The following is a 504,382-nucleotide window of genomic DNA, read 5'->3' as shown; positions in this document are numbered from 1 at the left end:
ATCCAACACTGTTCTTCTGTAGGCTTTGGGAACTATTAGTTGTTCCACAATATCTTCCCCCTTCTTAGTCACCTGATATAACAAATCCTGACACATTGCCATGTGGGGATAGGACAAAGGACTATCAGGCTCTACGGGTTTACCATCAACTACTTTTACATTCTCCCTGGCTTTTACCAAAGTAGGGTCATTCAACTGCTCCACGGCAAAGACCTCTCTTCTGACCTCTAAATCAGGCAGACGATCCCCTGGCCCAACAACACTTCCCACCTCAATGGGAGGCACATCAGTTGGCGGGCCACCGTCACGCTCCGCATTCTCTAGTTCGCCTATCATAGTAGAAAAAGGGAATAACTCTGACTCAGAAGAAACTCCCTCCTCCACTACATCGACAACCTTCTCAAATGGATCGGGGTTGTTCACTTCTGGAACAAAACGGCTTTTCCACAACTTCCAGAAGTGAGCAAAGTCTCTCCCCAATATTGCATCGTACATCAGACCATGCACCAAACCCACAGAAACTATAGCAGAACCACATGGTGTCTCGATGTTCACCTCGGCAGTAACATAATATCGAGTATCCCCATGTATGCAGGTCACACCAACAGTTTTCCCCTCACGCCGCAAGGGGTTCACCAGCTCAGCTTTTATAAGTGTCACCAAGCTACCAGAGTCTAACAGTGCCTCTACTCGGTTGCCATCTACAGTGAGTACACACATGTGCTTATCAGTCTCAGCCTGCCGGTCAGCCGAACAGGCTGTCTGTGCAAAGAAAGACCCCCTGCGGTAGACATGAGCAGTATCACATTGCATAGCTTCAGTTGTAAGTGAACAATTAGCGGCAATATGGCCGAGGCCACCACATCGGAAACACTGAGTCATATTAATGTCTAGTCGTTTACGGGGCAAGAACCTTCCCGGCCAGGCAGGCCTGTCTCCAGGTTCTACACCCTCAGTCTTAGGTACATTCCACCGCCCAGCACCCTTCTCCCCTGGAACAGTCTTACCAGTGTCTGTGGGAGTTCGCCGGTGCACCATCGGGGCTCGGTGGGGCATACTCATCAGCTCCTCAGCCGCCACGTACCTCTCCACCTGCTCAACCAACTGGTCCACGGACTTAGGGTCTGCATGGCTCACCCACTTGCGCAGAGTCACAGGTAATGATCGCAGGTACCGGTCCATCACGACCCTTTCCACGATCTGTGGTCCCATCAGCGTCTCGGGCTGTAGCCATTTTGAGGACAGATGGACGAGGTCATGCATCTGTGAATGTGGATGCTTGTCCATATGGAACTCCCAGCGGTGGACCCGTTGGGCACGAACAAAGGTGGTGACTCCCAAGCGAGTTAGGATCTCCTGTTTTAGTTTTTTATAGTCCTTGGCATCAGCCAGGCATAAGTCGAAATAGGCCTTTTGTGGCTCCCCAGACAGAAAAGGTGCCACCAGACTTGCCCACTGCTCCTTGGGCCAACTCTCCCTTTTGGCCGTTTCTTTCAAATGCGGTGAGATAGGCCTCCACATCATCGCCCGAAGTCATCTTTTGGAGGAAGTGACTGGCTCGTATGGAGTGAGTGGTGGTGGGAGGACCAGTAGTAACATCTCTGGGCCGGCGACCAGGTGCTGTACCACCTCTTTTATGGCCTGGCAGGTTTCTTCGATGGTGACCTGTTGTTGCCTCTGGGCTGTCTCCAAGGCCAACAGTTGCACCCTGGTGGATTCCTGCTGAGCCCAGGTAGATTCCTGCTGAAGTTTGTTCGTCTCCTGCTGAGCTCTGGTAGATTCCTGCTGAGCTCTGGTAGATTCCTGCTGAAGTTTGTTTGTCTCCTGCTGTGGGCTGTGGGGGGAAGAGTTAGGGATAGGCTGCGGGGGGGGGGGGCGGGCATGGTAAGGCTGCAAGAAAGTTGAGATAGGGGAGGGTTAGGGTAAGGGGACTTGCCTGCAGGTATCGGAATTCTGACCACTGGTATGATAACCGCCGGGATCCCATACCCAACCCTTTTGTACAATATGCTGTCATGATGGTCACTGTCACAGCAATTAGCTTGTGTAGCCAGGGGTGCCGAGAGGGGGGGGGGAGCGGGTACTAAATACCCGGGCTTGCTGGAGGGGCCTGACCGGGGCCTGGGTCCGGCGCTGACCCCCACTACCTCTTACTTCACAGTAGCCCAGCACACACTGCTGTGTGCTGGGCTGCAGTGGGAGACTGCTTGTGGCTACTGAGCAGCAGCCGCAGCGTTCTCCTATGCTTGTGCGGGAGCGATCACACTGATCGCGTCACTCCCTGGCTTTGTGCCGGGCTGAGGGGCTCACAGCTCCCCCCTCCCCAGTGCGCAAATTTTAGTTTTTTTTATCCTAAGGGGGCATGGTAACTCCTCCCGCAATTAGGCCATGCTCTAATAGAGCCGGAAGCTCACCACTGACATCACGACTGATATTCCTTCGGGAACTCCTCCGTTTGGCCAGCCACCCCCTACCCCGCCTACAAAACGGTGCGAGCTGTCGATCACCATCTACAGCCGCCCCTTTTGTAGTGAGGCCTGGAGCGAGAGAATTTCTCTCTCGCTCTGGGGCTTGCGCAAGCGCAGTGTGGCCGCTGCGCGTGTGCAGGGCCTCAACATCGATCCACTTGCGAGCAGGTCTGAATGAGACCCACGGTCTTTGCTAAGCTGAAACAATACAGTTCAATGGCGAGAAACAGTGCAGTAGAGAAGCAGAGGTACACCTTGCGGAAAGGACACTTGGTTATGCTGCTGACAACTTTAACATGAGCACCTGCAGGTTACTTGAATAACAGTCTTTGCTAAGCTTGAGCAATACAGTTCTATGGCAGGAAACAGCGTGCAGCAGAGAAACAAAAGTATACTTTGCAGAAATTTTACAGGACAAAATAACAGAGAAAGTGCCATGGCGGGTCACTTTTACCTGATTAATAAACACCAATAGCGAACAGTAGACTGAGATATACATTAGCTTAAGTGAGACAGTGAAATAATGCACTTTATTAGTATAACCAGCATCAATGGCATTACATTTTCAGGGATGGTAATCACTGTTATAAAGGACAATACTGTCACTAACACTGACTATTTTAAGCAGTGCAATTAAGATTCCTATAACCCACAATTGAGCCATAAATAGAGTTGCTAGGTACAAACTTCCTTATACAGTACCTCCTTGTGGGGTAATCAAACCCAGCCCAGCGATGTGTCACAACTATAATAAGCCAGCCCAACCATACTCTGGAGAAGTAAGGGAAAAGGGTAGAGGAAGCAGTAATGAGAGCACTAGGGCAGGTCACAGGGAGATACACATGACATGTCTCACCCCCGAGCTGTGGTTGTTGAGCCCCACACAAAGTCCAGCGCTGCCTGGGATGCTAGACACCGCACCGGGTTGCGCTCAGCGGGAGATAGGCACTGGCTGATGCTCCACTTGTCTCTCGCTTCTTCGGCAATCCCAGCAAGGTTCAGCAAGGTAAATCCTCTGGCTTCTCTTCAGGGACTGCCCCCTCTTTTGCCTGCAGCTGGTCAGCAGTTCCCTCTGGTTGCGTCGATGGGGTCTACCTCTCCACAGGTGCCTCTTCAGACAGCAGTAGCGGCGGTCTTCTCACGGTGGCTCCTTCCCTCCGGTACTGGCGGTGAGATCCTCGTTATGGGATCCTCCAGCTCTGCAGGCACTCCTCTAGGCAGACCGCACTCCTATGGCTTTTCCAGTAGTTCCCAGCAGCACAACAGTCACCCAGGAGGATCCTCTCCTAGGACTCTGCAGCAGGCTCGACTTCATTTATTAACGAGTTTTTTCACCAAAACGAGTGATAAATTTCACTGTGTATGATAAATGGTGCCCCAGCCAGTCAGCTACCAACTGTCATTTTTCTAACAGTTGACAGCTGGGAGCTGATTGGCTGGAGCACCATTTATCATGCACAGTGAAATTTATCACTCGTTTTGGTGAAAAAACTTGTTATTAAATGGAGGCCTCAGTCTCCAGCGGCTCCTCCAGTCTCAGCAGTGTGGCAGCAAGAGGCAGAATCCTTCTTCTTAGCGGGGTCTTCAGGGTCTGTTGCCCTCCTCTTCCAGTGACAGCGGTCACAGTTTACTCAGCAGCAAGACCCCAGCAGGTGTGTGGTAGATAACTGTGCAGTCCGGTCCCAGTGTCACTCTCCTAGGGGGTTGGCAGGTTCAGCCTCACCCAGCTCCATGCAGCAAGCATTCTTCACAGAAAACCCCCCTTTGTTCAGTGGAGCCTTACTTTTACCTCCTGGGTATGCCATTCATTGGCTAGGGACCTCCAATGACAGGTGTCCCCTAGCGACTTCTACCCTGTAACTTAAGGCAGCCAATAGATGGGGAGCCTCTTTCCCAGGCTCCTGGTGTTGCTGGCCAAGGACAAACTCTCCCCTGGACTGCACATGCTCCGTAAGCACCAGGGAGAGCAGGGGTCAACAAAAGTTCACCTGCCCCAAACACTAGGAGTCAATGTAGCTGAATGGACATATACATTAAAAAAATTAATATCTGGTGATGTGTGGGGTAATAACCACATATTTACTATTCCCCATCACATATGAGGGTATTACACTTGTGTAAAAAGCCTCAAAAATCCTTACTGCGCATGCGCGAACCAATGTGAGCGATGCTGTTTGCAGTTGTGTACAAAATCCCTACCACTTAATAAGGGATTTGCGATCCCTGGGTGTTTCATTGTGGAAACTGGAAGTCAGGGCAATTTTTCTGGAAAAATAGGTTTAGAAACTGTAGGTGGAGCTATAGGAAAACAATTATACATATATTCATATATTATGTATACATTGTGATATATATATATATATATATATATATATTGTGACTCAGTCGGGATAGGGGTCCCTCTCCTGGGGTAGATGGACTCCACTTTACACACACAGCAGCCGTAGAAACAGGATACAAGTCATGGGTTCTCGTACAAACTGGTCGGCGCCAGTCTTTATTGTGCCAAATGAATAGAAACATAAACAAAACATGAACATAAGTCTTAGCCCGGCTGGGCACTAGCTACACAGCAGATTCCCTCTCTATAATAATGGTAGGGTCTATTGCCCTCACCATCAACAAAACACATGCACAGTACTTACAAGGATTATCACCAAGTGTCTCTGAACAGGCTAGTCTGCCTGCTCTCCCAGGTGAGAGACACTCAGCCACAAATAAACCATGCTTATAGTAGCCATTTCCAGCTGCAAGCCCTAATGAGCCTGTTACCAGGCTGAAAGGCCCAAAACCTGGAGGGGCCTGTGGATGGAGCCCTCCCTCTTCTCACATCCACACCCCCAGGACCCAAACCGGCTTTTCCAAAAGCCGATACTCTGGTCTGCTTAAAAAACAGACTTCTCCTGGGGGTTATTAGAACACATAGGCCAAAAACCTAGGACAAATGTACCTGCCATTGACCACTTTACCAGTGCTTCTATCACATATTCCCCCCCCCCCTTTGTTTCGACCTGTGGGGCAGAACAACCACAGCCCCGAAACAATGGACACATAACAAAGCATCTGCATTGGCCAGCTGGCTTCCTGGCCTGTGTTCTACCGTAAATTTAAAGGTTTGTAATGCCAAGAACCATCTCATTATTCTCGCATTACTTTCCTTGTTTTCTGACATCCACTTCAGAGGGCAAGGTTAGTGATCAATCTGAACTTTCTTCCCACCAAGTAGTACCTGAGAGTCTCTAACGCCCACTTTATGACCAATGCTTCTTTCTCGACCATAGCATAGTTTCTTTCATGCACATTTCATTTTCGGCTTAAGAAGAAAATAGGGTGTTCTTCACCCTCTTTGCTTTGGGACAGGACCGCTCCGATGCCTACATCTGACGCAACAGTTTGTACAACAAACTTTCTGGCAAAATCAGGGGTCATCAGAACTGGTTGGGTACATAACGCTACCTGGAAAGCCTTCTCTGCTTCAGGACCCTATTCCACCATTACTTTCTGTTTGCCTTTGGTAAGGTCAGTCAGTGGGACTGCAATGGTGGCAAAATTGGGTATAAACCTCCTACAATATCCAGTGATCCCTAAGAACGCTCTCACCTGCTTCTTATTCAGGGGTCGTGGCCAGTTTTGGATTGCCTCAATCTTATTGAGCTGTGGCTTTATCAAACCTCTGCCAATGGTGTATCCCAGATATTTTACTTCTTCCATCCCCAGACAATACTTTTTTGGGTTGGCTGTCAAACCTGCCTTATAGATGGAGTCCAACACTGCTTGTACTCTGGGCAAGTGAGAGTGCCAATCAGAACTAAGAATGACCACATCATCCAGATAAGCAGCAGCATACTGTCTATGGGGCCTTAGAATCCTATCCATCATTCTTTGAAAGGTAGCAGGTGCCCCATGTAGCCCAAAGGGCAACATCTTGTATTGAAACAACCCCTCTGGTGCAGAAACAGCTGTCTTTTCTTTGGTTAAGTCAAGAGTAGTTAAATATCTGGCTGTCCCCAGCCTTTCAATTAGTTCGTCCACCCTAGGCATAGGGTAGGCATCGAACTTTGACACACTGTTCAATTTCTGGAAGTCATTGTAGAATCGCACAATCCCATCAGGTTTTGGAATGAGCACAATGGGACTTGACCACTCACTATGCAATTCTTCAATTACCCCCAACTCTAACATTTTTTTAATTTCCTTCGACACTGATTCTCTTTGGGCTTCTGGTAACCTATAGGGCTTTAGGTTAACTTTAACCCCTGGGTCAGTGATTATATCATGTTTGATGACCGTGGTTTTCCCTGGTAGGTCAGAAAACAGCACCCTATTTCTGATCAGAAATTCCTTAACTTCCTGCTGTTGACTGGCTGACAGGGTTTTTGCCACTGTCACTTTGGGGTACCATGGGCTCTGGGTTTACTGGAGGGGCTCGGATGGCTGACAGTGTTGCTCTATCCTTCCAGGGTTTTATAAGATTTACATGGTATATCTGTTCTGGCTTTCTTTTCCCAGCTGGTAAACTTTATAATTGACCTGCCCCACTTTTTCTAAGATTTCAAAGGGTCCTTTCCATTTAGTCAAAAGTTTACTTTCTACTGTGGGAACCAACACCAACACTCTGTCCCCAGGAGCAAAGTTGCGCAAGCGAGCATTACGGTTGTATACCCTCTGTATCATTAATATAGTTCTCAACCATTCTTTGAATGGTGACGGTATCAGATGAAGTCACGGTAGAGGTCTCATTAATTGTAGGCAATTTTTTAGACTCGACCAGATGTCAAAACTTGGATGTGTTGACTCATCTGCATCACCAGTGGGTCTTTTTTTGGGAAAGTTTAGTTTTTTCTTGGCAGCAGCACTTGCTAGCAAAACTGAAGGAGGAGCCATCGCTGCATCGCGTGCCACTTGAACTGACAATTTGCTTAAAACAGCTCCTTGCATCTCTTCAGATCTGTGTCCTTTGGGAAGAAAGACACGATGTATGAGTTAAACCTAGGATCCAGCACGGTCCAACAGTTTAATTAGAGGAATTATCTGACTCAAGCTTGCAGTGTCTGAACATACTTCACAGGTGACTACTTTGAAGGGTTTCAACACTTTGCACAACACGGAAAGTATTTTCCACTAAGCTGAATAAAATACATTCCCCCTCCTCTTCATAGTTTGTTGTGTAGCTTTGGATGGCATTTTACTGTTCCTCCATCCCCAGAAGCATATAGAGGGTGGAGTTCCACCTTGTACCTACCTCTTGTTCCAACTGGTGACAGGGCAAAGTTAACATTTCTTGTAGGTGTTGCAATCTTTTACAGGCACCTGCTGAATGGTGAAACTGTCCAGAAATTTTGCAGGCCACAGAGAGCATCTCCTGCACGGCTCTGTCATTTTTAAAAAAACATTTGCACCACCAAGTTGATTGTGTGAGCAAAACATGGGATGTGTTGGAATTCACCCAGTTGTAATGCTCTCACAATATTGGTGACGTTGTCAGAGATCACAAATCCTGAGGAGAGTCCAAGCGGGGTAAGCCATTTTGCAATGACTTCCCTGATTTTTTCTAAAAGGTTGCCAGCAGTATGCCTCTTAGTGAAACCGGTGATACAGAGTAGCCTGCCTCTGAATGAGCTGCTGTTTCTTAGATGCTGCTGCTGTTGGTGCAGCTGAAGGCAATACACCCACCCAGTGGGCGGTTACAGTCATGTAATCTTGCGTTTGCCCTGTTCCATTTGTGGTTAAGTGGACAGTGGGTACAACTGCATTTTGGAAGACACTAATTAAGTTTATTTTTAACGTCCCTGTACAGGCTGGAAATTGCTTTTCTAGTGAAGTGGAATCTAGATGGGAATTGGTAGCAGGGACACAGGTCCTCAATTAACTGTCTAAAACCCACTGCACTAATGGCGGATATTGGACGCACATACTGTATAATACCAGCATAGATGTTATGGCATCAGTGATCTGCTGTGCAACTGGGTGACTGCTGTCATATTTCCTCCCCTTTGCAAAGGATTGTTTAACAGTCAATTGGTTTTTTAACCTACTACTAGTAGACCTTTTCTAAGATGACCATCCACTCCTAGCAGCAGCAGCAGCAGGCTCAAGGATTCTTCTGAGGAATCCTGGATATTTCGGGACTGAGTTAGCCATATCAAATTGAATGCAGGACTACTTCCGACATGATTGAGGATATTGTTGATGAAGGGGTTGGTGGTGCAGATGGCAGGTGCTTGGATCTAGTAGAGAGAAGGGAGCTAGATGACACTGGGCTGATTGAAGTTCTTTTTTTAGCCAAAGTTTCTGGATTTTACAAAAACGTTTGATGGATGCGCTGCAGATGACATAACAGGAATGAGGTTTCTAGATGGTTAATGTCCCTACCTCTACTTTCTCTGGATTTACAAAGGATACAGATGGCTTGACAAATGTTGTCCAGATTTGGGTAGAAATAATTCCAAACATAAGAAGTGGATTGTTTTGTCTTATGCCCAGGCATGACAAAGGGCTTTTCCTTATCATGGGCAACAACTGTTTCCACTGGTGTCTGATTTACACAAACAACATTCTCATCATCAACATCCTTATTAGCGTCAGCTACACAAATATCCTCCTCATCCTGGTGCATTTCCACAGCAGTGATTTTTTATGTCAGCATGTTCACTTGTGCAGCTCATCCCCACATTTGCAGAGGATGCACAAGTGTTGGAAGGAGGCTCCTCTTCGAGTACAGCATTGGATAGGTCAGGCTCACACATGGCACCCGCCAACACACTTAGACTCTCCTCAGGGATTTGTGACATTTGTAAGCACACAGTTGGTTCCTGCGCTTAACGATTTTCATTTTTTTGAAACATTTATAGGAAGAAGGGCTTACATCATCATAAGAGGCAGAACCACCAGAACTTTGTATGGTAAACGGCATATTGCCAATTTTATGCCTTTCTGCAGCTATCTTTCCCTTTGATGTTCTTTTCTTTACCACTGTAAAAGATTGGTTCTTTGATTTTAAATGCCCTGACTTAAGCCCTGTATGCCCTTGGGCATCGGTTTTAGTAGGTTAGATAGACAGACTAGTATCATCATGACTGGTAACACTGGCAACAGCTCCAGGACTAGCATATGGTTCCTGCTCTCCTCTCAACTGATCGTTCTCCATATCAACAAACACGAACGAAGTGGGGTACAGCACATGTCAATTTGTACCAATTTTAAATATGACACTGTGGTATGAATGACTACAGCGTCACAATATTTTTATGAATATTACACTGCGGGATTACTGACCAACAGTGTCACACCGCTGCCCTTACAGCTCCCCGGAGCATCCTCAAGATGCTCCAGGCATTGCTGTAATCACTGGCTATTGTGACCCTGTCCCCATGTGACATCACACAGGAGGGCGTGGCCTGCACCAGGCCCGCAAAATAATGTTATATATATCAAAATGGCCCTCTGCAGAAAAAAGGTTCCCTACCCCTGACCTACAGCATCACTCACAATACTTTATGAATTTTACACTGCAGTATGATGAACCTACAGCATCACTCACAATACTTTATGAATTTTACACTGCGGTATGATGAACCTACAGCATCACTCACAATACTTTATGAATTTTACACTGCAGTATGATGAACCTACAGCATCACTCACAATACTTTATGAATTTTACACTGTATTATAATGAACCTACAGCATCACTCACAATACTTTATGAATTTTACACTGTATTATAATGAACCTACAGCATCACTCACAATACTTTATGAATTTTACACTGCAGTATGATGAACCTACAGCATCACTCACAATACTTTATGACTTTTACACTGCATTATAATGAACCTACAGCATCACTCACAATACTTTATGAATTTTACACTGCGGTATGATGAACCTACAGCATCACTCACAATACTTTATGAATTTTACACTGTATTATAATGAACCTACAGCATCACTCACAATACTTTATGAATTTTACACTGTATTATAATGAACCTACAGCGTCACTCACAATACTATATGAGTTTTACACTGTATTATAAATTATAATACAGTGTAAAACTCATATAGTATTGTGAGTGATGCTGTAGGTTCATCATACTGCAGTGGAAAATTCATAAAGTATTGTGAGTGACGCTGTAGGTTCATTATAATGCAGTGTAAAACTCATAAAGTATTGTGAGTGATGCTGTAGGTTCATTATAATTTATAATGAACCTACAGCATCACTCACAATACTTGATGAGTTTTACACTGTATTATAATGAACCTACAGCGTCACTCACAATACTTTATGAATTTTACACTGTATTATGATGGACCTACTGCGTCACTCACAATACGTTATGAATTTTAAAATGCGGGATCTTTGGCTACTCTTCCTGTAATGCGGGAGGTCTTCCAATATACCAAGAGTCTCCAGGCAGTGCTCTGCTTTCCGGGGCCGGCGGCCTGACCCCCTTGTGATTGATATCATGGGTTTAGGGGTGGGAGTGGCACAGGGTGGCATAGAGCCCTTTTAAGGCACTGACCCCCAAGTGTCAATTTTGTAATTGCCCTGGAACACCAAATGTCAGTGCATTGTTTCTCATTAGTTGCAGAGCACAATAATTATATCCAGTGGTGGGCCTGGTATACTGTATGTTCATATTGTCAACATGACAGAATTCAGACAATGTGAATAGAAAATTGACAGGCTTTTCTGAATAATTTAAGAGATAGGTCTATGTTTAGGGTTAGAATCAGGCATACTGACTTCCTCTACAGAAATCTGCAGGTCTATATGCTGCCTGGCAACATGTGGCATGTCGTTCTCCCGTCCATGTCAACATTCTGGTGTCGCTATACTGAATGACGGCAAAGTCTACCACACCAGTGGGCCTAACCATTTACTTTGTACCTTTGGTTTCACAAGCGCTGAGTCCTTGTAACAGAATTGCTTAATCAGCCTGCAACATTCATAGAATGTTTCAGTGGTTTCATGGGGAGGAGCATAAAGAACATCATCACTTCCTCTTGTGGAGGCCGCTAGAAGTTAGTATGATAGTGTAACACTGACTTCCATATGCAGGTGCACAAACCACCAGGGTGCAATTGTGTTAGGTAGATTGCATTATACGTTGTCATGTACAAAGGCTTCAGTTTTAAGCATTTAACATGTGGTTTTAAAGCCTCCTAAATGTAACTCAACGCTGATAGTTCGAATATGAAAAAGGACATTTGCATGCACCATTATACAGTAGTCACCTGCCAATTCAACCACTATTTTCCCCTAGTTAAGGGAGAGACTTTCATAAAAATACATTGATGTGGACAACCATTCAATGCAAAAGTTGCTATAATGTACAGATTAGGTCAGTGGAGTCTAGGAGCCAGTGGGATATATTTTATGGATTCAGGGAAAGATCATACTGAATGCTTATTTAGCCTAGATGATGACATACCAAAAACAATATAATAAGGTAAATGTCCCACGTCACGTGTTCAGTATGATGGAGGGACAGACAGCCGGCAGAGTCCATAAGAAGATCTCTGTGCTTCCATCTCTTCTCCCATCTGCAGTTTGCAACTTACAAGCTCATGATTTGCCCATTAAAATACATAAATTTCTAATATGAAATAACAATGCCCCAGTTTACAGCATGGCTATAAAAAGCAGCCCCGGGAAAAAAATAAATAAATACTGTATGCCCATCTTTCTAATGGTGACACCACCAAGCTAGTATAGCAATGCATAGTTTGATACCAGTGTAGATGACACATTGCCCATCTCCTGTGATTATTAAAAGCTGGGATTGGTGGCTGCCAAAGGCTGTTTTAGCAGAAGTGTGTGAGTTATTGTATTCATTTAATATAGCCTATGCTAGCCAGGCCAAACACCACCACCCATTCTGTAAAACACCTGTTCTAGTTTCTAGGACTAGAAGTTCAGCTCCTACATATATATCACAAAGGCTCCCATCCTCTACATCTATTTACAGAGAAGCGACAGCTGCTTGCTGAATAACCTCAGATAAAATATCACTTAACTGATTGTCAATTGCTTTACCCACAGCTCTAGTTACCATCCTCCAGTGTAACATTTATCGTGTCATTTTCTATTGTTTTCCCACATTGATTACTTATGATACATATGGTTTTGAAGCATACATATATATATATGAAGAAGAGAGGGCACTTAAATCTTAATTCCAAGAAGCACATATATTGTTTACAGAAAACATCTAGATACATAGTATATAAAATAACAAATCATTAAAATATGATTTTTACTAAAACGGCAGATCAGTCCTAGATAGATGAAAGGATGGAATAACTTCTTATAATGAACTTCTTTTTTAAAAATCTTTGAGATTTGTCTTCCAATGTGGGAATGAGTACTAACAAAGCAATTTTCACAGGGATTGAATATTTCCTGAAATATACCCTCACACCAGAAAACACCCAAACATAATAGGCCAAATGTCCATGATTAGTATTTAAAAAAATATGTATTTTACAAATATTTGAGAGAAACAGCAGTTAATAACATGAAACTGTCAAATCAGCTTACATCAAGTGTGATGTTATACACGGACTGTAACAAAGTTGTCCACTATTGCACCCAATGGTGGAAAGTGTACTATGGTGGACCACCGAACAATCAAGCAGTAATATGACCCAACGCGTTTCGTCCTTATAAGGAGTTCATCAGAGGTAGTTCACAAATTCGATATAAAATAACATTGAGTCCCAAATCTAGAAACCGCATACAGTTTTCACCAGAAAAAAATAGCTTTTACCATCAAACTTCAGTAAGCAAAAAATCATGAGGTCCAAACCTAACCTTACTCAGAAATTGCTAACAACCACGCACATTATGAGACCTCAGGCTGCATACGGCATCGCAGTGGCTAATTTATGCACGCCCCTGCAACGGTGTTGAAATGCACTGGCACGCCTGCGTATCACCAACCACACCCCCGTCACCACCCACAAACAGCACTTCCTGTCAATCACTCTGCGATGGGTCTGAGTACCTGATCACAATAGCTAGTTCACTGTGATGCTAATACATGCGCAGAACGCAACAATCTACCTATTGCGTGCATAATCGGCATTAGTCGCAGTTGCATATGGTAGTGAATCAGGCCCTAAATTCAGAAATCTAAAAATAACTCCTAATGGATTATTTCCCCATAGCTGCTATTTTCAACCAACAAAGACAAGAATTCACAGGTTCAGAGTGTCCCAAAGATCCACTACAGCACAGTCACACTCTAGTCCCTGTTAACAAGGGCATATTAAAAGAGGAGGGGGTCTGTGTGCATTCCTCATCTGGGACCCCCCTCCTCTCACCCCAGCAGCCACCAGTGCACTGACAGCCTCAGTAAACGCAGGGCACTAGCCTGTGCCCAGAGTCTACAGCCCATGCGCAGGTCACTGGGAAAATGGTGCAGCAGCCATCTTCCTGGAGATTTCCCTACTGCGTATGCGCAAAATGCTGTGAAAATGGCCACGGCTGACATTTTCCAGGCATTTTGTGTAGCGCTGCTGCAGCCGATGTGGGACTTTGGAGAGAGAAGTATTAAAAAGTATGGGTGCAGGGTATGTGGCGTGGGCCCCCGTGTGCACCACACACCCTGCTCCCATTATAGATACGCCCCTGTCTGTTAATGTATTTATATCTTCTGCTTGATTTAAGCCAAATGTAAAATTGCAATTTTTGCAAAAATGCATCCATCCATCCACTCACACCTTTGCCTCTGTATTGTGAGTTTCATGTATTCTAAGATAAATCTAGGCTGTAGATTCAGTACATCCAGCACATTTTTTGCTGCTGTCATTGTCATCAACTCAGAAACTTGCACTAAACCTATGGGACGAGCAAAGGTATCATAGTTGCCTACTTTTCAATAGTAGTTTCAGATAGATTATAGCTTGTAGTACAATGCGCCAGCCCAAAGGGCATGTCTATCGCCACCGATGGGCGTATCTATTGCCATGCAGGGGTGTGTCCTGTGTCCAGTGGCAGGTGAAAACAGGTACACAGGACCAGCCTCAGGTCTGCTAGCACCCGGTGCAAGATTTTTTTGACGTGCCCCCCCACCCACATTGCTCATAACAGAAAATAAACCACACATTGCCCCCCACAGTAATAAAAAACACATATTGGCTCCCATAGTAAAAAAAACACATACATTGGCCCCCACTGGCTACCTGTACTGGTTGTAGCTCTCCTGAGTCCTCTCCTGCATCCTCAGCCTTAGTGCATTGATCAGTGTGCACTGTGCGACTGTGTCACCTTCATGATGTCTCGCAGCTGCATTACCTATTATGGGTCATGGCTAGGGTTACCACTCTTTTATTTTCATATTCCCGGACAAACATATATAGAATACATACACACACAAAATATTACATTGCTAAGCATCATAGTGCTTGTGTCTCAACTCGTTTCATTTACCTGCAAAAAATATAGAATTATACAAATACCAAAATGCTGACTATTCAACACTTACGGTATAACAATTATCGGCTTCTTTGAGCCTACAGTAGTTGATATGTTTAAAGGACCACAACACGTAAAATAAAATGTTTATTAGTATAAAAATAAATTAATTACAGGTAATAACATTTCGAAAAAGATAAGTGGAACAGTTGATTGTATGGACCCATAAAGACCACAGATGCCCATTAATATTTGATATGGGAAAATCTGTCAGATTATATGCAGATAAATGGCTCCTAAACATGTATACAGTGGTAACCTGATAACAATACTGGTAAGCTGTAGGATGCGGATATTGCGAACTATGTTTGTCTACTGTGTAATACTACTAAGGTACAACCTCCTCCTTGATATCATATGCCATCAGAGCCCCTGGCATCCTCACCCTTGGCTTATGTTAGCTTACCATTTTGAAGACCCATGTAGATTGCAGAGGAGCGACGTACGGAACTGAGTGAGACTCTAGTCGCCGCTGCAGTGGTCAGTAGCACATTACACAGGATCACTCAGCAGCAGGGGGCGAGGAGCGCAGTGCTCCGCAGGCAGGACTCGGTCAAATGATGAGCTGCCCAGGAGAACAGTCTGGGGGTGGGAGAAGGAAGTAGTCCCAGTCCGCGTGCATACAGCAAGGGGAGGGGACCCAGCAAGGCTATCAGAAGTGCAATGCTATCCCAGGTAGGGTGTATGCTTGTCAAGCTGATACCAGGGGAAGGGTGCCTCGAGGGAATCAGTATGAATGACCGCCGGCCCTATGGCGGCTTAAATCCCGACGCCGGCACACCGACAGCAGCGAAAATCCCAACAGGGGATTTAGGTAAGTATAACTAACCCTACCCCTAACCCTCCCTTAGGGATGCCTAACCCTTACCTTCCCCCCTAGTGCCTAACCCTAACCCCCTCATCCCCACAGCCTAAACCTAAGTCTCCCGGGGGGTGCCTAACCCTAACCTCCCCTTGGGGTTGCCTGACCCTAACCCCCCCTTCCCCTAACCTAACCCCCCCCCACAGCTGTCCATGCCCGCCGCCTGGCTTACCTTTGTTTGGTATACCGGGCGTCGGGCTCCCAGAATAGGTATAATGACAGGCATTGGGATTTTGACGCCTGTCATTAGTACCCTGCCGGGATTTGATAGTCAGAAAGCTGTCGGTCGGCATTTCGACCGTCGGCTTCCTGACTGCATCCCGCCTTGAGCTGTAGGTGACCATCAGTAAAAACTGTTTAGCTCTGATCGTGAATGGGAGCCCTTGCCGGCTCAGCTCCTGTCTCAGCTGCTTCCTGGTCAGGTGGTGCATGACAGGGGTAGGTGGAGGAAACACCAGTGTTCAGTGTTGGGGCTTGCAACTGACATCAGGGCTTGATGTCCTCTCGTCCAGGTCCCGTCCCCGTCAAATTTAACATGAGATTAGTTTTTTAAATCTGAGTTCTGAACCTACAGCAGACAGAGCAGACCAGACTACTTGGAACCCCAAAGTTGGATGTGTTCAGTTTTCAGCAAAACAGAACCGCTCATCTCTAAATATAGCAAAGTCATGATGGAGATTGTACTGCCCCTAGGTCCATTGGGACATTATCTCGTATGATGTGAGTTTATACTGCAAAGTGTCCCTGGAAGTTACTGGACATAATGACAACTACAGTATGTATTCATATTTATTCTGCTTCTAATACCTTTCTAACAATGATGTGTTATAAAAACAATCAATCAGAACAGAACAATGAATCAAAATAAAGGTTGGGAACCACAAGAATACTCTTGTCTACAAAAAAATCCAAAATTGGTGTTAACAGAAACATTCTTCTGCTGTGAATATTTTGTTTCTGGTAAATTTAGATTTTATGACCAGTCTGAGACATGTGGATGTTCTCAGAAATGTTTTCTTTATCTTTTACAGATTCTTTTTTTTTTAATATAAAGATAAGATGCCAAATGATGGAACTCACAGAACATATTATATAATACATTTTTCCTCTTTATTAAATCAGCTTTTTCTTCATCTCTCAGCTAAAATACACAAATGTAATAAACGTAGCCATTTCCTTAATGATTCACACGTAACTCAGAGCTGTCATGTGGCTACTGAATGCTGAGCCTCGCTTGACTCTAGAAAAGGCGAAAAAGTAATTTGTCTTTATTAGAAATAGCTTAGTATTGTGATCAGAGTAAAGGCCTTCTGAACAAATGCTGCATTTATATATAAAAATGAAACCCACACATTAATTAATACACAAAAACATCTTATTCCTCAATTGACAAGATGATTTGCAAATTATGGAGAGGGAGAGGGAGGGAGATAGAGAGAGAGAGAAATGGATGTCCAAAGGTCCTGCACTCAGCCTGAAACAGCTCACTCAACTTGACCCGGTGCCTCCACAATCATAATGTTACATTAGCCAAACAGTGCGGCACTCAGGTACAACAAAACAGAAATAAGGCAGTGGAAAATTTCATCAACGTTTCAGTTTTATGTAAACTGTCATCAGGATGTAAAAATACAAACAATGATTACCAAGATATAGCTCATCACCTTCACCACGTGCAAATTACAATCTCTGGCGTCCGTGCCGGGGCGCATTTCGATGATGTCATCATTCTTCGACCCGACCTCTGATGTCATGCCGTGCCACAGAGCAGTGCACACCACATTTCCAAGCACAAACCATCACCAGGCAACCACTCAACAAAAATAGACCGCTATAAAAAACACATAAGTACTAGATCTTTTACTAACAATTCCCGTCGTTATATATCACCTAGTAATATGTGGCAGAAATAGCACAACCATACAAATTACCCAGGGTTTGTTTGTCCAAAAGAAGGTGGTCTATTAGATGTAACCAGAAACACAGGACACATCAAGAGGGATTTTAGTCCTATGTGTTCAACAGAATTTCTTATTATACAAAACAAGAAAATTAGATATTTTCATTCAAACCTTTAGGGTGAATTACATCAAGCCTGAACATCCACTGGGCTTCTCGTTGTAACAAAATGTGTTCATGATCCCCACCGAGTGTAAGTGGATGGATGTGGTCTATCATTCTATATTTTAGTGATGCTAAGATGTTTATATTCAAGAAAATGTCGAGCTACAGGTTGCTCACTTACCCCGTTGGCTAATGCTGCCCTAATTGCAGAGCGGTGGACCGCCAACTGCTCTTTGAACTTTGTGTTTTCCCCACATAGGATAATCCACAGGGACATATAATTTGATAAATGACAAAACTACAGTTCCAAGTAAGATGGTGATGAATAAAAATCTTGTGTGCCAGAATATTTTGAGTGCCACGATGTGGGTAATTTGTGGGCCCAATGTCATCTGCTACAGAATCCCATGGACACAGTGTTTTGTGTTTGTTCGATTTGCCCTGCCTATTGCATTATTAACTTGGCAAATGTGATGCATAAAACCTGCAGAGGAAGCCATCACAAGAAGAGGAATTATAGACAGAGGCACAGTCCTGTCTTGCTAATACAGGCCATGGGCTCTATCCATGAAGCAATGAAGAGCCCTGTTTACATGAAAACAGGTATTTTCTCTGCTTCAAGCTATTCATAGAGCAAGTCACTGTGGGTAAGCTTAATACTTTTCTAGCAGTGCACCTGCTCCGTGTCTGCATTGCATCACCAAATTTTTGTATGGTAAGTGCTATTTGGAATCGGCTGTAATGAAACCTTGTAAACAGACCAAACAGAGAACCTGCTCTAATAACTCTTATTTAGGGGAGGTGGCCGTGTGATACCCTGTAGTTGTGAGTTATCACTTATGGTGCATACACACGGTCAGATTTTCCTTCAGATATGAACGATAACGATTTAAAAATCGTTCAGTCGTTCATATCTGAAGGAAAATCGTTCATATCTGGCATGCCTGAACGATGGACGATCAACGATGCGCGTTCCCGATGGTCAGATAACGATTTCTGACATCTGATGTGTTTGCAGTCAGACTTGGACGATTCCATTCATTTTAATGCAGTCAAAAATCGTTCAATCGTTCAAATCGTTCAAAACTTTGGTAAAATCGTTCAAATCGTTTAATCGTTCAGTCGTTCATCTGACAAATCTGACAAGTCTGACAAATCTGACCGTGTGTACGCTCCATTAAAGACTTGTCCCACCCACAACCTAATACTATTTTACAGGTGTCACAAAGGAGGGCAGACTTTTGTGCCACTGGGTCACTTACCAATCCTCCCGCTCCATGGTCCAATTCTGTCACAGTCTCCCTCCAGCTGCAGCATCTTCTCTCCTCCTGCAGTCCTTTCAGCTTCCAAGTGCAGCATTCTCTCCAGTGCTGACTGCTGGATGCAGCCATGACAGTCTGTATCAGGTGACTGTCTATCCACCAACAGGAGACCATGATGCTGTCACCTGATGCCTGCAGCAAATGCCTGCTCTCTCTGGGGTATTTAAGGATTCTCCCTGCACACCACACTTGCCAGTGCAATGTTGTCCTCAGCCTAGCAGCGTGTTCCATTGGTTAGATACAGGGGATTATTCCTATTGATCTCCTGTGCAGATTTTCTCCTCGCTGCACCACTGGCTCCAGTATCAGTTCCATTTTGGTGATCCTTCAATCCTGTTCCATCCGGGCGATCCTGAAATCTGGTTCCATCCTGGTGATCCTGCAATCCAGTTCCATCCCAGTGATCCTGCAATCCTGTTCCATCTTGTTGATCCTGCAATCTGGTTCCAATCCAATAACCAGCACCATCGATTCCAAGTGTGTGTTCGAGGTTCCATCCATCTCATTTCCTGGATACATCATATACGACCCGATCTTTAGATAGATCCAGAGAAGGTGCAAGCGGTACTGTCCTGGACTGAACCTATCTCTTTGAAGGCCACTCAAAGGTTTCTTGGCTTTGCCAATTATTACCGTAAAATTATTCAGGGTTTCTCTACTTTGGTGGCTCCTATTACAGCCCTTACCTGAAAAGGTACTAATCCAGCTCAGTGGCCTCCTGAAGCCAAATTTGCCTTTCAGCTACTGAAACAATCCTTCATTACAGCTCCAGTACTAAATAGTCAGATTTAAGCCGACCCTTCATTCTAGAGGTGGACGCATCCTCAGAAGAGGTAGGGGTAGTACTTTGACAGAAGTCTGACGGTAATAAGATCCAATCTTGCGGATTTTTCTCAAAGACATTTTCACCTGCCAAGAGAAATTATCCAGTAGGTGAAAAGGAACTTCTGGCTATAAAACTCGCATTTGAGGAGTAGCGCTAATTTCTTGAAGGCATATGATCAGTCAGCGGGGTTCAATTTGTCTCCAAGTTCTGGAGGTCTCTTTGTTCCTCACTCAAAGTCAAGCTGAAATTATCCACAGCTTACCATCCCCAAACTAACGGGCAAACTAAATGAGTAAACCAGAATTTTGAGACCTTCTTACACCTATATGTCTCCTCCTCCCAGGATGACTAGGTGGAGCTTCTGCCATGGGCCGAGTTCACCCACAACAATTCCTACCATACTTCTTCAGAATCCACACCTTTTCTTATAGTCTTTGGTCATCATCCCCGAGTACCAGAATTTCAGTCCCTTCCAGTTTTTGATGTTCCAGCAGCTAACACTTCCCTTTAGGACTTTGCACAAAATTGTAAGAGAGTACATTCTGCTCTAAAGAAGTCCTCTGTCTGATATAAGATCTGGGCCGACAGGAAGATAAGAGCTGTTCCCAATATTAGGGTTGGAGACAGGGTCTGGTTGTCAACATGCAACCTTCAGTTACAGGTGCCATCCATGAAGTTTGCCGATTACAATTACCACCAACTCTCCAGATGCCAAATTCCTTTTATGTCTCACTACTAAAGCCTCTCATCCTCAATCAGTTTCAAGTGGCTTTTCCAAAACTCTCAAGGTCCAAACGTGACGGGGAGTGGGGTTCGAAGTGGAAAGGATTCTGGATTCTCGCATCCACTATGACCAACTTCAGTGCCTAATAGACTGGGAAGCATATGATACTGAGGAAAGATCCTGAGTCTTCTCCTCAATTAGTCAATAATTTCCATTCTAAGTACACTCACAAGCCTAAGGAGAATCCTGAGGCCACTCCTATAAGAGGGGGGTACTGTCACAAAGGAGGGCAGACTTTTGTGCCACTGGGTCACTTACCAATGCTCCCGCTCCATGATCCAATTTTGTCACAGTCTCCCTCCAGCTGCAGCATCTTCTCACCTCCTGCAGTCTCCCCAGCATCCACGTGCAGCATTCCCTCCAGTGCGGGCTGCTATGTGCAGCCATGACAGTCTGTATCAGGTGACTGTCCATCCACCAACAGGAGATTAGGTTGCTGTCACATGATGCCTGCAGCCAATCCCTGTTCTCCCAGGGGTATATAAGGATTCTCCTTGCACACAGCACTTGCCAGTGCAATGATGTCCTCAGCCTAGCTGCATGTTCCATTGGTGAGATACAGCAGATTATTCCCAATGATCTCCTGTGCAAATTTCCACCTCGCTACACCACTGATTCCAGTATCTGATTCTATTCCGGTGACTCAGAGTATCAGTTCCATCCCAGTGATCCTGCAATCTGGTTCCGGGTGATTCTGCTATATGGTTCCACCCCGGTGATCCTGCAATCCGGTTCCATCCTGGTGACCCTTCAATCTGTTTGCACCCCAGTAATCCTGCAATCTGGTTCCAATCCAATAACCAGCACCATCGATGCCAGTCTGATATCCTGTGCCATTGGTTCCAGTCCGATATCTGTTTCCATTGGTTCTAGTCTGATATCCTGCATCATCGGCTCCAATCCGATAACCAGAACCATTCTCTCCAAATATACTTCATGAGCAGGAACAACATAAAACCTTCCAGCTTCTAGACATCCACTCCAGAAGACACTCCAGCCAAAGACTCAAGCCCGTACCCACAGACAAATCCAAACATGAAAACAGGCGATTCTATGACAACCATTTCATGGCAAGTGAGATCCTACTCAAATTAGGCCATATTGGAAAAGGGTATAGAGGCCAAGGATATTTTTAAAAAAGTTGATTTATAAAACAACTAAATAGTAGTTGGAGCTGTGGAGAGAGAAGAGAGCCATTGTAAATTTTCACCTATATGTAAACTTGATGTAATCATATAAAAATAAGGTGATATAATGGGAATAATACAATTTATATGACTGACTAGCAAGTACCCAGCGTTGCCTGGGCTTAAATCTTCAAGTTATTAAGTTTTATTATGTGATGTCATCCAGATCCATCCAGTGGAAGGCCCAGAACAGGCTCCCTGGGTCAAACTTCTGCCAGGCGCACTACTCTGAGAGATCTGACTGGAACCCCAACCACTCCATTAGGCATCCCAGACCAATTTCCACCCCTCTGTGAAGTTTTTACCCAAATCCATCCAGTTCCCAGCTAAACCAATGGGAGGTCCGACCAGGACCTCAATCCCCTAGTATGTCTTCTGGGACCCAATGTTAGCACTCTGTGAAGTTTTCATCCAAATCCATCCAGTGGATGGTTCAGTACAGGCTCCCCGAGTCAAAGTTCTGCTCAGCATACACCAACAGGTGGTTCGACCGGGACCCTAACCCCCTTAAACTGGCCAGGATCGAATTGGACCACTTCGTGTTGGTTTCATCCCAATCGGTGAGGGGTGTCCGAATGCATAACCGGTCAGACAAACAAACAAACAAACAGACAGACATACCAATTATTTTTGTCTCTCTGTTGCATTGTCACGTTGTCGCATTGTGGTCTAATAGCTTACTTTTTTATACTAAATAACTTTGTAAGATTTGGCAACTTTACCTTAAAAGCTTTGGAAAATATTCGCCAACAAACAAACAAACTTCTTTTATGTAGATAGTAGATTTATAGCTAAACTTAATTAAAAACACTCTATCATAATGTTTTGTTTTGTTTTTTAGGTGTTTTTTTTGCGCAGACTGATGCCTGACCATGTTCGTTTAAAATTGTTTTCACTGGTTGCCAGGGGAACTAGGCTACATGCACCAGGCAGTATAGGCCATGACATCTCCCCAGACCCTCATTCTACTAAAAGCTTCCTGTCCTCATGCAATTCAAATTGAATTTGTTACAATCAAGTGTATAAGTGTAAATGAAGCTTAAGTGAACATGCTTTTAATTTTACCTAGAAATAAGTGTGGATAACATGATAATATACTGTATCTATATGATTTTAAAATCATTTAGGCCTCAATTTCACCTAATAAGGTTCTTTAAAGCCTGTGATGAAATATCTTGCTTCCAACATTCCTATGAATATACATGACATTTAATGGTAGAAGAAATCCCTGTTATTAAGTAATATGTTTGACCATTGCTCACGATTCCCTCTTGTTTCAATACAGGAGATTAATTAGTTTAATATGAATTCTGCTCACCAGAGAGATTTTATAATTAATCCCACTGAAAGCAAAAGTATTACACTGTTAACCCCTCTCTAGCTAGTTAGTGGATGCATGGTATTGTCATCTTCATGCAAGTTAAAGATAACAGCATGTAAACTTCTTAGGTCTTGAAAGAATAACTTGTGGTTTTTGTTTCACTTCTTTTAATTAAGAACAGAAAAGTAATTTGCCCTTTTTGCCTCTTTGATGTGCTCCCTGAATGTTTAGAGGTGCAATAGGATGTGATGCTGTCTTGCCTGCACAGACTCTCATAGGCAAATGACACAGCTTAATAGCTCAATTACATGCAAAGCCACAGCTCTTGTTTAAATGCAAATTTCTGTACAACCAGACATTGTTATGATCTAATTAAAAGCCTCATTAAACAGCCAGAAATTCATTCACATGCGTCCATCAGTGGTGAATTATAGGAAATTGGATCTGTCTTAGCACCAAAACAGATGACCATTTGGAAAATTAAAAATGTAATGTTCTAATCACACACATGGTATGGATGAAAAAATATAGCAATGCTTGGCTAGGTCTGAGAGATTAATAATTATTATAAGGAGTTAAGTATTGCAGTAATGAGGAGCAGGAAATCTCATTGGATCAATGCACATGAGTGGCATTATTCTTTCCCAAATAGGTCTTATAATTGTAATGCTACATACAGTATTACAGCAGAGAGAGAAAAGGAAGGAAAGGACATGGCAATTCAGTGCTTTACTCTGCGCAGAGGGACCAATTCCAGAATGATAAAAGTTTCTTGTAAAAGTAGATGCCATTTACAGGTTGAGTCTCCTATATCCAAAATGCTTGGGACCAGGGGTATTTTGGATAACAGAATATTCTGTATTTTGGAATATTTGCATACCGTAATGAAATATCTTGGGAATGGGACCCAAATCTAAGCACAGAATGCATTTATGTGTTATATACACCTTATACACCCACCCTGCAGTCATTTTATACAATATTTTCAATAATTTGGTGCCTTAAACAAAGTTTGTGTACATTGAAGTTGAACCATCAAAAAGCAAAGGTGTCACTATCTCAGTCATGCTAAATAAAATACAGACTCAACCTGGCATTCAAATTAACAATGAACACATTTGAACCAGCATTTAATTTTGTATATGCTATTACCTCCGTTTGAGTACTGGGCTTTGTCAGAAGGGTATTGGACTTGTGTTCATTGCAATGTTAGTAATCTGACTTCTTATATGCAAATGTTTCTAACAAGGAGTGGATCATCCACATTTCAGCAGGATAGAATACAGAATTTCATTCACACTATAACAACTGATTTCAAGAAATGTACTCTGTGAATATAGAAGAATGTGTAAATGGGATATGTTATAATCAGGTTTGGTGCTACCATTGAACACACTTACTGTATTTGGTTGCACCAATGGTTAGTGGAGCATCTAAAACACTAAAAGAGTGCCATAACGTTTCAATTTGATAGTGCTCTCAGATCACTTCTTTGTGCTGTTGGGTAAACATGCTCGTTCCACTTTCTTATGTACAGTGTGAGATGTTCTCACTTGCGTTTATCACTCTCCCAAATCATGCTGCTACCATTGTCATATACAGCCCTACTATAAAAAAATATATATTCTGCGCTATGGATGTTCTTTTGAAAGCAGCTCCTAATAAAATAATTTCAATATGTAACAAATAAAGAGCGCTTGTGAATAAACATGTATAAATGTAACGCACATGCGTTACATTTATACATGTTTATTCACAAGCGCTCTTTATTTGTTACATATACAGCCCTACTCCCATGGACTGACAGGAGTGGAAAGATCACTGTTTCCATGTGAGATAAGCAGACTCTGTCTGCTATGAGCACTGTGATAATCTGATTGGCTGCAGATTGGTAATCCCCAACCAAGGAGAACCTACAAGCAAATAAGGATATGAAGATTGATTACAATAGGTGCTCAGACCCTAATCACATGTAGCCTTAAAAAGACAAACATCATTATGGAGGTATTTGCATTTTCTCCTTAATATCTCAGTGAAATTTGGAATGTAACACTTTGTTACATATAATGTTGTTACAATGTTTGACAGACAATTCCAAATTAAAATGGCAGAACAGGATCTTAAAATACCCGGTTAGCCATCTGTCAAAGCATTATGACAACCTGTACTTGGCCAACTTCTCTCCACTAATTAACTCTTTGAAAAAAAGATTTTAAAATTTAGGACCCACTTAGCATCTCCTGGTTAGGTAGAGTTGTTGCAGTAAAGACAAAGTTATTACCACGATTACCTATTTCAAACTCTACTATTGAGAGTCCCATCTTCTGCCCTCATGGACCTTCAGGCACAAATTTCCCACTTTATAAAGTTTGGAAGATGACCCAGAGTTCAGCAGAAGATATTATACAAACACTCCAGAGTGGGCAGGCTGGGTTTGCGCCGACTGGGAATGGGATCCCAGCGGTCAGAATTACAACACAACCATGTAAGTAAACTAATCCTTTATCCTCCCCTTAACCCCCCCTGCAGCCTAACCCCCCCTGCAGCTCAACCCTAACCTTCCCTCCCCACAGCCTAACTCTAATGCCCCCTCCACAGCCTAACCCTATGCCGCTCCCCCCACAGTCTAATCCTAACCGTCCCCCCCTGCAGCTTAACCCTAACCCTCCCCCTAGTGTCTAACCATAACCATAAACCTCCCCCTAACCATGATACTTACTGTCGGGGTGTCGGCGGGAGCCATGATCCATGATTCCGACTGCTTTTGGGGTTCTGGTGCTGGTATTCTGAGCGCTGGCAACGCAACTGCCGGGATAGTGACTACATCGTGCAGCCCACCTCTCACATTATGGCTTATGACAATATTCATACTAGGATGTGTGTAGAGGATGTAACTTCCTTCTCTGGTATGTTCTCTCCCTACAAACTTCTCACACATAGAACTTCTCCAGCACATCTCCCCTTTACACTCCGCTTCATGCTTTCTATTTGGAATTATTGCATTCGCAAATACATACTAAATGGTCCACTTGTGGCATAATCCAGCCTTTTACCTGGGCATGAAACCCAAATCCTCCTTTGGTTGGAAAGACTCTCATATTAAGTTATGCCCAAAGGTTCTTTTCCTGAGTTTTTTGTTTTGCATACATGTTTTAATCTAACTTCAGTTCGATCTATCAATATATACAACTTAGTCATCAGTACAACAGTAAATTGAAATGTACGACAAGCAGTACAATTCCCTTGAGGCGTCTGCCTTTGTAAATTTTTCACAATCTCCAATCTTTACTCCTTACATAACAATGTAAAGATCCTCATGAACTTTGCAGGGAGGAGGACATAAGGGGCACCCTGGATGCAGAGCAATGGACCTGTGTTCAAGAGGAAGTTGACAGATTTTAGATATGTATATGAACTAAATAAAGCTCACACAAGGCTCCATTCTATTTTTCAATTCTGCTTACAATTTGTGTTGGTAAGACTGTATCATGCAGGCACTGTCTCAAATTTGGTGGTTCTGCCCCAGAATAATTACTCTTTGGAGAAAAGTCCAAGATCTAAATCACTCTATAACTCAGCAACTTTATGTCTGCCCTTCAACCTCTCCTTTCACATAACCTATCCCAGATATTTATAAATGCACAGCTTATTAACCATATTCTCAGCACTACGCAATGATTGAGAGTCACTCACTGTGAGACCCCTGACCCACCCATGCTTTTGCCCCTTATTTAGAGACTATGGGGAGATGTATTAAACCTTTTAAAGCAGATTGGTTGCTATGGCCAACTTCTCAACCTATCAGCTTTTAACTGTCATTTATCAACTGCATTCTATAAAATGATAACTAGAAGCTGATTGGTTGCTATGGGCAACTTCTATACATGTCTTCTTTAGAAGGTTTGATACATCTCCCCCTATGGTTGGTATACAAAATGTAACATTTTACCAATATCTTTCATTAGCAACTCGTGGTCTGGAGCCCATGGACCAACCAAAAGACTTATGGTTCCCCCTTCCCTACTCTTTCTCCTCTACCTTTCCCTCTCTTCAATACAAGGTTCCCAGGTTCCGTTCCCCCTTTGGCTTTCCTCCCTTTTTCATGGAATAACTCTTTGTCCAATGCTGTGAGGTCTCTTCTCTCTCATCATTTTTGAAAATGCTTAGCCATGCTGTGGTGGATGTGTATCAATTGCTTTTCTTGAACACTTGTTATTGTATCTTGTTAAAACTTGCAGCAGGTCAATAACAACTGCATTTGTGTATTTGCTGAAGCATTGCAGCCTCTTGAACTATTGGTTTGGTAATCTGGTAAGGAGATTGCACATTTCTGTGGCAACCCACAAATCTAATGTTATTTTTTTCTTCTTTTAAAATGTTTTTGATTTTTGTACTATAAGCAAAGGTCTTCCAATCTTTGTTAGGGATGCTCTTTTCTGGAACATACTGTATTATCTTGGAAATGGTACCAGGAAAAAAGAAGAAAAAGACAGTACTCCTAATTAAGGGGCACACCTTAAATAATCCTAAAACATAACTTTTAATAAATATCTTTATTAATCTCCTTACCAGATTACCAAACCAATACAGTAGTTAATTTACCTGCTCCTAGGGTGCACTCTTATACTGACATCGTGTCACAAACATACCGATACTGTTTTCAGGCCCCTTTGTTAACTCTATCTTGGATACTATTATGAATAATAATATCATTTATCTAATTTGGATCTATTTGTTACCCTGGTGCGGTGTACATTTAATTTATTTTCCCATCCCTTCTCTTATCTTTTTCTATTTCCTTCCTTAATACAATTGAAATGATCTTGGAAATGGTAAGTATACACCTGGGTTGAAGTTTGAAGGGTTATACCAATAAACTGGCTTTAAATACAAGAAAAAAGAGAAAAGCGCTCCGTGGTAAAAGGGGTATATAGATGTAAAGATGTGTAAAAGATTTGTGGTCTGGGTATTGTGATCTTATTAATCGTAGTGTTTAGTGTGAGTGGACAATCTAAATATTATGATAAATATACATAAATATATATATATATACATGCATGTATATATATATATATATACATGCTTTTGCCCTTGAAGAAGTCCCACAATAGGGATGAAACGCGTTGGAACATTATCGGACAATTTAGGATTACCATACCATATGGTGTATGGTTATTTTGTTCAATTCTATTTTTCAATAAATTAGTTTTTAGTCAATACTGGCTCATCTGTATGCTAAACAATTATGGATCCCTCGATCACATGCACCTAGCCCACCTGGAAGCAAGGAGGAGTCAGACCAGCAGACATCCACCCAGGGTAAGTAGGTCTCACTTACCCAACACTGCAATATAGTGTTGCAAGACATCCTGATACTGCGTTTCCTATTTTCGAGGTGGCGTTGACTACAGAGGAGGTGACACCCACAGCATACAGCTTTCATCATAATACAAAGTTCTTACTGCAACATCCAGCCTACAGTTTTTGTCTACCTCTATAGACAGATAGATTGACAGTATTATATATCAATTACATAAGGCCTCTATTATATCATCTTTTAATTTACAACACCCAGCCTACAGTTGTTGCCCACCTGTCAGAATCAGAGAGACTGATCGCTTTAACTATTTAGACATTATTTGCAATTATCATTGGACAAATTCCTAATTATTTGCCAACTCCCAGCCTCAAGTTATTGCCCACCTGACGTCATACATCTATTTTTTTGGAAAAGAACCATATATATATGTGTGTGTATGCATGTGTGTGTATGTATATATATATATATATTTATGTATATTTATCATAATATTTAGATTGTCCACTCACACTAAACACTACGATTAATAAGATCACAATACCCAGACCACAAATCTTTTACACGTCTTTACATCTATATACCCCTTTTACCACGGAGCGCTTTTCTCTTTTTTCTTGTATTTTCTGCTATTGGGAGAGTTTAGGACACCTTCCGGGAAAGCAGCTAGTGGTAATAACTGTCCCTTGCATGTGAGCGCTGACGGTCTTTTCCCTGCGTTATTTACTAATAAACTGGCTTTGCTAGTGATTACCTGAGGAAACTTTAAAAAGATGCTGTAGAGCAGGCCTAGCCAACCCGTGGTTTTCCAGCTGTTGTGAAACTACAAGTCCCAGCATACCCTCTCACCGATCAGCTGGTAAAGCATGCTGAAACTTCTAGTTTCATAACATCTGGAGGGCCACAGGTTGGCTAGGCCTGCCATATAGGGTGGCATCTAGCTGTTTGGTCTCTTCAAAGCTCTCCCATGCAAACAATGTTAAAGCCAGTTGCCAGCATTTAAGACTATTTATATTTATTACTATACAAAACTCTTAAAAATGCAAATATCGCTCTAAATTGAGGTTAACAATTTGTTCAAAGGGTGTTACTGGAATCTTGATTGTTTCTCCTAAATGTGTGTGTGCCCTGATTGTTGCATCATTGTTATAAATTGAATTTTCCCTAAGAGCTGGCCAGTCCGCTATCCTCACTTTATAATGAACTAGTGCTATTTTTGATAAACTGCCCAACCAATGGGAGTGTTATTACCATTATATCCTGTCATGCTGTTATGGTTTATGATCAGTTTTCACATTTATTTATTCAATTCAAATGTAGTTTTTTTTTTTTTTTTTTAAATCAGCCTTTTAAAATATAGGAATAAAGAACATGGCCTTTTATTCAGTTCAAGAATAAAATCCAGATTCATCTTCACATTCTTCTAGTGAAGGAATGCTGCTAGCAACTTGGCAGGGAAATCAGAACCTAATTACTGCTGACATTCTTTAGTAAGTTGTTAAGTTGTATGAGCCACACACTCTATAACTAAAATAGGTTTAGGAAATTTTCTTAGACACAGGTAATACGGCATTTAGAATTTCCTGATGCCACTGCTTGTATTAGCGACAGCTTTTACTGAAAAGTATTGCATAGAAAAAAAAAACCTGGTTACTTGACGACATCCAGTTGTAGGTTATGAAATTGGTGTTTTCTGTCACAGCTGGACCCAGTCTACGTTTGTCGATAAGCACCAGAGATCAGTCTACCATGCTCTTTACCTAGGGTAACTCACTTGACATTTTCGGGATTTATAGAAATATTCTGTAAAGGCCAGTCATGTATGGCAATGTTAAGAAAATCACATATACAGTACACATGGGGCTCTTGACAAGGAAAGTGGGTACATCAGTTGTGGGTCCCCTATCAGCTGCACCCCCTGCACCTATAGTTGGGTACTTCCTTGGTCAGCCCCCTTTCTCATGAGTTGTGCTTGCTGACATTTAGTTGCCCACAGCAGAGACATTTTACCAATAGGGCAGATGGGACTACAGCACCATGCCTCCACATAAAAATAGGCCCATCCTACTCTATTTAGAAGCCCACTGGAAGGAGGTAGAGGCCTGCCTGATATAAGAAAATACTATTATGTGACTCATTTGAGCCAGGCGCTCACCTGGCTTTCCCCATCAGTCAATTTACCCTGGGTACAAATTGAAATGGCAGAAGCCAAGGTATCTACACTTGTTTCTCTCCTCTTTCCGACTAGGTCAAACCATGAAGCACATGATTGTTCCCCTGCTACCCGATTCACTTGCTCTGTGTGGTTTCTGTGCACCTGACCCTTTGGCCTCCCTTCGTGTCCTTCTTCTCTTACCCCTATGTGGGATAACTCAGATTTTCCCCCGGGCTCCTATCTCTGGTCACACTCTTGGCTTCAGTTACTGATGAGTCCTAGATTTGTCTTTAATTTTATCGAGGGCAACTCATTGTGCTCCATAAAATCTTTAGCCCATAAGTACCAGATTCTCTACCGTTTTTTTAATGAATATCTACAATTGCGCTCCTATTTAAACTCCTTACACAAAGCAAAGATTTTCCGACAGCTCACGCCTTTCTCTACTCACCAATGAGGCAGGGAATTATTTCTATTCTATTCAGTTGTGTTCCTCAGATTCGGACTGCACTCTGCCTCATGAAAGTAAATGGGAGTGTGAGTTGGGCCCACCCCCCAAGAAAGGATGCATGGAGGTCATTAGGCAGAATTTTGCACAGTCTTCCATATCTTCATTGATTAAAGGAACTCATACAAAATCTATACCGGATGGTATTTAGGACCTGATTCAGACCCCCTCGCTTGGATGTGTTCATTCGTAGCTGGCCGATATTCGTATTGTGCGCATGCGTACGCATCGCAGTGTGCATGCATGAACCAGTGCGAGAGATCGGGCAGCATTTGCTCGCTGCGCATAGACAGCTCAGCAAAGTGAGTGACAGGAGAAGCAGTTTCTGGGTGGTGACAGGGGCTGGCCATTAAAAACGGGGGAGTGGAAGTGCGAACGCAGGTGTGCCTGAGCATCTTAACGCCGTTTCAGAGGCGTGCATAATAAACAAGCAGCGTCATAGTACGTCACCTGGTTGAATTTTACACTGAAGTGCTAGTAGTGCTTGTGGTAGGGTATAGTCAACCTCAAGTGCTGCGTCCGCTTCCGATGGTACCCGATGTACCGATGGTTGCATACACTTCCAGGAGATGACGTGCGCAAGTGGGCATCTTAAGCATCTTAAGACAGGCTGGTGGGCGTCTACATACACAAAGCAAACGCACGCCAAGACATAGTGGGCATGCTTATGCCGTGCCATGCGATCGCCTGCCTTGCTGGGTGTGCTGGATTTGCATAAGCTGGGTGCGAGCGTACGCATCTAGCGAGCAGGTCTGAATCGAGCCCTTAGTTCCTTCAAGTCTAAATAGGATTTTTCCTTCATCTTCTCCAATGTGAGTTAAAAAATAATTAAATCACTCATTTTAAAACAAACGTGTTAATCACATGCTTGAGGTGTTTTCTCCCCTTGGCGATTCAGGACTGCAATTAGCAGAAAGTGCTTCCAATGGGAAGCCTTTTCCCTGCTAATCCGCCAGCCATGTAGAAGACACTTATAATCTTATAAGAAGCAGTCTAGGCATAAGTAGGATAGCCTAAATAATATGCTTATATCTCAAATGTCTCTTTAAAATATCACAAATTGCAGAGTTGAGATCCTGTGTACCAATGGATAATGTACAAAAGCAGAAGAGAAAAGGTGTAGTTCTGGCACTCTGTTACATATCTATCTATAAATATATACTGTATATGTAAGCTTGAGACTGGTTCACATCTGTTTGCTCTCACAGAGGGGAATACCCAGGTCCTTTGCAGATTTTGAATATTTTTGAGGAGCTTTGGACAGTTACCGCTGACTCACTAAATGTTGTAAATCTATTTGATACCCACCCCTGATGAAGTAGAAAGATGAAATGCATAGAGTTTACCAGTTACGGTTCCATTGACCAGGTATGTGAAGATTCCCTCCCTATTAAGCTCACACCTGTTAAAAGAGGAGGTTGGGTCTAAAAAAACAAAGAAAAAAAAATATCTCCTCTACACTGGCCTTGGCTCACTGATTTATTGGATCTATGTTATGTTTCTTACTTTGTTTATGTGAACCAGAACTTTTAAATGTTGAACCTTAGTTTTTAACAAAAATAAACATTTGCTATCTTGTCCCTGGGTGTATTTTATTTTGTTTCTGTAATATATGTATTTGTATTTATGATTGTCTTTTATATGTTAATTTCATTACCCTTTTTTCTTATATATCGCCAGAGGGTTGAGCCCCTCACACCCTTATCTATACACTTTTTACACCTTTTCTATTATATTTGTTTTGTAAGTCTATTTTAGTTATTTTATATATTAAAAGTTATGTTTTATAATTAATACTTTTATAGGCTATAAGAGTGCTCCCCTATAGTGTCTTGTGGGTCATTTGTTTGATTTTATTTTTTGTATTATGGATTGTGAAAGAGCCTGCAGATGCTGCAGATAATGAACAAAATTATTACAGTCTTCAGTGGAACTCATATGGGTAGATTTACTAAGAATCGTGTTTGGGCGAGATTGCGTTCTCATGCGAGTTTTGCCTGTCTCCCTACTCGCAAATTTACTGAGGGCAAACACGCGGGAAATGAACAACAAAAGTTGCACGAGTTTACAAAACACGACCAAATACACCATCGGCCAAACCCGCCAGTACTTCCATAGGCCATAGGAAACAATACAACAAGCAAATTTACCAAGAATCGACTTTTGAACCTCGCTTGGGAAATTACCAAACTCTCACCAAAATAGACTTTTCAAATGGACAACCTCCTGAGGCGAGTGTGAGCATGTGTTCACAGGTGTTTCAAGTTGCAATTACTGAGAGCACAATGATGGTGCCTATAAAAGGGGCTAATTCAGCTGCATTGATTTGTGTGAAGCAAAAATGGCAGAATTTACTACATGTGGCTGGGATTTCAGAGGCTCTACCACCAGGCTGGAAAGACTCAGGAGCAAGAAACTGAGCAGGCTCATGAGGTAATGCAGGTATCACAAAGGCTGTGCAGGCCACAGATTTTTAGGAGGTTTTTGAACCTGAACTTATTGGCCGATGGCGAGGTCATACAGATGTTCCGGCTGAACTGTAACAACATATTTCATCTGTATGACCAGGTCAAACTAGGCCTCCTAAACCCTGATACAGCACGTTCCCACTCTGTCTCAGGCCTGCATAAGCTTCTGGCTGTGTTGCACTTTCTTGCTCCTGGTAATTTTCAGTCTGTGGGACCTATTCATTAAACATAAAAATTCAATGGAGATAATTAGCTTTAGAACTCTCATGGAGTTCTAGCTAATTATAGGTGGAATTCATCATTCCACCTCTCCATAAGTATCTATTCCGAAAAGCTGTCATTTTTGCGATGACAGCTTTTCGGGAAATAGATACTTTTCCCTGCCTACACTACCTTATCGCGTCTGGAAACAGTGCTGCGCATGCGCTGTTACATCTGTAAAACCAGCTCATGCGCAGCACTGCCTACAGATGCGTTAAGTTTCATACCCCCCCGACACCCCCTCCCCCCTCCGCTCACCTTCCCCCCCCCGACTTACCTGTCCGCGCAGCAGCCTCTGGCTCTGTCCTGCTGGTCTGTCATGTGGTTTCCCAGCAGACCACATGACAGATTAGAAAACAAAAAAAAAAAAAAATTTCTTTTTCTAAACTTTCTTGTGCTCTGCTGGGGAGCACACATGACAGACCAGCCTCCGGAGCCTGAGGACGGAGCAGAGCGCCGGAGGGACTTGTTGGGGGACCTGCACATGCTGATACAGGTAAGTGGATTCTGCTATTCGCCACCTCACAGTGGCGAATAGTAACTGCATCAAATTCCGAAAATTGATAATTTTCGGAATTTGATGAATACCATAATTTCCACATCCCCATACTAATGTATGGGGAGTGTGGAAATTAACGCAGGGGAACTTAGCAAGGAGATATCTGTGATATCTCCTGTGTTAAGTCTGTTCATAAATACCAAAATAACATTATTTAAGGAAAATGTCCTTAAAAACGTTATTTTAGTGTTGATGAATAGGCCCCTGTGACTGGTAGAGTTCTCGGTATATCCCAGTCAAAACTCTCCTACACCATGTAGCCATATTGATATATGTCTAGAGTTTGTTATACAGGGAGTATAGTAATATTATGACAGATCTCTGAGGTATGATATATCACAATTTATTAGGGAAAGTTGTTTTAGCGTATAAGATTAAATATAGAGATGAATCTTTGTAAAAAATTTTGTGTCTTGATTGTAAAAGGGTGGGACTGGCAGGGCGGAGTAATATAGGTGGGAGTGATTTGGTTTCTGTGAGGAAAAGAGGATTCGTTTAGAGGGTGGTAGATAAGAACTTTTAGCAGTAGCTGACAGTCTGGAGTTCCCCTCACCAGAGGCTGCCACTCATCACTCCACCAGCGCTGTGTGAAAGGAGAGCCTAGCAGCGTCCGGGAGTGTGAGTTTGTGCAGGGCCAGAGTGAGGCTGGATGGGTAGTGACTTGGTCAGAGGTGACCACAGTTCCCAGCGGCTGTTCCAGTAGAAGGCGGCCTGAGTTGAAGAGTACAGTCGCGTCAGAGCCGGGGCCAGTCAGTAAGAGAAACCGGCCATATTGAGACACCTGACAGCCGTAACGGAGTCCCAGCCACCGATACCAAGGCAAGGAGAGCCTGCATTATACAGGCAGCTGACAGCTAGTCTGGTAGCAGAAGTGAGGGAAGCTAACTAGTGGCAGTGGGAACAGCAGCAGCGCTGTACCTACAGTGAGTACTATTACACCAGTAACACACTCAGCTGGATCTCATACAGCATTAATAATTGACCCTAAACGCAAACAGCACAGATAGGAGTTATTCTACCCCAGAAGTCACCTTGAGACATACTAACATTATTATTTGGAATCCTAGTCAAACATATAGTAAAATAGGAGGATAAGTACTAGGGAGATAATCCTGAGGAGAGAAGAGCACCTGCAGTACTGATTTATCCTGAGGTTTTGGGTAAGCAGCGACCTTCAAATTATCTACAGTATAAGTACTGATTGATCTCATTAATAACTGGGGACATAGCTCTGGCCTAGGTACAAAGTGAAAGGATTATATTAAATCAATAACATCCCCACTTCTGGAGACTTATATATGACATTGTGGCTTAATTGGGGTACTGCTACAAATTCTATTCAGAACTTATTTTACAGAGGAGTGATAAATAGCTAGAGATACATAAAGCTCCTTCATTGACTCCTGTTTCGCCTCCCCTTATTGTGTTATTTATGTTAGTTTAAGAAACTATTGGTAATATGATAATTCGTATTTGAATGTTTCAAAGACATTGAAAGCTGACTAACACAGTGGATATTAACAAGGATGTCTATATACACAATTGATAGAGGACTTCATCAATTTGTATGTTCATCAAAGAGACATTAGTGTTAGAGGAAAGTATAACTTTGTTATTCTTGAACACAGTAATGTATATTGGTATATATGCATGTTGCCTAAAAGTATGGTGAAAACTATGATGTGTTGTTATTAGTTAATGTGTTTGCTCTCATTCTTTCACATCTGTTAACATAAAATAGCAAAAGTCTATAATAACATGTGTTTACTTACCTGGAAGAGCATTAAGAAGGTCCCATTTCATCTGTACCTACAGGATTCAAAAGGGAGAAATAAGTAGGTGATTTATTTTAATAATTATTGTGTGGACCACATTGCAAAATACACTTAAGTTTAATCAGGTTTACCCAAGCGAGCCTAGGTATTATACATGCATATAATTAAGCTTCGGTGGAGGCACATTTTATTGACCCAGTAAGAAAAAGGGTTACAACCACTAAATACACTCCTCACTGTCCCTCTGCAAACTCCAACCAACAAAACTCTCAAAGGTTGGGCTGTTTGTGGCATTTTTATATGGTTGGGCAGTGTGTACATGACATGACTGCTTCAACCAATCAGAACATGTTTCTAGGATGATGTATACATTCTCATGCATGTTTTAAAAATATCCATTCTCTCCTGTGTTTTGCCAAAAACTTGCATGACAAAACACGTTTGCTTTCACCATCAAATAACACAATTTAGCAAAACCCACCTCTTGGTAAATTTGAGAGTTTGCTCTCGAAAAACTCATGCGTTTTCGTGGGAAACTGGGTTTAGTCTCCCCCAAACTCAGTTGTTAGTAAATTTACCCCATAATGTTAAATTCCTTCATTATTATTATTATTATACTATAGACTCTATAGAGAAATAGGCATTAATACACAAGGATCTGTGCTACCTATTGCAGCCAGATTGCAAAGGTTCTTAATGGACTGTATGATATAGGGCCTGATTCAGAGCCGCTCGCGAGCGCACAGCGAGCCCCACCGAGCGACTGAACTTTAGTCGCTACAGGGCTCGCTACAAGACGGGGCGGCCGTCGATGGTGAGTGACAGCTCGCCCCGTTTTGTAGGTGGGTAGGGGGTTGGCTGCACAAACGCAGGCGTTCCCTTAGGAATGCCTGGCATTTGTGGGAGCACCTACTGACATCACTATTGATGTCAGTAGTGGACTTTTTGCTCTATTAGACTGGAGACAAAAAAAAATGCCCACAGACCCTGCGAGCTGCCTGCAGCAGCGAGTGGGTCTGAATCAGGGCCATAGTCACACAGGAATGTTGGCCAAGGGGTAGGAGGAAGTGAAAGTGAAGAAAGAGAATATGTGGAATGGGGAGGAATGGGGTTAAATTCCTCCAAGCCGATGTTCAGGATTAATCAACAATTACCGGAAATGTTTAGAAGCAGTTATGCTGCACAAAGGGGTCATTCCAGGTATTAAAAGCAAAGGTTCACATACTTTTGCCACTTACAGATATGTGATATTGGATAATTTTCCTCAATAAAAAAATGAGCAGGTCTAAATTTTTTTGTCTCATTTGTTTGATTTGGTTCTCTTTATCTACTTTTAGGACTTGAGTGAAAATCTGAAGGGTTCACAAACAGATTATCTGGGTGGTTCTGGGATTTGATCAGCCTGTCTGAAGAGGTGAGTTTTCAGGGAATGCTGGAAAGTTTGAAGATTACAGTAGAGGAAAGTCGTATTGTGTGTGGGAGGGCATTTCCAAGAGTGGGTGCAGCCCACAAAAAGTCCTGTAACCATGAATGGGAGCAAGTTATGCGTGTGGGTGAGAGATGCAGATCTTGTGAAGAGCGGAGAGGTTGGGATGGGAGATATTTTGAGATAAGTGAAGAGATGTATGTTGGTTTGGTTTGGTTAATAGCCTTATGTGTAAGTAAATGTATTTATAATTGAATATGGTAGAAAACCGGTAACTAATGGAGGGACTCACAGAGCAGATCAGCAGACGATGAACATTTGGCGAGGAAGATCAGCCTCGTAGATGCATTAAAATTTGTAAGGATAATAGTGTAGCCCAGAGCAGAAGCGGATTTACCGCAATGCAACCCAACCGGCCGCTTAGGGCCCAGCAGGGCATGTGCTGGGCTGGCTGAGTCTCAGCAAGCTGTCAGTGATTAGACAGCTGCCGGATGCCAGCTTCAGCGCACGCCTGAGTCCTACTCAGTGTGTTGTGTGTGTGACCCATCATGACATCACACACACAGTGCGAGGGGCCGGGACGGTAGGTTGAACAAGCCGGGACGTGCAGCAACGATCTCCCTCTGCTGGCATTGGTCATCTTCCTGTGATTATCCTGCTGTCTGCGCCTGCAGCAGTCAGGCATCTCTAACCTGAAGGTGGGCAGCACATCCCTCTCCCCAGCATTCAGCTGGCATGCTGCAGCAGTGGCGGTACCAATGTCGGTGAGTGTGGGCTGCCCCTGGAGACTCTAGTTGAACTGCTGGCTCCTTCTAAGTGACAGAAGCAGAGTGCTGCAGGGTAGTGTCACACTGCAGCACCCGGCTCCTGTCATTGCAGAGGAGTTGCCATTTTGTTGTCACCCTCTTGAAGGGTGACACCTGGGTGCATCCTGCACCCTATTATGACGCTTTTGCACTGTAGCATCGCCAGCCCCACAGGCATGGGGTAGCGTTGGCTCCCTGCTCTGCAAGGGCTGTCTGAGGATGCTGTCAGGTGACCACGCAGGCTGCTGCACTGATACTCCCCTCCTCTATGGGCCCCCACCCTAGTGATGAGATCCCAGCCCGCCTCCTACAGCCACTCACTATAAGTGGAGCAATCTGCCATCACCCTTACCTTGTACAATGTATGCCGCCCATCCCTGTGATAGTTACACTGTGCCAGGTATTTGTATGAAACATAATAAGTATATGTACAATTTGGCAATGCTTTATATGGCGTATAGATCACTAATGTCATTATATGTACATGTGGGGAAACTTCATATACAGTAAATGATAAGATGATTTGTTTGTTATTAACTTCTCTACTTTATGGTTGAAAATAAGCATACAGTATATGCAATGTGTCTCTCAGCAATGTGTGAGATGGAGATATTAGCTATTTTACTACTTTGTGGGTATAAGGTCTAAAGGGCAATACTACTGTGTGGCATAACATGTATAAGGAGCACTACTGTGTGGCATAACGTGTATAAGGAGCACTACTGTGTGGCATAATGTGTATAAGGAGCACTACTGTGTGGCATAACGTGTATAAGGAGCACTACTGTGACATAAGTGTACAAGGTACACTACTGTGTGGTGTAATGTGTATAAGGAGCACTACTGTGTGGTGTAACATGTATAAGGAGCACTACTGTGTGGTGTAACGTGTATAAGGAGTACTACTGTGTGGTGTAATGTGTATAAGGAGCACTACTGTGTGGTGTAACATGTATAAGGAATACTACTATGTGGCGTAACGTGTATAAGGAGCACTACTGTGAGGTGTAACTTGCATAAGGAGCACTATTGTGTGGTGTAACGTGTCTAAGGAGCACTACTGTGTGGCATACGTGGAGTTAGGGTATTAAGGTTGGTGTAGTGGTTAGGGTATTTCGTTTAGTTTAGGGGTTTGGGTTAAGGTATTAATGGATAGGGTATTAGAGTTGGTGTAGCGGTTTGTGTTAGGGTATTAGGGTTAGTTTAGGGGTTTGATTAGGGTATTACGAATAGGGTATTATAGTTGGTGTAGCAGTTTGGGTATTAGGTTTAGTTTTGGGGTTTGGATATTAGGGATAGGATATTAGGGTTGGTGTAGCAGTTTAGATTAGAGGGTTAGTTTTGGGGTTAGGGTTACTTTTGGTTTAGAGATAGTGTATTAGGGTTAGTTTAGCAGTGTGGGTTAGAGTATTATGGTTAGTTTAGGGGTTTGGGTTAGTTTAGGAGTTTGGGTTAGGGTATTAGGGAAAATATAATGTTATGGATTGTTTGAGGGGGGCCAAACCGGTATCTTGCCTAGGGCCCCATGAGGTCTAAATCCGCTTCTGACCTTGAGGTGAGCCCATGTAGGCCTAGTCCAGTCATGTGGGTGCGACTTCATATCATGTGTAAGTATGTAGGGAATTGCACGTATAGTTTTCATGGGTTTTCTTTTTTTATATAGTTGTGGAGAAACCTCAGCTGTCTGCTTTAGTGATAGCGGGCATGTCAGCAGGTCTTTCTGTAGGAGCTGCAGAAAAAAGTCAGTAGCATCCATAGAAGTATGGAGAATATACTTGAATATATGAATTTGCTGGAGGGGTTGTTCAATTTTATTTATATTTAGTTTAGCTAAATGTGTGCTTCATTTAAAAAAAAAAATAATATCAAAGCCACATGTCTAAATATATGGCCATATAATTTAATATAATAATTTTAATCACACAACTCATGGGGTATAAATGTAAAAGCACAAGTGTTAGATTATTAATTCCATATCAGAAGTTAACAATGGCTAATTTCATTATGTTGTGGTTAAACCTTCATAAGTGTTTATTTTTCTCAAACAAATGTGTGAAGTGATTAAAAAGAATGATCATTTCTTAATTGGTATTTATTAGCAGACGAAAATACACTTTTTTCATAACAAAGTGTTAAAATGTAAAATGATTCTATAATTGGTGTAAAACAGTGCTTTTATATGAATAATGAGCTCCAATGAGCTATGTGCACATTTGCGTGTAGGTGTCATAGTTGCCAAGTCCGCTTATAACAAGCGCAATTGGGCTTGTTTATTTTGCAAGTTGCTTGTTGCTTGTTTTGGGTCTTGTTTTTTTAAGGTTGCTAGTTTTTTATCTTGTTTTTGTTGTGTGCATTGCCGAGGCACCCCTGGAGGTAAGTAAATGTGTGTGTGGTGAGGGAGGGGGGAGAAGGTTGTGTCTGGGGAATAGAGGGCAGTAGCTAGTGGGCAGGGTGAAGTTGGAGGGAGCAGGCAAGAATGAGAGGTAAACTAGATGATAGAAATGAGGCCGGTACATGGGGGAGAGTTAAAATTACTGAGGCTGTTAAAAAGAGGGGATAATGGAATTAGACAGGTGACAGGAATGAAGAAGATAAAGAAGAGGGGTGAGAGGAATGCGGAGAAGAGTCAGGTAAAGGAAAGGTGGGTACACACTAGACGATATGTCGCCTGATCCTGCTGATTGAGGTGACATCATCCAAATTGGCCAGTGTGTACCCACTATGCGTGACCCTGCGCACTCCTGCGGGTTGTCCATCGATGGAATGACCCAGATGCTGATGCCGGAATAGTGGATGGAGCCGGTGCCCGACATATCGGACGTTTGGACACCACATCGTGCAGTATGTATCGACCGCCCGATATATATTGCATGGTCGGGCATCGCATCGCTGGGTACACACATATCGGCAAGTGTGTACCCTGCTGCAGACTGGCAAGGGAATGAGGTATGAAAGAGGGAGGAGGTAAAAATATGGTGGCTGATGTAGAGGGAGAAAAGCAATATAGGCAGATAAGGCTGTGCATACACTAAAATATATTTAGGTTAGAGAAGAGGGGGAATAAAGGAAGTTAGGCAGGTAGAGAGTGGGCTTTTTAGGATTGGATTGGGCTTGTTTTTAACTTATAGGTTGCTTGTTTTCCATTTCAGAGTTGGCAACACTAGTAGGTGTCTGGATGGGTGGACGGGCAGATAAATAGGTCCGTTGCACAAGTGTTGTATCTGCAGGCAAATGCCACTTTCCATCCATGAGTGCTACTCGAGTGAGCAAGGTCGCATCTGAAACCCGACCTTCCCCCGCTGCCTTCCCTGCCTTGGGCTGCCTTTGAGCCTGACTCGCCAGGCTCCCCTCCATCCCCAGTGGGCTGCTTCCAGCTTTGGTGTTCTGAGTCCCGGACCTGTAGGCACCCGCCATTTTGACTACATGCCGGTGAGCCAGCTAGCTCTGAGGGGTCTCTGCGCTGGCCTCACCATACCATGGCTGCCTGTGGACACCCCCACCGAGTCCTGCGGTGCTGTGGGCCATTGTCCTCAAGGGATCCTCCTGAACCTGGTTTCACATTCAGCTGCCCCTTCACACTGTATTGCTTTTTTCAGCTACAGAAATACTGTTCCAGGGACCTGGGGCTACACAGTGCTGAAAGCCTGCCTTGGAATTAACATCAACTTCCCAAGCTACCTTCAGGGCTCACGTGGACTCTCTTCCTAATTGATTGTCCTGTGGTGAGTGATAGACAATTTCTAAATACTTGTGCTTGTTGTTTTTTTGTAGCTTGGACGTCTCAGTCTCCTGTTTCTGTACCAGTAGTGACTACTTTAGCTCCTGCCCCATTCCTATCTATTGCCTATAGCAATGCTGCTGAAATCCTGGACTGCCTCAGGAGGGTGTACTACCTGTTAGCTATAGCTTTCTTCAAGCCGCCTTCCACAAGCTGGTGCTTGCCTCTACGCTGCTACCATGTCTGGGTTAAATCACCCTCGCCCATGCAGTAACCTATCTATAGTTTGTTGAAGCACCTATATTCAGTGCCTTCCTTCTCCTGGACTTTTCTCCTGTATGTCTGATATTTATTTCCATACCATGCTATTATGCCAGTAGATACCACTGTCCTCACCATCTGAATCTGCGCCCCTGCCTACTACCCAGCTCACTAAAGGCTCTATTATTCCAGCAGACCTGGGTTTAGACCAATGCCCCATTAACTATTCAGTTTAATATGTTTGCTGCCTTTTATGCTGATATGGCGGCTGGAGTGGAAATGTTGCAATCTCTCCACATGGAACTCATGGGCCAGGGGGCCATACAGACCACCTTGAGGGGATTTCAGAAGATAGATCGAGAAGAAATACTATCGAAATTTGGAGCATTCCAGATTGGGTCACTCCTGTGGAATTACAAGAATATGTGACTAAATTGTTCCAAAAGCTTCTTCCCTTGGCTTCGGCACAAGACCTCCTCATCAGTCATGTTCATTGTTTATCTAAACTGAGAGTTGGGGCCAGCAACTTCCCTAGAGATACCCAGATGAGAATCCATTTATTACACAAATAAGGAAAGTATCCTCAGAGTCAGAGCCGGCCCTAGCTAATTTGGAGCCCTAGGCAACATTTTGACTTGTGCCCCCTAACAGATAATCCCACCACCATTGTTATGGCCGGTACACACTAGACGATGACTAGTGTGTACAGACCATGTTAGCGACTGGACCTGGTGGGGTCCAGTTGACAGGCACAGACACACTGGCCGATGCTGGCAGCGACGTAGTGATGGTGGGGCCATGCTGCATTCAGCAGCATAGCCCTCGCTTATAATGCCACCATTCAGACCTGCATGTAGGTCCGAGGAGCGATGTCGCTGACAACGAGCAGGATATTGCGTATAATGCACTCCCATAATCAATCTTCACAGAAGTGGGGTACACAGCAGCTAGAACATAGACATACATATCTATAAAAATATACATATATAAACATGCTCATTGCACTGGCCGCCAGAGTAAGTATATGAGTGGTGGGGTGAAAAGAGGTGTTGAGATGGAGCCACTATGGGGTGGGGGTCAGGAGTTGACTGCGATGGGGGTAAGGGCGGAGGAGGAGGACAACAGAGAGGGGGTGGGATCAACCAGAGAAAAGGTAGAGCAGAGCGGTGAAGGGAGGGGGGGGGTTAGAGACTGAGGTGACAGGCAGTTAAACTATATCCAGTATGATATATATACTGTGTATAAATACACATATACACACACACTCATTTCCTGCACAATACAGCAATCGGCAATACCAGAAGTGGGGTGCACAGTAGCTAGAACACACGCTAAGTAAGGAGCAAAGTAAGCTTTGAGGTCAGCGGTCATTCATACTGATGCCCTTCCCTGAACGCATGGCCGGCGGTTCAAATCCCGGCAGCGGAAGCTCGACAGGGGTGAAGATTCTGAATGTCTAAAGGTAAGTATTAACTAACCTAAGTCCCCCCCTAACCCTCCCTTAGGGGTGCATAACCGCAACCTCCTCCCCCAAGTGCCTAACCCTAACCCCCCTCAAAGTGCCTAACCCTAACCCCCCCTTCCCCTAGCCTAACCCTAACCTCTCGGGAAGGGGTGGTGCCTAACGATAAGCCCCTAAACTAATCCTCCCCCCGCCGTGGCTGTCCGCACCCGGCTTAACTTCGATCGATAAGCTGGGTATTGGGCTCCCGGCGTAGGTCTAATGACAGGCGTCCGGATTTTCGCACCAGTCATTAGTGCCTTGCTAGGATTAGACAGTCAGGAAGCCGACGGTCGTGATTACCTCCTGGAAAGGGTGAAATGTCGGGCATCTAGATGTAGACGCCCACATTTCCCCGTATGGTCGTGATTACCTCCTGGAAAGGGTGAAATGTCGGGCATCTAGATGTAGACGCCCGCATTTCCCCGTATGGGAGACCGGCGCCCGGCATCACGATCGTAGTGATGCCGGGCACCGCGAGCGGACAGCCGCGGAGGGGAGGGTTAGGTTTAGGACTCCCGGGGGGGGCTTAGGGTTAGGCACCCCCCCGGGAGGATTAGGGTTAGGCTAGGGGGAGGGAGGGTTAGGGTTAGGCACCCCCCGGGGGGGACTTAGGGTTAGGCACCCCCCCGGGGGACTTAGGTTTAGGCAGCGGGGAAGGGGGTGGTTAGGGTTAGGTACTTAGAGGGGGTTTAGGGTTAGGCACTTGGGGGGGAAGTTAGGGTTAGGCAACCCTAAGGAGGGTTAGGGTTAGGGGGGTTAGGTTAGTGGATACTTACCTATCCACGATCGGGATTTCCAGCGCTGTCAGGCTTCCGCTGCGTCGCACTCTGCTCCTGTCGGGCTGCCACTGACGGGAATCGGCCCATTCCCAGCCAATCAGCTCCCAACTGTCATTTTTCAAACACAGCCTGTGAGATGGCAGTTAGGAGCTGATTGGCTGGCACCTTATCACTTTTCACTCTGTCTCCTAACACTGCTTAGTAAATAGACCCCATAGGCACAAAGAGATCTAAATATATCAATACAAAACAAAAGTATTAACCAAGAGTAGAAACCCATAAAAATATAATAAGAATTCAAAACATCAATATGATAATGTTATACATCAAATAGCAATAAATGACCAATGAGACATTATAACTGGGAAGGTTAGTGAGGGTGTGTCTAGGGCTAAAAAGGTGCATCCGCATCCAGAAGAGTCATATTCTACCAAGTCATTAATTGGAAGCTGCGACAAAGCCAGACGGAGAAAAACTTTTCAGCTAAATCTTCCTTATCAATGGACGTTGCCGTCCAGTCTATAGTGAACAAATAAGAGAGTCGGGGGGAACAATAACTGGCTGGCATTTTTGTTAAAAGTAATCTGTTACCTTTTCAGCGGGACAGTCCTGTTTTTTGGGCACTGTCCTGCTGTTCCACCCATGGGCAGAAGTGTCCCGTGGGCAGTTGTGAGGTCGGACTCTGGAGAAGCTGAATGGATATCACGCAGCATCCATTCAGTGCAGGGAGAGAGCTGAGGGTAGCCCAGCTACTGACGGAGTGCTGGGCTCGCCCCCAGCCTGACGTTAAAACGGAAGGCGTGCCATACGAGCACTCCCAAATAACGTCATTTAGTGGTGTGGCCTATGGTAAATAGACCACGCCTCCTTTTTGGCCACGCACAGGTTTAAGAAGCAATCCATTCCCGTTCTGCACAGGGCGCTGCTCCTCCTGAAGCCGGCCCTGTGTGGCGGATTCAACCCCACGGTCAAAGATTATACCTATTTTTCCCATGTGCACAACTCATACTTGATTTAATTATTTTAGATAAATGGTCACTCCAACATACACGTCAGTCTTGTATCATCCCTGTGGTGTGGTCTGAACATGCATCTGTAACATGGACTTGGGATTGTAATAATGCCAGGATTCCCCCAAGACCATGGTGATTCCCTGAGTACTTGTCAACTCCTGAAGCAACTGAAGCAATGGCGGATGCTCCTACTTCCTACTAATTCCCCCAGCTGACACGTCCATACCCGCATATTGGTGTGCCCTTAAGGAGGTGTTGCATGGCTTAGTTATTCAGACAGGCTCCTGACTGTGGAGACAATGCCTCCAGCAAGAGTCTGGCTTAGCACAGTGTCTTGAACAGGTATAATTGCTAAATCGTGCTAGACCTTCTCTCCTCCTTAAGAGGGAAATAGTGTCCATTCGGAATCAACTACAACAACTATTTATGACCCGAATATGGATTGCCCTGACAAACTTCAGCAGAAGTTTTAGAATCTGGGCAACAAGTCAGGTAAATTTTTGGCTCGGAAATTGCGCATGTGTCAGACCAGGAATATAATTAAATACATTTAATCTCCTGAATTGCTTGACCCATTGGCCATAGCTGACACATTTGCTTGTTGTTATAAGATACTCTATAACTTGAATAAAGATGTTGATAACCCTCAAACCACAGATTGTTCTATATCCTTGTTTCTAGGAACTAACGATACTGGATCAGAACCTCTATACACTCCTTCCTATACCTTCTAATATCCTGCCTATTCCTTCTAAGGATAATGCTAATTTGCGTACGCAGTCATACAGTACATAAAGACTTAAGACCTAGAATCTGTGGTTCCAAAGCACAAGTATTATTCAGGTAAAAGTACAGTCAGTTACACGCTATTGATCCAGACACAATTCGGCGCAAAGGAATTATACAGACCAAAGTACAGTATACATATGCAGCGCTTCCGGACCAGATGTTAGGCATCAGCAAGAAACCCCTCATCTATCAGCACTCAGCACGAAGACTAAAGACTCAGTGTTGAAGCACACATATTTATACCCCCCAGGAATAGACAATAGAGAAATTTGTTGCTGATGCTATTGGTTCCCAAGGGGGATACATCTGTTACAGAGCATTTAACAGGCTGATTCAAATAGACACAACCCAGCCTCCAACAACTGAGGGTCCCTAGATTCCCGCCACATGCAACATCCTAACAGTTATTCATATCATATACATTTTGTTGCTTGAAGTCTCTGCGGTCCATAAGTTGAGAATGCATGATGCGATCTCCCCACCGATAATACCGAAATACTGTGGAAAGAGTACACATCAGTGCAAAACCAAACACGGCTTACTTATCATGTATAAAACCTTAGTTACCAAACAATATTTATTTCATAGCATTTATACTTAATGAACAAACTTAAATCTTATACCTTAAAGCTTATGGAAACTTGTATGTGAATATGTAATGTGTGAGCAAACGGGGTTTGATATAAAGACGCTAGTTAACTGGGGACAGATGCGTGCGCATTTAGCTACTAAACAGCGTTTTCATATAGGATCTTATGCATTCGCTAATGTGCGACTATTTAACAGCGCAATTGTGCGTATTAATGTGTATATGAGAAACGGTGAAAGGTACAATCACATGATGCTATTAGTAATATCGCCATATGTACTTAAATGTGAGTTTATCTAAAATGGTGCTTGGGCGGCCATTCACAAAATGGCGTCTTGTGATCTCATTTCCAAGATGGCGTCTTGCGGCCAGTTGCAAGATGGCGTCGCTACGATTCAATTTTAAACTGATCTTGTCTCAGCCAATTATCCAGCTTCGACAGTCCACCCTTTGATAGCAAACAACATGCTATCACAATCTACTCTTTGAGTTTAATTTAGGCTTACATTTACATATTATTTAGTGTTATTAAGGGATGGCACAAGGTGGTTCTTAGTCCATCAATACTGTGTTTCTGAGTGGGGACATAAAACTACTATTATACGCACACCGCGGATCTTGGAAGATCATGTGAAAGGTGTGGGGATACACCAGTACTAGAAAAGGCAGTCTTGAAGGGGAATTGAGACTTTACATTATCTGAGGTGCTTTTAAAAATAATATTTCAATAATACATTCTATGCATGTCTAAATATAATTCATTAAATGATGGTATTTCCTAGTTCAGGGTTGTAATGCAGTTCTATATTTACCTCGGTATTCATATTATCATTTCTGACCACCATCATAGTTTTGTTCTTTCGTTTTACCCTATTTTTACACTTTCCACACTTCAACACAATAGGAACACACCGGACACATATGCCAATCATTATGACGACAATCAGTATAAGGATCAAGAATTTGCCTATGCTGGCTATCACTTCCTGAACCCATTCCCCTAGACATGAGAACCATTTCACTGGGTTCAGCCATGAAACCCATCCCTCTATCTTTTCCCCTACTTCAGCCACTGAAGCGTTATGGTTCTTCCGAAACTCCCATTTTAGCTGCAGTATTTCATTCATCTTCCGGTCTATCACTTCCTTAGGGTCGCTGGTATCATTGGTGACATAGGTGCAACATTTTACTCCAAACTGGGTGGCTAACATTACGCAATACCCTCCAGTAACAGCAGTTAAATAATTCAACACTCGCCTGTGTTGCACCAGTTCTTTCTTGTATGCTTGCAATTTTCTCCCTGTATACCTGAATGTGTCATCTTACATCTCGGTGATATTATCTATCAATTTAGCAAGTTCCTGAATATATCTAAAATTTTATGTACCCTGAGCAATCCTGGTGGGATCCAATGCGACTAAAACTTGAAAGCCAGTTGTCTCACTGATTAACTGAGTGGCTTTATGCACGTCACCAGGTATCATATTTCTTTTGCCTCTGTGTTCATATTGCGTGTGAAGATTTGGTGATGGTGTGTTCTTATGTATACCAAGCATTTCAACATGTGTGAGGGTCATAACTTCTGGGACTACTCTTCCCAGGTAACACAAACCTTCGGAACTTGGGGAGAGCCACTTATACGCTTTTCTTCCACATATAAAATATACATTATCAGGGAGAACATAAGGGATGGTATGCATCATTATCATTAAGCACATTTCTCTTGCAAGCAATCCTATTTCTGGGTCTTCCATCTGGTTCATGCAAGTCTCTGGCTGTATTATTTTAACACAATAACCATCTGGCACCTTACCAATAATTTCTTTGGTGGAACTCAATGTATACCGATATCTAAAATGTTTCCCACCAGATTTAATTGAGCGTAACAGATCATGGTTTATGGACTCATTATCAGCTCTTTGTGAGAAGGTCATCATCTGATTATTCCCCATCACTTCCCAACTCCCGGGTTTATTGGGGTTGGTTATGTTTAAACACAAAAGCGATCTATCTACTTGGAATTGATAGAGTTTGAAATGAGGTTGTTTGGATGAGAGGAACTTTCCATCCAATGTTTTCCCTTTCTGTAATTCTAAAATTTCCGTGATATTCAGTGGAAATGGCACCAACCCTACATTATGCTGTCCCTGTGGCACATGTGAACACACCCAGCAATCAGTTTGATTTAACACTTTGCCTACCATGCTATGATAATCCTCTAAAGGATACCCACCCCAGTACGGGTTATATTTAGGTTGGCACCGTTGGATACAGTTCTCATCAACTAGGGACCCACATAGCTCATAAATACAGTAATCTTCAGAAGGAATCTTTACATTTAATTACTGCCACCGCTTTGGGCAGTTGGATTGCTTCTAAAAGATGTTTTATGTGTCAGGAATGTGCAACTGGTGTGCCTACTGCTGTCATAATATTTCTCAGACGCCATAGAGCCCCAAAATCGTGCACCAACGCATACCTCGAGTCAGTGTAAATGTTAGCAGATTTGCCTGCTGCCAGTTCACACGCTCTAGCTAGTGCTACTAACTCTGCCACCTGGGCTGAGTGAGGAGGACCAAGAGGCTTAGCTTTTATGATGTCTGTGTCATTTACAGCAGCATAACCTGTACATAATTCACCTGTGTCTGTTTGCCTATGACAACTCCCAACCGTATAAAAAGTCACATCCACATTCTCTAAAGGTGTGGCATGTATGTCAGGTCTAGCAGTAAAGGTCTGATTCAGATATGTCATACAATCGTGCGTATCATTATGTCTGCTGAACTCACCTCCCGCCAGCAACTCCTCTCCTTCCACCCTTTGTACATCATGTTGTACATATGGTAAATACGTTGCTGGATTCAGCATGCTGCAACATTTAACAGTAATGTTTGCGGGTGCGATTAGTGCTTGTTCCCATTTGGTAAACCTAGCCGAAGAGACGTGTCTGGTTTGAGCTGCGTTCAACAGAGCAGATACAGCATGGGGAGTGTAGACAATCATATCATGACCCAATACTACGTCCTCACTTTTACTCACCAATAGAGCGGTAGCTGCTACACTTCTCAAACAGGTGGGGAGAGATCTTACCACAGTGTCCAATTGGGCACTGTAGTATGCTACGGGCCTACTGGCATCACCATGTTTTTGTGTAAGGACACCTGCAGCACAACCATCGGCTTACGTACAATACAAATCAAAAGGTTTTTCATAATCAAGTATTCCCAATGCAGGAGCTTCTGTCAGACTATCCTTAAGATTAAGGAAAGCCTGCTCTGATTCCTCTGTGTGTACGACACGATCGGGCTTTGAGGAAGAGACTAATTCCTGTAAAAGTAAGGCCAAAATAGAAAAACCTGGGATCCACATTGTACAGTATCCACACATTCCCAAGAAGGTACGAATTTGCTGTTGATTCTGCGGCAGTGTCATGTTTTGTATGCCCTGGATTCTATCCGTTGTAAGATGTCGTAAACCCTGGGTTAGGCAGTGTCCCAAATATTTTACTCTGGATTGGCACGGCTGTAGTTTGTCCTTAGCCACTTTGTGTCCTGTATGCGAGAGATGAAGTAACAAAAGTTTAGTATCATTTAAACATGACATAAACGAGTCAGAACATAGCAATAAATTGTCCACATATTGAATTAGAACAGATCCATTGGCAGGTTGAATAGATTGTTAACAGTCGTGCAATGCCTGGGAGAAGATACTGGGGCTGTCTATGAAACCTTGGGGTAACCGTGTCCATGTGTATTGTAAACCTCTGTATGTAAATGCGAATAGATACTGACAGTCAGGGTGGAGAGGCACAGTGAAGAAGGCAGAACAGAGGTCAATGACAGTGAAATGGGTTGCATTTGGTGGGATCTGTATCAGAATGACAGCTGGATTTGGCACTACAGGGAATTGGCTCTCTACCACCTTATTAACACCTCTAAGGTCTTGTACCAGCCATAACCCCTCCCACCACTCTTTTTCACTGGAAAAATGGGACTGTTGGTTATACTAGCTGTACCAACTAAAATTCCCTGCTGCAATAATCGCTCAATTATTGGAAAAACCCCTAACTACCTCCTGTTTTAGTGGGTACTGGGGAATTTTTGGAGCTTGCCTACCGCCTTTTAAATTTACCATTACAGGGCTTACGTTTGCCATTAATCCAGTGTCCTGTCCATCCTTATTCCAAGGGGAATCTGGAATTTGGGACAACATTTCATCTACCTGGGATGGATTTTCATTTAAACTTATAGAGTGATACATTATCCTTTGGGGAGTGTTCAATATATCCCGCACCTCGTGTGCAACTCTCTCTGGGATATCTAAAATACACATTCAGGGGTGCAGTATATAACACATCCCATCTTACATAACAAATATCTACCCAGCAGGTTAGTAATACCCGCAGCAGCCAGAAGGAAAGAATGCCTGGTATGCAACGGCCCAATAGTAACCTCTGTGGACTTTGTTAAAGGATAATGTTCCACTTTACCTGTTACACCCATTGTTGGTACTGTCTCGTTGGTCACCTGTAAATTAACGGGAGATTTTATCCCTGACCTGGTCTCCCCTGTGTCTACACGAAAAGGATATTCAGTACCAGCTACATCAACCATCATGACCGGTTCTTCCCTAGTACTTCCCGTTAACCTGACTATCTGTAGACTACAGGTATGACTTGACCCCTAGCGTTGGCTACCATTCTCCAATAAAGCATTTACGGCCACAATTGGAGCTGGTGCCTGCTGGAAATTTGCTGGTCTCTGTGCATATTCATTATGGGGATATCCAGGTCTTCCCTGACTTGGGGTTCCTACTCATTTTACTGTACAGTTTCTACTTAAGTGTCCTGTTTGTTTACAGTTAAAACATGTTCGTGGATTGGGTGAAGACATGTGTTGTTGTGAGGTTTGAGCAGAGGGTAAAGGTGGTGGATATGGGTAAGGATAGGGAGGGTAAGTGTATTGTGGGGGATATGAAGTTTGTGAGTAGTGTGGGACCTGTGGTTGTATCGGGTTAGTGGGATAGAGCTGTGATTGTTGTTACGTAGGGTATAGTGAGGGCATATACTTGTTCAGATGTAAGTGTGTGTGCAGGTGCAAGTGTGTCTGTTGGCTGTGATGTTACAGTCATTCCCTCCAGAGTTTGGATACTGACAGCCATTAGTTTTTCAATCTGGGCTTCTCTCATCTTTGAGATGTTTTTATCATGTTCGATGGCGGTTTCTATGAGAGTATCTATTGTGAGTCCCCGCCAGCCAGGCTGTGAGGTCTGAACCCGGGTTTTTAAACTCTCTTTCAGACCATCCACGAGTACCGTGACTATCATTCCCCTGTGGTGAGTGCTATCTTTAATATCTTCTATCCCAGTGTACTGGGTGATAGCCTGCAGTGCCCGGTCACAATATTCACTCTCCTTTTGCTTCATGGTGAAAATTTTGTTCCAGTTAACTACTACAGGAAAATATATACCTAATTGAGTTACAATGCGGGAAATGTTACCTTGGTTTACTTGGTCTGTTAAGGGAACGTCACCAACAAATACACATTCCGTGATAAATTTTGTCACGTCGGTATTGCGTGGTAGACAGGCCCTTAACACCACATGCCAATCTTTATTAGTGGGCTCATGTGAACTACCCAAATTTCTCATTTTGACATTTGGCTAGTTCCTTTTTGGGATCGGGGAAATCATTTATGATGGAATTTAGTTCTGCTCTTGTCCAAGGACAATGCATTACTACTTCCCTCATGGGCACTACACCGTTCGCATCTGCATTTCCATTTGGAACGGTTATTGTCCGAATGGGATGCAGACCGGTAGCGCTGCTACCTTTGACCTGGTTACCTGGCTGGGGGTTTAATCTGCTGCTGCTACGTATGGTATGAACAACTTCCTCTACGGGTGCAGAGGGTGTTAGCACTTCCCTTGCTGTTACCGATGGAGATGGCGGCACCACTCGTGATTGTGGTGATGCAGCATCTATCATTTGCACAGCATGGGAAATGGCAGACATTACAATAGGCTCATCGTCCACATCATCAACATTGTCTTTATGGTTGCTTAAGAGAGGATACAAATTGCTTGCTACATTTTTATGATTATTTTTGGTAACTGTACTTGCACCTCCATCCATATAAGGTGGGGGAGGTGAGCGTGAACTGCTGACAATACTCTCCACAACGCTACCTTGCTGCACGTGTGCGCCATTTTGCGGCTTGCCCGTATTGCAATTTAGCTTCGCGGATGTATTCTCTGGCAATGTGCTCGCGACGCTAGTTTGCGTCGCTTGCACATTTTTAAGCCACGCATCCCCTTCATGCTGCCACAATATTAAACATTCATAATATTTAACCTTTTTCTCTCAGGAGCACATCAGACTGATGTGATCCCGGACATTATCTAATACATTTTTATCAAAACTACCAATTCTGGGAAATGGTCTAACACTCTTCATCGTCATTTTAAACCATACATCACAATACCTTATCGCATAAGTACCGTACTTAGTATGCATAATACGACGAGCCGATCCGATCGGCGCCTCCATTAGCAGCACATCATTGTCTAACATCTCTACTGTTTGCGTGGCTCCCATTCTGAGACAAAAATCCTACGCTTTTCAATAAAGATTTAAACTGGTGAAAGACAATCAAGATACTTTCACTTACCTGTGGACGATTTAAGTCGGCGGCGCCCACACACCTAGATAAGATTTGAAAAAGGCAACTTCCACACCCGGATAAGTTTTGTTCAACAAATACTCACTGTTACACACTTTTTTCCTGCGCAGAAAAATAAACGTTAACCCAGATATTGATAACAATTGAAAAATGTAAACCTCAACGGCTTTATTTAAACATGTGGCAGCACAACCGGAAGTACGTACACGCTATTGTGCGACCAATCGCATACACAATAATGCGACTACCACACAACCGTATGACAACCTTTAGCTGCGTACACAAAAGTGCGTCTTTGCTGTGCGCAAACCTGCGACTCAGCCGCGTACTCAATACTGTGGCACCCCTTTAAACGTTAGGTTCTATCAACAGAGGAAAACAAACTTTTTCCTCTCTTGTCCCTGGATTCTAGTCAGCTTCCTTGGCTCACACGGAAACGGATAGCGATCTTTCAGCACAAAGCGGTTGCAGGTAAACCCTGCATGTGGCCACTCCACCATTTGCTGAGATATCGATAGCCGTATGTACAGTGTTAACACCCTCTGCACCCGTAGAGGAAGTTGTTCATACCATACGTAGCAGCAGCAGATTAAACCCCCAGCCAGGTAACCAGGTCAAAGGTAGCAGCGCTAGCGGTCTGCATCCCATTCGGACAATAACCGTTCCAAATGGAAATGCAGATGCGAGCCCCCAACTAACGATACTGGATCAGAACCTCTATACACTCCTTCCTATACCTTCTAATATCCTGCCTATTCCTTCTAAGGATGACGCTAATTTGCGTACGCAGTCATACAGTAAATAAAGACTTGGATCAGGAATCTGTGGTTCCAAAGCACAAGTATTATTCAGGTAAAAGTACAGTTACACGCTATTGATCCAGACACAATTCGGCGCAAAGGAATTATACAGACCCAAGTACAGTATACATACGCAGCACTTCTGGACCAGATATTAGGCATCAGCAAGAAACCCCTCATCTATCAGCATTCAGCACGAGGACTAAAGACTCAGTGTTGAAGCACACATATTTATACCCCCCAGGAATAGACAACACAATAGAGAAGTTTGTTGCTGATGTTATTGGTTCCCAAGGGGGATACATCTGTTACAGAGCATTTAACAGGCTGATTCAAATAGACACAACCCAGCCTCCGACAACTGAGGGTCCCTAGATTCCCGCCACATGCAACATCCTAACAGTTATTCATATCATATACATTTTGTTGCTTGAAGTCTCTGCAGTCCATAAGTTGAGAATGCATGATGCGATCTCCCCACCGATAATACCGAAATACTGTTGAAAGAGTACGCATCAGTACAAAACCAAACACGGCTTACTTATCATGTATAAGACCTTAGTTACCAAACAATCTTTATTTCATAGCATTTATACTTAATGAACAAACTTAAATCTTATACCTTAAAGCTTATGGAACCTTGTATGTGAATAAGTAATGTGTGAGTATACGGGGTTTGATATAAAGACGCTAGTTAACTGGGGACAGATGCGTGCGCATTTAGCTACTAAACAGCGTTTTCATATAGGATCTTATGCATTCGCTGATATGCGACTAGTTAACAGCGCAATTGTGCGCATTAATGTGTATATGAGAAACGGTGAAAGATGCAATCACATGATGCTATTAGTAATATCGCCATATGTACTTAAATGTGAGTTTATCTAAAATGGTGCTTGGGCGGCCATTCGCAAAATGGCGTCTTGCGATCTCATTTCCAAGATGGTCTTCTTGCGGGCCAATCGCAAGATGGCGTCGCTACAATTCAATTTTAAACTGATCTTGTCTCAGCCAATTATCCAGCTTCGACAGAACCTTACAGATCCCTAAGTTAGAGACTGATGCTCTGGCTGCCCTCAATGTTCCATGGTCAGACCGTGAAATTCTTAATGTTATTAAATCACTCCTTGTGGGGAAGGCACCTCACCCGGAAGGATTCACTGACTCTTTCTACAAACATTTTGCAGCTGAAATTGCCCCATGCTTACTTCTCTTTTACTTCACTACTGAACATGGTTCTTTCCTCACTGAAATGTTGGCACAGAAACAGAAAAAATCTCAGGTGCACAACTCCAATTCATCAATAATATATATATAAATGCAATAAAATTTTGCAATCAATAGAGGTTTTTAGCATAATCATGGCCAAGCTTATGGGCCTACCCACCATATCCAGGTAACCTCTTTCGGGTAGGTCCCTAACATTCTAAGGTTCAAATCCAGAGCGCAGGACCCCCCAAAACCGGCCAGGCTAATTCTAGGTAAGTCCTACAAGTTATATACTGTAGTGCAATTTTGGTTCATTTTTGGGGCGTGGCTTCCCGGCTGCTTTATCCCGGCGTGGGATAAATGACCGGCGTCTACATCTACCCGATGCTGGGCGCCGCGAGCGGAGAGCCGTGGGGGGAGGGTTAGGTTTAGAGCACCCAGGGGGGACTTAGGGTTAGGCACCCCCCCGGGAGGGTTAGGTTAGGGGAAGGGGGGCTTAGGGTTAGGCCCCCCCCAGGGGGCGGACAGGTTAGGCATCCCCCCCCGGGTTATTTAGGTTTAGGCAGCTGGGAACAGAGGGGGGTTAGGCACTTAGTGGGGGATTAGGGTTAGGCACTTGGGGGGGAGGTTAGGGTTAGGCACCCCTAAGGGGGATTAGGTTAGGTTAGTTTATACTTAGGGACGATCGGGATTTCCAGCGCTGTCGGGCTTCCGCTGCCGGGCTCTGCTGATCTGTCAGACTGCCGCTGCCGGGATTCCATACCGATTCAGATTCAGCAAGGAACGCACGCTAGCAGACGCACGCATCCATCCGCGAGAATATGCTAATCAATGCTTACACCCGGAGACAGCAGCACAAGATGCAGACGCCCATCTCCCTTTACTCAAAGCCTGATCAATACACAAGATAAACATCGAGAACCATCGACCACATTTGCATAATAGTGGTTGACCAGACCTCACGCAGGATCTTGGCAACTTCCTGTGTGCACGGAGTCTCATCACAGCGTCCGTCGCCGCATTGGCTTAATTATGGATGCCCCTAAAACGGCGTCCCAACGCACAGGCACGCCTGCGTTTGCCCGACCACACTCCCGTCACCACCCACAAATGGCACTTCCTGTCACTCAATATCAGAAGGGGTCTGTGTACACGCTGCGTGTAGTCTGCGTACGCTTACCTGATCACACTGGATAGTTTGCGCATGCGCAGTGCGATGCATATGCAGTACAAAAACATCGGCCAAGTGCGTGCGTTCTCTCCTTTGCTTGCTGAATCAGGCCCTTAGTCGTTTACGGCTACCATATGAACTTAGCATCTTTTCCTGGTGTATTGTGACCTCATCTACCCACAATTTATGTTATTTATTTGCTGACGATGTTCTTTTGTTTGTTACCAGCTTGGAGTCTTCCTTGTCTGCCTTGCACACAGTTATTGGTAATTATAGCGCTGCCTTGATGTAAAAATGTAATACCACCAAAATAACAGCAACGTTGTTTTAATACCAAGTACAGCATTATCCCACCTTCAAACCCACTACAGGTTCAGCAGGTAAATTAACTACAGGTTGAGTCTCCCATATCCAAAATGCTTGGGACCAGGGTTATTTTGGATAACGGAATATTCCGTACTTTGGAATATTTACATATTATAATGAGATATCTTGGGAATAGGACCCAAATATACACACAGAATGCAGATAATTTTATACAATGTTTTAAATAATTTTGTGGCTCAAACAAAGTTTGTCTTGGTACATGAAATTAATTGATGTTTCATATACACCTTATACACACAGCTTGGAGGTAATTTTATACTATATTTTTTAATAATTTGTACCTTAGACAAAGTTTGTGTACATTGAACCATCAAAAATCAAAGGTTTCATTATCTCAGTCATGCCAAAATAATTCCGTATTTCGGAATATCCCGTATTTCGGAATATTTGGATATGGGAGACTCAACCTGTATAGGTGTCAATGGAAGACAGATTTATCCCTGGGTATCAATATACCGAATAGTAAGGTGGATTTTGTGGAGAATAATTTTAACCCTATTCTTTCTATTAATCACATGGATTAACAGCATTTAAAATTATGGTTTTACTGAAATTGATTTACTTGTTCCGCACTAACCCTTATTTAGTCCCCAAATGTTACCTATCTTAAATACACAAACTAATTCTGATTTATGTTTTACTTCTAAAGCTATTGTAGATAATCTTATGATGTGGGATGATACCTTATTTTTCTCCTAATGCCTTGACTTACCTGACCGCAACTAGGGGTGTGAACCGGCCACTTTTCGTGTTTTGTGTTTTGGATCTGGATTGGTTTTGCCAAAACCACCCTTCGGTGTTTTGGGTTCTGGGTTTTGTGTTTTGGATCTGTGTTTTTTTTTAAAAAAGCATAAAAACAACTAAAATCACAGAATGTGTTGATTTTTCTGCTCCTATGCTATTATTAACCTCAAAAACCTTAATTTCCACTCATTTCCAGTCTATTCTGAACACCTCACACCTCACAATAGTGTTTTTATGTCCAAAAGGTTGCACCGAGGTAGATGGATGACTATGCTAAGCGACACGAGTGGGCGGCGCAAACACGTGGCCCATCTAGGAGTGACACTGCAGTGGCAGACAGGATGGCAGTTTGAAAAACTAGGCCCCAAACAGTACATAATGCAAAGAAAAAAAAAGATGGAATTGTCCTTGGGCCCACCCACCCTTATGTTGTATAAACAGGACATGCACACTTTAACAAACCAATCATTTTAGCGCCAGGGTCTGCCACACGACTGTGGCTGAAATGATTGGTTCGTTTGGGCCCCCACAAAACAAGCTGGCAATTAATCTGGCCCTGCACAAACTGGCTCTACGGAGGCAAGATGTCGTCCTAATCCTCCTCATTCACCGATTCCTCACCCTCTTCAGTGTTGTGTACATCCTCATCCTCACAGAGTATTAATTCGTCCCCACTGGAATCCACCACCACAGGTCCCTCTGTACGTTCTGGAGGCTGGTCTCCCTGGAAGAGTTGATAATTCATTTTTATGAACATCATCTTCTCCACATTTTGTGGAAGCAACCTCCTACGCCTTTTGCTGACAAGGTTCCCGGCTGCACTAAACACTCTTTCGGAGTGCACACTGGAGGGGGGGCAACTCAGGTAAAATAGAGTCAGTTTGTACAGGGGCCTCCAAATTGCCTCTTTTTCCTGCCAGTACATGTACGAACTGTCTGACATGCCTACTTGGATGCTGTCACCGATGTAATCCTTTAACAGACAGACGCACGCTTGCCGCTGCTGCTTTGAGGATGCAGGTGCGGCTACAGCCCACACAATTCACAAAGACAGGAAAAAAAAGATTTTTTGTGGAACGCACTTTGAGGGTTACACCACCCTTTAACAGACAGGCGCACGCTTGTCCCTGCTGCTTTGAGGATGCAGGTGCGGCTACTGCGCATACATTACACACACAAACACAGAAAAAAAGATTATTTTATTTTTGTGGAGCGCACTTTGGGGGTTACTCCACCCTTTGACAGACAGACGCACGCTTGTCGCTGCTGCTTTGAGGATGCAGGTACGGCTACAGCCCACACATTTCACACACAAACACAGAAAAAAAGATTATTTTATTTTTTGTGGAGCGCACTTTGGGGGTTACTCCACCCTTTGACAGACAGACGCACGCTTGTCGCTGCTGCTTTGAGGATGCAGGTACGGCTACAGCCCACACATTTCACACACAAACACAGAAAAAAAGATTATTTTATTTTTTGTGGAGCGCACTTTGGGGGTTACTCCACCCTTTGACAGACAGACGCACGCTTGTCGCTGCTGCTTTGAGGATGCAGGTGGAATCTAGACGGGATTTGGAACCGGGGACACACTACCTCCATTGTCTAAATCCCACTGCACTAATGGCGGATACCAGACGCATGTCTAACACCAACATAGCAGTCAAGGCCTCAGTTATACGTTTTGCTTCAGGATGACTGCTGTCGTACTTCATCCTCCTCGCTAGGGACTGTTGGAGGGTCAATTGTTTAGTAAAAGTAGTGGTGTTCCTACTTCCTCTCTGGGATGAACAAGTCCCAGCAGCAGCAACAGCACTAGGAGGAAGTGGTTCTTGATCTTTCCCTATTTTATTTTTATTGGAGAAAGTTTGGTCCTCCATTTATGTTATATTGATATATACGTGAGGCTAAAGCGCACACAAACACAGAAAATAATTTTTTATTTTTGCTGGAGAGTAGTGCACTTTGTGGGTTACACCACCCTTTAAGAAATGATCCAGCCGGCTCTTTACTTATCGGACACAGGCGCACGCTTGGCACTACTTTGTTGATGCACGTGCGGCTACTGCGTACACAATTCACAAACACAGAAAATATTTTTTTATTTTTTTGGAGTGTACTTTGGGGGTTACAGGACCCTTTAACGGACAACCCAGCCGCCCCTTTACTAATGGGACACAGGCGCACGCTTGGCGCTGCTCCTTTGTTGATGCACGTGCGGCTACTGCGCACACAATTCACAAACACAGAAATGTTTTTTATTTTTTTTGCACTTGGGGGGAGCACCCCTTTAGGACTGGGACACTGCACAGGACTTTGGAGTGGACACAGCCCCTATGGACAACTGACTGCACAACACAGTCCAGCCAGCCCCTATGGACTTTGAAGGAGTGGACACAGCCCCTATGGACAACAGCAGCACAGCACAACACTGCACTACACAGCCCAGCCAGCCCTAACTCCCACCCTCCCTCTTCACTGTCCACAGCTGAGTGAGAAAATGGCGCCGACGCGGGTACCTTATATAGGATCCAAAACCCGCGAGACCCGGAAGGCAGGATGATGACGTTTTGCCTCGATTTCAGATCCGAGTCAGGGGAAAAAAAGTCGAGCCTGACTCGGATCGGGGGGGCTCAGATTTCAGAAATCCGAACCCGCTCACCTCTAACCGCAACCTCTACTTGGAACACCTTTCACATTTGATCACTGGGCTTGATTGAGGTTGGATGGCAAGGCTGCAGCCGTTCGATGTTTGCGTTCTGCGCAATCATCACAGTGCAAACCGGACACTGCAATCGAGTATGCGAATGCAGCGGACATGCATCGGCACAAAGAAATGATTGACAGGAAGCACCGTTTGGGGGTGGGGAGGGGGGGTGGTCGAAGGAACACAGGCGTTGCTGTGCATTTGAACGCCGTTACGGGAGCGTGCATAATTAAGCCCCTGCGATGGCGTATGCGCAGCCAGAGTTCTAGATGGCGACAGGAAGTTTCGAAGTCTATGAGTCAGGGTCAGCTCAACCACAACTGTGCGTATGGGTCCGATATTACCAATGCTTTCGCTGACTTGCGGATGTATGTAATGGGAAGTGGGCGGCTTTATACAGTGGTGGGTGTCTTAGTATAGTGCTGATCTAATTCATTTGCATATTTTCGTAGTGAGCGGGTGCGTGCAGACTTGCGATCCGTGCTGAATCAGGGCCACTGATCTTTGTACTAACTCTGTGATCCCTTTAACTAAACTTCAAGCCCAATATCAGTAATAATAGAATTGTTTACCTATCTACGCAGTAACCACTGGATCTCTAGTATGCGCAAGGTACAGTCCATGGCTCTCTGGGTCTTCCTCCCACCTGCCAACCTATCGAAAATGTTGAAAGGTAACTCTAGGGGAGCTATACGGTATTCACTTTATTTGGATTACGAAGTTCTTGAAAAAATACAATCCGCAAATCCAATGGGAAACCGATCTGCAGGTAACATTTACGACCCAGCAATGGGAAATGATTTACCTTACGGCTCACCACCTGTTTAAATTCTATAACCTCTTATAGATGCAATTTAAATTGCTCCATAGGCTGTATTTTACTCCAACCAAGCTTCATAATATGTGGCCTTTTCAGTCGAAATATTGTTGGTGGAATTTCTCAGAGCTGGGGGATATTATTTATGTTTTTTTTTTAAGATACTGCATGATAAAACCATTATGGCGGGAAGTCTTCTCCTTGTCCTTTAAAGTTCTCAATGTTCAATTTCAGTCTTAGCTAAGTATGATGGATATCTCTCAGGCCACATTTTGATTGCCACTGAGGCTGTCGTTGCGCAAAATTGGAAATGCCTGTCTCCACCATCTTTGTATAAGTTAGTTTGTAAAATCCACTACGCTTTTCAAATGCAAACTCTAGGCTCCAATTCTCTTTCTCTGCTTCCACGCCTTAGGTAAAGTGTTCTAAAGGGCATGAATTTATGACTGATGGGGACGGTCCTGCTATGCTACTTACAGTACTTTAAAAGCCTTTCTTGGTATTATTGCTGTAGAAATTGTGTCTCTTGATTTACACCCAGCTCCCTTCTTTTTCCTGTACCCCTTCTCAAACATATATGTATATACATACACTGTATATTGCACTAAATGTTTTGCTTTAATTATTACTATTATTTTTTTACAAGAAAACACCTGATCAGGTTATTTTCTATAAACATTTTGCTGTTATAATTGTGTGTATTCAGAGGAACAAGTGAAAAGTGACAGTGGGCTTGTGGGAGGCAGACAAGGGGTAGTCTGTTCAACTAAAAATATAATCTCTGGTACCAGAGTTATACTGTGATGATTATGTTGAAACATAACAAATGACTCAGAACATTATATGTCTAGATAACACTTCACAGATACTATAATAACAAATCTTAAGCTCTTCTCTGCTGTAGAGCTCTTTAGTGGCAAAAAGACCAGGAAACCAGTGCAACAATTAAGCATACTGTTTAATTGTCAGTTTTGGAAAAAAATTCCCTTACTGTAATTCCATAAATAAATCACAGAATGCAAGGTGGGTATGAGGTAGAAGATTTGAGGAATAATGCTTGCTTTGTTCTGTGGCGCCTGAAATCTTACCAATCCCCAGTAGTCAGCAATAAGATAAAACACTCACTAGGATGTTTCCTTCCTTCGCTCCTGAGACTTGGAGGGCTCTTTGATAAAGCACACACAAAGATAGACTACTGCACTCTTCTACATTTTATATTATAGAGAGAATATGAAAGAAGTATTCCCTATACGGGGCAGTGACTCCCCCAACATGCACTGCGCCATGATGGATGAGGGGTCCTCAGATGGTTTGAGTTTAAATAAAATATATTTCATTCAGTTCTTTCAGATCATCAAATTGGCAAAAGTAGGGGAGACAAAATTAGACTATATAATACAGAGAGTTTATTTTCATCATTTCAAATTATTTTTCCATGCACTTATTTTGTGCATTCAACACATCTGCGTACGTCACTTATAACGAGCATAATTTTTGTTTGCAATGTTTTTATTGAATTTTGTACGGGAACCTGTTCAAAATAGGATGTCCAATAATAAAGGTATACAGACAAAGTAAACATGTACAACAGGACATCTAAAAAATAGTAAAAAATAGACATCATAGCAGAGACAGCATACAACTCTGCAGGAAGAAGTAAAAACAAGGAACATAGGCCAGATACAAGGGGAGGGAGGTGGGAGGGAAGAGGTGGAAGGAGAGGTCTGTTACCTAGAAAACCTTTAAAGTAGCAAGTTACCCAGTAAACAATGGCATAGCTAGCAGTGTAACTATTGGAGAGCAGCAAGGCAGCAGGAGCGTATGTCCAGAGTTTATACGCTTTCAGTAATACAAGTTGTAGAGGGCTTACTGTAAATACCAGCCATGGACCTGAAACAGAACAAAATTCCTAACTCTTTTCAACCCCTAGAAGGATGACATCCATGGCCCTATAGAGGTCTATTCTATCAAACCATTTTTTAAGTGTAGGTGGGTAAATCTACCTCCAATAGACTGGAATCACCTCTTTAGGAGCGCTAAGGTATTTTAGTTAGTATGGTCTTCATATAACCAGCCATGGATCCGGAGGACAGGTTTAAGAGCCAGAAAGAGGGGTCAGTAGGAGTGTCTTTGCCCATAATCTTAGCAGATAGAGATAAAATGGTCTCCCAAAAGGAACATAGAACTGGACAATATACAGATTTTTGGGGTTGGAGGGTAACGCTCTATGGTTACAACCGGTATATGGAAGATGTATAATATACACTTAATGTCCTCCACTCCATATATGGTGGCATTGTCCAGTTCTATTCATAAAATAGTAGATCAGGTTAGCGCTCACAGGTATTGGGGATGTGTATTACCACTACTTGCTTCCTCGGGAAATGTCTCAATTTCCTTAATTAGACTATACAGACTTTTGGGGTTGTAGGGTAGTACTCTATGGTAACTAAGGTGTGGCTACAACTGGTATATGGCAAAAGTATAATATACACTTAATGTCATATAATGTAGTATGTTATGGTTGTTTTGGTTAATGTCTGAACCACTATCTAATAAATAATTGTATGTATTTATTCCTTCTCCATATCAATGTATAACAATTTAGTCCTAGTAGGCAATAGTTATAAACTTGTCCAAGTTTCAGGTGGGCAATAACAGTAGGCTGGGTCTTGATCAGATTACAGTGATGAGGATGGCCTGAAATATTTGTGAATCCGGTGGGCAAAAACTGTGGGCAGGATGTTGTTATCAGGATCAGTCCAATATTAGTGTATTGAGATCAGTTCAATATTGATAAAAATAGTTTAAAATCAGGTGGTGATTAGAAATGCCCTACCTTCCACTAAACTGAATCTATCTTGATAAGGAAGATGTCTGGAAAATAAAATAGTTTTAACTTTGCTGTTATAGCTGAAAAAGGCTGGAGGGTAATTACGATCTTTAAGTGTGCAGGGTAAATTTACACAGAATTGTGTTGGTCCGAGATTGCAGTCACGGGGGAAAATTACCATTTTTCCAAACATGGGAATTTACTGAGCAAAAAACAGGGGTATTTTCTGTATCTTTAGAGGTGACCACGGCCGATTTTGAAGTTAAATTACATCCGAAAATACAACTAGAAATGAATACTCCATCTTCTGAAGACGGCAGTACTTTCCCTAGGCAGGAATACAACATGGGAATTTACCAAAAATCATGATTAGAATCACGGGTGTAATAAAACCAAACACAGTGTAAATATAGAACTTACAAAGAGACCCCCTCCTGAGCAGTGTGTCCCAGACTTCTAAGCCAGTCCTGGTTCTAAAAATACGGGGAAAAAACGTGTAGGGTTCCCCTGTATTTTAGGAACCAGCACTAGGCTCCCAGAGCCAGTCCTGGTTTTAAAATAGGAGAAAAAAATTATCTGGTGTTCCCCTTTTTTTAAACCGGCACAGGACTCAAATCTAGCCGGGATGTAATGCCACAGCCAAGGGTTCCTTTCACCAGATCTCCCCGGCCAAAGCATTAACACCCCAAGCTACTCAGCACAAGCCAGGGATCTCAGGGGAGGTCCCCCCTCTCCAGAGCACCCCAGGCTTAGGCTGAAGCCCGGGGTTCTTCCCTTCACCCCTGGCAGGTGGGCGCAGGAGTAATAGTGCATAAATTACAGTAGAACTACAGATACCAGCAGGCCTACCCTTTGACACTTGTGGAACTACAAGTGCCAGCAGGCGGACGGCACCCGTACACCCACTGTAAAAAAAAAAATAGTAAAAACAGACAGTACATACACATGAGAATCTAAAAGTTGTTACACACCTAACACACTCACACATACTTACCTTCTATCAGATGTTCCTGTCCCTTTCTCCAGTAGTATTCCCACGGATACCTGTGAAAAAAAAAAATCCAATACTCACCTACCTCCTGGCAAAGCTTCGGTCCCCCTCTCCTGTAGGCTCTACAGGACTTGGCAAAACAATTTAAAAAAAAAAAAAAAAAAAGAGTACCCATCCATACTGGACATGTAGAGATGTATGTGATAACACATACATCTCTACCATGGTGAATGACAGAGACCGGCAGGCTTCTGTCATTCTCTGGGCCCGCCAGCCAATCAAAGGCAACTCTACAGTTAGTGCTGTTGACTGTCAGCCACATGGGTCACAGGCAATCAGCGGCCGCTAACTGAAAAATGTCCTCGGGTAGGAACGATCACATACACCATCGGAAAACACGGTCCTGACAAACACGGGAGCTTGGTAAATTCCCAAATTTATTTTAAAGAAATTCTCCCTATTCTGAATACTCCTACCCATGTTTAAAAATGGACAGACACAGGCAGGACATGATTCTTAGTAAATTTACTCGTGTGTTTGTGCTGCCATCATAAGTAGGAAACCGTAATAGATCAGGACTAGGGTAAGGTAAAACAACAGGGATTAAGGGGGGAAGGGGAAGAACATAACAAACAATAAGCACATGCAATACAATGATAAAACACATATAAGTAAAACGGAGAAAAAACTGTCCCTTGGAGGCCCAGACGTGAGGAGCACTAATGAGGCCTAGGGTAAGCATAGGCGGTTTAGGAATCACTGGGGTTGGTGACAGTGACAAACTTTAAACAAGTAGAAAAGTGTAAAAAGCTAAAAAAAAAAAAACCTACAGCATAGGAGTACACACAGAATATAAGGTACAGAAATAAACCAGTAGGTGAAAGGCCAAGAACCCATTAAACAAAAAGACTAGCATGAAACACGATAAAAAATTAAAAGTAAACAAAAAAAAACAAAAAAACAAAAAAAAAAAGGAAAAAGTCTCAAAGTAAAACAATGCAGATTGGAGGCCAACATCATAACATAGGCACAAGGCATCTTTGATTTGAGGGAGGGAAATGTCAGGCGTTCCGCAAACAACCACATTCAGGGAAAGTCACATTAGACAAAAAATGTGGAATAAGTGGTGAGAGACAATAGGGACAAGTACTGACATGCAATCCTTTCTTGGTGACCATCTGAGAGATACCCAAATCAGAGCAGAAGATGGGGAGATCACCAGGCTCCTTAAGGGTAGACATTTTGGCATTATGAGAGACCTGGAGACTAAACGGAAATAACCATCTGTATTTGATACCCGACTTGCGCATCTCCGCAGTCAGAGGTTACAGGGCTCTGTGATTTTTTAGAGTGGCTCAGGGCAGATCCTGGAAGATTTGAATTTGCTGCCCATCAATATCAGTGTTGTCCAGGCAATGGGCCTTGCAGAGAATGTTCTCTTTCTGAGTGTAATAATACAGATGATAAATTAGTTGTCTTGTGTGGTTGGTTGGAGTACCTACCAGTCAGAGGGCCTGGTGTGCTCTATCACACATTATAAATGAGCTTGATCTTGGTATAGAACAGTGGTTCCCAAACTGTATGCCGTGGCACCCTGGGGTGCCTCAGGACACTTGCAAGGGTGCCTCAGGTTGGTGGTCCAGCACCAAATCAATTTATTTATGGTCAATGTAATGTAAATATGTGAACAAACAGTATGTGCAACTCTGTCCACCACCACATAACTGACCCTAAGTACAGGGCCATAACTAGGGTAGTGTGACCAGTGCCATGGCACCGCAGGGCAGGGGGCGCTGTTTGGGCCTGTCAATTTTCCTGTTTATTATCATTCTAACTTGTAGCTTCCTCCTCTTTTATCCCCAGCATCTCCTGGCCTCTCCTATCTCTTCCCTGGCCCCTTCACCATGAGGCCATGGCCCTTTTTCAGGTGCACTGTTTTGTCCCTAATTAAAAAATGAGGGGGGCGCCAATGCTCTCTCTGGCATGGCACCAACAAGTCTAGTTACGGCTCTGCCTAAGGATGACAGGTAAGCACAATTTACTTCACTTTACATTTTTTTCTGAATTTCTCAATAACAAACTTTTGGCTTCGGATTGCCGTGGAAACAATACTGATACTCTAGGGCGCCGTGATTCAAAAAAATTTGGGAACCACTGGTAGAGAATATTGTTAAAGATTCTGCTGTCAGCGTTTATGAGGCCCTGTGGCATGATGTCCTCAAAAATGCCTCTGATCCGCAAGTTGTTTTTCCTCCCTCTATTATCAAGGTCATCTTGCAGACTCTGGGGGTGTTTGAATTCTGTCACCTGATGTAACAGAATGGTCCACAAGCGCTGTTAGTGACTAGATATTCAGGATCTTCCGTATTCATGTTAGAATAAAGGTATTCCTTCTCCAAAAAAAGAGGACAGAAAAACCACTGTGTTTCTAAAACATGGATATGACCACAATGATCTTCTTTTATGTCCACACTCACCTAAAGACAGTGAGGTACAGTATGCGCCTAACAAGGTTTATTTAGTACTTCTGGTTTCAATTCTCTATATACCTTGATAACACCTTTGTTAAAGAATGATCAAGGTCAAAAAGGCGTCATCAAAAAAGATTCATAGCTTTCATTATAAAAAATGTATTAAAATACATCCATATTCTTAAAGAATTCCCTAAAGGCAATGGAAAACTGTCTCAAGAGGATACTAAACCTAAGGCTGCATTCACCCTATCTCATCCTGGTATTCACCTGCTGTCTCCTAAGCAGAGTGGCACAGCTGTGCAGTGTACCTGTTCAGAGGGAGAGTGCTGAGGTGGATTAGGCTGCACACCTTTATCTCCAGGAACTGCTAACGTTTCAGGCCCAGGAGGGACCAACAGAGAGAATTCAGGGGGTGGGGAGGCAGTCGGGAGTCTGTATTAGCTGGGGGCCATGGCACCATTACCAGCACTGAGAGCAAGGACAGGCTGGAACCCCATGGCCGCATGCCGGTGTGTAAGTCACAGTCAAATATTTGCCGTGGACGGGTCCACTAGGAGAACAACAGGGTACCTCCAGGTAAATAGAGATGGTAACTAAACTGACACAAGGGGTATGTCCCCTGCAGAAAGCCTAGGCTGGAGGAGTTCCGACCCCCAGGCCACTCCGACCCAATAAGAATAATTTTAAAATCATTGAATGTAAAGTGCTTATGTGCCTTTGAGTAGCTCTAATTTGCAACTTCCTGTTGCGTTTTATGCTGGGTGGAGGTGTTGTCTAGCTCAGGCTGTATAAATATCATCAAGTTTTCTAAAATTCCACAAATTCTAATGATGATGATCAATGTTTTTATGTTGTGCATCTTTAATTTACATTGTAGCAATGTAATTCATAGTGGTTATACCCTACTAACCAATACATAGCTGCTTTACCATGCGCAGGGAGCATGCTAGGGTTTGCTGGGACCAGAAATGCACTAGAATTTTTTAATATCTATCTTTTACAATTTTTCACCCCAAGATCCACTGCACTGGTGTGTTTGGAAAGAGCTCTATCCTTGTAACAGCAGCCGCAAAAAATAGGACTCCTGATAGGCATATCTCAGGCTGTGCCCAGGTCTGACTTCCTTATTTTACAGTGCTTACGCTTGCCCACCCCTGCCATTATGCATCATGGTTCTCTAAGCAGAAGGAGTCGGAAGTGTAAGATGAGTCAAACGTACCCATGCACATCACCCATTCATGTTTGGCAAACAGCCGTAAGCCCAAATCAGCATCAGCCCCAGAGCATTTCAATGAGATAATATGATATATATTTTTATAATAACCAACAGCCAGGTGATTGTAAAGGCACAAATGTGTTTTCTGCTGTTACCTATTATGCTTTGGGATTAGTATACCTCCCCTTTCACTACATGGTAACTTTCCCCGGTCATTGGGACTGATTCAGATTTGGAGGCTATTGTTACCGCAGACGCGATATTTTGAGTTGAGGATGAATGAAATTATGCTAATGGAACAGATGCCGGTACAGAGATGCCCACCAGAGCGTTTGCAAGCTGTCCGCAACTGCGTACACATACGCAGCATCGGATGCAGATCGTGCAAACATTGACTGCTTGAATAAGTCTATAGTCACTCAGAATGGTCGTCGTAACGGAGACACTGGTGCGTCTGTGTACGGGATCGCAGTCACGCCTGCGGTTTTAGCTGACACTCCCCATTGCCTCCCCCAAACGCTGCCTTCCTGTCACTCGCACTGCAATTAAAGGATTGCAGCGTGCGACTACGATATGTAACTTTCCTTTCATGTTTTGCATTTGGGAATAGAGCCCCACTAATGATTAATTTGTCCTGGGGATAAATGTGCATGTCTGGGTGCCATCCAGTTCTAGGCCCTTTATTTATTATAGTCTGGCATCCCACCCTTCCCATAGCCAAGTATTGCTGTATTGTCATATTATAATATTTAATTTACTCATTCAGTCTTCCCTGCTTAATAAGGTATCATGCTCTGCCTCCGTGCAAATGAACAAACTGTCACCCCAATTCATTGTGACTACATACATTGACAAATGCTTCAATAAATACTGCCCCATCTACACATCATTAAGATACTCAATAGTAATAATAATAAAGTAAAGGTCAAGCGTCTGTGCAAATTCTAAAATTTCATTCTAGACATGACATCTAATTAATTGCTCAATACCCTGTTTAATAAAGCAAAGTTTACAGTATAAATTCCCACACATGGATTCAATATAGCAATACCTAGACCTAAGATCCTAGTACACTGCTGGGGAGTGTTTTACAATACATTTAAATATATTCTTTATATAGGCTTACTGCTAATTTACCAACTAACTTCTAGTTGAGAAAATTATCTTTCCCTTTTAAGATACAAAAATGGTGCTTATAGTCATTGTTCTGTGTTTTCATGTCATGTTTCATACCAGTGAAGCACTGTAAATTTGGGCCATTTGTAACCTTTATAAAAAAAAAAAAGGTTTATTTTATTACATTTTTTTTAAATTCACTCACAATTTTTTTTTTCCAAGAAATCAACAACATCTTTATTGAAGCAATTTCCAAGTAATTACTGTATAGATTCACATTATTCCTCGCTTGTCCATTCCTGACAATGTTTATGTATACTGGCTGTGCAATATCAAGAGGTTATACATTGTAGAACAATTGAAAAAAAAAACAAATATATTAGGTTATATGAATCGTGACAGGAGTTTAATCTGATACACACCTCTACTAGTCCAAACATCATATGCTGTTAATGATGTATTGTAATTATTTTATGTATAATTTCTAAATGTTAACAAGTGTGCTGCACACTCTGCTACTATTATGTAATATGTATTTTGTTTATGCACTTTTATATTGCTTCTAGTTGTTGTGCCCTCAGGCATCCCACTGTGTGGCTTCCTGTTTTATCAGACATGCTGGAGCCACACACTGCAGGGTGCCTACAAGTAAACTGAAGATTAGGGATGGTCCATGGGCAGTACCTGGTGAGAACATCAAATAGTTTAAAAAGACACAGGTGCAGGGCAGAAGGGGTCTCTTTCCTGGACAGTGCTTACACTGGGTTATGGCTCTGGATGGACTAAATTCAGAACTGTAAAGATTTGTCCACAAGTGGATTGTGAAGGTTTTATGGATTTTGCTACTGTGTGTATTCACCAAAAGTTGGAACACATTGAGCTCAGTCCCTCTAACATGGGAAGAGGAGTGAAGAACACTGCACAGCAGCCGGAATTGTGCATTGAAGTATGTGGGACAAAAACTGGTGAGGTGTAGGAATGTGTAATTTGCAATGTGGTGAACCCACCTGGTATTGCTACTATTATAGGTGCTGTGAGGACATAATAAAATGGTGCATTTTGCAGAAAACTGTTTTCTTAGGATATTTATTTAACCCACACTGAGGTACCGGGAAAGCCAAGGGACACACTCACAGGTCGCTTCTACATGTGAACACCCCATTGCCACCCATTGGTGACAAGCGACTAATATGGCTACGAGGCGCTCATGTGCAATTTGCAAACCATTGCGAGATGCGTCCGCATTCGGAATTGCGTGCAACTCATAACCCTCTCAATTTCTACGTTACTGTAAGTATGAGTAATGCAAAATGTCTGATGGGGAAAAGCTCCTCAACACTAGCAGTCATCTTGAAAAAATAGTGTATGTCTCTCCATGGTCACTTATTCAGTCTGTGATCTTAGTAGGAATTATTCCTTCTCCAGCCATAATTTCTAGTTCTTGTAGAAACTCCACCGTCAATAAGCCACTAATGCTTCATTCCATACTTGCCTACTCTCCCAAGTCTTTTGAGAAACTCCCAAAAAGTGGGTGGCGCTCCTGGACGCCCAGAAGAGTGGGCTGCCCACCACCCGCTGCCCACTTCTTGAGTGAGGTGGGCAGTCTGGGTCGTTGATGACATGATTTGTGCTGAATTGCTTCATTGTGGCCATGCCCCCCACTTCTGCCACAACCCCCGCAGTGCCGACTTGGCTGCCCCCTCGGAAAAAGGGGACAACCCAAAGGTCGGCATTCGGCAAGTATGCTCCATCCCTCGCAATACTTTTAGATAGTTTCATAAAAAAGCTTCTTTAGCAGACAAATCATTTCACTGTTTTCAACCCAGGCTCTATTTTAATAAATAAAGATACCTGCATACATTTGTAAAGGTACACCTGTTTACCATAAATGCCATTGGTCACATCACAGAATTATTACTTACAAGAAACTGGCACATGATAACATATAGAATAGTCACAGCAGCCGCAGACATTTACATATTTACAAGATGACTTGTTCAAGATGTTTACATCGATAGTTCATACTGGTTTCACCTATAGAAATGTAGTATGTTTGTATGTCATAAACATGTTACAAGCAGCCCACAAATATAAAAGCCTCCTACAATTCTTGTATGTGTAACAGCAGTATACAATCCTTACTAGTAGAATATCATGTCTAAAATACACAATATACATAGAATAGACTGGTAATGCTTCACCTACATCATTATGTTTATTTTAGAGCATTGAAATGGAATATTTTGCCCATGGCTGTTGGATAGTTCATCTCGCTGCAACAAGTAACTACACACATAAGTAAATATACTGGTAAACTGCACACGTGTAGAATTGGTTATCATATTTTCCTATTACTGGTGTGTGCCAAGACAGACAATTTGCAAATCCCTCCCTTAAATAGCTTAATCTAATTGGATTTGACTTGTCTCCATTTGCATGTCTTAACATATAAAGTTTGGAGAATTAACCATGATTGGTCACAATATTACAAAAAATCCTGATATTTATATTGTACAAATTTCCCTGAAAAATTATATTTTCTTGACTGTTGTAACCCAATTTGAAGCTGTACCCATGTTCAGGACTCATAGGTATGAATCTAACGAGTACTGGCCAGTGTAATAAAAAAGGATACGACACTGCAGCTCCTAGGCAGCAAACTCATTTTTAGATCACAGTTCATTTGCAGTAAATAACAGCTGTAGACAATATTTCTAGGCTGATTAGACCATGTCTGCATTGCATGATACTGGTTTCTAGATCTTCTGTTTTGGATTCAAAAGCTGAGTGGACATCAGTGTTCAGAACTGGTTTCATGAAAATATGACATGATTAGAGGTATTGGGCTTTGCAGCTCTCATATCTGAGGAGAGGGCACAGTCAGTAGGCCAGTTGGCTTCATCTTGTTTATCCCGCCATCCAGAACACAAATGCGTGGGTATCCCAGCTTCACCAGATGTGCTGCAAACTGGAACACAAGCAGTTAATGCAACTCTCTCCCACTTGATATAGATATGTTACTGATATACAACACTATAACATATTACACATGCCACCTGTATTATGGAGGGACTGCCAGAAATTGTGAGAAAGGTCACAGGCGCATAGATACATAACGAGAAAAAAGGAGTAATTTAATAAAAATGCTAGCACTGCGGCCCAATAAATTTTGATAGTGATAAGTGGTACAGTACTTATGGTGACCGGGTTACACATTTTTACTCATATACACAATTTCAAAGTCTAGTTTTTGGTATCCAGAGGTAACATTTTTTACACTTTTTTATTGCTGGCTATATAAGCATTCCTGAAACACAACATGCTGGCAGTTATTATATATTAGTAAAACTATCATATTTATACTCTTCTACTAAAATGCAGCATCAAAATGAACCACCACGATGAGTAATAAAAAACACAAGAAGTATGGTCAGAGCAGGAGGAAGCACCTGGAATATGATGCTGGAGAATACCAGATTATCGTCTTTACAGATCTAAAAGACCAATGATCAATGGTGCATAATACAGGGATATATGGCTGAGAACCTGATATAGGGGGAGCTGTATAAAACCTTACAAAGAGAAAATTGGAGAAGTTGTCCATAGCAACCTATGAGCCTCTACCAATAATTTGTCTAGCACATTCTATAAAATTATAGTTAAAAGCTGATTGGTTGCTATGGGCAACCTCCATTTTTTCTCTTTAGGTGGAAGATGTACTAAGCCTGGGAGAGAGATAAAGTGCAGAGGGCTAAAGAAGCAATCAGCTCCTGTCATTTTTCAAGCACAGTCTGTAAAGTGACAGTTACGAGCTAATTGGTTGGTACCTGATTTCTCTCTCTCCAAGGCTTGATGCATCTTCCCCTTTATGCTTTGATATATCCCTCAGTCTATAATACCCCTTTCAGATATGAGAGCTGGGAAATTACCAGGTCTATCAACCCAGCAATTTTCCGGGTCTCAGCCCGATGCTGGTAAAGAGCAGGGTCGGGGACCTGGGACTTAGGGCTTCATTCAGAGGCGGCCGTACGGTCTACGACCGCCTCAATATTTTTCCAGTGCGCATGCGCACGAGGGAGCCAGCTCCTTCGTGCGCATGCGTGAGACCCGCTACGACCGACAGCGCCAGTCGTAGCGGGTCTCTTTCCAAAGGGGGCGAGCTGTCGATGTTGATTGACAGCTCGCCCTGTTTGGAAGGCGGGCCAGGGGGTGGCAGCCCAAACGGAGGCGTTCCCATGGGAACCTGCCTAGTGATGTCAGTGGAGAGCTTCCGGCTCTGACAGAGCCAGAAGCTCTCCGGGGCTTACGACAAGTGAGACCCTACCCTAGGGTCTCGTCGTAAGCCCCGATGGTCGCGATGGTCTATGACCATCGCGACCATCACCCTAGCGGTCGTTAGAGCTGTGGGTGTAAACTCACAGCCTAACGACCGAAACAGAGGCGGGCGGTCAGGATGCAAGCGGCCGTCCAGTTTCTGAGCGACCGCTTGCATCCTCCGACTGCCTCTGAATGAGGGCCTTAATCCTGGGTTGTTTTCATTCACACTTACCTAAATCCCGGGTTGATGCGCGTTCATGTGCAAAAACCCGGGATTTAAATGTAAGTGTGAAAGGGGTATTAGAACGCTAAAGTTTTTGAGAAAGTTTACCTTTCAGCAGGACATTAATTCAAAGTACAAGGATGGGACTACAGCTCCAGCCCTCCACTTAAAAATAGGCCCATCATCATGACAGCATGAGGATGACCAGCCACCCAACTGGCCACATGATTGGCCAGAAGTCATAAGTATTAAAACTGCATTTATTCTTTCCTCACAAAATGATACGATTTTGCTACTTTTACATAATGTATATAGGGAGACATTGGAGCTGATAGTGTAGGGGGTATACACAGCACTGATCATACCCACATGGTACTGGCCACTCCCACACAGCACTGGTAACAGCTCCTCCACTTTTTAGAAAAGGCCCTTGATAACTTTCAGCCACAGGGCCATTTGGTCCTTTATCTGGCCCATGACTGGCGTGGTTGAACAAGACAAAGGTGAATGTTCTGCAACTGCCAAGTCAAAGTCCAGGTGGTAGATTTACTAAAGCTTCTAAAACAAACCAGTGGCCCATAGCAACCAATCAGTTTCTGTCTATCATTTTCTAGCATGCAATAGAGAAATCATAGCTACAATCTGATTGGTTGCTATGGGCAACACTACCACTTGTCTAATCTACCCCAAGATTTCAATCCAATTGAGAATCAGTGGCACTATTTGAAAATTACAGTCCCCAAGCGACAACCAACCAACCCAAACAATCTAGAACAAATCTGCAAGAAAGAACGGGCAAAAATAACTCACAAACAGTGCGCAAACCCGGCAGAAACTTACCTCAATAGGAACAGACTTAAAGCTGCTATTGAAGAAAGACGAGGTTATTCGAAGCACTAGTCTGCAGGAGATGAATACTTATGAAAGCAGCAATTACCGGTATTAGTTTTATTTGTTTTTTTAATCTGCAGACAAATAATGAATTATACATTTGAAGATTTAATTTAAAAGCCTACTGGTTCCCAATAAAAATACTGTCTGGAACAATCTGTGTGTTATTTGTAGTACAGACAACCCCACTGACTTTTGCGAATCTATGTATGTATTTAACATATTATATATATATATATATATATATATATATAGGCAGCAGTGGCAGCGGTACTCCTCAGTGAAGAATACGACACTGGTTACAAAGAACCTAATTTACTTCTTCAACGTTTCAATCACAATAATGATTTTCATCAGGAAGACGATGAAAATCATTATTGTGATTGAAACGTTGAAGTAAATTAGGTTCTTTGTAACCAGTGTCATATTCTTCACTGAGGAGTGCCGCTGCCACTGCTGCCTGTTTTGTGATTATCTGCAGAGGGCACCCACCTATACATGAGAGGAAGAGTGCCAAGCCGTTGTTGTATATATATATTATTTTGGCATGACTGAGATAATGAAACCTTTGATTTTTGATGGTTCAATGTACACAAACTTTGTCTAAGGCACAAATTATTAAAAATATTGTATAAAATTACCTTCAGGCTGTGTGTATAAGGTGTATATGAAACATAAATGAATTTAATTTCTGTACACAAACTTTGTTTGAGCCATAAAATTATTGAGTATATTGTATAAAATTACATGCAGGCTGTGTGTATAAGGTGTATATAACACACACACACACACACATATATATATATATAAATATATATATATATATTAGGGGTGAGCGGATTCGGTTCTACTCGGTTCCGTTCGGATTTAAAAACCGAATCTTATTGGGTATCAGCTGTCACGAGTTTTGTATAGCCAATAAGATTTGGTTTTTAAATCCGAACGGAACCGAGTAGAACCGAATCCGCTCACCCCTAATATATATATATATATACATACATACACACACTGTGTATATACAGTCAGGTGCATAAATATTGGGACATTGACAGAATTTTCATATTTTGGCCTCTATTCACCACCACAATGGCTTTGAAATGAAACAAACAAGATGTGCTTTAACTGCAGACTTTCAGATTTAATTTGAGGGTAATTACATCCAAATCAGGTAAACGGTGTAGGAATTACAACGGTTTCTATATGTGCCTCCCGCTTTTTAAGGGGCCAAAAGTAATGGGACAAACTAAACAATCCTAAATCTAACTTTCACATTTTAATACTTTGTTGCAAATCATTTGCAGGCAATTACAGCCTGAAGTCTGGAACGCACAGACATCACCAGACGCTGGGTTTCATCGCTGGTGATGTTCTGCCAGGCCTCTACTGCAAATGTCTTCAGTTCATGCTTCTTCTTGGGGCATTTTTCCCTTCAGTTTTGTCTTCATCAAGTGAAATCCATGCTCAATCGGATTCAGGTCAGGGGATTGACTTGGCCATTGCATAACATTCCACTTTTTAGCCTTAAAAAACTCTTTGGTTGCTTTTGCAGTTTGCTTCGGGTCATTGTCCATCTGCACTGCGAAGCGCCGTCCAATGAGTTCTGAAGCATTTGACTGAATATGAACATATAATATTGCCCGAAACACTTCAGAATTCATTCTACTGCTTTTGTAAGCAGTCACATCATCAATAAATACAAGGGAACCAGTTCCATTGGCAGCCATACATGCCCACACCATGACACTGCCACCACCATGCTTCACTGATGAGATGGTATGTTTTAGATCATGAGCAGTACCTTTCCTTCTCCATACTGTTCTCTTCCCATCACTCTGGTACAAATTGATCTTTGTCTCATCTGTCCATAGGATGTTGTTCCAGAACTGTAATGGCTTTATTAGATGTTGTTTGGCAAACTCTAATCTGGTCTTCCTGTTTTTGTGGCTCACCAATGGTTTACATCTTGTGGTGAACCCTCTATAGTCACTCTTGTGAAGTCTTCTCTTGATTGTTGACTTTGACACATATACACCTACCTCCTGGAGAGTGTTCTTGATTTGGCCAACTGTTGTGAAGGGGTTTTTCTTCACCAGGGAAATAATTCTTCTGTCATCCACCACAGTTGTTTTCTGTGGTCTTCCGGGTCTTTTGGTGTTGCTGAGCTCTCCAGTGCGTTCTTTCTTTTTAAGAATGTTCCAAACAGTTGATTTGGCCACACCTAATGTTTTTGCGATCTCTCTGATGGATTTGTTTTGATTTTTCAGCCTAATGATGGCTTACTTCACTGATAGTGACAGCTCTTTGGATCTCATAATGAGAGTCAACAGCAACTGATTCCAAATGCAAATGTCACATCTAGAATCAACTCCAGACCTTTTACCTGCTTAATTGATAGTGAAATAACGAGGGAATAGCCCACACCTGTCCATGAAATAGCTTTTGAGTTGATAGTCCCATTACTTTTGGCCCCTTAAAAAGAGGGATGCACATATTGAAACCGTTGTAATTCCTACACCATTCACCTGATTTGGATGTAATTACCCTCAAATTAAATCTGAAAGCCTGCAGTTAAAGCACATCTTGTTTGTTTCATTTCAAAGCCATTGTGGTGGTGAATAGAGGCCAAAATATGAAAATTCTGTCAATGTCCCAATATTTATGCACCTGGCTGTGTGTATATATATATATATATATATATATATATACACACACACATATATATATATATTCGGGATGAGCGGGTTCGGATTTCTGAAATCCGAACCCCCCGATCCGAGGCGGGAACAGAGTCAGGCTCGGGTTTTCCAGCCTGACTCAGACCTGAAATCAAGGCAAAATGTCATCATCCCGCTGTCGGATCTCGCGGGTTTTGGATTGTATAAAAGGTCCCCACGTCGGCGCCATTTTTCACTCCGGCTGTGGACAGTGAAGAGGGAGGGTGGAAGTTGTGCTGCTGTTGTCCATAGGGGCTGTGTCCACTCCAAAGTCCATAGGGGCTGGCTGGGCTGAGCTGTGCTGCTGTCATAGGGGCTGGCTGGGCTGTGTTGTGCTGATTCAGAGCCGGACGTTCTTTGAGAGTGCTCGCTCTGAATAAGGCCATCCCTGTTTTTTTTTTAAAAGATGGCCTCCTGGCTGCTTGCTAAGCTGTGGGTGACCACCCACAGCTTTAGCGAGTGGCCAGGTGACGGTCGCGATGGTCACGACCATTGTGACCATCGGGGCTTGCGACGAAACCCTTGTGGTAGGGTCTCGTTCCCGCAAGCCCCAGTGAGCTTTCGGCTCTAATAGAGCCGGAAGCTCACCCGCTGACATCACTCGTGATGTCAGTGGGGCCGCCCCCAAATGGCAGGCATTCCTTCAGGAACACCTCCGTTTGGCCAGCCAGCCCCCCTGCCCGCCTCCAAAACGGGGCAAGCTGTTAAACACAATCGACAGCTGCACCGCTTCGGTGCGAGTCCCGTAGCGATGGAGCGCCCGTCGCTGGCCAGGTCTCGAGCATGCGCATGGCATGCGCAGTTTGGGACCATCGACCCACTTGCGAGCGCTGTGCACTCGCGAGCGGGTCTGAATTAGGCCCTGTGTCCGCTCCAAAGTCCATAGGGGCTGGCTCGGCTGTGTTGTGCAGTGTCCCATAAAGGCTGTAGTCCTAAAGGGGTGCTGTAGTGTTGTCCAGGGGGTGCTCTGTCCATCAGGGGTGCTCCCCCCAAGTGCAAAAAAAATATATTTTTTTTCTGTTTGTGTGCAGTGCATCAACAAAGTAGCAGCGCCAAGCGCAATCAAGGACCGGCTGGCTCGTCTGTTGAAGGGTGGTGTAACCCCCAAAGTGCCGGAAAACATAAAAAATATTTTTTTCTGTATTTGTGTGTGCCTTAGCCGCATGTGCATCAATATCACATAAATGGAGGAATACAATTTGTCCGATAAAAATAAAATAGGGAAAGATCAAGAACCACTTCCTCCTAGTGCTGAAGCTGCTGCCACTAGTCATGACATAGACAATGAAATGCCATCAACGTTGTCTGCCAAGGCCGATGCCCAATGTCATAGTAGAGAGCATATAAAATCCCAAATGGCAAAGTTCAGGAAAATGACCTTAGAAAATAAATTTAAATCATCTGAGGAGAAACGTAAACATGCCAATATGCCATTTACGACACGGAGTGGCAAGGAGCGACTAAGGTCCTCCCCTATGTTCATGACTAGTGGTTCAGCTTCACATGACGATGGAAGCCCTCCTCCCGCTACAAAAAGGAAACGAGTTAAGCTGGCACAAGCACAGCAAAGAACTGTGCTTTCTAATTCTAAGAAGATATCACAAATCCCCATGTAGTGTCCAAGTGTGGCGACGGTTGCGATGCCTTCCCTTCCCAACACTGGACGGGAAGAGGTGTCTCCTTCCACCATTTGCACGCCCTTTGCAAGTGCTGGAAGGACCACCCACAGTCCACTTGCTGATATTCAAATTGAAGATGTCACTGTTGAAGTACAACAGGCTGAGGATATTGGTGTAACTGGCGCTGAGGAGGAAGTTGACGATGAGGATTCTGATGGTGAGGTGGTTTGTTTAAAATCAGGCACTGGGGGAGACGGTTGTTGTTCGTGGGATGAAAAAGCCCATCACAGTCATGCCTGGGCAGAAGACCAAACATTCCACCTCTTTGGTCTGAAAATATTTCTATCCAAACCGGACAACAACTGTCTTGCCATATGTAAAGGTGGAATAAGTAGGGGTAGGGACGTTAACCACCTAGGAACATCCTCCCTTATACGTCACCTGCAGCACGTTCAGAAAAAGTTACTGTCGAGTTCAGAAACTGTGGCTAAGACCGTAAGCAGTCCAGGGACACCTAAATCCCTTTTTCCTGTTGTATTCAAGCGCCTGCAAACCACACTGTCAACTCCCTCGTCAATTTCCTCCTCAGTCAGGATCGGAAGTAGTCCTGCAGGCCATGTCACTGACATGACTGACTCTCCTATCCGGGATTCCTCGGGAGGATCCTGCATTGCTACCCCAACTGCTGCCGCTGCTGCTGATGGGAGTCGTTCATCATCTCAGAGAGGAAGTAGGAACATCACTACTTCTTTTACTAAGGAATTGACCCTTCAACAGTCCTTAGCGAGGAGGATGAAGTACGACAGCAGTCATCCTGAAGCAAAGCGGATAACTGAGGCCTTGATTGCTATGTTGGTGTTAGACGTGCATCTGGTATCCGCCATTAGTGCAGTGGGATTTAGACAATTGATGAAGGTAGTGTGTCCCCGGTACCAAATCCCATCTAGATTCCACTTCACTAGGCAGGCGATACAGACAATGTACAGAGACATCAGAAAAAGTGTCCCCAGAGGCCACTTAACCAAGGACATGTGGACAAGTGGAACAGGGCAGACTAAGGACTATATGACTGTCACAGCCCACTGGGTAGATGTATGGTCTTATGCAGCAACAACAGCAGCGTCACCAGTAGCAGCATCTCAGAAATGCCAGCTCGTTCCAAGGCAGGCTACGCTGTTTATCACCGGTTTCAGTAAGAGGCACACCGCCGACAACCTCTTAGAGAAACTGAGGGAAATCATCGCCCAATGGCTTACCCCACTTAGACTCTCCTGGGGATTTGTGATATCTGACAACGCCACCAATATTGTGCAGGCATTACATCTGGGCAAATTCCAGCATGTCCCATGTTTTGTTCACACAATAAATTTGGTGGTGCAGAATTCTCTGAAAACGACAGGAGATGCTTTGGGTGGCCCGAAAAATTTCTGGCCACTTTCACCATTCAGCGACTGCATGCCGAAGACTGGAGCACCAGCAAACACTCTTGAACCTGCCCCGCCATCACTTGAAGCAAAAGGTTATGACGCGGTGGAAATCAACCCTCTATATGCTTCAGAGGATGGAGGAGCAGCAAAAGGCCATTCAAGCCTATACATCCACCTATGACATAGGCAAAGGAGGGGGTATGCACCTGACTCAAGCGCAGTGGAGAATGATTTCCATGTTGTGCAAGGTTCTCCAGCCCTTCGAACTTGCCACACGTGAAGTCAGTTCAGGCACTGCCAGGTTGAGTCAGGTCATTCCCCTCATCAGGCTTTTGCAGAAGCAGCTGGAGAAAGTGTAGGAGGAGCTAAGACGGAGCGATTCTGCTCGGCATGTGGGACTTGTGGAATAAGCCCTTCATTCGCTTTGCTAGGATTCGAGGGTGGTCAATCTGTTGAAATCAGACCACTACATTTTGGCCACTGTGCTCGATCCTAGGTTTAAAGCCTACGTGGTGTCTCTCTTTCCGGCCGACACAAGCCTGCAGAGGTGCAAAGACCTGCTGGTGAAAACACTGTCAGCTGAAGCGGAACGTGACACGTCAACAGCTCCTTCTTCATTTTCTTCCGCAACTGGGACTGCCAGGAAAAAACTTAGGTATCCTAAGCAACCTGCTGGCGGTGATGCAATGCAGACAGGACCAAGTTTGGACATCTGGTCCGGACTGAAGGACCTGGCAAAAATTTCTGACATGTCTACTGTCACTGCATCGGTGACAGCAACCAGGTAAGCATGTCAGTACCTGTACTGGCAGGAAAAAGAGGCAATTTGGAGGCCCCTGTACAAACTGGCTATTTTACCTGAGTTGCCCCCCCCCTTCAGTGTGTACTCCGAAAGAGTGTTTAGTGCAGCCGGGAACCTTGTCAGCGAAAGGCGTAGGAGGTTGCTTCCACAAAATGTGGAGAAGATGATGTTCATCAAAATGAATTATCAATTCTTCCAGGGAGACCAGCCTCCAGAAAGTACAGAGGTACCTGTGGTGGTGGATTCCAGTGGGGACGAATTAATGAGGACGACATCTTGCCTCCGTAGAGCCAGTTTGTGCAGGTACAGAGTAATTGGCATCTTGTTTTGTGGGGGCCCAAACGAACCAATCATTTCAGCCACAGTCATGTGAAATGATTGGTTTGTTAAAGTGTGCATGTCCTGATTATACAACATAAAGGTGGGTGGGAGGGCCAAAGGACAATTCCATCTTGCACCTCTTTTTTTTCTTTGCATTATGTACTGTTTGGGGCCTAGTTTTTCAAACTGCCATCCTGTCTGCCACTGCAGTGTCACTCCTAGATGGGCCACGTGTTTGTGCTGCCCACTTGTGTCGCTTAGCATAGTCACCCAGCTACCTCGGTGCAACCTTTTGGCCTAAAAACTATGTTGTGAGGTGTTCAGAATAGACTGGAAATGAGAGGAAATTAATGTTATTGAAGTTAGTAATAGCATAGGAATAGAAAAACCCACAAATTCTGTGATTTTAGCTGTTTTTATGCTTTTTTCCCAAAAAATACAGATCCAAAACATAAAACCCAGAACCCAAAACAAGAAGGGTGGTTTTGGCAAAACCAATCCAGTTCCAAAACCCGAAAAGTGGCCGATGCACACCTTTGATTATATATATATATATATACACACACATACATATACACACACACATATATATATATACACACATACTGCTGCACATATATCGATAATGTATTCATTAAACAAACAACATATATTTTACTAGAAGGTGTCATGAAAGTTCTGTAGCTCAGTGTGCTTGTGGAATGTATCAAGATATCAAATTTCCACTTTATAAGTGCTGATGTACTTACTGGTTACAAATACCTATGGAAAGTGCAAAAAAAGCAGTAAAACGAATGTGAATGTTTTGGCCATTAAAAAATGATACAAGATCCAGGTTCAACAGTGAACATGGCTTATGCAGCTGTCATGGTCCCCAAGCTGTGATTTTTGTAAAGTCTCATGTTAAGCCCACCCTATGAGTATGTGTCATAGTCTTGGAATCTCTGCTTTATTGGTGCATACACACGGTCAGATTTTTCCTTCAGATCTGAACGGTAACGATTTAAAAATCGTTCAGTCGTTCATATCTGAAAGAAAATCTGACATACCTGAACGATGGACGATGAACGATGCACGTTCCCGTTTGTCAGATAACGATATCTGACATCTGATGTGTTTGCAGTAAGACTTGGACGATTCCATTCATTTTAATTAGTCAAAAATCGTTCAATCGTTCAAAACTTTGGTAAAATCGTTCAATCGTTCATCTGACAAATTTGACAAATCTGACCGTGTGTATGCTCCATATGGAAGACAAAACCTAATTTACCCAAACATTGATGCACTCAGTTACCAGTGATATAAAAAGTTAAGAGAAGTCAAAGGTGCTGGTAATGGCATTGAGGTCCACAAGAAGATAAACCAACCTCAGGTAACATTTTGTTAATATAATTATTAGATGCAAAAAAAAGCAACACGTTTTCACACAAGACTAAGCTAATATAATATATTACTTTTTTCCATTTACACCTATTAAAAATTTAATTCTGGAGATTTATGACACATCAAACACAGTTTCTCCTGTATTTTCTCCTTCGACAGATCATGACAATACTGTTATTTATTTTATTTTACTAGACAGTCAGCTGATTTCAGCATTATACTATTGGGACTCATACCAGACATACCTATTCTTTGATACCTGACCTGATCTGATATCCGCTCCCTATCTAAAAGGCAACATTAGTGATAATACTGAAAAATAACTATATTGCAAATGTACTGTTCTTATAGAATTACAAGTATGTTATAGGGATCCGGTCAAAATCCCGACAGTCGGGACGCCGACACTTAGAATGCCGGCGCCGGAATCCTGACACCTGTCAGAATCCCAGGGCCGGCATCCCGATGGTAAGTACTGGGGGAGGGTTAGGTTTAGGGTGTAGGAGGTTAGGTTTAGGCTCAATAGGGAAAGGTTAGGTTTAGGCACCAGGGAGGGAGGGTTAGGATACTGACCGACAAGTGTCGGTTACCTGTCGGGATGCCGGCTTCCCGTACCCAACCCATTATATAATATGTTGGTTAGTCACTAAAAGGTCTATGAAAACCGAACTATTAAATGTTATCGCTCTCCCACATAACCAAACATATAATCGATTCTCAAACACAAACATTTACGAAAGATCAATTTATATACAATCTTTTCATTATGTATGCTCTTTAACATGATCAGACCACTCAACTTTGTCCTGTCCTTAAGTATCACCAGGATTGTGTATTTTATATCTTCGTGATTAACCATTCTTTCAACCCTTTGGATAAAACCAATACACTTTCAATCCAAGTATCCACCAACTGGCCCCAATTAAATGTCCCTATTGTATTGACCTGACCCTATTGTTCACCCCCCACCATATTTTGTACCATCTTTTCAGAACAAGGAGCAATTAATTGGACAGCATCAAGCGCCATCTGCTACACTATTTCTCTAATCATAGTCTGCCACAGTGATATGTGATAGGAGGACAGAGGAGACAAAGTAAGTTGCAGAGTGGAAGGGGTAGATAGAGAAGAGGACATCTAGGGACAGGACAGTACATAGATGTGTGATGGCAGCAGTGTATGGTAGAGCACCAGTGATGACAGTTCAGTTTCTTCGCAAAGGAGCAAATTCATCTCACCACAGCCCCCTGCTTCTCAAAACAACCTATGCCATGCCCCCTGCATTTCACAACAGCCTCCTGCTTCTTACTCCTGCACCCGGCATCTCATAACAGCCTCCTGCTTCTTACTCCTGCCCCCGGCATTTCACAACAGCCTCCTGCTTCTTACTCCTGCCCCCGGCATTTCACAACAGCCTCATGCTTCTTACTCCTGCACCCGGCATCTCATAACAGCCTCCTGCTTCTTACTCCTGCCCCCGGCATTTCACAACAGCCTCCTGCTTTTTACTCCTGCACCCGGCATCTCACAACAGCCTCCTGCTTCTCACTCCTGCTCGCTGCATCTCACCAGTGTCACCACAACCCAAACTGCTGCTGCCTTGCAGCAGGCTGGGGCCCGGCCACCGAGATGTGCTGGGAAGGGCAGGAGGATCATGGATGAGAGATTTTTATTGCAGCTACCATAAGCATTATTAGCAGCATGTCCCCGGGGCTGGGGCACCTGTGCATATTTCTGCAGCCTCCATGCACACCCCTCCCTAGCTGCCGAACATGGCGATGAGCAAAGTCCTCTTTGTACAATGTACCGTATATTTTCTGGGCTTCCTAACCAGGGTGCCCCTCTGCCTGAGATTAGCGCTGACTACCATTTCTAGCGCTGACTACCTATTCACTGAGGGCGTGTGGCTGAGCGGGAACATCACACTGGAGGGGGAGCATCTTCACGGTGGAGCAGTGGTGGCCAGACTCCGACTGCAGGTTCAGTGTTGGGATGGACATTGGAATCTGAAACCATCAATGTTTCTGCTCCGATGGTAGTGTTTGTACCATTTGATGGTGGCGGTCCGATGTTTACCACCATCAAATGGAAATCAGTCAATGGTGTTCCGATGGTTGTTTGTTTTTTTATTAAATTCCTGATAGCTATGCCTCTCCTGGCTCCTTCCTGGCTACTGTGACTTTAACAGGGCATCTTCATGGGTTCATTGAAGGCTGTCTCTCACACACAGTCTGCTTCAGATGTGATCCTGTGTGAGCAACAAGGCACATTGCTAGCTGATTGGCTCTCACTTTGCTGTTTCAGCAGCATGGACAGCTACTCTGCTTCAGCTTGGTATAAAATTAGATTTTTTTCTGTGACTGCTTCACTAAAATAGTCACTGCATGGTTCCCTTTTGACACAGATAAATGGTTCATACACCTAAACCTTCTTCGACCAATGCTGTATAAAATAGTGAAAACCCCATCAAAATCAGTCCAGTGGTTCAAGAGATTAGCCCAAACATACAGGCAGACCCCAGAATAGGGAACGTTGTTATATATATATATATATATATACACACACACATACATACATATACAAAGCAGATTAGCCCTTATCTCGCTCTGAAACTGGAAGCAGCGCCTCAAGGGAAACCCCTGTTAGTGGGCTCCAAAATATACAACAGATACCTGAGGGCACTAATATATAATAACAACACAATCCAACTTAATTTGATTTGTATATAAAGTCTTTACTGTGATGATCAAGATGGTTCATTAGAAGTCATATAACTTGTTTATTCAGTTCACAGGTATGTCTTCGAGTAACAATTCTCAAAATAAGACATCCTGAAAATAGACCTGCTCACCAGAAAGTCACTCAAGAAAAATGGCCGTATGGCCTCTCATTAGAAAATTCAAAATAAAATGTTTTATTTGGATAAAATACAAATATTTGCACGATTGCTTACATTTAAAACATGATATCAAAACATCCCACTGTTAATGTAGAGCAGATGTTTTATTCCAACCAGTTCACCTTAGTGTAGCTGTTATTTTCCATCCCCCTGGCCCTCCTTCCAAATTCATTGACAGCTTCGCTTCCTGGCTTCCTCACTTTCTCTCCTCTGACCTTCCCTCTTATCCTAGGTGACTTCAATATTCCTACTGATAGCCCCACAGAAGCCTCTGCCTCCAAACTCCTTACCCTCCCCTCTTCATTTGGTCTCTCCCAATGGACCTCCTCACCCTCCCATGTGAGTGGGCATTCGCTTGACCTGGTCTTCACTCACCGTTGTGATATTTCTGATTACTCCAATTCCCCATTCCCCTCTCTGACGATCACCTTCTCTCTTTTAACCTATCCCTCTCTCCTTCCCTTCCTCTACCTCCTAAGGCCACCATCACTAAGCGTAACATTGACGCTACTGACACCATTTATTTTTCTTCCCAGCTGGACTCACTTCTCTCCCCTATCCTGTCTCTCTCCTGCCCTGAACAAGCCATTTCTCTATACAATACCTCCCTTACTTCTGCTCTGAACTCTGTTGCTCCGGCGATCACTATTCACCCTCGCAGATTTACACCTCAACCTTGGCATTCCAAATGCACCAGATACCTGCAAAAGTGTTTGCAAACTGCCGAGCGACAGTGGAGAAGATCACGCTCTAAGGCTGATTTTCTCCATTTCAAATTTATGCTCTCATCATACAGTGCTGCCCTTTCCCTCTCTAAACAGTCATATTTCAAGAACCTCATCTCCTCTCAGTCCTCAAATCCCCAACGTCTCTTCACCACCTTCAACTCCCTCCTCCGCCCACCCCCTCCGCGCCTCCTCTCCTCGCTCTCTGCCCTTGACTTTGCTACCTACTTTACATCTAAAATTTACTCCATACGTCAGGATATCATATCCCACCAGTCCCCCTGCTATCCACCTCCTCTCTTCCCAGATCACCCCTCTCCTTCCATTTTACAGACTCTAACTTTCTTCTCCCCTGTATCTGGAGAGTAAGTCATGTCCCTCATCCAGTCCTCCCCCCCTTCCACCTCCCCCCTTGACCCTATCCCTTCACGTCTCCTCCGCTACCTCTCTCCTTCTGCCTGCTCCCATCTTGCCCACCTCCTTAATCTCTCCCTATCATCAGGCACTGTCCCGTCTACATTCAAACATGCCCTTGTCTCCCCCATACTAAAAAAACCTACCCTTGATCCTAACACTCTCTCCAACTACCGTCCCATCTCTCTCCTCCCTTTTGCCTCCAAGCTTCTTGAGCGTGTTCTTTACAAGCGCCTTACCACCTTTCTTTCCTCTCACTACCTCCTTGACCATTTTCAGTCTGGCTTCCGTTCTCTCCACTCCACTGAAACTGCCCTCACTAAAGTCAGCAATGACCTCCTTGCTGCTAAATCCAAGGGCCGCTACTCTCTGCTCATTCTCCTTGACATTTCTGCTGCTTTCGACACTGTGGACCACCCTCTCCTTCTGCAAATCCTTCACTCCCTTGGTCTACGTGACACTGCCCTCTCCTGGCTATCCTCCTACCTCTCTGACCGATCCTTCTCTGTCTCCTCTCATGGCTCCTCTTCTCCCCCACAGCCTCTTGCAGTAGGTGTTCCCCAAGGTTCTGTTCTTGGACCTCTCCTTTTCTCACTCTATACATCCTCACTAGGTGAACTCATCAGCTCTTTTGACCTCCAATATCATCTCTATGCTGATGATACTCAGATCTACCTTTCCTCCCCTGACCTCTCTTCTCACTCGTGTCTCCAACTGTCTCTCGGCCATCTCTTCCTGGATGTCCCAGCGATTTCTTAAACTTAATATGTCTAAGACTGTGCTAATCATCTTCCCTAAACCCTACATAATCACACTTCCCACAATTTCCTTATGAATTGATGGCACAACTATCTCCTCTAGCCCCAAAGTGCGCTGTCTTGGAGTTATCCTGGACTCCTCCCTCTCCCTCAAACCACATATCCAGAATCTCTCACAGTCCTGCCGTTTTCATCTTAAAAATATTTCCAAGATTAGACTTTCTCAACCAGGATGCCACTAAAACCCTCATTCACTCATTGGTCATCTCCAGATTGGACTACTGTAACCTCCTCCTATCTGGCCTCCCCAAATCCGTTCTCTCCCCTCTCCAGTCTGTCTCAATGCTGCTGCTCAGCTCAACTTCCTCTCAAAATGCTATGCATCTGCCTCCCCTCTCCTACAAGCTCTCCACTGGCTCCCCTTCCCTTTTAGAACCCAATTTAAGGTTCTCACACTCACTTACAAAGCCCTCAGCCATTCCTCTCCCATTTACATCTCTGATCTCATCTCCCTTCACTCTCCTGTCCGCCCTCTTCGTTCAACAAATGCACGCCGCCTCTCATGCCAATTGCTTACTTCCTTCCACTCCCGCCTCCAAGAACACTTGTGGCGCCATATAAATAAACGATAATAATAATAATAATAATAATTCCACCAGCACCCTTACGGATGTGAGCTCATTGGTGGTAAGGTCCACAGATAGCAGAAGGGAACCATATCAATAACCTATGCATTTCGCCCCATAGATGGAACTTCCTCAGGTGAACAATCGAACATCAAAAGATTTGACAACTGAAGTATAGAAAAATTCCACCAGATGTTTGCATAAATGGAGAATTTTAGTCACCGTAAGGCATGCAATCTCCTTCCCAACTTGTGTAGTAATGACTGCTCAGCAGCTGGAATGAATATTATATATATATATATATATACACACACACATTTAATACATATCCCTGGAACTGAAAAAAGAATGGAAGGAAAGGAGAAGACCCTTGTGTATTAGATAAAGAGATCACATGGGAAGTGCCTCAACAAGTGTTATTTAATAAATCAAGATGAACAAAACTCTACTGAACTGAATTTCACTGTAAATGTGATGTCAGACAGGCTTTCCTGTGCTAACATACTGTACAAATGTCAGTTTGACACTCAACATTCAATGCATTTCTTAGTAACTTGAGGGATAAGCAGCAGTGGGCATGCAAAAACATTCCTGCGCCCTGCACAATTATATTGGTATTTGTAGAAATGAGCACCTAGTAATTACTTTGCTTTAAAACCTAATTTATTCCAGACAGGATAATTGATTGATCAAAGAAGCACTGACTATTATGGATGACAGCTCATGAGGAACAACTTTAAGTCAGGAGCTTAACATGATAAGAGCTGCAAGATGTGGGATGTCTAGCAGATCTTCCTCGCTGGGCTGCAAACACCATCACATCTATTACTATAACACCGCACATAATAATGAGGGGCTCTGCCAATTTCTCATCATTTTATTTCTTCAGCAGTGTACTATTTATCATTAGTAAGTGTCAATCAGTACATTTTACCTGCCACAATGGGTGGTGTAGTAAAACATATTCACAGAGGATGTAATTTCAGACCCTCCAACATGACCCATCCCATTAGGTACACAATGCTCTGCTCCTGGACTTCCCTCTTAATTTATGATTGCAGACACCTGTGGTGAAACACCTGTCTTATCAATTACCTAGTTCAACACAGGTGACTGTAATCGTAAATTAGATGGGAAGTCCAGGAGAAGGGCATTTTGTACCTAATGGAATGGGTCATGTTGAAGGGTAGATAATTTATGTGCATCATCGCTGACTCTGGCCTAATCATAAATAAGGCTGGGAATTTCACAGTTCAGGCTGGGCAAAGGCACTATTTAGCCATTAAAACTTAAATAACAATAAGGCAATAGTATAAAGTAATAATAATATGATGCAATGTTGCCAAATAAGCTGTAGGCCATAGCAACCAATCAGTTGTACATTTGCATAAATTTTTTGCAAGCTGCAATACAAAAAAATACAGAATCTTATTAGTTGCTATTGATTACCAGACATCTAGACCTATTGGAACATTTTAGTCAAATAAGGGTCTGATGCAGAGATTTACATAAATCCAATATTTACAGAAATCTTTGATGTTTAATGATCTGCACGTGAGGAGCGGCACTGCGCATGTGCAGATCTGGTCCTGCAACGTCAGTCGCAAGGCCCCGAAAGCCGTAGCATGTTTGACATGCTGCTGGCGTTTGGGGGCGGGTGACGTGGAGCGTTACAGAAAACGGGGCGTATCGGCCCCGTTTTCTGGGCATGCCAAAGCCAGTGGCTTCTTGGATGCAGCTTCACCGACCCTAGCACCATGATTTTGCCGGACATCTTGTGTAACCTGAGGGTTACTCAGATGTTTGATGTTCACACAGCTGATCTGATGCTGCAACTTCGGACGCAGCAGCTTTGGACTTAACACACCTCCTGCGGCTTTTGCATATTTTAGCACAGTCACTGCGTCCAAAGACAAATCTCTGACTCAGGCCCTAAGCGCATATATTTTATTTATTTATCAACATTTTCTTATATAGCGCGTAATGCGTGTGGATGAGAGACGCAGATCTTGTGCTGAGCTGAGATGTTGGGTTGGGAGATATTTTGAGATAAGCGAAGAGATGTATGATGGTGTGGTTTGGTTAATAGCCTTATTTGTAAGTAAAAGTAGTTTGTACTGAATACGGTAAAATAACGTTAACCAATGGAGGGACTGACAGAGCGGAGTAGCAGACACTGAACATTTGGCGAGGAAGATCAGCCTCGCAGCTGCATACATAATGGATTATGGTGGAGACAGTCTGTTTTTGGGAAGACCAGTAAGGAGACTATTGCAATAGTCAATGCAGGAAATAATGAGTGTATGGATTAGAGTTTTTGCAGTGTCTTGTGTAAGATATGGTCGAATTTTGGATGTTTTTTGTATGCAACAGGATTTTGAGACTGATTGAATGTAGGGAACAAAGGACAGTTCAGAGTCAAGGATGACACCTAGGCAGTGGGCTTGTGGGGCAGGGTGAATTGTCACGTTATTAACAGTGATGGAGAGATCAGGTTGGTAACTACTATTGGCTGGTGGAAATATAATAAATTATGTTTTGGAAATATTAAGTTTGAGGTGGCGAGATGACATCCAAGATGAAATGGCAAAAAGACATTCAGGGACACGAACCAATATAGATGGAGACAAAGCTGGGGAGGATAGGTAGATTTGAGTATCATCTGCGTACAGAGCCAAAAGAGCGGATTGGTTTGCCAAGAGAGGTGGTATAGCTTGAGAAAAGCAGAGGACCTAAATCTGAGCCTTCCGGTACTCCAACTGATAGAGGTAGCGAAGAGGAGGTAGAATCAGAAAAACGAATAGTGAAAGAGCGATTAAATAGGTAGGATGAGAACCAAGAAAGAGCTGTGTTCTTAAAACCTAGGGATTGTAGTGTTTGTATAAGAAGAGAATGGCCAACAGTATGAGTTCTTTTTTAGCTTAGTTTTTTCTTTAGTTACTCACAAGTACTAAGAAGTTTAAAATGAAAATGATGCTTACTGGAAAGTAAATGAACTTGTCTTCCCACATATGAACTATACAAAATGTTGTGCGCATAACATGAATGCTATGTTTCATTTGGAAATAGATTTTTGTTAGCTTCTTAAAAGCAAATTGTCACTTTCATGTGACCATGGATGCCCTTATAACCCATAATATCTATACAGTATTTTATAGTGAGGGGTGCATTGTTAACGGAGATAACACAAGTTTTTCAAATGAACACTGAAGTGATAAGAAGAGAACTCAGCAATTATAAGTGATGACATCAGAGCTCACTATTAGGAAGTTAAGTATCATATATTTGTATTATGTATGCACAGTGAAAGAAGCAGCAGAAGTAGCGCAACTCTGCCTTGATCATACCGGATCATTAAAACAGCTCTGCACCTACCTGTGTGAGCTGAGCCAATGAGGCATGATCTGGGCTACTTAAATCAATTTAAAAAGTGCTGGATTTCACCAGTATTTAAGAAAGCTTCTTAATCTGTAGTTAGGGCCTGATTCAGACCCGCTCGCTAGATGCGGCCGCTTGCTCCCAGTATATGGAAATTCAGCTAAGTGACGTCAAGGCAGCCGCTCGCACGGCAAGGCATAAGGACGGCGAGTATGTCTTGGCGAGCGATCACTTTGTGTTTATAGACGCCCACCAGTCTGTCTTTAGCCGCCCAATGGCATACGTCATCTCCAGAAAGTATATACAACCATCGGTACATCGGGAACCATAGGATCAGACCGCAGTGCTTGCGGTTGACTGTACCCTACCGCAAGCACTGTGAGCAGCTCAGTGGAAAAATCTACCAGGTGACATGTACTATGATGCTGCCTGTTAATTATGCATGCCCCAGAAACGGCGTGAAAACACTCTGGCACGCCTGCGTCCACAACTCCACTCCCCCGTTACTACTGGCCTGCCCCTGTTACCACCCACAAATGGCCTCTCCTGTCACTCACTTCACTGGGTTGTCTTTGCAGGGCGAGCGAGCACATTCCGATCGCTCGTACTAGTTTGCGCGCGCGCGCACTGCGAACTACACGCATTTGCACATTAGCGAAAATCTTCTGCAATGAGCGGCCGCTTACTAGTGAGCGGGTCTGAATCAGGCCCTTAGTCTTTTATTATGCAGTTATAAACATTCCTGCAAAAGATCAGCCAAATATGAAGATGCTGGTATGGATGTAAATAATAATAACGGCTAGATTAGTATGGTCTGAGAAACTCCATGTATGAAAGTCTAGACACCCTGATAATGCGCAGTTTCCTATAGGGCAGTCAGTTACAATGCTGTGTAGCAGTGAGAGGCTGCACGTGTCATTCAGAAAGAACAAATGGAGCTTTAGCTTGCACTGCCATGGCCTTAGCAAATCCTTTGAAAAGGGAAAGCCAAGCTCACTTGGAATGAAGTTGTGGTTTTAATCTCACATTATTTACATTCTCTGTGCAGCTCTTCATTTTTTGTATACCAGTTTGCTAATGCATGTTTGGCACAGGGGTGGCAATGCCATAATAAAAGCTTTTATCCATGCCAGCACAGAAATAGAGCAGGGGGCAGTCAGGGTTTTTGATCTACACATTCCCTACTTCTTACTAATTCCCTCATCATCTGACTTCAAATGAACTCTGGGGTTCCGCTATTAATATTAAGAGTGACTGTAGCACAGACGGAGCTTTGAAAAGTGCTCCAAGATTCTACCTTAATGGGGACTTAGAAAGCACTCAACAAGAGATCCACGTGATGGCTTTACAGCTATTTCTAACCCTATAAGCATCGAAAGCAGTGTTAAAAGTAAAGTTGTTGCAGCACAATAATCCTGGCCACAGGAATCTGAAACTCTGGATACGTTTCAACATATTTTCTGCTTTATCACTCATTAGATGTCCTCTAAGTCGGTATTAATACCCTGAAATCTAACATGTTTAATGCTTGTGCAGGTAATGTGGCTTATAGGTCACATGATATATCCGGCTCTGCATCAATTACAGTATTCTACCTTGGGAGCCTTGGAGTAAGGAAAAAGTGGAGTCCAGACTTTATTAACCTGACAATAACTGTACAGAAACTGTTACAAGGAACATACAAAGACAAACAGAACAACATTCTTGACACTGAGATATAGCTACATTAGAGGGCATATTCGTCATAATTTATGGACCCATTACGCATGCGGAAACATTAGTTTCCACATATTTTAAGTAAAAGGCCCATTCATTATTAGGGGCTCGATGGAGCCACCTAGTATGCAGCAAATTGCGAAGCCTGAAAGTTTTCAGAATTTGCCTGCAGGAATCAACAACATCATCAGATGGCATTGGTTCCTGGAGCCCCGCTCCTTCCTTTGAGGAGGTAGTCGCAAGTTGCAAAGAGGAATCTAATCAGATCCATTCACCACCTCCTCACTCATGTCCTGCGCAGGCATGAACTCAGGTCATGCATGCTCAGGCGACCGTCTTAGCACTGGTAACACTGCTACTTCAGGGACAGCTGCTTTTCGGAGCAGCTATCCCTGCACCGGATAAATACTTATTTGCTCCAGTAGTTAAGTATCCACCGTTGCAACTCGTGGCCCCCGATGATGCATAGGCCACTTAATGGGGTAATATAACTTGTTTTTTTACTATGTATTCTCTTCCATTTCAGAGAGTGACTTGGCCTTATTGCAAAGCAAAAATAACTGAGCCCCTCAGTTTGTGGAGATGCACTTAAGAGTTTAGTAAAAAGCATATGGGTCTGCAGAGCAGGATGGTGACGTTTGCAAAGGAGCAGGAGTTTTCAGAGGCTGGTGTGACGGCCATCATTGCCAGGTACAAGATAGATCCATCTGGTTTTGGGAGCAGTGCAAAAGAATATTGCTGAAATTAGATAAAGCGGTGGACACGGCACATGTTTATGTGCATTCATTGCTATGTGGAGGTGGGTATAGTTATTTGTGCTCTGCAAAAGGAATTTTCCAAGCTGGCATATATTTCTCGTCTTACAGTATATTTTACTAGGTTTCATCTTGTTCCAGCCACTGACACTGTAATGTAGTGATTCACATGCAGATACGTCCACAGTTGCATACAGAATATGGGCATGCAGCATATAATTTTAATCAGGAGAAGCTGCTTGTGTGTCATATTCAAATCGCTTTGTGAATAAGATGCATTTGAAGATAAAAAGTTGCACGAAATGACGCTCAGCACTACGGAGTCGCACGGTGCTCACGTGCTATTTTTAACACGACTTGTAACGCATGGAGGATAGATGCATGTGGACTGTAGGTCTGGTGCAAGTTTCAAAGGTGTGACCGATGGCACATCTTAAGATGCAAAGGATGGAAATGCTCTGTCTTGAGACGCTGCAAGTGGGCACCTCAGTTCTTTACAAATCGGAGGAGACATTAGCATAAAACTCGCCCTTGAGATTAGACTTTTAGCGGTATGTTTACTAAAGTACGAGTTTTTCGAAGTGGAGTTATTGCCCATAACAACCAATCAGATGCTAGCTATTATCTTCTAGAAGGTGTTAGATAAATGTTAAGTAGAATCTGATTGGTTACTATGGGCAACAACTCTACTTCTAAAAACCTGCACTTTTATAAATATACTCCTCAGACTAAGTATTAATTTATTGAATACTCCCTAAAAGTTGTGATACGCAACAGTATGTCTTCTATGAACACAGGGCCTGATTCAGACCCGCTCGCGAGCGCAGAGCGCTCGCAAGCAGGTTGATGTTGGCCCAGTGCGCATGCGCACGACGGAGGCTGCTCCGTCGTGCGCATGCGTGAGACCCGGATAGCGACGGGCAAACCGTCGCTCCGGGTCTCACTACAAAGGGGGCGTGCTGTCGATGGTGAGTGACAGCACGCCCCCTTTGGTGATCGTGCTGGGGGCGTGGATGGCCAGACGGAGGCGTTCCATGGGTACGCCTACCGTCTGGGGCCGGCCCCACTGACATCACAAGTGATGTCAGTGGGAGTGCTTTCAGCTCTGATAGAGCCAAAAGCACTCCAGGGCTTGCGGCAACGAGACCCTACCACAATGCTCTCGTCACAAGCCCGATGGTCGCGATGGTCTTGACCATCGCGACCATCTTACTGGCCACTCACTATAGCTGTGGGTGGTCACCCACAGCTATATGAGCGGCCAGGAGGCCACTCTAAAAATTCAGAAGGACGGCCCTGATTCAGAGTGAGCGCTCTGTCAGAGCGTCGGCTCTGAATCAAGGCCACAGTGTGGACTTATAAACAGATAAATAAAGTATTACTAGAGAATCTACACCTTTTATTACCTTATAACAGTGTTGGCTAACCTTGACACTCCAGCTGTTGTGGAACTATATATCCCAGCATGCCCTGCCACAGTTTTAGCATGCCCTAATAGCAAAACTGTAGCAGTGCATGCTGGGTTATGTAGTTCCATAACAGCTGGAGTGTCAAGGTTAGCCAACACTGCCTTTATACACAAGTTATGTTTATATATGTATAATCTCCTAAATAGTATCTGTATAAAAAGTGAGTCCTGATGTCATTGCTTTATTATAAGGCATTATGCACTCCATGTTGTACACAATTATGGATAGTAGAAGCCGCCTTGGACATCTGTGATTGATATAAAAGCTTCCTGCTGCTTTAAAATGGTCACAGAACAGACTAATGATATCCTATACTTTACCATAGGGAGTGTATTATCCCATATATAAAGCTTTTATAAGCTACTGAACCAGCTTTCTATTCCTGTATAAAATATCGTGTGGGAACACCTACATTCATGATGCTTGTATTTTTAGCTTTAGTGGCCCATTATCAACAATATTGTTACACTTTGTAAATTGGATTCAGCTTTCAAATGAATCCTATTTTAGGCCATAGAAATAAGCAATGTTGTGTATTTATCTGGAGTACCAAATTTTTGTATGGACTGCTATGAATTATTTTAGTCAGGAGAACATCTCTTGGCAAACAAATCTCACCACCACCATCATGTACTAAAACATTTACACCCTCACAGTCTGTCTTGTATTGTTATACCAGAACAAGGAAACTAGTTCCAAGATGAGAATACAAAGTATGCAGCTGAAGGCATATAGGTCACCGGAGAACCTGAAAATACACCGATTTGTAAAGGTTAAGTGTGTGGATTACAAAGCAATAAAGATGGCAACTGTGGGGGTGTAACAAGCTACTTCTTCTGACTGGATGGGCTGCTGGATTGGGGCTTCATTGCTGGACATGGGATAGCCATAAATGCAAAAATTAATGTAGTACTGTGGAGCAAGATATTTATATAAGCTTAAAGGATAGAACATTTAGGAGCCTGCTCGCTTTCAGTGGCTTGCTGAATACACTTTTTAATTAAGGTAAAAAATTTAGAGTTTTTTTTTTCATGTTCTCAAGTGTCAGAAGTTTGATGTCACCAATGATGAGTCCCTTTTGCATCATCCAAGTGCATTGTACAAAGGAAAGCATGTTTATGGGTGTGCAAATATCATTGTAATAAAGGCCCTCATTCAGAGCCGTACGCTCTGAGCAGAGCGCACGCTCTGAATGAGGGCCGCCCTCCATAATTCTGGAGCGTCCTCCTGGACGCTCGTACAGCTGTGGGTCACCACCCACAGCCTATACGAGCGTGCAGTTTGATGGCCGCGATGGTCGTGACCATCGCGACCATCGAAACTGCGAGCCGGAGCCTGCGGTTGAGGTTTTCAACCGCAAGGCCCGCAGTGATTTTGGCTCTATCAGAGCCAAAATCACTCCCACTGACATCACTAGTGATGTCAGTGGGCCGGCTTCTGACGGTAGGCGTTCCCTTGGGAACGCCCCCGGCAGGGAGGCACGCCCCCGGCACGCCCACCAAAGGGGGCGTGCTGTCAATCAACATCGACAGCACGCCCCCTTTGATCAGACATAACGAGCGAAGGACTTTCCTTCGCTCGTCGCGCCTGGCGCATGCGCACGACGGAGCTCCCGCCGTCGTGCGCATGCGCAGTGCACAACATCGACCCACTTGCGAGCGGACAGCCGCTTGCGAGTGGGTCTGAATCAGGCCCAAAGACAGTTAAGATGTACAGATGTGACACACAACAAATCTGATGACCCCTTATTTCCATGACTTTTATAGGACATATAGGGGGCTTCAATGGGCAACATTTGTGGAAAAATCCTAAAAATTGCAAATAATTAATGGGTACTTTGAAGCGATACATTTTCTCTTGTGGATATGGTCTTCCCAATGATGGTCTGTGATTGCGCAAAAGTATAAGCAGTATGGGGGAGCGCACCAACGTTAGTAAGATTGCAGTGTTACAATAAGTCAATTTGCACAAAATGCTGCACGTCATAAATAATCCTTATTGTGTATAGGACAAATACGTATATGTACTATATGTGGCATGTTGAGCTTCCTTTTTATAAAGACATAATCCAACTTGAGCATTTAGCTAATAGGCATTAAGTGGCACAGACAAGTGCAGATTTATGTTAAATGCTACAACAGATCTAACATATTTCAGGAAATGTAAGACGATTCTTTATATGCTATGTTTTACCAGGCCAACTGTAAGGGCCTCACACGGCTAGCAGACTTTGGGAATTTGGCTTAGTGAGAGTACTGTAGAATTCTAATCAGAGCTCAAATCTCTATTAATGGATAAATTCCAGGAACTAAGAAGGACAAATGTATTACAGCGTATCTTCTTAACTCACTACATCCCAACATACAAAAAAAAGATGTTATTAATGATGCATCGAATCACCTCTACAGGGGGGAAAGCTTCAACACTGAAACATGAAGGACAAACTGAGGTTGTGGAGTCAAAACCCAGACTTGAGTCTAGAATATCTATAAATGCTTAGCACTGCACCAATTCAGGCATCATATATCAGTGAGATAGTGCGGCTATATAAATGCTGCACATTGATGCTATTTTGCTGGTCATTATTGTTAGGTTGCTGGATACTGCACTTCTAATAAATGGGTAGTCTGCACAAAAATATAAATCTTTTAAGGTTGTTGAGGAGCAGCAGCTAATTGCTGCAGATGTCTCATGTCTCTGAACTCTATTCTGTACCAAGTGCAGTTTGAAGCTGTAGCATTGGCTATTATACAGTCGCTCCTGCAAAGACAATGATGTCTCGTCACCATTACAAGCTGACCACTATGTATAAAGATTGGTAACTGCAAGAGAATTACATTTTATTGAACTTACATAAAAGCCCCCAAATGTTTAAAAAAACCACATAATATATTTTTGGATGGACTATGGCCCTCATTCAGACCCGCTCGCAAGCGGGTCGATGGTGGGGCACTGCGCACGCGCAAGCCCTGGAGCGAGAGAGAAATTCTCTCGCTCCAGGGCTCGCTACAAACAGGGTGACTGTCGATGTTGATCGACAGCTCGCCCTGTTTTGTAGGCGGGGAGGGGGGGGGTGGCTGGCCAAACGGAGGCGTTCCCGAAGGAATGCCTGCCGTTTGGGGCGGCCCTACTGACATCACGAGTGATGTCAGTAGTGAGCTTCCAGCTCAATTAGAGCCAAAAGCTCACTGGGGCTTGTGGCAGATGAGACCCTACCACAAGGGTCTCGTCACAAGCCCCGAGGGTCGCGATGGTCTCACCTGGCCGCTTGCTAAAGCTGTGGGTGGTCACTCACAGCTTAGCGAGCGACCAGGAGGCCGGCTTAAAAAAAAAAAGCGGCCACCCCCATTCAGAGCGAGCGCTCGGTTTTTGCGAGCGGCTCTGAATGAAGGCCTATATCCTACAGGATAATTCAAAATTCAGTTGTGGGTGACATTCATGCGGTCAGGTGTTCCACCCATTCCATTGGGTGGCCCAATGCCTGTAACAATCCAGGGACGATCTCCTTGCTCCTGCTGAGGTGACACTTCCTTCATATGAATGGGAACGTTTAAATTGTTTATTTATCCCACCCAAAACAGAATTATCTGTTGAAGTTGGAGTTAGGCCTTTAGCTAATTTTGTGCTGCTATGAAGCTACTGTACTATGTGTAACATTGGTCAAGTGAGGCCCTAGGCAGCATCGTAAGCAGGTAAGATCGCTACAAAGTAACACAGAAATACACATGTGTACAGTATGTCTCAAGTGGGGCACAGCTGCTTGCTATGCACAACATATTATGCAACTTGCACATGTAGCAAACAGACATTAAAGGGGCACAGGCAAATACAGTTTTATGTTAAATGCTTTGACAGAACTGATTTATTTCATGTATCATTAGCTAATAAGAAAGTACAGATGTGTCCTCATACACTGTGGCATCATTCGCTCCAAACAAGCAAGCCACCAGGGCCGACTCGGCCATTCCAAGCATCTTTGTCGCTCAAAATGTCCGTCTTATTTGCCCAAAGAAACAAAACTACTTTTCTAGATTACACTGATCAATTTAATGTGCGACATTTGTACATCTGACGGAGTCTGAATCTGTAAGTTTTGTTGTGCTTCATTGGCGACTTTATATATTTTGTGTATAAAACTAATTCCTGTGCAGTTAAAATTGCAGTCCAGCGTCTGTGGTACGCTTTGGTCCTTCTCGGCACCTCTCAGAGCAGCGTATTGAGGATAGGGGCTAAATGAAATAGGGCGAGAGTTAGAACATGTGAGAGTTTAGCAGTAATCTCTCACATTGGTCGAGTTTTATCTTCAAAATGGGAAAACATCTGGATGAGAGTTTAAATACATGCGAGTTTGCTCTGTTGCTTTGTTCTCGGACTCTATTACATTGGCTGAGTTTAAAAAGTGTCAGGGGTTACTGCTAAACTGACATTTTCTAAACTGTCATCGTTACATTTGGCCCCTGGTGTTTGAGGAAAGACCTCTATATATAACAGCATTTGCCCATATATATCAGTGAGTAACAAGCAGCAGGCCCTCCTTGTTATGTTTGTCTTGGCCAATCGTATGAGCGTCTTTAGGTTCATACATAGTATGAGCAATCTAGCAGACTTTGATCATTTAGCTTAGCTACAGTATAAGGGGCCCTTTTATTCTCAGGTTTTAGAGGCAATATTTATAATGTCATATCGCCGCTATTTGCAGCAATATAACATTATGTTCTGCCAGGATGTATGAAGAAACATGCCCAGGGACAGGGGCTCCTCCAATAGGACAAACAAGAAAAAACACTGAGCGCAAAACAAAATCAGGTAAGTGAGTCAAACAGCCTCCAATAGTCCGGAACAAAAGTTCATATATATACACGTCTCTGAAGTGAGTAGGAGGATAAATATTTCCACAAGGAATCTTTCTCGAGTCTTCCACAAATCTTTAATAAACAGGTACGGATGTAAAATCTTCAATTATCTCTCAAGTCAATGTTCCATATAGAATGTAAACAGAGAGAGAGACAACATAGCGTAATTCAATTAATTTTAATACAGATAAATTTAATAAAATCCAACAAATTTCCACAAGAAAATGAAATAAGTATAACCACCAATGAGGGGAAAACAAACGTACCAGAAGGTGTGGGTGTAAGCAGTATTACACCTAAAACAGCATAGAAAGCTCACTCACTGGGATCAGGAATCTGGGGTCCCTTGTCAGCTTAGGAGTATTCTGCCTGTATTCCAACCTTCCAGATTGGCTGCTTGAAGTCCCCTAAAACCAACGCGTTTCAACTTTCAAAGAAGTCTTTATCAAGGTATGGTGGTGTACTGGGCAGACATGACTTAAATACCAAATGCTGGTTCCTCATTGGTTGGTTGTACAATGTAAATCAAATACATCAAATAACATTTGGACAGCTATTATTGACATCAATATACATACATCTTGATACATATACTTATCTAGAATAAGAATTAGAAGTAAAAACTTTTTTCCAGGATAAAAATTCCTATGGGATTGACAATGCTGATTTGGAACGCATAAAACCCCATTTCCGGTATTAAGGCGGAACGCATACCTCATTTTCGGTATCGTATGAGCTCGTGGTTGGTACAAGTGGGCGGCATCCTAGGCTTCGACTGACCCGCCCCCTGATATAATCAATGTTATGGGCGTCCCCCTGATACACCCAAGGAACGACTCATGTTCCCCAAAACAATATAGCGCCATCACGTGGGACCGGAAGTGCGCGCGCACACAACTCCAGTCAGATGGTCTCCACATAGAACGCAGAATGTAAACAAATCCAACTTCCGGTCCGGCGTCATCATGCGGACCCGGAAGTGTGGAAGCACTACTGGTTGGGCATTCCCCACATGAATTAAAAGGAATAGAAATAATGAAGTAAACAAGCCTGACTTCCGGATGTACCAGGTTCGGCTATTGATAATAAATATAATGACTCTGTGTACACCAACAAAAACTCTCCTCTAAAATATGGGAATAAATATCCATATATAAATATGTAGAAATATATATAAAAACATACGTATAAAACTCATATAATGGCAATATACATATAAAAAGACAATTGGGTGGTAATGTAAAACAACATGGGCATCAGAATATTAAAAAGGAATTAGTAAAAACAGTGGGACAAATATTGATAATTATAAAAACCACTTCAGCTCGAAATCACTATTAAGACCATTGGGTATCAATGTCTTAAGGTCATATATAAGTTTAATTTCAGTTTGGGCCAGGCGGGTTTCTATTTTTTCCTCCAATGATTCTCTACTAATTCAATACCAATAATACTTCGGATAAAAGAGCTAGAATTATTATGATGTTCCTTAAAATGAGCAGATAGAGAATGTTTCTCGAAACCTTTTTTTTAATATTCCTTAGATGTTCAGCCCATCTATCTTTTAAAGACCTAGATGTCCTTCCAATATATTGCAGGCCACACATGCATTCAATAAGATAAACACAGTTTTTACTGTTGCATGTGATAAAATCTGTAATTTTATGGCTGATTTCTCTACTTGCAGAGTGATAGTTTTCAATTTTTTAAACTTGTTTGGTAAAACTCCTACATACAATACAGGTCCCACATCAGTGGAAACCTGTATTTCTCATCCTTCCTGTTCTTTTGGGGGTACAGGAATCAGACATAAAATTACAGATTTTATCACATGCAACAGTAAAAACTGTGTTTATCTTATTGAATGCATGTGTAGCCTGCAATATATTGGAAGGACATCAAGGTCTTTAAAAGATAGATGGTCGGAACATCTAAGGAATATTAAAAAAGGTTTTGAGAAACATTCTCTATCTGCTTATTTTAAGGAACATCATAATAATTCTAGCTCTTTTATCCGAAGTATTATTGGTATTAAATTAGTAGAGAATCATTGGTGGAAAAAAGACATAGAAACCCGTCTGGCCCAAACTGAAATTAAACTTATATATGACCTTAAGACCTTGATACCCAATGGTCTTAATAGTAATTTCGAGCTGAAGTGGTTTTTAAAATTATCAATATTTGTCCCACTGTTTTTACTCATTCCTTTTTAATATTCTGATGCCCATGTTGTTTTACATTACCACCCAATTGTCTTTTTATACTTTATGTACATTGCCATTATATGAGTTTTATACGTACAGTATATATTTCTACATATTCATATATGGATATTTATTCCCATATTTTAGAGGAGAGTTTTTGTTGGTGTATACAGATTAATTATATTTATTATCAATAGCCGAACCTGGGACATCCGGATGACTGGAAGTCAGGCTTGTTTACTTCATTAATTCTATTCCTTTTAATTCATGTGGGGAATGCCCGACCAGAAGCGCTTCCACACTTCCGGGTCCGCATGATGACGCCGGACCGGAAGTTGGATTCGTTTACATTCTGCGTTCCATGTGGAGACCATCTGACCGGAGTTGTGTGCGCGCGCACTTCCGGTCCCACGTGATGGCGCTATATTGTTTTGGGGAACATGAGAGTCGTTCCTTGGGTGTATCAGGGGGATGCCCATAACATTGATTATATCAGGGGGCGGGTCAGTCGAAGCCTAGGATGCCACCCAATATCTCCACTTGTACCAACCACTAGCTCATACGATACCGGAAATGAGATATGCGTTCCACCTTAATACCAGAACTGGGGTTTTATGCGTTCCAAATCAGCGTTGTCAATTCCCATAGGAATTTTTGTCCTGGAAAAAAGATTTTACTTCTAATTCTTATTCTAGATAAATATATGTATCAAGATGTATGTATATTGATGTCAATAATCGCTGTCCAAATGTTATTTGATATATTTGGTTTACATTGTACAACCAACCAATGAGGAACCAGCATTTGGTATTTAAGTCATGTCTGCCCAGTACACCACCATACCTTGATAAAGACTTCTTTGAAAGTTGACACGCGTTGGTTTACGGGACTTCAAGCAGCCAATCTGGAAGGTTGGAATACAGGCAGAATACTCCTAAGCTGACAAGGGACCCCAGATTCCTGATCCCAGTGAGTGAGCTTTCTATGCTGTTTTAGGTGTAATACTGCTTACACCCACACCCTCTGGTACGTTTGCTTTCCCCTCATTGGTGGTCATACTTATTTCATTTTCTTGTGGAAATTTGTTGGATTTTATGAAATTTATCCGTATTAAAATTAATTGAATTACGCTATGTTGGCTCTCTCTTTGTTTACATTCTATATGGAACATTGACTTGAGAGATAATTGAAAATTTTACATCCGTACCTGTTTATTAAAGATTTGTGGAAGACTCGAGAAAGATTCCTTGTGGAAATATTTATCCTCCTACTCACTTCAGAGACGTATATATTTGAACTTTTGTTCCGGACTATTGGAGGTTGTTTGACTCACTTACCTGATTTGTTTTGCGCTCAGTGTTTTTTCTTGTTTGTCCATTCTGTTATCTAGGGTATTTGTGGGGATTTACCTATTCACACTGTTTAGCTGCATTACCAGTTAAGCGCGGTATTTCTATTTACTTACCTACCTCCTCCAATAGGAGCCCGTGAAGTAAAATGATCACTGATGTGATCATTTACTTTGGGCTGCTGGACCCCAGGCGGCCTTCTGTGCAAGCGCCGTCATCAGACAGATCACATGCAAGTGGCGATTATCGGGGATAGATCCAACAGATCCCTCTCCAGGTAAATTCTGTGAAATGTAGCCTATAGTCTACTATGACCAACACCACCTTGGTAATATAGCAGCCCCTATAGAAACCTATGGGGGCTGCTATTGAGATTGGTAACGGGAGGAACCGCAGCATAGTGCCAGTCGAACATCATGAGGATACTTACATCTTGTGGATATCTGAAGTCATGCATGCACACTGTTAGAGGGATCCCAACAGATCTCTCTTCATAATCGGACCTCCTTCCTTCTGTAAACAAACTCAGAAAAATAACATTTCTGTTTCAGTCTGTGCTCTGTCTTCCATCACAGCCATCTCTATGAATGCAGAATTTTTGGTGTTTTTCTCTGTCTTTCATTCAGAGCCCAACACAGGGAATGGAAGGTAAGAGTGAGCCCATGTAAGCAAGACCTTAGATGGGAGCTAGCGTTAAGTCATGCACCAATATGTTAGGATCATGGTGCAAAGAGAACTTTGAATAAATATCACACTGCCCTAAGTTACAGAATATCAGCTTAGAAACAGCCCACTGACTCTGAGAACATTTACACTGCAACCCAGTGGCGTAACTAGGGCAGGGTCGCCAGGGCTCATGCCCTGGGGGCCGTGAGACCAGCGGCGTGTGTATGTGTATCACCGCTGGCCAGCGCGGCGGCAATGTGTGTGTTAGTCAGCAGCCAATGAGAGTCAGACAGACTCTCATTGGCGGCTGCTGCTGCTGCACCCACTGCAAGAGCCGCGCTGGAGCTCACATCAGCTCCGTCTTCCAGGCTCTTGCAGTGGGTAATGGGAGAGACGTCATGACGTCTCTCCCATAATGCAGAGCACACCAGCCCGGGAGGACTGACGTTCGGACGGCAGCGGCTGGAGCGTGGATTTAGGCAAGTGCATTTTTCTTCTTTTATTTACTTATGTGTATTTGTCGGGGGGGGGGGTGGACTACTACTGGGAGGGACCTCTACTGGGTAACGACGACTACTACTGGGGGAGTGGACCACTACTGGGGGGGGGACCTCTACTGGGGGCACCACTGGAGGGGGACACTGCTACTGGGGGCACTGTCCCGGGGGACCACTACTGGGGGCACTATATAAAGGGCACTGCATAGGGGGGGTCTACTACTGGGGGCATTATATAGGGGGCACTGCATGGGGGGACTACTACTACTGGGGGCACTATATAAAGGGCACTGCATAGGGGGACCACTACTGGGGCACTGCATAAGGGGGTCTCCTACAGGGGGCACTATATAAGGGGCTCACTACAGGGGGCACAAGGGACACTGCATAGGGGCGACCACTACCGGGGGCACTGTATAAGGGGCACTGGATAGGGGCGATCACTACTGGGGGCCTGCATAAGAGGCCCTACTGGGGGCACTGCATAGGGGGGAAGACTACATGGGGCACTGAATAAGGGGGATCACTACTGGGGGCCTGCATAAGGGGGACCACTACTGGGGGCACTGCATAAGGGGGACCACTACTGGTGGCAATGAGGAGCCCTACTAGGGGCACTACATAGGGGGGACCACTACATGGGGCACTGCATAAGGGGGACCACTACTGCGGGCATGCATAAGGGGGACCACTACTGGAGGCACTGTATAAGGGGAAATAATGGGGGACAGTAACCACTTCAGCCACATATTTTCATTGAAGAAAATAGTGCTACAGAGAGTATCTTATGAATGGGTCAAGGATTCAGTGACCGAGGAGCCTTTGCTGCATAAAGAAAACAGAATTAATGTTTTCTCACGGCCAGCCTCACATACACATTATATTAGGCACGATTGCAGCATTATTTCTATTAAACTTTTATTTCTCAGACAGAGGTATAAATAAAATTCTATCTTCCTGTTGTCATCCTGCTTCTATTAAGTGAGACACTTAACTAACAGTAGATATGAGAAATAGACCAGCCTACTACAATGTATAATACAAACATTACTGAAATATAAATGCTTTATGGGTATATATATATTTATTTAGTACACAATTGTATTCATCCTTCTCTATAGTTTAATAAGCAGGGATCGATCTTAAAGAATTTTGTATTAATTGGTTAGTAAAAATATTTGTGGAATCTATTTTTCTAGCAGGCTAATACCAGACTGACAGACTACGATGATCATCGATTTCTCAAGAGATCGGCAAAACAGGTTAAAAATCCCCAACTCACCGATCATTTTTGGGTCAGAATTAGCAAATCGAGATTGTCCAACATGTGAAAATTTGCCGATCCCCTGACCCAGGCATCGGCAGAGCGGGGCATTGCTCTGGTAGATGCCTGATGTATGGGCAGTATTACTATGTATGTGCTTCATGCTTAGCAAAAAGCAGCTAGAGCAAGAGTGGACCTTTAGAAATGTACTGGTTCCTGTCGGACTGGCTGACCGATCTTATATCAGTTGAAAGTTACAATGTGAGCATCAACTTGAAGGTTTCAAGTACTGTAGCAGCCAAAACTACTTGCCTACTGTATCTTTAACCTTGCCCTATACTTTAACATTGCAGGGTTACTTCAGGTCATCCTGTGGGAATTGCAATGTTAAAAATACAGATGTGTTCTCATACATTATTGGTGCAGTCATGCCAAACAGCCTTTCTCTGTGCGCAAAGTCCCGCGCACAAAGTGTTTTTTTTTTTCGCTCGATTGTGCGTCTTACTCACAATAGGATACGACAAAACTGCTTCATGTGACTGCACTGATTAATTTGACATGCAATACCTGTATATCTGTGTGCTAGTGTTTTGCTACAGGAAAGCTGCTGCTATATGAAAAATATGATTGACAGCTTCTCCTGCTTTATTGGATTGGAGGTAATTCTTATTTCTGTAAACTCCGACATTCAGCACCCTTTACTACAAGTCAAATTGATTTGGTGGTTTTAAGTTTTTTGATGTTTGGAAGTACTCCATTTAAAGGATTAACTTATCAACCCAATGTGGTTAATTTAATAATAGCCGGCTGCAATACGATAGAAAGTCCATCTTACATACGGTCTGTCATCAGACCCTCATTTTTTGGATGACTATTATTGGATTTTATCCTAGGAAAGTGTATTTTTTTGCATTTAAATTGTATAGTCTACAAATGTGCTTATTTCCTTCTATCAGATATATATATCTATATATATATAATAACAGATATGGTAAGACCTTACCTTTGTTATCTCTATTTCTCCGAAGTCCATAGGGATCCACAGGAGACCTTGGATTAGTAAGTTGATGACGTCAGTCATCAGGCACCTCAACAGTTAATTTTGTGATCCCAGGATGCACCGGGCCCCTCTCCTATACCCCGCCACCAAGCCAAGGCACCTCAGTTACGTAACAAGCCAATGGCCGAAGGAGAAGAAGAGAGAAGAAAGAAATTCTGGAACACACAAGTATCACATTCAGAAGAAGACGGAATAACCGGTGACCAGAACACAGCCCATCTGCTGCACAGGTACGACAGGGTGGGAGTCCTGTGGATCCCTATGGACTTCGTAGAAATAGAGATAACAAAGGTAAGGTCTTACCATATCTCTTACTTTCTACTGCAGGGTCCATAGGGCTCCACAGGAGACCTTGGGGATGTCCCAAAGTAGTCTCCTTAAGGGTGGGGATGCTCCTGTGCAGAAAGGAGAATCCGCCGCCCAAAGGAAGCATCCTGAGAGGCAAAGTTACCAGATGTATAATACCTTAAAAATGTATGGACAGAAGACCATGTGGTCACCTTACACAGCTGAACAACAGAGGTGCCACGGCGAGCTGCCCATGAAGGACCCACAGACCGAGTAGAATGAGCCTTAACAGAGGACGGTACAGGAAAGCCCTCTTGAATGTAAGCCTCTGAAATTGCCAAGCAAATCCAGCCTGCCAACGTACCACATCCAAGGAGGCCTCACCAGCTGAGAGGTCTGGGGAATTAAAGGCCTCATTAATGTGGAAACTAGATACCACCTTAGGTAGAAAAATAGGGTCCGAAGTACCGCCCTGGCCGTATGAAAAATCAGAAAGGGAGGGCGACAAAAAAGAGCCCCCAAATCTGACACCCTTCTGGTTGAAGCAATGGCCAGAAGAAAAACAGTCTTAGCTGTAAGCCATTTTAAATCCAGGAGGCTGGATGCGAAGCACACCATGCATAAAGGTGTGTACATCAGGAAGAGTAGAAATCCTACGGTGAAACAGTACTGATAGGGCAGAAACCTGCACCTTCAAAGAAGCAAGGCGAAGACCATGATTTAAGCCCACCTGTAGGAAGGCCAAAACCCTGGATATTTCAAATATCTGAGGATTATAACCTCTGGGGCGACACCATTCAAAAAAGATGTGCCACACCCTGTAATAAATTCTCGCAGAAACAGGCTTTCGAGCTCTGAGCATGGTGTTGACCACCGAGCTGGAAAAACCCCTGGACCTCAAGAGGGCAGTCTCCAGAGCCATGCCGTCAAAGACAGACGACTGAGGTCTGGGTAGAGGCAAGGACCTTGAGACAACAGGTCCGGACGTGGAGGCAACAGCATCTATGGAGAGGCTCCGAAGATCTGCGTACCAGGGACGTCTGGGCCACGCTGGAGCCACCAGCAGCAGCATGCCTCCTTCTTGCTTGAACTTTCCAATCACCCAAGGAAGAAGGGAGAATGGAGGGAACAGGTACGCGAACTGGAAGGTCCATCTGATCGACAGAGCGTCTACCAGGAGAGCCCCACATCTCTTGTCCTTGAGCCGTACACTGGCAACTTGTGGTTGTGCCGAGATGCCATCAGATCTATTTCGGGAAGGCCCCACTTGTCCACTAGGAGCTGAAATACTTCCTAGTGAAGGGACCATTCCCCTGGGTGTACGTCGTGACGGCTTAGGAAGTTCCCTTCCCAGTTGAGCACTCCCGGAATGATCACTGCCGATATGGCTAGGAGATTACCCTCCGCCCAAGTCAGGTTGCGGGACACTTCCACTAGTGCCGCCTAACTTCGAGTGCCTCCTTGGCAGTTTATGTAGGCCACTGTGGTGGCGTTGTGTGACTGGACTTGCACGGGTTTTCCATGAAGCATGAGCCTTGCTTTCTGAAGAGCCCTTAGAACCACCCTGAGTTCCAATATGCTTATTGGAAGAATGGACTCCTCTATTGTCCACCTTCCCTGGAAGAGGTGTGAACCTGTCACTGCACTCCAACCCCTGGGACATGCATCCGTTGTCAAGAGGACCCACTCCAGGATCCAAAAGGGGTGGCCCTTGGTAAGGTGACTTGCGTGAAGCCACCAAGTCAGAGACAGATGTACCTCTGGAGACAGCATCAATGTCTGGGTTCGTATCCGGCGTTAAGATCCGCCCCATCTGGAAAGGATCAGAGTCTGTAGAGGCCAGGAATGAAACTGGGCATACTCCAACCATGTCGAAGGTCAACACCATGGAGCCCAGTAACTGCATTGCTGAATGAATCGACACCCGGCGACCCAGCTGCTGCAGTGCGGATATTTTGTCCCTGGTTAAGAAAATCCTCTGTTGTTGAGAATCCAATGTCACAGCTTGGCGTGCGCCTGGCCCCGGAGTGGAGCCGGATGGCGAGTGAGGGTTCGTTTGCTGGTACTTGAAAGCAGCCGGTCTTAGGTGGGTATGACTCATGAAGGAATGGTACACACAAAGGGGTGAGACAAAGCTGGGAGACGCTGGCGATACTCAGAGAACCGGGGTAGGCTGGGCAAATAGCGGGTAGATGGTGTCAGGAGACAGGTAGTAACAGGAGCAGAACCGCACCAAGGCTGAGAGGTGAAACTGCAGGAACATACTGGAGCGATGGCACTTTAAGGAGCAAGGGAGCACAGAGAACTAGCTCACAGCATACGCTGTGATAGACGTTGCACTGGCAACTAAGGAGCCTCTTGACAGCCCTTTAGTGCCCTCAGGTAGTGCAGGATTGGCTGCTAGCCTCCATAGCCCAGGCTGTCACCTGATTGGCCCAAATCAACATGTGACCCAAATCCAAGATGGCCGCGCCCAGTGGTCGCCGCGCCCAGTGGTCACCGCGCAGAAGTGCTGTCAGTCTCAACCCCTCTCACCTGCCTCCAGATGGAAGCCCTTAGTCTGCGGAGGCTCACAGTACCCAGCGCTGCTCTCCAGGTCCCTGCACCCCCGCCGGAGACGCCGCGCCAGAGCACCCGGAGCGGTAAGGACTGCGATCTCGGCAGCCTGTCAGCCCTGATCGTGACATCCAACAATGCCACAAGATGCAGCATCCTCAGTGAGGGCGTCAGAGAGGACTTCTTCCAGTTGATCAACCAGCCATGGCTTTGTAGCACTGTGATTGTCAGCTGTAGATGCTGAAGAAGCAATTCCGGAGACCTGGCTAGCAATAGCAGGTCGTCCAGGTAAGGCAACAGACGGACCCCCAGCAGCCGCGGTTGGGCCGCCATCACTGCCATAAGTTTGGTGAACACCCTGGGTGCCGTGGACAGTCCAAACGGCAGGGCCTGAAACTGTAAGTGGTGTTTTAACACTGCGAACCTGAGGTACTTCTGGTGAGCCGAAGCTATTGGGACATGCAGGTATGCATCCTGAATGTCCAGAGACACCATAAAATCCCCATGTTCCATAGCCAGTATAATTGACCGCAGGGTTTCCATTTTGAACCGAGGCACTCAGAGAAACTTGTTCAGGGACTTGAGGTTTAGGATAGGCCTGTATGCACCATTCAGTTTTGGAACCAAAAAGAGGGTGGAATAATACCCCATTTCCCTCTGGGAAGTAGGTACCAGAACTATAACTCCCTGCAGGAGCATAGAATGCATAACTTTCTCAAGTTCCAATGCCTTTTCCTGATCCATCTGAAGTCTGTAGCGGAAGGAGAGGCCGTACCCTTGAGAGACCACTTCCCTTACCCAAGTGTCTTTTGTGGTATGACACCAACACTGGGCAAACTGAATAAGTCAGCCTCCTACCTTGGGGTCCCCCAAGGAGAGGCACGCCCCAGGGTTTAGCGCCGGGCTTAGCAGCTGGACGCCTGGTACTCCAAGCCTGCTTCTTGGGTTTTGGGACCTTCTTAGTTCCTGACGGTCTGGAAAGGACTGAACCTTATACTTACCCTGAGGACGGAAGGTCCGAAAGGACGGAGTTCCCGATCCCAACAGTATTGGGGCCGAGGGTAAACAGGCAGACTTGGCAGCCACCAAAGTGTCTACAATTTTGTCCAAATCTGCCCCAAACAAGACCTGGCCAGTAAAGGGTAAAGTCTATAACCCTTTCTTGGACTCAGCATCCACTCTCCAAGATCGCAACCAAAGAGAGTGCCTGGCTGACACCGCAGCCGATGAAATGTGAGATGTTAGGAGACTAACATCCAAAGCAGCCTCATTCACATATATAGCAGAGTCTCTGAGGTAACCTACCAATTCAATTTGTTCACTGGTAGCTTCCAAAGGCAAAGAAACGCTTCCAAGGCATTTGCCCAACGTTCCATGGCCCTGGCCACCCAGCATATAGCCATAGCTGGCCTAGCGACCCCCCCAGAGAGGGAATAAATGGACTTTAACCACACCTCCACTTTTCTGTCCGTAACATCCTTTAATGATGACATGGACGGCATAGGAAGGGTCGCACTTTTGACAAGGCGCGTAATATGAGAATCCACCTGAGGAGAAGCTTCCCATTCAGAGAAATACTTCTCCTCGAACAGATAAGTGGCCTCCAACCGTTTCTGCGGTTGAAATCTCCTGCTTGGAGTTTTCCAGGCTTCTTCCAAATGTTCAACTAGCTGATCCGACAGAGGAAAAGCTGTTGCTGAACTTTTAACTTCCTTAAAGAAAGCATGTTTGGATTTGGCAGCCGGGGTATCCTCATCCCCAATATCCATGGCCACACGGACCGGACGAATGAGGCCGTGCACATAAATTTTGGACTTAGGCTCCACCTCTTTTTGGAGGAGCTCTGACTCAGATAAGTCCTGAATTCCCCATCATCAGTCGACACATCATCTTGATACTAAGACTCACCTTGTAAAATTTCCATCAGGTTTTGCACCGTGTTGGAGAGAATATTAACCCAAACAGGTTCAGGTGGCGCCTGGTAGGGGGTAGGTTGTAAAGGCATATTATGAGCCACAACCAGCTGTCGGGAAGTCCCCTGTGAAGTAAATGGCATAGCAACCTGCGGAGCGTACCCCAATTGTGGGGCCACTGGAGGTGAAGCAAGCCGACCCATCAGGTTAGTTAATGCTTGTGCAAAACAAGCCCAGGGCGGCTCTTTAGAAGAGCTGGGTCCAGCAGGTAATCCTGCATTCCTGGCACACAGGGTACACAATCCTCCCACAATAATCTCCCCCTCCTTTGGTCCTGCAAAACACCTAGTGCAGGACTGTGTGAGGGGGATATCAGCCTGTCCAGAATCACTTCCAGACATATGCATGTATGTGTCACACTCCTCAGCTCAATAACAACTGAACTGTGAAGTAAACTAACCCCTAAGCAGCACTGTCACCGAAAGGGCTAGTGTTGAAAGAGAAAGTAAAGTGATAGTTAAAATGGCTGACAGAAAAAAGATTTTACAGTCAGACAGCGCTAGCAACAGACACATACAATGCAAGAAAAACCTGCACTATACTGCACTACCATCAACTAACTAGACCTAGTAGGAATAGTGCTACATACACTGACCTGCTTGGAGGAGAGGTATGTAGGGGGACCCAGGCTCCGCAGCTCCCGGTGAGACCAGCGTTTGTGCACAATAAAATGGGCGCCGGAGGCGTGTCTGAGGGAGAAGTTCTGACTACAACCGCCAGACCGCAGTGGAAGGGCGCGTAGCGCAGCGGGGGAGGGGCCGGCTGTGCAGTACAGTACGCTCCCCTGGCGTGCTATTAAGCCCTGGGATGCCGTATGTCCTTACCATATGGCCCCATGTCCCTGGTGGTCTAGTGGCAGCGCAGGCGCAGTGCCTGGTGTCACACGCAGCTCTTCCCAGGGACCCCCCAGCCCTGGGAAAGTAAATGGACTGTGCTGCCAGCGGACGCCCCTCTTGAAGTGACCCGACTGCGGCCGAACACCTACGAAACTGAGGTGCCTTGGCTTGGGGGCGATGTATAGGAGATGGGCCCGGTGCATCCTGGAAGAACAAAATTAACTATTGAGGTGCCCGACGACTGACGTCATCAACCTATACTCCCAAGGTCTCCCGTGGAGCCCTATGGACCCTGAAGTAGAAATATATATGAATATATATATTGTGCACAGCACTTCAAACATATCCTATTAACTTTATGTTAAAACTAATGAATGAATAAAGATACGTTAAAACGAAGAACATGAAATTCTGCATCTGTTTGATATGTCACATAAAAACCATCACTATTAAAAAACTGCAGTTGAATCCAAGATGGCCACCATACTGGTGACACACTAAAAAGTTTCCCCCCACTCCCATATGATATGTGTAGACACTGGATTAATATTACCTTACTCATTTCCTTTTTATAAGGGTGTTTCCACACTTACGGACCACCTTGTATGTACATATATTATATATAAATATAATATATATATATATATATATATATATAGCCAATCAGGAGCCACCACTGCTGATTGTCTGCCGATCTGCGAGCTCTGATTGCCTCGTGACTGGCGGCGCTGTCTCTCTATGTCTGCCTGCCAGTGCGCCTGCTGTAATTAGCAGGCAGGCCGGCACCAAATCAACACCGCTGCCACCCGGGCCTCCTTTGGCGGCCCTGACAGGACAGGCCCACCTTGTGTGCGTGACCCCTTGTACCCATGGTCAGGGTCGGCTCCAGGGGTCGAAGCACCCTGTGCCCGCTCAATTAATAGCGCCCAATACTCAAGCGCTGCAAAAATGGGGTGTGGCCTTATTAATATAGGCCACACCCCCATAGTGATATTTGGAGGCGTGCCCACAAGGCACACTTCCAAATAACGTAAGCTCAGTACCCGTCACTAGCTGGGCTTCCCCCAGCCCTCTCCTGCAGCTGAATGGATGCCGTGTGCATGCGTGTAGCATCCATTCAGCTACTCCGGGGTCCGGCACCGCTGCACAGCTGCGGCAGTGGGGGAACCCAACCTCCCGATTCGACCACTTGCGGGCCACTTCGGCCCACTGGTGGAACAGCGGGACAGTACTGACCCGCTGAAATCGAGATGTTGGGGAGGGGTGCGCCCTCTAGGGGGTCGCGCCCCTGGTCGACCGCACTGGTCGAACACCCCAAGAGCCGGCCCAGCCCACGGTAGTTACGCCACTGTTTGCATGCATATTACCAAACAGTGAGTTCCTTTTCAGAATCAAAGGAATGGGGTTATTGGCGAGGACAGTATACACAAATAAAGGCCTCAGGTGTACTTCAGGGTACAGTCTTCAACCCGGGTATCCCAGCTAATTATATATATATATATATATATATATATATATATATATATATATATATACACACAATACAGGTACTGAACACAGCGCTTGTCCGAAACAGGTTATTTCAAATCAAAGAGTCTATTAAATCGAGTCCACTTAGACACACTATATTCCCAGTTCTGAAGGTGGCTGCTCACAGTTTCCCAGGGTTGACCTTTGCTGTATGGTCCTCAGATAACATGAAAAATATAAAAGGTGGAAACAAGCGCCCAATAGTGTGATACTGTTATGATGATTGTGACACGCACCATGCAAATATGTTCTGCGTACCGTGTAAACCTAATTCATAGGCATGTAGTATGGGATATTTTGGGAACCTCACTCCTAGTTCCCCTTTGCTGTATGGTCCTCAGGTAACATGAAAAATACAAAGGGTGGAAAAAAACGCCCAATAGTATGATATTACGATTATTGTGACACGCACCGTCCCTCATATGACTTAGTGAGATGATGATAACCGATTGTCACCAGGCCCAGTTAATGTATATGGGAACAAGATAACACTCTCATGCTCAAATTGGCTGGGCTTCGTCAGCCAATTTAAGCATCAGAGGTGAAACGCGTTGAGGACAGTGTGGCCAATGCTCTCTGACTAAGTCAGACACCAGATAAGCTTTTGATGCTTCTTTTTAATGTAATTGTTTTTTGTATATGTGTTTCATGTGTGTGTACTAAAATTTTGTGTAGTATTACACCATGAGAGCGTTATCTTGTTCCCGTATACATTAACTGGGCCTGGTGACAATCGGTTATCATCATCTCACTAAGTCATATGAGGGACGAAGAGTGAGGTTCCCTAAAGATCCCATACTACATGCCTATGAATTAGGTTAACACGGTACGCAGAACATATTTGTGTGGTGCGTGTCACAATCATCATAACAGTATCACACTATTGGGCGCTTGTTTCCACCATATACATATATAGTTGTGTTGCACAATCATATCAGTATTGCCTGTAATTTGTTTTACTTTGTTTATTACGTTTTTACCAATATTCGTCTGATTTTGAGCTCACTCCTTCTGCCTTACGTATCTTCTTATTATTGGGATTCAGCATCCCAATTTTAAGAGAGAGCATTCAGATTAAATTTTTTTATTATTTCTTCTAAGAGCGCTTTTTTTTCTTTTCTCTTTCCCTGTGTGCAGCTGAGTCTGACTCTGTATATAAAGTGCTAAGATGCAGCGGTCGCAGCTTTTTTCCGCGCCGAGTTCTGTCGTGGTTCGTATATAGATTCAGACTCAGTCGCACACAATTATAAAAGTGTTGCATACCAAATAAATCAGTGCAGTCTCGTGAAGCAGTTTGCTGCATCTTATTGCTATTAAAATGCTCATTCAAACAAAAAAGAGATCCTACACCGCAAGCCGTGACTTACTCTAGCTAGGCGACTCGCGTCACATGGCGCATTGAGGCTAGTTGAAGACACATATGTAGTACAGAAGTTTCCCCTGCTCCCAGCTGGAGTACTGTAGTGTTCTGGCAGACTGCAAGCAGTTTTTTTGTTTTTTTTCGTGGTGTGGTGGGTGTTTTCATGTGTTGTTGTGGACTACTTCAGGACAACTGGTCCAGGTAAATATAGATTGATATTGAAAGAAGGATTAAAGTAAACTTGTGTGCTTTTAAGTACATTTTTATATTAAACTGTGTCTGTGTGTTTTTTCCAGTTTGCCTTGGTTCCAGCTGGCTCTGGTGCGAAGGCAAGCTCGCACTTGTTGATCTCCAAGTGCCAGCTTGCCCTGGCAGTCAAATATGGCAACCAGGCCATGTTGAAAATTGTAAATTGCCAAAGATAACATTATTTAAATCTATTATTAAACATTATCTCTGCACCCAAAACCCTGGGGCTGGTCTGGATCCACGGTGGGAGATACCACACAGTAAGTAACCTCTCTATGGTTTCACCAGTCCAGGATGCAAAGACCAGTTCTGGGTATCCAGTAATCAGGGTGTTGGTTTTCGCTCTGATTTGGGCTGGTTATCCTGAAATCATATTGGTTTTCAACCTGATTTTGGGGTAACCAGCACTGTTCTGAAAATGCCAGTACTGGTTGAAAAGAAATGAGGGGTGGGGACTAATTATTTAACTGTGATATCAGGAAATCATTTATTTGGAGAGAAGTTGGTTGGCATGATGAAAAAGTTGGCTAGGTGCGTGGAATTCACTTTATGATCACTTAGTTGGTCAGACAAGTTGGACAGTTGGTTAGTTGGATGAAAGTTGGTTAGATGTGTGGCCAGCTTTAACTCTAGTTAGGTTTCACTATCTCATTAAACTTATACATAAGCATTTACTTAATAGAACATAAGGTCATAAATGTCTGTCTTTTGTCCCTTATCAATTCTTTGTATTATAGCCCTGTCCTCATAGAGCCCAATGATCCCCAATGCATTCTCGGTCACCAGGCAGTGAATGATGTACAGGGCTTCAGAAGCAAAGACAGTCTAATTTGTGGTTATTAAAAATCTGTGGTTGTTTCCGTATGCAAAGTGCAACTATTTTAAGATGCGGCTGGTTAGCAAAAGTATCATATGAATCTGGTATATGCCAAGCATACACATACACATATGTCCCACTTGTGCCCAACTTTTAAAGCATTTATTTTAGTTGTAACAAATGTTAGGTATCAATAAAACTACATAAGCCACTGTAATGTAGCAGAAACAACTCCCTGTGTTGTGTATGAAAAAAAAAAAAGTGTTTCACTTGGGCACACACAAAGCATAAACTATGCCCAATGCATTCGCAAACAGTACGCTAGTGATACAGTATGTACCTCATCATCACACTATGTTACTTCCCCTGATTACACACAAACTTCCCAGGCATACATATGCCTATTTCCCAATTCTGCGAACACACCCTTACGGCCTATGACTTAGAATGTAGCTCTCCCACTAGGCAGGTGGCAGCAGGCAATAAGTAAGCAGAATAATGCAGATCTGAATGGGCACATATGCAAGTGTAAACTTTTCTGTGCAAAGTGAGGTCACGTAAGTTATGATACAAAAAGTGTCCTAGTAATTGTCCGTTGTGTAATATTCCTGATTCTTGAGGTAAGTATATAAGTGCCCTAAGGTATGTTACCAGAGTTTGCCAGTTTCTGGAATTTTTTAACATTACAAAAGAGCTTTACACAATAATTTGTTATTTTTACAGAGCAAAGCACTATGTAAAAGTATAGAGAAGTGTAAAAACTGAAGTATGCACAGCAAGCCTGGATAGAATGATGTTGTAACTCGGAAATAGCACACGTATAGTTTGCCAATGTAATTTGTGCAATTATAAAGATGTACAGATGTGTCCTCATACATTTAGCCTACTTGCGCGTTAAACAGCCCTTCTAGTGGCGCCATGCCGTGGCATGACTCTGTAGCGCCTAGCGTCTTTTGTGCAACTTTTTACCTTCAAATGCGTCTTATTCGCACAGTGATGCGACTGAATAGCACAAGCAGCTTCTGCTGATTAAAATAATATGCAGCATGCCTGTGTTCTGTGGGTGAGTGCAGGTGTATCTGAATGCGAAACGCTACATTACAGTGTCAGCGGCTGGAAAACTAACGTAGTGTTTCGCATTCAGATAGACCCGCACTCGCTCACAGAACATAAGCGTGCTACATATTTTTTTAATCAGCAGAAGCTGCTTGTGCTATCTATTCGCATCGCTGTGCGAATAAGATGCATTCGAAGGTAAAAAGTCACACAAAAAACGCTCGGCACTACCAAGACACACGGAGCTCCAGCTTTATGTGTGGTGCGACTTGTAGCACACGGAGCATATATGTATTTGTACAAAACCCTAGCATGTGTGGAATAATCATTTTAAAAATGTTCCCTTTTCACAATAGCGCAACATTTGTTATATCTTGTTAGTTGTTTCATTTCAGTGTTGTGGGACTCACAGGAAATGTTAGGCTGCATGATTGTATTTTTTGGAGGGCTGAGGAATACTTACCATTTACTAATTTGTATAATTATCTACAGCTAAATTAAATTTGAGAAAAAAAAAATATTCCAGAATCACTGTGTAATAGAGGATTAGAAGCGTAATGTAAATTTCTGTGTGACTGAATACCTGAAGGCTCCTGGCAGAATTCCTTCACGCTGAAATCACAGCATTAGAGAACATCAGTCTTTGTTCACTGCATAAAAATATTTACGGTGATTTGGCTGCCGGACGTGGCCCTTTCACAACTTCTGATGATACATGCGTTGTTGTGCATATTTGACTTCCTAGAACATAACCTGTTATACATAATATAATTATCCTGTCATAACACAGGAAGGTTGAGGGTCATATTATATTAAAAATACTGACATTAGTTAATTACTGTGATGTTGTATAAATGAATGTCAGTTCTGTGGGAGCATTCAGCTTAAAAAAAAAAAAAAAGCTATAAAATTGAACGTCAGTAAGTGTCTGCCTCACTAGTTTTCACACTTACTGATGTGCAGCAGCGCTGCAGGACTAATCCAGTACCGATCCGCTCTGCCACTGCCAGGCTCTTCTGGAGGGGAGAAAATTTGAGCTGCTGCTGCTGCTTTTCCCCTCTGCAATAACAAGTTTATTTTTCCCACACACTACCCAACTATCATTTCAACCAGCCAATTAGTTGGCTGGTTAGTACAAGATGTAGTCAGCATCCCGGCGTGTGGGATGCCGATGGTCTAAATACCGGTGCAGGAATCCCGACAGCATCGGGATCCTGGCTCCAGTATCCCAAAAGTAAGTATCAGGGGTTAGGGGACAGTTAGATTTAGGCACTAAGGGGGGAGGGTTAGGTTTAGGTGTGGGGAGGGGTAGGTTAGGTTTAGGCATTAGGGAGGTAGAGGTTAGGGTTAGGCACCGGGGAGGGTGGGTTATGGTAGGGATTAGTGGTAGTATAATTAGTGGTAGTATAACCTACCCCTGTTGGAAATTTCACTGTTGCAATGCCGCTGTCGGTATTCTGACCAACGGCATCCAGACCGCCGGGAACTCATACCCAGCCCGTTAGTACAATATCGTCCTGATGTATGGCCTGCTTTAGGTTGGGAGGCCACAGTTGCAAAGCTAACCTTACACACACCTGTCCATGCTAAGGAGTCAAGGACAGGTGCTACTGTTGTTGATTAACCTTTGCAATACAGGTTGCGTCTCCCATATCCAAGTAATCTGAAATACGGAATATTCCGAAATATGGAATTTTTTTTGTATGACTGAGATAGTGACATTTTTGCTTTTTTAAGGTTCAATGTACACAAACTTTGTTTAAGGCACAAAATTATTAAAAATAAAGTATAAAATGACCTTCAGGCTTTGTGTATAAGGTGTATGTGAAACATAAATAAATTTCATGTATGTACACAAACTTTGTTTGAGCCACAAAATGTTTGAAAATATTGTATAAAATGACCTGCAGGCTGTGTATAAGGTGTACAGTATATAAAACATACATTCATTCTGTGTTTAGATTTGGGTCCCATTCCCAAGATATCTCATTATGATATGCAAATATTCAAAAAATACACAATATTCCAATATCCAAAATACCCCTGGTCCCAAGCATTTTGGATATGGGAGACTCAACCTGTACTAGAGACAGAACTAGGGTCAACTATAAGAATAAAGAATCAGCATCTCTAATGCCTATATCAAATGATATAATCCAATCAAACACAAATGACAAAGACACGAGGCTAATAATGTACTTTATCACTTTCTCATAATTAGGTTGTTGATACCACCAAACCATGCTATTTTTACATGCAGAAATGAAAGTGAGATTGAAGGAGGCAAATCCCCCCTTAAGTTGTGGTCTGCCACAGACTGTTGCCCTAACCAAGCAATTTTATAACGGACTATAATCTATTAAAGACTTTTTTTTTTTTTAATTTAGCTCCCAGAACTTAGTTTGCCTTTAACGTTGCTCACTTTTCTCCCAAGTATTTGCATTTATGTTCACAGTCAATGTGATACAGTGTAATAATAATAATGAAAATTGTTCCCATATACCATAATACAAGTTTGGGCTTGATCAAATTGTCTGCGATGATCTCACTGGTGCAAATCATTGAGACAACAGCCTCACTTGGCGGAGCTCGAATTTGCAATAAAGTCCTTGCAACCCCATTGGATTCAGAGCAAAATTATGCGAATTCGGTCTCGGAGTGGGCCGCGAGATGCGGTGCCTTTGCTGGCGTTTTAATGACGTGACAATGGCACATCGCACCCTTTACAAACAATTGGATTGATCCCTAAGTATTAGTCTTTCAGTGCTAGGTCTTTTACACAATGTAAGTCATTTTAATCAGTATGTTTCTCCTAGAATTTATTACTCCACAGATTTATAGGAACAAAAAAACAAAACAAAAACATACTTTATTTATACATTGCTGGTAAATGTTTGGGTGGAGTGGCACAAACAATTCATTCAACTATGACACAAGCAATACCAACAATAACGTCCAAAAACACATTTTTGCACTAGAAGTTAGGAAATTCTGTATCTGTAACACTTGGGCTGATTCAAAGTTGGGAGCAAAGCAAAAAAGAAAGGAGTACCTTTGCACCTAGATTTTCTTTTTTTTTTTTAAAAAAATTCCCAAACAAATAGTAAGTACTGACAGCTTTTGCATGTAGCACACAAATACTGGGCAGCTTTATTCTTACATTGCAATTTAGATATGAGCAAGGACATGCGCTGCCAAAATCTAAAACTCTCGGCACAAATTGCTCCCAAATGAGTCAGCCCCTCTGAGCTCACTGTACACTCACCTCAGCAGCATTTGTTGAAACAAGTCCCACTGATACGATCACTTTGCCTTTGAAGCTCTGAAGTGTGGCAGTTGCAGGACCCGGCACAAGTTCTCCATCTGCAGTGAACGCTGAGCCAAATGGCATATTAATACTACCAGGTATATGTCCGCGATTAAAGCTGTGACAAGATAGTTAAGGTACATACAAACAAAACATATCTGCTAAACTAAAAGTGCAAGTTACCCTATACAAATCAATTATTAATAATATGCTGAGGTGTTTCTGTGTGTGTGTTTGCCAAATGGGATGGCTTAGACATAAAATGGGCAAGATCTGGGTGGAACTTGGGTAAAGCTTATTTTGTATGGTGTGCTTTTTAAAATGCTGGGAGATAGGAAGAAGCACCTTTTATGCATACCCGGTTCTGTATGGTCAATGGTGGCAAAGCACACTATATATGAGATCACCTCATACAAATGTTTTACTATAAGTTACACTTCTGCTGCACAAGCCTACTGAATAGACACTTTGGCTCTGATTCAGGCGCGCACTCAGTGACGATATTTACGGAGTTTAGTGATTTTTTGGTACTGAGTGTGCTCAAAACCCCCCCTAAAAACCCTTACAGCACATGTGTTACACAGAGTGTATGCACAAAGGCACTGCTGCGATTGAGATGTGCGGTTCCAGTTGTCTTGGAAAAGTGCTGGGTGTTCCTGGGCGTTGTCTAAACAGATATACGGAGATGGTCAGTCTAATTGGCACGTTATGGGAGTTTCGCGGGCGTGCCGCTAAAGTGTTTGCGTACTCAGGCGCTAAAACATTTACATTGGTGGCCAAGATGGAAAATCTGCATCTGCCAAAGGGCTGGTGCAGATTCCATGGTGCGACCGACGGTGACGTCTAAAGACACTCAATGCAGTATTACGGCAACTGCAGACGCTGAAAGCGGGCGCCTCAGTCCTTGCACATTCATATGCACAGATATACATGAGGGATGGGCTTTGTAGCAGCATTTGCATAAAGTCACAGACGGGCAACTGACAGAAGACGCAGCCATGACCGCTTCCACCTCTGTATCAGGCTCTTTGTCTTATCAGAGTGTAAAATGGGCAATAGCACAGAAAAATAACATATTTAATGACATAGCAAGTGTATATACAGCATGGAATACCATCAGAATACACAGTTTGATGAAGATGTATATTTTCCTGATAACCATTATTACCAGCCAGCGCTTTAGGTCATTCTCATGTATACTGAATTTTAAAATATTGTTAATGGGACTCTAAAAAACAAAACTAACTGTATCTAAAATAGTCTCCAGACTTAGGTGAGTGGAATAAAGAGGCCTAATATTAGAATATGAAAAGCTAGGAAGTAAAAGTTTATTCAATACATTAGCTCTCAGTGCCATCACTGTTCCTTTGTCCTGTGTCTATCTCTTTTACCATAATTGGAGGTGTGGATTGGTCTCAAATGGGCACAGCAGCTGGCCGAAAGCCAATACATCTGCTATTTCTTTTAAAAGGACAAGTGTTATCTCACTTGTCTTTCTATCACAATTTCCGGATTAGTGTACGTTTATCTGTAGCGGTCAACGTAGTCTAAGTTTTGATGGCAACAGTCCCATTAAAAAAACAGCGACTTGACTATGGCTTCATTCATACTTAAGTGCTTTTCTTTCCCTTTTTATTATCTAAGATAATAAAGACCACATTGTAGTCACGTGTGACTGATGTATCACAATTCTGTTTAACCTAAGCAATCACTAGAATGACAATTTCAATTTCAGCAATGTATGAAAAGAGATATATATATATTCCCACTCTAAAACGATTATATATATATATAAATATATATAGAGAAAGATAGAGTGTGTACATTTTGAAGATATATATATATATATATATATATATACACACACACACACACACACACACACAAAGGGAGAGAGGAGATTATTTATCAAGTTTTTTCATATAATTATGTAGAAACTGCAGTTTCTGCATAAATTTATGAATTGTTGATATTGACTAAAAGCACAATGCAGAAGATTTCTGTGAAATCTCTGGCAGAGTGCTAATTTACACTGCAGATTGCAATCTCGATTATTATCAATGGGGACAATGATCTGACCCCTATGTACAAAGCTCCGAAAAGTGAAGCTTTTCGGATTTTGGCCCCATTAGTTTACACCATCTTCATACTGGGAATTTTGTTTCCATTATTTATCAAGACTCCCAGGGGTAAATTTACTATAATTCGAGATGGTGCCATTTTTCAATGCGATTAATCTTGCTGGAACTCGCCAAAAATCAGGTCACTTAATCACTTTTTATCTCTCAAATTTACCAACAGGCAATTTGAGGCAAATCGAGTTGGCCGATGGTGAAGCAGAACGAGATATCTCTCCCGAGTATCTTGTTTTGCAGGAGATTACTCACCCGAGATTGTAGTGTTTTCTCTCTGCAAAACTCTCCCGAGCTAGCAGCCTGCACATATTAGTGAGATATGTGCAGGCTGCTTGTGTGTTAGTCCTGCAAAAAATGGGTTAACTTCCTTAAAAAAAAAATGATGTGGGGTCCCCCCCACGGTACCAGCCTGTCCTGTAGGGTTCCACCATAATTTAGATACCAGCACCAGGCTGCAGAGCCAGTCCTGGTTTTAAATATAGGGGAAAAAATTGCGTAGGGGTCCCCCTATATTTAAAACCAGCACCGGACCCAAAACGACCGGGGTGTAATGACACAGCCAGGAGACCCTATTACCAGGTCTCCAGTGCCAAAGCATTAACAACCCAAGCCGCTAAGGCCAAGCCAGGGATCTCAGAAGAGGTGAGGGGTCCCTCCTCTCCCACAACCCCAGGCTTGATCTGAAGCCCGGGGCTCCTCGCACCCCTGGGCTGTGAGTAAGGGGGTAATAAAGTGTTAAATTGAAATAAACTATTGTATTTTACAGTCAAACTACAGATGCCAGCATACCTGCCCTTTGGCACTTGTGGAACTGCCAGCACCTGTACCCCCACTGTAAAATAGTTAAATAAAGACACAACATACACACCTTAGATAGTACAGATTTATTACACACATACATCAATCACACATACTTACCTGTACAAGCCGGACGGTGTGCATGGCCCTGTAAAAAATATCCTCTACTTACCTCCATCCTCGCTGGTCTCCGTAGCATCCAGGCGGGTCTTTGCAAAGAAAAAAAAAAATTCCATTAGCGGTGTATGTGTGTGACCGACTGAACAGTAAGAACAGTCAGGAGCCGCCAGCCAATCAGCGGCCACTAACTGCAGAGCGGCCACTGATTGGCTCCGGCTCCTGACAGTTCCCACATTCTTACTGTTCAGTCGGGAGCCAGCTAGCGGGGTATATGGTCACACATATACACCGCTAACGTAAGTTTTTGTTTTTTTTTGGCAAAGACCCCCCTGGATGCTACGGAGACCAGCAAGAGGATGGTGGTGAGTATAGGATATTTTTCTCAGGTCCTCCAAATGGCATTCTACTTTGACAAGTGGACGTGAACAACTGGCAGCAGGTAAGTATGTATGATTGATTTATGCGTGTAATAAACTTGTACTATTTAAAGTGTGTGTGTACTGTGTTTTTTAAACTATTTATTTTACAGTGGAGGTACTGTGATACTGTGCGGGCTTCGTCAGGGCCGTAGTGTTTCTGACGAAGCCTGCACAGTATCAAGCGGGTGAAACGCGTTGGTCACGCCCCCTTCCACTTGCTGCACGGACTCCAGAGACAGTAACACTGACGGTGAACCAGCGTGCACGCTCACCGCCGGAAATCCCGCCGCAGCGGCTGCCACTTCCCATCTGAGGCAGCAACACAAGCGCTAGCGGCGGACTGGAGGACAAGCCAAGGATCGGGAGGCTCCACATTACCACAGCTACACAGATATGTCAAACCTGCATTAAGGACAATCACCGCACAAGCATGACGAGGTAGGAGGTGCGCGCACCTAATCTAACAAACTGCTACCTTGTATTCATCACTACAGCCGACGAGCTGCTACTCGCTACAATTGTAACTAAGTTACCTACATACTACAATTTTTACATACCATACCAAGATTGTCTGGACTACCCAACTCACTGTTGATCTTATACATCGTTTTATATTGTATTTTCATTGTATTTATTTATCCTATAACCTTGAATTCCTATTCAGCTTTTGCCCTGCAACCATTTGTTTATATATTGATTTAACATTGCATGGTTACTGTTGATGTCAATATTTAATATAATTCACATTGGTACCATTTTTAGAGACTTATTGCGTATTATGTACCCACTCTATAATTTTCATGTATAACATCAACCATATTCTGTGTACTTATTAAATATTCAATTAACTACACACCATTGCATTTTTAATCATTAACCCCATGTTGCGCTAACAATTAGACACACTTTTTTCTTTACTATTTATCTTTACTCTGGTGACAACGGGAAACTCACCTGTGTCTATAGCCGCAGCATAATCTCAACCTAATTTTTCCCATATCCTACTCCCCAGGAGCACACTACACCACCATATATATCTGGATATAAAAGGTTATCATGCCTTTGGGCTTTTTCACTTTTAGCTGTGTTACACCATGGACCATTATGTATTTAACTAAAATGTATTACCACTAATCACCACAATGTACTTAGTGTGCCAAAAAAATTACCCATCCGTTTGTCAAATTTAATTAGGAACATAAAACTGAAAATAAGTTTCTGCAGTAATGTGTGTGTGTGTGTGTGTGTGTGTGTGTGTGTGTGTATGTGTGTATATATATATATATATATATATATATACATATATATCTGCTAATACCAAAGCCTGATTAACTTGCTGTCCAGCATTAGCTTAGTGTCTGGAATAATGCTCGGGCTTGGTATCTGCCAAGCACTATTTATAGGGCACACCGACAGTGACTGACACATATGTGACCCTTGGGCTAGATTACTTAGTGTGTTTTATAGTCTGTTGAAGAAACCGATAAATGGGTTCTGGCTATAACAAGTCTAGGCTGGCAATAGCAATTTGCAAGATGTACTATGAGCGTGCTTCTTCAATATTAAACAAAATTACATAGATGTCCTACAAAATGTTGCTAATGCTGCTTGCAAGCTGGGGCCTGAATTTCTAGGAAAGGTGCAGATAAATCTTGCAATTTCCAATACAATATATTTCTGGTACTTTAGCTCCTGATCCTCAGGTGTGAGAGAAATAGAAAATGTATCTGCTTCACCTGTCACATTGCTAATTGTCTTTTGGTTTTTTAATGAAAGCGAATAGAACGTTTATATAATGAAATTAGGCACTTTTTTTTTCATGCAGACTACTGTCTAAAATATGGCTCCTACTGAAGGGCAATGTAGGCCAATACAGGAGGTGCTACTTACTCTGGTATAATTATGGCCATAACACAGAGCTCACAATACAACTACATAATTACCCCTTTTAGCATTGCTGCCGACATTTTTCTTGGGAAGCTTTCACGTGTAATACTGCCTGAGCAGATGCTGTAGTACTGCAATGTGCATCTCTGCTGTATCGTGTATTTTTTCACATTTTAAATACTCCTGTTCAATAAAATAACAAACAATAGTTGGTTTAAACTGCCTAAAAAGTTTAATTTAATACAGTTTGTTTTATACAGGCATACATATAAGAGGAGGGGCCAAGTCAGTCACAGAGGAGCACTAGCGTATCGTTGTAAACATTTCACAATACTTTCCAATTAGCACCAAAACAACCACACAGGTAGAGAGTTACCTGCTGAAGAGGGGTAAAGGAACCCCTCACTTGGGCTTACCAGGAAATGCTTTATGAGGAACCCTCCTTAAGGAATCACCATGGAGGTCTCTGGCAAGTAATCTTCTGGATTGATATTATTTTCAATGGACTGTGTAGTAGTCATTTAGAATGAAGGATTTTTTTGGCCACATTCAGTATGCCCAATAACAATGACCGACGGGTAACTAGGTGGCTGTATCTTAAAAAATGTTTAGAAACCTAAACTGATTTCAAAATAGTTTGATTAAATATTGACAATTTGGGGATATTTGTCTTCCAGATTCTTCCCAGTCTCAGGATTAGCCTGTGTAATTGAAAATGACTTGGGATGAATCCAATGAACACAGAAAATGGATAATCTCCTGAGGATGAATGTGGTGATTCATTATAAGCAAATTTGGGCCACAGGAGATGCTCTACCCAATTTTCATGAAGTTCACAGATATAGCACCTTAAATATGTTCAAATTACTACTGCACCATTTCAGTATGAACACTAAATTGAGGATAAGCGAATGAAAAACTTATTTACATCCAATAATCAACAAAACAATCTCCAAAACAAGGCTATTGTGCCTTAATTTTTGCTGCCTCCATTTAAGAATGATTCCATACAATCTCGTGAAACATACAATTGGTACTTTTGCTTATATCTAATAACCCCTGAACTAATATATCTAAGGACTGTATCACCTTTTTACCTTTGTCAACAGGTTGCAACTGTATTTGGTTGGTTGTTGATCATTTTTAGTAAATTTGCATTTTTTTTCCACTTCCCAAGTTATCTTCTGTTAAAGCCTTGGGTCCCATTTGCATTCAGCACAGGATTCTCAATTATTTTGTTTTGGATAGAAGATCTTTAACATTTATTAATAGAGGCCACGAAAGATTAAGCTTAAACATTTTGTTGTCATGAATTTCAAAATGAATTGGCTCAATAACTTGGGTATGAGCAAGCCCAGACATAATGGTTTAGAACAGGGGTGGGGAAGCTTTTATCTGCCATGGGCCATTTTGATATATATAACATTATTCGTGGGCCCGGTACAGGCCATGCCCCCTTTGTGTGACGTCATATGGGGCGTGGCCACAATACCTGGTTATTACAGCAATGCCCGGAGCATCCTCTGGAGCTGTAAGGGCATCGGAGTGACCGTCTGAAGCTTCCTATCGACGCTCCAGACGGCACTACTGCATAGATTCTGGCTGCGGGGTGCCAGTCTAGGCAGCCTGCTATCCAGATGAGCCTAACAGAAAAAAGATCAGAGGGCCAGACCAAATGATTCCAAGGGCCTTATAAGGCCCCCGGGCCTGAGGTTGCCCATCCCTGGTTTAGAATCTTAGAACCTGGTTGATACTTACTATAAGATCAAACTGAGAGAAGGATAAACCAAGCGAGTCTGCATAGGATTTACTTTTTTAGCTGTCTCAACATAATAAAGGGTCTTGTGATCAATATATACAGTTATTGCATGTTCAGATCCTGCTAGCCAATGTCTCCATTCTTTAAATTACCATTTTACGGCATGTTGTTCATTGACTGCCTACATCAGAGCTGTTCTCAGCAGTATAGAAAAATGCACAGGGCTGCAACATGACATCAATGATTGATACTTGAGACAAAATACTGTAGCACCAACCCCTTAATTGGAAGAATTCACTTCAATGAAAATGGAAAAGGGTCTCTTAAGAGTTTTGGAGCCAAATGTAATAGGGTGAGAGTTTAGAATATGTCAAAGTTTCTCATACTTTTAATCTCGACCAATTTAATAGAGTTCGAAAACAAAGCAACAGAGAAAACTTGCATGTTTTCAGACTCAAAAAACTCTCACGATTTAAAGTCTCATCCACATGTTTTCCCATTTTGAAGATAAAACTCGACCAATGTGAACGCTCACTTTTTCTAAACTCACACCCTATTAAATTTGGCCCTTGGTGTTGGAGAAAAGGAGGAGAACCAAAAGCTTTCTTAAGGGACTCAAAATCTTATAATGCCTCGGTTAATGTGTTAAAAAGAGTAACTGAGAAATTTAGAATAACTCTTCTATAATAGTTGGCAAAACCCAGAAAATATTGAACATCTTTTAAATTTGATTCCAGTCAATGTTGGCTTGAACTTTGACAGTGTCCTTGGAAAAACCTTTAGCTAAAATACTATACCCAAGAAATATTATTGTATATGTGAAGTTGCAGAAGTTTCTCCTATTACTAGAAAATATATCTGGTAGATTCCATTTAGGATCTTGTTCTTCATCTTCTTGGGCCTGGGAGACCGTAGATACAGGTAACTGCACTGACAGTCTTTTAGAGAGATCCTGAACAATTTGTGAAAGAGCTTAAAGCTGATTAGAAAAATCTGTGCTAGAGACTAGTATCCATTGGAATTCCTTCCCAAATTTGTCATGGTTAGTTATAATGTCTTAAGCCTTCATAAGTGATAAGAACCAATCTTGACAGGAACTTCACCTACACCCCCGTTGTCATTGAAAACAATATGTTCACTGGTGCTTGGTTGTCTCCGGGATTTAATCTCAGAAAAATTATAATTTAGAGATGGTTGGCTGGATGGGATACTGGTTCAAATACAAGAATGATCTGAAGGCATCACACTTCAAGGTATCATGACAGTAAGGACAGATGATGCACCAATAAGGCACAGATGATTTGCTGGTATGCAGGGAGCAGCAGGACTATGCAAGATGTAGTACTCAAGTCACAACAGTACCTCATCTTCATAATATAGAGTAGCTTGAGAGGCCACAGTGTAAAAGCACCAGGTCTATTAGATGCAGAGTTTATTTGGCCAGCGATACTGTTCAGCATTGTGGAGAAGTTACTCCTGAAAATCTTGTAAAAAAAAAAAAAACCTGCTGTAGATTTCAAGAGACATTGAAGATTCATTATGCAAGTCAAAGACCAATACAGAAAAAGACAAATTGAAGTAGCTTAAATACTATTTAAATTTTTGTTATTTCTTGGAAAAGTCCAGGCCTTAATCCTACTGAAAATCTGTGGAATGATTGTACCCACCAAACCTGATGGAACTCAAGCAATATTGCAAGGAAGAAATGTCCCAATGTGAAAAACTGGTAGACATTTACCCAAATAGAGTGAGGCACGTAATTGCAGCTAAAGGTGCTTCTACTGAGTATTGAAAGAAAGGGGTGGGCGGTAGGAAGGGATAAATACTAATGGAATCAATTACTGTCTGCATCTAAGCTGCAATTAAAAAAAAGTTGTCAGCATTTGTCCTTAGTACAGATCTGAATATATCTTCCTCCACTATAAATTCATCTTACATTTATAGCACTGCCATTTCACTTGCCTAGAAAACATTCATCACTACTCTACTATCAACCCAATCTCCTAACCCGTAACTTCTTTGCCACCTTCACGTCACTCTGTGCCATCCTGCGTATCTTCCCACAGCACCATTCCAAAAGATATTTCCTCACACCAAATCCTACACTACCCCTTATCCAGACTTGGAATGACTCCCATGAACACAGTAAAAGGATAATTTCCTGAGGATGAATGTGGTGAATCATTATAAGAACATTAGGGCCATTAGAGATGTTCTACCCAATTGTCAAAGTTCAGAGATATAGCACCTTAAATTTGTGCAACTTACTACTTCACCATTTCAGTATGTCCACTAAACTGAGGATGATAAGCAGATGAAAAACTTACTTACATCCAACAATCAACAGAACCATCTCCTAAACAAGGCTATTGTGCCTTTATTTTTGTGGCCTCCATTAAAGAAGGATTTCATACAATCTCGTGAAACTTATTCCAGACTTTAAAAATCCGAGATAATAATAGTCTTGCACAATAAATATGAAGGTTACACTTTCATCATAACATTTAAGATCTTCGGATTTCCATTGTTACTTGTATATTCAGATTAGTATTGCTAATGATAAGCACTGACAATTGTTAATTTTTCTTAAAATGTATTATACAGTGCATTTATATAGCCATGAAGTTGGTCCTATCAAAGATACAGCTGAGGCCGAATGCAGAATATGTTTCTATTTTGCGGTCTAATAATGCCTACTATTATCATACAAGTGTTCAGTAAGCCACAGGTGGATATTAAATTTGTGGTGCATTTTAATTGCAGTTCAGACCTGAAAGGGTTGACCCTATCACACAGAAGAAATACTCGGGTTGATCCACAAATTACGGGGTCCAAATGCTTGACCCGGGAATTAGCTTTTTTGTGTGAAAGGGGTACAAGCTGGGAACGGCAAAGAAACCTGTGCATCAAATGGCGGCTAAAAGCTGGGTTTTGGTCTTTTTTTCTGTGTGAAAGTAGTATAAATCAGAGCTGTGAGTGTATGTAAACAAAATTAGGACCCTTGACATTGGGTTGTGAACTTCTATTGTGCTAGATATGTTAACATTTATAATGCACTTATCAGTGAGATCAGAAAACCATTGTGGATGCTCCAATCGGTGAAACTAAATACTCTTGAGCATAGATGCAAAATCTGAACTGGGGCCACCTGGACATGTGGAAGCACAATAGCCTGGTTAGATTATATCGTAGACATTCTAGTTCTGAATTCTTGCATGAGTGTTGTGCAGCGTAAAAACAGCTTCCAATAACTTCTTAAGAAGATGTGTCGGTATTTCTGCAATTACATATAAAAGAGCAGTGGTTCTCAAATTCGGTCCCCAGGACCCCAAACAGTTCACGTTTTCCAGATCACCCAGCAGGTGCACAGGTGTATTCATTACTCACTGACGCATTTTAAAAGATCCACAGTTTGAGCCCAAATGATCATGCTACTAGGATGACCATAAAAGGTATGGAATGCTGTCTTCCATTCTTAAGTTTGTAAGAACACCTCAACGCTGATCCACCCAACTATATCCATATTGCACCCTGCCCAGACTCCACATTGCATCAGACGCACAGTTAATCTATATACACATTGGTATATATAAAAATTATTAGTTGTTATGGATTTATTACATGCATAGAAAAGTAGATATAGAATTTTAAAACAATATATACACATTTTAATTATTTCAAGTTTAAGTCCTTGCCTGACTTTGATGATTTGCTAGAGACCTTCTCCAATAGAGTATATGTAACATCATCGGCATGTTAAGATTCTCCTCCTTGGATAGTTTTTTTTATAAATGCAAACCGTACAAACAAATACATTACGGCTTCTGCACTGTAGAAGATGAACAGATTAAGTTTCTTGTAACATTAAACTAAAGGATCTGGTGGTCTGTAATACAGTCCACAGAGCAAGTATTATGCTGAATGAGGGATGGACAGTAGGTGCAACAAGGCACCTCTATCAGTGTTATTAAAATCACTACCAGGACTCTCGGGATGTCACTTGCAACACAATGATTTCAGCAGCCCTCCTATTTGCCTGTGATGAGGGGTGTGATTTAATTGTCCTCCAGCAGCAATTCCGTTCTTCATTCATTTGCAATCACAAGAGAAGTAACTGCAGCCTTCGTAATTAAATATTCTTTTGATTTAAAGTGAATTTCTGTATTTCTTCCAGCCATTATAATGAAGGGATTGCTTTTTTAATTGCAAGAAAGTGAGCCTTACTTAAACAAACATGTCTTTGTTTGACTTATTCCTCAATATATGTATTCTAACCACTAAACAATAAGTTGATTCGTGTTCGCGTTAAATCATGCTCTGATTAACTATTTGGAACTGGTTAAAAGAGATTTCTCAAGCAAAGAAAGCACAGGATACATTTTAGAGCTTTTTAAGGATCTAACTAAAAAAAATGAATCAGTTATGCCATCTAAGGATGTTGTGAGGCTTAATGATTACACCAGCTTTATTCTAGGAGGGCAATTTACTGCAGTAATATAAAAGTATGAAACAGTCCAGCCATTAAGAGCAATTTCCTGCAAGGATTCGCCCTGTATTTGACACTCGGCAGAGTTATGCTGGGTACAGACTAGACAATCGGACTGACATATTGGGCACATCAAAAAATATGGCGGTCGCTCACATCAGCTTAATGACATTTACAAGCACCTTGTAAAGGGCGGGGTTTATACTGAATCACAGAAAAAAAGGGAGACTCCCTCCAGAACACTGCAGCAATATCAACAAATATACTTGAATCCTACATGATAATAGAAATTCAGAGGTATTAGTTACATACATTTGCAAATATATGAATAAGCGCCAGGCCAACATCAAGGCTTCTCTATACTGGCGTCCCTAACATTAAGGGGTTCACGTCCGAGGAGCAGAGTACCCCAAACAACTCCAGTCAAGGACCATCCCCAGAGCATCAGACGAAAAGGAGAAAAAGGTGATAGTAGTAAAGTGTAAAGTATAGATGTGTAAAGATAATCAATAAGTGTTAATAAAATAAGGAAGAATTAAAATGACATAAATAATAAACAAACAAATAGAAAGGTGATGAAAAAGTCTCTATGTGAATTAAGTGGTGATAACCTGAAAAAGGCCCAGCCAGAGCAACTCCGGGGGCCCCACTGCCAAACGCTCACCCCAAAATTATTATTGGAGCTGACTCACCTAGGAGGTACCCCAGAAACCTCCACATGGCACTATATGGACCAGCACATCCTCCCAATGCTGGCTCCCTTCATGCCTCTCAAAACTGCAAACAAAAAATATGGTGGTCGCTCACATCAGCTTAATGACATTGCACAGGTGTTTGTAAAGGTGGGGTTTATACTGAATCACAGAAAATAAGGGCGATTCCCTCCAGCACACTGCAGCAATATCAACAAAAATACTTGAATCCTACATGATGATAGACATTCAGAGGTATTAGTTACATACATTTGCAAATATATGAATAAGCGCCAGGCCAACATCAAGGCTCCTCTACACTGGCGTCCCTAACATTAAGGGGTTCATGTCCGAGGAGCAGGGAACCCCAAAAAACTCCAGCTAAGGACCAACCCCAGGGCATCACACGAAAAGGGGAAAAAGGTGATAGTGAAGTGTAAAGTATAGATGTGTAAAGATAATCAATAAGTGTGAATAAAATAAGGAAGAATTAAAATGACAAATAATAAACAAACAAATAGAGAGGTGATGAAAAAGTCTCTATGTGAATTAAATGGTGATGCCCTGAAAAAGGCCCAGCCAGAACAACTTCGGGGGCCCCACTCCCAAACGCTCACCCCAATATAATTATTGCTACCTAATAGTAGCACCCACTCTGGGTCATATAATTACAAATTGGTGTACTGCATAATAACAGCACATGTATAAGCCGAGAGCTGACTCACCTTGGAGCTACCCCAGAAACATTCACATGGCACTATAAGGACCAGCACATCCTCCCAATGCTTAGGTTAGGGGGCTCTCGGGGGGACTTATGGTTAGGCACCCCCCCGGGAGGTTAGGGTTAGGCTAGGGGAAGGGGGGGTTAGGGTTAGGCACCCCTGAGGGGAGGTTAGGGTTAGGCACCCCCCAGGAGACTTAGGGTTAGGTTGTGGGGATGTGGGACATGTATTTTGGGGTGTTGTATAGATGGCAAATTAATTTTTGAACTTGCAGTAATGTAATACTTGGCTTCCGCATACAAAATTTGCAGCTATTTGAATCGGACCCATAGTCTGCATGAACCCAGCTGAATAAAGGTCACCATCAAATGCTGGAACTGTCTCTGTACATAACCTAAACAGCAATGTTGCTACTTCAATTGATATTGTGACTATGGTGTGAGTCTGTGAAAGTCTATTTCATTTAAATAATGTGATGCCTAAGACTCTACATACAACATATTCAGAGTGACTGAATGATAGAGAATCAAGTTATTTTGTACTACTAATTTCTTAATTTGCCTCCTTTTTAGTAATAAACGTTACATTTACGGATTACGGTATTATTTATCATTTAACATCTAGTAAGAGAAAACAGCATCTTGCCGTATATATACAGTATATAAAAAAATCTGTTTTGAATAAGTTAGCCCAGATTCAGTGTAGATATTTTGCATTTTCATTTAGCCAATGTACTGTATACAGCTCATTGTTTGCTTCCTATTGCTATCATGCAGCCAGTATAGATACATTGCAGTGAAGTCATGCAAACTGTATAGTGTGCCTGAATATGTGTGCACAAAGTGATAGCAGACCTGGGGCAAGCCCTGATTTCAAAGATGATGGTCTGTCTACAAAGCCATTATTCCAACTATGGACCACTATCTTATCACCTATATGGTCTACAGTGAAGTCATACAGCCAGTATAAGATGCTTTCTGTGGTGGCATGCACCTAATAAGTACACAGAACATATACATGAAAGCAGCAAAACCTTTTATAAAGCAAATAATATATAAAAGCTGCTGTTGTTGACAACTGATGAAAATTAAGCTGTACCTGCACCACCCCAAATTGCCGGGTATAAAAGGATACTCCTCACTGTTCCGAATGTCCACCACAAGTAGCTTGGGCTTACTGGACTTGGTCTTTTTGGTGGATGCCTTCGCGTGACTGGGTACAGTTAGTTCACACAAGTCAATCAGATCCTCTGCAGAAATTCGGGGGGACACTTCCGATTTTAGCTCGCTTAATTTGATGGGCTCCCGTCCCTTAAACAAATACAGACAATACTTTTACCAGGTTTATTTCAGTATCGACTTCTGGACAATATGTTATATAAAATGTTGTTGTATTCTAGCGTTAGGACAAAGAATAATACTTTGGAGTTGGCATGAAGCATAAAAATCTAGGCAGTCACATTAAGAGAGCATTCAGCCTCATGGAATATCCAGATTTGGATCCCTTGAATACTGTAAGGATTCCCCTTAGGGCTCCTTCATACAAGTATCTTATTTTCATTCATTAATCTTAATTTCTTATATACACATATTACAACATAATAATAATAAAAGTGATTTATACTATATCCAAGCATTTACCAGCACCAAAATCTGCTAACCAGCAAATATCATGCAGAAGTTAAGACTTATTAATGGCTCCAGGGCATTTTCTTTATACCGGCATGAGCTATGAAAGTACTGACGTTTGGAAACAAAGTCAATATATTTATTTACATCATAACAACAAAAATATTGTATACACTGATAAGTCACATATACAGATGTGACCACACACATCTTACCTTTGTGCGCTCCAAGTCACGTTACACATAATGCGCGAGCACCGCGTGATTCGGTTGCACTGAGCGTCTTTTAGTGCAACTTTGTACCTTCAAATGTGTCTTATTCGCAAAGCGATGCGAACGGATGCACAAACGGATTATACTGACTTAAGTGGTATGTGGCATGCCTATATTCTGTGTGTGACAGCGCTGTATCTGCATGTTTATTATTTATTAATAGTATCTTATATAGCGCAGCAAATTCCGTTGCATGTGAAATACTATGGGGTCTATTTACTAAGCAGCATTAGGAGACAGAATGAAAAGTGATAAGGTGCCAGCCAATCAGCTCCCAACTGTCATCTCACAGGCTGTGTTTGAAAACTGATAGTTGGGAGCTGATTGGCTGGCACCTTATCACTTTTCACTCTGTCTCCTAATGCTGCTTAGTAAATAGACCCCTATGTTACAGTGTCAGTGGCTGTGATACTGTAACGCAGCATTTTGCATGCAGATATAGCCGCAGTTGCACACAGAATATAGGCATGCCACGTATCATTTTAATCTGCTTGTGCGTCCTATTTGCATCGCAGGACGCATTTCAAGGTTTAGAGTTGCACGAAAAGATGCTCAGTGCTACCAATTCACGCCACGGCATGGCGCAACTACGTGCTGTTTAAGTCGTAAGGAAGTAAAAAAGTTTTAGAAGTGTATTTTTATATGACATTATTGGGTGTTTTGCATAGATGAGTGGTACAAATTCAACAATCAATCCATCTTGAATCCATGATGTAAATATAAGATATGCCATAAAGCTGTGAATATTTTTTAAACACACTGTTGTACTGTAGATCTGATGCTTTTGAAATATACATAAAGCTACAGTAGGCAGGATTTACAAAGAAAGGAGACTTGGACATCCCTGGGCATTGTACTTGTGCTTCTTTTTTAAGAAATATGAATATATAAAATGGAAAACCAGAGATGGAGGATGGGAATCAGCGGCCATGCATCTTATAGTAACCAACATACACTGATAGTTATTACTGGCACATACTACATTGGAACACAAGTACCACATACCATCCCAAAGCAGATAGGACTTGCTGTTAGCACTGAGACATAAAACAGATGTGTAAGGTCATTGAGCATTTCTATCTGTTGTAGCCAGTTTTCAAGAGTGATAGTAGGTGTTTGTGACATACTGTATGAACACTAGGATGTCTCCTAAACATTAATGTACCTCCAGCTTATAGATTTTTTTTAATGAAAACTTGTGATATTTAACTATACCTTGGATATGTGACATCTATTCTTCCTTACTTCTCCATTCCTGAAACCCTGATATCAGATTTTGAGCACATCCTCTAGGTCAAAATATCACCAGGCCCCTACAAATGATCCCACAAAGCCCCGTTAGCCGGAGGTGTGGATGACCAGGCAGGGCCACACACAGAGATGCAACGCTGCACTTTGTGTCACCCAGGCCTATGGAAAGAATGTATAAAAAAGCAGCTCTTTGAATTCAGAGGCCCAAAGAGGAAAGCAAATTAACTTGTGGTATTACTTTGTAAAAGCAAACGCTTGTTAACACTGGTATGCAACTCTTTCATTCCAATCATTTCTACAAAAAAAACAAGATAATCTGGCTATTTGCTTGCTTTATTTGCTCTTTCACTCAGCAACAGGTTATCATGATGGACATTATAGAAATAGAGATGTTAGTTGTGTTATAACACAGCCACCATCAGCTTGAACACCATTTAAAGCCGGTCTGAAAACAGGACTTTCACATAAAGGGGCATATTCAACTAGCCACGAAAAGTCATGTAGTTTTCGCCGACATCGCTGGTTTTTAACGTGTATTGCGCACATCCCCACTAATCCCCGTATTCAATTCAATTAGAAATCTGCGAAAAACGGGACCCGGTGAAACTGTAACATGTGAAAAGTGCTGTCAGATTTGGGGAAATCAGCCTGTCACCCCCCAAAAGATGCACTGACATTGGGGATCACTATAGATACCCCCGAATAGCCCTGCTGAAGGTATTTGTGGTACAATAGCTGCTATTTAGCGTTTTTGCATAAGTGGTGAAGAACAGCATTTATCAGGTTTTTTTGGGAAGGTAAGTAGTCCCAGCAAATTTGGGGTACACAAAAATGGGTGCTAGCATATTTTAAAGCTCCTAAAGTGAAGTTTTAAAAAATTTAAAAACTCCACCTGCTGCAAACTTAAAAACACCTGGGGCATACTTGGAGAACCTCCTGGAGGTTATTTCGCTAGTTTTTAAGTTTGTCCCCCAACTTTGGACTTTTTCGCCCCCAAAATGAAAGTACTTTTTTGAGGTGATCTAAAGTATTTTTTAAACTTTTCTTTGACACAGTTTACCTTTGGGGGACTGTCCCAAGGGTGCTGAGTGGTTTCCGGACGCCTGCACCCCAAAACCCCAATTCTGCACTTTATTTCGACTGCTATTCATAGGCAAATCTTTTTCGCTGATTCCAATGCCTTGACTTTCCGCACCGGCGAAAGTCTTTGGAATTGAATACGGAGGACATTTTTCACATGGTGAAATGACGCCACTCGCGATACTTTTCCGCAGAAGCTGAATTTTCGCGACTAATTGAATATGGCCCAAACTGTGATGAATTCAATTAAGTTGCTCTGTTAAGGAAATAGCAAGATCATAAACTGGAGGTATTTATAGCAAAACTTCTAGGCATATAAATACATATTTGTTCTAATGAGTTAAATTGCAACATTATTCAAATATCCCTCCCCCCCGAGTAGTGCAAATTTAAAGGATATTTTATCCACATGTTTATGTAATCGACCACGTCTATGTTTCACTTTAGAATGGCTGTAGCGTTAAGACCCAATGCATTGGGTGAGTGCAGACAAAATTCAGCTGACTCTCAAAAGGTACCTTTAGTCAGATAAACTGTTCATTTCATGACAAGACAGAGGTCACCACAACAGTGCATCTTTACAACAAGTGGAGTGATTGACACTGAAATCTAGCAAAATCTTTGAGTGTTACATTTGTGACAAGATAATTGGTACTGTTAAACTTGCTAAATACTCAGTAATCTCACAGTTTTGACCAACACAGAGATTTTAGTTCAGCATACCACTTGGCTACACAATAGTCATGTAACTTGTTTTATATTCAGTATTAATAAATGTGCCCTCAGGCTTAACTTTGCCAAACCGTTATGGGATGACTTTAATGCTTACACGTGTTGTGTAAAGCTGTTGACTTGACTCGAACAGATTCTATTGTGGAGAAGTTCACATTCAACATTTGTATAACCACAAGTAAGGAAATATATATAGTAAATATATATATTGTGACAAAAACACAAACAGTTGTAAAGGCGTGAATTACATGTCCCAGGTTGTCTCTTCTGTCTGGTAGGTCCCTCCACTCAGAGAGGGAATAATTACATTTAGTTAGAGTCGGACAGGCCAGGATTTACTTTTATGTTTTGTTTCATTTTGTGCTGCTAATAAGATAAGTGTCTAAAATAGGTGCCCTTAAGGGAGGTGCTGTTGTAGCACCAAAAAGACTGTCGTTGGGCAGTCATGCCATGTGAGGGGTGTAGCTTGGGGTATGTTTACTAAATTTACCACTTTAATGCGTTTCCAATAAAACTGAAATCATTTTCCTTATGTCACTTAGCTTAGGACCTGATTCAAAAATGTAAGCTAATGCAATTACAACTGCATTCTCTTATGGATCGCAGTTGCTAAAATATGCTAATGCTACCCAAAGCAAAGCAGAGCATAGGGACCTCCACGACGTGCAACAGTGTAAACATCGGTAAATCAACGCAAATCAGGCAGACACGCAGTATGTAAGTCATGAGAGCTCTCACGCTGTAAAGGAGATTGCAATGCTAATTTGTGCACCTCATGTTTATCTGACTGGTCGAAATTTTGCGACCAGAGCTGATAAAGAACTGCCTGTGTGATCGGAAAATTGCGACCATGCCAGGCAAGTGGTTAAACGGTCCAACATGCCTGCATTTTTCTAACCATCTGCCCCCATTACATCCCCCAAATGTAGACTACCTGTCACTCACTTTCCGAGTGGTCCCTATGTACAAGAGTAATCGTAATAAAATTGCTGCACTGCACAGTGCAGTTTTAGCGCATGCGCATTAACAAACAATTGCTCCATCTGCGAAAGTATCGGCTTTGTGGAAATCACTGAATCCGGCCCTTAGTCCGTATTTCACTTTTGACTTTGCAATTGCATGCATTTAACAACTGTAAGGCACTGCAATAGAGGCGCATTTTGGTGCATGGTAGTACTGAACTGCATGTAAAAAGTGGGTATTGCGTTAATTTCTGGGTGAAAGCAGAGGGGGCAATACACTATCACCATGCATGCAAAACATGCTCTTATTACAATACCATAGTGTGGTCAAGTTTACACAATATTGCATTTAGGGCCCGATTCAGACCCGTTCACTAAGCTGCGGACGCACATTATGGGCGATTATCGCACATTTTCCCATGCTTATGCACCAAAGTACGCATGTGCGAACCAGTCAGTGCGGATGGGAATCGTGCACTCATAGTACACAGACTGGACGCTACTTTGAGTGACAGATAGCGCCGCTTGTGGGTGGTAACGGGAAGGTGCTTGAGAACGGGGGAAGTGATGCTGCGAACGCAGGCATGTCTGGCCGTACAAACGGAATTTTATGGGTATGCAAAGAAGCGTCATTGCACACATCACTTGGTTGTATTTCAGTCTGCAGACCGATTAATCACACACTTCCTGGAGATGACCTGTGCTATGAAAGAAAGGTGGGCGTCTTTGTACTCCGGCGTGCGCTCACCGCCGTCGCTCTCTAAGGCATAATAGGTGGCATCCATTCACCAGACAGTACGATTGCGACATTTGCATACCCGGCCCCTTTTAGCTGCGTGAGAGCGCAGCTTAGCGTCTGAATGAGCTCCTTAGCCCCATATTACATAATGCACTATATCCACCTTTTCTTAACACTGCGTGACTTACTGTATTACTGTGACAGAGAATGGTCAGCAGGTAAAAAGTACTTACCTGGCTCTTCGCAGTATGAGACTCCTTGTGGCAATAGTGTGCTGACGTTAGCCACCGTAATGACTAAACAGCAGCGGTAGAGATAGAAGGTGTGTTTTCTGTGCGTGTTCACAATTTTAGTAATTGGGAAGTATATAATCTGCTCAAAGAAGATACCCACTAAGTTATTACATGAAAGAAAGTGGTGACAGATTTGCTTAATGGAGAGAAATAAAGATTTGCTAGGGAACATAAAAGAACATACATAAAGTATATTGTTCATCTTTACAATGTGTCTATTGTGCTGGACAGCTGTGGTCGATGCAATGACAAAATCACTTTACCTACAGGAAACCATGAAAATGATAAACATACTAGGATAAGATGTAACATAACGTGTTTCCTTCTTCACTAAAAATGGAGAGAGATTATGAGGGGTATTCAATATGAAACGTTAACTTCACTGTCGAAGTTAACGTTTCATATCGGAGTTTTTTTCTGCGTTAAGTCTGGTGCGCGCTCCCGCTTATCCCCGTATTCAATATAAAATTAACGAAAACGGGAAACTCCGAAGTTGGATTTGCATAAAGTTACAAATTTTTCCTTAAAATAATTCTAAGACCCCCCTAAAGTTGTAAAAACATGGGGGAACACTATGGGTACCCCCGTTTTAGCCTTTAATTGAAAGTCGGGGATTTAAATAGCCGCAGCAGAGCAGATGCAGAAGAGCACTTAGGTTATTTTTTTCGTTTTTTTAAGTGGTCCCATCAAATTTGGGGTACATGAAAATGGGTACTAGCATATTTTGATGTCCCTAAAGTCAGTTTTTAAAAATTCTGCATTTGTGCACCTGCCGCTATAATTCTATTCTTCAAAACACCTGCCGCATACTTGCAGAATAGCCCTGAACCTATTTCCCTATTGTTTAACAATTTTCCCCATTTTTTTTTTTTGCACCCCAATTTTTAAGTTCATTTTTTGGGGTGTCCCTATTTTTTTTTTTTACTTTTTTTGACACAGTTCTTTTTTAAATGTCATTCTCAGGGGTGCAGGCTATTTTTTTTAAGCCTGCACCCCTAAACCCCAATTCTGCACTTTTTTTCGACACCTATTCAATGGTGAAAACTTATCACCGTTTTTTATCAAAGACTTGGCAAAACTGCGATAAGTCTTTGAAATTGAATAGGGTGTAAAAGTAAAACCTGCGATAATGATGTCATAATTGTGATATTAACGCAAAAACGATGTTATCGCACCCATACTGAATACCCCTGAAAGTTGCCTAACGGAAACTATTCCAAATTTCCTCTTTCCCAAAAGGAGAATATCAGCAGAATGGGAAAAAATGTTTTCTCATAAAAGTGTTACATTCCTCACAATTACACATTGATCATGTTGAAATTTACAACCAGGGCTTAAGACATATGTCTTTTTTTTTTTTTTTCCAGAGTTGGACAATAATTATGCAGAACCAAACAGGGTGTGCTTACTTCTGCCAGTTTTCAAGCACATCCCTTTAAAATATAATGTACATATTTTTGTTGTTGGGCAAAAAAATTCATCATCGTGTTGGGGTGCAGCGGTAACATTATCATGTTGGGGTGCAGCAATAGCAAAGTGCAGGGAGCCACTGTTAGTGAATGACAAGAAGGTGTCTGCCTGCCGCTGTGCATGATCCACATGGGAAAGATGGAACCAGCGTAGGTGGATGGTTGCAGAGACAGAAGCTGCCTGCATGGGTTGGGTATATTTTGCCGATATTCATCGTGCCGACGTGAGAGTGGCAACATGGACGTAATGTTGACATGTAGCATGTCAACACCGATGGAATGTCGACATGACAGGATGTTGACAAAACGGTTCCGATGGTTGAGCGGTGACAGATGTTTCCTTTTTTTACTTCAGTCGTGCCAAATAGCCCCTCACTGAAGCAGGACCTGTCACTCCAAGTGTCTTTTTAGCTGAAAATGTGCATCTTATATACATGAATTAAAACTAGAAGCTACAGAACTGCAATGCTTGCACACACAGACCACTGGGGTGAGCAACATTTGTACATCTATGTGCGACTGAGTCTAAATCTGTGTTAAAAGGGCTGCGATGCGAGCAGCCGCGGCTTCTCCTCGCGCACAAGTTCCATTGTGCTTCATCTGCAACTTTGTACGTATGTACAACTAATTCCTGTGTGTTTAAAGTAGCAGCCTAGCATCTCTACTATACTGTGTCAACACCATACCCTGGATTGAGTCTTTGTAATCAATAAAACCTTCTCCAGCTGGGCAGTATATCACATAATAAAGAACAATATTCTATATATTACTAACTCACAATGAAGTATGGGAAATGTGAGTACAATTCTTGTACACACACTTTATTCACTATAGAAACCTAAGTGACACAATTTCTGTCTTACTATACAAGAGAGTTCCAAGTATTGATGTGCTCAAGTAATATATAGGGTCATATTTATCAAATTATCTTTTCAGCTGTTCACCTCTGGGGCTCAGGGCACCCCAAAAAAAGTCCAGCCCAGGACCCCCTCAGGGGGGGAGAGTAGTTAATAAGTATAGAAAAACAAGCATTTTTTGGGGGTGCCCTGCGCCCCGGACGTGAACCCCTCAGTGTTAAGGACTGCTAGTGACAGAGAAGCCGTGACGTGGCCTAGCAGCTTCCCATGTATTTGCAAATGCATGCAACTAATATCTCTGAATCTCTATTACCATATAGTCTTCATATATTGTTGCAGGTATAATTCAGTGTGCTGAGAAACAATAGGGGGTTAACCCCCCCTTTTTCTATGTGTTACAGATATAACTACATTACTCTCTAATATATCTAGGTCAGCACAAGCTTAACAGTATAAGGGATATATTTGCCTGCAATTATGCTCCAATATATAACATCTCTTATCGGTGCTATTTGCTGCATGATGTAGGGGTAAATTTACTAAAGTGAGAGTGAGAGTTTTTAGAAGTGAGTTTTAAAAGAGATGTTGCCCATAGCAACCAATCAGATTCTACTCAACTAGCACCTTCTAGAAGATAATAGCTAGAATCTGATTGGTTGCTATAGGCAACATCTAGTAAATTTAAGATAAAACCTAATCTTTCACCACTGATCGCATCCCGGCTGTGTTCTTACCTATATGTGACTTTGCTTCAGCGTTTGCACACAAAAATAATTGGAAGGAGTGTAATTGTAAAATAAGTTTAATAAATAGGCCTGTAAGGCTTATTTTTGCGCAGTCTGTAATTACCTCATCATGAGGGCAATTAGAAATAAAATTTATTTTTAAATAATGCTTTATTATTTCAATTCACATTTTAATGTCTGAGACTTTTAAAAACGTTAAACATTTTTAGATTTCTGTTCTGTTTAAAGATTTTTTTCTCCTTCTGGGCTTTCAGTTGCACTGGGCATGCATATTAGCAAAGATTGGTCTGCCCAGTATTACCAGAACAACTGACTACTGATCAGCTGCATCAGTTAAACTGTTTTGATAAATTGCGGCAATAAGGAATTCTTATCCCTGCAATGAGCAGTGATACAAAATAGACTTATCACCTCAAACAGGGACCTATTGATAAACTGACCCCATAGCAACTGAGGCTACTACACAATTCAATGGTAAAGAGCATTAACCATTACAATAGCATCACTGGGGTCAGTGACACCCAGTGCACCAAATAGGCCCCCTCAGCACCCCGAAGCAGCATATGCGTGATATGGTGGTGTGGCCTCACAGGGAAGTGGAGTGGCCTCACGGCTCCCCCAGTTTCATTACTCTGGGGGCGTGCCCATCACTCCCGCAGATACCAGGCTGCTCCAGAGACGCTTCTCGCACTGCTGGCTCCTCCTCTGTAACCTGGAGCAGGGTGCTGCACAATAACATCACAGTGCAGTCCCTGACACCTGGTTGGAGTCACTCCTTTAAAGGGTTATATCTGGTAAAGTCCACACAACCTAGTGATGCCACTGACTATTATAAAAGGACTTGGACAACTCTTACTCCTAATATCAAGCAAATCCAAGGGTCAAAAGGATCTGCAAGCTTTGTGGGGTGAGTCATTGCGGCACGTCGAGGAAGTAGATATCAAAAGAATTTGATCTTTTCTTGTGCAATATAATTACAATGTTAGTTTTATTTTTAATTTAATCTACATTTTTTTATTACTTATATTATGCAAATTTATATTTTATTACTCCTAACCAGTGGCATAGCCAGGTTTTGACATGAGGGGAAAAAATAGATGCAACAAGGCCCAGATGTTCAAATATCAGCATCAAAATACATTATTTGCATCCAAATGACATCAATAATTATCCATAATATTTAAATATCCTTGCACACACAAGGATGTACTACAGAAACAGAATCAAGGAAAAAAGCCAGAACTCCGTGATCACCATGCAGTAAACAGAACCTCCAGTGACTATACAGCATTGCAGCAGCCATCATACAATAGAGATCATTTTTGTGACCACCATACAAAACAGAGTCTTTTTGACTGCCACACAAAACATCCCCTTCACAAAAATCATTAACTTTTCAGTATCATCATAACAACCCATTCAACATAATTAGCCCCTTAAATCCTTAACGCCCTCATCTGAATAATTACTCCCCTCATCAATTCAATATTAATTATTTCCCTCATTAGCTTACTCAGACTATTACAAATTACCTTCACTTTAATTAACCCAATTAAGCAATCATTATTTTATCTATATTGACTAATAAAGAGTTAACACATTAACCCTCATAATAAAACCCACTATTATTAACCCTCATAATAAAACCCTTCCCTAAACTATACACATTACCCCCCTATTCCCCCAGTGTTATGTACAGTATGCTGTCAATGGAACATGAAAAGCAGTAGTTGACCTTCTAAAGTAGTTCTTCTCCAACCGTGGTTACAGGTCTCACAGCGCCTGAGTGACCTAAAGAGGAGGGATCACTATGGAGGAGACAAGGGCGGTGAACTGCACAAATGGGCTGTACTCCCACTACCTGGGGAGGAGTAATGTTCGTGATCTGGGCAGCTGTTCATGGTCCACCCGCCCAAATATCTACCTATTTATCCACTCACCTCTCCTTGGCTCCTCTATTCTCAGATGTGCACCATACACAAAAAACATATCAGGCTCCAGACAGCCCTACATTGACTAGCACCAAGGGGTATTTTAAGAAATTAGTGGGCCTGTGTGCAAGTTCCACTGGTGGGCCCCCGCCATCACCAGTATCCCCCCTCCAACCAGTGCCTTAACTTCTTCTTACCAGTGCCTCCACTTCCTCACATCAGTATGTCGATATTCATATCGTCGACACTGCACCATGACATCCTCAGAATGTTCACAATATCGCCATGTGTAATGTTGACACTGTGAGTATTAGGCATTGAGGGAAGGTTATATTTATGCTGCAGAGGGAGGATTAGAAGACACTGGAGCAGCTGCCAGGGCCAGGTAAGTGACCGCTGGGTCACCAGGGACATTGGGTCAACATTCTGTCATGTCGACATGTCAACAATGTCGTCATGCTGCATGTTTGACCATGTCAACCTGATAACATACCACACCCCTCACCAACACCCACCTCCTCTCACCGGTGCCTACATCCTCTCACAAAGAGTCCCCTCTCCTTTCACCAGCACCCACCTCTCACCAGTGTCCCCCTACCATGAGAGGTAAATGATGGCTTCAGCTGCTGCCGGGCTGATCTAACAATGTTGCTCCAGGAGGAGAGATGTGAATTGCTGATGCAACTATAAGACAGGGACATGAGGAAACGTCACTGAAAGAGTAGCAGTGGCTTTGATTACTAATATTAAAATAAGAGACCTCTCTGCCTTTGCTACCCTGCACCCCACTCGGCTACACCTCCGCTCCTAAACTTTTCTTTCCCTAGCTCAGTCTTGAACAATAATCCTGGGTCTGTTGCTTTTATATTTGCTTATGCGTGCCTTACTGGGTAATTTGGGGTGTCACCCCTATTAGGCAGCAACAATCTTTATCATCTCTAGAAATCACACCTTTTGGCTACACTAAGGGGCAGATTGCACATAACCACAATTACGATAGCCGATTTCTGCTTACAGCTTTATAGGATCTTCTACTTTTCACCTAATTTCTATCCTATTTTAAATTATGTAATTGTGACAACTTATTGTGTCTGTAACCATAGTATCTGCTAGAAAATCTAAAGCACTGTATATAAGGAACATCCATATTTCCTATAAGCAGCATTGTTTCTTGCACAAAGTCCTCTAAGGGAAAGCGCAAACCACTTTGTTACTTAGTTGTGAAGTGACTTACTGTAGTACCTATTTGAAAATCCCCCTCTGGTTCTGATATTTTACATGACTTAAACTACACATGCTGAAAGGAGACATGATCAAGCAGGAGGTCAGCAATTCTCCCCGTCTACCAGCACAGACGCACAAAGGCAAATAAGCCTCTTATTTTAATATTAGTAATCAAAGCCACCCAGGCATTCTCAAAATTAAAAGCTGAACTTTCACAAGATTAAAGAGTTTCCAGCATCACTGGACGGCAGGCATGCACAATTCTCATTTTCCAATCTAAAGTTGACATTTTGCTGATGCTTTCATGTAAAGTCAAATATTTCTCAACCTGTCCTTTACATGTTGTGGGCTTTGACTTTAAGGCCAAAAAAATAAAAATCAACATTTACGAAGGTATTTTATATGCGGTCTCCTAAGTGTTTTTTAACTTACTCAATAGAAACAAATTGATGTCACCACTGAGTATTCATGAGGAAGTCTAATACAAAGTCAGCAATGTGGAACGAGGTACCTAAATTGTAAATATATGTCTACTCCTGAACACCTCTCTCCTATAAATCAGAGAAAGGCACCTTTATATCAATTTAGTGAAAGTGCAGCATATTTTGTGCACTGAGTTGTGCTATTCTGTAGAAAGACTTTTTGCAATGTTTTTGAAAGTCGGTTGTAGGCATCACTAGCGCACGTTTCTGAGTACCCAGAAACCTCCCCTGACTAACTGGAGAGCAAGCACCATCTTGTTATGCTCCGCCCCCTTGCGGAAAAATGCTGAGATTCGCGGGTCAATCGGGAGGAGACTGAGCCAATATGAAGCGATTCCATTAGAATTGCATAATTTGGCTCCGCCCCTTCCTGAATGACCCGCAACATTTTGTTGCCAGGGGGAGGGGCCTAATGACATGGTGCCAGCCTGCCAAGTCCCATCCTTATAAGGTCTACAATCCGCAGCTACTGCAAGGTAATGGTGTGTGTAATGTATATGTGACATATATATATATATATATATATATACATACACACACACACACACACACACACACTATGTGTGTGTGTGTGTGTGTGTGTGTGTGTGTGTGTGTGTGTGTGGAAACCCCCCTGTAAAAATCCTGCATTTGCCCCTGGTAGGCATGGGCATCAGAACAATTTTATGTTGGGCGGGCAATATATAATTTAATTTTAGTGCAGCCCCCCTTCCCTCCCCATCCCCTAACTTACCTGTTGCTGGGCGCATAGGTGCCGGAGCACCATAGTGGAGCAGCAGGAGGCAGGGACTGGAGCTGCAGCTGCGGATGGTCCGTGGCTGTACTTTATAGCAATAGACTGCACAGCCCCTGCACTGCACGGAGGAAGAGGTGTAATGTGCTGGCTTACACTTCCTCCTCTTCTGTGCGGTCCAGGGGCTGTGCAGCCTATTGCTATAGGAATCGGTATGATTTACCGCCGGACATGGAATCCCGACACTAGCATCCCGACAGCAGTGGAAATCCCGATCGTCCTCAGGTAAGTATTAACCTAATTCTACCCCCTAACCCTAACCCTCCCTTAGGGGTGCCTAACCCTAACCCCCCCCAGTACCTAACCCTAATCCCCCCTCTAAGTGCCTAAACCTAACCCCCCCCCTTCTGCGCTGCCTAAACCTGAGTCCCCCGGGAGGGTGCCTAACCCTATCCTCCTCCCCGGGGGTGCCTAAACCTAACCCCTCCTTCCCCTAGCCTGAATCTAACCTCCCACGGGGGGTGCCTAACCCTAAGTCCCCCCCGGGAGCCCTAAACCTAACCCTCCCCCACGGCTATCCACGCTCGGTGTCTCTTCGATCGGGATGCCGGGTGTCGGTCTTCCGGCGTGTGTCTAATGACAGGTGTCGGCATATCAACGCCTGTCTTTAGACCATTGCCGGGATATGACAGTCGGGAAGCCGGCTGTCGGGATTAGGTCCTCCGGCTTCCCGACTGCATACCTTGCTATAAAGCACTGCCCTGGATTGATCAGTGAGATCCGTGTAGGCTTCCGTGTCTAAAAATGTAATGTAAGTGTTAAAATGTTAAGAACAACGTGCCCCCCCCCAAAAGCAGAACCAGCACCAGCCGGTTCTGGTTGTGAAAACACAGGGGGGGAAAAGACGTAGGGGTACCCCATATTTTACACAACCAGCACCTGGCTCTTTATAGCAGGGGTGTAATGCCACAGCCGGGGGTCACGCTTCACTGGGTTCCCCACCCAAAGCATTTATCACTCCCAATTAGTCAGCCGTGGCCAGGTATTTCTTGGGAAGTGGAGAACCCCCCCAATAAAGAAGTCCCCCCCTCTCAGGGACACTATTCCCCACACCCCTGGTGGCGGTGGGTATGAGGTTAATAAGTGGTGTATAAAATAGAATGAAAATTGTCTTTTACCGGTGGACTATAGGTCCCAGTCAGCCTGCCACACTTGCCGGTACTTGGAGAACCGGCTTTAAGGGTCCGCTGGTAACTGTAGTCCTCTTGTAATAGAAATAGTAAAAAAAAAAAAAGACATGACACAGACACCGAACACTGTATGCTTTTATTACACATTCACACACAAGACACACATAAACACTCACTCACACTAAATAATTACATTCACTCCCTGTAGCGATTCGGTCCCTTTCTCCATGCAGCATATCCAATCACTGTAATAATAAAAACCCTACTCACCTACCTCTTGTGTCATGTCCTCTACCTTTCATGTAGGCATCCGGGGTCTTTTTAAAACAATGAAATTAAAATCACGGAGCCTACGGACACAGGAGTGACCTGTATGATCACTGTGGTAAGCTTCAGCCTGGCCAAAGGAGCAACCATCATGACCATTGGTAACGATGGTGATGCCAGCCTGCGACCTTGGTTTCAGCGCTGGGATAGCAGATGCAGCAAGGGAGGTGTTCATTTCCTACAGATACCTCCTACTACATTAGCATTTTAGATGGACGGAATTGCACAGCAGCTTGTGTGTGGCTCTGCAGATCCGTCCATCTCTGAATTACGTCCATAGTGCACTAGGTTCTTAGGATTACGTTTTTTTGTCGCAAGGAAATTAGCAGGGCCGGCGCCACCATTAGGCAACTTTAGACAGTTGCCCATTGGCGCCGGCCACCTGAGGGCACTACACGCCGCCACTGACTCTGTTTTGTTAAATATGACATCGTTCTAGGCTAGCCAAGCTGCAGCAGCTGCGCGTGTCTAGATAGCTGCAGCTGCCGCTGTCAGTCACTTCACCAAAGGCAGCAGTGGCCACATCAGGGCTTGGTCTCCTCTCCCTGCCGTGTCCGCCCTGGCACATTTCATCTTTACTAAACACATCATGTTCTCGAGTGGCGCTCACGAGAACCAATAGAAAGAAAGTTGCAGGCAACATATAGCAGGGAATCACAGCAAACACCGGCGGTGACTGGGAATATCAACCTCAGTCACCAGTCCGGTATTTCAGCGCGGCCATCTCATCCTGTGTCTCCTGCTATCTGCTCTGAAATGTGAACTCTTATCAGGGACAGAGGTGGCTTGTTACTGGATACTAGAAGCTTGCACCTCTTTCCAGTGGCGGATCCAAGGGGGGACGATCAGGGTAATTACCCCAGTAACACAACTGCAAAAAGTATTTTTACTTTTTCCTCAAAAGGGGGCATGGCCACGTCGCCCGCGATTAGGCCACGCCCCCTTTGCCTATCCGGCTCTCTAGTACAGTAGTTGCTGCTGCCTGCTGGGTTATGTGTGGTTAGAGGGGCTGAGGATAGATGCAAGCCTCCCAGTGACTGGATATATATTACATTATATATATATATATATATATATATATATACACACACACACACACACACACACACACACACCGCTCCCCCTAAACCAAACCTCTATATCTGCCCTTGCCTCTCTCCTACTATCCATGCTGGTTGGACACCCTCTCTATAATCAGTTCTCTGAACAGCAAACGGGTAGTGGTGGGTAATTGGTGTATTTTAGGGGGGGGGGGGGGGGTATGCTAATATTTTGCCTGGGGTGCCAGGAAACCTTGCACCGGCCCTGGGAATTCGGATAAAGTCGCAGACTAAGCATAATGTTGCGTGGAGCTGGTCACTCATATTGGACCTGTCTTTTGCCCTTTTTCCCTAGATTGTGTACTTTTTTCTCAATTTTGTATCTTAGTTTGCTTATAGGGGTCGAATCAAAAAAATAAAAATACAGTGTGAGACTTTAAGGGTGCACTCCAGGGCCTTATTGGGAATTAATTATTGTTAGACATGCTGTAAACATTGGGAGATGTTGTAAACACCCTATACTTCTGTCATATAATCTCAAATACTTTTGTTCCCCCATTTTCTCCCCCTTCTGAATCTGTTTTCCTTCTAATAACAGCCAGAAAGGCTATAGCTGCATTAAGATCATTTGTGGACTATAGTAACATTGAGGCAACAAATAGCCTACAATGTTACAATTGCTCTTTCATTGTACAATCAATAAATGACTTGTGTTTTGAGGAAACAGCACTGAAAAACCACATCTATAATACACAAATAAATCTGATGTGAATATTTGAGTATAAAATATTATATGATTGTGCAAACTGTTCCAACCAAGGAATATACCATACACAAGATAAAATATAGAGCAATTAATACTAATATAACTGTGATTCAACGGAACGAATTGATTTTATATATTAAACACATTATTTTCTTTCTTTAAGCACACATTCTTACTATCTATATTTTTATTGTACTGTATGTGATCTTAAATAGACTCGTTAATAAAGGTTTTATAATCATAATCATGGGTCAGGGAACTTTTTTACCTTTTACCCCAAAATATATTTACATACGCCGACGTTACCCCCTTGATTTGAAAGGAAGGAAATCATATAGTAGTGCCCCCATATAATGCCCCTGTAGTAGTGTCCCCATACAATGGCCCTGTAGTAGTGCCCCCATACAGTGCCCCCATATAATGCCCCTGTAGTGCCGCTTGTACAAAAAAACAAACAAAAACCACTTACCTTAATCCCCGCTCCTGCATCCACCGCTGTCTTGTCCGCCCAGCTGCTCCTCGGAACTATGGGAGAGACGTCATGACATCTCTACCATAGTGCGCATGGAGAGAGGCGGAAGCTGGAGTTCAGAACAGAACGCCGGCCTCCAGCTAACGCGGCGTTGCAGGGAAGGAGCCGGGCACCCACTGGTAATAACATCTCAGCGGGCGTCCGGCTTAGAGCCTCCCTGTGGCACAGCCGGGCATGCATATGAATCATTCTATATTATAGAATGATTCATATGCATGCCCGGCTGTCCGTCCATTACCCCCAGGAATTTCATTTTTACCCCATGTGGGGTAATTTACCCCTGTTCCCTGACCACTGATCATAATTCTAACAATAATTAATTTGCAATAAGGCCCTGGAGTGTACCCTTAAAGTCTCACACTGTATTTTTCTTTTTTTGATTCGAGTTGTACAGTTTTTAGTGAGCAAGTTAGCACCACTCCCTCTATAATGGTTATAAATAAACAATGAAATGTATATCATATCCTAAACATAGCACTAATTGAACTGTCATGGGAGAAAGGGGATAATAATAAATTTGATATTTGAAGAGAATCTGTGCGGGATTTCCTCAAAATCCTTACAAGTATATTTTGCTTATAGGGGCCAATCATATTAGGTGCAAGGGGGTGAGTTGCTGTTGCACTGGTGTGGAACCGCCGATAACATCACTGCAACTCACTCCAATCATAGCTGATCTCGCTGATTTTTGCACACAGCCCTAAGGGGCTAAATCAGAAAGAAACCCTAAGCCCTAAGAAACTAAATCAGCTAGACCAAAGATACCATAAATGCTGCATATACTGCAGCTGCACTTCCTCTCACTGCGAGCCAACTAGTGTTTAATAAGATCGACCCCATAGTGTTGTAGGTATTTAGGATTAGTGCTTTGGTGCTGCTAAGTCACAAGGTCTGTGGTGCACTAAACAAGACTTTTTGGCACGATTTGAGTGTAGGTGTTTGTGGACACATCTGACATACCCCTTTCACATCGCACTTGGCGGGTTGCACCCGGCATTTGTGAACGCGTCGATCCCGGGTACGACCCGCCTGAGACCCCTTCCAGTCTGGTGGCCTGATGACGTCACCGCCATCACTGCTGAGCCGGCGCTTGGCGATGATCTCATCTCCAAGCATCGGCATTCCCAATGCAGTGAACGGTACCCGGGTCGCCTCAACACGGGTTACCCGTTCACACCAAACCATAAGCCGGGTTGAACTCGTTTTCAAACCCTGCTCGCTACCCGAGATGAAATGCCGGGTAGCTCGACCTGGTTTATTTCAACTGGCCCCTTTCTTACTGCGCAGTAAATCCGCTCGTTCATGTGTAGTAACCCGGGTTATTTGATGGCAGTGTGAAAGGGGTATAACATATCAATGGGCATTATAATTTAGGATAAATGAGTGTGACAGACTAACGAATCTGACAACTGAATGTGGCTTCTGGGCAACTATATTTTCCACAAGCATTGAAAATCAGTAGTAAGGCTGGAACAGGCACAAAACAACTTTGTAGGGAGGTATCATCCATCAACCTGTTAGGCTTATTGCTTTTAAAGTGCCCCATGATAGAGAATACCTGCTCATGTAAAATGTAACTCAAAATGCAGAACATAATGCAGATAAGAGCTGGGGCCGACAGGGCAAAAATCAGAAATAAAATCTCCGGCTAGTCATAAAGCAGGAAGGAAATGAGGCCAAAAATGAAGGATGTGGAGACCATGGTCTGCCTCAGGGACACCATCACTGGTGGACAGAATGAGAACTACAGGTGCAGTGTGGACAGTATAGAACAGCAAAGCTCAATATGCTACATTTTTGATGTTTTGTGGTCATCCATGATTTGATTAATCTAAATCATTTTTGTATTCTCACTAAATATTACATGTTCATTCAGTGTCTGACAATCTAGCATACTAGCACCGTCTGGTATAAGCATTTTCAAGTTCTCCATTTAGCTGAGAGCAATTACTTCGTCTAAGTGTAGTTTGATTGATGGAGATATTACATATTTGAGAGAAGCTCATGCCTAGTGATGTAAAACAGCAATCGGTTTGTTATAACAAGAAAATACATCAACAATCTTTAAATCTTTAGATTAATTGTGAATAATGAATTAGATGTGACCTGCACAAGTTAGGAACAGAGGGAGTAATTCAGCACTGGACGGAAAGCAAAGCTGCACGCAAGCAGCTTTCCATTTCTGTCCTTGTAAATGCAGCAAGAGGTGTATGACATCTCCTGCTGCATTTGCGATCCCAGCACAGCGACTGAGATCACAGGCTGGGATAACCATCGCGACCATGGACTTACGCAGGCTGGCCGGTTTGCAAGGCCAGGAAACTGCGTGTGTGGACGCAGATCCTGGCCTTGCCACTCCCGCAAAACGGGGGTGGCAGGCCCGTTTCCGGAAACGCCATCCGTCCTTGCCTCACCACCCCGAAAATGCCTCTGCCTGTCAATCATGCAGAGGCATAGCAGGGACTACTTGTGATCACACAGGACCTGTTCTGTACATAAGCAGAACGGGTCATGCGCACGGGAATCAGGAATCTGCATGCAATGTTGAATCAGCCCCAGAGATCCTTAAAAAGATTTATTCACATGGGATTAAAGAGATTACATAAATGGTTTATACCTGTTAAATTCCTTATAAAATACAACAAAATATAATAAATAAATTAAACCAAGTTTGAAAACCACATCTCAGTTTATCCTTCTATACAAGGTGATACCTCTGTAAGAAAAGTCTGTGATGAAACAACTGTTGAATCCCAATTTGGTAATTCAGCACAAACCGCCAAGTATCTATGGGCCTGATTCTGAGGTGAACGCTATGCTGATTTTCACGCAGTTGAGTGACTATTGGTGGTCTGCATATGCGTCACAGCCTCACTGCGCACGTGCGGCGAATGAATTGCAATCAAGCGCTCTGTGAGGATTCACTCGCAATTGATTGAAAGGAAGAGACCGTTTTGTTGGTGGTTACGGGGAGTTCTGGCCCGCATACGCAGAGAACAAAGCTCATTCAGTTACTGCGGCCATTCTGAGTGACCACAGACTCACTCGAGGAGTTGATGTTTTCCGGATCTGCGTCCAATGCTGCATTTGTGTAGACAGTTGTGGGCAGTTACGAGGGCTCCGGTGGGCGTCTCAATACAAACTCTGCAGGCTGATGCATTAGCACATTCTAGCAATTACTAAGCGGCAAAATACACAAATGCTTTTGCATTAGCGTACACCTCAGAATCAGGCCCTATGGTACCAGGGAATTAAAAAGCATCTCAAATTCCAACCATGCAGGAAACACTACAGGGATCGCAAACACATACAACATGAATATAAAGTGTAGAAACATTTGCCAGGATATACACTGTAATGTGACCTATACAATTCTTGAGGAACACATTATTTTCTTATTAGAAATAAAAACAAAAACTTTGTTTCACACTAACAACATTTTTTAGAGAGAGTCTCAGATACAGTTTCACTAATTACCTTCCATAATGTTCTGGCAAACGATGAATCTAGTAGTAACTTTTCATAAAGTTGCCTCACATTTTAAGGACTTAATGATTAATGTTACAGTAACTTCTCTCCTGTTAGAATACAGTATATTAAGCTCTAAAACCTATTGATTTGGCAAGTGAGGAGTTAATGTGCTGTTTTACTTCAAGATCAAGAACTAATTCTGCTACACAGTAATATTTCTTATGGCAAATATTCCCAAACTGGGTGGCGAGGGGCACTTGCAGGGGTGCCATGGGTTGGTGGTCCAGGACCAAAGCAAATTATATATGGTCAATCTGATTGGCAGCCACCAACACTGGTGTTGCCTATCACAAAATACAGATGTGTCCTTATACAACTTTGCTGCAATCGCGGTAAAAAGCCCCTCTCAAAGCACGAGGTCCCGTGAGACTCTTCTAGCGCCGGGCATCTTATTTGCTTAAATTTTTGCCGAAAATGCATTTAATTTGTAATGCGATGCAACTAGGACTCCAGCAGACTGTGCTGATTAATTTGATATGTGGCACTTGTATATCTGTGTGCAACGGAGTCTCTGAATCTGTATGCACAGTGCTATAGTCCAAGCTGTGCTTCATATACAGACTCAGGTGCACTCAGTTATAGAAGTGTCGCATATCAAACTAATCAGCACAGTCTGCTGCTGCGTCCTAGTGCCATCACACTGCGACTTCGGCAGAGCAGCACGGGACCTGGTGGCTCACTCACACGTATTGAGGCTAGATGTACAGTATTAGGACACATCTGTATGAGGACAAACAGAAGTGCAGCCCTGTCCACCACCACATAACTGACCCTAAGGATGGCAGGTAACACAATTTACTTAGGATTTACAAAAATTCTCAACAACAAATTATTGACCTAGGGGTGCCGTGTAATGTACTAAATGATAGCTAAAATCTGTCTGCATGCTAAAGGCAACACCTCCACTTTTCCTTTTCAGTGGCTTAGTTAATCTACCCCTTAAAACCATGATGATGTTGTCATTAGGAATAGGTATAAGGCTTATTCTCATGTAAAACTGGAAAAAGACTGTTATGGGTTTGAACCCATCAGACAACTGTCAGATGAGGATAAATATCAAATTGAACATTATAAGTCAGTTAAGGATTATTGTGAAGAACAATTTAGTCAGTTTAGTTTTCAATGACTTGGAGACTAAATAACTTTATTTTGTTGATCTTATTACTCTTGCCTTTCATACTAAAGAGTTGTAAGGCAGTCCTAAATTTGCTGTGATTGGCTCACATAATAAACCACTATGGGCCTCATCTATCAACAAGTTTTATAATTCACTCCCAACTGTCATCTGTTTGATAAATGACAGTGGGAGCTGATTGGCTGGAGCACCATTTATCATATGCAACGAGTTTTATCACTTGTTGTGAATGATAAAACACGTTGATAAATGAGATTCTAAGTTAGTTGCTGAATCATTTATGCGTTACTAGGCTATTGCACTACCGATCAAATTCAAATTTTGGAATTAGAAACAAAGGGCCTAATTCAGAATTGTACACAAACCCAATGGTTTGCGTACAATTCTGATGGTGGGGAACAAGTGCAGTGACCCCTGGGCCACAGCCTGGTTGGCAGACTACTGCCATTTGGTGGCGGCGTGGGGAGTGGTGCCGGTCTCTGTTCCAGAAAACGGTGGCGTGGCTTCCGACGCAGACTTCCTGGCTTCGGCTACGGGGGTTTAATCTAAGTTACCTTAGGGTTACTCAGATGGCCGATGGTCTCATAGGATGCAGGACTCAGATTTGTGATGCTGGCAGGAGGTGTCTTTTTCGATCAGACGCCTTCTGCGGGTATTAGCATATTAGTTGTACTGTATTACACAGCCACTTCCTGCGGATGTGCAATACCGTACAACTCTGAATTAGGCTCAATATTCTTGGCCTATAACAGATTTTACTATATTTGTGCAGCACAGATGGTGTAATGGTTAGCATTACTGCCACACAGCACTGAGGTCGTGGGTTCAATTCCCACCACGGCCCTAACTGTGTGGAGTTTGTATATTCTCCCTGTGCTTGCATGGGTTTCCTCCGGGTATTCCGATTTCCTCCCACACTCCAAAAATATACTGGTAGGTTAATTGGTTCCCAACACAAATTACCCCTAGTGTGTATGTGTGTGAGCATGTGGTAGAGAATATAGACTGTAAGCTCCACTGGGGCAGAGACTGATGTGAATGAGGAAATATTCTCTGTAAAGCCCTGCGGAATACGTGTGCGCTATATAAATAACTGGTAATAAATAATAATATTTATACAGCCCACAAGTTGCATATACAGTATGTGCAGCCCATTATTAATTAAATTGTACTTTTTACTCTGAAGGACTTAAATGTTTAAACATACTGCATTAAATACTGTTCCTGTACCACCTGTTTGCAGACAATACAGTAACTATACAATGACATCCCTAAATGCTAGTGGGAGGTGATGGGAATTCTCATGGTTTCACATTACAACCGAAAACACCAACTCTACCCAACTGCATTGACCTATGACCTCAGTACAGAATTTGTTTTAAATCACAATTCATCATAACTCCCATGACAAATTGTTCTCACTTTTCATACGTCTTAGGTTCCACAGAGATTTATGACTGGTGTCTGTTATAGATGATATGTTCTATACAATAGTTTACAACCATGCAGTCCAAGTGAGAATGGTGTACATGGGTTACTTCAATGTGCTTGTGTAAACTAGCTAACTTGGAACTGGATTTTCACGAATGTGCATAGGTTTCTAGAATAATTTTATTGCTAATAATGTCTATGTATTGTGATTGCTGAAGTGTCACTTTGGTTAACATTGCTAAATAAAATTGCAATACAATTCAATTCCTGCTATGGCCCTAACTGTGTGGAGTTTGTATATTCTCCCTGTGCTTGCAAGGGTTTCCTTCAGGTGCCCTGGTTTACTCCCGCACTCCAAAAATATACTGGTAGGTTAATTGGCTCCCAACACAAATTAACCCTGGTGTTTGTGTGTGTGAGTATGTGATAGGGAATATAGGGCCTGATTCAGACCCACTCGCGAGCGGCTGTCCGCTCACAAGTGGGTCGATGTTCTGGACTGAGCATGCGCACGACGGAGGGAGCTCCGTCGTGCGCATGCGCCAGACGCGACGAGCGAAGCAAAGTCCTTCGCTCGTTGTGTCCGATCAAAGGGGGCGTGCTGTCAATGTTGATTGACAGCACGCCCCCTTTGGTAGGCGTGCCGGGGGCGTGCCTCCCTGACGGGGGCGTTCCCACGGGAACGCCTCCCGTCAAAAGCCGGCCCACTGACATCACTAGTGATGTCAGTGGGAGTGATTTTGGCTCTGATAGAGCCAAAATCACTCCGGAGCTTGCGGTTGAAAACCTCAACCGCAGGCTCCGGCTCGCAATTTCGATGGTCGCGATGGTCTCGACCATCGCGGCCATCAAAATGCACGCTCATATAGCCTGTGGGTGGTGACCCACAGCTATACGAGAGTCCAGGAGGACGCTCCATTTTCATGGAGGCCGGCCCTCATTCAGAGCGTGCGCTCTGCTCAGAGCGTACGGCTCTGAATGAGGGCCATAGTTTGTAAGCTCCGCTGGGGCAAGGACTGATGTGAATGGCCACATATGCTCTGCAAAGCACTGCGGAATTTGTGTGCGCTATACAAATAACTGGTAATAATACAATGTAAAGTAACTATGCACTACAAGTATGCTTAGTAGCTTATCATCATAACTGATAGTCAGGTTTTACCATTAAGGGCCGGATTCAATTAGCCGGGAAAAGCTGCGATTTTAGGAAAAAAATTTGCACAAAAATTCATATCGTGCAATCCTACTGCCGAAGTTTTTGCATAGACAAAAACCGTAAAGATTTTTTCACCATCTCAGAGCAGGTGAAAAGTTGTGCAAAATCCCTATTTTTGGTTAAAAATGTAAAGACTTGGTTAAGAACCCTTTGGACACCCCCCCTAATGACAAATCAGGCAAAAAATATTTTTTTTTATTAGCTTAATTTGGACAATAATGACCTGTCATGTTTGGGGTTAAAAAATTAAAAGTGTTGGATAACAGGTTTAATGTAGTGGGTCTGGTATTTTGGTGGGCTGTATGGATGGGACATGTGTTTTGAACATTGCAGGTTGTTTCATCAGGTGTATTTTTTTTATAGAGCACTTTTTTGACTCAAAAATATACTTGCACCCATTTTAATGTACCATTAATTTAACTGCAGCATTTATTTTGGCAAAATAAAAATGTTTATTATTATTTTTCTACTGTTAAACAAAAATGCATATAACAGACATTTAACAAAATTTAAGAACCCCAAATATCATTTAGCCTTTTTATGGAGTACAGACAGATTTCCCCAAATTCAGCTGTACTTTCGCAGGTTACTCCACTAACAGTTTTCATGTGAATGCCGCATCGCGTCTTTTGTAATAGGATAGTGCGAAAAACGGGAATGTGCTTAAAGAGATGCTAAATTATCGCACAAAAACACCCAAAGTGTGTGAGAACTTCTCCATTAAGTTTTCGCTTATCACGTCTAATTGAATTCCCCCATATACTGTATATGCTAACGTGAATTTCATAATCTCTTGCATTACGTGGAAATTTTTAAGCTGTGCCATGTAATTTTCATGTTGCCAAACTTCTGATAGCAAGGTCTTATATAACTTTTATTTGACTTGTTTTCTTTTCATAGGAGGGTGAATGCTGAGGAATGCTAAGTTAATATGACCTCCCTATGCCTTCTGGCATAAACTGAAAGTTCAGATGTACTTGAAAAAATTTGCAATAACATTTACCCAAATATTACACCTAAACAGCCAAGCAAATAAAGGCATGTCAGTTCAAAAATATCATATTTAAATAACTACATAGCGCATAAGAAATTATTTTCATAAGTGCAAAAAAAGTACAGTGACTGGGTAACTGAATTTCACTCACTGTATGTTTCTTACAATAATTTATTTCCATTTACCTGACAATATGGGGAGGGGGAACCTCATGCCTGGAGGGCCGTATAAGGCCCGCGTAATCTTTTGGTTTGGCCCTCTGAGCTTTTATCTGCTAGCCTTATCTGGCTAGCGAATGCCTAGAATGGCACCCCGCAGTCAGAATCTATGCAGCAGTGCCGCTTGGAGCGTCCTTAGGACACTTCAGACGGTCACACCACAGCCCTTGCTCCGGGCATTGCTGTAATCACCGGCGATTGTGGCCTGACCCCTGTGTGATTTCACACGGAGGGGGCATGGCCTGCAAATAATATATATATCAAAATGACCCTTGGCAGAGAAAAGGTTCCCCACCAGTGCCTGATTCAGAGATGCGCACAATGTCAATGATGCACACAGGGGAGCAAATTTTTGCTGCTGCACATACAAAGACGCACAGCACATGAACGGCGATGGACTAGCGACGACAGTTACAGAGAGGAATGATTTGCAAAGTGACAGGTAGTCAGCGTTTGGGGGGGTAAAGAGGGGTGGTTTGAAAAAGGTAGGCATGTCAGAACCGTTTTCTGTGGGTGCTCGAGACTTCATTCTGAGACAGCATAGGCTTGCTCAGAGGTTCAATGTGCGACCAATGTTTCTGCTGTTGTACGTATGAAACAGAAAGGTAACACTGCGCACTACCCCTTCTGTGTGATGACTAAATAATAAATGAATATAGGATGTGAAATTATATAAACACACTTTTGATTCCAAAGATGTGGGTGAAGTGAGTATAATGAATCAGGGTATACACATTAACAGCAAACTTTGTGTTATAATGTCTACACAGTTAGTTGTGATGGTAATTCTATAAAAAAAAGTCTTAAGTGTACACTACTACCCAATGCGATAATATGAGATAACATTGGTGGGTGGTAGGTAAAGTTCTGCTTAATACAAGTCACTCTGTCTAACACCTCAAGTCTGTCCGTGTCAGGTACCCTCACTTCCTTAATTGAGCGGCGTCCTGCTTTCCTTGGCGTTGTGGTGCACCTCTTCTTTCTTTGATGTTGGTTCTGGTGGGGGCCCGGTGGTTACAGCCCGGTCTTATGGTACACCTAACTTGTGTGATTATCTCTACCACTATGTTAAGGTTCACCTTGGGGCATCTAGCTGTGGAGGTACCTGGATCTGGATTTCGTGACCTCCCTCCAGGCCCTATTAGGGGTCCGTGGTTGGTCTCTCCCTCCGGCCTGAGCGGTGCGCCCACCATCTGTTCCTGATCGCTTCCGGGTCCCGGTCACGTGACCGCGAGTCCTGTCTTGCGAGTCCTAGTTTCATCGATGTTGCGCTGCCCGCAGCTGATGGTTCTTAACAGATATGAGATGGCATCGCTCTGGTGAGTAAGTATCAATGTCCCAACATTCGGCCCTTGGACCTTCCACCTTGTGCGTGTGCTAGTATTCTTTTCATATATGCTGTGAGTGCCGCACTTCTGGAATTGTATGTATGCGTGATCGCATTGTGGAGGCACCGGATATATATATATATATAAGATATTCCAGCCTATAAATAAAGTAAAAATACACGGTCTCTCTGTCACTGATGATGCAGGCTGTAGTTCTGGTCTTCCATATCTTGCAAAGTCTTCTTGATGCTGTGAATGCCTCAGGGGTAGGAGGGATGGTGTCTGCATCAGCCATCCTTAGTCGTCAGCCCCTCATCACCTTCCTCAAATTCAGCCTCTCATCACCATCCTCAGTTCAGAAGCCTCCCGTCACCTTTCACCATCCCCAGCCCCCATCCTCAGTCCCCAGACCCTATCACCTTCCTCCGTCCCCAGGCACCATCACCTTCCTCTGCGTCCAGCCCCTGTCACCTTCTGCCCCCAGCCCCTTTCATTTTCTACTGCCCCTTCACCTTCCTCTGCGTCCAGCCCGTTACCTTCTGCCCCAGCCCCCATAACCTTCCTCTGCCCCAGCCTCTTTCACCTTCCTTCGTCACCAGGAACAATCACCTTCCTCTGCTTCCAGCCCATTACTTCATGCCCCCATCACCTTCCTCTGCCTCCAGCCTCCCTCATCTTGCTCTACCCACTTCACTTTACTCTGCTTCCAGCCCCTGTCACCTTCTGCCCAAGTCCATCACCTTTCTCTGGCCCAGCCTCCTTCATCTTCTTCTGCCCCCTTCACCTTCCTCTACGTCCAGCCCGTCACCACTTCACTCCCCAACCCGCCGAGGCCCGCTTGATCCCATTGCCACTCCCTCCAGCGGTGCGGCGTGACATCACGAGTGCCGTGTCCAAAACAAACTTCATTTACCATAGGGGCCAGCCCACTGCCGCCCCTATGGTCGATAAAGTTTGTTTTGGACACGGCGCGCGTCGCTGGAATGAGTGGCAATAGGAGCGGGCGGGCCTCAGCGGGCCCCCGGTTCAGTCAGGGTCCGGGCCTCCAGTCCCGGCAGTCTTCCCCTGATGGCAGCCCTGCAAGGCACCGGCTGCACCGCCGCTAGTTCCACCACTGAGACTGCTGTAAATTGTGTTTGAATCTCAATTTAGATAATGGCACCCCTGTAGCTACAGCTAACCCATGATACTAAACCTTAATATGTGTATATATATATATATATATATATATATATCCATTTGTTGAAAGCTCTTGTCATGAGGAGATATCTGGCCACTTGCAAACAGGAGATGAATGAGCTGCACAGGTGCATATATTCATCCTTGGTCCAATAAAATCTAGTCCTAATTGGTTGGTTCAGAAAAAACTCCTATCTCCCACATTGGCCTCCCTGCTGAAACTTCCTCTAGGATTGGTTCGGTATTCCAAGTACTTCTTTTTTGGATTTATGGCAGAGGAGGTTTTGGCTCTATATTAAGATCACATTTTGCTGTACTCTGTGTGCACATTCTTCTATTCCATTTGGGCGTATCAGCCCTCTCACACAAGAAGCATTGCCACTAGGCTGTTTATGCGGGGCGCCACACCCTGCCTGATTTTGAAATGCTAAAATGAGCCCTACCCTTATGGCGGCGCCCAGCTGAAACAGCCGGCTGGCTTCTGTCACCACCCATGGGCCGCAGTGTCCCTCGCGGATGGGAGAAGTTACGGAGAAACATGCCAAATCTTTTCATTCTGCAGGGAGAGCTTTGGGGCTGCCCAGCATCTCCGAGAGTGCTGGGCACACCACCTGCAGTGACGAATAGGAGTTGTGTCTTAAAGACATGCACTCTTTTCTGAGTGGCACAAGTTCATCCCCTACGTTACACAAGCATGTGTAACATAGGGGTTGAACTAGCAGCAGTGCAGATGGTGCATTACACCAGGGACTGCCACAATGAAGGAGCACACTTATAAAGAGTCAAACTTACTCATTGTACACTACACCGCCGCCGCGTCACGGGCATAACAAAGAAGGAAAAAGTGGCCCGGTCAGAGGAGGAGGGGCAGAAGGCCCTTCCTTTCTTGAATCCCTGACTCCTCCTCTCTGCAGCTGCCTCCTCTCTGAGGTGGTCCTGCTGCTTTTGCTAGTTAGAGGCACGCTCTGCACTGCCTACTGCTGCCAAGCACTAGGAACCAGAGCAGACTCCCGAAGGCGCGATCTCCAACATGCGCTACTGTGCATGCGTGGCTTTCCGGCGCCTCTTTCCTCAAGCTCTGCAAGTTACTCCGTGTAATGGAGAGTACCATGAAACCCTAACACACACTGTGCCACCATCACAATATATATATATATATATATATATATATATATATATATATATATATATATATATATATACCAGCAATCCTGCAAACATTCCTGGCTGTAATTGGACAATCTATATAACCTGTACCGGCTATTAACCCTGTGTTTACCTGTACCTGTTTCTACCTGGTTAATGAACCTTAACCAGGTTAAGTCTTCTGCCATGTGGACTAACCTCCATTGCAGACCGCTACAGCTTACCATCATAGTGTCTGCCAATGTTGTTGCTCTTGCTACTGGGAATCTGGTGTCATTATCTCGTGACCGACCCTAGAGTGGAAACCCAGGGAGGAGAGGAGAATCTGCCCTTCCCCTGCCTGTCAGCCACCACAGCTGAACAAGTGACTGCCACCTGCTGCAGTTCTGGAGGGAGAGAGTCCAGCGGTTACAGGTAAATCAACACTCTTTACTAAAGAGTAGAGTCAGGGGGTATATGGCAGCACATTACATATAGGGTACAGGTATACCCCTGACTGTATACAATCATTCCGCCCAACTGTCACTATTTGGAAGGGACAATGCCACTTTTTGAGTACTGTCCCACGTGTGGGCTGCAGTGTCTCTCACGCAGGGGGTGGGTTGCACTCTCACTATGTAGAGAAGCAGGTGAATAAATGCTGTGCAGTACGGGGTAGAGCCTGGGGGCAGCCCAGCGTCTAGGGAGTGTTGGTCACACCCCCAGAGTGATTAAAACTGGGGCGTGTCACGGACCATGCTCCTTACCCGTGCTGCCACTCCCCTTTTTGGCTACGGAAGGGGGAACCCAAAGCATACTGTTGCAGATAGGCCCACCACTCACTAGTTCTGCCACAGGTGTAACAGCCCTTGTAAATAATAAATGTGAGCAATACACACATTGTTTCTACAAGATTCTATGCACCACCTATTGTTGTACCCACTGCACTGTCTGCCATAGTCACAAGCAAGGATGTTTTGCAGCAGCTATAAAGCCTTATAAAAATAGGGACTACTCTCCTACAACTTATGTGCAGATATCACTCGCAGCCTGGGAGTTGCACACCAGCAGAATTGGTCACTAACAGCAGTATAAGTGATTGTAAATGGGAAGTCCAAGACCATAAAACCACTGGTGTGCAACGAAAGTACAGATTAGCAGAATAAAACCATTCTGATGCAGTCACCCATAAAGGGAGGGGGGAGGGAGTGAATAAACAGCAAATAACGGCACTGTATAAGCATCCCCTCTATGGGATGGGGGGTATTCAATTACAGGCAAAAAGTCAGAGGTCGGCTTTTCGCCATCATCGTTGTTTTTTCCTGGGATAAAGTATCGGGCGCGTGCCCGTTTTATCCCAGTATTCAATTAGGATCTGGCGAAAACGGCACACATTGGAAAGGTAAATATGGAAAAGTGCAGGGAGTTTTCAGGAAACCATCCTGGCATCCCCCTAAAGATGTCCAGACATGGGGGATCACTATGGGTACCCCCCATTTGGGCTGCTGAAGCTAGACAGGGCTTTTAATAGCCGCGGCAGGTACATAAATGCGGCTTTAGAAGAAGGGGTGAAGAATAGCACTTAGGGTTACATGGGTGCAAGCATATTTAAGTCCCTAAACAAATTTTTTCAAATTCTTCAAAAACGCACCTGCCGCTACCAGTCGCATTCTTGAAAGCACCTGCCGCATACTTGGGGACTCCGCAGGAATCAATTTCGCTAGGTTAAAAGTTTTTCCCCCAACTGTTTTTTATCCCAAAATTCAAGTACCTTTTTTGGGGTGTCCTGAGGATTTTGTTTAAATTTTTTTTTGACACATTACTTTTAGGGGACCCTCCCAGGGCTGCAGGCTATTTTTTTTAAGCCTGCACCCCTAAACCCCAATTCTGCACTTTTTTTAGCCATGTATTACATGGAGAAAAGTTATCCCCGTTTTTTAACAGAGTTTTCGCACTGGCAAAAGTCTGAAATTGAATATGGGGATAATTGAATTAGGCGAAAATTACGTCATCAGCGATAAATTAGCGCCGATAATGGACTTTTCGCCTCTAATTCAATATGGCCCTAAGTGTGAGACTTAATAAGCAAGGATATAATTGCCAATTGAATAACAGCAGCATGCTTTGGGGTCTATGCTCGCTCTGAATCAGGGCCCTCCTACCTTTTTTTGGAGCGTCCTCATGGACACTCGCATAGCTGTGGGTTACCACCCACAGCTATAGCGAGCGTCCATGATGATGTTCACGATGGTCTTGACCATCGCGACCATCGGGCTTGCGACGGAGACCCTGCGGTAGGGTCTCGCTGCCGTAAGCCCTGGAGTGATTTTGGCTCTATCAGAGCCAAAATCACTCCCACTGACATCACTAGTGATGTCAGTGGGGCCGGCTTGAGACGGTAGGCATTCCCATGGGAACGCCTCCGTCTGGCAGCCACGCCCCCGGCACGCCCACCAAAGGGGGCATGCTGTCAATCAACATCGACAGCACGCCCCCTTTGGTGCGAGACCCGGAGCGATGGAGAGCCCGTCGCTCGCCGGGTCGTGCGCATGCGCAGTGGGGGAACATCCACCCGCTCACGAGCGTGTCTGATTGACCCCCTAAGTGTTGGAGAGAGATCAAGTGGATGGATATAAAGCACCAACCAATAAGCTACTAACTGTCACTTTACAGGCTGTGTTTGAAAAATGACAGCTAGGAGCTGATTTGTTGGTACTTTATCTCCATCCACTTTATCTCTCTCTCCAAGGCTTAGTACATAGACCAAATTATCTGCAAAAACAATCAAAATAAAAAGAACCAAGCAAAGGGAAAGTCTATTTTAAATGGTGAAATGTCTTGGATCCTGATTCAGAGATGTACGCTATAACGATAACTCCGCAGCTGAGCGATTATAGGTTGGCTGCAGATATGTCACTGTCACATTGCTCACTCACCAAGGTACCTTAGCAATGCCGCATGGAGTAAGGATTACTTCGTAAATTGAAGGTAAAGGGAGTGGTGCCAAAAAACAAAGGTGTGTCCAGGCCATTTTCGGGGTGTCGTAGCCTGTGTCTAGATAAAGTGGTTCTGAGCTAGAGACGAGCGGGTCCGGTTCCCTGAGGACTGGACCCACCCGAATTTCGGGGATCCGGGGCGTTCCGAGCGCAGCTCGGATCTCCCTGCCTGCCCCGGATCCCTGACCCGAGGCAAAACCTCGCGACCCCTCTGTCGAGTCGCGAGGTTTTGTTTTCAGCAGGCTTAACGCTGATTGGCTGAGAGAGCCATCTGTCACGGCTCTCAGCCAATCAGCGTTAAGCCCATTGAAAACACTACAAGGGAGGGAAAAAAGATGGTGTCCGCCATCACCCACCGCCTGACACCGCCAGCACCCCCCGCTGCCGACACCACCGCTGCCGACACTCCTGCACTGCTGCCCAACGTACTGAGGCACCATCAGCGACCCCCCACACTGCCGACACTTCCACAGTGAGGACACAACCAGCACCCCTGCACTGCCGACACAGTCCGCAAACCTGCACTAAAGACACCGCTGGCACCCCCGCACTGCCGACACAGCCAGAAAACCTGCACTAAAGACACCGCTGGCACCCCCGCACTGCTAACATCACCGGTACCCTTCACTAAGGACACTGCCAGCACCACCATTCCATGTACTGAGGACACCGCCAGCAACCTCGCTGTCACAGTAAGTGCACTATTGGTGTATCCAACCCACACTGTATAACACACTGTATCAGTGTTGGAATTTAGAAACTGAACTGCCACATGTTAGTGCCGCCCACTGTGTCACTTAGCTTAGTCAGCCAGCTAGCTGGATGCAACCTTTTGGCCTTAACTAGATGAATCAAATAATATTGTGAGGTGGTCAAAATTGATTGGAAATTACTGGAAATAAATTTTATGGAGGTTAATTATACTGTAGGAACAAAAATAGGCCCATTTTATGTGATTTTAGCTGTTTTTATGATTTTTTTAAGAAAAAATCCAGATCCAAAACCAAAACAAGAAAACAAAACACGGAGGTGAGGTTTTGGCAAAACCAATGCAGATCCAAAACCAGGGGGGATCCAGATCCAAAACCAAAACACGAGGGTCGGCGCACATCTCTAGTTCTGACGTCTCTGTTCAGGCGGCTATTCTGCATGACCATAGGGCTACTCAGATGGCCGATTATTGAATGATCTGTGACGATGGCTGTGTATTTCTACGCACTTGTTTAGATATGCAAAAGCCACCAATGGGGATCTCAATACATTTCCAGGCGGCTACAGCATTAGCATAATTGCACACAGCAGCGGCGTGCAGGATAACAGCTGCGAATGCATTAGTGTAAATCTCTGAATCAGGCCCTTGGTCATTCTGTAGGGCTTCTACGTGTCTCCAGAAGAACCTGCAGATCAGTAGTTCTCAAACTCAGGGTCTGATTCAGCAAGGTAATGTGATCGTGGTTGCAATCGCGCAAACAAGTCTGCTGCGAGTATGCTAATGTTTGCAATTGCAAAGCACTCGTGGGGACAACATACAGACGCCCACTTCCCTTCTCGCACATCCGTAATACCTTGCAATCCAGCTAAAACATTGGTAACATCGAGTACCATTGGAGCCACTCGCACAATTAAGGCAAGTCAGACCTCATTTATAAATTGCTAACTTTCCTGTACGCAGTGAACATTCAAGCTACGTTATGATTATGTACAACCCTGTAACGGCGTTCGAATGCACTGGCATAACTGCCGACCACTCTCCATAGCCACCCACAAACAGCACTTCTGGTCAGTCAATGCATTTGTGTGATCTCTGCCATCGCTTTCCTGTTCGCAGTGAGCAGCTTGCGCACACACACTGCGATGCATGCGCAGAAGGCAAACATCGTCAGTCTGCGTACATAGTAGCATCTGCGATCCTTACTGAATCAGACCCTCAGTCCTCAGACCCCACACTGTTCACGTTTTCCAGGTCACCTAGCTGGAGCACAGGTGCACTCATTGCTCATCTTAAAAGATCCACAAGTGGAGCTAATGATTTAACTTGTGATTCTATGCGGAGTCCTGGAAAACATGCACTGTTTGCTGTCCTGAGGACAGAGAGCCTGATTCAGAGGCGCTTGTAAAAAGCGAGCGCTCGCTCTGAATCAGGGCGGCTGCATGTTTTTTTTTTTGTTCGGCCTCCTGGCCGCTCGCTAAGCTATGGGTGACCACCCACAGCTTTAGAGAGCGGCCAGATGATGGTCGCGACGAGACTCTTGTGGTAGGGTCTCGGCCGTCGCAAGCCCCAGTGAGCTTCCAGCTCTAATAGAGCCGGAAGCTCACCACTGACATCACTCGTGTCTGAATCAGGCCCAGAGTGTCACAATCATGGGATTTAAAGACTGTGTTCCCGGACTGGGCCTTGGACCTGTATCACTTGGCGCAGACGCTCGTAGGAGGAGACTTGGTTTAATAAAGTTCCTCCGCATGAGAGGGAGCAGGGAACTAATAGGGAATTTGAGTACTGTTAGAAGTGGTGTGGTAGATTGGAAGCCACTTGGAAAGACTGGATAGCCTTGTGTGGACGTTAGGAGCTGAGAAGCTACGTGGAGCGGCTGGATAGCTGTGGGTAGACGTTGGTAGCTGGGTGACTACGTGGAGCGGCTGGATAGCCGTGGGTAGACGTTGGTAGCTGGGTGGCTACGTGGAGCGGCTGGATAGCCGTGGGTAGACGTTGGTAGCTGGATAGCCGTGGGTAGACGTTGGTAGCTGGGTGGCTACGTGGAGCGGCTGGATAGCAGTGGGTAGACGTTGGTAGCTGGGTGGCTACGTGGAGCGGCTGGATAGCCGTGGGTAGACGTTGGTAGCTGGGTGGCTACGTGGAGCGGCTGGATAGCCGTGGGTAGATGTTGGTAGCTGGGTGGCTACGTGGAGCGGCTGGATAGCCGTGGGTAGACGTTGGTAGCTGGGTGGCTACGTGGAGCGGCTGGATAGCCGTGGGTAGACGTTGGTAGCTGGGTGGCTACGTGGAGCGGCTGGATGGCCGTGGGTAGACGTTGGTAGCTGGGTGGCTACGTGGAGCGGCTGGATGGCCGTGGGTAGACGTTGGTAGCTGGGTGGCTACGTGGAGCGGCTGGATGGCCGTGGGTAGAGGTTGGTAGCTGGGTGGCTACGTGGAGCGGCTGGATAGCCGTGGGTAGACGTTGGTAGCTGGGTGGCTACGTGGAGCGGCTGGATGGCCGTGGGTAGACGTTGGTAGCTGGGTGGCTACGTGGAGCGGCTGGATAGCCGTGGGTAGACGTTGGTAGCTGGGTGGCTACGTGGAGCGGCTGGAGCACAGTGGGAAAGCTCACTAGGAAACTAGTTGCACTGGCAACTTGTGTCAGCATTGGGGAACCTTATATAGTGGACGCTGGGAGCTGACAGGCTGAGAGAGAAGGAGAAGACTCCTCATTGGTGGTAGTGGAGTCACATGGGCAATCCAAGATGGCCGCGCCCATGGACCGGAGGACAGCGCTTCTCAGAAGGAGTCAGCGGGGACCAGCGACCAGCAGGAGCCAGCGTGGGAGCAGCAGAGCAGCGGGACCCTCCAGAGGACAGCGGAGACCGTCCAGAGAGAGAGGGAAGCAGTGCACAGCGCGGGAGCCGGAAGACAGCGTGGGTCAGCACCCGCAAAGGTAGGCGACGGGGTCGGATTCTGGGGTCTCCAGGGCGGCGTGTGACAGAGTTTGAGAACCTGTGCTCTATTATATGTTTTATTGTTTTTTTATGAATCTGAACCCATTTTACACAATACACACCAAAATTAAAGACAAGTATGGTAACACCTATTATAAGTACGAACATATTGACCAAATCTCTTAGAGAGAATGTAAATCTGTTACAGAAAAGGGATCATGGAAAAAAACACAAAGCACAACATAGAAATCTTTGTAGAGATGAGCTGCACAAAACATGTGAGGGCAAACCCTGAATGACAGTACTGCATGTGATGGAGGGAAGTCAAGACACTATTGTCAAGACTGCTTAACCTCAAATAAATGCATTATCAGTAAACACTCATTAAACAGAATGATTGCTTTAAATTCCAACAAGATATGAGACAAGAGGATAAACTCATTTATGGCTCACATTGGTTAATAGTATACCATTGTTTAAGTCGGTTATTATATGGAATCTATGGACACATAGATTAGTCTGGTAATGGCATTAGCACAGGTTTTCTGTTCTGCTAATTAAAATCTGTCCTGGATTATTAACAAGTGAGGGAATAGTTCAGATGTAATGGTGTAGGTGTTCTGAAGCTGGCCACACATCTAAAGATCATCTGTCCAACCAGCCAACTAGTTGATTGGTTGGAATGAAAATCTGGTAAGGTATGAAAGCAAATGACAATCAGCACTTTGCTCCCAAATGCCGGAAAATGGACAAATACTGTTGTTTGAGCAAATTGTTTGGATTAAACATTTAACAAACTTGTCTGAACGACCATTTTCATCTGTTTTCTGGCATTTAGGAGCAAATTGTTGATCATCATTTACTCCCACACGTTATCAGATTTTCATTCCAACCAATCAACTAGTGGGATGGTTGGACAGATAATCTTTAGATGTGTGGCCAACTTTAAGGGCATATGTATCAAAGCTTGATGTTGTGAAATAAATATCACCAACCAATCAGCTCCAAACTATCATTTCTTAAACACAGCCTGCAAAATGTAAATTAGAAGCTGATTGGTTGGCGATATCTCACAATATTATCTCACATCAAGCTTTCATACATATGCCCCTATGTACGAGAAAACAAGTTTACTAACTAGTGAGTTGTGTTTACATAAAAAACTCTTATAATATTCAGACGTTTGTGAAACATGATTTAAAAATAAATGAACACCACAGATAAAATAGTACATGCTTGTATATTTTAGTATTAACAAAAGTAACGTTTCCGATCGATATATAAAATGATTCCATGTTATTTTATGGGAAGCTATTAATATTTACGCTTCACACTTTTGGTCTACTTGCAAGCTCTAGATCAAACAGCACATCAATAAAGTAGTTTACAGTCTCTAAAATCTCCATTTACAAATAAGTAGCTTGTGTTATTATTATTAGCAAAGCTTTTAACTCACTCACTTGTATGGCATCAAACCAGGACTACTCGACAGTCTGCCACAATTGCACAGTATGGGCCTGATTCAGAGTTGTATGGTATTGCACAGGCGCAGGGAACAGCTGTGCAATACTGTACAACCAATATGCAGAGGCATCGGATCTTCTGCGAGACCATGGGCAATCTGAGTAACACTGAGGTTATTTATACCCCCTTTCAGGCATACTGAGATTCCTGGGATTTTGGCCTGCCTTGGCCAAATTCCCAGGATCTCGCGTATGTCTGAAAGGTCCCTACCCGGGAACACGTTCCTGGGTAGCTGACCCTGCAATTGACCAGGGAATTTCCTGGGACTTACCCTGCTCATGTCTGAATGGTGCTTCCCAGGAATTTACTCCCAGGTTGCACGAGGCAGCTTCTGATTGGCCGGCAGACAGTCACTCCTGTCATAACTGACAGAGACGCAGCCTCAACGCCATTGAAGTCCGGTTGGTACTTGTCTGCCAGCAGCTCTTCTTCTTCGCTGGGATCTTGGACATGGCGAGGGTAGAGCCGGGGAGGGTGGAAGAGGTGGCTCCGCTGCTCTGGGTCACTGGGGAGGGGGGATCCCGGAGTCACCGAGCTTGGCTCTAGTGCAGTACCGTCATTCCGGCTCCAAGTGTGGGACTCTCCTGTCACCGCAGCCCGTGGACCCCTTACAGATGGTGGTATCAGCTCTAGCCTGGCTAGTACCCCTGCTCTCCCCTAGCACATCGTGTGGGACATGTCCGGATTAGGCTGTGGCGCTGTCCTGTCAGAGAGGAAGTGAGAGGTGGGGAAACTGCAGTAGCGGGGGATAAATGTCTGTGCAACATTCACACTGCAGTCTCAGCCATCTCACTTTCTATAAAAACCCTACAAACCTAACTATTATCAGACATCCAGCATGTAAAAAACTGAAAAACCCTGCTTATGTCTGAAAGGGGTCTACCCGGGAATTGTAGTGTGAAAGGGGGGTCTCGACCAAATACCCAGGATTTTGCACAGGAGAAATTCCCTGATCTTATGTCTGAAAGAGGTATTAGATTGCCCCTTGCTGCTCCGTAACCAAGGCCAGGACGTCTGTGTTGGAAAATGCAGATCCTGGCCTTGCCACTCTCAGAAAATGGGACAACATAACCCCATTTTCTGGAATGGAGAACTGTGAGCGATCTTGCAGAGGGAGACCTGCACATGCGCAGGTCTTTCACAAACAGTGTTGTACGCAAACCTATAGCTATGCATATTTTGAGGTCTAGATATTACCAAAAGAGGTCAATTAGTTTAATTCATACTTTGCAAAGTTAACTACAGTACTGCAAAATTTCCTATCCTTGTGTCAGATTATCTGCTTTCACTTCAATTGTTATGTACTGGCAATTAGTTCACAGAACAAGGAACTTGGAACAAACTACTCTTCTGTTCACTGTAGCGTCTGAACACCCCCCATATTTTTCTAATGATAAACAGCAAAATAAGACAATCATAGCGCCGCCCGCCCCCGCCCCCCCCCCCCCCCCCCCCCCGAGGCCAAGCTGAGCCAGAATAATTACCCTGTGAAAATGTATAGGAAGAGAAGTTGAATAGGGCCAGCACATTAAAACACTCCGTATTCAATTAGGTTTAGAAGATGAAGGGTGTATAATTAAGGCTAGCAGGGTCTAATTATAGAACAATTAAAATGATGACATAGCCTAAAACTTCAGTTTCTGAGTGCTTAACTCGGTAACATCTCTTCCATATTAGGATTTAAGAGGTCTTGTTTCATACTACATAAACACTTGGCTGTAAGATAAATACAATTCATTCTGCCCTGTGCCACTACGTACATCTTACATGACATCTTACATAAACACAGCCACAAACAAAATTATTTTAGACTGTATAAAAAGCACATTGCTTTTAAAGGGCACCTGCCCTCCTGCGTTCATCCTGGTTTTAACCATATTTTTTAATCTGATATCAATCCTGCTGAGGCATCTTGAAAGCACATTGAATTCATTTAAATAGAATATAGCATATTTAATACCCCCCAAATAATGAATCTATAGTGCAAGCTGTTTTACTAACATGTTATTAATTAGTGTTCACTCTAGCACCCTGCACCTGTCACAACCTGTGCAGTTCCTCTTTCCTGCGGTTCTAACACAAGTGTTGGGAAATAGACAAATTAACATAAATAAACACAATACATCCCTGTTATATGTTCTGTTTTCACAGCGTACATATTTATTTGCCACTGCATGTCCATAAGTTTTCAAACCCCCTTGAGCATCCAGTGGCAAAGAAATATGAACGCTGTGAACACAGAACATATAACAAGGATGTATTGTGTTTATTTATGTTAATTTGTCTATTTCCCAGCACTTGTGTTAGAGCGACTCCTATTATCTTATCTGTTTGTATTTCTGTTTTTATGAATAAGGTGATATTCACATACTAGTAGTGTGTTCAAACAAGGCAGCTTAAGCGCAAACGGGTGGTTATAATCACATGATTTCCAGTTCCTCTTTCCTGCTTGGGGTTTCACTCTCTGCTCTGGTGCTTCTAGCACACTCAGCTGATGCAACAAACTACTGAGACACAGACCACAGTGTGCTAGATGCACCAGAGCAGAGAGCACCACCGCAGGCAGGAAAGAGGAACTGCACAGGTTGTGACAGGTGCAGGGTGCTAGAATGAAGACTAATTAATTACATTACAGCACTGGGAACATGGCCTACATGTTAATGCATGCAATTAAAGAACTACAGTTCATTCATCCACTTACGGAATGGTCATAAAGATCAAGAGAAAGATATGATTTTGTGTAGTTTATCTCATTAAATACTACTGTATTTGTACAGACTCCCCCAACATTGGTGATAGTTTTCACAGCATAGTCTTAAAGTGGTATATGAATTACTAAAGGTCGATTTTAATTGATTTAAAACTTGATGAAAATGAAAACATCGATGTTGTGTTTCTGGGGCTAAATCACACATTTACTAACAGGCAAATTTTTTATGTTTTTTTTTTTTTTTAGTATTAGTAAATGTGTGATTTAGCCCCAGAAACACAGCATCGATGTTTTGATTTTCATCAATTAGTAAATATACCTCTAGTTTGGACAAAAATAGGACCTGCTGTAATCTGCAACGGTCTGTCGTGTCTGTCTGTCATGGCAGTGGGAGCCTGTGCCCCGCTTCCATTATGCATGTCAGGCGCATTATTATACCGAGAGACCACTGCATCCAAAACTTGATCCTAATGGCAGTTCTGGTGATGTCTTCAGAGGAAAGATTGGACCAATATGTCTTATGGTCTTCCGGTTGTGCATACACAATGCACGATGTGTACCACATCGTTCATGACATCTTCCTACCTCACGTGCAGCACTTCAGATGTAAATATTCGATGAATGATGCACGTGAACACGCGAATGAGCATACACACTATGCGATGTGAACGATATGTCATTACAATTTGCCTCAAAGCAACATATCGTCCAATATATCGCCTAATATGTACCCAGCTGGTATGTACAGGTGAAAAATTGTAAAGAATCCTCAGACACGATATATTGTGCCATACATGTCGACATTCAGTTCCCTCCTTCCGGAAGGAAGCTGAATGTCTGTGCACAGTGGGGGGCGTGGCCGGATAATGACACGGTTTTAGGGCCGGAGCCACGCGATCACGTCATCATGGCTCCGCCCCCTCTTCACAATGCCGAAAATATTGGCATTGTGAAGCAGGGGGCAGGGCCACGATGACACGATTCAGCGCGAATCATGTCATCGGGCCCCCTGCTGCGAGGGTTTCTTGTGGTAGATAGGGGGGGATCAGTCGGCAGCCGGGAGGCTTGCCTGCCTTTCCGGGGGGTCGATATTCGGGAGGCTCCCGACCAAATCGGGAGGGTAGGCAAACCTGTATTGTGCCATCATTTGGAAGACTTCATAGTGTGTCGTTCTGCTGTGTTCAGGTTTCAAGGATATACATAGTTAAAGCTCAGATGGTTAAATACAAATGGGAGAGGTACTAATTAAGTCACCTGTGCTCAATCATGGATATGCTTAAAACCTGGGTTGTTAGCAGAAACACTGTTTGGGAAACACTGATATCGAGAAAGGATTAAAGGCCCCCATACACCTACCAACAGATCGCCGGATCCAGCGTTGGGATCGGATATGCTGATCCGCCGGTCGGACGATCCGTGAAATTCGCCATGTTAAATTTCACCGATGTGCCAATCACAATGATATTTTGATTGTGATAGGCAAAACAGTGAAATCCAACATGTTGGATTTTACCGATCCTGCATTGCCAAGTTGTAGGATCGCGCCGATCCGTTGGTGGTGTATGGGCCCCTTAACACCAAATTGCCTATAAGTCAATATATACTATTAAGATTTGTAGAAAGTCCATAAACATTGATGTGTACGGAACCGATAAGCATGGCATTTCTGACATTGCACATCATTGTTATATTCACAGTATAATTATTAATGCAGCTATCCTTAGAAGCAGTCTACAACCATACTGTATTACTGTAGAAATAGACAGTTTTGAAATAAGTAGCATTTTGCAAACTTTAGCATATACCCATAAGATACACAACATAAAACCTGCTGCCTGACTGTCCTACAGCAGTCGAGCCTGTTTCTAGCAGAATAAATGCCAAATGGTCTATGTATTTTGTGGTAAATAAGGAAAATACAAGGCATTTCCACTCTTCCCGCCATATAATTTGGGTGGAGTGAGACCATGCATACAAGGTAATGAGATTAAGAATTACAAGAGATGTGTTACATAATGTGCAGGCCTTTTTACAAAAACTAGAGTTTTATGTGTTTTACATTTTTTAGTGATTATGTTCATTTATATGACTTACATGGGTAACTAGCTGTTAACCGATACAAAACTTACAATTTAAAGGTGCGTACACACGGTACATTATAATGGACGATATTAACGATAACGATGTCAATCATATCATTATCGTTCATATCGTGCATTTTTCAGTGCCCAATGACCTGCGATGCGTGGGCACGTATGGTCGATATAGATATCGTCCATCGCCCGTGCATGCAGGCCAACCTGGTCGATATCGACCAGGTTACTATAGGGCCCTGCGATTGTTTATCGCTATAGTCGTTGGTGAGTTGGTGGTGTGCTGTATGATCGATATCGATCGTGCAGCACACCCGGGAGATCGAACAACGATATCGTTATCGTGGTAAATCGTCCTGTCTGTACGCACCATCAGACTAATAACTGCAAACATTTCAAAGATTAATAATTATTTTGCATTATAATACACCATGTTACACTATACTTCACTAATACCCCTTTTACACCGACTGAAATATCCCGAGTTGATGCACGTGAACGCGCATAATCCCGGGAATTTCGTCGGTGTGAAAGGATCAACCCGGGTCCAGTGACCCGGGAATCCGACCCTGCTCCATTGCAGGGTTGAGCACGGGTTATTCCCGTGTCACCCTGCAATGTAAACGTCGCGGCCCGGCTCACAATGATCCGGGTCACGCCGCATGCCGCCTGATTGGCCGGCTTCAGTGGCGCTTGGAGATGACATCATCTCCAAGCGGCCACTGCAAGCAGAGCCTGGCCGAGCAGCACGAAGCAGCGCACCCCACCCACTCTCCCTGCCTCCGGACCGCTGCAGGATAAGGAAAGTAGGTCGCGGAGGGGGGAGGGAGGGGAAAAGCGCTGCTCACCGTCGCTGGGCAGCCGGGTCAGTTCTGACCCGGGCCAGGTGTGAACGGTGCCGACTCGGGCATAGCCCGGGTCGGCGCCGCAGTGTAAAAAAGGGTTTGCCCCGGGTCTGATCCTGGTTGGAAACGTGTTCCAAATCCCGGGTCAGACCCGGGGATTTTGGTGTAAAAGGGGTATTATACTTAATTTCTAACATTTAAATTGTAACATTTTAGGATAATCCTAAAATAAAAAATCACTAAATTGGCAGCAGGAATGAACACATTGGTATGACAAGAAAAACAAGATCATTTTCCTGTTTAAAATAGCACAACATGCTTTATTCTCAGAAGCAAGGCAACAAAAAAATATGAGATATGGTAAGAACTTACCCTTGTTATCTCTATTTCTACAAAGTCCATAGGGTTCCACAGGATACCTTGGGGTATAGGTGATGACGTCAGGCATCGGGCACCATAGAGTTAAGTTTTCAGCCTCCCAGGATGCACTAGGGTCCCCCTCCTATACCTCGCCCCCGAGCCAAGGCATCTCAGTTTTGTACCAAGCCATAGCCCGGAGGAGGAGAAGGAAGATAGAGAAAAAAGATCTGGACACACACAAGAATCACATTCTCACCAGAGGGAGACGGAAAAACCGGTGACCAGAGCAAAGCCCATCTGCAGCACAGGTGCGACAGGGCGGGAGTCCTGTGGAACCCTATGGATTTCGTAGAAATAGAGATAACAAGGGTAAGTTCTTACCATATCTCATATTTTCTACTTCAGGGTCCATAGGGTATCCACAGGATACCTTGGGGATGTCCCAAAGCAGTGTCCTTCAAGGGTGGGGACGCTCCTGTGCTGAAAGGAGAATCCGCCGCACGAAGGAAGCATCCTGAGAGGCAAAGGTGTCAAACGCATAATACCTCACAAAGGTATGGACAGAGGACCACGTGGCCGCCTTGCAGATCTGGACTGCAGAGGCACCACGTCGAGCTGCCCACGAAGGACCCACAGACCTAGTGGAATGAGCCTTCACAGAAGGAGGAACCGGCAGGCCTCCATGAAGATAAGCTTCTGAAATCGCCATACGGATCCAACCTGCCAAAGTTTGCTTTGAAGCAGGCCAACCCTTTTTACGGAAGCCATAGAGGACAAACAAGGCGTCCAACTTCCTAAACGAAGAAGTGTGGTCAACATAAGTCCTTAAGGCCCACACAACATCCAAAGTGGCCACTGAAAGTCCAGGTGAGTTAAAAGCCGGTACAACTATTTCCTCGTTAACATGAAACTGGGAAACAACTTTGGGAAGAAATTCAGGACGAGTGCGTAGCACTGCCCTGTTCCCATGAAAAATCAAGAAAGGGGGTCTACAAGAGAGAGCCCCTAAATCAGAAACACGTCTGGCCGAAGCTATGGCCAGAAGGAAAACAGTCTTAGCTGTTAGCCATTTAAGATCCACTGAGCCCAGTGGTTCAAACGGCGGTCCCTGGAGAGCCCTCAGGACCACAGCCAAGTCCCAAGGCGCCACAGGTGGAACAAAAGGCGTCTGAATTTGCAGAACACCTTGCATAAAGGTGCGCACATCAGGGATTGTAGCAATCCTACGATGAAACCAGACCGACAGGGCAGAAACCTGCAACTTCAAAGAAGCAAGGCGAAGCCCATGGTCTAGTCCCGCTTGTAGGAAGGCTAGCACTCTAGACAGACGAAACTCCCGCGGTGCATAACCTCTCGGTCGACACCACTGGAAGAACGAATGCCACACGCGATGGTATATTCTCGCGGAAGACGGCTTCCGAGCTCTTAGCATGGTTCGCACTACAGAGCTGGAAAACCCCCTGGACCTCAACATGGCCGTCTCAACAGCCACGCCGTCAAAGACAGCCGAGTCAGGTCCGGGTGAAGACAAGGACCCTGTGACAGAAGGTCCGGTCGTAGCGGTAACCGCAGAGGACTGTCCACGGACAGACCATGCAGGTCTGAGAACCAGTGCCGTCTGGGCCAGGCAGGAGCTATCAACAGGAGCGTCCCTCCTTCCTGTTTGAATTTCCAGATCACTCGTGGAAGAAGGGAAACCGGAGGAAACAGATAAGCGAACCGGAACGTCCACCGGACGGACAGAGCATCCACCAGAGACGCCTTTTCGTCTCAAAGTCCGCCTCCCAGTTAGCACTCCCGGGATGAAGACTGCTGATATGGCCGGAAGATTGCGATCCGCCCATACCAGGATTCGGGACACCTCTACGAGAGCCGCCCGACTTCGGGTTCCTCCTTGCCGATTTATGTAGGCCATGGTGGTATCGTTGTCCGACTGGACCTGCACTGGGTGACCTTGGAGAACCCGGTGCGCCTGCTGGAGAGCATTGAAAACCGCTCTGAGTTCCAAGATGTTGATTGGAAGCTCTGTTTCTGCCGGAGTTCACCTGCCCTGGAACAAGTGTGGACCCGAGACTGCTCCCCAGCCCCGAAGACTGGCGTCCGTTGTTATCAGGACCCAATTCGCCACCCAGAACGGACGACCCTTGTTGAGATGGGTCGTCTGCAACCACCAGGCAAGAGACAGGCGAACCTCCGGAGTGAGCATCATCGTCTGGGACTTTAGACTCTGAGGCAGTCCATTCCATTTGGACAGGATCAGGTGCTGCAGAGGTCTGGAGTGAAACTGGGCATATTCCACCATGTCGAAAACCGACACCATGGAACCCAGTAACCTCATCGCCGAGTGTAGAGACACTCGGCGGCTCTGCAGACAACTGCGCACCCGCAACTGCAAGGCAGAGATCTTTTCCCCCGGCACAAAGATCCTTTGCTGTCCGGAGTCCAATAAGGCTCCGAGGTGCAGAATCCGCTGAGACGGGATCAGGGTGGACTTCTGCCAGTTTATTAACCAGCCGTGCCGTTGCAGTACCGCAATGGTCAGGTCCAAGTGGCGTAGAAGGAGCTCCGGAGATCCTGCCACTAAGAGAAGGTCGTCCAAGTACGGCAACATGCGGACTCCCTGCAGCCGCAGGGAAGCCGCCATGACCGCCATCACCTTGGTGAAAACACGTGGTGCTGTCGCCAGGCCAAAAGGTAACGCCCGGAACTGAAAGTGGTCGCTGCGGATTGCAAACCTGAGGAACTGCTGATGGCGCAAAAGAATAGGGACATGCAGGTAAGCGTCCTGTATGTCCAATGACACCATGTAGTCCCCAGGTTCCAGCGACAGAATGATGGACCGTAGGGTCTCCATCCGAAACTTCGGCACCCGCAAAGACTTGTTGAGAGCTTTGAGGTTGAGTATCGGACGATTGGGTTTCTGCACCAAAAAGAGATTGGACTAGAAACCCTGGCCCCTCTGGGAGAATGGAACAGGCACTATAACTCCAGCCTGGAGCATAGTGTGCAAGACCTTCCGCAGCTCTGCGGCTTTTTTCCGGTCTGATGGCAGACCCGTGGTGAAGAATCGAGACGGGGGTCTGTGCCGGAAGGAGAGGGCATACCCGTGTGAGACCACCTCGAGAACCTAAGTGTCTGTCGTGGTGACCGACCAACACCGGGCGAACTGCAGCAGGCGGCCTCCCACCATGGGATCCCCCAAAGGGAGGCCAGGACCGTCAGGCCGCAGGCTTGTCATCTGGCTTAGAGGCCGGACGTCTGGTACTCCAGGCCTGCTTCCGGGGCTTGGCCGATTTTTTGGGGCCAGCCTGTCGGGGAAAGGACTGTGCTTTAGGCCTACCCTGGGCCCTATAAGGCCGAAAGGACAACGTACCTGAACCGGAAGGAACTGTAGCAGACGGGAGACATGCCGATTTGGCTGCCGCCAGCGTGGCTACAATTTTGTCCAGGTCCGGACCAAAGAGAACTGCTCCTTTAAAAGGCAACGCTTCCAAACCCTTTTTGGAATCAGTGTCCGCCTTCCAGGATCGCAACCACAATGTGCGACGAGCAGCTACAGCTGCCGAAGAAATTTGAGACGCCAGGGTACTAATATCCAAAGCCGCTTCGTTGATATAAGTGGCCGAATCCCGGAGATTGCCGATCAACTCCGTCTGTTCAGCCGAACAGTCGGAGTCAAAGGACGCCTCCAACGTATCCGCCCAGCGCTCCATAGCTCTGGCAACCCAGCAAATGGCCATAGCTGGTGGCGCTGCCCCCCCCCCGCAAGGGAATAAACGGACTTTAGGCAGATCTCCACCTTGCGGTCCGTAGCATCCTTAAGGGAGGACATGGATGGCATGGGTAAAGTGGCACTCCGGGCGAGGTGTGTCACATGAGAATCCACCTGTGGAGGGGATTCCCACTTAGAAAAATAATTATCCGCGAACGGATAAGCCACCGCCAAACGCCTCTGCGGCTGGTATCGTTTGCCAGGCTGTTTCCACGCCTCCTCTAAATGGTCCACCAACTGACCCGAAAGAGGAAAGACTGTGGCGTCACCCTTAACATCCTTAAAAAAGGCATATTTGGATTTGGACGCCGGAGGAACTTCGTCCTCAATTACCAAAGCGGTGCGGACTGCCCGAATAAGTCCAGGAATATATACCTTGGAACTAGCGTCCGCCACCTTAGTACGGAGAGGTTCCTGGTCGGAAAGATCCAGAATCTCCCCATCATCAGACGTCACTTCGTCATCCTCATAAGGAGCAGACAGAGACGCCACCGGCCTCTTATGTGGCCGCAACACAGACTCCCCTTGTAACACATCCAACAAGTGCTGTACAGAACTAGTCAGGGAATTAACCCACGCCAGCTCCTGAGAGACCGGGAGAGGGGAAATAGGGAGACTGCGGGGTACCATCAATTGCCTCGGGAAACCCTGCATGGGTGACGACACCACTGACTGCTGGGACAATCCCATCTGTGAGAACGCGGGCTGCTGGCCCACCAAGCTTGTAAGCCCTTGAGTGAAACAAGGCCAGGGTGGCTCCTGTACTGGTGCTGTGACCGTAATTGGCCGCGCCAATAAAAAACACTGCCGGCATAAACCCTCCGCGCTACCCTCCCCCTCCGCTATAGGTACTTTACACGTAGTACACTGAAGCCGGAGAGGAAAGTCACTTTCAGACATGATGGTGGAAAGTATGTGACCCCTCTTCACCAATACCTTTTTTGTATAGTGAGAGACCACCCTGCAGCACCGCACCGCAAGGGCTTTAGCAGAAAGAGCAGGGACAGTAATAAGGCTGACAGTTAGAAAGTAGAAAGTAAATAGTACAGGCAGCAGCGCTAGCACAGTCACATACAATGCAAAGAAAATCAATCCCTGCACTAACAGCGCTGATAAATCAACTACACAGACACAAAGTCTGGTAGGACACAGCGCTGCATACACAGACCTGACCACAGCGGAGGAGAGGTATGCGGGGGGACCCAGACCACGATGCCTCCGTCCAGACTTCCAGCAGCGTTCACCATGCGTTCTAGAAGATGGCCACCGAGGAGCATAGAGGAGGCTGGCCTGTGGGAGGAGCGCTGCCACAGGGCCAGTCGGCGTGTGCAGAGAGGGCTGTGTGCAGCGGGGGAGGCGCCGGCTTTGAGACAGGGAAGGCTGAAAACTTAACTCTATGGTGCCCGATGCCTGACGTCATCACCTATACCCCAAGGTATCCTGTGGATACCCTATGGACCCTGAAGTAGAAATAAAGCAAGAGTAAGGGCTGATCATAAATTGGCTGTACGTTTTGCAGCGAGTTGGTGGCTGTATTCCCTAGGTACATTGTTTGCAGGAAAATATATATTAGTGGTTCTCAGCTCCTCAATTAAGAAGTTAATGGCTATTAAATGTTCATTAGAACATGCTGCCAAAGCATATACGATGTAACAAAGCACTGCTGTATATTAGGTCTCTTTGTAAGAATGTTGTTGATCTTAAAATAAGCAAAATGCACCTGTTAATATAAGAATACTTTTCTGGAACACTTTCTATTAGGAGTATGTGCAAAATAGACCTAATGCAATATGTAAGCACACTTTCTGTATATACTTTCTAACAGAATGCAGTACTTTCTTCTCCCATCTTCAGTGGGCTGGAGGCTGTGGCCCCTATGTATTAAGCTGTTTGTTACATAAAATGATGCAGAAACTGCAGTTTCTGCATTATTTTGTGTAATTGTTCCTATGTACCAATGGCACAATGCAAGATATTTCACAGATTTCACATCGCAGACACCATTATTATCAATGGGGACTAAGATCTGACCCCTATATACCAAACTCCAAAGCAAAGTAAACTACTGGCCCCTTTAGATGTTGTAAACTGCTTTAAGCCTATGGAGGCTCCAGGAACAGGAAAGAGCCTTATCAATCGCAACCGCTGTTCCTACAAGTTGCCCTTTTGTTCATAGTGGGGATGTTTTCATTAAAAAATAAAACATCCCCTGCGATATGGATAGATAATAATCGCGGCAGTTACGCAATTATTAGTACATAGACCAGTGTATCACAAACCCAACATCATAGGATTTGAACTGAACAGCGTAAATAGATTTTCATGCTTCTCTGTTCAAACCTGATTAAATCACAAGCTGATGAGACTGTAAGAGCATACCATAGTTAGACATTACTGATGACTTAAACTGGTCACACCTCTAAAGAATATCTGTCCAACCATCCAACTAGTTGATTGGTTGGAATGAAAATCTCGTAAGGTATGGGAGTAACCGATGATCAGTAATTTGCTCCTAAATGCCAGAAAAAGATAAAAATGGTCGTTCAGACAAGTTTGTTAAATGTTTGATCTAAACAATTTGTTCAAACAACGTTTTTTGTCCATTTTCCGGCGTTTGGGAGCAAATTGCTGATTGTCATTTGCTTTCATACCTTACCAGATTTTCATTCCAACCAATCAACTAGTTGGCTGGTTGGACAGAAAATCTTTACATGTGTGGCCAGTTTTACTATGGGCAGGAAAGCGCAACATAGGCAAGAAAATATTTCCAGATATAATAGGATTATATTTATAAAGTAGACAAGGGGCTCAAGTACCATAAACAGGTCATGTTTTGTGGATTTCCTTTAATCATGCACAGAGGAGTAGATCTATTTGCTGATTCAGTAATTATCCCACCTGCTTCCAGAGAGTGAAATCCCGGAAACATGACCTGTTGGGTAAAATTGAGGGTTAAGGTGGAGAACCAATAAAGTAGATCATTAAGGTGGAGTAAAGCTGGCCACACACTAGACCAACTTTCATCCAACTAGTTGGCTGGTTCGAATGAAAATCTGGTAACATATGGCAGTAAATAATGATCAGCAATTTGCTCCTAAATGCCAGAAACACATGAAAATGGTCGTTCAGACAAGTTTGTTAAATGTTTGATGTAAACAATTTGTTCAAACAAGTTTTTGTCCATTTTCCGGCGTTTGGGAGCAAATTGCTGATTGTCATTTGCTTTCATACCTTACCAGATTTTAATTCCAACCAATCAACTAGATGGATGGTTGGATGTAAGTTGGTCTAGTGTGTGGCCAGCTTTAGACTAAAGAGGCCTTATCCATTACGCAATCTGAAAAACTGAACGTCTGGTTTTGGTCGGATCGTTCAAAAAGTCGTGTAATGGATAGGCCTCTTAAAGCTGCACTACCACCTAGTACTACAGCTCTGTCCCTGTAACCTGGGGGTCTGCTTCATGCAGCCATTGTACCCTGAGCTCCATTGTAAAGGTGGGTACACAGACAATATTTTGCCTGATCCTACAGATGTCGGCCCATGCGTGCTCCCTTTTGGTTGACAGACGCGTCATCAGGTCATCCCTACATGCAACTCAATCTGACAATGCGACTGATGACCCCATGCAGTGTGATGCGGCTGGTGCAGACATATCGGGCAGTCGGGCACCGGATTGTGCAATGTGTACCGGCAGCCCGATATGTCGGCCCGTCACCCGTGTGGTCTTCCATCGCATCACTGGGTACACACATCCTTTAGTGTGTACCTACTGTAGCTTTAGTCTCACAGCCATGGCTGAAAGCAGAGTCTGTGCATTAGAGAGGGAGGTGAGAGGAAGGACCAATGAAAAATGAGCAGTGATGGACATTGTTGCTCATCACTCCTGCTCTGTAGCAATTTTAAAAGTGAATAAAAAAAAGTACATTTATTTAGGTTATTTGAAGAGGTATTTGCTATAAAAACAAGCACTGTCATGATTATTACAATCCTCTAATCTTTATAAAACACCACTACTATAGTCTGCAGAGCCACCAGAACAGTGAGGTTGATTATTAGAGAGTTATTACAATAAGGGAGCTGCAGCTTTCAGTGTTCTCCCCAGAAATTTTTTCCAGCCGGGTGGCATCAAAAAGTAGCAGGGTGGGGGCCTTCGCAATTATGTGCGCGCCGGGAAAAGGGGTATCTCCCTTACCAATCCAGCCCAACAGGTCTCAGGCTGCTCCCCCACTGACTCTCAGTCAAAAGTGCCCATTATGCAGTGCCCCCTGTATTTGTGCCCTTTATACAGTGCCCTCTGTAGTTTTCCCCATTATGCATTGCCCCCTGTAGTTTAGCTTTGCCCTTATGCAGTGCCCCCAGGCTGAAGTAGTGCCGCTATGTAGTGCCCACAGACTGGCCCCTTATGCAGTGCCCCCGGGTTTAAATAGTGACCCTTATGCAGTGCTCCCAGGCTGACCCTTTATGCAGTGCCCCCAGATTTAAATAGTGTCCCTTATGCAGTGCCCCTAGGCTTAAATAGTGCCCCTTAGGCAGTGCCCCCAGACTGGTCCTGGCCCTGGTCCCAGCCCCAGACTTACCTTTACTTGCTTGCCGCTTGCCGCTCGCGCTCCCACTCCCGGTTGCCTCGCGCTGACTGGATCTAACTAGATCCAGCAGGCGCGTGGGTAGGCTCCTCACATCGCGGGTGACGTCATGATGTCACCCGCGCAGTGCATCACTGGGAACGCTTGCCTCTGAAGCGATCGGAGGCTTCTTTAGCCTCCGGTCACTTCAGAGGCCAGCGTTCCACAGTGGGGGTCAGCGGGGGAAAGTGCCGGGCGGTAGGCTGTTTCTGCCGGGTGATGCGCCCGCAGATAACAGCCTGGGGAGAACACTGGATTTTTTTATTTCTATTTCTAGTACACAGAGCTGACTGTGCGGCTAAACAACAACGAAGTGACTTCAGACCTCTCTGGGCATTAGTGAATGTGGTTGGTGTAGAAAGTGATGTATGGCAGCGGTGTCAACAGAGTTAATAAGCAATCAATCAACAAAGAGTGAAATTGAGTGGTTAATCCAGTTAGAGTAGAGTGTGACTAAATTATACCATCATTGATTCTTTCTCACAAAAGTATGGACCTTTTATTCTTTTTGTACCCCAGTGTCATCAGATATGTATAGCCCAATGTATCACCTATAATGCATGATTAATTGATACTGTGCCTGTAAAAAATAATCCTCGATTAGGCTGCTATTGATGAGTTCAACTGTGTAATCTCCAGACTGTGTGGTGTCTCCAGACTTTGAGCAGATTGCTGACTTCTTTGGGGTCTATACAAAGAGCACATGCTGTGCACCTCTCTCTCTCTCTCTGTGACCTGGAAGAATGGAGTGTCAGGACTGGCAAGAAAAGGTGACACCAAGTTCAAACTGTTTCACTGCATTTGGTACCAAAAGCAAAGAAACTGTTGCATGGCCCACATGGTCCAGGCTTTGCATTTGATACTTTCTATGACAATGGTGTTCTGACTAAAATGAAAAGGATATTTTGTAGTAGTAATTCATGTGTTCTATTAAGTCTTGAATATTATTGACTTTCATGAGTTTTATATTTATTGTTGCATGACCTGTTTAAATCTGGATACACATTGATTGGCAAATTAGATAGATCACATAGGATCATGGTTGGCATATGACCTGACATACGGGCTGACAGCAGTCATTTAATATACAGGTATGCTAAAAATTGGTCTGACTAATGTTTATCGGTCTTTCTCTGGCACTGCACTTATTCTGGTTCCATACAGTGGCATCAGGCTAATCTGTAGATACTGTCATGATATTACTGCATGTATGACCAGCTTTATAGTCCAAGATCTACAAGGGACGATGAGACTGAAAATTGCAACTATTTTTGTGTTACCTCTGACAAAAGGGCTGAATAAAGTATATTGCCAGTAAATAGTTTAAGTAGACCGTCTCTATTGGCTTCATACAGTCATGAGAGCTGAAAAGGCGACTAAAATTTCACAATAAATAAAACAGAAAAATAAATGAAACATATTAAAGTATTATTACTCTTGAATAAAAACAAATACTATATTATTAATGATAAACAAATCCTTTGCTAATGTTTGGGGTAGAATTTCAATTCTGATTTTATGACTGAACCAGATAATAAAACCATATACTTGTATATTTGTGGGAAGGTTACATTGCATTAAAGCTCCCTTTAAGAATCTCCAAGATAGATATGTCCTTTCTCATCTAGACTCAATACACCATGCAGAGCGATATACCTGGCATGAGTGAGCCGCCAGGTTCAGCACAACTCTGCTAGCGTTGGGCAATTTTTTTTGCCGCAAATTTGTACTAAGTCGTAATGCGATGCGATTAGAACGCACCAGGAGAATGTGCGGATTAATTTGATATGTGACAGTTATATATCTGTACGTGAAAAATGGAACTTGGCGTGGAAAAAAGCAGCTGCTGCTCTGCATTGTAGCACTTTGCATTCGGATTGAGAGACTCTGTCGCACACAGATATATATATATATATATATATACATACACAAGTGTCACATATCACATTAATCAGCACAGTCTCCTGGTGCGTCCTAGTCGCATCGCTTTGCGACTTAGACACATTTTTGCCAAATAAAGACTCAAAAAAGATGCTCCACGCTGGCAGAGTCTCACAAGACCAAACAGGGGCTGTTTGACGCAACTGAAGCAAATACGAGTGAGGACACATTTGTACCAAGCATAAAACTAGGTCATTGCTATAGGTTTTAACTCAACAAATAACAAGCTTCAGTAATCTTCCACAGGAACCAGTGAACCATAGTTCTGTGTTTCCAGGCACTTACAGTAGCACAATGATTTATTACTTTATCCCTTGTTGCTAAATGTATTTTGAGAGCAAATACAGGGTAGCTAATGCTCTGTGACTTTTTACATGGTCACAGCACAGGATCCCAGTAGTGTGCAACTAATGGATGCTACAGATCCATGTCAGTGCACCACTGAGTGGGCTTAATGATCATCTTCTACTCCTATTACAAATCAGATCACAGTGTACACAGGTTTCCTGAAGCCAGTAAAAGCCCAGGAATAAATTCAGAAGACTATCGCCCACATAAAAAGGCTTACTTTAATAACACTGTGCTGACAGGAAAACTATGCATAAAACTGGACATTTGATTTAATTAATGTCATTGATTTGACTGAGCTCTGATTAAAGATAAGGAATAAAACAGTTACCTGTCCCATGAGCTGCTCATGTGGGTAAAACTGGACCAAGGAACAGAATAGGATATGCCACTGCTGTGACCATCAAATAACCATCTTCCTTTGCCTACGGCTCTGTATATTATGCAAAATGCATATTTTTTTATGTAGGCAATTGATGCCTATTATTATTAAGCTTTATTTATAGGTGTCAGATGTGGCCCACAGTGCCATAGAGGGGGTAAATGACAAGACAGTACATGGTAACAGTACAATACAATAAGCAATACAGTATAAAATTAACAAAAACACTACAACTCTCAACATAGCTATGATGCCAGTGGGGCAAGCAGAATATTTGTTACAAGCTGAAACTTGTACCCATATGCTAGGGTGTAACTAACAGATTTAGAGCCACTGCAAGATGATACAAAGGAAAGAGCCAGGTAGAGAGTCCAAGGTGGAGGTAAACAAGTGTAATTGGTGAGCAAGAGTAATAGTAATAGATGATTAGAAAGGAGGGAGCTGAGGGCAGGTAACAAGAGTGGGAGAGATGGAGGGTGAAAGAGAGTGAGGTGAACACATGGTTAAGCCTAAATTTTTTGTCCAAATTTCGTCCAGTCCCACTCCCTAATGAGCCAACATACATCTCCATAGTTGTGCATCTATGAATGAATTCTATTATAAAATGCTGTCAAACATCACTGGCAGTTGGTGTGGCTCCCATATTTGAATAGTGAGGGAATGGAATATGTATTACTACAGCGGTGAGAGAGGTGGCATGGGTTACTACACAGTTCAGGGAGGTGAATGTGTTACTATAGAGGTAAGGGAGGGAAATGTGTTACTAAACAGGTATGGGAGGCGGATGTGTTACTACACAAGTGAGGGAGGGGAATGTGTTACTACACAGGTATGGCGGTAATGTGTTATTACACAGGTATGGCGGGTAATATTTGACTACACAGGTATGGGGTTAATGTTTTACTACACAGGTATGGGGGTAATTATTTTACTACACAGGTGAGGGAGGGGAATGTCAAAAGTGTTACTACAGGGTGAAAGAAGGGAATGTGCTACTACAGGGGTGAGCAGGGGTAGCGTCTTACTACAGAGGTGAGGAAGGGCAATGTGTTACTACAGGGCTGAGGGAGGATAATGTTTTACTATAGATGTTACGGAGGGGAATGTGTTACTATACTGATGAGGGAGGTGAATAGGTTACTATAGAGGTGAGGGAGGGAAATATGTTACTACACAGATATGGGAGGGTAATGTGTTACTACACAGGTAAGGGAGGGGAATGTGTTACTACACAGGTATGGGAGGGGTATGTCAAATATGTTACTACAGGGTGAAGGAAGGGAATGTGTTACTACAGGGCTGAGTGAGGATAATGTGTTACTACAGGAGGTGAGGAAGGGGAATGTGTTACTACAGAGGTGAGGGAGAGAAATAAGTTACTACAGGTGTGAGTGAAGGCAATGTGTTGCTACAGGTGTAAGGGAAGGATTTTATTTCTACACAGGTGAGTGTAAGCAGTGGGTTAATTATTTAATTTCTACATAACATACAAGTTTTAGAACCTTTGTTGGGCCCCATTGAGGTTTGAAAAGAAAATTGTATTTATGCAGTTCTATTCTATGCATAATTTCTCAGAAAGATCAACTTCACAATTAGGGTCAGACAAGACATATATTGAGGGGACTAGTTGTACCTGACATTAGCAGAGATGTACAATGAGTTCTAAGAGGCAGTATCTTATTTGGTGTTAGCAGTAGACTGTGAAACATAGAAACATAGAATTTGACGGCAGATAAGAACCACTTGGCCCTTTTAGTCTGCCCCATTTTTAAACATATTGTTACATCAACACTTATTGATCCTTACTTCTTCTGAAGAATATCCTTATATCTATCCCATGCATGTTTAAATTGCTCTATTGTCTTAGCCTCTACCACCTCTGATGGGAGGCTATTCCACTTGTCCACTACCCTTTCTGTGAAGTAATTTTTCCTCAAATTTCCCCTGAACCTACCACCCTCCAGCTTCAGAACATGTCCTCTTGTTCTAATACTTCTCTTTCTTTGAAGAATGTCTCCTTCCTTTATCATGTTAAAACCCTTTATGTATTTGAACGTTTCTATCATGTCCCCCCTATCCCTTCTCTGCTCCAAACTATACATATAAAGATCTTTTAGTCTTTCCTGGTACGTTTTGTGGTGTAGACCTTGCACCATTTTAGTTGCCCTTCTTTGTACAGTCTCGAGATATGGCCTCCAGAACTGAACACAGTATTCCAGATGAGGACGTACCAATGACCTATACAGTGGTATTATAACTTCTTTCTTTCTGCTACTGATTCCTTTCCCTATGCAACCAAGCACCTGACTTGTCTTCCTCATTGCTTTGTTACAATGTTTGCTTGCCTTTTAGTCACCTGAAATAGTGATTCCTAGATCCATTTCCTCTTCAGTAGTTTCCAGCATAGTGCCATTAATACTATATTTAGCCTTTGGATTTGAGACCCAAGTGCATGATCTTGCATTTTTTTACATTAAACTGTAGTGGCCACGTTTTTGACAATTCCTCTAGTCTACCTAGATCATAAATCATGTGTTTTACTCCTCCTGGTGTGTCTACCCTGTTGCATACCTTTGTGTCATCTGCAAAAAGGCATAGTTTCCCTTCAATACCATTTGCAATGTCACAAATAAAGATATTAAAAAGCACTGGCCCAAGTACAAATCCCTGAGGTACTCCACTGGTAACATTTCCCTCTTGAGACTGCACTCCTTTTACCACAACTTGCTTTCCAGTTTATTTAAGTCAGGACCTGAGACTGCAGTAAGGTGCCCACAATGTAAATTGAGAGACCTGGGTGCTATGAAACGTAAGCTCCCCAGATGAACTAAATCTCATGAAGAAGATGAATCACCCATGTTGTCTGCATACATAGACAATAGCGTATATACTCTGTATGTTGTTTGTTTATTTGTTACTTGTTATAAAGTGTATTGCATTGTACTCACTCAATTGGATACGTGTATATCTATTCACTTTGATCAGAACGAAACCCACCGTATACAGGGAGGGGAATGTTGAATGTGTATACAGTACATGATCCAGAAATACGGCACTTACTAATAACAATAATTACTTTACCCCGTTGCCAGCAAAAGCGTGTCAGATGCAGAGACGCTGTACCTATAAAGTATTGTATAAGTGGCACTCAGAGGTTTCAATAATACACAACAACTACGGTATCTTCCTGTGGTCAACGTTTCAATGTCAAAGCATACACACACTCACCCACCACACATATAAGCAGTTTTTATAGGACAAGCACTCTAGTAGAAATGTGCCCCAGCACTCGTTGACACATGGTGAAGGGGGGGGGTGGGGGGGTGGGAAGGCCGTACCACTGGGGAAACTATGACCACTAGTGTGGGGGAACTGCCAGTGGAGTTCTATTGCGCCTGGGTGATCTGTAAGCACTGTAGTCTGGAAGGTACAATTACAATGGGGATCTGTGGAGATGGAGGAAGGGGAGGAGTGCAAGGACACCCCGGGGAATATTTATTTGCAATAAAATATTTAAATACATTTTTAAAAACACATTCTGAAATTTAAAAACAACAAACACAAAGCCAACAATTTGGCCGAAAATTTTGCCAGTTAAGTGGTTAAGATATCTTAATAATGGCATTTCTACCCTTAAGATCTCTTTTTATAGAGCTCGCAGTGCATCTGCGATAGGGCCTAGCAATAGAAGTCCTCCTCTCCCTCCTTCCATATGGGAAGCATGCAGGCCTTAAGGAAAGTGGATGTCACTTTGTAATCTGGAAGAATTTCTTCCAGGCCAGGCACATAATGTTTCTTGGCCCTGCATAGCTTACAGTGTTGGAACCGGTACAGTGGCAGTAGTAGTAAGCTGCATGGTAACGTTTATAGAACTATTTTTATCAAAATATAAATAAAAGTGAAGAGATTCACCTAATGGTATAGCGAATCTGTAAGTAAATTCTGGCTGTACACTCATGTTTATACTATATAATTAAGGCTGCTGATTACTTTGAGTCACATTTACTGACTGGGAACACAGTGAGACACAGTTCATAGTCATGAATTAAAAACTGATGCTCTGCTTCCATGGGGAATCTTGGCTTCATTAATTCTATTATCATTACTGCCTCATTTCAATAAATCTTGGTTTCCAACTCTACCGGAGCAGAAATGAGCAGAGCAAATAACACAATACATGGACATACCTAGAAGTGCAGTATAAACAATGACAGCTCTGTTATTATTTAAATCTTATTTAATTTAAATAATTTAACCTTATTAAATTTAACTAGGCTCTACCCTAGCCCAATATTGCAGGGGGCTGGAAATATAAAGTGTTAATGTACTGTACTGACGTGTATTGAGACTGACTAAGGGAAGTTGGTAATAATGACTCATGTGCCTTTCTTTTATTCTAATACAGATTTGTCAAACGTGTGGCCCTTTAATTTGTGGCCTCCACGTTTTTCCTGCATCGTACAGGGCATTTTAATTTAACACCCTACTGGGTAGCATTTGGCTATATAAACCGTCTGATGAATATCTATAACGCCACTTAGTAACATGCAAAACCTTCAGTGTATGGACAGCTTCTTCCCTGGAGTCCACATATACCTACTCTCAAATGCGGTTTGGTTCCACACAGGGTTTGTGACTTTTTTTTATTAAAATATACGTCTTAGTGCACTACTTTATACTAAATCCTTTGCGACAAAGAAAATACTAATTCTAAAAAGTACTATTAGTGAATTAAGGAGCAAAATTGAGGAAAGACAATGTAATATGGGTAAAAAGGTAAAAGACAGAAGTCCTATACGAGTGATTAATTCCACGCATTGTTATGCTTAATCTTACCAATTCCTCTACGACAAAACACACCATTCCTAAATACAGTACTTTGGGCCTAATCCAGAGTTGTACGCCATTCTGTTTATGGAGTTCATTGATTATCAGTAAACTGCGCATGTGTCTAAGTCGTAATGGGCATGTGTCAAGGTACCATTACTGTAGCTCACAGAGACTATATACTCGCAGTGTGATTGGCAGTCAGGGAGAGTTTGGGGGAAGTAACGGGGAGTGACAGCAAAGAATACAGGTGTGTCACCCTGCGACTGCGATGCCGTACACTAGGAAAGTGGCTCCAGCGTCTCAATTCACATGGGCATTCTGTGGGACCATAGACTCACTCAGGACTGCTATAGTCGAATGATCAGCACCTGATGCTTTGTCTTTGTACACAGATGCTGTGACATTTTACACATATGCTTGGATTTGCAAAGCCACAAGTTGGCATCTCAATACATCTCCCAGCAGCTGTGACATTTTTATATTTTCACATAGCATCTGCGTACAAATATGCAGCTGAGACGGCATTAGCATACAGCTCTGAATCAGGCCCCTAGTACACTATTAGCTAATTACAATTCAGGGAAAAGTACTCAAGCACGGGAATTGCTACTATCTAAATTGCACAGGCATCTAGCACCATATAGTACAAAAAGTATAGGTATGAGGGCACTTTAGTGCCAACAGTGTCCAACACAGATGGATCTGAGTGGCTTGAAATCTGGTGGTGGACCTGGGCAAGTGAACACCACCCTATAAAATTTGTATCGATCCATATAAGAATGCAAAACACATATAACATTATTATATAAATGACATTTGTAGTTTAAGTTATGACTAATATACATGTTCTGCGAAAAGATGCAAAAAAGACACAAAGCGCAAGCATAGTCACACTGGACATGGCGTGCCAAGAGGGGCTGTTTGGCATGACTGCTGCAACAGTGTATGACACACACACACATTATATATATTTGTCTCATTTTCCAGCACAAATATCTTTATTGATTTACAACAATAAGGGAAGCAAGTAGAACCCATATCACAAGTGACAAAAGCAGGTGAAGTATAATAAGAACATCATGAAATGCAAATGACTGTGATAAACATAATTATCGCAATAAAAATCAAAAAGAGACACTATCAATGAACCCGCGTAAGGTGTAAGAACCTACATATAAATTGGAAAGAGGGGAATGGGGGAGGACACACGAGGGAAAGAAAATAAAAAAGTGTAAAAAAGTGGGGGGTTGGCAGAGAGAGAGAAGGAAGAGAAAGGAGAAAGGAAAGGAAGAATAGAAGAGAATTGCTCCTAATCATATAGAATAAGCAGAGGACTAAGCTTCACATAATAAGTTACATAGGCCAGCCTGAAGACAGAGGCAATGTAAATGTCAACACCAGAGGGTCAGAGAGCCCAGGGTAACCTTATAGAGGCTTAGGAGGAGGTAGGAGTGAGGGTATCCTTAAAGTCCGCAGAGTCCTTGAAGTCCATCCAACGGAACCATGTATCCCTAAAGGCTGTATACTGTAATTACCATCTACAGAAGTTAATATATCGTCCATCTCCATAAAGAAGTCTATTTTGTTAAATCAATCCATTACTGTTGGAGGGGAGAAGGAGAGCCACCTTACCAGGATAACTGACTTAGCAGCATTGTTCAAATGACACAGTAGGGGTTTCTTATTTTTAGATAGTTCTGGTGGACAGGTGGAACAGCAAAAACAATGGATCTAATGGGGCTGGTTCCTCTAGATTTTAGCAGAAAGTTGCAGCACCACAATCCAAAAAGGGCCGGAGGCTGGGACATTGCCACAAGATGTTAAATGGGGCGCCGGGAGCACCAGAACAATGTCAGCACATATTGGGTACATCAATCCCCATCTTAGAGAGAGTATCTGGGCACCTGTACCATCTGGAAAGTAACTTGTATTGGGTCTCCAGTAAACAAACACTAGAAAAGCAAGCAGGAGCTAAGCAGAATATTTTTTACCAGTTATCCTCCCGCAATTCCTTGCCAATCTGCCGGTCGCAGGTTTTAGTAAATTGTGGAAGGAATAGACTTGCATCATCTAAGATAAGATTATATATCAGGGATATTGTATTAGTTGGGGCAGAAGGGCTGGCACAACAGTGCTCAAGAGGCAGAATAGTCGTATGTAAGGCGTCTGAGGTTCCGAGAGATTGTAGGTAATGGCGGACATGTAGATAATTCCAGTCATCTTCCAAAGATAAACTCCACTTCTCATGCATGCCTGTAAAGGGTGCTATTATGCCCCCACTCACCCAGCTGTCCAACTTGGAAAAGACCCACATCAAACCAATGATGGAAAGCTCTAAGGTCTGCCCCAGGAGGGAAACGGTCATTTGATAAAAAATGACCGTGGGGGCTAATGAGGAGATAGAAGAATTCTTTCTAAGAGACTTCCAACAAGACTGTGTGGGTCCTTTTGTAGGGTGGGAGGTACTGGGAAAAGTAGGGAGCAATGGAGCTATGGACATAGGAGTAGTCAGTGCCTCTTTCTCGATCTGTACCCACGTCTTTGTTGTATCCACTCTGTCCCATTCCAGGATTCGAGTGAGGAGGCAATTGTGGTAATATTAGCCCTATATTTCTGCCTATCAGTTCCAGCCTGAAACAAGGTCTCCTACCTCTCCAAAGGGCCTGATTCACTATGGAATGCAATAGCGATTACGCACGCAGTTAATCTGCAATAGTATGCTAATTCATTGCGATGGCAATGCCGCCGCACTACATAAGGACGCCCACTTTACTTTATACACATCCGTAATGTTTAGCAAGACTGCAAAAACATTGGTACAGTCGAGTACCATCACAGCCTCACGCACACTTGCACAAGCCCTGACCTTACTCAGGAATTGCTAACCTCCACGCACGCTATCAGGCTGCGTAGGCATCGCAGTGGATAATTTATGCACGCCCTGGTGCTCCGAGAGGGGCTTTTTGACGCGATTGCAGCAAAGATGTACAGTACATTTCCTGATATATCAGGGTTCATCCTTACAGACATTGCTAGAGCCTCTGTATCTAATTTTTTAAAAGTTCAACTTAGTATATACCCAAAGTGACATATTACAATTCTATATGAAACTTTTTATCATTGATGTGAAAGGGAGTGCTCAAAATTATAAGTCAGCAATAATGCGTAAGCTTCCCTAGCCAAAGTCACAGTAACATGATTGACTCCCATAAAAATATGCTAGGTATTTTTAGTGTATTTAAAAAAAATTTTTGATTAAAAGGCAAAGCAGTACCACACTGGTAGATCATGTGTTCAATCGCTTTGTAATTTGACTTCCTGATTGGAAAGTTAATTACAGTAACTCTCTACTTTGTTTGTTGGCAGGTATGTTACAATTGCTCAGGGAAGCATGGTCAGTCTTTGATGTTCCAAAAGTGGAAGAAGAAAAAAAAAATAATAATAAAATTAAATAAAACTAGTAGCCCAGAACTGGAGGAGGTTGTCTGGAAGGCTTTGGCACAAGGTTAAAAATATTTAGCATAGAACATTGATTCAAGTTATCAGAATTGTACAGAAAATACACGTTTAATTAGTTTGAGATTAAACGAAAAAGTTTTTTTATCATTTTCTTGCATTTAACCCCCCCCCCCCAAAATCAGCGATTTGACACCATTTAAAAACCTACAGTACCTTACTAATTCCCCAAAACAGCCTTCTATGCGGTCCTGCTAATGAAATTATCCATATTGGGGGGTTCAGGATGGTCTCCCCACATTTTCATGCATTTCTCGCAAATCTCATTTTGCAGTCAATTCGCACCCCTCCGCTGCGAGTAGTGCAAATAGGCACTATTAATTGGATTGAAGAATTCTCGGGAGCGCACTTCGCTGCAAAGTGTGCGAGATTCAAGAAACAAACTCGCTACTTGCCTTTCGCACCTAATTGGATTGAACCCTAACTGCCTAATCAATAAGTTTTATGATCTCCTCTATTTATAGAAATTGTGGTTGTTTTAAAAAGTGCATAAATAAATACAAAGAAACAAAAATGTTATTATTAGAAACAGTGGGAATGAATGATCTTAACTATCAATAAACATTGTGGTAGCTTTGGAAAGTGCATTATAAAGAATTACAGGCTACCTGCAAATATTACATATCCCAAAGGAAGTATGTATGGGGAAACCACAGGACACATCAGAGATATCTGCTGTGATTCCCCCTTTTTCAATTGCAGAAGCAGCACCCCATAGGTTTTTATAGGGGCTGCTTCAATGCTGAATTTATGTATCAAGCGCCAAAGTGCGAAGCATTCTGAAACTTGGCCCAGGTAGCTACAGCCATCTTCTAGTGCATTATCTTATACATGTACATCTTTCATTAAAAATCCAAGACATGTTGGGTGGCATCCCACAGGGTGTTTCTTGTACACCTTTTTAGTGAAGCTGTGGACTTGGAATATTGAAACCGGTTCCTGGATCCATCACGACAGGTGAATTTTACACCAGATAAGTGCTGCTTTTTATAAGCACATTTTATGTTATTTTTTTTTTTTTTAATCATACAATTTTATTAAATGTTCAACAGTGAAGTTACAAAGGTGTCATGAGGGTAATAACGTAAAAACTACAGCGTTGCCTGTAGATATCACATATGTACGTAGTAAACATAAAACACTGTGAGTAAAGATGACATGAAAATAATATGAGATATGGTAAGAACTTACCTTTGTTATCTCTATTTCTACGAAGTCCATAGGGTTCCACAGGATACCTTGGGTATAGGCGATGGCGGCAGACATCCAGGCACCACAGAGTTATAAACTTCTCCATCCTCCCAGGATGCACTGGGGTCCCTCTCCTATACCCCCGCCCCCGAGCCTCAGGCACTCAGTTTCGTCACAAGCCATAGCCGGAGGAGGATAAAGAGAGAGAGAAGAAAGTCTGGAACACACAAGAATCACATTCTCACCAGAGGGAGACGGAAAAACCGGTGACCAGAACCACAGCCCATCTGCAGTACAGGTGCGACAGGGCGGGAGTCCTGCGGAACCCTATGGACTTCGTAGAAGTAGAGACAACAAAGGTAAGTTCTTACCATATCTCATATTTTCTACATCAGGGCACATAGGGTATCCACGGGATACCTTGGGGATGTCCCAAAGCAGTATCCATCAAGGGTGGGGACGCTCCTGTGCTGAGAGGAGAATCAATCGCCCGAAGGAAGCATCCTGAGAGGCGTAGATATCAAAAGCATAATACCGTAGGAAAGTATGGACAGATGACCACGTGGCCGCCTTGCAAAGCTGAACAGCTGAGGCGCCACATCGAGCTGCCCACGAAGGACCCACAGACCTAGTGGAATGAGCCTTAACAGAAGATGGAACAGGAAGGCCCTCGTGAGCAAAAGCTCCAGAGATAGCCAGTCGAATCCATCCTGCCAATGTTTGTTTAGTGGCAGGCCAACCTCTTTTATGGAAGCCATAAAGGACAAACAAAGAGTCTGACTTCCTATAGACAGAAGTGCGGTCCACATAGAGTTTCAAAGCCCGCACCACAGCCAAGGTGGCCTCCCCAACCGAAAGGTCCAGTGAAGTAAACTATGTACAATAATTTCCTCGTTGATATGGAAACTAGATACCACCTTTGGAAGAAACCCAGGACGAGAGCGCAGCACAGCCCTGTGTCTATGAAAAAATAGAAATGGAGGTCTGCATGAGAGAGCTCCCAATTCTGAAACCCTTCTGGCCGAAGCAATAGGCAGAAGGAATACAGTCTGAATGGGTAGCCATGTCAAATCCACTGAGCCCAGTGGTTCAAATGGCGGTCCTTGAAGAATCTTCAAGACCACAGCCAGATCCCATGGTGCCACAGGTGGAACAAAGGGAGGCTGAATAAGAAGCACCCCTTGCATAAGGGTGCGGACATCAGGAAGCATAACAATCCTACGATGAAACCACACTGAAAGTGCAGACACCTGTACCTTCAGGGAAGCTAGGCGAAGACCCTGGTCTAAACCCGCCTGTAGGAAGGCCAGAACCCTGGACAATCTGAACACCTGAGAAGCATAAACTCTAGTGCGACACCACTGGAAGAAAGCCCGCCACACTCTATGGTAGATGTTGGTAGATGAAGGCGTCCAAGCTCTCAGCATGGTGTTGACCACAGAACTGGAGAAACTTCTGGACCTCAAGAGGGCAGTCTCAATAGCCCCGCCATCAAAGACAGCCAACTCAGGTCCGGATGAAGGCAAGGACCCTGAGACAGCAGGTCCTGACATTGAGGCAACAACAGCGGAGTATCCACTGAGAGACCCTGAAGATCCGTGTACCAGTGTCGCCTGGGCCACACTGGATCAATCAGCAGTAGCATGCCACCTTCTTGCATGAATTTGCATATCACTCGAGGAAGAAGGGAGAACGGAGGGAAGAGGTACGCATACTGGAAGGTCCACTTGACCGCCAGAGCAGCCACTAGACAAGCCTTTGCGACTCTTGTTCTTGACCTGAACATCGGCAGTTTGTTGTCGTGTCGTGAGGCCAAGGAGATCTATCTCTGGAAGGCCTCACTTGTTCACCAGTAGCTGACACACTTCCTGGTGAAGAGACCAATCTCCTTAATGCACGTCTTGACTGCAGAGAAAGTCTGCTTCCCAGTGGAGAACTCCTGGTATAAACACTGCTGATATTGCGGTGAGATGCTTTTCCGCCCATACTAGAATGCGGGACACCTCTGTCAGAGCCGCCTGACTGCGAGTCCCTCCTTGGTAACAGGCGGACTCCCTCCAACCGCAGGTGAGCTGCCATAACGGCCATAACTTTGGTGAACACCTGAGGTGCTGTAGCCAAACCGAAGGGCAGAGCCTGAACCTGGAAGTGGTCCTTGACCACTGCAAATCTGAGGAAGCACTGGTGTGCTGGGACAATAGGGATATGCAGGTAAGCATCCTGAATATCCAGCGACACCATGAAATCCCCAGGTTCCACTGCTAAAATAATGGAACGCAGGGTCTCCATCCTGAACCGAGGAACCCGAGGAAATTTGTTGAGGGATTTGAGGTTGAGTATTGGCCGGTAGGACCCATTGGGTTTCTGCACCAGAAAAAGATTGGAGTAATACCCCAATCCCTTCTGAGACAAAGGAACTGGCACTATAACTCCATTCTGGAGCATCGAGTGCATTACCTTCTTGAGTTCCTGGGCCTTGTCCTGATTGGACAGAAGGCCCGTGGTGAAAAACCGGCGGGGAGGCCTCCTGCGGAAGGAGAGGGCGTACCCCTGAGAGACCACTTCTCCGACCCATGTGTCTGAAGTGGTCAGACACCAGCTTTTTGGGAGAATTTCAGAAGTCTGCCTCCCACTTTGAGGTCCCCCAAAGAGAGGCCCGTCCCGTCAGGCCGAAGGTTTGTCATCGGACTTGGGAGTGGGACGTCTGGTACTCCAGGCCTGCGTCCTGGGCTTTGCAGGTTTCTTGGCAGCAGTCCTCCTAGGAAAGGACTGTACCCTGGGTCTGTTCTGCGTTCTTTTTGGAATTAGCATCCGCCTTCCAAGAACGCAGCCACAGGATACGACGAGCCGCCACTGCTGCCGAGGAGATCTTGGACGCCATGAGGCCCATATCTAAAGCTGCCTCATTAATGTAGGTAGCTGAGTCCCTTAAATTACCCACCAACTCCACCTGTTCAGGTGACGAGTCTGGGTCCAGGGATGCCTCCAAGGTATCAGCCCAGTGCTCCATAGCTCTTGCCACCCAGCACACGGCCAAAGCCGGCCTGGACACGCCTCCTGCAAGGGAATATTTCTACCCTGCGATCCGTTGGATCCTTTAAGGAGGACATAGAGGGCATAGGCAACGTAGCACTCTTTACTAGACGTGTAAATCCACTTGTGGCAGGTTATTACATTTTGCAAAATAATTATCTGCAAAAGGGTATGCCACCACAAACCGTCTAGGGGGCTGGTAATGCTTACCCGGCGTTTTCCACGCCTCCTCTAAATGATCCACTAGCTAATCAGATAGGGGAAACACTGTAGTATCACTTTTAATATCCTTGAAAAAGGCATATTTTGATTTAGCTACAGGATGAGCGCCATGCTCAATAACCAAGGCCGTGCGCACCGCACGTATGAGCCATCATCTGTAGTCACAGCTTCCTGATCTTGATGAGGTTGCAGCAGACGCTTCTGCGCCAGCACAGACGACTAGCCCTGTAACACCTCTGACAGCTGTTCTACTGAGGTAGACAGTGAATTAGCCCACGCAGGTTCATGGATGACCTGAGGGGGCGACAACGGGAAACTCTGAGGTACAATTGTTTAGGAAACCCCTGCATAGGGGACGACACCATAGACTGCTGTGAGACCCCCATCTGGGGACACGCAGGGGTTGTCGTTAACTGGCCCACCAGGATAGTAAGTGCCGCAGCAAAACAAGCCCATGGTAGCTCCTGCACAGGTGTAGTGACAGAAATCGGCCGTGCCACCGCAGGCATGCCTTACATAATCCATCAGAGTTACCATCACCCTCTGCCAATGGTACCTTGCATACAGTACACTGAGGCGGAATGGGGAAATCATGCTCACTGTCAGACATACTGAGTGTGTGACCCGGAGCTGTATGTGACCACCGCACTTCACAACAAGTTGTATAGTGAGGTATAAATCCCCCTAGCAACACCGCACCGCAAGGGCTTGTTAGCAGAGAAGAAAAACAGGGATAGGGAAAATAGCTGACAGTATGTGAAAGTAACAGACAGCAGCGCTAGCCCAAAGTCACATACAATGCAGAATATTGAAAACCCTGCAGTATCTGCGCTTCATCAGCTAACCAGACCTCAGCCTGGTAGGAAACAGCGCTGCATACACTGACCTTGTACCGGAGGAGAGGTATGCAGGGGGACCCAGACCACGATGCCCGAGTTAACAGCTTCCAGCAGTGTTTGCCACATGTATTAAAATGGCCACCGGAGCGCATGCAGATGCCTAACCACCTTGTGGAGAGGCCGTGTGCAGCGGGGGAGGCGTAGGCTGCTTAGCAGGGAAAGCGCGCTCCCCTGGCATGCATTTAACCCCTGGGACGCTGGACATTTACTGTTTCTGTCCAGTCCTCAGTCCCAGGGGGTGGCGGAAAGCGCAGGGATCAGTAGCCTGGTTCCACACTGCAGCCAGTCCCCAGGGAGCCCCCTGCCTGGGGACTAAGGACTGTGCTATTCGGCTGGGACCCACCACGGGACCTTGCCGCTTACCTGAACCCTCGTAAATCCGGCCACAGTCCGGGCAACCGGGGCCACCGCTAGCTGTGACCCCAGTCACCCACCAGCATCCCCGAATCAGTACCGGCGTTCTGGTACCAGCGGGGTGTAGGAGCGACGACATGGACGTCAGTACAGACTGTCCATGTTGTCTGCTCATTAGATGTGCAGCCACAGCTGCATTGAAGAACTTCAGGGGCCTGCAGACCCCCCACTCTGTACGGTGCATCCGACTTCGGCCAGGCACCGACGAAAACTGCCTGAGGCTCGGGGGCGGGGTATAGGAGAGGGACCCCAGTGCATCCTGGGAGGATGGAGAAGTTTATAACTCTGTGGTGCCTGGATGTCTGCCACCATCGACCCTGATGTAGAAATTTTTGTAGTAATCATTTTTTAGAGAAATAATGAATAGAAAAACAGGGTGAGGGTGGTATATGAGATGCGATACCTATGGGAGACAACTTGGAACAGATAGAGGAAAGAATTAGCCAGGGAGTCTCGGAAAGCAACTGCGAATAGTCTGTCAAAAGGATACCCCGCGAGTCCAGGGAGGAAGAAGGGACAGAGTGGGAGACATAGAAAGAGAGGAGGATAGAGATTGACCAGGGGTGGTTTTACTGTATGTCGCTTTTAAACAGCACTGTTGAACTATTGCTGTGAAGTCATGTAAAAGGTTCTATATAGGGCCAAAGTACTGGCATATGTGTATATAGATGTTAGCAGCAGGTCCTTTAAGACCTGTAAGTTGTGAGGTGGGGCCTCCATGGCTCGGACTTGTTTTTCCAGCACATTCCACAAGTGCTCGATCGGATTGAGATCTAGGGAATTTGGAGGCCAAGTCATCACCTTAAACTCTTTGTCAAGTTCCTCAAACCATTCCTGAACAATTTCTGCAGTGTTGCAGGGTGCATTTTAGTGCTGAAAGAGGCCGCTGCCATCAGGGAATACTGTTGTCATAAAGGGGTGTACTTGGTCTGAAACAATGTTTAGGTAATACGAGGGTGGTTCAATAAGTAAGGCAATTGCGTAAATATATTCAACTTGTACATACACTGGTGGCCAAAATTGCGGACACATTTTGAAATTTGAATGTTCTTCAACTTTGAATACTTATAAAAACTGTTTCACTTCACGCAGTGCAATGATTCATATATCAAATGAAAGGAAATTTAATGCTGAATTCAACACAGTAAACAGAGGTCAAATATTTGCATTACAAGGAAAGTTATGCTACTTTCAGTCAGACAAAGAAGCACAGATGCGTTAGATTCAAGAAGCGGATTGTAGTAACAGCTACTACCAGCTAATCGGAATCGTCGTTCTGACGACCAATCAGCTGTCGTTTATGAGCAGATGCAAGGTCATGTTCAAAGGTGGGAAAGGTTAGTTTGGCTGTTTAATTTTGCAGAATAAAGTTGGTTACCAAAGTGCAATTATGGTTGGGTGTTTGTGTGTATTGTTTAGTGGTAACGACGGTGTAAAAAATAAATACGACAATGTCATCCAGGCAAAGTGGTGACTGGTCACCCAGGAAGAGATCCAGGATTGTGGTGTTACGTGAAAATGGTCTTCGTATGCAGCAATTGCAAGAGAAGTTGGTGGGAATGTGACAACAACAGGAGTACGAAAGTTCTGTTTTTGCTATCAGAAAACACAATCTATACAAAACAAAGAAGGAAATGGTCGGAAAAAGTGCACAACAGCTGTTGATGATGGGAGAATAAAACTAATTTGCGTCAGGGACAGATGGATGTCATCTGCGGCCATTAGCAGTGACCTGAGTGCAACTAGTGTTTTTGTCAGTGCAAGAACGGTACGGAGAAGACTAAAGGAGGTTGGCCTAAAAGGTAGGATTCCCCGAAAAATATGAGATATGGTAAGAACTTACCCTTGTTATCTCTATTTCTACGAAGTCCATAGGGTTCCACAGGATACCTTGGGGTATAGGTGTGACGTCAGTCGCAGGGCACCAAAGAGTTAAGCTTTCAGCCTCCCAGGATGCACTAGGTCCCCCTCCTATACCCCGCCCCCGAGCCAAGGCATCTCAGTTAGTTACCAAGCCATAGGCCGGAGGAGGAGAAGGAAGAGAGAGAACAAAGATCTGGACACATACAAGAATCACATTCTCACCAGAGGGAGATGGAAAACCGGTGACCAGAGCAAAGTACATCTGCAGCACAGGTGCGACAGGGCGGGAGTCCTGTGAACCCTATGGACTTCGTAGAAATAGAGATAACAAGGGTAAGTTCTTACCAGATCTCATATTTTCTACTTCAGGGTCCATAGGGTATCCGCAGGATACCTTGGGGATGTCCCAAAGCAGTATCCTTTAAGGGTGGGGACGCTCCTGTGCAGAAAGGAGAATCCGCCGCCCAAAGGAAGCATCCTTAGAGGCGAAGGTGTCAAACCTGTAATACCTCACGAAGGTATAGACAGAGGACCACGTAGCAGCCTTGCAGATCTGGACTGCAGAGGCACCACGTCGAGCTGCCCACGAAGGACCCACAGACCTAGTGGAATGAGCCTTCACAGAAGGAGGAACCGGCAGGCCTTCATGAAGATAAGCTTCAGAAATAGCCATACAGATCCAGGCTGCCAAAGTTTGCTTTGAAGCAGGCCAACCCTTTTTACGGAAGCCATAGAGGACAAACAAAGCGTCCAACTTCCTAAACGAAGAAGTGCGGTCAACATAAGTCCTTAAGGCCCGCACAACATCCAAAGAGGCCTTACCCACGGAAAGACCCGGTGAGTTAAAGGCCGGAACAACGATTTCCTCGTTAACATGAAACTGGGAAACAACTTTGGGAAGAAACTCGGGCCGAGTGCGGAGTACTGCCCTGTTCCAACCAAGAAAGGGGGTCTACAAGAAAGAGCCCCTAACTCAGAAACACGTCTGGCCGAAGCAATAGCCAGAAGGAGAACAGTCTTAGCTGTTAGCCAGTTAAGATCCACTGATCCCAGTGGTTCAAACGGCGGTCCTTGGAGAGCCCTCAGGACCACAGCCAAATCCCAAGGCGCCACAGGTGGAACAAAGGGCGGCTGAATGCGGACAACACCTTGCATAAAGGTGCGCACATCCGGGATTGTAGCAATCCTACGGTGAAACCAGACAGACAGGGCCGAAACCTGTACCTTCAAAGAAGCAAGGCGAAGCCCATGATCTAGTCCCGCCTGCAGGAAGGCGAGAATCCGAGACAGACGAAACTCCCGCGGTGCATAACCTCTCGGTCGACACCACTGGAAGAACGTATGCCACACACGATGGTATATCCTCGCGGAAGACGGTTTCCGAGCTCGCAACATGGTACGCACTACAGAGCTGGAAAACCCCCGGGACCTCAGCATGGCCGTCTCAACAGCCATGCCGTCAAAGACAGCCGAGTCAGGTCCGGGTGACGACAAGGACCCTGAGACAGGAGGTCCGGTCGTAGCGGCAACCGCAGAGGACTGTCCACGGACAGACCCTGAAGGTCTGAGAACCAGTGCTGTCTGGGCCACGTGGGAGCTATCAACAGGAGCGTCCCTCCTTCCGGTTTGAATTTCCGGATTACCCGTGGAAGAAGGGAAACCGGAGGGAACAGGTATGCGAACCGGAACGTCCACCGGATGGACAGAGCATCCACCAGAGACGCCCCTTCGTCTCTTGTGCGAGACCCGTACACCGGCAACTTCTTGTTGTGCCGGGACGCCATGAGGTCGATCTCTGGAAGACCCCATCTGTCCACCAGTAGTTGAAAAACGTCCGGGTGCAGGGACCATTCCCCCGGATGAACGTCCTGGCGACTTAGAAAGTCCGCCTCCCAATTGAGCACTCCCGGGATGAAGACCGCTGATATGGTCGGAAGATTGCGCTACGCCCAAACCAGGATCCGAGACACCTCTACGAGAGCCGCCCGGCTTCGGGTTCCTCCTTGCCTGTTTATGTAGGCCACGGTGGTAGCGTTGTCCGACTGGACCTGTACCGGGTGACCCTGGAGAAACCGATGTGCCTGCTGGAGAGCATTGAAGACCGCACGGAGTTCCAAGATATTGATTGGAAGCTCCGCTTCTGTCGGCGTCCACCTGCCCTGGAACAGATGTGGACCCGAAACTGCTCCCCAGCCCCGAAGACTGGCGTCCGTTGTCCCAATTTGGAACCAGTAACCTCATCGCCAAGTGTAGAGACACCCGGCGGCTGTGCAGACAACTGCGCACCCTTGACTGTAAAGCAGAGATCTTTTCCTCCGTCATGAAGATCTTTTGCTGTCCCGAGTCCAATAAGGCTCCAAGATGCAGAATCCTCCGAGACGGGATTAGAGTGGACTTCTGCCAGTTGATTAGCCAGCCGTGCCGTTGCAGCAGGGCAATGGTCAGGTCCAAGTGGTGTAACAGGAGCTCTGGAGATCCCGCCACCAATAACAGGTCGTTCAAGTACGGCAACATGCGGACTCCCTGCAGCCGCAGAGAAGCTGCCATGACCGCCATCACATTGGTGAAAACACGTGGTGCTGTCGCCAGGCCAAAAGGTAACGCCCGAAACTGGAAGTGGTCGCTGCGGATTGCAAACCTGAGGAACTGTTGATGGCGCAAAAGAATAGGGACATGCAGGTAAGCGTCCTGTATGTCCAATGACACCATGTAGTCCCCAGGTTCCAGTGCCAGAATGATGGACCGTAGGGTCTCCATCCGAAACTTCGGTACCCGCAAAGACTTGTTGAGTGCTTTGAGGTTGAGAATCGGACGATACGACCCATTGGGTTTCTGTACCAAAAAAAGATTTGAATAGAAACCCTGGCCCCTGTGGGAGAATGGAACAGGCACTATAACTCCAGCCTGGAGCATAGTGTGCAATACCTTCCGCAGCTCCGTAGCCTTGTTCAGGTCTGATGGTAGACCCGTGGTGAAGAATCGAGCCGGGGGTCTGTGCCGGAAGGAGAGGGCGTACCCGTGGGAGACCACCTCCAGAACCCAAGTGTCTGTCGTAGTGACCGACCAACACTGGGCGAACTGCAGCAGGCGGCCTCCCACCCTGGGATCCCCCAAAGGGAGGCCCGGACCGTCAGGCCGCAGGCTTGTCATCTGGCTTGGGGGCCGGACGTCTGGTACTCCATGCCTGCTTCCGGGGCTTGACCGATTTCCTAGGGCCAGCCTGACGAGGAAACGACTGTGGTTTGGGCCTGCCCTGGGCATTAGATGACTGAAAGGACGATGGAACAGAACCAGAAGGAGCAGCGGCCGACGGGAGACAAGCCGATTTGGCTGCCGCCAGCGTTACCACAATCTTATCCAGATCCGGACCGAAGAGAACTTCTCCGGTAAACGGCAACGCTTCCAGACCCTTCTTGGAATCTGCGTCCGCCTTCCAGGATCGCAGCCACAAGGTGCGACGAGCAGCTACCGCTGCTGAAGAAATTCTAGACACCAGAGTACTAATGTCTAGAGCCGCCTCGTTGATGTAGGTGGCCGAATCACGGAGATTGCCAATCAACTCCGCCTGTTCGGCCGGACAGTCGGAATCAAAAGAAGCCTCTAATGAATCCGCCCAGCGCTCCATCGCTCTGGCAACCCAGCAAATGGCCATAGCCGGCCGTGCTGCCCCCCCCGCAAGGGAATAAGCGGACTTCAGGCAGATTTCCACCTTGCGGTCCATAGCATCCTTAAGGGAGGACATGGATGACATCGGCAATGTGGCACTACGGACAAGACGGGTCACGTGAGAATCCACCTGTGGAGGGGATTCCCACTTAGCAAAATAATTATCCGCGAACGGATAAGCCACCGCCAGGCGTCTCTGCGGCTGGTATCTTTTGCCAGGCTGTTTCCACGCCTCCTCTAAATGGTCCACCAACTGACCCGAAAGAGGAAAGACTGTGGCATCGCCCTTCACGTCTTTGAAAAAGGCATACTTAGACTTAGCCGCTGGGGGAACTTCGTCCTCAATCACCAAGGCTGTGCGGACCGCCCGAATAAGTCCAGGAATATATACTTTGGACTTAGCATCAGCGTCCTTAGTATGGAGAGGTTCCTGATCGTAAGGATCAAGAATCTCCCCATCATCAGACGTCCCTTCGTCATCCTCATAAGGAGCGGACAGAGACGCTACCGGCCGTTTATGAGGCCGCATCACAGACTCCCCTTGCAACACATCCGACAAGTGCTGTACAGAACTCGTCAGGGAGTTAACCCACGCTGGCTCCTGAGAACCCGGGAGCGGGGAAATAGGGAGACTGTGGGGTACCACCAATTGTCGTGGGAAACCCTGCATGGGTGACGACACCACAGACTGCTGGGACAAACCCATCGGAGTAAACGCGGGCTGCGGAGCTAACTGGCCCACTAAAGCTGTTAGCGCCTGAGCGAAACAAGCCCAGGGCGGCTCCTGTACCGGTGCTGTAACCGTAATAGGCCGCGCCATGGACAAACACTGCCGGCAAAGGCCCTCCGCGCTACCCTCCCCCTCCGCTAACGGTACTTTACACGTGGTACACTGTAGCCGGAGGGGAAAATCACTTTCAGACATGATGGCACCACGTATGTGACCCCTCTCACCAATTATATATTAAATAGGCGAGAGACCACCCTGCAGCACCGCACCGCAAGGGCTTAGCAGAAAGAACAGGGACAGTAATAAAGCTGACAGTCTTGAGAAGAAAAGTTACAGGCAGCAGCGCTAGCACAGTCACATACAATGCAAAGAAAATCAATTCCTGCACTAACAGCACTGATCACTCAACTACACAGACACAGGGCCTGGTAGAACACAGCGCTGCATACACAGACCTGACCACAGCGGAGGAGAGGTATGCGGGGGGACCCAGACCACGATGCTTCCAATGCAGGCTTCCAGCAGCGTTCACCATGCTTCTGAACAGATGGCCGCCGAGGAGCAGAGAGAAGGCTGGCCTGGGGGAGGAGCGCTGACACAGGGCCAGTCAGCACAGTGCAGAGAGGGCTGTGTGCAGCGGGGGAGGCGCCGGCTGTGAGACAGGGAAGGCGCGCTCCCCTGGCATGCATTTAACCCCTGGGACGCCGCAGCGCTACCGCTCTGCTGCGGTCCGCTGTCCCAGGGGGTAGTGGAAGCGCAGGTTGGTCGCCTGGCTCCACGCTGCAGCCAGTCCCCAGGGAGCCCCCTGCCTGGGGACTTAGGACCATGTGATCAGCGGGGACCCACCGCGGGACCCCGCTGCTTACCTCTGTCCCCCTTGAATCCGGCCATGGTCCGGAACATCTGGGGTCACCGCTAGCTGTGACCCCAGATGCCCACCAGCATCCCTGGATCAGTACCGGCGTTCTGGTACCGGCAGGGTGTAGGGAAGACAGCATGGACGTCAGGACTGACTGTCCATGCTGTTCATCCAGATGTGCAGCCACAGCTGCATGAAGAAAAAGCTTCAGGGGCTCTTCTAGCCCCCACTCCAACAGGTGCACCCGCCTCCGGCCGGGCACCAAACTAAACTGAGATGCCTTGGCTCGGGGGCGGGGTATAGGAGGGGGACCTAGTGCATCCTGGGAGGCTGAAAGCTTAACTCTTTGGTGCCCTGCGACTGACGTCACACCTATACCCCAAGGTATCCTGTGGATACCCTATGGACCCTGAAGTAGAAAAAGCCATTGCTGAATAAAAAGCAGTGGCAGAAATGAATACAGTGGGCAAAAGAACACATTGCATGGACAGAAGGTCAGTGGAAACAAGTGATATGGAGTGACAAAACTAAGATATCGATATTAGGCAGTGATGGGAGAAAATATCGGAGACGTCGCATCGGGGAAGAGGTACATCCAGATTGCATTCAAGTGACAACAAAGAATCCTACAAGTGTTATGATCTGGGCATGTATGACAGCAGATGCTGTAGGTCACCTTTATGTCATAGATGGCACACTGAACAGCAGAAAGTACATTGACACCATCCTACAACCAAAACGTCTACCTTCTATCAGGGATCTTTTTACAGATAATGCCCCATTTTTTCCCATCAGGATTCAGCTCCCTGCCACACTGCATGGATATGCAAACAGTGGTTCATGGAGAATGACATACAGGTGCTGGGATGGCCAGGTAACAGCCCAGACCTGAACCCCATAGAACAATTGTGGTTCAGTTTGAAAAAACTGGTACATCTGAGGCGTCCATCCAATGAAAGACAATTAATTGAGGCTATAATTGTCTCACATAATAAAGAAGAGCTCCAAACACTGGTTGGCTCAATGCCACGTCGCTGTGCTGCTGTCTTGAAAAATAAAGGATACCCAACGAAATACTGATAGGACAGTAACATCATAAGTTTACAGGGATTTTCACCCTAAGTGTTGTTTTCACTGCATAACTTCCCTTGTAATGCAAATATTTGACCTCTGTTTATTGTGTTGAATTCAGCATTACATTTCCTATAATTTGATATATGAATCATTGCACTGCATGAAGTGTAACAGTTTTTATAAGCATACGAAGTTGAAAAACATTCAAATTTCAAAAAGTGTCCGCAATTTTGGCCACCATTGTATACGTATAATCAATAGTATGGCCTTGGTACAGATTATTTTTCCACATACTTCTCTAAATATTTGTTCCAAGAGTACACCAAGGCATCTATCTCGGCATAAAATCAGTGTCAAGCCTGATGCCAGGACATGACGGCTTGCTGAACTTCACCGTCGGTAGTGAAACGCCTTCCACTCAGATGCTTCTTCAGCAATCCAAGGAGATGGCAATCACTCTGTGCCAGGTCAGGGCTGTAGGGAGGATGGTCCAGTACCTTCCAATGGTAGCATCATAACAACTCACGCATGCAGTCGGCGGAGTGTGGCTGGCGTTATTGTGCAGCAATACAACGCCTGTTTGCAGCAACCCGGTCGTTTTCAATGAATTGCCCTCCGCAACCGGCTCAATGTCACAATAGCAGACAGCATTCAAAGCACGCCCTTGTGGTCCAAAACAAGGACACCATGACCTTCTTTACTGATGGAAATGTTTGGAATTTCTTTGAAGGTGGGGACGATGAGTGTTTCCATGTCATGGATGCTTGCTTCATCTCCAGTGTCACATTATGCACCCATGTTTCATCGCATGTAACAATACTCTGCGGGAACTGCACTCCCTCCTCATGGTACTGCGTTAAGTGCATGAGAGACATTCCCATCCTGCTGGTTTTGTGAACTTCTGTGAGTTACTTCGGTACCCAACCTTAACACTTTTTCCTGTACCCCAGTTGCTCATGATGTCATACACAGGACTCACTGAGATGTTTAGTTTGTCAGCAATATCACTAACTGAATCAGACCTTCAATATGGCACAAATTGTCATCTGTTGGTGGACGTGCTTCACCAGCCGGATCGCTGCTCGTGTTGAACATCTGCCCTGCCGTTATCAAAGGCAGTGCACTAAACCCAAATCTGCTTCCGTGAATCACCATACACCTGGACAAGTTGATGTGCCCTTTAGATAGAGAAATCTGATCACACTACGCACCTTAATGTTTGACCATTTATCCACCAGCCCTGGCATTTTACACCTGATGTTAGGACAGTATGACTGATCTGAGGTGCAGTCTAATGGATGCGAGGGGAAGCAGTAGTTTACCTGCTCTGGCCTGGCAGAAAGTTATAATGATATAGAGAACATTACACATGTGAGAGGTCTTGTAACCGTACCACCCTTGTATGATGATACAAGGCATATACAGCCCACCTACACCAATAGTGACACACCTGAATGCCCGGCACTATTGTACTTGGTGGAGGTTGTCCTGCCACCTGCTGTTAATTACCGACTCCAAGGAGGTACGTGCAGTAGAGGAGCAAAAGATACAGGCAGGGCTGCTGTGTGATTTTCTGACAGGGCTGGGCGGGAGTCACTCACTCCCCCATAGCGTAGACACCATAGGTGGAACCACGGGGAAGCACGTCAGGTGATTGCTGTAGAGGCTGTGGCAATCACCTGATGTGCTTCCCTGTGGCTCCACCCATGGAGTCGATGCCATGGGGGAGCACAGGTCACTTCCTCCTAGTTGACTCGGCAGTACTCCAGCTAGGTGAGCTACCAAACTTAAGACCGCGAGCTACAGGTTCGAGGCCACTGTGCTAAAGACTACTTCCAACAGGATAACACACCATATCACAACGCACATGTCATCTCAAGGTGGTACCACAAACATGACAATGAGTTCAATGTGAACGTATGGCCTCTACAGTTACCAGATCTCAATCCAATAGAGCATCTTGGGAATGTGAAGGAGGCTCCCAGCATGTTGAGTTGACAAAATCAGAAGTAACGATTTTAGTAACTTGATGAATACATACAAAAATACAGACTGGGACATGTCTAGTTTTCTCTTCCAAACTATCCGATTCCATGTTTATTCTCTGAGTTCCACTGCTGCATTAACTGCTTCTATTTCTCTCCATCGGAGGGCAATGGGGAGAGGTATCTCCTTTTCTATACAGGGAGTGCCAGATATCTGATGTTATTTAAAGGGAAATATAACCTTCCATGTGGAATTGCTGTTTTAGAACAGATTGTTGATAGGATACTAACCAGAAAGCTGAAATATATCTTTTTGCTTAATGCACAGTATATTCAGCAAAAGACCACATAGGAACATAGCTAGTCATGCTGATTAATAGGCAATGCCTAAACATCCTAGAATTCCATCTTATCTGCACAAGTGGAATTATCTAACATTCCTCAGACGCTCTTGGCCACTCTCTGTCTCAGAACCACTTCCAAATTCATCTTTAATGTTTTTCTATTACAATTCCATTGTGCAGTTTTGTGGAGTTTTTCAAAGTTGTTATAGAAGTTTAGTTTTTTCATCTGCAGCCAGTTTTGCAGAGCAGGTTGCTCTACTGTCAGGCTATACAAAGTCAGTCATTAGCACACAATATAGCATAACTATTCTTTGAGCCCTGTGAAAACCTTACACAGCATGTGTACTGTTTATTTTGCTATTAATGACAAATACGCAGTAAGGTTATTGCAATGTACATGCTTATTTTAGAACAAATGCTCCTTTTTTTATGGATGAAGCATGGATGTGTGGGCCAATAATTAGCACCAGCCAATGGGAGGAGTTTGGTTGGATCTGAGATGTTCTTTGCCAAATGCACATAAAGATGATCCAGTCATTCTGGTTTTGTACTCATTTAAATGACATGGCAGTAGTGCAAAAGATGCATTTAGGATATTCTCCACCTGAAGCGCTTTTTACAAAAACACATTTTTAGGCACAACCTTTACTGTTACAGCCCCACCTTCTATATTGGCACTTTTTTTTTTGCATGGGTAGCTTTTTATTACATTCCACAGACTGTGTCTGGACATACATTTCTATGCCATACGGAGACATAAATATGCATCATTAAAAATATATGGTGTTACCAGAAGAAAGCAAGCAGGTGCAAGATCAAGCTCTTCTGCGGAGAGGAAACACCAAACATGCTCTGTCTCCCCTTGTGTAATTTTATAAAATTGTGTGCATTTTATTATTTTTTTTCATTGGGTGGGAGAGGTGGAATTTAAAGTCCTTATAAATGGGATATGCACTTGTCAATGTGTTAACTGTATAAATCCCCACATCTGCTGGTTTTACAGTAAAGGAATGCTTCTCCTAATGTTACTTATCACACTCCCTCTTGTTTCAAACTTGAGTTGATTTCAATGAATGATTTCTATTAATAAGCAAAAGGAGGACTGCGGTGGAAGGATGACTGTGAGAGTGCCTTGTTTGGGGAAGCTTTCACCAGAGAAGATTGGCGATCCTCCTTAGTTCAATAGGAAGAATGGGAAAAGGGCTTTTATATCCTCTTTTTCTAGAAATCTACTTGTCTATAAAAAAGTTTCCTTCTAGGACTTTGCCAATAACCGTAATGTATTTCAAAGATTCTATTATATTATATCTCCTCTGTCCCTTCTCTCCACTAAACTTTTGTCTTTAAAAATAATTCCATCCAAAATACATTCCAGGGTGTTATATTATAAGAACCAATCACAAAGCATTACTTACTGAACCTGGATTTTGGTATTCACACAATCCACAATTTTTAGATCTGAACAATGTTATCTTTTCATTTTTCCTGTTAAGTTTTGTTCTGCTGCCACTCTCTAAATGTATTTTATTTATTAGTGTATTAATGTAAACTCACTATGCTATGAATACCTCTTCCTATACAACTAAGGATTCTACTGGCTATCATACTATTTTACTATTGTTAGGTTATATTCATGACATTTGAAAATAAAACTCATGGGTTGTTTTCCTCTGTTGCAATTAACAGTACATTGCCATTTATAACTTATTCTGAAACTGGATTGTTTGCTATATGCATTATCTAACATTTTGATTAACTGAATTTTGGATTATTCCGCTATTTCTCTAAACCTATAAAAATACATCACTTTCCTTGCATACCAAAAATCTCACAAATTAATATACAAGACAAAATAGGTCCCAGAAGTGATGCCTGAGGGACGTATTCCATTGACTACTACACCCCATCTCCTTTATGACTCATCCATGCCACCAGTCTCAGCAAGGCAGTTTAGCAATTAATCTCTTGTGCAAAACAGAACAAAAAGCCTAGCAAAAAGTTAAGTGGTATCTATTCAGTACCCAGATCTATTCATTTAGTTACTCAATCAAATATATAATATACATTTGTTTGGCATTTGACTCTAAATGATCATTAATCCATTTGATGATATGCAATTAGAATACATTTCCCAACTATTGCTGTAAGACCCAGACTATAGCTAACATACTCTTCCCTACTGTCCTTGATAAACTCCCTTGCATCCATTCACAGCTCAGAATATAGCACCTCAAATCATGTTATTCCAGTAATAGCCTGTTCTTCTCTAGGCCTGCCTTCTTCACCCCAGACAATCTAAGACTCATCATGTCCTTAGTCAGTCTCATCCACCCTTACCTATGGATGTCCTAACACCAACATCCTCTCCCAACTTGTTTCAGAACTCTTCTCAAGAATAGTGTAGGGCTTTCCATCATCACTTTTTAAGCATTTTCTTTCTTAGAGGGAGATTTATCAACCCTTCTAAATGGAAAAAGTGCTGAAGTTACCCATAACAACCAATCAGCTTCTAGCTATCTAGCACTATCTATGAAAAGTTAGAAATGTTCTCCACTTTATCTCTTTAGAAGTTTTGATACATCTCCCCCTGGGATGTAGTTTAAATCCTGGCTGTAGGGATGCTGGCGGTCAGAATGCCAGCACCGGAACCCAGACACCAGTCTGAATCCCAGCGTTGGCATCCCGATGGTTAGTAGTGGGGCTAGGGGGAGGGTTAAGGGTAGGCACTAGGGGAAGGGTTAGGAAACTAGGGGGGAGGGCTAGGTTTAAGCTTTGGGGAGGGAGGGTTAGGTTTAGGCTGTGGGGAGGGTTAGGTTTAGGCTGTGGGCAGGGAGGGTTAGGTTTAGGCTGTGGGGAGGGAGGGAGGGAGGGAGGGTTATGTTTAGGCTGTGGGGAGGGAGTTTTAGGTTTAGGCTGTGGGGAGGGAGGGTTAGGTTTAGGCTGTGGGGTAGTGAGTGTTAGGTTTAGGCTGTGGGGAGGGAGGGTTAGGTTTAGGCTGTGGGCTGGGAGGGTTAGGCTTAGGCTGTGGGCTGGGAGGGTTAGGCTTAGGCTGTGGGCTGGGAGGGTTAGGCTTAGGCTGTGGGGAGGGAGGGCTAGGATTAGGCTGTGGGGAGGGAGTTTTAGGTTTAGGCTGTGAGGAGTGAGGGTTAGGTTTAGGCTGTGAGGAGGGAGGGTTAGGTTTAGGCTGTGGGGAGGGAGGGTTAGGTTTAGGCTGTGAGAAGGGAGGGTTAGGTTTAGGGAGTTAGGATACTTCCCTACAGATGTCAGTATCCTAACCCTGTCAGGATGCCTGTGTTGACTTTTTGACCGCCGGGATCCCGAGCACCGACATCCCATACCCAACCTCTCCCCCTTTGTGTTTATAATAAGATGCCTGAGATATGCGCTGAGAACACTGCTGGGATGTGGATTATCAATCCTGGTGCTGCTTACACAGGCAAAATGGCAGGAAATTAGGAATGTGCTAATTATTTTGTTAAGAACCAGAGAAGCAATCAACTATTAAACTGACTGCACTGTGAACTACTTTATTTTCTTTAGTGCATCACATTATCAGTGTTACAGATATATTTCTCTTAAAAGTAATTAGGAAGGAAGCGAATCAGCGTGCCCTTCTGCTCCACGTGAGGTTTCTGTCCTCCCTGATCTCGCCTTAGGACACCTGCGTTACGGTTTGACAGGTGTGCCGCCCCAGTCAAACTCCCCACCTGCCACTGTATCTGCAATTATTCCTCAGTATTTCATTCTTAGGGGCAGATTTATCAAAGCATGGAGAGAAATAAAGTGAAGAGAGATAAAGTGCCAACCAATTAGCTCCCCGCTGTAAGCGACTTAGGACCTGAATGGATGGTACTTTTGCTTCATAAATTACATCTACTATATTTAAGTCAAAGATTGTCAAAATTACTATTATGGAGAACAAAGCTAATACATCGCACTCCAGTTGCAAAATGAAGACGGTCTAGACACACATCAGTATTACATAATGACACTTTTGGCAAAATTTTAAACAATTATGTTGCTTAAAAAACAAAACACTTGGCACAAAATGGCGACTGTTCTCACAACTCACCAAGTCATTCTTGGAGGTTTCCTGGTATTCAACGTTGAAGCTACCTGGAGGTCTGCTTATGCCATTGTTGTCGCTAGCCTGCTTTGGTGTCTGTGCATGTTGCCGGTACGTGGCACTCTTTGGTGTCCAGCAAAAGAGGTTGATTGACTCTCGCACACATCGCTCAATGTCAATTTCTGTGACAGTATAAAGAAAATGTACATTACATATTAAAAGAGGCAAAGACTACTGTTACTCGTTTAGAGATCTTAATTTAACACATAAATAATCAAATATGTTAAATTTTAATTTCTGTACCATATATTATTTATACCATTTCTTTGAAATTCATTTACAGTATTAGAAACTTGCAACACTTAATTCATATTCATTTAGTAATAAGTGTAAATATATATATATATATATATATATTTATAACAAATATATAAAAACTTAATAAACTTATTAGGTATACACTGGATAGCCACACATATAATTAAAAGGAATCTATTAATCACATTGGTACTAAAGAAAAGCCAATGTACCGTTACAGTGCATATACACACGGTCAGAAATGTCAGATGAACGACTGAACGATTTACAAACGATTGAACAATTTATTTACTGTATTAAAATCAATGGAAATCGTCCAAAACTGACTGCAAACACATCAGATGTCAGATATCGTTATCTGACAAACAGGAACGGGCATCGTTCTTTGTTGCCCACATGTAATATTTTTCTTTCAGATATGAACGATTTTTAAAATCGTTATCATTCAGAGCTGAAAAAAAATCTGACCGTGTGTATGCGCCATAACAAATATTACATTCAGAGGTATTCCACAGCTTACTCAAATAGACAATAAAAATCTATCAAGTCCCAATATGTTAGAACATGGAAAAAGAGATAGACAGATAGATAGACAGACAGACAGACAGACAGAGTCACTGTGCACAATAAGTGGAAGGTAACTGTTCTGTGAAACTAGTATGAATTCCAATACAGGTTGAGTCTCCCATATCCAAATATATTCCGAAATACAGATTTATTTTTTTTAGCATGAGTGAGATAGTGAAACCTTTGCTTTCTGATGGTTCAATGTACACAAACTTTGTTTAAGGCACAAAATTATTAAAAATATTGTATAAAATTACCTACAGGCTATGTGTATAAGGTGTATATGAAACATAAATTAATTTCATATATGTAGACAAACTTTGAGCCACAAAATTATTGAAAATATTGGATAAAATTACCTGCAGGCTGGGTGTATAAGGTGTATATAAAATATAAATGCATTATGTGTGAATATTGGGGTCCCATTCCCAAGATATCTCATTATGATATGCAAATATTCCAAAATACGGAATATTCCGATATTCAAAATACCCCTGGTCCCAAGCATTTTGGATATGGGAGACTCAACCTGTACCTTCAAAAACCCTCCAAAATTATTAGTGATAGAGTGGGTATAAAAACTCACTACGTCAGGGCTTGAGAATTTTTTGTAAAATCTAGAAGCCATCTTAAAAGTTTAGGAGCCAGACCGTGACCAAAATAAAAACTTGTATAGACCACCACACACGCCCCTTCAGTGCCCCTCAACCTCCCCATATGCCATTAGACTGCCACACATGCCTCTTCAATGGTCAGCAGATTCTGCCACATGCCCATATCTGCCCCAGATTCAAAATATGCCATGCAATAGGGCCCAAATGCACATTATATCACACAGTAGGGTCCAAATGCATATTATGCCAGACAGTAGGAACAAATATATATATTGCCACACATTCAAACCCAAGTTCCCATTATGCCAGAGTAGGTCCCAAATGTATATTAATATATAATTTTTTTTAAAATAGCATTTGGACAAAAGTATATGATGGCCCAGAAGAAAGGTGCAGTCTTATTAATTAAATTACAGTGCAATGAGGAGCACAGCTGATTGTGTGCCACACGTCGGCTGCTGCTACATTGTACATACACTATCAGTGATCGCGGCGACACTTTAAAAAATTGGGGTCCTAATCCATTGTTTCTGGGTCCAATCAGATATTATTCAGGGTGAGGACAGACAGCAGCTTGCGCAGAATTGGGGGGGAGGGGGGGCAAGGAGGGGGTCAGGGGCAGGCAGAACTAGGGGTAGTAAGGGGTGGCAAGGTTAGATAGCAGCTGGCACAGTACTGGGGGGCAAGGATGGGGTTAGGGGGAGGGGATCAGGTTAGCACCTGGGCCAGCCCTGGGGGAGGGGGTAAGGGTAGATATCACTAGGGGCAGTGGTTACCTCCTTTGCTCCTGCTGGGAGCCCTTGGTCACTTGTCCGCCTGCAGTCCTTTCTGCCCCGTGCAGTGCCCACGTCACCACCTCCAGGTGCAGAGAGCTCAGCTGGCTGAAGGAGCGCAGGCTGCTAGAGGGTGATGCCGCTCTCCTTCAGGAACCTGCTGCCTCTACTCTGATGCTCTGCATCCACCTCAGCCTGCAGGAACCGGGCTCCTCTATACTGCTGCTGCCCAGCCTATGCTGGCTTCCCCATCTCCATTTACGCTCACCGGGTAGCTCCAGTCTCCGCCGGGAATGGATATAGAGCACGGCGCACTGGGGGTGAAAGAGGAGGTGTCAGGACACGGCTCCATGCGGCGATTGGCTGGAGACATGGCACCACGCGGCGATTGGCTGAGATCACGCTATTGGCTGGGGACAAGCTGCGATTTGCTTTGCTCCCAGCAGGAGGTAACCACTGATTGGCAGGGGGATACGGCGCGGCGATTGGCTACTGCTGCCCAACACAGTGCCTGCCAGCGCTGGAGCTGACGAGGATCTGGTTCCTCCCACCCCGGATAATCTGGTCACCAGGTAGCAAAATCTGGTCACCATGGCAATCTGGCCCCCGGGATTTGTCGAGCCCTGCACTACGTCCCTGTGGATTAGACAATCCAACCACATGTTGAATAATGACAATAGCAGCACAAAATCATACTGGATCTTTAATCAAACAAAAAAGTACTCTTTATCAAAAGAGCTTAGATGTGAACATACTGTATGACAATAGTGTCATTATAATCAGCTAAACAGACATTCACTTAATGCATTATATACTATTATCCCACAGTTTGATATTGCTGGATAGTATAAGGTTACTATATTTCAAAAATTAAAAACCAGACACATTCGCAGGGATCCCACCGACGCAGTCAACCTGCACTGCATCCTAGTACATAAACCCAATAAAATTGGAATTATATTTCCGTGAAGGAAAATTACAGGCTGTACATAGAATTTGGTCTGGTTTGGACAAATAAAGCACATTTAAAATTCATAATGTGAATTTTCATTAAAAAAGTGTCTACTGAACAAATACATATTTTTAAAAACTCATATTATGACATAGATGATGGTTGCGTGAAAGACTGTATAACAGATCTAACTTATGAAAATATAGCTCTAGCACAGGTAAAGTAGCAGTTTTTAGGTGTGTCTCATCCATCCTGTACCAGAGAAAGGAAGTATTAGGTGTGAAGAACTCAAAGAAGGATCACTGTAGTTGGATGTAGGAGTTTCAAAGGTTGTAACAATAAAGTATAACTATATAATAGATTTAAAACAAAAGCAAAACGTTCTCTTTAAGTGTTAGAAGAACATAACATGGCAAAAAGATTCCAGAGTGCCAAAATTACAACATAGACTAACATTTACAAAAAGAATAGTGGGGTAAAAAAATGTTAGCAGTCTCACTGTCCTTTTTTTGAAGCTAGTTTGCCCAGGTTAAATTGAGCATTTGTAATCTGGAGACGAAGACCTGCTCCTGAATTTTGACTAATGGTGGGTACACACTACACGATATGCTCCCTGAGCGATATCGTGTAGTGTTGTCCCCGGCAGGCTGTGTTCAATGTCGTTCATGACATTGAGCATAGCTGCTGAACGATATCATTAACGATATCGTTCAGCGCCGGGCTCTCTCCCCCATTTCCTGACATGCAGCAACCTGACGAGATCGTCAGGTTGTCCTGCATGTCAGCCCGATGAACGATGATGACGAACGACCTGCGGGAACGCGCGTCGTCATCATCGTTCATCTTTTTGGTGTTAAAAATGGACGATAAAGTGGACGACTGAACGATAACTATATCGTTATCGTTCAGTCGTCCACTTTATCGCCCAGTGTGTACGCACCATAACTGTGGTAGGATTCACTCAATACATGTGCAGGCGTCGTGGGGTATGTAGGCCATGCTTGGTTTCTCCAATTTGGAGAAAGCATGCCAAAAATGTTTTCTCTATGAGGGAAGAAGGTGCAGCAGATGGGGAGGAGCAGGGTAGAGTGCCTAGTGGCAGAGCAACCAACGATGTTGGTATCACTCAAAGCATTCTTGAGTGATGCCTTATGGCACTAGTGTGAAGGGTTGCATACATCTGACATAAAACATGAGATACATAGGGATTTTGCAAATCGAAAACAAAAAAAAGCATTTTAAGAGTTAATATTATTTAATGTGTATTAGTAAATGGTCACATGTAAGTATTATAATAATCTAAGTTATTTCTTTTTAAAGCACAGTATATAAAATATGTAGCAACCATTTCCCAAATGTCTGCATTTTATGATTTTTCTTTACAATACATTATTTGTATGCTCCAAGTTGCTTCAGTTCATGTTTTATGTTAGTGTTCTGAACTGCAAGTTTCACAGTGGATCAATTTAGTTTTCAAATCTATAAACTGCTGATCTGAATGATAGTGTTTAATTATAAAAGCAGAGCACAGAACAACAATGCTTCTTTTGTGCGCTTGTGCCTGCTTGTCTGCCCGATATATGTGCACGCTTAAAATTAACATATATTTGCCCAATCTTGCTAATTAGATGGGACTATGGGCCTGATTCAGACACGCTCGTAAGGGCCGGCCGCTCGCAGGTAATGTGGTCGTTTTAATTTTTTTTTTTGTCTCCTGCCGCTCACAAAGCTGTGGGAGGCCACCCATAGCTTGTGCGAGCAGCAAGGAGCCCGTCGCGATAATCGCGACCATCGGCCTTGCGACGAGACCCTGTGGTAGGGTCTTGGCTGCCGCAAGGCAGATTGTACTCCCTGCTCTAATAGAGCAGGAAGTCCGCTACTGACATTAATAGAGCAGGAAGTCCACTACTGACATCAGTTGTGATGTCAGTAGGTCCTCCCGGGAACGCCTGCTTTTGGCCAACCACCCCCCCTACACGCCTACAAAACGGGGCGAGCTGTCACTCACCATCGACAGCCACCCTGTCTTGTAGCGAGCCCCGTAGCCACTGAACTTCAGTCTCTCGGCGGGGCTCGCGCATGCGCACGCAGCTCATGCGCAGATCACAAACATCGAGCCGCTTGCGAGCTTCTCTGAATCAGGCCCTATGAGCCTGATTCAAAGATGTACGCTAAAAAGCCATCACAGCTACGAACTCGTACACAACTAATGTGCAAAAATATGCAAATGTTGCAGACACCAAGGATTGTATTAAGACGCCATCCTGCGGTTTTGCAAATACAAGCATCTGAGTACAAAGACGAAGCTTCGGTCGCAGGTCATTCAATTATCACAGTTCTGAGTAACCTTATGGCTACCTTATGGGCGTGGGAATGGTGACAAAACCCAAAAACGTTTGCGAAATAAATGTCTGTGTTCTCCATAACCTCCCACAAATGCTCCCTGACTGTGTATCACACTGAAATAAAAGACTACGGTACTGTACCTTGCTGCATGCACAGTGCGACTTAGATGCATGTACGGTTTCAGAGGCGTCACAGAGTCTGGTGACACCCCTGTGCACACTTTGGATACCCCCCTGGCCGAAAAGGGGATGTGGGCTAAATAAAGGGATGTGGCCTTGCGGGGATCCCCATAACATCACTCCGGGGGCACCCAGTATCACCGGAGATGCTGGGCTGCCCCCGGAGACTGGGCAGTATGCACTGTCGGATCCTCTTATATGACAGGAGCTGGGTGCTGCAGGAGAATATCACACTACAGCACACGGCTCCTGTCACTGCAGAGGAGCCGGCATTTTGGTGTCACCCCTTCTGAGGGTGACACCCGGGTGTGGCCTGCACTCCCCTCATGGCGCCACTGCACAGTTTACCAATAATCGCTCCACTGCGTAAATATTGCCATTACGTCCGTCTCTGAATCAGGTCCAATGCTACCTTGAGAACCCTCTAAATATACAGCACATGCTAGAAAAGTCACGTCAAAACAATGTGCACAACTACAGTTGCTTTATCCAATCGCTTCACATGTATGCTGTTCTTACAGTTTGTAGTCACTGTTACAAAGCAAACAATACAATTATTCTATAACCATGGGAGCCGGGAGGGGGGAAGGAGCGAGCATAAACTACCAGGTATGGGACTCGTGGCGGTGCGCATCATAGGGATGTACATAATGAAGGGGTGTTGCCATGCCCCTTCAGTGGCAATGTCCTCTACTACCTAGGACCACCTAATGTCTTGGCGACCCTGTCAGTAACTGAAATCAAGTGCTACGGCTTGATTAGGAGATGGCTAGGTCTCCAGGCATCATTTAGTTTACTATTTGCCCCACCAGTGTTGGTTCTTACTTACCCAATTGCTGTACCGGTGTTCCAGAAGGTGTACAGTACATTATTGCTAACCCGGACCAATATTCTCAGTACGCCAGTATCCTGCATCGGACACATCCACTCTAGCACCACGTGGACCTTCTTCAGTGTTCTGTCTAACTAAAATATCACTAGCAAAACTGCGAGTTAATAAGTACTTACTATGTTGAGTTGAAGACATGAGAGCATCCAAGTTCTGGCAAACGTATTATTCTCCATGGTTGTTATGGGAGAAGACCACAAAGTGAATATGATGAACTTATTACTTATGTATGCTTAAATTTCTCTAACACGTGCTGAAACAAAAAAAAGCCTTTCCTTAACTGTTGCACTCAATTGTTTAGAATGCCATTGTATGTGGTAAGATTAACTTTTCCTTCACTGGAACGAAGAGACCTATGCTAAACCAAGATGAACAGCCCCAGATTATTCCTTTTCCACCAAACTTTGAAGGTGGGAATACTCATTTAGGTAGGAAGCGTTCTCCTGGCATCACCAAACCCAGATTTGTCCTTTAGGCAAATTTGGTACTCCAGAAAATCTAAAAGCATTTCCACTGCTCCAAAATCTAAATGAATTTTGTCAAACTCTCTTGCTGTAAAGATGGCATCCTATGACGCTGCCATGTTGAAAGTAATTGAGGTCCTCAATATGACCCATTCTACTGCTGACGTTTGGATACGGAGATTGCATGGCTGTATGCTTGATTACACAGACACACACACACACACACTCTTGCCTTATTTTTAATTCTGAAGGAACTATTCACAAATGGAATGAAGGAACTCTAACCATTGTATTGCCATGATACTTGGTCAGCAAATGCAAATATAATAGTGTTGAGCTAATCCTACTGAACTTCTAAACTTCAGCAAGTGAAGTGTCAAGCTGACAATGCATTTGAGATGGATGGTCAGTAACTGAACCGTTCCACATGTGTGGAGTTTTACAGTGCATGGAGAAAAGGGAACACCAGGGGCACCAAGAGGGGGGGGGGGAGCGCTCCCCCCTCACAGCAGCCCAGCACACAGCGTGTGCAAATCTTTTTTTTTTTCTCGGTAAGGGGGCATGGCCACGTCTCCCGCGATTAGGCCACGCCCCTATTACTGGGGCCCGCCACGGCTCTTGGCGGGCCTGGGGAACACTACTACATTAAATATATTAAAGAATAATGTTTCATAAAAGCAAAAACAAATTTGACCAGAACATTAAGATTAAAGCTTAAACTGTCAGAAACACTAATGATCCATCCATACATATCCAACTATCTCCTTTACTTTTTAATTTACAGGTGCTGATGGGAAACTGTAATAGTCTAGGTTTGCTTGATGTGTCTTGCTGGTTGTCATGAAAGATCAGTGGTCACGGCTGACTCAGGAGAATCTCCTACTGAGGAGCTGAATGCTGAGGTCCCGGGTTGTGGAAGGAATCGAAGGCGAGGGGCCTGGATGTATGTCCTCTTCATCCAAAAGTATCGGATGTTGGCGAAACCTGACCAAAGGCGCGGAGTCTAGCCTGCTTAGAGGTGTTCACCAGTGACCCCTCCAAGCGGGATATGGGTTTAAGCTGCACCCAGCAAGCAGGTCGCAGCCCTTTGGTCAAGTATCTGAAACAGGAGGGAAATGGAGGGAGATAACACAGATGAAACCCAGGAGATTGAACCTCTGAAAGAGGCACTAGCGAGGATTTTGGTATTTGGATTTTGTACTGAGTATGTGGGCAAAATATCAGACACACTGCTGGCACAGGAGAGTGACACTGTGGTTGTAATTGGAGGATGTACAGAGCACGCAGGCAAAGTATATAGTCTCGAGATGACTCGAGAGTAAACAACAAGGGAACCTGGCACAAAGTGACGGCAAGCAAACACTAGTAGTAACGACGTTGTACAGGCAACTTCCTGCTGTCCGGAGCCAAGTTATATACCCTAAGGTAGCAGTTCATTGGAGGATAGTGTCAGCTGACAACCACCACGCTACCATTGGGTAAAGGGTAATCAGATGATGAAGACGGTCATGGCTGCAACCAAGACACTGAGCAGCTCATGGATGTCTACATGGTCCCTAGGTATAATCCTCAGCGCGTCACTCGCCGTCGCACCTGACGTCTGACCGCTCTAGAGGTCAGGAGTAATGGCCGATCCTAGGCCGCAACCTGACAATCAACAAGAAACAGTTAGCTTAAAAAAAAGTTATTAGGCATTATCCTATAAAATCTAGTTACCAATCAATTCATAGTTCAACTTATACAGTAGGGCTTATTTATTGTGACTAGGGTCATAAAAGCATTAAAATCATAGATTAATTGTTAAATATACATGAAACGGTTATTTATTGTACATACAGTACCCTAATTGAACAGGAACTGCAGTTTAGGTTTAAGAGCTAACAATCTTTCTGCATAACTCAACACTGTTTTTAACATAGTAACTTTAACTGGACTGCAAACATTTCATAATCACAAAGTCCTGTCTAATTTTATCTAAAGTAGCAAAAAGACAAGACTTGGAAGTCCCATTTATTGTACCACTGATGTTCACACACCACTAATTTGCTTAAATCAGTATAGCAACTGGTTGAACAAGGCCTAACTGTATTTTTACTGTATTTTGCATAAAAAGGATGTGCTTGCAATGAAGAGTTATTGTTTCAGCTGAAGCTTGTTCCTTTAATCTGACCGTGAGTCACATTTTTACGTCAATAAATCAGTTAATGTCCATGGTCAAGGCAGTAAAGGGCTGACAGCATGAATAAATGACTGTCCTTAGAGCATTTCCCAAGCTACTCTTACAATCATTCAGTAATTTGCGTCATTTGATCACAAAGGCTACATGACAAAGATCACCGTGGTAACCACTTGGAACGCTCCCTGACAAGGCCAAACACCCTGTTCCGTTTCACTGCAAGTGCAGTGGTTAGTTTAGGCTATTTATACTTACATAAGCTACTTTCATTAAAATGCACTGTGAGGGGTTAATATAGGCTTCATCCATGAACACTTCAGCTACATTTATTTGACACTGTCAGAAGTGTCTGCAAGGTACTGCAAATATACTACACAATAACGGGAATCAAGGACTTAGCTAATTAAATAAACGATTCATTCACATTAAACTAAAATCACCCCACTGTATTAGCTGCAAGTGAGTTCCCTGGCAACAAAGTTTACAAAACATTTGGGATGTAAAAGAAGAATGTTAAGTGAATGTAAGAGAAATAAATACATGTTCACGTGTACGATAAGGTGATTTGGACAGTGTATAAAACTACTTCAAAGTCTCAGTTGGGTCACAACACAGCTGACCAACCCCCATACAATTGGTACAAACTTGCTTAGTTAGAGAAGGCTCACTCTTACACTGAAAAATATGACACACTGAAGGACCTACACACATAGCGATGTGCTCACAATCCCACGATGTGTACGATTTCCCCCTGAACTCTTCCCGGGAGCTCCCCGGCAGTTGTGGGCACGATTTGGTCTGAAAAAGCTGCCAATTTAACACACAATCTATCGTGCCTCCTAAACTATCCCAGTGCATAGTGACTTGAGATTGTCAGATCTGCCCTACAGCACGGCAGATCTGAAGATGTGATGTACGACCTGTGTGGATGCATATCGCATCGTGAGTGGGGACTCACAATTTGGGCATATTTTACACACTCTGGGCCTGATTCAGACACGGTCACGAGCGCTGAGCGCTCGCAACCGGGTAGACGGATTGCCCGTCGCTATCCGGGTCTCGCGCATGCGAACGAAGGAGCCGGCTCCGTCGTGCGCATGCGCGAGACCCGGATAGCGACGGGCAATCCGTCGCTCCGGGTCTCGCACCAAAGGGGGCGTGCTGTCGATGTTGAGTGACAGCACGCCCCCTTTGGTGGGCGGGCCGGGGGGGGGGGTGGCTGCCCAGACGGAGGCGCTCCCATGAGAACGCCTACCGTTTGGGGGCGACCCCACTGACATCACAAGTGATGTCAGTGGGAGAGCTTTCGGCTCTGTTTGAGCCGAAAGCTCTCTGGGGCTTGCGGCCACGAGACCCTACCACAAGGGTATCGCGACCATCATCATGGCTGCTCGCACAGCAATGCGAGCAGCCAGGAAGCCGCTCCATAAAAAAAAAAAAAAAAAAGACGCCCTGATTCAGAGCGAGCGCTCTGTCAGAGCATCCGGCTCCAAATCAGGGCCTCTGTCTCTCCAATGCGTCAGAATCGGTCAGATCGGGTAAAATATCGCCATGTGTGTAGGCACCTTAAAGGGCAGATCTGATTAGGAACCTCACAAATTTATACTGCGCAGGATATTAGAGCATGACAACCTTGCTTGTTTTTGCTCGTGCTCCATAGAGGTGTGAGAAAAAAATAGCAACGCTTTCTTACCTCAGTAAGTAGAATTGTGCGCCGATGGAACCTCGCAGCTAACTGAATCTGTCACTCAGAATGAAACAATAAAAGTTCCAACTTATTCACAATATCATCTTCCTGGTTCTAGATACTGGAAACATCAAAACTGCACATTTAAAAAGCACTAACTGATACCTTGTAGGCAATCCCCGAGCTAGAGTATACATTGAATGATACTGGCAAATAACAAGGTAAGTCTTTGGTCTTAACATAATTAACACATAACTTATCATTAAAAACTTCTGTAATGGAAAGCTTGTGTGTCACATTATACAAGAAATGATTTTCTACAACATACAAATGGTTGGGTATGGCATCCCAACGGTCAGAATCCCTACGGATTTTGGTAAGCATTTAAACCCAAATCTTAACCCTAAGCCACCCCTCCAGCAATCAATCCCTAACCCACCTTTCCCACAGCTTAACCCTAACCGCCCCGTAGGCCTAACCCTAAACCCCCTTCCCACGGCCTAACGCTCAGGGCCGGATTAAGGATAGGGCGACAGGGACGGATGTCCCGGGGCCCCCACCACTAGAGCACGCATGGGTGGTTTCTGAGTACCTAGAAACCCCCCCTGATGGACCAATTCCCCCTACTGTTGCCGAAATGTGGGCGGAGCCAACACGACAAGCCCCACGAATCGCTGCAGTACGGTGCGAGGGGGCAGGGGCCTAATGAAGTGAGCAGCAGCTGCATAGTGTACGGTTTTATTCTTTATATATGTGTTTGTGTATATATGTGTTATTGTTTATACAGTATGTGTTAGTGTGTATATATGTGTATGTGTTTTGTATATAGTTTGTGTTAGTGTGTGCATACTGTGTATGTGTTAGTGTGTATGTATGTTAATGTGTATATATGTGTTAGTGTGTGTATACTGTGAATGTATATGTGTTAGTGTGTATGTGTTTATACTGTATATTTGTGTGTTAGTGTGTATGTTATATAAAATAAATATGTTGCTACATATACATATGTGTGTGTGTTTAACGTGTGGCGGGGGAGGGGGGTAGGCTCTATGTGGCTTGTTGGGGCCCCCCACAATTTAGCTGCCCCAGGGCCCCCACAAGCCTTAATCTGGACCTGCGAACGCTAAACCTCCCCGCAGTGCCTAACCCTAACACTAATACTTATAATCTGTCGGGATTGCGACCGTCTGGAAACTGCTGTCGGTATTGTGACATCGGGTCACAGACTTCATCCCTATACTACCACAGATGCATGGTCTCAATATCTCTCTTGCAGAAGCAAGGATTCAGCCTTCATACTAATGAGACTATATTAATAATTTGTTATTACTCTGAATCTTTACCTGCATTTTTAAGCAGTGAAGAAATGTGGGTAGAGTAATAAGGCCAAAGTCTTTCCATACTGTTAGATTTTGCTACGGGTTTTGTGCTAGACTTATATTGCCTGGCGTTGAATGAATATACAGATGTGTCCTCATATTTAGCCTGAATACGTCATGCGGCCTGAGACGCCCGGTGCGAGTCAAAACGCCGAGTGGTGTAGCGTAGAAACTTTTTCTTTAAATTTGGGTCTTATTGGCACCGCAGACACAGCAAAACATCACTCAATCTGTACCAGAGATGCTGGTCTGTAACTAACTGCACAGGAATTAGTTTTAAATACATACAAAGTTACAGATGAAGCACAACGGAAATGGTCATGTAAAAAAGCTGCGGCCGCTGCATCATAGCACTTTGTACACAGAGTCAGACTCATTCGCATACAGATGTACAAGTGTCGCAAATCAAATTAATCAGTGTAGTCTTGTTAAGTGGTTTTGTTGCATCTAATTGTTTCATTTGTGCAACTAATTTAAAACTTGAGTGGAAAAGTGGCTCAGCACAAAACAAGTCACATGGGACCTGGAGCGCCAAGAAGGGCTGTTTGGTGCGACCACGGCAATAGTGCATCTGTGCTAACAATCCAGGCAGGATGAGAACAATGGTGTCATTTTTACCATTTTAGAATAATTAAGATGACTTTATAATTAACCAACATTTATTTAATATGCAGAAAAATTGAGAAATAAGCCCAGTGACTATAGAAGGAAACACACAGTGATCACACCTGGTTGTTTGACATTTGAACTTGCTTTTTTGACTGTTTTTACATTTTTGGAAGATCCTATTACTATATATGTCTTTAATACGTGGTCTAAAAAACAATACAATGAATATCATTTACAACAGGCAAAGACAGCACAACAACGTGAATCCATTTGTGCTCTTCAGCCTCTTCATGCACTTTGAACTCATTTGTGTCCTTGTCTAGAATGTGTACAAATGCCTGATATTAATTTTAGGAATCTACAGTACATGTGTGCAAACCATGTGCTTGAAAGTTCAAAGTCATCTTAAAGAATGCTTACCTTCGCTCCTGTGGGCCACTCCTGTGCATCAAAAGCACCCCAGTTACAGTCCCCTGTGCAGGCGTCAAACCAAGCTTGTTTCCTTGCTGAACAACATACAGATTTAAACTCCTCAGTCTTATACAGTATGCTGTGTAAGCGTATGCTTTCCATTGAGTGATTTAATAGAGCAATACTTTGCATGACTCTGAGGGAGTTCAGCACAGCGCTCGCATTATCTGTTCTTTTGAAAAATAATAATGATGGTAATTTGTAATTCCACCAGGTCAGTGCCTCAAGGCTTTTCTAGCACAAAGGGAAGCCAAACCACTTCAGAGACACAATGCAGTGAAAACACAGAACTGTACAGAATAACTAGCTAATTAAAATTAATGTCAGGCAGAAAACCTATGCGTAGATTGCAATGTAAAAATCTCTACACCAAAGGGATGCACATGCCATATAGTACATATGTTCTGAGCAACACTCTGAATGTAACGGTCTACTGTACATAAATCAGTTAGGACATGCCTCTCCCAAATCTAAATCTCACTGCACATATTAAATCTCACCCACCTGCAGTGAAGCATGGTTTTACAAAAGGTGCAGAGTTACTTTTTTTTTTTTGCTTTGCTCCCAACTCAGATTCAGCCCTTAGAATTGTATGGGACCAACTACACATTCCAAAGGTATCATGAGTAGCAGACATTTGTGCAACTAAATTCTCTACTGTAGCCTTAGAGCCTATTTCAGAGATGGACGCGGTTCACATTGCTGCTGCGTCATTGGACACGCCCCCACGGAGGCCGGCACCATCCCCACAGAGCCGCAGACTCCGGGGGCACTGCATGTGATGATGCAGAACGAGTCCTGTGCACCCATCGCAACCGCATGCGCAGGTGCCCCGCCATTGGAGATGTACGCAAACGATTGATTTTGTGTACTTCTCTGAATGAGTCTAAATTACTTGCAGTATTGCTAAAAAATAGACAAATTAGAACATTCTGCCATTTTACTTTCACTAACTATCTATTATGAGATACCTATTAATTAACAATTTGGTGCATATCATCAGCACAAACAAACCTCATAATAAAACAAATGTAATTTAAAAGCACTGTCATTTTTTTGTTCACCGCGGCTTAAATTAACATGCCTATCGCAATTTCACTTGGCGCAGTAATGCGTGCTCCTACTTAATGCTCAATCCAATTGTAAAAAGTTGTTGTGTGGTAATTTTCATGATGAAAAATGGGGAATCAGCTTGAACCCCCAAAAAGTGCACACAACATTGGATAAAGTATAGAAGGCTATTAGTGGAAAAAAACAAAGTAATTGGGGCTCTTAATACAGTAGGTATCAATTGCTATTTTTAATTTTTTTTTTAACAACATTGAAAAAATTATAGAAAATCAGAGTTGTGGTATAACATACCTTAGATAACTCTTTTTCTTCGAGGTCCATAGGGTCCACAGAATCTACCTTGGGGTAGGCAGTGGAAATGATCCATTGTACCAAACAGCTTCTAGCTTTGCAGCTCCCAGCATGCATCGGTCCTCCTCCCTATATACCCCAGCCACAGGCATTCAGTTTGTAAACAAGCCTTATGGCAAGAGACGGAAAGTGGAGAAGGAAGTACATCGCACACTCAACTCAACATACGAAGAGGGAATCAGTGATATGGAAAAAAGCAAAAGAACAAATCCCAACTGAGGCTAGGTGCGTCAGGGAGGGTGCTCTGTGGACCCTATGGACCTCGAAGAAAAAGTTATCTAAGGTATGTTATACAATAACTCTGATTTTCTTCTTCAGGGTCCTCAGGGGCCACAGAATATAGCTTGGGGACGTCCTAAAGCAGTTCCCTTAAGGGTGGGGATTGCTCCTGTGCAGAGAGGAGAATCCGCCGCCCAAAGGAAGCATCCTGGGAGGCAAAAGTGTCAAATGCATAGAATTTGACAAAAGTATTGACGGAAGACACAGCTGTTCAGGAGCCCACGACAATCCGACAGACCGAGTAGAATGTGCTGTCACCTTGTTAGGAACAGGGAGATCATCCTGTGTATAGACCTGAGAAATAGTTGTACGCAGCCAGCAAGCCAAAGTCTGCTTGTTTGCAGGCCAGCCTAGTTTGTGAAACCCATATAACACAAAGAGCGAATCTGATTTCCTGATGGAACTGGAATGATCCACATAGATACAAAGGGCTCGAACCATATCCATGGAAGCTTTACCTGTAGACAGGTCTGAAGACTGAAAGGCCGGAACTACAATCTCCTCATTTATATGGAAACGGGAAACCACCTTTGGAAGGTAACCCACCTTAGTACAGAGGACAGCTCTATTTTGATGGAAGATCCAATATGGAGAGCGACATGACAAAGCTGCCAAGTCCGAAACTCTACGAGACGAAGAGAAATAGTGTTTTCGCTGTCAACCGTCTTACATCCACCGTATCCAAAGGTTCAAAGGGAGCCGTCTGCAATGCCCTGAGAACCAAAGTCAAATCCCACGGTGCCACCTGAGGGACAAATGGAGGTTGCAGCTGGAGAACCCCCTGCAAGAATGTCCTAACATCCGGCAGAGGGGCAATTCTGTATTGGAACAAAACTGACAATGCAGAAACCTGAAATCTCAAGGTAGCCAGGCAAAGACCTAAGTCTAATCCCACCTGAAGAAAAGCAAGTATTCTTGCGACCTTGAAAAGCTTAGGGTCATATTTTCTGTGAGAACACCAAAGAAAAAATTAATGCCAAATTCTGTAATAGATGCGGGCGGAAGCAGGCTTCCTTGCCCTCAGCATCGTCTGAATCACAGAGGCGGAAAAACCCTTGGCCTTGAGGACGGCAGACTCAACAGCCATGCCATCAAAGCCAGTCAAGGTAAATCCTGATATAGGCAGGGACCCTGCACTAGCAGATATGGCTGTAGAAGCAGTGGAAGTGGACTGTCTATGGATAGACAAGTCAGGTCAGAGAACCAATGCCTCCTGGGCCAGGCAGGGGCTATTAGTATTATCCTGCCGCCTTCCTGCTTGAACTTTCTGACAACCCTTGGGAGGAGGGAGATTGGAGGAAACAGGTATGCCAACCTGAAATCCCATCTCACCGCCAGAGCGTCCACGAAGGCGGCTGAGAGGTCCCTTGTTCTGGAGCCGTACCCGGGGAATTTGTGATTGTGACGTCATGAGGTATACGTCCGGTACTCCCCACTTGTCCATCAGGAGTTGAAAGACATCCGGATGAAGAGCCCATTCTCCGGCGTGAATGTCCTGGCGACTTAGGAAGTCCGCTTCCCAGTTGAGAGTACCTGGGATGAATACTGCTGATAGAAGGAAGATGGCATTCTGCAAACAGCAGAATTTTTGCCACTTCCTTTAAGGCTGCCAGACTTTGTGTGCCTCCTTGATGGTTGAGGTAGGCCACTGCTGTAGTGTTGTCAGACTGAACCTGGACCGGCCTGCCTTGTAGGAGGTCCTGCGTCAGTATGAGCGGTCTGTGCACTGCCCGAAGCTCCAAGATATTTATTGGTGGAAGAGTTTCCTGAACCGTCCACCTTCCCTGAAAGGTGTGATGGCCTGTGACTGCTCCCCATCCTCGCATGCTTGCATCTGTGGTGAGGAGTACTCAATCCGGGACCCATAACGGACAACCCATATTTAAATGAGTCGTCTGCAGCCACCGAGCGAGGGAGAGCTGAACCTCTGGCGAGTTGCAGATCATCTGAGACTTTATCTGATGATACTGACCTTCCCAATGAGCCAGAATCCAATTCTGCAGGGACCTGGAGTGGACCTGGGCATAAGCCACCATGTCGAATGTGGATACCATGGAGCCCAGCACCTGCATTGCCAAATGTAACAACACTTTTTGCTTGCAGGCAGGACTGCGCACACGAGACTGTAGTGCCACAATCTTGTCTTCTGGTAGAAGAAACTTCTGTCCCAGAGAATCCAGCAAAGCCCCCAAGTGCACCATCTGCTAAGTTGGAGAAAGAGAAGACTTTTTTCAATTTATAATCCAGCCATGCTCATGTAGGCAGACAATGGTCACCTGGAGATGACATTGTAACATATCCTGGGATTGTGCTAATATCAGGAGGTCGTCCAAACATGGCATTATCCTGTCTCCTTGTCGTCTAAGATGACTGCCATTATCTTGGTAAATACCTGAGGAGCTGTGGCCAGCCTGAAGGGTAGAGCCTGTAATTGGTAATGTTGCTGATCTACCGCCAATCTCAAAAATCTTTGGTGGAATTGTGCAATTGGAACATGCAGATATGCATCCTGTATGTCCAGGGAGACCATGAAATCCCCAGGCTCCATCGCCAGCATAATTGACCGTAGGCTTTCCAAACTGAATTTTGGCACACTGTCATGTCCCACGATATATGTGTTTCACATGCTGTTTTAGTTTCTGTCATGTTATTATTGCAAGGCTTTGCATCTTGTTAATTTTGTCCTTCCTGATTCTCTGTAGCTAGGGTCTGATGTCATCAGCCCTCCTTTCTTCCTGTCTGTAGCTCAGTGTGTGTGTCTGTCATTTTAGCTTGCAGTTGTTCCTGTTGAGCTCTGGTAAACTATCATCACCTACTATGTTATGCATAATTACAAGAATATCAGCTTGAAATAAACCCTCATCTGGATTCTTCATATGTGCCTTACTAGTTGAGTTGACACTGTCTGACAAAGGGCCTGATTCAGACCCACTCGCGAGCGGCTGTCCGCTCGCAAGTGGGTCGATGTTCTGGACTGAGCATGCGCACGATGGAGGGAGCTCCGTCGTGCGCATGCGCCAGACGCGACGAGCGAAGGAAAGTCCTTCGCTCGTTGTGTCTGATCAAAGGGGGCGTGCTGTCGATGTTGTTTGACAGCACGCCCCCTTTGGTAGGCGTGCCGGGGGCGTGCCTCCCTGACGGGGGCGTTCCCACGGGAACGCCTCCCGTCAGAAGCCGGCCCACTGACATCACTAGTGATGTCAGTGGGAGTGATTTTGGCTCTGATAGAGCCAAAATCACTCCGGAGCTTGCGGTTGAAAACCTCAACCGCAGGCTCCGGCTCGCAGTTTCGATGGTCGCGATAGTCAAGACCATCGCGGCCATCACACTGCACGCTCGTATAGCCTGTGGGTGGTGACCCACAGCTATACGAGCGTCCAGGAGGACGCTCCATTTTCATGGAGGCCGGCCCTCATTCAGAGCATGCGCTCTGCTCAGAGCGTACGGCTCTGAATGAGGGCCAAAGTCTCTTGGTGTAAGTACTGGTTCAATACAGATATACACAGAGGAATTATCTCAGGGGCCTTTCACTTACAGCCTGGTTGAGTCAGAATAGTGAAAAGATGTTTGATAAAAACTGTCATATACACCAGTAAGCCAGTTGCAGCCTACAGTGTAAGAAGAAATCATCAGTGCGTGCAGCTACACACTACAGCATAGATTCTTCTAGCAAGCTACAAACTCACTCCAGTATTATTCAGATCCATTCTACCGGTGTGATATCATGACTGAAGGGAACACTGCACAGCCTGTACACTCCAACATCAGCTCCTGACAAGAGCAGCCAAGGCGAAAGGATTGAAAACCCAATCGCTTGTGTCCCATTCATAAGAAGCCTCATCCCCTCAAGAAATGCATTGGTTTCAGAAAGAATGTTGTTTCAGATGTTGTGCCTCTACTGAACATTTTGCTAAGGACTGTAAAACCACTATTATGTGCATAGAGTGCGGCTGTGAGGATCACGTGCAGGCACTTCACCCATCTCAATACAATCCTACAGCGCCTGCACATTTCCCTTCTTCAGCAAAGCATGGCGGGGAGAATGCAGATCAAACAGCAAGTCCAACTACTGTATCTTATTCATGCACTAAAGTCTGTGGGGAAGGTCTTTGTGACAAGTCTTGTGCAAAGATAAGTCTTGTCAATGTATACCCCAAGGGACAGCCAGAAAGGATTCTAAAGGTGTACACCATCTTGGACGACCAGAGTAACCGATCACGTGCAAGACAAGAACTCTTTGATCTGTTAACTTAAAGGGAGATGCTTACCCTTACACCTTGGGTACCTGTAGTGGAATTACAGAGGTCTCTGGAAGCAGAGCCAGTGGACTGGTTGTAGCTTCTCTCAAGGACAACCTTGAGATACCCTTACCCACACTTGTTGAGTGTAACCAGTTACCATCCAATAAAGAGGAGATTCCTACACCAGAGGTCACTCTTCATCACACTCACCTAAGGCCTATATACAATGAAATACCAGCCCTTGACAAAAATGCAGAGATCGTACTTCTGCTCGGTAGAGACATCCTCAGGATACATAAAGTACGACAGCAGATCAATGGACCAAATGATGCTCTATTTGCCCAACGTCTTGATCTAGGCTGGGTTATCATAGGCAATGTCTCTATAGACAAGATGAAGAAGCCTACCAGTATATCCTCATTTAAGACAAACATCTTGCCTAATGGTCGCAGCACTCATTTTCAGCCATGCCCACATCATTACTGGGTGAAAGAAAGGCTGGAGAGCAGTAAATTGCAGCATGACCGTCAAAATAACATGAACATAGTCCTGTCTTGGGTTGACAGTCTTGGATCGACTGTGTTCAATTCAACAAGTGAGGACAACAAATTAGCATCTGCAAGAGAAGATAAAGAATTTCTCAAGGTAATGGACAAAGATTTCACCCAGGATGATTCCAACAGCTGGGTAGCACCTTTACCCTTTCGCTCTCCAAGAGTGAAACTACCAAACAAGCATTTGCTAGATTTTCCTCTTTAGAAACGAACCCTAAAGAAGAAACCAGAGATGGAGAAACATTTTGCGGATTTCATGCAAAACATATATTTGAGAGAGATCACGCAGAACCTGCACCACCAATAAAGGAAGAAGAAGAATGCTGGCACCTTCCATCCTTTGGCGTGTATTACCTGTGGAAACCCAACTAAATTAGAGTAGTTTTTGATTGCAGCGCTCAGTATGAAAGTGTCTTCCTCAACAACATGCTCCTTACTGGGTCAAAACTAAACAACAACCTCATAGGAGTGCTAATTCGTTTTAAACAGGAACCTGATGCAGTAGTAGCTGACATCCAGCAAATGTTCCATTGCTTCATAGTCAGGGAAAACAATTGGAACTACCTGAGGTTCTTATGGCACAATGACAACAATGAAGTCATAGATTATCGGATGAAGGTGCATGTATTTGGCAACAGCCCCTCTCCTGCGTAAGCCCAGGAAAGTGAGAAGGACTATGGATCTGTCATTTTGTTTAAAAGAACTTCTACGTAGATGACGGACTAAAATCCTTACCCACAAACGAAGAGGCAATTGATCTTCTCATCAGAACACAAGAAATGCTTTCTGTAGCAAACCTCAGGCTCCACAAGATTATCTCCAACAGCCAAAGGGTAATGGAAGCATTTACCACTGATGATCATGCCACCAACTTGAAGGATCTTAATCTTGGTTCTGATGTTCCTCCCATACAATGCAGCCTAGGGTTACTCTGGGACATCAAACAGGACATATTTACATTCCAAGCATCAGCCTATGACAAATCTTTCACCAAACGAGGAGTTCTATCTGTCACAAACAGTATCTATGATCTTCTTGGGTTTGTAGCACCAGTCACCATCCATGGCAAGATGTTGTTGGACCACAAGACATCTCTTACCCATGAAGTTTTAGTTACCTTTCTTGCAGAAGTATCTGCCACAATCAATGCAAGACCACTTGTCCCGGTATCCTCAGACCCTGATTTTCCAACCATTCTTACTCCAGCCATTCTTCGTACCCAGAAGATTTGAGCTGCTTCAATTCCTCCTGAAATCTTAGACCACAGTGACATTTACAGGTGTCAGTGGAAACAGGTTCAACACCTGTCCAATGTGTTCTGGCATTGCTGGAAGACAGAGTATTTACACATGCTTCAAAGTCGTCACAAATGGCAGATGTCAAAACCCAACCTCCAGATCAATGATCTCGTTGTTTTGAAGAATAAGGAGGCCCATCGCAATGAATGGCCAATAGGTCTTATCACCAAGGTTGCTCCTAGTGACTATGGAAAGGTTTGTAAGGTGGAGGTCAAAGTGACCAAAGGAGGCTCTGCCCGAGTTTTCTTCCGTCCAATAACTGAACTAGTGCTTCTTCCAAAAGAAGATATCACGTAAAGGAGGACTTGGCCACCAGATTCAGCTCATCATTAGAGTATTCTACCACAAACTTCCAGCTATGATATACCATTGACACTTTATTATTTGGATTATACTGTGGGTTGGTGGAAGTGTTTGCAAGTTGCGACTTCCCCAATCCGAAGATGGGTTATTACTTGATCTAACATTTCCCTTCTGTTATAGATTACAGGTCCCAAGATCAATTCTGGACATCACATTATTACAATGTTTGATTTATCGTGAAATGTAAAGATTTCAGACGGGGAGTGTCATGTCCCATGATATATGTGTTTCATATGCTGTTTTAGTTTCTGTCATGTTATTATTGCAAGGCTTTGCATCTTGTTAATTTTGTCCTTCCTGATTCTCTGTAGCTAGGGTCTGATGTCATCAGCCCTTCTTTCTTCCTATCTGAAGCTCAGTGTGTGTGTCTGCCATTTTAGCTTGCAGTTGTTCCTGTTGAGCTCTGGTAAACTATCATCTTTTCACCTACTATGTTATGCATAATTACAAGAATATCAGCTTGAAATAAACACTCATCTGGATTCTTCATACATGCCTTACTAGTTGAGTTGACACTGTCTGACAAAGTCTCTTGGTGTAAGTACTGGTTCAATACAGATATATACAGAGGAATTATCTCAGGGGCCTTACACTTACAGCCTGGTTATTGAGTCAGAATACACATGGATGAACCTGTTGAGAGACTTCAGATTCAGGATAGGGCGATGTGACCCATTTGAATAATAACCCTTTCCCTGTTGCGTCATAGGAACAGGGACTATGACTCCTGACTTCAGGAGGGCCCCAATAGACTCCCACCCACAGCTTTAGCGAGCGGCCAGGTGATGGTTGAGATAGTCTCGACCATCGGGCTTGCGACGAGACCCTTGTGTTAGGGTCTCGTCTGCCGCAAGCCCCATTGAGCTTCCGGCTCTAATAGAGTCGGAAGCTCACTACTGACATCACTGGTGATGTCATTAGGGCCGCCCACAAACGGCAGGCGTTCCTTTGGGAATGCCTCCGTTTGTCCAGCCACCCCCTTTCCCCGCCTACAAAATGGGGCGAGCTGTCGATCAATATCGACAGCCGCCCCCGTTTGTAGTGAGTGCATTTCTCACTCGCTCCGGGGCTTGCGCACGTGCATTGCGCACACTGCACGTGCGCAATGCACAACCATCGACCCGCTTGCGAGCGTATATCGCTTGCGAGTGGGTCTGAATCAGGCCCTCAGGACCCCAAACAGTGCATGCTTTCCAGGTCTTCTCACAGAATCACAAGTTGAAATAATTAGCTCCACCTGATCTTTTAAAATGTGTCAGTGAGTAATGAGTACACATGTGCTCCTGCTAGGTGACCTGGAAAATGTGACTGTGTGGGGTCCTGAGCAGAGCCGTAACTAGAGTTTTTGGTGCTATGTGCCAGAGAGAGCATTGGCGGCCCCCCTCCCCATTTTTTAAATAGAGAAATAAGATAGTGCATCCGAAAAAGGGCCATGGCCTCATGGAGAAGGGCCAGGGAAGAGATAGGAGAGGCCAGGAGATGCTGGGGATAAAAGAAGAGAAAGCTACAAGTAAGAATGATAATAAAAAGGAAATTGACAGGCTCAAACAGCACCCCCTGCCCTGCGGTGCCCTGTGCCATGGCACTGGTCGCACCACCCTAGTTACGGACCTGGTCCTGAGGACAGAGTTTGAGAACCACTGCTCTAGATTAATTTGGGGTGCTTAAAATGCCCGTCAGTTGATTTTTTTTTTGTCAGTTTAAGCCACTTTTAAAAATGTGATAAAAAACAACTTCCCAACTGCAAGCCTAAAAACCCCTCTCCCATCAATACAACACCCCCATACGCCCCAACATCAATTAACCCATTATCCTGCATTTTGCAGAATATCACCCCACAGATGTCATTATTGACAATTTAAGCTAATTAAAAAATTCTAATTCAGTGGGTGGGGGTGTCTGGGTTCTGGACCAAGTTTTGAAATTTTTATCTTAAAATAGGGATTTTCCCAAACTTTTCAGCTGCTTTGGGGCTGCGAGCAAAAAAGACATGTTAAATCCTATGGAGAGTTCATTTGCACGGCTAATAGGATAGCAATTAACCCCTGACAGCTGGTCAATATGGCTAATTGAATATGCACCCTGGAGTGCCATTTACACTGTAAGTTATATAAATATAAAGCAGATGTCGAGACCGACACTCCATTTAGAAAAAACAACCACCGGGGTGCTAAAGCTATAGACAGCAGGCAGAGGCAAACTGTTTAGTAGTAATCCAATATATACGGGCAGCACCCCATGGATTTGTAAATAACTTATTAAATCTTGAGCATCGTGCAATGTTTCAGATTTATTCAAAAGCTTGACGAAAGTTTGAATAAATCTGAAACGTTACACGGTACTCAAGATTTAAGAAGTTATTTACAAAGCCGTGCTGTGCTGCCCGTATATTGTATTATATACAGTGCATCCACAAAGTATTCACAGCGCTTCACTTTTTTCACATTTTGTTATGTAACAGCCTTATTCAAAAAAGGAATAAATTCATTTTTGTCCTCAAAATTCTACACACAATGCCCCATAATGACAACGTGTAAAAAGTTTTTATGATTTTTGCAAATTTAATAAAAAAAAAAAACAGAAACTAAGAAATCACATGTACATAAGTATTCACAGCCTTTGCTCAATACTTTGTTGATGCAATTTTGGCAGGAATTACAGCCTCAAGTCTTTTTGAATATGATGCCGCAAGCTTGGCACATCTATCTTTGGGCAGTTTCGCCCAGTCCTCTTTGCAGCACCTCTCAAACTCCATCAGGTTGGATGGGAAGCGTCGGTGCACAGCCATTTTCAGATCTCTCCAAAGATATTCAATCGGATTCAAGTCTGGGCTCTGGCTGGGCCACTCAAGGACGTTCACAGAGTTGTCCTGAAGTCACTCCTTTGATATCTTGGCTGTGTGCTTAGGGTCGTTGTCCTGCTGAAAGATGAACAGTCGCCCAAGTCTGAGGTCCAGAGCGCTCTGGAGCAGGTTTTCATCCAGGATGTCTCTGTACATTGCTGAATTCATCTTTCCCTCTATCCTGACTAGTCACCCAGCTCCTGCCCCTGAAAAACATCCCCACAGCATGATGCTGCCACCACCATGTTTCACTGTAGGGATGGTATTGGCCTGGTGATGAGTGGTGCCTGGTTTCCTCCAAACATAATGCCTGGCATTCACACCAAAGAGTTCAATCTTTGTCTCATCAGACCAGAGAATTTGGTTTCTCATGGTCCGAGAGTCCTTCAGATGCAATTTGGCAAACTCCAGGCGGACTGCCATGTGCTTTTTACGAAGGAGTGGCTTCCGTCTGGCAACTATACCATACAGGCCTGATTGGTGGATTGCTGCAGAGATGGTTGTCCTTCTGGAAGGTTCTCCTCTCTCCACAGAGGAATGCTGTAGCTCTGACAGAGTGACCATCGAGTTCTTGGTCACCTCCCTAACTAGGGCCCTTCTCCCACGATCGTTCAGTTTAGACGGCCGGCCAACTCTAGGAAGAATCCTGGAGGTTCCAAACTTCTTCTATTTACGGATGATGGAGGCCACTGTGCTCATTGGGAACTTCAAAGCAGCAGATATTTTTCTGTACCCTCCCCCAGATTTGTGCCTCTGCAGACAATTCCTAGGACTTCATGCTTGGTTTCTGCTCTGACATGCACTGTCAAGTGTGGGACCTTATATAGACAGGTGTATGCCTTTCAAAATCATGTCCAAACAACTGAATTTACCACAGGTAACTCCAATTAAGCTGTAGGAACATCTCAAGGATGATCAGTGGAAACAGGATGCACCTGAGCTCAATTTTGAGCTTCATGGCAAAGGCTGTGAATAATTATGTACACCTGATTTTTTAAGTTTTTTGTTTTTTTCATGAAATTTGCAAAAATCTAAAAAAAAAAACTTTTTACACATCATTATGGGGTATTGGGGTAGATGTATGATAGCGGCACTTAACGTGCCGCTATAACGCTTCCCCTCTTTACCGAGGCAAAGCAGGAAGCACTACCGATGAGATGTATAAACATCTCATCAGCCGGAGAGGGGGAGCGTTAATTCTCCCCTCCGGCGCTACCCGCTAAGCCTAGTGCTGACGCACTGTGTGTCAGTCCCGGCCGGCTCCACTAAGCATGCGCGGGATCTCGCAAGTATCGCGAGATCCCTGCGTGCAGCCCTGGAGCCGGCAGCCGCCAAAAGCAGGGACAGCGCTGTCCCTGCTGTGGGGATAGGCTTGCGCCAGGCTGTAGCTGTCGATAACGACAGCTACAGCAGGCCGAACGGTCAGGCGATATGACCGTTCGTACATGGCCCCAGCGCTGATATCTTGTAGATAGCAGCGCGATAATGACCCTGCCATTTACTGACCAGACACCCGATCATACATCGGGGAGAAGCATGGGAGATTAGTTTATTCCATTTTGGAGTAAGGCTGTAACATAACAAAATGTGGAAAAAGTGAAGCGCTGTGAATACTTTCCGGATGCACTGAGATATATATATATATATATATATATATATATATATATATATATATATAGAGATATATAGATATATATAGATATACACACACATATGTGTATATATATATATATACACATATATATATATATATATATATATATATATATCACATATATATATTGTATATGCTACTTTACAAAATAATAATAGTAGTAATAATACAATAATATATGTTTTTAACAAGCATAGGAGTTAACTTGATAAAATTGTGGATTGTCACATTATCCCCATAATTTCCATATGACCTATAAATACCATGCACAGAAATAGTTAGTGGCAGCATAAATATAGGTGACAGAGCTGGGTCTGATACTTACAGATGTGATTAGCAGAAATGTCCTGTGTGGGGTAACAGTTTAAAACAAATTTGTCAGCAAATAAACTGACTGCACTCAGCTTTTTGGCATGACTCAGATCCCATTAGGACCTGCTACTAAAGATTTGGCTATCTGTAATTGAGAAAAGAGATACTACTTTAATAAATAATTTGACTGCAGGTACAGAAGGTAATAATTAAATCCTATTAGGTAACAGAGGTTTCCTGCCAAAATGCAATATAGAACTTGATTGCAAATAAGATGGTATAATGCGCTTTAATAGGAAACAGGTGAACACAGGTATGCTGTTACATAATAGTTTAATTACCTTTTCTGTGGCCTGCTTCTAGCTACTGCTGCAAAAAAGGAACAGTGTCAGGTGGTTAAAAACAGCTTTTGTTCATGGCCCATTTCTTTGAATCTAACAGCACATGCATTAATGTCTCATTGCAACATTTGCTATAACGCTTTTATGCCTAAATTCCGGGTCTAACCCGGAGGTTGGAAAAGGGTTCCAAACCAGGATATTCCCGAGTCGGCGCCGTTCGCAAAGGAGCCGGATCTGCAGTGACCCGGCTCTTCCGGCGTGGAAGTGGACGCTTGGAGATGATGTAATCTCCAAGCGCCTCTGAAACTGGCGAATTGGCCGGCATGCGGCGCGCTCCAGGTCATCGTGATCCGGATCGCACCGTTTACACTGCAGGGTTTCACGGATCATTCCCGTGTTAAACCCTGCAAGTTACCTGGGTTGGATTGCCGGGTCACCCGACCTGGAAATCCAACCCTGTCCCCTTTTACACCAAAAAGCTATCTGGGTTAACCCTTCAATAAACCGGGTTTTAGCTTTGGTGTAAAAGTGGTACTAGTGAACTCTAAGTTCTAACTTAAATATCTGTTACTAAATGAACAAATTGCCAAAAAGGTCACTAGTGATAAATTACATTAAAGAGAGGGCCTGAAAGGCATTTTGTAATATTTTGTTCCCATATCAACAATGATAAGCCAAGTCAGCACATGCTCTAATATTTACTGGTGACAGGCAAACTATTACATCTTGAATTGGCAAGTCTGTTCATGAATTACTTTAGATCTCAATATTCTAATTAAAGCACAAGGGCCAAATTATCTAGGTGTGCTATTTACAAGATAATCTTTTATAGGCCAGAATTAAAAGCAACCTGTACAATTTATGGGTGGTTATACTTGTATTATTGAGACATATATATTTAAGCATTTTAAGTTAAGTACCTTTAAAGAATACATACAGCCTTATTTTTTCATAGATGTCATCTCCTTTTTAAAATCTCCCGGTAAGTTGCAAAAAAGCAAAAATAATGTTTGCCAGTTACACAGACATCTCTCAGCATGTCATTAAGGCAGAGCAGAAGGATTTCCATTACACTGAACAGAAAGAGCTCAAAAGAGTGTTTCAAAGCCTCTCTGCTCACTATGGGTCAGATTCAGAGGTGCACGCAGTTCATGGGCGACTGGGATTTCTCATGGATTTGCAAGTGCAAATATATGAAGATAGGAGCTAAAGCATTTCCCTTGTGTGCGGACACACTTTGATCAAATGAGCAATGTTCAAGTGCGCTGGTGAATCAGATATCTACACCATCATCTCCTAGAGCATCCCCTGCCTGACGCAGTGTACCTTGTAACTTTTTTAAGATATGGCCACTTGGCTGCGGTGCTGCGAAAGTGATCACCACGACATGCTGAAACCCACCCATGACACTCCCATAAAACACCCATGTCACCTCCTCTTTTTGTGAAGACTTAGGTCACCTCCCAGTTCCCACTCTGACCCTCCCATGGATAGCAGAAAACGTCTCTCGTAATAGCGATGTTGTACGCAAATTACAATGCCTTCACACATTTTAGTTTGCGTGTGCGCAGTAAGGGTTTAATAGACTTTTGGTGCATGCGAAGTAGCAATAAACACTCAACTGCGCCCTCATCGGTACTGTGACCTGAAATCAGGCCCCATATCATGTGCCATTTCACTGTGGTTACCAGAGTTATTTTAAACTGTGTACACACTGCAGGTTTATAAATCATTAATAGCAGTCTGAAGAAACCAAGCCAAGAATGGTAAATACTAACATTCTTCTTAAAGCTTGCCACAGTACATTATGCTGGTTAAAGAATACACATGGTTGCTGCTGGAATATCCTCCAGGTCATAATTGCAGAACTTCAAAATTGTTATTAATTGTAACGGTTGCCTTCTGCAAAACAAAGCAATGCACCGAAGGGTTAATAAAATTAACTTATTTGTAAGAAAAGTATAAAAATGAGCCTGGATAAGTACAAAGGTAGTACTGGACAGTTTTAATGCAGAAGACAATATCCAGCCGTCTCAGTTTTATATTCAGGAATGGGAAGGCCGGAAATTAACAGAATATGTCACGTAAGCAAGATTTGGTTTAAGAAATATATTTTTTGTTGTTTTCAGGCCAAATCATAAGATAAATACCTGCTGTACCAGAATGATATTTTTCATTTCCTCTCCAAGCAGGACAAAGAAATCAAGTTGGGACATTCTGATTCTTTGGAGACAGGAATGTGTCCTAGGGTGAAATAGCTAGTCCACAGCTGAGTGCTACCTATCAGGAGTGCTTTCCTGAACTCCTGCAGGCAACAAACCTTTCAGAATGGACCACTACACAACAGATGTGTGAATGCAAACATAATGTGTAAATCATTCTGAGAGCTTAGCTCATAGCTACAGCAGACAGGAACATCTACAACTGAGAAGTTCAAGAACAACATCTAGTGTAATGAATTTGGATGAAAAACAAGATTGACAGACACATATATGGTCATTTACGAACAAGAAAAATGTGGACATGCGGAGCACAAATATGAAATAAATGCATACTTTTAATGAACACACATATTCATAGTTCATTGCCACTGTTCACTCTGGAAGTGCCTCTATGCAGACACAAGCACTTTGCACTCATTTCAGGTAAAAGTTCAAAAGTAATTTCAAAGTAATTCCTACTGTAACTTTTAGCCTCTCCATTAATTTATACGCAACTTTTGCTTTTTTCTTTTTACATAAAACTGCTTGTTGGGAGTCTCATTTTATCTGAACTCATCAGAGTAAAGGGATACCGGGGTTGTCTTTATTTCATTATTCAAATTTGTACATTGTAACATTTTATTACCTTGGTATATGTGCCATATAAAATGTTATAAAGTTCTCCCATTATAACATTTTATTACATTGGTATATGTGCCATATAAAATGTTATACAGTTCTCCCATTAAACACAACAGCCAATGGCCAATCTTTAGTACCTCTAAAGGGGCCTATCCATTAGCAGATAAATTGAACGACTGAACGATATATCGTTCAGTCGTTCAGTTTATCTGCTAATGGATAGGCCCTGAATGATGACAGATGCGCACTCCCGCGGCCGATAAATTTTATCTTTCATTTCTCCAACATGTTGGTCAATTATCGCATATCGCTGCCAGATATTAGAAATATCTGGCAGTTTATATGCGGTAAACGACGAACTATATTAATAGCAGCTACAAAGCACTGGAGAGAAAAAACTCCACTCCCTGAATGATGTCATGCAATATCGTTCATCATTCGTCTTTTGCAAAAATCTGTCATGTACATGACAGATATCTTTCAGCACAGCCACCGGAATTTTCAATAGATATCTTTTGTCTTTCATCGTTCAGAAAAACATCTGCTAATGGATAGGCCCCTTAAGAGCAAGTAAAATTCAAGCTGGTTTAAAGTTTCTGAAGACATATGCTACACCGGCAATACATCTTCTTCTCAAATATACCATGTTTACCTTTAATCACTTACAAATATAATTAGGAGGCGTTTAGCATAATTCTGGGGGAGTTTCTTGAAGAATCATGTAGCATTACCCCCCTCAGTGGCAATATATCCCCCAAAGACATTAGTCACACCCCCATGGTCCGTATGCATCTATTAGGCATTAAGTACCCCCAGTGTCAATAGGGTTTGGTATATTTTGTCAACATTCATCATGTCGACATGTTTGCAATGACCACGTTGACACTGAAGAAATATCAATTTGATTAGAATGTTGACCAAATGTTCTTGGTGGTCTAACGGTGACTTTGGCAGTTCTGGTGGCTCTAGTGGTGTCTTACTAACTCAGCATTCATCTGACGGTAACTTTCGGTTAATCTCTCCTCCCGCAGCCTTACCCTAACCCTCACCTCAGTGCATGGACCTCCCACAGTCTAACCCTAAACCTCCACTGCCTAACCCCAACTCTCCTGTTCGTGCAGAATGTCGACATTGTGAACATGTCGACATTCTGCAGATGCCGACATGTTCCATGAGGATATTTCAACAATAGGACTCTCCAGTGCTGGGAGGGTACAATATAAAACATGACACTGAATGTAACTAGGCTTTCCCTTACTCACCCATCTAGGGAGAGGACATTTGCATGTATCTGTATCTGTGAGGAACCACAAGGATGTCACAGATTAATAAAGTGGTACTGATAACCTCAGAATTAATAATCAGATGTTTAAAACATAGGAATGGGATGATGTAGTCAGCGGAATGCCGGCATCGGGATTTATGATAGGCGTCGAAATACCGACACCTATCATAATCCCGACGCCGGAACGCCAAGGACGACATCCCAAAGGAAGGTAAGTCCGGGGCGCCCTTAGCATTAGCCACAGGAGGGGGGAGGGTTAGGATTAGGGAATCCAGTGGGGTTAGGGGTAGGTTTGGGGAAGGGAGATTAGGGTTAGGCATCCCTAAGGGGGAAAGTTAGGCACCCCCAGGGAGAGGTAGGGTTAGGACCCCCCCTGGGAGTTAGGTTTAGGAAGCAGTAAGGGAAGGTTAGGGTTAGGCAACCCTGGAGGTAGGTTAGGGTCAGGCACTGGGGGGGGGGGGAAGTTAGGGTTAGGCACCACTAAGGGAGGGTCGGGGGGGGAGGGCAAGGGAGGTTAGGGTACTTACCTGCCTCTGTCGGGATCTTCATCCTATCGGGCATCCGCTGTTGGAATTTGAATCGGCGGCTATACAGCCGTCGCCATTTCAATCCCATTCCCATAGGAATAGCCCGAACAGGTTTAAACATCAATAATGTATTGATTTATACATGCCATTTTTATAGTACATTACTGTTCTGTTCAGGACAAACGTGTTAATAAAAACTGTTTGCACTTTTAACAGACAGTCAACTATGCAGCTAAGTATAAAAAAAACAATATATAGGCATAACACCATACAGACCAAAAAATAAAATACAATTAAAACATGAGACTAAAATTAAATATTTCTCACTGATAGGTAAACTGGACGCATTTCACAGCTCCTGGCCATCTCCTCAAGCAGTAAAGGAGTGAATGGGGGTAGTGAAAAAGGACATGACTTATAAGGACTAGGATTTAATTGGAAAAAGGAAACTAATTTAAAATAGGAAGGTAAATACATAATAGACCCTTAGAATAATACATACCATAGTCTAGACTCTAGAGCAGGGGTGGCCAACCAGCGGCTCTCGAGCCGCATGAGGCTCCCCCCACTGGAACTGGGATCGCTGGTCTCTGAAACGATCAGAGACTAAAGAAGCCTCTGATCGCTTCAGAGGCCAGCGTTCCCAGTGATGCATTGCGCGGGAGCCAGAGCAAGCGTGGTCAGGTAAGTACTGGGCTGGGGGCACAAATACAGGAGGCACTGCTTAAGGAGCACAAATGCAGGAGGCACTGCTTAAGGGGCACTACTTTAGGCAGCACAAATACAAGGGGCACTGCATAAGGGGCACAAATACAGGGGGCACTGCATAAAAGGCATAAATACAGAGGGCACTGCATAAGGGGGACAAATACTGGGGACATTACATAATGGGCACAGCTACAGGGGGCATTGCATAAGGGCCACAACTACAGGGGGCATTGCTTAATAGGCACAGCTACAGGGGGCATTGCATAAGGGCCACAACTACAGGGGGCATTGCTTAATGGGCACAATTCCAGGAGGCAGTGCAGAAGGGGCACTACTACTGGGGAATTTCATAATGGGCACAGCTACAGGGGGCACTGCATAAGGGCCACAAATACTTGGGCATTGCTTAATGGGCACAATTACAGGAGGCATTGCAGAAGGGCAACAACTACTGGGGGCATTGCTTGATGGGCACAACTACAGAGGGCACAGCATAATGGGCACTGGCTTTCTCAATGTATTTTATGTGGTTCTGGATTTCAATATGTATTTTACAGTATACGGATGTGTATTTTAAATGTATTTTATGTGGATCTGGCTTGTTTCTGTGTATTTTATGTGAACGTGGTTATTTCAATGTTTTCTATATTGCTCTGGCTTTTTCTTTCGCTTCAACAGTGAAAAAATTATATTGGGAAGTTTATGTAAATTGTGTATTTTCAATGTCCTGGGCTCGCCGCCAGCGTGACTAAAAACGGGGGTGTGACACAAGGCCATGTTGATGCGAATATCATACCAAAGGCGTGCACACAAAAATGGGGCGTGACCTTGTGACAGCTAGGCCACGCCCCATTTTTGCACACGTGATCGGCTCTTCAACTTGACCACAAATATTATTTGGCTCTTTGCCTCTGACTGGTTGGCCACCCCTGCTCTAGAGGATGGAAAGCAATAAGTGCAAACAGAGAAATACCCCTTTTCCACACAGTTCCAAGCCGGGTCAGGAACGGGATTTACCCCGTTCCTACTGCAGCGCCGACCCAGGAATATCCCGGGTCGGCGCCATTCACACAGGTGCAGTGCCGGTGCTTGGAGATAATGTCATCACCAAGCACCGGAAACTCCCGTTCTCCCCTGAACGTCAGACCGAAGTGGATCGGCGATCAGAGGAGAGTGCCCTTCGGCGGTAGGAGGGGGTGTCCTTATGGGAAGTTGTCTGATGTCACAACTGTCACCAGGGACACGGGCTGGGAGAGGTTACAGCCTCCACATATGAGGCGGGGATGGGTTAAAAACCTCAACGGTCCGGCTAATAATCTCTCACTCCCCAGTGGCAGCTTCCGAATTCTTCCAATCCGCATGCTGTAATGTAAACGGGTCCCGGGTCGGATGACCCTGGTTACCCATTTACAGTGAGCAAGACCCGGGTCTTATCCGTGTAGAACCCTGCTCGGAACCCGGGAAGAAATCTCACAGGATTTTTTCCTAGGACCCTTTTCCACTTAGCCGCGACCCGGGTTGACATGGCAATAAGCCAGGTTTTTGCAACAGTAGAAAAGGGGTATAAGTATAATCTAAAGTAAACGTGAAGTTGTGAACCCCTTATATCTCATAAGGTTGCAGGTATAGGGTATCCTGTGGTGCCACCCACACCCCCTGAATGACATTTCAACAATGACATCATCATAAGGTCGGTATTATGATTGGTGACAAGTACAATGTTGACATAATGACTGCATTCCATGTCAATAGATCATTCAGCGGCATTAAACTGGCAATCCACTCCCCACCCCTTAAGGCATTACCCCATCCCAGTTTCATTACCCTTCTTCCTCATGCAAGGCACAGTAGAGTGTGTGTCAGAAGGAACTGGTCGTCAATCACTTACTGCAGCTGATCTCTGCACTTGCAGTGATAGGCAGAATACTTCAGTAATCTGCACATGGACTGCAGAATGCCGATCACATGGAATTATTGGGGGTAAAATTGGCATGTGATGTCGGCAATCACAGACTGCTACATCACTGCCGAGGGACTGGACAGCAGGAATAAAACATATGCAAAACTGATTTCCTTTTAAAGTGCACGGGGGAGGAGGAGGAGGCACGGTTGCATGGGAAGTGAACATGTCAATGAAAGCTCATCTGGTGACGTTCACATCCAATGCCACCCTGCCAGTTCAGTGGTTAAAGCTCATTTATATATCCCGTCTCACAAGGCAGGAAATACAATTAGCCGTTATTTGTTAGAAAGAGCCTAAAACACTGAATGATTTGCATAATGTCACTCATACAGTGCTTTTAAAGCACCTGAGATGCCATCACACAGATCACTGGCCACTGACATGAAGGAGAAGCAACCAGCAGTTTCTTACATGTGAAGTTGCTGATTGCAGCTCCTCATATCCGTGTTAAACAGGGAGTGAGGAGCTTAGCCATGTCACAGCAAACCACTACACTTCCAGTGCCAGGATAAAAGGACGCCACTCTGGTGGGGGGCACTCCCAGTGCTAGTACTTGACCTGCAATACATAATCTTATCTTTCATGAGGTACATTACTGCTGATGGCAAATTCAGCAACGCACTCCCAGATCTACCAAGCGCTTTGCAAGTATCTGCAACCCAGAAGTTGCTGCTATCTTGGAACACTACTCCATTTTTAGTTTCCACAAGCAAAAAAAGATGCCTGACATCACAAAATGGGGAAGATTCAGCAAATGTGCTATACATTTGTAGTTTTTGCAGGTTTGTTATTTACCCTTTTTGTAGACTTTTAACTTATTTCTCATTAACCCTGAGGATGCTCTGGTAAGAACTGGAATTACCGGGGCTGCCGGCACCATGACATCATGTTCTCAGGGAGGCGTGGCCGGCACAGAGTGCAGAAAAGAACTGTTACGGCCCTGTGCAACTAAGACGCATTTGGATGGGAAAAAAAGGCTTGCCACAGACACTTGGTGGCTCACTGCCACCGCATGGCGCATTGAAACTAGGTGTATGAGGACACATCTGTATATGCAACATACCATTGCTGCTACAGCGGGAGGGGGGGGGGGACCAACTAAAGAGACGGTACACACTAGAAATGTTGTGGAGGGACCTGAAGTGAGCAGTTCATAGGAGGAAACCCACCAACATAACAGAGTCGAAGTTGTTTTGTATGGAGGATTGAGGTAAAATTCCTCCAAGCCGATGTTCAGGACTAATCAACAATTACTGGAAAAGTTTAGAAGCAGTTATTGCTGCACAAGGGGGTCATACCAGATACTAAAAGCAAAGGTTCACATACTTTTGCCACTCAGATATGTGATATGCTAATCTTTTTTTGAGGAAAATGACCCAATGTCTATTTTTTTGTCTCATTTGGTTCTCTATCTACTTTTAGGGCTTGTGTGAAAATCTGAGGCAGTTTTAGGCCACATTTCAGCAGAAATATAGAATATTCTGAAGAGCTCACAAACTTTCAAGCAAAGAGTGTGTGTCTATACTATATATATACATATATATATATATATATATATATATATATATATATATATACATACACACACACTGTATGCGCACTATTTTATAGAAGAATAGGTTCAAGAATGCTTGGGAGGGAGAAGAGCAGAGGTGTGAGTAACGTGGGAGGAGCTACAGTAGGGTGGGGTATCCATTGGTGCGTAAACCAATTGATGTCTCTCTTGTAAAATATGCTCTACAGTAGCCTGTAGGCTACTATGGGCTAACGCCATCTCACATGTTAGGTGCCAGGGTCATGATCAGGAACGCAAAGCTTGATAAATATGACAGATTTCTATAGGGCTGCTAAACTATCTCCGATATCTGTCGAGGTCATTCCTTGTTGCATCCCAGAGCTGCTTAGATTTTGTGGGGATCCCCCGAAAATGGCTGTTTTCAGAAAATTTCCTGCCCAGTCAACATTTCCATTGAAGATTTCAGCAGGAAGGGTCATCCAGTACCCGTGTGCGATTACAATAATCTACAATAAGGCCATCCTTGAAATCATTAGCGGCTCTGCCTAACCACCCTTGCTGGGTGGATCAAACAATCCATAGCACCTGTGCTGTTTTAGATGCATATCACCACTCCGGTAAGCTGAATAGGACATCTATAAGGTCTGCTGATCACGGGACAGTGTAGGCCTAGGACAAAGCTGAGGCATTGTAAGCCACCCTCCTACTTTACCTCTGTATTCATTATTATTATATACCATATCACTTAAATATATAGAAACAGGACCATCGATATGAATCTAACATGCATATTGGGCTGAGTATCCGTCACTATACTGGCCTGATCATCTACCAAGGAACATCTCAGTCCTCCTGTCCTGTGCGTGTTCACAATCGCATACTATTGGATAGGAATGATTCAATGCGAATCTACAAGTGACTTCAAACATAAAACGGTTACAAACTTCTATTATGTTTGTTGTATGAAAACTGATACTTTTTGCTTTAACTATATTCCTTGCAAAATCGACTTTGTTGCAATACAGTTTGATACTACCAGACCTATTTATATTTTACTTTATGTATCCACCTGCTACAATAACAACTGATTACACAAGCCTTTTACACCATACTGACACATTGTTTCTTTTCTCTTTACTAACTCTTAAGGTGCTTACACACATAGCGATTTTTTACCCGATTTGGCCGATTTCGACGAATCGTGACGACAAATCGTGTAAAATATGCCAATGCGCATAGGGCAGATTTGCCAATCTGGGACACAATGCAATGGGTGCACGATAGATCTTAAGTCAGATTGGACTTTTTTACTCCAAATCATGTGTTGGACTGCCGGGGGAGAGTTCAGGGGAAATTGAACACATCATGGGATTGTGAGCACATCACTATGTGTGTAGGCACCATTAAGCTGGGTACACACCTAAAGATTTTCTGTCCAACCATCCAACAAAGGGCCTGATTCAGACCCGCTCGCTGGTCGGCCAGCGTGCGCAAGCCCCGGAGCCAGTGAGAACTTCACTCGCTCCGGGTCTCGCTACAAAACGGGGCGGCTGTCGATGTTGATCGACAGCTAGCCCCATTTTGTAGGCGGGGAGGGGGGGTGGCTGGACAAACGTTTGTGGACAGCCCTACTGACACCATTCGTGATGTCAGCAGTGAAGTTCCTGCTCTATTAGAGCAGGAAGTTCACTCGGGCTTGCGGGAACCGAGACCTTACCACAAGGGTCTCGTCGCAAGCCCGATGGTCGCGATAATAGTGACCATCGCCAGGCTGCTCGCAAAAGCTGTGGGTGGTCACCCACAGCTACGCGAGCGGCCTGGAGGCAATTTAAAAAAACAACAAAAAAAAAACAAATCTGCCCTGATTCAGAGCGAGCGCTTGCAAATAGCGAGCGCCTCTGAATCAGGCCCCAAAGCAGCAAAATATTAAAAACTGTCCAAACTTAATGATTATTGCAGTTTCATTTGTCTCAATGAAGTTATGAAAGTAAGAAAATGCTGCATAACAACATGCTTCTTTACACAAACTAGAATATGTCCTACTGCTAAATAAAACCTAATATTTGCATTTAGATGCAAAAATCAGACACATTATGGAAGTAGCCAGCATGCGGCATGGAACACTTTGATCAGCCATTGCCCAGACAGTATCACTAACATCCCGCAAAATGTTTCTCCTCACCAGTACTTTTAACACATGTTCCTGCAACAACTTTCACATGGTTGTATGGAGAATGCATAATATGTTAGTTGTGTCACATTTGTAAGCATTCATACAGTCAATTTGCTAAATCCTTCTCTTCAGTCTCTAAATGCTGTTATCTAGAGAGTAGAGATGAGCGGTCCAGCTTTGGCTTGGATCTTCCCACCAAGTTCGGATCTTAGAACTAGGCAAAGCGATGATGGTTTGTCTATGAAAGAGGACGTTTTGCCTCGTTCTGAGATCTGAACTTTGCCGGAAGATCCGAGCCAAAATCCAACCACTCATCTCTACTAGAGATCAAGTCCATTTCAATTCCACAGCAGATGTTTACCTGGTAAGTCTGAGAAGAGGAGGATGCATTCATTAAATCCATTAGCAAGTAGCCTGACCCTCAGCTGCTGTAAAATGGCCACTCCAATACAGAATGGGAACGAGGCGTTTCCTAGAAGCAGCGTGTCCCACAGGTGGAAGATCTTGTGCAGAGGGAAAACATCTGAAGACCAGAAAATAAAAATGCATAAAAATAATTCCTATACATTTGTTTCATTGGACTAATAAAAGCAGCAATAACATATAATTTAATTAGCAAGAGAAAGGCCAGAACACACAGATACAGTTATGTCTGCTATATACACAGAGGGACATGGGAAGGGAATGGTTACCCATACCAAACTGCATTACTGAATACACATGGCTGGGCTGCTAAGCAGCATCTTAAATGACAGCACATCAGTGAATGTGAGCCGATTAGGTGATACTGACATCTTCTTCAGCAGAGTATACAGCACATAACATTGAGTACTGTGATTGTGCCTGTGGTGCCCATGTGCTGAATTTTGTATGGGATTACTGGAGATGACCGGAGAATAAGTACATTTCATTTACCATAGAACGCCAAACTACAATCATATTTGCCAAATATCCCACCTATTAGTCAAACATGGCAGCCCCTTGCCCTAGACCCGTCTTACCTTACCTGGTGTCTTTAGCAGAAACTATTTGCATCTGATGTTTGGAAAACTTCTAAAAGTTAATACAATGTAAAGTTGGATATATCTGACAGTATTATTTATTTATTATTTATTACCAGTTATTTATATAGCGCACACATATTCCGCAGCGCTTTACAGAGAATATTTTGGCCATTCACATCCGTCCCTGCCCCAGTGGAGCTTACAATCTATGTTCCCTACCACATGCTCACACACATACACACTATGGTCAATTTTGTAGGGAACCAATTAACCTACCAGTATATTTTTGGAGTGTGGGAGGAAACCGGAGTTCCCGGAGGAAACCCACGCAAGCACAGGGAGAATATACAAACTCCACACAGTTAGGGCCGTAGTGGGAATTGAACCCACGACCTCAGTGCTGTGAGGCTGTAACGCTAACCATTACACCGTCTGTGCTGCCCAACAGTATGAACACAATATCCATCCAATCAGTTCTATCACCAAATATCTGATTACTTTCAAACTTCTCTCAGCAGGCAGCAAAGGAGAAGTTGCCAGTGGGGAATAGTATCTGTTGCCTGGGACCCACTCGGTTATACTGATTGGTAAGGGAGGGGAATTTAATGGTTTCATGCTACTCTAGAGTGGAGTTCTCCTTTAAGTAATGCTAGAGACTTAAAGATATAACCTTAGCGTTCTATCAGCCACAACTAAGAAAAAATAAGCACAAATAATAAAACTATTTGCTTTAAGTTCTAATCTTTATCTAGCGACAGTTCAAAAGATTAATGCAATGAGTGCAAATTCCATATGTGTGCTGCATCAGACTAGACCCAAAACCAGAGCATCTTTCATCCGCTCGTTAGTGCTGCACATCGTCTCCATGTCTCTGTGCTGTGCAGAGAGGTCAGAGTTCATCACTATTGTGCAATAGAGCTGCCCTTACCATGACACAATATTTTCTGCTGTGTGAGAAAATGGGTAAAAGTTCAATCATTACTGTCTAAGATTTCATACTTTCACATCTTATAAATACGGGTGCGCTTTGGGAGATTAACACTAAATGACAAACTCCTCTATATGTGTGTTCTTTCTTGTGAGTCCCCACTGCTTCTATAATTTAACAGTTTTATGAGAAATACAACTTCAAGAACTACTCACTTGTTACCAGTGGTCCACTGCACATACATGATTTGGGAAAATAAATTTTATAACAACTTGGAAATAACTGTTTCATTTTTTGTAGGAATAAGAACTGTGATTTATACCAGAGGAACATAAACAAAAAGTAAAAATGTAGCTTAAATACACAGGAGGAAGTAAAACTTCAGCGTTCTGCTGCAGAGCCCAGCAGGCCAATAGCACAGAATTATTTTAATGATGTCGTCATCCCATGCCCTTGACGGACTCCCTCTTTTCCACACACAGCAGCCGGGAAACAGCACACCAGTCCGGGGTTCTCGTGCAAGCTGGTCGGAACCAGTCTTTATTGTGCCAAAGTACATAAACACAAACAAAACATAAACATAAGTCTTAGCCTGGCTGGGCACTAGCTACACAGCAGATTCCCTCTCTATAATAACGGTAGGGCCTATTGCCCTCACCATCAACAAAAAACGTGCACAGTACTTACAAGGATTATAACCAAGTGTCTCTGAACAGGCTAGTCTGCCTGCTCTCCCAGGTGTGATAACCCAGCTTATATTAGCAGTGTTCATGTGAAAGCCCTTAGGAGCCTGGGGTCAGGCTGAAAGACCCAAGACCTGGAGTGGCCTGTGGATGAGCCCTCCTTTTCTCAAAAGCAGACACTCTGGTCTGTTAGCACAAAGGACTGCCCCTGGGGGTTTTAGAACACGTAGGCCAAAAATCTAGGACAAACGTATCTGCCATTGACCACTTTACCAGTGCTTCTATCACAATATATATATATATATATATATATATATATATATAGGGAAAAATAAGTATTGAACACACAATCCACACACACAAAGAAATCAAGCCATAGATGTCCATAAATTAAGTTATGTGTAACAGTGTGAAATGACACAGGTAAAAAGTATTGAACACATGAAGAAAGGGAGGTGCAAAAAGGCATGGAAAGCAAAGACACCAGCTGAAATCTATCAGTAAATACAAAGCAATCCTGCTCCTTGCCAGTGCAAATTAATATAAGCTGGTTCAGTCACAACTGATGGCCTACAAAAAGGTGTCTCATTGCCAAGGTGTCACATAAGAAACATCTCATGATGGGTAAAGCAAAGAGCTCTCTCAAGACCTTCGCAACGTTATTTTTGCAAAACATACTGATGGCATTGGTTATTAAACTTCTGAATGTTCCAGTGAACACTGTTGGTGCCATAATCCGGAAATGGAAAGAACATCATTTCACCATAAGCCGGCCACAAATAGGTACTCCTCGCAAGATTTCTGGTAGAGGAGTGAAAAGAATTATCAGAAGAGTTGTCCAACAGGCAAGTACCACTTGTGGAGTGCTTCAAAAAGATCTGGAATTAGCAGGTACAATTGTTTCAAAGAAAAGAATAAGTAATGCACTCATGGCCATGGCCTATATGCACGCTCACAACGCAAGACTCCATCGCTGAAGAAAAAGCATGTTGAAGCTTGTTTAAAGTTTGCTGCATATCACTTGGACAAGCCTGTGAAATACTGGGAGAATATAGTCTGGTCAGATGAGACCAAAATTTTACTATTTGGATGCCATAATACACACCATGTTTGGAGGAGAAATGGCACTGCACATCACCCCAAGAACACCATACCACAGTGAAGTTTGGAGGTGGGAACATAATGGTGTGGGGCTGTTTTTCAGCATACGGTACTGGCATACTTCATGTGGCTGCAGGAAGGATGAATGGAAAAATGTACCGAGACATTCTTGATAAAAATCTGCTGCCATCTACCAGGATGCTGAAGATGAACAAGGGTGGACATTTCAGCAAGACAATGATCCCAAACACACAGCCAAGGACACTCTCAATTGGTTTGAGAGAAAGAAAATAAAGCTGCTAGAATGCCCCAGCCAATCACCTGACTCGAATCCAATCGATAATCTATGGAAAGAACTAAAGATCAGCGTTCATAAAGAGGCCCACGGAATCTTCAAGATTTGAATTGGCAAAACGGGCCAAAATGACACCTGAGCAGCATGCGACTAGTTTCTCCATACAGGAGGCATCTTGATGCTGTCATTACCAACAAAGGCTTTTGTATGAAGTATTAAATAAATTTCAGTAAGCATGTTCAATACTTTTTACCTGTGTCTTTTCACATTATTACACATACTTTAATTTATGGCCATCTATAGTTTGATTTCTTTGCATGTGTTGATTGCATGGGTTGTTGCTGATATTTGGTGAATATTTAATTACAATAGCCCCATTACAAATATTTTTATTGAGAAAAATGTTGATGTGTTCAGTACTTATTTTACCCGCTGTATATAGACAGAGTCCAGGATACATCATCAGACGCAGAGGAATTGCTGCAAAATCTACTGAACCATTTCATGGAGGATATTTGAAAGATACCATGTTAGTGGATCCTTGTGAGAAAATAATTCTTGCAGATTTGCAATATATCTGTGGATGCTGGACACCTGGAGTTATCAGAATAAAAACAGTATGTTAATACATTAGGTATACATCTTCTGCGACTACTAATGACCTGGAGAAAACAGAATAGTAAAAATACCCCTGATGAAGTCCAATATTGACGAAATGCGTTGGAACCTTGAAAATAGATGTGATTTACAGCAGAAAGCTCTATTACTCTTAATGTAAGTACAGAGTTTTAATTTTTTTTTAAATACATTTTATTGGTTTTACACAAGATTGAAAGGCTGATTACTATTTGTTGGGTGATCTTGGTGTGAGGGTTCTATTTCAGAAGAAGAAGATCTAACCATCCCACTTTCCCAGAAACCTACACCTTATGAAAGGAGATATAACTGCCTTTGAAAAAATGGGGATCACCACTGGACAATATTTATAAATAAGCGCTCCCCGGGATCTTTTCTAATGCCATCTAATGTCTCTTCAGAATCATAGCATCATTCCCCCATGTCTCTTATGCCCCCCTGTATCTCTTTCATTTCTGTCCCATCTCCCTTATTGCTGCAATCCTTCCATCTATCTCATCTCTGATCCCCTCTCCCTGTCGTGGGGGGGGGGAGGGGCGCAAGTGAGGGCTGTCAGAGCTGGCTGGAAGAGAAGTGAGGATGTAGCTGTGTCTGATAGCCAGTGGATGCTGGGAGGGCCTCTCTGCAGCTCTCTAATGCGCAACTCTGTGACAGCCATAGATAGATAGATGTCTGCAGTCCACTTTAAAAAGCAATATTCCTGGCTCAGATTCTGTAATTGAATTTTCAGGGATTCAGAGAGCATATGTTCTCTAAATTGCAACACAATTAAGCATTATGTCTAATTAATAATCATGAAAAGATTTTACACAGAATTTAAGATCAAAATAATAGCAGACCGGTAAGATCTTCCAAGAGGCTTTCTAAAGCAATTGAATTCGGATCATTACAGAGATTTCAATCACTATCAGCTAAATCATTTAGAATAATGATGTATTCTATTGACAAGGTTCATTCTGTAATGTATTAAGTCAATGTAAGCCATAATTAGAGCTCTAGTACTCAATCAATTCTATGCCAAAATGCCAATTTTAACTTAAAATTAAAAACTAATGTGTAGCCAAATTACAAAGCAGCTAAATTTAGCTAAATAATATTGTACATTATGAAAGAGAAGGTATTCCAGTATTTATACATGTAAAGCAGAACTGTAGCTTGAAAGGATTAAAAACCGAGAAGAAAGCGACTGATCAACTGACTGAATGCAGGTTCTACTAGGAGGTGGAAGCTTGGTGTGCTGTATCTGAACACAAGCTCCAGTCATAGGATTATCACACATTTGAGATTCCTCCTGGTAGCAGCTGCTATTAGCTGCTGAGCCGGGTCCGGGTGCTGCCTAATCCCAAACGGGTGGAGTCCAGGAATCCCTCTTTGCCTCAAATGAGGCGGCTGTGGGACAGACTGGAGGCTGTAAGGCATATATGGGAACGAGGGTCTATGAGGCATATAAATGGCATGAGGGGGCAATGGGCTTAAAGGGGAATGAGGAGTTATTAGGCATATAAATGGGCATGAGGGGGCTCTGGGCTTACACATAAGGGGCCTATAAAGTGGATGTGGAGCAGATGGCAAATAAAGGGGAATGTGGGGGCCTGGAATTTGAGAAATAAAATGGTTGTAACCCTATTGCTGTTTTGGCCACGCCCCTTGTCAAGCCCCCTGTCCAGGAATATGAAAATGTGGTAACCCTATCCAACCAAGAAAGTGACAATGAAGATTTACTGACATAGTATAATATCTATATTATAAGCATGGGCTTGAACGCTAAACCAGATTAACTGTGGTGAATGATAAAATTGCAGTCTATTAATGGAACAAGTTGGTGGATCAGTGAGTTTCATGCTGGATATGCACTAGGCAAACAAAAGCATTTAGTTGTGTGCCGATATTATTGGTACAGTACTATACCTTCCCTCCCAATAAAGTTGTATCTTTAGGCAGTTGGTGATATCTAGGGGAGTTGTTTGATTGTAGTCATTGTATTGATATTTTGTTTTGGTGCAGAAGATAGCGCCTTCAAACTAACACAGCTCTATTAGGCTTCAAAGGTCATAGTACCTTTTCCCAGCTGTTAATTGGGGGTTGAATGGACAAAGGGTAAAAGATACATTTTTCATGTGGCGTGATGCAGCTGCCCATTATTCTGACCTCACTACATATGGTCCGCTATTCAGGTTCTCCACTGGTGGCACACTCAATAACATACCTCCCAACTGTCCAGATTTTGGTGAGATATTCCCGAATCCAAGACCTTCAAAAGAGGTGAAGCATACTCAAAAGTGTGTGGTACTTCACTCAGAAGCAGACCTTTCTGGTCAGATAAGGCAGGGTTTGGGAATATAGGGATGGAGAGTATTTGGGACTGATTTTGCATGCCTAAAATATTTGGATGTATTCAGTGGGATGCCCAAAACTATTATAAAGGAAAAACAGTTGAAAATATGAAGAACACATCCCCGTAGCAAGCGGGGCCAACACAAATGGAAAACAAACATATAAAAGAAATACATAGCCTTTCCCGAGCAGAAGAAACAACTTGCAGCATTTCATAACTAGGCAACCTGACACTACACAAACTCAACTTTTCGAGAGAGAATCGTCATGAAAGGGGAATGCGGTAGCATGTTACAGAGGAATATAATGGGGCATAACTGAGGGGGCTGTGAGGCATATAAACATCCATGATAGGACTCTGATGTGCTTGACCACCAAACTGCCCCATTCCTTTTCCCTATATGAACCCTTTCATTGACGTGCAAGCACCCATTCATAACTGCTTCTGGACTGTCCAGGACAAAGCTGTCCCAACTGGAGGGACAGAGCATTAAAATCACTACTTTCCCGTCTACTTTGCTACAGTTGCAATATATCCAAATTGGTGGCTTGAACTCCAAATAAATTGAAATATGACAGACAGAGCTAAGCCAGAAGCAATAATATACAAAACTGCATAACTTTTATAAGCCTTAAGGTGCCCATCCACTAGCAGACCTCAAAACGACTGCACGATTACAACATTGTAATCGTGCAGTCATTTGTCAGTCTGTGATGTGCCTTCACTAAGTCATTCAGTGTAGGCACATCAATCATCTGCAACCATACTGAACCTGACGTTATCGTCAGGTTGTCCAGCATGTTTGCCCGATGATAGATGTCTAAACAACCAGCGGGAGCGCGCATTGCTGGTCGTTTTAGACATTTTTTAAACAATCTGCAAACGATTATCGAACGATCACGATATCGTGATCGTTCAATTTAATCACCTAGTGGATGGGCACCTTAAGCTAGCTGAATCAGAATTAGTGCATACAGAATTGTTTTTCCGTACATTGCAACGTAAAAACACACCAGGGGGCACAAATATAATAATCAATTTTTTTATGCAATCTGGGTGCAATATTAGCTCCCAAAATCGCATTGCAGGATGCCATTAAACCGGCAGGATATATTAATTAGCACATGCAGGCACAGGGGCTCCGAAAGGAAAGGAGTCTGTGCCTGCGATGTGCTCAGACTGAAGAGACCGTGCACAGGTGCCTGGAAAAGTTATATAGGACTCTCTGCACTGAGATTGGGCACAGGAGTCATATGAGAAGTAAGTCTCCGTGAGTGGCTGTAATGGTGTCAGCTGACAATAGGCAAGATGGCTGCCTTCATGCAGCAGGAATATATACTGAAGTGGAATAAACAGGAACATCCTAAGATGACTGGTCTGTGGAGACAGACAGTCAGTGAAGTAACAGCGGTGACTGAGGTAAGAGGGTGGAAAATCCTGGGGCGTGACACTAGAAAGTTTGTGAGCCCTTTAACTTAGAATTTTCAGAATTTTTACATAAATATGACCTTAAATGTGTTCAGAATGTCATATAAATCATAAAAATATACATAAAGATAATTAAATTATATAACACATTAATTTGCTAATCAAAATGATAAAATATTAAATGTCCTTGTCAGAAAACGTACATGAACCTCTAGGAATATTAACAGAGTTAAGTGGGTAATTAAAAGCAATCACTGGGATAACTGTCAGGTGGAACTTTGGGTGGCCCTGTCCTATTTAAAAACATAATCCAAAGCCTTTGTTACCAAATTCAGACCCTAATCCATTAGCAATGCTGTCACAGGACCTGAAAGATTGGTATTCATACAAGAAAGTCCACCAACATTTATGAGTTGAAGCAGTTCTGTAAGAAGGCATTTGCCATAAAAGCTGACATGTGGGACTGAGCAGCAACTGCCAAATCATAGCTGCTAAAGGGGGTCCACGCAATTTATTACATCCTAGAGGTTCACATACATGCACCTGGACAGGTTTTCACTTTTTGGATCATTTATATTAGTGGATGTCTTAATGACTAGTGAATGAAGATCTATAATACAGATACAAATTTTAGGGAAATGCCTTTGACATTGGTTTAACATGAAGCCCATGTTTGACATTTTGGTTGGTATCTACAAACACGATAGCTTATATATCTAACGGCGGGAAGCCAAAACATTAAGGACAAAACAGAAGAAGTACTAGTATATCCTGTCTTGAGCAAATGCTAGTCAAGAGAAATTATTGGCTTTAAACAATCAATATCCAAGTATTGGGCCTGATTCGCAAAGCAGGCACAAGTGCAGAAGTCAGTGGCAGACAAATTTACTAACTTATGCCAATGCTAGTATCCATCTGGCTTCATGCCTAAGATCATACCACCCACTGTTTCTCCATCCGCAGCTGTCATTATTAGCATCAGCGCTTAGACTGACCCCATGCTGGGTGCAAAAGATTCATCTAAAACAGGTAGTGAATCTCCATCCATGCACCCCAAACAAAAACAAAAAAGTCTGACTACATGCCCACGACACTCCGATGAGAGGGATCTGTTCTGTGTTTCCGCATGGTAGCCACCCAGTTGATGCCTAGAAATACCCTTTTACAGACAGAGCAATCCGGCCTTGTGTGATGTGAACCATCTACTATTGTATCCTCCGTAAAGGTGAATATACATGGTGAAGGCCATGCACATTCCACTTCTGGAGGTGCATGCACCGTCTGCTGATAATCACAAGAAGCATCCACTTTTGGATTTGCACCCAACTCAGAATCAACCCCATTATCTACAGCTTGGCTAACAGCAGTGAAGCGCACTTAATTTGATGGTACGATATGGCAATATCTCATTAAAGCGAGAGATTGAAGGTTAACATACCTGCAATCAATGCAGTACAGCAATAATGGAGTGAGAGCAGAATTGGTGGTCTGTAATGCATATGGAAGTGTTAAGGGGACGCATTCATTACTGGGACATGAATAACCTTAGTAAAAAAAAAAAAGTATGTTGAAAAATATATTGGTCTACAAACTATTTAGGATAAATACACTGAAATGGAAAATTTACAATAAAAAAAAAATTTTAAAAGATTAATGCGGAACTCGGAAATTCAGATTCTCTGGAAATAATATAAATAATTTATATAGTTCAACCTGAGAATGGAAGATCTGCTCTTGAAATGTTTTTATTGTAAGTTCAAAAATCAATAAAAATAATTCATTTCCCAATGCAAATAAACTATTCTAAGTTATCATGAGTAGAATAAAACTGTAAATAGCAGAAAATCCCATCTGTCTCAATGTATAGTAGTGAAAGGGAAAGAGTAATTCACCAGTCGGTCTGGTGGGATTATGTATGAAATACTGGCAGCTCAATAGCCGCCGGTTCAAATCCCAATAGCAGTATCCCGACATCTGAAGATCCCGACAGGGGTGGTAAGTATGCTATCCCTATCCCTCTCCCCCCCTAACCCTCCCTTAGTGGTGCCTAACCCTAGCCTCCCCACTAGTGCCTAACCCTAAACCCCCCCAGCAGCTAAGACCTAAGAAGCCCCACGATATGTTTCCTCAGCATCTTCTGCCATCACTGACCAATCATTCTCAAAGATGCATTAACACTTTTGCAAAATTGCTTTTAATCAGTAGCGTTTTCAAGTCAAAATTAATGGGACATCCAATTTTATACAGTTCTAACTACCACTCTTTCCACCTTAAAGTATTAGATTTATGTTGTTCCGTCATCTAGAGATGCCATGCAGCTTTTCTCTGACTGCTGGTACTTGCATAGTGACCACATCCATGAAACAATATCAAAAAGACTGTACCTAGTACACATGGCCATCCAGTCAGGTACATCCTTTAAATGCAATCAAATAGCATAGACAGGCCTCTACTAGGCACCTAAAGCTTCAGCTTTATATATTTGTTTTGCAGACCAAATTTTGTGAACTGTATGAGTCCCAAAGGCAGTCACCCCACCTACCATTCTAATAGTCCAAGTAACAAACCAAATAAAGCTGTTCTCATTAAAACATGCCTGAAAGGAACAATGTATCATGCTTGTATTCTCAACAGTAAAGGTGAGAAGAACAAGAAAATGTAGTCTACACCCCTTATGTTAGCAAGTCGCATTACATTTCCATAGTACTGCAGCACCAATCATTATGTGGAATCCGGTTCAGAGCCCACTACGCTACACTATGCCTGCACAAGAATATTATACAGTCGATAGCACATCAACCATGGCTGAACACCCGAAACAGTTATTTTAATTTACCAACTAGCTAATAACCATGGATATTCTTACAAGTGGACCTGAGGCGCTGTTAAGACTCACTCATGCTAGTTAGCCTCTTGGCAGAAAAACGATGCCAACATTCTAAATAGATTATTACTAAAGCAACGACGAACTCTTCAAGACTAAATGGATTTATTCACTTCCAAGTCTTGTAATTACAACTGGGAAGCATTTGTCTGGATTTTTATTTAACCTATTAAAAGGAGGCTTTTCATTTCAAGTGTATTTCAAAGAAGTGCAAATTGCTTTCTAAAGGGAGTTTTGGCTAATGTTAAATGAAGATTCTCCTCTTGTTCTGGCACTATCAAAAGCAGCATGATGTACTTGTAAATTCTGCTCCTGCTTGGATGGTGCGAGCAATCCTTCCATCTAGCCATTAATTGTTTAATCAAATCTGACAAGAGTTCTTCACTCAACCTGTTCTTGGTATGAGAAACTAGTAGTTATAAGACAAGCAACCGTCTCCAAAAAAACAGCCGGATCAGCAGGCAAAAAACACAGCCTTGTAGGTTTTAATCTTCTACCTTGATTGAATTCCCATTACTCCTTTTCCACTACATTCAACCTCTCAGTTTCAATGACGCATCCTCTACCATCTGCTTACAGCCTTTAACCCCTACATGTGCAAGATGTGCTTCAACTGGTAGCAACTGGATGTCTGCTGACGTTTAATATCTGTGATCAGCAAACATGACAAACCCTGAGAATAATGCATTACAATTACTGTGAGTGCCTGCAGATGGACAGAAAAAAAGTCAAGCAATAAAACAGAACGTAATGGCAAAACTATGACTTACGTGTGAACATGGTCAGGAACCAAGGAATAGCGTAGAGCTGGAAGAGAACAATGATACAATCAGTGTGTGCACTATGCAAAGCTAAATGCATAAATATACTACTGTAGGTGCTTGGCAAATGGGGGCTTTGGTTTGCAAACCTACAACTTTAATAAAACACACCCAAGGCTCCTTAAATGATTTTACCATGTGTCGTTTTATATACAAATTACAGAAAAAATCCCCCCCTACCTTTACATGTTTCAAAACTTTAGTTACATTGGCATTGGTGATATTTCTATTTCTAAATGGAAATGATCTATATCTGTAACATGCCATACAGCAGCAATGTACAGGGGGGAATGGTTACTGATTGTACCTGCTCAGCAGACTGCACATTGGAGAGGAAGCATGGTAAATGACCAATGTAATGCAAGTGGCTCAAGTGATTTGTGGCGCAGACACACTAGGTGAACGGACAGTGGCCCTCATTCAGAGGCGGTCACAAGAAGCGATCGCTCTCTCTGAATGAGGGCAGCCGCTTCATTTTTGAAGTGCGGCCTCCTGGTCGTTAGTTAAGCTGTGGGTTATCACCCACAGCTTAACGACCGACCAGGTTGATGGTCGCGATGGTGATCACCATCACGACCATCGGGGCTTGCGACGAGACCCTAAGGTTGGGTCTCGGCAACTGCAAGCCCCAGGGAGCTTTCTGCTCTGATGGAGCAGGAAGCTCCCCACTGACATCACTGATTATGTCAGTGCGGCCGCCCACAAAATGATAGGAGGAACGCCTCCGTTTTGGAAACCACCCCCCCGGCCCGCCTACAAAACAGGGCGAGCTATCGATCAACACCGACAGCCGCCACTTTTGTAGTGAGAACAAGAGCGAGAGAGTTTCTCTATCGCTCCGGGGCTTTCGTACGCACAGTGCGGCCGCTGCGCGTGCGCAGGGCTACCCATCGACCCGGTTGCGAGCACATCGGTGCTTCCGACCAGGTCTGAATGAGACCCAGTGTGTGCTTAGAGCTAGCACTGAACAGGTCACACATTCAGCTAGATAGCATCACAGATACCAGATTACAGGTATGTTAGAGAGCACTTGTGGGATGACTGATACGTTTTAAAATTATAAAAAAAAAATGTAAGACAAGAACATCTAAGAATTGGTCTGGTTTTTTTTGTTAATAATATGATAATATATGGCATTATAACCTTGCAATATCCCTAAGACTATATGAAATAATAAGGATTTTCCCTTGTTGTTTGTATGTCTTGTTAAAAACAAGTTACTTGAAAAAAAAAAAAAAGAAGAATATAAGAAATTAGTGATGTTAACTAAAGTTATACACTGCTTTATCCCACCAGTGTGGAGTGTGGTTACTAGCATGACAACTCTACCGCTAACCTGAACAATCACTGTGTCATTTCTTTCATATTTTAAGGTTAGCAACAGCTTGCCATCTTCCGATACAATACATTATATACAGTATGTAATATGATAAATAAATATATACATTTTACCTTTATGAGCAAACAAACGATTACAGTATGGTATGAAAAAAAATCTTACCAAAATATATGAACCGAAGACATACAGTATAACGAACAGGGTCTCTTGCCCAGTGTGCCAATTCTCTCCCCCAACTCATAGGGGTAAGTGTAACAAGCCTGAGAATTGCTGGCAGTTGAAAGATGTTGGCGACTGAACCGCTAGATTTAAAAAGGGCAATTTTTTAAGGGACACAATCAACCTGTTTTTGTCTTTTAAAAAATTGCCATTTTAAATCTAGTGGCTAAATTGTCAAAATATTGCTGCTTCCTGCAACTCACAGTCTGTTACACTTACACATAAAAGGTACATACACACACAACGATTTTTTGAACGATAATCGATAACGATATAGTTTATCGTTCAATCGTTGAAAAAATCGTTCACTTTCTGAGTTTAAACGATGAACGATTATCCTTCATGCGCGTTCACGTTTGTAGTTTAGTCAGACTGACCAACTGAATGATTTTTATTAAGGGAATATGCAAAAATTGTTTGTAGTTCAAAAAAATCGTTCTTTACACTTTAAAAAACCTGACAGATAATCTGACAGATAATCGTTCAGAAAATCGTTGGTAACAAAATCGTTGTGTGTGTATGCAGCTATAGTCTTACTGTCTGTATAGAAATGCAGTGCATAGAACATTGCAAAAATCAGAAATCAAAATGCAAGTTGTTACTTATGCTGGGCAAGATCTGCCGAATTCTGGATAGCCCTGATAATTGTACAGTGTAATTACCAGTCTGTCAGACATGCTGAAATCATCCAGCATGTCCGAAAGATTCAACGCATCTGACGTTCACAGGGGAGGAACAAGGGAAAGGTTTCTTCCCCAGAGGAGGAACGCAGATACAGATGTGTCCTCATACACTACGCCGCACAGTAACACCAAACAGCCCTGTATGCCAGGTCCCGAGTGACTCGGCTTGTGCCGAGTGTCTATTTCGCTCAAACATGTGTCTTAGACACACTGCGATGCAACAAACCACTTAATGCGACTGCACTGATTAATTTGACATTCAACACATGTACATCTGTGCGCAAATAAGTCTGACTCTGTATACGAACTGCTACAATGCAGCAGACGCGGCTTTTTCTCATGCCAAGCTCTGTTGTACTTAATCTGCGACTTTGTACATATTTAAAACAAATTCCTGAGCGGTTAAAGTCGCAACCCATGTCTCTAGTACAGTTTTAGTGGTGTTTTGCTGCATCTGCGAATAAGATGCAAATTGAAACTCTACACTACTCAGCGCAAACCACACGCCAAAAGGCTCTCACACTGCATGATGTATTGAGGCTAGTTGTAGAAGGACACATCGGTATCGTGGCCATACACTGTAAAATATCTCACAGTGGGCCCGATTTAGAGGTCCATGCAAATCGATGTTCACATAGTTGAGCAATTATTTACCACTGCGCTAAAAGTTCTGAAAACCCCCTATGACACATGCTCAATGATTCTACTGCGATCAGGAGAGCCAGTATCATAAATGGTCTGCAAAGTGCTGGTCATTCCTGAGTGGGGGCCTGAAGTGAACGCAAAAAAGTAATGTGGATAAGTGAAACTACAGCACTGTGAGGCATAATGTGGACACTACAGCACTGTGAGGCATAATGTGGACACTACAACACTGTGTGGCATAATGTGGACACTACAGCACTGAGAGGCATACTGTGGACACTACAGCACTGTGAGGCATAATGTGGACACTACAGCACTGTGAGGCATAATGTGGACACTACAGCACTGTGAGGCATAATGTGGACACTACAACACTGTGAGGCATAATGTGGACACTACAGAACTGAGAGGCATAATGTGGACACTACAGCACTGTGAGGCATAATGTGGACACTACAGCACTGTGAGGCATAATGTGGACACTACAGCACTATGAGGCATAATGTGGACACTACAGCACTGAGAGGCATAATGTGGACACTACAGCACTGTGAGGCATAATGTGGACACTACAACACTGAGGCATAATGCAACACTGTGAGGCATAATGTGGACACTACAGCACTGTGAGGCATAATGTGGACACTACAGCACTGTGAGGCATAATGTGGACACTACAGCACTGAGGCATAATGTGGACACTACAGCACTGTGAGGCATAATGTGGACACTACAGCACTGTGAGGCATAATGTGGACACTACAGCACTGTGAGGCATAATGTGGACACTACAGCACTGTGAGGCATAATGTGGACACTACAGCACTGTGAGGCATAATGTGGACACTACAGCACTGAGAGGCATAATGTGGACACTACAGCACTGTGAGGCATAATGTGGACACTACAGCACTGTGAGGCATAATGTGGACACTACAACACTGTGAGGCATAATGCAACACTGTGAGGCATAATGTGGACACTACAGCACTGTGAGGTATGTGGACACTACAACACTGAGAGGCATAATGTGGACACTACAGCACTGTGAGGCATAATGTGGACACTACAGCACTGTGAGGCATAATGTGGACACTACAACACTGAGAGGCATAATGTGGACACTACAGCACTGTGAGGCATAATGTGGACACTACAGCACTGTGAGGCATAATGCAACACTGTGAGGCATAATGTGGACACTACAGCACTGTGAGGCATAATGTGGACACTACAACACTGAGAGGCATAATGTGGACACTACAGCACTGTGAGGCATAATGTGGACACTACAGCACTGTGAGGCATAATGCAACACTGTGAGGCATAATGTGGACACTACAGCACTATGAGGCATAATGTGGACACTACAGCACTGTGAGGCATAATGTGGACACTACAACACTGAGAGGCATAATGTGGACACTACAACACAGAGGCATAATGTGGACACTACAGCACTGGCTGTTTTTCAACTTGCCATGGGCTCCAAAAACCCGCCTCTGTAAGTGCGTGATCCCAGTTTCCACCCAGAACCGTCTATTCAGCCTTCACAAATAAATGACTGAGATGCATACGACTCAATCGTCAGATGGCAAAGATTCATATGCAGCCGGTGACAAATGCACAGTATGCTGGAAACCTGAAGATGCGGCCACATTAAAATTTGCGTGCCACTCAGAATCCAGTTAGCTAAACTGATAATCCTAGAGGTTTACACATTTTTCCAACACAGAAATTCAAGGTTGGATTATTCTGATCAATACATGAATTAAAAGTGCATGCATTTGTGTGTAATTTGATTTATTTGGTTCTTATCAATTTTTATTTTAGAACACCTTTAAGGCCACATTTACTCCGAGATACAGAAAATTCTAAAGGGTTCACAAACTTTCTACAGCCACTGTATATATCATAAATACATGTTAAGTTGCCAAGGTACATATCTCAATATAAAATAAATGCTAGGAAGGACAATTTATCTGGAACCTGGTATAAATGTTTTATTTAGTGGAAAATAACACTTCAATATACACATGACATATCAAAATGCTAATCATTCTTTAACATTTTAAATTTTTTAATAATCACAGTGGAAAAGCACACACAGCAGCTAGAAAGTCCCAATTTTGAAATAATGTAATAGTAAAACAAACAAAAAATAGAAATTGCATTTTCAGACGTGCTGTGCTATATTTTTACATCACGACAAAACACGATCTAAGATTTACTAGAGATTAGCAGCTGCAATATTAACAATACATTTAATGACAGGAAAGCGATTGGACATCTGACCACGGTCTAGTACACTTTAAATGGTTTTTTGCTTATTTCCCACAGTAGAAAAAAAATAGAATGAAAGGCCGCTTTTATAGGCACACAGTGCCCTCTAGTAGCAGGAAAAGGTAAAACTAAATTTTAGGAATGATCCTTTTCTTAAAACAATTCAACACATATATAAAATTTTAATAGACATACAGTATACAAAAAAACTCTCCCAGGTATAATAGAAAGGCTAGGTTTGGGATCGAGACGTGGGGTGACTGGGTCGCTTCAGGACATCATTGTACTTGGAACTGTCATTTCTTACCAATGTAACACTTAGTAGCACCCAAAGTACTTTTTAACACTTCCATTGCTATTTGTTTTACTAATGTAACACTTTTTAGCATCTACGCTGCTACTTTTTACTAATTTAACACTGTTTAAAACTTTTACTGTTACGTATAACTCACTGGTGGGGTTCTGGGGCGGTTTGGTTGTATTGGCCCGGGGGGTCCCATGTTCTGGTCTTGAACCTTTGGAATATTAGGGACCCACCTGACGCGGTAAGAGGGATTATATTTTTGGCCAAAAGTGCTAAGAACCTCATTTGTACTCCATGTTAAATTGAAGAGTTCATTATAATGGTTCTGATTGTCAGTGTTCTTAGTGCTTAGAGTGTGCACCTGCATTTTCCTTTTTCTGTGTGAAACTATAAGTCTCAGCAAGTAACACCTCTTATTATGTTTAGAATTAGGGTGTACAGTCCAAGCCACCCCCATCCCCCATAATGTAAAGGCTGTAATACGAGTATGCTAAGCTGCACGCGGAATCTAAAGAGTATGAAACATGCTTATATGAATTTAGCTAACATACACCCCTTCATTATATATGCTTTATACCTAATTGATTGATTTATATCACTTTACGGTATTCTTTCACCTACACAGAGCACATTTTTGCAAGCAGACTGACAATCCTATATTCTTATGGGACTGCTGGTTGTTCGGCACGATATAGATGCTATATCGTGCAGAGTATGGGCATGATATCGTACTGCGCCCTCCTGCAGGGTCGTACATCGCATCCCCAGGTCTTCCTGCAAAACCATCTGACCTGGGATGCGATGTACGATCCCAATCAGATGAAGGAGGGGGAAGCCGGCATATCGTGCGGTGCCCGTGACAGCACGATCCGTCTGCCGCTGCATCGCACCGTGTAAGGGCACGTTTATTAGCTTTTCCTGGTATCAACAACCCTATTGTATGTGCCACATGAATCAGTCTGACCCATTTTCTCATCACTAACTACTGTTTGACTGCCACCATTACTGGATTACACTTTTTTGATCATTAAAGTCTGCAACAAGAGGTAAATTTAAAGGTCACTAATACATAGTAATCATGAACTTATGAACCTAAACCAATCTACAGAGTAGAGATTTTTTTCCTGTATTTGTCAATTGTACTCAGATTCATCTTTATAGGCCCAGACTATCTCTGAGCTGCGCTGTGGTCTGAAGTAAAAGGAGTGATTGTCAGTCTGCAGGGAAAGTGAGTGTGTAGGTGGGGAAAATTAATGTAATGTGAGGGTTGGTGGGCGATTAGTATACGGTAAGGGCTATGTATACATGTATTGTGGAGTCTAAAAAGGTCATTGGAGTAAATAGGCACATTTGTGAAATGTGGATGCTATTAATTTAATTTAATGTTGGAGCTGTATGTTGGTTGATAGTCCTATTTATTGAAAACTATTATTTTTATGTTGGGGCTGGTTGGGAGGAAATAAGTACATTTGTTAAATATGAATGTTACGGATTTATTTTTAGGGCTGTTTGGGGGAAGGGAGACTGTGAGTGTTCACTCATCTCTAAACTTTCCAGGAAGAGAATATTACCGTATACTTCTACTGAATATCACAGCATACAGTCAAAGTCAAACAATAGGCCATGCTGCAAGTACAGGTAGGACAGAGGCTGTATGTGTCTGTACACACTGTGTGATCTGGTGTACGACTGCCCAATACATCGTTCCCCAGCCGCATCCAGAAGCATGGTGTCGGCCATCTTCAAACTGGCCTGCGCTGCAGGCATACAGTCAGGTGCATAAATATTGGGACATTGACAGAATTTTCATATTTTGGCCTCTATTCACCACCACAATGGCTTTGAGATGAAACAAACAAGATGTGCTTTAACTACAGACTTTCAGATTTAATTTGAGGGTAATTACATCCAAATCAGGTGAACGGTGTAGGAATTACAACGGTTTTTATATGTGCCTCCCACTTTTTAAGGGGCCAAAAGTAATGGGACTATCAACTCAAAAGCTATTTCATGGACAGGCGTGGGCTATTCCCTCATTATTTAATTATCAATTAAGCAGGTAAAAGGTCTGGAGTTGATTCTAGGTGTGACATTTGCATTTGGAATTAGTTGCTGTCAACTCTCAATATGAGATCCAAAGAGCTGTCACTATCAGTGAAGCAAGCCATCATTGGGCTGAAAAATCAAAACAAACCCATCAGAGAGATAGCAAAAACATTAGGTGTGGCCAAATCAACTGTTTGGAACATTCTTAAAAAGAAAGAACGCACCGGAGAGCTCAGCAACACCAAAAGACTCAGTAGACCACGGAAAACAACTGTGGTGGATGACAGAAGAATTATTTCCCTGGTGAAGAAAAACCCCTTCACAACAGTTGGCCAACACTCTCCAGGAAGTAGGTGTATATGTGTCAAAGTCAACAATCAAGAGAAGACTTCACAAGAGTGAATATAGAGGGTTCACCACAAGATGTAAACCATTGGTGAGCCACAAAAACAGGAAGACCAGATTAGACTTTGTCAAACAACATCTATAAAAGCCATTACAGTTCTGGAACAACATCCTATGGACAGATGAGACAAAGATCAACTTGTACCAGAGTGATGGGAAGAGAAGAGTATGGAGAAGGAAAGGAACTGCTCAGTGAAGCATGGTGGTGGTAGAGTCATGGCGTGGACATGTATGGCTGCCAATGGAACTGGTTCCCTTGCATTTATTGATGCTGTGACTGCTGACAAAAGCAGCAGAATGAATTCTGAAGTGTTTCGGGCAATATTATATGCTCATATTCAGTCAAATGCTTCTGAACTCATTGGACGGCGCTTCACAGTGCAGATGGACAATGACCCGAAGCATACTGCAAAAGCAACCAAAGAGGTTTTTAAGGCTAAAAAGTGGAATGTTAAGCAATGGCCAAGTCAATCCCCTGACCTGAATCCAATTGAGCATGCATTTCACTTGATGAAGACAAAACTGAAGGGAAAATGCCCCAAGAACAAGCAAGACATTTGCAGTAGAGGCCTGGCAGAGCATCACCAGGGATGAAACCCAGCGTCTGGTGATGTCTATGTGTTCCAGACTTCAGGCTGTAATTGCCTGCAAAGGATTTGCAACAAAGTGTTAAAAAGTGAAAGTTAGATTTAGGATTGTTTAGCTTGTCCCATTACTTTTGGCCCCTTAAAAAGTGGGAGGCACATATAGAAACCGTTATAATTCCTACACCGTTCACCTGATTTGGATGTAATTACCCTCAAATTAAATCTGAAAGTCTGCAGTTACAGCACATCTTGTTTGTTTCATTTCAAAGCCATTGTGGTGATGAATAGAGGCCAAAATATGAAAATTCTGTCAATGTCCCAATATTTATGCACCTGACTGTATCTGAAGGAACGAAGCACGGGAGTGCACAACAATGTGTACATACAGGACAATAGGGACAATTCGTCATTCCGATTTGACTCAAAACGACAAAACGTCCAATATATCGTCTAGTGTGTACCCAGCTTTACTTGCACTGCCTTGCAACTTGTCACTTTGTTTGCACACGAGATCAACCACAAACATGGAAGCCTCCAGATGAGATAAGCAACAGGTTCACTTTAAGAACTTATACTATCGAATTGCAAATTGTGGCGGAAGAGACATTTGAAGAGAAGACAGCAATTTTAGGATCAATTACCACATTTTTTTGCAATTTGTTATTTAACTCAAAGAAATAAATATGTTCGTTAAACACTTTTCATACTGTAGTATATATTTTTTTTATTTCAGAATTAACCTACTCATGAATACGTATAGCAACTGCAGGCTGTAAGAATGTAATAGCATAGGGAAATCATTTAAAAAAAAATATTTCATTAAATAAATACACATATAGGCTATTTGTAAATGTACTACACATTTAAAAGATATATATTAAAGATATTCTATTAGGATAGTAGCGTAAACATATTTTTGCACTATAGCTGTTGCCTGTGGCTTCACCCACGATGAAATCGCTTCTGCCAACATTTTTTTTATTTGAAGTAGTATTGCTTTACATTGGGGTAATGTCGCGGGAGTGGCCCAAGTGATCAGCAGCACCTTCACCCTCCACTCACACCAAAGTCACTGTGTGCCCTATGCACAGACTGCTATGTATCCTATCCTATTCAAGTGAACGTGGGCCAAAGAACCTCTCCCAGCATCCTTTACTGCCCGCGCACATGGTGCCACACCTATCTCTTACATTGTCAATACATTTTGTTTTTATTATTGCTCAGCTTTTACTTGACGGATGGAGATGAAACAAAGTGCAGGTTATTTCTAGGAGTTTCCACTACAAAATGATGCACGAAAATTGGTTCAGTAATTTTTGAGCCAACTTGGAAAAACAGACACAACGTACTTATAATATTAGTGTAGATAATACTAATGACAATTACTTCTGTGTAGCAAAAGGCTTCATACTGACAGAATTATCAGCTAGGAAGTACTGCAGATCAGCAATGGTCTCAGCTGGTGTTGGACACTTACTATACTATCATCTTTCTGTTCCTGTACTCTCTGACCTATAACAGGGTGTAAATTGTATGCATCTAAAAGCACTGCTACTGGAATGAAAAGGCATACAGCCAATACATTACATCAAACTGGGTTTTATGCCTTTTCTTTCCACTGTAAGTTGAATCGGTTCTATTACAATAACTGTCACAGATGTCTGTCACAGCTCCTGTTGATGATGAGGCTGACACTGGAAACAATAACAGAGATTGTTCTCAGTGTAGAATATAAACTTTAACCTAAATATTGACTGAAATGTAAACAGATAAAAGCATTTTTCATTAAATGTTTTGTTGTTCTACATAATATTTAAAATGGATTCCAGATGGAAGGAAAGCTTAGCAGCTAAACACTATGAGCCATATTCAATTAGAGGCGAAGTTTTCGCCTGTCCGACTGTTTGCTTCATTCGCCTGTTTCAGAGGCGAATTTATTCCGTGCTCGTCCCCGCTTTTCGCCTAATTCAATTGCAAAACAGGCGAAAACGGAAATAGGCGAATGCGGAACAGGCGAAAAGTACTGAAAGAATTGGGGAAATCAGTCTGTACCCCAGAAAAAGATACATTAAGATAGTTTTATTAGGGCTATTAGTACACATCTATATTCATTCCCTATTTTGGGTACTTAAGTTGTGTAAATTGCTTGCTATTAGCGTCTAGGTAAAAGTGGTGAAGAATGGCATTGTGCTGTATTTTTGGGTGAAAATAAGTATTCCTGTCAAATTTGGGGTGCTTGAAAATGGGTGCTAGCATATTTTTATGTCTCTAAAGTGAACTTTTAAAAAATGTGAAAAATCCACCTGCTGCATGCACCTGCAATCCCCAAAACACCTGACCCATACTTGGGTACCCCCAAGAAGTCTATTTTGCTACTTTTATGTTTATCCCCCCACTTTTTATATTTTCACCCCAAAAATGACATGTCTTTTTTGGGGTGTTCTTAGGTTGGTTTTTTTTTTTTTTTTTGGCAGATTTGTCCTTTGGGGGGCTGTCCCAAGGGGTCTGAGTTGTTTCCCCACGTTTGCACCCCAAAATAAAGATTTTGCATTTCTTTTCACCAGCTATTGATTGGAGAATCATTTTTGGAGAATTGTTTCCACTTAGGCAAAATTGTCCTGGAACTGAATTTGGCGCATTTTTTTTAGGCAAATTTTTCACACAAAAAAACAGACGAATATGGCTTTTCGCCTCTAATTGAATTCCCCTCTATATTCTTAAATAGCCTAACTACTAGGATGATCTTTGGCCCGAAATTGTTAGTTTTACCCTGACATTCCAATACAGCCCTGCTATAAAGACAGTTTAATATAGTATCACTTCTCTACTCTACTCCATTAAATATAGCTGAAGTCTTTAGGAAACTGGCTCAACCGGATATAATGCACGTTAAAATCTGATATTTAATGTTTGTGTCCTTTTCGGATATTCGGATTAACGGGAGGAAATCAGTGGTGTTTCCTATGCTCCCTACCTTGTCTCAGCCGTCCACATATTCTCTCCCATTACGATGGTGTAATCAAATACCTTGGCAGTATGATTTCTCATGATGTAACACAGTATGTCTATGAATGTTTAAGCCCAGGTTGATTTCCTTAATAAATTGCATGTCTATCTGAAACTCCCTTTGTCGGTCACAGGCAGGGTGAGTCTGGTAAAGATGGTTGTTCTGCCCAAACTGCTCTATAAAAATTCAACACTCCTTGGTTTATCTTCCTTCTTCTTTATTCACTAAGATTGCTAGGTATGTTGCATCATTTGCCTGGGCTGGTATGCTCGTCTGATGCGATATTTTGTTTGTTAAATGTCGGCCGCATCGGGCAGTGTATGCCCAGCCACGGCCGATGGAGAGACATTTCCCCTCTTCCCATGGAAGGAACAGGGAAATGTCTCCTAGCCGGGGGCGGAGCGCAGATATCTGGGACAATACGCTGTGAGATATGCCTGCGATATCTGCAGGGCGACAGGCTGCCAGATAAAATGTCTGTTGGTCTGACAGGCATTTTATCTTGCAGTATATGCCCAGCATTAAACATACCAGTTAAGCTTAGTGGCATAGTGACATCAATGATGCAAATCCAATGTATTTCTGTACAGCAAGTCTGTAAGCTGTCATTCATAATCTAGAGGCATAAAATAATGTCAAATTATTTCAAGTTCCACCCTCCTAACAAATCAACATGCTGTAATGGGGTGCAAGGTGACGGACATATTTAGTGGCTGATTCAGAGTTTGGAGCAAATCAAAAGAAAGAGAGCAAATTCGCACCTGGACAAATCATTTACTTTATACGTGCAGGGTAAATACTGGCTGCATTTGCAGGTTTCAAACAAATACTGGGCAGCTTTATTTTTACACTGAAAGTTAAGCTGGCCACAGACATAGCGATGTGCACACGATCAGCCGATGTGTACGATTTCCATTAAAACTCTCCCCGGCAGCTCTGCACATGATCTCCACACATTTTGGTTTCCAATCTTCAAACGATCTCACCTGCATCGCCTCCTAGATTGTCAGATCTGCCCTACTGCACGGCAGATCTGACGATGCGATGTGCGACCAGCGGGGACGCGCATCGCATCGTGATCGTGAGTGGGGACTCACAGTTTACTCAGGATTTGGCCATATTTTACACGATCTGTCGTTCCAATGTGTCGGAATCGGCCAGATCGGGTAAAATATCGCTGTGTGTGGGCAGCTTTAGAGTTCAATTATAACATGCCCCTCCCAACTCTAAATCTGTGCAACCTGGTTTAGTAAAGGTGCAAATATGTTACTTTTTTTGTTTCTTTTATTGCATTGCTCCCAGGTCTGAATCAGCCCTTCGGGGTATATTATTCAGTTTAGTAATTCACAGCTTTTCAAAAACAACGTTGCTTGCTATTTAGAGAATTGTTTGTCTGCTTACTTTTGGAAGTTCATAGAGATGTTACCTGTGTGTCATGGACAGGGCTGGATTAAGGCTTGTGAGGGCCCCAGGGCATCTAAATTGAGGGGTCCCCCTCCAAGCCACACAGAGCCCCCACCCCCCTGAAAGCCCCACAGTGAGCAATCCCCCCGTCACATGAAGACAGGGGCATACGCAGGATTTATAAAATAAATATACATTTATAACTATATATAGATATAGATAGAGATATATCTATCTATCTCTATATATATATCTAACATACACACGCTCTGAAACAGTACACATACATACTTTCACTTGATGCAGCAGCTGCTGCGGGACCAGTACAGGTTGCAACAGGGGCCGGGCACCTCGATTCCTTAGTGTTTGCCGTGTTGGCTCTACCCCCGATGCGGCCAGTATAGGAGGGAATCAGTGTGTCAGGGAAGGGAGGCTCTGGGGGGTTTCTAGGTACTCAGAAACCCCCCTGCATGCGCTAGATGCTAGTGTGAAGCCATCTCCCCCCTAAAAAGCTGATGCAGCAGCACTGACTGTGCTGCTGGATTCAGTAGAACGGCCGCGGATGTTCCACCACCCAAGAACAGATGTCTCTGGACACCTATTCTCGGCAGGGTCACATCGACCCTGTGTGGTAGCCCCACTGTGTGCGGGAGCCCCTAGGGACTACCCCTGTCACCCTCCCTCCTTAATCCGGCCCGAGTCATGGAGAGACATCGGCTTAAAGTCCCCATACATCAGCAAACAATTGGGGCAGTTTGGCATTTTGCAGATGATTGCGAAAAAATATCTGCAATGTATGGGGTTCACAGATCGCAGATTCAGGTCAAGAAGTGATTGGAATTGGTAAATCAGAGGGCTGTAGATTGCTAGTGTATGGTAACAATCAGCTGATTTGCAGACTAATACTAGTAAAATGATGAGCCTTTCAAGATTGGAGGATCTATATTTGCTGAATATGATCTGCAAATCAGTGAAAAATATCTGTAATGTATAAGCACGGATTGGTGGATTGGAGAATCTTTAAATTAGGCCATGAGATATGATCCACAGTTTAACCCAAAGCACCGTTATTGCAGACTCTAATGAACATGGGTTATCATTCAGTGCAAAATATATAAAATTATTTCTAGCAAATGTGGAACCAGGCATTTTTAAAAGTGAAAATAAAGAAAAGCATTAATTTGGACGCAAAATTAATTATCTTCTGCTCAGTCTCACGGTTCTGTGTCTCGTGGCTGAAGCCTCTGTGATAGAACATGAATAAGAACATATCCCCATGGGATAAATGTCTGTTATCCTCACTGGTGGTTTGAAGCAGATCCTGAGGGATTATGTGATGCAGTACACTCATAATCAAATACATCATGGTGCATCTTGTGCTGCTTAACCAATTTCTCCGCTTTCTGCTTTAGCTTTCGGCTGTCTCTACAGCGTGCCTAATAATGCTCCGCTACCAGCTGTTAGAGCTTCTTTTTCTCATTTCTCTTTCATTTTACCAACTTAGTTCCATTTCATCATATTCACCTAATCACAGCATAGAATGTAAGGAGAAAGAACTGTAGCCACAAAACAGTTACTTCTCCTGCTAATACAGATATGTTTCACATAAAGGTAGTGACATGAAGTCTGAGGCCCCACCAAAAGTTTTTCATAAACAATTATAATGTTTGTATTTATATAAAATGTATTTAGCTTATAAGTAGCTATGTGTTTTTATATTGAAAGGATGTAGCAATATGACAAAATCCGCATTCACCTAAAGTAATGGCCCCCATACACTACTAGCGACGGATTGTTGCTATGCTGCGTTCCTGAGATGCCGGGTTGGAAATATTTGATCGCGATTAGCAAGTCGGTGAAATTTAACATGTATAATTTCACCGATTCAACGACGGATAGCGAAAACATTGATGGCCGCCAGTCGGCATTTCTGATGCAATCGCACAATCCGTCGCCTAGTGTATAGGCCCCTTAAGAAAGGTGCTATTACAAGATTTTTGTTTTGATTTCCATTGATTTTTTGAGTTTAGAGTGTATGTGTCAGGCTACACAGGTGTACAAGATAAGATTGTTGGTGCAATGCAATTACATGTGGTCTGACTGTACACTGTGAATGAACGTGAAGACCTAAATAATAAATTGTACACATAAGCATGTGCTGCCTGTAACACAAGGCCAACCTGTGGCTTCTTAGCCTTGGAAAAAGAAATAGCACATCACAAACTATTGTGAAAGCCAGTAACTAGTACTGAGAGGCACAGGCATAGAGCCAATACTTCTACTGACAGTATGATACATTACAGACACTCCGTATGTAGAACACATTCCAGAAAGGAGTATACCACACATTACAGCTCAGCAGTATTACGGAGCTGTAATGTGTGCTCTGCCAGTGATCAGTAAGGCAGTGCTTTAATCCTGACTATTGCCTAGTACCAAAATGGAGAACTGTATACTTATTTATGAGAAGCCCTATACTACTCAATAGTACGTGGTACTGACAGAGGATCCCCGGCCAGAGACATAAAATAGGAACCTTCTTCTATTTCCTATGTTTTGGAGAAACTAACAGTCCTAATGAGGCTGATTTAAACATCTAACTTTCAAGTGCAAACATGTTTGGATATGATGGTGCTTGTAGTAGTACAAGTGCCAACATACCTATGGCTGCCAGCGCATTTGCAGAACTGAAGCGCAAGCATGTCCTGCTATCCAGAACTCTCTGGGACCTGTTGTGCACTTTGGAGAAATGCTGGAAAAAACCCACACACTTTATTACCGCAATGCAAATGAAGTAGATGTGTAGTATCGCGTCTATTTATACAATTGGTTTTCCCACTATCTGCAGGTAGACCATGCTAAATCCACACTCTAATCCATGAAGTGACATGCCCTTAGTGTTTGATACATTTAAAGCATATTTTATGAAAAATCTGCATTGAGACTTAAGATACCTACAGGTCTGCATATTGTGCAAGAGCCTATTTATTTTAAACACAATTTTCATCTGAACTTCCAAAGTAAACTGTGTCCAGCTCTACATCAGCCCTAGTGTGTGCATGTTGGTTTACATCAGCCCCAGCCCTACATCAGCCCTAGTGTGTGCATGTTGGCTTACATCAGCCCCAGCCCTACATCAACCCCAGTGTGTGCATGTTGGCTTACATCAGCCCCAGCCCTACATCAGCCCCAGTGTGTGCATGTTGGATTACATCAGCCCCAGCCCTACATCAGCCCCAGTGTGTGCATGTTGGATTACATCAGCCCCAGCCCTACAACAGCCCCAGTGTGTGCATGTTGGCTTACATCAGCCCCAGCCCTACATCAGCCCCAGTGTGTGCATGTTAGCTTACATCAGCCCCAGCCCTACATCAGCCCCAGTGTGTGCATGTTGGATTACATCAGCCCCAGCCCTACAACAGCCCCAGTGTGTGCATGTTGGCTTACATCAGCCCCAGCCCTACATCAGCCCCAGTGTGTGCATGTTGGACTACATCAGCCCCAGCCCTACAACAGCCCCAGTGTGTACATGTTGGCTTACATCAGCCCCAGCCCTACAACAGCCCCAGTGTGTGCATGTTGGCTTACATCAGCCCCAGTGTGTGCATGTTGGCTTACATCAGCCCCAGCCCTACATCAGCCCCAGTGTGTGCATGTTGGCTTACATCAGCTCCAGCCCTACATCAGTCCCAGTGTGTGCATATTGGCTTACATTAGCCCCAGCTCTACAGCAGCCCCAGTGTGTGCAAGTTGGCTTACCATCTCCATTATAATAGCTACAACCCAACTTAATTACCATTTGTTTTACAATCCTGATATGTAGCCTGATTCAGATGTTGACACTATTTTGATGATGTTCACACAGTTGAGCGATTATCGGTGGACTGCGCATGTGTCTTAGCCGCGATGCGCATGCATGGTGATTGAATTGATCAAATGCGACTACATGCGACTACAGTGATTGACAGACAGGTGCTGTTTTGTTGGAGGTAACAGGGAGAGGCGGCAAAAATGCATGCATGTTGTGACCATTTTTGGGGCGTGTATTTGTCTACATCTGCGATCCGATACGCAGAAAATATGGCGCTAGTTTCCTCGGCCAGTCTGTGCGACTATAGAGCTAGCATTAGAACCGGCAAGATAAAAATCATGGGCGTTCCTGGGTGGTGTCTGGGATGTGGCCTAAAGTGAATGCAATAAAAGGCTTTCTCATGGGCGTGTCAGTGAACGCAGCTGCGTTCCCAAACACAGAGCCGCAGCAACAGAGGCCATGTTTAGCAGGAGTTCAGAAGGACACACATGCGTTAGCCATAGGCTGGTGCAACTGTTGATGGTGGACGTGATGGTGTGCCAATGGTGGATTGTTCAGAAGCATCGGTGGAGTGGGCGTCTCAGGTCTTGCACAGTCCGGTGAAAGGGAAAGGCTGAAACTAGAATTTGCATATTACTGTTGCTGTAACTCCGTCCACCTCAAAATCAGGTCCTTAATTTCTCTCAATTTACCATTTTGTTTTAAATTAGAATAATAATAGTTTATTACCCAGAAATGCAGCAGTAGATGTTAAGGATAGTAAAAAGGTATTGATAAAAAAAAAACTACAATGCAAGTATTATAATTTATCTACAGGTTACTTCTGTTCCTGCTTCTGTGTTTGCATAAAGGTATCATCTCACCACTGATCACACAGGGCCTGATTAAGAGACAGACGCAATGGCGATTTTTACGCAAATCGAGTGACTGTTTGTTTGCCATTGCGCAAGCATATAAGCCGCACTACGCACGCGCTGCAATTGCCTTGTGATTACGCACACACAGAGAACCCATTCGCAAAATGAGTGACAGGTAGCTAGTGTTATCTACCAGAAAAACGCAGGTGTGTCTTACAATTTAAACAGTTACATAGGCATGCATAAATTAGCCACTGAGATTACATACGCAGCATGAGAGCCCTCTGCACGTCAGGAGAGGAGCAGAGTTTGCAACTGGTCAGACCTGCCGCAAAGGTGACTGCTCGATGTACGTCGATGTTACAGATATTTACGTATGCGAGCGACGTTGTGCGCAGATGAGTAGGCAGCAGTGGGTGTCTTTATGCTCAAGTAAGCTTTGGAGCTATTAGCATATTTCATAGCTGCATTTTGTGCGAAATTGCAGCTGAGATCTTATTAGCGCCCATCTCTGAATCAGGCCCATTATTCAGAATTTAACTGAACATGATACAACTGCATGATTAAGCTGCTTTTGTGAAGTCATCCCCATTCTCTATCTTCCCATTCAAAATGAGTGATGTGACATATGCCACTGTTGTTTCTGGAGTACATAAAGAAAGACTGCTTAGGAAAGTACAAAACCTTTGGCAAAACAATGAAAAACTACAGTACATCTTCTTTAAAACCCATAGAAAAGAGTGTTCTTTCCCCACTCTACAAACACAGATTATGTAAGATACTGTATATCAGCTACCCAGCATGCTAAATTAAAAAGCTATTTTCCATATATAATAGCATCCTTTATGGACAATAATGTTTTAAATATAAGTAAATACAAGCATAATAAACGTAACTAAATAAAATAAGAATGCAAAGTATTAAACCTCAGCAATGCCAATCTGCCTTCCTAGCAAACGGCCAGGTCAGCATACATCATTAAGGCTGTTTGTGGCATAACAAGGATTCAGTATTCTGAGGGCTTGTTACTGACCTCGAGCGAGTGGAAGGTTGCCAGGAAACGCAATCCTTCCTGCAGTGAGACACCGCGTTAGGGTGATGAAAGATTAATCACGTTTTACTGATACTGGATTACTGCTCAAGCACGAAAATCAGGTTCAGGTCCTATTATCAGCTTGCTGATATGTTACCATGACCGGACACAGGCCATCTTGTTTGAGGAGAAAACAATCTCTTTTATATTAGCGCATCTTCGGCAGCAACAGCAGCTCGCACAAGAACCTTGATAAGTCGAATTGCAATAACATATGTGTGATCACATTACTAGGAAGGTAAGAAGATGCCCCTTGTTTTGATGCCAGAAATACACAGAAAAGCACTGAATAATCTTTCACATCACACCCACAAATCAGTGCCCAAGTCACCAGCAAGAGCTTCATGGAATGAACTCTAAAATGTTTTGGTTTTTTTTTAGAGAAAATTGAATGAACAAAATTGTATTTATCAAGTCTTCAACAATTCTCAAAATAACTTGAACATTCTAAAAATATAGGAATGTTTCACTTGCACAAAAAAAAATTCTGACTACTTTAAGAAATTATTAAAAAAAATGCAAGAAAAGACAAAGGGGGTAATTCAATTCTTTGCAATATTCTACCGGGACAGTTGCAAACGCAATCCACAGTGATGCATCTTCTCATATTTTCCCTCACACCTATAGAGGTGTAAAGGAAAATAAGTCAAGATTGCATAGATTAATAAGTAATAATGTGCGCAGCGTACCAGTTATTTATATAGCGCACACATACAGTGGGGCAAAAAAAGTTTTTGGACAGCTACCGATTGTGCAAGTTATTGCACTTTAAAAGATGAGAGAGGTCTGTAATTTCCATCATAGGTACACTTTAACTGTGAGAGACAGGATCAGAACAAAAAATTCCGGAAATCACAATGTATGATTTTTAAACAATTTATTTGTATATTCTTGCGGAAAATAAATATTTGGACACCTACCAACCAGCAAGAATTCTGGCTTTCACAGACCTGTTACTTCTTTAGGAAGCTCCTCTATCCTCCACTCGTTACCTGTATTAATGGCACCTGTTTGAACTGGTTAACTGTATAAAAGACACCTGTCCACACCCTCAAACAGTCAGACTGCAACCTCTCCACCATGGCCAAGTTCAGAGAGCTGTCTAAGGATACCAGGGACAAAATTGTAGACCTGCACTAGGCTGGGATGAGCTACTCGACAATAGGCAAGCAGCTTGGTGAGAAGAGATCAACTGTTGGTTATATCCATCTGAGTGGGTGCCATTGGATCCGTCCAACTGCCCCTTTCTTTTCTTCACATCACATTTGCGGGCTATGAGTTTTCACTATCCAGATTTATAAAGGAATCCAATATATATTTTCTATAAACATCAAGTGCTGGATTTTTTCCTTTTTTACTATACGGTTGTCCAATCCGTGTTTATGTCTTCATTTGTACGGGACATTGTCGTCATCAAAACCCTTACTGGGTACAATTGTGTTTTCTAATCCGTGTATTGCTATTTATTTGTATATGGGACATACTGTCATCTAGATCCCCATTAGATACCATTGCGGGTTTATTGACAATTAGTATTCCATCGAGTTGCTAATGTGTCACATTTTAGTAAATTTATAACATTTATGAGGTATTGCTGAGATTAATTATCACTGTTACTGTTTAATGTATATGTGTATGTGTATATCCGACTATATGATCATTTTTAATAAATATATGTGATATTTATTATTGTTTCAATTGATTGTTGTTTTTGATAGGGACACACCAGTACAGTATTATTTATTGTTTTTCTGTGTATTTTTGAGGGTGGCATATCTCTTGCTATACTGCTGCAGGGTGCCTACTAATTACCAGTTTCACACAGGTTCAGTACCTTCCTTATTTATTATCTGTTGTGAAAACTGAAGAAGTCGGTCTCCTACCCTGGGACCCCCCAGAGGGAGACCCGTCCCATCAGGCTGCCGGTTTTTCTTTAGTCCTAGAGGCCAGATGTCTGTTTGGCCAGGATTTCTTAGATTGTGGTTTCTCGTGAGAATATGTTCTAGAGGAAGATTGACCTTTTGCTTGACCCTTTTTGAAAGGACGACTGCTTAGGTCTAGTAGTGGATGCTGAAGGTAGACCAGCCGTCTTAGAGGCTGCCACCGTAGCCACAATCTTGTCTAACTCTGTGCCAAACAAAATGCCTCCCGTAAACAGAAGGGATTCCAGGGCTTTCTTAAACCCTGCATCTGCTTTCCAGTCTCTTAACCAAAGGGCACTCCGAGCCACAACTGAGACAGCTGATGCTTTAGGAGGATAATATACCAGAATCCAATGCTGCCTCTTCCAAATAGGACGCTGCCTCCTTAACTTAGGAGATAATCGTCAGCTGTTCCTTGGAAGCTTCTGCAAGAGTATCTTCCAGTATTTTCATCCATTCCTCAATGGCTTTGGGAACCCAGGCCGTAGCCATGGTCGGGCGCGTAACTGCTCCAGATAGGGTGAAGACTGCCTTGAGACAGGTTTCAAGTCTCCTATCTGTGGAACATTTAAGAGAGGATGCAGATGGTATAGGTAATGTGGCACTCCTAACCAGGGGCGTAGGGAGGGCGGTTCCAGTGAAGCGCAAGCTCCAGGCGCCGAAGGTGTCCGGAGGCACCGCCCGCTGTGTACCAGTCAGCTGTCTAAGCTGACAGCCAGCCATGTGCCCCCAGGCCGCAGCACCATGCGGGCCATCTGTGTCTCTGTGACACAGCTGCACCGCGCAAGTAGCGCTGGCCGCCGGACGAAGTTCGGTCAGCACTACACAGTGACTGACAAACACACAGCCGCCGGCGCCGGCAGCAGGGGGGATCACTGCTGGAGGCCTGCATAAGTGGGTCCTCTCCTGGGGCACAGAGGGCACTGCATATGGGCACCACTACAGGGGGCTGCCCCTAATCTTTATTTTTACATTAATCCCATATAGACCCGCCTCCTCCCTGGAACATTTGAGGGGGGGGGAGGCACCATAGCACACATGTGCTCTGGGGACCCTGGCTACACCTATGCTCCTAACCAGATGTGTCACATGTGCATGTACTGCTGGCGGAACTTTCTATTTGGTGCACTCATCCAATGGATAGGGGTATGAGGCCTCAACCTTGTAACATGGAATTTCCTGTCCGGAGAACTCCATGCTTCCCCCAAAAGTTCCGAAAGGTGCTCAGATTTGGGGAATTCAGCTTTCACAACTTTCTGGCATTTGAATACTGGAGCCTTTCTTTGTACGGGGCTCCTCATCATTTATGTTTAGCACAGCTTTGACCGCCCTAATCAGAGAGGGGATATCTGCTGTTGGAAACCGGTCTTCTCCTGAGAGAAACTCCTGAGAGGAGACCCGTGTATCCCCACACTCGTCAGAAGATGTACCAGAGTCTGAGGACTGGATGGCGTGTGAGGCCGACCGTCTTCTGGTATTTGGCTGTACGGACCTAGCTGCTTGCCGCGGTTGCTGGAGAGCTGCTGAGGACGAAGCCACATTCTGAGCCGAGTGAGCATACATGTCCATCCCGGACGGATGCATAGGGGGCATAAACATAGTAGGTTGCAGCTGCTGAGGGTACCCTATCATCGGGGCCGGCGTAGGAGCCGCCAACCTGTCTGTAACCTGCGCCATGATCTATGAAAAGGCAACCCAAGGAGGTTCCTGTCCAGAAGCCGGCAAGTTTGACTGCTGTGGTGACTCCTTAAAGCAGTGACCACATAATCCATCTTGTATGAAGTCCTGTGGGGATAACCCCGCTTTACAGGCCATACATGAGACCAGCACAGAAACTTCAGCCACCTGTCTTTCAGTTTCTTTGGACATAACAATATCTCTATAGTTTATACAGAGTATAAATATGACAATTATTTCACATCCAATATATCCCACACGCCTGTAGTAGAGGGTTAATGAGGAGAAACAGCAGTGATAGGTCATGACTGACAGTTATTCAGAAATAAAAAAGGCAGCATAACACACAGTAGATTTCATTAAATCTGGGGGAGGGGCCGCCAGGGGAAAGCGTCTGGGTCGGGGGAGGGGCCGCCAGGGGAAACCGTGAATCCCCTTTGCTGTATGGATCCACCTGGCACACTGACATTGCTGCCACCATCAAGCCCCTGGCTGTCAGGATCTCTCATGTCCCGGTGGGTCTAGTGTTGGAGACAGTTTGCGCATGGCTCCTCACAACAGCGTCCTCCGGCGAGTCTCCACCACCGGAGGCACGGACTGCCACATGGTTCTCCGCGGCAGTGGCCGCGGGGAACCCTTGCCTGTCATCGCCGAAGTTTCCAGTTGCAGTCCTGGGCTGGCTAGGCCCACCGAAATCACCAATCATGTCACTAGTGTTGCGACGCCGCCGGGAGAAGATGGAGCAGCGACATGGGTGTCTATCCAAACAAACAAAACTTGTTTGGGACTGCTGTCAGTAAGGTGCCTTCTCGAAACAAACAAAAAACTAACTGCCTGTAGCCAGGGGCAGGGTATATATGGAGGAGGACCCAGTGCATCCTGAGAGCTAAAGCTTGTTAACTGTTTGGTGCCTGGATCACTCCAACCACATACCCCAAGGTATTTTCTGTGGACCCTATGGACCCCAAAGAAGAAATAATACTTTAGATTGGCTACATTTTTTTAAAACAATTGAATATTTAAAATAGGTTCATCTGTTGAGAACATAAAAGTAGGTGTTCTTAACAGCTTGTTTACGAGAGACAATAAAATATTGTGGTGCTTTGAAGTGCATTACAGTAGACTCCATGTGGCATCTTATATTGATAATTTAATGGGGCTGATTAAATTTGCTGCAAGGTTCCATGTGATGATACTCTATGGCAGAGGTTTCCAAACTCCACCATTGCACTCCAGGTTTTAAAGATGTGCATGCTTGAGCACACGTGACTTAATTAGTGCCTCAGTCAAGTTGATTTAACCATCTGGACTGAAGCATGGATATTATTAAAACCTGAACTGATGGAGGAGTTTGGGAAACATAATGCCCGGAAACGTGTGCAGCTTAATGTTGAATCCATGCTGCTATTTGAATCAGCCCCAAAGTACACTTACATGACATTCTTGAAAGAACAGTATTATGCAGATAGTGGCAACATAGGGCCTGATTCAGAGATGTACGATTTTCGACAATTACACAGCTGAGTGATTAACGGTCGCACTACGCAGGCGTGAGTCGCACAACACAAGTGCCAAGGAACCTTCGCGATGCTGCTCGCAGAGTGGATTTTTTGCAGAGTGATTGACAGTGAGGGGCCGTTTGGGGGAGGTAATGGGGATTGGCGGAAAAAATGCAGGCGTGTCCTGTCCATTTTAGGGGTGTGTCATAGCCCAAGTCTGTGATCCCGTACACAGATAAAGTGGATCTGACAGCTCAGTTGAGGCGGACATTCTGCGTGACCAAAGGGCTACTCAGATGGCGATTATCAAATGCTCTGTGACGGCTGGTGTGTATTTGAACGCATTTGCTGGGATCTGCAAAGCCGCTGGTGGTATTGATGTCTCAATACATTTCCATCCAGGTACAGCATTAGCATATTTTTACTCAGCAGCTGCGTGCGTACATCTCTATATCAGGTCCTTAGGGCGTAATTTCACTGAACGCCATGTACGATGGCTGAAATGGTTATGGAGCTTGTATGGTACACAAGGGTGAAGGTTAGAATGCTCACAATTGAGGCAGAAAGCTTTGTGAAGGCACTGAAACACATTGTTGCCTATAAGGTGATACTGTGACATTTCATGAGATACACAATAGTGCTGTATAAAGCCATTTTATTCATTCTGTGGTTCTGATGAACTGAAATGCATTATGGGATGAGGAATAAGCATATAAGTGAATCCTGATGCCTGTTCTGTTGGCTAAATGAATAACAGGGAGCGTTAAATTAGCTACAAGTCTCCGTCAGAGCCTTGTGTGCTAGTACTAAGCGGGTTTTCTAGGCAGAATAACCTCGTTCGAATTTGGTTTTCCTCCCGTAATTATGAGAAATGTGCAAGGTTTCAATTTAACCTTGCTCTTAATTGAATCCTCCCCAAGACATTTGCCATGACTCCCAATAGTTCTTGCACACACCAGTCAACACAGCATTACCGTATATTGTTTAGTAATTGTGCATGCAACCATGGCAACAGAGACACAGGCTGAGCAAGGACAAAAATATGAGCCATTATGTCCACTCAGAAAATCCAACAATACCTTTGCCTAATGATTACAGATCTCTCTGCAAAATGGCCCTGACATCTGATTACATCAGGACCTTTGATTGCACTAAATAGTTCCTGAGTATTGTGACTGGGTTCAGAGCTGTTTGGTATATTAAAAAAAAAAAAGATGATTCAAAAAGATACAGAAGTGACAAAATTGCAGCAACTTGCTGCAATCAGCGGATGTGGAGGGCAAGCCTGCAATCCACATATCAGGAAAGCCGCACACCTTGCTGCACAGTAATGTGACTGGTGAGCATGTCCTGGGGAAAACAGAGCTGGGTTGAAAGTGTTTACTCAATAAATAAATACAATAATTATGACTATATTAATGTAGGAGAAATAACTTAGACCTTAATTCACCAGGTGAAAAATAACAAGAAAATGGAGGAAAATGTATAAAGGTAAATGTAACATCTAAACTACTATATTTGGTATGAGGTAATGTTGCTCCTATTTGACTTGTGTTTCGCTAATAATAAACATTAAAAGCTGTGCCCATGTAATTTCTATTAGTGGCCACTGATGTTTTCAGAGTTGTCCATTTGGCTCGTCTACAGCGTACTTACGTCTGGAATGAAGCCGATTTCGTTGAGATGGTTGCTCAGTTCGGGGTCATGAAACGCTATCATCTGGGAGAACACAGTCAGGTACTCTGAAATGACATGAGTGCTATTAAGCACATTACCTAGGCTAGTTATAGTAAACAATTAAGATACTATGCTACATTTACAGATATCTATATAAGCATGCATTGTGAAACTTCAACATGTTTGGTTTTAAGGTGACAATAAAACCTCCCAAAAACAAACATATATTGTAGAGGCAGGGAACTGCACTATGGCCCTCATTCAGAGCAGTACGCTCTGAGCAGAGCGCACGCTCTGAATGAGGGCCGGCCTCCATGAAAATGGAGCGTCCTTCTGGACGCTCGTATAGCTGTGGGTCACCACTCACAGGCTATACGAGCGTGCATTTTGATGGGCGCGATGGTCGAGACCATCGCGACCATCGAAATTGCGAGCCGGAGCCTGCGGTTGAGGTTTTCAACCGCAAGCTCCGGAGTGATTTTGGCTCTATCAGAGCCAAAATCACTCCCACTGACATCACTAGTGATGTCAGTGGGCCGGCTTCTGAAGGGAGGCGTTCCCGTGGGAACGCCCCCGTCAGGGAGGCACGCCCCCGGCACGCCTACCAAAGGGGGCGTGCTGTCAATCAACATCGACAGCACGCCCCCTTTGATCAGACACAACGAGCAAAGGACTTTCCTTCGCTCGTCGCGTCTGGCGCATGCGCACGACGGAGCTCCCTCCGTCGTGCGCATGCTCAGTGCAGAACATCGACCCACTTGCGAGCGGACAGCCGCTCGCGAGTGGGTCTGAATCAGGCCCTATATTACCTATTTCTGAATAAATGACAAAACAGATAAAGAAACAATAGCCACATTTGAAGCTGTACAGTGATATTTCCACCATCTGGGGAACAAAGAATAATCAGGGCTACCATATCCATATACATCCAATTTCACTATTCAAACAACATTACACACTCATATTGATGTATCACACCACAGCAGTGCAGTAATACATACTATCATGGTGCATTCCTTGTAATACATTGACACTGTATTAAACTTTAACTATTATATTTTCATGTTCATTTTCATCTCTTTTTCTGCAAAGTAAACGTTGATCTACATGCAAATTTTACACAAAGGGAACCATTCATCTATGTAAACCTTTTCCAAGCAATTAGCAGACTGCCTCTGAGGTAAATGGTGGTCGCCAGCCACCTGACAGAGTAGCACTAATAATGGGCAGGCTATGCTTCTCTGGCAACGCAGTGATAACAGTCTGCATATGAATTTATATTAAGCCTAAATACATTGTCGTGTGTGTCAGGCTTAAGCTGGGTACATACAGATGATGCAAAGGGTATCCCCCAGCACTCGGAATGATATCAGCAATAAAATGTGAAAAACTACATGGTGGTAGATAATTCAGAGATCTCAGTTGCGTATATTTGCAAAAATATTGCTAAGCCTCCAGGCCACGTCACGGCTTCTCTGATTACTGGAGGCTCCTAATTCTAAGTATGGGGCGTGGAACCCCAAAAAAGCCGTCAAGGGCCAGCTACCCCAGGACAGCACACATGTGAGTGGCTAGGGTGTTAGTAGGTGTTAATAATAATAAATCAAAAGCTATATGTGTTAAAAGGTGATACATAAGTGAAAGGTGTAATTAAAATGCTAAATGAAGTAGTATTAGTAAAAAAATATTAGAAAGTGCTAAATAAAGTGTTAAAGTGTGCCACCGCAAAGCAGTCCAGCTATACCAACCCAGGGGGCACCGCGCCGCACACTCATCCTCAAAAGAATAATATCCAATCTGGATCATATAATTGCTCAATATAAGACCACATAATAATGGCACATACACAAACATATCTAAAATGAGAGCCAGCTTATCTTGGAGTCAACCTTAGGTCCTCCTAATGGCACTACAGGAACCAGCATGCCCTCCAAATGCTGGTCCCATCTATGCCTCTCAGAACTGCAGTACATATTGATAGCTGCTCAATCACCTTAGTAATATCTCTCAGGTGAGTGAAAGGGATGGGTTAATACTATACAAGAAACAGCAAAGGGTATCCCCCAGCACACTGAATGATATCAGCAATAAGATGTGAAAAACTACATGGTGGTAGATAATTCAGAGATCTCAGTTGCGTATATTTGCAAAAATATTGCTAAGCCTCCAGGCCACGTCACGTACTGGAGGTTCCTAATTCTAAGTCTGAGTCTGGGGCGCGGAACACCAAAAAAGCCGTCAAAGTCCAGCTACCCCAGGACAGCACAGGTTGTTAGTAGGTGTTAATAATAATAAATCAAAATCTGTGTGTTAAAAGGTGATACATAAGTGAAAGGTGTAATTAAAATGCTAAATGAAGTAGTATTAGTAAAAAAAATCTGGGTACACACAGATGATGTCGGCACAATATGTCGCTTCCTGCCGAATCGGAACAACATATCGGCTGCATCGCTCAGTGTCTAAGGCCAATGTGCACGCTTCCGCAGTCGCATTCAATATCGTCCGGATGGCCGTGCTGCATGTCAAACAATATCGCATGTTGCCCTGTTGCAGGTAATGAAAGACGGAATGAGGGATCGCTCCATCGGTCATTACATCGGTCTAATGTGTATCCGCGGTACTATATGTCTGCATTTCGGACCGGTACACATTGCTCAATGTGTACCCGGCATTATAGGTTGCAATTCTGAGAAAGAAACGTCAAACACTTAAACAGTGTCTCACATAACTTTACAAAACGAAAAAATCAATTTGCACGATATGAATATGTGTACAGCAAGTGGATAGGTTGTTACATAATATATAAGCACGGTCTGTGAATTAAATTGGAAGCATGATGTGTGAAATGTTCATTGGCTTAGTATGAGAGTTGTTATGGGAGGGAAAAGGATATATTGAATGGAGATGATACACATAATATATTTAATAAAGCTGAAAACATCTTTAATGTAATAAAATTTTTCATGATTTCATATTTATTTACTGCAATATTTTAGCATTAGTCTTTGACATGTATGTCGCTAGATGCTAAAGTTGTAGCTGCAAATCTACTGTCATGGGACTAGCCAGATAATTCGTCAAGGCGTACAATGTGCAGTATGGGGAAGATTATACCTTGTACAGTAAATATCTTACCTTGGATAACATGAGAATTGTCCTTCAGAAAGAAATTATACAGGTACTTTGGTATAAATGCAGACATGCAGGCATATGCCAGTGCTAGAGAAAGAAAGACACAATTTATAGTCACATTTTCCACCAGTGTTTATAGCCAAAACAAAGATTCTAACATACATAATGAAAACAGGTAAATAATGTATTCCCCTTCCAGCCTATACTGCAACCACAACCCAATAGCCTTCATTTCAGCACAAATCTGTAGTAGCGCATGAGATGAACTCTTAGATTAACTTTTAAATGATACACTTAATGTCATTTTCTGTATATACCTACTCTTTATAAGGACGGGGGCAGCACTAAATGATAGCTGGACAAATGTGACACTTGTTTGAAAGCATCTAAGGTCGGGTCAGGGAGGGAGGGAGGAAGGGTTCTGCTAACCTACTGAATTGAGTTTTAGACACGTGTGACAACATGTTTACACATGTGTGACAACACATTGCGCCAATAACAGGTGTCCGTGCAAACTTGTCATTGGGTATTCTTTTAATCCAAACTTCTTATACACGTAAAAAGTGATGTACCCTAAGCAGCATTGGTATAGGTAGGTACTTAAACTTTGGAAGTTCATACGTTCATGTAGGTAGAAGTCGTAACACAGCACCAATAGCTTTTCTCCCACTTGGTATCCTTGTCCCAGTACACATATACTTGTTTACTGGCCACTATTCAAAAGGGTAGTCTGCAGCCTCAGCTGTCTGGAAGGAATGGAGGGGAGTTGGAATCATTTTGGGCAAGTGAAGTTTGCAAGCTCTGCTGCCATATTCTCTGTAGGCTGGTTCAAAGCAATACAATAAGGCTGACAAGTTTCTGCTACACAGTGTATGTAGACTTTTTAAAAATGAGAATTTACTAGTATATAGTAGGAATCTGGGGATACAATAAAAGTGGTAAATACAGCAATCTTTTTCTGTTTTTAAATAGGCTAGTTCTTATTTGGTTTTATGGAGATTCTAATGTAGTTTCCTGTACAAATCTGAGTAACTCTGGAACTTGTCCTTTACCACTTTTCTTCATCCAAATGTCCCTTCGGACTCTCATTCATCGACTGGGAAAACTGTCTTGTCAATTTAGGTCCTGTAATTTTGGATATATTCAAACAGACTTTAAGGGGGGTATCCAATTAGCCGCAGTAAATTACCACGGCTAATTAGCTCGCCCGAGGCTATCCAATTAGCCCCGTAGTCAGCCTGATGCGGGCACTTATCGGGGTTTTTTTTCGGGACCTGCTGTGTTCCGAAAAAGAATTCACGATAATTGCCGTTTTTTCACCTAAAAAAAGGCGAAAACATATAGGTCCGCGAGCCAAAATAATAGGATAGGGTGAAAAAATACATCAGTAAAAGTCAGGGATAATCAGCTAATAATCCCCGTTTTTCGCCAACCGCGGGGGTCAATTAGTACCCGAACAATGTTCGGGGCTAATTGGATATCGCTGTAAATTTCCTGTTGTATATAGCTGTTAAGAATATTGTACGTTTGTTATGCTAACCTCTCATCAGCTTGTGCTGCCTAGATAAACTTGCACACTATTGCATTTTATCATTTTATCTTTAATACAGTCAATGTTGTACCTTTAATGGTAGATTTTTTTTTCAGAAATGTGCAATATATTTTAAGAATCAATTGGTACCTCTAATTATTATTTGTGCAATATTCCTATTAGTGCTATTTTTAATCAAATTAATAAGGACTGGTAGTCCCTTTTATTTAACAGATTCTCAATATACAGTAGGTTATTTGATCATCTATTTTTGTATTGGGTTATTCCACACAAACTCAGGTCTACTTAGTTACTAGTATTCTGCTGAAAATTTCCCCCTACTCTCATTTGAATGCTGGTGTAACTGGAAATGTATCATTTATGCATCTAAATACTCAATTCCAAAACATTGTACAAGACATAGGCCTAACTGCAGGCAATAGTATAAACCTAAAACTCCCTTACCATGCTTCAATACAAACAACTCCATATAAATTATATAGCAAAAGTTTTAAGTCTGATTGCCAAAATGATTCTTTCAACTTTCAGTAAAACATGGGATTTCAACCAAAAAACGTCATTCAAAACATTTAGATTTTGTTTGAACAGCTAGAATTATGGTGCATACATATGGTCAGATTTTCTGTCAGATCTGAACGATAACGATTTTAAAAGTCGTGCAATCGTTCATATCTGAGAGAAAATCTGACACTGAGCCTGCAACGATGACCGATGTGCGTTCCCGCATGCCAGATAACAATATCTGACATCTGATGTATTTGAGGTCAGATTTGGACAATTCCATTCATTTTAATACAGTCTAAAATCGTTCAAATCATTGGTAAAATCGTTCAATCGTTCATCAGACATATCTGACCGTGTGTATGCACCATTAGATACGGAAACAAGTTTTGCAAAGTTTGGTAAATCCACTTCCTCGGAGGCCTTGTAATGGCAATCTGTTGACTCAATGGGTAGAATGCAGGTAACACTAGCAAAAGTATTGAAACACAGCTCTTCCAACGCTATTATCTAAGGTCACAATGATTACTTTATATCTCACCTACACCTTAAATAATTTACAGTCGCCAGCAGATACAAAATTAACCTAAATAAAAGAGCAACTAAAAATATTTGTAAAATATACTCAGTGGCCACACTAGGTACACCTGCTCATTAATGCTAGTATGTAATCAGCCAATCATGAGGCAGGAACTCAATGTATAAAACCATGCAGACATGGTTGAGAGGTTCAGTTATTGCTCAGACGAAGCACCAGAATGGACAAAAAATGTGATATAAGCGACTTTAATAGTGGAATTTGTGCCAGACAGAGTAGTTCGTGTATCTCCAAAACTGCTGATCTACAATGTCTAGTGGTGCACAAAACAACAAATGTCCAGTAAGTGGCAGTTCTGCGGGTGAAAGTACCTTGTTAATGAGAGAGGTTAGAGAAGAATGGCTGGCAGAATGTTGTCAGTAACACAAATAACCATGCTTTACAACAGTGGTATGCAAAATAACATCTCTGAACACACAGCACATCGAACCTTCAAGCGAAAGGGCTCCAGTGCAGTTCAAACCAGGTTCCACTCCGTTCTCCTAAGAACAGCAAACAAGGCTACAGTGGGCACAGGCTCAGCAACATTGCACCATCAGAGACTGGAAACCCATTACCTGGTATGATGAGTCTCTATTTATGCTGCAACATGCAGGGGGAAGGGTCAAAATTTGGTATAAACATCCCATGGATCCATCCTGTATTGTGCCAAACAAAACAGCTGGTGCTTGTGGTGTAATTGTGTGGAGAGCGTTCTCTCTGTACACATTAGGCTCCTTAATACCAAATGAGCATGGTTTAACAGTCACAGCCTATCTAAGTAATGTTGCTGACCACGTGCATTCCTTTATGGCTACAGTCTACCCATCTTCTATCGGCTACCTCCAGCATGGAGAATGCACAAGTCAGAATACACATGCCATCTCTAGCTGGTTTCATGTACATGACAATGAATTCAGTGTATTCCAACTTCTCCCATGAATAGCAGATCTCAATCCAAAGGGCACCTTTGGTATGTGGTGGAAGGGTGATTCCCAGCATGAATGTGTAGCCAACAAATCTGCAGCAATTGTGTGGAGTTATCATATTAACATGGACCAGAATCTCTAAGGTATGTTTCCAGAACTTGGTTAAAGCCATGTCATGAAGAATTCAGGATGTTCTGGGGCAAAAAAGGGGAACCTCCCCAGCCTTAGAAATGTATACCTAATAAAGTGCCTGCTGAGTGCATGTGTAAAAGTCTCCATACTTTAACAGAAAAGATATTTGAAATTTTTAATTGTACTTGCTATATGATATGATTGAAAGCTTGTGTTCTTTATTATCGCCCTTTAAAAAAAATTAGGCTAGTGTTTAGGAGAACATGGTCACAAATATCTTAAATGATATTAAGTTCCTGGAACTTTTACACACAAATTTGAATGTAACTAAAATCTATTTTAAATAAACCACTTTAAAAGTAATAGACACTTACCTTCATTGTTAAAATCCAGGTAAAGGAAGGGAGCACACAGTGAATCCAAGCCTAACAACATAAAAGACACACACATTTAAATAGCATTCTTTACATGTTCACTGTGTTTTGAATTAGCAATTGGCTATATAGAATTAAAATTACTATCAGTTGATGTTGGTAAAGCATATATGTGGGACATCCTTTTTATTATCTGGAAATGTCAGAAAATGAGAAAGAAGAAAACTACTAAACAAAGCACAGACAACAAATAATATATAATTACACAATAGAAAATTATACAATGAGTAAAACAACAAATTGACAAAGTATGAACAGAACATAGAATTGCATCAGTGACAGTAGCACCCATGTGAAGAAGGCCAGTTCCCAGGAGCATGGACTCAAGAAACAGAGCTGGTGAGGCATAGGTGCAGTGGTAGAAAGAAAAACAGAAGCTTAGGGAGTCCTGCAGGTCTCATACTCCTAGAGGTATACATACTGAAGTGCAGATTATTAGAAGTTGCTGCCCATGGGTCGGGTACGGGATGCTGGCACTCATGATGCCCGCGGCTAGAATCACAGCAACGGCATCCCAACAGGTTTTAGAATACCAACACCTGCAGGTAAGTATCCTAACCCTACCTCTCCCTCCCCGCAGCCTTACCCTAACCCCCCCCCTCCCATAGCCTAAACCTAACCACTCCCACCCAGCCTAACTCTAAACCCCCCCCTTCCCCCGGCAGCCTAACCCTAACCCTCCCCCTAGTGCCTAACACTAACCCCAATACTTACCGTCAGGATGCCACCATCAGGTAACTGGCACCGGGATTCTGTCTTATCTTTTAGAAGGTGCTAAATAAATTATAAGTAGAATCTGATTGGTTGCTATGGGCAACAACTCCACTTCTAAAATCCTGCACTTTATGAAATATACCCCCTATAGTCACTTTGAGGTGCACTGCTAAACAGTTTAACAACTAAGGTCACTGTTGAATGTTTTATGATCCATCATTAGGTAAAGACCTTTCTGTTGGACACAGTGAACCTGGTATTACACAGCTGGCAGTGTTTGGTAGACCTTGGAGGGCCAGTGTGTACCTTAACTCTTGTCATCATCCTCCCACCCTCTTTCTTTCTAAAATCTGTCAGAGAAGTAAAGTACTTGGATGTGCACCTGAGAAAGGGACTGGTGCAGAGAGTGTGGTGCAGAGAGAGGTGTGACAGGAATTCTTAGCCCACAGATAGAAGGTCTTAACTGGAATGCCAGCAGGAACAATGCTGAAGCTTCATTTTGGTGTTTAAAATGCTGTTTGTAGCAGAAAATGTCACAGAATGTACATTATATCTTTCTGATCACATTTTTATATAAATAGGTTTCTTTAAATCCATTAGACTGGAAATAATTGGTGGGAAGAAGCATGTTGCCCATAACTGATATCAGAGTTATTATATATTCAGATGGATAACCCAACTTCTGACAAGCACTGCTTCAGGATAAATTGCTCTCAGGGTTAATACTTAACATCTAGATTTAAATAAACATCCATCTAACAGACTCCTGTGAGGTGTGCACTACTTACCTTGCCAATATACCAAGTTTGGATGTGATACCACCCAAGCTTTCAGCACCCTTCGAAACTTTGCATGTCCCTCAGGTGAGGACAGCAGCTCATCATACTGGTGGCACCGTGGGATATCTACTTCAATCTGCAAGACATTCAGTATAACAAAAGCCTCATCTCCGACACATACAACAATATGTATTCACTGTATGTAAAGTAAAAAGATGTATTTGTTAAATGAGAATAGACAAAACCATAAAAAACAGCAATATAAACTATATGGATGTTCTTTAAGTTTACTATAATAGTAGAAAATCCACTAGATAATATGCATATAAGATATTATATTGTTCCTTTGACTTCTTACTATAAACTACTGCCAAAAGGTGTTAGCTACACTATTGTATTGTTATTCTGTGTGCTTGATGTGTCACTTCATTACTGCTCTTATACAGTATATCCAAGCTACTGTACTACATTATTAGAAGTATTAGCTGTACTATATTATTATAAGAATTAGCTGTACTACATTATAAGCATTAGCTGTACTACATTATTATAAGTATTAGCTGTGCTCCTGCTCTGAGTGAGCTCCACTTCTGTTACTACAGCTACCATGTACAGCTTTTACCCATCAATCTTCCACGAACCAATCTCTCACTACTAGCTAGTAATCCCCTACTCTAAATGCTAAACTGCAGTCACCACCACCACTGCCCATCCTTTAATCAATCCCACTACACTCTGATCCTCGTCTCCCTCTGTATTCCTCTTCCTCACTCTCCACTGCCTCTTCCTGGCGGAAGATGACTCATGCCCTAACCTAGAACCCCATTCTATTCTCCACATATGCTCACGTTCCTTATAACTTCCACAAACTTCATCCCTTCCATAAATCTCACCACATATCTACCTGCTATTAAGATAACTATTTAAAACTTTTCCCCCATTCACCATACCTCCAGCCTTCCTCTTCTCGCCATGCCAGACCCTAACTTTTATACCCTACCCAACAAGACCACAACACATATTCATTCCACCAGACTCTCTGTCTCTCTACTCACAAGTCTTCCCTGCTTCACACCATCACCCTCCCTCCTCCCCACTAACCAGACCAAATCTATCCTTCTCTTTTCTCACCAGACTAACCCTTCATGCTGTCTCCTAAGCATGTATCCATCCATCTTTGTAACTTCAACAATATTCTGCCTGTTCACTGTCCACAAGAAGATGGCAGCTGTAAATTGGCATTCCGAACATCCATGAACTCTTTATTCTGTATAAACTATATCCCTTGTATGTTATATCTGTATTAATATAGATGTGTCCTCATACAGCTATCCTTCTTGTGCCACATGCCACGATTCCTGTGCTATGTACTCTTACCTAATTGTTGCTACTTTTTCCTCAATTTTGCAAATAGTGTACTAGGTACTTAGGATTCATTTTTTTGTGCAAATAAATTTGTATCAAGTTGCAGATTAAGCATTAAGATGTATGGCACAGGCCACTTATATCGGACCTGTCTTTTGCATGTTTAACCTAGATTGTGTACTTTTTCATCAACTTTACGTCTCAGTACTTAGGAATAGTGTTTTGGCGCAGCTAAGTAGCAAAGTCTGTGGTGCACTAAACAGGGCTATTTGGCGCGATTTGAGGATAGGTGTATGTGGTTACATCTGTATATATGGCGCTGCAAAGTATGTGGTGCCTTATATACACATACTCATGAGATATAGGGCCTCATTCAGAGGCGGTCGGAAAATGCAAGCGGTCGCTCAGAAACTGGGCGGCCGCTTGCATCCTGACCGCCCGCCTCTGTTTCGGTCGTTAGGCTGTGGGTTTACACCCACAGCTCTAACGACCGCTAGGGTGATGGTCGCGATGGTCAGAGACCATCGCGACCATCGGGGCTTACGACGAGACCCTAGGGTAGGGTCTCACTTGTCGTAAGCCCCGGAGAGCTTCTGGCTTTGTCAGAGCCGGAAACTCTCCACTGACATCACTAGGGAACGCCTCCGTTTGGCCTGCCACCCCCCCGGCCCGCCTTCCAAATGGGGCAAGCTGTCAATCAACATCGACAGCTCGCCCCCTTTGAAAAGAGACCTGCTACGACCGGCGCTGTCGGTCGTAGCGGGTCTCACGCATGCGCACGAAGGAGCCGGCTCCCTCGTGCGCATGCGACCTTGACAAACATCGAGGCGGTCGTGCGGTCGTAGACCGTACGGCCGCCTCTGAGTGAAGGCCATAGTGCTCAGCCATTTTTTGGGAAACTGGGTTCCCAAGTGTGTTAGGTGCCATTGTTCTGGGTTCCCAACTGTCAATGTTTCGATGATTTTAGAACCCCAAGAAAGAAACTGTTCAGTATGAGGTGTACTGTACCTTGAACAGAAAGAGTACACAAATGCAGATTATGGGACCATCAAATAATACAATTACTTATTAATTGTATTTTAAGATCATTTGGAACAAGTGCCTGGATTTTTAAAAGCTATAATTATTAAAAATATTACACTTCATTTGTAGCCATCAATATTAAGTTAGACACCAGTTTAGAATCCCTGGACCAAGAAGTAAATGTAGAGAGGATTTGCTTTGTGAGCCCCTTGGTTCAATCTTTTAAAAATAATGCAGTAACATTTCTAATTGTGTAACAACAAATATATAATAATGAACAGAACTAATAAAATTACCTGACGATCTGTAGGTATGGGTGTGTCCTTATCTGTAGCGTCATATTTTTCTTGGATTGCACCCTTGAAAATTTTAAATGAAAAGAAATATTAAAACTGCTAAATAATTAATTATATTCCAAGAATCACTGTCTTTATACTAGAGGTTACAAATGCTGCATGTAACATTATGTATAAATGAATATACTGGGGACCTATTGTTTTGGCACCAAGGTAAATTATCTCAGTAAAGTACCTGACATGAATCTGAATTTCCACTGTGTGGCTTCCTGGAAAAACACTATGAGCAATACTGGATTAATTAATATGTGGCACAGCCCTAACCAGATCTGCGAAGATCCGCAATTAAAATTATGGCATTTCCTGTCCACCACTGTCAATCATATTAAGTCCTGCTGCAAGCAGGGACATATAATCTGTGCAGACCTAACTAAAAAATGCAATTTATACCTATTTTAAGAAGCAATTATTATTTAGTTCTCACCTCCACACCCAGCAGAGCTGCCCATGTTAGACCTCTCAGAAGGGGAGGGATGTCCACTCTGGCTTCTTTCCAAATAAGATTTTTCTTGTACGGATAAGCCTTTAACACAAAGCATAGCAGCTCTTACCATAGATCAAATATGTTACATGAAGTACAGTCTACCCGTAACACCAAGATAGGATTTTATTACGATGCATAAACTCACAATATTGTATCCGTCTGAAATGACTCAGTAAAAGTGCTGCTAAAATGCCAAAGTTATCATAGCCAAAAATTATAGGAATAAGTGTGAAATCCCCTTACCCCACTACACAATCATACACAAACTGTAGGTAAGAGGTACTGCAGGAGGCTATGAGCAACACTACTGTTTGCATGAAACGTCAGCTTTGTGCAACTGAAGAAAACTAAAGAAGAACAGGTCTTCGAGCTCATGCATTTAATATGTGTGTGGTCCATGAAAAATCCCACTCTTTATATATGTCTGATTCACTCAGTATAATACAATAATGTAAAAGTACTTACCTTAAGTAACCTATCAAATAAGACAATCCTGTTGAGCTGATACTCTGTGTCCCTCTCCCTGATTATCAGAGGGAGGGTGGAGGTAGAGAGCTCATTGTTACTACCAGAATGAGGGAAGTTTGATTGGCTGAAAAGCGATTAGACCGAAAAGCACAAATTAGAAGCTTGTTATATAAACACTCGCTCCCCATGTCCTCTCTGCAGCTAAGCACCAGTCCCTGTATCCTCTCACTCTCTAGACAGGGTCCTTCATGTATCATTAATAAAGAGGATCAGCGCAATATTAATACGACACTTAACATTTGGCTTTGTCATGTATCTGCTTTCAGGTTAGTGGAATCATACAGTATGTGTTCCAGGTAACATAAAAATGAGTTTTGTGGCTAACGGGGCAAATCAATTATTAGAGCTGTGAGGTGGCAATGTGCTGCACACACCTCAGAGAGTAATGGCAGGCTAACATCACACATTCTCATGTACACCTCTATAGGGTGCGAGGGAAAAAGATCTAATGATCTCATTCTGGCACCTTACGGCTATTTAACTGATGTGCACTCTACTCATTGGATTTACTATATCTGCAACCATTACAGAATAACAAAAATAAGGCTATACTCACTCTTCTCCTAATAATGGGTAAAATGCTTCCCCAGGTACATCTTTCAATCTCTAAAATGTGAAAATATGAAGACAAATATGTAGTGACACGATTAACATTAAATTTTATTTAATCAATAACTAGAGAGAATTACAATTTTAGGATTATACATACGAGATATATATATATATATATATATATATATATATACACACACACACACACACACACACACACACACAGTTCAAAAGTTTGGGGTCACCCGGACATTTCATGTTTTACATGAAAACTGACTTATTTATCAAATGAGTTGCAAAATGAATAGAAAATATAGTCAAGACATTGGCAAGGTTAGAAATAATGATTTTTATTTGAAATAATAATTTTGTCCTTCACACTTTGCTTTCGTCAAAGAATGCTCTTTTTGCAGCAATTACAGCATTGCAGACCTTTGGCATTCTAGCTGTTAATTTGGTAAGGTAATCTGAAGAAATTTCACCCCACGCTGCCTGAAGCACCTCCCACAAGTTGGATTGGCTTGATGGGCACTTCTTGCGTACCATACAGTCAAGCTGCTCCCACAACAGCTCAATGGGGTTGAGATCTGGTGATTACGCTGGCCATTCCTTTACAGACAGAATACCAGCTGCCTGCTTCTTCCCTAAATAGTTCTTGCATAATTTGGAGGTGTGCTTTGGGTCATTGTCCTGTTGGAGGTGGAAATTGGCGCCAATCAAGCGCTGTCCACAGGGTATGGCGTTGCAAAATGGAGTGATAGCCTTCCTTATTCAAAATCCCTTTTACATTGTACAAATCTCCCACTTTACCAGCACCAAAGCAGCCCCAGACCATCACATCACCTCAACCATGCTTGACAGATGGCGTCAGGCACTCTTCTAGCATCTTTTCACTTGTTCTGCGTCTCACAAAAGTTCTTCTGTGTGATCCAAACACCTCAAACTTCGATTAGTCTGTCCATAACACTTTTTTCCAATCTTCCTCTGTCCAATGTCTGTGTTCTTTTGTTCAAATTAATCTTTTCCTTTTATTGGCCAGTCTCAGATATGGCTTTTTCTTTGCCAATCTGCCTAGAAGGCCAGCATCCCCGAGTCGCCTCTTCACTGTAGACGTTGACACTGGCGTTTTGCGGGTACCACTTAATGAAGCTGCCAGTTGAGGACTTGTGAGGCGTCTATTTCTCAAACTAGAGACTCTAATGTACTTGTCTTCTTGCACAGTTGTGCACCGGGGCCTCTCACTTCTCTTTCTACTCTGGTTAGAGCCAGTTTGTGCTGTTCTCTGAAGGAAGTAGTACACACCGTTGTAGGAAATGTTCAGTTTCTTGGCAATGTCTCGCATGGAATAGCCTTCATTTCAAAAAACAAGAATAGACTGTCGAGTTTCACATGAAAGTTCTCTTTTTCTGGCCATTTGGAGAGTATAATCGAACCACAAATGTGATACTCAACTAGCTCAAAGGAAGGCCAGTTTTATAGCTTCTCTAACAAGCAAACCCATTTTCAGCTGGTCTAACATAATTGCACAAGGGTTTTCTAATCATCCATTAGTCTTCTAACACGCTTAGCAAACACAATGTACCATTAGAACACTGGAGTGATGGTTGCTGGAAATGGGCCTCTATACACCTATGTAGATATTCCTTTAAAAACCAGACGTTTGCAGCAGTATAGTCATTTACCACATAAACAATGTATAGAGTGTATTCCTGATAAATTTAATGTTATCTTCATTTAAAAAAAAAACAGTGCTTTTCTTTCAAAAATAAGGTATACAAATTTTTAGGACTTACCTAGATTGTGCCTCTTACTAAAGTGCAGTCAAAATGCCAGATCCCTGCTAAAAACCAATAAGGGACAGGTGGGAAGGGGTGCTAGCCTAGATTGAAGGCGTCTCATACCTTCAGGTGTGCATAGGAGCACACTAAATAGAATATGTGTAAAGGGGGCCCTAGACTGCACACCCTGAAAATATATATAATGGGAGGTGCTACCTGTGGAGACTATTGTTGCAAACACACAAAAAAGAATTACAGATGCACAACTCCAACATTACTCATTATATATAACAACACATTTTGCAATAGAATTTTGCAAATAATAAAAGAGGTTTTGGCATAATCATGGCCATGGTTATGGGCCTACCCACCGCACCCAGGTAACCTCTGAGGGTAGGTCCCTAACATACTGGGGTTGAAATCCAGACCGCAGGACACCCCCCAAAACCAGCCCAGCTGAGCCACCCCAGGGCATCACTCCAAAAAGGAAAGGTGAAGTGTAAAAAGGTGCAGAATAGATAAGAGCAGCTGCTGCATATAGTAAAGTGCTCTTATTTATCCTACACCTTTTTACACTTCACCTTTCCTTTTTGGAGTCCGAACTCCCCCTCCCCAGACGGCAGCACCCCCGCGACCACTGGGCTCCAGGGACGTCCCTCATTCAGACTGACTCAAGTGCCTGGCGGTCTGGCAAGGCAACGCAGTCCGGAGACCCCGCCATAGTACTGTGCCAGTTCACCCTAACCCACCAGTAATACATCTGTCCTGCACCACACTGATCGTCACATGGACTAATCATCTATCAGTCACAGCGGGGCGCCGCTGCAACAAGTTCATTAGACTTTTTTACTTATGTCATTTTCACTACCATCATCACTATCTGTCATAACAGATACTCAAAAACCGCTGAAGGACGCATAGACATTCAAAGTTACCTGATCCACTTGGCCCAACCACTTAAGGACCAACCCAGGTAAAGTGGCCACCAACTGTAGCCATTGCTGGAAAATGTACTGCAATTAGCACATTTATGCATATTGTTCTTTTTTATGTACATGGTTCATACCGTTTTGTGATTACAGGAGATATCTTATGACAATATAGATCTCCTATTTTACATAATATACAATTTTGTATTGGTTATTTATGACGGCATAGTAAAGATTTGATACCACTATTCTCTTTTCACTGGTGTATACCTAGACCCTTCCCTATATGTGTAATAGTGATCTATCCCATATAGATAGTGTTACCTTACACATCAGACACACACCATTCACCAAGAGCGAGCACGGTAAATCCCCTTTTTTCCATTTATTACGAGAGGATAGGCAACCTCTGTTCTTTTACCAGCAGCACACCCAAACACCCTCAAACTTGAAACCACGTCCAGTGCACATGGTACTCAACATAATATTATCCAATACTTCAATTGGGTTTGGTCGGTGATTGTGGAGGCCAGGTCATCTGACGCAGCACTCCATCACTTTCCTTCTTGGTCAAGTAGTCCTTACATAGCCTGGAGGTGTGTTTGGGGTCATTGTCTTGTTGAAAAACAAATGATGGCCCCAGTAAGCGCAAACCAGATGGGATGGGATGGCATGGCGCTGCAGAATGCTGTGGTAGCCATGCTGGTTAAGTGTGCCTTGAATTTTAAATAAATCACCAACAGTGTCACCAGCAAAGCACCCCCACACCATCACACCTCCTCCGCCATGCTAGTGGTTTCTGAGGCTGGTAACTCTAATGAACTTATCCGCTGCAGCAGAGGTAACTCTTGGTCTTCCTTTTCCTCATGAGAGCCAGTTTCATCATAGCGTTTCATGGTTTTTGCAAGTGCACTTGAGGATACATTCAAAGTTCTTGACATTTTCCGTATCGACTGACCTTCATGTCTTAAAGTAATGGACTGTCGTTTCTCTTTACTGAGTTGAGTGGTTGGTGCCATAATATGGATTACAGCAGTAGTCAAATAGTTGTGTCCACTGTATACTAACCCTACCTCTGCACAACACAACTGGTGGTCTCAAACACAATAAGAAGGCAAGTAATTCCACAGATTGACTGTTGACAAGGCACACCTGTTAATTCAAAACCAATCCAGGAGACTACCTCAGGAAACTGATTGAGAGAATGCCAAGCGTGTGCAAAGCTGTCATCAAAGCAAAAGGGGGCTACTTTGAGGAATCTAAAATATAAACATATTTTGATTTGTTTAACACTTTTTAGTTGACAGCATAATTCCATATGTGTTCTTTCATAGTTTTGATGTCTTCAGTATTAATCTACTATGTTGAAAATAATTCAAATACACAAAAACCATTGAATGAGAAGGTGTGTCCAAACTTTTGACTGGTAATATATATATATGTGTGTATATATATATTAGGGATGTGCAGGCTCGGATTTACTCGGTTCTTATCGCCACTTTACCGCAAATTCGGATTTATTATATTGGCTACCCAAAACACATGATAGGCGATAGCCAATAAAATGCCGTTTAAAGATCCGAGTAAATCCGAGTAAAACCGAAACCGCTCACCCCTAATATATATATATACACACACACACACATACATACACACACCAAGTTCCAAGCTATGTGCACTCCTCCTTTAATGGTGGGTACACACTGGGCGATATTACTGAGCGACTGCACGATTACGACATCGTAATCGTGCAGTCGGTCAGTAATCGTGCACAAATCGTGTAGTTTTATGTCGGAAACGACCAGCGATGCGCACTCCCGCTGGTCGTTTCCGACATTGTCCATCGCCTGAACATGCAGCACAATCTGACGATAACGACAGATTGGCATGTTCAGGAATGATGGACTGTGCCTGCACTGAATGACTGATCGTTCAGTGCAGACACTACAGGGGATCAGGAACGATGGTACGATTACGATGTCGTAATCGTACGGTCTTTCCTGATCGCCTAGTGTGTATGCACCTTAAGTCCATCTATAGGGGTGCCTTGTACTGTCCCAGCACAAATGACTGAAACCACAATAGTCTGTTTCAAAAACTGGGCACTCACCAATCCACATGAAATATAATCACTTTAATAATTTTCACTTTTAAAGATTCTCAATATGTCATGAAAAATAGCGATCATTTGTTATTCATATCACTGTGTACATCATCACCGCCCCATAGGCTTTTATGTCAGCATGTATGTCATCGTTTCGGACCACTCTCAGTCCATTTTCAAGGCCACCAGCTTCACAGCAACCACCTTTCACATGCAGCATCACCATTGTGAAAGATCACCCAGCACTTCTCTAAAACACTGTGCGATCAGTCCATGCACCTGTAGCAGGTTTCCAGCACCATACTTGCATACTTTTGAAAAAGCATTTCAGGGAGATGTGAAAGCACCACCTATGAGTGTGGCAGTAAGGTGGGTGTGTACTGCTACAGCTGAGAGGCGTGTCATAAACCTGACTTACATCCAAACATAAACGAGCTCCAAAGCAGTTAGTAAGATCTGTTCATAAAAACACACTGATAGTTTTCAGGGCTTGTTCATGTATTGTGTTTTACAAGGGGCTCCATATAAGTGGCCAAGGATCATGGGGTCTGATTCAGAGCCGCTCGTAAGCAGCCACTCGTTTGCTCCGAGCGATGTTTGCCCAACTGCGCATGCGTACGGATCGTAATACGCATGTGCGAACCAGTCAGTGCGGCCGAAATTCATGTGCTCGCAAAATAGCGAATGCCTGATAATTTGAGTGACAGAATGAGGCGTATGTGGGTGGTAACAGGGGAAGGTGCTTGAAAACGGGGAGTGGAGATCCGATCGCAGGCGTGCTTAAAGGTCAAAACGGGCGTTTTATGGGTGTGCATAATTAAAACAGCAGCGTCATTGACCACGTCACTGGGTTATTTAATAGCCAGAACTGCTCGCAAAATTGTGGTAGCAAAAACCAACCACAAGAATAGCGAGCAGTTCATACCCTGGTCGATGTACTCGATTAATCTAATAAATAGCGGACATGACGTACGATGCGAGCGGCCAGGGGGCGTAGTTTCCCAAAAAACGACCGCAAGTTTTGTTCGCTCGTTCAGACCTAGAGGCGTGAACAGACCGCAAAGAGCGAACGGTTCATTTGAATAGCCAACCCTATTTTCTGGGCGAGCGAGCGCTAATTGCGTCCGGCTCTGAATCAGGCCCATTGTGCCTTATAACCAATGCAGGGAAATGGCACTGATTAGACCATTTGACTGTATATATCTCTGATTTTTGTTCAGGTATATAACAGCTAGTATATACGGCAAGTAATATCGTAAGGGATCAGTCACATCCAGGTTGCTCCCTGTTCCAACTGCTTCCGTTAGGCAGATGCTATAGAGCGCTTCCTGTAAGAACCTCTAGACATCCTAATAGTTTTTTTCCGCAGGCCATTCGTGTGTTGAACAATTGACTGAAGGGTCTATCTAGTCTAGTAGTATTGTATTAAAAATAAGATACAATTATTTTATTGTCTGTTAAGATATATATTGTCGTATGTATTGTGATTGGAATGTGAGCTGTTCATTTATGTGGGTTTCTGGCGCAAAGTAAACCAGAGCTAAATTCCTGGTATACTGCTGTATACTTGGCCAATAAAGTGATTCTGATAACAGCTACATAATGGGGGTAAGGTACACTTAGGGAGATTACTAGACTCTTCAGGGAGTCAGGGAGAGTTGGCAAGTATGACCAGCATGCATTCCACTGCACTGAGCATGTGCCAGATGTGACGACTAAAGTCACTTACTAACACTAATTGCTCCACAGTATTTACTTAATTTGCAGAAAAGGGGATCACTGAAAGGTGTCTAATGAGAGTACGACACTTGTTATTAACAGGAGCACTTGGGATGAACAATCCACATAGAACAGATTGGTAGTAACCACTCAGTTATACACAAAGGTCACAGCTTTTGCAAAGGCAGTTCGTAAAAATTGGCCTATTGTTAGTTCAGATAATGCATTAAGGAATCTGAACAGACCTACCCTGATAGACAGTAAAGACAATAGAATGCCTTTATATTTAACAGCTCTTGTATATGTCTGAAACATGAACAACCATTTGTGCAGTAAGCACTATGGCATGTAACATATTTGTGCAGATTTATTGGTTGAATTAGAATGTTCAAGATTAGCGTAGCTTCAGACACTGCTTCTATTACCTGTTTATTATACATTAAACCACATGCCATATTTTGGCTATTTTAAAAGTGGTGAAGTGGTGAAAATAGCTACATGTTAGAGTGTAATTATAATTGACATCTGCTAACTAAGGCCCTCATTCAGAGCCGCTCGCTATTTGCGGTCGTTCGTTCTAAAACAAGGGGTGGCTATTCAAATGAACCGTTTGCGGTCTGTTCACGCCTCTAAGTCTGAACGAGCGAGCAAAACTTGCGGTTGTAATTTTTAAAAATACGCCCCCTTGCCGCTCGCACCATACGTCATGTCCGCTATTTATTAGATTAATCGAGTACATCGAACAGCTCGTATGAACTGCTCGCTATTCTTGTGGCTGATTTTTTCAACCGCTATTTTGCGAGCAGTTCTGAGTAAAAAAAAACCAAGTGACGTGGTCAATGACGCTGCTGTATTAATTATGCACTCCCTTAAAACGCCCGTTTTGACCTTTAAGCACGCCTGCGTTTGAATTCCACACCCCCATTTTCAAGCACCTTCCCCTGTTACCACCCACATACGCCTCCTTCTGTCACTCAAAATAGCAGGCATTCGCTATATAGCGAACAAACGATTTTCGGCTGCACTGACTGGTTCGAGCATGCGTATTAAAATCCGTACGCATGCGCAGATGTGCGAACATCGGTCAGAACGAACGAGCAGCTGCTTACGAGCGGCTCTGAATCAGGGCCAAACATTTAATAATGGCATTTAAAGGCTCACCATGAGGTTTTGATTTGGACCATCCTCCTCTTCTGAATCCTACATAGTAGAACTGCACTTGTCCCTCCCTGCCCATTACTGGTACTGTCCATCATTTAAATATATGTATATATAGTAAATACCCACTGGATGACATGTACTATATAAATACTTGATGACTATACACGTATCTAACTTTTACCCTGGTCAGTCTAGGAATCTGAATGAAAAATATTAATGGGAGTGTCAGAGAGATCCTCACTAACATGAAACGCTTGCAAAAAACAATGCCAAACATAAGGATACATTATTCACATCAAATTTTATGAGCACCAATAAACTAATAAATGTTGTGGTCAACTGCCTGCAGCTCTGTAAGAAATGTTAGTGAACACTATTATTGTCTTTAGTGAATGATTGGATCTAGGCATCCTCAATTGGTCAATAGGAAGTGCCTCATTATTAACCCCAATTTCTATATACATTCCTGGAGACAGTGCAATCTTATTCCCTGACAAATTTAATGAAGGCATCTATAAGTGAAAGTACAGAAAGACTCAATTACTCCATCATAAAAAGTGCAGGTTACATACAATATACATGCGAGGATATTTTTGATCACTGATGCAAAGGAATAAAGGTGATGATGGCTATAGCAAGCGATTTAGATCATTTTTATAGTCCAGCTTAAAAACCGAGAGCAAACATTTGACTGGTAGCTACGGGCAACACCACCCGTTGCACCAAGAACATCTACTAGGTGTCTATTTTTTATTTTTTTATTATTATTAAGTCATTCATTTTGTTACTTTAGCACAGCTGTAAAACAATACAGGCACTGGAAATATCACTGCTGGTTTCCATATCAATCACTTTCAAAGGACATGCATATTGCGTTCCACCTTGAAGATGGAAATTTGGTAAGTAAACAGTTTTTTAAAGACTAAAAAACAAATTTCTTACATTTCTAAGCTGGCACAGGGATAGCGTCACTGTTGTGTCATCCAGGAGGGAACTTCTGTCTCTACCTTGACCAAAGCTTTCTCCATCTTCCAACAGAAGGCTAAATTACAAAGATGTGTTATAAATGAGAAAAGCAATGCACCTGCATCTTACAAATACTACGTGTAAGCATTATAGCACATCTAGTACAAGTGATATTCTAACATTGAGGTCTACATATTTGAATGGGCACGATTATAGGTAAATTCTGGATAAATTGACATCATGTTTCAGTATTAGGGATGTTAGGGACCCATCTTATGGGGTTCACCTTGACGTGGGGGATGGGCAAACATTTTTGGCCAAACAAGTACTTAGAACCTCACTTATACTCCATGTTAATTGTAGAGTTTATCAGGATTATTTTGACTATCATTGTTCTTAGTACTTAGTGTGCGCACTTGCATTTTCTTTTTCCTGCATTGTACTACAAGTCTCAGTATGGTAGCACCTCTTATGTTTAAAATTGGGGTGTGCAGTCCCCTTCCCATTTCCTTTACAATTGTGTATATATTGTACACTTGAAGGTTGAGACTCTTTCTGCTTGGTATTAGCACCCCTCCCATCTGCCCTTAGATGTTTTTAATCAGAACAGGTTCCTACATTGCTGACTACATACAGCCATGGCCAAAAGTTATGAGAATGACACAAGTATTTGTTTTCACAAAGTTTGCTGCTTCAGTGTTTTTAGAGCTCTTTTTCAGATGTTACTATGGTATACTAAAGTAAAATTACAAGCATTTCATAAGTGTCAAAGGCTTTTATTGACAATTACATTAAGTTTACACAAAGAGACAATATTTGCAGTGTTGACCCTTCTTTTCCAAAACCTCTGCAATTCGCCCTGGCATGCTGTCAATCAAATTCTGGGCCACATACTGACTGATGGCCGCCCATTCTTGACTAATCAATGCTTGGAGTTTGTCAGAATTTGTTGGTTTTTGTTTGTCCACTCTTCTCTTGAGGATTGACCACAAGTTCTCAATGGGATTAAGGTCTGGGGAGTTTCCTGGCCAGGGACCCAAAATTTAGATGTTTTGTTACCCAAGCCACTTAGTTATCACTTTTGCCTTATGGCAAGGTGCTCCATCATGCTGGAAAAGGCATTGTTTGCCACCAAACTGTTCTTGGATGGTTTGGAGAAGTTGCTCTTGGAGGATGTTTTGGTACCATTCTTTATTCATCGCTGTGTTCTTAGGCAAAATTGTGAGTGAGCCCACTTCCTTGGCTGAGAAGCAACCCCACACATAAATGGTCTCAGGATGCTTTACTGTTGGCATGACACAGGACTGATGGTAGCACTCACCTTTCCTTCTCCGGACAAGCGTTTTTCCAGATGTCCCAAACAATCAAAGGGGATTCATCAGAGAAAATAACTTTACCCCAGTCCTCAGCAATCCAATCCCTGTACCTTTTGCAGAATATCAGTCTGTCAGTGATGTTTTTCCTGGAGAGAAGTGGCTTCTTTGCTGCCTTTCTTGACACCAGGCCATCCTCCACAAGTCTTTGCCTCACTGTGCGTGAAGATGCACTGACACCCGCCTGCTGCCATTCCTGAGCAAGCTCTGCACTGGTGGTGCCCCGATTCCTCAGCTGAATCAACTTTAGGAGACGGTCCTGGCACTTGTTGGACATTCTTGGGCGCCCTGAAGCCTTCTTCACAAATATTGAACCTCTCTCCTTGAAGTTCTTGATGATCCAATAAATGGTTGATTTAGGTACAATCTTACTTGCAGCAATATCCTTGCCTGTGAAGCCCTTTTTGTGCAAGCAATGATGACTGCATGTGTTTGCTTGCAGGTAACCATGGTTAACAGAGGAAGAACAATTATTTCAAGCTCCACCCTCCTTTTAAAGCTTTCAGTCTGTTATTCTAACTCAATCAGCATGACAGAGTGATCTCCAGCCTTGTCCTCGTCAACACTCTCACCTGTGTTAACGGGAGAATCACTGACATGATGTCAGCTGGTCCTTTTGTGGCAGGGCTGAAATGCAGTGGAAATGTTGTTTTTGGGATTAAGTTCATTGTCATGGCAAAGAGGGACTTTGCATTTAATTGCAATTCATCTGATCACTCTTCATGACATTCTGGAGTATATGCAAATTGACATCCTAAAAACTAAAGCAGCAGACTTTGTGAAAACCAATACTTTGTCATTCTCAAAACTTTTGTCCTGGATAATTTGACATAATGTGTTAGTACTAGGGAAGGGTTCACCTTGACGTGGTGGATGGGTAAACATTTGTGGCTAACATATTAAGAACCTAATTTATACTCCATGTTAATAACAGCTTTATTTTGACTATCACTGTTTTAGTGTTTACAGTGTGCACCTGCATTTTATCTTTCCTACATGTGATATCCTCACTGTGGCGTAGTTTTTTTTGTACTGTTCAATACAAAACAAAGTAATATTTTGAAAAAGAACGTTGTCATTAAGGATACTTAGCTCCCCAGTATCTCAATCTCCCGCAATCTCTGCCTAAGAAGCCTAGAGAGCCATGCAATGTGGAATGGCAGACAGGCCAGTGTAAGCCAATCAGGTGCATTCATAGCACAATAGCTCTCATTTCAGGATCTCTTCGGAAATAGCAATATATGGAAAGCAAGTTGGGGCAAGTTTGTATCAGCAATGTTTAGGGTCTAAGAAGGGTGAGTAGTCTAACACTTAGGGAGAAGTTTGGTACAGATGTGTCCTCATTGGTCGTAGCTGCAGTTGCCCAAATAGCCCCTCTCGGCGCACCTGGTCCCGTGCAACTCTGATAGGGCTGGGCTTCCTTTTTTGCCAAAAGTGTGTCACAGACAGATATACAAGTGTCACATGTCAAATTAATCAGCACAGTCTCCTAGTGCATCCTAGTCTCATTGCATTGCGACTTAGATGAAGTTTCGGCAAAAAAAAAAAAAATCTGCCCGACACAGGCAGAGTTGCACGGGAACTAGCGGCTCACTCACACCTTGCTGCATATCGTATTAAAGCTAGATGAGCACGGACACATCTGTACGTTCCCTTAACGTTTCTTGCTTACTTTCACAACAAATGTCTAGTCAAAATAAACCTACAGTCAGGTGCATAAATATTGGGACATTGACAGATTTTCATATTTTGGCCTCTATTCACCACCACAATGGCTTTGAAATGAAACAAACAAGATGTGCTTTAACTGCAGACTTTCAGATTTAATTTGAGGGTAATTACATCCAAATCAGGTGAACGGTGTAGGAATTACAACGATTTCTATATGTGCCTCCCACTTTTTAAGGGGCCAAAAGTAATGGGACTATCAACTCAAAAGCTATTTCATGGACAGGTGTGGACTATTCCCTCGTTATTTCATTATCAGTTAAGCAGGTAAAAAGTCTGGAGTTGATTCTAGGTGTGACATTTGCATTTGGAATCAGTTCCTGTCGACTCTCAATATGAGATCCAAAGAGCTGTCACTATCAGTGAAGCAAGCCATCATTAGGCTGAAAAATCAAAACAAACCCATCAGAGAGATAGCAAAAACATTAGGTGTGGCCAAATCAACTGTTTGGAACATTCTTAAAAAGAAAGACGCACCGGAGAGCTCAGCAACACCAAAAGACCCGGAAGACCATGGAAAACAACTGTGGTGGATGACAAAAGAATTATTTCCCTGGTGAAGAAAAACCCCTTTACAACAGTTGGCCAAATCAAGAACACTCTCCAGGTGGTAGGTGTATATGTGTCAAAGTCAACAATCAAGAGAAGACTTCACAAGAGTGAATATAGAGGGTTCACCACAAGATGTAAACCATTGGTGAGCCTCAAAAACAGGAAGACCAGATTAGAGTTTGCCAAACAACATCTAAAAAAGCCATTACAGTTCTGGAACAACATCCGAAGGACAGATGAGACAAAGATCAACTTGTACCAGAATGATGGGAAGAGAAAAGTATGGAGAAGGAAAGGTACTGCTCATGATCCAAAACATACCACCTCATCAGTGAAGCATGGTGGTGGTAGTGTCATGGCGTGGGCATGTATGGCTGCCAATGGAACTGGTACCCTTGTATTTACTGATGATGTGACTTTTGACAAAAGCAGCAGAATGACTTCTGAAGTGTTTCGGGCAATATTATATTCTCATATTCAAATACTTCAGAACTCATTGGACGGCGCTTCACAGTGCAGGTGGACAATGACCCGAACATACTGCAAAAGCAACCAGAGTTTTTTTAAGGCTAAAAAGTGGAATGTTATGCAATGGCCAAGTCAATCCCCTGACCTGAATCCGATTGAGCATGCATTTCACTTGATGAAGACAAAACTGAAGGGAAAATGCCCCAAGAACAAGCAGGAGGGTTCTTGGGGCCTGGCAGAGCATCACCAGGGATGAAACCCAGCGTCTGGTGATGTCTATGCGTTCCAGGCTTCAGCCTGTAATTGCCTGCAAAGGATTTGCAACAAAGTATTAAAAAGTGAAAGTTAGATTTAGGATTGTTTAGTTTGCCCCATTACTTTTGGCCCCTTAAATAGTGGGAGGCACATATAGAAACCGTTGTAATTGATTTGGATGTAATTACCCTCAAATTAAATCTGAAAGTCTGCAGTTAAAGCACATCTTGTTTGTTTCATTTCAAAGCCATTGTGGTTTGTGAATAGAGGCCAAAATATGAAAATTCTGTCAATGTTCCAATATTTATGCACCTGACTGTATATAAAAGCCCAATTCAGGGTACTGCTATGAAGAAACTGACAATGCTAGTCCCTAGACAGCTTGGAGATATTTGAGAAATGGATGGAAGGGGAACAAGGAGGAGGTGGCAGAGATAAGATGAAAGGTAATGTTATTACAGGAAGGGGGGGATATGGAGAGAGAACTGTTGGCATGGGGAGTAATGAGTGGAAGCCTAAGTGACATAAAATGTGGGCCTCCTTATGAGAGATCCATGCAGACCATACTCTGGAGAATTTGTTGGGGAGTTAATGGAAATAGATGGTGATATAATCTACATGTGCCAAATGGAACTGTGTACTGCGGTGGATGAAGGAGGATCTATTACAGTATCTTCTAATAAGTTGCTATGGTGCAATTAGCTGCATTGAGTATGTGTCTGATTAATACTTGAGTGAGTTTGTCAAAATTGGGACCAGGCATTGGTAAGTGGGAGAATGAGAGACAGCGCAAGAGCGATATATGCCTGTAACAGCACTGTTTAAGTAATGTACCGTATCCCAAAACTGCCTAATCTCCAAGCAGGTGTTGTTATATGTCAAGCAACACAGATTACAATGAATATTCCTTTACATCAGAACCAAGTAGCCAAATCAGCATTCTAAATAACAATGCACAATAACGCAGTGAAGTGCCCCAGGCAGCAGCCTACGCCATGTATGGTTAGAACCATCTCACCCAAGTAACAATGCTTAGATGGCAATTGTTGGAGCTTTTATACTGTATACTAGATTAGTCTGACAGGAAGTTTATATACTAGAATAGCCAGACAGGAAGAGTATTCTGATTTTTTGATTAATGAATTATGTGCTTTAGTTATAAATACTTAAATTTATAACTAAACATCACATATTATTAACACCTTTACCTCTACATCACATCCTCATGCTTGTTCAAAGATTGTGCAGAAGTTAGTACATATTGTGTATTTTGATATAAATAGGATATTTCACAATAAATAAACATAAGATGAAGGGTCACTACCCTAAAACGCAGGGTTCTCCTAAACATCTCCTTATCCTGTCTGCCCTACATACCTCCCAAAGCAGGCTATACACTACAATCATGATATAAATTAAATATATTTAAAAGACACAAAATAAATGATAAACATATATTCACAAAGTAAATACAAAAACAGCAATGTTAACAATAAATAGACATATAAACAGAGAATGCAGAAAATTAAAAGTATATTTTAAATGGTCAAGGACTACAACAGGAAGCAGCTGTACAAAATAATGGGGCAGATGTATGGCTTAATTGATGTAAGAAGCTCTGGAAAGTGATAAAGTGCAGAGAAAACTACCAGCCACTCAGCTCCTAACTGTCATGTTAGAGGCTGTGTTTGAAAAATAACAGTTGGGAGCTGATTGTTTGGTCGTTTATCACTCTCCACTTTATCACTTCCCAGAGATTCGTACAACTGCCCCAATGTGCTGTACTCAGCATATACTCCTGCTATGTACCTATACAAATCTGCTGGAAAAAGGCACAGCTTATAGAAAAATTACATATATAAAATTCAGCAATCAATATAAAAATCCCCATCAACAATGCAAATATGATGTAATGGAAATAACAATTGCAGTGACACACCAGCCAGTGCTCATCACATTTAGGTGTACACCTATAAATAATACTTCAAATACTGAGGCAGAATCCCACCAATAATCTGTTATTAAGTTATTGGGACTCATCAATGTAGCAGAGGAGTCTCATATTCAGTCTTGTAGTTTACTAGATTAGTTTCAAAGACAATGGACCGAGTCAGTGGAGTTCTAGTGCACAATAAGGACTGAGACAGTGCTTTGGAAAATAATATTGCTACACAAATGTTATTATTATCAATATTTCCACTTACTTTGGTAATGTGCAAACTGGTGGTTTGGATCTAATAATTCCCTTACTGATCAATTCTTTTTCCAAATCTCCTCCCGCCAAGCACCAGAGATGGTAGACTTCCTCAATGGATCTTTCTGAGAGAAAGTCGCTGCCTTCATCTAAAATAATGGGATGACATATTTTTATGCTCCACATTTACTTTTGCATACTCATGAAACATTCATGGTTTCTAAAGTCTCTTCATAACTACTCATTCACATCCTCCAAATAGCCACTGTACCTTTACACAGGAGACTAATGTCTTCAGGCAGAAAGAGGTCAGCACATCTCAAAGCAGAGGAGAACAGGCTAACAGGCTGGCGGAAGGGAGTGTATGTGGGAGATATTTCACCGAACACACTGTCTGCAAGCAAATCACCAGCTGTGGGCCTACAAAGAATAAACACGTTAGTACAGAAGAAGTAGGACACAAAGACATAATGAAACTCATTATGGGTCTGGCCTAGAATTACCCGCTAACATCCTAGTAGTTCCTGTTGTGGTTAATACGATCCCAAGTCAGACTTCCACTACTAGGGGAGGAATTCATTTTAGTGTGATGTCTGAGAGTGCCTCACAAACTGATCAGTAACTTCACTAAATTCCCCTCATTCCCATAGAGGTGCGCAGGAAACTTAGCAATGTCAGACGACCATATAAAGTAGAGCTAAACATCGCAGAGACACATTGTGCAGAATTAAGTCCCCCCCACCTTAGAGTTTTAACATTTCACAGAATGTTGCTTTTTACACAAAGTACCTATGGCTTCCCGTCCGTCGGTACATTGACTGTATCCCATATATATATATATATATATTGTGATAGGATCACTGGTAAAGTGGTCTGTGGCAGGTACATTTGTCCCAGATTCCTGTCTTATGTGTTTTAAACCCCCAGGAGAAAGTCTGCAGTGTAGCAGGCTTGAGTCTCGGCTTTTTGAAAAGCCTGGGGGTTGTGGGTGAGAGGAGAGGGAGGGCTCCACCCACGGCCACTCCAGGTTTTGGGCCTTGCAGCCTGGTAACAGGCTTGTTAGGGTTTCCACCTGAGAGTGGCCAATATAAGCCTAGTGTGTTTAGGGCTGAGTGTCTCACCTGGGAGAGCAGGCAGGGAGTTTGCTCAGAGACACTTGGAAAACCTATCCGTGAGTGTTGTGCTGTGCCTTTGTTGCTGGTGAGGGCATTAGGCCCTGCCAGGTTCTGGTAGTGAGGGAACCACCTGTAAAGTTAGAGCCCAGCCAGGGCTAGGATTTATGTTTATGGTTTCTTTTTGTTGTTTCTGTTTTGCACAATAAAGACTGGCGCCGACCAGCTTGTACTCGAATCCAGACTGGCGTACTGTTTCCCAGCTGCTGTGTGTGTAAGGAAGGAGACCTCTACCCAGGAGAGGGACCCCTAATCTGACTATGTCACAATATGGTGGAGAATGCGGGCACCCACACACACTGAAGTTGCAGCGAGAGGAAAACTTTCCGTTTAAAAATTAAAGGGACAGATACCCAATTTGTGAGTGTGGAAATAACGCTGTGTCCTTGGAGTCCCATAGAGGAGGCGTCAGCCAATGCTCAGAGAGGCAAGGTTCAGCTTCCAACCTACACCCCAGGACAAAATGGAGGACATAATTAAGGCCTTGCTCCAAGCTACAGCAGCTCAGCAGGAATCTACCAGGGCTCTGCAGGAATCCACCAGGGTGCAACTGTTGGCCTTGTAGACAGCCCAGGGGCAACAACAGGTTGCCATCGAGGAAACCCGCCAGGCCTTAGCGGAAAACAGCCAGGCCATAAAAGAGGTGGTACAGCACCTGGTCGCCCGGCGCAGAGATGTTAATACTGGTCCTCCCACCACCACTCACTCCGTACGAGCCAGTCACTTCCTCCAAAAGATGACTTCGGGCGATGATGTGGAGGCCTATCTCACCGCATTTGAAAGAACGGCCGAAAGGGAGAGTTGGCCCAAGGAGCAGTGGGCAAGTCTGGTGGCACCTTTTTTGTCTGGGGAACCACAAAAGGCCTATTTCGACTTATGCCTGGCTGATGCCAAGGACTATAAAAAACTAAAACAGGAGATCCTAACTCGCTTGGGAGTCACCACCTTTGTTCGTGCCCAACGGGTCCACCGCTGGGAATTCCATATGGACAAGCCTCCACGTTCATAGATGCATGATCTCGTCCATCTGTCCTCAATGGCTACAGCCCGAGACGCTGACGGGACCACAGATCGTGGAAAGGGTCGTGATGGACCGGTACCTGCGATCGTTACCTGCAACTCTGCGCAAGTGGGTGAGCCATGCAGACCCTAAGTCCGCGGACCAGTTGGTCGAGCTGGTGGAGAGGTACGTGGCGGCTGAGGAGCTGATGAGTATGCCCCACCGAGCCCCGATGGCGCACCGGCGAACTCCCACAGACACTGGTAAGACTGTTCCAGGGGAGAAGGGTGCTGGGCGGTGGAATGTACCTAAGACTGAGGGTGTAGAACCTGGAGACAGGCCTGCCAGGCAAGGAAGGTTCTTGCCCTGTAAACGACTAGACATTAATATGACTCAGTGTTTCCGATGTGGTGGCTTCGGCCATATTGCAGCTAATTGTTCACTTACAACTGAACCTATGCAATGTGATACTGCTCATGTCTACCGCAGGGGGTCTTTCTTTGCACAGACAGCCTGTACGGCTGACCGGCATGCTGAGACTGATAAGCACATGTGTGTACTCACTTTAGATGGCAACCGAGTAGAGGCACTGTTAGACTCTGGTAGCTTGGTGACACTTATGTAAGCTGAGATGGTGAACCCCTTGAGGCATAAGGGGAAAACTGTTGGTGTGACCTGCATACATGGGGATACGCGATATTATGTTACTGCCGAGGTGAACATCGAGACACCATGTGGTTCTGCTATAGTTTCTGTGGGTTTGGTGCATGGTCTGATGTACGATGCAATATTGGGGAGAGACTTTGCTCACTTCTGGAAGTTGTGGAAAAGCCGTTTTGTTCCAGAAGGGAACAACCCCGATCCATTTCAGAAGGTTGTCGATGTAGTGGAAGAGGGAGTTTCTTCTGAGTCAGAGTTATTCCCTTTTTCTACTATGATTGGCGAACTAGAGAATGCGGAGCGTGACGGTGGCCCGCAAACTGATGTGCCTCCCATTGAGGTGGGAAGTGTTGTTGGGCCAATTGATCGTCTGCCTGATTTAGAGGTCAGAAGAGAGGTCTTTGCCGTGGAGCAGTTGAATGACCCTACTTTGGTAAAAGCCAGGGAGAATGTAAAAGTAGTTGATGGTAAACCCGTAGATCCTGATAGTCCTTTGTCCTATCCCCACATGGCAATGTGTCAGGATTTGTTATATCAGGTGACTAAGAAGGGGGAAGATGTTGTGGAACAACTAATAGTTCCCAAAGCCTACAAAAGAACAGTGTTGGATCTGGCCCATGGTCATATAACGGCAGGCCATCTAGGGGTAGAGAAAACCACTGAGCGAATAATGCAGAGGTTTTTCTGGCCCGGGCTCCATAAAGAGGTATCTGACTTTTGCGCAACCTGCCCTGAGTGTCAGTATCATGCTCCCAGACCACAATTTAAAAGTCCACTAGTCCCGTTGCCTATTATAGAGGTGCCGTTTGAAAGAATAGCGATGGATTTGGTTGGACCCTTAATGAAGTCTGCCAGGGGACACCAGTATATTCTGGTCATAATGGATTACGCTACCAGGTACCCGGAAGCGATCCCGTTGCGCAATACGTCAACCAAGACCATTGCCAGAGAGCTAGTTCATGTCTTTAGCAGGCTGGGTATACCTAAGGAGATACTAACTGACCAGGGTACACCGTTTATGTCAAAAGTCATGAAAGAGTTATGTCGCCTGTTCAAAATTGAACAGTTAAGAACTTCGGTTTATCATCCCCAAACCGATGGGCTGGTCGAGAGGTTTAACAAGACGTTAAAACACATGCTTAGGAAAGTGGTCGACAAGGATGGTAGGGATTGGGATTACTTATTGCCGTATTTATTGTTGGCCATAAGGGAGGTTCCCCAGTCCTCCACCGGGTTTTCACCCTTCGACTTGTTGTATGGGAGACACCCAAGGGGGTTACTAGACATTGCCAAAGAGACATGGGAGGGGCAGTCTAGTCCTTACAAAACGGTGATTGAGCATGTTTCTCAAATGCAGGAGAGAATTGCTGCGGTAGTGCAGATAGTGAGAGAGCACCTGGAACAGGCTCAACAGGCACAGCAGAGGGTATACAACCGCAATGCTCGGTTACGCAGCTTTGCTCCTGGGGACAGAGTGTTAGTGTTGGTTCCCACTGTGGAAAATAAACTTTTGGCTAAATGGCAAGGGCCCTTTGAAATCTTAGAAAGAGTGGGACAGGTCAATTACAAAGTTTACCAGCCGGGGAAAAGAAAGCCGGAACAGATATACCATATAAATCTGTTAAAGCCCTGGAAAGATAGAACGGTACTGTCGGCCGTCCGAGCCCCTCCAGTAAATCCAGGGCCCTTAGTTCCCGAAGTGACAGTGGCAAAAACCCTGACGGCAATTCAACAACAAGAGGTCAAAGAGTTTCTGATCAGAAATAGGGTGCTGTTCTCTGACATACCTGGGAAAACCTCGGTCATTAAACATGACATAATCACTGACCCAGGGGTTAAAGTTAATCTAAAGCCCTATAGGTTACCAGAAGCACAAAGAGAATCGGTGTCGAGAGAAATAAAAAATATGCTAGAGTTAGGGGTTATTGAAGAATCACATATTGAATGGTCAAGTCCCATTGTGTTGATTCCAAAGCCCGACGGGAGTGTGCGTTTCTGCAATGACTTCCGAAAGTTGAACAGTGTTTCAAAATTCGATGCCTACCCGATGCCAAGAGTGGATGAACTGATTGAGAGACTAGGGACGGCAAGGTATTTAACCACTCTTGACCTAACCAAAGGGTATTGGCATGTACCGTTAACCGAGAGCGCCAAACAAAAGGCAGCTTTTTCAGCGCCAGAGGGCTTGTTTCAGTACAAGATGTTGCCCTTCGGGCTACATGGGGCACCTGCTACCTTCCAAAGAATGATGGACAGGATTCTAAGGCCCCATAGACGGTATGTGGCTGCTTATCTGGATGACGTGGTCATTCATAGTCCTGATTGGCAGTCTCACTTACCCAGGGTACAAGCAGTGTTGGACTCCATCTATAAGGCAGGTTTGACAGCCAACCCAAAAAAGTGTTGTCTAGGCATGGAGGAAGTAAAATATCTGGGATACACCATTGGCAGAGGCCTGATAAAGCCTCAGCTCAATAAGGTTGATGCCATACAAAACTGGCCACGGCCTCTGAATAAGAAGCAGGTGAGAGCCTTCTTGGGAATTACGGGGTACTACAATATATATATATGTGTGTGTGTGTGTGTGTGTGTGTGTGTGTGTGTGTGTGTGTGTGTGTGTGTGTGTGTGTGTGTGTGTGTGTGTGTGTGTGTGTGTGTGTGTGTGTGTGTGTATATATATATTATATATATATATACACACACACACACACACATATATATATTATATATATATACACACACACACACAAACCATATACATACACATATATATATATAAAATACAGGTAAGTAAAGGCGCAAATGTCTTTATGGAACAACAAGTCCCAGAACCAATTGCTCAGTGTAATGAACTAATAGACCCAGTCCAAATCAGTAGTCCACTTGCACATACTCTATAATCGTGTCGGCATCTTCCCCACATTACCCAAATACAGTCGGGAAATAATATCTACAATTAACACAAATACAGGGGGCGCCACATAGTGCATTAAAAGTAACAAAGTTTATTATAACAATCGAACAGGAAAAAAAATAGATAGATAGATTGACTTGCATACCAACGGTGGCGGTATTACCACCGCAAGTATGTCTCATAAATCAAGCAGAGTGCTCTGACTAAGACTTAGGGGCATATTCAATTAGGTGCGTAAAGTCGAGTAATTTTCGCATGGCGGACTTTTCGCCATCATCGCTGGTTTTCCATGCGAAAATGTATCGCGTGCGTCCCTGCTTATCCCTGTATTCAAATAGAAATCGGCGAAAACGGCACCCGGCGAAATGCAAACAGGCAAAAAAGTGCTGTCAGATTTGGGGAATTCAGCCTGCCACCCCCCAAAAGATGCACTAACATTGGGGATCATGGTAGATGCCCCCGATTAGCCCTGCTGTAGCTATATGGGGTACTTAAATGCTCTCATTAGCGTCTTTGCACAAGTGGTGAAGAATAGCATTTAGCAGTTTTTATTGGTGAAAATAACTAGTCCCAGCAAATTTGGGGTACATGAAAATGGGTGCCAGCATGGTTAAAAATCGCAAAAGTGAGGTTTTTAAAAAACGTGAATTACGCACCTTCAGCAAGCACCTGCAATAAAATAAAAACCTCCCCCATACTAAAGCTTTTTTCGCTGGTTTTTAAGTTTCTACCTCAACTTTGTACTTTTTCGTCCCCTTTATCTAAGTAATTTTGTGGGGTGTTCTTTTAATTTTTTTGATGCAGTTTACCTTTGGGGACCTATCCTAAGGGTGCAGGGTGGTTCCCCCACCTTTTCACCCCAAAACCGCAATTGTGCACTTTTTTTCGACTGCTATTCATAGGCGCAACTTTTCCGCCAGGTACATTGCATTGCGTTTTCGCACTGGCGAAAAGTCGCCACAATTGAATTCGGGGATAAATTTCTGCTGGCGAAAGGATGTCATCGGCAAAACTTTTTCACCAAAAACAGCTTATCCCCGCTAATTGAGTATGACCCTATATTTTGAAACTCGGAGGGGCGTGGCTTGATGAGACTATGGACCGTGCGTGAGAGTATCCGGAGAATGAGACTGGGCATGACACTGGATATAGATTATGTCTCACATAAATCAAGCAACCTATTTGTCTCCTGTTCGATTGCTGTAATAAAATTTGTTACTTAATGCACTATGTGGCGCCCCCTGTATTTGTTTTAATTCTATTATATTATATATATATATATATATATATATATATATACACATACATACACATATGCACACACACACACACAAAGGATAAGGACGGCGGCCTTTATTCAAGATTTTCCTCAGGGTTGATAGATATATATATATATCCAGTGGAGAACCACACACACATTATCAATAATTTCAATATATGGGTGCTGTAATCCCGTAGTCAATAAATATAGCAGCTTTCTGTTACAGAGAAAAAAAATGAGAGACCAACACACCACCTTAATGCAAAAATTGTAAATCAAAATACTTATATAAAAAATACAGCCATTTAAAAGTCCATCAAAGCCTGCATGTCACAAGTGAATGGAGGCAACATGTATACATAAGCAGCAGCCAAATGAAGAAATGCCAGAGAGGCAGCAATGCAAAACATTAATGCAGCAGATGGCAACATGGATGCTCAACAGTACAATGGCCTGTACCTAAGTACTAGATACCTCCCTCTCTAAATGTGTAATTACATATATATATATATATATATATATATATATATATATATATGAAATAAAGTGCCCATGTTTAGGGGACTGCTTTTCGTTCAGGCTAATTTTGATGGGGTTTTCGCTATTCTATACAGCATTGGTGAAGAAGGTTTAGGTGTATAAACCACTCATCTGTAACAAAAGGGAGCCGTGCAGTGGCAATAATAGTGAAGCAAATTCACAGAAAAAAATCTTGTGCCCAGCTGCTGTATAGGAGCTAGCCAAGGTGCTGAATCAGCAAGAAACAGTGAGAGCCAATAAGAGCTAGAAATGTACCCTGTTGCTTAGCAGTAGCCTAGAGAGGGGAGGGTGTCAGGGACTTAGCAGGGTCATGTCTGAGACAGCCTCCAACGAACCCATGAAGATGCCCCGATGCAGTCCCAGTAGCCAGGAACGTGCCAGGAGAGGCATAGCTATCAGGAATTAAAAAAACAACAAAAAACACTATCATAACACCATCGATTGATTTCTGTTCGATGGTGGAAAACATTGGACCGCTACAATTGGAAGAAAAACATCAGTAGTTAGTAACCATCAGATTCTGATGTCTATCCCTACGCTGAACCTGCAGGCGGACTCTGGCCACCACTCCCCCACCGTGAAGTGCTCCCTCTCCAGCGTGATGTTCCTGCTCAGCCACACACCCTCAGTGAACAGGAGGCACATCCCATGGAAGTCAGCACTGTTCTCGGACAGAGACACAACGACGATGACGCTCAACAGGAAGCCTGGGAAATACAGGGCAAATTGTGCAAAGAGGACATTGCTCATCGCCATGTTTGAGAGCAGGAGAGGGGTGCACATGGAGGCTGTAGAAATATGCACAGGTATTCCACCAGCAGTGGGGGTTGTGGCGACACTGGTGAGATGCAGCAGTTTAATATATATGTGACGATGGAAGCTTAAATGCATTGATCAATTCATGAACCAAAACCCCACTGTTTATTATTATTATTTATTATGGTGAGTGCAGAGCCCCTGTGATTTCCATATATATATATATATATAAATATATATATATATATATATATATATATATATATATATAAATATATATATATATATATATATATATATATTTGCCACAAGAACTCACCGGAGGGATTTAATGGGTCTATGTTTCGAGGTGCAGTTCATCCCTTCCTCAGGACAACAAAACATGTTTGTTGTCCTGAGGAATGGGAGTGAACAGCACCTCGAAACGATGACCCATTAAATCCTTCCGGTGAGGGTATTCTGTTTATTAGACTCCGAGTGCCGTCTGTTTCTTGTGGCTATTGTAAATTGTGGGTGCTGTCCTCCTTGGAGGGCACCGGAGCAAGTTAGGGATATAGGCCCCAACAGACAGAGTGCAGGAGTGCCGGTGCTTCAACAGTTGAATTTATTGATATAAAAACATCATAATAAGATGAATGTAAATATCATCATGGTCGACCTTTCGGTTCTCTACTGAACTTTTCTCAAGACCTTAGTTGTAAGTAGTCATACATGGACAATAATTTAGAAATAATGTAACATGATCTGTGAAACAAAAGAAAAAACAAAATAACCTGTCTGCCAGGCTCCTATATAGCAACTGAAAAACAAATAAATAAAAATAGCTGAATCACCACCTGCATTTACACCCACTATCAAAAAAGTGCCCAGTGGACTAAAGGGAGTCTAAAGCGCCAGAAGCCATATGGAACCACCTGTATATACCAATGTATAGATACTATACCTCAGCATCCATCCGAACAAGGCAAATTTTGCCAGGACTAAAAGTGGTAATCACAAATCTGGGAATAAATGAATAATACGGATTACCAGAAATGTTTAATATCCCAATATGTGAGCGTCACCACAGATCACCACATGTGTGTGTGTATATATTATATATATTACGTGTGTACCTCCATAACATGTTTAGGTAAGCTTGCTCCTATGAGCACTAAGGTTTCGTCCCTATACTTATTTCTTTTGCCACCCTGATGGGCCTAATCTTTATTTATCTCTATAGGTCCTTGTGATCCCAGGTGTTCACCTCAGCCCCAGTTGTTGTTTAACAGTGCCTGTGCATTATGGAGGTACACACGTGTTATATTATATATATACACACACACACACATGTGGTGACACTCATATATCTACATTCATCTTATTATGATGTTTTAATATGAATAAATTCAACTGTTGATCCAAGTGGCGAGTGCATCCTTCCCCCAGCGGAAACGAGAGAGAGAAAGAGAGAGAGTGAGAGAGAGAGAGAGAGAGAGAGAACATAGCCAGTAAAACATGTCACTCAGATTCTCAGTGTTATGACTGTAATTACTGCCCTGTACCATACTGCTCACCTTTTTGATGGATGGTACGTGAGACATTTACTCAATAATGATAGAACATTTCCTGGGAGACCCTGCAAAACACAGACATTCATCTGTACAAGTATAACAAAAAATGCAGTATACACAGTTAATATGATTCCAAATAAGCCAGTTTGGGAAATCATATCAACCAATGATTTCTGCAATTGTCTAGACACATTACATGTTATTTTATATTAGCAGGTTCCAATAAACATTGTGAAAGGTAACACCTCTGTGGATCCTATCTCTTATCAATCAGGATAATATATTTTGTGATATAAAAGCTTGATAATATTTAATTTGTTTGTTTCAAATATTAAACTTTTGCTAATATTCTGCAAACAGCAGCCCAGTACTAGAATATTATATTATTTCTTAGTGAGGGTGGTAATCTGTGCAGTATCATTACAAGTCATTCACTGATCCATGCTGCAGCACTAAACAGATATAACAAGCATTTATACACAGTGATGACAGCTACAGAAAAAGGATAAATTCAATTCCATTCCTGTTACGGATGATTTGAAATGCTACTGCTAGAATTGATGAAATGGGAATCTCACAGACTCCACTGCACCACCTAGAGGGAATAGCGCTAAACAGCACTTTTTAAAAATGCATGTCACTAGCTGTAACAGCAATTTCCTGGGAATAGCAAAGCGATTCACACACCTTTATCACTTCCACACATCCATGTTCTTCAGCAAGCACGGTCACAATGTCATCAACACAGCCTGAGGGAACAGAATAACAAGAAAATCAGGACTGAGACGTACATACAAACACAAAAATAGCAAGCTGGGAATTACATGGTTGGGGTTGGAAAGCCAAATACATCGGTAATGAAAATCTACAAGTAGCAAAACAAACATATGTGTAAATGGAGCTCATTGCTCTTCCTCTACCTGGTAGAGATAATATCAATTCTTATAAGTCAACCAGGGTTACTCATATAGAGACCATGTCCGACACACAGCAATGATGGTGCGATACCCCCAGTGACGGTGCATAAACCAATTCATATCTGCTTTATTTCTTTATATAGAATACACGATGAGAGGTCAATGTCTGTTACTGAGTAAAAAAATAACCTAATAACATGGTACTATAGTACATACATAATATATGTGCTGTCAGATATTAGCTTTCAGCACTTTGACAAAATGAGACTGCTATACTCTGCTATGGGGTTGCTGTAGGTTACAGCACACACCATTGTTCTTTGAACCATTTTTAAAATAAACTAAGTCTTTAAACTTGTCCTATACCTCTGCTTCATTATTTGGATGAAGAAGAGACATTTGATTCCTTAGAGCCATATTCAATTTGAGCCGAGCCGCGATACTTTTTCGCGGCCCCGACTTTCCGCCTACTTCGCCTGTTTTGCAGGCGGAAAAGTATTGCACGCGTGCCCGCTTTACCCCATATTCAATTTGAAAGTACGCGAAAACGGGACTCGGCGAAACTTGAACAGGCGGAAAGTACTGTCAGTTTTGTGGAAATCAGCCTGACAGCCCCCAAAAGATGCTCTGACATGGGGGTTCCCTATGGTACCCCCCCACACCCGATTTGGCTCGCTGAAGGTATTTGGTGTTTTTAAACGGGCTCAATAGCTGCTAAATAGCGTTTTTCTATACGTGGTGCAGAATAGTATTCAGGAGTATTTTTCCAGAAAATAACTTATCCCAGCAAATTTGGGGTACTTCAAAATGGGGGTCAGCATATTTTAAAGTTGCTAAAGTGAAGATGAAAAAAATCATGAAAATCCACCTGCCGCAAGCACCTGCAATCAAAAAAACACTTGGGGCATACTTGGGGACCCCCCCAGAGTCAAGTTCGCTAGTTTTTAACTTTGTACCCCAACTTTTTTTTTTTGCCTTCTTTTTCAAAGTAATTTTTTGGGGTGCCCTTAAGTGTTTTTTTTTTTGTTTTGTTTTTTAACACAGTCTACCTTTGGGGGACTGTCTGAAGGCTGCACGGGAGTTCCCGCAACGTTGCACCCCAAAACCCCAATTCTGCACTGTTTTCCCGCCTGCTATTCATAGGCAAAACTTTTTTGCCTAGTACATTGCATTGACTTTCCACCTAGGTGGAAAGTCCTTCAAATTGAATACGGGATAAAACCAAAACAGGCGAAATTGACGTCATCGGCGAAAAGTTTCCGCCAAAAACACGCAAAAACTGACTTTTCGCCTCAAATTGAATATGGACCTTCGTTGAGATGTCACAGCAATACTCAGAGCCATCATACCACAGTGGTTGATGTTCAAAGGATGAGGGACAAGTAGAGCATGCCATCACCCAATAATGAATTTTCTATCCGCATGAACAGATTATGGGCCACATTTAATAACAATCCTTATTACCATCTGCATATTTTGTTTTGTATCACAGTGATACTAATGCATATACTGTTGGTACATTACTTACCACTCTAGCGATGTCCCCCTCGGCGGCATCCTCAACGCTGTTCTTGGCAACCTATTGCTGCCAGCGAGGCTGTTGTGTCACATGCACATGACCCTTTCACTTGGCAGGGACTCTGCAAAGCCTGGAAGGTTTTGCTGAAGCCGGAAAGGCTGTTGCTGGGTCCCCATTGCCGGCAATGGGGACCGTATTGCTAATTGCAATACTAATGGCTAATTGCCATCTATAGATGGCTAAGCTTGCCGCTGTTTGTCAAATACTGAAAAGAGGACATAACCCCTTTAGTGAGTGCTAACGGGGTTATGTCTCATTAAAAGGTGCCCCATGTACTAAAAGGTGCCCCATGTACTTCCTGTGTCTCATGTAATAATGTTATTTTAATGGAAACAGATATGGGGTGGGATGTAGTGGAGAAGAGATAAAGTGGAGAAGTTGTCCAAAGCAACCAATCAGCTACTGTCCTTTCAAAGACAGCGCTATATAATATACAGTTAAATAAAGTTGGAAAATGCCCAAAGCAACCAATCAGCTTCTCTCTCCATGGCTTGGTACATCTCCCCAACTATGTGTTGCAGTCTTCAGAGTGCCCTATTACAGAAATGTATTGGGTATGGGGTACCGCAAGGCTGCTATAATAATATCTTCTTACTCACTCAGAGACGTGTACACAGTGTGGGCACACTATTTACTATTTATGGAGGCACAACTCGTAGACAGGTGAGAAATAGGTATTGTTACATACCTAATGTGAGAATAAGTTTCAGCTTCTCCGATATGTCCAGTCTCTGAAATAGTTTTCTTCCCTGTGAAAAGGGGAATGCGAATGACACTATCACACATGTATTATCAAAATACATGCTGAAAACTACATCACAACATCAATATATCTGTATGTATTTATGTCAGTATATAAATTGTCAGTCACCTAAAATCTATTCGGTGGAGTTCGGTATGATGAAATTTAACAGTGAGTTTTACCTATTTCTGATTGCATCATTTGCCCAAGCTTTTGGGTACCAACTGATGCCTCCACCAGCCACAGGCTGCTTTTAATCGTTCCGCTTGCCTGATTCAAACAAGCTGTGGTAATGTCTATGTTTTAAGCCCATGCAGTGATTTCCCATTAATATGCACTACAAATTACATAAGAAGGGACACCAGCAGCTGCCTGCATGACCCTAAAACAGGGGTGGGGAACCTTTTTTTGTCCAAGGGCCATTTTAACATATATAACATTATTCGCGGGCCTGGTGCAGGCCACGCCCCCTCCATGTGATGTCACACGGGGACGGGCCACAATCGCCAGTGATTATAGCAATGCCGGGAGCAGCCTGAGGATGCTACGGGGAGCTGTAAGGGCAGTGGTGTGACATCCTAAGGACGCTCCAGACGGCACTGCTGCATAGATTCTGGCTGCAGGGTGCCATTCTAGGCACTGTGATAGCCAGATGAGACTAGCAGAAAAAAGCTCAGAGGGCCAGACCAAATGATTCCGGGGGCCTTATACGGCCCCCTGCCCTAAAAGAAGCTAGTATACTGAAGACCACCAAGGTGACGTTAGAGGTCTGGGGGAGGCCAGCAGATAAGTACATAAGATTAAATCCAATATTGACTAACCTAACTTGTGGTTGTAATTCTTATTTATGTCATTCTTCTCAGCTCACTTGGTACTATGGAATTTCAGTAAATATGGAACAATGAATGGGTCATTTTCTACCAGTAAGCTGATAAAAGGTTTGCAGTTACTTAGTGACAGAATGCCATCGGGTAATAAGGAACAAATGGATCAAAGGCCTTGTTTTTTATAATGATACTGAAAAATTACTGTGTTGAAAATGCATTTATGTACAATATTGTCTATTCTGTACAATTCATCATTTCATTTAAAAAGATATCTACTGAATTCTCTCTCAAACAAGTCAACTAAAGTAACCACTGACTAAAATAAAACCTTGTAACATTGCATATTATACAGCTATGCATCCAATATCCACATTTGCAGCAATGCTACTACTAGATCAGGATAATAACAGCTGTGTCTGATCACACGAGGAGGGCTGTCACTAGTGGGTGGAAGGGGACAGACAGACTGTCTGACTATAGTCTCATATAGCTGGACATTATGTTAAAGGGTGTTCCACTATTTTCTCTACCAGTGAGGTCATGGCTATGTAATATCAGAGGTCCTGGATATCCACCTTCAGTCACTGACCGCAGAATTCACCAACTGTCCTGAACCCACCCTCAACCTCCACCCAGCTGTACAAAGGAGTGCTGCTACATACCACACATAGCTCAAATAAAATCACACCCAGTGACCAGACATCCGACTTTGGCCCTGAGGGGCGAGGTCTCTCATACTGAGTGGGGTCTTTTGGTTTTAGAATTCCTTGAGCAATTACTTCGGGTGCCAAGTATGACGGGTACCTAAAACAGAGAAGTAGGAAGAGAATTACAATAAAACATATTTCTAGGGAGGGACAAATTCAAAAAAGTAAAGAACCTACACATGTACAGCTGGCAATTACTTTTAGGGGTAATGTTGATGGGTTTAAATCATACATGCCTTCATTGTATACTTCAAAGTTCAAACTGGCTGCAAGATATGAATGAATGGCTTATGAAACATTCATTGTCACATCTATGAATAATACATAATTGCTCAATAGTACATATGCACTAATACAATATACTGTTCTGCAGACTCACACTCTTCCTTAGGGTTAACCAATAACAATGCCCAAATCTGCAAACCACAGCAACCAATCATACATGTGCTTTCAATGTGGTTTAAGTGCAGACTTGCACCACTGAGCAACTACTCAGTCGGTAACCAGCCCTCATCATTCCCAGCACCATTGGCCCGGTCCCCCTACCCTTGCATCCTCCTCATGTGCACCGTCCTTCCCTTCCTTCCCTGTACTGAAAGACAGCTGTGATTGATAGCCAGCTCATCATTGCATTTGACACGGTCCCCAGGACTGTGCTGTCACTGTGGTCAGATCCTATCTCCTGTATGTACAGGGATCCTTGTAAGCAGAACCAGGACAGCATATAACACACTATACCTAGGAGGTGTAACAACCAGATCTAATGGATCTCAGAGGAAGCACTGCAGAGGGTGTAGTTGACAGTAAAAGTGTCAGTCATAGGTGACATGAAGGGACACAAGTAAGCAGAGTGTGTGTGGTATATTGGTCTGGTCATCTGCCATCATACATCAACAATTGTTTGTGTTTGTTCCCAAATTGCTTGTCACAAAATGACTTCCTCCTTTTCAGCACTGCCCCTAACTCCTGGTGAATAGTGCAAAGGTCAGTAACATGGCTGCCGTTGGACCAGCAGTAATTCCTCTCTGCCATGGAAATGAAAGCTATTTATAAATACAATTTTCACAAATGCTTTTGATCTTTGCATATCATGATGGGATGGCAGTAATTTGTATTTTGACAATAGTCAGTTCCTATTTGGAGACAATATTAAAATGAGGTACAGCCTACAGGCAACCTGTGTTCCTTATGCCACAAAGATTGCCATATTCTGAAAAAATCATACCCAAAAGACCCATCACACAGATACACATGACATTTTGATTCCACAAGAAGGAAAATCCAATTTTTTATTTTTTTTAAATGGCAGAAAAGCGGTCATAAAACATTCTTAGTGTGACATTTAAAACCAATGCTTTCTACAACACCGTGCCCAAAGTAAGATACTGCGCTGATCTGTCCTTATGTTTACTGCATCCATCATTTGAAAAAATAAATAAATAACACAAACACTTAATAAGAAGGTATTTAGATTATAATACCTTACATAAAGTGATGGTACAGACGTGTCCTCATACATCTAGCCACAACCCGCCACACAGCGCAACTTGTCATGGTGAGTGAGCCGCTAGGTCCTGTGGTACTCTGCTAGCGTTGGTCTATTTTCGTCAAAAATGCATCTAAGTCACAATGTGATGCGACAAGGACGCACCAGCAGACTGTGCTGATTAATTTGATATGTGACACTTGTATCATATCATCATACGCATATCAAATTAATCACATCTCGACTTAGACGCATTTTCGGCGACAAAATAGACGCAGAAAAGAGCCCCGGCGTTAGCAGAGTCTCATGGGGCCTCGTGCACCAAGAGGGGCTTTTTAGCGCGACTGCAGCAAGGATGTATAAGGACTCATCTGTATAAGGTATCACATGGCCACAATGTGCAAAGTGAATTTTCTGGTTTTTGGGGTCTCTTTCTTACAGCTGTCGTTTTAATCTCTGTGACTGCCCTGCCATCTAGTGGTTAGTTATATTAAGAACAAGACTTATTCTTACCCTATTGGGAAATCAACATCTGCTCCATTATCTGTTATGTAATAAAGGCCAAATTTAGCCAATTTAACATGACCCTGGAATTAAAAAAAATACATTAAATAAAATTTAGAAAGTATTTATATATATTCTGTTAACAATATTGAAGAGAAGAGCATTTAAAAAAACACATATGCAACCCTATCATTTAAGGTAGAAAGCCTAACTGGGTACATGTGAGTTGCCATAGATGTTCTGAAAATACAAAACCAAATGATGGAAGTGCTTCTGTGTGGGTTAGCACTGCCTCCTTATCTAGTGATCTGTGCAGCAATAACCGTATCTTCTCTGTAGATGGGTTAAAAGAAAACCATGAGTGTTGTAGACTAGCGAGGAGTCTCGTAACACTGATCTTACTAAAGTTTGCGACATAATATGACAATAATAGAGGTTGGTGTATGTCAGTGGAGGCATCAATGCTATTCGTCTAGCAGACATCATTCAAGAAGATGGAAAAGGGTTAGCGCTACAAGTACAAACTCCCTTCATTGACTCCATAGGTACAAGAGTGGGATTAACCTTAAAGTTATTCTTGCTACTTATATACAGCTCCACTTCCATGATTCTATATTCCATTTACAGTGTTTAACCATGTAATAAATTTGATAAATCAATGTATTTAAAGATCTGCTTTAGCAGACACAAGTGGTCTACTTTACTAGGACACAAATCTGGCACGCCTCAAATAAAAGGCAACATGTATCACACAGATTACATGGGTTCTTACTTCTCCATCCAGCAGGACATTGTGAGGAGAGATTGCTCGGTGCACCATGCGCTGACAGTTCATGTATTCTAGTCCCTGAAGGACTTCATAGGCCAGGTGCAAAATCTTCAGATAGCTGGAAGAGGGGAAGACAGAGGGGCATTACTGTTACATTGTATCTAGGTGTTTGGACAAAGAATGACAGACCTGTTTATTGCACTTCTGCATAGCTATTGCTGGAACAGGGTAAAGTTATATGTCGAGCAGATGCACAACAATAGTCTCCCAATAATTTATTTAACACCGCAGAAATCCTTTTAGTAAAATATCTTTATCAGCACAGACACACTTAGAGGACAGCTGTTCCCAAATAAAAAATAAATAATAGAGTTAAATATACTATGTAGTGAGATAAAGAAAAATAAATTACTATTTCAAAGCAACCCAGGCAAAGTTACTTTTGCATGATCAGAGTTTCCTGATAATGCTCCAGCGATTTAATCTACTAGACAGTACGAAAGATTTGTTAACTAGCTAGTAAACTTCAGGTCTATCGAATCTATAGACTTTAGGGGTCTATTTTTTTAAAAGAAGTACAAAGTACTGTATTGCTGCAATAGAGATTTTTCTTGAACTGCAATTTATCATTATTGGGCTCCTTAATGCTCCCCGTCAAAAACCCTGCTCCTATGCAAAGAGTTTTCTCCTCACCAGCTGCTTAATGCAGCCGACGAGGGGTTCCTGGAGTGTGCGCATGCGTGGGCACTGGCCAATCACGTTGAGCTTTGGTGCTGACTCCTTTAGTGAAAAAAAATAATTCTGCTTTTGTCATTTTCAAGTTAGATTGAATCAAAATCTATTCACATTGCTTGTGACCCTCAAGATTATTTTTCTGCCCTAAATGCTGAAAGACTGTGTAATATAGCCCTACAGCATCTGTGTTCATGTTGGATACAGACCACCTAACGGACCACAGAACATGAATGTAATACACGATATACTGTACATAGAACATTCCAACACCTAATATGACTTAACCAGGGGACATGATCATAATACAAATCACGTATACTCTATACAGACATGAACCTCTATACCTGTCTAACATGACCTGAACACTGGACATGACTATGATGGAATTCATGTATACTCTATTCAGATATAGAACACTACACAGTCTAACATGACCTGACTATTAGACAGGATCAGAATGCAAATCACGTATACTCTATACATACATGAAGCACTACATAGGTCATACATGACCTGAACACTGGAAATGATCATGACACAATTTGCACATTACACTTCAGCAATATAACATGGTTATCGAACACGATCAGGGTACATGATCATTACACATCATACATTACACTGATCGCTAACACCTAATCAATCCAACTGGAACACTATAAATTATCTTCCTACTGTTATACTGAAATTGTATTTATCTTCTGAGTTAAAGCTTATCTTATATAACTTACTGAAGGAGGATATACAGTATACAATGATTGGCAGCCATAGGTGCTATTAGGAATCTAGGTCACAAATGTCCAGGGACATAAATAACTTAAAACATGGGAATGTCTCTGGAAATCAGAAACTAGATATTATGCTTACACATAATTTCCATGAATATAGTGTTTATTGTAGCACCCTGCACCTGTCACAAACCGTGCAGTTCCTCTTTCCTGTCTGGGGAGTTGCTCTTTGCTCTGGTGCTTCTAGCACACTCAGCTGATGAAACAAACTGCTGAGATACAGACAAGAGTGTGCTAGAAGCACCAGAGCAGAAAGCGACACCCCAGGCAGGAAAGAGGAACTGCACTGGTTGTGACAGATGCAGGGTGCTGGAATGAAAACTAGAATACATACCTACAAAGCAGATTATTGGCTATATATTCATGCTGCTAATGTCTTTTTCCACCACACACCAAAACTGCTCTACTGGTTTGAGATCTGGTGACTGGAGGCCACTGGAATACTCTGAGCTGAATCCACACGGTGATGCTATCCAGGGTTATACACTAAAATAGGGGTGGGCAATAAGCAGCCTCCCAGCTGTTGTAGAACTACACATCCCAGCATGACCTGTCACAGTTTTGCTATTTGACCATGCTAGAACTGTGCAAAGGCATGCTGGGATGTGTAGTTCAACAACCGCTGAAGGACCGCTTATTGCCCACCCCTGCACTAAAAACTGCTTTGGAGCCAAACAGCAGAATCTGTCCTAAAGCTCACTTTTGCTCGTGTCCACTGACTTACGATAATAGCGATGGGAAACTTGTTTTCAGCCCACACACTGTTTAAATACCTGCCAGGCAAGTCAGTCTTCAACTTGTTTTATTATCCATCTCCTCCATACGGATGAGCAGTGGACAAAATATGCTGACTTCACTTTACAGTCATCGGCAGTTTGAATCTCTTTATGTATTGACACAAAATATGTGATCTTTCCATCTTACTGTGAGCTCTGATTCCATTATAATGCTATCGGACATTGGGGAGATGTATTAGTGCGGCACAGATCGTGCTGCTATAACTCTTCCTGCTTTGTATCTTTACCGAGGTGAGGCAGGAAGCACTACCCATGAGATGTATAAACATCCCGTCTGCCGGTGTGGGGGAGTGAAAACTCCCTTCTGGCGATCCCAGTCGAAGCGCACAGCGGCTCAGCCTAGTGCTGAAGCGCTGTGTCTCACCTCCTGGCCGGCTCCACTGAGCATGTGCGAGATCTCCTGTGCACAGCCAGAGCCAAGCAGCCGCCGCAGCCAGAGACAGTGCTGTCACTGCTGTGGTGATAGGGCAATGACAGCCGCAGCTGTCGATACGGTCAGTGCCACTGACCGTTCATACACTGCCTGGCACATTGGCGCGCTATATTGTAGATAGCAGTGCCCCCGTCATCTCAAACACATCCCCACTAATACATGGGGAGAAGCTGTAGCAGCGCACATAATGTGCACTAATACCACTAAACCCCCATATCGCTGGATAATACATCTCCCCCATTATTCCAAAACAGAACGAACAACAAAAATTACTTGCCGTTCAGATTTATGTCTTACACTATTTTATGCATTATAACAATATCCTTTCATAGTTGATAGTAAGAGTAATATACCAATCAGAAGGTCTAGAGCTTTTTTTTTTCCTATTTCCTATTTTCTGGTGGGGATTTGACCATCCCTATTGGTAGCTGCTGTGTGCGCTTAAATTATTCTGTGATTTATGACCACATGTGCTTGTATTTGTGGGAAATGGACTTGCAATGCACAGGTTTAGGGGAATATTCATTATGTTAATTATCATACTAACTCGCCGTGAGCGCCAAAGCATTTCATCATTGATCCGAAAATCAGCTGTCCCCCCCGAAAAAGCATCATTGATCCTTTCAGAGCAGTGGCACTTAGAACTGCCGAGTCGACCCGGCAGCGCTAGTGCTCCTGTGTGACCTAGAGTTCACGCAGGCGCATAAAGCCGCGGCGGAAGGAGCCAGACAGGGGCGGAGGGATCCGAAACGATCGGACCCCTATGTACCAAACTCCAGCGAAGCTTTTCAGAGTTAAGCCCCGGTAGTTTACACCATCTGCAGATGCCAAGCTTCATCAGGGATTCCGATCCAAATCTACAAAACCCCAGTGACGTGTCACATAACATATGCCTCTGAAGTCGTCATAATGTCGGCACCAGTGTTATGATTTTGATATTGTTGACATGTCGACATTGAACATGTCAGCATCTGCAGAATGTTGACATGTGAAATGCAGACATTCTGCACGGACAGGCAGGGGAACGTTAGGGTTAGGCTGCGAAAGGATCACTTTTTGCAACCCGGGACGCCGTACCATAGAGAAGGTGCAGGGTGAGCGCCGAGTGCAGGAGCAAACACCATCTGAAGATAACAAATGCTCCCGCAGTTAAGCTCCAAAAATATTGTCTGTTCGGAGCTTGATGAATTTCGGTGGCCCGCTGTCCCCATACACATACCCACACGCATGCAAACATAAATGAGGTCACCGGGACAGTGGTAATACAATGGTCGCCTCCCATGTCTGTCTTGCACTAAGGGCCATATTCAATTTGGAGCGAAATTGCATCATTTTTGCCTATTTCAATTATCCCCGTATTCAATTTCAAAGACTTTTCGCAGGTTCGAAAAGTCTTTGAAAAAAAACTGGGATAACTTTTCACCACTGAAATAGGTGGCAAAAAAAGTGTAAATTTTGTTTTAGGGGTACAGGCTTAAAAAAAAAAATAGCCTGCACCCCTGGGAATGTCATTTAAAAATAAACTGTGGCAAAAAAAAAAAAAAAAAAAAATCGGGACACCCTCGAAAATGAACTTTCATTTTGGGGTAAAAAAAAAAAAAAAAATGGGAACACATTTTTAAATAACGAAATTAATTCAGGGGGGGTTCCCAAGTATGCGGCAGATGTTTAAAAGAATGCGGGTGGTAGCGGCAGGTGCATTTTTGCAGAATTAAAAAAAATTACTTTAGGGACTTAAAAATATGCTTACCCCCATTTTCATGTACCCCAAATTTGATGGATTTTTTGGGGGGGGAAAACTAACTAGTCCTAAGTGCAATTCTTCGCAGCCGCAAATATGCACCTGCCGCCGCTATTACAAACCCCGACTTCCCAGAGTGATTCCCCCATGTCTGGACATCTTTAGGGGGGTCCCAGACACATTTCCCAAAAATTCCTGTTTTTTTGTAGATCCAATTTCGCCGGGTCCCGTTTTCGCTCCTTTTAAATTGAATACGGGGATAAAGTGCCCAATACTTTATCCCAAGAAAAGCTCCGATGTGGAGCGAATAGTCCAGCACGGACTTTTCACTCCCAAATTGAATATGGCCCTAAGTCTCACTGACTGTAGCTGCAGTGAAAATAAACTATTCATTAGTGAGGGCAATCTAGAACAATATACACTATTATTCACTATAAGTCTGTCTGTACAGTAGGGTATAGGGCCCTACTTATTAAGCTGTTTGCTACATAAAATTATGTAGAAATGCAGTTTCTGCATCATTTTATGAATTGTCCCTATGTACTAATGGCACAATGCAGGACATTTCACAGAAATCTCCGGCAAAGTGCTAATTAGCACTGCAGATTGCAGTCCCCATTATCATCAATGGGGATTATGATCTGACCCCTATGTAACAAACTCCAAGGCCCATATTCAATTGCCGGACTTTTCGCCTACATCGTGTGTTTTTGGAGAAAACACTTTCCGTGCACGTAACCGCTTTTCGCCCTATTCAATTCCAAAGGACGCGAAAAACGGGACTCAAAAACGGGACCCGACGAAACTCAAACAGGCGAAAAGTGCTGTCAGATTTTCGGAAATCAGCCTGACACCCCCGAAAAGATGCACTGACATGGGGGATCACTATGGATACCCCCGAATAGCCCTACTGAATGTATTTTGGGTACTTAAATTATCTCAATAGCTGCTAATTAGCGTCTCTGCATAGGTGGTGAAGAATAGCATTTTGCATAAATTTTTTGTGAAAATAAGTAGTCCCAGCACATTTGGGGTACAAGAAAATGGGTGCTAGCATATTTTAGAGGTTATAAACTGAACTTTTAAAAAACGTAAAAAATCCACCTGCTGCGACCACCTGCAATCCAAAAAACACCTGGGGCATACCTGTGGAGTCTATTTAGCTAGTTTTTAACTTTGTCCCCCAACTTTGTATTTTTTTCGCCCCCAAAATGAAAGTACTTTTTTGGGGTGTTCTTAAGTATTTTTTTACATTTTTTTGACACAATGTAAAAAGGGTGCTGGGTGGTTTTCCCACGTTTGCACCCCAAAACCCCAATTCTGCACTTCTTTCCGCCTGCTTTTCATAGGCAAAACTTTATCGCCAGGTCCATTGCATTGACTTTCCACCTAGGTGAATAGTTTTCGGAATTGAATACGGGATAAGTTGAAACCAGCGAAAATGACGTCATCGGTGAAAAAGTATCGCCGAAACGGACTTTGCGCTTCTAATTGAATACAGCCCCAAAAAGCAAAGCTTTTCGGAGTTTAGCCCCAGTAGTTTACACCATTTTCAACGTAAACTGTTTAAAGCCTATGGAGGCTTCAGGAACAGGAGAGAGACCTTTCAATCTCTATCCCACAGCCTACGGCCAGCCCCAGAGAAGTCATTCACAAATGTGAAAGACTTCTACAATTTGCAGGAACAGCGTTTACCGCAATCGCTGTCACTGCGAGTTCCCCTTTGTACACAGCGGGGATATTTTCATTAAAATATCGATTGCGATATGGAGAGATAATACACAGAAACGGCCACATGATGGCAGTATATCACTGCAAGTATTGCAGGAATTATATAAATCTAGAAAAAAACTAAAATTTTCTGTGCAGTTTCTCAGACAACTTTTGTTGGCATTACACTCTAGACAGCTTTTCTGAAACAACTTATATCACCTATATGTGAAAACAAACTAAATAATACTGACAGAAGAAGGGATGATATAAATATTGTACACTAGGCCTGATTCAGAGATGGACGCTAATGTGATCGCAGCTGCGTTTTTATACGCATTGCAGCTGCAAAGATAAGTTAATGTTTGCAAAGATAACCTGAGCATAAAAACTATCTTGCCCTTGCGGCAAGAGAGCTCTCATGCTGCGTATGCAATCGCAGTGGCTAATTTATGCACGCCCATGTAACTGCGTTTAAACGAACAGGCACGCCTGCGTTTTTCAGACCGCCCCCGGTCACTCCAAACACTGTCAACCTGTCACTCGCTCTGCGATGGATTCCTCTGTGCGTTCGTAGTCGCAATGCGAACACTGAGCAGGGCGGCTTATATGCATGCGCGATGGCAAACAATCACTCAATCTGCGTGCATAATCGCCATTGTGCCCATCTCAACCAAGGTTCCCAATTGCCATCTTCAATACAAAAAACCAAAGCAAGAGTTAACTTTTTCCAGTACCATACAAAAAGCAAAAATTTGCAAACGATAAAGGTTTATTTATAGAAAACAGTGTAATTACGCTCATGTTTTCCACTGTGATAATGCAATTACCTACATTTAAATTATCCACAAAAAATGTTGTAGAGCTGTACAACTGGTAAATAATCCCACATAAAAAATAATAATAATACTCAAATAAAAAGAGTAATCCGTAGGATACTAGAATTGATGGGACAAATAGCTCAATGCTGTAGAAAATCCCTGGTGCATTTGTAGCTATAGTTACCCTGCACATAATGCAGAAATGAAAGAGAACTGGAATCTGTGGAGCAGTACAGGGATACATTTCACAATGTTAAAAAAAATATAAATAAAAATTTTGTAATTGTGATTGTCTGGTCACATATGTAACATTGCTCTCTCACAGCGCGCGGGGTCATGGGCTCTACTAGGACCGGGGCACTATCTTTATGGTGTTACTTCGTTCTCCAACTCACACTTCATTTAGCAGTCCAGAAACATACTAGTAGGCTAATATTAATATATTTGTGGTAGAGAATTTAGACTTTAGGCTCCTCTGGGAAATTGATGTTAATAATTAAACTGTATATGTAAAGCACTGCATAATACTGTATATTACTACTATATAATGAAGAAAGCTGCATGGGAGTTTCTTGGTTTTGCACTGATGTACCTTAAATAAATAAAATAAAAAGTATGACGCAAAGGAAATTTGGCCCACATGTAATAGCCTGCGAGGTACAGGAATCTGCGCAATTCTGGCAATGTAGACTGTAGATTTAGTGACAATAATTTTAAAGCGGTTTAAACTCTTTCAGCTTTAAATCTATGGGCTAAATCAATAGAATTGTGCCTGTTCCTGCCACTTGCAGACAGGGCCATAACTAGGGTAGTGCAACCACAGGGCACCGTAGGGCAGTTGGCGCTGTTCAGGCCTGTAAATTTTTCTGTTTATTATCATTCTCACATGTAGCTTCCTCTTCTATTATCCCCAGCATCTCCTGGCTGCTCCAGGTGTACCCCTATCTCTTACCTTCCCTTCCCCATGAGGCCATGGCCCTTTTTCAGGTGCACTATCTTATGTCCCTATTTAAAAAATGGGGCATGGGGGACGCCAATGCTCTCTCTGGCACAGGGTACTAAAAATTCTAGGTACGGCTCTGCTTGCAGACTGTTACATCGGGGCCTAAGGACCAAATGTAATAGGGTGAGAGTATAGAAAATGTGAGAGTTTAGCAGTAATCTCTCACATTGGTCGAGTTTTATCTTCAAAATTGGAAAACATCTGGATGAGAGTTTAAATCGAGAGAGTTTTTTGAGTCTGGAAAACATGTGAGTTTGCACGTTCTCAGACTATTACATTGGCCGAGTTTAAAAAGAGTTTACACTCACATTCTCTAAACTCCCACCCTATTACATTTGGCCCTAAGGGCCTGATTCAGACCCACTCGCGAGCAGCTGTCCGCTCGCAAGTGGGTCGATGTTATGCACGGAGCATGCGCACGACGGAGGGAGCTCCGTCGTGCGCATGCGCCAGACGCGACGAGCGAAGGATTTTCCTTCGCTCGTAGTGTCTCTTCAAAGGAGGCGTGCTGTCGATGTTGACTGACAGCACGCCCCCTTTGGTGGGCGTGCCGGGGCGTGCCTCCCTGACGGGGGCGTTCCCACGGGAACGCCTCCCGTCAGAAGCCGGCCCACTGACATCACTAGTGATGTCAGTGGGAGTGATTTTGGCTCTGATAGAGCCAAAATCACTCCGGAGCTTGCGGTTGAAAACCTCAACCACAGGCTCCGGCTCGCAGTTTCGATGGTCGCAATGGTCACGACCATCGCGGCCATCAAAATGCACGCTCGTATAGGCTGTGGGTGGTGACCCACAGCTATACGAGCGTCCAGGGGGACGCTCCATTTTTATGGAGGGCGGCCCTCATTCAGAGCGTGCGCTCTGCTCAGAGCGTACGGCTCTGAATGAGGGCCTAAGTGTGAAAGTTCAGCCCTCCATTACTTTAAATCACCACTCATATTAAATTACTTATTTCAGTTTTTCTTCTATTATATTGCTTGGTTTAGCCTCATTTATGGCCTAAATTAAATAAATAAGTGAAGCAGAAAAGAAGTACTGCTTTTATTACATTAGGCACTTTCTGTGTTTGAAACGCACTTTTACATAAGAGTGCAACAGAAATGTGCAAAGTGTGTCCCATTAAAAGTGCAGAAATGAAATCTCTTTGCACAGTGCAAACAGTAGTGGACCTCTCTGCACAGCAAGGACCACCACTTACTTGTCTTACCAACCCCTTTCTCATTTTAATAAACTTGCTTTGCCAAATGAAATCCGTTTTGCAGTGTCCCGCAACACTAGGTGCACAGGTGCAGTTACTCCATACCCAGCAACTGATGTCCTCACTGTAATAAACTCCTGCCACTGGCCACAGGGAAACTCCAGCAGAATAACTTACAGTATGTGTGTGTGTGATGTTTTACAGTATAAATTGGCAGCCTTCATCACCCTTGGGATAACACGATAAAATCAGGGATTATTCTAATGTAATGATTCTCTGAGAACCACATAAGTTCTGCATTCACATTTCTATACCCATGACCAGCATACATGTTTGATAGGGTTGGTGGTCTACAGGCCACCGTCAGACTAACAACTTTGTTTTAAAGTCCTAAAGTAAAATGTATAATGATCCAGGTGATGCTGGTAGGGGGCCAATCCTGAGCCGGTCTCATTTCCAGGGACATGCTTTTCACAGGTGGCCTCCAAGTCCGATCTATCACTAATGCATTCTGGATAATCTTTACAGGGTCCATTTTAAACACGTGTATTGCATTTGCTTAGATTAACATTTATTCCACTTGAGTGCCAGTAATAGAAACACACATACTAATATGTTAAACATGTCAAAACATTTTCCCTTTTATCACCAAATACTGTACAATAATGGAAAGGCTTTTCTAACAGTACATTTTGAGGAACATTAATACAAATCAACAACTAGATCTACTGTTATGCTCTTATAATCCTACCTAAAATAGAGGGATTTATATGTATTCCCTATTTCCATAATTGGTTATTATTTGCCCTTTTGACATAGAGAGAAATGTAGTTCTCACCAGCAGGTCGTCAGCTACAAGGAAAAAAAATCACAGAGCATCAGTTATACTAAGTCCTGTGCTGTAGGAGCAAAGTTAAAATCGTTCAACTAGATTAGTGGTTGTGAACTATCCAGATCCACTTTCTGTGGCATTGAGATTGGTTGTCTGACTGAAATCATTGCTTCTTGGCATGCATCGAGCTGGTTATTATGAAATCCCTGAAAATTGCATCGCGCCCAATTACTAAACTGAAAATCACCGAACCCACTAAGAAACCAAACTTTAGAACAGAAAATACCATCCTGATTTTCCTCCAGTAACACTGTACAAACCCTAAATTTACTAGCGGTCGACAAACCTACCCAAAAATTACCAGGCAAATTTTGTGGCAAGCACTAGACCAATCCCTTAGATCTGTCCAATTTTTTATTTTTATTTTTTAATTAAATGGCATGCCCCACTACCACCTCCCTAAAAAATTGATAACCAGCCCTAGGCCTTTAAGCCTAGGCCTTGTCCGGCGGTTGGAATCCCGACAGCGGCTGCCCGACATGGGTGAAAATCCTGATGATCCCTAAGGTAAGTATTCACTAACCTAACCTCTCCCCCCCCAACCCTCCTTAGGGGTGCCTAACCCTAACCTTCCCCCCAGTGCCTAAACCTAACCCCCCCTTCTCCGCCGCCTAATCCTAAGTCCCCCGGGGGGGTGCCTAACCCTAAACCCTCCTGGGAGTGTCTAACCCTAACTCCCCCTAGCCTAACCCTAACCTCCCGGAGGGGTGCTTAACCCTAAGTCCCCCCCGGGAGCCCTAAACTTAAACCTCCCCCCCCAGCGGCTGTCCGGGCTCGGCCCCCAGCATCACTTCGACCGGGATCCCGGGCGCCGGTCTCCCGGCGTCGGTAAAATAACAGGCGTCTAGATTTAGACGCCTGTCATTTAACCCTCGCCGGGATAAAGCATTGGGAAGCCGGCTGTCGGGATTAACTCCGCCGGCTTCCCGACTGCATACCCTCTCCGGTGCCTGTCCAAGCTAGCGCTGAGGTCCGCTCACGCTGTGCAACACTCCTGGATAGCACAGAGATCCGCTCACGTTGCACATCACTCCCGGCTGGTGCTGAGGACTACTCCTGCCCAGTCTGCTCAGTGTCCTGTCACTGAGCATGGAGATGGCTATTCGCATTCATTTGATCACAGCATCTCCCCAGCATGATGGCATGCCAGTTCCCTCCAGAACAACAGAATGGGAGCAGTCATGTTGTACTGTCACGTGACGCTTTTCCTCCACTCAGAGCGCTGCTTCCAGACCAGCTGATTGCAGAATCCAATCCCTGGGGAACCACCCCTATAAATTCCATTCCCTGACTGGCCCTCATTGCCAGTACATCATCGCTTTCTTGCTGAAGTTACAGCTCAGTACTGAGCTCCCAGGTACTCTGTATCTGAACGGTCCCAGGCCTGATTCATTAAGCATAGAGACGCCTACTGCCTCTCACTACCGCTATCTTACATCCGTAATACCTTGCAGCCCTGCATATACATCGGTAACATCAAGTACCATTGACCCCTCACGCAGAATTCCAGCAACCCTGACCTTACTTAGAAATTGTTAACCTTGTTGTATGCAGTAAGCACTCAAGCTGCGTATGTAATCGCACGCCCATGCAACAGCGTTCAAATAGACAGGCATGCCTGTGTTTCACCGACCACCCCCCGTAACCATACCCAAATGCTAACTGCCCGTCAATCACGCTGCGATGGCTCGCCGTGGTGTGCGTGATCGCAGTGCGATCACAGTGGTGCCTTCACACACGCGTGCTGTGATGCATACGCAGTAAGCAACAATCGCACTGCGTGCGCTGTTGCAGTTTCGATCCTTAATGAATCAGGCCCCCAGTCCGTTATATCCAGTCTTTAGATCTGGTAAACAAGTCTCCTATACCATCACGCTCACCAGTCTGGTTTTAACTCTGAGGGGTAAATTTACTAAAATGAGAGTTTTTAGAAGTGAGTTTTAAAAGTGATGTTGCCCATAGCAACCAATCAGATTCCACTTAACATTTAACTAGCAGCTTCTAGAAGATAATAGCTAGAATCTGGTTGGTTGCCATGGGCAACATCACTTTTAAAACTCACTTCTAAAAACTCTCACTTGAGTAAATTTACCCCTGAGACTTGTTCGATACCTCCAACCATCGGTCTCATCCAATGCCTCCAACATTTGGATTCATATTAATTAGTTCTTCAATTCATCAACATCGGTCCCAACCAATCAAGTTAATCAATTCATCAACATAGGATTCAATCCCATCAAGTTCTCCAAATCATCAATATCGGTCTCAAACCGATCCAGCTCTCAATCCAGCATCATCGATCCCAATCCGATTCTGCTCATTCATTCAGTAATATATATCCAGTTCCATTACAACCTTCTGTTCAATAATGATATTCTATTCCTGTTGTGTCCTTCGGGCCCATCATCCACTGCCGTATCTCCTCACATCTATAAATGAGAAGGTCCTGGCTAGAACCACTTAAGTTCATCCATGCCTCTCAAATCTCCTCTTCAGTCTCCCACGCCTTTTCCAACCCAAAACCAACCCTCAGGTGTGACAGGTACATTCCATTAGGCCTTTGTTGGGTAAGTGGAAATCTAGGCTCACTTTGTAGAAAGTAAAAACTTAGGGCCTCATTCAGACCCACTCGCAAGCGGCTGTCCGCTCGCAAGTGGGTCGATGGTGTGCACTGCGCATGCGCACGACGGAGGGAGCTCCGTCGTGCGCATGCGCCAGATGCGACGAGCGAAGGACTTTCCTTCGCTCGTTGTGTCTGATCAAAGGGGGCGTGCTGTCGATGTTGATTGACAGCACGCCCCCTTTGGTGGGCGTGCCGGGGGCGTGCCTCCCAGACAGAGGCGTTCCCAAGGGAACGCCTACCGTCAGAAGCCGGCCCCACTGACATCGCTAGTGATGTCAGTGGGAGTGATTTTGGCTCTGATAGAGCCAAAATCACTCCAGGGCTTGTGGTCGAAAACCCCGACCACAGGCTTCTGGTCGCACTGGCGATGGTCGCGATGGTCAAGACCATCGCGACCATCATCCTGCACGCTCGTATGAGCTGTGGGTGGTGACCCACAGCTATACGAGCGTCCAGGAGGACGCTCCATTTTTATGGAGGACGGCCCTCATTCAGAGCGAGCGCTCTGCTCAGAGCGTCCGGCTCTGAATGAGGGCCTCAGGCATGCTTCTTGAGGTGTCTCCTGAACATGAATAGTAGGGTGTATACGTACTTTGGAGGGTGCTGAGCTGAACATCCACACACACAGCAGTGCAAATAAATCTTGTTTGCAGCCCTCCTCTCCAGAGAGGCACCAGCCTTTTGCAGGCTTGCATGGCACTAGTATCCACTCATTTATTTGTTTGTTTCTTTTACTTACATGGTAGAGCATCGATAGACAGTGTGGCGAAAATGGTCACTTTACAGTACTCCGCTATTAAGCTATGAGTGTCTTTGCTGCAAGTGATTGATAGCAGGGTACCTGTGCTTAGAGAACATTTCATTTATTGTCAGCATCTGACAAAATATGGTTTTCATTGTGACTTTATAGATTTACAATGATTCCCAGCAAACCATTAGGTTAACCATGATGCTGCAAGTAAAATGTATCAATGGTTTAACAGTATACAGAGGACGTGTACTGCATGGGGATGCAATGGCTGCAGATTCACCCCCCAGACAATTAGACAGATCCTCTTTTTGCTCATTTCATGTTATGCATTGGAAACAAAACAGACCCACATAGGTAACTGGTTATTGAGGGGAGGTGAAACTTTTCCCTACTCCTCAGCTTTAAACAAAAATACTTATCCAATCACCAATCTGTTTCTAATAAGTCGTTTATGTTGTAAATGTGTGGTGTTCATTATTTTTACATTAATAGATAAGAATAGCCATATTGCCTTCTATAGAAATGTAAATATTGTGCTCAGACAACAAAAGAAGAGTACAGCCTTGTGTCAAATTAAAAGAAGTTTTACATTAATAATAGTAATTATTTATATAGCACCTTTCTCCCAAAAGAACCCAGAACACTTATTTGCACAGAGGGAGACAACCATCATTTGCAGTTCTAAGTAATCATTCACATCAGTCCCTGCTCCACTGGAACCAAAACGCCCTAGCACGATACTCGCCTACCCTCCCAAATTTCCGGGGAGCTCCGAGGACTATTAGAAGAATAGGTGAGGGGCAGGGCTAAATATGATGCAATTCTATGAGAATTGCGTTATTTTGGCTAATATACAAATAACCATTTGAGGAACTAAGGTGAAATAGGACATTCGAGTAAATCCAATTCCAACTCTTATTCAGTACCAGCTCAGATAATTTTACCAAAATGTATACAATGCTGCATGTTGAAAGTGATTTGGTAAAAATAAGCACACTGGCATATATATATATATATATATATATATATATATATATATACATACATACATACACACACACACACACACACACACACACATAAGCAAATTTCAAACCAACAAAGAAAACATAAAACACTGGGGACGGGATGCATGACGCATCGCATTCAGGATGTGATACATCCCGCCACTCTTCTCATGCATGACAGCGTTAATTAAGCCAGTATGCATGTAGAAAATCACAAAGGACAACTCTCTCGGTAAAAGCTGTCCTTTGCGAATGAGGGACTTCCAGGTCTATGACCCAGAAGTCCCTCTGGCGTCCTTCTGCACATGTGCAGAACACATGCACGCGGGGGGGGTACTGGGAGGGATCCCTCTCACATCACTCTGCGCTTAGAAGCCCGTAGGCCTCTATAGGGTAACGGCATCTGAAGATGGCATTACCCACCGCATCCAGCTTGGTGCATATGAGAAATGCGGTCAAATGCCTGAAAACGCCATTTTCAGGGGTTTGACCGCACTTCCTGCATTGCAGCATCCCACCCTTGAACTAATAATAATTTGAAATAAAATTACAGCTTTTACTTAGGAAAAACTATTAAACTGATATCCGTGGGGCCTAGAAACATGGTGCATATTTGTTTAAAAAAAATATTTAGCTGTATATATTACAAGTATGACTAATAAAGGTGCCAAGCCCAGTCTAAATGGAAACTTGCTGAAAAATAAGAATAATGAAATGTGAAGTTTTTATTGGTTAAAATCCAATACATTTCAAATGATGTTGCTTCTAGATACCTTGATCACAGCCCAAGGAAATGTTACTGGTTATTTTTCACTCTGATGTCAAATTTCGTATACCGACTCTTGGCAAACAGGCAATACCACAACAATCATGTGACTTATCTACCAGGTGGTCTTCGTGCTATATAAGAAAACGTGTAACACAGCTGAATACTTTGCCTGCATACAGGCACACATCTAAACAATGACAACCAAAAGAAAAACATTCTAGGAACAGAGGGGAAGATGTACGAGGATAACTGGTAACTGTGCACGTTATGTGCAGCAGTTACCGTTTCTCGTTTCTCCCCCATGTATGAATGTGTTCTTGTGTGCATAATAAAAGGGGCGCTATGCAGCCCCATCATTATCGGCGCTACTATCTTCAAGATAAATTAATGAACGGTCAGTGGCACTGACTGTTCCGACAGCTGCAGCAATCAAATTCGACAGCTGCAGCTTACGTTGCCCCAACTGTGCTGTGCCTGGCTGCGGCGGCTACTGGATTCCGGCCTGTGCATAGGAGATCCCGCAATGCTTCAGAGATCTCGCGCATACCCAGTGGAGCCGGCCAGAGGTGAGACAGCGCATCAGCACTAGGCTGATGCGCGGTGAGTTCTGTCAGGGATCACCGGAGAGGGAGTTTTCATTCCGGATAACTCAATGTTTTTCAATCACATGTGCAGTACAGCTTGGCAAAAACTGGGACTGTCCTGCGAAATCTAGTACAGAACATGGGATCTCTAGTCATTGATACTGTGGGGGAAATTCAATTAAGGGCGAATCTGTGCAGCAGCCACCGCTCTTTATGGCAGCAGGATCTTGCACAAAAGTGTTCACTACCCCATCAAATAGCGAGGGTGCAAGACAGGCTACCGTTGCAGCGTTTGGACATGTGTAGCCAAATTACTCAAAAATGCAGTCATCTGGCAATAGAAGCAAATGTGTTATATTCATGGACAACAGAAAATTGGCATTTGGTGAAAGATAGGGTGGTATGTTTTTCAGCAATTAGACACAATTCTCAATCATATTTGATTAAGTAATGACACCCTTACACCTAACATGTTTAGTTGCATTTCTGCCCGTGAGCTGCATTTACTGGGGGCAATCCAATTAGGTGCGAGTTTTCAAAAGTGAGTTTGTTTTATGAAACTCACAAATATCACACGAATGTGCACTCCTGAGAAATGCGAGATCTAATATAAACACCTATTTGCGGTAATCGCCACGAGTGTGTGTGATGTTCTACAAAATGTGACCTAGTGCACGAAAAAGTGGGGAGACCATCCTGGACCCCAAAAAAAGTGTGAACTTCCTTAGCAGAATCACACAAAAGACTGTCAGCGGCCATAAGGAAAGTCCTGGAGGTTTTCAAATTATGGGAGGGGCTGGGCTGCACATCCTAATATTAAACATGATAATAGGTGCTACCATGCTGAGACCAGTAGTTCTACAGCAAAAAGGAGAGGGGGGGGGGGGGAGGAGCAGGTGCACACTATAAGCACTAAGAATACAAATGATCAAAATATCTATAATAGACTGCAATAATTAACATGGTTTTAAATGTAAGGTTTCTTATTCTTTGTACATGTTTGGCCAAAGATGTTTGCCCACCTACCACGTCACGGTGAACCTTATACAGGTGGGTCCCTAACATCTCTAATACTGACACACTAATTAATTTATCAAGGATTTACCTATCATAGAGCCCATTAAATGTGTGTACTGCAATGCAAGGACCCATACCAGTTAAAATCACCTGGGGCAGGCAGGAAGAGTGCTAGCCCAAAGAAGGGGTCTCACCTTCAGAATGTACCTCAAATTATGTCAAATGGCTGATTTGTGCATTTTTAAAAACAAAATCTAAAAAGCAATTTTTTTTTCTTCGTTTGATCACAAACAAAATAAACGAAAAATGCAAAAAATAAAAAATGTGATTTTTTTTTTGTGGTAATTTGAGGCAACCTAAAATAAAAAAAAAAAGGTAACTATGAGTTGGGCAGTAGAATATAATACAAGCCACTTCTACATTAGGAGGGATTAAGCACTCTTCCCCCCCCGCCCCTCACTCACTCCACACACACACTTTTTCTTTCCTACTTTTTACCTAATTGACTGTCCCCTTCCCCTCCCTCCTTTATTTTATTCTTCTTTTTATGTTATTACATTGTACAGTCATTTTTACATAATTACCGTATATACTCGAGTATAAGCCGAGTTTTTCAGCACAAACAATGTGCTGAAAAAGTACCCCCTCGGCTTATACTCGAGTCAAGTGTAGCGCTGACCGGACGGAGTTCGGTCAGCGCTACACACTGCCAAACACACAGCCGCCGGAGCCGGCAGCTGCGTGTTTGGTGTAATCAGCAGCCGCTGAGAGTCTGTCAGACTCTCAGCGGCTGCCGCTGCTCCCACTGCGGGAGCCATCTTCCGGCTCCCGCAGTGGGTGATGGGAGACACGTCGTCATGACGACGTCTCTCCCATGCAAAGCGGCCGGAGGAGCGGACAGCGGCGGGACCAGGAGCGGGAGTTTAAGGTAAGTGTTTATTTTTATTTTATTCTTTTCACGTCTCTCTCTACTAGGGGGGGGGGGGGCTACAGGGGGGCACTACCAAGGGGGCGATGACTACAGGGGGCATTATCAGGGGGCACTACCAGGGGGCGATTACTACAGGGGGCACTACCAAGGGGCATTATCAGGAGGCGATTACTACAGGGGGCACTAAAAGGGGGGATTACCACTGGGGGAACTACAAGGGGGGGGATTACTACAGGGGGCACTACCAGGGGGAGTTTACTACAGGGGGGATTACTACAGGGGGCACTAAAAGGGGGGATTACCACTGGGGGAACTACCAGGGGAGGATTACTACAGGGGGCACTACCAGTGGGGGATTACTACTGGAGGCACTACCAGGAGGGATTACTACTGGGGGCACTACCAGCTGCTGCCATTTCCCACACTAGGCTTATACTCGAGTCAGTAAGTTTTCCCAGTTTTTTGGGGTAAAAGTAGGTACCTCGGCTTATATTCGGGTCGACTTATACTCGAGTATATACGGTACTCATTACTGAATGATGTCTTTGGCTAATTATTACTCCAGACTGTTCGTATTCTTGGTGTGTACTGTGATATTTTCATTAACCATGTCTGATATTCTTCAAGAGGATTGTGTTAATACAACTTATTTCTGTATGATCCATTCTACAATTTACGCCACATTTGTAATGGTTGGGTATGAGACCTCGGCGGTCGGGATGCTGCTAGTCAGAATACCAACAGCTGCATCCCAACAGTCAGAATCCAGACACCCATAAGGAACGAAGGCAAGACCAACCCTTACCTCTACCCCAAGATGCTGACTACATCCCGTTGTTTGTAATATTTCCTGTTTCTACAAATTAAAATCAGATTTAAAAAAAATATATATCTCTGTAGTTGAAGACCGGCACTCCAATTTTAAAGCGACAACATGCCCAGGTGCACTCCCAGAGATAACTCGAAATAATGTAGGTATGAAACGTTTCAAAGCCCTTAGCTCTTTTATCGAGACTTTATACGTATAAAGTCTTGATAAAAGAGCTAAGGGCTCTGAAACGTCGACCCTTTACCACTCGACTGGTTGTCTGTATTATTTTCTGCTGAGTCCCGGAGTGCATCCCGTTTCATACCTACGTTATATATATATATATATATATATATCCACAGCATTAACGGCGGCACTCAGGTCAATAATCAGAATAATAGAAGCAGAAGGTACCTTGAAAAAGATGTAATAAACATCGAGAACGTTGGTGTACCTTCTGCTTCTATTATTCTGATTATTGACCTGAGTGCCGCCGCTAATGCTGTGGATATTGTGGACTCCTTGACGGAACTCCTGCGGAGGGCACCAGGGACTGTTGATGGTTTTATTGCGAGTGTGCCGCCCGACTGGAATATAAATAAATAAAAAAATAATATATATATAAAAAAAATATCATACAAACTCGGCACTCACATCTCACATGCTTTTCAAACTGCAACTCCTTTGAACATATGTTCAAAGGAGTTGCAGTTTGAAAAGCATGTGAGTGCCGAGTTTGTATGATATTTTTTATGTAGATGGTGTGGTCACATACCAAGGGCACCCCAGATGGTCGAGTGCCGTGGATTGAGCCTGTCGTGTATATATATATATATATATATATATATATATATATATATATATATATATATATAGATATATATATACACACACACACACACACACACACACACATACAGTGCATCCGGAAAAATATTCACAGCCCGTCACTTTTTCCACATTTTGTTAGGTTACAGCCTTATTTCAAAATGGAATAAATTAATTTTTGTTCTCAAAATTCTACACACAATACCCCATAATGACAACGTGTAAAAGTTTTTTTGAGATTTTGCAAATGTAATAATAAAAAAAAAAAACACACTTAGAAATCACATGTACATAAGTATTCACGGCCTTTGCCATGAAGCCCAAAATTTAGCTCAGGTGCATCCTGTTTCCACTGATCATCCTTGAGATGTTCCTACAGCTTAATTGGAGTCAACCTGTGGTAAATTCAGTTGATTGGACATGATTTTCAAAGGCATACACCTGTCTATATAAGGTCCCACACTTGACAGTGCATGTCAGAGCACAAACCAAGCATGAAGTCCAAGGAATTGTCTGTCTGTAGACCTTCGAGACAGGATTGTCTCGAGGCACAAATCTGGGTACAGAAAAACTGAAGGTCCCAATGAGCACAGTGGCCTCCATCATTCATAAATGAAAGAAGTTCGGAACCACCAGGACTCTTCCTAGAGTTGGCTGTACGTCTAAACTGAGCGAACGGGGGAGAAGGGCCCTAGTCAGGGAGGTGACCAAGAACCCGATGGTCAGTCTGTCAGAGCTACAGCATTCCACTGTGGAGAGAGGAGAACCTTCCAGAAAGGACAACCATCTCTGCAGCAATCCACCAATCAGGCCTGTATATTACAGTGGCCAGATAGAAGCCACTCCTTAGTAAAAAGCACATGGCAGCCCGTCTGGAGTTTGCCAAAATGCACTTGAAGGACTCTCAGACCATGAGAGACAAAAGATTGAACTCTTTGGCGTGAATTCCAGGCGTTCTGTTTGGAGGAAACCAGGCACCGCTCATCACCAGGCCAAGACCATCCCTACAGTGAAACATGGTGGTGGCAGCATCATGCTGTGGGGATGTTTTTCAGTGGCAGGAACTGGGAGACTAGCCAGGATAGAGGGAAAGATGAATGCAGCAATGTACAGAGACATCCTGGATGAAAACCTGCTCCAGAGCGCTCTTGACCTCAGACTGTTAATCTTTCAGCAGGACAACGACCCTAAGCACACAGCCAAGATATCAAAGGAGTGGCTTTAGGAAAACTCTGTGAATGTCCTTGAGTGACCCAGCCAGAGCCCAGACTTGAATCCGTTGAGACACCTCTGGAGAGATCTGAAATTGGCTGTGCATCGACGCTTCCCATCCAACCCGATGGAGCTTGAGAGGTCCTGCAGAGAGGAATGGCCGAAACTGCCCAAAGATAGATGTGCCAAGCTTGTGGCATCATATTCAAAAAGACTTGAGACTGTAATTGCTGCCAAAAGTGCATCAACAAAGTATTGAGCAAAGGCTGTGAATACTTAGTACATGTGATTTGTTAGGTTTTTTTTTTTTATTAAATTTGCAAAAATCTCAAAAAAACTTTTTGCACGTTGTCATTATGGGGTATTGAGTGTAGAATTTTGAGGAGAAAAATGAATTTATTCCTTGTAACATAACAAAATGTGGAAAAAGTCACGAATACTTTCTGGATGCACTGTATATATAAAAAGCAATTATTTTTTCATTTAAAAAAATACTTTGATTAAATTTGGGATGCCTAATTAAAGAAAAAGTTGATTTTGGGCTAATTTGAGGCCATTGTTTTTTTTACACCCAAAAATGACATGTAATTATTGGGCCAAAACTTCCAAATGCCTAATCAGTCATTAGGGGGTGTCCAAGGGGTTCTGCAATGTGTACCACTATTTTTACCTTAAAATAAAGCTTTTTCCCTATTTTTCACACCCTCAGGGGTGTGCGCACAAAAAAATGCACATTTCTTCTGGAAAAGCAATGAGAGTTTGAAATTGGACTGCAACTGCAATTTGCAGTGCGAGTTTGCCATAAAACTGGCTCGCACAAGTCAATTTGCACCTAACTGGATTGACCCCACTGTTTCCACATATATTGAAAATGATGTAGGACACTGAATATAGTTTATAACAAGAAGCTAAATAAGGGGTGCATAGAAGTATTATAATTTATTTATGATGTATGTAAAAATCATACATGTCAGAACATCATGCTCGAAAATCAGTGGTGCGGTGACTGAATGTTTCCTATGGCCCAGCAGAGATTCGTTTTCCTTTATTTTCAATTTAAAAACCAATCCGCTTTCTGGGGCTGTTCCAGTACATCAGGATTTAATAGATGACACCTGTTCTCCACTGAAATCATAAAGGTGAAACACATATTGTATATGCATTTCACTGACGATTGCTCCAGTTGTCCTGGAGGTCATATTTTGATTAACACAAGCTTCCAGGAAGTTTAAAATAGAATATACAGTATAGCAGAGAACAAAACAGTTATATTTAAGTAATTTATTTATAAAAATAGACGTTATGGACAGCACAGATCATCTCCTCTGCTTAGTGCCTAAGGGACCAAGAGCACAACATATAAAAAATGGTGAGCGTTCTTATTCCGTTAAACAAGATTTCTGGGTGGGAAAATTTGTCTCATACCTAATAAAAACTGATGTGAGTCACTGACACTGAAAATGATGTTGGAAAATCAAACAGCATAATGATAACAGACGAAAACGTCTGCCAGCTGAAATAAATGAAGCCCACGCAGTACACATGGACAGTATATTGAGACCAAGGCGTACGTATTAAGAAATGTTACGGGAGGTCACATGAGCATGGGTGGATTTCAGAACCAGTGACTAACTTTCCTTACGTTTCATGGAAAAACCTATCAAAATTGCTGTGTGTCAATGGTCACGCCTGGCGCTGCTTTTCACGTCTGGTCCATGCCAGGTGTCTGCGTCCTATCATCTTGCTCTTTTCAGGAGGACTAGAAATAGCAATAGATTTGCTATGACGTGGATTAGTAGTCTGCTTGTATCTAGGGCAGCAAACAACTAATTAGAGCACATAAACTATTAGCTCCCTATTATAAAAGAAAGGCAACTTTCCTCATCTAGCTGTGCTCATTGCTATTCACAAAAACATGTTTTCCTAAATTTGCCAGGCTATTCCATATAATCAATTGCTTTCCCTGGCCACATGGAACCACATTTGGCTGATGATATTTTGCAAATATCACACAATGTGCAGCCCCAAATTATTAATATGTTTATCCTTACTATGGCAAGAAAACTAAAATCAAAATATGAATAAATACAAAAGTAACACAAAATCTTAAAGCTTGCTGTAAGCATGGACATCAGTGTACAGCTTCTGTATTACTGGGCTAAACAACGCACCTGAGATAACCGTGACTTTATCCAAATCTATTCAACATACTGTAAGTATCATCCTAAAAACAGACAATACATACTGTGCATGGGGATATAAGGGTTTATTCCTTGCATCACACAAGAATGGGGAGGATCTCATACATACATATTGTACATACATAGACACTCTGGGCCATATCCTATTAGCCCCGAACACTGTTTGGGCGCTAATTGTTCCCCGCGATCAGCGAAAAACAGGGATTTTTCGCCGATAATCCCCGATTTTCGCCAATATTTTTTTACTCCCTATCCTATTAATTTGGGCGAAATAATAGTATAGTTCACCCGTTAACACATAGGAACCGCGATAAGCCTGCGGCCCTATGTGTTCTCACCTTTTTTTGGGAGAAAAAACAGCACTTATTTTGGATTATTTTTCAGGACACAACAGGTCCCGAAAAATAACCCTGATAAGTGCCGTTGTCAGGCCGACTTCAGGGCTAATTGGATAGCCGCGAGCGAGCCCCAGGCGATCTAATTAGCCGCGGTAATTTACCGCAGCTAATTGGATATGACCCTCTGTATTGGATGGCGGATCATACAGAGAGGTGGCTAGTCATGCCCCTGAAGATTTCAAGAATTAAAGTGGCATGCAAGGTTTTGCTATATATGCCATTTGACCCATGTAAGTAGCATCTTTGTCAATAACTAAAAGTGGTTTGCGATATTGGTGGGAGGAAATTCTTTATACTACTTGTAACAGAGCTGCAGCCGAAAGTCATATGGTAATGTTGCCTTAAGTTGTCTTTGGGACGGACTTACCTTATACTGCAAATCAGAAGTTGTTGGAGCCAATATACTTTGTTGTGTGGTTAATATTAGAACGCTCCGATTGGCTAAATGTTGTGTTAACCCTCACTATTTCCTCTCCTTGGTCAGACATGTGCATCTGCTGTAAAGAATGCTGGTCTAATACTGTGCACTTAGGAACTGACATCTGAAACCGAATGTAATAGGTTGCAAGTTAGCGTCTAACTGTGTGCAATATGTGGTGGCTTAAAATGCCAGCTTGTTTGCTGGAAACACATTTTTTTTAAAGAAAAAAAGTGCATGGGGTCTCCTCCCTTCTAAGATTAGCCTTAAATTAGGCTTGTCCAGCCAGGGCTAGTGGATTCCTTGAGTGGAGACCCGCAGTGAGAGGTTGCTCGCTGACACTATCCATAGGAATGAATGAGGCGTGGTAACCGCCAACAACTGACCATGCATCCCCATTCATGCCTATTAAGAGTGACATGTGACCTTTTTGTTTTTTTTTTCCCCCCCCAAGACCAGTGGCATGCCTACATGGAACCAAGAGAAGTCTTCTCTAAGGACTGAGCAATAAATTGGTAGATGAGGGTATGGAGAAGTCATTATTTAATAAAAAACATTTATGTGGTGTGTATGTACGGTCTATCTTAATATTTTTCTACAGGTGCCAGTGGGCCCTTGATGCAGCTATTAGCTATTATTATAGTTACTCTCTTTCCATTTTTCGTGTGATGCCCTGAGGGAGTCCTGGGCTGGACGTTTTTCAGGGTGCACTGCGCCCTGGACGTGAACCCCTTAGTGTTAGGGACTGCTAGTGACAGAGAAGCCGTGACGTGGCCTAGCAGCTTTCCATGTATTTGCAAATGCATGCAACTAATATCTCTGATATCTATTACCAGATAGTCTTCATATATTGTTGCAAGTATTATTCAGTGTGCTGAGGAACAATAGGGGGTTAAACACCCCTCTTTGTTCTACTTAGTATGACCCCTCCCTTTCATGCACCGGATTAGTACTGCTTGATTGATTGAGCAGCTGCCATTTTTGTTTGTTTGTTATGAGTTGCATGAAGGAGCCAGCATTAGTAGGGCATGCTGGTTCTAGTAGTGCTAGTTGGAGTTCCCAGGGGTGACTCCCAGGTAAGCTGGCTCTCAATTTGGATGCATTTATGTATGTGCCTTTATCATGAGGCCTTACATTTGACAAAGTTTATATGTGCCTTTATCATGAGGCCTTATAATTGGTATTTTACATTTGGGGTGAGCGTTTGGGCATATGGCCCCCGGGGCTGGTATGGCTGTGCCTCTTCAGGGCATCACCACTTAATATACATAGTTGCTTTTCACTTCACCTGTTATGTTAGTATTTTATTCATGTAATATTTCACATATATTTTAACCCCTTTTTTCAACCCTTATTAATTAATCTTACACATCTATACTTTACACTGCACTGTCACTCTTTTTCCATTTTTCATGTGATGCCCTGGGCTGGAGTTTTTCGGGATGCACTGCGCCCCGGACGTGAACCCCTTAGTGTTAGTGACTGCTAGTGACAGAGAAGCCGTGACGTGGCTTAGCAGCTTCCTATGTATTTGCAGATGCATGCAACCAATATCTATGAATTTCTATGACCTATAGTCTTCATATATTGTTGCAAGTATTATTCAGTGTGCTGAGGAACAATAGGGGGTTAAACCACCCTCTTTTTTCTATGCAGCTATATTACTGCCCTCTGGACCGTCTATTATTGTTCAATTTATCCTGGAGTGATTCCAGCTCATTTACAACTGACACACTATTACATCCGGCACCCTGTATGTTTAACATTAGAAATATCTGGAGGACGGGTTGTGTCGCGTTGAAAATGGGGTGGTTTTGCGAGTTAGGCTACTATTATCTCACCCGATAATCGCAATTAGCCATAGAATAGCTAAAACTACTATGCTGGCGTTATATAAATATTAATAAACAAATAAAATGCACCTTGTAGAATCCAATTATCAGTATTGATCAGACTAACTACTGAAAACAAATTGATTGAAGTGGCTTACAGCACAATTATGCATACTGTATGTGATAAAGCAGTGATATTAATCTAACAGCCTGCACTATGATATGTAACACAACATGCTGAAATCTTGTAAGATTAACCATCAAAAGCAGACAAAGCAAAAAGAAAAAAAAGAAAACATAAAATGGAACAACTTGTGATGAGCTGTCCTCAGTAATTTCTCTGTCTACAGATGCTGCCTTTAGCCAGATCTAAGAGCACATCCCCTGCTGGGTCTGAATAGACGAAGGCTACAGGTGCATAAGGCCTTTTGTTCTCTAAAGGCTTTTGGCGGTCTGCTGGTAGGATTGATCTCAGAAGCAGATGAATCTTTGCTTTATGGTTCCCTGAATGGAATAAACATTCTGCAATTGAAATAACATGCCCCTCAAAATGTCTTTGCCAACGCACAGTGTGGTGAATCAATTTGGCAGCTCAGCAGCAAGACCGTAATTGTACAATACTTTGTAACCTCTCCCATGCTCGAGAGCTGTGACATAGTGTGATACAATACAAAGACAGGGGCGCCTGCATATTAACAGACAGACATCACGCAAAACACAGACGTTCTCAGCCAATACTGCCATTCTTGTGTCACTTTGGGATAGCAGCAAGCTACAATATAATAAAGTGAATGAGCTACTACAAGACAAAGCCCCACTATCTTCTACTACATTATATAAAGTTGTCACATCTAACTACAGCTATAAACAACTATCAAGCTGATTTCCCCACCGCTAACTTACCAATCCATTCTGAGCAACATCTCAGAGACATATAAACAGTTAGACTGTAACTGGTAACATTTGTTCTACATCCTGCAAACTATGCAGAGGGTTGGTAATTAATCTATTTCATCACACCCCAGAGAGAAGGTCAGAAATTTTAGCAGTGTTGGGCTAACGTATAATAACATGATGTGCACACCACATCATAGATTACTGAATTTCACCCTAGGGGTGTGCTATATATAGTACTGTATATTTTAAATCGGGTTGGGTATAGGATGGCGACGCTCGGGATCCTGGCAATGCCAGCATCTTGACAGGGTTAGGATACCGACACCTGTCAATCGATATCCTAACCTTCCCCCACTCCCTACCCCTAACCCTCCCTCCCTGGTGCTTAAACCTAAACCTCCCCCTCTAGTGCTTAAACCTAAACCTCCCCCTCTAGTGCCTAAACCTAAACCTCCCCCTCTAGTGCCTAAACCTAAACCTCCCCCTCTAGTGCCTAAACCTAAACCTCCCCCTCTAGTGCCTAAACCTCCCCCTCTAGTGCCTAAACCTCCCCCTCTAGTGCCTAAACCTCCCCCTCTAGTGCCTAAACCTCCCCCTCTAGTGCCTAAACCTAACCTCCCCCTCTAGTGCCTAAACCTATCCTCCCTCCACCCCCCCCCACACCCTAAACCTAACCCAACCCCCTTGGTGCCTAACCCTAAACCTCCCCATAGGGCCTAACCCTCCCGCTAACCCTGCTACTTACCTTCGGGATGCCGGCATAGGTATTCTGACAGGTGTCGGGATTCCAGCGTCAGCATTCTGAGTGCCGGAATCCTCGCGGTCGGTGTTATGACTGCATCCCATTTAACCACCAGTATTACTGACATGCAATAATTGAATAGCAAACAGGAACACCAATTATATATTGTTTAGCAAACTAACGTCACCTACTGCTCCCCTGGGTATCGCTCTAAACTGGAGTAATGTAACGAAATATTAAATATACAGAAAATTGTGTATGTTTTCTAATAAAATTAAATTAATTAGAATGTTCAATATTATTTCATGTGTAACGATCAAGCTTTAATAATAGTCTAAAATGAGTACAATGATATTTCCATTATTAAATTTTCTGGTTTAATTAATAATCTGATGTAATTGATTAGTTAGCATTTGTGGTCAGCTGTAGCATGTCTCAATCAGACTTTCTTTAAGTTTAGAATCAGTATAGAGGCAGCCGTGGATGTCGATGGCAGCCGTGTATTATAAGCACTAAGTGTGTTATAACACAAAGTGTAATTATATAACAGTTAAAAAAAAACAATAATCTACATAAATTTGCAACTGGACTGAACATCTTCTATTTCTTGTCATCCCTGCAGGTATGTTACCCATTCTACAAGCTGCATAGTCTAACTAGTGCTTTGCAATCACTCAGATCAGCTGTTTGGATTTTAAAAAGTATGTTACCCATTCTACAAGCTGCATAGTCTAACTAGTGCTTTGCAATCACTCAGATCAGCTGTTTGGATTTTAAAAAGTATGTTACCCATTCTACAAGCTGCATAGTCTAACTAGTGCTTTGCAATCACTCAGATCAGCTGTTTGGATTTTAAAAAGTATGTTACCCATTCTACAAGCTGCATAGTCTAACTAGTGCTTTGCAATCACTCAGATCAGCTGTTTGGATTTTAAAAAGTATGTTACCCATTCTACAAGCTGCATAGTCTAACTAGTGCTTTGCAATCACTCAGATCAGCTGTTTGGATTTTAAAAAGTATGTTACCCATTCTAATCTAGCAAGCAACATATTGCTCTTACATTTCTGCATAATGGATTTTATTTCTGTTAGCAAAGATATAGATGTAATGACTTGATTGTATTTTGTATTACCTGGGTGGGGGATGTTGTTCAGTGATGCCTAGTTTATGGTAGGATACTGCTTGTGTTTACACAAACCCAGTGCCAAATTTCTTCATTGATTAGTTAGCATTTGTGGTCAGCTGTAGCATGTCTCAATCAGACTTTCTTTAAGTTTAGAATCAGTATAGAGGCAGCCGTGGATGTCGATGGCAGCCGTGTATTATAAGCACTAAGTGTGTTATAACACAAAGTGTAATTATATAACAGTTAAAAAAAAACAATAATCTACATAAATTTGCAACTGGACTGAACATCTTCTATTTCTTGTCATCCCTGCAGGTATGTTACCCATTCTACAAGCTGCATAGTCTAACTAGTGCTTTGCAATCACTCAGATCAGCTGTTTGGATTTTAAAAAGTATGTTACCCATTCTACAAGCTGCATAGTCTAACTAGTGCTTTGCAATCACTCAGATCAGCTGTTTGGATTTTAAAAAGTATGTTACCCATTCTACAAGCTGCATAGTCTAACTAGTGCTTTGCAATCACTCAGATCAGCTGTTTGGATTTTAAAAAGTATGTTACCCATTCTACAAGCTGCATAGTCTAACTAGTGCTTTGCAATCACTCAGATCAGCTGTTTGGATTTTAAAAAGTATGTTACCCATTCTACAAGCTGCATAGTCTAACTAGTGCTTTGCAATCACTCAGATCAGCTGTTTGGATTTTAAAAAGTATGTTACCCATTCTAATCTAGCAAGCAACATATTGCTCTTACATTTCTGCATAATGGATTTTATTTCTGTTAGCAAAGATATAGATGTAATGACTTGATTGTATTTTGTATTACCTGGGTGGGGGATGTTGTTCAGTGATGCCTAGTTTATGGTAGGATACTGCTTGTGTTTACACAAACCCAGTGCCAAATTTCTTCATTGATTAGTTAGCATTTGTGGTCAGCTGTAGCATGTCTCAATCAGACTTTCTTTAAGTTTAGAATCAGTATAGAGGCAGCCGTGGATGTCGATGGCAGCCGTGTATTATAAGCACTAAGTGTGTTATAACACAAAGTGTAATTATATAACAGTTAAAAAAAAACAATAATCTACATAAATTTGCAACTGGACTGAACATCTTCTATTTCTTGTCATCCCTGCAGGTATGTTACCCATTCTACAAGCTGCATAGTCTAACTAGTGCTTTGCAATCACTCAGATCAGCTGTTTGGATTTTAAAAAGTATGTTACCCATTCTACAAGCTGCATAGTCTAACTAGTGCTTTGCAATCACTCAGATCAGCTGTTTGGATTTTAAAAAGTATGTTACCCATTCTACAAGCTGCATAGTCTAACTAGTGCTTTGCAATCACTCAGATCAGCTGTTTGGATTTTAAAAAGTATGTTACCCATTCTACAAGCTGCATAGTCTAACTAGTGCTTTGCAATCACTCAGATCAGCTGTTTGGATTTTAAAAAGTATGTTACCCATTCTACAAGCTGCATAGTCTAACTAGTGCTTTGCAATCACTCAGATCAGCTGTTTGGATTTTAAAAAGTATGTTACCCATTCTAATCTAGCAAGCAACATATTGCTCTTACATTTCTGCATAATGGATTTTATTTCTGTTAGCAAAGATATAGATGTAATGACTTGATTGTATTTTGTATTACCTGGGTGGGGGATGTTGTTCAGTGATGCCTAGTTTATGGTAGGATACTGCTTGTGTTTACACAAACCCAGTGCCAAATTTCTTCATTGATTAGTTAGCATTTGTGGTCAGCTGTAGCATGTCTCAATCAGACTTTCTTTAAGTTTAGAATCAGTATAGAGGCAGCCGTGGATGTCGATGGCAGCCGTGTATTATAAGCACTAAGTGTGTTATAACACAAAGTGTAATTATATAACAGTTAAAAAAAAACAATAATCTACATAAATTTGCAACTGGACTGAACATCTTCTATTTCTTGTCATCCCTGCAGGTATGTTACCCATTCTACAAGCTGCATAGTCTAACTAGTGCTTTGCAATCACTCAGATCAGCTGTTTGGATTTTAAAAAGTATGTTACCCATTCTACAAGCTGCATAGTCTAACTAGTGCTTTGCAATCACTCAGATCAGCTGTTTGGATTTTAAAAAGTATGTTACCCATTCTACAAGCTGCATAGTCTAACTAGTGCTTTGCAATCACTCAGATCAGCTGTTTGGATTTTAAAAAGTATGTTACCCATTCTACAAGCTGCATAGTCTAACTAGTGCTTTGCAATCACTCAGATCAGCTGTTTGGATTTTAAAAAGTATGTTACCCATTCTACAAGCTGCATAGTCTAACTAGTGCTTTGCAATCACTCAGATCAGCTGTTTGGATTTTAAAAAGTATGTTACCCATTCTACAAGCTGCATAGTCTAACTAGTGCTTTGCAATCACTCAGATCAGCTGTTTGGATTTTAAAAAGTATGTTACCCATTCTACAAGCTGCATAGTCTAACTAGTGCTTTGCAATCACTCAGATCAGCTGTTTGGATTTTAAAAAGTATGTTACCCATTCTACAAGCTGCATAGTCTAACTAGTGCTTTGCAATCACTCAGATCAGCTGTTTGGATTTTAAAAAGTATGTTACCCATTCTAATCTAGCAAGCAACATATTGCTCTTACATTTCTGCATAATGGATTTTATTTCTGTTAGCAAAGATATAGATGTAATGACTTGATTGTATTTTGTATTACCTGGGTGGGGGATGTTGTTCAGTGATGCCTAGTTTATGGTAGGATACTGCTTGTGTTTACACAAACCCAGTGCCAAATTTCTTCATTGATTAGTTAGCATTTGTGGTCAGCTGTAGCATGTCTCAATCAGACTTTCTTTAAGTTTAGAATCAGTATAGAGGCAGCCGTGGATGTCGATGGCAGCCGTGTATTATAAGCACTAAGTGTGTTATAACACAAAGTGTAATTATATAACAGTTAAAAAAAAACAATAATCTACATAAATTTGCAACTGGACTGAACATCTTCTATTTCTTGTCATCCCTGCAGGTATGTTACCCATTCTACAAGCTGCATAGTCTAACTAGTGCTTTGCAATCACTCAGATCAGCTGTTTGGATTTTAAAAAGTATGTTACCCATTCTACAAGCTGCATAGTCTAACTAGTGCTTTGCAATCACTCAGATCAGCTGTTTGGATTTTAAAAAGTATGTTACCCATTCTACAAGCTGCATAGTCTAACTAGTGCTTTGCAATCACTCAGATCAGCTGTTTGGATTTTAAAAAGTATGTTACCCATTCTACAAGCTGCATAGTCTAACTAGTGCTTTGCAATCACTCAGATCAGCTGTTTGGATTTTAAAAAGTATGTTACCCATTCTACAAGCTGCATAGTCTAACTAGTGCTTTGCAATCACTCAGATCAGCTGTTTGGATTTTAAAAAGTATGTTACCCATTCTACAAGCTGCATAGTCTAACTAGTGCTTTGCAATCACTCAGATCAGCTGTTTGGATTTTAAAAAGTATGTTACCCATTCTACAAGCTGCATAGTCTAACTAGTGCTTTGCAATCACTCAGATCAGCTGTTTGGATTTTAAAAAGTATGTTACCCATTCTAATCTAGCAAGCAACATATTGCTCTTACATTTCTGCATAATGGATTTTATTTCTGTTAGCAAAGATATAGATGTAATGACTTGATTGTATTTTGTATTACCTGGGTGGGGGATGTTGTTCAGTGATGCCTAGTTTATGGTAGGATACTGCTTGTGTTTACACAAACCCAGTGCCAAATTTCTTCATTGATTAGTTAGCATTTGTGGTCAGCTGTAGCATGTCTCAATCAGACTTTCTTTAAGTTTAGAATCAGTATAGAGGCAGCCGTGGATGTCGATGGCAGCCGTGTATTATAAGCACTAAGTGTGTTATAACACAAAGTGTAATTATATAACAGTTAAAAAAAAACAATAATCTACATAAATTTGCAACTGGACTGAACATCTTCTATTTCTTGTCATCCCTGCAGGTATGTTACCCATTCTACAAGCTGCATAGTCTAACTAGTGCTTTGCAATCACTCAGATCAGCTGTTTGGATTTTAAAAAGTATGTTACCCATTCTACAAGCTGCATAGTCTAACTAGTGCTTTGCAATCACTCAGATCAGCTGTTTGGATTTTAAAAAGTATGTTACCCATTCTACAAGCTGCATAGTCTAACTAGTGCTTTGCAATCACTCAGATCAGCTGTTTGGATTTTAAAAAGTATGTTACCCATTCTACAAGCTGCATAGTCTAACTAGTGCTTTGCAATCACTCAGATCAGCTGTTTGGATTTTAAAAAGTATGTTACCCATTCTACAAGCTGCATAGTCTAACTAGTGCTTTGCAATCACTCAGATCAGCTGTTTGGATTTTAAAAAGTATGTTACCCATTCTAATCTAGCAAGCAACATATTGCTCTTACATTTCTGCATAATGGATTTTATTTCTGTTAGCAAAGATATAGATGTAATGACTTGATTGTATTTTGTATTACCTGGGTGGGGGATGTTGTTCAGTGATGCCTAGTTTATGGTAGGATACTGCTTGTGTTTACACAAACCCAGTGCCAAATTTCTTCATTGATTAGTTAGCATTTGTGGTCAGCTGTAGCATGTCTCAATCAGACTTTCTTTAAGTTTAGAATCAGTATAGAGGCAGCCGTGGATGTCGATGGCAGCCGTGTATTATAAGCACTAAGTGTGTTATAACACAAAGTGTAATTATATAACAGTTAAAAAAAAACAATAATCTACATAAATTTGCAACTGGACTGAACATCTTCTATTTCTTGTCATCCCTGCAGGTATGTTACCCATTCTACAAGCTGCATAGTCTAACTAGTGCTTTGCAATCACTCAGATCAGCTGTTTGGATTTTAAAAAGTATGTTACCCATTCTACAAGCTGCATAGTCTAACTAGTGCTTTGCAATCACTCAGATCAGCTGTTTGGATTTTAAAAAGTATGTTACCCATTCTACAAGCTGCATAGTCTAACTAGTGCTTTGCAATCACTCAGATCAGCTGTTTGGATTTTAAAAAGTATGTTACCCATTCTACAAGCTGCATAGTCTAACTAGTGCTTTGCAATCACTCAGATCAGCTGTTTGGATTTTAAAAAGTATGTTACCCATTCTACAAGCTGCATAGTCTAACTAGTGCTTTGCAATCACTCAGATCAGCTGTTTGGATTTTAAAAAGTATGTTACCCATTCTAATCTAGCAAGCAACATATTGCTCTTACATTTCTGCATAATGGATTTTATTTCTGTTAGCAAAGATATAGATGTAATGACTTGATTGTATTTTGTATTACCTGGGTGGGGGATGTTGTTCAGTGATGCCTAGTTTATGGTAGGATACTGCTTGTGTTTACACAAACCCAGTGCCAAATTTCTTCATTGATTAGTTAGCATTTGTGGTCAGCTGTAGCATGTCTCAATCAGACTTTCTTTAAGTTTAGAATCAGTATAGAGGCAGCCGTGGATGTCGATGGCAGCCGTGTATTATAAGCACTAAGTGTGTTATAACACAAAGTGTAATTATATAACAGTTAAAAAAAAACAATAATCTACATAAATTTGCAACTGGACTGAACATCTTCTATTTCTTGTCATCCCTGCAGGTATGTTACCCATTCTACAAGCTGCATAGTCTAACTAGTGCTTTGCAATCACTCAGATCAGCTGTTTGGATTTTAAAAAGTATGTTACCCATTCTACAAGCTGCATAGTCTAACTAGTGCTTTGCAATCACTCAGATCAGCTGTTTGGATTTTAAAAAGTATGTTACCCATTCTACAAGCTGCATAGTCTAACTAGTGCTTTGCAATCACTCAGATCAGCTGTTTGGATTTTAAAAAGTATGTTACCCATTCTACAAGCTGCATAGTCTAACTAGTGCTTTGCAATCACTCAGATCAGCTGTTTGGATTTTAAAAAGTATGTTACCCATTCTACAAGCTGCATAGTCTAACTAGTGCTTTGCAATCACTCAGATCAGCTGTTTGGATTTTAAAAAGTATGTTACCCATTCTAATCTAGCAAGCAACATATTGCTCTTACATTTCTGCATAATGGATTTTATTTCTGTTAGCAAAGATATAGATGTAATGACTTGATTGTATTTTGTATTACCTGGGTGGGGGATGTTGTTCAGTGATGCCTAGTTTATGGTAGGATACTGCTTGTGTTTACACAAACCCAGTGCCAAATTTCTTCATTGATTAGTTAGCATTTGTGGTCAGCTGTAGCATGTCTCAATCAGACTTTCTTTAAGTTTAGAATCAGTATAGAGGCAGCCGTGGATGTCGATGGCAGCCGTGTATTATAAGCACTAAGTGTGTTATAACACAAAGTGTAATTATATAACAGTTAAAAAAAAACAATAATCTACATAAATTTGCAACTGGACTGAACATCTTCTATTTCTTGTCATCCCTGCAGGTATGTTACCCATTCTACAAGCTGCATAGTCTAACTAGTGCTTTGCAATCACTCAGATCAGCTGTTTGGATTTTAAAAAGTATGTTACCCATTCTACAAGCTGCATAGTCTAACTAGTGCTTTGCAATCACTCAGATCAGCTGTTTGGATTTTAAAAAGTATGTTACCCATTCTACAAGCTGCATAGTCTAACTAGTGCTTTGCAATCACTCAGATCAGCTGTTTGGATTTTAAAAAGTATGTTACCCATTCTAATCTAGCAAGCAACATATTGCTCTTACATTTCTGCATAATGGATTTTATTTCTGTTAGCAAAGATATAGATGTAATGACTTGATTGTATTTTGTATTACCTGGGTGGGGGATGTTGTTCAGTGATGCCTAGTTTATGGTAGGATACTGCTTGTGTTTACACAAACCCAGTGCCAAATTTCTTCATTGATTAGTTAGCATTTGTGGTCAGCTGTAGCATGTCTCAATCAGACTTTCTTTAAGTTTAGAATCAGTATAGAGGCAGCCGTGGATGTCGATGGCAGCCGTGTATTATAAGCACTAAGTGTGTTATAACACAAAGTGTAATTATATAACAGTTAAAAAAAAACAATAATCTACATAAATTTGCAACTGGACTGAACATCTTCTATTTCTTGTCATCCCTGCAGGTATGTTACCCATTCTACAAGCTGCATAGTCTAACTAGTGCTTTGCAATCACTCAGATCAGCTGTTTGGATTTTAAAAAGTATGTTACCCATTCTACAAGCTGCATAGTCTAACTAGTGCTTTGCAATCACTCAGATCAGCTGTTTGGATTTTAAAAAGTATGTTACCCATTCTACAAGCTGCATAGTCTAACTAGTGCTTTGCAATCACTCAGATCAGCTGTTTGGATTTTAAAAAGTATGTTACCCATTCTACAAGCTGCATAGTCTAACTAGTGCTTTGCAATCACTCAGATCAGCTGTTTGGATTTTAAAAAGTATGTTACCCATTCTACAAGCTGCATAGTCTAACTAGTGCTTTGCAATCACTCAGATCAGCTGTTTGGATTTTAAAAAGTATGTTACCCATTCTACAAGCTGCATAGTCTAACTAGTGCTTTGCAATCACTCAGATCAGCTGTTTGGATTTTAAAAAGTATGTTACCCATTCTACAAGCTGCATAGTCTAACTAGTGCTTTGCAATCACTCAGATCAGCTGTTTGGATTTTAAAAAGTATGTTACCCATTCTAATCTAGCAAGCAACATATTGCTCTTACATTTCTGCATAATGGATTTTATTTCTGTTAGCAAAGATATAGATGTAATGACTTGATTGTATTTTGTATTACCTGGGTGGGGGATGTTGTTCAGTGATGCCTAGTTTATGGTAGGATACTGCTTGTGTTTACACAAACCCAGTGCCAAATTTCTTCATTGATTAGTTAGCATTTGTGGTCAGCTGTAGCATGTCTCAATCAGACTTTCTTTAAGTTTAGAATCAGTATAGAGGCAGCCGTGGATGTCGATGGCAGCCGTGTATTATAAGCACTAAGTGTGTTATAACACAAAGTGTAATTATATAACAGTTAAAAAAAAACAATAATCTACATAAATTTGCAACTGGACTGAACATCTTCTATTTCTTGTCATCCCTGCAGGTATGTTACCCATTCTACAAGCTGCATAGTCTAACTAGTGCTTTGCAATCACTCAGATCAGCTGTTTGGATTTTAAAAAGTATGTTACCCATTCTACAAGCTGCATAGTCTAACTAGTGCTTTGCAATCACTCAGATCAGCTGTTTGGATTTTAAAAAGTATGTTACCCATTCTACAAGCTGCATAGTCTAACTAGTGCTTTGCAATCACTCAGATCAGCTGTTTGGATTTTAAAAAGTATGTTACCCATTCTACAAGCTGCATAGTCTAACTAGTGCTTTGCAATCACTCAGATCAGCTGTTTGGATTTTAAAAAGTATGTTACCCATTCTACAAGCTGCATAGTCTAACTAGTGCTTTGCAATCACTCAGATCAGCTGTTTGGATTTTAAAAAGTATGTTACCCATTCTACAAGCTGCATAGTCTAACTAGTGCTTTGCAATCACTCAGATCAGCTGTTTGGATTTTAAAAAGTATGTTACCCATTCTACAAGCTGCATAGTCTAACTAGTGCTTTGCAATCACTCAGATCAGCTGTTTGGATTTTAAAAAGTATGTTACCCATTCTAATCTAGCAAGCAACATATTGCTCTTACATTTCTGCATAATGGATTTTATTTCTGTTAGCAAAGATATAGATGTAATGACTTGATTGTATTTTGTATTACCTGGGTGGGGGATGTTGTTCAGTGATGCCTAGTTTATGGTAGGATACTGCTTGTGTTTACACAAACCCAGTGCCAAATTTCTTCATTGATTAGTTAGCATTTGTGGTCAGCTGTAGCATGTCTCAATCAGACTTTCTTTAAGTTTAGAATCAGTATAGAGGCAGCCGTGGATGTCGATGGCAGCCGTGTATTATAAGCACTAAGTGTGTTATAACACAAAGTGTAATTATATAACAGTTAAAAAAAAACAATAATCTACATAAATTTGCAACTGGACTGAACATCTTCTATTTCTTGTCATCCCTGCAGGTATGTTACCCATTCTACAAGCTGCATAGTCTAACTAGTGCTTTGCAATCACTCAGATCAGCTGTTTGGATTTTAAAAAGTATGTTACCCATTCTACAAGCTGCATAGTCTAACTAGTGCTTTGCAATCACTCAGATCAGCTGTTTGGATTTTAAAAAGTATGTTACCCATTCTACAAGCTGCATAGTCTAACTAGTGCTTTGCAATCACTCAGATCAGCTGTTTGGATTTTAAAAAGTATGTTACCCATTCTACAAGCTGCATAGTCTAACTAGTGCTTTGCAATCACTCAGATCAGCTGTTTGGATTTTAAAAAGTATGTTACCCATTCTACAAGCTGCATAGTCTAACTAGTGCTTTGCAATCACTCAGATCAGCTGTTTGGATTTTAAAAAGTATGTTACCCATTCTAATCTAGCAAGCAACATATTGCTCTTACATTTCTGCATAATGGATTTTATTTCTGTTAGCAAAGATATAGATGTAATGACTTGATTGTATTTTGTATTACCTGGGTGGGGGATGTTGTTCAGTGATGCCTAGTTTATGGTAGGATACTGCTTGTGTTTACACAAACCCAGTGCCAAATTTCTTCATTGATTAGTTAGCATTTGTGGTCAGCTGTAGCATGTCTCAATCAGACTTTCTTTAAGTTTAGAATCAGTATAGAGGCAGCCGTGGATGTCGATGGCAGCCGTGTATTATAAGCACTAAGTGTGTTATAACACAAAGTGTAATTATATAACAGTTAAAAAAAAACAATAATCTACATAAATTTGCAACTGGACTGAACATCTTCTATTTCTTGTCATCCCTGCAGGTATGTTACCCATTCTACAAGCTGCATAGTCTAACTAGTGCTTTGCAATCACTCAGATCAGCTGTTTGGATTTTAAAAAGTATGTTACCCATTCTACAAGCTGCATAGTCTAACTAGTGCTTTGCAATCACTCAGATCAGCTGTTTGGATTTTAAAAAGTATGTTACCCATTCTACAAGCTGCATAGTCTAACTAGTGCTTTGCAATCACTCAGATCAGCTGTTTGGATTTTAAAAAGTATGTTACCCATTCTAATCTAGCAAGCAACATATTGCTCTTACATTTCTGCATAATGGATTTTATTTCTGTTAGCAAAGATATAGATGTAATGACTTGATTGTATTTTGTATTACCTGGGTGGGGGATGTTGTTCAGTGATGCCTAGTTTATGGTAGGATACTGCTTGTGTTTACACAAACCCAGTGCCAAATTTCTTCATTGATTAGTTAGCATTTGTGGTCAGCTGTAGCATGTCTCAATCAGACTTTCTTTAAGTTTAGAATCAGTATAGAGGCAGCCGTGGATGTCGATGGCAGCCGTGTATTATAAGCACTAAGTGTGTTATAACACAAAGTGTAATTATATAACAGTTAAAAAAAAACAGTTGAACAAACAATGAACAACATCTACAACAAAGTAATTACAATATCATTCCTTACCAGTAGTTTGTGTGCTGTGCATTATTGATTGTATTGCAAAAATGTATCAAAAACTTCTATTAATGATCTCACTCCATGGAATCATCTCTAAGACTACTACATCCTTTACTCTCCCTGCAGCTCATCCTTTTGTACATATTGCTGCCTCAGTACTTTCCTCTTCTCTTACAAACACATATGAGCTTTTAACTTATCTAAACACATTGACAATAACATCCACAACCTCTCGCCATAACAAACATTCTGTCAAATCCCACAAATATATTTATATCTCGCTCCTGTTGCTTCTATTAGCTGGTGACATATCTCCAAATCCAGGCCCAACTCACATGCCACACCCACAACAAACTATAAATCCAGCTAACCTCATAAATATTGCATGCCTCCCTTCACCATCCAAGTCACTAAAATGTGCATTATGGAATGCACGCTCTGTCTGCAACAAACTAACATCCATCCATGACCTCTTTATTTCAACCAACCTCAACCTTCTGGCAATAACAGAAACATGGCTAACACAATCAGACACTGTCTCCCCTGCTGCACTTTCACATGGTAACCTACACTTCTCACACACCTCCAGGCCTGGCAATTGTAAAGGAGGTGGGGTAGGAATATTACTCTCCCAATCTTTCACATTCACAGTTCTCCCACAGGTACCTTCACTCACATTTACATCATTTGAAGTACATTCTATCAGGACTTTCACCCCTTTCTCTCTGCGAGTTGCTGTTATCTATCGCCCGCCTGGGCCACCGCACCAATTTCTGGAACATTTTTCAGCCTGGCTCCCTCACTTCCTATCCTCAGACATCTCCACCATCATTATGGGTGATTTCAATATCCCCATTGACAGTCCACAATCTCCTCATGCCACCAAACTATTATCTCTAACCTCCTCTCTTGGCCTCTCCCAATGGACTGACTCCTCTACTCATAAGGAGGGCCACTGCCTTGATCTTGTATTTACCAGACTATGCTCAGTTTCTGATTTCACTAATGCTCCTTTCCCTCTCTCAGATCACAATCTTATCACCTGCACACTTTCCTCCATTACATCAACCTCAATGTCAGTGAAATCAACCAAACCTACTAAAACCCGCAGAAATATTAATGTGATTAACTTTCAACAACTATCTACCTCTCTACAACAACAACTCTCACCAATTTCAGCACTCACTTCTCCTGAGAATGCTGCATCACAGCTAAACCAGATTTTAGTAAAAGCCCTCGATGAAGTAGCTCCAGCTACCCATCACACTCCGCGTAGACTCAGACGTCAACCGTGGCATTCTAACTTAACAAGGCATCTACAAAAACTCTCACGTAAAGTAGAACGTCAGTGGCGAAAGTCTCGCACTCCAAGTGACTTCCTCACATATAAGTCTATCTACAACTCTTATCGTACTGCTCTGGACACTGCCAAGCAAATATATTTCCAATCTCTAATCTCTGCTCAAGCCTCTAACCCCAAGCGACTTTTTAATACATTTAAACTGCTTCTTACCCCTCCCTCACCCAAGCCACCTGCTACTATCTGTGCACAAGATCTTGCTTCCTATTTCAAGGACAAGATTGATAATATCCGAAATGAAATGTTATTCTCTTCCTCAGCTAGTGACCTACTCAATTCCCTACCTGAACCCTCTGGCACATTCTCTTCATTTGACCCCACAAATGAAGATGAAGTATCTACACTCTTCTCATCCTCCTACTCTATTACCTCTCCTCTAGATCCTATACCCTCACAAATTAGTAAAGCTCTGTCTCCTGTGCTCATCCCAACCCTAACTAAAATCTGTAATCTCTCTCTTTCTACTGGCATCTTTCCATCACTGTTCAAGCATGCAGTGATTACTCCCATTCTGAAAAAACAAAATTCTGACCCTAACACTCTCTCTAATTACCGTCCTATCTCCCAGCTCCCATGCCCCTCCAAGCTACTGGAGAGACTTGTCTACACCCGCCTCACACACTTTCTTAACACCCACAACTTATTGGACCCACTTCAGTCTGGCTTCCGTTCCCAGCACTCCACAGAGACAGCACTGACTAAGGTAGTAAATGATTTGGTCACTGCCAAGGCTAAAGGCCATTACTCACTTCTAATTCTTCTAGATCTCTCTGCTGCTTTTGACACTGTTGACCACTCTCTTCTCGTACAAACATTACAATCCCTAGGTCTTAAGGACACAGCCCTTTCTTGGTTCTCTTCCTACCTATCTGATCGCTCTTTTTCTGTTCGTTTTTCTGATTCTGCCTCCTCTTCGCTACCTCTATCAGTTGGAGTACCGCAAGGCTCTGTCTTAGGTCCTTTGCTATTCTCAATCTATACCACCTCTCTTGGCAAACTAATCCGCTCTTTTGGATTTCAGTACCATCTGTATGCGGATGATACTCAAATCTACCTATCCTCTCCAGATTTATCACCATCTGTATTGGTCCGTGTCACTGAATGTATTTCTGCCATTTCATCTTGGATGTCATCTCGCTACCTGAAACTTAATATTTCTAAAACAGAATTAATTATATTTCCACCGGCCAATAACAGTTACCAATCTGATCTCTTTATCACTGTTGATAACTCAACAATCCACCCCACCCCACAAGCTCGCTGCCTTGGTGTCATCCTTGATTCTGAATTGTCCTTTGTTCCCCACATTCAATCTGTCTCAAAATCATGTTACATACATCTAAAAAACATATACAAAATTCGACCATATCTCACACAAGACACTGCAAAAACTCTAATCCATGCACTCATTATTTCCCGCATTGACTATTGCAATAGTCTCCTTACTGGTCTTCCCAAAAACAGGCTATCGCCATTACAATCCATTATGAATGCAGCTGCGAGGCTTATCTTCCTTGCCAAACGTTCATCATCTGCTGCCCCGCTCTGTCAGTCCCTCCATTGGTTGCCAGTTTTCTACCGTATTCAATACAAAATACTGTTACTTACACATAAGGCCATTAACCGAATTACACCAACATACATCTCTTCACTCATCTCAAAATATCTCCCAACCCGACCTCTCCGCTCAGCACAAGAACTGCGTCTCTCATCCCCACGCATTACTTGCTCCCATTTACGGTTACAGGACTTTCTTCGGGCTGCACCTACTCTATGGAATGCCTTACCACACACAATAAGACTTACCTCTACTCTTCAATCCTTCAAGCGTTCCCTGAAAACTCACCTCTTCAGACAAGCTTATCAGACTCCAGAACCGACCACATAACCTTCATAGCTTCCATGTCTTATCACATCCCCTCTCACAGTCCATACATAACCTCACATATTGTCTTTCTTTCACATACTCCTGACATTTTGCCGACATTCCTATGTGACTGGATCAAGCAGCCCACCAAGAAACTCTGCATTCTGGCCAGACCAAATTGCAATATATATAGCACCTATCCTTGTGTATCAATGCCTGTTTCCCTATAGATTGTAAGCTTGCAAGCAGGGCCCTCTTACCTCTATGTCTGTCTGTTATTACCCTGTTTTGTTCTATCAATGTTTCCAATTGTAAAGCGCAACGGAATATGCTGCGCTATATAAGAAACTGTTAATAAATAAATAAATAAATAAATGTGCACGAATGTAACAATTATAATCAATTTATATATTTATTTTTTATATCGCAGCTTCAAAAGATGAAAATGAAGCTCCTCCCCCTACCCACCTTTAAGTCCCGGCTGCTCCCTTGTGATAACTATATTTGTTTCATCTAAATTCTAAGAAAAAAAAACCCAGCATGATATTTCACTGTTCATAATGTTTGGTTTTGTTCAGTAATAATGGTTATGTAAAACGGGAGGCATGTCTTTTACCATTTCAGTTTTCATTTTTGTCTGTTGTCTTTTCTACATATGTATGTTACTGTATTACTGTATTTTTGTTCAGTACTTTTTCCTGTAACTGCTTTTTGTCATTTGAATGACCATATCCCTTTCCCCCACCCTTTATTTTGCACCTGTATTATCTATTTTCTTTTGCTCATCAATATAAAAAAAAAAAAAAAAAGCTCTATGGAGATTTCAGCACACTATATTGTGGTAATACATTAGTCCAGCGGTTCCCAAACACGGTCCTCAAGGCACCTAAACAATTCAGGTTTTAGAGATAACCATGGTTGAGCACAGGTGGTTAAATCAAATTGGCTGAGGTACCAAGTCACCTGTGGTCAAGCATGGATATCCTTAAAACCTGGACTGTTAGGGTGCGTTGAGGACCGACTTTAGGAACCTCTGCATTAATCCATCAACCTCCATCAAATTGGTCACTTTTTGCCAATGTTTTTATATTACAAGGACATATTGTACTGGGGGTTTTTTTGAGTCAAAGAGCTTTGTCTGACAGCCATAATCTATTGTGGTCAATAGATGACATTTCATCTTACCGGGGTTCAGAGAACACAATATGGCAGCTCAATAGATGCAAATACGAGGTATGTCTATTAAATAACGAGACTGATTAAATAACTCATCTTTATTTATTGGTATTACAAATTTAATGTTTGTCCCCTTTCCACTGGTGGAAGCCATGGAGCAAATCAATTTCTGTTAGTTGTTTCAACATATCTGCCGTTTTCTTCTTTACAGCATCAACTGATTCAAAATGTCTCCCTTTAAGCACTGATTTAACTTTTGGGAAAAGATAAAAGTCGCAAGGTGCTAAATCGGGCGAATATGGAGGATGTTCAAGTGTAGTAATGTAATTGTCGGTCAAAAACTGCTTCACAGAAAGTGCTGTGTGAGCAGGTGCATTGTCCTGGCGAAGAATGAAACCATTTTTCCACAGTTGCGGCCGTTTCTTTCTGACTCTTTCTCTCAGCTTTGTCAAAACTTCCTTATAATAATGCTGGTTAACTGTTGTGCCTTCTGGAACCCATTCTTGCAAAATTACACCTTGATATCAAAAAAATGTTACTAAAAAATTTTAAATTGACACGTCGTTCAACTTTTAATAACTTAGCATTTTTTCGGCACTCTACAGAAAACACAACCAAATTAAATGGCGACTCGCAATCAACTGAACGTCATAGAGTGTTGCTGCTTGTCAAGCAGGTTCAGACAGGTTCAAGGTTACTACGTATGCAGTTAGAACAGGTTCTGACTGCTTTGTTTACTAGGGGGAATCACAGTCTCGTTATTTTATAGACATACCTCGTATGTGTAGCATAAAACCTAAAGCTAAACTATACCCTACTTACAATAAGGGTTATGTTTGCTTCACATGTAATGCCTGTGTGTATAAAACAAAGCAAGTTGCCGTCTGTCCATCTGTTTTTGTTAGTCAATGTGCACAAATAAAGATGTCCTGGATGGAGACATTACCTCACAGGTTTCCTGCCCTGCAGCAAATCTTCAAGACTTTTCTCATAATGCTCAGCTACAACCACCAGTCTCTCTAAGGAGGAAAGCAGAGAATAATTCAAATGGATTTGAAAATTCATTGAAATTGGTGTAATGAATTCACATAAACAGAAATAAATCATTAAGTCCTATTTATCAGGGTACAAATTAAAAAACACAAATGGTAAATGACAGAATGGCATAAGGTATTGTTGCAAAGGGTAATGTGATATTGGGTGAGATGTATCAAACCTTGGCAAAAAAATGGATAAGTTGCCCAAAGCAACCAAACAGCTCCTGTCATTTCATAGACTCTACTAGATAAACGACACTTAGTCACATATCTAGCTACCATTCTCTTTAATGACTGTTATGCATTCAATTACAGAAAACCTTCATGCACAGATGTGACACACAATGGGGCCGAAACTATTTGTAGATGTTTATAAAGTTAAGCAGCTGGCAGATTGATATTACAGGTGTTCCCTGCCCCTTGCCTTGGAAGTCAACTGGTGGCCATTTTGTAAGTCAGTCTGGTGTTAGCATTCGCACAGTAAAGACATGTTTTGCTTAGCTCCACATCCTACCATTTAATACCAGTGGTTCCCAAACTTTCTTAAATCACAGCGCTGTAGAGTATCAGCATTTTTTTCACAGCACCCCTAGGTCAAAAAATTGAATTAAGTAAATTTTGTATACATCATCCTTAGGGTTAGTTATGTGGTGGTGCACAGGATTGTGCTTCTGTTTGTCCACATATTTTGTAATTGGCAGCCACCAGCACTGGTATTGCCTGTCACAATGACCATACTTAATTTGATTTGGTCCTAGACCATCAACCCCATAGCACCCCTGCGACACCTACAAGTGGTCACACACACACACACACACGAGACAATCCCGCAGGTCTCTAATGCAGTGAAACAGGATCTAAAGTTAAGGTGTGTACACACGGAACGATATACATTTCGACGATATGAATGCTAACGATATATCGTTCATATCGTTCCATGTGTCTGCAATGAACGACCAACGAAACGCACTCCCACTGTACGATAACGATATCGATCATCGTCCATGCATGCAGGCCAACCTGGACGATATTGTTATCTCTCCATAGGGATCAGTCATCGTTGATCGCGGGTCGTTTGTGGGTGTGTGAATGAACAATATTATTCATCCAGCACACCGAGATTTTTAAAGGGAGATCGTTCAGCGATATCGCTGATTGTTCCATGTGTACCCAGCATTGGACATTTCTGAATTAGGTAATTTAGTGATTATTAAATTATCATCAAATATGTTACAGTCACAAGTAAAATTCTTCGTATAATTAGCATTTTCGTTAGAGTAGTGGTAGGGGTAAACTAATTTCTGTCACTGTTAGACGTTTATTCTGATTACAGAATTATACAAAAATATAAAATGTATAAATATATTGATACCATTACAGCAATTTACAAAAACTTGCCTCAGCTAAGCGTTTCTGTTCTTTCCATATTTAGCAGAGTATGTCACAGGTCAGTAAGACAAAAGAGAAAGGTATAAGATTGTTGCACTTGTCTAAAAGCAACAATATGCAGGGTATTACTTATGAAAGTGATGCTTGTTACACAGCGTAGGTCATGACTGTTAGCCTGACTCGGAGATGGACACTGGTGCCGCCGCAGCTGTGAAAATGTACATAGCGACTGTGCGAAAGTATGCAAATGTCGCAGCTGCCCAGATTTGTATTGAGACGTCCATCAGCAGCTTTGTAAATCCAAGCGACTGCGCACAAAGATGCAGCATCGGTCGCAGATCAGCCAATTACCAAACTTCGGAATAACCGTATGGTCGTGCAGAATGGCAGCAGGAACTGAGACACCGTACGGTCTGTGTACGGGATCGCAGTCACAAGCAAAGACAAACCCCAAAAACGGTTGCGACATGCCTGCGTTTGGCTCGTCACCTCCCCATTTCCGCCTGCAAACGGTCCCTGCCCATCAATCACCATGGGAATACATACTCACTGCGAGCAACATCCGTAATAAAACTTGAGCATGCGATGTGCGCCTCAGACGCATGCTCAGACCACCGATAATCACTCAACTGCGTAAACGTCAGCACTGCGTCCGTCTCTGAATCAGGCACTATAGCTTTACAGCAGCTACCATACTTTATGCTCCCATTCAAAAAAAAGTTAATTAAGCATTAGGTTCAATATAATTTAAGGCATTGCTGTAAGTGACCGCCTTTCATGGACATCTTCTGGTTTTCCATATGTGCAACTCTGTACTTCTGTTTAATGAACATCTGTTTATAATACGCAGAGGTAGCCGGAACCATCGGTTATGTGAGTGCAGACAAGTCACATGGGATAGTGCCCTGCAGTCACCTGCTACCAACAACAGGGCTCTACTGCCAATGTAACCCTAATGTAATGAGCTAATAATAAACACCTGGGTAAGGAACAAACATATGCTTACAGTGTAGTGAGTGGCACATGAAAAACAATTCAGAATGGAAAATAATTTGTAATTTTAAGCTCACAAAAAATATATAACAAACTGATGTCAGAAAACATACGTAGCTAAAAAGTGCTCATAAATATAGGTATACAATACATTACCCAAGTACAAAGAAAGTAACTCAATGCCTGTATGAGCAAGACAAGATCCTATACACAAAGATAAATAATAACGCCATGACATGGAAATTAGAGATTTCTCTAACTGGTGTATCATGGGTGTTAATTACAAGCACTTTGTGAATCTGAGTCCAGCATACAGGGAAGAGAAGCCTGTCTCTGACGTATATCTCTTGTACCTAGCATGTAGCTGGTGCAAGTGCAGATACTAAGGACGCTTGGGGCGGTCATTATAAACTCAATGGGCAGCACAGGTTTACGTTTGCACATTTACAAACCTGTGTGGTACCAGCCATAGAGGTGTGATATTGGTAATCTGAGCCAATATATATATTAACGATTTCTTACAACTAAATTCCACTAGTCTACGTCTTCCAGTATGAACATATTCCTGTCCCATCCAACCTATAACTCTATTAGACTTTATAAGGACAAATTACTCATGGATATGAGGTTTACCTTACCATAGTAACTGGTTTGGCTTTATTTTAATTTTGCCCACTTGAAGGTATCGGAAGTCCATAAACACATGAAAGTTGCATTTAAAAACATATTTAGCTTTTGTATAGATCTCCCTCTTTGTTTGCTATTACCTGTACTCAATAAACAACCTAATTATAATGATTCATCTCCAATTGTATCTCCCATTATACTCCTACTCCTCCTCAGTTAATTCTGGCTCTCAAAGTCCTTTTTTTCGACAATGTAGATCTTTAATTGAATGTTTATGTTCATACAGTAATGTTCTACCAATAATAATAGAACTGGAAGGAACAGAAGCCCACAACAACTACGGACATGCAAAATGCAGCAAGAAATGTTTCTTCATCTTAACTTAACATCATTTGTTTGCATTTGTCAAACATATAGACACCATAGTCCTATTGTAGGACACACCTGGATGCAGAGAGTTTAGTATTCTAAAAGTGCATCGCTTTTGATTAAATGACGTATTGTAAGCAATATATATCTTGCACACAACATGGATTAGGTATGCAAGGAACCTTCATCAGAAGGAGCAAAATAGTCTTGTTACACAGTGTTACTGGGATCTGGAAACTATATGCTTCAATTAAACTTTTTACTAGAGGTATTCCACCGGATTTGACTCCCAGAGAGAAGGCGCAAACATCGGCACTGGCCAATGTGCACACTCTGTAGCCTAGCATGGCTATGTAACAGCCCAGACACATTACCATTTAACAGGTCCCACAAGCCTTAGAAATCACTGAGAATTTATCAGCACATGTTTTATGTGTGCAAAGTAAAAGCAGTTTCTATACATTTGTATGCGTTACTTCTATCTGATACAAAGAGTGGTGGTGCAGCCTGCCTCTGTTACAGAATACTTTCTACATATTCAATTATCTGTTTGTATGACCTGATGAGAAAGATCATTGTAAAAAATGAAAGTGCACTTTATATAAGAACTGCTGCCAGCACTGAAGAGCAATGACGAAATGACTCTATAAGGAGACATACCCACCAAAGGTTTGTATATGCAGTTTACATGTATTTTCAAACCAAATTAAATGGTCATTAAAAATAACTGTTATAAGATAGCAATACCCATTTGCGCTTTTACATTTAATGTGTTTTACTGTATGCTATTTGTTCCATTTCCATTTGTTTGCCACGATTCAACACATATAAAATTATAAAATGATCTCTATAAGCTTGTAAAATATGTAAATGCAATTATTATTATTATTATTATTATTATTATTACCAGTTATTTATATAGCGCACACATATTCCGCAGCGCTTTTACAGAGAATATTCGGCCATTCACATCAGTCCCTGCCCCAGTGGAGCTTACAATCTATATTCCCTACCACATGCACACGCACATACACACAATAGGGGTAATTTTGTTAGGAGCCAATTAACCTACCAGTATATTTTTGGAGTGTGGGAGGAAACCGGAGAACCCGGAGGAAACCCACGCAAGCACAGGGAGAATATACAAACTCCACACAGTTAGAGCCGTAGTGGGTATCGAACCAACGACCTCAGTGCTGTGAGGCAGTAATGCTACCATTACACCATCTGTGCTGCCCACATCAATAACAGGTAACACAAAACAATAAAAAGCAGTACTGAGGAAAATATAATTCTCTCATTACTCTTCAACAATGTTATAAAAACATATAAAACCATGATGAGGCTGGGGAAAGTGTCATGGACATGGAAATGCATAATAATAATAATAATGTCCATGTTGCTATGTTACATGAATCTTGTTCTGTGTTTGCTCTTCTTTTAGCTATTGTATCAGAATTGAAGATTTAAATCAGAGCTAGGAAATTGTTGAGATCCGCAAATATTTACATCTGCACGAAATAGTATTTATAGCTAGGATATGGTACAATCCTTTGTCCTCATTATTACTTTTAAACAGTTCATAACTTTAAGCTCTTGAAAGGCAGAGGCACAGCCCCTACAGTAACAGAGCCAGTATTTCATGCACTGTAAATAATATTGTAAGTATTGACCATCCAGAAACTGAGCAGCAAATGCATTTAATGAAATTGTACTTTATTTATTTTTAATACAAAGCATAATAATAAGGACTCAATGCACCATTTTTCCAAATGACTCACTGGCCATCTTTTGTGGAAGATTGTATCCAACACGTGAGAGGTACAAATGCTCTTTCTCCCAGGGATCAGAATGTATGATTCCCATACACTATACATTAGGATTCCATGTCTTATTGACTAGTCAGTCACAAGTATAGGCGAGTGCACTTAGGGCCTGATTCAGAGATGAATGCCAATGCGATCAAAGCTGTGATTTCACGGGCTGCCGATGCGAATCTATGCCGATAGTTCCCAAGCTTACCCGAGCTGCCTTCTCATCTGCGTCCGATATCGCGCACCAACGTAAATATCGACGCACATCAACCGGCCATGCAGCCTTTGCGGCAAGACTGACCTGTCTCAAATACAGCGGCTCTCCTGACGTGCAGAGAGCTCTCATTCTGCATAGAGCGCAATGGATAATTTATGTGCACACTGTAACGGTGTTTAAACGGTAAGAATCACTTGTGTTTTTCTAAGCACCCCCGTTACCTCCCCCAAATGCTGACTACCTGTCACTCACTTTGCGAATGGGTTCTCTGTGTGTGCGGAATCGCAAAACAATCGGAGTGTGCGCAGTGCGGATTATATGCATGCGCAATGGCAAACAATCGCTCAATCTGCGTAAGAATAACCATTGTGTACATCTCTGATTCAGGCCTTTAGTCTGTGCAATTTAAGACATTGAATGAAGTATATGTCACAAATAATCGGAGTATCTTTAAGATTGTTTTCAATTTTTAGGAGCTATGCTTTCACAATAATACATTCTTTGGACACTACCATGGCAATTAAAAGTAGGATTATTATTATCTTCATATTGCACCAATCATTTACGCAGCTCTGTACAGAGAATATTTGACATTCATTTTAGTCCCTGTCCCATTGGAGCTTACAGTGTAAATTCCCTAACACACACTACAAGCACAATTTTGTCAAGATCCAACTAACCTACTAGTAAGCTTGTGAGGAATGAGCATTTAGAATAAGGTATCAATGACCAGAGTTATGGATAATTTCTTCAGATTGCTGCAAGATTATGCATTCGGAAACCTCTTGGAATTATTCATTAAGTATCAAAATTAGATAAATAAATTGAATTGACTTTCCACTATGACTAATCAGATTTACATATGAATTAAAAACACCTACAACAATTATTGTAATTAGCGATGCAGTGTTTAATGTAAGCAGTTTACAACCAGCATCTTGTATAGGCAGTCCTAAATTATTCAATTCATCTGGTGACCTTAAATAACGTACAAGGTAACAGGAAAACAGCTTAACACATATTTATTCTCACATGGGGGTAGATGTACTAAGCCTTTGTCTTTACTGTTCAAGGCTGATGTTTTGAAGATTATTTGTTTATAAGTGTAGTGCAGTCATTTTTAATCTGCCCATATTTCCAAATAGACATACATTAGAATTTGTATACAGTAGTTGGTTCTTCAGAATTCTTTATACTGAAGCTGTGTACACCCTGGAGCGATGTCGGGCCGAGTTGCCGATTTGTAATGACAAATCTCCTACATTGCTCAGTGTGCACAGGTGATTGCGCTCTCCCGCGGTCGCTAGTTTTCATGTGCTGCACATCAAACCTACTGATATCGCTAGCAACCTGTAGTAAGTTAATGTAGGAAGGAACAGTGATCGTTCAGTCTTTCATTAACTCGTTCCAGTTTGGACGTGCAGTCCCCGTTGAAGCGCATTTGTTCCGATGTCGGAACGAATGTCCATCGCTCCACTGTGTACCCAGATTTAAGTAGAGACACTCAGCATGGATGAGATGGAGCTGTCATACAGCAAACTTAAGTCTTTCTTCAAATATTTAGTGGAAAGTAAAGGCTGTGCAAAACCAGCTTACTAGTCATACTAGGTATGACTGAAGCTTTTTATCAGGAGTAATACTCAGCTCAGTAGGGCTGTACCGTGTCAAAGGCTAGGCTGCATGGAACATGGCTGGACACCTTAGGAATTAACTACAGTGTACAAAAAAATCTTTCAGTTACACACTGTTTCTAGTATAGTCCATCTAAGATCTCCATGCTACATTATAACAGGTGGGGAACTTCCTTCATAATACAGTACATGGAATTATTTATTTATTATTTGTTTATTACCAGTCATTTATATAGCGCACACATATTCCGCAGCACTTTACAGAGAATATCTTACCATGCACGTCTGTCCCTGCCCCAGTGGGGCTTACAATCTATATTCCCTACCACATGCTTACAAACATACACACTAGGGTTAATTTGTGTTGGGAGCCAATTAACCTACCAGTATATTTTTGGAGTGTGGGAGGAAACCGGAGTACCCGAGGAAACCCACGCAAGCACAGGGAGAATATACAAACTCCACACAGTTAGTGCCGTGGTGGGAATCGAACCCATGACCTCAGTACTGTGAGGCAGTAATGCTAACCATTACACCGTCTGTGCTGCCCTAGGAATTGATAACTAAAGCCTAAAACGCAGTTTAGGTCTATAGAATTAAAGTAGCAGTCCATTTTAATGAAAAGTAACCACTACCCACAGTGTCTGTACAGCGAGTAATATATTCATTGACTATCCATTTTGTCAGATGTCATAGGTACAGTTAGTACAGAAGGAACCTTTCCATGTTAAACATTTATCTGCACCAGCGGAATAGGTGTCTACAGACAGCTGTATTAAATGACACACTTAACGTGAGCACAGCCAGAGCTAAAAACAATCCCTGTTGGGCCCTTTCCTCAGCTCATGTAATCCACGGTGAGGTTCCTGATCCGTGGTGAGTATGGAAATGAATGTAAAATGTAAGTGGAACAATAGATAGCTGAGCCTGTAATAAAGACAATTGTCAGTGAACATTAACTGCGCTCAGTGTTCTAGAGGTGATGAAAGACTATGCATCTGGAAAAGCAATTAGAAAGTAGTTTTGCTTTAACAGATTCCTATTCCTCAGTTACAAATAAGCTGTGCTTTCCAAGATAATGAAACAGAGAGGCATGGTTTATGTGGCCTGAAAGTATCCTTCGCTACAAGAAAAAACAAAGTACAACAAATGAATACCTATATACTATACCCACACCGATTTCTCAGACTAAGAGCCTGTTTACATACTAAATTCCAACTCTCGTCCGCAGCATTCCACCCGTCTTCTGATGAAGATTCCTGATGCTGACCAGAACATATCCACCTCCTTAATCCCATGTCTGGATCACATATTATAAATGTTTTATAGGGAAACTTTTACTTAGTGTAAAAAGAGCTTAAAGGCCCTCTAAGGGCTCGTTCAGAGCTAAGCTGTATTGCACTGCGAATGTTGCGCAGTATGACCACGGCCAAGTAACGATGATCACATGCACACCATCCTGAGAATAAAGACATCGGGATAATTGATCTCCATCCCAATGCTTCTCCACCCTTTACCTTCCACTCTGCCCTAATAATCCATGCACAGAAATATAGCTTGTGAATGAGCCAAGTTTACGCCACATGAAAAGGCATCTTGTAATATGCAAAAAATGGCTCCACTATTACAGAACATGGCATATTTCACATCTAAGATAAAGCAATTATTTTCTGTTATCAGCCATTTCACACTGAGGAAGACTTACTATTGGTGTCATTCTAGCACCCTGCACCTGTCACAACCCGTGCAGTTCCTCTTTCCTGCCTGGGGTGTCGCTCTCTGCTCTGTTGTTTCTAGCACACTCAGCTGATGCAACAAACTTATGATATACAGACCAGAGTGTGCTAGAAAAACATGTGAGTTTGTATGTTCTCGGGCTCTATTGCATTGGGCGAGTTTAAACTATGTGTGAGAGTTTACTGCTGAACTCTGACCCTATTACATTTGGCCCTATACAACGGATGGAATGAAGACTGCCAGTTAGATAATTAAATTCCCATTATTGCAGATTGCAGCATATTGAAACCATTGGTAGTACAGTCTCTATTCAGTCTGATATTGGAGTCTGAAATAAAGGAATAATTACCTTTCCATAAGGTAAACACATTAAACTTTTGCTGAAAACATAGCTGCATTGACTGACTTTTACATTTTGTTAACAATGCTATATATGTTATTATATGAAATGATTTAAAAAAGAGAGGGATGAGGGTATTAGGAAGTGGTCATTTGATGACATATGCACAGTGCATTTCTCCATGCTGCTCCCCTACTGAACTGCAAAAGGTCTGTCCCAGTACAGTCTCACTCACAAAACAGTACAGAGGGGAAGTGGGGAGCACTGACAACTGCATCGAAGGAACAGCTATCAAGGCCATACCGAAGTCATAGAAACCTGCCTCAGAAGTTACATTAGTGGAACATGAGTTTTATATTGTACCCAGCCACAGATATTCATGATGTTAAATCATTATTTTATGACACAGCTGATGCTACACAGCATATTTTTGTTTGCCATAAGCCTTTTATGGCCTGTATCATTCTTTGAACTTTAATTTTACTGTACCTGTGTTACATCCATATCTGCAACAGTTAACTTTAGATATTGCAGTTATTACTCTAATATCCAGGCAACTGCAGATGGTGTGGACTTCCCTTACATAGGGTTCACTCTAGGTCCGGCGCCGGGCAGGGCGAAAAGGGGGAGAGTCCTCAAGTAAAGGACTCTTGGGAGCGTGCCCGGCACTTACAGAGATTCCGGGCTACCCCCAAGCTCTCCATTTTCTGTGAATAGATGCCGAGCGCATGTGCCCGGCACCTATTCACCAGCGTTGACCGTTGCGCCGCTATTTATCCCTCCCACAAGACACTGTGGCTCGCGGGTGGGGACGGCAGCCTAGCAGGAATGCTACTTACATATCTTCATCGCCTGCTGTGTAAGGGAACCACTGTATAATAACTCTATGGAATCAGATATTCTGAACCCAAATTAAATTAGCTCAAAATCTTCAACATTTATGATAAATATAATTTTAGGACAGAAGCAATTATTACTTTAACTTAATTAATTAAAGTTAATGCAAACAGCTACAGCTTCATACGCTGCAACATTCAGCCGCAAAGGCAGCTATTTTACCTCAGAGGTGCACCATTCAGATGCAGTGAAGAGCACACTGGCCTTCACATTGCCCTCAGCCTCCCCGAGATTAATTATCTATAGGGCTGTTAAATCATCCTAACCTATCTATATTAGCCAATAATTGTGTTCAATATTCCTAAATATATATGATTAACCCTTCATATTTCACCAGTGGCCACCCTGACCATAATACTAGAGTGCCAACAACAGTATGTCCACTGTGAAACTAATGGCTGTAAGCATGCCTACCAAATCTGTGATCCGCACTGGCAATCACACATACAGTACTTGTCTAGTAGCAACACAGATAGTATGACCAGTGATCACAATCACAGGAAGGCAGAAGCAATGTAGTGATATATCATTATACTCAAAGCTGCACAAGAGTAAATAAGCCTCTATACAGGCACACAGACCATCTTAAACATGCAGATTGTATGTTATGCACACCAGGTCTGCATGGGTAAAATGTACTCAAATATATACAATGAATTTTCAAAAGTATTCAAAATAAATATAATAGACCATCATTTTACCTAAAGTAAGAATCCAAGTTTTAATAGTAAAAGGTATTGCTTACAGACTATGTATAGCATGTCATTTGTTATGTTTCTTTAATTTTACCAAGAGTAGGTTGTTGTTTCCCCCTCACCCACACCCCCACTGGGGCACTTTCTAAGGGGCAGTTTCAATTACATAAAGTACGAGGTCCTGTAGGAACCTCGCTCAATGATACACTACAGGACATTGGTGGTAAGAGCCATTTACTTTTTTCTCAAGCCGCTTAAAGACTCAAGCAAATAATAATCAAAGATTTACCTGTAGTAATACTCTCATGTGTGTGCAGCTACACATCGAACAGGGCTTCAATGTGAGCCTCAAACTAATGTAGTCTGACTTTAGGGGCTGGATTCAATTACACACGAAAAAACAAAACCGGCGAAAAATTTTCTCCACTGAATGGCAGGCGGGAAAAAAGTGCAAAATCTCTATTTTGGTGTGCAAATGTGGGGAATTGATTCGGAACCCTTTGGACACCCCCTCCAAAGGGCAAATCAGCCAAAAAAAAAAATTAATAATAATTACATTAGAACACCCCAAAAGAGACATGTCATTTTTGGGGCGAAAATGAAAAAAGTGGGGGGAAAGGGATAAAAAGTAGCGAAACAGCTTTCTTGGAGGCTGTGTGGATGGGACAGGTGTTTTTAGGATTGCAGGTGCATGCAGCAGGTGGATTTTTCACATTTTTTAAGTGCACTTTAGAGAGACAAAAATATGCTAGCACCCATTTTCAAGTACCCCAAATTTGACTGGAGTATTTATTTTCCCCAAAAAAAATATTGTTTTCTATCATTCTTCACCACTTTTACAAATATGTGTCTAGAAAGCATTTAACACAAATTAAAGACACAAAGTACGATTATTAGGAATAATAGTACACATCTGTAATGATTTCCAGTGTCAGTGCGTCTTATTTTGTACTTTCCACCTGTTATGCATTCGCCTATTTGCGTTATCACCTGTTCTGTAATTGAAAAGGCCGAATCGCGGGGACGTGCATGCCGCAAATTTGCGTCTCAAACAGGTGAATGCGGCGGAAAGTACGATAGGCGAAAAGTTTCCGACTTTTTGCGTCTAATTAAATAAGTGTGATTTCTAACTGACTGCGATAGGTTTATACAAAAGCAAGATTTGTTTCATTAGCATGGAAAGCACAGGTTAAAGTAATGAAATGCTCCAACTCACCATGTTTACCCCGAGAGATATCCACATACTGGCATAGTCTGGGATGGACAATGGTCTTGAGGACTTGAAATCGCCCCAGGATTTTGATAGAATTTGGAGTGAGCGGGAGACCATTACTTCCACAGACATCATGAGGTAGAGCCGACGCAAAGAAGGTGAAAGCTCCCAATTCAGCATCCTTCAGAGGACCCATCATGTGAGACTAGCGGAGTCAGACAGATAAAAAGCTGTGGTAAATAATGTATGCTGGTATTAGTGTATAGCATGGCAATCATTTCTGTAGTTGGCGTATCATTTACTAATAGCAGCTTGTAGTTGCTTTAAGATTCTTAAATCTACTGAACAACAGAATTCATTTTTACAGCAGTATGTATACTAGGAAATAAACTGCCCAATAATAATTCTAGTATTTTAGCAACTGCCACTTATTCTATATATAAAACAGGACAGGCTGAAATTTTAAAAATGGGTTTCCGAGTGACCAATGGCATACAGTAGTACCACCTCCCATGTTGTTGTAATTCTCAAGATCAGCAATATTCTTACTAGTCCTATTGAGTTTGTTAAATGGCTGCCCATCTAGTGCACTATGGGCCTGATTTAGAGATGTATACTAATTCAATCGCAGCTGCAATTTCGCACAGAACGCAGCTGTTAAAGTAGTCTGTTTCCAAAGCTTACCCGAGCATAGGGACACCCACTGCTGCCTTCTCATATCTGTCCAACATCACCCTACCCTCCAACATGACCCATTCCATTAGGTACTAAATGCTCTGCTTCTGGACTTCCCGCCTAATTAATGATTGCAGACACCTGTGTTGAACTAGGTAATTGATGAGACAGGTGTTTCAGCACAGGTGGTTGCAATCATAAATTAAGAGGGAAGTCCAGCAGCAGAGCATTGTGGACCTTATGGAACGGGTCATGTTGGAGGGTCTGCATCACACACTAGCGTACACATTGACGCAGATCAGGCAGCCATGCGGCAAGTTGGACCTGTCTCAAAAATCAGCATCTGTCCTAACACGCAGAGAGCTCTCATGCTGCGAAGTGCATCGCAGTGGCTAATTTATGTATGCCCATGTAACAGCGTTTAAAATGGCCACCAATGCGTTTGCTTAGCTACCTCGTTACCTCCCCCAAACACTAACTACCTGTAACTAACTTTGCGAGTGAATCCTCTGTGCGTGCGTGTGTAGTCGCAAAATAATCGCATGTGCGCAGGGCAGCTTACATGCATGCGTAATGGCAAACAATCGCTCGATCGGAGTACATATCAGTATTGTGTACATCTCTCAATCAGGCCCGATATGCTGCATTCACAGAAGCACCTGGACCATTCCATAAAGCGATCCTGGAAACTCTATTCAATAGCTGGTCACTATGGTATGGCAGACAATGTATGGAATCAGTAAATTCTGTAATAACATCTTCAGTAATTTTCTCTTCATTAAAGTCTTTCAATTAAACTAATTTTTACTGTAATAATGTGGTGCCCCTGAAACACTACCAGCTTGCACAGTACAATGTGGAAACACTATTTAAAAAGCTCTGTAAAGCTATTTACAACCAGTTAACATTTATTTCAACACAATCACAAATGAGACCATCATCTTCCTAGAGATATATGCACAACATGATGACATCTAAGCACACAGGTGATGCACTGGCTGCAGGAACTGCATGCTGGCAGAGGTGCAGAGCAGAGGGCATCAGCCAAGTACCCAACCTGTCTCACCCTGGTGATCCTCCTGCTGAAGATCTGCTCTGTCTCTCAGCACCGGCTCTGCCTGCATCACACATAACCAGGATGAACCATGGCAAGCAGAGCCACGGTCACATGACCATAGTAGTAACATCATAGCCGGGCGACAGCGCGGGAGGCAGGACATCATCATAACTAACGGGGAGGAAGAGGAGGTCGGTTCTCCAGCTCCCTGTGCTGTGCATGTGCTACTGCCCGAGGACGTTGCACGGATCTGGGAGGACCTCGCTCTGGCTGGCAGGCTGCTGTTCGATCACTGTCTTCCTGCTGCAGTGCAAAGATAGCAATGTACTACCGGCCGGGGTCCTCTGTCGCTTACCGGCTTCAGCTCATTCATCGGATAGTAAATAGGGAATAGGCTCCGATATATGTTCTCAAGTCCCAGGGTCCAGCACTAGGGTGTAACTTAGTTGTGGTGCACACATGCTGGTATAACCTCTGCTTTCCTCTGTGAATTACATGCAATAATAATAATAATAGGGGTCAATGCATTAAAATGCAGTGATTCAGAATGTTATATCACTGAAATGTGCTACAATAAGGGTTGCTGGAGAGGTGTTTAGCTGGATACACATTAGACCAGTGGTTCTCAAACTCTGTCCTCAGGATCCCACACAGCTCACAGTTTCCAGGTCACCCAGCAGGAGCACAGGTGTAATCATTACTCACTGACACATTTTAAAAGATCCACAGGTGGTGCTAATTAATTCACTTATGATTCTGTGAGGAGACATGGCAAACATGCACTGTTTGGGGTCCTGAGGACCGAGTTTGAGAACCTGTGCACTAGACAATATGTTGGATGATTTGTTGTTTTGAGGAGATCAGAACAACAAATCCTCCACATTGCCCAGAGTGTACGCACTATAGCGCACTGCCATATGCGTAGTTGTCGTATCTTCAGATCTGCCTACAGGCCAATCTGAAGATGCGGCAGACTTCATGCTTGTGGATGTGGTGGGAGAACGATGTATTTGGCGGTTGTACACCAGATTGTGCAGAGTGTATGGATCGCCTGATATATCATGCTATCACTGGGTACACATATCGTCTAGTGTGTACCCAGCTTTACAGTATGTCACCAGTCCAGCAATCTGGTGCTGATGCGATACGTAATGGGTCCTTGCTGGCATGGTGTGATTGCACAAAGTTCTGTGCAACCGCAAGATCTCATTAAGGCCTGATGGCTTACGCACAAAGATGTCCGGAGGAGGGACTGGTAAGTAACTCCTTGCGCCATCCTCATATAGCAATGTATTATACCCCTTTCAGACATACAATCTGGGAAATTTCCTGCTCAGACATGGTAATTTCTCCTGTGCAAATTCCTGGGTATTTGGTCGAGACCCCCCTTTCACGCTACAGTAGACCCCAGGTAGACCCCTTTCAGACTTAAGCCGGGTTTTTCTGCTTACCTGCCTCTCCTTTTCCGTCTGCTCCTCCTAGCCTATCCCCTCACCGGCTGCCGCTGTTGATGTCATCATTGGGCTGCCGGAAGCCGACCAATCAAAATGCTGTTTTTTATTTAATTATTTGTTTTAATTCTTTTATTGCCCTGGTGGTCCAGCTGGAGTGTGGGTGGCCCGCTATTGCTGAGACCAGCCGGCGGTGTCCAGCGCAAGCGGGTGTCCCCAGCGTCCGGCTGGTGCCCTGTGTCGCTAACTCCATCTATAGCCACCGGCGTGGGGGGTGGTGAGTGGCAGCGCTGAGCGTCCTATAGGACGCTCTGCACTGCCATCTCAATGTAAAAGCTGCTTGGTGCAGCCCAGGAACAGTAAATTCCCGGGTAGCACCATTCAGACATGAGCAGGGTAATTTCCCGAGACTTAAGTCCTGGGAAAAACCCTGGTCGATTGAAGGGTCTGCTACCCGGGAACGTGTTCCTGGGTAGGTACCTTTCAGACATACGCGGCTACCCGGAAATTTGGCTGAGGCAGGCCAAATTCCCAGGATTCTCGATATGTCTGAAAGGGTATTAGTGGGCAAGTGTCGAAAAGTACAGCTTTTCAACACTTGTGTGCTTTTCGTTGCTTAACCACTTGCCTGGCACGGTCATATCAGATACGACCACACCAGGCTGGGCTTTCCCTGACATGGTCGTATCTGATACGACCAGTCAGAAATGCCCTCTAGGCGGCTGTGGGAAGCTAATCTTCCTGCAGCCACCTACATCAGAAGGACCTTCTGGTCCCTCTGCAAGCATGGCTGCCTCGAGCATTACCCGATCACTGCTGGCCACAGTGATCGGGCACCGTCGGCAAACCCCCTTCCGGCGCACTGCCATTTAAGCAACAGCCACGGCTCATGTAGCCGCAGCTGTTGCCAGCAGTGATCGGGCATCCGGCCCCAGCAGCCGCGGCTTTGGTAGCCGCCGCTGCTCTGTACCAGGGCCGCCAGCAGGAGACCCTCCCGCTGCGGCTCCGGCACTACACTGATCACTGTGTAATGGAGCAGCAGCAGCGGCTCTGGTAGCCGCCGCTGCTGCTCTGTATCCGGGCCGCCAGCGGGAAACCCTCCCGCTGCGGCTCCAGCACTACAGTGATCACTGTGTGGTGGAGGAGCAGCAGCGGCTTTGGTAGCCGCCGCTGCTGCTCTGTATCCGGGCCACCAATGGGACACGCTCCCGCTGTGGCTCCGGAACCACAATGTACAGGAAGCAGCTTGGTGACGTCACGGCGCTGTGACGCCGCCGTTTCCTTTGGCAAAGTCTGTAAAGGGGGGAGCGAGCTGAGACGTGAGCACCGCTAACACCGAGCAAAATTACAAGCGTGGTTGTTTATATCCAGGCTGTTGGTACCGCTCTGTGGCTTCCGCGAAACCCGTGATATTCTGTCTTAATGTGTATGCGGCTTGCTGGAAACTTAAATGTAAGTTGTCTATGTGTGCTGTACTGAATAAATCTTTTCATCTATTAACTGTGATGCGCACCGTTCTCCTTCTTTGATCAGAAATTCCTACATTGAACTCCTGAGGAGGATACTTGGAGAAACATGCTGCAAGCAGTGAATGTACAATAAAGGACTTTGCCTGTATTTTAAGTTGAGACCAACATCCTGCGCATGGTGATATACTTTTTCCATTGACTATGTGTGTATATATATATATATATGTGTGTGTATATGCATATATATATATGTGTGTGTGTGTGTATATATATATATGCGTGTGTGTGTGTATATATATATATATCGCAGAGCCTCTGATTAGGGATGGCAACCGCCCATCGATGGTTTGCAAACCATCGATGGTCTGACTAAAAACAAGTGGTTTGCCATTGCTGGTGGACATCAATGTTGCACCATCGATGGCAACCCTCAATCGATGTTTAGGAAACATCGGCAGATGTGGTCTACACAGATCTCGACCAATCTCTAAACAATTGATGGCTTCTAACGATGGTTGAACCATCGATGGTACAGTTGTCAATGGCCATCACTACAGTATAACATAAAAGTCGCTATTTTTATGGTATACTGTGTTTTAGAAAAAAAATTTTGCAAATAAAATAGTGATGGATAAGTTTAAAATTATGTTCTTGACCTAATTAAATCATAAAAGAAACCGACAATTTTGGAGCGGTTTTTGGAAAAAGAATTCGTCAGTTAAGTGGTTAAAAGAATGCATTCACTGGCATAACTGGTTATGGCTGCGGCCTTATTAACATTTTTAAAAAGTGTGAATAACCCCTATTATGGTGAAAAAGGGGTTATCACCGCTTCTCATATTTACACTTTAGGGACGACAGATTCAATGTGAGCCAGGGGCGGATCTTGGAGGAGGGGTGCGGTGCGATTGCCCTCACTGGACCTTCCGCAGACAAGCACACAGCAGCTGGGCTGGAGAGGGAGGCGGCTGCCGCTAAGAAGTAGGAGTTTCCTCTCTTTCCTTGCATGATATACCGCTGTGCTGCGATACTCAGCTGTCCCGGCGCTGTCTTCACTTCCGGGTTTATGACTTGGGTGAAGTAATGTACGGCGCATGCGCTATTAGAGTAAGCTCTTTTGATCCATCTCTAGGCCACTTTGTGAAAAGAAGCAAAGGCTTCTATAGGCTCCAAAATGTTAAGCCGGGTACACACTAGACCAGTGATTTCCAACCTCGGTCCTCAAGGCACACCAACAGTCTTGGTTTTAGTGATATCCATGCTTAAGCACAGTTGGTTAAATAAAAAAAAACAAAGGTACTAATTAAGTCACCTGTGCTCAACTATGGCTATCCTTAAAACCTGGACTGTTAGTGTGCCTTGAGGACCGTAGTTGGGAACCCCTGCACTAGACGATACTCCAAATCGGAAGAGGTATCGGGCACATCGGCCAGTGTGTACACGCTATATTGCTGACTATGCGTGCTTCTGTGCATCGTCGGTGACATCGCCTGTCAGACCTGAATGCAACCACGCCAGGTCCCACCGCACGTGACATTTGTCTGGGTACACATCACTTGTTGCATATGGGCACATAACAGCCCTATAGAATTCTATGAAGCTTGCTGTGCCAGCGGACCACAGTAAATATTGTTAACTTTTTTTAATACATATAGGGATCCATATGTATTGCGGTAAACCTCCAAAATGGCAGTTTTCTGAAGTTTGACCTGTATGTATTTCCTGTATTTGCCTGTGGTTCCTATGAAGAAAAATACCTTTATTCACCTAAAGTTACAAGTAGAGATGGACATCGGAAGCCCACCATCAAATGATGGCTGGCTTCCACCATTGAAACTTTTGATGCGATGGTAACTAGCTATCGCATCAAAATAATTAGATCGTAAAAACTACTTATATGATGTTTGCATGCGCATCGAATACCGGCACCGTAATCCTTACACCTGTCAGAATCCTGACCGCCTGCATCCTGAAGGTGAGTGGCAGGGTTAGGGGGAGGGTTAGGCACTAGGGGGAGGGGTAGATTTATGGTGCATAGAGGGGGAGGTTAGGTTCAGGCATCGTGGAGGGAGGGCTAGGATACCGACAGACAGGTGTTGATATCCTAACCTTGTCAGGATGCCAGCGTCGGAATTTTGACTGCCAGCATTTTGTACCCCTCCCATACAGTAGTACTTTCCATACTCTGGATAAGTTTGCATATCTTTTTTTATTAATTTCTGACATAATTTCACAGATTTTTTGTTTTTCCTATTTCTGGAACTATAAGAATTTTTATAAATTAATTAAAAATGATGTCCACTAAAAAAAAGTGCCGATACTGTATATCATAAGAATAAAAAATAATTGTATTCACAAATATACATTAGGGGTGTGCACCGGCCACTTTTCGTGTTTTGGATCTGGATCTTTCTTTGTGTTTTGGATCTGGATTGGTTTTGCCAAAACCACCCTTCCGTGTTTTGGGTTCTGGGTTTTGTGTTTTGGATCTGTATTTTTTTTTTTTTTAAAAAGCATAAAAACAGCTAAAATCACAGAATGTGTTGATTTTTCTGCTCCTATGCTATTATTAACCTCAAAAACCTTAATTTCCACTCATTTCCAGTTTATTCTGAACACCTCACAATAGTGTTTTTATGTCCAAAAGGTTGCACCGAGGTAGATGGATGACTATGCTAAGCGACACGAGTGGACGGCACAAACACGTGGCCCATCTAGGAGTGACACTGCAGTGGCAGACAGGATGGCAGTTTGAAAAACTAGGCCCCAAACAGTACATAATGCAAAGAAAAAAAAGAGGTGCAAGATGGAATTGTCCTTGGGCCCTCCCACCCACCTTTATGTTGTATAAACAGGACATGCACACTTTAACAAACCAATCATTTCAGCGCCAGGGTCTGCCACACGACTGTGGCTGAAATGATTGGTTCGTTTGGGCCCCCACAAAACAAGCTGGCAATTAATCTGGCCCTGCACAAACTGGCTCTACGAAGGCAAGATGTCGTCCTCATCCTCCTCATTCACCGATTCCTCACCCTCTTCAGTGTTGTGTACATCCTCATCCTCACAGAGTATTAATTCGTCCCCGCTGGAATCCACCACCACAGGTCCCTCTGTACGTTCTGGAGGCTAGTCTCCCTGGAAAAGTTGATAATTCATTTTTATGAACATCATCTTCTCCACATTTTGTGGAAGCAACCTCCTACGCCTTTTGCTGACAAGGTTCCCGGCTGCACTAAACACTTTCGGAGTGCACACTGGAGGGGGGGGCAACTCAGGTAAAATAGAGCCAGTTTGTACAGGGGCCTCCAAATAGCCTCTTTTTCCTGCCAGTACATGTACGGACTGTCTGACATGCCTACTTGGATGCTGTCACCGATGTAATCCTTTAACAGACAGACACACGCTTGTCGCTGCTGCTTTAAGGATGCAGGTGCGGCTACAGCCCACACAATTCACAAAGACAGGAAAAAAAATAAGAATTTTTTTATTGTTTGTGGAGCGCACTTTGAGGGTTACACCACCCTTTAACAGACAGACGCACGCTTGTCGCTGCTGCTTTGAGGATGCAGGTGGAATCTAGACGGGATTTGGAACCGGGGACACACTACCTCCATCAATTGTCTAAATCCCACTGCACTAATGGCGCATACCGGACGCACGTCTAACACCAACATAGCAGTCAAGGCCTCAGTTATACGTTTTGCTTCAGGATGACTGCTGTAGTACTTCATCCTCATTGCTAGGGACTGTTGGAGGGTCAATTGTTTAGTAAAAGTAGTGGTGTTCCTACTTCCTCTCTGGGATGATGAACAACTCCCAGCAACAGCACTAGGAGGAAGTGGTTCTTGATCTTTCCCTATTTTATTTTTATCGGAGAAAGTTTGGTCCTCCATTTATGTTATATTGATATATACGTGCGGCTAAGGCGCACACAAACACAAAATATTTTTTTATTTTTGCTGGAGAGTAGTGCACTTTGTGGGTTACACCACCCTTTAAGAAATGAGCCAGCCGGCTCTTTACTTAAGGGACACAGGCGCACGCTTGGCGCTGCTCCTTTGTTGATGCACGTGCGGCTACTGCGCACACAATTCACAAACACAGAATATATTTTTTTATTTTGTTTGGAGTGTACTTTGGGGGTTACAGCACCCTTTAACGGTCAAGCCAGCCGGCCCTTTACTTATGACACAGGCACACGCTTGGCACTACTTTGTTGATGCACGTACGGCTACTGCGCACACAATTCACAAACACAGAAAAAAAATATTATTTTTTTAGCACTTGGGGGGAGCACCCCTGATGGACAGAGCACCCCCTGGACAACACTACAGCACCCCTTTAGGACTGGGACACTGCACAGGACTTTGGAGTGGACACAGCCCCTATGGAGAACTGACTGCACAACACAGTCCAGCCAGCCCCTATGGACTTTGAAGTAGTGGACACAGCCCCTATTAACAACAGCAGCACAACACAGCCAGCCCCTATGGATTTTTAAGTAGTGGACACAGCCCCTATGGACAACAGCAGCACAGCGCAGCACTACTCTGCACTACACAGCCCAGCCAGCCCTAACTCCCACCCTCCCTCTTCACTGTCCACAGCCGAGTGAGAAAATGGCGCCGACGCGGGTACCTTATATAGGATCCAAAACCCACGAGACCCGGAAGGCGGGATGATGCCGTTTTGCCTCGATTTCCGATCCGAGTCAGGCGGGAAAAGTCGAGCCTGACTCGGATCGGGGGGGGTTCGGATTTCAGAAATCCGAACCCGCTCTACCCTAATATACATACACACTGGTCAAACTGGGAATTCAAAAATGTTGTAATGTACCTAAATGACTGGGTCCAGCTGGCTCTGAAGCTTCAGGGATTTTGATCGGTTTAAATTAGGGGTGAGCGGGTTCGGATTTCTGAAATCCGAGCCCCCCCGATCCGAGTCAGGCTCGACTTTTCCCGCCTGACTCGGATCTGAAATCGAGGCAAAACGTCATCATCCCGCCTTCCGGGTCTCGCAGGTTTTGGATCCTATATAAGGTACCCGCGTCGGCGCCATTTTCTCACTCTGCTGTGGACAGTGAAGAGGGAGGGTGGGAGTTAGGGCTGGCTGGGCTGTGTAGTGCAGAGTAGTGCTGCGCTGTGCTGCTGTTGTCCATAGGGGCTGTGTCCACTACTTCAAAGTCCATAGGGGCTGGTTGTGCTGTGTTGTGCAGTCAGTTCTTCATAGGGGCTGTGTCCACTCCAAAGTCCTGTGCAGGGTCCCAGTCCTAAAGGGGTGCTGTAGTGTTGTTCAGGGGGTGCTCTGTCCATCAGGGGTGCTCCCCCCAAGTGCTAAAAAAATAATATTTTTTCTGTGTTTGTGAATTGTGTGCGCAGTAGCCGCACGTGCATCAACAAAGTAGTGCCAAGCGTGCGCCTGTGTCATAAGTAAAGGACCGGCTGGCTTGACCGTTAAAGAGTGCTGTAACCCCTAAAGTACACTCCAGTCCAAACCAAATAAAAAAATATTTTCTGTGTTTGTGAATTGTGTGCACAGTAGCCGCACGTGCATCAACAAAGTAGTGCCAAGCGTGCGCCTGTGTCATAAGTAAAGGACCGGCTGGCTTGACCGTTAAAGGGTGCTGTAACCCCCAAAGTACACTCCAAACCAAATAAAAAAATATTTTCGGTTTGTGAATTGTGTGCGCAGTAGCCGCACGTGCATCAACAAAGTAGTGCCAAGCGTGCGCCTGTGTCATAAGTAAAGGGCCTGCTGGCTTGACCGTTAAAGGGTGCTGTACCCCCCAAAGTACACTCCAGTCCAAACCAAATAAAAAAATATTTTCTGTGTTTGTGAATTGTGTGCGCAGTAGCCGCACGTGCATCAACAAAGTAGTGCCAAGCGTGCGTCTGTGTCATAAGTAAAGGGCCGGCTGGCTTGACCGTTAAAGGGTGCTGTAACCCCCAAAGTACACTCCAAACCAAATAAAAAAAATATTTTCTGTGTTTGTGAATTGTGTAAGCAGTAGCCGCACGTGCATCAACAAAGTAGTGCCAAGCGTGCGCCTGTGTCATAAGTAAAGGGCCGGCTGGCTTGACCGTTAAAGGGTGCTGTAACCCCCAAAGTACACTCCAGTCCAAACAAAGTAAAAAAATATTTTCTGTGTTTGTGAATTGTGTGCGCAGTAGCCGCACGTGCATCAACAAAGTAGTGCCAAGCGTGCGCCTGTGTCATAAGTAAAGGGCCGGCTGGCTTGACCGTTAAAGGGTGCTGTAACCCCCAAAGTACACTCCAAACCAAATAAAAAAAATATTTTCTGTGTTTGTGAATTGTGTACGCAGTAGCCGCACGTGCATCAACAAAGTAGTGCCAAGCGTGCGCCTGTGTCATAAGTAAAGGGCCGGCTGGCTTGACCGTTAAAGGGTGCTGAAACCCCCAAAGTACACTCCAAACCAAATAAAAATATATTTTCTGTGTTTGTGAATTGTGTGCGCAGTAGCCGCACGTGCATCAACAAAGTAGTGCCAAGCGTGCGCCTGTGTCATAAGTAAAGGGCCGGCTGGCTTGACCGTTAAAGGGTGCTGTAACCCCCAAAGTTCACTCCAAACCAAATAAAAAAATATTTTCTGTGTTTGTGAATTGTGTGCGCAGTAGCCGCACGTGCATCAACAAAGTAGTGCCAAGCGTGCGCCTGTGTCTTAAGTAAAGGGCCGGCTGGCTTGACCGTTAAAGGGTGCTGTAACCCCCAAAGTACACTCCAAACCAAATAAAAAAATATTTTCTGTGTTTGTGAATTATGTGCGCAGTAGCCGCACGTGCATCAACAAAGTAGTGCCAAGCGTGCGCCTGTGTCATAAGTAAAGGGCCGGCTGGCTTGACCGTTAAAGGGTGCTGTAACCCCCAAAGTACACTCCAAACCAAATAAAAAAATATTTTCTGTGTTTGTGAATTGTGTGCGCAGTAGCCGAACGTGCATCAACAAAGTAGTGCCAAGCGTGTGCCTGTGTCATAAGTAAAGGGCTGGCTGGCTTGACCGTTAAAGGGTGCTGTAACCCCCAAAGTACACTCCAAACCAAACCAAATAAAAAAAAATTTTCTGTGTTTGTGAATTGTGTGCGTAGTAGCCACACGTGCATCAACAAAGGAGCAGCGCCAATCGTGCGCCTGTGTCCCATAAGTAAAGAGCCGGCTAGCTCATTTCTTAAAGGGTGGTGTAACCCACAAAGTGCACTACTCTCCAGCAAAAATAAAAAATTATTTTCTGTGTTTGCGCCTTAGCCGCACGTATATATCAATATAACATAAATGGAGGACCAAACTTTCTCCGATAAAAATAAAATAGAGAAAGATCAAGAACCACTTCCTCCTAGTGCTGTTGCTGCTGCTGGGAGTTGTTCATCATCCCAGAGAGGAAGTAGGAACACCACTACTTTTACTAAACAATTGACCCTTCAACAGTCCCTAGCGATGAGGATGAAGTACGACAGCAGTCATCCTGAAGCAAAACGTATAACTGAGGCCTTGACTGCTATGTTGGTGTTAGACGTGCGTCCGGTATCCGCCATTAGTGCAGTGGGATTTAGACAATTGATGGAGGTAGTGTGTCCCCGGTTTCAAATCCTGTCTAGATTCCACCTGCATCCTCAAAGCAGCAGCGACAAGCGTGCGTCTGTCTGTTAAAGGGTGGTGTAACCCTCAAAGTGCGCTCCACAAACAATAAAAATATTCTTTTTTTTTCTGTCTTTGTGAATTGTGTGGGCTGTAGCCGCACTTGCATCCTCAAAGCAGCAGCGACAAGCGTGCGTCTGTCTGTTAAAGGGTGGTGTAACCCTCAAAGTGCTACAAAAAATTAACTATTTTTTTTATGTGTTTGTGATTTGTGTGCGATGTAGCCGCACGTGCATCAACACAGTAGCAGCGTCAAGCGTGCGCCTGTGTCATAAGTCAAGGGGCGGTTTGGACATCTGGTCCGGACTGAAGGACGTGCCAACAATTTCTGACAAGTCTACTGTCACTGCATATGATACTGTCCTCAAAGCAGCAGCGACAAGCGTGTGTCTGTCTGTTAAAGGGTGGTGTAACCCTCAAAGTGCGCTCCACAAACAATAAAAATATTCTTTTTTTTCTGTCTTTGTGAAATGTGTGGGCTGTAGCCGCACCTGCATCCTTAAAGCAGCAGCGACAAGCGTGCGTCTGTCTGTTAAAGGGTGGTGTAACCCTCAAAGTGCGCTCCACAAACAATAAAAATATTTTTTTTTTTCTCTTTGTGAAATGTGTGGGCTGTAGCCGCACCTGCATCCTTAAAGCAGCAGCGACAAGCGTGCGTCTGTCTGTTAAAGGATTACATCGGTGACAACATCCAAGTAGGCATGTCAGACAGTCCGTACCTGTACTGGCAGGAAAAAGAAGCAATTTGGAGGTCCCTGTACAAACTGGCTCTATTTTACCTGAGTTGCCCCCCCTCCAGTGTGTACTCCGAAAGAGTGTTTAGTGCAGCCGGGAACCTTGTCAGCGAAAGGCGTAGGAGGTTGCTTCCACAAAATGTGGAGAAGATGATGTTCATAAAATGAATTATCAACTCTTCCAGGGAGACCAGCCTCCAAAATGTACAGAGGGACCTGTGGTGGTGGATTCCAGCGGGGATGAATTAATACTCTGTGAGGATGAGGATGTACACAACACTGAAGAGGGTGAGGAATCGGTGGATGAGGAGGATGAGGACGACATCTTGCCTCCGTAGAGCCAGTTTGTGCAGGGACAGATTAATTGCCAGCTTGTTTTGTGGGGGCCCAAACGAACCAATCATTTCAGCCACAGTCGTGTGGCAGACCCTGGCGCTGAAATGTTTGGTTTGTTAAAGTGTGCATGTCCTGTTTATACAACATAACGGTGGGTGGGAGGGCCCAAGGACAATTCCATCTTGCACCTCTTTTTTTTCTTTTAATTATGTACTGTTTGGGGCCTAGTTTTTCAAACTGCCATCCTGTCTGCCACTGCAGTGTCACTCCTAGATGGACCACGTGTTTGTGCCGCCCACTCGTATCTCTTAGCATAGTCATCCAGCTACCTTGGTGCAACCTTTTGGATATAAAAACACTATTGTGAGGTGTTCAGAATAGACTGGAAATGAGTGGAAATTAAGGTTATTGAGGTTAATAATAGCATAGGAGCAGAAAAACACAAATTCTGTGATTTTAGCTGTTTTTATGCTTCTTTAAAAAAAAAATACAGATCCAAAACCCAGAACCCAAAACACGGAAGGGTGGTTTTGGCAAAACCAATCCAGATCCAAAACACGAAGAAAGATCCAGATCCAAAACCAAAACACGAAAAGTGGCCGGTGCACACCCCTAGTTTAAATCAATTTTAGCCCCAATTTTACATGCTTTTTAACACTACAAAAATACAAAGTGTTAGGGCTGTATTCAGAGTAGGAGCAAATTTAAAAAAAAAAAAAAAAAAAAAGCAGACGAGCAATTTGCTCCTGGAACAAACGTTCCCTGCATTTATTTATTTTCATGCAGAGAAATTTTGCTTCTTTTACATGCAATGAACAAATACTGGGTGCTTTATTTTTTACTGTACTTTAATCTGCCCCTCCTGCAGTGCATCATGGTTTTGTCAAGGTGCAATTTGCTCAGTTGATTTGCTCCTAACTCTTTAGCTGGGTACACACTGGGCGATATATCAGCCGTCCAAGTGAACGGGCGTTATATAGCGAGTGCATAAGCGGGTGTGTACATCCGATATGTCTGTGAACGACGTCGCTTACAGACATATTACATCTGCTTTGCCGCACAGTAGATGGCCGATATATCTGCAGATATATATCGATGCATCTGGCTGTGTGTACGGGTGGTCAGCTTGTACACTTGCTGCTGGAACCGCCGGTGACTGACAGCTCAACTGGGCGGGTATCAGTTGTGATGTCAGGTAGCTCACATCAAGCACCCGATTGGCTACTGTGTCATCTGATTTATCAGCACAGTATGTATCCAGCTTAACTGTATTTGTATTTTACTAAAGAGTTAAAAAACCTACTACAGAGATGGGAGGCGGAGGTGGGTGTGCTGAGTAAGGAGGAATGGAATAATTCACTGGTGTGTCCCAATGTGTCTACTAGCATCAGTTAGTTTCCAGCATAGAACGTATTTAACGCCTGTTAGATTGGTACTTTTGGCGGGAGGGAGCCTGATGTATGTCCCAAATGCCAGGTGTCTCAGGGAACCTTTTGGCATTTATTATGGGAATGTCTTATGTTTAAAGCCTTCAGTGTCCATGTCCAACATGTATAAAATGAGTATTTCTCAATCAACTCACCGGGGTTTTGCTGTCTTCTGGCTACATGTGAGAACTGTATAGATAAATACAGTATGCAAAATGCTGTTAATCTGTGTACTCTGGCCAAAGTGTGTCTGGCTTGCTCCTGGATGGTCCCCACTGGACCTAACTTCCAAGCTTGGGTTATCGCTAGTTAACATTGCTGTACAACACGAGCACTATTTGTATATTACTCATAAAGCTGAAAAAAAGTATGACCGTAACTGTAACAGTTGGCTGTGCTCAACATATGATTCACCCCGCCCCTCAGCTTAATACATAGTCCACTCCTGAAGGTTAGTTCTTTAGTATTGTTGGTCCCCCCTCCCCGTTCCTCATGTATTCCATTCTGGGATTTATAGTTGTGTTGGCCTGGAATCTTCCTATTTTTTTTGCCTCATTGTAGATCAATATATGTTTGTATTAGTCAATAATCAAAAAATAGTGTTAAAAAGCAACTAATATTAGGGTTCTTTATCACCCACTTCTCCTATGTCACAAACATACAGAGAATGCAAAGAGAGAGACACATAAAAGAGAGAGGGATAAATTTGCTATGTGCCACTTTTCAAAGCCACTGTTGAATTTAAAGGTGCAATAATCTTTTCATACAAAACACGTTTGGTTTTATATTTAATGTTATTGCTCCTTTAAATCCAGTGGCCGAAGACACGGTAGCTTTGAAAAGTGATGCATAGAAAATTTATTTCAGAATAACATCCAGAAAGAAGAAATCTGCCTATCCATAAAATACCTTCGTGTGGCATACTAGTAGAACTGGTTTGTTAGTTTTGATGAGAGGAATAATGTTTCTGTTAAACTAAAGGTGTGTATGCACTACAGGAGAGTGGAACGGCTGTACGATTACAACATTATAATAGTGCAATCGTTCTTCATCTTGTGCAGTGGATAATGTGCCCATACTGACGATATGTCGTTCAGTGCAGACACTCTCTCATCCCCGAACATGCTCAACCTGTCGTTATCGTCAGGTTGGCCTGTATGTTCAGGCGATGATAATGTAAAAAACGACCAGCGGGAGCGCGCATCGCTGGTTGTTTTCGACATTTTAATGCACGCTTAAAGAACGATTGAATGATTATGTCGTAATCGTTCAATCACTCATTTTAATCGCACCTAAACATGCACCTTACAGTGTGTCTCTATTACTGACGGTCATACAAGTGGCAATCCAACATAGAAATTATGAAAAAACCTAATAGTAATTTTTCACAGCTCTCCTACAAACTATTATTCCCATTCTCTTTTCAAGATCTCTGCAGGAAAAACAAGTTTGGGGAAGAGGGTAAAAGTGAAATCTATACTAGTTGCGGAAGCCTGATCTACTACCTTGTGCTAATGCCAGAATCTGTAGGGCTAATGCAGGGATTTAAGCAGGGCCGGATTAAGGCCCAATGGGCCTGGAGCTGAAAATGTTCAAGGGCCTATACTGAGAAGGGGAAGAGCTGTGATCGGTGCTGTGTGGGTGTGGTCAGTCTCCTTCGTGTATACACCCCCTACATTATGAACACAATGTCTCCCTAATTACATAGCAATAGAAAAATTGCATAAATTCGTTGGGAGAGGGAACTAGAAAAACTATTTAAATACTTATGGCCAGTTAGGCACCTGGTAATCATGCTGTCATGTTGATGGGCCTATTTTTATGTGGAGGCCTGGAGCTATAGCTCCATCTGCCCCATTGTTAATCTGGCCCTGGGTTTGAGCATCTGCAAGCGGAAAGCCGTGACCCCAATGAGACTACAACAGCTGCCGCAACCGTCGTCATTAGTATCGGCAAGCAATCCATCAGAAACAGGATTCTCTTCACTGTACTCAGAATAGCACAGAGCTTTACATACACGCCTATGACACTCCCAAAAGTCAGGGCGGTTACATGCACAGAGATCTGTCTGACTCAGAATCAGGACCTAAAATTACACAAACACTTGGATACACACAAGTGCATTTTAATTTCACTGACACAGGCCAGGATTAACCAGATCCACACTGAATTCACACATAACCAACCAGGGGGTTGATTAAGAGGTGGACGCAGTGAACACAACTGCTGTGTGCAAGTATGCTAATGCTGCTGGAGGCTTATTGTGTTAATAGACACCTGCATGTTTGTGTGATCTGCTGCTGCTGCATCCGAGGAGGCAGCATTGGATCACTTGCGAGAACAACGGCCATCTGAGTAACCCTCAGATTACTCAGAATGGCTGTTCAATTCCGTAGTCAGTAAATCTGTTTCAGAAGTTGCAGACAGTGGCCTCTGCATTCCTAGAAAATGGCAAAGCATCCAACTTTTCTTGGACGCTGCCTGGGGTACTCCCTCCCTACCCCCCAATGACGATGATGCAGGACCCTTTCTGCACATGCACAGCCTTCCCGCCATCAGCGTTGTACGACCAAATCAGATCCATACTAAATTCAAACACTCAAATCTTACCAGCTCCACACTAAACTCGCACAAAACCACCCGATCCAAACCTGAAATTAGTCAAACACGGATCTTGCCGCATCCACACAAAAAGGTCACACTAAATTCACTCGGCTCCATAGTGAATTCACACATGCACACCTGGGTGTTGCTGGATCTATCCCAAACAGCCAGATCCTGCTAGATCCATGAATGCTTCACATAACTCAAGCTTACAGCCATTTCAAAGGCTAAATGACATAAATGGGTTGATGCATAGTTGCACATGCTCCTGTTTGCAGAGTGTATGCTTTCACATAACCCAAAATGTTTAATAGCAATGATAAAATCAAAACATCATATTTAGATTTTAATATCCTTCCAATTTTACATGTCAGGACTAAGCATGCAGAGGAGCTGCGTCTTGCAAAACTAACTGTTATAGGCGATTTGTCCAACTTCTGGTAGTGCTTACAGTTTTTCTCACCACTTCTTACCAGAAGGCATATCACCTCCTGACAGTCCTACCTTAGCCGATATAATTATGCCCCATACTGCTATCATACAGTATAATAGTATATCATCTGCAAATGTCAGGATCACTATTGTATCTAATATTTCACCAGTAAATTGTGTTTAGATTTATGTTGTCAATATTAAAACTTGTAAAGGTCTATGGGCCTGATTCAGAGCCGGACGCAATTAGCACTCGCTCGTCCAGAAAATAGGGGTGGCTATTCAAATGAACCGTTTGCTCTTTGCGGTCTGTTCACGCCTCTAGGTCTGAACGAGCGAACAAAACTTGCGGTCGTTTTTTGGGAAACTACGCCCCCTGACCGCTCGCATCCTACGTCATGTCCGCTATTTATTAGATTAATCGAGTACATCGAACAGGGTATGAGCTGCTCGCTATTCTTGTGGTTGGTTTTTGCTACCACAATTTTGCGAGCAGTTCTGGCTATAAAATAACCCAGTGACTTGGTCAATGGCGCTGCTGTTTTAATTATGCACACCCATAAAACGCCCGTTTTGACCTTTAGGCACGCCTGCGTTCTGATCTCCACTCCCCGTTTTCAAGCACCTTCCCCTGTTACCACCCACATACGCCTCAATCTGTCACTCAAATTATCAGGCATTCGCTATTTTGCGAGCACATGAATTTCGACCGCACTCACTGGTTCGCGCATGCGTATAACGATCCGTACGCATGCGCAGTTGGGCAAACATCGCTTGGAGCGAACGAGCGGCCGCTTACGAGCAGCTCTGAAGCAGGCCCTATAATCGTTAGTTCATTGACTCTGATGTCTGTTTTACATTTTCCAACTTAACAGCGTTCATCAACTGTTCTATTAGCTACATCAGTGATTATGGAACTTTACTGCTGTGACACTGAAGAGTGACATCCACATACATGACACAAACATGTTAAAGCTATAAAAATAAATGTAATTAAACCTTATTGTACCCAAAGCACACACTCCCATAATTTCTACATAACACACACACCTTCCCCCATGTTCTCTTTAACCATTGTAGTTTACCTTAGGACTTTCCTCTTCATTTCCTTAGTCTCCCGTCTCACTGAGTCTATGGCTGCCTGCTTCTGGATCCTCTCTGTGGCAGGCGTCATGTTTATGAGACATTGAATCGCATCATCATGGCTCTGTCCTCCGCTACTCAATGCCACAATTTGTGGGAATGGGGCCGGGATAATGCAAAGCAAATCATCGAGTCCCAGGATCAGGGAAGCTAGTCTCTTTCAGAAGTCCAGGCTGTCTCCCGTAGATTATTGACCTAATAAGGAGGGTACTGCTTTCATCTCATAATATTTTAATAGAGTAACCTGCTTACAGTATATCAGTAGTGCTCACAGACATGAAGTTAAAAATGTAATGTAAAGGTGCAACAAAATCTCTAACAAGCACAATATTAGAACAGATACAATGAGTCTGATTCCGAGGTACATGCAGACGCAGCTTCCTCTTGTTGCAGCAGCATTTGTGTCTTTATGCTAATGCAACCAAATATCTTCTCACTCAGACCCCCACAGGCAGCGGCACTAATAAGTCTTGGTGAGTCTATAGACAACCATCGGTCGCAGCATCAAAACTTGCACCAGCCGTATCCAGGTGTCACACAATCCAATAAAATCGGGACACTTAAATGACACAGGTTCTGGGCCTGGCTTCATACACACATTGTTACACTCATCCCTTCCAAAGGGCTGTGTTATATCACTTTAACAACAGCCGCATACATGAAATACAGAGTTAGTCAGCCCTTAATGTTTGCATTATAAACTTTGACAATAAACGCGTGCATTATTAGCATTTCACTCACTATCTCATCTTACAGCAGCTGCCCCAGGGGTCTTAACAGAGTACCTGGCAGGCTCATAAGCAGCTCAGCACACAATACATTCAGACTGTGGCAAACAGTATGATCAATCCACATTTTTTGTTCCTGGCAAAGCTTAGAATACGGAGATTACAAACAGCAGGGTAATTGGTCACAGCCACACAGTGCCACTGTGGGCGTGCCCCCTTCTGTATGGGAACGCGACTACATTCCCAGCATCCCCCCGTGATCTCAGCCCTTCTAGACATCAATGTTGATCTGCAGAGTGATTTCAGGGTGTGACCTAGCTGCGGACGCAGTGAAAGGGATGACAGTTTCCTGATTATCGGGAATCTGCGCATGCGCCTGACCAGTACTGCGCATGTCTGCGATCCCACACGCAGTCCGGCAGCAGACTGTCAGTGATTGACAGTCTGCTGCCGTTTCTGAGCAGGGAAGGGGTGGCAACGGCCTCCGTTTCACAAAACGGAGGTGTTTCACTGCCATTGAGGGGGGAGTGGAGAGGCCAGGATATCCGGCTGTCGGAGATTTCCTGGCATCTCTTACTCATCTGCGATGGCTGGCTTACATCACCCCATGGTAACTCAGCCAGCTGAAGGGATCACAAATGATCCGATGCTGCATCCTTGGACACAGCTCGGATCAGTAATGCTTCCTGCTACATTACCATATTGCAGCTAACATGTTAGAAGCTTCGAAAACATCTATCCGCAGCTGAATCTCCCCCTCTGTTCTGCAGTGATTTCTGAAACTCCAGTGTTTTTGGAAGCTATTCTGATTTATGTTCTGTAAGTTATTTAATTTGCATAGTTATACAGGTTATAGAGGAAGATAATGTAAAATAATTAAGGCTGCAGGTGTACTTCAGGTTCCAGTCTTCATCCCGAGCAACGCCGGTTATCCCAGCTAGTCTATATAATAAGTGAGAGTGTGTTTGTCTGTTACTCCTTTATGCATAGCCAGAATTTTGTACCTAGCTTCACCAAATTTGGCATGGAGGTGTAATTTGACCAGGATTAGGTTCTTGGCTATGTTTGAAGTTCGTCTGGGCAATGGAAGTCTACATGGTGCCCACCAAGTAGGTTGTGGAGTCTCAGATTTAAAATTATTGTTTAAGCAACTTTGCTCAGGATGTCTTCTGGTGCCTGAAAACTGCACTGATATGAAGGCACAGGCTGATTTGTACCAGTAGGGGGCAGGTAGAGCTCCAACAGAAGAGCAGTGAATCAGAGGATCAACTGTCACACTGCACCTGCACTGACAGATACTAATTCCCTCCAAGCACATTTCCATATAGGCCATGCTCTCCTATGTTGGTCTGCAATGTAAAAAATTAAGGCTGCAGATGTACTTCAAGGTCCATTCTTCAACCCGGGCAACGCCGGGTATCCCAGCTAGTAGTAAAATAGAGGTTATACAGACATAACAACAAAATAATCTATACCTACCAGTGGCAAACGCAGGATTTCCATTGGGGGGTTTCCAAATGCTTAATTTTAAAGCGAGTGTGACCAGTCAATGAAGAGGGCAGAATTAGTACTTAACCAGCTCTATAGTGTATTGTGTGTAATAATTTCAGCATATACAGCCCAGCGATCACAGTAATACCCCTTTTCCACCAAAATTTCGGGTCTGACCCGGAGTTGGAACAGAGGGCCTGATTCAGACCCGCTCACGAGCGCTGAGCGCTCGCAAGCGGGTCGATGTTGGCCCAGTCGTGCGCGTGAGACCCGGATAGCAACGGGCAAGCCGTCGCTATGGGTCTCGTACGAAAGGGGGCGTGCTGTCGATGGTGAGTGACAGCACACCCCCTTTGGTGGGCGTGCAGGGGGCATGGCTGCCCAGACGGAGGCGTTCCCACGGGAACGCCTACCATCTGTCGCCGGCCCCACTGACATAACAAGTGATGTCAGTGGGAGTGCCTTCGGCTCTGATAGAGACGAAAGCACTCCAGGGCTTGCGGCAACGAGACCCTACCACAAGGGTCTCGTCGCAAACCCAATGGTCTTGACCATCGCGACCATCTTCCTGGCCGCTCGCTATAGCTGTGGGTGGTCACCCACAGCTATACGAGCAGCCAGGAGGCTGCTCTAAAAATTAAGAAGGACTGTCCTGATTCAGAGCGAGCGCTCTGTCAAAGCGTCCGGCTCTGAATCAGGGCCAGAGTTCCTATCCGGATCAGACCCAGAATTTAGCCGGCGCCCGACTCGGGATATTCCCGAGTCAGCGCTGCTCACACCGCAGTCGGGTCTGCATAGACCCGGCATTCCCGGCGTGAAAGTGGACGCTTGGAGATGACGGCTCTATAGCAGTGCATCTCTAACAGTGCATGTTTTCCAGATCTCCTAGTTGGTGCACCGGTTATTTATTACTGGCTGATACATGTTAAAAGACCCACAGGTGGTGCTAATTATTTCATGTCTGATACTGAGAAGAACATGCAGCACTAGTAACATTCTATTATATTAAGCTGGGCATCCACTACACAATTTTCTGTCAGATATCTGTCCAATCTGGCTGGTTGGAATGAAAACCTGGTAATGTTTGGCAATGTTTGGGATCATATGGTTTTGAACACTGAAAAAAGGACAAAAAAAATTGTTCAAATTGGTTACATTTGTGTGTTGTAACCAATTTGTCTGAACAACCATTTTTGGCTATTTTCCAGTGTTTGTGAGCAAATGGACGATTGTCATTTGCTCCCATATATTACCAGGATTTCATTCCAACCAGCCAGATTGGACAGATATCTGACAGAAAATTGTATAGTGGATGGCCTGCTTTACTATTTCTATTGTGGCCATGGTGTGGGCTGGGGAGGGGTGTTTCCAGGCAGACGGAAACCCCCCTGCATTTGCCTATGCCCACTCCACCCCTTTAAACTAACAAGGCTTTTTAATATCTTAAAAGCGATTCAAACGAGAAAGACAAGACTATACAAAATAGTTATTCTTCACAGGGATTGAAAGACTCCTGGTAGAGTCACCTTTTAATTGCTAATATCTAACCTTACTACTATCTACTTTATTTAAAAAATATTTTTCAACGTAAGAGTCATAACTTATATATCCAATTTTAAATGAAGCAATATTTAGGGCTGGATTCAATTAAGTGCGTATCAGACGATTTTATCGCCGGCGATAAAATCGTCCGATTTCGCCTAAATCGGCCAATTTTCGCAAAACAACCAGGCGAAAACGGGTAGGTCGAAACAAAAAGTCAGGACATGCAGGAAATTGCATCTATACCCCCAAAAATGGTTGACGTATACCGGAAATTATTTTAGAAGTGTGCAATTAGGCGTAATATAAGTATTTTGGGGACAAATTGCATCGATTTATGGTAATTTGTGTCTATGAAAAGGTTAAAAAATTATATAAAGTAATTTTTTTTACCAGGAAATTACTGTTCCACGTAAATTGGGGGATACGTTAAAATGGGTGCAAGTACCGTATATTTTCTTGTCGTAAAAGTGCACTTTTAAAAAACATTAAAAAAGCACCTGCTGCAACCACATGCAATGTTTAAAACACTTGACGCATCCATATAGCCCCCCGAAATACCAGACCCAATACGTTAAGCCAATTTTAATCGATTTGTTTTTTTCACCCAAAATGTTACTATTTGGCCAAATTACGAAAAATATTAGGGGTGGTGTCCAAAGGTTCTGAAAGAAATCCCCACATTTTTAGGCAAAAGTAGGGATTTTGCATTTTTTTTTCACCTGGTCTGAGATGGTGAAAACTTTTTGCCTTCTTTACACTAATTATCGCAAGTGCGATAATTTGCCATGAAATCGTCCGATTTTGTCCGTTTTGGCACCTATTTGAATCCGTCCTTTAGTTTGAAAATATAATTGGATGTTCAAAGTTGAATGAGTGCCTCATAAAACACTTTTCCTCTTTTGTTGAGTAAATGTGTATGGTGTTGGAGAAGCATCCCATATATTAAATTAGAAACTAATATTTAACCAGAAATTTTATATAGGGATTTCAACTTTGCTAATATTTTTTTCTTGTGCGACCAAGTTGTTTTATTTTTTAGACTATTTAGGGCTTTGCCAGTAGCCATTTGAGGCTCAGTGTATACCCTGATAGAAAGAGAAAATGTTCATATAATTTTCATCACAATTATTCTTCCATAAAACGTTTTTATTTGGTCTGAATTTTGCAAAACATACATTGAACCTAGTCAGGAAAAGGTGATCAGAGAAAGCTGCATAGTCTAATAATGTGCATAGCAAATAGCAACTACTCTTATAGTAATGGATCATTAATGCAGTTATAAACTACATGAAACTGAGTATCTATTGGTTTAATCTGCAGGAACAGTGCACTTCATCTGGTGCTGCTTTATGCCACTATGTGTAGTTGGGCGCATCATCAGACATCCAGTACTACTCAGTCAGGATTAATTTAGCATTGTCAGCCCTTTCCACCCGTACTGCCATCCAACCGAGCAGGAGCACGTGATCCGTGACGTCACCGGAGAGCGCCGGCCCTGCAGGAAGCGGCAAGGTAAGGGCAGAGTGTGCCGTCCAGCACTTCTTAAACTGAGTAATTAGCACAGGGTGCTGCTGCTTCCACGGGTGTCGGTGGATCTGGACCTTATGCAGATATAGAGTGTGCTGGGGGAGTGCAGTCCATATGAGGGATGAGCGGACAGTGCGGCATATGTTTGCGGATGGAAGTGAGGAGGGAGAGGCTTTAGTGTGCTGTCAATCTATATCCATGCTCACACAGCACTCAGGGTTACAGTTAGATCCCCTTCCGTAGATTGACCCTGACGTCAGCTTCCATTCGGTCACGGGCTGTAACGTGTGTGTGTGTGTGTGTGTGTGTGTGTGTGTGTGTACAAATATATATAGGCACTGAATATATACACACACAAATATATAGGCACTGAAACGTTGCCATTACCTATGCTGTGTGTGAGCTTATTTAAATCAAAATAGCAGGCATTCGCTATTTTGCGAACACATGAATTTCGGCCGCACTGACTGGTTTGCGCATGCGTATAACGATCCGTACGCATGCGCAGTTGGCCAAACATCGCTCGGAGCGAGCGAGCTGCCGCTTACGAGTGGCTCTGAATCAGGCCCTAAGACTTATCAAAACCACACAAAGGAACCCTTCCGCCCTAGACAGTCAATAATCACCTCAGGACGATGTGAGCATGGACCGCTGCACAGCTGTGAGACTCCGGTGGGCACAGTGCTGCTGGGAGGGGTAATGCTGAATGTCTTGCTGGTCCCGGCCGCTTGGCCCGTAGGGATTCTGCTACTCGCAAGAGTAGGGCACACTGCGAAAGTCACCCAGTTCCAGCTGGCCCAATAACAGCGTACCTGAGCCAGGTCCGGATAGAGCAGTAAGTTCTGGCTGCGTATCTGTCCCTGGTCTCCCTTTGATGGAGTCCGTTGCTGGAAATTGGTAGGGTCTGCAATCCTGGCTGGGTCTGGAGGTGACACATCCACTCCACATCAGTCCTGCCTCGCCGGCCAGGTACCAAGAACAAAGAACCCAGAAGCCTGGCTTTAGACCCTTTTTATCCCCCCAGTCCTGTGCAGGGATTGGGTGGATTTTGAATCCCCAGATGTAAATGTCCGTGAGCTGCTGGGACCCCTTGCTGGGCTAGTGCCTGTGTGTATAGTTTATGGCCAGCGCACATTCCTGAGGTTGGGGTTGGGCTAGGAGTGAATAACAGGCAGGAGAGAGTTCACCTGGTCCACTGGGTGCAATTTAAGAACCAAGATATTTGCCCACACATTGCAGGTTACTGAAAGGCGCCTGCAGTTGTCCCGGTAACTATTCCGTATGATCCCCGTGCAGGCAGAAAGGGGGATCATCATAGCAAGGGATCCTCACATACCTCCCCCTTCTTAAATCCGGTCCGAGGGGCTGGCTCCTGGATCGGGGCCAGTCAGGACGACCGGACACAGTGACCTCCTGGGCGTTGGGTCAGGTTCCTCCTGTCGGGACAGCCCATTGGCATGGTCCTTCCCCTTTTTGTGAGAGATAGAGAAGTTATAAGTTTGTAGGGCTAGACTCCACCGCAACAGTCTCCCGTTTCCCCCAGCAGTTTTCTGAAGCCAGCTCAGTGGGTTATGGTCAGTCAGCACTGTGAATTCTTTTCCATAAAGATATGGCTGGAGCTTCTTTAAGTCCCACACAATCGCTAAACACTCCTTCTCAACGGTGGCATAGGCCTTCTCTTGCTCCACCAGTTTCCGGGATAGGTACACGATGGGGTGGTCACCGCCATCCTCCCCCACTTGGCTTAGGATGGCACCCAGTCCAAGCTCAGAGGCATCGGTCTGAACCAAGAAACGCTTGTCAAAGTCAGGGGTGGCTAGTACTGGGAAGTTTGACAGAGCAGCCTTTAGCTGAGTAAAAGCCTGCTCACAGTCTGGGGTCCACTCTATCTGCCTGGCATGTCTCTTCTTTGTCAGGTCTGTCAGGGGTTGGGAGATGCTACTGTATTGGGGCACAAACTTCCGGTAGTAACCGGCAGTTCCCAGGAAGGCACGTACCTACTTTTGGGAAGCTGGCCTGGGCCAATTTAGAATGGCCTCTACCTTGGTGGGCTCTGGCCGCAGCTGCCCTCTTCCTACCCGGTGCCCCAGGTATTGGACCTCTGCCATTCCCATTTGGCACTTGTCAGGGCGGATGGTGAACCCTACTCGCTAAATCCTGCTTAGCACTTCTCTGACATGGGCTAGATGCGCCTCCCAGCTATTACTAAAGATAGCTATGTCATCCAGGTAGGTGTGGGCGAACTCCTGGCATCCTTCCAGCAGGTGATCTACAGTGCGCTGGAAAGTGGCCGGGGCATTCTTCATCCCAAATGGCAGCTTCGTAAACTCGAAAAGGCCACGGGGTGGTGAACGCAGAGCGCTCCTGTGCTTCCTTGGTTAGGGGTATATGCCAATACCCCTTGCTTAAATCCAAGGTGGACACATAGCGGGCCCCACCAAACCTGTCCAACAGCTCATCAATTCGGGGCATGGCGTACGCATCGGTCACAGTTACCTCATTTAGCTTCCGGTAGTCCACACAGAACCGGGTGGTACCATCCTTCTTGGGGTCCAATACCACCCCTGCCGCCCAGGGACTACGGGAAGGGACTATCACTCCGAGTCGCAGCATTTCATCTATCTCGGCCTTAACCTGTCTCAACACTACTGGGGTCATCCTGTATGAGGCCTGTCTGCAGGGCTTGGCCTCCCCAGTGTCCACATGATGTGTGGCTAGCGGGGTACAGCCTGGCAGGCAGGTGAACTGGGCCTCGTGCTCCCGGAGCACCTCCCCCATTTCCTGCTGCTGTCGGGGCTCTAGCCGGGTTCCCACATGTACAGCCTCGACCCCCTGGCTCTGTCTGGCGACCTCTAGCAGGTCCAGGAGGGGATCTAACTCTGTCTCTCCCATAGGTGGGCAGCACACCACCATTGCCTCTACGTGTCTCTCCACATATGCCTTCAGTCGGTTTATGTGGAAGATGCGCCGCTGTCGGCCTCCCCTGTCAAGGGCTACTATGTAATTGACGGGACCCTTCTCCAGGACAACGTATAGTCCCGCCCAGGTGGCCTGCAGTTTGTTCTGCCTCACTGGGATAAAGACCATCACTTTCTGCCCTGGAACCAGTTCTCGGTCTCTGGCATGCTGGTCGTACCATTCTTTCTGTCTATGTTGGGCCTGGGCTAAATGCTCTCGTGCCAGTCCCATCATCCGCTTCATCTGGGCCTGCAGTTGTTCAACGTACTGCAGGACTGGCTGTTCGGGATCCCGGAAGGTACCTTCCCATCCTTCTTTTACCAGGTCTAAGGGACCTCTCACCTGATGGCTGTATAACAGCTCAAAGGGGGAGTACCCGCTGGACTCCTGCGGCACTTCCCTGTAGGCGAACAGGAGTTGCGGCAGTGCCTTCTCCCAGTCCTTCCCCTCTGAGTGTACATACGCCTTGAGCAAGATCTTGAGGGTCCCATTAAATCTCTCACACAGCCCATTGGTTTCTGGATGGTAAGCGGTCGTACGGAGGGCCCTTACTCCCCACTTCTCCCACAGATTTTGCACTACCTCCCCCTGAAATTGAGGACCTTGGTCAGTGAGCACCTCCTGTGGGTATCCTACCCTGCTGAAGATGTCCACCAAGGCCTGTACCACGTGCTCCGCATCTATGGAAGCGAGAGCCACGGCTTCTGGGTACTGGGTGGCCACATCCACCAGGGTTAGGATATACCTTTTGCCTGACCTGCTGGGTACTTTCAAGGGACCCACGATATCTATAGCTACCCTTCTAAAGGGTTCTCCTATTAAGGGCATCGGCCGCATGGGGGCTCTGGTTGGGATTCCCGGTAGACGCTGACAGGTGTCACATGAGGCTCGATAATCTTTCACCTCACGAGACACTCCTGGCCAGAAGAAGTTCTTCAATAGCCGGTTCTTTGTCTTGCGGGTATCAAGATGGCCCGCTGCGGGAATGTCATGGGCCAGGGCTAATAGCTCGGGTCTATAGGTGGCTGGTACTATCAGCTGTTTGGGAGATGTGCCAGGGCCATAGTCAGGTCGCATTGCAACTATCCGTTACAGGAGTCCCTTATCCCAGACTATTCGATTCCCACCTCTGTCAGGGTACCCCTTCTCTGCTGCTTTGTGCAATTCTGCCAGGGAGGGGTCAGTGGTCTGTGCATTTCTAAACTTTTCCCGATCTCCCTCCCCCACCTCTGGAACAGTCGACAGGTCAGGGTCACTTGGTTCACTTACCCTCTCGTGCCCGGGGCCTTGCTCCAGGACTAAGCGCCAGGATGACTTCTTCTTTGGCTTGGGGTCCCGGGGTGGAGGCCTCTGGCAGTCCCTCTCTATTCCTTGGGTCTGTTTCTGGGCTTGGCTCCAGGTGACTGGTTGCACAAAGTGGGTCACTAGTCCTTGGCCGAGGTCATTTCCCAGGATGACTTTGGCAGGCAGGCCGCTGAGCACTTCCACCTCCACAGTTCCTTGTCCTGCCTTCCAGTCCATCCGGACCCGGGCCACAGGGATGTCTTTTTCCTGACCCCCTGCGGTCCGTATGGTCACTTGCTGTTGTTGCAGAAGGAGGCTCGGGGGCACTAGGTCTGGCTCTACAAGTGTCAGTGAAGCACCAGAGTCTCTAAGTCCAGTTACTTCACGGCCCTCGACCCACACGGGCTGCATGTGGCCTCGCATGTTCCTAGGGGTGGTTCCTCCTGAACCCACCACCATGTCCACCACATAGACTCCTTCGCAGTCCTCATCTCCTTCGATGTAAAGGTCCTCTACTTCACCCTCATCCCGCCAGTCTAGCTGCCACCCATAGGCTAGGGTGACCGGAGCAGGAGGGCGCCTAACTCTGGGACAGTCTCACTGCAGGTGACCTGGCTGCCCACACTTGTAGCAATCACAGTGTCCAGCAAGGGGCCGAGACCTCTGCCCAGTTGGCGGAAAGCTGGCCACCAGGGGTCTTTGGGGCTCCCACCGAGGAATGGCTGCCTTGGTGAGGTTCTTCACAGCCTGGGGAACAGTGGTGGGCCGGCCCACCCCGGCAGAGGTCGCAGATGGGGTGTTCCTCCATCCAGGGCGGTTGGCAAGGAATTCATCTGCCAGTTAGGCAGCAGCTTCAGGGTTGGCTGGGCTGCGGTCAGACACCCACTCTTGCAGGTCAGTGGGCAGCTGGCTAGAAGTTGTTCCAGCACCATCAAGTCCATGATCTGCCCTGCACTCATTGCCTGCTTTCCCTCTGTCCATTTTCTAAAGAGGCATCGTAAATATGAGCCATTCTCAGCATAGGAGCTCCCCTCTTTCTTCCGAGCTTCACGGAACTGCTGGCGGTAGGTCTCCGCAGTGATTTGGAATCTGGCCAGTAATGCCTTCTTCAGCTCAGTATATTCCCCACAGGCCTGGATACTGAGCCCCCGATAGGCTTCCAGAGCCTTTCCAGTTAAACTGGGGCCTAGGTACTTAGGCCAATCCTCGGGGCTGACTCTGTGAACCCCCATCAGGTTCTCAAACATTTGAAGATGGGTATCAATGTCAGTTTCAGTCTCCCTGAATGTTGGGACATCTCAGAATCCTTGACGGGTTGCCCCCCCTCTTCCCAGGCTATCAAGGATTGCTTGAAGCGGAGCAAGAACTGCATCTTCCTGCCGCCGCATGGGGTCCACCGGATATGGGCCCTCAACAACAGGGTCCCCGTCTGTTTCATCATCAGAGCCCACAGGGTGTGTTCGCACCCACTCCCCTAGCTGGCCGATGAGGATCTCTCAAGTGTCTGAGTCCACAATTGGGATACCTTTAGACTGGCACAATACTTGCAGCTCCGGCTTGCGGGCCCTTCGGTATGGTTGCTCCCGCTCCCGTATTGCTTGGAGTTCATCACTGTCCTGCATTTTCACACTGCTAGGAATTACGGGTTATAAGGGCTCTCCTCTGTGTGGTTCTATGCTACTGGGTTACGGGCTAGTGCACCAACAGAGCCTGGTTGTATACCGATACAGACCCCTAGCTCTGCCCAGCTTTTGGGTCTGTGTGATCCCACTGCTTGCCACCAAATGTGAAGACACCGGGTTTATGTGTGCGTTATTTTCACCTACTGGCCCTCGTCGCCTTGAGAAAGGCAACTGTATATAGCTCCGCACGGTACCCCGGGTCTTTTATGGGTTCAGGGATCACACAGTAAGCACGCAATAGCAAGGTACAAGAGCACCTTTTATTACACACACACTAATTATACATGCAAACCATAACCACACTATGTACAGTATATACAGGTAGCACTAACATTAACCACATTTAAAGACTAAGACTATTATCAAAACCACACAAAGGAACCCTTCCCCCCTAGACAGTCAATAATCACCTCAGGACGATGTGAGCATGGACCGCTGCACAGCTGTGAGACTCCGGTGGGCACAGTGCTGCTGGGAGGGGTAATGCTGGTCCCGGCCACTTGGCCCGTAGGGATTCTGCTGCTCGCAAGAGTAGGGCACGCTGCGAAAGTCACCCAGTTCCAGCTGGCCCAATAACAGCGTACCTGAGCCAGCTCCGGATAGAGCAGTAAGTTCTGGCTGCGTATCTGTCCCTGGTCTCCCTTTGATGGAGTCCGTTGCTGGAAATTGGTAGGGTCTGCAATCCTGGCTGGGTCTGGAGGTGACACAGCCACTCCACATCAGTCCTGCCTCGCCGGCCAGGTACCAAGAACAAAGAACCCAGAAGCCTGGCTTTAGACCCTTTTTATCCCCCAGTCCTGTGCATGGATTGGGTGGATTTTGAATCCCCAGATGTAAATGTCCCTGAGCTGCTGGGACCCCCTGCTGGGCTAGTGCCTGTGTGTATAGTTTATGGCCAGCGCACATTCCTGAGGTGGGGGCTGGGCTAGGAGTGAATAACAGGCAGGAGAGAGTTCACCTGGTCCACTGGGTGCAATTTAAGAACCAAGATATTTGCCCACACATTGCAGGTTACTGAAAGGCGCCTGCAGTTGTCCCGGTAACTATTCCGTGTGATCCCCGTGCAGGCAGAAAGGGGGATCATCATAGCAAGGGATCCTCACACTTTGCTTTAAGTATCTTGTATGACCCCCTTGTGCAGCAATAACTGCTTCTAAACATTTCCGGTAATTGTTGATTAGACCTGAACATCGGCTTGGAGGCATATTATCCCATTCCTTCCTTACAAAACAGCTCAACTCTATGTTGGTGGGTTTCCTCCTATAAACTGCTCGCTTCAGGTCCTTACACAACATTTCAATTGGATTAAGGTCAGGACTTTAACTTGGCCATTCCAAAACTTTAAATTTATTCTTCTTTAACCATTATTTGGTCAAATTACTTGTGTGCTTTGGGTCGTTGCTATGTGACCCACGTTTTCTTGAGATGCAACTCGTGGACAGATGTCCTGACATTTTCGTTTTAGAATATTCTGGTATAATTCAGAATTCATTGTCCCATCAATGATGGCAAGTTGTTCTGGGCCAGATGCAGCAAAACAGGCCCAAACCATGATACCACCACCACCTTGTTTCATGCTGGAATAGAGGGTTCTCCTTTCCCCAAACATAACGCTTTTCATTTAAACCAAAAAGCTCTATTTTGGACTCCTCTGTCCTAAAAACATTGTTTCAATAGTCTTATGGCTTATCCAGGTGATTTTTAGCAAACTGCAGACGGGCAGCAATGTTCTTTTTGGAGAGCAGCAGTGGATTTCTCCTTGCAATCCTGCCATGCACATAATTGTCGTTCAGTGTCCTCCTGATGGTGGACTCATGAGCATTAACATGAGCTAATATGAGAGAGTCCTTCAGTTGTTTAGAGGTTACCTTGGGTTCCTTTGTAACCTTACGAACTATTAAACGCCTAGCTCTTGGCATGATCTTTGTTGGTCGACCACTCCTGGGGAGGGTAATAATAATAATAGTCTGGAACTTACTCCATTTGTACCCAATCTGTCTGAATGTTGATTGGTGGTGTCCAAACTCTTTAGAGATGGTTTTGTAACCTTTTCCAGCCTAATGAGCATCAACAACTCTTCTAAGGTCCTCAGAATTCTCCTTTGTTAGTGGATTGATACACTTCCACAAACGTACTGTGAACATCAGACTTTGATAGATCCCTGTTCTTTTAAGCTGCATACACACACAACGATTTTGTTACCAACGATTTTATGAACGATTTTCTGTCAGATTATCTGTCAGATTTTTTAAAGTGTAATGAATGATTTTTTTTGAACTACAAACGATTTTTGCATATTCCCTTAATGAAAATCGTTGAGTTGGTCAGTCTGACTGAACTACAAACGTGAACGCTTCTAAGTTAAAACGATAATCGTTCATCGTTTTAACTTAGAAAGTGAAAACGATATCGTTAATTGTTCAAAAAATCGTTGTGTGTGTGTGTGTATGCACCTTTTAAGAAGACAGGTTGTCCACTCACACCTGATTGTTATCTCATAGATTGAAAAAACCTGACAATTTCAAAATATCTGCCAAGCCTAAAGGTTCACATACGTTTGCCACTCAAATGGTGCAAATGCATTTATTGTTTATGCATGCTGGGAAAATGCTGGCTACTTATGATTGTAGGGCCTGATTCAAAGTCGAACACAAAGCGGCCGCAAGTGCAGAAGTCAGATATTCGCATTAGCATAAGGTAGTAAATCTATAAGTCTTTATCAGTAAGATCACACTGCCCACTGTTTTTCTGTCCGCCTCTATCATCATTCGTGTCAGCACTTACACTTATCCTATGTTGGGTGAAAAAGATCCATATTAAACAGATGTCCACTCTCCCTCCGCACACCCCAAACAAGCATTCTAATAGGCCTACACACCCATGACACTTCCTCAAGATGGATTTGTTCTGTGCGTGCACATGGCAACCACCCAGAAATGCCCATTTCACAGATGAAGTGAAATAGCCACACACAGAGTAGACAACCCACTCTCATATCCTCCATCAAAGTGCGTATGCATGGTGTGGCACGTGCAGTCAGCAATGGCTTTCTTTGGTGCATGTGCTGGTAACGGCGGGATGCTTCGGCTTTTAGACTTGTGTCCAACTGTGTATCAGACGCATAGTGAAAAACTACTGAGCAGCTTTTTTTATACTGAAATTTAGAGTTAAGCTAAGACACACCTCTTCCAAATTCTAAATATCTGCTCATTTTAAATCTGGCCAATTTATAGAGCAAAATTTTTTTCACTAGGTTGTGCAACTTGCTCCTTTTTGTGATTTGCTCCCAACTCTATATTAACTCCTATGTCCCTAGGTATGCAACACTCCCAATATTGCTATAATTGTCAGATCTCACCAACCCTATTCTTCACAGCAGGTGCCAACTGCTTGCCTTTTCTTTACACTATGAGAAGGAAATTGCTGTGAAGATAGTGGTGGTGTACAGACACTTGTATGTCTGCTCTCATAGGGGCCTATTCATCATAACAAAAATGGCCCGCTAACAATGCGGAAATGCTAGTTTCCACATATTTAAACGGGCCATTCATCATCAGGGGTCCCATTCAACAAACTCCGAAAACTTAAAGTTTAATCTTCAGATAGCGCTTGTTCTCATAGCCCTGCTCCTTCCTATGGGAAGACATTCCGGGAATGCGAAGAGGCATCCGAGCGGATACCTCCGACGCCTCCTTACTGCTTCCCTGGCGGCTTTGTGTACGCGTAACCTCAGGTCACACGTGCAGAAGCCGGCGCCGGAAGAGGTAAGTAATGCTAATCGCGGGGACAGCTGGGGAAAAAATGTTAGAACACCCCAAAAAAGTACTTTCATTTTGGTGGCGAAAAAGTAAAAAGTGGGGGGACAAGCATAAAAACTAGTGAAATAGACTTTTTGGGGGTCCAAAGTAACGGGTCAGGTGTTTTTATGATTGCAGGTGCATGTAGCAGGTGCGTTTTTAACATTTTTTAAAACTTCACTTTAGAAATTTTAAAATATACTAGCACCCATTTTCAAGTACCACAAATTTTACAGGACTACTTATTTTCACAAAGCCATTCTTCACCACTTATGCAAAGACGCTAATAAGAAGCTATTGAAACAACTTAAGTACCCCAAACCGTTTAATTAGGGCTTTTCGGACACATCTACATTGATCCCCAATGTTAGTGCATCTATTTTGGGGGGGGGGTCATTCTGATTTCCTCAATTCTAACAGCACTTTCCGCCTGTTCTGACTTCGCCACTTGCCTTTTTTGCGTGTTTTGTAATTGAATAGCGGGGACACGCACGATAAGTTTCCGCATCCAAAACACACGATGTCGGCGAAAAGCCTGGCAGGCGAAACTAATTGAATACCGCCCAATGTGAGATGTATAGTGTAAGTTAGTAAACTAACTACTACTGCTCTCCTTACACAATATGCCCATATTACTGCTAGGTAGAAGAAAACATCCATACAACGAATAGAGCAATGGCCCCAATACACCAGCAACGGATTGTAGCAATGCTGCGTTGATGCGTTGCCGGGTTGGAGCATTGGTGATCTAAATATGATCGTGATTTGCAAATCTGTGAAATTTAACATGTATAATTTCACTGATCCTCTGATAGATCGTGGAACATCGATGACTTCTGGTCGGCATTTACGACCGGTGGATCATTGTTTCCGATCACCATTGCAGGATCCGGCAATCCGTCGCCTAGTCTATGGGGGCCTTAAGTATCTCCTGGCAATTAGTATACAAGTCAGGAAATCATAGCAGCTGCATCTACTGTAACTTTCCAATTCACTTTAGTTCCCAACTCCAATTCACTTATGTTCCCAACTGTGGAAATTCTGAATGACTGTCTGTTTTAGATGTACAATGTGTATATATACAAAGTGACTTTTAAAGCCTTGTGCCACCTACATAAAATACTTAACTAACATGTCCTGCCCTTTTCCGGAGTTCGAGAAACTGCTATTTGCTGCCAGTTTTCCTGTGCTTTATAATAGGGATGCAGTCAGGAAGTCGACGGTCGAAATGCCGACTTCTGGCTTCCCGACTGTCAAATCCCGGCAGGGTACTAATGACAGGCGTCGAAATCCCGACGCCTGTCATTACACCTACACCGGGAGCCTGATGCCTGGAATACCGAACGAAGGTAATCCGGAAGGCGGGCGCGGGCAGCTGCAGGGGGGTAGGGTTAGGTTAGGGGCTCCCGAGGGAGACTTAAGGTTAGGCACCCCACCGGGAGGGTTAGGGTCCAGGGGTCTTCAACCTTTGGCCCTCCAGCTGCTGTGGAACTACACATCCCAGCATGCCCTGCCACCGTTTTAATATAACAGCATGCTAAAACTGTGGCAGGGCATCCTGGGATCTGTAGTTCCACAGCAGCTGGAGGGCCAAAGGTTGAAGACCTATAAGCTAGGCACCCCCCTCCCAGGAGACTTAGGTTTAGGCTGCGAGAGTGGGGGGGTTAGGCACTAGGGGGGAGGTTAGGGGGGGAGTAGGGTTAGTAATACATACCTTTTTAGCGGTCGGGATCTTCACTGCTGCCGGTCTTCCTGCGTCGGGATTTGAACCGTCAGACATATCCCTTATGATAGCCCTCCCCTTTTTCTACCAAGCAGTTTTCTTATCCACGGCTCTTAAGAAGAACAGAAGAGCCGTAGTTAAAGAGGCTAGAGCAGTGGTTCCCAAACATTTTCGAATCACAGCGCCCTATAGTATTAGCATTTTCTCCAGGGCATCCATGGGCCAAAAGTTTCTTATTGAGAAATACAGCAAAAATTAAGTGAAGTAATTGTGCTTATATGTCACTATTAGGTTCAGTTATGTGGTGGTTGAACTGCGCTTCTTTTTGTGCACATATTTTTTCATAGGCAAACCAGTGCTAATGACTGCCAATCACACTGACTAAAAATTATTTTATTTGGTACTGGACCACCAACCCGAGGCACCCCTGCAAGTGCACCCAGTTTGAGAACCACTGGGCTAGAGTGAGGCTTATGTTGGTAAAATGTTAACACTTCCTACTGGGGGGACACAGCTATCATGGGGTATATAGGATGGTCCAAACTGGATTTGTTCTAATTCATTCAAAATCTATATATCTATGTTGCGCAGCATAAATTTAAGACCAGACACATAGGGGGGAATTCAATTAGCCGTGATAAGACGCTTTTTCATGAAAAACAGCTAAACGTGCAACTAAATACTTATCACGCAATCCTATTAGCCACGAGTATCTTGGGTGTGAATTCTCCATAGCATTTATCGCAAATTAGTTATCGCCACCTCCTGAGTAGGTGATAAGTTGGGGAAAATCCCTATTTTAAGGTAGAAATGTCAAGACTTTGTTTAGAACCACTGGGACAACCTCCTTAATGAGTAATTAGGCAAAAATAATTTTTGAATTGGCTTCATTTGGCCAATAATTACCTGTCATTTTTGGGGTGATAAAGTGCAGAAAGATTGGTTAATTGATGGAGGTCAGGGATATAGGGGTGCTATATGAATGGGACAGGTGAATTTAAGATTGCAGGTGGGTGTTAAACCAGGTACACACTGGAGCAATGTTGGGCCAATATGCTGTTTTGTAATGACATTTCTTCAGGGTCCTTAGGGATCCACAGGGATACCATGGGGAAATGTGGTTGGAGTGATCCAGGCACCAAACAGTTAAGCTTTTAGCTTCCAGGATGCTCCGGGTCCTCTTCCACATATACCCTGGCCAATGGCATCCAAGTGTTCATTTGGTGTGGCAGGATTCAGACTGCTCAGGCAGACCCAAGCTTTTATTTGATGTTTTATTTAATTTATTTTTGCTTCAGAGCAAGCAGCACCAGGATGTATGCCTGTGCTACTGCTCCATCAACCCCCGCCGGCTCAGCAACACCAGTAACCGGATTGGTGATTTTCGGTGGGCACCAGGTTTGATGTTCTGCACATCAAATCTAGCAGCCAGTGCATTACTAATGAATGATGGAGCGGTGATCATTCCGTCGTTCATTAAAGTCATTCAGTGTGGACTTTTCATGGGCATTTGTTCCGATGTCTGTGTGTACCCAGCTTTAGAGGCGTATTTTGGAGGTTTTTTAAGTGTCCTGAAATGACACAAATATATCCTTACAGGCATTTTTGTGCACCCCGAATTTAAGTAGAACATTTATTTTGCCAAAAAACACTTACTTTCTATCATTATTTGACTGTTTTAGAAAAACAGCCATTTGACACAATTAAGAACTCTAAAACTTCTATACTGTTATCCTATATCACTTTGCCGTTTTTGGGGGGTACTGGTAGATTTCCCCATTTTAATCTACATTTATCGCAGGTAAAAGCAGCAAGAATTAAAATGCGAATGCCACAACGCGACTTTTGCAGTTATATTGTGCGAAAAATGGTAGCGCGCATAGACGGGATAAGAAAAATTATTGAGCAATGGGTCTGATAACTTCACACACCAGAAATTATCGCTTTATCGCAGCTAATTAATAATTTTCTCCCCCATAGTATATGCAGTTTTTCACTTCTGGTATTTCTGCCAAATGGAATTGGTGATAAATTGAATCATACTTATGTTACTATTTGATGTAATGAAGTGTGACCTAACAGATCCAGCTTCCTACAGCATACAATTTCCAGTATAGTTTGTTCCATATGACTCTGTGCTAGATTACCTGCGGTTCTACTGAAGCTAACAATCTCCACCATACCTTCCTCTACAGGTGGATATATGCTGTCGTGTAGAAGAGATTCAAATTTTAATGCATTTACAAGTTTTATATCATCAATAATCTAGCGTTCGACTCCTTCATCCAAGGTCACAAGGATTAGGCAATGGAATTCGAACAGTGGCCCTGATTCAGTGATTCAGAGCCGGACGCTCTGACAGAGCACTCGCTCTGAATCAGGGCTGGGTTTTTTTTGTTTGTTTTTTTTTCTTTTTTTTAGAACGGCCTCCTGGCCGCTCGCATAGCTGTGGGTGACCACACACAGCTATAGTGAGCGGCCATGATGATGGTCGCGATGGTCAAGACCATCGGGCTTGCGACGAGACCCTTGCGGTAGGGTCTCGTGGCCGCAAGCCACAGAGAGCTTTCGGCTCAAACAGAGCCGAAAGCTCTCCCACTGACATCACTTGTGATGTCAGTGGGCCCGCCCCCAGACGATAGGCGTTCTCATGGGAACACCTCCATCTGGGCAGCCACCCCTCCCCCGGCCCGCCCACCAAAGGGGGAGTGCTGTCACTCAACATCGACAGCACGCCCCCTTTGGTGCGAGATCCGGAGCGACGGGGTGCCCGTCGCTATCCGAGTCTCGCGCATGCGCACGACGGAGCCGGCTCCGTCATGCGCTCTGGGCCACCATCGACCCGGTTGCGAGCGCTCTGCGCTTGCGACCGGGTCTGAATCAAGCCCTCTGTCTGCACATTGTCATTGGTATATAGAATGTCTATCTCACAAGAATTACTACAAGGCTGTCCAGAGGACAGTACAATTTTTATTGCGCAATACAAGAGCCAATCAGTAAAATGTAGTAGCCAACAGGTCCTTTAAAGAGCAAGGGAAGATATTTTGCTGTATATAGAAATGACACCTAAAACTTATGTGCCAGCATTCTTTCAATATGGTGCATTGTCTACCTGACCCCTTGGATATATTCAGTCCTGACACATTCCTCATTCATTACTAGTTAAAGATAGAATTCCAAATAAAGTTGTGATTACACTGGATATTTATTGTAGTGCTGTTGCATCAGTGTTATATAGTCACTACTCTATCAGGCTCATACACACGGGACGATGTACTGTATGAACGATATTTGAGAAAGATTTCCCTTGAACTTTCTGTAGTGCAGGACAAACGATATTGGGTGTACACACTGAAAGACATCTTTAAAGATATCTGTCAGTGAAGTCATCCTGCCACATCTCTGAACAGGCAAATCTTGGCGATATTGTCAGATTGGCGTGCATGTACGGACGACAAAAGACATTAACAACCCGTGGGAGCGCGCATCGTTGGCCGTTCACTGCATATACACTGAACAATATATCGTTGAATGATATTATTGCCGTCCATATCGTCTAGTGCAGTGATTCCCAACCTCGGTCCTCAAGGCACACTAACAGTCCTGGTTTTAGTGATATCCATGCTTAAGCACAGATGGTTAAATAAAAAAAAACTAAGGTACTAATTAAGTCACCTGTGCTCAACTATGGCTTTCCTTAAAACCTGGACTGTTAGTGAGCCTTGAGGACCGTGGTTGGGAACCCCTGGTCTAGTGTGTATGCGACTATAGAGGCCTATTTATTATACAAATGCACCAGAGCAAAGCAGTTGCCCCGCAGACCCTACCACTAGCAGTGGCGAAGGTTTATAAATCCAGACAGTAGGTCACACGTGGAGGGCCGGAAGGATCCAAATGGATTCTTTCGACCTCTGAATCTCCTTCCAGTAGAACGGAACGGAGCTCAGCAGGGTAAGGCGTCGTTAGTTTCGGCAGTAAAGCTCCAGAACATGGATAGTGTGATGAATGGATGCCGGCCACGTCAGCTGAAATGGTGAATGAGTCTGTTACATAAAACATAACGGACCTGTTTACATTGATGAATAGGTCCCTTTATGTGGTACTCCTTCAACCCTAAGGAGACTGACTTGAGTATGGCACATGTTAAGCACTTAGTTTATCCTGAACAGAAGGTACATACCATAGGTTTTACCATGTTTCTAGAGAGGAATAGGATGATTTTAGTCATGTAGATCACTGACTGGTGATTGAGCATGTAGTGTTCCTCTTTCCTGCCTGGGGTGTCGCGCTCTACTCTGGTTCTTCTAGGACACTCTGGTCTGTATCGCAGCAGTTTGTGGCATCAGCTGAGTGTGCTAAAAGCACCAGAACATAGGGGGTCATTCAGACCCGCTCGCAAGCGGGTCGATGTTGCCCCACTGCGCATGCGCACGACGGAGGGAGCTCCGTCGTGCGCATGCGCGAGACCCGAATAGCGACGGGCTCTCCGTCGATCCGGGTCTCACACCAAAGGGGGCGTGCTGTCGATGTTGATTGACAGCACGCCCCTTTTGGTGGGCGTGCCGGGGGCGTGGCTGCCAGACGGAGGCGTTCCCATGGGAACGCCTACCGTCTGAAGCCGGCCCCACTGACACCACTAGTGATGTCAGTGGGAGTGATTTTGGCTCTGATAGAGCCAAAATCACTCCTGGGTTTGCGGCAGCGAGACCCTACCGCAGGGTCTCGTCGCAAGCCATCTTTTTGGCCGCTCGCATATGCTGTGGGTGGTCACCCACAGCTATGCGAGCGGCCAGGAGGCCGCTCCATTTTCAGGTAGGAGGGCACTGATTCAGAGCGAGCGCTCTGGTCAGAGCGTTCAGCTCTGAATCAGGCCCATAGAGCGACACCCCATGCATGAAAGAGGAACTGCAAGGGCTGTGACAGGTGCAGGGTGCTAGAATGAACACTAAGCATGTCCACAAAATATATATACCGATGCAGAGTCGAGTTCATGTTGGCCACAATTGCACTCGCACTACGTGCCTGGAAATAAAAGCTGATCTTCAACTGTCTGCAGAGATGCACGTATCTATATGGCCGCACTGCCCCTATTCATCCAATTTTGGAAGTTGCCACCATCACTATCTGCAAATTTGCATCAGACGGATCTCTGCACTGAAACCAATGCAGATAAAAAAAAAAAAAACCACATATATCACACATCTGTGTGTTTCATCCTTGTTGAATAATCATGACAACATGTGGAGATGTGACTGGGTTTCTTACCACTCGGAATTGCCCATATATGCTCATAGATTGGAATAGTTGACCGCAGAGCCACAAAATTCTGCATCGCCCCGCCGAGTGTCTATGTTTTCCATTTGTAATGATGGCCTTTTTTATTTTGTTTTGTAAGAATAATAATAAAAAAATAATAAATGTAGTATTTATTAAATGGGAAATAAGTAATTGGGAATTAACCCCTGTACTGGGGTGTAGTGATGAAGTATGGTTGTAAACAGTCATGATCCCATGTATGATTTCTGTTAGCTACTAACTCAAGGCCAAGTTACCTGGATTAGTCATGATTTGTGCAGAGTTCACATCTTCATATAACTTATCTTCACATAACAGTTAATGGATCACATGCTGCTGGACTAGTTACAAGTGTGCTGATGGATTAAGCCTGTCAGGTTTGCCTTAAGGTGCAATTAGACTTTTATGATGTTGCAAGTGAGTACTCTCTAGTGTAGCAGATGATAAAAATAGGTAGATCCAAACTATTTGAAGCTCAATGATTATGACACCTTGTTGGCAGTCACATGGCCAGATTATTCACTGCTGATTGGATAGTGTGAGAGGACCTGAGGTCTGTATTTGTCAAATTTTATTGAGCCAAAATGATGAAAATGAGTTGAGGTTGGATCAGGAGACAAATTCCTGGAACCCGATAATTTCTGTGAGATGTGATCCATTGCATGGTTTATTAAAGGTGATCAGACTGTTCCTATCATTGGTGCTTTATATCCCTTCCAGTGACTGAAAATTTTCTTTAATATTAAAATCAAGTTATTACAATTGACTGGATATTTTGTACTTGGTGAAGTCCTGTGGTTGAATTTTGTGTGTTGTATAACTTTCTGTCTGCTTCAGCTCAGTCTAAGGTCATGTAGTCCTATACAGATATTTCATTTCACTGGAAAGACTATAATACACTCTATATTAAGATTCCCAAAAGTCACATGAGAATGTTTTCACGTGGGATATAGAACCTGGCACCCAAGCTTCATACAGCTCTCCAGACACCAGGGTAATAATGCCATTGAAGTATGAATGTCTACTACTCCCCAAACTTAGCTAAAGTGTGTTGGCAGCAGTGTGAGCATTTGGAGTGGTTGGTAAACTGTAAAGTGAAACTTTTATTATGGTCTATGCTTTTAGATTTCCGGCTTCTGTGGGAAAAATCCCTCCAGACAAGTCACTGTTGATAAATGTAAGTGTCCTTTTTATGCATAACCTCAATTGTCAACTCCATATCTTTCTCTGCACATCTTAGAATGCTGCCTAGTGCTTAACTCCTTGATCACCAGTAAGATTTTTACTTCTGGGACCTCATCACCATGGATTTTACATAATTGTCTTTATAGGACATATTTTGCCTTCTATTGGCAGCATAGGCTATACAAACCTTATTTTTTTTATATTGTATGTTAGCACAGAACTGAATGCCTGCCATTAGTTACTTTTATACAGGTATAGCAAGCCCTGAAAGTCGGGCCTATCTGTATGTCTCTTTAGTCATCTTAGTATTGAGCTGTACCTACAGTGATTGGTTGGTCAGGACCAATAACAGCACTTCCATGGCACTGTATTGAAATGTATGCCAGACACCGCAGTTCTGCACAGCAGTCTTAAACTGACATTGTAAATATACAGTCTGGGTGGGAAGGAGTTAATCCTCTTCCCTTTTCAGTGTCAGGGTTACTTTCCTAAGTGTGGGTTAGTTTTAGTGTTTTATTCCTAATCTTTAGATTGCTGGTTCCTTGGGGTCACAGGTTCCAGAGATAACCCCACCCAAAATGATTGTTTCAAGAAGTTAAACATAAAAAATAAAAAGAACCATAACCATAAATGCAAAATTACCCTGATGTCTGCTGTGCTGGGGCTGGCTGTCCTCCTACAGTACCTGCAGCATGTTATTGAATGTCAGAACGCTGCAGGAGATAGGAGAGCACCCAAATGTCTGGCACTGTCCATGGATGCTCTCCTAGTTCAGGGGAATTCTTTGTCTCATGGACAGCAATAGCAACAGTTGCCAATTAAAATACAAAAGAGACATTTTATGACAATTTAAACAAATTGTATTCTTGTTTTAGAAGTAAAGTCCATTTACATCTACTTTTAGATATTAAACCTGCTAAGTTTTTCTTGCAATAAACATTTGAATGGAAGAATATTCTAATTTGGAAAAACATGATTTGGATTGTAGTCTACTTTTTTTTTTTAAATATACTTTTTAACAAAGTTTTTTTTTTTTAATTAATAATGTTTGTTAAACAAGAAGTGCATTTGTACTACTTATACAAACACACACAAATATATATTTACATGTAATCATGTTAAGACATTTTTGGCACATACTAGTATTTGTGTTTGCACTATTTTGTTGATTGTCCAATCTGTAAATAAACGGTATTACTTTGCTCGGTAAAAACTCTGTTTCACAGCGAAACAAATCGAGCATTCCATTCAAATGGAGTCCGTATGATATTTAATTTTGCATTGGCATTAGTACTGTAGTGGCTGCTCCTACTTATATGAGTAAATTGAAACATACTAAATAAGCCACTGTCCTGTATCATAGAAGTATTTTTATTAGCTACTAATTGCTTATGTGTTGACACAATCAGCATATTTATTCTTGGTTTTATAAGCATAAACAAATCCTGCTCTGATTTAAAATATATTTTCATGACCAGGAAATAAAATTGAAATAAAACTATGTGACTCACCTGCTTTTAATATAGGCGTTGTACTGGTTAGCCATGTTTGTGTTGAGTGTTAAACATTTTAAGCCTGTACATGAGCTGCAGCCCACCCAATTCTACGGCATTCATCCATGACCATCTACAGTTCTCGGCTATTTAGTGTTTCGCTAAGCAGTGTTGTGTTTATATGAGCTGTGAAACTTGACTTAAACACATGTTTTCAAAATAAATGTCAAACTCATTAATGTCACGAAACCGGTGAGGTTTAAAAGTGGGAGTTACAGGCATTTCAGCATTTGTGATCAGAGACTACATTGCTTCTGTTCCCTTGATGTCAGATAAGATGTAGCTAAAGAAGCCAGTGATTCCATAGAGGTTGTTCAGTAAGTGATGTCTGCAAAGAAGGGAAAAAAAAAAGTACCAAATAATGAGGTGTTGACTCCATGTGGGTAATGCTCAACTATGCATTTGTCAGTGCGGCTCATAAATTTTCTGTTGCACTCCAAGTTAGAAAGTTGGAGAAAAAAATCTTTTAGCCATTTAATCACAATAGCGTGCTGGCACTGATTGCAAAGTACAGAGTCAGGCTTTGAAGAAAATCATGAATAATAACTGCAGTGTTGCCATGTATTTTTTTTGGGTTGAAATCTTTTCCATAGCTTGCATGAATCCAGCTGCTTAGTTGCTGTTTCACTGGCATAGTGACCCAACCTTGACTGTCAGTGTCCCATGAGCTAGTCTTTTAATTGCAGGCCTGGGAGGTACCACACTAAAACAGGGGTACTCGCCTGCAAAAGAACCTCCATATTGGATATTTCCGAAATTTTATTTAAACTTGGGCAGATGCTAATGCAAGCAGTGTGCTGCCTGCCATCTGTAGTGTCCAATATCAGACTTTGCATTAACCCTTTGTCTCAGTGGTGTCACTTTCTCCTAGTGAACTGATAGGCTGCACCATTATTATTATGTTTATATGGCGCCATAAGGTTATAGGTATGTAATACAGACAGGATGCCTCCTGTCAAAATACAGACAGCGGCATCCCGATGGTCGGTATCTCGACGGGTCGGGTAAGTATACGAACCCTACTCCCCCTAACCCTAATCCTCCCTTCTTGTAGCCTAACCCTTACCCTCCCCATTAGTGTCTCAACCTAAGTCTCCCCCCTTCGTGCCTAAACCTAATCCTCCCCTTTAGTGCCTAACCCTTCCCCTAGGGGTGCCTAACCTCCCCCCTCAATACCTAACCCTAACCCTGCTACGATGCCTAAACCTAACACTCCCCCCACTTACACCAATGACGCCCCAGACTTACCTCGTTTGGGATGGCGTCCTTCTGGAATCTGGCATTGGGATTAAGATAGGCGTCGGGATTTCGACGCCTATCTTAAGTCCCGTGTCGGGTTACCTCCGTCGGGAATTAGACCGGCGGCCAGGATGCTAATTACATCCCTGCCACAAGTGTTCTGCAGCGACTTGCAAAGCATAAACAAATAGGTGACCGGTGACTTACAGTACAATACAATACAATGCAAGGCAAGGACATGGATAATATACATAGCTAGTTTTAGGTGCCCTAGTGGGGAGTAAGAAGTAGATGAAAGTAAAGTAGGGAGAAACACAAGAGGGTAGAGGGCCTTGCTCGTAAGAGCTTACATTCTAAAAGGGATGGGCAGACAAACAGGTGTGACACAGATGGGGCAGACTGGGAGGAAAGAACATGTAGCAACAAGTTAGGATGAGAGCTGAAAGGCTTTAATGAAGTAGTGGGTCTTGAAAGCTCTTTTGAATGATTGTAGAGAGGTGGAGAGTCTGATGGGGAGAGGGAGAGAATTCCAAAGGAGGGGGCGCAGCACGGGCAAAATTTTGGAGGCATCATGAGTGGGAGGAAGTATTCAGTCGGCATGAAAGGCATTAGTTGAACGAAGAGGGCGGACAGGAGAGTGAAGGGAGATGAGATCGGAGATGTAAATGAGAGAAGATTGGGTGAGGGCTTTATAAGCGAGTGTGAGAACCTTGAATTGGGTTCTGAAAGGGAAGGGGAGCCAGTGGAGGGCTTGTAGGAGAGGGGAGGCAGATATAGAGCGTTTGGAGAGGAAGATGAACCAAGCAGCAGCATTTGAGGACAGTCTGGAGAAGAGAGAGAGAGGATTTGGGGAGGCCAGATAGGAAAAGGTTGCAGTAGTCTAATCTGGAGATGACCAGTGAGTGTATGAGGGTTTTAGTAGCATCCTGGGTCTGATCTTTAAAATATTATTGAGATGGCAATGGCAGAATTGCGAGAGGTTCTGTATATGTGGTTTGAAGGACAGGGATGAGTCCAGGATTACTCCAAGACAGCGCACTTTGGGGTTAGAGGAGATAGTTGTGCCATCAATTGATAAAGAAATAGTGGGAAGTGAGGTTATGTGGGAGGGTGGGAAGACGATCAGCTCAGTCTTAGACCTATTAAGTTTAAGAAATCGCTGGGACATCCAGAAAGAGATAGCAGAGAGACAGTTGGAGATACGAGTCAGTAGAGATGGGGAGAGATCAGGGGCGGAAAGGTAGATTTGAGTATCATCATCATGATGATAATGGATGTCAAACAAGCTGATGAGTTCACCTAGAGAGGACATGTAGAGGGAGAAGAGGAGAGGTCCAAGAACAGGGAACACCTGTTGGGGAACACCTACTGTAAGAGGCTGTGGGGGGGGGGGGGGGTGCACAACATGACTGCTTCTCCTATATGAAGACAATAGTTACATATAATAGGATGTGTAAACCTTATTTTAAATACAGTTGAATTTGACGCCACAATCTTCCTGTAGCAGATTAACAAAAGCAGCTTCTTGTTGCTCTGTGCATTTGGGGGACCTTGCTCCTTCCACCACCAAACTGTGGTTTGGAGCACAATGTTACACTGCCTGTCACATGTCCGGTGGTTCAAATCCCGACGCCGGAAGACCGGCACCAGTGAAGATCCAGACTGCGCTAAAGGTAAGTATAAACTACCCTAATCCTCCGTTAGGGGTGCCTAACCCTAACATCCCCCTCAAGTGCCTAACTCTAACCACCCCCCAAGTGCCTAACCCTAACCCCCCCTTTCCCGCTGCCTCAACCAAAGTCTCCCGCGGGGTGCCTATCCCTAACCTCCCCCCTGTGGGTGCCTAACCATCCCCCCTTCCCCCCCCCCCCTGCGGCTGTCCGCTCCTGGCTTACCTTCGATCGGGATGCCGGGCTCCCGGCATAGGTAAAATGACTGGCGTCGGGATTTCGACGCCTGTCATTAGAACCTTACAGGGGTTAGACAGTTGGGATGCTGACGGTCAGCATTTAGACTGTCAGCATCCCGAATGCATACCGTCCTGCCCTCACTAACAGGTGTGGACAGTGGCAGCCTGCCACAATATCAGCACTTTTATATCCTCCAGTGGTCTGTGCCGCTATAAGCATTCTGATTATCTGATTGGCTACAGTGTTTCCAGCAGGAAGTGAATGTTGAACACAGTAAACTATTCTGAGCCTAGTCAAACACCATAAATATTACCAATTCTATGTTGAAATTTCACTAATTATTTGTTAATTATTAGTGAGGCAAGAACATTTGCTTTTCCTCTCAGGAGCTTCTAGAAAGTGAAACAATATGGGTTGGGGAGAGGTGTATAGGTGGAGTAAACACAAGTATAACTTTAAATGTTGATACTGTGTTTAGCTCAACTGTAAATGAGACTGCAGGAGTTTTCCTGTGGCACCACGGCACTTCTCTGTGAAGGTGCCAACCTTACAATTCTAGAACATTGGCTGCGTTCCTGACACTGTTTATTTTGCTATAACTTTGTGGTTAATGTTGGAAACACCTGGGTTTGTTTACTTTGATTAGCACTAAAATTGGCTACACATTTGCTTATCAGGCTTGGGTACTGATTGAAAAGCCACAGAAACTTCCTGGAAAAAGGGCTTTCACTGGGATTTCCAAGTGAACATAAGGAATTAACCTCTTGCACACTAGATCTGTAGAAATTATACTATGTCTGGCATTTGGTATACGTTTAATATGCCGGCAGACGGGGTCGATATACCGACCTCTGGCATAATACTGACAACGATATCCAGAAGAGGATCGGGATACAGACGTCAGCATCCCGAAGGTAAGAAGATGAGTAAGTATGATACCTAGCCCGGGGATGGGAGGGTTAGGTTTAGGCACTCCTGGAGGGAGATTAGGGTTAGGCTACGGGGAGGGGGGGGGGGGTTAGGCACCATTGGGGGGAGGTTAGAGCTGGGCACCCCCGACGCCCCCCCCCCCCCCTCCCGGGGAGGTTAGGGTTAGGCACCACCAAAGGAGGTTTAGGGGGGGAGAGGGTTAGGGTACTTACCGCCCCTGTCTGGATCCTGGACGATCGGGCTTACAGCATTGGTGTATCATACCGATTCCTGGCATTTAGCACTTGCTACATTTGTACTGAACTGGTTAAAGGGCTCCCCACTTTAGTGAATACTGGTATAAATTTACGGGTAACAATCTTATGATCTGACCAAAATTTCTTTGTATTAATGGCACTTTTTCATTGCAAATTGTAACTAGTATATTTCTGATTGAATGAAAAAAAATAAATAGAACTTTCGTGAATGTAAACATTTCGATGAATGGATTAGCAACAACTAACATATTTGGGAAAGTATTGTTATTTATTTTTTTATTTAAGTTTACACTTATACCCCTTTCACATTGAGCCACTGACCCAAAATATTACTAGGGCAACCGGTGTCCTGGCTTGGTGTGAAAGGGTCAACCTGGGTCCTCGATCCTGGACACGACGAGGGTTATTCCCAGGACCGACATGGATACGCTGCGGTCTGAAAGGGTTACAGTAAAAGTAGATGATTGGTGGATCGGGAGCTTTTCATGGCTCATGTTTTGTGAGCCTGTAAAAACATCTACTTCTAAAAACATACCCTGTTCTGCAGGGCTGATACTGAGCAGAATAATTTGGGTCCAAGGTACAATGTAGAAGGGGTATGAAGAACTGTAACATGGGTTGAAACCGTAGTCTATAACCCCGATCGGACCTGGGATTTAGGTGTGAAAGGGTATTAGTGGTACATTTCAACACCACCAACTTGTTGGCAGTTCTGGCTGTGTGATTTAAAAGGGCAATGTTATCCATTTATATTCTACCATTTACTTGACCTATGGGTGACATGCCATTGATCTGAGTTGCAGGAGAAGCATTAACATTGTCTGATGTGCATCGTCAGCGACATCCTCCTTTGTCTTTGCATGCAGGGCAGACGGGCGATATTGATAGCTAGGGTCGTACTGCCGACATCAGTAAGTGTGTATGCTAGCTCCCCCGCCAGGTCCCATCGATGAAGAGATGGGGCACTCTAGACATCGTCTAGTGCAGTGCTCTCCAATGCTAACTGAGGTGTGAGCTACTTTAGAAAAATTAAACCCCCTGAAGAGCTACTAAAATTGTACAAAAAAAATCTGGCTAATAACTGAACAATTGAAGGTAATTTAATGAAAATAAAAATGCATTTAATTATTACAGTGATATTGTTGTAGTTTGTAGACAAAATTTAAGCACAGGCAGATTTCACTGTTAATTAGTGACTCCAAGGAGGTATGTACAGTAGAGGAGCAAAAGATATAGGCAGGGCTGGGTGGGAGTCACTCGCTCCGCCGTAGTGTAGATGCCGTGGATGGAACCACATCAGGTGATTGCTGTAAAGGCTGCTGCAATCGTGCTTTCCTGTGGCTCCACCAATGGCGTCGATGCCACGGGGGAGCACACGTCAGAGGTCACTTCCTCCTAGTTGACTCGGCAGTACTGCAGCTAGGTGAGCTACCACTGGTCTAGTGTGTACCCGGCTTTACATTTCTGCATGTTATGATTCCACTACAAGGGTTATATAAAATATAAGACCAATTAGGTGCTACCAATCTCCAGAATATAGCAAGGGATAACAAGTAAACAGCGCATAATAGGCTTCAATAGTCTACATGACATTAGCCGTGTCAGCGCTAATTACGAAAATGGGACAATAACTGTTTTTATTACTTGTTTATTGCTTGATCAATATATGAACTATTCTTCGTTATTGTCATTTGAATAAATTTTTCCTTTATATACATTCTATCCACATGAATGGATAACTCATTTCATGTAGCCTATTGTGCACTGTTTAGTTGTTTTCCCATGGTACGATTCCACACTATTTTCTGATCATTGCCCAGGAAAAATCCCAGATGCAAGTTACTTTGTACAAAGAACTTTGTTCTAAGAACAGTTTAGTTTGACAAATTAAAGTTACAGAAACCTTAAAATATTGAACAAAAAATATGTATCTTGTATGGGGATACCTTTATATTGTAGAATTCTATAAGACATATTTTCAAAATGTTATTTTTTTAGGAAGTGTCCCTTTAAGATACAACATTTGGCTGACAGTAATTTATCTACTACTCAGAATCCAGTGTTTGGTGTTATTTCTAGAAGGTAAAGTATACAGAGTGGCAGATTGTAGCACATAGCTTATTATTGTTGGAGGAACTGTCAAAGGTGGGATGTTTCTTTGGGTGCATGTGTTCCTGTAACTGTGGAAAAGAAATACGTGATTTAATTAGAGTTTATTTCATTTTGGGAAAATGTTCTGTTTTGTAGATTATTCTTGAGTTACTGTTATACTTTAGCTTCATTCACATATAATTCTCTCCTGGGTCTTTCCCAGCTGTTCCAAGAGCAGAGACAGTGATTGACTTTCCAGGCTGGCATGGGCCTTTCAGGGGGATGCTGTTTTTAGAAACTTTGCCACATGGTTTATTCATTTGTATTTGTTTCTCTATTAAATGTATATGCATGGCCTGAGATGGAATGTAACCCTGTATATTTTTTGCCAGTTACTTAAACATTGCGGCCTCTTGGAGTGTGGCTTCTCAAATCTGTGCTGCTTGCACCCCAGGTGCTTCAGGGGAACTTCAGTCTGTTAAATATAATGGAGAATAACATTCAGAGTATTTTTAGGGAATAAAACATACACAAAACGAATCAGAAGGGGTACAGGTTGAGTCACCCATATCCAAAATGCTTGGCACCAGGGGTATTATGGATATCGGAATATTCCTTATTTTGGAATATTTGCATATCATAATGAGATATTTTGGGAATGGGGCCCAAATCTAAACACAGAATGCATTTATGTGTTATATACACCTTATACACACAGCCTGCAGGTCATTTTATACTATATTTTTAAGAATTTTGTGAATCGAAAAGAAATTTGTGTATATACATGGAATTCATTCATGTTTCATATACACCTTATACACACAGCCTGAAGGTTATTTTATACTATATTTTTAATTTGTGCCTTAAACAAAGTTTCTGTACATTGAACCATTAGAAAGCAAAGGTTTCACTATCTCAGTCATGCTAAATATATTCCGTATTTCAGAATATTCCGTATTTTTATAATATTCCGGGAGACTCGACCTGCATTATTAAACCAATGAATTGCATAAGGAGCAGCTAGTGGCTTTGTATAACTATTCAGGCTGGGGAGCACTTTAAATAAATGTACATGCCTTAGGGTCACTAAGTATAAACAATTGTACTTTTAAGGGGTACTTGTAAACATTTACCTTCACTTAGGGGTGCAAGTTGAAAAATAAAGTGCTGCAAAACCCTAGAGAGGTTTATCCTGCAAAGGTTTTAGGATAGTTAAATATGGAAACATAATTTATAACTTAATAAAAATATGGCAAACATTTGAAGTGCATTTAATTTTTTTTTATTACACATGGTGACTTGGGTCTATAACAACTGCAGATGTTACAACTATTCTTGGAAGAGTTTTCTCAGAAATCAGGTTGTACCAAAGAAAATTTATTGTTCAAAGAATTTACTTAAATTTGTTTCTTTATGGTAATGCTTGGATCTTAAAATCTCTATCTCTACAGCACATTTTCTCATTAAACCGTTTTTAGGGATTTTGATACAGAACAAGTCTTCAGGGCGATTAGTGTGATTTAAACCATGTTTTGGGGATGTGCGTTCTAGTCAAGCATTTCCTTTATCTGTATGTTTTGAAAAGGAAATAAAACTTCCCAAACAGTTTATTTTGTAGTTAAAGATGAACTATACCGCACTGCCTAACCTTTTCTTGTTTGTCGAACTGTATGTGATTACTATGTCTGCACCCCTTTCCAAGTCATTCATAGATCGGTGCGTTTAATAACATTTAAGCAATGCAGAGTTGAATGTATCTCCATTCGCAGATCGTACCTAGCGCGCACTGTGCATTCTCTGCAAATGAACGTATGCAAATTTGGGCAAAGCAGAGTCGTACGATATTTGATTGCATATGCACTAGGGACCAAAGAGACAGAACTGGTTTGTGACAGTGCGTTTTTACTTTAAGGGAAGATCTATCAAACCTTTGAGAGAGATAAAGTGGAGAAGTTGCCCATAGCAACTTGTCAGCTTCTAACCTTCATTTTATCTAGCACAGTCTATAAACTGACAGAAGTTGATTGGTTGCTATGAGTAACTTCTCCAATTTATATTTATCAAAGGGTTGATTCATCTTTCCCTTAGACAACGTTCGGTGCTGGCTATGCAGACCTGGATGTAAGTAAAAATAAGCCCCTTTTGTAGGCGTATCTTTTCCACCTAGTATTTGGCAGATGCATGCTAATGATGATGATAATAACGATAACTAGTAGTAATCCAGACTCCGATCTTGAGATGCGTACAGCTCTGTATGTGGTTGAATATACTAGGTGCATTCGAGCTCTTTGTGTACCTTTTTGATTTAGTCCTGCAAGTCTAGCTTTTCTGCCCTGTTTGACTGCACATTAGTCAATCCAATTTGTACACCCACATGTATAGCCAAGCTAAAAAAGCAGCACTGCTATTACTGACACTTATGGTTGTTTAGTGAAGTCCATTGACCCTGAAGGTAGCACAAGTCTCTAGAGATGAGGCAATGTGGGTTTGTGTCAGTAGCTTGGCCACACTTATAATAGTAGTTGCATTGATGTTCCTCCTTCTATTTCCAATTCTCCAGTAAAAGTATTTGTGTTATCTTTAGGTCCTCGGAAGTCAGTGTCAATTATATATTCTTATATAATGTCATCGCATCATGGATGGATGGTTTAGCCACACTGCGTAGAGGTTGTGAATCTGTAGTCTGTGTTCTCAGTGGGAGTCAGCTTTAGGGTTTCCATGCAAGGCTACTGCGTCTATACGTTTTCAGCAGATACAACTGCTGTGAGATTGGTACGTTTTGAAGGTAGACAGTCTGATCTCTGTCCTAAATGTGGTATTATTCAGGGCACATTTTGGCATTTATTGTGGGAATGTTCGGTGATTCAGGTTTTTTGGAATAAGGTAAGGGCTGCTATGTCTCACACAAGTATTCCTATTACAGTACTTACGCCGTAATTCTGCACTTTGGGGGATAGAGAAGATGATGAGCTGGACCGTTCTAGCACTCAATTTGCGATTAATTTATGTGCTCTGGCAAAAGTTTGTTGGCTCGATTATGGGTGGCTCCTAGTGGGCTGGAATTTCAGGAGTGGGTTTCTTTGGTTAATGCTACTATGGAACTTGAGTGATATTTATACCTTGCCCATAAAGCAGAGTCTAAATTTGTCCGTATTTGGACAAGATGGATAGAGTCGAGATATGCATCCCCTCGGACTTGGCTATAGCTATTATTTATATGATTTCATTTTGTTTTATAACATGATTTCCTTATTTTATATTATTTTGTTGCTCAGGAATACTGAATATGGTATGTACTTTTTGTTTATTGTGTGTATTTTTTATTTTGTATATGTTTAAAATTGGAAATTTTTTAATAAAGAATACTTTATAAAAAAGAAGAAAAAAGTAGTTGCATCATGTGGATTGGTGTAGTATTTTGCATGAGTAATGCTGGATACACGCTGGCCGATATATTGGCCGATCAATTGATCAATATATCTGCTGGCCGTCGGCCAGTGTGTACAGGCGATATGTCGGTGAACGACGTTGATCACGGACATATTGCATTGGCTGTGCTGCACAGCCGATGGACAGATACATCTGCAGACATATCTGTCCATCTGCAAGTGCGGACCGCCCGTACACACACAGCATCAAGCGCGGGAAGGTGGGTGGGACACACTGCTGGGACCCGCGGGCAGAAGCAGATGATGGCCGTTCAGTGTGTATGAATGACCATTATCTGCAGATATATAGCTATAGTGTGTACCCAGCATAACTTTTGACTTTTATCTAGAAGCAGCCTTTAATTAATTGTCCATAGTAGCTACAAGTCATAAAATGCTGTATTTTATCTGATGTGTACTACAACCTTGTATCACTTTCCCAAAAGAACGAGTTAGTGATTAGTAGCAGGGCTATTTTGGGACAATGATATCTTATATCTGGATAGTCACCAAATAAAATCTCCATGAGCTTGATTGCTTAGCTAACTCTGCTGCTCAGCTGCAGTCCTGATAGTTTTCCTAACTCCTAGAAGTATATTTACTAAAGTGCGAATGTTAAGAAGTGGAGATGTTGCCCATAGCAACCAATCAGATTATCTTGTAGAAGGTACTAGATAAATGTTAAGTAGAATCTGATTGGTTGCTATGGGCAACATCTCCACTTCTAAAAACCCGTACTTTAGGAAATATACCCCCCAGTATCTACTTGCTGGTGTATTGTAGTAGTACAGCCTTGAGTGTTCCCTAAAGAGAGACAAGCAGAGTTTTAAAAACTTAGGGGGAGATTTAACAAAGTTTGGAGATAAAGTAGAGAGAGAAAAAGTACCAAGCAATCAGCTCCTACTTCATTTTACAGGTTGTGTTTGAAAAATGACAGGAGCTGATTGGTTGGTACTTTATCTCTCTCCAAGTTTTGATAAAACTGCCCCTTATTCTATGTTTGTCCTACTAAATTGCACATTTCCCTCACAGACTTTTTGTGTTCCTAGTCCTACCCCAACTACAGCAGGTTTGGGTACGGGATCCCGATGGTCGGGATACCTACACAAATAGGTAAATTTCCTAACCCTTTCCCCCCCTTCCCGTAACCTAACCCTAAATCACACAGTTGGGATGCTGGCGGTTGGGATTCTGGAGCCGGTATTCTAAGCTCCGGTATCCCGAACGCTGGAATGGTGACTGCATCCCTTATAGTGAGAAATCGGGCTGGTCCCTCCCCAGCAGAATGACTTGACAGTTGTTCCAGCTCTGTTCCTAGACTATAATGGATCTATGGATTATGGGTCTACAAGTACTGTGCAGTGAATTGGAGAAAGCAGAACTGCATGATTGTACAGCGAAATGGCCTGTTCTGCCATTAAACGTCATTCACATTTTCCTGTTGCTAAATAACATTGACCATTTCATTGGAATGTACCATTTTATTTTATCCTGGAATTTTACCTCTTTATAGTGTTTAATCATGTCTTCTACGTTGCTGCTGTTGTTGCTGCCTCTGAGGTACAGTAATTTTTACCGTTTGGTCTTTGATATCATATTAGTCTATAGTTTTCGCTGTAATTCCTTTGTATATGTTGAATTAATGTTACATTAATTACCCCATCTGAATTAACATGCTCACATGCTACAGCTCCACAATTGTATCCCACAAATACAGTATAAGGACAGACAGTCCAATTAGGGCAGCACAGACGGTGTAATGGTTAGCATTACTGCCTCACAGTACTGAGGTCGTGGGTTAAATTCCCACAATGGCCCTAACTGTGTGGAGTTTGTATATTCTCCTTGTGCTTGCGTGGGTTTCCTCTGGGTACTCCGGTTTCCTTCCACGCTCCAAAAATATACTGGTAGGTTAATTGGCTTCCAACAAAAAATTAACCCTTGGGTGTAAAGCTGGCCATCCTCTATACAATTTTCTACCAGATATCTGTCCAATCTGGCTGGTTGGAATGAAAATCTGGCAATGTATGGGAGCAAATGACAATCGTCCATTTGCTCACAAACACTGGAAAACAGAAAAAAATGGTTGTTCAGACAAATTTGTTAAAACACATAAATGTAACCAATTTGAACAATTTTTTTTTTCCTTTTTTCAGTGTTTAAAACCGTATGATCGACTGTCATTTGCTCCCATACATTACCAGGTTTTCATTCCAACCAGCCAGATTGGACAGATATCTTACAGAAAATTGTATAGTGGACACCCAGCTTTAGTGTGTGTGTGTACATGTGGTAGGGAATATAAGGGGTCATTCAGACCCACTCGCGAGCGGCAGTACGCTCGCAAGTGGGTCGATGTTCCCCACTGCGCATGCGCACGACGGAGGGAGCTCCGGCGAGCGAAGGACTTTCCATCGCTCCGGGTCTCGCACCAAAGGGGGCAGGCTGTCAATGTTGATTGACAGCACGCCCCCTTTGGTGGGCGTGCCGGGGGCGTGCCTGCCAGACGGAGGCGATTCCATGGGAACGCCTATCGTCTGAAGCCGGCCCCACTGACATCACTAGTGATGTCAGTGTGAGTGATTTTGGCTCTGATAGAGCCAAAATCACTCCAGGGCTTGTGGCTGGGAAACCCGACCGCAGGGTTTCCTTCGCAAGTCTGATGGTTGCGACCATCACGACCATCTTGTTGGACGCTCGTATATGCTGTGGGTGGTGACCCACAGCTATACGAGCGTCCAGGAGGACGCTCCATTTTAATGGAGGAGGGCCCTGATTCAGAGCGAGCGCTCTGGTCAGAGCGTCCGGCTCTGAATCAGGGCCATAGATTGTAAGCTCCACTGGGGCAGGGATTGATGTGAATAGACAAATAATATCTGTAAAGCGATATGGAATATGTGTGCGCTATATAACTAAATTAGGAGCATATAATTGTAGATCCTGGTGCTAGCTGAATAGAGAAATGGTTCTAATTTCTTCAAATGCAAAAGAAGAGAATAATTAGTGACTTGTAGTAACCAAAAAAATACTCCTCGTTAATGTGGAAAAGTAGTCTGTATATTCAAATGCCCCAGCAAGAGATTTTACTTTATCATGGTATGTGTCTCAGTATAATAAGGCTAATTCATCTTCGGAAAATAATTATATTCCTTAAACAGAGATTACACTGAAAAACCTTAATATGGCAGACAATTATTCTTGCTGAATAAAGCGTGACATATACTTTGTTCAAGGAGTTTTTATTGGTTTGTCTGCTAAAGGGGCCTATCCATTAGCAGATCTTTCTAAACGACAAAAGATTTATCTTTTGAAAATTCCTGGGGCTGCTGTGACAGATATCTGTCATGTACATGACAGATTTTTGCAAGCGACGAACGATATTTCTAATATCTGTCAGCGATAAACGATAATTGACCAACATATTGGAGAGACAAAAGACCAAATTTGTCGGCCGCGGGAGTGCGCATTTTTATCGTTCAGAGCCTATCCATTAGCAGAGAAATTGAACGACTGAACGATAAATCGTTCATCGTTCAAATGTATCTGCTAATGAATAGGCCCCTTAAGAGCACTGTCCCACTGAAATCTTCAGATGTAGCCTTTGCAAAAACAAGTTGTGTGACAGATCTGAGTGCTTTACAGTGAATACCTGGCAAGAACAATAACTCCTTCTTTTACATGAGCTAACTCACTTCATTCCAAAACCAATGCTAGCCTGCCTGCCTGCACTGCCGTGTCATTATAGACACCTATGTTGTAATATAAAATCATTAATACATTGAAAGTAAAAAAAACAATTGTTATACCACAGATATTTACATTTTGTTTGCTGGGACTTTGATCATCCTTCAGTATATACGTTCTCCAGGTTAAAGTGGCCTTTTCAAATACTTTGAAATAGCTCCACTTCTCTCTCGCTATTCTACATTTTTATAGTCCCGAGGGATTGTTGTATCACTGACATTAGCGCCATTAGGCTTTAGCACAGCTGTGCACAAGTGCTGACACTTGTGGGGCTGCTGGGAGATCAGAGGTGGATGTGGAATGTCACTGCATGAGTGACAGGAGCCAGCTGCTGCCAGCCACACATGCATTCAGTCTGTCTCCTACATTGTCTATCTGGGTTAAACACTACACTGCTTTTTAAGGTAATGTACAAATGTGCTGTGTTCTGCGTTTCTGCTATTAATGCTATGATACAAAAATTGCATTAAACATATGCTGGATGTGATTTCTAAAGAAGGAGAGTAAATGTATAATTATCTGCTATCCACAAGCAACGCTGTGTTTTATTCTCCAGTTGTAGCAAAAGATCTGTGGACACAGTCCTCACTTCATGTGTGCTGGGATGGATATTTATTTTAAAAGGCGTCTCATATTCCTAGTAGCTAATACGCTGCTGAAGAACCTTTTTGCCGATTTAACTTTTATTCATTTGCCGGTTTTACAACTGGCTCGCTAATAGCGTTTGGCCTCCCCTTCTCTGTCTCATGATTGATCACTAAACCATGTGCTACTTCTAGATATCCTTGTAAGAGCTCTTGTACTGCATAATAATGATGGTATTTATAAAGTACTTTTAAGGGCATCGTTATAGAATTCATAATACAGTATGTAGTTTTAGCTTTGTGTATGACCTCATTATACTGTATATTGGCTGTCAGTAGTAATTGCTACAGTGTGTTTTGCCTAACTACAACCCCTCTCAATCTATGCAGATAAAATTCCTACAAACATTCTTTGCGGTTGTAAATATTTAACTCCTTGTTGATTGGATAGTGACTAAAGTGGACTTTGACAAGTAAACAAGTCTGAATACAGTTATCACATCAATCTATTTATGGTGGGTCCCCATTATGTTTGATTTGCAGTGATAAATTGGGCTAAACACTTACCCACTCATAAAGTGCAACATAATTTTCTGGGGCCATATAATTAAAAAGGTTACTACATAAATATGATTAACTATTAACTATTAATATTCATCATCTCCATTCCTGGATTTTTGTTTACTATATATACATTTATTGTGTCTTTCCATTGTTGAAAATGTAAATAAATACACTGTACTTTTAGGGAAAAATGAAAGCGCAACACAAAGCTGGTTGTATGGATTTCTGTAATAAACAGTTAAGATTGTTCATTAATGTTTAGCGAGATCCTGATAATTTAATTAGGTAGCCGAGAAGATGTTTGTATCAATAGAATGTAAAGTCACTATTGGACGTTAATACACACATATATGGCTGACCTAAATAATATTAGTAAATAGCATAACCGTATAAACTTATTTCCCAGCATGCTAGTTGCCCTACCCTCTTACAGAAAGCAGATGATACTTCTATATCTCCTCCTTACAAAAAGCAGTTGATGCTTCTCTATCTTGCATCACTTTGTAATGGGGAGGAGTATCTGTACCTGACTAATTGAACTTGAAGTCCATGATTGAAAAATACTATCTAAAGGACTAATTTAACAACTTTTAATACGCTGCTAGTGGCAAAAAAAATATTTCTTAAATGAAATAGTATTAAAAAAAAATCCACTGTAGTCTAATTTTTCACAGTATTCTTCCTACCCATTAGTGTACTGTTGTGTACTTCTCTTTTTGTACAAGAAGTAGGTTATTTGTGGAAGGGGATTAAATCCTTTTTTTTTTTTTTTCTTAAGTTTGCACAAAAGCACCTCCAAAATGTTGTGTTGTTTGCCCTATGAATTATTATTGAGTGTTATCATGTCAGTGCTTGTCTGTCATAGACTGATTTGTACTTCTTTTTGTTCAGGGCTGTGGAGATTGCTAGGGCCATATGATAATGGAAAAAACATGACTGTGTAAGAAAAATGATTTAATTGGTTGTGCGTTTTGGTAAATGAGTTAGATATGTAAAGTAAGGCCTTATAACTACAGGGATTTTATTTTTTATTTTTTTTTAAACAGGAGCCAAACACTTGTTTATGTATATTTTATTGTCTTGTCTATAGGTTTTTTTTTCGGTCCCTGATAAAGATGGCTACCAGTAATCCGGTATTGAACAGACTAGAGCAGAGGGCCTCTGAGGCTGATCAAGTCATTGTATACCTCAAACAGCAAGTTGCACTTCTGAAAGAAAAAGCAAGTAAGAAATATAAAATAATGAATAAATCAAGTAATTAATTTTATCATTGATATTTGAATCATGCTGGCTGAAGGAGCAGTGGCTACTCTTACACCATAATCTCTCTGGACTGCCAAAACAAGACTGGTCCACTCCATTTAGATCCACTCTGTGGTTGTAGGAACGTATCTTCCATTGTTGCTCTGTTATGTCGCTCATAGAAGTCTCTACTTAACCATATTCATTTCCAGGTCTAGGTGCAATCTAGATCCACCTCCAAGTTTATTACACAAATAACGTAGCTACTGAATAGCCCTGCTTCGCTAACCAGAGTATCATTTTATGTTTTTGATAAAGATGCAGCTCAATAAAGATTCCCTTTTGTAAATTAAAATTTCCTGCCACCTGTGTGGCTGAGAGAAGCATTCTAGTATAACCCACATCTAACCATACTAATTTATATGGAGAGACTACACCATTTCCTGCAGGGAAGATCTATGGATATAACAGGACACAGGGCCATACAGTTGTTACAAGAGTCAAAGTTGTTTTTTCCTGTCTCTCAAGCATGGTTATTAAAACTTCTTGCACAGTAGTTGGAACTATTATTTATTACCAGTTATTTATATAGCGCAGACATATTCCGTATTGCAGAACTGCATGATTGTATGGCCAAAACTTAACACCTCTGTGAAATGGACTGTTCTACCATTAAACTTCACTTCTGCGTGAATGTAGTGTCATTGTCCACCGTTTGGTTTGGAGCCAGTTAACCTATAAGTATATTTTGTAGTGTGGGATGAAACCGGAAGGAAGCCCACACAAGCCCAGGGAGAATATACAAACTGCACTCATTTAGGGCCATGATGGGAGTTGAACCCAAGACCTCAGTGCTGTGAGGCAGTAATGCTAACCATAACACCAACCGTGCAAGGACACAGAAACAAAGTTTTACATTCATTCAAATTGTTCATACACAGCATTTGGATGACCTATCGCTCAATGTTCGCTTCCATTTCAACCAATAGGTAGATGAAAAGATATTCAAAGAAGTTGTGACAGCATTTTGAAGTTTAAAAGTTTTATTTTCTTGAAATACTTCAGTATCCCATAACTTCTAGTGATTCCCAGAATAGATAGGCATTAATTCTAGTTTGTTAACGTTAGTTTTGCAGGCATCTCTACGGGAGGAGAAAAAGCTCCGTGTGGAAAATGCAAAGTTGAAGAAAGAAATTGATGATCTGAAAAGTAAACTTGTGCGAACAGAAATAAAAAATGGAGGTAACATTAATCAGTTATTGTGTACCTGATACTTCCCTATGTATCAGGGTTGCCTACCCTCCCGGTTTGGCCGATAAACGGGTGCGGCTCCCGACCCCCCGGAAAAGCAGACAAGCCCCCCGACTGCCGCCGATCCCCCCCCGCGAATATCTGTTAAACCCCCGCAGCGGGGGGGGGGCGGTGACGCGATTCACGCTGAATCGCGTAATTTGGCCCTGACCCTGCTTCACAATGTCTGTTGTATCGGCATTGTGTAGCAGGGGCGGGGCCAAAATGATGCGATCGTGTGGCCACGCACCAATCACGCCCGCAAATGACATCTGCCCGGCCACGCCCCCCTTTTGCCTGCCACGCCCCCACGCTGCAGATCTGGCTGCTCCCTCCCAGAAGGAGCAGCCAGATAGTCGGCAAGTATGCTATGTATGCCTACAAATATCCTTGTTTGTTTTAAGGCATTTCATAGGTCTATTTTGCGGGGGAAGAAGAAAACAGTACGTTCTCTATCCTCTATTTCTGTTACAATTATTTATGCACCAATTATAGACACATTTAGATTATCTTTCTGGATGGAGTGTGTTTTAATGTGAGTTCTCCAAAATTCATATATTTTTTTGCAATGTAAAATTCACATATAATATGTACTTTCTTCCACCTTAGTGAAACAGGTTGGTGTTCCTGCTAGTACACCAGCTGTCTCCAGTTCCGCTACCTCACAACCTGCTGCTCAACCTGCTCCTGTGAAACCCGCCCCTCCAGCACCCAAAGCAGGGGGTGAAGAGAAGAAAAAGGAGAAGCCCGAAAAGAAAGGTATATAAATAGAAGTCTCTCATATTGTGACTTTTTATAAACCTGCTAATATAAATGTTCCCATTTATTACACAAGATAGGCTTTATAGTCTTCCTTACATCTAAATACATCAAGCTATCTTCATTTTATGTTTTTTAGAATTATTTTTCAATGTCTTGCTTGATCCATGTGAAGGTGTGAATTATTCAGTATCCGGCTATACCCATCCCAAGGCATCTATCATTCCCCTCTTCCTGTATGGTACATGTACAGTATGTCAGAGGAGAACAGGCTTCAGGCTTCCACATTGCTAACGGGAAGAGCTGTGACAACATAAGGCATCTTCTGTAACCTCAGCTCCCTGTGCGACACATTGCCCATATTAGCTTTTGGGAAAGCTTTCAAATGTTTCTCTATCTGTGTAAAAGACACTACGGAAAAGTGTATTGATAGAAGCTCGGAAACTCCTATAAGACCATGTATTTCTTTTCAGAAGGTAGGCAGCTGTAATACTCTATTTAAGGTCTTAAAAAGTGCTTATTTTGGTCTGAGATCATATATGGTAAATTATGTATTTTGTGATTAAGAGCATACTGTGGTGTAAAGAAAAGAAATCCAAATGTACAGTACATTATGTTGTGTGTGTTTTGCTTTACATCACCATGGCAGGATTTAAGGTCCATTATTCAAGCCTATGCAGCATGCATACACGTCATGTGTGATCAGTAATAATGTATTTAGCCTCTGCCAAGGAACTTGTAGTTTAAGAAATTATTAAGGATAGCCTAATGATCTGTACTACAGCACACATTACCGGAAAGGCGAGCGCACTTATAACCTATTTCCTTTCCTGTGTCTTGAGGATGATCTATTATCTTCCACCTCTTACTACAGTATGTATCTGCAAACACTGCACAGCTGCAAATCTACATTTCAACTTGCAGGGCATTTTGACTTCTTTCACAACTTGTATGTACATAATTAGGTTTTTACCATTCACATGTTTATATTTCCCTTTTGTGACGTAGTCTTGTACTGTACTGTTACTTGAGGAGGTCCTAAATGAGGTGCAGTGACTGCCAAATCTACTGTGTAAATTAAGGTATTGTGTAGTCCATGAAGAATGAAAATTGCAATCTGCTAAATCTAAGACAAAATCTGTTGAAGATTTTTGATTAATGACCATTTCCGTTTGTTTTTATCTGGAGAGTGATCGGACTCTGGAATTTGCTTCCAAAGGAAGTATTGCTTTTCACTTGTAAATCAAATTGCAGATATTGTTTGACAAGGTGCCCTGAGAGCACAGTTCCTTATGTAATCATAACACAATGCTGCTTTATTGAGTCATTCAAACAGTGTAGGAACACACTTCCTTTATTCTATTCTTTTTAACATATAAAATATAGTTTGAAATGTTTAAAATGTTTCATTATAATATTTATTTGTATAAAGCTATTTCCTTTGTGACTGCCTGCTTTGTGGTCCTATTTAAGAATGTACTTTTCAACCAATAGACAATTGATCAACGAGGGGTATTATTGTGGGATAAAAAGGTAAATGAAATGGGTTGATATAACAAAAATATTATTTTTAGGTACATGTTAAATCAGACTGGACTATACAGATATGTCCTCATACACCTATCATTTTTGCACCATATGGGGCTGTGTACTTTTTTCTCAGTTTTGATACTTTTTCCACAATTTTGCATCTATGTACACATATAGGGCCTGATGCAGGGTTGTATGCTATTTGTATCGCACAGCGGCATCGTGAAATTATGCTAATGTCACAGGAGCCATCTTGTGTAAATAGACACCTCCTGCTGGCTCTGTAATCCGCTGCTGCATCCGAGGACACGGCCATCAGATAACTTGGTTACTCAGGATGGCAGTAAAATTCCTGCTTCCAGGGCCAGTGAAGCTGCATCAGAAGACGCACACACTAGCCTTAGCACGCCCAGATAATGGGGCTGATGCCTCAGTTTTCTGGGACGTTGGCCATAACTGCCCCCATCCCGCCCTCAATCATGCTGCGGCTTAGGGGACACTGTGACCATCATTACAGACACAGATCAGCAATGTGCAGTACAGATCCTGCTCATTCACCGATCGACAACCATCTGAGTATTGCATAAACCATCGGGTTTGCGTACAACTCTGAATCTGGCCCATAGTGCACTAGGTTTTTAGAATTACTTTTTTTTGTTGCAATGGAACTGATATAAAGTTGCAGATGAATAAAAATGCTTGGCGCCTGTCACTTATAACGGGCCTGTCTTTTGCTTTTTGCATTATGTTGATAACAGAACTTATCCTTCTTTCCCTCTTCCTGCTCCATCATAAACTTTGTGCATTGCTCTAGTTTCTCTCCCTAGAGATCAATGCGTTCTATGTAAGTATTCATTATTTATTTGTCAGAAAACATCATTGAGTAGCATTTGATCTAAAGACACCTGTAAAGTTTAGCTTTGTTACATGTCCCAATTCTTTCTCATTTATTATATCCCAAGCCGAACACATTGTATTCCACCCATATATCAAAATTCAAACTGCAAGCTTTCCGACTTACACAATATGGACAATGAGTTTGTCAGCAGCATGATGCTGAGTATCCCAACACAGTACTAATGTAAGCTACAACATGGGAACAGTGTCTGCAGTAAAAGGCTGGGTACACATTAGATGGTAAATTGTTTTGAGGCGTATTGGAACGATATATTGGGCACGTCATCTAATGTGTACCCGCAATTGCATACTCCCTTGGGTCGCATGCAATATCATGTGATTGGCTGTGCTGCGCGGCCAATCGCATAATATTGCATGCAGGGCTGTGTAGTTTAATGAAGGACGGAACAAGTAATCATTCTGTTTTTCATTACATTTTCCAAGATTGACGGTCGTTTAGTGTGTACCCAGCCTTAGTTTCAATCTTTAGCTGACATTGTGGTTTTCAAATGAGCATACCATCCCTTTCATACACTTGCTTCTTCAGGGTCCATAGGGATCCACAGGGATACCATGGGGAAATGTGGTTGGAGTGATCCAGGCAGCAAACAAGCTTTCAGCTCCCAGAATGCCTCGGGTCGTCCTCTACATATACCCTGGCCAACAGGCACTCAGTTTTGAGTTTGGTGTGGCAGGATTCAGACGCACCTTTTATAAAAGGGGGACTGCTTAGGCAGTCCCAAGCTTTTTCTTTTATGAATTTTTTTTGTCCTTCACATCTATTTTGTTATTTGTGAAGGCAGTCACATTTGCACTTACTTATTAGGTCTAAGGATAAGGGTAAACGGGAAACTGAGGCCCCGGTGCTGGTTTCATGTAAAAGTTGTTTGGTGGGCTTGACCCCTCAGGACTTTATGCAGGATGGTTTGTGTGCTGTTTGTTATAAAGAACCACCTAAACAGTCCACTTTACCAGCCCCTGTACAGGAGCCATCTTGGGTGTCCTCCTTGTCTCCGGTTATGACGCAGCTAGTGGACCGTTTGGCTATTCCCACGCTGCCTCCCTTAATCGGATACCCACAGTAGTTCCAGCCTGCTTTGTTTGTTCCTCTCTACATCCTTCCTGGATGGATGTTTATGCCCACTTAAGTCAGAGTACGGCTCAGTCAGCTGCTGCATTTCAACAAATGTTGCAGGTGAACAGACCGATAGTCACTAAAGCGCCTAAGCGGACGATATAATTTTATCAGTCTGCTCAGAATGTAAATGCAGACGCGTCATCAGAGGAATCAGATTATGCGCTGGGTTCTTCTCCAGGCCCCAGGACCATCCTTCTACAGTGGATGTCCCTTCTTTGGTGAGGGCGGTCAATCAATCCTAAATATACAGGATGATGAGCCAGCCCCTAGACATAAGACTCCAGTGCTTAAACACCAGAAGGTGGTAAAAGCTGAGTTTCCTAAGTCTGAGCAACTCACTGAACTCATGGAAGAAGCATGGAGTAACCCGGTTAAATGGTTCCATGTTACATAAAAATTAGCATCTTTGCATCCTTTCCAACCTACTGAATGTATTAAGTGGGAAGTCCCTCCTACTGTGTATGCTCATGTGACACATTTAATCAGGAGTGCTACATTACCTATACTGTCAGCATCTTCCCTTAGAGATTCTTAAGATGGAAAACTTGAAACCTGCAGTGTTTTCATTGTCTGGAGCTGTTACTCGACCAGCTATGGCCGCGGCTTGGGTGTCCAAGGCTGAAGAATGGACGGGGGCATTAGAAGATATTCTGCCGAATGCTACCAGAGAACAGCTGACCTATATATCCCACATACGGGAAGCAGCCTTTTATTTCAGAGAAGTTGCAATAGATGCTGGTCTCCTGGCTTCTAAAGCATAGGCAGCTTCGGTTGTTGCTTGTAGAGCCCTTTGGTTAAGGTCTTGGAAAGCAGATACCGGATCCGAGAAGGCTCTGGAATCCTTACAAAACAGAAAAACCTTTGCTATCAGCGCTAACAATAATATACTGCAAATCTATGTGTGCAAATAAAACCAAGTAGGATTTTGTAATGATTTGCTCAAAGTATTTAAGCCTGCAGCCCAGTGGCAAGGGATCCCTATTTTTCTGCAGGTCCCTACACTACAATATATGCCCAGCACACCATTACATTGCAGTTAAATGTACTCATCTCCTAGATGCAAAGGGATATGTCTATACAGGGGTTGGCTGTGAGCTGGATGTGAAAGCTGCCATGATAGCACAAGGCAACAAAACAGAAAAGAAATATGCTCGCGCTCAGTTTTACCCATATTATACATGGTACCAGCAGCATGTCAATATTAATGCCATAAATGTATACAAAACAGAAAAACTTTTGTTATCGGCGGTAACAATAATATACTGCAAATCTATGTGTGTGCAGCAAATAAAACCAAGGGGATTTTGTCACGATTTGATCAAAGCATTTAAGCCTTTTTATGGAAACATACTTTTTGAAGCAGAATTGGATAAGATAGTGGCTTCTCTGGCAGCCTCAAAATCTGCAGGTCAGCCATCAACAGCTACATCAAAGTCTAGGCAATCTTCTTTCTACTTCAGGGTCCATAGGGTATCCACAGGATGCCTTGGGTATAGGTGATGACGTCAGGCATCGGGCACCATAGAGTTAAGTTTTCAGTCCTCCCAGGATGCACTAGGGTCCTCCTCCTATACCCCGCCCCCGAGCCAAGACACCTCAGTTTAGTTTGGTGCCCGGCCGGAGTTGGATGCACCTGTTGGAGTGGGGGCTAAGAAGAGCCCCTGAAGTTTTCTTCAAGCAGCTGCGGCTTCACATCTGGAAGTACAGCATGGACAGTCAGTCCTGACGTCCATGCTGTCTTCCTTACACCCCCGTCGGTACCAGAACGCCGGTACTGATCCGGGGATGCTGGTAGACATCTGGGGTCACAGCTAGCGGTGACCCCAGATGTTTAGGACCATGGCCGGAATCAAGGGGGACAGCAAGGTAAGCAGCGGGGTCCCGCAGTGGGTCCCCGCTGAAACACATGGTCCAGAGTCCCCAGGCAGGGGGCTCCCTGGGGACTGGCTGCAGCGTGGAGCCAGGTTCTAACCTGCGCTTCCACTACCCCCCTGGGGCAGTAGGACCGCGGCAGAGCGGTAGCGCTGCAGTGTCCCAGGGGTTAAATGCATGCCAGGGGAGCGCGCCTTCCCTGTCTCACAGCCGGCGCCTCCCCCGCTGCACACAGTCCTCTCTGCACACGCTGACTGGTCCTGTGTCAGCGCTCCTCCCCCAGGCCGGCCTCCTCTCTGCTCCTCGGTGGCCATCTTTGGAAGAAGCATGGTGAGCGCTGCTGGACGCTGAAGAAAGGTGACATCGTGGTCTGGGTCCCCCTGCATACCTCTCCTCCGTTGGATAAGGTCTGTGTATGCAGCGCTGTGTCCTACCAGGCTCTGAGTCTGTGTAGTTGAGGATCAGCGCTGATAGTGCAGGAATTGATTTTTTTGCATTGCATGTGACCTATGCTAGCGTCTGCTGCCTGTACTTTCATTTTCTATCTGTCAGCATTTAACTGTCCCTGTTCTTTCTGCTAAAGCCCTTGCGGTGCGGTGCTTGCAGGGTGGTCTCACACTATACTAACGAGTATCAGTGAGAGGGGTCACATACTTACCATTATGTCTGAAAGTGATTTTCCTCTCCAGCTTTTATGTACTACATGCTAGGTACCTATAGCGGAGGGGGACGGCAGTGCGGAAGGACTATGTCGACGGTGTTATTCGGTGACGCGACCGATTACGGTCACGGCTCCGGTACAGGAGCCGCCCTGGGCTTGTTTTGCCAAAGCGCTTACAACCCTCATGGGCCAGTTAGCTCCGCAGCCTGCCCTCACTCAGATGGGTTTGTCCCAGCAGTCAGTGGTGTCGTCACCCATGCAGGGTTTCCCAAGACAATTGATGGTACCCCACAGTCTCCCTATTTCCCCTCCTCAGGTCTCTCATGAGCCTGCGTGGGTTAATTAGTTAACAATCTCTGTACAGCAGTTGTCAGAAGTGTTACAAGGGGAGTCTGTGATGCGGCTGGTGGCGTCTCTGTCTGCTCCTTATGAGGATGACGACGGGACGTCCGATGATGGGGAGATTCTGGATCTTTCTGACCAGGAAACTTCCTAGAGGAAGCGTGGAAACAGCCAGGCAAACGATATCAGCCTCAAAGGCGTTTAGCAGTGGCGTATCCGTTTGCGGTCAATTATTTTGCAAGTGGGAATCCCCTCCTCAGGTGGATTCTCATTTGACACGCCTTGTCAGTAGTGCCACATTACCCATGCCATCCATGTCCTCCCTTAAGGATGCTACGGACCGCAAGGTGGAGATCTGCCTGAAGTCCGTCTATTCCCTTGCGGGGGGGGGCTGCGCGGCCGGCTATGGCCATTTGCTGGGTTGCCCGAGCTATGGAGCGCTGGGCTGATACGTTGGAGGCGTCCTTCGATTCCGACTGTTCGGCTGAGTTGATCGGCAATCTCCGGGATTCGGCCACTTATATCAATGAAGCGGCCTTGGATGTTAGTACCCTGGCGTCTCGAATTTCTTCGGCAGCTGTGGTTGCGATCCTGATTCCAAAAAGGGTTTGGAGGCGTTGCCTTTTTACGGAGAAGTTCTCTTCGGTCCGGACCTGGACAAAATTGTAGCCACGCTGGCGGCAGCTAAATCGGCATGTCTCCCGACGGCTGCTGTTCCTTCTCGTTCAGGTTCTCCGTCTTTTCGGTCTTATAGGGCCCAGGGTAGGCTTGAGACACAGTCCTTTCCCCGACAGGCTGGCCCCAAGAAATCGGCCAAGCCCCGGAAGCAGGCCTGGAGTACCAGACGTCCGGCCCCTAAGCTAGATGACAAGCCTGCGGCCTGACGGTCCGGGCCTCCCTTTGGGGGATCCCAAAGTGGGAGGCCGCCTGCTGCAGTTCGCCCGGTGTTGGCCGGTCACCACGACAGACACTTGGGTTCTCGAGGTGGTCTCACACGGGTATGCCCTCTCCTTCCGGCACAGACCTCCGGCTCGATTCTTCACCACGGGTCTACCATCAGACCGGAACAAAGCCGCGGAGCTGCGGAAAGTTTTGCACACTATGCTCCAGGCTGGAGTTATAGTGCCTGTTCCATTCTCCCAGAAGGGCCAGGGTTTCTATTCCAATCTCTTTTTGGTGCAGAAACCCAATGGGTCGTTTCATCCGATTCTCAACCTCAAAGCTCTCAACAAATCTTTGCGGGTGCCGAAGTTTCGGATGGAGACCCTACGGTCCATCATTCTGGCGCTGGAACCTGGGGACTACATGGTGTCATTGGACATACAGGACGCTTACCTGCATGTCCCTATTCTTTTGCGCCATCAGCGGTTCCTCAGGTTTGCAATCCGCAGCGACCACTTTCAGTTCCGGGCGTTACCTTTTGGCCTGGCGACAGCACGACGTGTTTTCACCAAGGTCATGGCGGCTTCCCTGCGGCTGCAGGGGGTCCGCATGTTGCCGTACTTGGACGACCTTCTATTAGTGGCAGGATCTCCGGAGCTCCTTCTGCGCCACTTGGACCTGACCATTGCGCTACTGTAACGGCACGGCTGGTTAATAAACTGGCGGAAGTCCACCCTGGTCCCGTCTCAGCGGATTCTGCACCTCAGAGCCTTATTGGACTCGGGACAGCAAAGGATCTTTGTGACGGGGGAAAAGATCTCTGCCTTACAGTCGAGGGTGCGCAGTTGTCTGCAGAGCCGCCGGGTGTCTCTACACTCGGCGATTAGGTTACTGGGCTCCATGGTGTCGGTATTCGACATGGTGGAATATGCCCAGTTTCACTCCAGACCTCTGCAGCACCTGATCCTGTCCAAGTGGAATGGACTGCCTCAGTCTCTAAAATCCCAGACGATAGTGCTCACTCCAGAGGTTCGCCTGTCCCTTGCCTGGTGGTTGCAGACGACCCATCTCAACAAGGGTCGTCCGTTCTGGGTGGCGAATTGGGTCCTGTTGACGACGGACGCCAGTCTTCGGGGCTGGGGAGCAGTTTCGGGTCCACACTTGTTCCAAGGCAGGTGGACTCCGGCAGAAGCAGAGCTTCCCATAAACATCTTGGAACTCCGAGCGGTGTTCAACGCTCTCCAGCAGGCACGTCGGGTTCTCCAAGGTCACCCAGTGCAGGTCCAGTCAGAGAACGCTACCACCGTGGCCTACATAAACCGGCAAGGAGGAACTCGAAGTCGGGCGGCTCTCGTAGAGGTGTCTCGGATCCTGGTATGGGCGGAGCGCAATCTTCCGGCCATATCAGCTGTCTTCATCCCGGGAGTGCTAAACTGGGAGGCGGACTTTCTCAGTCGCCAGGACGTTCATCGGGGAGAATGGTCCCTGCACCCGGACGTTTTTCAACTGCTGGTGGACAGGTGGGGTCTTCCAGAGATCGACCTCATGGCGTCCCGGCACAACAACAAGTGGCCGGTGTACGGGTCTCGCACAAGAGACGAAGGGGCGTCTCTGGTGGATGCTCTGTCCGTCTGGTGGACGTTCCGGTTTGCTTATCTCTTTCCGCAGGTTTCCCTTCTTCCACGGGTAATCCGGAAATTCAAACAGGAAGGAGGGACGCTCCTGTTGATAGCTCCCTCATGGCCCAGACGGCACTGGTTCTCAGACCTTCAGGGTCTGTCCGTGGACAGTCCTCTGCGGTTGCCGCTACGTCCGGACCTTCTGTCACAGGGTCCTTGTCTTCACCCGGACCTGACTTGGCTGTCTTTGACGGCGTGGCTGTTGAGACGGCTATGTTAAGGTCCAGGGGGTTTTCCAGCTCTGTAGTGTGTACCATGCTCAGAGCTCGGAAACCGTCTTCCGCGAGAATATACCATCGCGTGTGGCATACGTTCTTCCAGTGGTGTCGGCCGAGAGGTTATGCACCGCGGGAGTTTCGTCTGTCTCGGGTTCTCGCCTTCCTGCAAGCGGGACTAGACCATGGGCTTCGCCTTGCTTCTTTGAAGGTGCAGGTTTCGGCCCTGTCTGTCTGGTTCCATCGTAGGATTGCTACAATCCCGGATGTGCGCACCTTTATGCAAGGTGTTCTACGCATTCAACCACCCTTTGTTCCACCTGTGGCGCCTTGGCATTTGGCTGTGGTCCTGAGGGCTCTCCAGGGACCGCCGTTTGAACCACTGGGCTCAGTGGATCTTAAATGGCTAACAGCTAAGACTGTTTTCCTTCTGGCCATAGCTTCGGCCAGACGTGTTTCTGATTTAGGTGCTCTTTCTTGTAGACCCCTTTCTTGATTTTTCATGGGAACAGGGCAGTGCTACGCACTCGTCCTGAATTTCTTCCCAAAGTTGTTTCCCAGTTTCATGTTAACGAGGAAATAGTTGTTCCGGCCTTTAACTCACCTGGCCTTTCAGTGGGTGAGGCCACTTTGGATGTTGTGCGGGCCTTAAGGACTTATGTTGACCGCACTTCTTCGTTTAGGAAGTCGGACGCCTTGTTTGTCCTCTATGGCTTCCGTAAAACGGGTTGGCCTGCTTCAAAGCAAACATGCGGCCGGCGGTATTTCATACCCATTCCGTTGACAGGTCATCATACCTTTCAGGGAAGATGGACAAATCAGGAAAGTCACCTGCCCACAAGCATCCTGGAGCTGCCCGCAGTATACAAAGAGCTCATTCTGGCACAGGACCTACTCCAAGACAGGCCGGTCCAGATCCAGTCCGACAACGCGACCACAGTAGCCTATCTCAATCATCAGGGAGGCACGCAAAGTCATGCAGCCATGAGGGAAGTGACAAACATTCTGATATGGGCAGAATGTCATCTTCCGACTATCTCGGCAATATTCATCTTGGGAGTCCTCAACTGGGAAGCAGACTTCCTAAGTCGTCAGGACATACACGACGGAGAGTGGGCTCTCCATCCGAGGTTTTTCAACTTCTGGTAAACAAATGGGGCCCACCAGACGTGGACCTCATGGCCTCACATCACAACCACAAGGTTCCAAGGTACGGTTCCAGTACCAGAAACCCCTCAGCAGCCTTCGTGGACACGCTGGCAGTGAAGTGGGACGTATCTTTTTCCTCCGATTTCCCTCCTCCCAAGGGTCCTCAGGATATTCAAGCAGGAAGGTGGCACATTAATACTGGTAGCTCCTGCTTGCCCCAGGCGCCATTGGTTCACCGACATACGGAATCTATCCATAGACACTCAGTTTCCACTTCCTCTATGGCCGGATCTGTTAGCACAGGGTCCCTGCCTCCACCCAGACCTCCCTCGTCTGTCTTTGACGGCGTGGCTCTTGAGTCTTCCATCTTAAGAGCCAAAGGTTTCTCCAGCTCTGTGAGTCAAACGATGCTAAGGGCATGAAAGCCTTCCTCTGCCCGCATCTATTGCAGAGTTTGGCATTTTTTTGGTCAATGGTGTTCCCACAGAAAATATGACCCTAAGGTTTTTAGGGTTTCCCGGGTACTTGCTTTTCTCCAGGGTGGGTTAGACCTCGGTCTCCGCCTGGCCACTCTGAGAGTACAGATTTCTGCGCTGTCAGTTTGGTTCCAGCAAAAGATTGCTTCTCTGCCAGATGTTAGAATTTTTTTTCAGGGTGTTCTCCGAGTGCAGCCACCCTTTGTCCCACCGGTGGCACCGCGGGATTTGTCTTTGGTTCTCAAGGGGCTACAAGCTCCCCCATTTGAGCCTCTGGACTCAGTGGATTTGAAGTGGTTGACAGCGAAGACACTTTTTCTCTTCTGCACACAGAGTCTCTGATTTGGCAGTGCTCTCTTGTCACTCCCCCTTTTTGATTTTTCACAAGGATTGAGCTGTTCTCCGTACATGGGCGGTTCACCTGCCTATGGTAGTGTCCCGTTTTCATGTCAATGAATAGATTGTGGTTCCAGCTTTTCAATCTTCAGACCTTTCTGTAGGTGAAGCCTCCCTGGATGTGGTTCGTGCTCTCCGTATCTATGTGGATCGTAGAAACTCTTAGAAAATCAGATGCTCTTTTTGTGTTATATGGTTTTCACAAACAAGGCTAGCCAGCTAATAAACAAACTTTGGCTCGATGTTTGTGTATGACTATCTCTCAGGTTTACACGCAGCCTAATCTCCCTGTTCCAAACACGGCGACAGCACATTCTACCCGGTCTGTGAGACCATAGTGGGTGCCAACTGCTTCACTAGCCCCCCATTAGCCACAGTGTCTGTGTATGCAGTGGATCTGCAAAAATATGCACATTTTGCAGATGCCTAGATTTGTATTGAGTCACACAACAGCCAAGCTTCTGTGTACAAAGATGCTGCATTGGTCCCAGATCCTTAGATTATCAGTAACCCTATGGCTGAGCGAAATGGCCGGCGGGATCTGAGACACCAGAGCCATGTTTTCTGCAGTCTGCAATACGCTCCGAAAACAGCAACATGCAAAATGTTTTTGCCGACACTCCCGTTACCTCCCCCAAACGCTCCCTGACGGTAAATCACACTGCGGGAAAATAGTCGCTGCGACTGCCAGCGGTAATGTAACTGCGACTCAGACACATGCACAGACTACAGGTAATTGCTCAATTGCGTAAACATCGGCATAGTGTCCATCTCCAAATCAGGCCCTATGTTTGTGTTAATAGTTAGCTTAGGTTATCCTATAAATTGCTGTTGTTTAATCAAGTCCAGGAGTCTTTTATTTATGTAGATTTTTTTATATTTGGAATGATTATTTGCACCCTATAACTGCTGCCATCGCATACATTTATACAGAACAGCGCAGTAAGAGTTACTGTATCATCTATGCAGTCCACAACAGTTTTTCTAGCACTCCATGGTGATAGGCATTTAAATTTCATCAAGCTAATTCACACTTGGAAGCCATGGTTTCCTCTGGAAAGGAAAACAAAATACCATCTGGAATACATATGTCATAATTAGAAAGTTGCACTCATTGATTGTAATCCAATAAGCCAATTATGAAGCTGAATTTTGTTTTTAACGCCAGCAAGGTTTACTGACTGTGTCTTGTTTGTGGAGTCTTCCAAAAAAGGAAAGAGATGTGCAGCACTACTGCTCTCAGCTCTCAGCAGGGCTTTTTCCCTTCACGCTTTCTAAATAAACTGCAAGACAATAAAAAAAGTTTTACTTGTGTAGAGTTAGATTTCTGCTGGTGAGGCAAAAATAATTTGAAGAACAAAACATTCTACAATTCAGATCTAGCATTTGGTGAGATCTTATTAGGGTTGCTTTGTACATCTGTATTGCTACTTATCTCCCTTACCTTATTTTGAAACCTTTGGCTCTAATATGTTCAATGCAGGGGACTTAAAAGAAAAAAAAATCTAAAACCCACAATGCAAGGATTTGTGTCGCTTTATGGATAGCACTTTTATAATGAGAATACACTTTATTTCTGCTCCCCCAACTACTCGCAAATAATACAATTATTTTTAGAAAGCATTACATGTGTAGCCAATGGTTCATTTTGCATGTCTGGTGATGAGAATATTTTTTACCATTTCAGTTTAGTTTTTTTTGTTACAGTTAAGTAAATATATATTTTAATTGTAAGAATTTATGTAAAGGGTGACATAGTGAAATTAGCCTATTCTCGTGAAAAGCATGCTCTTGGCAGTAGGTGAGAATTGTATTATAAAGGGGAAGTTATAAAGAGTGAGAACTCTTTAATTAAAGGCAGTCGAACCTAAACAATTGGCCTATTTGTGACAAGTACTGCGGACTTTATACACCAGATATAGAGCTCGATTCATACGCGTTCACTCGTTCTCAGAGTATGCAAATTTGGCCAAGTGACGGCAAGGCAGGCGAACGCACAGCGAGGCATAAGCACGCCCACTATGTCTTGGCGTGCAATCGCTTTGTGTATGCAGACGTCCATCAGCCTGTCTTAAGACGCCCACTTGCGCATATCATCTCCAGGAAGTTATGCAACCATCGGTACATCGCGTACCATCGGGAGCATTCGCAGCGCTTGAGGTTGACTATACCCTACCGCAAGCTCTGCGAGCAGCTCAGTGTAAAATTCAGCCAGCTGATGTGTACTATGACGCTACCTGTTAATTATGCACGCCTCTGAAACGATGTTAAGATGCTCGGACACGCCTGCGTTCTCGCCTCCACTCCTCCGTTTTCATAGACCAACCCCTGTCACCACCCACAAACGGCATGTACTGTCACTCATTCTGGCATGGCGTCTTTAGAAAAGGAGCGATCACTTTGCGATTGCATTGACTAGTACGCGTGCGTGCATGCGATGCATGCGCACAATGCGAACCATCAGCAGCTTTGAGCGAACGCTTTTTAGCGACCGGGCCTGAATCAGGCCCATAGTTCTATGTTAATCCTTGTAACAGTATCAGCCCCTAAACTATTGTGTTCTAATAGGATTGTTACACTTTATTAAAATTGATGGGAGAGTTCTGTAGGAAGATAAGCTCTTATTAGGAGGAATAAAATTTGTTGCACCTCTGTTGAATGGTCAGCTCTGCAAGCTGAGTTACGTCATATGAACTAAGCAATGTCTTAAAGCGCACATCCACTTCCCGATATTAATGAGCGATTGCACAATTACGACATCATAATCGTGCAATCGCTCATTAATTGTGCACAATTCAGGCACGCCAATGTTGGAAATGACCAGCGATGCGCGCTCCCGTACAGTGTGCCTAATACAGTGTGCATATACATTACCATACTCCATGCTTTTAAACCAATAAGGAAGGGTGCTAGTCCAGAATGAGGGCGTCTCTTTTCCCTCAGAAGTGCAATAAAGCACATTAAATGGAGTATATGGGAAAGATTTCTGGACTGCACAACCTGACTCTATATATGTAATGGGAGGTGCTACCTGATGAGACTAATTGCAGGCACAGAAACAGACAAATCTCAGGTGCACAGCTCCAAATTATTAATAATATATATAAATGCAATACAATTTTGCAGTCAATAGAGGTTTTTAGCATAATCATGGCCAAGGTTATGGTAATGTTTCAAAGCATGGAGTATGGTAATGTATATGCACACTGTATTAGGCACAATTCTAGTCCTTCAAGTTATATACTGTAGTGCAACTTTGGTTAATTTTTGGGGTGTGGGTCCCCCTGGATTGCGTTGGTTAATTTGTCTCAGGGCACCGCATTATAACACATTTTCCTTTATAACACATTTTAACCATTCACTGTGTGTGTTTAATATATATGTACTTCACTTTTTATTTTCATTCTTTATATGCAGCTGCTCCTAACTATCTCTTTACACTGCACTTTTCTTACTATGGTGGTGCCCTGGGGCGGCTTGGCTGGGCCAGTTTTGGGGGGTCCTGCGCTCTGGATTTGAACCCTAGTATGTTAGGGACCTACCCGAAAGAGGTTACCTGGATATGGTGGGTAGCCCCATAACCTTGGCCGTGATTATGCTAAAAACCTCTATTGATTGCAAAATTTTATTGCATTTATATATATTATTAATAATTTGGTCTTATGCATCTGAGATTTGTCTGTTTCTGTGCCTGCAATTAGTCTCATCAGGTAGCACCTCCTATTATATATATATATATATATATATATATGTCAGGTTGTGCAGTCCAGAAATCTTTCCCAAAATAGAAATGTTTACATATTACAAGAAAACAACACACAACAACTCACAAATGGGGGACAGTCTGGATACCGGAGTGGAGACAAATTCAGAAACATGAATATGAAACAACTGAGCTTTGGAAAAATGAAGTAATTTTGTTTCATAAATATTACATTTTGTGACTGATTCTGAGTTGGAAGCAAAGCACAAAAAAAGCAAGTAACGTTACACCTGGAGAAACCATGTTGTACTGCAAAGGGTGCAAATACTTTTATTGTTCTTTCATGCAGGGTACATACTGTTGCAGGTAGACCACAAATATTGGGCAGTTTTATTTTTACACTGCAATTTAGGTTTGAGTTAGGACACACTCCTACCTAATCTAACTCTATCTGCACATGTTACATCTGCCCCACCTGCAGTGCTGCATGATTTTGCCAAGGTGCACAGTTACATTGCTTTGCTCCCAACTCAAAATCAGGCCCTTTATCTCTATTTTCAACACACCCTGGCCTAGACCAGTAATTGAATGATAATTACCAAGGCCGGATGTACTGCCCTCTAACCTACAACAGGGCTGCAGTTTACACTTGGCCTCTGTAATAAGTTACATTTAATCAAAGAAAGTGACACCATATTACATATGAGCAGACATTTATAATAAATGTAATGTAAGAAAAACAAGTGTTACACCCTGTAAAAGAAAAAAAATCAGACAGCTAAATATTCTGTCTGAGTGACTAGATTTACTTCCAGCTTTAGAAATGTAGATGCAAGGCTGGAATCTGCTACATCACTTGTTATTACCTACAGGCTGTAGATGAAGCATCAGGGACATAAAACAGAGATGTATTGCTGGGGCAGACATGGTACAAAGGAGCTGACGTTTGGCAGGCTACATGTGGCCTCAGACTTACTGTTGCCCATTGCTGAGCTACACAATCGCTAATGTAGTTTTCCTTTTGTTCTTGTGAGTAGAAGTGGCCACATGTAAGATTTTCTATAGGAGCTGTATGTGAATTTCGTAGCGTCTTGAATAACTTGTTTATTCCTTCCTGGCCCCACAAATACGGCTATGAAGTTCTGCCTCTATAATCAAATAACATCATTGGGTCATAGTGGCAACCACCGTGCTAGCAATGTGGTTTTAATATTATTCTTTGATTTACCTTTTGTTGTTTGTAAAATTGATTATGACATAGCCCTGCGCTTTCTTAGCTGATTGTTACCGGTACTATTTCAAAAGCACAAAGTCAACAACAAACTGTTCCCCTTACTATAACATAGCACACTCTCTGGATGTATTGAATTACCCATATTCCTGCAGTACTGTACCAGGACCGTCATTACATGGCTCCGCTGCCTAACACACATTACTGCAATTGCTAGTTTTAAGCTTTACTGTGCAGTGCAGGCTGCCTCTTTAAACTCTGGGGATGTAGCAGTGTTTTTCCATTGATAGTAATGGGGGATTTTAATGGTCATGTCTGGCACTTGTAATGCCTTTGCACACCACCAGAATAAAGCTCAGTAAATCCCTCTATATGCCAGAGAGCCTTGAAGTTGTTCATACTAGTGGGTCATATCTCTTGTAATGAGATCCAACTATGCCTTAAATATCCACCTCTCTCATTTCCTGGCTTGAGTCTGATTTTGAGAAATGGTTAAACTGGGTCCGCCTTGGCTGTACAGGCACATCCCTGAACTTTTGACATATTGTGTCATGACTTGATTAGCCGAGAGATCTGCAGTGTTCTCTTCATTCCTTTTCTCAAGAAGTAGAATAATCTATTTTGCTAATCAATTTTTAGGAGGAATTGAGTGAGACCTGAAATAAATGTAGATCCCCCTGTCCAACTCGTACTCCAAAGGTTCTTTAAATCCAGTTTTTTTTTTTGTTTGTTTTAATACATTCTGGAGGCCGTTAGTGTCTCTGGCTCATTCAAAATAGAAGGCTTACCTCAAGGGTATTCGGTTTCATTTCCAGATATTGGATGGCGACCAGCTAAGCTTTGTTCTTTTATCAATTTGCTTTATTCCCCTCTAATTACATTTGACGCTTGTGTTGGATACTAGCACAGCACACGCAGAAAGAGAGGCTTAACTAGAAATATCCTGAGCAATTGCTTGTCATGCGACTAGACATTTTATTTTAACTTGTGCTCTCCATATCAGTGCTTGCATAGTCTGTCTTAAATGGATAGGGTAGGAGGATTGATTTCAAGCAATAGTTTAAATAAAGCTGTAGGAGAGTGTTCCCACTTTATTTGGCATAAGGTGCTTCCAAAAATCTATTTGGGGACATTTAATAAATACTGGCGCACGAGCAAGTGGGAAAAAAAAAAGAAAAACTCATTAAGCAGATTTTGTTCATTTTCTAGAACAGTTTATAAAGAAATGCAAACATCTGATTGCCAAGGGGCACTGCAACTTTCATGAACGTTTCTGCAGAGATTTAACATGTTAAGTGCACAATTTATTTAAGTTAATAAAATATGTGGACAAGTAAAAAAACATGCTCTTGTCTTGCTACGTTAATTGACATTTATTAATGTGCTTTTTTCCCCAGGAAGTTACGAACACCCTCAAACCTAGAAAACTTCTTTATTGTAGTTTGGTGTCTGTTGTAAAGCCCAGTATTCTGTAAACCAAAAATGAATTATTGTTGCTTCATCTGGCATTTTCCACGGTCAGTCCAGGATCTCATTCTACCTGAATAACAACCCGTCCTTAAAATTCTAATTCTTATTTTATCAGCATTAGCCATTTGTACAGTGAATATGTAACATTGGGCAGAGGAAGAATACTATTTGTTGGTCTCAAGTAGAGTACATAACTTCTTCTCATGTGGTTTCAGGAGAGAAGAAAGAGAAGAGATCGGCTGCAGTGGTTGATGACTCCAGACCTGTCGATGTCTCTCGCTTGGACATGCGTGTGGGCTGTATCATCTCAGCCAAGAAACACCCAGATGCAGACTCCCTGTATGTAGAAGAAGTAGACGTAGGAGAAGCCACACCAAGGACTGTTGTCAGTGGCCTTGTGAAGCATATTCCAATTGAACAGGTATATGGCACTATAGTCTGGTATTTACATACAACACCAATATTTTATTTTTCTTTTACTTTAAAGCAGTTGCCAGTTTTAAATTTAGCAAACTGTATTTCATTTGGTTAGACTGCGGGGAAGGGTTAGAATACTTATCTGCATGCGTCAGGATTACACTGCTGGGACTCTGACCGGCAGCATTATTAGCGCAGAGGTCGCGTAACCAACCCCATATAACTATTGTATCTTGTTTGATATTTAAAAGGAAGATATATTTGATTGTGTGGGTTGGGCAAAAGTCAGATCACATGGCTATCCTGACTTGTCCTTACTCATGCAGTTTCTTAGTTCTCTGCTTATTGGTTCAGAACCTGCCTTCAGGGAAGAGCACAGAATGCCATTTTGAATGGACTCTTTCATGCGGACTACTGATAAGTGGCAGAACAAAACTTGTTTAGAAAAGTGACCGCGTTGACATTTTCAGAATAAAAAGCCCAAAGTTATGTTATGTACAGTTTGCAAAGTGCCGTTTACTTAATTACACCTTACTTTTTTATTGATGTCTCTGGTTCCCTTGGTCCTCTTCTGCCTTGGAAATGTACAGAGTATTATTTATTTAATGGCATTTGCTGCTTGTTGCCTAGTAATGCTTGCAGCTAGAATCTGTTACAAACGCTGCCTAACACATCTGCTCCGGCATTCCTCCTAACCTACTTTAATCAAGTGCTGAGTACTGAGCAACTTAAGTCCTGTTTTATTTGTAGAATAGAGAAAATGTGATGGGAGTTAGCTTCAACATAGAATCTTTATTACGTTACTAAAATAACTCCAAGTTAATTTACTGCAGCACATTCCATAATGTGAAATACATTTTTCTTGGCTATATCTAGCTCTGTTCTAAGTACATTTCCATTATATTTTGTGCTCCGTCTCACGTGTGGTCCTCAAACAAATCCCATTTTTAATATAAAAATTTTTTCCTTCTTCTAGTGAGCAATCACCCTTAATACTTCTGTGATTAATTAGACACTTAATGCAAATAGATAATAAATGCATTTGAAATTGTAGGCTTTTCATTAGTTTAATTTTTATTTTGTAGTAACTGATTAGAATAGGTAATTGATGTAGTTTAATTTAATTGACTGTTATTTGCATATACAGATATGATTTCTACTCCGTTAATCCCCTACAACATTGGGATTTTCTACTGTGCCATACAGACATTTTCTACCATAGCGTGAAAACTTGTAAGAATATTATCTATAAAATGAGTATTTAGATTTCAAACAAAGTTTTATTCTTTCAGAGTAAAGAATTCATGAAGTTTATTTTTACACGGGCTTCTATGAACCACAGAATGAGGGAAAATAGGTTCTAATTTGAAGGCTATTTTCTCTTTTTCATTTTTTCCCATTGAGACCGGACTTTTATGACTGCGTCCTTAGTGCCAAGATTAATGCTAACCTTGGGAATGATTACAGACTGATTCCTCAGAGTAAAGCAGGGAAGATCTGTGCGCTGCCAAGTCATTCGACTAATTAAATAATTGTGTCTGATGTTTGCTCGAACTTTAAAATAAATACGTGCATTAATAATAAGGAGCACCTGGGAAATACAAAAAAAAACATACTTGATGTGAATCATGTGGTCCTAAGTACAGATATAAAACAACAATAGAAAAATAAAACATCTGGTCAATTACATTTTATAGTCATACATCTTCATCATTGCTTTAAAAAATACTCTATAAGTGAAGTATCTACCATGGAAAATAATTTTCCAACTATATCAAAAATGGAGCATTTTATTGCTAGTAAGTGTAGTCCAAATACTGACAAAAGTGGTAGGGATTAAATAAGTGCATGTTCTCCCCATTTTTTTTTTTTAACAATAATTTAACCACAAGCTTTCTGCAGCTCAACTGCTCCATTTGTGGTTCTATGGTAAAACCAGGGAATAACATCTCTTGAAAAGCGAAATTGCCACCAAAGTCAGGCTCCAGCTGGCCATTGTTAACATGACTTTTATTGTTTAAAGGAAAAAAGGAAAACTCCAGACATCAGAAAATGTTTTGTGCCCACACATAATGAACAAGGGACACATATCATTATCTCCTGTCTAGCAGGCACGTTAGTCAGCTACACACACATGCTCTTTATCTCTCAACATTTCATGTTATGACATAGGCGTGAGACGTTGGGGAAGAGTATCACAGGGAAAATCGAGCTCAGAGGGACATTCCACAGCCTCTATGATTATTACTTCTTGTGCCATGTGACTGGGGTTGTCATGGTAGTCAGATAACATGTGCAGCAATCAATATTAGCAGTCTGTATAAAGAAGCCAAAGAAAAAAATTTTATTCCCTAACTGCTTTTATAACCTGCCATATTAATTTCATGTAAAAAAAAAAAACCGCACACCTTATATTTTTTCATGGGCTTGATGCAATTATTTGAATTTTTATTTTAAAATGTTTATATATTTTTGTTTCTCTTTTTTTGAATGCATTAGAAAACAATGCCGTAAACCAGAGGTTCCCAAACGCGGCCCTCAAGGCACCCCAACAGTCCAGGTTTTAGAGATAACCATGGTTGAGCACAGGTAGATAAATCAAATTGACTGAGGTACTATTAAAGTCACCTGTGGTCAAGCATGGATATCCTTAAAACCTGGACTGTTAGGGTGCCTTGAGGACCGAGCTTGGGAACCTTTTTGCCTTAAACAGTTTTGCTGGGTACACACTGGCAGATATATTGGCCGATCAATTGATTGGCCAATCTTGTGTGCGTTTGCTAGTGTCTACCAGCGATATGTCACATCGCATCGGCTGTGCTGCACATCCGATGCCCAATATATCTGCAGATATATTGGGGCATCGTGCTGTCTGTATTGGTGGTCAGTCGGCTGCCCGTACACTTGCAGCAGAGGCCGCGGGGAAAGGGGCACGATACTCCCCCCATCCAGCAGGACCCGTGGCCAGATGACAGATGATGGTTGTTCAGTGTGTATGAACAACCATCATCTGCCGGTATATCTGAAGATCACTCGATCTGCAGATATATCTGTAAGGTGTGTACCCAGCTTAATACACACAAATGCCATGCATCTGAAGCCAAAATTAACTTAAGCTGGGTACACACTGGCCGATATATTGGCCGATCAACCGATCGGCCAATATATCGTGCCCCCATCGGCCAGTGTGTACAGATGATATGTCTGTGAACAACGTCGTTCACAGGCGTAACGCATTGTCTGTGCTGCCCAGCCAATGAACAGATATCTCTGCAGACATATCTGTCCATCGGCAAGTGTGTACGGGCTATCAACCGATCGCCCGTACACAGGGTTGCAGAGAGTGGGGGGGAGCCGCGAGCGGGTACTACTTACCCGACTCCGGCACAGCTCCCCATCCACAGCAGCCCAGCACACGCTGCTGTGTGCTAGGCTGCACTGAGAGACTGTCCGAGGCTGCTAAAGCAGCAGTCCGAGCAGTCTCCTGTGCCAAAGGGGGAGCGATCACGCTGATCGCACCCCCCTTTGGCTGTGCGCCGGGCTGAGGGGCACACAACGCCCCCCCCTCCCCAGCGCCACAAATGTGTTTAATTTTCTCGAAGGGGGTGTGGTCCGCCCCCCAGCCACCAGGACCCGTTGCAGCACAGATGTTGGTCGTTCAGTGTGTATGAACGACCATCTGCAGATATATCTGCAGATCACTGGATCTGCAGATATATCTTTCAGGTGTGTACCCACCTTTAGAGTCCTTGCTCTGACTTACATATTTAATTAGTCATTATTGTGACTCCAGGTCAATCTTCAAGCATTTACCCACATCCTCTAGCAGAAGTGACTCTAGTAAGTGTGATAGCTTTGTTAATTTATATATGGTGATTCTTACTTAAGAATCACCATATATAAATTCTTCAGTAACAGGGTAATTATTTATTTATTACCAGTTAATTATATAGTGCACACATATTCTGCAGCGCTTTACAGAGAATATTTCACATCTATATACATACAAAATAATTCAAAGAAAATACAGTAGTGTAGTAAATCCAATTGATACATAATTTCCACCACAAATGTACCCAATAGAGAAAGTGCTATGAAAAAAGTTCTCCTATTTCTCAGGAGTTGAAACTTCAGAAGGATAAATACCATTACTTGATTATTTAAATAAAAAAAATGTATATATTAAAAAAAATATAGGAGTACACAAATATATTCAAAATAAATAATAGACCATGGATGCAGTATGCACTATTTTTGTGTAGCCTAGATTTCATGCTGTGGTCATTATGAATGGACCCAAAGTAAAGAACAGCACTCTTCATATAGCTGGTATGCTGAACACAGCGCAGGCCTATACTTCACAAGTGTATGTAAACATGATGCTGGTTTGAATGAGCCTTAACAAGAAAATAAAGGTCACATGAAATATATTTATATTACTCACATTGTGTGAATTGCTTCCCAGAGAACAGCCTAAAGCGGACATATTCTTGAACCAAATAAAGCAATTGGGTGACACTTTACATCCCCTCCACTTCCAATGATAACATTGATTGAATAATATCTCAAACCTTGTGACATTTATGAAATGGGCTCAGAAGTGTGGCTGATAATATTTTTAAGACAATAACTTTGAGTTTGGAAGTCAAAAATTGACAATTCTTTAGCTTTGGTCATTTGACGGCAGGGATAAGATTTTTTTCGGATTTAGTAATTTAAACAAAACTTCCTGGTTTATAATAAGGAAAGTGTATTACCAGCATATTTAAATCCAAATGAGTTGTACCATAAAACATGTCTATCTCACATTATTCATTAATAGCCTAGTTTTGTCAGCTCAGGATACAAAGAGACAAACACGGGACTTGTTCATGGTATTTTTAGCAGGAAAAAGTGCAACAGTAGAGTTGGGCAGACCTTCATTTTTTTATGTCTTTATTTATAAAGCGCTGTAAATTGATAGGATCATAACACAAATTATATACATGAGACGGAAGGTAGTATGCCATTGACCCAATCTTATAAACATACGCAAGTTCACTATGTATGTATGCATTTGGCCTCTTGCAATTCGTTTGTGAACATTATTATGTCTTATTGATTTGTCACATAAAAGTGGGTATATGATAAAGAAGTATAAATTACTAGGTGTGATTGTTTTCAGTCTCCTGCAGTCATGTCCGATCATCAGAAGATTAGTATAGCCAATCAGAATTGTCACAACAGCAGGATATGAGTATAATGCTGGAGACAGTGACCTATACACTCGTGTAATTATGTTAGTGAGGAGAGAGCTGCATGTGACAGCCGGGGGACATGTGGGGAGAGGGCTGGGGCCAATAGAAAATTAGTGTCAGAAATTAGGCAACTGCTACAGTACAGAGTAGTGATGTGAAAGTTTTTGTCAAAATGATGTAGTTACAGTAGATTGCAGTGTCAAACGCATCTCTCTATGAAACGTAGTTCATACGTCCCAAAAAACAATGTATAGTTTGGTTTGAGAACCATGAGGCAAACATGAGTAACCAATCACAGTAATATCTAAATCCATTTATTTAAACATTTAAAGGCAGATGCTTTCTAACAATGGGCTTGATACAGAGATGTACGCTAATGCTGCCGCAGTTATATATTTATACGCAGGTACTGTGCCAAAATATGCAAATGTCGCAGCCACCGGGATTTGTATTGAGACGCCCACCAACGACTTCACATATCCTAATGACTGCATACAAAGACTTAACATCGGTCGCAGATCAGTCGATAATTGGGTTTCTGAGTAACCCTATGGTGGCACAGAATTGCTGCCAAAACTTAGACGCTAGAGCCATTTTCACTGCGTACAGGAACGCCCCATAGCCGGTTGCAACACCCCTGCATTTGAATCGCAACCTCCCAGTTGCCACCTATAAACGGTCCCTCCCTGTCAATGATCACTTCGCTAATAAATCCTCACTGTGGGCGACACCGGTAATTACACTTGACACGTGCAGTACGACTCGGACGTGTGTGCAGGCCACCGATAGTCGCTCAACTGCGTAAACATCGTAAATATTGCTGAAAGCATATACCTTTTATATGCTACATATATAGATATTGATATTTCTATGATTCTTATTACTCCTATGTCCCTCACGGTTCTCTGTGTATGTAGTGCAAACCAGACTACAGATTGCTTTGTGGCGTGTGTTGGAGAGAGGTGGTTTTGCAGCGTTTTTTTTCAAATTTTTAACTATTTATGTGATTTATTCACAAAGTTCATCTGCATTACAGCCCGCTAATCAGTGCCAACCTCTTAGTTTCCCTGGTAGATCAATCATCTAATTTGTTCATGCTGTGCTCATTGTAATTTATTACAAACTATTGTGTGTTAATTTATGGGATGAATAGATACAGACTGTGAATTAGTTTTTTCTTCCGAAAATAACTTGAAGGGAAATATTCCTGCTGCCAGCCATCATAAAGCTTGGGTTGAATTACACGTAAAGGAAAGGCTCGTTTTCAGTCAGATGTTTTGGAAGTTTTGTTCAGGCTCTATGAAAAATCCAATTCTATCTTATTTCTGGCAGAATAAAACATGAAAGGAAAGTGAATAGCTGGATGAATAGTACCTAAACCTGTGTTTGTGTACTTTGGCCTTTTCTGTTTTCTCTGATCATGTACTAAAAAATGTAATATTGTTAGTGTTATTCCTATTTGTTGGGCAAATGCAGGATTTTGTGTTTTTCAATTTGTTGACACGTTTTTTTATGCATGTAAAATGGATTATGTGCCTGGCCACATCCTGAGTATGGTAAAACCTTTCCCACATATTAGACCTTAGCACATACCTTTCATAAACCACAGCAGTGTAAAAATAATATGACATTCTTCTATATCATTTAGAGATGCATCACATGATACATTATGGTGTCATGTTTATGTGTATAGTATGGACCTGTTCCAATTGTTCCTTATTTGAACTTTACATTCTTTAATCAACCTATAAGGGTGGGTGCTCGAGCAACTTTCCTCCATTTTAGAAACACTCCACTCATGCTGTGTCAGACAGAACAGTTACTTCCTGGAACCGATGCTAATCAGGCTATCACTGTATTGGCTACTATTGCAAACGTGGTGCATCCTGTGCTTATGAACCATCACCTGGTGCCTAAAGGTGCATACACACAGAACGATATATCGTTGCGATATGAACAATAACGATATAGTTCCGTTTGTATGCAATGAACGACCAACGATGCGCGCTCCTGCTGGACGATAACTATATCGGGCATGCCTGCAGGCCAATCTGGACGATATCGTTAATTTTCTATATGGGAGAACGATCGTTGGTCGTTCATTGTTGGTGAAATCGTTGGTGTGTGGATGAACATTATCGTTCATCCAGCACACCAGAAATTTCAAGGGAGATCGTTCAGCGATATTGTTCGCTGAACAGATCGTCCCGTGTGTACCCAGCATAAGTTATCTTAACACAACATTAAATCAGGGGGAGATTTATCAAATCTTGGAGAGTTCTCAAGGTACCAACCAATCAACTCCTAACTGTCATTTTTCAAACACAGCCTGTAAAATATCAGCTTCTAGCTGTAAACAAATACAAATAAATACAAGACATAAAAATGTCTATATTCAAGCAAAACCCAACTGTACAGTAATACTATGTATATTTCATGCAATTCTCACAATCTTTTATTGGCTCTACAAACTCTTATTTATAGAAGAGAGTTTTTTATTTATTTCTTTTTTTATTATAATTAAAGCATGCCATCATGGGGATTGCATTGCACACAGGTCTGCAGAGATCTCAATGTATGGTCAAAATGAAAGGTATTTCTTTGAGAATTAATAGAAATAGCTTTTTATCGTAAAATATTTGTATTCAATAGAACAGGATTTATGAAAATATGTGAGGTTAACTTAACTTGCACGACTGAGCCGCCAGGTCCTGTGCAACTAAGCTTGCATTCAGCATGTTTTTTTGTGTCTTAGTCGCATACGAATGCAACAAACTGCTTCAGGAAGCTGCACTTGTACATTGGATATGTGACACTTTTATGTCTGTCTGCGATTGAATCTGTATACGAAGCAGTCACACACAGATATACAAGTGTCCCATATCAAATTAATTAATGCAGTCTCCTGAAGTGGTTTGTTGCAACCATTTGCGACTAAAGGCCGTATTCAATTGCCGGCGAAAAGCCGTTCCCGGGGAAAACTTTTCGCCGAAGACGCAATTTCACCTGTTGGAAACTTTCCGCCGCATTCAATTGCAAAGACTTTTAGTCGGTGCAAAAAGTCTGCACCTTGTAACCAGCGGAAAAGATTTGCCTCGGATTGGAGGCGGAAAAATGTGCAGCATTGGGGGTATGGGGTGCAAAGTTGCGCCAACACACCTGCAGCCTTGGTACAGTCCCCCAAAGGTAATCTGCGTCAAAAAAAGTTAAAAATGTACTTAAGATCACCCCCAAAAAGTACTTTTTTGGGGGGCAAAAAAAACAAAGTTGGGGGACAAAGTTAAAAACTAGTTAAGTAGACTCCAGGGGGTCCCCCAAGTATGCCCAAGCTTTTTTTTTTTTTTATTGCAGGTGCATGCTGAAGGTGCGTTTTGTAAGTTTTAAAAAAATGCTCTTTCTACATCAGGGTCCATTTAAGCCTTTTTATGGAAACATACTTTTTGAAGCAGAATTGGATAAGATAGTGGCTTCTCTGGCAGCCTCAAAATCTGCAGGTCAGCCATCAACAGCTACATCAAAGTCTAGGCAATCTTCTTTCTACTTCAGGGTCCATAGGGTATCCACAGGATGCCTTGGGTATAGGTGATGACGTCAGGCATCGGGCACCATAGAGTTAAGTTTTCAGCCTCCCAGGATGCACCAGGGTCCCCCTCCTATACCCCGCCCCCGAGCCAAGGCATCTCAGTTTCGTTGGTGCCCGGCTCGGAGTCGGAGCACATGTTTAGAGGGTGGCGAAGAATAGCCCCTGAAGTTTTTTCAAGGCAGCTGTGGCTGCACATCTGGGAGTACAGCATGGACAGTCACTGCTGACGTCCATGCTGTCTCCCCTACACCCCGCCGGTACCAGAACACCGGTACTGATCCGGGGATGCTGGTAAGCATCTGGGATCACGGCTAGTGGTGACCCCAGATGTTTCGGACCATGGGCGGATTCAAGGGAAGCAGGGACAGCAGGCCGCAGCTGAGCTGCAAGCTCTGCGGCGTCCCAGGGGTTAATTGCATGCCAGGGGAGCGCACCTTCCCTGTACACAGCCAGCGCCTCCCCCGCTGCACACAGCCCTCTTTGCGCTGCCGATTGGTCCTGTGGCAGCGTTCCTCCCCCAGGCCGGCCTCCTCTCTGCTCCTCGGTGGCCATCTTTGTATGGTGAACGCTGCTGGAGCTGCTGATCGGTGGCATCGCAGTCTGGGTTCCCCGGCATACCTCTCCTCCGTTGACTACAGGTTTGTGTATGCAGCGCTGTGTCCTACCAGACTCTGTGTAGTTGAAGAACAGCGCTGATAGTGCAGGGATTGATTTCTTCTGCATTGTATGTGACTTCTGCTATTGTCTGCTACCTGTACTTTCACTTTCTACTGTCAGCCATTTTACTGTCCCTGCTCTTCCTCTGCTAAAGCCCGTGCGGTGATTGCAGGGTGGTTATCCCACTATACTAAAGAGTATCAGTGAGAGGGGTCACATACTTACCATCATGTCTGAGAGTGAATTTCCTTTCCAGCTTATGTGTACTAAGTGTAATGTACCAATAGCGGAGGGGGAGGGTAACGCAGAGGGGCTATGTCGGCAGGGTTATTTATTGGCGCGGCCAATTACTGTCACGGCTCCGGTACAGGAACCTCCCTGGGCTTGTTTCGCTAAGGCGCTTACAACCCTATTGGGCCAATTAGCTCTGCCACCTACGTTTTCCCAGATGGGATTGTCCCAGCAGTCAGTGGTGTCGTCACCCATGCAGGGGTTCCCGAGACAACTGATGGTACCCCACAGTCTCCCTATTTCCCCTCCCCAGGTTTCACAGGAGCCTGCATGGGTTAATTCACTGACAAATTCGGTACAGCATTTGTCGGAAGTGTTACAAGGGGAGTCTGTGTTGCGGCCTGTGGCGTCTCTGTCTGCTCCTTATGAGGATGACAACGTGACGTCCGATGATGGGGAGATTCTGGATCTATCTGACCAAGAACCTCTCCGTACTAAAGAGTCGGACGCTAAGGCCAAGGTTTATATTCCTGGCCTTATTCTGGCAGTCCGCATGGCTTTAGTTATTGAGGATGATGATCCTCCGGTGTCCAAGTCCAAATATGCCTTTTTTAAGGATATTAAGGGTGACGCCACAGTGTTTCCTCTTCTGGGTCAGTTAGTAGACCATTTAGAGGAGGCGTGGAAACACCATGGTAAACGGTATCAGCCTCAGAGGCGCTTAGCCGTGGCTTATCCGTTTGCGGACAATTATTTTTCTAACTGGGAATCCCCTCCACAAGTGGATTCCCATGTGACACGCCTAGTCCGAAGTGCCACCTTGCCCATGTCCTCCATGTCCTCCTTGAAGGATGCTACGGACCGCAAGGTGGAGATCTGCCTAAAGTCCATTTATTCCCTTGCGGGGGGGGCATCCAGACCGGCTATGGCCGTATGTTGGGTAGCCAGAGCTATGGAGCGCTGGGCTGATAGTTTGGAGGTGTCTTTGGATTCCGACTGTTCGGCTGAACAGGCCGAGTTGGTAGGCAATCTCCGGGATTCGGCCACTTACATCAATGAAGCGGCCTTGCATATCAGTATCCTCACATCTAGGATTTCTTCGGCAGCTGTTGCTGCTCATCGCACCTTATGGTTGCGATCTTGGAAAGCGGACGCTGATTCCAAAAAGGGCTTAGAAGCTTTGCCTTTTAATGGAGAAGTCCTATTTGGTCCGGATCTGGACCTAATTGTAGCCATGCTCGCGGCAGCCAAATCTGCATGTCTCCCGTCTGCTGCGGTCCCTTCAAGTTCGGGTACATCGTCCTTTTGGCCTTACAGGGCCCAGGGTAGGCCTAAAGCACAGTCTTTTCCCCGACAGGCTGGGCCCAACAAATTGGCCAAGCCCAGGAAACAGGCCTGGAGCTCCGGACGTCCGGCCCCTAAGTCAGATGACAAACCTGTGGCCTGACGGTTCGGGCCTCCCTTTGGAGGATCCCAAAGTGGGAGGCCGCCTGCTGCAGTTTGACCAGTGTTGGTCGATAACCACGACAGACAATTGGGTTCAGGAGGTGGTTTCTCACGGGTATGCCCTCTCCTTTCGGCACAGACCCCCATCCCGGTTCTTCACCACGGGCCTTCCATTAGACCGGAACAAAGCCTTGGAACTGCGGAAGGTTTTGCACACTATGCTCCAGGCTGGAGTTTATAGTGCCTGTTCCATTCTCCCAGAGGGGCCAGGGTTTCTATTCCAATCTATTTTTGGTGCAGAAACCCAATGGGTCGTACCGTCTGATACTCAACCTGAAGGCCCTCAACAAGTCCTTGCGGGTCCCGCAGTTTTGGATGGAGACCCTACGGTCCATCATTCTGGCGCTGGAACCTGGGGATTACATGGTGTCATTGGACATACAGGACGCTTACCTGCATGTCCCTATTCTTTTGCGCCTTCAGCAGCTCCTCAGGTTTGCAATCCACAACGATCACTTCCGGTTCCGGGCGTTACCTTTTGGCCTGGCGACAGCACCACGAGTGTTCACCAAGGTCATGGCGGCTTACCTGCGACTGCAGGGAGTCCGCATGTTGCCGTATCTGGACGACCTTCTGTTGGTGGCGGGATCTCCAGAGCTGCTCCTACGCCATTTGGACCTGACGATTGCAGTACTGCAACGTCACGGCTGGTTGATAAACTGGCAAAAGTCCACCCTGATCCCGTCTCAGAGGATTCTGCACCTCGGAGCCTTGTTGGACTCCAGACAGCAGTGGATCTTTGTGACGGGGGGGAAAAGATCTCTGCCTTGCAGTTGAGGGTGCGCAGTTGTCTACAGAGTCGCCGAGTGTCTCTGTACTCGGCGATGAGGTTGCTGGGCTCCATGGCGTCAGTTTTCGATATGGTGGAATATGCCCAGTTTCACTCCAGACCTCTGCAGCAATTGATCCTGTCCAAATGGACTGCCTCAGAGTCTAAAGTCCCAGACGATGGTGCTCACTCCGAAGGTTCGCCTGTCTCTAGCCTGGTGGTTGCAGACGACCCACCTCAACCAGGGTCGCCCATTTTGGGTGGCGAACTGGGTCCTGTTAACAACGGACGCCAGTCTTCGGGGATGGGGAGCTGTCACGGGTCCACACTTGTTCCAGGGCAGGTGGACTCAGGCAGAAAAGGAGCTTCCAATAAACATCTTGGAACTCCGCGCGGTTTTCAATGCTCTCCAGCAGGCACATCGGGTTCTCCAAGGTCACCCCGTGCAGGTCCAGTCGGACAACGCCACCACCGTGGCCTACATAAATCGACAAGGAGGAACCCGAAGTCGGGCAGCACTTGTAGAGGTGCCCCGCATCCTGGTCTGGGCGGAGCACAATCTCCCGGCTATATCAGCAGTATTCATCCCGGGAGTCCTCAACTGGGAAGCGGATTTCCTCAGTCGCCAGGACGTACATCCGGGAGAATGGTCTCTGCACTAGGACGTCTTTCAACTTCTGGTGGACAGGTGGGGTCTTCCAGAGATGGACCTTATGGCGTCACGGCACAACAACAAGTTGCCGGTGTACGGGTCTCAAACAAGAGACGAAAAGACGTCTCTGGTGGATGCTCTGTCCATCCAGTGGACGTTCTGATTTGCTTATCTCTTTCCTCCGTTTTCCCTTCTTCCGCGGGTAATCCGGAAATTCAAACAGGAAGGGGGTACACTCCTGTTGATAGCTCCCGAGTGGCCCAGGCGGCACTGATTCTCAGACCGTCAGAGTTTGTCCGTGGACATTCCTCTACGTTTGCTGCTACGTGGCTCGGCTGTCTTTGACGACGTGGCTGTTGAGACGGCCATGTTAAGAACCAGGGGGTTTTCCAGCTCTGTGGTGCAAACCATGCTTAGAGCTCTGCAAGGATATACCATCGTGTGTGGCATACGTTCTTCCAGTGGTGTCAACCGAGAGTTTATGCCCCTCGGGAGTTCCATCTGTCTAGAGTGTTGGCTTTCCTACAGGCGGGGCTAGACCATGGGCTTCTCTGAAGGTGCAGGTGTCTGCCCTATCAGTCTGGTTCCATCATAGGATTGCTGCGCTCCCTGATGTGCGCACCTTTATGCAAGGTGTTCTTCGCATTCAGCCACCTTTTGTTCCACTGGTGGCGCCTTGGGATTTAGCTGTGGTCCTGAGAGCTCTCCAGGGACCACCATTTGAACCACTGGGCTTAGTGGACCTTAAATGGCTGACAGCTAAAACAATATTCCTTCTGGCCATTGCTTCGGCCAGACGTGTTTCTGACTTAGGGGCTCTCTCCTGTAGACTCCCTTTGCTGATTTTGCATAGGAACAGGGCGGTGCTACGCACTCGTCCTGGATTCCTTCCCAAAGTTGTTTCAAGTTTCCACATCAACGAGGAAATCGTTGTGCCGGCTTTTAACTCACCTGATCTTTCAGTGAGGCCACTTTGGACGTTGTGCGGGCCTTAAGGATTTATGTTGACCGCACTTCTTTGTTTAGGAAGTCGGACGCCTTGTTTGTCCTCTATGGCTTCCGTAAGAAGGGTTGGCCTGCTCCAAAGCAAACTTTGGCAAGTTGGATTCGTATGGCAATTTCAGAAGCTTATCTTCATGAAGACCTTCCGGTTCCATCCTCTGTGAGGGCTCATTCCACTAGGTCTGTGGGTCCGTCGTGGGCAGCTCGACGTGGTGCCTCTGCAGTCCAGATCTGCAAGGCTGCCAGATGGTCCTCTGTCAATACCTTTGTGAGGTATTACGCTTTTGACACCTTTGCCTCTCAGGATACTTCCTTCGGGCGGCGGAATCTCCTTTCAGCACAGGAGCGTCCCCAACCTTAAAGGATACTGCTTTGGGACATCCCCAAGGTATCCTGTGGATACCCTATAGACCCTGATATAGAAAATATGAGATATGGTAAGAACTTACCTTTGTTATCTCTGTTATCCATAGGGTTCCACAGGACTCCCGCCCTGTCACACCTGTGCTGCAGGTGGGCTTTACTCTGGTCACCTGTTTTTTTCCGTCTCCCTCTGGTGAGAATGTGATTCTTGTGTGTGTCCAGATCTTTTTTCTCTCTCTTACTTCTCCTCCTCCGGCCTATGGCTTGGTACGTAACTGAGATGCCTTGGCTCGGGGGCGGGGTATAGGAGGGGGACCCTGGTGCATCCTGGGAGGCTGAAAACTTAACTCTATGGTGCCCGATGCCTGACGTCATCACCTATACCCCAAGGTATCCTGTGGAACCCTATGGACTTCGTAGAAATAGAGATAACAAAGGTAAGTTCTTACCATATCTCATATTTTAGCGTTTTTTAACCATGCTTGCACCCGTTTTCATGTACCCCAAATTTGCTGGGACCACTTATTTTCTGCAAAAAAACCTGCTAAATGCTATTCTTCACCACGTGTGCAAAGATGCAATATAAAACCAATTGAGAGCATTTAAGCACCCCAAATACCTTCAGCAGGGCTATTCGGGGACATCCATAGTGATCCCCCATGTCAGTGCATCTGATGGGGGATGTCAGGGTGATTTCCCCAAAACTGACAGGACTATTCGCCGATTTCAGTTTCGCCGGAACACCTTCTCACGTCCTTTGAAATTTAATAGTGCGAAAAGCGGTGACGAGCGCGGTACTTTCCCGGAGGCAAAACAAGCGATGACGGCGAAAAGTCCGGGACTTTTCACCGGTAATTGAAAATGGCCCTAAGGCCCATATTCATTTAAAGGCGAAAAGTATGAAAGGTTTTGCCTGTCCGACTTTCCGCCTCCTTCTCCTGTTTCAGAGGCAAAAACTTTTTGTTCGCGTCCCCGCCTTTCACCCTATTCAATTCCAAACCACGCGGAAACTGAAAGCGGCGAATGCGGAACAGGCGGAAAGTGCTGTCAGAAGTGGGGATTTCAGTCAAAAAAGATGCACTAACATAGGGAATCAATGTAAATGTGTCCTAATACCCCTAATACAAGTGTTTGGGGTACTTAAGTAGTTCAAATGGCTTCTTATTAGTGTCTTTGCACAAGTGGTGAAGAATGGCATAATGCAGTATTTTTTGGTGAAAATAAGTAGTCCAGTCAAATTTGGGGTACTTGAAAATGGGTGCAAGCATATTTAAATGTTTCTAAAGTGAATTTTTTTAAAATGTAAAAAGCGCACCTGTTACATGCACCTGCAATCCCCAAAACACCTGACCCGTCCTTGCAGACCCCCAAGAAGTCTAGTTCGCTAGTTTTTATGCTTGTCCCACCACTTTTTACTTTTTCGCCCCAAAAGTGAAAGTACTTTTTTGGGGTGTTCTTAGGGGTATTTTTTTGGCCTTTGGGGGACTATGCCAGGGGTTCTGGGTCATTTCCCCATGTTTGCATCCCAAAATAAAGACTTTGCACTTCTTTTCACCTGTTATTCTTTGGAGAAACTTTTTCACCTATAACATTGCATTGAGTTTCTGCTTAGGCGAATTCCGGCTGGAATTGAATTTGGCGATAAGTTCCGACCAGGCGAAAAGCGGCAATAGGCAAAACTTTTTCGTCGATTACAGCTTTTCACCTCTAATGGAATACTTATTTTCCGGTGAAAAGGATGCAAAAAAAAGGACCTGACGCGCTGAGAAGGGATGTTTGGCACAACTACAGCAATAGGGTATGAAGACACAACTGTATGTACAATCTACTGTGTCTGGATAAGAAAAAGATTGTGACCTCAGCTCTAGAAAGAGGATCTAGTATTTTAGCTTTGTACTTCCTTTATGTTGGATGTGTCGTAACCTGTGTCATCTGTGTTTATAGATGCAAAATCGGATGGCGGTGCTGCTCTGCAACTTGAAACCTGCCAAAATGAGAGGAGTGCTATCCCAAGCCATGGTTATGTGTGCTAGCTCTCCGGAGAAGGTGGAAATATTGGATCCTCCCAGTGGAGCAGTTCCTGGAGATAGAATTACCTTTCAGGGCATTCCAGGTAATATCTACTTCCTCAGGGGACTTCTGATATTTTTGCAAGTCACTAGATGGTGATGGTTGAAATTTTCTAAATTCTTTCACAAAATGTGTTTGGCCGTGACATTTCAGAAGTCTGTTCAGCAGATCTGGTCAGAATCCCGACTATCATTTTCATTCAGTATTCCTCAAATTGCTTTTGTTAGCATGCACAGTGCTTTGCATCATAACAAATTCTAAAACCTCTCCCTGCCCTCATCCACAAGGAATATTAAGCAGTCCAGGCTAATTTCTACTTATACAACATGCAATGGGTTCCCTGCTATAGTCAAATCATGTCTGGTCAGCACAGGAATAGTATCCCTATCTGTATGTGGTGCTGCAAGAACAGTGACGATTCCCCAGATTCTACCCACCCAATGCTGAATATCATCTTCACATGATTTTATAAAATATATACATATTTCTGCATTTGGTATTATTGAGGGATAGTTTTCTTTTTTTTTGGAATTATTTTTCTTAGAAGGCTCACAGCGCCTCTAACTGAAGCAAGTTTTCTTTCGAAGGATAGTAACATGACAATGGTTAATTGGCAAGTTTGACATATGTTAAGTGGAATACCTAGCAGGTATTTCCAATTCTAGTCCTCAACTAATCTCCAACAGGTCATGTTTTCAGGATTTTTTTTTTTAAACTTTTATTTTAAATACACTACACACATACAGTATAATTTATCCAGTAGAGATATCCCAAAATGGGGAGGCAATCGGGAAGCCGACTGTCTATATACCGGCAGCCGGCGTCCCGACTGTCTTATCCCGGCAAGGGTGAAATGCCGGGCGTCTAGATGTAGACGCCCGCATTTCCCCGACGCCGGGAGACCGGCGCCCGGCATCACGATCGTAGTGATGCCGGGCGCCGCGAGCGGACAGCTGCAGGGGGGAGGGTTAGGTTTAGGGCTCCCGGGGGGGGACTTAGGGTTAGGCTAGGGGGAGGGAGGGTTAGGGTTAGGCACCCCCGGGGGGGACTTAGGGTTAGGCACCCCCCCGGGGGACTTAGGTTTAGGCAGCGGGGAAGGGGGTGGTTAGGGTTAGGCACTTGGGGGGGAATTTAGGGTTAGGCACCCCTAAGGAGGGTTAGGGTTAGGGGGGTTAGGTTAGGTGAGTAAATACTCACCTCTCCACGATCGGGATTTCCAGCGCTGTCGGGCTTCCGCTGCGTCGCACTCTGCTCCTGTCGGGCTGCCGCTGATGGGAATCGAACCGCCGGCCAGGCGGCCGGCGGTATTTCATACCAATCCCCCAAAATGGATATCAAAAACAGAAAATATATCACAGTAATTGAGGTTTCACTGTTTTCCCACATTTTAACAAGTAGTGCAATTTTATATATTTTTTTTTCATAAAACTTCAACATTTCCATATATAAAAAACAATCAAACAAAGACAAAAACAGCTATTAGGTATATCTTTAGGAAAAGAGAAAAGGGGTGCTCCTGGTAGTGAGGAGTTATGATAATTAAACCAAGGGCTCCATACGTGCTGGTATTTAGATACTGTATTATTTAACAAGGAAGTGATATATTCCATTGATGAAATGTACCATAGCCTGTTAACCAAAACAGTTTTATTAGGGGAATGAGGAGATTTTCAATGTTTGGCTATTAAAAGTTTAGATGCGTTGCATATATGCCCAATCAATTTATTTTCAGGTTTTGACGCCGAACGCAGAGGCTCCTGAAGCAGTATTACAAGCAGATCCATGGGTACAACAGAGGAAAGCATTTCTGACATTAAAGTTACTGTCATAGACCAAAACTGATGGATTACGGGGCAATCCCACCAAATGTGGAGGAAGGAACCCTCCATACCGCAATTACGCCAACATCTATCAGAAGAATTTGGGTATATGTGATGTAGTTTGTCGGGTGTTAAGTACCAGCGGGTATAGACTTTAAAAGACGTTTCCCTGACGCTAACACTAATAGAGGCTTTTGAGACTTGTAATCGTATTCGGGCCCATCCCTCATCATCTAGTTGTAGCCCAAGATCACGTTCCCAATTTGATTCAAATTTTTCTTTTGGGGGTTGTTCGGGGGCCAAAATTGAGTGGTATATCAGAGATATCGCTTCTTTACGCCCCACCTAGTACAGACATTGACGTACAAACTGAGTGGGTTGACGAAGAGTTCTAGACTGACATTGAGTCCGTATAAAATGGGTAATCTGAAGGTAAGGGTAGTGAAGGGTGGGAGGGAGGTGATGTTTTTCCTGAAGGTCTGTAAATGTGGGGGGAGCAAGCTCACCATAAAAATGCAAGAAACATGTTATATCTGCTGAGAGCCAGGGTGCAGCCCAGCTTGTCGAGAAACCTGGGAGAAATAGAGGATGCTTCCAGATAGGAGTTAAAGGAGATGGGAATGATGTGAGTGAAAAGTGCTGGTTAATTATGTCCCATGTTGACAGAGTGAATTGGATGGAGGGGTGAGAATAAACCGAGGCTGGTCTGTGAACCCGTGGGAGCCAGGGAAGAAAAGCTACACCTAAATCCGACGAGGATGCATTTTCTATGTCAACCCATTTTTTTGTGCCTGGGAAAGAATGCCAGGAGATAATATGACTCAATTGGGTCGCATAATAATAATTTTGTAGTATTGGAAGACCTAACCCACTGTTACCCGTAGGTTTGGATAAAGTAGAGTGGTTCAGACGTGGTTTTTTACCTCCCCAAATAAATCTCCCGATCAACTTTTGTATTGACTGTATTACATACATAGGAACACGAACCGGAAGTGTCTGGAACAAATATAATAATCTGGGGAGTATGTTCATTTTGACTGCATTTATTTTACCTATCCAGGAAACATACAATACTTTCCATGTCGACATGTCCCTCTGCAGCGCCCGAATCAGGGGGTAGTAATTTGCGCTGTACAATTGGGTGTACTGTTTGGTGATAAAGATGCCTAAATAACGAATCTTCATCGGGCGCCATTGAAATTTAAAGGTGGACTCCAAGCCAACTCTTGTTTGACGTGGGATATGCAGAGCGAGTGCTTCAGATTTTGATTCGTTGACCTTGTAACCTGAGATCTCACCGAATTGGTGCAAGTCCAGGAACAAGGAAGGAAGAGATACAGTTAGATTGGACAGTGTGAGAAGCACATCATCAGCAAACAATGATATTTTGTATTGTTGAGACCCTAAACTTACTCCTGTAATATTGGGATTTGCTCTAATGTGTGCGGCTAATGGCTCTATACATAGAGCGAAAAGCAAGGGCGAGAGCGGGCAGCCCTGTCGAGTCCCATTTCCCAGACTGAACACGTCTGAACAAATACCATTAGTTGTAACCAATGAGAATGGGTTCTGATAGAGAGATCTAATAGCATGTAGAAAGCATCCACTAAATCCAAATGTTTCTAGGGTGTGGAATAGAAACGGCCAAGACACTCGGTCGAATGCTTTATCAGCATCAATCGCCAAAATCACTGAGGGTAATCTGGAGCGATTGATACTGTGGATAAGATCTACAGTTCTGCGAGTGATGTCTAGACCCTGACGATGGGGTATGATACCCACTTGATCCGGATCAATTAATACCGGCAAGATCTCGTTAAGTCTATTCGCCAAAACCTTGGCAAACAATTTAATGTCCATGTTCAGTAGAGAGATGGGTCTGAAATCTGAGCATAACTTGTGGTCTTTGTCTGGCTTAGGGATAACAATAATTTTGGATTTGGTAGATTCCGGATGGAATAGTGAGCCATCCAAAATAGTTTTTAATAGTTTTGTTAGGTGTGGAATTAACACAGCCCCAAAGGATTTATAATAAACCATAGGGAAACTGTTTGGGCCTGGAGCCTTTGAAGGTTTCTGTATCTTAAGGGCTTGAATAATTTCTTCTGATGATATATCTTGACTAAGGTTAAGCGCTGTGTGGGAACTAATAGTGGGAAGATTACATGAGGTAAAAAACTCCCTTTATTTATCCATAGATGTAGTGAAGTCTAAAGGGGGAGGTATATTATATAATGCTGCATAGTAATCTTTGAATGTTTGGGTAATAACTTTGGGGTCATATGTCAGATTACCCGAGCTATCTTTCAGTGAGACTATTGCTTGTGCTGCCCTTTTAGCTCTTAATTTTTTAGCTAATAAAGCGTCCGCCTTATTACCTTTGTCATAACATTTTTGCCCGAGCCAACGCAGGTTTTTCTCAGTTTTTTCATCTAAAATATTATGTAGTTCACCCCTGGCTTTGTCGAGTTGTTGTAGTGTTGAGGTAGCATGTGTACGTTTATGTGTTGCTTCCAGTTGGGTAATTTGGTTGGTCAGAGTCAACATTGCTGCCTTTTGAGTTTTTTGCGATGTGAGGCATACCTAATGATTACCCCTCTTATTACTGCTTTATGGGCTTCCCATATCGTCCCAATAGGGACGTCCGGGGTAGAATTGGTCTCAAAAAATTAGTTCATTTTGGTGGTTAGTGATGTTTGAAAGTCTGGGAGGTTTAGGAGCGTTTCGTCAAGCCTCCAGAAATGCCCCCCTAAACCTGAAGACGACCAATCCAGGCGAGTCAACAGTGCCGAATGGTCAGACCAAGGATTGATACATATGGTCGAATCTACAAGTGTATCAGTCATTAAAGCGCTGCAGAGGAGTATGTCAATCCTCGAGTACGAGTCATGCGGGTGGGAGTAAAAGGTATAATCCCTGGCTGTGGGGTAGAGGACTCTCCAGGAATCAAACAAACCAGCCTCGACCATTTGTCTCTTCAATGTTTTGGAGTTATTAGAGCTGGACAAATGCGGGGAATTACCCGAGTAGTCTAAGTTGTGTGAGAGAATGGAGTTAAAGTCGCCCCCTAGAATAACCTCCACGTGTTGGAAATTATGTAACTCCAAAAAAAAGCTGCGGAAAAAATCGGACTGACTCGAATTTGGGGCGTACAAAGTTGCTAGGGTAATGTTCCTCCCACTGAGCTGACCTTTTAGTATGAGGAAACGGCCTTCCTCGTCTTGGAGTGAGTTGAGTAATGTAAAAGGGACAGAGTTGCGAAGCAATATCGCTACCCCCCATCGTTTTGATCTATGATTCGAATAATAGGTTGAAGGGAAACGTCGAGTGGGTAACGAGGGATGGCCTGTCTGTTTGAAATGCGTCTCCTGCAAAAACACAATATCAGCAGAATGGGTTTGAACAAAAGAAAACAACATAGATCGTTTTTGTGGGGTGTTGAGACCCCTGGCATTCAGCGTTAGAACAGAAAGTGGCATATTGAAAAGGGAAAAGGGGAAAGTGGGGTGAGGGGGAAAAGAAGAGAAAAAAAAAAGGGAAAGGTAAGAAATAACAGGGAATAACAGGGAAAGGTAAGAAATGTGAGCAAGGATCCCCCAGTCAAGGAGACCTGTCACGCAATCAGAGCACCCTAACTAACTTAGTCAAACGGGGCTCAAGATAGGGCGTGAGTAAAAGTTCCCCCTAGACAGCAATAGGGGAAATATTTAACAAATAATAAATTCAAATACCCTGAGGAAAAAAAAGAATTAATGGATTTATGGGAGCGTGGTGTGGTGAAAAATAAAATTAAAACATAAAGGCACGCTTCCAGAGCCCTAAAAAAAAAGAAATAGCTAAATAGAATAGCTAATTGAAGCAAGTGTGAAACCCTGAAAACATAGTAGAACTTATAAACAGTATTAAGATTAATTAAAAAAAACAGTTATAATAAAGGTAAGATATATGGAATACAATTAACCTAGACCATACATCCTCAAATATGCAAGGGTATATAGTCTGGTGGACACAGACCACATCAATATGATCTAATGGCGTAAACGCCATATTGGAAGGTACCTAGATAATATAGTTCAGGTGTTTGGGTCATTTTCTTCCGTCATTGTGGAGGAGCCAGGTGGAGTGGGGCGAAGGTTCAGCTGGTGGAGTAGTTCTTTACCCTCGCGAGGGGAGCGGATAGTATGTTGGCGGCCTCCGTTCTCCACTATCAAGCGGAAAGGGAACCCCCAACGGTATCTATATCCATGTTCGCGGAGGATGAGGGTAATTTCTTTAAGATCTCTGCGTTTGGCTATGGTGATAGGTGCCAAGTCTTGAAAGATTTGAAGTTTTGATCCCTCGAAGTTTAATGAAGTTGCATTACGGCTTGCTTTTAGGATATGTTCCTTAATACGGAAGGATAGAAAGCGGAGGATCACATCTCTAGGAGGTTCGGTATCTTTAGGTCTTGCGACGTTCTCTGTTTTCAAGATCTTCGTTCTTCTCTTTCAGAAAATCTAGTTTGCGGCTCAAATATTCTAGATCTCTGTTAGTTTCAGATTGCAAGGTAGAAAGTTGAGAAGTGGTCACTTCTAGGACTGTAGTACGTATATCAATATCAGAGTTGTCTTGTTTTAGTTCACCTACCAACTTGTGAAGATCGTGGTATGTTTTCAGGATTTCTGACTGGAAACCAGAGGGATAATTACTGATCCAGCGAAATAGAGCAAATCATCTATGCACAAGGAGAGAAATCCTGAAAATATGATCTTGGGGAATGGAGTTGAAAAACTTCTATGCCAGAGGTTCCCAAACTCCATTACAATCCAGGTCTTAAGGATATCCGTGCTTGAGCCCAGGTGGTTAAATCAAATTGTCTGTGGTGCTAATTAAGGCCCTCATTCAGAGCCGTACGCTCTGAATGAGGGCCGCCCTCCATAAAAATGGAGCTTCCTCCTGGACGCTCGTATAGCTGTGGGTCACCACCCACAGCCTATACGAGCGTGCAGTTTGATGGCCGCGATGGTCTTGACCATCGCGACCATCGAAACTGCAAGCCGGAGCCTGCGGTTGAGGTTTTCAACCGCAAGCCCCAGAGTGATTTTGGCTCTATCAGAGCCAAAATCACTCCCACTGACATCACTAGTGATGTCAGTGGGCCGGCTTCTGACGGGAGGCGTTCCCGTGGGAACGCCCCCGTCAGGGAGGCACGCCCCCGGCACGCCCACCAAAGGGGGCGTGCTGTCAATCAACATCGACAGCACGTCCCCTTTGATCAGACACAACGAGCGAAGGACTTTCCTTCGCTCGTCGCGTCTGGCGCATGCACACGACGGAGCTCCCTCCGTCGTGCGCATGCTCAGTGCAGACCATTGACCCACTTGCGAGCGGACAGCCGCTTGCGAGTGGGTCTGAATCAGGGCCTAAGTCACCTATGCACGATGTGCTCAAGCATGGATATCCATGTAATGGAGGAGTTTGAAAACCAAAAATTATAGCATAGGGCAGAGTTTCCCAATGTTTTCTTGAAAATTGGAAATACATATAGCTTGTAGCTCCACTCCTTTCCCCTTCAAAGAAAAAAATGGTGTCATCAGGAATTGGTGCAGTTTGGTGAGACTGCTGCTAAACTCTTTCTGGTCATTTGAAATGAAATGCCTTCCCATATGTTCTCAGCAGCTGCATTTATCTTCATCCCAACAGATGCCGTGTTCCCAGGATATCTCATGCTGCAACAAGCTAAGGAGTTGTCTGCTTTTCCATTGTTGCAATGTGTGGTTGGACGGTTTGCCAATCCATAAAAGTTATCTTAGTGATCCATGAAGCAAAATAACGCGATTAACTAGACGCTGAGCAAGACCTTTTAGCTAATAATTCAGATTGCAATGACTTCAAAAATCTACAAGACAGTGTACAGTGGAATAAAAGGCTACTTATCACAGGCGATGGAAATATTGCCTCACTTTCAAACATTTTAGGGACAGCAGGCAAATGTATGTTTTGCACAATTGAATAGATGTTGAAACTAAGGCAAATTTATAGTTTGCACAATTGTATAGATGTTGCAACTAACACTTTCTCTGCCAGTTGCCTGCATAATAATTCACTTCACCTGCCAGTCCTGCCTGTGGTTCTGCTGCCAGTCACTGTGCGTCCTATTCATTGATTGGGATGTAGTTATGAGTCCACCGGTCTCAATACCGTCAAGGATATTCTGACATACTTACCTGCCCTGTTGGGAACTTCTCTCTTCGGGCTGCCGCATCGGGATATGAACCGGCGGCTATTCAGCCACGGGGACTTCATACCCATTCCCATTGTTTTCAGGAGGAAGCACATTGTGATTGTTGTGTATGTTATGTGATCACTTTGCACTTCCTCCTGCAGTCAGTGTATAAGGATAGTTATCAATGAATGACAACAGAAGTACAGCAGGTACTTGGAATGGCAGAGAGAAAAGTTTAGGTCACGATGCCTTAAGTCGTTAACCTAGTAAGCACTAATTGTTAGTCAATAGGACAGTGATCAATGACATAATTAATTGTGTATTTAATGAGGGCACTGCTATTATAATTAATATAACAGCACTGCTAGTGTGATTCATATTCTTAATTTATTATATGTATATCTTTGTGAAGGTCATGTAAGTTTTCAGCAGCAATTAAAGGAACAATATACTAAACCTATATATATGCTATATCTATACTTGCCGAACATAATATCCAACTTTGATGTTTCTGTTTTTAATCTTGATCAGGTATTTTTTACCTTGTTCATTGATTCATTATGGTACCTAGGGCCATCTGTGCATATTTGTAGCAGTGTATGCTGCCAGTCAGTCCAAAGTCTGAAAAATGGCACCATATAATTTTTCCATATTTTCTGCATGATGTCTTGTTAGCCTGTATTGGTCATTTCCCTGTAGGAAAAATACAACTAAAGCTTAACTTTATTTATTATATGAGAGTATCTTCTGATGAAATAATATTGCATTTTAATTTTGTTCTACCTGGGTGATATGTATATATTTTTTTAAGGTACATCGTACTTGCGAGTGTTACTTTGGAAGACAAAGTAATGCCTAGCCACCTGTGGTGTTAATTTGTTCTCTGCTTTTTGTAAAAGACACTGGACCTTAGTCACCACTGGACCTTCATGTGCACAGCAAAACGCCTTTGTTTCGCATTAGTGCATCTAGATGATGTGCACAGAGGCGGAACAATCTCACTGATCAGAGGCGTAAGCATTGCAACCAAAGTTCAACCACTTGTTATTTTAATTGCATTAAATTTTTATTTATTTTTTTCTCCCTAAAGGGGCCTATCCCATTACACGACTTTTTGCACGATCCGAACAAAACCAGGAGGTTTTGGTCGCATCGTACAGAAAGTCGTGTAATGGATAACCGGCAAGGACCAGCGATGCGCGTGCACACTGGGTCCTTGATGACCCCGACTATCTATTGAACATCCCCGTCAACCTGACGACGATCGTCAGGTTTGGCATGTTCAGAGATAGGAGGTTGGCCTCCTGCACTGAATGACGTTCAGTGCAGGAGGTGCGCACCTTGGCGACGTGAAGGTCTGAACAGCTTTATTTGGCTTCATTTATGTTTTTAATTCTGAAAGTGAGGGGACATCGGGACTATATCACTTGTGCCTGTCTATAGCTTTGTTTTACATGGGGCAAACTGCTTCTAGAAATGAGATGAGACCCAATCTCCACTCGTTCAAGTGCTTTTATTGCCTGGTACTGTACACCCGACTCTTTACTTTGAAAGAAACTTCAGTTGCTCAGCAAAACCTATGTGCATGTGTAGTATTCCTGGTACACTTGTGTAGATCAAATGTTGTTGGCTCTGTTTAGGTTGTGGAATGATATCAACAAAGAAACTGGTACTGTTTTGTGTTACTACAGTATTCCATTTTTACAGTATATTGAGTTGTAGCCAACTCAGTAGACAGCACACAGTGTTGTAATGTAGTCTGTCTCATATTACGACATCATTTTGAAAAGCTACAAAGCCAGAAAGCTTCTATTGGGACTCACATATACTCATACGAAGCATACAAGGTATTTATGAGGTCACAACATTAATACAGACATACTCCTTGGACAAATATTAGTATTATGAGTTATCTATTGGTTCTTATAGCCATTTTTATTTTGTTTCATAAGGCTGACCATATACTGAACGATAGTAATTTAGATCAGTAAATTAAATGACTGCTCTGGAAGAATATCGTTTAGTGTATGGACAAGCATGAAAATGGTCAGGATCATTTGTTTTCATTATCAAACCTGTCCGATCATCGTTCAGCCACGTACATGCTGTGAAGTGAAGATCGCCTTCATCCATTATTGTGTGGCGGCACGGTGATTATCGTCCCATTACTGCCCTCATCCGTTTCTTCTCATCGCGCAGGCTTTGGCCAGCTTTAGTTTTTGTAAATAAGTGTTTCATTTGAAAAGGTGAATGGAGATGCTTTGGTTCTATTTAAGATGATCTTGTGACAAATAAACAATATTGGTTGGATGTAACAATGGCATGTTTGCTACCTATACTTCTAGGAGAACCCGACAAAGAGCTGAATCCTAAGAAGAAGACCTGGGAGCAGATCCAGCCAGACCTTCTTACTAATGAGGACTGTGTGGCCACATATAAGGGTGTACCATTTGAAGTGAATGGAAAAGGGATATGCAAAGCCCAAACTATGTCTCGAAGCAGCATTAAATAAATGATGTCTTTCTTTTTGGTATGGTGTGAAGAGCACATTCTAATGCTGTGCTAGTGATCTTTCAGAGAGCAAATTATAATAAAGGCTGACAACTTGTTAATCACCAGATGATTTGTATGTTCTTTCTTTCGGTTTAATATCATGTAGCTTTAAGTTTGTTGGGTTGATCAGTAAGTGTTTATAGGACTACGAGTTATGTTTCTATGGGGCAGATGTATGAAGCTCTGGAAAGTGATAAAATGCAGAGTGATAAACGACCAACCAATCAGCTCACAACTGTCATTTTACAGGCTGTGTTTGAAAAATGACAGGTGGGAGCGGTTTGGTTGGTCATTTATCACTCTGCACTATATGAGTGCAGAGTGATAAATGATATGATAAATGCCAGCAAGGTTACTCGTTTGCCATTCATTCATTCATTCATTGCCATTCATTCACCATTTCCCAAACAATTGTTTTGATCTCTTTGTCTTTATAATAGCGTGGACTGATAACTGTTTATAAATAATCTGCTTTAGAGTGGCTAATATAATTTTTGTGCTACCACTGGTAAATCTCAATTCGCTTGCCACTATTGTTAAATCTCTGGTTAGAAGTGGTAGATACAGGTTATGGCCACAGATCATATCAAGCTTGAAAAGAAGGAATTGTCAGAGCAACTCGCATCTTCCTAACTGACTTCTGCACTATTAATATGGTGCCACCATGTGTCC

General features: G+C 43.3%; 2 protein-coding genes across 14 annotated transcripts; one reads left to right on the top strand and one right to left on the bottom strand.

Moving 5' to 3' along the window:
* Nucleotides 1-70,598: 70,598 nt before the first annotated feature.
* TBCK (TBC1 domain containing kinase) lies at nt 70,599-399,590 on the bottom strand. 10 transcript variants are annotated; one of them, XM_088479469.1, is made up of 26 exons: nt 399,305-399,589; nt 397,221-397,447; nt 385,205-385,277; nt 341,055-341,169; nt 340,292-340,365; nt 338,248-338,389; nt 336,705-336,765; nt 334,208-334,269; nt 333,524-333,585; nt 323,936-324,084; nt 323,675-323,813; nt 317,071-317,170; nt 308,442-308,491; nt 307,823-307,949; nt 307,298-307,396; nt 306,814-306,876; nt 304,139-304,265; nt 302,577-302,627; nt 298,515-298,598; nt 295,359-295,444; nt 269,871-269,907; nt 258,168-258,329; nt 220,068-220,243; nt 136,849-137,024; nt 122,655-122,814; nt 70,599-73,362 (listed from the first exon to the last, which is right to left on the bottom strand). In XM_088479469.1, exons 2-26 carry the CDS (start codon nt 397,414-397,416, stop codon nt 73,252-73,254), a joined length of 2,682 nt encoding a protein of 893 aa, XP_088335595.1. In that variant the 5' UTR covers nt 397,417-397,447; nt 399,305-399,589; the 3' UTR covers nt 70,599-73,251. The 10 variants fall into 10 exon arrangements, with proteins under 10 accessions (XP_088335595.1, XP_088335590.1, XP_088335592.1 ...); XM_088479464.1 differs by having other exon boundaries at nt 397,221-397,422; XM_088479466.1 differs by lacking the exon at nt 399,305-399,589 and adding an exon at nt 398,959-399,052.
* Nucleotides 399,591-421,363: 21,773 nt separating this feature from the next.
* AIMP1 (aminoacyl tRNA synthetase complex interacting multifunctional protein 1) lies at nt 421,364-503,775 on the top strand. Of its 4 annotated transcripts, XM_088479460.1 has the most exons (8): nt 421,364-421,474; nt 439,354-439,405; nt 456,804-456,937; nt 458,084-458,197; nt 458,855-459,004; nt 476,861-477,066; nt 493,007-493,175; nt 503,503-503,775. In XM_088479460.1, coding segments are annotated over exons 2-8 (942 nt in total). In that variant the 5' UTR covers nt 421,364-421,474; nt 439,354-439,403; the 3' UTR covers nt 503,670-503,775. The 4 variants fall into 4 exon arrangements, with proteins under 4 accessions (XP_088335586.1, XP_088335587.1, XP_088335588.1 ...); XM_088479461.1 differs by lacking the exon at nt 439,354-439,405; XM_088479462.1 differs by lacking the exons at nt 421,364-421,474; nt 439,354-439,405 and adding an exon at nt 454,884-454,969.
* Nucleotides 503,776-504,382: the final 607 nt, after the last annotated feature.

The sequence above is a fragment of the Taudactylus pleione genome, unplaced genomic scaffold (genome assembly GCF_031769625.1).
Source record: "Taudactylus pleione unplaced genomic scaffold, aTauple2 ptg000236l, whole genome shotgun sequence".
Lineage (NCBI taxonomy): Eukaryota > Metazoa > Chordata > Amphibia > Anura > Myobatrachidae > Taudactylus > Taudactylus pleione.
This window is presented reverse-complemented; position numbering and strand designations above follow the sequence as displayed.

What these genes read in the sequence shown, in the direction of transcription:
- TBCK (XM_088479464.1), bottom strand. An exon ending in TATCTCTCGGGGTAAACATG is followed by an intron (nt 385,278 to 397,220) that starts GTGAGTTGGAGC and finishes TTTCCTCCTTAG; the next exon opens with AGAGACTGGTGGTTGTAGCT. An exon ending in GATGTGTGGAAGTGATAAAG is followed by an intron (nt 333,586 to 334,207) that starts GTGTGTGAATCG and finishes TGTGTTTTGCAG; the next exon opens with GGTCTCCCAGGAAATGTTCT.
- AIMP1 (XM_088479460.1), top strand. An exon ending in GGAGAAGCCCGAAAAGAAAG is followed by an intron (nt 459,005 to 476,860) that starts GTATATAAATAG and finishes ATGTGGTTTCAG; the next exon opens with GAGAGAAGAAAGAGAAGAGA. An exon ending in TACCTTTCAGGGCATTCCAG is followed by an intron (nt 493,176 to 503,502) that starts GTAATATCTACT and finishes CTATACTTCTAG; the next exon opens with GAGAACCCGACAAAGAGCTG.